The sequence below is a fragment of the Lissotriton vulgaris genome, chromosome 9 (genome assembly GCF_964263255.1).
Source record: "Lissotriton vulgaris chromosome 9, aLisVul1.2, whole genome shotgun sequence".
NCBI lineage: Eukaryota > Metazoa > Chordata > Amphibia > Caudata > Salamandridae > Lissotriton > Lissotriton vulgaris.
The window spans coordinates 1,050,319,449-1,050,794,429 of NC_141697.1; the positions used below are offsets into that span (position 1 = coordinate 1,050,319,449).

The window sequence follows — 474,981 nt, forward strand, 5'->3', positions numbered from 1 at the left end:
AAGCACTCTGTGAAACCTGAATCTGCTAAGTTGCCATGTGCCCCACCATTTTGTGACTACTGTTTCCATTTCACCTCTGTTTCACTGACCACTTACATGTCGACCGACACCTAGAGCTGACCTTTTTACCGCACCCATGCTAAAATGTGCCATGAATGTTGAGATGGTAGATTACCTCGCCCGCGATTTCCATTCCTGTTCCAACTACGCGGCAAGAGGCAAATGATGTGCCTAAGGCTTAGACTGCCCCATTCCAGCATCAATCTCCGTGACAAAGGGCAGGTGATCTGTATCTCTATCCCTGCAAGCTATATGGACTTTCTGCGTTCCTCCTCTTGCGAGGGGAGTGTCCACGTGCCAAAAGGGATGCTGCGTGCTCCTTGCAAGTCGAACAGTATCCCATTTCCTACCTCCAGTGGGTCACGGACACTTTTCCATCTCTAGAGATTCCTCTGTGAAATTAATTCCTCTGTGAAATTAATAAACCTGTGTTTCTTCACTCCCAGTGGTGTGGTCTCCTATTTTTGAAGGTACTTGGAGGAAGCTGTGGACTTGGATGTTCCCTGCACCGCTGGGTGGTATTCCTTTAAGACCCTGTGGTTCTTCAACTCAATGTGGGGTTTAACAGGTGTCTCAGGACTTCCCAGGCGCCTTTTTTCATATTCCAATCCTTCCAACCCATAGACATTACCTGAGGTTTACCATGGGATCCCACCACAATCAATTCACTTGTGTTTGTTCAATTTACTGCACCATCGTGTTTTCATGAAATTTATGGAGGCTTCACTACAGATGTACGCTGGGATCGTCTTCAGGGCACAGTGACCCTCCAACACGACTTGGGCTTTATATTAACACCCAGAAATCTCCTCTTACTCCAACACATAGGTTTATCTTCACAAAGGTAATGCCTAACATAACCTGGATGAAGCCCTTTCCTCCTTCTCAGAGGACAGTGGATATTCAAGAAAGAATTAAAATATTTCTGACTCATATACGGATCTTGGTTCTCCATGTACTCTGCCTGCTAGGTCTAACAACCTTGTGCATCCTGTTAGTGCGACACGCTGATGATGGATGAGAGCCCCTCATTGGTGCCTGAGAAAGTAGTGGCTCCAAAAACTGAGCAGTCAGTCCATCTGGATCAGCACTGATAATTGTGTACCTGCTACATTCTGGTAGGTTGTTCCTTCAGCCCTCTGTAGGACCAGGCAGCTGTGGTCGCGGATGGCTCTTCGCCCGGCTGAGGTATCCATCTGGGCAGCACAGCGGCATGGGTCCTTTCATGCATTTCAGAGCAGCGTCTGCACATAAAAATGTTGGTGCTTCAGCTTATCTACCTTTTTTTCCTTCCATCACAGGGGCCACCATTCACAATCTGTATGACACCACAGCTACAACACATTATATCAACGGTTTGTATGTGTGCATATGGTATTTCTATAACTCAAACCTAGCCAAAAGGCAGCTGTGCACTGTACATAGTCAGAGTCAAGCATAAAGTCAACAAGAGGGAGAGCAAGCTGGGTTGCGAATGGTTAGTGCATTGAGAAGCAGTGTTCTTTAAAAAGGTGAATCTTCAACTCCAATCCTGTGGTCTAGCATTTGAAGTCAAAGACCTAATCATAGTGGCCAGAAAGCCCACTTTAAAATCCATTTGTAGGGGGAACCGGAACAGATTTGTTCAATGTCGGAACTCTTTTTTTATTACTGTTTTGCATACTCAAGTAACTAGAACAACAAACCAAGGCATGTCTATCACATACTGCTTTAGAATTACCCATGCCAGGATTCCCAGAGTAAATTCACACTACAGCTCTTCCATTCCCATCTTTTCTAAACCCAACCTCATCTGGACCATTATATATTGTGATAGTATACAGGAGGCTAGCCCACGAGGCTGTACGTTGTAACTCCTGCCTCCCAGTTTCTCCCTTCCTATATTTTCAGGGACTGCTCTCCTCCAGTGACTCAGAGTGACCCAGTATTTCCAGTGTCCTATTGTTTTCAACTTCACTCCAGCTCTATTTAATCGCAGTCCCCAGATTATTTTTTAATGTAGGTAAACAGCCTCTACTTTTTTAGACTAATCTTTTGCCTCTCGTGTATTGGTCCATTCCCCTCTTGGCCAACATCAAGAAAAAGAAGCAAAGGACCAGCTTCTCTTTGGGCATGCCAACATCCTTTCAGCTACCATAGGGCTTATTTACTAGCCCCTTACGCCACCAGTGCGTCACTTTTAATATGGGAATAGGTGACGTACTGGTAGTGCAAGCGCCTTTTAAATAAGCCCACTAGTTTAGATTAGTGTGGTGTTATTAGCGTTTCCATTTCCGGGACCATTGAGAGTATTACCAATGTCTCACCGCTATGCCTGTATTATGTTGCATCCCCATATAGTGTGTATGATGGTATCAATCTTTCTTCTACATTTCACTGTGAGAATGTCTGGGGATAATCCCATTTTGTAGCGCCTACTCATTATATATAAAATCCTCAAGGCAGGACATTTGTTGGAAGCTTTTATCACCACTTATATTGGGTGCACCAAGGCCACCTGCCAGTCAATATCTTCTGCCTGGCCTAGGTTTGCTTCCCACCTGTACCACAGACCACTTAAATGGTCGGTGATAGTAATGTTTTGTGGATGTACAATATGGCCTGCTTCCAAAGCTACCCTGTGAAAAGTCTCCTTTAAATGGGGACGGCCTCAGGCAGGGTCACCCTGTCAATAATATTTGAGGTAAGGTCATGCATGTCTAAGCTGAGTGTATTTGTATGCTTGTGTTTTGTCATTTTGTGTTCTTTCCTGCATATGTGCAAATGTTTTGATGTTCTCGGTGCCCACCACGTCACTCCATTTAGAGATACCAATAGGTCTCACCTCAGGACTACACTTAATTGTACAATTTCTTTTAACAGTGTCCTTTTCTATGTGTTAACACATTTGGACACCCAGTCATATATATGGCTCTCCACCATGTCTTTGATGCCCTCTAGTGGATGGCGACAGAGCTGCCTTGCCCCTCTCTATAAACATGGTGCAAGTTCATTGTTTCTCCCTCTTTGCTCTTATCCAATCTGATGGAACGTACTAATATAAGTTGATATCCTCAACTATTCAAGGCCTGACGTTGGGTGCCCCAGTAACAGTGTAGATGGTGGGAGCCCCAACACCACATTGTTCCCACCAACAGCTGTACTAGATGTTCCTCTTAAGTGCGATTGAATTGCTTGGAGTCTTACAAAAATACTACAGTACATCAAGTCAATACTAAATGTTCAATGAGTCAAATAGAACAGCCTGAAAAGTATTTCACAAAGCTGCAGTATTTTAGGTGGTTACTTGATGTCCCTCTGGAATCAGATGAAGTTGCTTGAAATGTCCTTCTCAGAACTGAGGGGGTATTGCTCCAACATATAAATCTAAATATACACTTTTGCTACTTTGATAACTTGTGCCTGCTCCACGAAGGCTAAATAAATACGCCAAACCCAGTTTAGGACGATTAGTTCATTTGACAGTGTTTGCCTTGATTGTTATTGACGTCTGTGAATACATCCTACTTTACATAGGTATTACCAGTCAGTGGTAAATTCAAGTTCCTTCAAATTTCTAACCATGGGGATCTACTTTTTAGGTGAATCTATACATGTATAGCTTCATAATGCAGTCACTAAAATTGAAGGCAGCCATTGCAGAAGTAGGCTGACCATCTGTCGCTATGCTGGGGGGGGGGGGGGGGGGGGTGCATCCAGCCTACATGGGGAAAATGGCCTCCCATAGACGCCAGTGTGGGTGGCGTTCCAGTCAATCACAACACTGCCATTGGCTTAGGGGGGGCGGCTGTCTGCATCCTGAGACTCGGAGCAGACAATGTGACGCGGGACCGGAGGCGGAGGTAAGTTTTAATTTTTTTTCACTAAACATCCCACCCCCGTACGTGCCCCACCCCCGTATCCCGACCTGCGACGAGTCATGCCGGCCGCCACTGCTTTTAAACAGCTTACTACAAATATTTTGAGTTGTTTTGAAAAATTAAATGACTACTTAGTGAATAACATTGACTTCTGTTAATTAGGATACAGACTCATGAAGAATAAAATATTCTATTCAAAACATCTAACGCTGACACATCAAAGAGCTTGCTGAAAAGCGATACAAACTAATAAAATGAACTAGCATTGTAAATGCAAAACATTAGCTATGAAGTCACTCATTGAAAGGTCCAAATATGAATTCCACATCTCAGACCTAGCTACATTTACCTTTAGATACTGGGGTGTGCTATTTATGGATATTGTAGGCGAATCTTCAAGCTAAGAGGTGTTTCCATAGTCCCTGGAGGAATCAATAGCGGTTTCAGAATCTGTAACTTTGGGTTTGAAAATCAAGCTCTTCCATAATATCCGCAAAAACGAGTCAATATTCCAGCCCTTTCCTGCTGCAAAACTAGTGTCCCCTATGCAAATACCATTATTATAACATACTGGTTACACAAGGAGTCATGCAGTCAGGGCCCACTTTCATCCGAGACCACAAGAACTGCCCATAGGCTCCTGCAGGAGATTGGCAGAGAAGAGAAATTGGAAAACCCTTCGAACACTTTGAAAAAGCTGGAGATCACGCTTCGGACAACCAACGCTCTATCACTACAACCAGGAATCACTTCTTCCTGTAGATGTGAGTGAGGGATTGCTGAGCTCTGACAAAGTGAAGAATTGGCGTACATTATTTCCTGTTGCTAGTCCTGTATTAATGCATGTGCTTAACAAGTGGTGAGGCGGGGGAAGGTGTGGGGGTAGGGGGAATATAATTAATAAAAAACACTTACCTGCTGCTGGCCGCCGTCTCTGCCGCTGGCCGCGCGACGCAAAGGGGAGATAACGCGAGACAGCGTCTTAGTGCCACATGCCGCGCGAGTAAAACAATAGCGCGCCGGCCCGGGAGCCGGCCCTTTGCGAACGGCCAATGAATGGCGAGTCTGAGGAGCGGGAGGCGGACCCACGGGCCTTTATCTAGCAGAGCTTAGCATTGCTCGGTCTTTTCCTGCCGCGTTTCCTTGACTGCTCTGCGCTGTTTACGTCGGTGGACTCGTCGTCGATCGAAGGTATGGGTTGCTACCAGGCCTCCCCCCGGCCCCGTCCCTGGGCATGACCAGGTTGATAGGGCCCAGTGGTTCGTCCACGGGGGGGGGTTGGTAGTAGCTGGACGGCCGGTTGTGATCGGCGGGAATAGGCCGAACGGGTCGAATAGGGTCTTGTTGGGCGGGCAGTGCAGGAATATGGCGGCGGGTGGGGCGGATTGGATGCGCAGTCGTGTGTAGCGGCCAGGCGAGGGCTTTGTCGGAGTTAGGCGGGGAATGGGTAGGTGCGTTTTGAAGAATTAGCATCAAAAGCAAAGTAAGGTAGTTGCTTACTGCTAGCGCAACGAAGGTGAATCCGAGAAATCGATAAATGGGTCGGCTAAGAATTTGAACGCGTGTTAACTACAGTGCCTCAAAACCGCATAGCGCGTTATAAGACAAAGGTTCAAGCAATAGCACGTCTTAAAGCAGAATCACCCCCCCCCCCCCTTTTGTAGCTTGTGTTGCGTTAGGCCTGACCACGACCGTGCAATATGTGGGTCAACAAGGTAGTACCCTCGCCTTGGATGCTGAACCCCATGCCTGAAACAGTGGAAAGGGCCGTTTTTAAACTAGCTATTTGTCCAGGATAGGCCTGGCGGGTAACCCCTATCCGCCAGAACGCTGCCGGATGGCGCCATTCGGCCGGCTGGCGATGGTGAGTCGAGGAATTCCCGGTCGCAAGTGACTAGCTATTTGTCCAGGATAGGCCCACTTAGTTGCTTACGCGGGACGCGGGTCCGAGAATAGGCCTTTCAAATGGTGTCGTAAACCACAAGATGCTTGGCGCTTGCCGATTTTAGATCCATGAGCAGAATCAAAGAACGATAACTCTGTGTAACAGGGCACAACAGTTACCTGTCGGGGTTTTAATTTAAGATCAGTGCATTCTGGGAATTGTAGTCTGGCTGTATTTTAGTTGAGCCTGGTGGACCGGCGCACCCGGTGGTGGTGCGGTGGGGCGGGGTGGGGGATTGGGGGGTGGGTCTCGGTGATACGATGCCGTCTGGTCATCCCACGAATTAAAGGTTCAGTACAAAGTACCTAAACACATACTTTCTAGAGTAAGTCTGCAAGCCCCATTTGGAGGGATATGGATGGAGCCAAGGTGAATTGCGGCGAGTGATGGCAGAATTGACGGCGTCGTGTCGCTGGGGTCTATTTTCCGGTCTTTCACTTTGCTTTGCTGTATCATTGTTGGGTGTGTTGGTCCATTAGGCATTCAGCCCATGACGTGACTGCAGAGGCGACGAGTAATGGCGCTAGTGAAAGTTACATGCCACTTCCTGACTCACGTGGAAAAGAACTAACCTACATTATCCATGTAATATGATGTGTCTTGTGTCTAGGGTGGATGCTACTTCTGCATCATGCTTACAACAAGGGGTGGTGAGGGACAGAGTCTCTGAATTAACCACTTGGATGCTAGGCGTTTTCCCCCCCAGTGCTGGAAAATGCCATTTTAGTGGCACCATGACGAGCTCAGCTCGTCATCAGCACACGACACCTGTGGGTGATGACGAGCTGAGCTCGTCATCAGCATCGAAGGGGTTAAGCAGAAAGCTCTCACCCAGTCAAGAGATCAGGGCTAGATCCAACACCGTGTTTTAGCTCACTGCACCATCCCAGTTTCAGAACCTGGCTGTATGCAAATTAGTCTGTTCCTGTCCCAGTGCATGATGGGAACAGGGCAAACCAAACTACAAAAGCCAATTCTTACACTGGGAAGGAAACAAGCTCCCGGGGACCGGTTTCTGGCATTACAGCCGTCTTCGGCCCGGTTTGCTTGAATCCTGATGGTGCAATGAGCAAGGGTCTCACATCTGAGAATACCCTTCCACGCTTAGGGTGGACAAAAATATTTACAACAAGGGGTGGTGAGGGACAGAGTCTCTGAATTAAGCAGAAAGCTCTCACCCAGTCAAGAGATCAGGGCTAGATCCAACACCGTTTTTTAGCTCACTGCACCATCCCAGTTTCAGAACCTGGCTGTATGCAAATTAGTCTGTTCCTGTCCCAGTGCATGATGGGAACAGGGCAAACCAAACTACAAAAGCCAATTCTTACACTGGGAAGGAAACAAGCTCCCGGGGACCGGTTTCTGGCATTACAGCCGTCTTCGGCCCGGTTTGCTTGAATCCTGATGGTGCAATGAGCAAGGGTCTCACATCTGAGAATACCCTTCCACGCTTAGGGTGGACAAAAATATTTACAACAAGGGGTGGTGAGGGACAGAGTCTCTGAATTAAGCAGAAAGCTCTCACCCAGTCAAGAGATCAGGGCTAGATCCAACACCGTTTTTTAGCTCACTGCACCATCCCAGTTTCAGAACCTGGCTGTATGCAAATTAGTCTGTTCCTGTCCCAGTGCATGATGGGAACAGGGCAAACCAAACTACAAAAGCCAATTCTTACACTGGGAAGGAAACAAGCTCCCGGGGACCGGTTTCTGGCATTACAGCCATCTTCGGCCCGGTTTGCTTGAATCCTGATGGTGCAATGAGCAAGGGTCTCACATCTGAGAATACCCTTCCACGCTTAGGGTGGACAAAAATATTTACAACAAGGGGTGGTGAGGGACAGAGTCTCTGAATTAAGCAGAAAGCTCTCACCCAGTCAAGAGATCAGGGCTAGATCCAACACTGTTTTTTAGCTCACTGCACCATCCCAGTTTCAGAACCTGGCTGTATGCAAATTAGTCTGTTCCTGTCCCAGTGCATGATGGGAACAGGGCAAACCAAACTACAAAAGCCAATTCTTACACTGGGAAGGAAACAAGCTCCCGGGGACCGGTTTCTGGCATTACAGCCGTCTTCGGCCCGGTTTGCTTGAATCCTGATGGTGCAATGAGCAAGGGTCTCACATCTGAGAATACCCTTCCACGCTTAGGGTGGACAAAAATATTTACAACAAGGGGTGGTGAGGGACAGAGTCTCTGAATTAAGCAGAAAGCTTCATGCAGCACAGCCGCAGCTGGTATTCTCTTTCGGGTAGCACTCACTGGTGCACCTTGTGTAACGTTTTAGGACGACTAGTCTGGCAACTACTGCCTTTCCATGTTTCTTTGCTCGGCATGACTGCTACATTGTCTTTTATAGGTTAGGTAGTGCTGAGTAACTTTATTGCACTGTGTTGCCTGTTTTGGCGGTTCTGTCTTTCAGTGCGTTCTGTCCAGTGGCACAGGAGCCATCCTGTGTTATGTGCGGAGTTACAATGCTGTGTCTTCCTATTGTTTACGTTGCTTAAGGTTCGATAGACGTGCTCGTTATTTTCAGGCACTTGCCATTAAAATAAAGTGCCTGCTTATTGGCCCGGGCATGGTTGTGCGTGTCAAGGTGGCCTTCCTTTAGAGGAGAAAATGGCTATTTTACATAATTCATGTTGGGGTTGCTTACATAATTCAGGTTGGGGTTGCTGGTTCTGGGCAAATCACTTCATTGCCGCGTGTCGAATAAAACATAAATGTGTTCTTGCAGGAGCCAGTCGGTTGCCTTTGAAAGTCGTGGGTGCTCTCTGTGTCGCGTGTCTGTGGGAAAGGGGATGGAGTCGACAATATTGAACGCCCCTCTGCTTGTATTACAACTGAGTGTGCCTGGAATCCTAATGCTTTTGACTCTTCAAATACTTTACAGTCGCAAGCAATGGTGCATACATTCCTGCAGGTTGGGGTCCCGGGTAACTATCGCGTGCGAGCGTGCGGGTCGCGGGGCGGTCGGGTAGAAGAATAAAAGGGCTGCTCGCATGTCTTCCTTCTCGGGCTACTATTGTGTGGCTTTTGTTCATCAGAAACAGTACTCTTAGGAGTCACTGAAAAGTTCCAATGTATTTAATGTGTTTCTTAAAGACAATCCTAACAAAGACTGAAAGGTTTGCAAGTTCAGAGCGCTACTGACACCGTCCGCACGCAAGTAATGCTCCACAACGTCCTAGTCAGGGGCATGAGCCACTGCAGCCAAAGGAAGCAATGTGTATGCCGTAAACAATAGATCAGCTCCCGTGCCAGCAGTCAGGAACTACTTAAAAAGCACTACAAGGTTTCTCTCTTTTTGAACTATCTGAGTGGGAAGGTTTAACAAGCGTGGCGGCCGAGCGAGGTCTTTGCGTTTAGCGCGCCAATGGCTTCCTGGTAGAGACAAGGTGGAAAGTGCCTGGTGGTAACAATGCATCCGACCTGGGTAGCAAGAGGCGTTCAAGTTTTCAATATAAAAAAAAAAAAGTCAGTGATTGCCAGGTTATAACACCATATTGTTCTTTCAGACTCCACGTGGACCACGGCACAAGATTAGCTTCCTGGGCAAGGAAAAGCGGGAAGGATCAGGTAACGATGGGCTGTACAGCGGGCTGCGTGGTTGCATTCAGGGGTGTGGGCAATGAAAAGTTAGGATATCGACTTACGCGTTTGTTTTTTCAGACTGGGTGCAAGCGCGCGGGCAAGGATTGGCAGCAGCTGACTTCGCAAGACTATCAGGTAAAGCAAGGTTGCGTACGTCAATTGCGAGCGGGGTGTCGGGCAAAACGCGGGTCTCTCTACAGGTGCTGGCAAGGATCCGTATGCAGTCAGATAACGCAATTTATTTTACAGATCCGTCCAGAATCGCGGGCAGGGACCGGTAGCAGCCTTCTTAAGGAGCGCCAGGTAATATACGTGTTGCATACGTCGTTTTACGGGCCATCGGGTAACGCGGGTTTCCTTGCAGGTGTGCGAGCAGGAAGTTCGTGCAGGATGAGTAACACGTGTTGTTTTACAGGTCGCGTTCGGATCTCGGAAAGGTGTGACAGCGGCCGTCTTTGAAGGAGCAGCAGGTAATACTCGGTTCGCATACATGGCCCCGCTGTAGAGTCCCGAGTTGCGACATTTAACCTTGAAATAGAAAGCGGGAAGTTCCCTTTGCATCAGTGTTATATATGTTATGTGCACGGTGGGTCCAGTTGATTACCTTTCCGCTACTGCTGAGATCTGTAAGGAACGCGGGGTGGGTAACGCGGGTTCCGTTGGGCTCTAGCGTTGAACTGATATTTGGAAAGTTGTAGTGCATTGACGTGTACTTTCTTACCCGTAGGGACTCGGAAGGGTAGGAGCATTCGCAATGAGCTCCCGCGGTGACGCGTTGCCACAGGATGGGCTGTTGGCAGAATTCTTGGCGGTCGCACAGTCGAAAGGGCCAGCCTGGGCTCAAGGCTTTATTGAAGCGCGCCGGCTGGAAGAGGCGGGCAGACCTGGGGCACACGATGACGCACCGGGTACTTCAGGAGAGGGGACGCGTCGGTCCACCCGCAAGAGGAAGGGCACCCGGAAGGAATTCCCAGCCACGCCAACACGCAGGACTGAGACATTGACACCATCCCTTCCCGTGGCGGTGCCTGCCAACACGGCGGTAGTACCTACAGTGGTACCGGTGGCTGAGATAACTGATTTGGCCCAAATGGGTAAGACAATGGACGACATGTTGGGTTTGATGGCTATGTTTCAGAAACGTTTAGACTCCATGGCGGCTGCACAGGAGAAGTTGGTCCCACTTTTCGGGGCAGCAGCTTCTGATCCAGTGAGCCAGGTATGGGCTCAGTCAGGGCCGCCATCGCTAGCAGGGCCACCACTGCTGGCCGGACCATCAGCATTGATACCTGCCAACTCGGGTGCCAACTCTCAGGCTACACAGAGTGTCTCTCTAGCTAGTCAACAGGGTGCTGCCAACAATGTTTCCCAAGCAGTGCCTACAACTCTCACGGTCACCCCGCAGATTGTGAATGCCATTAATTCCCAGAGTGTATCGGCAGTCGCTCAGCAGATTAGTGCTCCTGCGGTTCAGCAAAGTATGGCCCACGGGTTTCCTCTAACTGTAGCTCCTCAGATTGTCAATGCCCTTAATTCACAGAGTGTGTCAGCAGTCGGTCAGCAAAGTGTGGCCCCCATTGTCCCTCAGAGTGGGCCCCCCATTATACCTTTAGGTACCCCCCCGGTCGTGCCCCAGCCTGGCGCCACCTCGGGTGCACAAGCTGCAGGCCGGGCACCGGCCTCGGAAGGTACATCAGGCTCAGGGTTGAGCACAGGTGGGTCAACGGTCGGGGCTGCTTCAGTTCCTTCAGGGGTAGGTCAGCCAACGGGCGCAGGGAAACCAGGCTTTAAATCAAAAGGTGGCTGTTCATTGGCCAGGCAAGTACCTCAAGCTGCGAAGAAAGGTATATGGAGAAGGGAGTATATAGACATTCTGACCTTACTAATGCACGACAATGCGGGGGCTGACACAAGGAGGATGGGAAAGAAAGAGGAGGACAAGGTTAGGTTTCAGCGGTGGCCTGAGAAGACCATTGAGAATTGGACTGAAGCTTTCAACATTCTGGCAGCTATAATTGTGCAGAAGGACCCAGATCAGAGCGAGGCCTTGATGGAGTATGCCAATTCCATCCAACAAGGGGCAAGAGAGTCTGGAGGGATGGGCTGGTTTTCATATGATCAGGAGTTCAGAAAGACCATGGCCAGTTGCCCAGAAATAGGGTGGGATCACACTGACATCCAGCTTTGGTTTAAGCACATGTGCAGGACTGGGAATGGCAAAAGGGACACATCTCACAGGTCACAGAGCGAGGGCAATGAAGCCAAGAGGTGGGAGCAGGAGCGGAAGTGGGAGCAGTACCCGAGGCGGTCCTTCCAGCAGCCCTTTCGGGGAGGGCGGGGGAGGGGTTACGGAGCGGGACCTAGGCATTCAACTCAGGGACCTGTAGGCTGTTTAACAATGGGGCATGCACATGGGGGAGGGCGTGCAAGTTTGCCCACGAGTGCAGCAAGTGTGGTTCACAACACGCAGCAATCTCTTGCACCAATGGTCAGAACCCACCCCCCACTGCAACACAGTGATCAGAGGGCGCTCGACAATAGGATGATTGAAGGGCAGACAGGACGGATAGAGCATGGCGACGAAATAAGTGAACGTGATATTGGAATCCCCCAGCTGGGTGGTGGGATGGAGCATTCCAAGGGTCCTTCCCCTATAGTGCTGCAAAACATCTTGCCATTGCTCAGGGTGTATCCGCTTAGGAAGGAGCGTGAGCTATTGATTGACGGTTTTGTGGATGGTTTCAAGATTCCGTACAAAGGGCCCCTGGGCCACAGGGATGCCCTGAATTTGAAGTCAGCTAGGGAATTACATCAAGTGGTCAGGGAAAAAATCAAGAAGGAGGTTGACTTGGGGAGGGTGGCCGGGCCATATCCTTCTCCCCCGCTTCCGAATTTCTTAGTTTCCCCGCTAGGTGTGGTCCCAAAAAAGCAACAGGGGTCTTTCAGACTGATCCATCACCTGTCATACCCAGAAGGCAATTCGGTCAACCACTGGTTGGAGGAGGGGGCGTGTTCGGTCTCTTACTGCTCTCTAGACATGGCCATCGATATGATCAAGAGAACAGGCAGGGGAGCGTGGTTGGCAAAGGCGGACATCGAGTCAGCATTCCGCCTCCTGCCGGTTCACCCTGACAGTCAGCACTTGCTGGGTTTCAGATGGGAGGGGGCATTCTTTTTCGATCGCTGCATGCCTATGGGTTGCGCGGTCTCGTGCGCCTTTTTTGAGGCATTCAGCTCCTTCCTGCAGTGGGCCCTCATGAACAGGCATGGCATCTCACAAGTCACCCACTATCTGGACGACTTCCTCTTCTTTGGCAGGGACGGTTCTCAGGAGTGCGCGGAAGCCTTGCAGGCCTTTGAGGTCTTGTCGGACCACCTGGGTGTTCCCCTGGCATCAGGGAAAACGGAAGGGCCCGCGCAGGTGCTAACATTCCTGGGTATTGAACTAGATACGATCAAAGGGCAATCCAGACTCCCGGCAGAGAAGGTGTGTGAATTGAGACAAGAGATTAGCGCAATGTTGGAAAAGGGCAGCGCAACCCTGGAGCTAGTGCAAAGTTTGTTAGGCAAGCTGAACTTCGCCGCAAGAGTCATCCCAGCTGGTAAAGTGTTCTCCCGCAGGTTGGCTAAGGCTACGGCTGGGATTGTGAAGAAGCATCACCTGGTGCGTCTGGGACCAGGTTTGAGAGCAGACCTGAGCATGTGGGATGAGTTCCTAAAACATTTCAATGGTACAGTGATATGGAGGGCCCCCTGGGAGAGCAGCCAAGGCCTGTGTCTCTTTTCTGATGCATCCGGGAGAGTAGGTTTCGGGATAATATTTAGAGAGAAATGGTGTGCCATGAAATGGCTTGATGCGTGGCCCAAAAAAGGGGTGACGGCTAATATCACAGTTCTGGAGCTGTTTCCCATCGTAGTGGTGCTGCACCTATGGCCTGAAGGGCTGGGCAACAAAAAGGTGGTGTTCTGGTCTGACAACCTTGCTGTGGTCCAGGCGATCAACGGCCTGAGCGCGAACTGCCCGTTAGTGCTTAGTCTGCTGAGAGAGCTAGTAAGGGCGGGTTTACGTCACAACATCGAGTTCAGGGCTAGGCATGTAGAAGGTGTCAAGAATGTGGCAGCTGATGCTCTCTCTCGCTTTCAGCTGTCACGATTCCGGGAGGCATGGCCGCAGGCAGGGGAGGAGATGACACCGTTCCCGGCAGCACTTTGGCGACTCCTTCGGTGGGGGAGCGGTTGAAGAGGATGGGCCAACGTTCCCTGGCACAGTCAACCAGGAGAAGATATGCGTCCCAACTGGACACTTTCCGAGCAGTGACAAAGTCCCTTGGTGCAGCAACTTTAAGCTTGAAGGAGCAAGTGGAGGGTTTTGTTGTTTGGGCGAATGAAACGGGCAAGTCCCATTCTTGGGTGTGCAGCCACCTGGCTGCGCTCAAACACGAAACTAGGCTAAATGGCGAGGACGACCCAACGGGGGCGTTCAGGATTAGGGCGGCACTGAAAGGGTGGGCACAGGACGAGGTCAGGATCCCTGATAAGAGAGCTGGAATAGAGTTCCCCGCCCTGAAGTGCATGGTGGACACTGTGCCGGCTGTGGCTAATTCTGCATTTGAGGCGCAACTCTTTGCAACAGCCTTCTGCCTGGCTTTGTTCGGAGCCTTTCGGACCAGCGAGTTGGTGGTGAGATCCAAAACGGATAGGTCTGGGAGAGCCCTGGACATGATAGACATGTGTGCCAGGGATTCACTGGTTCTGTGGCTGCGCAAATCTAAAACTATCAGGCTGGGAAAGGTGTGGCCATAACATTGCATGCATTCGAGGACCCGAGATACTGCCCGGTAACTTTGGTAAGGGAATACCGAAAAATCAGACCCCTGCTGGCGGGCCCCTTCCTGATTCACGCGGACGGCATGCCATTGACCAAATTTCAATTTGAGCGAGTGATGGAGAGGGTATTGGCAAAGGCGGGCTTGTCAGTTGCCGGGGAAGGGAAAAATGTTTCCAGTCATTCCTTTAGAATAGGGGCGGCTACTGCAGCATATAGGGCGGGGCTGGGTGAAGAAGGGGTCAAACGAGTGGGGAGATGGTCGTCCTCCTGTTACCAGAGATATGTCCGCCCATGAATATGAATATGGCACAATGGGTAGGAGCCATTTGTGTGTTGTTTTATGTAATGCCACTTCTGGATGGCTGATACTGTTTGAATTTTCGTTTGCTGTGCAGTTCGTTATGAATAAAACAATAATGCCAACGGTGTCTTTTCTTGCAGTTGACTGTTGCGTGTGGGTGATGGGCCATTCGTATGTTACCAGACTCGAACAGTGGGCGTCATACAGGAAGTGGGATTTGGCCTTTGCAAGGACACGAATAGTGTGGATGGGCTCCCCGGGAATGAGATGGGGTCAGCTGAGGCGCAGACTGGACCAATGTTTGTGAGCTCGGGGGGGGGGCCTCCCAACATCCTCGTGATACACCTGGGAGGGAATGATCTGGTGACAATGGGGAGGCGAGCATTAGTGGATGCCATGCAGCGGGATGTCACCGTGATAACTAACGAACTGGGGGCCACTGAATTTATATGGTCGGAGATTGTCCCCCGCAGGGCCTGGAGGGGAGCGCGGTCACCCCTTGCCATCGAGCAAGGCAGGAGGAGGGTGAACAGGGCCATGCAAAAATTCATGGAGAAGAGGGGCCTGGGGTTTATTAGGCATGCGCTGATACAGGACAGGACGGTGGACTACTATGAAAGAGATGGGGTTCACTTGTCTGGGATTGGGATGGATGTTTTCCTCCTTGACTTACAGGAAGCTCTGGCAGCAGCAGGGTGCCAATGACCTGAGGGTACTAGGTAACAAGGTAGCTAGGTGGTGGGGGGGCTCTGTCATCGACGGGGGCCTCCTCCAGAGCTGTGGCGGAGTACAGGGCGATCTGAAAGCAGATGGACAGTAAGGGTACCTCTGCGGCAAAAGGAGACAGTCAATACCTCTGCCTGGCACAGTAGGGGTGCCTGAGCCAAGAACCTGGAGCCGAGGGGGTTCCAGGAAACAGCGTCGGCGCCCCGTTAGTCCTTCGGGCGGTCGGGGGGCCTGAACCGACCGGGGGTGTGCCTCATCGCTCCGCCCTGACAGGGGGGGCGGGAGTAGAACGAAATAAAGTATTAACGTAGTGCACCGTCAAGAGCATCGACTTACCGTGCAAGATGGCTAATTAGGCATGCGGGTCAGCGAGGGGCTGCCGCATTGGATCGCCTGAAAGATGACCCACCTTATCTGCTACTTGTTATGCAAAATAAACCTGCACCACCGTTTTCCACAATTCTGTCTCATGAGTCTCCTTGGTATGAAAGTTGTATGGGGCGCAAGGTGGATCGAGCGCTGGCGGTGTGGGCACTATGCCGCTGGCCGTGCGACGCGAAGGGGAGATAACGCGAGACAGCGTCTTAGTGCCACATGCCGCGCGAGTAAAACAATAGCGCGCCGGCCCGGGAGCCGCCCCTTTGCGAACGGCCAATGAATGGCGAGTCTGAGGAGCGGGAGGCGGACCCACGGGCCTTTATCTAGCAGAGCTTAGCATTGCTCGGTCTTTTCCTGCCGCGTTTCCTTGACTGCTCTGCGCTGTTCCCACCCTGGCCCTGACCCAGTAGCAGAGCAGCAGGCGAATTGTGAACAACTAATGGTCTGTTTTGTGTTGCAGGCGGAGTCACAGGGCGATCTGGAAGCAGATGGACAGTAAGGGTACCTCTGCGGCAGAAGGAGACAGTCAATACCTCTGCCTGGCACAGTAGGGGTGCCTGAGCCAAGAACCTGGAGCCGAGGGGGCTCCAGGAAACAGCGTCGGCGCCCCGTTAGTCCTTCGGGCGGTCGGGGGGCCTGAACCGACCGGGGGTGTGCCTCATCGCTCCGCCCTGACAGGGGGGGCGGGAGTAGAACGAAATAAAGTATTAACGTATTGCACCGTCAAGAGCATCGACTTACCGTGCAAGATGGCTAATTAGGCATGCGGGTCAGCGAGGGGCTGCCGCATTGGATCGCCTGTAAGATGACCCACCTTATCTGCTACTTGTTATGCAAAATAAACCTGCACCACAGTTTTCCACAATTCTGTCTCATGAGTCTCCTTGGTATGAAAGTTGTATGGGGCGCAAGGTGGAGCGAGCGCTGGCGGTGTGGGCACAATGCCTGCTGCTGGGGGTACCCAGCACACTGCACAGGCTCCTAGACACCAATCAAGACGCTGCCCTCATGACAGCAGCACTGTGATTGGCCTGAGAGGGCTTGTTCAACACTCGCTCAGGTCCTAGGAGCCTGTGCCTCTACTTCACCCAGCTGTACAAGACAGCACGGGTGGAGAGAGAGCAAAGTGCGCATTACGGTTTGGACGGCCTTAGACAGCCGGCCAAACCGTCATGTGCACTTTACATTGTGCACCACTCCTCATGGCCCCGCCCAGACTTGGCTGCCTGCAGCAGAAAGAAAAATAAAATGATAATAAAATGTTTTAATATGATTTTATTTTTCTCTGTTCTGTCTGCTGCCTGCCACTCAGCGGGGGGGGCTCGCATCTCCGCCATAGCGGAGGAGCCGCCGCTGGCTTAAGCATTCATTAAACAGTTGTAACCAGGAGTCTAAGTGGAACCATCCAGTTATGGGCTTCTAGAAAGCGTCATGATGTCCAATGCTGACACTGTTGCTGTCACCTGAATTATAATGTGCCTGTATCAGTAGTTTGTAATCTGAGTAGAAAATCCAGAACTCGTGGCCACATCTGTCAATGCCTTTCACTTTTTTCCCTCAGGAGCAATTTTAAGAACTTACAAGGATGGCCACATAATATGTGTTATAAGTATCTTTTTAATTAGAAGAGACATTGTCACATCATTGTGGTGTAATTAAGGCATGAAAGACAGCTGTGCAGGTCATTGTTCCTCGTGATTGCTACTCTGTCAGCAAGATAAAAAAGTGCGTTCCAAGTCTTAAACCACATTAAACGTTATGCCTGATATTTTAATCTCTTTATTGGAGTAACATAATTTAGCTCTTTTGAACCATTCCAGCCTTTCTGCTGCCTATACAGCTTCTCTACTCCTTTCCATTTAGCAGCACAGACCCATCTTTGGGAGTTTTATTTATTCACTGGACCACCATTGGGCTTCTAACCAGCCTGCTTAAAATTTCCTTTGTGCTTTATTTTCTTTTGTACCAAACAACAAGAGAGTGTTAATATAAACATCAAATGCAGTAGACAAGAAAAATTATTTTCGGAATACTTCTAAACCTTAGAAAAAGATTGTTATTACAGTAGGAAAAATAGAGTGCACGTGCTCAGAGATCTAGCTAAAAGGACCCTCAGGCCCCAGCTTAACGCTGGTAGCCAGTTGTCTTCATCGGGTCCTCCTTAGTTGCTAGGAAAAGTGAAAGTGCGTTAAAAAGAGTGTGGACTACTCCTCAAGACTATTTTAATGCGAGGGTAGCTCTAACTCTATTAAAAACAATGTTTGAAAAACGTGATTATTTTTCAGGACTACTAAGAGGTTGTGCAAATTTGAACCAATGAGTCCCTTGGTTATGTGAAAGAAGAAAAAGAAAAGTGATAAAATACGGTCAACATGTTTCTGCTTAATGAGCAATTACTCAGCTCAGCATTCGTCAGGACCAAGAAGTAAAATACAATACCGCTCGATGGTCGGAACACCCTAAAGTGCTCAGACCTAAAGAGTGGTTACAAGGAACAATACGACCTGCAGTTGTCGAAGCTCCTTTAGGAAATTCTTCCCCTTTATTTTCTTTTGACTTCTTTCTGACTTCTTGATAGCATCACAGCCTGTGACTTGCCTGTGTACCCTGCACTTATCACCGTTTCAGCACTCACTCTTTTCGCTTCATGACATGCCTCCATGTAGGGCACTGAAAGGGAGTCCCTTACCCTAGAAGTCAGTTCGCAGAACAGGGACGATGGGTGGGGCGGGAAGGAATCCATAACTAATCTATGTTTATTACAGATATATAGATACCGAAGGTAAGTAACTTGTTCATCTGAAAGAGACAATTAGTTATGGATTCCTAACCTTAGAATAGATACCCCAGCAATACCAACACCGGTGGTGGGTCTGCGAACCAAATTCACACCAGAAAGTCCTGGAGAACTGAACGGCCAAAGAAGCCGTCTCTATGGACTTGGCTGTCCAGGCAGTAGTGTTTGGTAATTGTGTGCAGTGAAGCCCATGTAGCTGCCTGGCAGATGTCAAGAAGGAAGACTCCACGTCCCAAAGCAGTAGTGACTGCTGTCGCCCTGGTGGAATGGGCGCGCAACCCCAGAGGAGGTTCCTTTTTTGCCAAGGAACAGCAGATCTTGATGCAAAGAACGACCCATCTGGAGATGGTTCATTTCTGCATGGCCCGACCTTTCTTGGCACCCACATAGCTAACAAAACAGCTGGTCATCCACCCGGAAATGTTTTGTACGCTCCAGATAGAACGAAAGCGCAAATTTTGGGTCCAAGCGATGGAGCCTCGCTTCCTCTTTAGAAGCATGTGGAGGTGGAAAGAAGGTGGGTAAAGTGATAGTCTGTCCCATATGGAAAGAGGTAACCACTTTGGGAAGGATAGAAGGCCTAGTGCAGAGGACAATTTTGTCCGGATGAACCGCCAGGAAAGGAGGTTTTGAAGAAAGGGCTTGGAGCTCACTCACCCTGCGAGCAGAGGTGATGGCAACTAGAAAGGCAGTTTTAAGGGTCAAGAGTCTGAGAGGACTCGAAAGGAGCACACAAAAGATAAGTAAGAGCCTTGTTCGAGCCCCACTGGGGCATCGCGAAAGGAGTAGGAGGAAACAAGTGAGTAATGCCCTTAAGGAAGCGATTTAAAATAGGGGACTTGAAAAGAGAATGCTGGTCAGGCAGCCGAAGGAAGGTCGAAATGGCCGAAAGATAGCCTTTGAGAGAGCCCAGAGCAGAGCCCTGCTGTGCCAGTGAATGAATGAAGAGGATAACCTCTGAAATAGGGGCAGAAAGGGGATCCACAGCCTTTGCTGTGCCCCACGCCACAAATGTGTTCCATCTACAGGCTTTTACCGTTTTAGTGGGGGGACGCCTGGCTGCCAAGATAACATTACAGACTTCGAGAGGAAGGTTGAAAGCTGTCAACTGCCGCTGCTCAATCTCCACGCAAGGAGGTGAAGGCTGGACAGGTTCGGGTGGAAGACCGTGCCCTGCTACTGTGACAGAAGATCCTCTGGAAGAGGCAGTCTGATCGGAGGATCGATGGCCATGCGTAACATGCTCGAGATACCAGACTCTTCTCGCCCAATCCAGAGCCACAAGAATAATTTGGGCCCGGTCGCGCTTGATCTTCTTCAGCACTCTCAGCAGAAGTGGTATAGGTGGAAAGGCGTTTAGAAGATTGCAACTCCACTCACGATGAAAAGCGTCGCCTAATGAGTGCCGTCTTGGAAATTCCAACGTGCAGAACTGCTGACATTGCGCATTCTCTTCAGTGGCAAATAGATCTAACCAAGGCTCTCCCCACTGCTGAAAGAGACCTTTCCCGACCTCTGAGTGAAGACGTCATTTGTGATCCATCATGCACCTGCGGTTAAGTTTGTCCTCCCAGGCGTTCAGAGAACCTGCCAGGTGTTGAACCACCAGGGATATGCCCTGATGTTCCAACCATGTCCAAAGGCAGAGAGCCTAGTGACATAGGGTCCATGACCCCACCCGCCCTTTTTGTTGCAGTACCAGATGGCGGTCATGTTGTCAGTGAACACCTGCACCACTCTTCCCCGGACAGAGGTAAGGAATGCTTTTAGTGCAAGACAAATTGCCCAAAGCTCCAAAAGGTTGAAATGGAGCCCGGACTCAGCCGGAGACCAGAGGCCTCTGATCTCTGCCTCTCGCATGTGGCCACCCCACCCCAGCAGTGATGCACCTGTCACCACTGTGAACTCTGGTTGGGGAAGGGGGAGAAATCTGCCATTGATCCAATCACGGTTTGTTAGACACCACTGCAACTGGTGTGCAGTGCCTTCCAAGATCTGGACTCAATCTGAAAGATTCCCCTAATGCTGTGCCCACTGGAACTTCAGGTCCCACTGCAGAGTCTGCATGTCACCTGGCAAAGTCCACCAGCAGGATACAGGAGGCCATGAGGCCCAATAGCCTCAGGGTCATTCTGACCGAAACCCGGGATAGAGCCTGAAAGATCAGAATCATAGCCCGAATATCCCGGGAGGATAAGCCCGAAACGGAGCTGTGTGAACCGCTCTGATGAAAAGGAGCCTCTGAGAGGGGATAAGGTGTGACTTCGGCACATTGATGGTGAACTCCAGTGAAATACAGGAATACGGCCGTAGTCCGGAGGTGGGTGACGACAGCCTGAGGTGAGCCCGCCTTTAACATCCAGCCGTCGAGATAGGGGAAGACTGGAACCCCTGATCTGTGAAGATGAGGTGCGACCACCGCCATCACTTTTGTTAACACCCGAGGGGCACTGGTAAGGCCAAAGGGAAGCACAGTAAACTGAAAGTGCTTGTGGCCTACCGTGAACCGCAGGTAATGACAGGACGGGGATGTGAAAATGAGTGGCCTGCAAGTCCAACGCTACCTTCCAGTCTTCAGGGTCGAGAGTAGACAGGACCTGAGCCAGTGTCAACATTTTAAACTACTCCTTCGGGAGGAAGCGGTTAACGTCCTTGAGATCCAAGATAGGACGCAGGCCCTTGTCCTTCTTGGGCACCAGAAAGTAGTGAGAATAACAACCACAGCCGACTTCTGGGGCAGGAACGCACTATCTGCAAAACCTACCTGTCCGACGTGATGTTGAGCCAGTGGGGGAGGTGATGGCGAATTCTGCCGCCCACTGGCATTTGATGGGCCTGAAAGGTCGGATTAGGAGGCTTTGGAGGCTGCTGCAGAGGGGGCTCTGGTGGACTGGCTTGCCCGCTGGTCCCCCGACCCATGGCAGTGGGATCCACGTCCCCAGCCGGGAAGAGGACAGCTTGGGCAGGCCTGTGACTCTGAACGGAACATGGCAGGCCACATTCCCGTAGCCCCGAAAGGGGCGAAAAGCAGACTGTGCTGGGCGGGAGGTAGTAGCGAGGCTTGAGGATCTGGCCGTAGCCTTAGAATCCTTAAAGCGCTCGAGTGCGTTGTCTGCCTTGTCGCCAAACAGGCGATGACCATCAAAGGGCATGTCCAAAAGTGTTGCTTGGACATCCCCTGAAAAGCCAGTGGACCTCAACCAGCCGTAGCGTCTCAATGCTACTGACATAGAAATCATCCTGCCCAGTGAGTCAGCGGTGTCCAGCCCACACCGGATGGTGAACTTCACTGCGTCTCTCCCTTCGGTAACAGCACGGCAGAGCACGGCCTGGGCCTCCTCCGGGCACTGTGGCAACACCTGCGGAACCGAGTCCCACACCGAGTGGGAGACATGCGATGTTCAACGACCGTTTTCTCAAGCTGGAGGAAAAAAACATCTTCTTCCCAAGGTGGTCCAGCTTCTTCGATTTCCTATCAGGTGGTGCATTAGGGAATGCGACGTTGACGCTTGGACTACCAAGCTCCCAGTGGTAGGATGGGAAGAGAGGAAAATGGGGTAGCCCGGAGCCAGGCGGTGGCGTGGGGCAATCGTCCTGTCCACAGTAGCCCCTGTGTTGGTCTTGGACCAAGTGCCCAAAAGGATGTCTTTAAGGGCCTCATTGAACGGCAGCAAGGGCTCCAAGGACGCCGCTGCCTGTTGAAGCACCTCTGTCAGGAGGTTAGTTCTGACTGTCACAGCAGGAAGCACGCAACACCACAGCGTGCAATGCACCCTCCTCCATTGCCACGGCAGGGGGAGATAGCATGCCAAGATCTGGGGAGGTATCCAGACCACTGGCCTCACCCAACTCCTCTCTCCAGTACAGTTCCTCCAACTGGTCTTTAAGAGGGGGGTAGGAAACATCAGACGAGAACAGGGTTACAAAAGTACCGGTCGGCATCGGTACCGATGTCGGTCTGGCTCGGTGTCCTCATCGAGGGGGAGATTGGGGTCGACACCGGCTTGGTGTTACAAGGTCGACCGGCACCTGGATCTTTGGGACCCTGCAGCGCAGGAGCCAAAACCGCCGACATAAATAGCCTAGAGCCCCCAACTGGGTCCGCGGGGCACGAAGGCTCGCCGGCGGCGCGGGCTGCCGAAGATAGAGTGTAAGGCTTTGTTAAAGCTTTGAAGCTGGGCAGGGGTCACTCCGGGTCCCGGAAAGGGGAGGAAGGCCGAAGCTGACTCAACAGGCTCCGAAGGCAGAGCCAGACAACTACCCGCTGCGACCTGCGCCTTCTTCTTGTGCTTCGACTTACCCAAAGATGAAGACTTTGATGAGGAGTGGTGGTGATGGCTCCGCGACCGGTCCCGCGATCTTCCCCTCAACAGGAAACTCGAGTGGCGCGGAACCGACTGACGGGCCTCCAGAAGCTTTTGGGACTGCTCCCTCAAAGAATTTGGAGCCATGGCCCGGCAGTCGGAGCACGACTTTGAGTCATGGTCGCTCTCCAGGCACCAGAGGCACACAAGATGGGGGCCCGTCACCGACATCAGCTTGTGGCTTAAAGCTGGTCCGCTGAGATGACATCGCTGTGCACCAGGAGTCGAAAGACTCGAAGAAAGAAGTCGACAAAAGTCGCAAAAAGAGAGTCAAAAATGGACTCGAGGTACTGCTCTCTCCGGATCTAAGCTGGCTGGAGCAGAAAAAGAAAGAAATTACATAAGCGTGCGGGGGTGGTGTCTAAGTAGATACTGAAAAGTCATTCCGGCGACCACGACTCCAGCGACGAATGTGGAGTTTGCAGATGCCACCTATCGAAGTACTTCTGAGGAAAAAATTCTCCAGATCCTGTCTGACGCCTGGGGGTAATTCTAAGGTAAGGAATCCATAACTAATTGTCTCTTTCAGATATAAGGAATAATTTAAGATACATGGGCAATCCTTATATAACATAATTAAAGATTAAATATACAATTAAACCCAATCATCAACTGGTTTCTAAAACAATTGAAAAGAGGGAATGTTACTAGAAGAATCAGTAAAGGATACATGGACACCTTCTATAGTACAGGCGATTGAAGACCACCAAGTATAAACTAATAATAGAGACGCATTTTTACAATTTTATGTCATTGATGTTGCAGTGGAGAATACCAGGAAGTCAAATAGTTTGCAGTAAATAATGAATATAAGATCATTTATGAGACAAGGTAAGGGATTCACAGATAAGCAATTTTTCGTAATAATATTCCAAATATCCTTTCAAAAATCTGAAATAATACTGTTTTCAAATAATACATGCTTTAAAGAGCTATCAACCATTTTGCAATGCCAACATAATGAAGTATCTAAACGTTTGGCTTTAAATAATTTACATGGAGTCCATAAACAGTTGAATAAAATGTAAGTATTTGGTTGATACAAAGAAACAGGGAGCCAGACAGAAATATTTGATAACCAGATTGCCCCTCAGATTGATAAAGAAAATGTTTTAGAAAGTTTGTTATTCTAAAAGTTGCTAAGAAGAAGTAAATGATCTTCTCTGGATTTTGTAATTTTTTGTAAAATTTGGAAACTTAATGTGAAGAAGCCTTAAAACCAGTTGAACACATTTCCAAATTAGAGAGTGTAACCTTAGGGACAGTCATTGGACAACAATAAAGTGTGAAATGTATTGTATATTTTAAGTGTGAAATATATTTATAAATATATGCTGATGATAATAAAACATATGGTGTAATTCTGAAAAAGATAAAAATACATCATTGCTACAAATATCATTTAAATACAAAATACCAGTGTCAATCCAAGAATTCCAGAATTTAATGTTAGGGCCAAATTTGTTAGACCCTATCTCCCTAGAGTGTGCCAGAAAATCTCGCAAGGAATTAGAAAGTGGATCCACGAGGACCACAGGAGCACGAGTTGGAGTCACCAGCGACTGAAAATGCAATACATAGCATTCAGAAAATTCGACGGATGGATCCCGGAGTTGGAGATGCCAGATACTCCTGCTCCTGCTTTGGAGGCATAGGCTATAGTGGAGATTGTGGTGGGAGAACTGGATCCGGTATGTAAGGGCGTCCAGGTGGAGTCAAGGCCCTTGGATTTGAGGGCGGCGCTGGAGCTACATCGGGAGATGGAGTCAGAGACACCTCACCTCGCCATTGAGTCTTCGGACCCGGGGACACTGACTTCGGTGAGTCATCCTTAGAACATTGACACCGGGAACCATGATGCCACTTCTTCCTGAATTTTCTCTACGGCAAATTCTAAGAGTGGGGAGATGGAGACTTTGACCTTCTACGAGACCTCCGAGGTCCTCTCTTCTCCTATCTTGCCTCAGTCATAAGAAGCTTTGCCTCCCTCTACTTCAACACATTGGAGTTCATCTTCTGAAAAGAAGAGCAGGCGTCAACGTTGTGTTCCGAACTTATACATCATGATAATCTGTGATAGAAACTTGACGCTCACATTCCCTGCAAGGCTTGAATCTAGTCTTCCTCGGATGTGACATTCTTCCTCCCCAACAACGTTGCCATTTCCTGGAAATTTTTTTGCAAGACTCCTAGTACTATGGAGAGCCTAGAGTGATGTCACTGACGATGTCATGAATGATGTAATATGTGACGTCATCAGCAGTGCATTGCAGGCGCGCAAGTTATAGTGAGTCCAACTAACTATAACGTTGGAATTTCTATGGTTTTATGTCAGTAAAATTTCCAGCTAACTATAACTGGTGTGAAACCTATGGTTTTTTCAGTGAATATATATATACACAAATTAAAAACTGTGATATTGTATATCTTTAATTAGTATTTGTTTCAAAATGGAAAGGTTTACTTTTTCACATTTTCAGAAATGTATATAAAAACATTTTTCACAGCTGACACCAAGGTTCAGTGACGTATTTAGATTGAGAAGCAGCTTGATCTGAAAGCTAATGCTCCCTGTGTTGACCTCAAACAAAAGAAAACCATTAGATTAAACTCCTTTATCAGTGTGGCTTTAGACAATGCCTTTTGTTTTCTGTAAAAATTATGTAAAAAGTATATATGTAGATATACATACACAGAGAGGCTTTCAGTCAGCCCTCTTCAACCAGTGATCTGTGGAAATGTGATTCACATTTTACTTCCACCCACCATAGCATACAAGATTCTGGAATGGGTCAGCCCAATTCATCTATTAGTGATTAGGCACTGAGGGGCAGATTTACTAGTTTCTCAAGCAGGAGAGCATCATATTTACAGAAAGATGGCACTCTCCTCCCCTCTCCCTAGCGCTGGTTTAGAAATATGCTGCAGTTCGCCACAGACACACCTTTGCACCTGTGCAATGGTGTTTCCATGAGTCTAGCATACGTTTTGTACTGGAAGTTAACCCTTCCAGTACAAAATACCATGCTTGGACTAACTTGAAACCTTTTCCCATTTTGTATGTGTGCTGTACAGTGCAGCACACGTACTATGTCAGAAGAGAAAGGAGAAATAAAAGCATTTCTCCTTGATAGCGCCTATTTGAAATGAACGCCTATGGTACACCCCCTTGGTGCTAAGTAATGCAAGGGAGTGCTATTTGCTGCTATGCGCTACTTTTGAGTGTTTTCCAGCGTTAAACAAGTTTAGAGCTGGAAAGTAAATTAGTAAAAAAAGATTTAGGGTTGTTTTGCACCACTTTTGTGACGCAAATATCTGCATTAAATCTTAGTAAATAGACCCTGTGAGTTGGGGTATTTTGCATGTGCACAGTAGCTAAAAAGGAGTCCATTTTAGTGCAAAGCAGTTGGGCCAATGTCTTCCTCAACCCATTCCATGCTCGTGACGAAACCGCTCCGTCACAAGCCTCGGGTGCGCTGTGCTGCTGACGGAGCAGTTCCGTCATGGCCCGCTCTCGGGGCCTGCGCGGCGCTGATTTCACGCCAGCGCGGCTCGTTCTATTGAGCGGGCGAGGCCACGACGGAACCGCTCGGTCACAAGCACAGCCCACCCGAGGCTCGTGACGGAGCGGTTCCGTCACGAGTACGGGAGCGCCACGCCCCCCCCCCCCCCTTCCCCCTATCGCTGCGGCGGAATAGCCGCTGCAGCTAAGGGGTTAATTCTTTTATGTGAAGTATTTTTTTAAATGTATTTACTTTTGCAGGGGCCCGCTAGCTCATCAGGCACTTCTGCCGACCGGCTCTCACTGTTGCTTGTAGTGTACTGCATCCCAAGCAGGCATTCTTAGCAGCAGCCATCTTGGAATTGGCCTGTCAAAAGTCTGCTAGGATCTTTGTCTGTGCTGTGCAGGAGGGCACCCTATAATGGCTCGTGTTATATTTTCTCACAAAAAGCATTAAAGCATGCCTGCCCATGCACTGAACATTTCTATGCATGTTCGGCTATCTTAGATTGGCTTTTGGAAATGTATAGATCGCCACCATTCTGTCTGTACATACTCGAATACACTGACTGCTATTTGAACGGTATTTCTTATACTTTAGAAAAAAAACATGGAAAGGAAACAAGCATTGTCAAAGCTAAGAGCGAGGCTGCCAAAAGCCAGATCTTTTGCCTTTGCCAATGCTTGTTTTACTTTTTAATCAAAAATGTATATTTCAGTGGTCCAACACTCGTTAAGTGCTTCTGCAAACTTCCCATCTTAAAGGCGCAGCCTGCAGGCGGAAATGGCTGAAGAGAAAAGTTAAACCCAGCAGTTCCTATATATTGCCTCAGTGTAGGTAGCAAATGACATTAAAGGCACGACCCTGGCCTCGCACGTCTTTCAGCTCAGGTTTTCAGTTCTTAAGGGAAGGGGGACGAGTTTAGCGAAAAGGACTTGGGATAAAGGCGAAGATATTGCAGGAAACTGGAGTCCACAATGGATTGAAAGAAGGGCTCAGGAAATTCCATAATAAGAATAGGATCTTGGGAGTAATAAGTCAGATGATGTTTCGGGGGAATGAAAAATAGGAAGAGAGTTGCTGACTTCACTATTACATTTTGAGCTCTTGAGCGGAGCCTTGTGGGACTAAAAGGTGACAACAGACCTTGACTCTGCTTACACTGGGGTAAAACAAGACAGAAACTTGTTTGTCAGGAACTACGTAAAGGAAGAAGTATTGGCTTCCTTTCCACACATACAGAGTTTTCAAAAGGAGCGGTGAAGACGAGGAAACTGTGCTGGCCCAAGAGACTTGCTGAGGAACTTGACAGACGCTATTGTTAGGATATTTGAACTACCTTTCGACGACGCCCTGGCAAGCCCACAAGCTTCACTATACACTGTACATCCCTTCATATGGCCAAGAGATTATAGGAGCAGTGGGAAACATTTGAAAAATGTTCTGCCTCCTCCCTTCCGTCATCATTCGTATATTGGTGTAGCCCGGTTAGCAGAACTATCGGGATGGTTTTGTTTTCAATTCATTTTGTGGGGATTAGTGTGAACACTTCTGAAATATATTGTGTGGCTCAGTTTATTTCTGCAGCCTCTTTAACTACTTTCAGTTGTCTTTAGTGTTTGTGTGTCTTATCATGGCCTCAGAATGGCCTTCTCATGTACGTCTAGAGGCCTCACGGTGCTGTGGAGAGGTGGGCACTTTTAAGGGCTAGTAGTTGTTGTGGCTTGTGTTTGTGTGTATGAGGCCTTTATTGGTCCTCGGCAATCTCCTTACAAGAATTAATCTGGCGGGTGTGGCTGGGTGTGGTCAATAAAGTTTGTGGCACAGTACATCCAGTGAACGGTTGCGTGCTGAAGAATAAAGACGTGCAAACCAGACCTCCTTGTGTGGCGTGGCGTGTTACATGCTCCCGGGTTGGGGAGGACGCTACAGTAGTGAGAGCTCAGTCACTGTGCGAGTGCCGGAAGCTTTCTACCCTACTGCAGGTTCTGCGCAAGGTTCTCTTTTTTGAATCGATGCTTCTTTCAGACAAAGATCCATGCGCAACAAAATGCTAATAGTACAAGAGTGGAAAAACCTATGCAGAGCGCTGTTTAATTTCTCTGCTTAACACCTCCTGCTAAAACCCTCGTCTATCATTCACACAAGTATTGGCAGCAGCTTAACATTGTGTAGACATTACAAGAACTCACACCAAACTGCCCAAAAAAAACTGGATAGGATTTTTGTTTCTCAGTTTAACCAGGACTTAGGACAAATTGCCCTGATGATGAGGTGAGAATCACCACTAAATACGTGTTAGCTGTTTGTGTCACCTCAAGATGATTCCTACACAGTTTTTTAAATGAAAGACAATTGGATTTGTCTGTTGATTTGTTACAGCATAGATGACTCCCTATGACTAAAGGATACCAAAAAAACTGTTTAGAAAAAATTGAGATTGGAATACTTTTGATAATAATGATGTTCTATATAGGTGTTTTCTCGCTTTTAATTGAATTGTTGGCATAATGAAATGGACCAAGCAATGGCAAAGCCAATAAGTTTCACCTTTGCGAGACCTATTGGCATTGTCAATGTTTTTTCAAAATGTTGCCCAGCAGTGCTGCCTGCTCTACAACATGGGTCAAAGCCAATAAAAACAAAGCGATATGGCACGGTCAGCGTTGGCGGCGTGATAGCACTTTTTTTGTTTACTCGAAGCCCTCTTGCACAGTTTCCCGCGCTGATGTGCAACATCTTTAGAAACATTAACAAAGACAAACAACTCTGCAGGAACTATTTGGCTTCGTTAATCTATTTGAAAGGTGTTGCATAGCAGTGCTGACCGCTCTACAACATGACTCAAAGAAAATAAAAACAAAGCACTATGGCAGAGCCAGCGTTGACCGCACCATAGCACTTTGACATATTGCACAGCAGCCTGTGCCACTCTTCAATATGCCTTAAAACAGCACTGGGGTTGGTGGGTGGCAAGCATCCCTATCAAGCATTATGTCCTACCAAGCATTATGTCCAGAGCTGCTGACTGTGAAACTGGGGAATCAGGTTTGAGTCTAGGCATTGGATCAACATCCTGTTATTCTGGACAAATCACAATCTCCCAGTGCCTAAAAAAGCAAAAAATGAATGTGTCCTTTTGTAATAAAACAAAAAACGAATGTGCCCTTGTGTGATGTAACAGGCGCTAATGCAAAGTGCTCCAATACCTTTGGGTCAAGTTTGCGCTACATAAACCTTGAAACATTGGGGGGAAGGGGAAAAAAATGCAACAAGAGGAAGGAGGGTGGGAAACAAAGGTGGCAGGGTGAGTGGGTTAAAGAGAAGGATGGTGGAGCGGGAGGGGTTGTGGTGAAAAGTAAATAAAAGAATAACCTGAAGGATTATGTGGCCAGTGGAAGGACACTGGTTACAGGAAGCAGTACTTGGTCCATGCGCCATGGCAGGGAAGAAGACTGTAGCCCAGGACGAAGCTCTGGATGAGGTGGAGGTGCCGACCAATAGGAAACGATTGACGTGGGAGCAAATCAATGGTAGGTAAAGGAAAGCGATAGTCAGGCACTAAACCCCTTTTAAGTATTTTTTTTAAATAACAATAGCTTTCACTGATTATGCATAAGCTCGTTTGGGGGCACAAACCTTACGTCATTGCTGTGGCTGCTCAGGGGTCCTGTAGACTTTACTTTCTCCCCCGCCGCCGCTGTTGGTATTTGCGGCCGCCGAGGGGGGAGAAAGCAGGAACTACATTGTCCAGCATCCCCTGTCTGCCTGACGGGACGCCGCTTGCCACTTGCCACCACCCACTTCCGTGCTAGGAGGCGCCTAAAAGCGAGCTGCTCCTTTGGAGGAGCGAGGGCATAAGCTTGTTTGGGGGCACAAACCTTCCGTCATTGCTGTGGCTGCTCGGGGTCCGCAGTCTTTACTTTCTTCCCCGCCGCCGCTGTTGGTATTCGCGGCCGCCGAGGGGGGAGAAAGCAGGAACTACATCGTCCAGCATCCCCTGCCTGCCTGACGGGATGCCGCTTGCTACCACCCACTTCCGCGCCAGGAGGCGCCTAAAAGCGAGCTCCTGTGGAGGAGCAAGGGCATAAGCTCGTTTGGGGGCACAAAACCTTCCGTCATTGCTGTGGCTGCTCAAGGGTCCCGCAGTCTTTACTTTCTCCCCCGCCACAGCTGTTGGCATTCGCGGCCGCCGAGGGGGGAGAAAGCAGGAACTACATCGTCCAGCATCCCCTGCCTGCCTGACGGGACGCCGCTTGCCACTTGCCACCACCCACTTCCGCGCCAGGAGGCGCCTAAAAGCGAGCTGCTCCTGCAGAGGAGCGAGGGCATAAGCTCGTTTGGGGGCACAAACCTTCCGTCATTGCTGTGGCTGCTCAGGGGTCCCGCAGTCTTTACTTTCTCCCCTGCCGCTGCTGTTGGTATTTGCAGCCCCCGAGGGGGGAGAAAGCAGGAACTACATCGTCCAGCATCCCCTGCCTGCCTGACAGGACGCCGCTTGCTGCTTGCCATCACCCACTTCCATGCCAGGAGGCGCCTAAAAGAGAGCTGCTCCTCCCGCGTCGCAAGACGCGCGCGGGCGGTCGCCGGGCTAAGCCCAGGCAAAGGGCGGGCCGTCTGTGGCCGTCTGAGACGGAAGAGGACGGGATGGGCCCTTGCCCGACGGAACCAGGTCTCCTTTGGCCTAGCGATAGGAGTACAGATAAGCTACGAGAAGAAGGTCTAGAAGGCTCACTGATTTGGACTTTGAACATTGGACCGATTAACACAGTAAGCCCGAAATATTAAGTGGGGTTTAATATTGTGCGTATAGGCATTGCTATATGTGACTGGGTGCAGTTATAAAATTGGACACTTGGGTTGATGTAACATGGCCCCAAAGGTTAACACCCGTGCCACAAGAGTGAAACTAAATATGCCTCTAACCCCCAAGGTAATTGTGCAAGACTGTAACACAGGGGCCCCCTTCGGCATACAGCCAACTGCGATAGATTTAATGCTGCGAAAAGTCAATAATGAAATAGAGCGCAAAGAGAGAAGGCTATCTATAACGCCACCACTAGATACCACTATTCCACCACAGGTTAATATTGAGGAACTGACAGTCAATCCCTCAAATACTGGTATAGAGTCCCTAACCCAGGAAATTCCCTGCGCCCAATTAGCCACTTGCACTCCGGTGATGATAGTTACATCAGACAAGAAAGCATCCACCAGTAATAAAAGAAAACCCTGTCAGAAGACCCTAGGCCAAAATAAATCCAAAACCCGACCACTAATCCCACAAAAGAGACCTAATGATGTAGAAGACACTGAGGTCACTGAGGCTCACCAAATAGGTCCTCCATCTTGGATGGCTGATGTAGTCACAAGCCTACAAAACTCCCTTGAACTACTCATAGCAAGTCAGATGAAACCTATAATCAGTAGACTTGACAAAATCATAAATGAGTTAAATAAGAGAGGAAAGACCCAGGCTAAAACTGCAAATAACTGGGTCAACGGCAGTATCTCCACAATAGCCACTAGCCCACTCATTCAGCCTGCCACATTAATTGACCACACTGAGAGTAGACAGCAGACTGGAGTGCATGATACCACACCAATAGATTCCTCACTATCGATGAATGCGGCATCACGCCAGTGAAGAGGGCCTAGTGTAACTGAAGGGGGGTTGAGCACGTTAACAGCATGCGCGCAAATGGGAAAATCAGTACCCCAAACAAGAGGTAATGTCAACTCAAGAGCAGTAAAACCCCTACCCAGCATAAATCTGCCTCCTGAGGCCTGTCCTTATGTAGTGGTTCTCGGGGGTGTTCCAGAATTAAAACCTGAGCAGAAAGAATCTTACCCCGAGCTTAAAAATAAAACAATTGCGTGGTTGAAAAAAAACAGACCATTGGGAGGGAACGAATGTGGAGAAATTATGAACGTCAGAAGGGTGAACTGGATAGGCAATAAAAATAAAGACCTGGCAGGTAACTGCATAATTGTGAACTTCCGGGATAAGAGACTGGTGGAATATATACTGTCGGGGGGACTATCACAACCATCAAGTAACATTAAAACGCTGCCATTGGGATATTTTTATCCTTCACATCGCGGCCCTTTTGACCCCAGACACCTTCCGGGGAGAGCAGGCATGGACCAACTTATTTATGGGAGGGGAAGGCTAGACACAACCGCTGTGGGGGTGCAAGAACAAGATGCTGCCATGTTGGAGAACAGATTAGCCCCCTATTGAGCTTAGATAACAACAATTGACCACGAATACATCAGGCATTGAGAGTTTAAACATGAAGGGTGATACAGTGAGTTTTTTCGGTGGGGAAGGCAGAAACACGAGGTTGACGAATAATAACAATGCACTAAAAACAACAGTCAGTCAAATACATTCCCCAATGGCAACCACAGACAGGGAGATTGCTAAGGAGGCCGAAATACATCAAACTCCCCGAATTACTCGAGCACAGGAGGAAAATGGGAGGGTGGCTTCAGCGCAGCAGTAGATACATAACTCTGGGACTCACAATACACCCCAAAGGTCAGAGGATAGACCGATGTCTGACTGTCAGAGAAACAAAAATCCAGCAGGCGACTATGAGGGAGAGCAACATTTTTTATCTTGGAACGTGGCGGGCCTGGCCGGAAAATTCCACAATAAAGAATGGAGAGAGTTCATAGGGGGGTTCCAGATAATTTGTCTGCAAGAAACCTGGGCACTTGAAAATAACTCTTTTCATATGGCTGGTTATAAATGTTTTTTTGTGCCAGCACAAAAGGCTAGCTCAGGAAGAGCAATTGGAGGCCTGGTGGTATACACAGACCTTAACATGAAAGGGGTATGGACGAGCCCTCCGTGGTTAGCTCATAACATACAGGCACTACGGTATGTAAGGCCGGGACTCAGACTAACATTGTTTAATCTATACAACACAGGGATGGTGAACGGGGAAAACCCCACATTACAGGAACTAGACCACAGACTCCAACAGGAGCTAGATCATAGAAAAGGGGCCATGGAAAAGTTTCTGGTAGTCCTGGGGGACCTAAATTGTCATCTGTGCCCAACATTGTTCCCACTGAATGCAGATTGGTCCTGATGCTCCTTGGAGAAGGGCCCACATTTCGAACGTTCCACAGAAGGTTTAGTTCTTAGTAACCTATTAAAGACTTATGACCTGGAACACACAGTTGATTTGGTATGCCTCGTAGAGGACAGGTCCCTTACCCCAACTTTGAAAGGAAGAGGTTGCTCCACCTACATAGATTATATCCTGGTGTCTAGTCACGCAAAAAAATCAATTAGTACAGTAGGGATTCGAGTGGAGTGGATTTAGCGACCACAACCCCCTAATATTAACATTCAAACAGTGGGGCCGCTCTAAGTTTTGTCCCCAGAAGGATAGTGTGTTGAAGCTCACAGATAGAGGAAGGCGGCTTAGATGGGCAAAAATTGACAGGGAAGCGTTTTACAAAGAGCTAATATTACAAGGGAAGGCACAGTTTGAGGAATGCCTAGACCCCACGACCGAGGGGAGAAACTTGCTTGGGGCATTTAGCTTAGTGACCAAGCTGGTGGACGGTCTTTTAAAAACGAAAGCATCCAAGAGGAACAAACTGCAGCCGAGGTGGTTCGATGGCAAGTGTTCACGAGCCCTGAGAAATTCAAAACTTAGCCTAAAAACTAAGCCCAGGGACTCTTATAGAATAGGACAGTGCAGACGTATGTACAAAAATGCACTGAAACATAGAAAGACCTCCCTACAAATAGAAACCTGGGCAGATCCGAGAGAGGTGGGAGAAAGAAGGGATATGTCCCAATTCTGGAGGATTGTTAACAATCCTTGTTTTCAGGGCAATAACGCCCCCGAGATCGGGACGACCATCCTACCGGAACAGTGGGTCTCACACTTCGAGGTTTTATATAATCATAATCAGGACACAGAAATGGACTGGGTGGCGGACGGCCAGCAGGGACCAGGAATTGAGTTCACCCTCGCAGAAATAAAAGCTGGGATCCAGGGCCTCGCACGTAACAAGGCGCCGGGCCCTGATGGATCCCCACCTGATTTATACCGGAGTAAAGTAGTTATTTGGGCCCCCATCCTCACAAGAGTGTTTAACACTGCAGTTCAGTTTGGTTTGCCCCGATCTTGGTCTACTGCGGTTATTGTCCCTATCTTTAAGAAGGCTAACAGGGACAACCCGCAATGTTACAGACCAATTTCTCTGATCGACGTCTCAGCAAAAGTTTTGGGCTGGGTAATTCTTCAAAGGCTTAAGGACTGGATTGAGGAACACCACCTAATCACTGATATCCAGTATGGTTTTAGAACAGGAAGGTGCACAAGCTATCAGTGCCTTAATTTGTATTTGCTGGTTGCTAAATACACTAAAGCCAGCAATGAGGCCATGTATCTGGGCTTCATGGATCTGGCAGCAGCCTTTGATCATGTGAACAGGAACAAGTTATGGGGCCTGATGAGGGATATGGGAAATTATCCAGGCCTAATCCATATCTTGAGTGAATTACACCAGGACACAACAGCTAGGATACGTTACAACACGGAGGGGTTGAACACAGATTCATTTCCCTGTACTAATGGAGTGCGACAGGATTGCATTCTAGCTCCCTTTCTGTTTTCGCTCTACATTAATAACCTAGAGCAGGCATTGCTGGCTTTAAACTCGGACTGCCCAAAAGTAGGGTCACGTCATATTCCGGAACTTTTGTACGCGGATGACGCGGTCCTGCTAGCACGCACACCGAAGGGCCTGCAGTGCTTAATCGACGGTTGTGTAAAATTCATGGGGACTCTGGATCTGTCTGTAAACCTGAGCAAATCTTACGTGATGTTAGCTGGCACCAAACCGTGTAAAAGGTTCTCGTATAGGATAGGTAACCACACACTAGAGAAGGTTAAAACTTTTTCCTATTTAGGGTTATTGTTCGATGGGGCGCTCACATTTAGATCTTCAGTGGTCGACCGCCGTTCAAAACTAATATCCACGAATGGTGTCATAGCAAATTATGGTCGCAGGTTGGGTCGTTGGTCCCCTGAACAGGTTCTGAACCTTTATAGATCGATATGATGTGCAAGAGTAATGTACGGGTCGCAAGTCTGGGGCTACGTGAATGTGGATCAATTGCAAGTTGAGGAAAACAAATACATGCGGAGGATCTTAAAAGTTCCTCACTCCACCTCAACTGCAATTGTACATAGCGAACCGGAGTGTCCATTTATTGAGGATCAGATCAGGGCAAGACCTATATTGGCATGGTTGAACACCTGGTCAAACCCTGAGGCAGGCCTAGGTAGACAAATCTTGGGAGACTGCCTGCAGAGGGACAAAGGGTTACTTATCCCATGGATAAATTATGTCAAGACCACTCTGGAAAGTGTGGACCGAGACGATCTATTCATCAACCCTAAGATCATTGTACCCTCGGATAAACTAAAAATAAAAAAACTGTTAACCGACCATTATGTGAATCCCAGATCAGCAGAGGACGCAACCAAACAATCTGTAGCTGCCCTCAGTCTTATAAAAAATGAGGGCAAGGAGCCATACTTGTACCTGGTTCATAACTCACACGACAGATTTCTGATGACCCGCTTTAGGTTTAACTTACTACCACACCTATTAGCAGATCATGCAGGATTCACGCCAACAATTGTGCAGAAGGGTGCTTGCGGCTGCGACAGTAGGTCTCCGCAAGACACCCTTCATTTTGTACTGCTGTGCCCCCTTTTTAAATTTCCCCGGTGTAAATATTTGGTACAAATTTTCAAGAGAGAAAAATTTAGGCACGCTAAATTGGCTTTACTCTATTTACAAAGAGCTAATGATCCATGGACCCTCCATTACATTATGAACTTTTTGAGGCTCGCCGTGAGGCTAAGAAATACAAGAGGAGTTAGCTAAAACTATGTGGTTTAAAAAAAAATAAGTATATGTCTTTTTTAACTTTTTTATCTATTTGTAATGGTAATTCTAGATGACTGTTAGCTGTAATTTAATTCTATTTTTACTGTGTATATATATTGCACTTTTATGATGTATATTTTTCATCGAATAAATAATTACTGAACTGAACACTGACCATGCCTGCCTGCTGTAGGCAAAAACTAAAAATCATGTTAAATTACATAATAATGCACTTTTTGGATACTAGGCTCCTCACACAACATAATAACTGAGGGTATTATATTATGACATATGCAATACAGTGATATCCGACCAGATGGGATAGTAGTCTTAGCTTGGCCACGAGTGCATACCTAATGGTAGTAATTGGCATTTTTCCCACAAAATAAAATGCATTGTTTATTTACATGCTTCTTTCAGACACTTCTAATGCCATCGTTGTCTCAACTCTGGTACCACCTGATGCCAGGTTTACTCTTTCAGAACCCATGCATCCATAATCTCATCTGCCTGTCCCCTGCCTCTCTCCGCTACACTTCTTTTTTTCTGGTCTCTGGAGCACTAAATTGACCCTTGCACTCTAAGGGATCTATTTTGGGCTGAGATTTAAATTTTGTTTAATTTAAACTGATTCTTCCCATTAGTCTACTACCACCACTGCCCTCACTACCACACCTAGGTCTGTAGACCCTGGTCTAAATTAATTCTGCCTGGTGCCGGATTAGTTAAAATCCATGTGTTTTCTTCTCCTACTTTGAGTTTTATTTAACCTTCTTATTGTTTGACAGCTAACCTCCGAACAACTTCAATCCTTCTTTGGCAATCTGGACCCCCTGCTCAGCCCTCTGCCTACCATCTCATCTTCTTTACCTCTCCTTGCCATTTTAGCTAAAGGTGTTCAAACGAACATGTTAATTAACCGCTGACAATTCTGTGTCTGGTGGATATTCTATTCCTCACCTTAGACTATCTCCCAGGTGCCAGACTGGCTTTGGAAAGATTTTATAGCAGTGCCCCCGCACCCCTTTTGGTGGTCATGTGGCTCCACACTGCCCCATTAGTGAGGGAGGAGAGCAGCATTTGTGGAGAAGTGGAAGGTAAGAAACTGCCAGCAGGGTACAGGGGTGGCACTTATATGCTGGCAGCATATAAGTGCCACCCCTGTACCCTGCTGGCAGTTTCTTACCTTCCTCTTCTCCACACTCTCAGATATGGAGCCTGAACAATTATTGGTAAAAGTGTGCTGATCAGTAACTTGGACCTTTTTAGATGTTAAAGAGAGGTCACTCCACAGAACGAGGAGGGAAATGAGGAATGTATCTTTTGAGTATCCACAGAAAGAGAATGTGAAGGTAAGTACCATATTCTTGTGATTGATACTTACAACCACAGACTCCCCACCATAGTATATACCAAAGCCATACCTCACCAAGGTGGAGGGTCTGTGGAGTGGATTGAGACCAAAACGTCTTGCAGAATAAAGCGAGCGAAATGCCCTTAATCACAAACTTGGGCGGTAAGTAAGTCGTGCTCCATGACTATGTGCGCTGATGTGCCTGGCAGAGGTCAAGGACAGGCACTTCTCTGCCCTTGGCAACACTAAGGTAGCAGCAGAGACCCTTTTGAATTGAGCTCTCAGGCATTCCAGGGACTGCTTCGTGGCAAGTGCATTGCAGATTTTAATACAGAGGATTTTCTACCTCATCGAGGTCTTCTTCTGTACAACATTCACTTTCTTTGCTAGAGAGAACCCTAAAAAAAGTTGATTGTCTAGTTGCTGGTCCTTAGTACAATCTAAGTATACGTTCAAACCCTCTATGGGTTTACCTGATCGAGCCCCTTCCTTCTCTTTTGAGGGGTGAGGAACAGCAAAGAACGCAGGTAGAGTTATGGGTTGCCCAATGAGAAAAAGAAATATCGTAGTTTAGGGAGATATCATTAACAGTGACTGCAGTATACTCACACAATGAGCTGATGTAACCTCAAAAAGAAAAGTATTCTTCAGGGTGAGGAGAAACAGTGAGCAACCTGTCACAGCCAATCAGGGAGGGTCTCTTCAAGTTGAACCTTTAATGAACTATATCACAACGAGTGATGCAAGCAAAGGCAGTTAGTCAAGCTAACATAGAAAGGCCAAAAGGGAAAACAAGTAACTTTTAATAGTGCAAGATTTTGTTTGGCTAAAGACAAACAAAAGGAAGACCAACAGAATTTCATATAAGGGGTCACTGTCTTGGATAACTCACAACTGTACAAACTTGTCTTGATGCCATCGTAGACTGATTTCATGCAGGGGCATCTGGTGATAAAGATAACATCTACCATTTCGTGCAGCAGATCGAAAGCAGTTAACTGCCACCACTCAATAGCCACCCAAGGAGGTGTAAGTTGTGCAGATTCAGGTAAAGGTCTCTGCCCGGCTCCTGGGACAGGAGGTCCTCTCGAAATGGTAGCCTGAACGGAGGACAGATTTTCATGTCCAGGAGCTCGAGGTACGACACTCTCCAGGCCCAATCCAAAGCACCCATGATGGCTTGGGCCAGTCATTTTTGATTCTCTTCAGACGTTGGTGCAGGAGATTTAGTGGCAGGAATGCATACAGGAGTCCTTTGTTCCAATCCAGCCAGGACGCATCTCATAATGAGTGTCCTTGCTGAAACTCCAAAACACAAAATTGTTGACACTGTATGTTATGATCAGTTTGTTATCTCTGGGATTCAGGAACCCTGCCAGGTGTTTGAAGACCAGAAAGATACCCTTGCGCTCTAGCCACTTACAAAGGCACTAAGCCTTCAGGCACAGAAAACGAACTCCTTCCTGCTTGTTGCAATAGCGTATGGCGGTGGGGTTATCCTTAAGAATTTGTACCAGCCTCCCCTTTATAACAGGCAAGAAGCCCTTCATGGCCAGGTGAATGGCCAGTAGCTCCAGTAGGTTGAAGTGGAGTCAGCCCTCCACTGGAGACCAGAGACCTATAATCTCAACCTCCCCCAAGTAACACCCAACCCAGCAGCCATGCATCCATCACCACTGTCAGTTCTGGGCAGGTACTAGAGAGAAGCCTGCATTAGGACACAGTGTGGCCTGTCAGCCGCATCTGGAGATCTAAAGCAATTTTCTCCAAGACCTTGGTGTTGAAAAGGTGTCCCCTATGCTAGGCCCACTGGGATTTCAGGTTCCACTGCAAGGTTCACGAGTGCCACATGGTGCGTTTGACAACAAGGATAAACAAACTTAAAAGGCCAAGAATCCTCAGAGCTACCCTGATCTGGATCCAGAACAGAGCATGAAATATCAGGATCATAGACCGAATGTCTTGGACTCTATGCTGTGGGAACGGGCCCTGAATCACACGATTATTGGCAAGATCATAGCAGGGCGCGCTGTAGGGCCACCACTCTCACACTCACATCTGGTTCACTGCTGGTCTGGCAGACCTCATGCCTTGAGAAAAAGTGCACATTCAAAGGAGAAATTAACAGTAATGGTTATGGTGTCAAAATGTATAGTTCTGAAGTCTGTATGAAAGGCCCTGTTTTAATTTTAGAAATGCGCAGAATTGTTTCATTGTGATATAAATTCTTTTTAACCCATCTTTATTAGTTTTCTCAGTGATTGGTAAGATCCATCTCCAGGTTTCTTGACTGATGATTCATCGGGTAGGACACAATTCCCAGGCCACCCGGTGCTCCTCCCACTGTGCTGATTCACCAGGCAGGGTTGAGTATAAAAGCGAGCCCCACCCGAGCATACCTGCGCAATATTCAGAAAGTCTTGAGCAGAAGGGAGTCTTTCGACCTTGTGCTTTTCAGTGACTTGGTCTGGCGAGTTTCCGAAGCACTTTTACCCTTGGAGATTTTTACTACTGACTTCTTGTCAAGACTACAGTGGCATCCATTTGGATTCCACATGTGGTAAAGGACTAGTTGGCCATTTGATTTGTTATGAAAAGACAGTCTAAAATGTAAATGCCTAACAAAACCAGGACGAAACTTTAAAAGCAAAAGCTTCAGAGTTTTCTGGATTTACTGAACTGTGTAGTAAAGGTGTAAATTAAACAAGCTAATAATTTATACTATACGCAAGTAGTAACAGATAAGGTGGGGGCTTGAGAGCTGCGGTTTGAAAAAAAAATCCTTGTTTTAATTCAGATATTCCCCACTGTTCATCCTCCCAACAACCCTTTCCCTTACCTAGCCACTCCAATATTCTGTGTTAAAAAGACAGCCGAGTTGGTGGGGCTTGGAGGCCAATCCCAAAGATCTCAGAGCAATCTCCAAGAAAAGGACACTGCTGACAACTATATCCAGGATCACTTTAATGAACGGAAGCCTCTGAGATGCAATCAACTAGGACACCAGCAAGTTTAAGGTGAAACCCTGAAGTTCCTTAATTCTGAACCTGGGTCATAAAGGTCGTGGTTCTGTTACGATTTTGGTAACGGCGAACCGTAAACAGTGAGCTCAGCAAGTATGAGTGTTTTCGTCATGTTACACCGATGGATTCACTGTGTATCTGAAGATTTCGTTCTGAACCCTTGGGTTCCATTTTGTGCATGGCAGCCATTTTGTGGTTGCCCTCACATAGGCCGATGACTTTAGCTGACTTCTGGATGACCTGAGTGAACTGACCCTGTTGCCTGAAGCTGACCTTGTTAGACCAGTTCCTTTCCCAGTAGCTGATCAAGATTAAGGATCAGAGCACAGGAGATTGTAAAGTTTGGTATGCACATACACACCCCTTATCCTACTTCTCATCTGTTTCTGTTCCCTCTTTTATGGCTTGTTTACGATATGGGTTGTGGTCTTTTATTATGGGTTTGTCCGGCTTGTTTAAGAAGGAATGTTGGGCTTTTTGCATGCTTGCAAAAGCTAGGACTGCCCCTTACTTTTGTGCTGAGTTTTGTAACCCTAAGCATATAAAAGGCCTATGTTCTCTGTATTCCTCAGACTACCTTATTCAGTTGCTACGGCCTCTGTGTGACGTGGCCTCACTTAATTAAGTTTAATAAAGATGTGTTTTCATATTTCCGCTTCTGTGCCAAGTTCTTTATTGATATTAGTAAGACCCCTGAGAATGAAGATTTTGGATTTCCTCAAATGGCACGGGCTTCATCAGAGAAGTGACTTTCTGTGGGAGTGATTTTGTCAGGAGACTGAAATCTACTGAGGAGGACAGAACAGGATTCTACTAAGAAGGTACTCTGTGCACAGGGATTTTGGAGATTCTTTGTTTCTGCAGCCCAGTATATTTCTGATCTTCCTGATTTTGATCCTCCACATGATGTCACTCCTGACTGAGAACCTTTTTGGCGTGAGTATTATAAAAAAGACCGTTAGGTCATGTAGAACTTGACAGTTAGAATTTGGATAATGTTTTGATTAGTAAAAGTAAGAGTTAAGTATAAGTGAGTCGCTCCCAGTCCTTTGTTCTTTGGTTCAGTGGTTCTTTGCTTAGTTTGGTTGGTCCTTAGTTTTTATTTGAAGATTGCAATTTTCAAAAACCGAGGGTCTTGTATATTTACGAGTGTATCGATAGAGATAGCTCCTTGAAGTTTGAAGCTAGATTAGTGAGCTATAAGATGCCTGATCTTAGCAAATTTGAAGCTTTGTGTTGGCCAACTTTGTATACGTTTGGATTAGCCGGCTTCCCCTAAAGGGAATATCTAAATAGGTTTAGATTTAAAAGCATATTTCTTCCTTGGTGATTTTGTATCCCCAGGGAATCAAAATATGACATAATACAAAACAAGGATCCTTTGTTCTGCGCAGTTTTATGAACGAAGATATGCAGAACGATTTTGTTTGGTGTTCTGCTAGCCAAAGCTAGTGAATTGAGTGTATTTTCACTTCTTGGACATACATCAGTCTGTTGGGCTGTTTTTGCAGTCTTTTGGAACACTATTGAAAAGCGTTTCTTGTAAATATGACTTACAACTAGCATTTGCAAATGGTTATTGATTTGTGGGTCAAATATGTGTTTAAATGTCTATGTGGTTTTCCCATTAGTGCAACTTCTGTAAGTGAATAGCAATGGCGCTTTTCACGAAATGCATGGCGCGCCATATTGTGTGTCCTGAGTGTTTGACCCTTTTCTGTTTATGTCTGAAATGAGCTCAAATGTGTGTCTGTGGTTTTTTTATGTTTTTCAGTCTATTAAGCAAAATGTCTAAATGCTTAAAAAAAAATAATAAAGTTAAACATTCACATTCACTAGGAATAAAAAGGCCTCAAAAACGAAATTGGTTGTTTTATAGAAAAACAAACTTATAGCATTTTCTTTTACTTACATACATTGTATTAGAAATTTCCAGGCAAACTCTTCAGCTGAAGTAAAGTCTTGCTGAACTCAGAAGTATATTATAGAACATGCATTGATGTGTTTTCGTTTGAAAAATACTGCCATTTGTGCTCATGTTACAATGCTGAGAGACAAGCTAAATAAACAGGAGTATTTACTTAGCCAGGATTTTGCCCTTAGTTGAACACGGGTGAATACTTGCATTTCAGAATGTTGTTTTCAAAAGGTTCCAAAACTAAGGTTCATTATTTTGTATTACAGGAAGACATTCCAATTAGGGGTTTCCTCTCCTTAAGCATTTTTTTTTGTAAGCATATTCTTGGGTCTGTTGCTAATTAAAAATTGTCCTTTAAAAAAAAAAAAAAAAAAGTGGCGCAAACATTTTGTCATGTTATAAGTTAGGCTTCTGTGCTTAGGCTTATAAATGAATGTGTCTAAAATGATAGGCAAGGGATGCAGCTTGCTTTTATATGTGGAATTATCAAAAATGATTGGGTTTATTAAAAATAATTAATACATTTTGAAAAATAATTATTAAGAATAAGTGCTACAAAATTCGTTTTTTACTATTCATGAAGCTTAATGCTCATACTGTGACCTCCTAGCATTATAATTAAATTTAAGTTGTGTTACACTGCATAATGAGAACATTAGCATATGGAATTTCACTTAGCACAGGTGTACAAAACTCATTTTTCTAAGGATTTACATGGGATATGTCTAATGTCCAATATCTGCAATTTGTAAAGAACATTCTGAGGATGATTAATATGTAACACAATTATAGGATATTTATTTTTAAGTGCCCCTAATATCAAAGTCGGATTTTGGGTAAAATAGACCATTTAAAACAGCATTCTTGCCATTTTTAATAGCTTATAGCTTTAAAGTGCTTTAGGCTTCAGTAAATGCATACATTTAGGTATAATACAAATTTGCAGGTTGCCTCCATTTGAGTTTACTTTTAAATGGCCCAGTGAGATCCAATTAAGGTTGCTGAAATGAGAACGATTGCAACAAGCATTTGTTCTAAAGACTGGTATGTGTGTTATTAGGTTTTGTGAATTATTCACAGTAAATGTAGTTTAATAATCTGGGAATAGAGATAATTTTTTTAGCGCCTAAAAAGGAGAAATTATTTTTCAAAATAGAGTAAATTATTGCAGGTTAGGAGGAATCAGGAAGGCCTTCTGTCTTTGTCAGCCTCACAGTGAGCAGAAGCTGGGGGCTAGGAAAGCTGCAGAGGCTCAAGTTGCGCTGAGATGCTATCTTTAGTTTCCCTGTAAACAATGGAAGAGGCTGTCATGTTGACATTTGTGACATTTTAAATTAGGGCCTTGTCTCTGTGGAATGCAGAATGACCTTGCTAAACAGGCCTCTAAAAGGTGGGGTTTCTGGTTTCTCCATAAGAACATCTGTAAAATTAAAGAACATAGGGCCAGATGTAGGTAATTCATATTTACCGACTCTTGAATACCGAATTTTACCGATTCGGTATTTAAGAGTCGGTAAATATGAAGGGGGGAGATGTAGGTATTACAGATTCTGTAAATACTGAATCGTTAAGATTCGGTATTTACTGAATCTGTAAATATCGAATAGGTATTGCCCATTGATTCCTATGGGCCTCAAAGCCCATAGGAATCAATGGGCAATACCGATTCTGTAATTACAGAATCGGTAAATACCGAATTTTGCAAGGGTGCAGGGGGTGTCACTTTGACACCCTCTGGCACCCCAAAAATAGGCATGTGCACTATGTGGCACACAGACATGCCCTAAGGGCATGTCTGTCTGTCACATGGCTAGGTGTGCATATACACATGTGCATGCACATCTGAATTCGGTATTTTAACACCCAATTGGATTGGGTGGTAAAATACCGAATTTGTAGGGCCTTTGGGACTCAGAAGAGTCCCACCTACATCGGTAAATTTACAGAATCTGTAAAATCTGGCCCCCTACATCTCAAGATGCCAAATACCGGTCGGAAACGGTCGAATTCGGCCGTTTCCGACCGGTATTTGCCACCTACATCGGGCCATGTATTCCAAAGGGAAAATATAAAAAAGGTTTCTTCGGAAGTCCCAACATCATGTTAAATGCTCTGCAGAACTGATACATTTGTGTCTCTGCTCTGAAAAAAATGTCTGCTAGTTGCTTTTATTTGACAGAAAACGAAGTGCTGCATTAAGTCTTAGACAGAAAATAAGATGCAGCCCTTTACTAAAATTTTGAAGGCTACATGCCTAAGTGAGAACAATTTGCCAATTAAGAATTATTCTTCACAGTGGAAATTGTAGGTGCCAAATTAATATGGGGTGTCAGTGTAACAATTTTACTTTTAGAAAGGCAAAACTAAGGTGGCTTGATTTTGCAAGCTGACTGACAAGATGGTAACAGTTAAGTAATGGAAATGTATTTTTGTGTTTGTTAATGTGTATCAGGTTTTGTCTTCTGATTAAAATTTATAATTGATATTTGTTTGTTATGAGAAATGTCTCTCTTTTGTGTGTTGTGTATGTTTTTTTTTTGCTTCTGCCTACAGATCATTCATGGATTGTTCTGGGTGATTTTAAGGAAGTCAAGACACGTGAGTTTGGTTGGTTGAAAGGAGATGTGTTTTTGCCTAACTCCTTTGGAAAGAAATGTTCATGTTTTTTTTATGTTTGTGTATTTGGTCCTATCATGAATTGTTCTTGCTGGTCCTGTATGTTAGAAAGTTGTATTTAACAGCAGATATCCACTAACTGGTGATCTACTGTCAAAAGGAGGGTAAGGATTTTACACCTGACAAATTAAGCAGGCCCGAATTTCACAGTAACATAAAGTACATGACATGGTGTTGTGTGTCACCGCTCATTCACATATGTTATTGTTCTGTCTATGCTTTTTGTGCTTGATATACAGCAAGTATATCTGTCTTTAACATATGTTATTGTTTTGTCTATGCTTTTTGTGCTTGATATACAGCAAGTATATCTGATGGCTTGACATGTGTGTTTTTTTTATTTTATGCATGTTTTTGTTTTATGTTGCTGCTTTTGATACTATTACAAGTTTACCTGTGTTGTGAAGGGATATACATGACGATGTGTATCGCTGCACAACAGTTGGGTTGATTTGCTAAAATTTCACAGATAATGATATTTTCATACTGTGCACGACAGACAACACTTCACCAGTGTGTGTCAATATTGGCTATGAATAGTATTCAAGAAAAATAAAAAAGATATACAGGATCAAAGTGTGTCACAGTCACTTACTGCCCCTTCCCTTAAAGTAACAGGCAGCCCTACATTTATGTATTCTGATTGGACGTAAGGATAAAATTATAGATCTGTGACTCTTGTACATGGTGACCTAATTTCTATATTACATTAGTCAGTTTTGTTCTGCTTTCTAAGTAGTGTATGGCTTTGTACCATAAAGGAAACCAGGTTTCATTTTTTTCCCTGAAGAAGGAACTGGAACATTAGCTGAGGTTACCGTATGTGGTTTAGCGGCCAGCGGTAGAGCTAACCTTTGGAAACTATTGTGATTTTTTTTTGTGTATCACTCATACTCTTGGTATTGTGTCATATGCTTGACTATCACCCAAGTAATTTCTTGTTCTTCCTATAGATTTTTCTTTTGTCGTTTCTCCCCTGACCGATGTCGCATTGTACCTAGTTAATGGGGATTTTATCAGTGTCCTAGTCCCATTTCTCTTTTCCGTATTCCTTTCACCAGTCAGCTTTTATTATTATTAGTGTATTGTTCAGGTTCACACTTCCAGACTGCAGTAATGTACCAGAAACCCCCATATTATGTATAATCCCCGTTTGTATGACCAGACTGGTGTTTAAGAATTTTCTTCAGACTTAATCATGTCGCCATCTACCCTTAGATGATGGAGGATATGCTCTCACACGGAAACCCAATTGAAAAGCCTAGAGGCACTGTTTTGCCTATTGCCTTTTTATTTGTATTGCTTCTTGAAAATGACAGTGTATTCTAGACCAGAATTGTCCCATGGCGTGTGGCCACTCCTTTGAAGATTGCAGGCCACCTGTTTGCAGTCCCCTTGTTATACAATGAACTGTTTAACTACATCGCTGCTGCAGCAATTCCCCTCCTGTGCTGCAGATCCTTTATTCCCATCGTTTCATGACGAGCTCAGCTCGTCATCAGCACAGCTCAACCGTGCCTCATGACGAGCTGAGCTCGTCATGAGCATCGAAGGGGTTAAAGCATCGCACTTTCTCCATCAGACGGCATTGGACATCACAGAACCAGAATTTCAGTGCAAAAGAGCGCATGTCATGTGCTGGTAACCTCTGACAGTGTGCAGTCCCTTGAGCACCTTGGCCTGAGTTTTGGCCACACGCACCCCCCTTTTTCCTTTGCTCCAACGGAAGTGCAGTGCACCGGAGGATCCAAGATTGGCAAAAGGCACTACATTCTGGTGCCCATGAAAGAGCAGCCTGAGCGTCCTATGACATTGAATGATGAGTGTTGGAGCCTGAGAATGGTCCCGGGTCTGCACGAGATGATCTGTGCCCATGACCAATGAAGAGCACAATATCTGTAGTGTCTGCCGCAGAGGAGAGATACTGGTGCACTGCATTGAGACATTGAGACTTTTACGTGAGCTATGAGTGTTTGCCAGGAGGGCACTCCAATGGATACTGAGAAGCATTTTTTCCATGGGAGGCCTGAATCAAGAGGCCCATGCAACAACAGGAGCAGATTTGATGGAAGCCTGCCAGAGAGGCTTTTTGAATGAACTCTGGGCATAATTGGTTTCACAAGAGGTTTCCGTGTGATTGTATAGACTAGGTGTTAGGAGACTGATTCTTATTGTTTTGCTGGCATTATTTTAAAGTAGTATTCTGTTTAGTAAAAGCAGAATGAAGTCCATTTTCTGGCATTATTTTAAAGTAGTATTCTGTTTAGTAAAAGCAGAATGAAGTCCATTTTCTGAGGAAGAATATCCCATTTTTCACCTCAGAGCATTGATGAGGATCACCACTGTTTCACCTGAACATGTGATGGGTTACTGAAATACATAGGAGCCATAAAAATGTTACTAGATAATTGTAGGATTTGCTTTCTAATTAGGGTTGTGAAAAATTATAATTTTGTTTGTAACCGAGGTCATTACTTTCTCCTGTTGTCTATATGTTCTTAAAAATGTGTTTTCTAGTGGGTTTTTTTAAAAGCATGACGTTGTCTTTTATGGGTGGGATTGTTTTTTACTACCCAATTGACATCTGCACCCACCTCCCAACCTATGTTTCTTCCTACTACTACTTCTTTGCATTCTTTCCATACTTTACCTGAACATGAACTGGTTAGGAGGTCAGAGTTCACTAATAATTCATGTGTACAGCTTCTGCACCAACACCAGTTAGTAGTGAACATCACTAATTGTTGGGTGTTGGACCCGGCCCGTTGGGCAGGTTTACCCCTAGACTTTTTACTTTTTCCTAGCCTGTTTATGGAACCTGGTGTTGGTGATTTTAGGCCTCTGCGCACTTTTTCACTGTGGTACAGTGTAAAGTGCTTGAGCTCTCTGTGAATGAGTGGTGAGTGACCTGCCCTCCCATAGGAATGAATGGGGAATATGTATGCCCATGGTAGTTCCTGATGTGTGGGGAGTGCAGGGGCGAGTTTGGTATGTATGAACTCGTGAGAATGGACGCTGCAAAATGATATATGCGGCATGACTGTGTCTAGTCTAGAAGCGCCACTTTTAGAAGTTGGCATATTTGTGTAATTTGTGTCTAGCGTGTGATTGGCTGGTGAGCCTGGCCCAGAGTGCCTGGGCCTGCTTGTGGATTGACTGTCTGGTTTGAGGATGACAGGGGCTGGAGAGCCCAGGAGGTTGTCTGAGTCAGCCCATGGATGAAAGGCAGCATCTGCTGCCAGGGAAGTGGGAGGAGATGGCACCTGATAGTGAAGGGCTGTGCCTGCCTAACTACAAAGCTGGCTCCACCTCCCGCTGGGCGACTGTCACCTCTGTCCCTGATACTGAAGGGACTTCCCTCTAAACCAGTCCAGCTGGTTCTCACACTGAGACTTCAAAGACTTTTCACTGTATACGAAGGGGCTGTGTCCCCTTCCAAAATGTTCTTGTTTCTAACTTGAATCTGCCAGGGGCATGCTGCTGCTGGGCCTCAGGGGAATCCCTGGGCCCTGCCCAGCTCCTGGACATCTGATGGACTGCTGGGGGACTCTTCCTGGCTGTCCCCCTGCCTGGCTGCATCTTTGAGGACTTTTGCTGGACTTTGTTCTGCCCTGGAGACCTTAACCTGTGATGCTGGGACCCTTCTTGATGCAGGGGTCGTTCCTGTGAGAGCGCTCCTTGCTGTATTACGGGCGTTTTTAGCGTCTCACGCCCGATGCGTGAGATTTGGCAGGTGCCTACCCTGCGACGTTGTCCGTATTTTATTATATTTACATGTGAGTGCCCACCTCGCTTATTTTTTATTTTATTTGCCCTCTGGCAGGTGCCTACCCTGCCAGGGACCTTGCCGCAATATATTATTTTCCACGAGGGAGCCCACTCCTCGGGAAACTTTGCCCGCCTGCCTGTCTGAAAACGGGCCGCTGCGCTGCCCGCGGTGACCCGGAAGTGCTTGGCCGGCCGGCCAATCGCAGCGCGGCCGGCCGGAAGTCCCGCCCCGCAGCCTGTTAGGCGGAGGGAAGATGGCGCTGCATGGCGGCAGGTCGGCCAGGCTCCCGTGAGCTGAGGGAGCCCGGCGGCAGCTGAGGGAGCCTTGGAGCGGAGCGGAGCGGTAGTGGGGGGGCGCAAAGCACATTGTCGGTGCCAGCCCCCACCGCGAGAAGGAGAGAAGACCGGCGAGAGAAAAGGAAGCAGGAGTGGTGCTATGGGGCTCCCATGTCCGGGAGGGAGCCCCCGAGAAGTCCTGCGCCGCCGCCTGCAGAGAGGAGCCCCCGCCGATGACAGCCGGTGAGTGCAAGCGGATGGGGGGGGGCTCCGCGAGGCCGTTGTGGTGCCGATGCGAGGGACCAGCTGTGGGCCTGGAGATTGGGCGGCCCCGTATGGCAGTGGGCCGCCCCAACGTGATTTGAAGCTGAGAGGCTCTGGGGGGCATGTTGTAAAGCTAGAGTCCCCCGTAGGGGACTCCACCATGAATGTCAAGTTAGGGCAGCCCCGATTGGCAGCGGGTCGCTCCAACGTTCTAGAGCCCCGAGAGGCTCCCTGGGGGGGCCATATTAATTGGAGGGGGGTGCCGAGGTACATTGTCGGTGCCCGCCCCCCTACCTGGGTGCACAGTAGTTTTAGAGCCTGTGTGGCTCCAACAGTGTGGCGCAGTTTGCGCCTAAGGGCCAGTGAGGGCCCTGGCTCAGTTTTGTTGATTCTCCAGTTGCCCAGCACTTTGTGGGCAGCTGCCACGTTTAGGACGTACTTTTTGACTGGCGCTGCATGGCAGCGTGCCATGACATTGGACACAGGGCATCCTTGCCCCACAAGGCCAGTTGGCCTAGGGACTGCCACATGTAGTGGCTTATGTAGTGTTGGCGCAATGTGATTTCTATGCTTTTTAATAGTCATTGCTAATGTGAGTTTTTGCTCTATTGATTTATTATGCACCTCTGAATGTGTAGGTTTATGCATTATGTGTCTTTCTTTCCATGCGCTGCACCTCTGAATGTTTAGTCATCATGTGTCTTCTTGCACTGCACCCCTGAATGTATTTTATTGCATCATGTGCTTTATTCTTAACACCTCTGAATGCTTTAGGCATCATGTGTTTCTCTTTATTACTCCTCTGAATGTAGGTTATTGCATCATGGGTAATGTGTTCTTTTCCTAGACCCCTAAACGCTGAGTGATACTTAGGTGGTTGTCTTTTCTACTCCTCTGAATGTAGGTTTATTGCATCATGAGTAATGTATTCTTTCTTAGACACCTAAATGCTGTGTGATACTTAGGTGGTTCTTCTTTCTTAGTACAGGTGGTCCTAGTAAGGTCCTGGTTCCTGTTACCAGTGGTTACTGGTTGTTATCTGTGATTATTATTTTATGTTACATTTATTCTTTATTCTAGAAGTGATTTTATATTCTACATTTTATCTAGAAGTACTATATCTGATTCTGACAGGCGCCCATGTGGCCCTGTCTGGTGTACATAATCCCTGTGAATATCGCCAGTGCCAGTTGGCAAAATGTATATGTGTGATTTTATCTGATGTGGTTTTATAATACAAAAGTTATTTTTATAATAACCTGGTGTGGAGTCTCTTTTGTGGTGTGCCTAGTATGTTGTTGCTGTTGTGCGCTGGCGCAAATGCTTTACACATTGCCTACAAGTTTAGCCTTACTGCTTGTGCCAAGCTACCAAGGGGGTGAGCAGGGGTTATCTTGGCGTGTGACTTCCTTGCCCTGACTAGAATGGTGGTTTCTGCCGGGCTTTGGCGTCAGCCTTAGCCTACCAGAAATAGCCAGTTCTAACATTGGGTGTGTGGTCTTATGCCACATACTACATATAGAGGTATTCCCTATTTGGTCCTGCCATATGTGGCCTTTGTGCTACTATGTGTGTAAGGAGACCTGTCCCGAGAGAGTTACTAAGTAATAGGATTATGCTCCAGCAACATCTTGATGATCTGATAAATATAGACCTGGATTCAGATTGACGCAAGTTTAGGTTATTGCCTATGTAAGGGCAAAAGGAGGGTCTGAGGTTCCGTAAATTCTGAACCTGGGTCATAAAGGTCGTGGTTCTGTTACGATTTTGGTAACGGCGAACCGTAAACAGTGAGCTCAGCAAGTATGAGTGTTTTCGTCATGTTACACCGATGGATTCACTGTGTATTTAAAGATTTCGGTCTGAACCCTTGGGTTCCATTTTGTGCATGGCAGCCATTTTGTGGTTGCCCTCACATAGGCCGATGACTTTAGCTGACTTCTGGATGACCTGAGTGAACTGATCCTGTTGCCTGAAGCTGACCTTGTTAGACCAGTTCCTTGCCCAGTAGCTGATCAAGATTAAGGATCGGAGCACAGGAGATTGTAAAGTTTGGTATGCACATACACACCCCTTATCCTACTTCTCATCTGTTTCTGTTCCCTCTTTTATGGCTTGTTTACGATATGGGTTGTGGTCTTTTATTATGGGTTTGTCCGGCTTGTGTAAGAAGGAATGTTGAGCTTTTTGCCTGCTTGCAAAAGCTAGGACTGCCCCTTACTTTTGTGCTGAGTTTTGTAACCCTAAGCATATAAAAGGCCTATGTTCTCTGTATTCCTCAGACAACCTCATTCAGTTGCTATGGCTTCTGTGTGACGTGGCTTCACTTAATTAAGTTTAATAAAGATGTCTTTTCATATTTCAGCTTCTGTGCCAAGTTCTTTATTGATATTAGTAAGGCCCCTGAGAATGAAGATTTTGGATTTCCTCAACCCACCAACCTTAACAATTCCGCCATTTTCCAGCCAATGATGTGGGTACCAAAATACAGCGACCACCATCATCCCTTTCGTAAAGACCCATAGGGTGCTGGTGAGACAGAAGGATGCAAAAACAATTGATGGACAGAATCCTGCACAATGTCAAACATTCACCCCAGTACAGAGATCTGGGCCTAAATCCATCGCTTTTTTGCTCCCCATGCCATGCCATTCCAGTTCAGACCCTGCCATATGCAAATCAGTCTTGCCCCTGATCCCCGGAACAGTCCTACCAGAACTGCCAGGCCAGGTCTTCCCTGGACTGGAATTAAGCATCCTGGTACCAGTTTCGGGGCATCACTACTCATCAGCTTTGCTAGTTTGACTCCAGTGGCATGGAGAGTATGGGACCCACGTCTGGGCATACCCATCCAACTCGGGTTGACAATTGCAAAAAGAACAATTGATGGATGGAATGCTGCACAAGGTAACACATTCTCCACAGTACAGAGATCTGGACCTAAATCCACAGTTTTTTGCTCCCCATGCTATTCCAGTTCAGACCCAGCCATATGCAAATCAGTCTTGCCCATGTTCCCCATGGGAACAGTCCAGCCCGAACTGCCAGGCCAGGTCCTGCCTGGACTGGAATCAGGCATCATGGGACCGGTTTCGGGGCAGAGATCTCGTCTGCCAAAATACAAATCCCATTATATCCTACACAATTTATATTTTGGCGGACGGAATATCCGTCCCAGTTGTGACGGAGTAACCCGAGACCAAAATCTACATCAGACCCTTACACTTACCAGAGGACTTTCAGCAGGAAGTGTAAATGTCACGAAAATAGACCAGTGTCCGGAGCAAGGTCTTGGAATATGATCTATGTGAACCCCGCTACTACTTCTTGTGTTCAGCGACATACAGCTTTGCCTCCCCATCTCGAATCGCCTTTGGATGCATTCGGGTGATCTGGTCACTTGACTCTGACTCATGTTATGAGCCCAGGCTCCAAAGGCACACCTCATGCAGGTCCATTTGCACATCTGCTTCCTGCAGTTGCAGCAAAGCTTGAATCCTGTCATCTTCGGTCGGGACACTGTTACCTAGCACACTTTGGAAAATTGACAGTGCAGTAGTGGAGCTCCGGAACTGCATCGGAAGGACCAGAAAGACATAAACTGATGTTAGTGGTCAGGAGTGGCATTTATATGCAGCACCGTTCCGCCATTTCCAGGTTAGTAAGGAGGCAACGCAGACCCACACAATGACACCTAACGTCATGCAGGAGCACTGCTGCGAAAAGTCTCTGCAGACAGTCTGGTACCTGGAGGATATTCTAACATGAGAAATTCGTGGTTAAAAGTATTTATCAGAATGCATATATTTTCCTGAAATTTTGTGTTATTTAATGAAATTCTCACAAAACTACACTATTATTTCATGTAACTTTTTTCACACAACCATATATATATCTTGTGTACAAAATTCATTCGAGATACTGACAGGAGACTGGTTTGAGCAAAAAATAACTCTTGGCAAACCGCTTTCTGCGAGAACGAGCCTCATGCTGGCATTATTTACTTGCCTGTCTTTGTGATGGTCCCAAACCAATCCCCTTTCTGACAAGGCAAGATTAGTCACATCATGTTTGTAAAGACCTTGTGGAGATTCTAGCAAATTCTGGCATCCTATGTCTATGAAAGGACAGATAAAGTCCATTTTTATTTTTGCTGAGGAGCACTGTGATCAAAGGCACACCTCCCCCAAAATCAACGGGCTAGTGAGTGTAGATCTTGCAGGAGTAAGTTGGTGATATCTCTCAAGCAACACCACCTAGGAGTATTTTCGTTCGAAGAGCTGTAGGCTTGGATCCAGGAACATGTTCAGTACAGTTAGGTTTCTTGATAACTCCCTACTTTTTGCAATGATGTAGCCTTCCAAAAGTCAGAGATTGAGGGCAGTGACAAAGCATGCCAGACCCACACAGCGATTATCCGGGAGACAGCTGTTTACTTCGGGCAGAGGTGATAACGGTGATGGGACAGCATCCCATGGCTGTGAAGATGCAGACGAGGCAGGTGGGTACTTGAGAACTGATCCACTCGCCGCAGGTGGCAAGGCAGCAATAGGAAAAGCTCCAGCAGAGGGCCCTGGCCTGGGGCATGATGCAAATCTAGAAGCAGGAGATGAGCTGCAGTTATCTTGAAGTGAAGCGCCCTTGCGCAAAGGAGCAGGGGCGCCTTGGTTTAACGACTCACTGAGGGCTAGGAAAGCTCTTCGGAAGGCAGAAAGAGCCTGGCGAAGGGACTATAATGCGGCGGCATATTCAGTGTATGTGCAGGAGCTTGCTATATATAAGAGAGCGATCCTTGTACGCAAGGCAGACTTCTTTGAGACAAGAATTGCAACAGCCCAAAACCCCCAGAAAGAAATGTTTAAAGTGCTCTCTGAACTAAGGAAGAACAGGGAACAGAGGCCCGAGTTTTCTCTTGAGGACTGTCATAAATTCCTTGAATTTTTCACCAACAAAATTGAGGAGCTTCTACTTGAAATCTTGCGCTCCCCTGTGTTAGAATGCCCATTGCAAATTATCCCACGCAGGCCTAAAATTCAGGACCCCATGAATAGTATACCCTTAGTTAAAAAGGAGATGCTAGTTAACTTAGTGGGGAAGGTGAAATCGGGCTCCAAGGTAGACCCTTGTCCCCCTAGCGTGTTTAAGCAAGCCATGCCAGGGATGGAGGAGGATGTGCTAAACCTCTTAAACAAGTCACTGGAAATGGGACGGGTTCCGACCATGCTCAAAGAGGCGCAGTTGATTCCATTACTTAAAAAGCCCGGAGCGGATGCTAAGATTTTAAAGAACTTCAGGCCCATCTCCCAGTTGCCGTTCTTGGCGAAGGTATTAGAACAGCATGTTTTGACTCACCTCTCTAAGCACCTGGAGACCAATGATCTGTTAGAGCGAAATCAAGCTGGTTTTAGGGTACATCACAGTACAGAGCTCGTGATGGTCTCCATTTTGGACAAACTGAGATGTAGAGCTGATAAAAAGATCCCTGGGGCCCTAGTGCTGCTTGATCTCTCCGCGGCATTTGACACTGTGTGTCATAGTCAACTGCTGTCGTGTGTGAGAGATCTAGGCATCGGGGGAACCGCACTAGGCTGGCTCACTTCTTTTCTGCAGGATAGATCGCAGAAAGTACAGCTCTCAGACCTAGAATCAGCAGCAGCGGCCATCACCTGTGGAGTGCCGCAAGGGTCGGCGCTCTCTCCGCTCCTTTTTAATATTTATCTCCAGCCTCTGATTTCTGCGCTCAATCAGATGGATTGTCAGATCTATAATTACGCTGACGACACACAGATCATCATTCAAATAGAGGACACTCCTGGAGCTCAAGCACGCTTGCATAACATTCTGAGATACACAGTAAACTGGATGACTGCCAACTCCCTGAAGATCAATCCTGACAAAACGGAGGTGCTGCCTATTACCACCGCAGGCAGCCCCTGGCACAAAGGATTTTGGCCCAGGGAGTTGGGCAGGACGCCGGCTCCAGCAACTGTGGTAAAAAGCCTGGGCATCCTCATTGATGGTAATTTGACCATGAGAAAGCAGGTGTCCACAGTGGTGGGTACATGCATAGGCCTACTCAGGCAACTTCGCAAAATTTCCAGTCTACTGTCCTTTTCTACTCTAAGGAGTGCAGTGACAGCCATGATTCTGGGGCGACTGGACAACGGTAATGCGTTGTACTTGGGTCTGCCCCATCAACAACTGTCGAGGCTTCAAACAGTGATGAACGATGCAGCAAGACTAATCTATAAGAAGCCCAGGATGGTGCATGCATCTCCCCTTCTGCGCCAGCTGCATTGGCTTCCTGTCAGACAGAGGGCATTGTTCAAAGGCCTGTGTATCTCCCATAAGGCTATTTATGGCAATGCACCGAACTATATTAAAAGTAGATTATCAAGCTACATTCCAGGCAGGACATTGAGGTCTTCAGAGGCCATGCTCCAGACTAACCCATGCTATCGTCCGTCGACCCAGGGTGGTCGAGCTTTCTTCACTCTGCTCCCGGCAGCATGGAATAAACTTCCACCAGATCTCCGTAAGGAACCAAAGCTGCTGCCATTTCGACGGATGCTAAAAACAATACTGTTCCGAGAAGCTTAGGGAGAGGTGTAGGGGAGCTGCTTGTTCTATGGAGTTGTCGGTTTGCCTGGTACAAGCGCTTAGAGACCCCGGGTGATAATGCGCTATATAAATTGAAATAAATAAATAAATAAATAAGACAAGTGGATCCAGGTCGCCTAAACCCAAATCTTAATGGCTGGGTTGGTGATGAGCAGAACATGGTAAGGGCTCTGCCAGACAGGCTGCAGAGGGGTCTCCTTCTTCTGATGAATGAATGTGGAGATCCTATCACCGCGCTGAATGGAACGAGAGACTTCGGTCGGGCCCTAAGTTGAGGCAACTTGAACCTGAAAGCAGAAACTGTAAAGATAGTCTATTAGCTTCCTGCAATTTTGTAGGGCTGCATCATTGTTCATTTTTAAGTTTAGCCTGGCAGCAGAGAGGGGAGGGTTTGAGGGTAACATCATGGGGCGTCCCATAACTATCTTGAACGGGCTTCACCTGGTTTTCTATGTTAGTAAGGCATCAGATCCTTTTAACGCTTATTTTTTAGGGTACCGTTGTTCTTCTCCATCTTGCCTGCTGATTCGGAATTCCTTGATCCCTAGAGAAGCAACTTGGCAGGTGATAACATGGAATAAATTCCCTGTGTACTCACTTTGCAACTGTACTAGTATCTGCCTTTGCGCAGGGGTACGTTTCCACCCACCCATAAAACATGAAAACTAACACCTCAAAGTATTAAGTGCACTTAGGCATCTGGACAAAGTCCAATGTGAACGAATAGACTGCACTGCGGTGGGAGACCAGAATGGTGGTATTGATCCCTTTCCCACCATTATAAGAATGGCAGGTGAAGCAGGACTGGCAATGATTTTTGGCCATAGAAGGAAGGAGGGGTGCATGCAACAAGGTTGTAGCGGTAAGTAACGTGATCCTTACCAACATGGATAACTGTGCAAAGGTGGGAACTAGAAATGTAAGTGCAACCACATGCACTGAGCTGTCTTTCCATATTCCCTCAGAAAACCTTGAGCACTTCTGCTTGATCCAATACTGTTTCATTCTCACCCTCAGAGGCTCGTGCCTGCAGAGACAAATCTCCTAGGAAAGGTTCGGGAAACAAATCAGTGGCATCAGCTGTGTGTGAGTGGGCAGCCTTTCTTGTAGCCAAATCGGAGAGGGCATTTCCCTGGGACACTTCTTGCGAGTGTTGGTGGGCAGTGCACATAACCACTTCAATTTGGTGGGAGCAACATCAAAACAAAAAGCTACCCAGCTTCTTGTTTTAGGCCTCGAATGCTTTTCCCAGCCCCCGTCTTTTGCAGCTTCCTTCTTGATATCTTTTTTGTACATTTTTCAGTTCTATTTTTCACTCTGCCTTCAGAAAGCCAACGCTTTGGCTGTCCTCATCACACTCTTCTACTTACATTTATCCTCCGGCCCTTTGTTTTGTGACTAGGGGTGAGTGGTTGAAAGGTTTCAGCACTCGATCCATCATCTTGTTGTGTTTGCTCTGTTCGCCCTCGATGGCCAAGGGTATACCCAGCCGTGGGTCCCTTGCTCACTGTGACACTGGATTCAATCTAGCCTGGCTGATGAATGGTGATACCCTGAAATTGGTCCTAGGAAACTAGTTTTCAGTCCAGTGAAGACCTGGCTTGGTAGTTTGGCCTGGACTTTTCTCACGAGGAGCAGGATCAAGAATGATTTGCATATGGCTTGGTCCAAACTGGGGTGGCATAGTGAGCAAAAGAAGGATGGGTTCAACCCAGAATTCTTGACTGGGGGTCACAGTAGTGGTACAGTGCTATGTTAATTTGATCTTGCTAGGTTATCTAATTGCACACCTAGCCCTCTTTTTCTGCTTCTCTCTTCAGAGCTTGACCACAGCTCTCCTCTTCAGCCTGGATTACGCACACTCAGCTCTTCTCAAACAACTCATCTTTCTGTTGCGAATTCTCTCACCTCTGCCAGCCATGTCGAATGTTGTTCCCTCTGGATTCTCCTTGGATTTTTCAGCCGCTTTCAACAGAGTGGAACACACTATACACGCCTCTCCTCCTCTCTATTGGTGTTTGTGATATCTAAGTACCTAGGAAAAGCTCTCCATTATCCGATGTCTGTCTCACATTTGTTCGGACATGGATGTCATCTGAACGAGCCCTTGTAAATCTCAAAAACTTTTGTTTTCTGCTCCTCTACTTTCCTCCTTGCCATCCTTTACTTTCCTCATTTGACTTTTGGTGAGGCCCCTTTGCCACAACCTCAACTGTGAATCCTTGTAAGGCTACCTGCAAATTCAAACATAGTGGACTTGGTCTAAAAGACATAAGGAGACGTCCCATGTCCCCTTTGTCACTCTTGTAACCAATACGAATGAGCCTATTTCAATTCCAGGAACAGGAATGAGATTTGGGGTAAAATCCCTTGAGCTGTTGGAGCTGTGCTGGTGCAAGAGGATGAGCATGAGAGGGCAATACTTTTGGCACCTGTAAACACATCGTCAATTTCCATGTGGTGCTGATAACTTATTGGGTTGCCTAATTCAACAGTTATGGATGCACCACCTTGAAGGAAAAGGAGTAGGAATTGAAATAATAATGAGACTCTATATTCCGCTGGCCATGACAAAGGTGGAATAGAGTTTTGCGGCATAGCTGATGATGGCTGCCTGCATCTCTATTATGCTCACAGGAACAACAAATAGAAATGGAACATCATTAAAGAAACTGTCGTCCCTGAAGAGCCAATGATGAAAAAAGGCCCCCACACCACGTCAAACTACCAGCAATCAGAATTTTACAACTAACCCATGTTGGGCATAAAGTTATTGCCAGGATAGCAGCAAGGGCATGAGAAAAATTGAAAGGGGTAGGAGATGATGCTCTGAAAGAAAAAGGCATAGTCAGGCACTTGGTGTAACACGTGTCTGAACAGAACTGTGCAGCACAGTTGATGGACTTCAACAACTGACAGCAGAGGATGCATTTTTTAGATGTTCTCAGGTGGGTATGGTACACAACACCTGAGGCAAAGCTATTAAATTGAAATTAGATTTGACTGTCCACCCAAGAAATTCACCATGAAATAATCCCAGACAAAGCCCCCCGCATGGAATTTTAAAAAAAAGAAAAGAAACTTGTTGGTACTTGGTATCTTACTTCGTCAATTCACATCACAGTGATCCCAGGTGGTCGCCCAAGCCTAAAAGGAGTATTTCTGAAAGAGCTATCTATATCTGGCTTGCGAGTAGAATAAAGAACCACACTTCACAACTCCATAAGAAGCTCACAGATCCCCAGTGCTCAGGACCGTCAAAACAGCTGACGCCATATCTTGTAAAGAGTAGCAGCCACCACCAAAACAACTTAAGGAGGAGACAAGAGAGGGGAATTACAAACACAAATGTAAGCAAGAACAAAGATTCCTTGTCCCATAGCTTTAAAAGTTAGCATAGCAATCTTCTACTTGTCAAGGAACAACATTGTGAATAGTGAGAGAATGTATCATGCTATTTAAAAAGCAAGCTGATGAGGTGATAGAGTAGGAATGTGCCATTGCACGTAGAGTACTAGATGACATAATGGACACCTGTAATATTTTAACATTCAACATCTTTAGTGCAGGAGACATCTGAGGGCAAATACATGACAAGTCACCAACTTATTTGAGGAAGATGGGGTGCTGAAGAGCACAGCATTGTAACATAATTACCTCAAAGAAGCATGAAGAAGGGACAGGAATTATTGTACCTTAATAGGCCACCACAAGAGGCACACATAAGACAAGCATTAGAAATGCAATAGGTCTCGCAGCATTAGAGTTAGTGCTTTTAGAATTGTTAATGGGTTTTTTTGTAAATCTTTAGCATGAGGTTGAGGGTGAGTGAGGGTGGGTGAGGGGTTGAGGGTGAGTGAGGGTGAGGCTGAGGGTGAGGGTGAGTGAGGGTGGGTGAGGGGTTGAGGGTGAGGGGTTGAGGGTGGGTGAGGGGTTGAGGGTGAGTGAGGGTGAGGGGTTGAGGGTGAGTGAGGGTGAGGGTGAGTGAGGGTGAGGGGTGGAGGGTGAGTGAGGGTGAGGGGTTGAGGGTGAGTGAGGGTGAGTGAGGGTGAGGGGTTGAGTGTGAGTGAGGGTGAGGGGTTGAGGGTGAGTGAGGGTGAGGGAGGGTGAGGGTGAGTGAGGGTGAGTGAGGGTGAGGGTGAGGGAGGGTGAGGGTGGGTAAGGGTGGGTGAGGGTGAGTGAGGGTGAGTGAGGGTGAGTGAGGGTGAGTGGTTGAGGGTGAGTGGTTGAGGGTGAGTGGTTGAGGGTGAGTGGTTGAGGGTGAGTGGTTGAGGGTGAGTGGTTGAGGGTGAATGGTTGAGGGTGAGTGAGGGTGAGGGTGAGTGAGGGTGAGGGGTTGAGGGTGAGTGAGGGTGAGTGAGGGTGAGGGGTTGAGGGTGAGTGAGGGTGAGTGAGGGTGAGGGGTTGAGGGTGAGTGAGGGTGAGTGAGGGTGAGGGGTTGAGGGTGAGTGAGGGTGAGGGGTTGAGGGTGAGTGAGGGTGAGTGAGGGTGAGTGAGGGTGAGGGTGAGTGAGGGTGAGGGGTTGAGGGTGAGTGAGGGTGAGGGGTTGAGGGTGAGTGAGGGTGAGTGAGGGTGAGGGGTTGAGGGTGAGTGAGGGTGAGGGGTTGAGGGTGAGTGAGGGTGAGGGAGGGTGAGGGTGAGTGAGGGTGAGTGAGGGTGAGGGAGGGTGAGGGTGAGTGAGGGTGAGGGTGAGTGAGGGTGAGGGGTTGAGGTTGAGGGTGAGGTGTTGAGGGTGAGTGAGGTGTTGAGGGTGAGTGAGGGTGAGGGAGAGTGAGGGTGAGGGGTTGAGGGTGAGTGAGGGTGGAGGGTGAGGGGGTGAGGGTGAGGGGGTGAGGGTGGGGGTGAGGGGTTGAGGGTGAGTGAGGGTGAGGGGTTGAGGGTGAGTGAGGATGAGTGAGGGGTTGAGGGTGAGGGGTTGAGGGTGAGTGAGGGTGAGTGAGGGTGAGGGTGAGGGATTGAGGGTGAGGGGTTGAGGGTGAGTGAGGGTGAGTGAGTGTGAGTGGTTGAGGGGGAGTGAGGGTGAGGGTGAGTGAGGATGAGGTGTTGAGGGTGGGTGAGGGTGAGTGAGGGTGAGGAGTTGAGGGTGAGTGAGGGTGAGGGTTTGAGGGTGAGTGAGGGTGAGGGGTTGAGGGTGGGTGAGGGTGAGTGAGGGTGAGGGGTTGAGGGTGAGTGAGGATGAGTGAGGGGTTGAGGGTGAGTGAGGGTGAGTGAGGGTGAGGGGTTGAGGGTGAGTGAGGATGAGTGAGGGGTTGAGGGTGAGTGAGGGTGAGGGGTTTAAGGTGAGTGAGGGTGAGTGAGGGTGAGTGAGGGTGAGGGGTTTAAGGTGAGTGAGGGTGAGTGAGGGTGAGTGAGGGTGGGGGGTTGAGGGTGAGTGAGGGTGAGTGAGGGTGGGTGAGGGTGACTGAGGGTGAGGGTGAGTGAGGGTGAGGGGTTGAGGGTGAGTGGTTGATGGTGAGTGAGGGAGAGGGGTTGAGGGGTTGAGGGTGAGGGAGGGTAAGGGGTTGAGGGTGAGTGAGGGTGAGGGGTTGAGGGCGAGTGAGGGTGAGGGGTTGAGGGTGAGTGAGGGTGAGGGGTTGAGGGTGAGGGTGAGTGAGGGTGAGGGTGAGTGAGGGTGAGGGGTTGAGGGTGAGTGAGGGTGAGGGTGAGTGAGGGTGAGTGAGGGTGAGGGGGTGAGGGTGAGTGAGGGTGAGTGAGGGTGAGGGGTTGAGGGTGAGTGAGAGTGAGGGTGAGTGAGGGGTTGAGGGTGAGGGGTTGAGGGTGAGGGGTTGAGGGTGAGGGGTTGAGGGGTTGAGGGTGAGTGAGGGTGAGGGGTTGAGGGTGAGTGAGGGTGAGGGTGAGGGGTTGAGGGTGAGTGAGGGTGAGGGGTTGAGGGTGAGTGAGGGTGAGGGTGAGTGAGGGTGAGGGTGAGTGAGGGTGAGGGTGAGTGAGGGTGAGGGGTTGAGGGTGAGGGGTTGAGGGGTTGAGGGTGAGTGAGGGTGAGGGTGAGGGGTTGAGGGTGAGTGAGGGTGAGGGTGAGTGAGGGTGAGGGGGTGAGGGTGAGTGAGGGAGGGTGAGGGGTTGAGGGGGAGGGGTCGAGGGGGAGGGGTCGAGGGTGAGTGAGGGTGAGGGTTTGAGGGTGAGAGGGTGAGGGGTTGAGGGTGAGTGAGGGTGAGGGGTTGAGGGTGAGTGAGGGTGAGGGGTTGAGGGTGAGTGAGGATGAGTGAGAGTGAGGGTGAGTGAGGGGTTGAGGGTGAGGGGTTGAGGGTGAGTGAGGGTGAGGTGTTGAGGGTGAGTGAGGGTGAGGGTGAGTGAGGGTGAGGGGTTGAGGGTGTGTGTGTGACAGTAACTTGTGTGTGTGAGGGCAGTGTGTGTCAATGCAACGGGGCTCATGTTATCGACCTCAGAAGCATTAAAAGTGTGTGTCTTGGAACGTCTGAGGGCAGCTCGTGTTACAAGCTTGCTTTGAAGATGGTCATGCAGTGCTGGGAGTGGAGCAGATGGTCCTGTTTATGACCTGCAGAGCGCGTGTGAAGTGGGCGCGGATGAAGTGACTGGGGGGTGAGGGGTGTGCAGCCTGGTGTGCTGAAGCCTGGCAGCAGAGGCGGCGCGCGCCAGCAGAGGCGGCGCCTGCACACAAATTGGCTAAGTGGCTAAGTGGCTGGTGGCAAATGGACGCACATCAAAGGAGCCGCGAAAGTAGCATGCAAGCAGAGGAACCAGAGACTCATCTGATATCAATATTGTTCTCCTTCTGGGAGTGAGAAACTCCAGCTTTTAGAATGGTTTCATCACTCATCAAAAACACAATTCTACAACCAGAGACACTATCATTTTCCATTCTGCGTACAGATCTTCCCATGTGTAGGAGTGGTCCCAGTCACCGGATAAGTCCCAGCTGCGGCATTTTTTGCATAGCCATCTTTTTATTTGCGTACCTAATAATGTTTGATCTATACACCAATGCTATCGGACTCCATTCTGCCCCGCTCTATCATGGGCCGATTGCAGGATGCCCGATAGCTTCTTGCGACCTTTGGCGCCCCTAGACCACCTTCGCTCAGTAGTAAATACAATTATTTATATTGGAATTGAGTAATGTCTTTTCTGACTTGCTTTTCATTTCATGCATCACAGCCTCCCTACAATGTAACTACGAAAGGTTGGTATGGCAGGAAAGCTGCCACTTTAACAAGTGTCTGCTTGCAAAATGTGATTACCGCAGCCAGGTCTAATAGTTTGAAGCACACACTTCCAGCAGAAACAAGGAGAAGGGGGACTTACGGAAGGGCAATGCACCCCATAGGTCAGAAACAAATACCCCAAACATGGCAGTACACACACCACAGGGCAGGAAGAAGGGGCACCGACAGGGCAACACACAGGGCAGGGAGCAGGGATCCCGACAGGACAGCGCACAACACAGGGCAGGGAGAATGGGCAGCGCACACTACAGGGCGGGAGAAAAGGGAACTGACAGATTAGCGCACACCACAAGGCAGGGAGAAGCGTTATTGATAGGGCAGGGAAAAGCGGTACTGACCATGCAGTGCATGCAATGGGGAATCGAAAAGTGGCACTGACAGGGAAGCGCACAGGACAGGGAAAAGCGCCACTGACAGGAAAGCACACACCACAGGCAGGGAGGAGCGCCACTGACAGGGAAGCACACACCACAGGCAGGGAGAAGCGCCACTGACTGGAAAGCACAGGGCAGAGGGAAACTGCGCTGGTAAAGTAGCACACAGACAGAAATGCGAGATGCGCGCAGTGAGAGGGCAGGGAGACCGGCGTGCACTGGCAGAAGCGAGGGAGGCCTATTGTGCGAGTGTAAGATGGAGAATGACCTGTGCTGGGAATGGACCGGAGGATGCGCTCAATCACAGGGAAAGGCAAACGCTGAAACTGAGGGTGAACGGATGCGCAAAGAAGCATGCAGAGCAGCAGCGCTAGAAAAGCGAGCCAGCAACAAAGGATGACTGCCCGGAGGTCGTGATCAGATGTGGGAACAGAGACAGAATATACAGCTTCAGAGTGAGACGACGAGTGTCGACGGGGGATTGGAAAGAAGAGCAGTCAAGGGAACGGATTCTGCCATGATATGGCCGTAGAAGCTGAAGAAAAAGATCCAGTCGATCAGGGAGACTGAACAAGAGACCAAGAACGCTGGACGCCAAGCAGGAAGGCAGCGTTTAACAAGCATCAACAAGGCTAGCGGCAGGCAGGCAGGGGAGGAGAGGAGGAGGGGGGAGGAGAGTAGGGGAAGGCAAGGCGACACGGCGGGAGGGGGCGGAGCGGGTAAACAAAGACGGACATGCACGCGCCCGTGACTTTTAAGGTCAATGCGCATGCGCATAAGCTTAATGCGCATGCGCATTGACCTTAAAAGTCACGGGCACTGCAAGGAATCGCCACGATTCCTTGCAGTGCAGATAAAGAGTGGATAACTCGCAATACTCTCGCCTTGCTCGATGCGCATGCGCATCGACAGGCGAGACCTAAAAAAGCAGTGGTGAAACCAATAGGTTCTGCCTTTGAGCTAACTATTGGCATTGCTGTTTTCGAGATTTTGCAGAGCAGCACAGACTGCTGTGCAACATGGTTAAAGTAAATAAAAACAATGCGCTATGGTGTGGCCGGCCTTGCCCGCGTCATGGTGCTTTTTTGGTTTACTTTAAGACTTGTTGTATAGCAGCCTGCGCTGCTGTGCATGATGTCTTAAATATACATTGATAGAAATAAAACAAAAAAAGACAACAAGAAAAGAGGGAACACAAAAGGATTTAAAAAGGAACAGCAAAATGAAAAGGAACATGCACCCACAACAGGCCACCAAGGGCATCACTGTTCTGGGATGCGTTTTTTATTCCTCATTGCTTCCTACTTCCAAAGCTTCCTCGGGTTGGCAAGCACTGTTAAACGCCTACTGCTGCATTCTGGTGCTATAGGAGCCACACATAATAGCAATTAGCAGATGCATTAGAATATTAAGAGTAGGGGCACTCAGGCAGTGTCTGCCAGTCAAGATTCTAGCCCCATCAATCACAATCGAATACTGATTTTTTTCCCTCCAGGGACAAGATAAGGAAGCAATAAATATTTTAGCAACAAAATTGGAAATATTCCCTATACCCCCTTAAGCACCCTTTGAAGAGGTGTGCGTCCATTGGTCAGCCGAGGGCAAATAACTAGCCACTGGCATAGCAAGGTCAGGTGGTACCCAGTGCGGAAAATGACAAAATTGTGAAAATATATGTATAAGTGATGACAGCCGGGGCGGCCCGCACCCCCCTTCATACGCCACTGTAACAAGCATAATTGAATCAATTTCTGTTCAGCAATTTTAAATTCCCTCTCTTGTCAAACTTGTCAATCTGAAGCTCGACGAACCACTTTATAGACTAGTTTTCAGTAATATTTAGTCACTTCACCTGAGTTCCCCTGTTCTGTATTCCTCTAGAATACCGCCTAATGGAATGAATGGTGGTGCCACAGAAAAAAAAGCCCAGTTATCTTCACAAAAAAATCGAAGTGCAAACCAGATTTTTTTAAAGTTCATAAAAGCTAGGTGCGTGTCTTACACAGGAGTGCCTTGCAGTTACTGCTTGATCTGGCACAGATTTCAAAATAATAAAATAGACAAAGATTATTATTTTCTTTCTTACAATTCTAATAATAATAATAAAGACATTTGTAGAGCGCCTGGTTACGCCGTCTCGGCGTGACCCCGCGCTATGGAGAAAGGACTGACAGACATGACGCAAATCGACAAAATTAACCACTGTGGACTAGTTGTTAAACAAATGAGTTTTGAGCCGGCGTCTAAAATTAGTATCTGACCTCTCCAGCCTGAGGCCAACCGGAAGTGCATTCCAGTTTTGAGCAGCTAAGAAGCGAAACGAGCAGCCGCCATTCTAGCTTTCTTTATTTTGGGTACTACCAACTGCCCTGTGCCCGCCGATCTCAGGGCCCTTCCTGGCAGATATCTAGTGACTAGATTCCTAAAATATACTGGCGCCTTGTCCCAGAGAATGCGATGGCAGATGAGCAGGGCTTTGAACTGCACCCTTTTTAGGTTTTGCCTCGCCAAAAAGATGCGCTCTGCGCATCTTTTTTGCGCAGCAAAAACCTAATGAGAACTGTAGTGTGGCTTTGGTTCGGCCCTCGTCGTTCATTGGCTGGCTCCGTAAACGGAGCCTTGCCATTGGACGAGGGGCCTGTCCGTCAATGCCGGACCAGACACGGGGGCGTTCCCGAGATTCTTTGGCTTTTGCCGACGTCACGCGACGCCGGGAACGCCCCCGTGTCTGGTCCGGCATTGCCGGCACTTCTGCGTCTCTCCTGCCCCGTGACTGGCCGGCCGGCCAATCCTAGCGCGGCCGGCCGGAAGTGCCCGCCCCCGGCAGCCCGGGGGAAGAAGGAAGACGATCGATGAAGAGGATGTCGGCTGATTCTGGTGAGTGATCTATGCTGGATACGACACGGCTGGTTTGATTCTCTTTGAATAGTAGGTGCTTAATATAGGATTACCACTCGTCGTTTTGGAGGGTTGGCTCCCTTACTCCGCTTAACTTCACAGTTTTTAAATGAATAAATAGATAAATAAATAAATAAACTAGGATCCCGTTTTTCGATATAGGACGTTTAACTTTATGTCTTACCAAGGGGAGGTGTTTTTGATTATGCATATATCTCCTCTTCTTTTTACAAACATGGCTTTGTGAGCATATCAATAATGGTGCATGGCTATTTACAAACATTGACGGGTTGCCCTTGGTTCGGTTAACATCGGTCTACGGCAATTCGGCGTACTGCTGTTTAATATAACGTGAGGCTTGTCTGGGGCCATTACAATTGTTATTTTGCTTAATATGATGGGTACGCGCTATCTTTGGGCAGTGAACTGCTTTGGAATTTAACTTAATCCAATATGTCTGTTTTACTAATGCTTTGGATAAATTTCGTTCAACCTAGTTATGTTTCTAGCATCACTACTGTCGTCAAGAAACGGTGTGATACTAGCTTTGCGAACTTTAGGTAGCTGTGTATTATTATGGCATGGTCTTGCTGGTAGTTTAGTATCTCTTCGGGTTACTCCTCTTTTACGTGTCTAACAATGTGACCTATTCCTGAACAGGCAATGCCTGTGAAACTTTTTAGATAGTGACATGTGGCAGTGGATTTGGGATATCTGTACTATAAACGAAGGTTTTGTATATTCCTGCGGTTCCCCTTGTGCCCAATCACTCCATTCAGGATACGTGCCTGTAGATTAATAAGTGCATTTGCACTCATTATGTGGCATATATATAACTTAGACCTATGTATAAACAAACTATGTGATGCATAAGTAATTATTAACTCAGCATATTGGTATAACCATACACATCTAGCTTGATACAGGTCGGTGTTGCAACTGAGCAGGAGGAGGTGTGCACTGAAAGCCAGACGACGAAGATGAGCGGCTTGGTTTAGAGCCTAGAGGCGCTAGGAAGGGGAGAGAGGTTATGGAAGGGGGTTGTGGAAGACCCTAGAGGGGACACATACATTCATATCGAAATATGGCTAGAGATAGTGGACCGTGCTTGCAAAGATTTGTGGATGTGACCATGTTTACGAATTGCGATGGGTTGAGGCAATGCAAAGAACTGGGTATTGCAATATAGAGTCGCTGTGGGTTGATAATTCATGCTCCGAGAAGTTGGGGTGTCAAATTGAAGGCTAACTACACTTTGAGTGGGGTAGAGGCCATGTCAGTTTTGTGTGAGCTCAGTGGTATGAGTCGTGGTATATAGTGTGCATGGGACTGAACTTGCATCCCTAATTGTGGGGAACCGAGCAGAACGCAGCAGGTAGTGTGGGTGACTATGCACTGTTTTGCAGTTGTGTAAGGAACGCTTTTCGGAGGAGTGTTGTATTTAAAGAATGGAAGATTACCCTTTTTTTCTGAACCGGCAGGCAGGTGTACACTACGAGGAAATGTGCGTGTTGTGGAGAAGAGGCGGATGGAAAAATAATTGAGGGTTTAGAAGCCTCTCGTTCAGAGCGAGTAGGGCAGGAAGAGCCGTTTTAAATAAAATGTTTAAAAAAGCTCCCACGTTTAGAAAGTTAGTAGTTCTGCTATGGATCAGTTTGACGGGTGTTGGACTCGTTGTTTGGTAGGATTTGAAAGTTTCTTTGGAGATGATAGGAAGTATGTTCTTGTGGGGGATTAGAAATTAATTATTCCATTTCTAAGTTTTATTTCATTTGGTTACAGGGAGAGTTGGTAGAAATGCTACCGTTGCATCGTGAAGCCGGTGTGATTATTATTCCTACTGTTGCTTGGGAAACGAAGCGAACTTGCATATTTCAGCAATGTTCTTGAAGTTTAGGTGACTTGAAAGGGTTTTTCTAGTTGTACTACTCCGAGTCTTGGCTACTGACTATATTGCAACTTTATCAATGAGAGGAAAGAGAGAGTAGTCCCTTGTACTAGTACCGTCAGGGGCTGAATACTGCTCGATAGTGCCGAAATGCTCCTATGTTTTGTAACGTTCTTAACTTTTCTCTGTTAATCTCGTTACTCTCCTTTTTGAGTAGGTGTTGACGGTGTTTTTTTTGAGTATTTTTTTGATGAGGTAAAAAATAACGGTCTTATTTGCATGTATTTTGTTTCTAATGATAGCCATATTGGATGTTTCTGGAATTGAGATGGATTTTGATCCTTTTAATAATAGTCGGCAAGCACAATTAGCATCGCAAACGCATTGTCAATAGGGCTCTTAAGATTGACAAGCACGACAAATGTTTTTTTTGGGTCTGGCGTGAAAACAGCTGCTCCTCAGAAAACGAGTGAGCCCTATTGATGCCTTGGGTAGTTGTGTTGGGAGGAGCCTTCCTACCTCGTGCTGCTTGGATGACAAATTCACGATTTATTTTGGACTGGCAGCAATCGGGAATTTATTTCTGTAACCTCTGCATAGTGGAGTTGTTCTCATTAGACATAAAGACGTGCAACCACAACTCCAGTTTTTTTTTACTCTTATGTTTTTGAAACCGACACGTGTTTTACTAGTTATTTTGAACAGTTCAGTTACCACTTTCAGCACAAACTCAACAGTTTACATAGTGTGCGACCATAGCAGTAGAAATTAAAAGTAGCCAGCTTTAGTGGTCTCTGAATTGGTCACTCACCTCTTAGCAATTACCAATTGTAAGGAACCCACGCAATTATATTTTTTCTGCTTTTGGGACTCCTCTTCGGTCGATAAAATGTATGTAATCTTATTGTCACTGAAGGTGTGAAATGATAGGGTAACCAGGATGAAATCATAGTAGTATTCTTTGTTATACATCATTTGCAGCTATTTATATAAGATGTCAAACTGTGTTGCTTAATTTTATATCAAGGGTGTGAAGCCAAAATAATTTCGTTTTTGCAAGCAAGTGGAAGCCTACGTGCCCGGGTAATGAATTTAGTCATAATCCGTTTTATTTATAATTATAATGTGCTATTGGATCATTTTAGCTCCGGAAAAGTAGCTTACCTTATTTTGGTGGTCTTCGCAGCTTGTGAAATATCCTTAAAGATAATGTGCCCCCTGAGAATGGAACACAAATGATGTACTCATTTCTTTAGTTCTTTATGCTTTGTATACTGTAGGTTGATATCCCTTCAGCCTAATCCGATTGGAAGGGACGGTCTACTTTGCAGTTTTGCTGACCACCTTAGCCACTCCTTCACTTGCACATTCCCACAACGGGCTAGTGCTTGATCTCGGACTGTAGAGATAGAAATAAACAATTTTTTTCCTCATTTGTAATTGGCCAATATAAATTGGAGACGCAAAAAAGGAGAGAGAGCAACAAGAAAAGAAGGTTTTAAACTTCCAGTTTTGGTTGCGCCAATATGTGAGGGAATCCAGTCACTCCTTTTGCGGAGGGTATGCACTAGACATCTCGGACCCTCAATTGGTCCAACCTTATACCCCTTTCTTATCTCCCTCCTTCCGATTCTCTTTCTCCATTATGACCGGACACACGGAAAATCCGCTCCAGGGCTGTCAGTCCAAACCATATTGGACTTTCCTGGCCTGTAACCACATAATCATAGGATTAAATTAATCACTATAAAAATTGTTGGAGAAAGAGACACCCTTAACTGAAAGAAAAATAAATTTAAAAAAAGAGAAAAAAGCTACCACAGAAGACAAATTAAAAACAATACTTTAGGCAGTTTTTTTTTTTACATTTGCCTACTTCACCAAACATTCCTGAATGTAGTTTTTTTTTGTAATGCGTATTACCCTATCCAGTTTTGCAATCCTAAGTATCGACATGAGCCATTCACACTCCACAAGGAGGGGCGAGGGGGGGACAGGCAGAATCCACTAATGCACAGCTCCTTACGCGCCAATAAAATTAACAAAAACATAAGAATTTTATGGTGTTTAGATACTTTAGTTGTTACATCCTCATCTTGAGTTACACCAAAAATGCCCTGTGAAAGACTCACCGTGACTTCATACCCCATAATGCTGGAAATCGTCTAACCTACTTTTCCCCAAAAGGTTTGGATTGAAGGACACTGCCAAAACATGTGCTACGTCTGCATCAGCTTCCCCACACTTAAGGCACTTCGCTCCTTTGGAACCGATTTTGGATAACCTTCGCGGGGTCCAATACGCTTTATGGATAGTAAATAAATTATTTTTTTCTTAGAGGTGCAGACTTAACACTTTGCCATAAAAAACACAGAGACACTTGCCATAAAGTATCAAGGTCGTAGCTCAGCAGCTTCTTCCTCCAAATTGATTTAACCCCTCCCACGCTGGTGACGGAACTGCCCCGTCACGCCCCTCGGGTGGGCTGTGCTGGTGACGGAACGGTTCTGTCACGGCCCGCTCGCTGCGCCTGTGCGGCGCTGATTTCGCGCCTGCGCGGTGCGTTCTATTGGGCGGGCCGTGACGGAACCGTTCCGTCACAAGCACAGCTCACCCGAGGGGCGTGACGGAGCGGTTCCGTCACCAGCGTCGGGAGCGCCGCGCGGCCCCCCCGCCCCTTAGCACTGCGGCGAAATATCCGCCGCAGCGAAAGGGTTAAACCACGGCTGAGTCCTCATGGGGTTGAACTAGCATTCAGCAATTTCTTTCCGCCCCAAAGAAATGGAAACAAGTTTACATTCAAAAAGTTCATTGCCGTTTCCGCCTCTTCTCAGTGATTTGGCCCAGCTTGATAATTGATAGAATTTAAATTTAGAGACAGCCCCCTCTGTAATGTCCTGTAACTTTTTCCATGAAATTAGCTCCGACCCCTCTAGCAATTCACCCCATCTCTCGATTCCCTTTGCTTGGTTCGGAACTGCAAGAGAGTCTTATAAGCATACTGGTGTTCGGGTGAGTTCCATATTGGGGCATAAGTGCTATAATAGGGGATTCATAGTATCACTCTTAATTGATACCAAACTCTACAAGCTGCCAGTAGGATTTTTAATGTCACTTTTTTACGCCGTATTGCTTTTCAAAGGCAACTGTTGCAGAGCCAAGTGGGCTGTTGAAAATTGTGTTTTCTCCACCTGCCCCTGTTGCCTGCTTGTGCCTCCGTTTTCGTGCCCCTGTTGCCTGCTTGTGCCCCTGTTGCCCGCTTGTGCCTCCTTGTGCCCCTGTTGCCCGCTTGTGCCTCTGTGTGCCCCTGTTGTCTGCTTGTGCCTCTGTGTGCCCCTGTTGCCTGCTTGTGCCTCTGTGGGCCCCTGTTGCCTGCTTGTGCCTCTGTGGGCCCCTGTTGCCTGCTTGTGCCTCTGTGGGCCCCTGTTGCCTGCTTGTGCCTCTGTGGGCCCCTGTTGCCTGCTTGTGCCTCTGTGTGCCCCTGTTGCCTGCTTGTGCCTCTGTGTGCCCCTGTTGCCTGCTTGTGCCTCTGTGTGCCCCTGTTGCCTGCTTGTGCCTCCGTCTGCCCCTGTTGCCTGCTTGTGCCTCCGTCTGCCCCTGTTGCCTGCTTGTGCTGTGTTGGTGTGTGTGGAGGGCTCTGTGTGGCTGTGTGTGTAGGAAGCTTTGTGTGGCTGTGTGTGTGGAGGGCTCTGTGTGGCTGTGTGTGTGGGGGGCTCTGTGTGGCTATGTGTGTGGGGGGCTGTGTGTGCGGGGCTCTGTGTGGGGGTGTGTGTGGGGCGGCTCTGTGTGTGTTTGTGTGTGTCATTTGCGATAGATAAAGCTAGTGGCATTGTAAATGACAATGCCATTTATTTATGTTAAAAAAACATAAATAAAAATAATGTCAAGAGCAATGCCAATAGCTCTAACTTTAACAAAGGCAAAACCATTGCATTGTAAATGCTTGTTTTTACTGGTAACCAATGGAGAGCGTCAAGGGCCGGTTTTGACGCCGCCCTTCGTGGCAGCCTCATGATCAGTCATGCTGTGGCATTCTGTAAGACCTGTAAGCGTCCCAGATTCTTCGCAGACATACGTAGATATAATCCATTTGCGTAGTCAATGCGAGATGTTATGAGGGCATGTATCAGCGTCTGTCTGGCTTCCAGCGAGAGCAGGTCTAAGGCTTTGCGTAGGGTTTTTAAAACGTCAAAACACTTTTCCCACAACACGGCGGATCTGGCCATCATAGGAGAGGGTAGGGTCCACCCATACCCCAAGGTTCTTTACTTCCATACCGGGTACCGGGGTTGGGCCCAGACACTGTGGCCACCATTCTGAGGTCCAGCTGGATCTGTCTCCACCAACCACCAGTACCTCGATCTTTTCGTCGTTCAGCTTTAAGCGGTTCTTGTTCATCCAACAGGCCAATACCTGCATACAATCCTTAAAGTTGGATGACTCGACCGAGGGTGCCTGGGATAGGGAGATCAGCAGCTGGGTATCGTCTGCGTAGGAGACTAGCTCCACACCAAACGCCTGTACCACCTCAGCCAAAGGGGCAATATACAAATTGAACAAGGTGGGGCTCAGGGCAGAGCCCTGAGGCACCCCCTGTTCCAGTACGAAATCCCTAGACTGGAATGTTCCTCTTAGGACCTGAAAGCTGCGCCCTGTCAGGAAAGATTTCAACCAGCCCAGAGCTGGACACGAGACAATCCTCCTGCTCAGACACTGCAGCAAGGTGTAGTGTGCTACAATGTCGAACGCTGCACTGAGGTCTAACATTATCATTGCCATGGTGGGTCCCGCGTCCACTCCCTGCCTAATAGTCTCTGTGGCCCTTAATAGGGCGGTTTCTGTGGAATTACTGGATCGGAAACCTGACTGAGAGGGATGTAGAAGGTTAGCCTCTTCTAAGAACGCCATTAGCTGCTTATTGACCACTTTCTCTGGCACCTTGGCCATGTAAGGCAGAAGCGAAATAGGTCTCAAGATTCCTAAGATGTCATGGCTAACGGAGGGTTTTTTTCTAATGGGCAGGACAACAGCTCTCTTCCAATTTGCTGGCAGCCTCTGTGATGCAAAAGAGATGTCTAGTAAATGCCTGATGTAAGGTTCCAAAATCTCCAAACTCTCCCCCAAAACCTTGGGGGGAGCAGAGTCTCTAGGGGAGCCTGATTTAATAGTACAACAGATACTACTTAGGATCTCAGGATGGGGGACTGAAAAACAAATCAGTCTCCTCCCCGTCCCCCCATCTCCCACAACTTCCTTAAAATCCCCCCCACTTCCTGGACAACCAGTGAAAGTAGAGTAGATATTTTTCACCTTCTGGGAGAAAAATTCTGCCACTCTATTACATTCATCTTCTGAGTCATTACTGGGAACATTTAGGTTGGCCACAGCAGAAATCTCCTTATATATTTTAAACAATTCCTTTGAAGAGTTCTACGCATCTCCAATTCTAACTTTATAATGAGCCGCCTTAGCTCCTCTCAGTAGGACCTGATATTTCCTCTGTCCCACCCTATACAGTCGCCTGTTAGCTGCTCCAAAATCCCTCCTCCAGCACCTTTCCAAGCGCTTACAATCTGCCTTAACTTGCTGCAAGGCAGGGGTAAACAAATGGGGCGGATTTCCTTCCTCTAGTGCCTGCTTTATTCATAGTTAGCGGTGCCACTTTATCAAGAGCATTAAGAATGCGTCTGTCCAGGTTTTCACTAGCGCTCTCGCTGTTCGATCCCCCTGGGGGGCCCTCTTCACTCAGCTCTTTATGAAATTGAGCCAGCATGAAGCTTTTCCAATTCCTACGGGGGTATCTATTTATCACCCCCTTCCTTGTCTTCTCAGTAGTTATATCTATACTAAGAGGCACCAAGAAATGGTCCGACCAGGGCAGTGGAATTGGAGACCCCACCTCCACACTATCCCAACTGGCAAATACGGGATCTAACAGCGCTAACTGGAAGCGACACCATTGCAGCGCTTTATCTGAGCAAAAATGTAATTATACAAGAACACATTTATTTTTTTTGTTTATAGGTATGGGGAAATTAAGTGATTTGCATAGAAACACAGAATGTTGAGATGATGAAGAGACTGGAACTGGGCCCCTCAGTACTAAAGTCAGCAGCTCTGCTCATTACGCCACATTGTCTCCTCAATGAAGAACGCCATTCCTCTCAGGAACAATGTTTGTCAAGAAGATGAGCGTGGAGTGTAAAGCAAAGAAACATCTCTTACGATTTTTATTTATATTGGGTGGTTTGTTTCCAGCATCAAGTGTGAAAAGAAAAAAAAGTATTCTGTTTGCGCAAATATGTTTCTGACAACTGCGTGTTGCCTTTACTGTAAATATGATCATTTAGAAGCTGGAAAGCAAGGTGAGGGAGGAGTGTGACAGGCAGCAAACCCAAATTAAAGGGGATACCACCTAATCAAATGAACAGTGGTGCAGCGGAATTGAAAGCCCAGTTATCTTTACTAAAACTTGAGTAAAGTGCTAAAAGTATTTTTTTAATACATAAAAGCCACATGCGTGCTTGTACAGGAGCTCCTTGCAGTCCCTGCTTGAATTGGCACAGATATCAAATTAATAAGAGAGACCAGGATTATTATTTTAATTTTTGCAGTTTGATATAGCGCCAAACATGAACCGAAGGCATTAGAGCGCTTTATATGTGCAAAAATTAAATTACACAATGACACATTCATTTTCGGTTTATTAGGAATGGGGAAATTAAGTGATTTGCTGAGAATCACATGATGTTGGATGACGCAGAGACCCCCAGATCTAAAGTCAGCAAAGCCACATCTCTGCCAGCTGCATTTATATTGTGCGGGTTATTTTCTGCATCAGGTGTGAAAAGAAAAAAAAAATTTCGTCTACACAAATATGTTTCTGACACCATAGTGCTGATGCAGCAAGATTTTAAAAATCATAATACACAACATGTTTATATACAGAAGGCATGAAAGGTTTATAGTACACGTTGCACACGTTAGACACAGTGACACATGCTACAGAGACAAATGTAGTAAAAGTACTGTAAAAGTGGGCATTAAAACGTGAGATAAAGAAACCACATTTATAAGATAACATTAATACATATAAAACATGTGCAAAAATGAATTTTTTATCTATATGTTGCTTATTAACATAGATTGATGGAAATTGTGATGCTAGGTCAAGTGGCCTAGTGTTTTTCATGCTCTTTAATAATAGAAGCAATAGTGCTAATGTTGATGAAGTGAGTTGGGTGAGCTTCTTCAATAAAAAAAAATAGATACCCAATGTCTAGATAATGATAAATGTTTTTAATAATAGTCCAAATGATATACATAAAGTAATTGATAGAGGGAGTGAGGGCTGTATTCCCCCTCCTCAATGTGGAGTGGATTTGGGGCCCTGGTCGCTCGATAAAGTAAAAAAAGCGATAAATAAGATTAGATCTAACGGAGCACCAGGTCAAAATGGTATCCCGAACATAATATTTAAAGCCGATATAAGTAACTGCCCGGAGTTACTAATGCTTCTGTTTAATGAAGTTCTTAAATCAGGTCTTATTCCGCTATCTTGGCATGGGAGTATTATACAACCAATATAGAAGTGTGGCCCGCAGGATAATCCGGCTAATTATCGTTTAATTACGCTCACTGATGTAGAGGCAAAAATGTTTGCTAGTTGCCTGTTGGAAGAGCTAGAGGCATGGCCAAAAATCTTATCCCTAATTTTCAAACTGGGTTTAGAAAGGGAGAATCTACCCATACCAATTTGGTTTTATTAACATTATTAGGTGAGAGAGCCAAAACCAGGATGCAAAGATTATATGTGTGTTTTATTGATCTAAAAGCCACTTTTGATTCTGTGCCGCGAAATACTCTCTGGGGTAAGTTAAGGAATTGGGGTATTCCGGAATCTCTATTAAAGATGATTATACTTTTATACACCCACACCTGGGTGCAGATCAAAATTGGCGATGGAAAACATATGACCCGTCGACTGGATACGAATGTGGGATTGAAACGAGGCTGTGTTTTGGCTCCTTGCCTTTTTAATCTTTTTATGGCCGATTTGCCAGCTCATTTTAAAAATAGTAATTCACACTCGCCTTTTATTCACGGTCAAGAAATTAAATACCTGCAATATGCAGACAACACCATTTTATTGAGCCAAACAGAAATAGGGTTAAAAAGGTTAATTGACTCTTTTAATGGCTATGTTACACAAAATGGACTAACAATTAATACAAAAAAGACAAAAATAATGACTATGGGAAAAGGGAAACCGAGGAATAAAGAGTGGAATATCAACGGCCTGGTAATCAAAAATGTGAAATCATATAAATATCTTGGGATCACGTTTGATGACGGACTGATATTTAGACAACATTTTAACAATCTTGAAGCCAGGTGCTGTTCGCTTGCATTTGCTTTTAGGAAATTAAGAGACAAATTACTATGCCCTAATTCTGATCATCTGATGAAGGTGATGAGAGCAAAGTTAATCCCATCTTTGAACTATAGCTCAATCATCTTTCGGGGTAAAGATGCGAAAGTGCTCGACGATATAGAAATTAGAACTTATAAAGCTGTTTTTAAAATCCCTAAATATATCAGTCGAACAAACATAAGATTGGAATTTGGATTGAAAAACCAATTTGTGGCGCGTCAATCAGCATTTCTGAAGTCCTTAATATCATTAGCCCGCTCGGAGGAAGGATCTTTAGCAAAGCTATGCTGGCTCGAAATTTCAGATGGAAAATATTAAAAAAACTGACAGCTGTACCTAACTGAATGCTTATGTAATTTTGATTGCTCTAATTTAGAAGAAATAAGGAGTAAAGTAGTTTTAAAAATAGAAATGAATCAAATGGCCGCCCTACTAACGATTATAGCTGATAAGGAGGAATTAAGGAAAAGAAATCATTTCTGGACAATTGCTAACTCCTCTGGTAAGCTGACGCCTCAACCTTATTTGGCATATCATCTAAAACCAAGGTTTAAGAATAAATTCATGCACTTAAGGTTGGGAAGATATCCGACAAAGGATGGCATACCCAAATGGGAGAATCAATGGTCATCGAGCATTTGCAGGCTTTGTAGGCAAAGGGATGAAACAATAATTCATATAGTAACCTTATGTCCAGCTTTGGCAGACGCTTGGAAGTCCATTCTAAAACTGATCTTTAATGAACTAGGAATTAGAACATGTAGGCAAGCAATTATTTCCTGTTTGAGTGGGGCCAGTATTAAACTTATTTATCTTTTTGTTAAGTTTATCATTACTGCAGAGAAGAAACTCAAAGGAGTAGAACGGGTAAATAACTGTATTGCAATATAAAATACGTAAGAAAGTGTTAAGCTAGCTTAAGGGACATTGAGTATATTTTAATATAGTCGCGCATATTGCACTTTATTATTGCTTGTAAATGAAATACAGTTAAAATTTGTATTTGTAATTGCAACTGCCAACACAAGTCACTTTATGTAAATGCTGCTATAATAGTTCTTGGGGCAATTATAAGGCATTTTAGTAAGTTTTATGTATTTTTATTATTGTGCAATGTATTAATGTTTTGATGGAATAGTCATCTATCAACGTATTATTGGAGGATCATTTTAAGATGTTAATAACTCGGTGTATAGTATATGCTTGTTTTACTCGGTTGCTTTTATCTTTCCTTGCTTGTAATGATTTTAATTAATCAACAAATAAAAAATACTTCACTTCATGCTCTTTGCTATGACTGCACTGGTTAGAAAAGTTGGTGCTAAAATGTGTAGCAATGAAGCACAAGATTGATATTTTGTAATATTATTTTAGAGACTATAGTTTATGAAATATTAAAAACAAATTTTGTAGGATGAAATTAGAAAAACTTGCATTTATATGACTATCATGAAAAATTGTGGTAGTAGGGCATTTCTAATGTTAGCTATTTGTATGTAATATTTTGTGAACGTTCTTTATATACATATACATTTGTTATTTAATTTCATTATAAGGCCTTTTCGAAAAGCTTTATCTCTAGTGCTGACCTATGCCCTGATTTAATACAATGGACCGTTTTTTACATGTGAAATGTTACTTATTTGTCCTGTACACATCTACACCCTGACATTCCTGAATGTTTCTTCAATGTGCACCGTGAAATATTCTTGTGGCAATAGAATTTCAGCTATGTCTATGGACAAACTTCTTTGTATCATTTTATTTTGATACTAGGCTTGTGTGGAATCATAATTTTCAGTTTCACATGACTAGCATGAGAAACCATCTTGTTGTTTCAAATATCTTAGGTGGCACTATGTAAACATGGACATATGCTAGCCCTTCGATGGTGGTGTAATGCCACGCTCCTGCTAAAAAAATCTATAAAAGAAGAAACCCCAAAGGAGGGGTAACAACCGCCATTCTGGTTTTTCCTACTTGAGACCTGGATGCTATGCTGATCAATCTTTCACTTTGGACTGTTTGTTGATGCTACATTCAGTAGCTGATGGACTGAGACCTTCTTTGCCGAACCATTTCTATCATTCAATTTTTTATTATATCTTTTGCTCTAAGCTAATAGACCCACCCCTAATGAACTTCAAGCCTGAACTTTTCCCCTTTTTTCCAGAGGTCTTTAGCTGTTTTGAACCATCTTTCGGCTTTAATGGGTAGTAGAACGGAGCAAACGGAATTTTATAACCAAGTGATAAAGATTTGCTAAATGTTTGGTGATATTCTTGACAGAAGTCCTTAAGAAATAGCTTATTTTAATGAATTTTGATTCTTTAATATGATAACCAAATTAATCTAAACCTGTCTGAGTCTATTATTGAGTCCTGTCGGTTCTTCCATTTAAACGGTTTTGAACCATCTTTCTGCTTTATTGGGTAGTAGAACGTTGCAAACGGAATTTTATAACCAAGTGATAAAGTTTCGCTAAATGTTTGGTGATATTCTTGACCAAAGTCCTGAAGAAATTGCTTATTTTAATGAGTTTTGATTCTTTAATACAACAACCAAATTAATCTAAATTAATCTAAACCTGTCTGAGTCTATTATTGAGTCCTGTTAGTTCTTCCATTTAAACAGTGCTACTTTACTGATGTTTTAAATGTTTTGTAGGGAGAATCAGCTAGTTCAATCAGAAAATCAGATTTTACTTTTTATTCTGTGTTGAGATTGCAGAGCTTTTGGTTTGCATAATGCTCACTCGACTGAACATGTTTAGGAGGTTGGGTCTTCCAGTTGCTATACTTTTACAGCATGATTTTGAGAGTGGTATACCTAAATTTGATTTCTAACTTGTGAGTTGATTGTCAATTAATGGTCCTCATTGCACAGCTAACATGGAGTATGGTCACCTTAAAATCCACCCCTTCTAATAGCGGAGAAAGATTTGTCAGAGGATCAATGCTTCTAAGGTAATGGAAACGCTTCACACTGTCTAACCATGAAAGGCCTCGTACAGTTAGAGTAGTAAGGAGAGTAAACGGATGAATAATTTTTTTATGCATCCTGAACAGAAACTGGGGCAAACAAAGTGGCAAGCAAACAAACAAATGAAATGTAAAGGTGTGCTATAAGCCCATTTTAACATGTATATTGATTACAAGAAATTCCACAAGCGCTGTGCAGGCGAAACCTAAAAACTGGAATAGCTACAGATGTTTTTAAGGAATCTAGGAGAAGCTGAGAGACTCCAAATGATATTAAATCCAAGACATAGCTACTTATGTCTAAAAGACTGTGAAATTATGTATCTCATGCGAAGGACGTGTGTGCGGTGATGTCACTGGAGGAGCATGGAACACAATGACATCAGTAGAACGTATGATGTGTGTGTCTGTGTTCCATGCCTCCCAAATAAATACCAGTTATACTCTAAAGGAGCGGGTGGATGCATCATTATAGGATTGCAACTTAAAGATGTGACACCCTATAACTATGATCTCTTGATAAATCTGTATAAAACATGGTAAAAAATTCTGTGGTGGACAAACATGTTCACAGGAACAATCTGTGGTAATTTTTCAAATAAGAAAAACACTAATAGTTATCAAAAAACTATAAGGGTATTGAACCATAACAGTATGACCATTAGTTACACTGCATGTATGGTACAAACTGTGTGCAACACCAGTCTAACAAAAATAATACAATGGACTAATTCAGACATCTGCTGTTGGTCCAAGCTTGCAAAGTACTTATGGCTATCGCGTTTTGTCTAGAGTAAAACAAAGGGAAAGTCGTAGCTTCTGAATCCAAACACACAGCACTTCTTTCATGAGGTCTGGCGAAACAAAACAAAGACACATTTCTGCCCGCAGACCTCCAACGACTCTATCCACATGGACATCCCTGCTAAAGAACGAATTGAAATGCAGGTGTTCAACAATCCAACCAGACCCACCTTCTCCTACCTACGGAAACGAACAGCTGCCACTCTGACTGTGGCTCTATCTGTCATCAACGTCACAGGCCACATGTGCATAGAAGGGCTTGGGACACAGCTGGTAGGCCGCAGTGCTTGCCGCTTCACCAGAACTTTGGACTCTATCGATCCACCTTCCTTTGTATCCTCTCCAAACATGTACTTCGTTTGCGGCACAAAGGCTTACACCTGGCTCCCCAAAGGCTGGGGTGGCACTTGTTTTATCTCTTTCATCCTTCCTCCGACCTATGTGGCTCCAGCGAATCACCATAGACAAAAACGAGCCAAGGATATTGAACAAGCCGACTCAACAGGAGCACAGTTCCTCGATGCTATGAAGGGACTTGTTCCACTCTGGGGACCGATGGCAAACAGCCGTGCCATCCGACATCTGACTCAGGCAGTCGAGACAACAATGAACATCACAGCTGGTATCCTTGCAAACAACACAGCCGAGCTTCAAGCGGGCCGCCTGGTGGCTCTCCAGAACCGCCTTGTTCTAGATGTGGTTCTAGCGGATCGTGGTGGAGCATGCCGCATTATTGGGTCCAGCTGCTGTACATATATACCGGACAATTCACCCTCAGTGTACAAGGCCATCGAACACCTCCACAGACTCTCCTCAGAAGTTCACCAGGAACAGGAAGAATGGTCGCTTGGTGGATGGTTCTGGAGTACTGTTAAGAACTGGGGCTGGAGACTGTTTACCATTATCCTGATTCCTGTAGTTGTAATATGTGGGTTATGCTTAGGAATTCAATGCTTGCCACCTCTGTGTTCGTTATGTGCGAATTGTATTTGCCCTAAGACTGTGGGCTTTGGAAAGGAACGCATGGGAGCATTATATGATGCCGAGGTTAGGAATTTAATGAAGATTGACATTGAGTAGACAAGCTGGCTAGATATGTTGAAAAGGGAGGACTGTTAAAACGTAGACTGCAGTGTCAACATTATCGGTGCCATCTTGCCCCCTTTTCAAGCCCATTCGTGCGCGTAAGCGGCAGCCATTTTAGATACCATGGCCTCTCTGCCCATCGCCGACAGCCAGCGCGTCTTTCTCTCTCTCTCCTGACCTCGCAGGCATCCCCCCCGCGCGCTGACAGCCCCCACTCTCACATGCCTTGGGCCATAAACCCCTCTTCAGTACAACTCTGCCTCGGAACCCCATCCTGTTCTCAGCGCGACACCTCCCTTCACTCCTTTCATGATCCCGGGTCCTTTGATAAAACCCCCTTTCCTCTGTGCCCGTTTGTCTTACTCGTTCCCAGGCCGCCACCTGGCCCTGCGGATACTGTTTATTGCCCCCTATACAGTAGGAAGCTTCTCCCATCAAAGGTTCCACGAGTTGATCAAAAGCCCCCACCCCATGAGATCCGATCAACCACATACATTCCGTGAATCGGCAGAATGTCCAGCCAGCTGTGCGACAATCATCACCTGTTGTGACCGGGGTGGGGACTTTAACTGTAAATGTGTGTGGGAACGGGCCTGAAGCGGGGATTCCGAGGATGTCCTTTCATACTTCAAAGCATTGCAAGAATGTGCGACATGCAATAAAGATCATAAACCTGTGTATAAGAGGCCAGGCCTCAGAGATGCGGTTAGAGCACCTCAAGAAGATACCCTGTTGTCTGATTTGATGTGTTCTGCTCCGTCGGAATAAAACTTCTGTTTCCTGCCTTCCAGTCTCCAGCGCCTGCCTCTTTGTTTGGTAACTTGAGTGGGTATAGAGGCGGTTAACGCCGGGCAACTCTGAAAAAGGTCATTCGGCCCTACCTTTTTCCACAATATGAAAGTGCAAAATTCTTGAATTATGGCGTAAACTGAAATAGGCAAACTGTTCATGAACAAATTACTTACCTTTGGTAAAGTATTTTCTGTTAGAAACTATCTAACCGCAGATGCCTTACCTGAGAATATTCCCGAGGTGTCAGACTGGATCCGGAAATATTGAGCAGTATCTTGTACAGATAGATGGTGCAGAAGGCTTTGTGCTGACATTTTCTGCACCGGCTATGACGTGTGCAGTGTCTATATAGATGCCACCTCGGTGCATTGACATCTGTTGCTCTGACACATTCTACACCCCCAGACTCGGAGCCAGGTCAGAATGATTGTGACCACAACACAAGCTGCAATCTTTTCAGAAAGAGTCACAACAAGGGACTTAACCAGGAAAGGCTGATCAGGGAACCTTAAGAAGCTGACATAGCGACTCAAGAACAAGTTACTCACATTTGATAATGCCTTAACTGGTAGAGACTCTACCTAGCTGCAGATTCCTTTCCTTACAATAAGGTGTCAGACTAGATCTGGAAATTTTTGAGCAGTACCCCTACGCACTGGTAGGTGGTGTCATTCAGCTCCACCTTGGCATCATCCACACCAGGAAGTGACGTGCACATGATCTACATAAGCGCCACCCCGGCCCATTGATGTCAGTTACTTTTGCAACTTTCCACACCAGGAGCGCAGAACCACGATGAGAGCGGACCACTGGTGTGAAAAACTAAGCCATGAGAAGGGTGCTCGTTCCAATAAATTTAGCTTGCTAATTAGGGAGGATCAGTAAAGAATCTGCGACTAGATAGGGTCAATACCAGATAAGGCGTTATCAGAGGTAAACAACTTTTTCATCTGAAAAAGACTTCAAGCTGCATATTCATTACCTTAGAATAGATACCTGTTGTACCTTGAATCATCTCCTTTTTATCTGCTCAGCCAGAATGAATGTGATGTCTGCGTGGAATGTTGTAATGCTTGATGACAGAGAGAGTAGAATGTGAGTGTGCCTGGTTGTGTGTGGAGAATGACAGTCGAAGAGAGTGAGCTGAGCAACAACCATGCAGCTCCTGCTGGTACCTTTCATATGATCTACTTAAGACCTCTACTTGACCCCAAGACTTCTATGGAACCTGTAACAAATTACCAATAAACCTCTTACATGGAAATACAACCTGGCTACCTCTAGTCTTCTATGCGATTTATGTATTACATTTTGGCGACGAGGATGGGATGTGGTCATGTTGCTTGAAGACAACCTGTCACCTGTTTACACTGAAGCTTCCTGCTTTCTAACAAGCGTAAGAGGAGATCGTTTGTGTATACTCAGTGAATTACAGTGTCTTACTGCATAACAGTGAATTACAGTGTCGTACAGCATGAGGAGTAAGCGCCAATCTTCTCAATGAAAATGAGACATTCTGCTTTACAACAAGCATCAGAAGAGATCGTCAAGTAACATATAAATTGAGATTTACTGTGTCTAACAACGTGAGCGCCATGCGCCATCTAATGAGGCTTCCTGGGTATTTCATCTGTACTTGCCACCCATTGAAGCCCTTTTGAGATAACATTTGTTACGCTCGTAAATTTGATTTATGGAGGCATAAACTCGGTCAGCGTAAGACTACCATACTGCCATCTGTGCATTTTCACTGTGCGGGATTTAAACTACAAGAAGAAAGCTATCACTTTGTCTTTGCTTTTCTTCGGAGGCAATTTGGACAATTTATAGTTATTTGCGCCGAGTCCTCACCGTTTTGATTTGGTGAGTCTTTATATTTTATTTTAATGACTGTTGTTGTTGCCGATGCGGCGTTTGAATATGCGTCATGAGCATCATTCAAATGAGTGTCTTGAGCGCAGCTCACACCTTATCCTGAGCTTCCAGCGTTCGATGCGGAGTGAAGTCGGGTGCACGTACCTGCTGTGAGCCAACCGGCTATGATGCTTCGAACGTGCCGCCATCTTGGATATGCATGTGGAAGCTTCCAGAAATGCCTATGGCGAAGATTGTTTGACAAGACTGCACCGAAGTTTTTAATACTCGATTGAAGTTTGCTGCACTTATCTGGTAACCCGTTTTTCAGTGAAGAACTTGTTTACTCTTGGATTGTTCTCACTTACCACTGAGATTCTAAGACAATTGGCGATTTCTCTACTGAACTACAATCTGCTATAACCGGAACCTCGGTGTCATTATCTTCAACCTTGATTCCCTGGGATGTTTTGACATATTAATGTCTTCGTTATGCTGATTTATTTATCTTTCTCTGTTTTATCCACAGCCTGCTTTTCCGAGATGTGACCATATTTACTTTGCTTCATTTCATTTGTAATGCCTTGCATGCTATTTCGTTTATGACAAAGTGAACTTTATCCTGGGTTTCTTTGGCGTTTGCCTTGTTTATATGATATTACATCCATTGCCATTTGTGAGTGTAACAGTCATTTAATAGGCTTGTAATGACTTATGCTACAATTTAAACATGCCTGTGATGTGTTTAGCAATTGCTATGTATGAGAAGGTTTACAACAGTCATTGTTACTTACGTGGTTGATATTTTCAGTGCACTGTACTTTACTTTACATGATTCTGGTTTTTGATGTTTTGCTGATGTAAAATGTGCTAGATTTGGCCGATCTAGACACTTGTGGAGCACTAGGTGTGATCTTTTCCTGTAGTGTAGTTTTGTATAGGAGCTGGCCTCTTTACATTTGTTCAATTTTTCAGTGTGGGTGGTGCGCACAGCTTTTTCACTGTTTCTACCCTACACAGTTAGCTTTGTTGTGCTCACGCTTCAGCTTGGAAAGTGTAATGGGTTATGTACCTATACATTTATGCCTTTGTGCGGTGGGGGTATCTACCCGATACATGTATGCCTTTGTGCGGTGGGGGTATCTACCCGATACATTTATGCCTTTATGCGATAGGTTGTGCACTTATACTTGGGTCATGTACCTATACATTTATGCCTTTGTGCGATGGGGGTATCTACCCTATACATTTATGCCTTTGTGCGGTGGGGGTATCTACCCTATACATTTATGCCTTTATGCGATAGGTTGTGCACTTATATTTGGGTCATGTACCTTTACATTCATGCCTTTATGCAATAGGTTGTACACTTGGGTCATGTACCTATACATTTATGCCTTTGTGCGGTGGGGGTATCTACCCTATACATTTATGCTTTTGAATACTTTTGTGCCGTTGTGCCTTTATGCAATGGGTCTTTTACTTGATCCTATACTTTGTGCAATACATACAGTTTTTGAGGTGTGCAGAGAGTGAGTTTCTAGTTATTTTTCTTTTCTCTTTTTGTTTTTCACTCTCTCAGTCCTGCACTATTTCACTCTTACTAAACAGCATTTCTTTCATAGCTTTCATTTTTTTTGTTGTTCTCCAAGGGAAGGGGATGTGTGCCTTCTTGTAACTATTTGCATTGTGTCATTCTTCCCTCCTTCTAGTCACTTTCTACCACCTATTCTTTTCTACCTATTCTTTTCTTTCTTCCTTGCTTTTATGAACTGTGTGCTATATTGCAAGTTTTATCATTTCTATTTTAAAATTGCAATGTTGTAAATTATTGTATACTATTGCTGTTGAAGGAAAGGGGATATTTTGTACCTTGAATCATCTCCTTTTTAGCTGCTCAGCCAGAATTAATGTGATGTCTGTGTGGAATGTTGGAGTGCTTGATGACAGAGAGAGTAGAATGTGAATGTGCCTGGTTGTGTGTGGAGAATGACAGTTGAAGAGAGTGGGCTGAGCAGCAACCATGCAGCTCCTGGTGGGACCTTTCATATGATCTACTTAAGACCTCTACTTGACCCCAACAAGACTTCTATGGAACCTGTAACAAATTACCAACAAACCTCTTACATGGAAATACTACCTGGCTACCTCTAGTCTTCTACGCAATTTATTTATTACAATACCCAAGCAATGCTACAGTGGATGTGGGTATGCAAAGCCAGTTTTAAATCAAAAGTTATACAGGACAGGCGAAGTGCCTGTCACAACAGACCAAACTGTCCAGACAGTAGTGTTTGGTAAAGGTGTGCAAAGATGCCCATGTTACTGCCTGACAGCTATCCAGGACAGGGACTCCGTGGGCTAACGCAGTGGTCGCAGTCTTAGCTCTGGAGGAATGAGCACGCAAACCCTCAATGAGTTCCTTCCTAGCCTGTCCATAGCAGATCTTGATGCAGACCATTATCCATCTTGAGATGGTCCGTTTCTGCACTGCCTTCTCTTTCTTGGCTCCTGCATACCCCACAAAGAGTGATTGTGCGCCCGGAGCTGTTTTGGGCAATCATGGAGGAACAACAACTCTCTTTTTGGGTCCTGATGGTGGAGTCTCTACTCTTCTTTAGAGGGGGGAGGCAGAGAAAAGAAGGTAGGCAGGGTGATATTCTGGTCTAAAGGGAAGGGGGTCACAACCTTTGAAAGGAAGGAGGCACGTGTTCAGAGGATGAGCTTGTCTGGAATAGAAAGTGCAGTAGGGAGAGTGCACTGAGAGTGCCTGGAATTCGCTGACCCTCCTGTTATGGCCACTTGAAGGCAGTTGTGATCGGCAATAGCCTAAGAGGGCAATTGTGCAGGGGCTCAAAGGGTGCACACATCAAGAAGGTGAGAACAAGATTAAGATCCCACTGGGGCATGATGTTTAGCCTAGGGGGAAACGTGCTCCAAGTCTCTAAGAAACCTAGCCACAACAGGGGGACTTAAACAAAGAAGGCTGGTCTGGCAACCGCGAAAATGTTGAAATGGCTAATAAATAACCTTTAACTGTGCCCAGAGCAGAGCCCTGCTGGCCTAACAATAGAGCAAAAAGAAGAACCTTAGAAAGAGGTTCACAAAGAGGGTTGATGTTGTGCGAATCACACCATGTCGCAAACCCTTCCCAACAGCAGGTCTATACAGACTTGGTGGAGGGACACCTGGCTGCCAGAATAACATCACAGACTTAGGGAGAAGGGTGGAAGCAGTCAACTGTCTTCAGTCAATCTCCACGCATTAAGGTGAAGGGTGTGCAGGGTCAGGTGCAGAACCCTCCACTTTTGCTGCAACAGAAGATCCTCTCGAAGAGGCAGCCTGATAAAAGGTCAGGATACCAGACTCTCCATGCCCAATGCTGAGCCACAAAGAACAATTGGGCCCGTTGTTCTTGATCTTCTTGAAAGTCTGGGCAGTAGCAGTATTGGTGGAAAGGCGTACAGCTGGCCTGATCTCCACTCAAAACAAAAAGTTGTCTTGGAAACTCATGCGCGCAGAACGACTTACATCACGCTTTATGAGCAGTGGCTAATAGATCTAACCAAAGCTCTTCCGACGCTTGAAAGAGGCCTTGCGCCACCTCAGGATAAAGATGCCATTTGTGCTGCACTAGGTATCAGCGGCTGAGTCCTCTGCCCTGCGCTCAGATAGGCTGCAAGGTGTTGAACCATCAGGGGACTGCCCTGGTGTTCCAGGCATGTCTAGAGAGCCAGCAACTCATGACAAAGGGTCCACAACCCCACCCTGCCCTGCGCTGCTTGTTGGAGTACCGCATGGTGGTGGTTTTGTCCGTGAACAACTGCACTAGATCTTCCCTTGATAAAGGGTAAAAAGGCCTTCAATGCCAAGCGAATCGGCCGAAACTCCATTTATGTGCAGTTCGGACTCTGCCGGAGACCAGAGTCCTCTGATCTCCACCCCTACAGATGGAAGCCGCAGTCCAGGAGTGAGGTATCTGTCACTACAGTCAATTCTGGGTGAAGGGAGGGGATCCGCTGCTGACCCAATCATGGTTCATCAACTACCACTGCAGGTCTTTTGCAGTTCCATCTGAGATCTGGACCATGTCGGCGAGATTGCCTGATGCTAAGTCCACTGGAACTTTAATCACCACTGCAGAGCCTGCATATGCCAATGGACATGTGTTGACAGTAGGAAGTAAAAGGCTATGACGCCCAGCAGCCTCAGCGTCTGTCTCACTGAAACCCAGAATAGAGGCTGAAACATTGCTATCATAGTCTGACTATCCTGGACTCACCACTCTGGAGGATTGGCATGAAACTGCACTGTCTGGAACGGCCTCAATGAAAGGGTGAGTCTGAGAGGGAGTCTGGTGTGACTTCAGCACATTGAAAGTGAACCCCAGCAAGTGCAGAAGGGTTGCTGTAGACGGGAGGTGGGAGACAACTGCCTGGGGCCACTCATTGTGACAGGGAAAGACTAGATCCCACAACCTACGCAGATGAGCTGTAACCACCACCATCATTTTCGTGAACACCCAAGGGGCGCTGGTAAGGCAGAAGGAGAGCACAGCAAACTGAAAATGCCCTTGGCCCACCGTGAACCGTCAGTAACGTCTGTGGGCAGGCAGGACGGGGATGTGGAAATGTGCACCCTGCAATTCCAACGCTAGCATCCAGTCTCCCAGCTCCAGGGTAGACAGAACTTCAGCAAGCGTTAGCATCTTGAATTTCTCCTTTTTCAGGAAGAGATTGAGAACACAGGTATACTTTCGGATGAAGGCTTCCATCCGGGACAGTCCTTGCAAATCCAGGACACCTGGTCACCCTATGACTTGCTGGGCAGAGTGATTCAATTGTCTGTGGCCTTGCGACACTATGCATGGCTGAGAACCACTGGCTTATTCAGAGACTGTTCAAACCTCACTTATGGACTTGCCCTTCCAAACCACTCTCAGAAAAGCAGGGAACTTCATCTGCACCTGTGCCCCTAAACTCCTTAACTCAGGCATTCGGCTCCCCAACTCCCACTGCCTCTGTGCTGTTATCTTCCCCACGTCAGAACGGATCAGATAGTTAGCTGAACCAAATTGTAGGGATTTTTCCTTCAGAGCTTTACTCAAGATTAATTCTTTAACCGAAAAGGACAGAAAATTCACCAAGATCTTTCGTGGATCTGACCTCCCTGAGCGCTGCCTAAAAGGATCTCTGTGGGCTCTTTGTATCTCGCCCTCAAGGTCTATTTCTGGACTATCCTCAAGGACGCCCTCTCTGAGAATTTTGCAGATGAGGGCCTTGACGTCCCCGTTTTCCATCCCTTCAGGTATTTTCAAAAATTTCAAATTATTCCTTCTTGAGTGAATTTCAAGTCTTTCCACGTCCATCTGTAGGTCCCTATTTCGCGCTCTTAGTGTCTCAATGTCCCTATCATGTCTTTGTGAAGCTCCTTTTAGCAGACTTACATCTTCCTCAAGCACCTCTGTGCGTTTACTAACATCCACCAATTTTTGTTCTAAACTGGCACACTGATCGTGAATAATTTTTTGGTTGGCCTCGGATGTATCGAATTTCTGATCAAGTTTTGTCAAAAGGTCCTCTCTGAGACTTAAAAGGAGAGCTCCAACCTGTGACTAAGCCTGCATCAGGGGTTGTTACCAGCGATCTTGCAGGAGGCAAGGGGCTAGCTTGAGCTGCTTGTGACGGCTTCTGTCCTATAAGTATTCCCTCTACTCTATTTTCATCTACTTGCACTAGCTCTTCCTCCGATCTCTCCTGACTTATTGCATCCTCTAGCTCCCCCAACACCGTATAACTGTTTTTTAGAGGCACTGCGAAGGAAACACCTGGTATATCGGGAGAAGTATGATCTGGTAAACTGCTAACACTTGGTACGACTGTTCCTTTTGGGTCATTTGACGGAGGGTAACTGAGTGGACATGGGGAACCAGAGGAGCTGGGAAAAGGAACACTCCCTCCCCCTGCTGTAGTATCAACAACCTTCTCCATAATTCTAAAATAGGCCTTTAAGGAAGGGGTGGGCTTTGGGACTGTCCCACGCGTCTTCAGGGACTTCTGCTTTTGCTTATTCACTTCCCCCACAATATTACTCCTCCTACCCCTCCTTCTTCCTATCGGGGAGACTGGGATGGCCCCTGCAGTGACAGTGCTCACAATTTTAATTCAGTACAAGATGTTGACTCCTTTCTCACCTTGATGCGAGAGAATACGTCTTAGTAAGATATACTAATTAGGTAAAAACGTAGAAAGACCTAGGAAACCCCGGGGGTAGAGACTATAATCAGATAGATAAATAGCTTAGAATCTAAGTAACACGTATGTATTAAGGTGATCAATGGGGTGTGTGGGGGTTAATGGGTGTAAGTAGTTTTCGAGAGTGAGGAAAGGAAAGGAAAATAAGGAGTAAGAAATAAAAAGAAAAAAGGGGAAAAGGAGGGAAATAATAAAAAAAATATATATATATATAAAAAGAAAAAACATTTTTTTAATATAATTTGAAAAAGCAGGGAAAAGGGGAAGAAGGAAAGATTAATTTATCTAGATTTTGTCGTATTCACAAAGTTAAATAAACCACAAGGGTTACCACCCAGGGGTCTGGTGAGCTCCCGACTGGCGACAAGATCGCCGTAGGAGTAAAGGGGGGGGGGGTTCCTCAGGGGAGGGGGGGAGGAGGGTGGAGAGCAGGGGGTAAAAGAAAAAATTTTTTAATCCTCATATATGTTTGAAATTAAATCACGCACAGGTAGGGAACCGGCTCAGAATGCTTAGAGTGATCTTAGAGAATTATGGCCAATATGACATATAGTATAAAACTAATAAGCTGGAATGTCAATGGGTTAAGGGATAGGAATAAAGCAAGAAGGATTATTGATTTTTTGTTTAGATCAGGGGCACATATCTGTCTACTCGAGGAGACATGTGGAGAGGGAAGAATGCAATCAAATCTTTGGGAGATGTAGATGGGTCCAGTATGTTGTCTCCTCGGTACAAAGCGGTAGTACACGGGGGGTGGCCATAATTATTAGAGCAGGCATGGGGATCAGGCTGATAAAACATGAAACAGACAACTCAGGCAGATGGTTGATAGCTTCTTTGACTGCAGGAAGTACCCCTTTTGTTTGTGCAGTCTACTATGGCCCGAATTTAGATGCTCCGGGGGCTCTGATGAAACTTAAATCCAACTTAATAGAGACAGCAGGCCCGATAATTTTAGGGGGAGATTTTAACCTTATTTTCGATAGAGATCTAGATAGAACATCAAGAGTGAGATTTTCCCCCCCAAAAAAAACAAGTCAAGAACTCAAGAACATTATGAGGGATTTTAACCTGATAGATATTTGGAGATTTAAAAACCCAGGGGGAAGAGATTATTCTTTCTATAGCAGAAGATATGGGCATCATTCTAGGATAGATTTTTTCCTGTTAGATAATAACCTCTCATCGGCAGTTGACTCCATATCATATGTTCCGGCAATTCTGTCAGACCATTCAATGGTGGAAATGGTGGTCAATCTGAAACAGGAAAAACATTAAAGGAGATGGACATTGGACCGGACGTTGGTACTAGAAGAAGGGGTCAGACAGGACTTAGTGACCCAGTCTGAAGAGTTTTTAGGGTCAATACAGGGTCAGCAAGCAAACAAATTGTCTGGGAAACGTATAAAGCCTTTTCCCGAGGCTTGTTAACAACCCTGATGATCAGGAGGAATAGACTGAGGAAAGAGAAAAGGGAAGCATGGATTTCAAGAATCAAGCTTAAGGAGCTGGAGTTGCAGAAGGCATCGGCAGAGGAGTTGGATAACAGGCAAATTCTTCAGAGAGAACTGGATGGTCTGCGAGCAGAATTTCAAGCGGGGTTGGACAAGGCTTTGAAGGAAAAGTGGGACATTAGTAATCTACAGCAGTTTGCTTATGGTGAGAAGTGTGGGCATCTCTTAGCCTGGAAGGCCCGAGCGGACAGAACAAGAAATCAGATAGACAGTTTGGTTTTATCAAGTACAGGGGAAAAAACCAACGAGGATGACCGCATCAGGGAAGAAGCAAAGAGATACATGCAGTCTTTATACGGATCTAACTCCTCTCTGGGTAGGCAACAAGCAGAATCATGGTTTGCAAATGTACAGCTCCCTGAGTTGTCTGAGTCAGACAGGTCTTATCTTAGTTCAGAAATCAAAGAAGGGGAAGTCAGGGCTCAGTTGGTGAAAATGGCTAAGGGCAAAGCCGCAGGCCCAGATGGGCTTCCAGTGGAACTGTTTAAGATCGTTTTAGAGCAGATTATAGGGGTCCTGACTCTATTGTTCAACGAAGTCTTACTCAGGGGGGGGCAGGTCCCTAGGTCATGGGCTGAGGCAACGGTCACATTATTGTTGAAGCCAAATAAGGACCCGAGTAGGATAGAGTCCTATAGGTCCATTTCATTATTAAACGTGGACTATAAAATATTCTCGGGGGTATTGGCAATGAGATTAGCAAAGGTAGTAAAATCGGTAGTACATTGTGACCAAAGGGGCTTCATTCCGGACAGGCAGCTCAATGAGTTGACCTTTCAAGTGGTGGCAGCGATAGATGTTGCTCAAGAAAAGAAGCAGCCCCTGACCATAGTAGCAGTAGACGCCGCGAAGGCATTTGACCAGGTAGACTGGGACTACCTTTGGATGGCGATGGAAAAATTTGGCTTTCCGTTGAGCTACTTAACAGCCATTAAGCTCCTATACTCAGCCCCGACAGCGAAAGTTCTAGTAAATGGTTCACTGACTGAGCAGTTTTTTATTTCCCGAGGTACGCGACAGGGATGTCCCTTATCCCCCCTTTTGTTTGATTTGTATATAGAGCCTTTTGTTTGTTTATTAAGAGCGGATCCAATAATTAAACCCTTTAAGATCGCGGATATGGAGATGAAGCTGGCATTGTATGCTGATGATTTGTTAATGTATACAATAAACCCCAATGTAGCGATTCCCAGACTATTAGATCTTGCAAAGGGGTTTGGTAATATTTCAGGATATTCAATTAATGCTGAAAAGACTGAAATAATGGAATGGAATCAGCAGACCAGCTCGATGGGGAAAAAGAACAAAATGAGGTATCTGGGAATCCATCTGGTCAACAAGATAGAAGAAATCCCCAAAATCAATTTAGAAAGGGTCATGAAAGATACAATCGCTCTATTACAACGCTGGTCCTCTCTACCTTTAAATATTTATGGGAGAGTGAACCTCCTGAAGATGATAATGCTCCCCAAGATAACTTTTTTATTTAATGCCATCCCATTATCTTTTCCAGTACCTTCAATCAAAAAACTCCAAGGAAAATTGGGTTCATTTATTTGGAATGCCAAAGGCCCTCGAATAGCGTGGAAAAAATTAAGAAGAGGTCTCAAGACAGGAGGGCTAGCCTTCCCTGACTTATTGTTGTATTGCCACGCTTTTCATTTTAAGCATTTTAGAACCATGGCGGGCCGTATGGATCAATCATCAATGGGTTTGCTATTTTCTGCTTTGTTAAAGGAGGTTCCTCAGGGATTAAGTTTCTTTCTTTATAAGTTCGGGGACCCAAAATTCTTTAAAAAAGTGAGGTTGAAGATTTTGAGGTCAGCTTTGAAAAATTGGGTATTTGTAAGGAACAAACTAAACATTTCTTATTATGCGCCGCAGGCACCCATATGGGACTCACCAGGCCTTCCAGCCTGTCTAAATGATCAATTATCATTACCTTTGAAGCAGGCAGGGCTGGAGAGGTGGGGAGACCTGCAGGGAGATGGCCAACTTTTATGCTGGGATATGTTGTCGAATCTAACTAGGGGATCTCTGACGCGGTTTAAATATTATCAATTGTCAGGTTGGTGGACAACGAGACCTGTGACACCCGAAGATAATAACCCCCCTAACCCCAAATTTGATGCGGTAGCTAGAAGGGGTAAGTGGAAGAATCAAATATCTTTTTGGTATTCGGCAATGTTAGAGGGGGAAGATGTTACGGAGGCTGAAATCAGCAAATTGTGGTGCAACGCTTTTACCCCGGCCAACGGGTCCTTTATGGATTTCTGGCATGACTCTTTCAGGGTGTTAATCGCTGTAATCAAGCCGGCTGCGCTGAAAAGAAATCACATATACACCATGTACATGGCTTATATAACTCCGAAAAAACTGGCCAAATTTTCAAATGTAGACTACAACTGCCCAAGGTGCGGCCTCTTGAGGGCAGATGATGTACATATGTTCATGGATTGCCCTGAATTGGTGGACTATTGGAGCAAGATAAGGGAATTTCTGGAAGAAGTCCTCTTAATGTCTATATCAGTCCCAAGGTTTACAGTAATGTCTGGGCTTGTCACGAACTATCAGGTGAATGATCTTCCCACGAAATTTGTATTTTACATTATCCTGTTAGCAAGGCGCGAGATTTGCAGGGCGTGGAAAGATCCAACTCCCCCCACCTTTGCTAACTGCCTGAGGCAGATTATGTTAACTAGCAAATCAGATGTGGCATGTGATCCCAGAAGTGAGACGAATGTTTGGGCAGCCTTGGTGGCATGGCAATCTCGATGATTGGTATTCCAATGATTTGTCTGGAGCCCTGCTGGTTCCCCGTTCTCCTAAGTAGCATGGGGCGTTCAAAGATCAGCGAAAAAAAGGAGTTTGGAGGGGAAGGTAGTGGCTACTTGAGGGTACGGGTAAACCAACTTGCATCAGGCCGAAACCAACGAGGGTCGGCACAGAATGACCATTGGTGCATGGAGGAGCCAGTGTCCCATCAAGAGTTCCATCTGTGATATATGAGGATTACCAAAAAAACAAACAAAAAAAAAAACTTATGGACATGCCCTTTGATGGCTCTCGTATTTTTAAAGAGTAGGCGGAGTCAGCGCTTGAGCGCTTTAAGCACAGCAGAGCTACGGCCAGGTCCTTAGGTTTTTCTATGGCACATCGTCAACCCCAGTCTGCCTTCCGCCCCTTTGTGTCCGCATAAGGGTTCCCCAACTGCGCCCATACCCTCCCAGCCACCATAGCCAACAGACTTCACATCTTTAGACCATGTGGAACAGGTTGCAAGAGGTCGGTCCAGTCCACCACACTCCAGCAGCCAAAGCTTTCAAAACCCTTTTGTTTTCCCTCTGACCATCATGACATCCAGTGAGCAGCAGGATACACCATCACCTGCACTAGTGGCGTTCAGTAACTTTGGACCATTGGGTTTTGAAGATCATCCACACGAACTACTACCTACCCTTTGTGACTACCCCACCAAACATGCCACCTACTTACAACTGGCTCACAGAGGACCACCTGTCCTTGCTCCATCAGGAAGTGCTTCCTCTCTTGGACAAGGGAGCCATAGAGAGGGTGCAAGAAGAAGTAGGTTGTGGATCCTATTCCCTCTACTTTCTGTCCCAGCAGATTCGGGTACATGACCTGCTTTCAGGAACTTGGAAGGGCACAGAGAAGTTGCACAACACTATGACTTCTTTTTGGACTGATGTTGTCTCGGACTTCGCCGAAGACCCATCAGGGAAATGCCTCTGGGAAGGGACCTATGATCTTCTGAGGGAACGAGACCATCCTTTGGAGCATGAAAAATGTGGAGACTTTTGGTGCCGCGCTACCAGGAGATTCATCGCAGTCTCCTAAATACCCTTTGGGTGCATTGAGAGGCAGTCTGTGCAGGCTTTGGAGTCGAAGCCCGAACACATGCACCACAGACAGACAAAGTGTTGATTCAGTCACAGACATTTCTCTGTGTCAAGTTTGAAAACTGCAGGATTCTGAGGGGACATGTACCGTCACACTGGAAACAGTAAAGACATATTCCCGATAAAAATAGAGAGCTGCTCACAAAATGACAGCCGAAGCTCTCTGAATCTACAACTGTAGGTGCACAAAGAAAGGGGTGGGTTGCCACCTATATAGGCACCACGCATGTCAAATCCAGTGCAGACAACATCAACACAGAGCTGTTAGCGCCATCTACCAGTGCTACTTAAGCTTACTCTCCAAGACCTAATTGTTTTCCCTGCCTTAAATATTCCTGACAACCAAGAGAGTCCTCTGACTGAGATGAGAGCGGACCTCTGAGAGCGAGTGGAGCATGAAGTGCCAACATTCGAAAAGCACCACTGTTTCCTATTTTCTCTTTTGCACTCGGGTGCCACAGGAAACGTAGTTGCCTTCCAGTCATGTGGTCAAGGTTAGTGCATTTAGTTAAACCTGACAGGACCTCCCAATAGTGAATTTGTGGAGAGATTCACAATGCCTCTACATTAGAGAACCAGTGGGTAGAAATGCTGTCATTTTAATTTGGGAAACAGAGGGGAAACCTGGTCTTTTGTGACTGTAGATTTCGCTCAATTTTATGGCCCTTGTGATGTATTCCTTGTGAAGTGGATGGTTAGAGAATGCATACTATTTAAAGAGTCATCTTCAGATGTATCCGAGTATCATCAGGGTACTGGTGGAGATTCATCTAATTCAAGTAATAATTGAACCAGATGCACAAGTTACTTACCTTCAGTAACGATATATCTGTAAGAAACAGTAGTTGGTGTTAGATTCCTTACTTTAGAATATCCCCAGGCATCAGGCTGGATCCGGAAAGTTTTCGTCAGCAGTACCCTTGCGCGTCGGTAGGCGTAGTCTGCGGCTCCGCGTCCGTCATCTGTGTCGCGATCGCCGGGATGACGTTGTCGGAGTACTTTGACACCGCCCTCGCGCGCTGACGTCAGTTCTGTACATAGCTTTCCGCGCCAGGAATGCAGAGCCATGATAGAAACCGACACTGGTGCCATGAAACTAGCGCCCTCAAAGGGAGATACCTTAACCCTAGATATCGGTTCGCAGAATGAGGAGGATGGGTGGGCAGTATGGAATCTAACACTAACTACTGTTTCTTACAGATATATTTCATTACCAAAGAGAAGTAACTTCTGCATCTGAAAGAAACAGGTTAGTGTTAGATTCCTTACCTTAGAATAGATACCCTAGCAATACCAACCCCGGTGGTGGGTCTGCGAACCAAGATCACACCGGAAAGTCCTGGAGAAGGGAACGGCCGAAAAAAACCATCTCTCCGGACTTGGCTGTCCAGGCAGTAGTGCCTAGCAAATGTGTGCAGTGAGGCCCACGTAGCTGCCTGACAGATGACCTGCAAGGGGACTCCCAGACCCAGGGCAGTAGTAGCCGCAGTGGCCAGAGTGCAATGGGCTCCCAGCCCCACAGAAGGCTCCTTTTTTGCCAAAGAATAACAGACCTTGATGCACAACATGACCCACCGAGAGATGGTCCGCTTGTTTACCGCCCGTCCCTTCTTAGCGCCCACATAACCAACAAAGAGCTGGTCGTCCACCCACATCACAGACTTCAGGAGGCAAGTCAAATGGTCTCAACTGCCGCCACTCAATCTCCACGCATGTAGGTGGAGACTGGACAGGTTCGGGTGGAGGACCTTCCCCTGCTGCTGCGATAGAATGGTCCTCCTGAAAAGGCAGACTAATCGGGATCGACTGAAATGCTGAGTTGCTCGGGATACCAGTATCTTCGCCCCCAGTCCGGAGCCACAAGGATGACTTGGGCCCGGTCTCGCCTGATCTTCTTCAGCACTCTGGGCAGAAGTGGTATAGGTGGAAAGGCGTACAACAGACTGCAGCTCCACTCAAGAGGAAAAGCGTCTCCGAGCGAGTGCCGCCTTGGAAATTCCAAATCGCAGAACTGATGACATTGCGCGTTCTCATCGGTGGCGAATAGATCTAACCAAGGTTCTCCTCACTGCTGAAAGAGACCTTGCGCCACGTCCGAGTTCAGACGCCATTTGTGATCCATCATGCACCGGCAGCTCAGTTTGTCTGCCCTGGTGTTCAGGGAACCTGCCAGGTGTTGAATCACCAGGGTGACGCCCTGGTGTTCCAGCCATGTCCAGAGGCACAGAGCCTACTGACAAAGGGTCCACAACCCCACCCTGCCCTGTTTGTTGCAGTACCACATGGCGGTGGTGTTGTCCGTGAATACCTGCACTACACTTTCCCGGACAGAGGGAAGGAATGCCTTCAGTGCAAGTCGGATCGGTCGAGCTCCAGAAGGTTGATATGGAGCCGATGCCTCTGATCTCCGCATCTCCCATGTGGCCCCCCCATCCCAGGAGGGACGCATCCGTCACCACTGCGTGCTCCGGTTGGGGTAAGGAGAGGGATGTGCCGCTGACCCAATCGCAGTTCGTGATCCACCACTGCAACTGTTTCAAAGTGCCTCCGAGATCAGGACGTGATCGGACAGGTTGCCCTGATGCTGTGCCCACAGAAACCTCAGGTCCCACTGCAGAGCCTGCATCTGCCACCTGGCGCGATGCACCTGTAGGATGCAGGAGGCCATCAGCCCCAGGAGCCACAGCGTCAACCTGATAGAGACCCGGGATAAAGGCTAAAAGATCGGAATCAGAGCCTAAATATCCCGAACCCGCTGCTCGGGGGGATAAACCCGAAACTGCGCCGAGTCCAGAACCGCTCCGATGAAGAGGAGCTTCTGAGAGGGGCACAGGTGTGACTTCGGCACGTTGATGGAGAACCCCAGCAGGTAAAGGAGGTTGGCCGTTGTCTGGAGGTGGGAGACGACTGTCTGGGGCAAGCCTGCCTTCAACAACCAGTCATCGAGATAGGGGTAGACTGGAACCCCTGATCTGCGCAGATGAGCTGCGACCACCGCCATCACTTTCGTGAACACCCGAGGGGCCCTGGTAAGGCCGAAGGGGAGCACGGTAAACTGAAAGTGCTCATGGCCTACTGTGAACCACAGGTAGCGCTGGTGGGCCGGCAGGACGGGGATGTGTAAATCAGTGTCCTGCAAGTCCAATGCCACCATCCAGTCTCCAGGGTCTAGGGCAGCTAAGACCTGAGCCAATGTCAGCATCTTGAACTTCTCCTTCAGAGGAAGCCATTGACGTTCCAGAGGTCCAAGATAGGGCGTAGGCCTCCTTTGCCCTTCTTGGGAACCAGAAAGTAGTCAGAATAACAACCACACCCTACTTCTGGCCCAGTAACGTGCTCGACGGCCCCCTTGGCCTGAATTCTACCGCAATTCTCTGCTGAGCAGTGGGTTCGGTTTTTGCTTTTTAAATATACAATCTGCCTTAGCACAGGACGTGCTTCTTGAGGAAAATGCTATTTTAAATAAATTGTTTTCAGCGCGTCATGCACCTTATTAAAAAATTGTATTTTAGTTTTTAACTCCTCAACTTGTGTGCATATCCTACAACCTCAGCGCTAACGCAGTATTTAATTAGACCCGCCTGAAGACTAGCGCTGAGGCTGTAGACGCTCTAGTTCTTTGGCAGCGTCCGTGTCGAGGTCCCCTCCCTCCCTCACTTCCTAGATCAGGCAGTATGCTCAGTCAGCATAGCGGACGAGCGCAGCGGGAGCGCCAGCGGTGCACCGAAAGGTGCGCCAAAGGCAAGCCCGTCTGCGCCCGTCCGTGCCCTGCCGGGACCAGGGGCCACCCCCCCCCTGGCTCCCAGTACAGCTATTCTTCTACTTTCTTAAAGTCCCTGGCATCGGATTACCATCATTTGGATGGGCGGACCCTTGAGAGGCTCCAGGACCACCGGATACTGAGAGATTAAATGGCTTTCAAGCTGGAACCCGCCTCTGGTAAACCATGCGGACTCAATATAAGAGTCCTGAATACACGCTCCCTGCATAAACACCATTTAGAAGTGTTTACCCTGCTTCATGAGAGCGATATCGATATCCTGGCTCTTACTGAGACCTGGCTAGGGGACTCCTCAGCCCCGGATATCATTGCGGCCCTCCCAGGCGGCTATGAAGCACTATGGATCAATAGGCAGGGAAATGAAAGAGGAGGAGGTGTGGGCATTATCTTCAAGAAACATCTCACGATTACTAAAGCCCTTGCTGAACATCTTGAGGGGTCACACCTATTAGGGGGTAAAATCGTGTTCAAAAACTCTTGCCTCCTATTTATGGTAGTCTATCGCCCCCCCCGCAGTCCCCTCCTACTTTCACGGACCTCTTTATGGAAGTTGTTACGGACCTATGTACCCGTTATAAAAGACTTATAATAGTAAGCGATTTTAACTTTCATTGGGACAGCGTTCCAAAGGATCCCACAGTATGTTATTTTGATTCTGCGATGAAAGCACTTGATTTCTGTCAGTTAGTTGATAGTCCCACACACATAAAAGGCCATACTCTGGACCTTATTTGGCCGCTGACCCAATCGCAGTTCGTGAGCCACCACTGCAACTGTCTCAAAGTGCCCTCCGAGATCAGGACGTGGTCGGACAGGTTGCCCTGATGCTGTGCCCACTGAAACCTCAGGTCCCACTGCAGAGCCTGCATCTGCCACCTGGCGCGATGCACCTGTAGGATGCAGGAGGCCATCAGCCCCAGGAGCCGCAGCGTCAACCTGATCGAGACCCGGGATAAAGGCTAAAAGATCTGAATCAGAGCCTGAATATCCCGAACCCGCTGCTCGGGAGATAAACCTGAAACTGCGCCGAGTCCAGAACCGCTCTGATGAAGAGGAGCTTCTGAGAGGGGCACAGGTGTGACTTCGGCACGTTGATGGAGAACCCCAGCAGGTAAAGGAGGTCGGCCGTTGTCTGGAGGTGGGAGACGACTGTCTGGGGCGAGCCTGCCTTCAACAACCAGTCATCGAGATAGGGGTAGACTGGAACCCCTGATCTGCGCAGATGAGCTGCGACCACCGCCATCACTTTCGTGAACACACGAGGGGCGCTGGTAAGGCCGAAGGGGAGCACGGTAAACTGAAAGTGCTCATGGCCTACTGTGAACCACAGGTAGCGCTGGTGGGCCGGCAGAACAGGGATGTGAAAATAAGTGTCCTGCAAGTCCAATGCCACCATCCAGTCTCCAGGGTCTAGGGCAGCTAAGACCTGAGCCAATGTCAGCATCTTGAACTTCTCCTTCAGAGGAAGCCATTGACGTTCCAGAGGTCCAAGATAGGGCGTAGGCCTCCTTTGCCCTTCTTGGGAACCAGAAAGTAGTCAGAATAACAACCACACCCTACTTCTGGCCCAGTAACATGCTCAACGGCCCCCTTGGCCTGAATTCTACCGCAGTTCTCTGCTGAGCAGTGGGTTCGGTTTTTTCTTTTTAAATATTCAATTAAATTCAATTAATTTATATAGCGCGCTACATACCCAGAGGGTCTCAAGGCGCTTGAAGAAGGATGGGGAATTACTTGTCGAATATCCAGGTTTTAAGTTGCTTTCTGAAGGCTAGGTGGTTCTGAGTGAGGCGAAGGTGAATGGGAAGGGAGTTCCAGGTTTTAGCCGCCAGGTAGGAGAAGGATCTTCCTCCCATGGTGGTTTTGTTGATGCGAGGTACAGCAGCAAGGGCTTGGTTGGAAGAGCGTAGCTGGCGGGAGGGGGTGTAGAAGGAAAGTCGTGTGTTGAGGCATTCGGGTCCAAGTTCGTAAAGTGCTTTGTGTGCGTGGGTTAGGAGGCGGAATGTTATCCTCTTATTGACGGGGAGCCAGTGGAGGTTTTTCAGGTGACCAGAAATGTGGTCTTTACGCGGGATGTCTAGTATGAGTCTGGCTGATGCGTTCTGGATGCGTTGGAGTTTTTTCTGAAGTTTTGCGGTGGTACCGGCGTAAAGGGTGTTTCCGTAGTCCAGACGGCTTGTAACCAGTGTGTGGGTGACCATTTTTCTAGCTTCGGTGGGGATCCAGCGAAATGTTTTTTTGAGCATGCGAAGAATGTTGAAGCAAGATGATGAAACGGCGTTGACTTGTCTGGTCATCGAGAGTGAGGAGTCCAGGATGACGCCCAGGTTCCGTGCGTGGTCCGTCGGGATGGGTGCTTTTCCAAGGGCCTCTGGCCACCAAGAGTCGTCCCAGGCGGAGGGGGAGGTACCTAAGATAAGGACTTCTGTTTTGTCTGAATTCAGTTTCAGACGGCTGTGCTTCATCCACTCAGCTACTTCTTTCATTCCTTCATGTAGGTTGGTTTTGGCGGTGTTAGGGTCTTTGGTGAGTGAGAGGATCAGTTGAGTGTCATCAGCGTAGGAGATGATGTTTAGGTTGTGTTGGCGTGCGATGGCCGCGAGGAGGCTCATGTATACGTTGAAGAGGGTGGGGCTGAGTGAAGATCCTTGTGGCACGCCGCAAATGACTTCAGTGGCCTCCGACTTGAGTTCTTCCGGCAAGGAACGAGGTGATCCATTCCAGTGCTTTTCCTTGGATTCCGATGTTTCTGAGGCGTTGTAACAGGGTGCTATGACAGACTGTGTCGACGGCTGCGGAGAGGTCGAGGAGGATGAGGGCGACTGTGTCTCCATTGTCCAGTAGAGTTCGAATGTCGTCTGTTGCTGTGATGAGTGCGGTCTCAGTGCTGTGTTTGGCTCGGAAGCCGGACTGTGAGGAGTCTAGGGATTTGTTGGTTTCGAGGAAGGCGGCGAGCTGGTTGTTGACAGCTTTCTCGATGACTTTGGCCGGGAATGGTAGGAGCGAGATGGGGCGGTAGTTTTTGAGTTTGGTGGGGTCAGCTGTGGGTTTTTTCAGAAGGGCGCTGAGTTCGGCGTGTTTCCAGCTTTCCGGGAAGGTGGCGGAGTTGAGGGAGCAGTTGATGACGTCCCGGAGGTGTGGTGCTATGATGGAATCTGCTTTGTTGAAGATGTGGTGAGGGCATGGGTCTGTGGGGGATCCTGAGTGGATGGAGTTCATCAGGCGGATGGTGTCCTCAGTGGAGACTGGGTTCCAGTCATTAAGGATGTTCAAGGGGGGTGAAGGTACGGCAGAAGGTTGGGTGGGTTGGTCTCCGGGTTGCTTGTCGAAGCTGTTGTGGATGTCTGCGATTTTGTCGTGGAAGAACGAAGCTAGGGAGTCGCAGAGGGTTTGAGAGGGAGTGATGTCGTTGGAGTTGGCAGTGGGGTTGGTAAACTCTTTGACGATGTTGAATAATTTCTTGCTGTTGTGGGCGTTGTTGTCTAGTCGGTCTTTAAATGCGGCTTTCTTGGCAGTCCGGATCAGTTGGTGGTTTATGCGGGTGGCGTTTTTGAAGGCGTCCCTTGTGCTGGTGTTTGGGTCTTTTTTCCAGGCCTTCTCAAGGGAGCGACAGAGTTTCTTAGATTTGTTAAGATCATCGTTGAACCAGGGGGCGTTTTTGCTGCCTAGTTTGATTTGACGTTTTTTCAAAGGTGCTTGGTTGTCGGCGCTGTTGGTTAGCCATTGAGTGAGGTTAATGGCTGCTTGGTTAGGGTTCAAAGAGTGGGCAGGGGGGTTTTGAAGAAGCGATGAGGAGATCTGGTCGATGGTGATTTTGTTCCAGTTTCTTCGCAGAGTAGGTTGAGGATGGTTGTGGGTTAAGGTCTTTTTGTAGATAAAGTGAACGCAGCTGTGGTCCGTCCAATGGAGAACTGTGGTGTGACTGAAGGAGATATGTTTGCTGGAGGTGAAGATAGGGTCGAGTGTGTGACCTGCGTAGTGAGTGGGGGTATTAACAAGTTGTTTGAGTCCGAGGTTGGCAAGATTGTCCAGAAGGGTGGTGGTGTTGCTGTCGTTGCTTTTTTCCAGGTGAAAATTGAGGTCTCCCAGTAGAATGTAGTCCTCGGAGGGGAGGGCGTGTGGGGTGATAAAGTCAGTGATGTCTTCACTGAATTGTGCACGGGGTCCTGGTGGTCTGTAGAGGAGGGTGCCTCTGAGTGTGGTCTTGGGGTCGGTGTGGATCTGGAAGTGGAGGTGTTCGGCGCAAGCGAGGTTGACGTCTGAGCTGGTTGAGATGCAGATGGAATTCTTATGGACAATAGCGATGCCTCCTCCTGTTTGGTAGGTGCGGTCTTTTCGGATGATCTTGTAGCCTTCCGGGATGGCAATGGTGATGTCTGGGGCTGAGGAGGCGTACATCCATGTTTCTGTTAGGAAGGCGACGTCCGGAGAGATGGTGTCTAGTAGATTCCAAAGGTCGATGGCGTGTCTGTGGACCGAGCGGGTGTTGAGCAGGATGCATTTTAGGTGGTTGGTGTCAGATCTCTGTTTGGTGTTGGTGGATGAGGAGTTGGTCTTGGTGCCGTCATACTTGCAGGAATTGCATGTGAAGGGTCCATGGGTGTGTCCAGGAGCGGCTTGGGGAGTCGACCGGGGTTGAGGGCTAAGAGGGTGGAGGCGTCGTAAGTAATGCGGGTGGGGTGGGTGGGACGGGGGCCAGGGGGTCTGGCGCTGGGCGCGGGCTTGGCGCGGACGGGCGTAGACGGGCTTACCTTTGGCGCACCTTCGGCGCGCATGGGGCGCGACAGCTGCGCGTGAACGCTGCGCGCAGGAGCATCTGTCATAAATGGTAAGTGGAGGGGGCGGAGCGTGGGAGGGTCAGCTGGGAGGCGGGCGCTGGGAGGAGACACGGGCTCACGCAGGTAAACACAAGCCTAAAATGGCAGCCCGGTCCTAGAAACGAAAGTGAGTTACAGCCGGAGTGGTGCACAATTTTAAACACTTTCCACACAATTTTCTCTTCCCCCCAAACAATGCCAATAGTGCGCCGCTATTACAGACAGGAATAATGCAGGCAAATGAATCCAGGCGCCGAGTGTGCTATTAATTAAATAATTAGATAAAGAGGCTGCAGAACGATACCGGGCGCTGGATGCGCTCTTTCAGGGCAGGCAGGCAGCAGCGCGATGTTCTTTTCTGTGCTAATCCGCGTCTGAAGGGAGGCAGAGGGCGAGGGGAGCGACCGCTAAGGAAAGCGTCCACACGTCCAATCTGCCTTAGCGCAGGACGCGCTTCTTAAGGAAAATGCTATTTTAAATAAATTGTTTTCAGCGCGTCATGCGCCTTATTAAAACATTTTATTTTAGTTTTTAACTCCTCAACTTGTGTGCATATCCTACAACCTCAGCGCTAACGCAGTATCTATAATTAGACCAGCCTGAAGAGTAGCGCTGGGGCTGTAGACGCTCTAGTTCTTTGGCAGAGTCAGCATCGAGGTCCCCTCCCTCCCTCCCTCACTTCCTATATTTAGAAGGAAGTGACGCTTGATCGGGGTCTAGAGGGCTGAATTCTACCGCAGTTCTCTGCTGAGCGGTGGGTTCGCCTTTTGCTTTTTAAATATACAATCTGCCTTAGCGCAGGACGCGCTTCTTGAGGAAAATGCTATTTTAAATAAATTGTTTTCAGCGCGTCATGCGCCTTATTAAAAAATTGTATTTTAGTTTTTAACTCCTCAACTTGTGTGCATATTCTCCCACCTCAGCGCTAATGCGGTATCTATAATTAGACCCGCCTGAAGAGTAGCGCTGGGGCTGTAGACGCTAGTTCTTTAGCAGCTTCCGCGTCGAGGTCCCCTCCCTCACTTCCTTGATCAGGCAGTATGCCCAGTCAGCGCAGCTGGAGCGCCAGCAGCGCACCGAAGGTGCGCCAAAGGCAAGCCCGTCTGCGCCCGTCCACGCCCTGCCGGGACCAGGGGCCACCCCCCCTGGTTCCCAGTACAGCTATTCTTCTACTTTCTTAAAGTCCCTGGCATCGGATTACCATCATTTGGATGGGCGGACCCTTGAGAGGCTCCAGGAACACCGGATACTGAGAGATTAAATGGCTTTCAAGCTGGAACCCGCCTCTGGTAAACCATGCGGACTCAATATAAGAGTCCTGAATACACGCTCCCTGCATAAACAACATTTAGAAGTGTTTACCCTGCTTCATGAGAGCGATATCGATATCCTGGCTCTTACGGAGACCTGGCTAGGGGACTCCTCAGCCCCGGATATCATTGCAGCCCTCCCAGGCGGCTATGAAGCACTATGGCTCAATAGGCAGGGAAATGAAAGAGGAGGAGGTGTGGGCATTATCTTCAAGAAACATCTCACGATTACTAAAGCCCTTGCTGAACATCTTGAGGGGTAAAATCTTGTTTAAAAACTCTTGCCTCCTATTTATGGTAGTCTATCGCCCCCCCCCGCAGTCCCCTCCTACTTTCACGGACCTCTTTATGGAAGTTGTTACGGACCTATGTACCCATTATAAAAGACTTATAATAGTAAGCGATTTTAACTTTCATTGGGACAGCGTTCCAAAGGATCCCACAGTACGTTATTTTGATTTTGCGATGAAAGCACTTGATTTCTGTCAGTTAGTTGATAGTCCCACACACATTAAAGGCCATACTCTGGACCTTATTTGGTCGTCACAGCCTTTGGCTACACAGTTAAAAATTAACCCGTGTGCCTGGTCCAACCACTTTCTTTTGAGCTGCTGGGTCCTGAGTGACTGCCAGCTATTACGGTCACCTTTAGCCTGGAGACTAATTTGTGACTGGAAGAAGGTTGAAGCTAGCCATTTAGCCTCCGCCCTTGATATAGTTATTGGTACCTACCCTCATCCATGCAACTTGGCACAAGAGAATGACCAACTTACGGCTACTGTTTGTTCTGCTCTTGACCTAATAGTATCAGTGAGAAAGGTAAAAATTAGAAATCAAGAGCACGGCGCCTCTTGATTTAATGATAAACTCAGAGATTTAAAAAAAAAAGCTTCGCCAAGCCGAGCTGAGGTGGCGGCTAAGCTATAAGCTAGAAGACCTTAACTTATATAAATCTATATTCTCCTCCTACAAATATGCAATCACAGAAAGGAAGGCAGAATACTAGGAGGGTAGAATCCAGCTTGCTACAAATAAGCAAAAAGAAACCTTTAAAATCTTGAAAGAACTCAGTCACAATATGGAGGCAAAGTCATCAGTTACTCCTATTGACCGCGCTCCTTGAAGTATCAGAAACCATTAAAGGGGTTCTGGACTCTGGGGGCAAAGCCATGCTGGTGATGCTGGATTTGTCGGCGGCTTTCGACACCGTCCCCCATGATGGCCTTCTCGTAAGACTTCATGAGATAGGTCTGCGGGGGACGGTGCTCAGCTGGTTTTCCTCCTTTCTAGCTGGCCGCCGGCAAACGGTCTGGGCCTCGCCAGATTCCGCTGTGATGCCGCCTCTGGGAGTCGGGGTCCCACAGGGCTCTATTTTGAGCCCGACCCTTTTTAACATCTTCATGACCCCTTTGGCGGCGTTGGCGGAGTCGTTTGGGGCCCAGATCATATCCTACGCAGACGACACCCAGCTCCTCTTCTCGTGTAAGAGAGGAGGAGACTTTGACGGGGAGAGTATCCGGGATTGCCTTGAGGCTGTTTTTCAATGGTTCCAACTGAACAGCCTCAAGTGCAATTCCGATAAGTCCGAGGTACTCTTCTTTGGGTGTGACACGGAGCCAGATTGGCAGGTTTGGTGGCCCATCAATATGTTCCCTCCGTCTTGTTCTTCCCAAATTGCTAAGAACTTGGGGGTCAAGATGGACAAGGGACTAACACTGAAATCCCAGATCCTTGGGGTGTCGGGCACTTGCTTCGGCATCCTGAGGATGCTGCGGAGGTTTCTTCCCCTTTTGTCGGAGGAGCACAGGAAGCTGACTGTGCAGGCCCTGATCGGCTCCTGGTTAGATTATTCGAACGTTCTTTACCTGGGCCTGCCAGAGTATCTGCTTCAGCGGCTCCAAGTGGTGCAGAATGCTGCCGCGAGAGCTATCTTCGGCTTGAATAGACGTGCCAATGCTGCGGGCCTGCTGCAGACTTTGCATTGGCTTCCAATCCGCAAATGGATCGCCTTTAAGGCTTTGACTTTGGCCTATAAGGCCCTCCATGCGGTGGGAGCAAAGTACCTCCAAAAGAGACTTGCCTTTTATCATCCGGCTCGCTCTCTGAGGTCGGAATCCCTGTTCCTGGCGGTGGTCCCGCGAGTGAAGAGAGCTCGCCTGGGAGGTCGCTCCTTTGGACTATGGCGCCACAGTTGTGGAACTCTCTGCCGCTCACCCTTCGGGGAGCCACCAGCCTACTTGCCTTTAGAAAAGGTCTTAAAACCTGGTTGTTTACCCAGTAGGCCGCTTTTTTGTGCGCCCTCTCTGCCTTCTGTCCTTTTCTTTTTTAACCGTGTTATGTTATTGTGTTGCAGCCCTCCTTACTCAAAGCGCCGGGATGCTCTTTTTGAGTAGCCGTGCGCTATATAAAAGTTAATATAACATAACATAACATAACATAACATAACAATGCTTTCCAGGCTTTCTTTCTACAAAAAGTTGAAGACATCCTCTTATAAATAGAAAATTCGCCACTGAGCCGTGGCTCCCCTCTTCAATCTTTTGCCCCCCCTCTTCTTGAAATTCGTCTTGCCAATTTTCCTCCCTTAGATGCTCAATCTTTACTCCCCCTTGTAAACCGGGTGAAATCAGGTTCACCAGCAGATCCGTGCCCACCAAGAATTTTCCAACTGGCTTTGCCGAGTTTAGAAGGCCCCATTCTCAAATTACTGAATAACTCCTTGGATACAGGTTCCCTCTCTCCTGCGCTGAAAGAGGCCAGAGTTATTCCCCTACTTAAAAAGTCAGGCGCAGATACCTCTATTCTCAAAAACTACAGGCCGATCTCCCAGCTCCCGTACTTAGCCAAAGTACTTGAACAACATGTCCTCAAGATACTGTCCACCTTTCTAGAGGAACAAAGATTGTTACACCCTAGACAAGCTGGCTTCAGAGCTCATCACAGTACGGAGCTGATGATGCTATCTGTCTTGGATGAGTTGAGAGTAATGGCTGACAAGAAAGTATCGAGTGCCCTGATTTTATTAGATCTTTCAGCGGCATTCGATACTGTCAGCCATAAAATCCTCCTATCCCGCCTGGCTAATGTAGGGGTAGAGGGACCTGCCTATCAATGGCTTGAATCCTTCTTGACTGACCGGACGCAGAGGTTACAGTTAGGTGATCAGGTATCGATCACCGGTTCACTGACATGCGGTGTTCCGCAGGGTTCGGCGCGGTCACCTCTGCTCTTTAATCTATATCTTCAACCGCTGGTGGAGAGTTTGGCTCAACTGGACTGCCAAGTTTTCAACTACGCAGACAATACCAAGCTACTTGTACAGATCAACAACCTTAGTGTTAATCAGGATTACGTACAAGAAGTGCTGCGTTTTACAGCGAGCTGGATGACTGACAATTCACTTAAAATAAATCCAGACAAGACGGAAATTTTGGCTGTTCCATACATCAACAGCCCCTGGTGTGACCTGATTTGGCCGCAGGAACTAGGAGTTACCCCCACCCCAGTCCCAGTGGTTAGACGTCTGGGCATCAAAATCGATGCCGACCTCTCTATGAACCAAGTGTCGGCAGTGGTTGGTACCTGTACAGGGATATTGAGGAGTTTGTGGAAGCTTGTCCCTCTTCTCACTACTATCTCCCTCCAGGTCATTGATTCTGCCACAATACTGTCCAGGTTGGATTACGGGAATGCCCTCTACATCGGCCTCCCCTGGAAATTATTAAGAAGACTACAGGTTGTGCAGAACGATGCGGCGTGCCTCATCTTTCATCTACCCAGACGGTCTCATGCCTTCCCATTGCTTTCTAAATTACATTGGCTACCTATCAGGCAGCGAGCATTCTTTAAGGGCCTTTGCATTGCCCACAAGGCCATCTATGGTCAGGCCCCAGCATACATCAGGGATCGCCTGATGAGTTCTACTCCTGCTCGGACTCTTCGTTCCTTTGCAGCCTGCCAGCTGGTTATACCACGGTTTTATTCTGCTCGCAAGGGTGGGATAGCTTTTTCCACTTTGATTTCACAGCTTTGGAACAATCTTCCCGGAAGTTTGCGTAAAGAACCGGGTTTCCTTCCTTTCAGGAAAAAACTTAAGACGATCTTGTTCCTGGAGGCACTGACCACAAAATAAGCCTGCTCACTCCGGCTCATATGCACTGTCTGTTGTAATTTCTTTCCTCTAGAAGCGCGAAGAGACCTGATGGTGAACCAGTGCTATATAAGAACTAATTAACATTTACATTTACTTCCTCTTGCAGAAGTTGCAAGTGATCCCCCGACATGCGGTGGTATTGCAATGGCATGGCTGGAGGTGTCGCCTCGAAGGGGAGAGAGTAACCCCTTCGGACGATTTGTAGCACCCACCTGTCCGATGTGATGGTATGCCAGTGGAGGAAGTGATGGCGAACCCTGCCCCCCACTGGCGTCGAAAGGGCCTGAAATGCCGGGCTAGGAATTCTTAGAGGCAGATGCTGCCAGAGCGGATGTGGACTGACCCTGCCATTGTCCCCCGGCACTGCCATGGCGGTAACCACGTCAGCGACCGTGTTGAGACTGGTTCTGCGGCCTGTGGCTGCCTGGACGTGTGGGGAGGCCTCTTCCTTGGCCACGAAAGGGGCAAAAAGCAGAAGTTTGCTGGTGCTGGCCCAGGCCCAAGGACTTGGCCGTAGCCCTGGAGTCCTTAAAACGCTCTAGCGCACTATCCGCCTTGTCGCCAAAGAGGCAACGGCCATCGAAGGGCATGTCCATGAGCGTGGCGTGGACATCCCCCGGGAAGTTGGCAGACCGCAGCCAGGCGTTGCTTGCGACGAATCGCCACCGTTGTGGATATCGCTCTGCCCAGCGAGTTTGTGGTATCAAGTCCACATCTAATCGAGTACCGTGCTGCATCCCTACCCCTCAGCCAGTGGTTGGGCGAGCCGTGTCCAGGCCTCCTCCAGACACTGTGGCAGCACCTCCGCAACCGTATCCCACAGAGAGTGGGTGTAACAGCCCAAAAGGCTACATTGGGAGAGGTTAGAGCTTTGATAGTGTCTAGACTGGCCCCTAGGTAAGATTGCATCTGTAAAGGATGCAGGTGAGATTGTTGTGCATTGACCGTAAAGCCCAGTTGATGAAGTAGGTCTATTGTGGTTTGAGTGCTTCTTAGACAGTTTTTGGTAAGTGCTGGATTTGATGAGCCAGTCGTCTAAGTAAGGGAACGCATATGTTGTCATCTGAGATGAGCTGCAGCTACCGCCAGGCATTTGGTAAATACTCTGGGAGCAGTAGTCACTAAAAAGGGAAGTACTTTGAATTGGTAATGTTTGCTTGCTATCACAAATCTGAGGAATGTGCGATGAGCTGGATGAATTGGAACATGAAAATATGCGTCTTTTAAGTCTAGAGTAGATATAAAATCTCGCTTCTGTAAAAGTGGAAGTACCTGTGGAAGGTTTACCATGTGAAAGTGATCTGACAATATATATTGGTTTAACTATACGAGATCCAGAATAGGTCTTAAGGAGCTACCCTGTTTGGGGATTAGAAAATAGAGAGAGTAAACCCCTGAACCACGATACTGTGCTGGAACTGGTTCTATGGCTCCCTTTAATGAGAGAGATTACACTTCCTGTTCAAGCAACTGCAAGTGGTCTGGGGACAATTAGTGAGACCGAGGCGGAATGTTTGGAGGATTGGTGTTAAACTCCAGGCAATAGTCATGTTGGATAATTCCAATCACCCATTTGTCGGTTGTTATTGATTGCCAAATGGGGAGAAACTGTTGAAGTCTTCCCCCGACAGGTGTGGTTTGGTCAGAGGGAAGCATGAGGAAGTCACTGCTTATTAGGGGAAGGGGAGTTACAGGGTGTGGTGCCCCCCTACCCCTGCTTCCTCTATATCCTCCTCTAAAAAGTCTCTTGAGGAATAGAACTGGTTATTACCCTTGTAAGAGGAGGTATTCTGGTCTGAGGGTGTGGATTTGGACCCTGCTCGGTAAAAGGAGAGACAAAAAGAGCCTCTTGTTTGAAGGAGACTGAAGTGCTCTCATGAACTTAGCCACTTCAGAGTCCTTTTTCATTTTCTCAAGCGCCTTAATGATCTCAGGACCAAAGAGATTTTTTTTGTCAAATGGTGTATTCAAAATAAATGGTCGGACTTCAGGCTTAAATCTAGAAATCATTAACCAAGTTGGTCTCCTGAGTAAGATGCAAGGGCTGACCTCCCTAGCTGCAGTATCAGCTGCATCTAGAGCACATCTTATTGAAGAATTGGAAATGAGTTTTCCTTCATTTACCAAATCTTACTCTTATGCCTTGTGCTCATCTGGGAGATATTGGAGCAATTGCTCCATCTCGTCCCAGTGTGCCCTGCCATATCTGGGTAAAAGGTCATGCGTGTTCGTAACGGGCCAATGATTGGCAGCTAGGCGTGGGCGGAAAATCCGTTCCGCTCGCGGATTTTGCGGATTTTCGGGAAATCCGCAATTCGCGAGATTTGCGAATTTCCCGCAAAATCCGCAAATCCGCGAGCAGCGGATTTTGCTCGCACTGCTCGCACTGTTAGCGTGAGTTCGCGCCCCGCGAATAAGTGCGAAATTGCAGAAATACGATCTTGGCAAAACTGAAAGTAACTACTTACCAGGTTCAAAAGTTCAGGCACATCATTAGTAGCCATTTCCTGTAGGGCTTCCTGAGGGGCCCCTCCAGAGTTCAGTTGCCAGTTGAAACTATTATGTGACCCTGCTCTGAACCTCAGAATAGTTACACATATGCCACAAAGGTCCTGAATTACAGCTAAGGGAGACAAGCAGGAGCCAGGCTGGAAGTTAAAATCCATTAATCAGCCCCTAATTCATTATTGTCAGTTGGGGCAGGGCAGGTGTTGTAACTAATTTTGCAACAATGAAAGCACTTAGCAAGTGCAAAAGATCACTAATCAGGGCGCACTAAGGAAGCAGGTGCCAGCTAAAAAAATATTCTGTGACACATTAATCAGCCCCAAATTAATTCAGGTCACTTGAGGCAGGGAAGGTGTGCTTTGCTTTGCCGAAAATAATGTACACTGGACAACCAGAGGGTGTAGTGATGAAACAGAGGGTGGCATGGGTGGGCCAGAGGGTGGCATGAGTAGTCAGAGAGTGGCAGTGGTGACAGAGAGTGGCAGTGATGAAGAAGAGTGTCCCAAACAGGCTGGACACGTAGAAACAACAAGTTCGCAAAACTTGCGACCCGACAGGTAAGTTCGCAAATTGCGAAATTGTAAAAACCCTCGCGAACTGGCAGAAACACGGGCGAACACAAAAAAAAAAAAAATCCGCAAATTCGCGGGAATTCGCGGATTTTGCGGATTGCGAATCCGCAAATCCGCAAAATTCGCGGATTGCCAATCCGCAAAATCCGCTCATGCTTATTGGCAGCTTGAGCAGCTGTGCGTTTGCCAAAAGCGCCTATTAGCTTGGATTCCTTGACTGGGAGTGGAGTGTCTCCTGAGGTTTGGGAATTAGCTTGTTTGCGAGAATCAGATTCTACAAGTAAGTCTAGTGGCAACTGGCCCTTAATAATTACTGGCTCTGTTGGGGAGGCTTTATATTTTTTGTCGACTCTAGGAGTCAATGGGTGCATGCACAGATCTTTAAAGATTTTGTCAGCGTGTCTCATCATACCTTTAAGCATAGGTAGTGTTTGTGTCGACCAGTGTGTGGTTCCTAATGTCTCAAACAAAAAATCCTCTTCTAAGGATACATCGTGTAGTACCACCCCAGGGTATTCTGCAGCCCTGGCAATGAGTTCCTGATACGATACATTGTCATCAGATGGAGATGGCTTGGCAGGGTAAAGGTCTGAAACATTGTCTCATGAAGGGTGAATTGTGTAATTTCTCCATGGATCTATTGGTAAATGCATTTCCCCCTCAACAATATCACCCCCGTCATTCTGAGATTGTGGAGAATGAGGTGTGATGTGTAAAGGATTCAAAGTTAGAGAAGCAGGTAGTTGGGGGATGTTAGTGGTGGATGAAAAGGGAGCATTTTCAAAGTTTTTACCGGCTGGGTGCATTTTTAAAGCTCCTGCTGACTGGGAGCAGACCTTGTGTTTGTTCCTGTGTGACGGGATGTTTTAAGATGCTCCTGCCAAGCGGGAGGAAACACATTTTTCCCTGCCCATGCCAGTGCAGGCAGGGAAGCCTCCTTGTCCCGGGTGTGGGCTCCCCGGGACATAGCTTGCATGCCGGACCCAGTGGATGGGGTTGCTGGGGCCTTTAGAAGCCCAGGGAGGGGGTCGCATGCCCCCCTTCTCCTGAAAAAGATGCTGGGCCCCAAGGAATGGGGTCCCCAATGCCGAATTCGGCCCAGGAAGGGGAACTGCGTAACCTTCCCATAAAATAAATTATCAGGCCATGGGATCCTGTGGGTCATATCCCTGGGCCATATTCAGCCAGGGGAGGGGAGCTGCATGTCCCCCTCCCACTTAATAAAGACACCGGGCCATCAGTGAGGGCACGGATCAGACCAACAGTCTGCTACAAGCCAACAGAAGCTTTTAAAAAGTTTAACAGGAGATTCACTGGCACTGGCCTCCATCCCGAGAATAAAAAAGGCAAGATCGGGTGGCCGCAGGTTCGCCTACAACGCGCCTAAACTGTGGAACTCCCTCCCACTACCCATGAGGAGTGAACAGAACTTACTATCATTCTGGAAAAAATTAAAAACCTGGCTCTTTCCCTAAACACTTTCCTGCACCGACCCCACTCGGAAGAATCTTGGTCCTCTTAGCGCTGGGATGCCCAAGGGTAGCTATGCGCTCTATAAATCCTCATCCAAATCCAATCCAAATCCAAATAAAAAAATGCTACTGCCAAGTGAAAGCAAACGCAAGTTCTCTACCCGCGCCGGGATGGGCAGGGAAACCACTACGTCCTGGGGGTGGGCTCCCCGGGACACAGCATGTGAGCAGGCCCTGGGGCCTTTGGAGGCTTGTGGCCCTTTTAGAGTCTCGGGAGGGGGGCACGGAGCTCTTCTCTCCATTTTGAGATATTTTGGTACTAGGGGTGGGCTCCCTGGGGTCTCTGATGGCTCCGGGAGGCAGCCTGCAAGGATTTGTGTAAACCCAAGAGTGCTCAGTGTTCCTTGGAAAACTTGGCGGTGGAGATTACAACGTGCAGTTGCTAATACTTATGGATGCACCAGCTCTGAGAAGTATTCAGCTGCGTTTTAGTGACATTTGGTACAATATTGGTATACGCAGCGAGACCGCATTATGTCGAGAAGGAGAGGCAAAGGAGCACATATCAATTGTCATTTACGAACATGAAGAGCGCAAGTCACTGATCGAGTGCCAGCGACAGTGCATATCCTAATGAGGCAATTATGGCCGAGTGAGGGGAACAGAATACTAATTGTTGAGTGGCACCGCTCCCAATTTAATCAAGTTCTGATTAAATCTGGATGTACTTTACCCAGTGAAGTGCATTGTGGGACTTATGGACAATGCAGATGTAACAAGCCTACTACAGGACAATCAACCAATAGGCGCGACAGACAAACTGACAATGGCAATCCACTCACCTGTAATTTGTTTGAAAAAGACTTGATGTCGAAACGCGGCTCCCTGTGAATGTTAATAAATTGGATTTGTGTAAATCTGAGAGTGGTCTCTGTTCCTTGGGAACCTTGGTGGTGTAGATTATAATGTGCAGTCACTTGTAAGTATGGATGCACCCAGTCTGAAAAGTGTTCAGCTGCATTTTAGTGACATTTGGTGGAATATTATATCTGTATAAGAGAGGAATATAATTACTATCAACCTTAACGCTACACTTTATTTGAAAATGTTTAAACAGACTGCCTCTTTAAGCAAACGGACATTTGTCCTTCTTCAATGTTTAAGCTATGTTTTTAAGAACTAACAAACCCACCCTTAATGCTGTGCATATGACTAAGAGGTGTGTTACCTTGAAACGCGTTATGCTTTTCTACCGTAATAAATGGTTTTCAAGTACGCTGGTGTGGCCGGTTTCACGCTGCTGAGGTCTGCGCGTGGGCTTTGAATGGATATATATATATATATATATATATATATATTTCTCTTTTCACACAAGGAATGCGGCACACAAAGTTCTGGGTTATTCACAAGGGTTTATTACTCCAACTCAGACCAACGCGTTTCAGCCTGGGAACAGGCTTTGTTCACGGGCTATATATATCCAGCTCCAAACGCCAGGTCTTAAACTGCCGCAGCTCCAAAACGAAGGGTGCGTCGTCTTAGGCGGACTGACCAAGCAAAGTCCGTAATTAATTACCAAGAACCTATACCAAAGTACAGGGAGACAACGCCTTGTCTTGCCCAAAATTGTAAAATTTATTTACAAGAAACGGCAGCTGGACGCGTTTCGCCTGTGTTAAGTGTGTTAACAGGCTTGTTCACCACAACAAGCCTGTTAACACAGGATCTTTCTTGTAAATAAATTTTACAATTTTGTGCAAGACAAGGCGCCGTCTCCCTGTACTTTGGTATAGGTTCTTGGTATATATATATATATATATATATATATATATATATATACACACATATATTTTATTTTATTTATGTGTTTTATAGAGGGTGACCTTGACCCGTTAGGGTATCAGAGCGCTTTACAGGAGAGCAAACCAATATACAGAATACTTTAAAGATACATAAGGGAAGGAAGAGCACGTAGTTACAGTTTACATAATCAGTTACTCAAGATGAGATACAATATTTACAGATTACGTTTACAATTATTCAAGCCAGGCCCCAAGGTTCTGAAGGGATGATAAGGTAGTCGGAAGGGAGGTAGTGGATGGCCATAGGTCGGGCCATAGCGGTGATTAACACTATAATTGGCTGAGAAATTTGCCCATAAGGAAGGTTTTGGCATCCTTTTTGAAGCGAGACAGAGGGGATTCTTCTGATGTCGGGTGGGAGAGAGTTCCATATTCTTGGAGCAGCCCCTGAGAAGGCCCGATTGTACGTTTTCTTTCCCGAAAGCGTGCAGGTTGGAGCAAAAGGTCTCTAGAAGATTGGGAATTTCTTATTCCTCCGAACATCACAAGTTTCTGAGTCCGATAAGCAGGGGAGTTAGAGTATAAAGCTTTGTGCGTGATACATGATAGTTCGAGTTGTATTCTTGCCTCCAGGGGAAGCCAGTTGAGAGCTTTCAGGTGTGGGGAAATATGATCGTATTTCCTTGTGCCGGTAAATAGTCTGGCGGCCGCATTGAGGCATGCTTTAAGAGGTGCCAGGGAGATCTTAGGTACACCGAGAGGGTTGAGCAGCCGTATTCCAAACTAGAGATGACGAGTGCTTGGACTGCCATTTTCAGGTCGGGAGCATCGAGGAAGGGTTTCAATTTCCTAAGGTAATTCAGGTGGAATCTGGCTGTTTGGCCATCGAGTTGATGTGGTCCCGCATGTTCAGGTTGCTATCAAGGGTAATTCCCAGGGATTTAGCAGAGTTCACAATGGTCGGTGGGCAGTTTAAGGCTGTGATAGCTTTAATCCATGAATGCATCTCGAGGTTGGTGTTGGGAGGGGATATCAGGAGAAATTCATTTTTCTTTGCATTAAGTTTAAGTTGATTGGATGCTAGCCATTGTATATACACATATATATCCATTGTATATACATACACATATATACATACACATATATACATACACATATACACACATATATATATATACATACACAGATATTCACACATATATATTACCTACTGTCGGTCACCAGTAGGTAGTTATAGTTAGGACCTATTTTCCATAGGAAATCTGCAACATTCTATTTGGAATAACTTTGGCGCGGTTGACGAATCTTCGCGAAATTTTCAAAACTAATGGCCAGCTCCAGTCCGCTCCTATCCTGAAAGTTTCGGGGTGATTTGTGGAGCTGGGACCGAGAAAAAAGGGGGATCCCAAAACATGTTTTCCCCATGCAATTTTCCATAGGAACTGTTCATCGCGGCTACAGCACTAACTGCTGAACGGAATTACACCAAATTTGGCAAAGAGGTACCCTTTAGTTCAGACTAATGGCTTTTGCTTAAATGGTGTAAATCCGTTCAGTAGTTCCTGAGAAAATGACATTTAAAAGAACATATATATCTATGGCCGCGGTGGATCCGCGCACCCCGAGCGCACCCTAAGCGCACCGTCCCAATCGCGCACTGAATGCTAATTCATCATCATCATAAGATCTTTATTTCGGTAAAATACCATAAAAGCACAGGTAAAAACGTATAGCATTAATATACTTGGATAACATTTACAGTTAGACATAGCAAAAGACTTTAGAGATCACATTAAAAAACTAGAGCTAATTGGCTGTCAAGTGGTTGTCAACATTCGATACCAGAATGTGTTGGCAGCCATTTTGTGCCTCGGTAGATGCGAGGCTGAAGAAGTTAGTGGAATAAGTGTGCAAAACGTATAAAGGGGGCAGGGTAGAAATACCCTGACCCTCTAGTCCCACAAGGACTCCCAGGGCCCCAAAAAATTATTATTATTTTTTTTAAACGGCAAAGTGCGCGCAGGGTGCGCGGACCATGCCGTAAAAAAATAAAATAAAACAGAGCTTCTTTAATAATTAGCACCCGGGGGGCAAATCCCAGGGGCAAAATCATTAAATTTAATGGGGGGCCCAGAGGGGCCCCCAGCCCCGGGGACCACCCCCCCCCCCCCGGGCCACAAAATAAATGGTTGGCTCCAAGGCCCCCCAGCAAAATACGTGGGTGGGGGGGCTCAACAGCCCCCCCCCAAGCTCCAGGGGCCACCATCTCCCGGGGCTTTGTGTATTGTTGGAGGGGGGCCCCCTCCTGGAGCCTTGTTGTGGCCCTGAGGACCCCCACCACCCAGGGCCGGCTCCTGCAGTGTCCCGGGGTGCCCACCTCCGGGACACTGCAGTTTGCTAAGAGAGGGCAGGAGTCTCGTGGCTCCCGCCCTCCCGTAGCCAACTTGGTTTGGATTTTGAAAGAGAGATCAGGGAAACCTGTTCTCTCTTTCAAAATCCAAACCAGATTGCAATGCCGACTCCCGAAGGACGCAGGGAGCCGGCTGGGACCATGGGGGCATATGGGCTCCCCCACAGTCCCCAACGTTTTATATAAGCCCCGGGGGATGGGGTCCCCGTGGATAATAGAAATTAGTGATAGGGGCTATTTTTTTTTTTTACAGTAAAATTAGGAGTTGCGCACCAAGCGAGGCGCTCAGTGCGGCCCCCTGGTGTGCACACGTTGGTGCACAACTTCTACGCGATGGGTGCATGACTCTGATGCGTTGGGTGCACGACTCCAAGCAAAAAAATAAATATTTTTTTCAGATATACATCAAGCTTATGTGTTTAGATCTTGGGTAGCTCTGTTTTTTGAGAGATTTTGGTACCTACAAGTAAGTACCTATGCAGAGTCTAAAGTTGATGATTAGGACTCTGTTACCCTCATCTGTAAAATGTACAACATCTCTCCTATAGATGCCATCCATATTGAAATGCAGATTGTTGTGGTAAATGGGCCCCATCTTATAAACTCGGAGAAAAGCAGAAACAGATTTATTGACATGTTTCCGAGCTTTCTCAATCTGTGGACAAAATGTATTAGACCAGTTCCATTTCTGCCTTTGGAATATGTTAGAATAGACAAAGGCAGTTTGGGGGCAAAAGTGACATCAATTCTGTAAAGGTGTCCGTTATAAGCATTTCCAGACCTACCCCAGTCAAAGTGCCTAGGTCATTGCCACCACAGTGCACAATTATGAGGTCAGGGTGTTGGAGATGCAAAAAGGATTTAACCAATGGCATCAATTGGTGCCACTTTAACCCCCTCTGTCCAATCTATTTAATGTCTACATTTGGCAAAGCTACGTCTTTGTCCATGCCTCTGTTGACTGCATACCTTTGGCTCCAGAAAATATAGCTGTGTCCCACAATCCACACTCTAAGCATCTTGAAGGGAGGTCTGGGTGCACTCAGGTGTCTGTATGTGAAATGGCAGTTTGAGAAGTGAGATTTTTCTAAAATGGTGGATAAGATGCAGTTTTGAAAAAGAAAAGAAATGATTGGCTGTTTGAGATCATTCTACTCTGAAAGTAGGTAGCATGTTTCTGTTTTTTAAAAGCATGTTTCTTATTGGTTAAGAAAAACTGTTTGAAAGGAACATTTCATAGGATAAGCTGATATTTTGAAAAGTTAAGCACACTTGCTGTTTGGATTAGCAACATTGTGTGCTGAACTTGTGACCTGTATGCTCAGTTGAGTGTTCTATGAACTGTTACTATGGTAACAGGCAGTGAGCAGATTGGGGGTAGGGTTCAAACGTATGCCATTTGGAAAGGGTTGAAATGTGTAACCAATAGAAATGTGTGTTAGCTTTTGAATTAATGTGGGGAGCAATGTGATTTGATATTTACATGTATATGTGTGCAGAATGAGAGGGAAAGTTTGCATTTTTTGGTTTTGCTAAGAGCTGCACATTACAGCGATTCTGTATAAGAAAATCTGGTGTGTGACTGACATACGCCTTAATCTACAAATCAATTTGAAAGGTAACTTATTAATTTGTGAGGGGTTGTATGTGGTGTGTTTGTTTTTAATAAGATTAATGTGTTTCTCCAGGTAAAGTCCATGGAGTAGTCTTGCTTCTCTGGAATCACATTGTGAGACTGTGTTGATTTGGGAACCATTGCGAGAGAAGCATTTGGTGACTTAATGTATTTGTTGACAGGTAACTGGTTTAAAACTTGTAATGATATAAAGTTTTAGGAGCATTAGAAGCCAGTTATTGTTTATGTATTTGTAAAATGCATAAGGCTTCCACAGTAAAGTGCACTTATAAAATATGTGGAATGTGTGTAGTGATCTCACCTGCTCCGGACTACTAAATGTTTTTTGCTAAAGTGCAAGGGCTACTGCTATTTGCCTAGAATCACATTGTGAGTCAGTGTGCATTTGGGAAAACTGTGAGAGAGGCATTTGGTTGCTTGATGTGTTTGCAGACACATAAGTGCTTAATAATTATAATAATAGTTACATTTGTAAAGCGCCTGGTTACACTGAGGCCAGTGTGTCCCCGCGCTAGGGTAGCAGTTAAGAAGTAGCAGCAACCAACTGAACAAAACAAATTAAGAAACAGGAAATAGATGAGTCTTCAAACCTTTCCGGAAGATAGATTCAGAACACTCCAGCTGGAGTGCCTGAGGGAGCGAGTTCCACAGCTGGGCCGCCTAGTAACGTAACGAGCGCCCACCCATCCTGGCTCTCTTGATTTTGGGGACATGCACTTTACCTTTCCCGCTGGACCTTAACAGTCTAGTCGGTACATAGGGAGTTAGAAAATCATGCAGATATATGGGCCCTTTTCTTTGTAAAATCCGATGACTCACACACAAGGCCTTGAATTTTACGCTCTCCCTGATGGGAAGCCAATGTGAAGAAGCCAGCGCACCAGTAGCTGAGGCACTCTTCGGGAGCATGAGAACTAGTCTTGCTGCTGCATTCTGGATGCACTGCAAACGCTGCAAGCATCTGACAGTTGCACCCAGATACAGAAGATTGCCATAATCTAGGCTAGAGGTTACCAGAGCATGAACAAGGATTTTTCTAGATGCAGTGGGGAGGGCGTCAAGGGTTTTCCGTAGGCCCCTTAAGATGCCAAAACAGGCGCCTGCTACCCGCCTGGTGTCGTAATCGCAAGACCACTTGTTGTCCACCCAAACCCCAAGGTTCTTAGCTTGCTAGCAAGGTGTAGGAGTAGGACCCAATAACTGGGGCCACCATGCCGAAGACCATACTGATGGAGCCTTTCCTATCACCAACACCTCGGTCTTGCTGCCATTCAACTTTAGGCAGTTATTTGCCATCCATATAGCCAGTTCTTGAAGGCAGGATGCAAATTTGGAGGCAGCTCCAGCCCGGGCTTGGGTCAGAGAGACCACCAGCTGGGTGTCATCAGCATAGGACAGGGCATTAATCCCAAACTTATCTGAGATTTTAGCTAAGGGGGCGATATAAAGATTGAACAATGTTGGGCTCAAGATAGAGCCCTGAGGCACCCCCGGGGTCAGCTTGATATTCCTAGAATAATAACTGCCCTGCATGACTTGAAAGCTACGCTCAGATAAAAAGGATTCCATCCACTTTAATGCTCCCCCAGCTACACTCCCTCTCTCTAGATGATCAAGCAGGGTATGGTGGGCAACAGTGTCGAAAGCAGCACTTAAGTCTAAAAGAATTAAGGCCGCTGTCTGTCCTTCGTCCACATACTTCCAGATGGTCTCGGTGGAGTACAACAGGGCAGATTCAGTGGAATAAAAAGCCCGGAAGCCAGACTGGGAGGGATGAAGAAGGTTGTTGTTACAAATATGTGCAGTAAGTTGAGTATTCAAAATCGTTTCTGGAACCTTAGCAAAATACGGAAGCAGGGAGAAGGGGCGCAAGTTGTCAAGCTAGTCAGCACTAATATGAGGTTTCTTCTGTAAGGGAAGTACCACAGCCTCCTTCCACATTTCCGGGAACACTCCTGAGATAATAACCTTTCTTGTTGTCCAGTTTTGATAGAATTAGAAAATAGTCATTGCTAATGTAATTACAAAATGAGTTAGGATAAAATAGTAAAATGCAGTATTGAAATATGTGGAATGTGTGCAGTCACCTTAGTTTTTCTGGATCAGTCAATGTGTTTTGATAAAGTCCAAGGGATAGTTTTGCATGTCTAGAATCACACTGTGAGACTGTGTACATTTTGGAACTGTTGTGAGAGAAGCCTTTCGGTACTTCATGTGTTTGCAGATATATAACGGGTTAAAAACCTATCCTGTTGCCAAGTTTTGGTAGAATTTGAAAGCAGTCATTGCTTATGTATTTTAAAATGAGTCAGGCTTGTACTCTCAAGTGCAGTAATGAAATATGTGGAATGTGTGCAGTTATCTTAACTCTTCTAGACTAGTGAATAGTGTTGCTTGTCTAGAATCACACTGAGTGTGTGTGCATTTGTAAAGCATTGTGAGACAAGCATTTGGTAACTTCATGTGTGGTTGTACTACTGTAATCATTCAGTCACTATCCAAGTACTCAGGGACTTAGCACATGTACTGCTTCAAACTCCTACAGACTATGCATGTAGTAGTCTAACCACCTTCACACTTGTGTTTCAGGCCTACAATTCCCCAGTCAGTATCCATACACCCCAGCAAACTTCCTGTGACTGCTCTTTGCATCCCATAGTGACTCTCTCAGTACTATGTACTAATCTATTCTCTAAAGTAAAACTCAATCAATTATGAATTCACCCAGTGTCTCTCCTTATAGTACAGTAATCATTCACTCAGTATGCATGAACTCATTCAGTGAGTCAGGCTTTAGGGCACGGAGTGCTTCAAACTCCTATGCACTATGCATGTAGTGGTCTAAGCACCTTCACACTTGTGTTTCAGGCCTACAATTCCCCAGTCAGTATCCATACACACCAGCAAACACCCTGTGAGTGCTTGCAATACCATAGTGACTCTTTCAGTACCATGTACTAATCCATTCACTGATGTAAAACTCAACCAAATGTGAATTCACCCAGTGTCTCTCCTTATAGTACTGTAATTATTCAGTCAGTATGCATGTACTCATGGAGTGAGCCAGGCTTTAGGGCATGGAGTCCTTCAAACTCCTATGCATTATGCATGTAGTGATCTAACCACCTTCACACTTGTGTTTCAGGCCTACAATTCCCCAATCAGTATTTATACACTCCAGCAAACACCCTGTGACTGCTGTTGCAATGCCTTAGTGACTCTTTCAGTACCATGTACTAATCCATTCACTAAAGTAAAACTTAACCAAATGTGAATTCATCCAGTGTCTCTCCTTATAGTACTGTAATCATTCCCTCAGTATGCAACTACCCATGCAGTGAGCCAGGCTTTAGGGCACGGAGTGCTTCAAACTCATATGCACTCTGCATGTAGTGGTGTAACCACCTTCACACTTGTATTTAAGGTCTACAATTCGTCAGTCAGTATCTATATAGAATGTGTTTGTATAGTAATAGAAAAGTATTATTTATAAAGTTATTAATATACATTTATGTATGTTTATTTTTTACAGATACTGTTTATCATCATTAAAATAAAGTTATCATGCCTGAAAAATCAAGAAAGAGAAAAAGAGAGGTAAAGGACAGTTACTTGAAGAAAACTCAACACGTATTGGTTGACCAATATACTGTGGCTAAAAAGATAAAATCTTTTGGTAAGACCACTAAGGAATGTATTAAAAATCTTACAAGGCCCAGAAAGAATGTTCAGAATGTTGAAACCACTGACAAAGCTTCAAACTGAAAAAATAGTCAAAATAATAGGAAAGAAAAAAAAGCCAATGTACAGTCAAAGGATAAGACGTATGGTAAAAGAAGACAAAATCAGTATAAAGAAATACGCAAAAAATTATTTTATAATAGAGTAGTACATAATTTGCTGAAAAATATGAAGACATTTTCAAAAGAGAGCACTATTTTATAAAAAAGAAGAAGCATATTGAATCCATTGTTGAAAAAGGCTTTTGAAGTAAAAAGGAAACTATTCATTTTAGTTTTAAACAGAATTCGATCACTAGATAAACCAATCCATTTAGGGCCAGATGTATCAAAGGGTTTTACCCATTCTGTGTCTATGGGAAAATGTGTTCATACATATGGCCTTTAATGAAGGCCAAAAGTAAGAGGAAAAGAGTAATTAACAGAACTCATTTTTGTGATTTTTTTTGGGGGGAAAGGAAACACAGTTCAAGTTCAGAGTCTTTCTTTAATGAAGAGAGTTATTTTCAGACCAATGATTTGTTGCATGCAGTTGACACCAGTGGTCGAGCTTATGAGGTTAGAAATGATTGTCCAATTGAGAAAGAGAAAATGGTTCACAGAAATGCAGCAGAAGGGATAGCTGATGAAGTTCTAGGCAGACTTCCTGAAGTCCCAGTGTACACTTGGGGTTGCAGTAGTATTTCTAGTGTACGACAAGAATCTATTGATCAATTACGCAATTTCTTACGAGCATACACTAAAAAAAAGTGTTAAACAAAAGATTAAGATGTTGCAAGGACTAGATCCTTGCAGAGTGAGAAAAAATACTGGTTTGCAAGGTCATTCTCTGGCTTGTCTTTCTAAAAAAGTATGTCAAAGAGTTTTTCACAATTTCAGGATGTTAGCAGTACATCACACTCAAATGCAGAAGTTAGTCAGAAGATTGTATTATGCAAAATGTCCAGCACTAAAGTTCAATGAGTTGAACAATGCTCTTTTGCGTGGATCAGTATCAGATGTGAAGAAGATTTGTGATGAAATTGAGTTTTATTACTTTGGGCCTCAACAAGAGACTGCAGAAACTGATACATTAATAGAAGAAAATCTTGAAGAGAATGTGGAACATACTATTACAAAAAATGTTGATGATCAAATTACAAAGTTTAAGACGATTTCAAGTGAAAGGCTACATTTTTCTTGAATTTGTTGTCGGCGAACTCACTACAAAAATCAGACTAGGAGTGTTGATCTGTATTTAAAAAGTGAAAAAGAAAATGACATGTGGAAAAAATTTGCAACTTATTTGTTGGTAGAAAATTGTTTTGATTTGGGTTCTGATCAGCGTATTTGTAAATATGTTATAACAAATTAGATGAGAATAAAAGGTCCGTTAGAGCTGTCCATGATAATTTAGAGTTGGTTGCTATTCCTCCAGAACTGATAGATTTAAATACCTATGAGTCTATTCTTATTCAATGGGTGCACCCGCTTCAGGCTATTGTTCGTACGGAGCCTAAAACAGGTTAATTGCCTCCTTCAGATTTACAAAGAGGATTAAAAGGAAGAGTTGTATATTTACGGTTAGATTTAAAGAAAAATATTGAAACTATTGGTGTAGAAAGTGTATAAAATGAACCACTAGTTATTCTACTTAATGGCATTCCTACTATGAGTAAGAAAAACTGGCAGGAGTTAGTGGATGTTAGAAAAGTACAGAAGGCAACTTTGTATTTGATACAAAACAATAAGTACTATAAAAATGTTTATATGGGAGAAGATGAAATACTTTTAGCAGAAGATACTGAAACGTCAAGTGGACAAATTGAAAAAGTGGACATGTCAAGAAGTGCAGAAATCTATGAACATTACAGTGTACATCACCTTCATTCAAAAGAAGTGATGGGGAACACTATTGAGTTGTTCCAAATGAAAAAAGCAGAGGGAAGTCCCATGAGTGTATGGGAAGAGAGCTTGGAAGCTGGTTGTTTTCCGCAGTTGCTTCCAACAGGAAAAGGAGGACGATATGATGAACGTCCTGTGCAGATTCCTGCATCTGAATATCGGAGTACATCTGCAAAATGTTTCTGCAAAGGATTTTATGGATAAGGTGCACCAGAGGGATGATCACTTAGAATCTCAGCTGAATATTCTGATTGGCATGTCAGCGTGGCACTAATGAATATTGGTACTCTCGTCATGGAGATCCTAAATGTATGCTACGGAACTTAGGAACTCCTACATGGTTTCTTACCCTAAGCTGTGCTAAGAATGCTTGGGATGATTTACTTTAATTTCTTCGAGAGGCAAATTCTAATATAAAAAATATTGAATACAAGACACCTGGAGAATTGTGCTCTTTGGATCCTGTTAATGTATGCAGGTATTTTAATCATAGATTTGAAGCTATGATGTCTTTTATCTGCAATAAAAAAAATCCTCCTCTTGGAGAAGTTGTGAATTTCTTTTGGAGAAAGGAGTATCAAGCAAGAGGTGCTCCTCATATACATATGCTGTTATGGATCAAGGATGCCCCCAAATTTGGAACAGATTTGGATGATACTGTTTTGTCTTTTATTGAAGAATATGCCACATGTGCTGTACTCAGAAGCACAGAAAAAAACAACTTAAGACAACAAGTATTACGATTCCAAAGCAAGCATTGTGCAAAATACGGTCGACAAAAGTACAAGTCTAAGGAAAAGTTTTATACCAAATGTCGTTTTAGTTTTCCACGTCCTGTAATATTCAAAGGAAGAGTGAACAGTTTTATGTCAGCTATGCGACATACCATCACAAGAAAGTCTCCAAAAAATACCTACAATTTAAGAAGAAGTGAAGAGCCAAATACATAAATGACTACAATCCGGTTATTCTTTCCATGTGAAATGCTAACATGGATATTCAGTACGTTGTGGACAATTCCATTGCTGTTGCTCGATATGTAACGTCCTACATTACAAAATCAGAAAAGATGGAATTGAAAGAAATGTGGGAAGAGATTTCTCACGAGAAGACTAAGAAATTATACAGTTTCAGTTTGAAATTATTATCCCATCGAGAAATTGGAGCATATGAATGCTCTGATCGGTTATCATCTGCAAGTCTATACTCCAAATCTAGAACAATAATTTGGGTGAGTCTAGGTCTTGCTGATATGCAAAATTGGGTACTAAAATCTGTTCAAGAAATTGAATATTTAGCAGAAAAAGATCCAGAAAGTACAGATATTTTGAAAACTAATATGTTGGATACATATTACCCAAACAGAAGTCATCTTGAGAACATGTGTCTCTATGAAGTGCTGCAAAACTACACTTTTAAATGGAATACTACAGAGAACATCAATGATGGAAAATATGGAGTAATTGGTTACAAAGGATGTTTCGTGAACAAACAAAAGGAAATTTGATTAATCACAGGAAGCTGAGTTGTGAAACTGCTGATAAAAGGGAATTTTACCATTTAGCTCTTTTGCAACTGTTCAAACCGTGGCGTTCCGAATTGGAATTACTTGGAGAATTTCAAAGCTATGAAGATTCCTTCAATGCTTGTAAAGATACCATAGAATGCACTGTTTTTGCAAATTATGTGAAAATGTTGAATGATGAAATTAATCAAGAAGCTACTATTGCAGCTGAGATTGCTAGAGACAGTTCTCAAGACAGTCAAAGTTCTGCTGCGCTGAGTCAAGATCCACTAGGACAACCAATTGTTGAAAATGAAGCAGCAATTGCTATGAATGAGGTGGAAACAGCAATGCATCAAGCTCAAAAAGATGTAACGGACTTAGCAAACTTGGAAGAACAACTAAATGTTGAACAGAAAGAAATATATCAGCAGGTGAGACAACAGATTGACCATGGATTTCTTCGTGAAAAGAAAGAATGCACATGCACATCATTCCAACCTATCCGAACGTATGTGAGTGGACAAGCTGCAACAGGAAACAGTTTCTTAAATGAAGTAATCACCAGTTATTTACAGAAAACAACTGAGTCACATTTGTCTTGTGTTGTAACTGCTCCAACTGGGTTGGCAGCACACAACATTAAAGGAATTACATTACATTGTTTACTGATGCTACCTGTGGAGCATGAAAACAAATTGGAATCTCACAAGCTATCTAGAGAAGCTTGTTGTGAAGTTTCAAGAGTGCTAAAGAAAATGAAACTTCTGATTATTGATAAGGTAAGCACGGTCTTAAACTTAATGCTTGCTTTTGTGCATTTAAGAAATCAGCAAATTCTCAAAACAGAGTACGATGTGTTATTTGGAGGAAAACATTTCATCGTTTTTGGAGATCTACTGCAGCTTACTCCTGTAAAAGGACAACCAGTAGTGTTGGAAACGTTAACATTTGGTCATATTTTGAATACAAAGAACTCATTACAAATATGCGACAGGCAAATGATGTTGATTATGGAACTATTCTTCAAGATATAAGAATTGGAGTACTGACAGAATATGGCAAACAAGCTTTGCATAGTCGGTTACTTTCCAATTTGTTTCCAAATGAAAATATAGTTCCTGAGAAAATATATGAAAATTGCAGAAAACAAATCTGTAATATGCTTAATGCCAACACTGCGTGAGTGTTCCATATTCAATGAACAACTTTTGAAACTGGAAAATGAAGAAATAATAAAAATGGAAGCGATTGATAAAATAGAGCATGAAGGAATCACTATTATTTTGACAGAAAAATTGAAGACAAAATTGGATTCTTTAGAAAAATCGATATCTAAAACTGCTGGTTTAGAAAAGAATCTATATGCATGTAGAAACTGTCGGGTAATTTTAAGGCGTAATTTGGATGTAGAAAAAGTTTTAGTTAATGGAGCAATGGACAAAGTTGTGGATTTTGTTAATTATCCAAATAAAGATGGTATTACGTTTTCAAACATTAAATTTGATAAGATTGAAGAAGTGAAACAAATTGGTTGTTGTTCAGTTAGTTCTTTGCTTGTTAGATTTATATGTCCGTAGAAAACAGTTTCCAGTTTCTCTGGCATATGCAGTGACTATTCATAAATCTCAAGGTTTAAGTGGAGACAGTGCTTTTGTGAACATTGGAAGTACCGTGTTTAACGAGGGTATGGCATATGTTGCTTTGTCGCGAGTCAGAACTTTATCTGGTTTGTTTTTGATTGATTTTGAAGACACAAAGGTTACTGCAGGTGTAAAAGAGTACAATAGGTTAAGAAGAATGTATGCTCCCAATTTAGGTCAATATCCTGGATTTGAAAAGCGTGTGATAGGTTGAAAAAGAAGGTATGAGAATATCTGTAGTGAAAGTATAGAGAAGGAAAAGAAAAACAAGATAATGTTGTGATTGCAAGCAAAAAGAAAAAGGATACTGTTAAAGAGATTGTTGGTTATCAGTTTGAAAATAGTTCAGGTGTCAACTGCTATGCTAATGTATTGGTCAAAGTTTTTTTTCTTGAAGGTTTGCAACAGCAAATCATGGAGAATCGGGAAAAAAGATTTTGTTCCTTGTTGCATTAAGTTTATGAAAAATTGATAACTGATAAAAGTAAAATACAAAGTGTTTGTGATGTTCGTAATCTTTTGGATGTATGTTCTGGTTCTACACAATTTCTGCAGAATATCCAACAAGATGCTCAGAATTTCTAATGTATATGCTTACCATATTGGAAAATGAAGGCGTAGAAATTGAAATTCTTTTTGGCCTTGGTTACAAATGGGAACATCATTGTGAAAATTGTATGTATACATGTAGCACCAACAGACACTGAAAGATGTATATTTGACATTACCAGACTGTAAATTAGTGTCTTTCAATAAACTAGTTAAAGCAGCAAATCAAAAAATGGGAGTGTAGCCAATGCAAATCAGAAATGTTATCAACATTATTTATACACAGATATGGACAATATATAATTTTAATGATGCAACGTTGTACAGCTGATGAAGGAAAATTAGACACTTTAATAAAACATTTTGTAGCAAGTCAATTATCAATATCAGGAAGGACTTTTGTAGCAGTAGCAATAATTCTCCATAATGGTCCTTCCACAACATCTGGACTTTTTACTGCCTATCTAAAATGTGAAAAAGGCTGGACACTTTGTAATGATGCTCAGTTTGTTTTTAAACAACGTTTGCCTAGCGAATTACCAAATGCCTACCTAATATTTTTAAAGCCAAAGTTTTAGGAAAATAATTCGCCCTCTGAAGAATTTATTAATATGTATTAATACGATTACTATTGGATAATTTCAATATAAAGGATTTCATTAATACCATTTGGACTTGAGGAAAGGTGTGTCTTTGAATTAAGGACTTTTTCTTGCACATTGTCTCAGTGTATATTTTTAAGGAACAACATTTACAGTGTTTATAAATGTAAGTTATAAAATTTTCTTACAAGTAAGCATTTTATATATGTGTGATTTGTATTATATGGTATATTATTGAGGATGTAGGTTTTTTTAAACAATCTTATTGATTGGTTTTTTTTTGCCCGCTGTTATGTGTTGAGTACGATTGAAATCACAGTTTCTAGTGAAATTCAATATATTCTGAGAACAGCAAAAAAGGCAAAGAAAATACTTTGTAAAATGTTAAAATTATGTTGTTTTTGTAAAAAATATATTATTATATATTATAACTGTATTTTTTCTTTTAAAGATCCTAATTCTAAAATAAAAAATGTCAGCAATTTAGAATATAAAAAACAATTGAATAAAATGTGTAGCATTTTTTATTTCTATCACTGTGAGGGTAACTAAGTATTCAAATGCACAATGGCCTGTGTTTGCACACAGGTGAAGAAAGGGGAGATGGACAGAGTTGATATGTGTGAAAAGATGCTCTGTGGGCGTTTTAAGTTACAGATAAAGTTATCATGAATACTGAGTGTCACTGGGGGCCAATTAACCCACCAGATATGTGTAGAAAGAATGGTGTGCCAACAATATGTCACTTTTTGCAACATAGTGATAGCGCAAAACACGCTTCCATATTTACAAGGAGAGGAAAAGGCACTCTGTATCCATTTTCTTCTCCATGTAAATATGACCTCATCATACACATCACTTTGGGTTGAAAGGGCGTTCTATAGGTGTTGCTATGCGTGTTTGCACAGAACAGTCATAGAACAAGACACATCACCAGATTTATCACAAATGATGCATCTGGACATGTGGGTGAATGCTGCACCATCCTCCAATTGATGTAGCAAGGCACAACAAGGAGAATTCTTTTAATTTCTCCTCATTTTTTCTCTCTCAATATATGTTACAATGTACAGCATACATTAAAAGAAAAAATGCATTTACTGATTGTTTTTGTGCAGGAAGGTGTGTCTTTTTGCACAAAAACAAACTCCACATGACACAGATATCCTTGCACCATGGTGCAAGGGTGCCTGTGTCACCACATGTCTGCAGTTTAAGCAGCAGTGCAGAGGGAAGCATAGACTTGCAACATAAATATGGACATATGTTGCATCCCTGTGCTTCGGAAGTACCACAGCACGCTGTAGCTGAAGAGCTTACAGTGTCATGCTGCAGCACTTCCTTATAGTTCTGCACTTATACATTCACAATACACTACAAATGCAGTTTCAATCAATTATGCACTACACATACATTCATCAAAACTTTCACACACTTGCATACAAATGTAGCTCTTTTTTTAACTTGAGTAGTTCTGAAAACATTTTTTTTTTCTTTTTGTAGTTTTATAACTTTTTTTGATTTTTTGAACGATTTATTTTTTGCTGTTTTTTAACAGGAACAAAAAGTCAATGGGACGAACAAAACCATGAACTTTGGGTATAGAAAAAAAATCTAGCATTGATGGTTATCGAGTGCCCTGCAAACTAGGTCTACTGATTGCTCACCGTAGCATAGCAATCTGCTGCATTTCACAAAGTACATTTTTGCATTAACCAGCTGGGGACGTATGTCCAAATTGGAGCTTGAAGTGGACGCCCCATAAGTGCTTGGAACTTGCGGTGGTGCTGGTAGACTCTCCTGCAGTCTTCTGCATTCCTCTTTGGCTAGATTTACTGGATGTAAACATTGCAGGTGTTTGAGCATGCTTGCTGTGCCACAAGAATATTTTTTGTTGGGGTCTCCACAAGATAAAACTGCTTTGCAAATTTTGCAAGTTACCTTTGTGGCGTTAACTTTTTTAAGACCCTCTGGATAGGTAAAACATTTCAAGACAATAGACACATATTTTTGGGGATGTGGTGGTTCTGGAACAAATCCCTCTTCGTTGGAGTGTTTAGATTCTCAAGATTGTTCTGGTTGTTGTGAAGCCATTTTTTAAGATTAGATCAAAAGGTCTGCAATCCCAAAGAAATGAAGTTCTTCTCAGCAGAGGTCTGATCTCAAGGAAGGTCTAAGAAGAGTGATTGAAATGGGTGGGGTCCTTTAATAGTTAGAATAGGCAGTGTTATGAACCAATCAAATCTCTTTTTTTGTAGTCACATGGGGTCCTTGTAGGGTGCGCACACGCAGCACGCACCCAGCACGACTTCGCGAAATTGCATTTAAAAGTAATATAAGTTTATTAAAACTAAAAGAATATAATTTTTATGATCAGCTCAGATAATGTCTTGCCTTCATATTATATTAAATACATATATATATATATCTTTTTAGACATTAAAAAATTTCGCGGGAGTTGCGCGCCCACCGCGTCGAACACGTATATGACATCACGCGGAAACACGCAAGCGTCGCGTAGCATAATATGTACATGTGGCATATGCGCTTGAAGTCGCGTACGGGCTGCATAGCGATTGCGCAGGGAAATAAGCACCCATCGCACACCCTACGCGGATCCTACACAGCAGTCCTAAAATGGCGGCTATGTTCCGCGCAGTAATCAAGGGAGGTGCGCTTTGGGTGCGCGACTCATCAAAAACATTTGGAAATAAAAAACAATTCAGATAATATTATAAATATATTTTTAAAAATATAAAATAAAAAAATATAGAATTTCAATATTTTTAAAAACACATTGTTTTTTCATTTTATGTAAAAAGTATGTAATGTTATTTTTTTAATCTAAAAATAAATAGATTAAAAGATTTAGTAAATCAGTATCAAAAAAATAAATATAACAATACATTTAAAAATTGCCATTGAAAAAACCTTAGAAATTCACTGAAAAAACCATAGGTCTCAGACATGTTATAGTTAGGAATTAGCATTTAAAAAACCTTTGAAATTCACTGAAAAAACCATAGGTTTCAGACATGTTATAGTTAGGAACTAGCATTTAAAAAACCTTATTATTTCATTTAAAAAAACATAGGTTTTAGAGGTGTTATAGTTAGCTGGACATTTCACTCGTACAAAACCATTGAAATTCCTCCGTTATAGTTAGTTGTACTAACTATAACTCGCGCGCCTGCAATCCACTGCTGATAATGTCACATATTACATCATTCATGACATAGTCAGTGACATCACTGATGACATCACTGATGACATCATCCATGTGACAATCTGATACACCTCATTATACACTGGTATAACCTTTAATTACTCACTATAAAATATAGAGTACCATATTTAAAACAATCACACACCAATACAACTTTCTAAAAACCCACTCACTGATTTGTAGATCTACACACACACACACACATCTAAACACTTACCTATAGAATCACATATACATACTAAGAAAGATCTATAGAACATAATTAAAAATACTTATACACCTATATTGACATTACAAACCAGCAAACATCCTATTCAATTATGCAGCCATCCTTCTCACTTATGCAAACAATTGATTATACCTACATTTACTCAGTTACACACTTATACAAACAGTACTTTATTCATATACATAGAAAGTCATACTTAGTGTGTTGTAAAATCACTATTATAAGTATACTGTTTTCTATGCAGTCACTTATACAATCACTGAGTCTTATATATACTTATTTAAATACAAGAACTGTCAAATACACTGCCTTTTAGATTTCTAGTTTGTTAGACATGTATCATTCAGAAATATATTTAATTATTATGTCACCCAAAAAGATATTCACTCATCCAAACAACTGTTTCCACATGCAGTCTTAACGTCATATACCTACTAAATCAACTATTTACACATCTTTGGAAACTCACACACCTCCTACCAATTCACAGATACATTCACTCTCCCATACAAATAGACACTTAACTAATTAAAAACTAATATAGAGTTTCACATAGGTAGTAACCAACTTATGCAGTAGTAAACATAATAAGACACAGATTGATATAGATATTCACACACTTTAATCACTATCCCATATATTTAGTGAGACACTTTAAATTAGTCATTTAGGGCCCGATGTAGGTAATTAAATGTTACCACTTCTTAAATACCGAATGATACCAAATCGGTATTTAAGAAGTGGTAAAATAGAGGGGGGGGGGGGGGGTGTAGGTAAAACAGAATCGGTAAATACCGAATCGTTAAGATTCGGTATTTACCGATTTTGTAAATACCGAATCGGTAATGCCCATTGATTCCTAGGGGCATTGAAGCCCATAGGAATCAATGGACATTACCGAATCGGTATTTACAAAATCGGTAAATACCGATTTCAGCAAGGGTGCAGGGGGTGTCACTTTGACACCCTCTAGCACCCCAATTCCGGACTTGTGTGCCATGTGGCACACAGACATGCCCTAAGGGCATGTCTGTGTGTCACATTGCACAGGTGTGCATGCACAGATGTGCATGCACACCTGAATTCAGTATTTTACCACCCAATAGGATTGGGTGGTAAAATACCGATTCTAAAGGGCCTGTGGCACTCTTAGGAGTGCCACCTACATGTGGATTTTACCGATTCTGTAAGTTTACCAATTCAGTAAATTTACAGAATCGGTAAAATATAGGCCCCCTACATCTCAAAACCCATTTACCGGTCGGTAACAGCCGAATTCGGCCGTTACCGGCCTGTAAATGGCCACCTACATCGGGCCCTAAGACAGTTAATCACACTACTAGTAAATTCTTCATACAGGCACTAAAACTTCCACTCACTCTTCAATGCAAATTTCTCTATATATAATACTTATGTAAATATCAAACCAAACCACATTCACTGGATGATGTCATCAGTGATGTCATTTGAAATGCCATCAGTGATGTCATCAGTGATGTCACTGACCAGGTCATGCATGATGTAATATGTGACATCATCAGCAGTGGATTGCAGGTGTGCGAGTTCTAGTTAGTAAAACTAACTATAACGGAGGAATTTCAATGGCTTTGTAAGAGTCAAATGTCCAGCTAACTATAACACCCCTAAAACCTATGTTTTTTTCAATGAATTTCTAAGGTTTTTTTAAATGCTAATTCCCAAGTATAACATGTCTGAAACCTATAGTTTTTTCAGTGAATTTCAAAGGTTTTTTAAATGCTAATTCCCCACTATAACATGTCTGAAACCTATGGTTTTTTCAGTGAATATATATATAGAGATATATAGATAGATAGATATTGCCACTAGTTGAATTCAGCTTTCTTTTGTACATAACCTTCGGTTAGCATGGACCAGCAGGTGGAATAGTGGTGAATTCCTATGCAAAAGTGGGATCACATTAGAAGGCAGATACTGATGATTAACTTTGCAACCTGAACAGTAATTTATAGAGGTAATCCTTTTATTTGGTGGGGATGAAACCGAGTGAGCACAAAGGCTTTTTAGAGAATTACTTTAGTTCAGAAAGACGTGATGTTTTAACATCTGTATTATTGTCTTAGGATGTTTCTTTTTATCTCTGGTCTTTGTTGTTTGTAAAAACTTAAATCTGAATATACAAATCTTATTCAAATGAAAATGTGTGTATGGGAGACGTTCTTGACAAGCTTACTCTAGAAGAGTGATAATTTTCAAATTCCATTAACTCTATGTCTAAATAAACATGCATTACATGATTCATATTGGAACTGTAAACACACTTATAGCAACTTTGCTGCATTACAAATGGTAAGAAGAAAAGGTATTAAGTAACTGTAAAAAAAGAGAAGGTCAAATTTAGAACAAGAACAGTCCATGGTTTGACAATCTATAGCGGATAGGAAGATTGTTAATATCTGAATGATACAAACCAAAATAGCCGATCTAATTCCACAGAAGTACTTTTGATGACTGACTCATTCCTGGTCAAAAGTCTAGAGTAGTATTCATCTTGCCTAATTCTGAGTTGGAGTATGAGCTCTTGCAGCATTTATAAATCATTCTTGCTATTAGGAACCATACAATCATTTTCAACTGTCAATGCAATATTCCCAGATGCCACATCCAACCATCTGCACACCAAAAATGTAAAGCATGCCAGTCTACTATAAACTTCTTTACAATACATTTGTGCCTTACCTTTAGCAGTTAAAAGTCAGTATTTTGACATATATTACGTGTTAATGTAAAAACTGGTCATCTATGCCTATGTGACCGTTATGCATGTATCAAGCTTCCAACACATTTTATAGGTATTTCCCTCCAAGTGAGAACCAATACCACAAAATTAGTATAATGACATGATAAAACCAAGGCAAAACCCTTTTGTAAAATGAACACTTAACATAAGTAAGAGATTATTTTTATTTTCTAAAAATCTGTTTGGCAGTAATCCGGTTTACACACTTCATAAAAAATGTTAACACTAACAATATAAATATGAATAAAGTAAGTTATTAATTAGTGTTACGGTTTTTGATTGGTGGTTCTGGGTGCAAACATGAGGACAGACTTTGCCATTGCTAGAAGTCATTTAATTTAATAATGTTTATCAGATGCCAGTATGTTTTTGTTATGCATGTACAGAAATTGTTTAGGAAAGGATTGTCTTGTCAAGTCTCTTCTCATTAGAATGTCCTATCTAGAGGATGGGAGCATGTGTAGGATCTGTTCTCCAGTATCAGCTTAGCTATTTTTTTAACACTGTCGTCCGTGTTTTCAGGGGAATCTGAAATTAAAAATATAGATTTACAGAAATATATTAATAGATCCAGGATAACATCAGTATTCAATTAAAAAAAATAATATAGCAATACCGTGCAATTTTCAGAATAAGATAATATCACATGCACAATATTCTCAGTGAGATAAAACTAGTACAAGAGACTAATAAAATATTTGGGATGAAACTTTACCTCAATAAGTAGCATTATTTGTATGCATTTACTTTATCTCAGTTATCTGGTATAGCATAGTGCTGCACACCAAATGGAGGGCAACCTACGCAATAGCAGAATAGTTTCCTAACAATTCAATAAAGCAAAACTTCAAGAAACAAAACGCTGGAATGACAACAGCAAAACTGCCCACCTTAAAATCATACCAACATGCTACTTACATCACAACAGTATCATGAAGAGAAAACACACAAAAAATCCTCCAGGAGAAACTCAATATCAGAATATTCTAGAGCTTCAAACCTTACAACCACAATTCTATCAAATATACCTGTAAAATAATTATGTTTGCTATCTAGTTTTGGGTCTGGATGTGGGCAAGTTGTTTATCTTCGATGAAGTCTTTAGAGTCACAAGTTTGAGTGATTCCTCCTCCTGGTGATAACGTGCATGGGCATCAACTCCATTGTGATTGTAAGGGCATCAACTCCATTGTGATTTTAAGTGTAAGAAAACAAATGTCCATGCATATGAAAAGGTAAAGAAAAACTGCAATGGCCACAGATCTTCAGGGTGGAGGGTGGGCGCATGTGAATCAACAGCACTAAATGCCACGAACAGATGCTTATAGGGTAAGTAAAAATTCATTTGAGGCATGTCTGGCAGTAAATACCCATGATTTGCATAGACTGTAAAGTAGTACTCCTCAAAAATGGTGGCTAATCTTCGGGTGTTGAATTTGTTTAAAAGAGTGTAGCCTGATCTACATTAGCTTGCTGGCATGCTAGAACATCCACACAATGTTTAGCCAAGGTGTGTGGTGTAGACCATGTAGCAGCTTTCCATATGTCAGCTGTTGGGATGTTGCCTAAGAAAGCCATAGAAGTCCCTATCTTTGGAGTACAATGTGACGTAGAGGGTGTCAGTAAAATTCTCTTGGCTTTCATATAACATGTTTGAATGCACTCCACTATCCATCTGGCAATCCCTGATTTGGATATAGGATTCCCTTTATGAAAAGTTTTAATTCTATTAATGTAGCACATAAGGGCTCTTATGAAATCTAATGCACGGAGAGCCCTTTCCGCAGCCAAATCTGGTTGAGGGAAAAACTGGCAACTCAATTGATGTGTTGAGGCGCCAGCGGGAGACAACCTTTGGAAGGAATTTGGGGTTTCTGCAAAGAACCAACTGGTCCTAACACATCGAATTGAGGTATTGTCAATAAAAAATGCAATTTTCCCAGAAAATGGCAAGTATGTAGGGGTTCGAACGGAGGAGCCATCAGTTGTGTGAGAACAATGTTAAGATTCCAGGATAGTGCTGGTGGAAACCCGGGTGGAATCACTCTTAAGTCCTTCTATGAAGGCTTTATTGCCTGGTATTTTGAATAAAAAGAGATGCTGTCTATTCTGCAGATAGGCAGCTATTGTAGCAAGATGCAATAATATGGAAGTGAAGTGAATGCGAGCCTAGAGAGTTGTAAATGCAGCAGTTAACAAGGTTTCGTATTGTGGCATTGAATGGATTAATTTGTGTAGTATGACAATAAAGAAATCCTTTTCATTTAACCGCGCAGCATATTCTAGTGGTAGGCCTATGGGCTTCTTTGAGAATGGTCATACATTCAGGCGGAAGATCGCGCTAGCCGAATTCTAGAACCTTAAAAGGCAGATTGACAGGATGAGTGCCCTGGCATCTGGACGCATGATTTCTCCAAGGATCTGAGTGAGAAGGTGCAGCCTGATGACAAGCTTCTTTTGAGGTCTAGTAGCGTTGTAAACCAGGGCTGATGGGCCCATGTGGGAGCCACTAGTAGGAGTGAGAAAGATGTTTGCCTGAGATTACAAACCATAAATGGAAGGAGAGGGAGAGGCGGAAAAGCGAGGGCAAGTAACCCTTACCAGTTTATCAATAGAGCACTGCCCTTGGATAGTGGGCGAGGGAACCTGGAGGGGAAGTCTGGCCATTTAGCATTGCCTGCGACTGCAAACACATCTATTTGAGGGAACCCCCACCTGTGGAAGTAAGGGAGGAGGGTTTGGGGTGGAGTTCACTTTCATGGATTTGTTGTCACATCCACTGAGAAGGCCGGCAGAATCGTCAGATTCCTGGGAGGCATGGCGCTAACAGATGAATGTTGAGATGTAGAGCCCAGCGCCAAATGGTCTGCCATAGGCGTGATAACTGAGGAGAATGTGCCCCCCCCCCTTCGCTTTTTGCAGATAGTACATGGCTGTCATATTGTCTGTCCGGACTAGGACAGCCTTGCCGATCAGGTGAGGTAGCGATGATTTTAATGCTAGGTGAACAGTTTGAAGCTCTAGGTATTTGATGTAGATTTTCTGGTGATTGGCATCCCTGAAGACCCTGTACTGTGAGATCCTGCAAGTGTGCACCTCAGCCTGTGAGTGGTGAGTCCATTTTCGGAGTGATGTGGGGAACAGGGTCAAGGAAAGGCCACCCTTTTAACAGGTTGTCAGTGTTCCACCAATGCAGAGAAGGATAAGTGCGGTGGTCTATCAACACTAGATCTTCTAATTGACTCTGTGACTTAAACTACTGTTGCACTAGTCCTGTAACTAACGTATGTGTAGTAATGCATATGGTACGATGGTAATGCAGGAAGCCATCATACCTTGGAGCCGCATGACTGTTCTCACAGCAAGCGGTGATTTGTCTGGAAGTGGTGTATCAACACCTGGAAATTTTGGATTTGTGCAATATTGGGATAGGTAAATTCTACTTGTGTGTTTAGAATAGCTCCTTTATAAGTTTGAACCTGCAGAGAATGAAGGTGAGATTTTAAGACACTGATGGTGAAACCTAAGCAATGGATCAGATCTCTGGTAGCCTGAGTATGTTGCTTGCACTGATGACAGAGGCTGGCAAAGATAAGCCAATTGTCCAGATAAGGGAACACATGGAAGTTTTTTCTGCGTAGATGGGCTGCTACCACTGCTAGGCACTAGGTGAATACCCGAGGTGAAGTAGTCACCCTGAAAGGCAGGACTTTGAACTGATAACGTTTGCCAGCTATCACAAACGTTTGGTATCTGTGATGTACTGGTTGTATTGGTATGTGAATATAGGTGTTCTTTAGGTCTAATGCTACTAGAAAGTCGCCTTGTTGGAGAAGTGGAAATCATGTCTTGGAGAGTGACCATAAGGAAGAGTTCTGACAGGATGTACTAGTTTAGGGGCCAGAGGTCTAAAATTGGCCGTACTGGTCAGTCCTTATTGGGGGATTAGGACGCATAGGTTGTATATCCCTGAACATTGACGATTTAAAGGGACGGATTCTATAGTTTCTTCAAGAAGAAGAGCTTGAACTTCCTGTTTGAGCAGTGTTTGATGTTCGAGCCTGTGGGTGTGAGGTGGAATGTTGGGAGGGGTGGCAATGAGCTCCACACAATAACCATGCTAGAAAATGCCCAACACTCACTGGTCTGGTATAATTGATTGAAATGTGTGTAGAAAATCCTGAAAACCACCCCAACAGGTGTTATGTGTGGTGGGGAGGAGAGGGCAGTCATTGTTTGGCAGTGGGTGTTGCACTGTGTGAGGAAGCACCTTTGCCTCTACCCTGACGTAACCTCGCGGAGATGTGTGTCGACTTAGATTACGGTGGTAAGAGGTGGGGGTGTCCGAAGAGGTGGTTTTGGAGCATCCACAATAGTTGGAGTGGCGAAAGGAGCCACAGGGAGTAGGTATTTGAACGGCCCCATTGCTTTCGCCGTCTTTGTCTTTTTCAATTTTCTTTAAGGTCTGGTAAACTTGGGGACCAAATAGATGCTCTTTGTCAAAGAGTACATTAAGGAGATTCTGTGCACCTCTGGTTTAAAACCAGAAATACGAAGCCATGCATGGCATTGAAGCAAGTCAAACAGAGTCTAGGGCACAGCATATGGAGGTAGGGGATATTATCTTGCCTTCTGAGACAAGCTCTTGCCCTATCTTTCTATGCCCTTCTGGGAGATATTGGAGCAGGTATTCCTACTCAACCCAGTGAGCATAGTCAAAGCGAGCGAACGAGAAAGCCCATTCAGTTGGCAATAAACCAATGATTTGCAGATTGTGCAGCAACTTTTTTCCCTGCCGCATCAATGCACTTACTCTCTGTTTGGCGTCAGCTCCACTAGCTTATGAGTTAGCCCGCTTGTGAGCAGTGGTAATAACTAACGAGTCTGGTGGTACCTGGCCCTTAATGTATATGGGATCAGATGGGAAGGCCTTATATTTATTATCTTCTCTGGGTGTTATAACCCTAGCTCTAATGTACGAGTTACTTACCTTCGGTAACGATGTATCTGGTAGAGACGATTTAAGCCGCAGATTCCTTCGCGTAGAATTATCCCTAGGCGTGAGACTTGATCCAGAAACTTTTTGCCACAGCATCCCTGCGCGCCGGGGGAGGGGTGGCATCACGCGACTCCGCCCAGGCGTATTCCGTGTACATGACATCAGCGAGGTCACTTAAGTCCCACCACGGCGCGCTTACAACTGTTTTCTTAGATGATTTTTTCTGTGCCGCAACGCGGAGCCATCAGACAAAACTGTGGGAGCATGGGAACAGTGTGCGAAAGAGTAGAAAGAGTGGAAAAAGGAATCGTGACAAACACCACCATAAGGAGCAGTGTCAACACTGCAGCACCCAAAGGCAGGGGCAAAAGAAAGAACAAAAAGAAAGAACAGAGCAGAGCCCTCAGCAGCCACCCTGCCAGTTTGTAGACAGTCCCGTCCCATTCCCATTCCCATCGTAAACCCATCCTCCAACGAACCAACGAACCAAAGAGGAGGAAGGAACAGCAACAATACGGAGCAGCCTGTCAAAGTGCAAAAGAACGCACTCACAGGAGACACAGCCCCCCACCGGGAGGCGAGTGCCAAAGACCAACCCAAGGGTCCTCGCAGAACGGGGAGGAAGGGCGGCTAGAATCGTCTCTACCAGACACATCGTTACCGGAGGTAAGTAACTCGTACATCTGATAGAAATACTAGCCGTAGATTCCTTGACGTAGAATAGATACCCTAGCAATACCCACGAGGAAGGAGGGTCTGCGAAAGGATCACACCAGCCTGGACATAACAGAGGATCCCACAGGGGACCAGACCTACGGACAAGGCAAGGAACCTTGTCCCTCCCATGCAAGAGGAACCCCCACAAGCAGAACACCCCTGACCCCAAGAGGGATGTGGGAAGAAGAAAGAAGTCTGAAGAAGCCCGTACACTCACAACAGAGGAACCAAGGGCAAGGCCAGAGAGGCCGAAGCACCCCACTCCCCTACCAGGCAACAGAGCTTCCATCTAATGCCAGGACAAGGAAGAGGAAGAAGAAAAGCCCAGAGGGCCCCAGGAAACGAGGGAAAAGAAGGTGAGCCCACCCTAGACGGAAGGCAACAGGCCAGACAGAGTGGCGCCGACAGCAATAAGCCGCTAGAAGCAAGAAGAACAGCTGGGGGCCGCAGGAAGACCGGGCAGGCGATGCCTGACAAGGGAGAAAGACAGAATCATCGCAGCCCTCAGGACAGGAGCAGGAAGGTGAGGAAAGGCCCGGACACACCATTACGAGGGGTCCGCGCACACGACCAAAAGAAGCAATAGCAACATACATAACACCATGGAGAGCAGGGGCCCGAAGGCGACCAGAACTCCCTAGCAGATTGCAAGCTTTATAACAGCTACCTTTACCCCACATAGGGTAAGTTAAGTCCCAAGACATGGGAACCCTCTTTGGAAGATCTTCCGCAGCAGAGGAAAAAACGAAAGAGCCATTGGGGAAAAAAACCCGCGGAAGGCTTGTCAAGCAGCCCAAGAGAAAACAGGAGGCCTAATCTGAGGGCCAAGCCTGTGCAAACAACTACAGCAAAAACACACACAGTTAACAAAGGGGCCGTCCAGCAGCCACCAACGCCACAGTCCCAGCAAGGAGGACTCAAGTGTCCAGAAAACATACCTCACAGCAAGGGCAACCGGCCCAAAACCAGCTCAACTCAGCAGTCACTGAGGAGGGGAAGGAGGGGAAGGAGGAGGAGGAGGACAGACCTCCGCCAAGAACCTTTGGATGGCGGAGTCTGCCAGGGCATGAAATAACAGGGCGCCATCGAATGGAAGATCAATCAGCCGCCATCCCGAAGCCAAGCATGGTGACGGAGGGCATCTGAGCAAGCCATGGCCTGACCCAGCACTTCCGAGATCTCCAGAGCGGAGCGGATAATAAACGCTGCTAGCTCTCGGCCATCCAACGCATGATGCCGTAAGTCCACCTGAACAGTCTCTTGTAAAGCTGCGGATCCCAAGGACTCAGCCATGTCCCACAAACAAGAGGAGGCCCTAGCCAACACACATAAGGTATTAAGGGCCCGCAGGGTAGCGCTGGTCGAGGCGAACATGTTGCGCCCCCAAGACAAGAGTCCAGCCAGCGGGCCTCCCGGGACGGTGGAGTCAACAGTGGCGGCAGGGAGGGAAAAGCAATCTGAGGCAGAGGGGTGGAGGAAAAGACACGCTGGGTCACGCGCCGCCGGAAGGTGCAGGTGCAGAAGGTGTTGAGGCACCGGATCCCCTGAGGCGGGGCGCCTCCAAGCTCCCATCAGGGAAGAAAGGAGCAAACCCTCAAAGGGAAGCAATAGCTCCCTCCCACCAGAGCCCTGGTGAAGAACCTCCAAGAGATGGTTCGCCGGGAAATCAGCGACCGGGTCACCCATGCGCAGAATGCCCACAGCTGTGGACACTGCGTGAGGGAAGGCCGCACCCTCCTCCGGAGGGCCCCGAGCGGGGCGGGCAAAGGCCAGACCTGGAAGTCAAAAGGAACTGAGGAGTGGGGGACCTGTCGCTCCTCCAGCGAACACCTTGGCCTCAGAAACGGCGGGGAGCCACCCTTCGATGACGCCGGTAAAAAAGACACCATGCGGTGGCCTGTCTCCGGGGAGGATGACACCAGTAGACACCCAACCTCCGAAGAAGAGGGAGCGTCTGAAGACGAATCCGCGACTTGGCGCCTGTCTGGAGCCATAGAGTCCGCCGCCTGAGGCAGGACATCAACACCATCTGGCGCCGAGGAAGACGCCGGATAGGGCTTCTCCAAGTCACACCACGCCGGGGACCGGAGTGGAGCAGGAGCCAAAGTGGCCAAGGGGCAGCGCCGGAACGACACCAACTCTACCTCCGCCGAGGCAGCCGCCTGCGTGGAGGAACGAGCGGGACCAGGAGAGTGACACGAAGCCCTCCGCCAGCCAAGGACCAGGATGTGACGGAGGTGGCCCGGCGACCCATGCGGCGGCGCCCGGGATGATTCAACCTCCGACTCACCCTCCGACGAGGCAGCCGCCTGCGGGGAGGGCGCCAGAGGGGAACGAGGGGCCACTGCCCAACTGCGACCCAGAGCGGGAGGAGGAGGGTCCACTGACCCCTGTGGCGCCGCCCGGACCAGCAGGTGCCGTGGCGGTGTCAGCTCAGCCTCGGACCAGGCCTCCGTCTGCCCAGAGGGCCGGGCCGGGCTCGGGGATGCGACCCGAGCCCCAGCTACCTCCTCTGACACCAAAGGGACTCCCGCAGGAGTTTGCAGTGAGGCAGAGACGCTGTGGTCCGAAAGAGGGACCCCAGAGGGGCGCACCCCAACAGCACCACATCCTCTTAGTCTGGATCCGAACCAGTCGGTGCCGGGACGGAGCCGCCGCGGAGGGCCCCGCACAAGGCAAGGGATCTGCTGACGGCCCAGGAGAGGAAGGAGGAGGAGATGCCAGCGAGGCCTGCAAAGCCGCTGCATATGTCTCCATCTGGACTCTCGATGCCCCCTCACCAGGAAACAATGGATAGGAGGACGACACGCGGGGCCGCATCACCCACGGAGAGCCCATGCCCCCAGCAGGCCTAACACCAGCCCCCGGGTACAAACTGCGACACTTAACCACTGGAGAGCGACGCTCACGCTTCTGAAGCCGTCTGCCGAGGAAGATATAGGGGATGACGCCGACCTTGAGAGACGCGCCAAGAGCAGTTTCATCCGGCGCTCCCGCCGCGACTTTGGCTTCGACAGTTGGCACGCCTCACAATCAGTGGTGCTGTGATTTCCCCCTAAACACCACATACAAATGAGGTGAGGGTCCGTCGCCGACATAAGATGCCCACACGATGTGGAAGTCTTGAAGCCCGAAGGCATTCGCACACCGTTCCACCAAAAAATAGTCCCAATGAAGAAGAAAAAAGGGGCCCAAACAGGCCTGAGCAGAGACCAGATCCGTGTTGCACGCGGAAAAGGAAAAAACGGACATAGGCGCGCCAGGGTGGCACTTATGTGACCTCGCTGACGTCACGTACGCCGATGACGCCTGGGCAGAGTCGAGTGATACCACCCGACCCACGGCGCGCAGGGATGCTGTGTCAAAAAGTTTCCGGATCCAGTCTCACGCCTGGGGATACGTGAAGGAATCTGCGACTAGTAGTCTCTATCAGATATGGTCTTTAATAATATACCCACTGTGTCTTAGGAATACTGAGTAGCCCTATGGGTAGATGAAAGGATCTAAAAGAGGAAATCCTCTTCTAAGGGTTCCTTGTGGAGCTGTACATCATGAAAGGCAGTAGCTCTACTGATTAACTCCTGATATGCTGTTGAGTTGTCAAGAGAGGAGGGGCAGGCAGGATATAAGTCTGGGTCCCTGTCCGATGGATGGTCAATATCGTAGATGTCCCAGGGGTTGGGGTGTGGTGGTGTCCCAAAGGAATTGTGTCATCCACCGTGCCCACCTGTATCGTACTATGCAGACCCCTGAGATGAGATGTCTAGCATGTCTTTAACAGACTGTGGTGAAGAAGGGGAGGGTGGTGATGGTGGAGTAGGCAAAGGGCTAGTGGCTTTGTCTGATTTTTTCCCTTTCTTTGATGGTACCGGTGAGTCAAGAGCCTCAGAACCAAAGGCTTGGCAAGGATACAGCCGGTTTGAGACTTGATGTGGATTTGTTTTTGTCTAGCATCCAGCTTTTCCTAGAGTCTATGAAGAATGGACTTGACTGGCTTGCCGGAGTCAGGTTCTGAAGTCGACATCAAAACTTTCAGATCCGACCCACGTTTTAGTTTCCACGCCAAAATTCCTCTCCATGTCCAAGCGGTAGCCACTTATGGTCGGTTCAGCACCAAGGTGTTCGGCGCCCAAGACTTCAGCTTTGGTTGGTGTTTTGGGTCAAGCCGGAGGGCAGAGCGTCTGAACCAGTCGCTCAGTGGCGACCATGAGTCGCTCAGTGGCGACCATGACCAGAAGGCAGTGGTGGCCTCTTGATCAAGATGGGCGGAGAGTCTCTTGAAGTGTTTAACAGTGTTGAGGGACTCGTCCCAACCAAGAATACCCTTCTGCTTTCTCACAGTGCAAGAAGCAGAAACATCAAATGGTATTCATACCATTTAATGTTTCTGCTTCTCGCACTGCGAGAAGACAGTGGGCCGACACTCCAACGCCCATGTGGAGGAGCAGCCCCTGGTATCATATCTCTGGAATACTGTACCATCTACAATGAGAAAGCCAGAGGGTGGTTACCAATTGAGGAAGGATCCTAAATTTATATTAACAATTACCATTCTTTCTCCCTCTGCTGAGTTCCCACTCGAGCCCCACTTAAACAAATGTCATACCTTATCTTTAATCTGTATATACAGCCTAACGATCTGCTTCTCTGTACCTTGTCTAATCTTTATACCACCCAACACAGACCTCACTTCCCTCCGCACCTCCTTTTTCGCTCCTTGCTTTTACTTCCTTGCATAGTGCTCTGAGGTGGCAGTTTGGCGACATATTGACACTTCATAAATCTCCTTAAGTAAATAAATTAAAAATCTTACTTTTTTCTAACTGAGCCACGAGGTAGTTATTCTTGAAAAACGTCTCAGTACAGAACATATTTGTAAGCAGTACCTGAGGAAACAACAAAGTTGACATTAGAAGGTATATTCAAATGTATATTTACACCTAACCCACACAGGCAATTTTAGAATACGTGAATAAAACAGAATACATTCGTTGGTTTCCAATACCCAAGTGTACAATAACAATAAACAAGCATTAGAAATGAAATCGGGCTCGGATTTATTTGAGTTTGAGCTAATGGCATTGTAAATGGTAATGTATTTTTGCTAAGTGTTATGGAGTGTGTTAATGTGGTGGTGGTGGTAGTGGTAGTACTGGTGGTGGTGGTACTAGTAGTACTGGCGGTGGTGGTAGTACTGTTGGTGGTGGTAGTGGTAGTACTGGTGGGTGTAGTAGTGGTAGTACTGGTGGCTGTAGTAGTGGTAGTACTGGTGGTGGTAGTACTGATGGTGGTAGTACTGGTGATGGTGGTGGTACTGGTAGTGGTAGTACTGGTGGTGGTGGTACTGGTAGTGGTAGTACTGGTGGTGGTGGTGGTACTGGTAGTACTGGTGGTGGTACTGGTAGTGGTAATAGTGGTAGTACTGGAGGTGGTGGTACTGGTAATGGTAGTACTGTTGGTGGTAGTACTGGTGGTGGTAGTACTGGTAGCGGGAGTACTGGTAGCGGGAGTACTGGTGGTGGTGGTACTGGTAGCAGTAGCATTGGTGGTGGTGTTACTGCTGCCCGTAATACTGTTAGTGGTAGTACTGGTGGTGGTAGTGGTACTGGTGGTGGTAGTGGTACTGGTGGTGGTAGTGGTACTGGTTGTGGTAGTACTGCTACTGGTAGTACTGGTGGTGGTGGTAGTACTGTTGGTGGTGGTACTGGTAGTACTGGTGGCTGTAGTACTGGTAGTACTGGTGGCTGTAGTAGTGTTAGCACTGGTGGTTGTAGTAGTGTTAGTACTGGTGGCTGTAGTAGTGTTAGTACTGGTGGTGGTAGTACTGATGGTGGTAGTACTGGTAGTACTGGCCACTCTGCACTCACCGCCACTCTGCACTCACCGCCACTCTGCACTCACCGCCACTCTGCACTCACCGCCACTCTGCACTCACCGTCACTCTGCACTCACCGTCACTCTGCACTCACCGTCACTCTGCACTCTGCACTACCACTCTGCACTACCACTCTGCACTCTGCACTACCACTCTGCACTACCAATCTGCACTCTGCACTACCACTCTGCACTACCAATCTGCACTCTGCACTCTCAATCTGCACTCTGCACTACCGCTCTGCACTACCACTCTGCACTCTGCAATACCACTCTCAATCTGCACTCTGCACTACCAATCTGCACTCTGCACTACCAATCTGCACTCTGCACTACCAATCTGCACTCTGCACTACCAATCTGCACTCTGCACTACCAATCTGCACTCTGCACTACCACTCACACTCTCAATCTGCACTCTGCACTACCACTCACACTCACACTCTCAATCTGCACTCTGCACTACCACTCTGCACTACCACTCTGCACTACCACTCTGCACTACCACTCTGCACTACCACTCTGCACTACCACTCTGCACTACCACTCTGCACTACCACTCTGCACTCTGCACTACCACTCTGCACTCTGCACGAGCAGGGAGACTGTGTTCTCTCCTAGTGAGTGCCTGCAGCTGGCAAAAGCAAGGTGTGAAAAGCCCGGGTTTCATGGTTCGCTGGAAGGTGCACGTCTAGCAAGGTAAATTCACCATATTATTAAAGATGTGGTTGACGAAGACCAAGGTCATCAACATACATAATGTACTGACTTTGAAGCGGATATCCATTTGAAAAAAAGAGAAGGTGTATTTATTTATCTCCCCTGTTATTCTTGTTTTTATGCTGCAGTTTGCAGCTAGGACATAATTCCCTGAGCTATTTCACCTGTAGTCTAAAACATGCGGGTTGTACAAGGCTCTAAGCAACAAACTCGCTATCCCACTAGTCTATGTTACACATAAATACGTGATCTACAAATATACGCTATATTCTGAAATAGGCATATTAATCATTTGAACTATTTTAACATTCAAACCTACGGCCAGAGGTTACACACAGATCTCTCGAGCGCAATAACCCCAAGGTTGCATCTTACCACTATTATACCCCAAGACTTGCAAGTCAGACAGTTGTTTGCAGCAGCTGGTTTATCCCAAAGAACATTTAATGTAGTCTGTAACCATTACCGTAAGCCCCGGACAACTTTACATTTTGTCAGATTTTTTCTTTTTTTTTTACAGCTGAGGGTATTACTGCAATACGTAGCCTGCCTGTCCTGAAGTCTTCTGCTGATGGTGCCGCCTTCTGACAATCGCCTTTACCCAATTGGTAGGTTCCTAGATCATATTTCCCCATTAACCGAAATAAAAAAGATGACCGAAAAACGAAGCATAAGAAGTCACGGTCACCTTCAAGGGGTGGAGCGTGTTAAGAACTTTCCTCAAACTTGTGTGCGGGTGCAAACTGCTTCTAAAAAGCGTGCTAGCGGTCTTAAGCGAGATAATGATTTATTAAGCGGTGACGTTTTTGTTTAAGAAAAGTTCTTGAACTACTAAGAAGAGGCAAGTCTCGTTGGTGGCCACAACTTTAGTATTTAAAAACCCTCCAGTCACACAGATGACGTTTTGTTGTCGGCAGGCCATTCCCTCAGATCTGCCCTCCTCTGAGCAGGTCATCCATCAACCGCAGCAGAAGAATAGCGCGCCGTCACCGACCAGCACTACAGAAACAAAGAGGCCACATCACGCCTCCCAGCTTTCACCGCCTGTTGCCAAGAGCCCTTTCATGCCTCCAACTGCACTCATTTAATAAACACAAACCGAAAAAAAAACCACATCAATTGTACACTTCCCTTGCATGTCGCCTTTGTGATTTAAACACATGCATGCAAAACGGACCCTGTCAGAATTAAATTCAACTCGTAGAAAACTTTACTGCGAGAGACCATTTTGAATTCGGGACTATATAACAACTGAACTTGTATTCGAAACAGGCCGTGGTTGAAACATTAATCGAGCTGATGTAACCTACCTGAAATTACATGTCATAAATTCATAAAAGACGTGACAAAATGTTGTCTTTTCGCTATGACACTGATTCGCTATGCCTGTGTGCACGTGAGGAGGACGCGCGCCCGACAAACTCACTGCTCTATGGTGAACGTGCGCACACCATCTGGAATGCATTACACGGCCACCCTGACAGCTCCTAATTAAGATTAATAAGTCTTCCGTGCACGTAACCGCACACTTTATGCCATGAAACTGAAATAAATGACGGATGAAAAGTAAATATAGCCTCTCACGTCAAGGCTACTAAATAGACAGCACAGCGAAGACGAATCACTAGGCAGATGCCATAAAAAACGCGGCGCGCACTAAGGAATGTGCCAGCCTGGACCCCTTTCAGAATTCTTTTTTTTTTCGAATACAAAAGAGCTCGGAAGCTCCGCCCCCACTTTGTGGTGACGCAGGCCCGAGCCCTAAAAACCACAAAGACATAAGTTATATACGCCACTGAAACCTCTTTATAAAGACTTCCCAGCCTTTAGGGGATAATAAAAAAACTGAATCGAGTTAGAGCAGCATGTATAACAATTCACTTTCTGCCCTGAAATCCTAACGCCTTGGGATATCCTTCACATCCTACTCACAAAGCTCTTATTTTCGTGCTTTAATTTGTATGCTTCATTTTTGGTTGATAAATGAGCATTTTAAAATACACAACCATTGTAGTAAGATGTTATTTTCCAATGCAATAAAGACTTTCTGTTAAGAACAAACTTTTCCGTGGGTTCTAACAGATTTCACTAGCATAATGTAGTGTGGTCGACTGGGATATTGGGTTCTGCGCACTTAAAATGTATACATCATCAGCTGGGCTACCAGCACATTCATTCTCTAAGATGCACACATCATACATTAACGCCAGAAGAAAAATAGTCTAGCAAATCTAGGTGACAGGACAATAGATGGACAAAATACCCCGGAAACAGCTAACAATGATAGAAAGTTATCTCTATTTGTGTAAGGCTCAGTTAACAAATCCTACCTAGTTGAATCCATTTTTGTGCGGACTTCGTTGTTTTTTTATTTTTATTGTTCTGAATATATTTTAATTAAACATAATCAAACATTAACAAAATAAGTCAAAGACTAACTTTCTATCCACTGGTCATATAAACCTCTGGCCACTGTAGCTAGTTACTGCACAGTAGCCCAGGCTCTGGTTTGTCCTGGACTGATTCTTTCTATTTTGTCTCTCAAAATCCTTACTGGCACACTTTAGACATCTTCTAGTTATTATAACTTGCGCACCTCCGTACACAGTGTATTTAACTCAGTAGCCACACTACATAAACCATAACAAGGCTTTCTCCATGCACGGCTTATACCTTTCCTATTATATCACTTTTCCCATTTAAAGGAATAGGATTTATAATTATTGTTAAGGCATCGAAATCACTTCTTCTGTGAGAACACATTGCTTGGTAGAATGGTGAGTTATAGTTAATGTAGTGTGGTTACCAAGTTGAATACATTGTGTACGGAGGTACACAAGTTATAATAATTTGAAAGTGTTCGGTAAATTATGAAGTTATACATTTTCAAAATTACATTTATGTGTAGTTGAAGTTTGGTTTGTAGTTAAAGAATAAATAAAGCTACATAAATGTAAAGGAGGTGCGTAATTTATATATTTGAAGAGTTTACTGTCATGGAGTGCTCTGTCATTAAGTGGAGTCTGGTACAGCAGAGTGGAGGATAGTGTTGTACATTGTACTGTCATAAGAGCCTAGTGTAGTGGGGTACATTGGTGTACCCCCCACTCCCCCACCCCACCCCCCAACCGCACTGGTTTCTGAAACACTCATTGATTTCTTGTTGAAGGAGTCATGTATTCTTACAATATAGGTGTATTAAATGTGATACTTACTTCATGGTCATGGTTGCGAAGCCCGATACTGATGGATCGACTTGCCCTGGACAAGACTGCTGTCATTGCATATAGATTAATAACAATATCTGCCACTCTCTTCAAAGCCAACTGTTCGTCCACTATCGTCTGCAGAGTTAAACACAAAATTAAACCTTATTAACATTTATCACCACCTTATCACTGGGGTTTGTCCTAGAAGATATCAGAGTTTTAAAAGATTGTGCCATATCATTAACCATAGTAAAACATTAGCTAGAGCCTAGGAAGTTTCTGGGCAAAACCCAGGAAAGTGTGGCTATCGTACCTGTTCACAGAAGGCTAAGCTGTCTGACAACAGTTGGAGAAAGTTACTAAACTCACCTGTATATTGAACATTATTTAAACACACCGATGAGACCGGGTTGCATGCGCTACAGCTTCCTAAGGATAACATCTTGCCAAGCAATTAAAGTGCATTTTTGATTGACTGGGAAAACAGAACCTATTTAAACGTACGTAAATAAATATTTCAATACTGTTCACTGCAAAAGACATGCAATCAATCACACAGCTATTTTATGTTTGGATTTGTGTGCCCCATATCGTAGACGACGTAGACGCTTTCCGGATTAAGAAGGTTAGGACTGGTTAATCGACAAACATTTCTTGTCTATGGGGTTTATTTTCAGGAAAGAAAAGTGATAGGTGAAATGCTACAAGGAGTGCTCTTTTGTAAAACATGCCCGTTTGTAAATGACACCACATCCCCCAGAGCGCGACACACCAGCAAGAGCAGAATATTAAGCAAGGTTTTGAAAAAATTGAGAAATGGGTTTACAAGGTGGTAAATTTAGTTCACAATAGTAAAAAATAAGTTTCCTTTGCACTGCTCTTTCTGGTGGACTCTACCTATCCAACCTCGCTGCCCTTCACCTGTTTAGATTCAGAAAGGGGCCTCTCTGCAGACCACCATATCAGGACCCCGGGAAACAGAACAAAACGATGAGCTTGGCTTAGTTAAAGAGTGGATGCCATCAATGACTCCTTTCTATAGCCATACACTGTAAACTGAGAAGAGAATCCAGTTCTTGTTCATGTTACAAACAATGCTCAAGTGTTCAGGCAGAGAACTTTAAGGACCCAGTGAAGTTTGGGTAGTTACACCATGGCTAGAGAAGAAGATTCAAACCTAAACTGAGACAAATTGTTCATTCATGGCTGCGTGCTCCCAGACTCGCTAGTGGTGGGCACAGCCCAAAAAAGGACCGCATGTAAGACATAGGAAAGACAATGTCCGCCGACAAAGGAATTAAGATAAACCCCCGCAGACAATGCAGTCGCATACTGCTAATTCGTTGTCCTTTATGGCACAAAAGGCAGGAGCTGGAAAAATTGGTGCAACATCTCCCTGATTCGCACAGGGAGATAGTAAAGGAGATCACGCAGGGGGGGAAATAGTCTCGAATGGCTTCCCAAAGTGAGTCTCAGAACAGTTCTACGGTAAATCAACACAAGTATCCTCTGCACGGTCATTGCTGGCTCAGGATCTCTGGTTTTCAGCCAAAGGTTAAGCCGCATTTCATGGGTTTACCCTTTGATGACCAGCATCTATTCAGACTGCAAGTTGGTGAGATGTTAGAAAAAATACAATGGGAAGCAGCCAACATCAACAGCAAAAAAGAGAAAGGCTTTTCAGCAGATACAAACCCACCGACACGTAACGATGAGCCAGCACATGAAGACAACCGTTCAGGAAAGCCATCAGCAGTTCAAGTAGGGACAATTAATTTCTAGAATTTCACATCAACCCTCCAAATCACACACCCACACAAAATCAAAACTGACCACCAAAGGCTCTTGTTAGAGGTGCGAGCTCAAGGGCACTAAAGAAATAGTGCCATTACAACAACAGGGATAAAGGGTGTATTCCTTGGACTCCCTAATTGCCAAAAAGAATGAAACATTGCACCCTCTCCTGGATGTGCAAGAGCTCAACCACCACATATCATTTAACCGCTTCTAGGTTGCAAACTTTCAGGGCATCACTTGGCTTCTGAAAACCATGGACACATAGTGATGGTTGATCTAACATCAACATAAGTCAACATACCCATGCATTAGGCTCACCACCAATATCTGACTTTTGTGTTAAGTAGGAATACATCACCAATTCATAGTCCTTTTCAAGGTCACTGCAGCCCCACAAGTGTTTACCAAATACCAAGTAGCAGTGGTGGTGCATTTACAGTGCAGCCAAACCAGTATCAGAGGCTGGTAAAGCTTACAAACCAAGTGCAAAGCCTTGTCCATGCTCACCAAATGAAACCGCTATGCCATTTACTTGGGCTTATCAATCAGTGGGAAAAAGTCTCACCTGTGTCCTCAACCAGCATTTCTGTGAACCACAGTCAAGGCAGTGACAGGAAAAGCTTACCAGTGCAATGTTAGATTGATATTTCAAAGGCTGTTTTCTCTTTACTAGCCGAAGTGTCCTCTGATAAACCAACGATGGGCTACTTTAGTGGAGCAGGCAATCTGAAGCATTTATCTGTGCCAAAACGTTTGCTCAAAACTGATATACTGATGTGCTCTCCTAAACCAAAGTCATTGTCAGTAGAAGAAAATGAGCTTTGGGACTGAATTCTGGGTCGATTCTACCAAATAGTGCCAGGGACAGGTAGATAAGCTGTCATAGACCAATTTCTGGCGAGCATTTAACCCCTTCCATGCTGATGACGGCCCCCATCCGTCATGCATTACAGTGCTCGTGTGCTGATGACGGCTGGGGGCCGTCATAAAGCCATTGATTCTTTAAAAGCCTAGCACACGAGGAAAATCGGCCCAGCATGGAAGGGGTTAAAGAGACCTTTCTGTCAAGCAAGCAAGCCTTTTCCTGCTGGCCTTTAGTTATTCACTCAACAAAATCGGATTCCCATTTGTCAAAGGCTGAAACGTCATACTTCATGCCAGCCTGCTGCAACAGAATGTATATGTTAGTAATCGTCTTGAATGCTCTCCCAGCAGTAGAGCACGATTATGGGGCCTCCTTGGGGAACACAGACTCAGTTATCACTGGAGCATAATACACGGACAACGTCCGCCACTGGTTTGACGGAGATGCAAGTGCCATCAAAGAGTTTCTGGGATATTAAAGGCAAGCTTTCTGCAGCGTGCCTGTTCGGATGGATACTTCTAACTGCAGATTCCTCAGCTTATAATTATTCCCAGGTCCTAGAGTAGGTCCGGAAAAAATTCAAAGCTGTGCTTCTACGCATCAGAAGGCGGAGCCGTGCGACTCCACATCAATGCTGTTCTGTTCCGAGAGTAACGAGCGGAGCCATATACAAGCACCACCCATGCATGCTGACATCAGGTCCTTTCAGGGAATTCTGTCAGGTAGGCGAGATCTAAAAATGTGACCCCTAACAGGAGCTAAAAGGTTATGACTCTTGCGTTTAAAATTAAATGGGGAATTCTTTATACAGCCTCACAAGTTCTTTGTTATGTGCGGATAATGGTCTGTACAGAAAAAGGCAGCACAACAATGAACTGTTTCCAAATCTTTTGAGATCAACAGCTGCTACGAATGGCTAATAGCAACCCAAAAAATTTGTAGAAATGTACTTACTATGCGAGCAGTAAATTATATAGTAATGTGTCTCTTTCTTCCACCACTCATAGATGGTTTAGAAATAAAAATATAGATACACTTCAATCAATCAATAAATCATAGCATTTGTATAGCGCACTACTCACCCGTAAGGGTCTCAAGGCGCTGGGGGAGAGGGGTCCGTTACTGCTCGAACAGCCAGGTCTTGAGTTGCTTTCTGAAGGAGAGATGGTCCTGGGTCAGCCGAAGGTGGATGGGGAGGGAGTTTCATGTCTTGGCTGCCAGGTAGGAGAAGGATCTTCCTCCGGTGGTGGCTCTGCGGATGCGTGGAACAGCGGCGAGGGCGAGGCTGGTGGATCGTAGCTGGTGGGTGGGAGTGTAGAAGGTCAGGCGGTCGTTGAGGTACCTGGGGCCCAGGTCGTGGAGGTCGCGGAGAGCCGGAGATGTGGCTGTGTCGGGAAATGTCCAGGATGAGTCGTGCGGAGGTGTTCTGGATGCGTTGGGAGTCTTTTCTGGAGTTTGGCTGTGGTTCCAGCGTAGAGGGTGTTCCCGTAGTCCAGTCGGCTGGTGACAAGTGCCTGGGTGACGGTCCTCCTAGTCTCGGTGGGGATCCATCTGAAGATCTTACGTAGCATGCACAGGGTGTTGAAGCACGATGAGGAGACAGCGTTGACTTGTCTGGCCATCGAGAGGGAGGAGTCCAGGATGACGCCCAGGTTGCGTGCGTGGTCCGTTGGCTTGGGAGTGGTGCCCAGGGCAGGGGGCCACCAGGAGTCGTCCCAGGCGGAGGGCGATGATCCCAGGATGAGGACTTCCGTCTTGTCTGAGTTCAGTTTCAGGCGGCTGTTCTTCATCCACTCGGCGACGTCTTGCATTCCTTCGTGTAGGCTGGTCCTGGCGGTGGCGGGGTCGTTGGTGAGGGATAGGATCAGCTGGGTATCGTCGGCGTAGGAGATGATGTTGAGGTTGTGTTGGAGTGCGATGGCTGTGAGGAGGCTCATGTAGAAGTTGAAGAGGGTTGGGCTGAGTGATGATCCTTGTGGTACGCCCCAGATGACTTCGGTGGCCTCGGATCTGAACGGGGGGAGGCAGACTCTCTGGGTTCTTCCGGCGAGGAACGAGATGATCCATTCCAGTGCCTTTCCTTGGATTCCAATGTTGCTGAGGTGCTGTACTAGGGTGCAGTGGCAGACAGTGTTGAACGCTGCGGAGAGGTTCAGGAGGATGAGGGCCGCCGTTTCCCCGTTGTCGAGCAGGGATCTGATGTCATCAGTGGCTGCGATCAGGGCGGTTTCGGTGCTGTGGTTGGCTTGGAAACCGGACTGCGAGGGGTCGAGGGATCCGTTCGTCTCGAGGAAGGCGGCGAGCTGTCTGTTGACGGTCTTCTCAATGACTTTGGCGGGAAAAGGGAGGAGCGAGATGGGGCTGAAGTTCTTGAGGTCAGTGAGGTCCGCTGTGGGTTTCTTCAGGAGGGCGCTGAGCTCGGTGTGCTTCCAGCTCTCCGGGAAGGTGGCGGTGTGGAAGGAGGTGTTGATGATGTCCCGGAGTTGGGGTGCGATGATGGTGTCGGCCTTGTTGAAGATGTGGTGGGGCAGGTGTCGGTTGGTGATCCGGAGTGGATGGTGTTCATCGTGCGGGTGGTGTCTTCGGTGCTGACCGGGGTCCAGTTGCAGAGGGTGGTGGTGGGGGGCGTTGGTTCGGTGGTTGGGTGCGTGGTGGGTGCGCCGAAGCTGTTGTGTATGTCGGCGATTTTGCGGTGGAAGAACGAGGCGAGAGAGTTGCAGAGGTTTTGCAAAGGAGTGATGTCGTTTCCGGCACTGGGGTTGGAGAGCTCTTTGACGATGCTGAAGAGTTCCTTGCTGTCGTGGGCGTGGTTATCCAGTCGTTCTTTGAATGCCGTCTTTTTGGTGGTGCGGATCAGGTGGTGGTGCTTGCGGGTGGCGTGCTTGAGGGCGGTCATGTTGTCTGTGGTCGGGTCACGGTGCCAGGCTTTCTCGAGGGTGCGGTAGTTCTTCTTGGAGTCCTTGAGTTCGTCGGTGAACCAGGGGGTTTTCTTGCTGCCGGGCCTGCTGGGAGGGTTCTTTAGTGGTGCGAGGTCGTCTGCGCAGGTGGTCAGCCACTGTGTGAGGTTGTTGGCTGCTTCGTTGGGGTCCGTTGAGCTGGCGGGGGGGTTCTGGCTGAGGGAAGTGGAGAGCTGCTCGACGGTGATCTTGCTCCAGCTCCGGCGAGGAACCTGTTGCGGGTGGCAGTGGGTCGTGGTTCTTTTGAAGCTGAAGTGGACGCAGCTGTGGTCCCCTTGGTTTCTCTCCTTTTATGTAGTCTATGTCTGGTGTATAATTCAAGGCATTTACTGAAAATTGTTTTAGGGCTTTTTATGTAATTCTTAACTCTAAATTAGGAAATATTAAAACAAGTTCCAGTGTACATATTTGCCGAATTGGCAAATCTGGACTTCATTCCATTCAGATGAGCATCCCACACCAATGTGGGTAAAATTACTCCAGTAAATTTTCCTCCACAATCCAACACATTCCGCAGAAATCGGAGGGAAAAAACAGAAGAGAGTTGGTGTCCCGAGTTTGGGGGTTAGGAGGAATGCGGTGTGTGTTTGTCCTGAAGAACAAGTTACTTACCATCAGTAATGCTTTTTCTGGTAGAGACTTGTAAGGAAATGCCTCGTTAAATGGTCGCTCAAGTTTTTGGACTGATGCTGCTGGTTGTCGACTCTGGCTTTTGCCCAATTGGCTGAACTAGCTTGCCTGTCTGTCCCTAGAAAATGTTACCCAGGGCATGAAAGTTAGAGGGTTCCCCCAGGTATTGCAGCACTTGTGCCTCCCTGGGTAAAACGTGGATGGAAAGCAGTGTAACTGCTGGGCTGACTTTGCCATTTAAAGTAATGGCAAAGTCCAACTTCCACCTGGTATATGTATAAGTCACCTCTACAGCATGTAACTTTACACTGTCGTCACTGTGGGTAAGCTTGGTCGCCCAATTGGCGAGTGCGGAGTTACACTCTGACCCCCTCTGCTATGCTAACTATGGAACGATGCGACCTAAGTGGGACATCCAAGGTACATTAAGCCTGACTTGATTCTCAGGTCACAATTAATGTAACAAGGAGCAGTGGACAACTTTTGTAAAGTTTGCCACTTTGATGCCTTTAGACACCTGTGCCCATACTGGTTACACACAGGGCCCTGTAGCTGAGACAGCTTTCTGCCCTCCTGGGGAGAAGTGCGAACGACTCCCAGGAAAGAATACAATAGGGGGCCTCTTGTGGAATGAGGTGCCAGCTTCCTCCTGCAGGTGGCCACATGTGTGTTGGACCAAAAGGGGAGCTTCAAAGGAGAAGCCTCCTTTGAAAAGTAAGTGGGTAACGCATGGGAGAGTGGCCCCAACACTGTTTATGCCGACAGGCTGGCACTTGGGACAGGAGAGGGGAAACCAGTTACCAAACCCTTTTTCTAGTGTTGTGCAGCCCCCTTAGTAGCTACACCTCGGAGTTGGGCTGGGGAGCTCCACACGCCGGAAGAGGGGTCCTACTTTAAGTGGGCAGAATGGTGCATACTGGGATGCTCAGATGCCACACTTTGCAGGAAGTGCTCATCAGGTGAGAGGGAACATGATAGTTCATTGGCTAGCAACCGCATCGCACCTCGAGGGCAGATTCTGAGCATAAATAGGGCAACCCTGACATCTCGAAATCAGATCTCAACTGGACGGAAGACGACAGCCCTCCTGCACTGTGATACCAGCAAACAGAGAATGCACCAACATTGACTGCACCTGCTGAACCTGGTGGCTAGCAAAGGAGAGGAACTGTGCCTTCTATGTCCTGACCAAGGAGAAGCAGTTTCAAGAGCCCAGACGAAGCCAAGAGACTCAGAAGCCTGCTGGAGCAAGTTTGTAGTCACCCTCCCCTCACCCCGATTATGTGTTATCGACCGAGGAAGAATTGGCTTGTGACAGCAATACTGGGCGACCGGTAGGCCAATGGCAAATTGGCTTCTGCCAGCACAAAGAGGACTTCAAGTGATGTTGACCCTGTCAGGACCACCTCACCGTCTTCATGGACCAAGGCTTAGATGCAGCAAGACCCCCATTGATCGCATCGCATCCACAGCATCCTCTGAGCATCGTCTGCATCCATCATCCCTTGCATCAGGACTACTTCCAAAGGCAGGCACAGCAATATCTAAAAATGCCTGGAACTAGTTGACTGATTCACCTGCTGAGGTAACTGTTTCTGAGAACCTGGTTGTCCCCCTGATTGACTCCTTTCTGGTGTTGGTCGCCTAACTTGACTCTAAGTGACCACATTCCAACTAATCCAAGCTTTTTGGTGAAAAAGTTTCAAATGTCAATTTTGCAATGCCCGTTTACGGTTGAGTGAAATAGCCGGATATTATACTTTGTACATTCCATATCTCCGGAACCCTTTGGGGGATCCTTTATGTTGTTGTGTCTAAAAATACATAAAAATAGTCTATTTTTATAAATTGGTGTGGGATTTCTTTGGTGTTTTGTCGATTTCTTTCACATTTGTTTTTGCTGCCGTTTAAATGCTTTACACTTGTTTCTTTGTGAAAGCGTTGCTGCTCAGAGTCACAGCTACCAAGGGTTGACACACTTACCAAATTTTTCAGACCTTTAGGTTTCGTTTATTACATGCTGAGGTCACACAACCATACCATATAATACACCCCCATTTCCTCACAAGACTATCTAACTGCAGATAGCTCACCTTAGAATATTTCCCACTCTTCATAATAGTTCTGAAAAATGTTGAGCAGAACCTCTGCATGCCGGTCGATGGCATCAATCGGCTTCGTGTCAGCACTGACCGCATCACAAGTGATGCGTGTGACGCCCATATTGGCACCACCCTGATGTGCTGACAGTTTCTTTTATGACTAATTCCACACTAAAAACACACAGACACTGAGTACTTGACCAATCTGCAGAATCAAACAGGATGTTCAGGTGAAAACCCCATTTTGCAGAAAGGGGAGGATGGGAGGGACGGTGAAGAATTTGAAGAAAAAGTGTACTGAAGGTCCAATGGGCCTGCAAGCCCTCAGGAGGCAGCTTTTTAGCAAATGTGTATCAGATCTTGATGCAGAGTACAATCCATCGAGAGCTGGTTAGTTTCTGCACCGCCTTGCCTTTTTCGCTCCAGTGAACCCAAATGAAGAGCTGACAGTCCGCCAGATATTCTTTAGTGCGGTTGATGTACAAAGAGAGAGTTCTGTTTGAGTCCTGGCAGTGGAGTCTCTCCTCCTCAAAAGGATGAAGTGGGGCAAAAAAGGTGGAAGCTGGAGGCTCTGGCTGACCTGAAAAAGGAGTTATCGCCTTCAGCAGAAAAGAGGTACGTGTCCAAAGAATCACTTTGTCTGGGTAAAAGATTGTGTACGGAGGGTTAACTTAAAGAGCTTGATCCTCCAGGCTGATGTAATGGCCACCAAAAAGGCAGTCTTGAGAGTAAAGAGTCTGAGCGGATAAGTAAGCAGGGGCTCGAAAGGTGAGCCCATGAGGAACGTTTGGACCAAATTAAGGTCCCAATGGGGCATGATGAAAGGAGAAAGAGGGAACAAATGTTGCAGGCTCTTAAGAAAATAAGTCACAACAGGTGATTAAAACAGTGAGGACTGATCTGACAACTGCTAAAAAGCTGGTATGACCGAAAGGTAACATTTAACAGTGTGCAGGGCAAGGCCTTGCCAGGCTAACTCAGCACAAATATTAAAACCTCCAACAAGAGGGCTGAAAGCAGGTCACCATGAAGGGAGGAGCACCAAGCCCTTGGCCCTATGGCAGGCGTATACAGCCTTTGTTGTGGGTCGCCCGCTGACAAGATGACATCACAATGCACAGAAATGCTGACACTCCGCGTTCTCTGCGGTGGCGATTCGATCTAACCAAGGTTCTCCCCATTCTCGCAAGAAACGTTGAGCCACCTCCAGGTGTATACACCATTTGTGATCTGCAAGGCATCGGCACGGATATTGTTCGCACTGGTGTTCTGAAATTCCAGCAGGAGCTGTACGACCAGGAAGATGTCCTGTCATTGTCAAATTGATTGTTTTAGTTAATAAGAACCATAACAATTTGTATGCATACAATGTTAAAATGTCCATCTATGCTAAAATTGCCAAAGCTAGGAACCTTATTTAACTTTCGCATTAAAATTGTTGTTGAGAGAACAGGGTTTCCTTCAACAAGAAAAGGAGATGGTAGTGAATAAGCATCAAGAGCAGAGGGAGCAGGAGTTTCATATAGTGCAACAAGCTGATTCTCGCAAAGATTAGCACCTTAGTGTTGCCATGAAAAACTGCAGGACAGCAGGGTCTAAAGAGCCTTTTCCAGATCCCCCCGGCAATTGGAGGGACAAAGTGCTCCAAACCATGCAGAAAGATGTTTCATGCAAAGGCTGACACCTAAGCGTGACAGCAGAAAAGTAGCAGGAGAGCAAAGCCTAAAGGGTGCAAAATTCCCCGATCTGTAAAAAGGGATGCCAATGAATGCAAAGAACACAAGGTGAAAATGATAGTTAAAGCCAAAAATAACAAAAGATCATTTGAAATTGATATACGTTGTTGGGTGGAGCGAGATGGGGTGGAGGGGACTATCAATACGATGAGATTTATTTTGCACAGCTAAGAATTCAAACAGTAGACATACCGATGCTTACACCTCTCCTACCTGTGTTCCCACAGTTAGTCCGAGGGCTCCTTGACCTCACCATTGTCATGATTCAGGATTTCTGCTTGAAGTAGTCTGTTATCAGCTTTTGAGTAGAGATAATGTGACGAGAATCAGTATATTGGGGTCGAAGCTGATCACTAAGTTCCTAGGCAAATGTCCTACACCTCAATAAGGCTCTTACACAGTTTGGATGAAACAGAACGATGAAGCTTCCAGGCAGGTGCAAACCGCCGGAGTCCGGTATATAGATTTCAACACAGACCTCCTGAAGGCATCCAGCTTGGGGCAACAATGCAGCCATGATTTCTGCTTAAATTTGCATAGCCTGCATGCCTCTCTCTATCCATGGAAGGGCCAAGCCAGGTTGAAATCGGCCAGTGGTAGCCCTAACAAGCGCATATACAGAATGTCTCTGCCAGACTGCCCATTGATGGCCTCTGAGAAGTATGGTTGTGGCTTCCTTACCAAATCTGAGTTATTCAAGGGAAGCAAAATAACAGAGAACCGTATGAAGATATATCCTCTTGATTTGAAGTTAATTTCAATTGCCTATTGAGTGTCCCTTTCCAGGCTATGTAAGAGACAACGTTTGATTTTAACACCAATTTTAATTTGGAAGCAGGTAATGGCTTTTTATGCTTGCTGATGCCAAGGATTGCCTGGGGTCGCGAATATCCATTTCAAGCAGGCATTAAATGAGTTGGTTGGTGCTTTAAGAACCCTAAAGTATTATTTCACTATATCGGCCTGTAGTATCTGGCCTGTGTGCGAATGCTTCTCTGGCATTTTCTACCAGTGTAATATGTTGCTTGGTGATGACTCTTCTTTGTGCAATGTTCTTAGAATGTTTAAGGTTGAAAATATTTGGTACAGTTGGAGCTGCTTTGTAACTAGTGGAGCTTCTGCTGTGTGCTCCACAGCCGTGTAGCCAACAAATAAACTACTTAACTTACCTTGGCTCCAGCGTCATCACCACACTGACTTACAGGCTAAAGTTTGTCTCAGCATCTAAATTCCAGTCGGAGTTTTGTCCTGCGGATGCGTTAAGGTAGTTGGAATATTTTCTTATAGTCAGTCCACTGTGCTTGCTGAGACTAGGAGCACAGGCCCCGAAAGGCCTGGTGACCATATTAAAGCGCAGGGAGAAGGGTCGCCTTTGTAATCCTAAGTATAGGGGCAGCAGAAGCACTTTTTAGTTTCATATTCAGACAATTGAGACTGTACGTAATAGCTGCGCTTTTTTTTCAGGGAGGCTGTAGGGTAGTAGGTTTGGAACTCTTTGCAAACGAAACACCCAGGTAGTTAAACTTTCTTGCTGATTTGATGATCTTGCTCCCCATGCAAGATGCTTCTTGTTTCTGTAGCGGTCGAAGATCAGGACCTTGGTCTTTCTTATCTTAGTTTATGGTGAGATGGTTTTTACCATTGTATATGTGGAGGCTGCTCAGGGCTAATTATATGGCAACTTGGGTATGGCCCGTTACCACTATATCATCTGCATATTGCATGATATTTAGTTTGGATTGGCCTAATCTTGGAGGAACCTGATCGACACTCCCCAGGCTTTTCCCAGATCCGCTGTATATAGATTAAGGAGGAGGGGTCCACAAACTTAGACCTGCTTCAGCCCGCCCGAGGTGGCAATTTTAGAAGTAGCAGTATGGGGACCCGCTTTCACTCAAATACATGTGCCGGAGTACAGGACAATAATTGCCCTTAGTAGTTTCAAAGGGACGCCACACACATTTAGTTTTCTCCTTAGCGTGGGGTGATCTACCTTGTCAAACGTGGCACTATAGTCAACAATGCAGAAGAAGATTCACAGCTGTTTTTCTGGACTGCTTGATGGCTCAGGGCTGCATGTACGGTGATGCTAACCATTGTTGACTAAGCGGCTCGAAACCCAGTCTTGAAAAACGGCAGAGCATCGCTTTCCACAACCCAGGCCTCTAGCTGTGTGAGGAGTATTCTAGAAAAACAGATGGTGTCCTATCGCTCCAGCCAGATTGAGAAGCGCAGGGCCTCCTGGCACAGAATCCAAACACCCACTCCACCCTGTTCACTGCAATACCACATGGCGGTAGTATGGTCTGTGAACATCTGAACCAGCCTTCCCTTGATGGATGGGAGGAAGGCTTTCAATACAAGCGAATTGCCCTCCGCTCCAGATGACTGATGTGGAGTCAGGACTCCACCAGAGACCAGAGTCCACTCCAACCTAGATGCGATGCGAGGGTCATCACTGTCAGCTCTGGGTGGAAAAGGGATCAGCAGCTGGTCAAACTCAGGTTAGATAACCAGCACTGCAGATCTCTTGCAGTCTCCTTCGAAATCTGGTCCAGGTTGAAGAGATTCCTCTGATGCTGTGCCCACTGGGCCTTCAGGTCCCACTACAGAGCCTTCTTGTACCATCAGGCGTGCTTCACCAGCAGGGTACAGGAGGCCATCAGAGCCCACAGCCGAAGAGTCAGTCTCACCAAAATCCAGGACAGAGGTTGAAACATTGGGACCACAGCCTGAATGTCACGTATACTCCGCTACAGAGGAAATATGCGGAATCCACTGTGTCGAAAATAGCGCTGATGAAGGGGAGCGCCTGAGGAGTCAGATTGGACAAAAGCATGTTGACAGTGAACCTTAGCGAATTGAGGAGGTTCGTCGTAATCTGGAGGTTGGTGACAACTGCCTGGGGCACACCCGCCTTCAGCAGCCAGTCGTTGAGGTTAGGCAGAAGACTGGAACTTCTGCAGAGTTGTAAGCACCACATTACTTTATCAACCAGGGGCACTGGTTAAGCCGAAGGGGGCCATAGTGAAGTGGGAATATGTCCTGCAAGTTCAACTCTACCATTTGGCATCAAGGGTGCAGAGCTGATAAACCATGAGCCAAAGTGAGCATCTCAGATGTCTATTCCTTCAGCAAGGCACAGAGGTGGCAGAAATTTAGTGTGGGGCGGAGGCGTCTGTCTTTTTCCGGCACCAGAAAGTAGCGGGAATACAACTGGAAGCACCCACTTGAGATGGTATTGCTTGCCATTGGGGCAGATGGTGCTTGATTCTGCCACGAACAGCAAGGCTGTGATGAGTGGAGGGTATTCTAAAGAGTTTTAGAGGCAGTGGTGGATCCAGAGTACCCATCTGCTGTTGGGAGAAAGCTCACTGGCAGTACCACTGCTGAGGCACCTCTCTGCTCCATGGGGCCTGAAGGAGTGCCAGAGGAAGCAGGGGCCCAAAAATAGAGTGCAGGGCCACATAAAACTCCTTAAGTTCGGCTGGGGTCGCTCCTGTGAGTCAGGGAAGAGTGGAGTGGACCTGGCCTCCAGCTCTGCCAAATGAGTGCAGGATCAGAGCCTAGAAGCACAAAATCGATGAGGAAAACACAAAGTATGCTCCGACTTCTTCTTGTGTTCTTTGACTTACCTGACTTTGAGGGTGACCAATCGATCAACCAGGGTCTAAGCCTTAGATCTTCATTGTGAACAATGCAGAGCCTTCTGGTGCTTGACATCTAGGAGCTTCATGGCTCGCTCCAGCCAGATCACATTCCAGTGCATTGACTAACAGTCTGTACAGGCCTGGGAGTTGTGGTCCAGACATTGACGTCACAGGCAGACCAAGTGGAGATCAGAAACAGACATCTGTCTGTGACATTCCCCACAAGGCATAAAACTTATTGGATTGTTAGAGCATACGTCCATAGCACAGTCGGAGAAAATGCAGTTAAATCTCTATCAAATAATAAGTTATACCAAGAACATATATAAGTACAGACAAAAATTTGCAGTACCTTGCCGAACCTATACAGCAAACTTTCAACAGCAGTCCCAAAATTATAAACATTCTCTTCCAGCATCTTGGCACTCTCCTGTCAACGGGAAATGGAAAAAAAAAAAAAGAGAAAAGTTTAATTAATACAACACACCTGAAAACATTAACATAAAATGCATTATGCAAAGAGAAATCATAACAATTTTTAAGCATACCTATCAGGCAGTAAAGTAAAACTATCACCATCAGTTTTTTCTGTTAACAGGTAGCATGGGACAAAGACTAATCATCCCGGCATGCACTAATCTCCCATAACTGGCAGAGGAGTACAATAATCACCACAAAGGCACTAGCCACACAAAAGCGGCAGTACTACTGCCCAGAAATCGCAGCTAAAAGGCTCTAGTTAGCCAACAGACAGTATTCTGCAAAATACAGCACATAGTATTGTGCAACAATCATCCATTCACCCCGTAATTCCTGGTCAACCCAACAAAAAATACTCACAATGACAATCACCCTCCCTCATCGGGCACCTCATTCATGACTGTGGCAGCAGAAACAATATTTACGGACCAGATGCACAAGTTACTACTTGTGTAACAATATATCTGTAAGAGACACTAGTTAGTGATAGACTCCTTACCTTAGAATATCCCCAGGCGTCAGACTGGATCTGGAACACAGTGCCATGCAAGAACTGACCACTGGTGTCATGAAACAGGGGCCTGGAAGAGATGACCTTACCCTAGAAATCAGTTTGCAGAACGGGGAGGATGGGTGAGGCGGTAAGGAATCTATCACTAACTAATGTCTCTTACAGATATATCGTTACACAAGTCGTAACTTGTGCATCTGAAAGAGACATGTTAGTGATAGATTCCTTACCTTAGAATAGATACCCCAGTAATATCAACCCCGGTGGAGGGTCTGCGAACAAGATTACACCAGAAAGTCACAGAGAACACAATGGCCAAAGAAGGCGTCTATCCGGACTTGACTGTCAAGGCAATAATGCTTGGTAAACGTGTGCAGCGATGCCCACGTATCTGCCTGACAAATGTCCTGCAAGGGAATGCCACGTCCCAAGGCAGTAGTGGCTGCCATTGCCCTGGTAGAATGGGCACGCAGCCCGACAGGAGGCTCCTTCTTAGCCAACGAGTAACATGCTTTGATGCACAGAACGACCAACCGAGAGATGGTTTGTTTGATAATAATAATAGTCTTTATTTAGATATAAAACAATATCTTAAAAAGTTTTTCCCAAATCACATTGTGTACAGTTTTATGAGAGAAATAGTTTAAAAGAGAAACCCATACAGACATAAAAAGCATAAAAAATAAGAATTTAAACTATTTTGTTAAACATGACCTAGCGTGTCTCAAACATCTCCCGTCGTATTCAATTATAAAATCAAACCATAAAGGGTACATGCTACAGAGTTTCAATTAGTGTTGCGACCCTCCTGGTCGTTGGGGCTTCTGTTACAGTGCGTTATGTAATCTAAAAAGTCAGTGGCAGGGCCGTGGCAGTTTTCTTTATATTAAGGCAGCGATACGCTTGTTGAATAAATTTAACAAATTTTATGTTTAAAACAGTATTGTCCATGGACAAAGCGGCTATGATGGCATGCCTCGAAGTACGAACCCCCAACCTGTTCCATTGTGACCTAAGCATGCGCCTGCATTGAGAGTTAAAAATAGGGCAGATACAGACCACGTGCAGAATTGATTCTATCGCTGACCCACATCCTCTACAGGTTATGTCCTCTTCCGTACGACGCCAGATGGGTAGATTTTGAAGAAAGCGCCAGTCCCCCATTCTTAGGGCGATGAAACTGCGCTTTAGGTGGAGTGAAAAAGTGATGGAAAAATACGTGGCTGCAGATACTTGATTGTAGGAGTTAACTACTGCCCAAGAATGGCTACGTTTAGTGAGGAGGGCTTTATCAGTAGCGAGAGATATCGATCTCACACATTTTTTAATTGCATTTTTAAAGGCAGGCTGGCTAGGATTGAGGGCCCAGAGGTCAGCGGCTGACATCTGGCGGATGTAATTCTTCAAAAGACAGCCAAATGATCCTCCTGGGTTACTCATTAATTTCTTTCCAGACTAGAAATTCTAGTGTGCCAGATTCAGCCTGTCAGTTTGTGGCAGAGCTTGAGGTATGTACCAAGGTTATGGGCATCGTAATTTGTTAGCCCCAGATGGTTTGTTTGTGCACGGCCGACTTTTTTTGGCCCCCATGTAGCCAACAAAAAGTTGGTCATACAGCCGGAACTGTTGTGTGCTCTTCAGATGGAATGAGAGCGCACGTTTTGGGTCCAGACGGTGGAGCCTCTCTTCCTCCTTTGAAGGATGCAAAGGCGGAAAGAATGTGGGCAAAGTGAGGGTCTGCCCGATGTGGAAGGGTGTGAAAACCTTTGGCAAGAAAGAAGGACGAGTCCTTAAAACCACCTTGTCCGGATGAACAGAAAGAAAAGGAGGTTTAGAAAAAAGAGCCTGGAACTCACTCACTCTTCTGGCAGAGGTGATAGCTACCAGGAAAGCCGTCTTTAAAGTGAGAAGACATAAGGGACAGTTATGAAGGGGCTGAAAGGGAGCGCACATCAGATAGATCAAGACAAGATTTAAATCCCATTGAGGCATTATGAACGGCACGGTAGGAAACGTGTGCGTAATGCCTTTGAGCAAATGATTAACAACCGGGGACTTAAAAAGAGAAGGCTGATCTGGAAGCCGTAGAAAGGCGGAGATGGCCAAAAGATAACCTTTGATAGTGCCCAGAGCAGAGGAACAGAAGGAAATCAGAAAGGGGATCCACAGCCTTTGCTGTGCACCATGCTACAAATTTGTTCCACCTGCAGGTGTATACCATGTAAAAGGTGTAACTTGCAACTCGCTGTTCCTTATGTAAAGAACTCGGATACCTCCGGGTCTAGCCAGCGCTATATAAAACTAAAATAAATAAAAAATTAATAAATAAATCAAATAAATCGAGCTTGCCGCCAGCTGAAGGTCTTCAGTGAGGAGGTTAGTTTTGACGGTCATCGTAGGCAGGTCAAGGTCATCAGCTGCACTACGGAGCACCACAGGGTATTTTGCGCCCTCCTCCACGGTCACAACAGGAGGAGAAAGAAAACCCGGTTCAGAGGAGAGGTCAAGGCCACCTGCATCCTCCAACTCTTCCGTCCATTCCTGTTCCGACTCGCACTACCGTGCAAGAGGGTCCTCAAACCCCTCCCAGTCGTCCCCTTCCTCCATTGTCGGTGGTACAGGCTGCGGTGGTGGTGAAGGGACAGGGGAATATAAATGGTCCAACAGCGCCAGCCGATCCGGCTCATGCCCCAATTAGGGTCCCAACCCAGAGCAAAATGGTCCGGAAACCCGGGCAAGGGTGGAGGTGGGACGAACAGAACCCATTGCGCCGTCAGAACGGAGCCACGGGAGGCGCCGGGGCCGGAGTCACCGGCGGAGGACCTTGCGGCGCCAGAGCCGCTGGCGGCGGCGGCGGCAAGGGAGGACCCTCAGCTGAGACCGTGGGGCCCGAAGGCACGCCAGTGGGAGCCCAAGCCCTGAAAAGGCAGTCCATGGCAGCAAGAAAGTCTTGCACTTGGGCAGGAGTCGCCAACGGATCAGGATAAGGTGGGAAGGCCGCGGGTCTCGCAGGCTCCAACTGAGCCGTGGGGGAGGTACACCCTGGTCCCCCTGTCCGCATCCGGAGACCGACGGGGGGACGTCCGAGAGCGCAAGCGCTTCTTAGACTTCTTCTTATGACGTCTCTTACCCGATTCAGAGTGTGAAAACATCAACCACGAGGAGCGATATGGCTCTGCGGTCGGTCCCTCAATCGGCCCCTGGACCTCGAATGGCACGGAAACGACTGCTGGGCCTCAAGCAGCTTACGGGACCGCTCCCGCAAGGCCTTCGGAGCCATGGCCAGACAGTCGAACATGACTGGGAGTCATGGTCGCGTTCCAGACAGTAGAGACAGACGCCATGGGGGTTGGTAACCCACATCGTACAGCTTCAGGCCCCGCAGGATTTAAACCCAGACATCCCTACATGGCACCAGGAGTCAAAGACTCAAAAAAGTGGAGAGAAAAAGTCTCAAAAAGTCAGTCAAAAAGTGACTAAGGTACGTGCTCTAACCGGATCTGCGCTTGCTTGCGGTGAAAAAGAAAGAACTGATGTCAGCACGCATGGGTGGCGCCTACGTAGTCTCAGCGATGTCATCTCAGGGCTTACAACACCATCGATGGACGCGGAGCTGCATGACGCCACCTTCTGACACGCAGGGGCACTTCTGACGAAAAACTTGGGGATATTCTAAGGTAAGGAATCTATCACTAACGGGTCTCTTTCAGATTCACCCACTCCCACTATGTCCCTTTCCTCGCCATGGTCCTTATCCAGATCTGGGACACTCATACATAGAGGTAGACAATTAAACCTTTATCTAAAAAATATGTAATCTCCTCTGAAGGGAAAGATATTTAATGGCTCCTCTGTTGATAGACCTCCAGGCAGTCCAGCCTCTTTGGGAGCATGAAACCTACTTCTGTGACAAATAGGAGTGACTAATGCCACCCAGGCAAGGTAGGTATTTATTGGATTGGTGTTATTTAATTGTTGGAGCCTGAGGTTTCTGTCAGCAGACATCTTGCATTTACGAACAGAATATGCAAACACCACTGGCTACTTTGTTGCATGCATATGGTGCATTTGGTGTTGCAAGATAAAAGTTGCTAAAATGGTCCCTGAACCTCTCTGGTCCATTCTCTATGCCCCATGCAACAACCTCACTCAAAGATGCTGATCATGTGAGCATCCACCAGTGCAGACCAGGAAGAGGACTGAACAGCTCCAGGATCCTGTGAGGAACCCGTAATGCAAAACAAGGGAATCACCATTACCTTTGGTGTTGATCAAACAGCTGAAAGCAAGCCGTGGCAATTAGAGAGGTGCAAGGCCATATAGGGAAAAGAATCAAAATTACAGGTGTGTGCAATTGTTGATCATCTATAAAAAAAATAACAAGCACTGGAGAAGCCATATTCAGTTATAAGCCATTGACTTTGCCAATGCTTGCTTGTAGGCAGAAGGACCGGCAACAGAATGTGAAGGAGCCACCGGGCATGCTGAACAGCAGCAGTGGCTTCTTTTCATTCTGCCACTGGGCTCTGTAAACAGCAGCAGAACCCTGGAAGCTGGCTGAAAAGCAGCTGACTGGCACATGGGAAAACAGCAGAGGAACTATGTTGGAAATGAGATGCTCTGCCCCCTGGATTCATGCTGAAAGTCTCTCAAGACAGCTGAGGGACTGTACCAGGCCAATGTTTTAAAGTGGGATGAGGCATATCCCATCTGTGTACACTGAGCACAGTAGGTGTTATGATCGGTTCACCACCTCTGGCAAAGGCAATAGGGCTCGTGTGCATTTTCAGTTATAACCCAAACTGTTTGGCACTGCAAAAGCTACCAGGCAATCTGTCTGCATTTTAGCAGAGGTTGGCAGAAGGAGCAGTGTAGATGCCAGGAGTGCTGAAACTCAACAGTGGCCAGCAGCTGAGCCGGACTGCTGGGCAGTATCGGTCCTAACAGGAACCATTGGAGGAAAAATAATTTTGCATCCCCAGTAATTAATTTGCTTTGCAGTAAAGTGAACGACTGTGCCCGGCAGTGCAAAAAGGGTCTGTTATTTAAAAAAATATAAAAGGCATGTATGATATTAAGGAAATTCCACCTCTATCCAACAGCTTAGAACATAGTTTCCATCATAAAACAATACTACAAAATAGGAGTTCAATGATTCTTCTTCACACAACCTTGTATGCCTCATTCCCCATGGTGCAAGTATGATTTTCAAGCATGAAAACCGTTGTTTAATTCTCCTGTATTTGCTGCTTTGCTTGTGCCATTTAACATTTAGGACCTTCATTTCTGTCCTAGCCTTAAGGATGGACCAGTTAGTGAACTTCACGCTGACTTTGTTGTAGGTAAACTTTCTTAATTGTTTCTCTGGAAACATCTGGCTAAAATGGCTGCTGCAGGAGCGACATACGCAAATGGAGATATGGCTGATCTCAGACCGCTTCAGGTCCTTTAAGGTCTGGGATCCGGTTCAAGAAAAGTACTGATCAACATCTTCACTGCTTCGTCACACAGGGGATCAGTGAACAGGCACTGCGTTCCTCCGCAAGGTTGGCTCTTTCTAAGTATGCTGCAATGTAACCTCTTAACAATAATCAGCACCGCCTTACCCCTGGGTAGGTGGTGGATTCTCTCAAACAGTCAGAGCCTCACGGCCATCACCACCTATCACTGCAGAAAGTGATATGCCGCAGTCTATGGAGCTGGCTGTGCAATGCCACTATCCAAACCCAGGATACGATCATTGATCGAAAACTTGCTCTTCTTGCCGGGATTCAATCAGAGCAAATGTATAACAGAAATGCCTCACAAGCAAGTTCAGGCAAAGGATACCATGCAGAACCTGGCCACTGATTTTGAAGAGGGGTGTCTGAGAGGGAATAGGAACAGGGGATCCAGAGCATTTTTAAAGTAAAGCCACCCTGCTTGGTGGTTAGAAAAGTCTTACCACGACAACAGTGCTGTACGGTTTGTCACAAAGAACGAGTTGTACAATGGATAAGACAGCATGGCTCCTTCGAGATGGACGGGGTGAGTAGTGCTGCAGTCCTTTAAAACGAGGTGGAATGTAAGAGACATTCTTACTGGCTACCAGGCATGGATCCCTCCAAATGTTGAGTCGAAAGAAATATGTAGGGCTTCTGACCTACCAGAGAGGAACACAACCCTACTGGGTACCAAGCAGCTGCAGAACTTATGGGATGTTGGATCCCTGACCCCAGCACTTGATTTGCTTATAGTGAAATTTGGGTGGAATGTGTTACTTTAAGATTGCTGAATACGTTAAGCCTCTGAGCAGTTATTTGGTAGGTGGAGGGGAGAGAACATATCAGTAGTAGGTAAAGATGCAGCCTGGTTGGAGTCATGCAGTAGTCGGCAGGGATTAAAGAGTAGCCATTTGGTCAAGTGCCCTGGTAGGTTATCTCCATGTATCAATAAAACCTACCATCAAATATCAACAGACTGTCCTGAGTTGCTTGCACCATTAGCTTTCCACTATGATAGAGTTTGCTACTGTGTAACATAGGGACCCCTGTCAGCGCAGATAACAGAAGTATATTCCCACTGGAAATTATATGGGATTGACCGACAAGACATACCAGAAATCGGTTTCACAAATTGGAGTGTCATGCACACAGAAAAAGATGCCGGTTTTCATTGCGCAGAATTTTATATTGTGGGAAAGATCTACAATTAGTGTCCAGCCTCACTAACTCCTCTTCGAATTTTTTCCTCTCACTGGAATAGGAGAGTTCAAAGCCTACACATCCCATCTTCATGGAATTTGTATCTGTTGTAAAAGTGTGGATCATTTGAGAGGGATATGTGCAAACCAATGTGGCGACTATTGGGAAAGGGCTGGACTTTAAGGTCGATCAAGGTTGTAGCCACAAGCTGCAAGCAGAGTTGTTCCAAAAGTATGTGAGATGTGCATTTTGAGCTAATGTTATGCACAGGGGGAGGGAGACCACTAATTAAGGAACAGAACTCGATTTTATGTTGCAGAAATTAATGCTTTTCTGATTTGTATGTCGAAAAAGTCGCTCACCCCAGTTATCGACAGAAGGCAAAATCTAGTCTTCAGTCATTATCTTAACTTGAAGCATCCAAAGCATGGCATATACACTGGCACTAGAATAAGAGGATAGGTTGCACCTGCTACTAAATTTAGTGACTTGGCCGTTTCATTACCTACACTCCCAAGTGGCTTTATTTACATCAGTGGGACAAAGATCTACAACTGCTCACAGTCCTTCACTGGCTACAGGGTTACGAGTCGTTAAACCATGACCACTAAACTCATATCTTTTGTTCTTGTGCGGCTATGGGTACCTTAATCAGAGGTACCCAGATTAGGAAAGCCCTTCATGGACATGCGACTATTATAATTTGAATGTCATATTGTGTGTGTGTTCTCTTGGTGTTTGATCCTGCAGTTTGGTCTGCAATCGATTGTTTAATTATTTCCAACATTTTGGCGTCCAAATGGTTCAGTTGGAAGCAAGTTAGCTCCGTTCGTAAGGGACTCTTTGTAGCCCATGGGGTGAAGGCTTTCCCGTTTACAAAGCATACATCTGGGTCATTTGATTGGTGCACTTGTGCCACAGTTCCTGTAGATTTGTAATATAGGTGTAGATACGTAAATCGATTGAAGGGTGATGTAGTGATCACTAGAGGTGGAGAGAGGGGTCCATTGTTGAGCAAAGTTCTGTCTGGCTTGTCCGTCTCCAAGTAGTCCAGATTATTTTCTGTCAGAGTGTAGGATACTCCTGTGAGTACTTCTTGGGGGATACTAGGTGCTCTGGGAAGTTCCGGAGGCACAGACGTGGCTCATCTCGCCCTGATTTCAACTGAATATTGCAGCCTAATTTATGTTAAAAAAAGAACTACTCAATCCAGGAGGCATTAGTCTTAGCTTCTAGGTTTCTGTCGCAAAGTCATATGAGACGATTTCCAGGGACTTCTGTGCCTGTTTTTTAATAATAGTGCGTGTGGCGTTCAGAGTACCCTGTGTGATTGAACTGATTTCAGATGCTCTACAAATCGTAATTGGCTCAGACAGTTTACAACGAACTATAGAGATTTTGTATGCGAACTTCCAACTTTGGAAAAGATCTAGAGAGAGCAGATGCCACAATCACTTCTATTTGCGCCTATAGATTTTGTAGTTGTGGTCATTAGCAACAGACCCTGAAATGAGCAAGTGGTTATTGTTACTATTATTGTTCTACGTATTTGCTTCTTTTAGTTGTATGGTGTTGCCACCTTCCCTGTGGGTAGTCTGCTGATATTTTGGTATGCAGTGCACACCTGGATGCAGTTTGTAGTAACAGATACAAGTGGCACAATCTCCTTGCAGAAAAGGTCTTCTTCCTCAATTCTTGCACTTCACATCTTAGGGCTGCTTGCATAGCTGTGCTATTAAAGAGGGCGCTTGTTAATGCTACTTAGAGGCCCGGATAGTGGAGTCCTGTCTGTGACGAGACAGCAGGAGTGGGGGCGAAAAAGGATTCAACGCTGAGGAAGGTGCCTGGAAAATAGTTGGGCCGGTGAATGGAAGGTAGCAGGCATGCAGGCAGAGTGAAAGAGGGAGCTGGTAAACAGGCAGCTGCCTCCGGGCAAACACGCTGCATCGACTGTTGTGATGGGGCTGGGAACATCTTACTTAGTAATGAAGGCGAGGGGAGTATGATTACTAACCCCAACATGCATTACCAAAATGGTATGGGCCATGACGTGTACGGGGAAGAGAATAAAAGGCCCAGACCTTGTGGTTATAACACTAAAGTATTATGTTGGCTCCATTATTTATGCACACACTAGATCCACGGGCAAATGCCAACATCAACCTTACACCGACCTACTGCTGGCAGCCTTCGTTCATCACAGGGGAGCCAATGCACTTACCGGAAAGTCCTTGGACCACTACTCCAGTGCCGCCACCACCACATATTCCACGTGTGACGCCCATCACCAGTTTTTTTCCAGTGCCACACTGTTCACCATTCTGCCCACAAGATGTTGCTTCAGATCCAAGTCCTACCTTGGCTCTCGGTGTCTAGCCTCTCCTTCCCCATGTCCGGGGACCACACTGAATCCTAGGCTGGGAGGCCAAAACTTTCACAAGGGCTCTCATCCAAAGGCTGAAGACCCTTCGTCCATGGACAGCGATCCGTACCATGAGCTCCAACGTCTCAAGCAGCAAGTTTTGCCCAACGTCGCATGCTATTCATTAAGCCACGAAGGAAAAGGAACTGTCAGCTACTCACACTGACCGTCCGATAATGCGGTCTGTCCGTGGTCCAATAGTTACTATCAGATGAGTCTCACTTTAGGGAAACAAGGTGCACCTTTGACTTGTTTATCTCTTGAGTGTGAAAATCGGTCTCATAGGTAAACTTTCTCACGTGGTGTTCTGCACTATGGGGACACTTTACCTTTCTCATTGAATTCAGTATTCGTAGTGTAAAGAAATACATGTGACACTCTGTCAATGTCTGCGCTCAACCGAGTAATAAAAATATACATATAAAACTATTCACGGGATTAATCAACCAAACAGAAGATATATTGGAACTGTCCGGTATTCAGACTGTTGAGTATGCCTGCTACTGGGAAAACAAGGTGGGGTAGTCTTAGAATAAAGAACACATTTCCAAAATCCTTTTGCAGTTCACTACTGCCCATTAGACAAATGATTTCCCACTACTGACGACATCTGGCTAGTGAAACTAGTTTCAGTGCATGAGATTCAACAATGGTATTGAAAGAAGGATGACGGGTTTATTTTAGATTCCTGCCAGGATTAAGTAATAAAATTCCAGGCACCAAAAATATGGAGGATTGCCAAGCAATTTCCGATCTCAGTTGATGATCTAAGCAATTTAATATCCTTTTCAAATTTCCCGTTGCTGTCCAATGGTATGAAATGTGCAGCTCATATGCAACTGCAGTACCATAATGAGCGCATAGAGTTAATACATTTAAATCAGTCAGGATTCCAACCTACATAGAGAATCAAATTGGCACTAGAGGACATCTGTAATAATATGCTGTACGAGAGATCAGGGGTAATCGATAGTCCTGACATTGGTGGATTGTTGATGACCTTTGACATCAATAATTGATGGAGATACTGGAGATCATATTGGACACGAAAAGAACAATTAAAGCCTGCATGATATCCCTCTTATATGGGGTGGACTGAACAGAAAACTTGTGAACATGGTTCTTTCGCCCTTGGAGCATTTCAGCTGCAAAACCCAACAGCTACTCAATGTCCCAATTCCTTTTAGAAAGATACATGCTCACACAACTGGATTCATTACGGTGACAATTCTGGCTTTCAGATGTATGGATAGGATACTCAGCTAATGGTAAAACACTGGAGGTATTTTATGGTTCATGCATGCCTGAGAGACATTTTGTTGTTAACACAGACACAATCGTTAGGTTTCTTTTGTGCACAACTATATTATGTGACTCCCACTTTTTAAAATGCCCTTATGTGCTGCTTTCTGATTTTACTGGAGTGCAATAATCAATAAACCTTGACTCCTTTAACAGAGAAGTATTTTAACAGTTACAAAGGAATATTCCTTTAAGCAGTCTGCAAGACTTCAGCAGACTTGCAGCACATGTATAGAATGTTATACAACTGGCTTGCATGCTCATTAAATACAATGTTATACATTATGGGAATAAACATTTATCAATAAGCGGTTTAAGATTAACAATAATGACTGAGGCTCATCATTTTTTTTTTACTCCTCCATACTTTCCCTGAATCGGTGAGATATTCTGTCACAGCATCCATCTAATTCATTGAAATGCTTTCAGTGAATTACTCTGACATATCTGGCTAGCAATAAACATTACGCCATGACATGTTGACTACCACTGTGCTGGTGTGGGCCATCAGATCATTTTAAATAAGTGACCTTCCAGGAATTAATAATAAAAATATATCTGGGGCGTGGCTTGCGCCCAACGGCGATGGCGGCTCCTTGCTGACTCTCCGGCGGCGGTGGGAGCCGGGAACCAGCGTAAGCCGCTTGCATGCCTTCGCGCTCACCTCAAATAGCGGGATGAGTTGTGTGATCCCATGGAGCTTCATTTGTTATCTCCGCAGTGACTTTTCCCGGTTTTGTTCTAAAGTTTGAGGCTTGTTCCTTCCGCGCCGCAGCTCTGACGAGTCGCGGGCACTATTTTGATTATTTTTTTTTGCCTCAAAGTCGCGGACAAAGTTTTTTCTCCTAGCGACGTTACCTTGCATCCTCCAGCTTCCTAAAAATAAGCCCCCCAGCGGACCCCTCCTCATTGAAGGTACTGTTTCAATATATATCTGGGTGGTTGCTTTTTTTGTTGTTGCTGGTATACCTGCATTTTGAGGTATGCTTTTTCATCTCATGACTGCCATTTTGTGATGTGGATATCACATACCTCTTCTCCTCATGGCAGCCTTAATTCCTCGATCATTTTCTGGAATATAAACTCTCCTTAACTAAAGTGTTGGAAATTATTACTGGATGTGTTTCCTCTTTTCCCATGAGGTTCTTGGTCGGTGTACCTTAACTCCTATCTGACGCTGTTATCTACTGCATGGAATTCTTACTCTTGGACTTCTCTTTCTTTGCTGTGCCACCATTAACTAAATATTGTATACAAATATCTTCTCCTTACTACCAGACTTAAACAGGAGTGTGCTTCCCCATTCTCATATCAGCCTGGACTTCTCTGAAAAATCCTTGTATGTTATTGGATTTTGTGATTGTAGAGACTCTCAACACTTACTTGTTTTTTCTTTCCATATGTTGTAGTGTAGTTCCTATATTCCCAATAGGCTCTGTGCATTGGAATAACAAACAGCAGTGTAGACGTAGGACTGAGGTCATCTAGGTCTCTACTGACTATGTTAGACTTAATCAGTTTTTGCCAGCTAGCTCAGAGGTCACTAGAAACTTTCTCGAATGAATAGGGAGGGGTTAACTTCCCTGATTTAGACAAGAAGGGATTAGCTTCTGACAACCATATAACATGACAACTTTGCTCCCCCAGAATAAGGAGTGTATCTCCAGAGTCGTGTGAAAACAATAGACAACTATTTCACTCAGTCAATCGTGCATGCTTAATTTCACCAGAGTGCAGAGAAATAGAGAGACGGGCGTTTTCAATAAAAGGTGTTATTTTATTGAGCAGTCTTCTTTCTCATGGAAGAGAAATGAATTGCCACAATTACATTACTTATCATAAAGTAAAGTGCGTACAGTAAAAGTAGTATTATGAAATAATACTGTAAAAGCATTGATATGGTTTCTTAGCCATATGATACTTTAAATTGGTTAAAATATATACATACATAAAAACATTGACTAACAAACTCAACTGGTGCTTCTAAGATACGCCTACCCCGGTGTACCTGACCTAAGCCTAATACGTGGGAAGGAGTAAGTAAGTTGCAGTCTTAAGTTAAGTTAGGTTTTTTGCCAAGAATCTGCATCAAGAATTCTTTTAAGGTTTTAATCAGCTCCGTACCTTGGTTATAGAATGAAGGAGGTCTTGTATCTCGTTCCTCAGGACTCGATCTCCCAGCAACCCGCGAGGGTGACTTGGGAACACCGGAGCTGGATTTTCTCGGCTGGAGAAAAAGACAGCGTCTCTCTCAGTGCGTCGAAGGGAGGGGCGGTTTCCTTCGGGTCTAACAACAGCTGGGCTCCCGGGCAAGTAGAACGTCGTTCTGCTCCCAACCACTGTGTGTTTGCTTAAGGCAACGTTGGTATATTAATACCTGAAAGGTGCCGGGGTTGACGTAAGGTTGGACATAAGACGTCACTAAGAACTAACAGTTCTTTCTGGACTCCAGGAGTTCTTGTGCAAATCAAAACAAAAGCAGGGGGAATTCCCGGGCTGCTGGAGGCTTGGTTTGTTTAAAGAACGCGTTGTGCTTTCTAGGAGTCAATGGGAGTAGCCTTGCCGTACTTGGACTGCATGGGCTATTACTAAATATGGATATGATTCCTATGCCTTTATAAGGATATTATTTGTTATAACCCCATAAGGGCATGAATCGGGAATATTGAATTAGGGTCCTAGATAGAAACACAACAATGTACATGTATTGCTTATGACAGAGGTAGCAGATGCTTCCTATTTCAATGTCTCATGGTATATCTTTATGGTGTTTTGACATGCTTATGTACCTAACTTTTATATCTATATGCCTATGTTTAGATTTCTACTATTTTAAAACCTGATTCTTAGGGTCCTAAACTGATGGAATATTAATTTCAGGTCTATGGGCAGATAGTCTAAACCCTCTTCACCATCTCTGCCTGCAGGCCGCAGCTTTCAGATACGCACTAGTTCTCGATACGAGTGTATGAATATGGAGAACTCGGATACTACTGCTTCTAAAGACGCCTTAACGTCTCACAATACTTCTAGTTCTGTGGTCACCAAGGCTTCCACAAAGAGACTGAAAAAGGATCCTCCCTCTCCTCCCAAGCAATCCAATTCAGTGACAATGGATTTATTGCTGGAAGAGATTAGAGTCTTGAAGCAGTTTATAGAAGAAACCAAATCTACGCTTCAACTCCTTTCTGATAAATGGTCCACCATAGACCAACGAGTAACTGTACTAGAGCAGAATTTTGAATCAGTTTCTTCTTCTACCTCTAAAATGGACTCCATCTCTTCACAAGTCTCGGTACTTCATAAGCAGATCGAGAATTTGGAAATAGGAATAGAAGAAACAATTTGCGCATTTATGTTCTTCCTGAAGCAACGGAAGGATCAGATGCCCCTCTTTTCTTCAAAACATTTCTTCCAAATCTGCTTAGGCTGCCTGAGGACACCAATCTAAACATTCAAAGGGCACATTGACTAGGACTACCACCACGTTCTACTACTTCCTCACCACCACAAAAACCGAGAGGAGTAATTTTATATTTCCTTGGATATACCGACCTGCTCAAGGTCCTATCGGCTGCCAGAGCAATGTCTTGCATTACATGGCCAGGCAACCCATTATACATCTCACAAGATTATGCTAAATCGACTGCTGATCGTCGCAAGGAGTTCTTGTCTTTGAGGCCACATTTGCGTTCAATTGGTGCAAGATACGGCCTTTTTCACCCTTGCCTGTTTAAAGTCACAATCAACAACAGAACCACTACTTACGAAGATCCTTTTAAGCTGAAAAGCTGTCTCAACTCTTATCATTCTGAGACCATGGAAACTGCTCCGTCATAGTTTTACCCCTACTTGCGTGTGACTTGTTCCATGAAAATGTTTGTTCTTCATGCCTTTCTTTGCTTTGAGAATTGTATTTATGTTTTGGACATGGTTGTCCTTTATGCTCCATATTTATTTTGCTTATCCTTTTTTGTTCCCACCAGGTTGTGTTCACATCTCACCCCTCCCCTCCATTATGCGGCTCGTTCGTTCTGTGCTCCTTCCCGTCCTCCCTTGTAGTCCTCGGATTTGTCACTGTTCCGTGTAGACTTCCACCCCTCCACCTCCCGTATGTTTTGGATTCTACGTAAGTTCCTCTTTTTACTTGTCTTATTTCTTCTCTCTGTTACTTCTTTCCACTCTTTGTGTTTTTCCTTCTTGATTGATATACCTTATTTTCTATATTGTTAATTGTTCCCTTTTACTTCATATCAGAATCTATTTTCTTGCTTTCTTCCCTTCTCCTATCTTTCTTTCTATCTTGCTCTCATTTTTCATGCTTTCTATTAATGGTTGGTTATACATTTCTTCCTATGTGCTTTAAGATGTTCTTTTTCTTGGATTCATTCAATTTGTTGTAACTATGTTCTATGCATTTAAAAATTGTTTCATGGAATGTCAGAGGCTTGCACTCTCCCATTAAAAGACAGAGGGTATAGTCACACCTCGCTAGATTAGACACTGATGTTGCATGCATACAGGAATCACATCTCACACATGACAAATCTTTAAAACTCAAAAAAGGTTGGGTTGGAGAAATATTTTTTTCACCTTGGGATCGTAAACATAATGGGGTTGTTATCCTTTTTCCAAATCTCTATCTATTAAAATATTGTCACACTATCGATCAAGCAGGCAGATGGGTATTTGTTAACTTTCTATTAGATAACATATCAGTTTCCTTACTAAATATTTATGCCCCCACAACTGGAGAACCCAACTTTTGGACTTCATTATCCCAACAAATTACTCAATGCCACGAGGATAACTTTATTCTCACAGGTGATTGTAATGACATCTTTTGATCCTTTTTTAGATTGTAACTCCTCAACCCCTTTTTTGCCTCACAAATCTCACAAGTCATTTGTACAGACTATCAAACAACAAACTTATTGATGCCTGGAGACTATGTAACCCGGAATTAAGAGAATACTCCTTTTACTCTCCAACACATCATACTCGATCACGCTTAGATTATATATTTCTCCCCCATAACATCACTCAATCACTAGTGAATGCTGACATTGGCTCTATTTTGATTTCAGATCATGCCCCTGTCCCTGTATCCCTAGACGTTTTGCAGAAGCCTAATTTACCCTGTAAATGGAGTTTCAATAATGCTCTCCTCTTGGATACTGCTTTTACTTCTTCTTTTACTTCCTTCTTTACAGAATATTTCGCAATTAATCAGACACATGATTTATCTTTCCCCACAGTTTGGGATGCATTTAAAGAATCCTCTAGGGACTTTATCATCCGTTAGGTTTCTAACAAACGCAAATTAGCAAGACAAAAAACCAATGCTATGCTCACCAAAATCAAGACTTTGGAGCATTCTTATTATTCCTCCAAATCAAAGGACTGCTTATCCGAACTCTTGAAGCTCAAATTTCAATTTAATCGAGATACTACTAATAATGCATCCAATTATCTATTAAAATCGAGTGCGAAATTTTACGGTGGGCAAAACAAGCAAAACAAAGCTGGGAAGTTAATGGCTAATTATTTAAAAACCAAGGAAAACAAACTCAATATAGAATCTGTATTCAGTTCCGATAACTCATTAAAATTCAAAGATGTCGAGATTCTACAGGAATTCCTTCAATTTTACACAGCATTATACTCTTCTGAAACTTCGGCGTCTGATCTCAATATCTCTCACTTCTTATCCCAACTTAACCCTTCGCCTGATTCCCGTCCTGACTTTTCTTCTCTAGAATCTGATATCACCCAAAAAGAACTTCACAATGCTTTGATCACTCTTAAGAAGAATAAAGCTCCAGGACCGGATGGCTTCACAGTGGAATTTTTTCTTCATGTTGCGTGCCTCCTTCTTCCCAAATTACATTCCCTTATACTAACCTTTTTACACTCCGAGAATTCTGTTGGTTCCTTATCTGACGCTCTCATTTGCCTCATTCCCAAAACTGGTAAAGACTCTCAGTATTGTAAAAATTATAGACCAATTTCTTTGGTTAACGTTGATTATAAAAAAAAAAATCAAAAGCATTAGCACTACGTTTAGAATCTCATCTACCTGAATTATTAGGGCCTGAACAATCTGGCTTCGTAAGGGTAGGCTTATTACGGACAACACTCGTTTATTTTTTGATATCATCTCCAAAGTTTCTCACATTTCCCACCCTTTGGCTGCCATAGCCTAGGATGCGGAAAAAGCATTCGATAGAGTTGAATGGCCCTATCTTTTTCATACACTCAAATGGTTTGGTTTAGGTCCTAAAATTATCGCTTTAATTTCCATCTTATATTCTAACCCGAAAGCTGCTGTTACCACAAATGGACAGATCTCTTCTTACTTCCATCTCGCAAGAGGAGTTAGACAAGGTTGTCCCTTATCTCCATTCCTTTTTAATATTGCCCTGGAACCCTTCTTGCTTAAGATCAGACAAAACGCAGATATACACGGCTTCACTTTCCATGAAACCAAAGTTAAAATGGCAGCGTATGCTGATGATGTACTCTTATTCTTAACACAACCCCAAACTTTCCTGCCTTCTTTTCTGGAGGAGGTGGAGGCTTTTGCGTCGGTATCTGGCTATAAATTAAATAAAGACAAATGCGAAATTCTGCCCTTGACAAAGTACACTTTCAGTAATGATTTTAAAATTTCAGGTTTTTCATGGAGCCCTCATTCCATTAAATATCTAGGCTTAGATTTTACTTCATCTATTGCAGGGACAATATCAAGGTGTGTGGACAAATACATCGACAGACTATCTTCCTTAACTGCAAAGTGGCATCCCTTGTACCTATCTTGGTGGGGAAGCTTGGATACTATCAAAATGATGCTCTCCCCCATTGTCCTCTATACCATTTCTAATATCCCGTTAGCGATTCCTCTCAAGTATTTTAAGAAAATTAACTATCTTATCTTCCTTTCTTTGGGGGAAAAAGAAATCCAGACTAATTCGCCTGAAATCAGAAGGAGGAGTTAATTTCCCTGATTTCCCCCTTTACCACAAATCCTTTCTACTTACCCAATCCTCACACTGGTTCCTAGATTCCTCTACAACTTGCCCTCTTTGGGCTACGCTGGAACGATCTTTTATTTCGCCCTTTTCCTTTCACAAATTTTTATCTTTTATGCGCAAGCCACAATCTATCTCTACCCCTCTTCTTAAACACGTTTCTAAACTTCTCCCAGCCCCCTCTGATAAACCTTCTCTTGATTTCCCTATATGGCACAATACAAATATTCTCATTAATGGTAGACCCTTCTTTTGGAAATCCTGGAGGCATCGGGGACTCATATGGGTTCATCAGTTGTATTGTCAAGATGAACTTATGCCATTTGCACAAGCAAGAATTACTTTTAATCTTCCTCATTCCTTTAGTGCTAAATACTTTATTCTAACACGTGCCATTACATCCGCCTTCTAACATCCTGTATCTTCTCCCTCTGCTGTTTCTCCCTCTCCTACTCATGCAGATAAATTACGTTCTTTATTACTTCGTAATTCCAAAGCTTCTGTGATTTATAAATGTTTGCATTCTCCCTTGACTCCAAGGTTCAAAACCAAGACAGAGCTATCTTGGGAAAAAGATTTGGATATTTCTTGGAATGTGCAATTGTGGAATAAAATAGGGCTTCGTCTACGCAAATCTTCTAGAGCTGCTAACACAACACAAACACTTTTCTTTATATATAATAGACTCTTATTTACTCTTTCTGCCCTTCATGTATACTGTTCCACCACTCCTCACACTTGTTGGTCTTGCTCGTCACCGCAAGCTCATCTAATACACATGCTTTTTACTTGCAAATTGATTTGGAACTTTTGGATTAAGGTATGGGCTCAAATAAATTAAATTTTTCACTCTAGTCATCCCTTTTCCATTTTGCATGTATTTTTAGGCAGTTTATCTCCAATTTGGAAATTCGCTAACACACACATGAAAAAATTGATTTACTAATTGCAGTGGCATTTCAGCAAATCACCAAAAATTGGAAAGACTTTACCAAAATTTCATATCAAGCATGGTGGTATGCTGTCTGTTACAATCATAGATTAGATACTACATTTGTTTATCCCCAACATTTAGCATCTAAACGTTTAGATTGATGGGAACCGGTTATATCATTCATTGACGCTAATGCTAGACGCGCCTCCTCTCCATCACCTCTGCAACAAGAAGTAGCTAAGCCTCCGTGACTTCCACTATGTTATTATACAGTTGAATTTAAACTCTCCATTGTTATTATATTTCATGCTCTATATTATAACCTTTATGATATTGATATTTTGAATGTCTTACCAGCTCAAACTGCTTTTTGTTTTACCTCTGTATAACCTTTACCTCACTAAACACAGACTATATATTCCTAATTATTTTTATTGCTCTTATATATTGTATCTTACTACATTCTTTTTCTCAATAAACCTTTTCTGAACTTAATAATAAAAATATATATGTTTTTTCAAATACCAATTGAATTTCCAACCAATATTATCCTTTCTGTAAACTTATGATATCCCTCAGCAGAGGGCAGGATCTAAGATCGCTTCCCTTTCAGCCCAGTTTTAGGAAATTTCTGTATTTGTCCACCCAAAATAAAGGTTTCTTCTCAACATGTAGGCTTGATGTCCTTAAACAATGCACCGAAAACCCGCAGCAAATTACTGGTATGTGGCTTTTTATTGTAAGTGTAATACCAGTTGCTCAATTCGGCAAGTGGAATACAAGTTAGTTGCGGTGGTTTGCTGAAGTAGAAGGTAACACTTAGGCCACATACCATATTTTAAGGAACGATGCACCATACGTTTTTTAATCATATAACAAAGAATAGTGCCTCTTTTAGTACAAATTAAAATATTTTTAACATATTGCAGATGATGACAATTTAAGCTAAGTACCTCCAGGCTGGGATGAACCACCCCATCTTGGCCAGTCAATCCAAAATTAACTTTTGTACCAATGCTCTCACGAAGCTTCTTGGCCGCCATCGCTAATACAACTCCAATATTGCCTTTCTTCATTTCTCTGCGGGATTGCAAACGGATCACACATTAATAAAAAAGAAGGCACCCATTCTATTGAGATACACATAGTACTTAAAGTGTGCATACAATTATTACTATTTCTTAAGCATATATAACGTAGTTTCGTTGCCATAACCATATCACTTTACCAATAATAAACAGGTAAATACCCATAGGGCACTGTCAATGCTAAGGGACTGCTAATGTTACATAAATGAGATTTGGAGGTACTTTGTGTCTCATACGACAGTACTTTCTAAATCCTTGGTGTCGCAAAAAGGTTGGCAGCACTTATCAATCCTTACCACTCAATAGAATGTGTCCTGAAAAGTCTAGCTTAAAGCTAGAAAGCAAAATGCACTGTCCAAAGGCCTGGAAGAAACATTGGCTTTTCATAAGCACCTACATCCTAGAGTGTCTGCTTGAGTTTAATGCTTGTTCAACAAACAAACAAAAATATTTGTTTTGCAGGCTTTTTGTAGCCATGATTTTGGACAAAAGCATACCGCAATGACTTTAGGTGCCTTTGAACAACAGAGGTATCATACAAAGCCCTGCAGCACTCCAAATATTGGCCGTCCAACAAGAAACACATGCAACACAGTGTCGACACATAAGAAATATGCCTGGATGTTCCAGCCATCTCTTAAGGTGCAGAGCCTTTTGAGAAAGGTCTAAGAAAAGCATAAAAAGGGAAACAAGGAGGAAAAGAAACACTGAAAAACAGTGGCAAAGGGAAAAGCTGATGAGAAAGTACCTACAAGGGTGAGGTAAAGAGGCAGGGAGTGTCTAGTAGTGAATTAAAGAGGAATGAGGTGGAATCAAGACTATGCAGTACTGGTTTTCGGATCCAAATGTCCGATAGAGCCAGATGTCACCTTCTGAACAAAACTTTGGGCCTCAGCACTAGTTGCTGGCAGGCAGGCTTACCTTCAAATAAGTTTATGATGACACATTAGGGAGAGATGGAGAAGAACCAAATACCAAGTTTGCCTTACCCATTAGGTGCCGTAACAACTGCCTAAATTGGAGCATTTTATCCTTTGCATCTCCGAGAAGGAGGAAAATGGCAGAAACGCTTTAAAGATTTAGACAAAGTCCTAACTTTTCAGGTGTCCGCTACATCCAGTGAATGCTTTGTAAAAACCAATGGGGCAGGCTTTCAGCTGATCATTGTTTATTGTAAACAGTGTGCACAAGTATTTTCAAAAGGAGAATGTGAAAATAATAATGAGGTCCAGTGCAGGAGCTCTACAAGACCCAGAGAGCGAGGCAGCTCATTTTGAAAGAGGCAGTATCTCTGTCCTTTGCATACTAATTAAGATCCAGCAATGGAGTGAGCCCTATGATTTTTTGCTCTTTATTGTCTCTACTATTGTTTTCCTTTCTCGTTACTAAATAGATTATTGTTGCACTTCGCCACACTGAAAAATTAATGTGCAAATCTCTTATTCTCTACGACTTACAAGGCACATTTCACCTTCCCTTGCACAGCTCCACTGACTTACTGTTCATTCTAAAAAAGAATTTGTTTTCTTTGTCTAGTGTTGAACTGTATTCGTTCATTGGTACCATCCCATTTATGTCATTCGGTTTCTCTGTATACCTTTTCTTCATCCTTCTGTTCTGCTTTGTTATTTATTTTTACTGTCAAAAGGCAAACTTGAGCTGAAGCCTACTTTTATTCTTTCAACCTGCTTGCGCCTGAACTGCCGAACTAATTTGTATGCAATGTGTTTGGCATTATCTACTCATATATGGGATTGTCACTATGCTGTTTTAGTTTTTATTTTCTTGGTTTTCTGAACATTTTGTTTCTGCTATATTCCACACTTTGGATAGCTGTGCTTTACCAAATAAATGTATTCAATGCTGTATATGTCCTCCGTCTCTTTCTCTTATAATGGAATAGTTTGTATACCCCCTGGATAAGTATATGCACTTTTTGGCAGCTGGTCACCAAATTGCTGGCTGCATGGATTTTAATGAGTATACTGGGAAAACTTTGGAGAAAATTAACAAAAATCCATACTATCGTTCAGTATTAAAGAAGGAATAGAGCAATTTTCTAGTCACTGACATATGGGAATCATCCACTTTTTTTTACATGTTCATCTCCTAGTTTAAGAGAAGTTCAAGAGTGTCCAAACTGCGGTGGTCCTTTGGGTTAGCAGAGGGAAGAGTCACCTTAGTTTTCACATAAGAAGGGGGTTTGAAAGGACTCACCTAGATCACCTACTGAGTTTCTACTACAGGATGTCATTCTTGTTGTAAAGATGTATGCCCCAATAGGATGTGGAAGCAAGTAGTGTGCTTCAACACAATGCTGTACTCTGTAATGGCAAAGTTCTCCTGTCATGAAAGCTTCTCACCTCGGGTGTTGGGTCAGACTTTATTTATTCTCTCGAGATTAGGGTGCATTTCATTACTAAAACCTGTGTCTCCATCGAGTAACATGTCAAATATTTTTGCATGGGTAGTACTTTGAGCTTAAGTCAATGGACTGGTAGCTATGATGAATGCTAAGGGATACTTAAGCAAACACTTTGATAAAAAGAAGGTCTGTTATTTCATTTGATGAACTGATTTGACTTGAAATTTTTCACACTAATGAGTTCCTTAAGTATATAAATATTTAATTATGACATTAACTAATGTGAGCGCTTGATTCTTGTCCCTAGCACCAGGGAGCGCTTTATTTGGTCTTGGCCGGTGCCCACCCGGCATCTGTTCGCCCCGTGTGGTGATCGAGCTGCGCGGGTGTCTCCCCGCTCATTTGCCGCCTTCATTTGCCCATGAGCGAGTGCCCACCTCTCTTTATATTTTAAATTAGAAGCCGGTGCCCACCCGGCATTGCCCCGTGTGTTCACCGCCGCAGCCCAGGAGTGTGTGCAGCCCCGCCGGGCCGCCGCGCTGCCTGCGACGAACCGGAAGAGGTTGACCGGCCGGCCAATCCCAGCGCAGCCGGGCCGGAAGTCCCGCCCCCACCGAGCCGGAGAAGCAGGAAGCAGCCCGCCGTGTCCTCGAGGCTCCACGAGTGAAGAGGAGCCCCGCGCTGCCGGAGAGGTGAGCCAGCAGTGTTCCAGCCCCCGCAGCACCTGCGAGGACCCGGTGAGTGCGGGGACAGGGTCTTTTGTATTTAGAGTGGCCCCGGTTGGCAGCGGGCCACTCCGACAATCTTGGGAAATTTTGCAGTGATTCAGAGTCCCCCGTGAGGGACTCCAACGACCCCACATTTCTGTTTAGGAGCCCCGAGGCTCCTGGGGGCAAATTGTGTATTGAGAGCCCAAGAGGCTCAGGGCATTCCCGTTCTCGAGCCCAGAGGCTCCCCCGCCCGCAGTTGTTTGACGAGCCCGGCGAGGCTCGGTGCCAGTTCCTGTTCTTCGAGCCCTGAGAGGCTCTTGCGCCCACAGAGATTTTGCGAGCCCACAGAAGGCTCGAGGGGGCAGCTCTTGTTCTGGAGTCCCGAGAGGCTCCGAGTGCCATATTTGTTTTGCGAGCCCTGAGAGGCTCTTAGGGGACACGAGTGTTGGTCAGAGCCCAGATGCTCCCACGCAGTACTTGCCCTCACCCTTGTTCTTGAGCCCACGAGGCTCCAACGTTGGCCATCTGTGATTTACACCTGTCCAGCACTTAGTGGACAGTTGCTACGTTTAGGCTTGTGTTCTGTGCTGCCTGCGCAGCCTTCCCTGACATTTGGACTCCGGGCATTTCAGCCCTTGCGAGGCCAGTTGGCCTGACAGTTCTAGTGTTGTGCTATGTGCACCCTGCGCATTGTGATTTACTTGCTTATTTGATTCCTGCGCAAATGTTCGACCTGCACCTCTGAATGTGTGTTAATGCCTCATGTGCAATGTGTTTTATGTTTTATCCCCTTTGCTAAGAGTGACCTGCTTAGAGGATTGTTGATGTCCCATTACCTTTGCTAAAAGTGACCTGCTTAGGTGATTGTTTATGTTTTATCCCCTTTGCTAAAAGTGACCGGCTTAGAGGATTGTTTATGTTTTATTACCTTTGCTAAATGTGACCTGCTTAGGTGATTGTTTAGGTTTCCTTCCCTTTGCTAAAAGTCACCTGCTTAGGTGATGATTTTCCTTCTATAGGTCCTGATGATAAGGTCCTAGTTCCCTGCGTGATTTTCCTACAGTGTTTAGGGTTGCGTAGGAGGTATTTACCTTTACCAGTGTTTACTGGTTGTGTGCTACATTTACTATTTTGTTGCTACAGTCATTATATGTTTATGTGCTAAGTGTTATACCTACAAGTATTATTTCTAAAAAGTGCCTACCCCTGACAGTGGTCCTGGTGGCCCTGTCCTGTACATAATCCCTTGTAAATTCTGCCCGTGCCTGTTGGCACATTGTAAAGTGTGTGTGTTATATAATGTGTTTTTACTATAATACAAAGGCTATTTTTTATATAACCTTGTGTGAAGTTTCCTTTGTGGTGGGCCTTGGGTGTTGTTGCTGGGTGCGCGCGCAAACGCTTTACACATCGCCTCCGAGATTAGCCTTGCTGCTCGCGTCACGTTACCTAGAGGGTGAGCAGGGGTTGTCTTGGTGTGTAACTCCCTTGCCCTGACCTTGGACATGGTGATCTCTGACTGACTTTGGCGTGAGCCTTGGCCAGCCCGGGGTCCCGGGTCTAACATGCATGGAAGGAAAACATTAGCTTTTGAGTGACAAATGAAATGTTGCACTATGCTTGCCTTGTTTGTCTAATTTGGGGGCCATTGATGGCTACCACCCCCTACCCCACCCCCATGCCCCCCCTTCCGGGACACCTTCTTCACCTCTTAACCTCATCCGTGCGGTGCAGATTTACCGCCGGTGCTGGGCCCGAATGAAAATGGGTGTGGTCATGACAGAACGGTTCCGTCATGAGCACAGCTCAACCGATGCTCATGACGGAACCGTTCCGTCATGAGCATCGAAGGAGTTAATACTTTTGATCCGGGTTTTAACCTACAGACAAGTCTTCAGTGTCCCAGTGTTTTGGTGTGTGCCCAGTGGAACCCACATTGGTCACCTGTATACGAGTAGAAGGCCCATTAGCTCCACTGCCTGAACTACACTTACCACTACTTTTCTGTACTTGTATTTTTTCTTTTAAAAGAATATCACCATCACCGATGCAGAGATTTAGCGACTTCTGACAACAAAGATTTTCCGTGTAGAACTTCCTCGTGCTTGGTTTTCTAACCTTTCTCAGGATTTCCATTACCCTAGGAGGCAGCGGTTGGTGTCCTTTTTCTAGGTATTTAGGAGCCACCCAGCTAGGCTGAGTTTGGCTGGTTCCGGATGTAACACACTACTGTTTTGCATGGTTAGCAGATCCTGTGTCACCTTGATTGGAATCATCTGCCCTCTGGACATCTCCAGCAAGTCTAAACACCATGTCTGTCGGGCACTCTACAGCGCTATGAGAATGAGTGATATCCCTGTCTTTCACCAGTACCCTTGGGATCACAGGAAATCGGTGAAGAGGGATATGCAAATCTCCCTGACCAGTCAGTTGATCGACAGAGCATGCCCCTTGCATTGGTGGTGTGGGAGCCTGAACTTGAACTCTTGGTGTTTTCTGGACTTGCGAATAGGTCTATACGTGGTATGCCCCGATGTCTGAATAGGTTGCCAAGTATCCGCTGTTTTATCTCCCATTCGTAGGAGGTGCAGTCTTGCCTTATAAATCTGTCTGCCTCTGTGTTCTGCTTCCCCGGAAGGTGGATTGCTATTGGTGTAGGGTTCCTTTGGATCGCCCATCTCCATATCTCCTATGCTAGTCTCGACAGAGGGAAGAACTTCTTTCCCCTCCATTTGTTGAGATAGAACATAGTTGTTGTGTTGTCTGGATTAGTACTGTGTTTTCGTAAATGCGCCTGGAAGGCTTTCAAGGCTAGGAAAATTGTCCGCGGGGCTCCAGACACCTCCGACCTTCAGGTTGTACATTTGCACTCACCAACCCTTGTGGGATGCATCTGTCATTATGGTCACTATGGGGGCTGGTGATTTGAAAGGACTCCCTATCCCCACATCTGGCAGGTTCCACCATTCTATCTCCCGTGGCACCCTTGCTGTGAAAACTACTAGATCTTCCCAGATTCCTGTGTCTTGTGACCATCCGTTGCAGATCTATTCTTGTACGGGTGTGTTAGACCTGGCATTTTTGGCGTGGTTTCCCCAGTCTTTTTGCCTCTACCGCCTGTATTTTTGACTGCATGCTGGACTTCGTTTTTTTGGGTTTTTGTACTCTTGGCACTTTACCACTGCTGATAGATTTGAGGCAGGAGTTGGCAATGTTTTTACCCTCCTAGACTACAGCCTTGGCTCTCTTGCAGAACTCCACAGGTAGGTGTTGTATCAGCCCTTCGATCTCGTTCCATTGCTGGTGCCCATACATGTTAAGGTGAGCATTGGAGTTGGCTATCCTCTATTGTGTGGCCCCTCTCTCCATCCTTTTGCCTACCAGGTCTAGTCTTTTGCTCTCCTTCTCTGGTGGGGCCCCTTTGATATGGTGGGGCATGGTTTCTCTTCCTTGTTGTCATCACAGTGATGGAACCTGCAGGGACATTACCCTTACTTGTACTTGGGGTCCCGTGGGGAATCCTCGTACGTCTTCTCCACATGAGAGGTTATTGCCCTTGCAGTGGCTTGTTCTCTGAAAGTCTCTTCACCCTGGTCAGAATGCTGGGTGCATGAAAATATAAGACGTTTGCTTTCTGGAAGCATGGCTACTCCTTTTCTTACTCCAATTATACCCCATACATGTCCACTGCCTTTTTAACAAGGCTGTTGTACATTGACAGGCCATCCAGGGCGAAGGCCCAGAGTGATAGTTTTCCACACCTTCCTCAGGACACTTGAAATCTAGGTTGTGCCATGTATCCTCATACTGGCTGAACGTTACTGCTTCTTCTGCCTCAAATTTTTAGAACTCCTACTGTTCTTCCTCATGCGGCTCCGGGGTTGCAGAGGCCTCCATGCCTGGAAGCTCTTACTCCGCCTCTGCAGATCCGATGGTCTTATTTGGATGCAAAACTTTCTCATGATTCATTGAGCTCCTTCTTCCTCTGGAGAAGGGCCATCATTTCGGCCTTTGCTTTTTCTGCTGGCCCTCGAGCACACTTTAACGTTCAGTGCAGGTGGATTCTTCCTTTCCAGCATCGGCGGTTCCCCTGCCCCAGTGTCTTTGCTCTTCTCCTTCGTTCCTTTTTGAGCACTCATTTGCTTCAAGGGTTTCGTAGAAGGTTTGCCCCATTAGTGTTTTTTGTTCGGGACCCGAACGGTTCCTTATGTTTGTGCTGTCTTTTAGTCATCGGGTGTTTCGAAGTGGAGGCTGCTTTTGAGGACTTTGAGTCCAAGGACAAAACATCTGAGCCTTTCAGCAGTTTGGTTTCCTTCTGCCATCTTATTTGGGCATCTTGCACTGCCTTCCTCATTGCTTCTCTCCTTTCATTGTCTGCTGCTGCATTTTTGACATGCGACTCCACTCCTTTCTGGTTCGCCGCCTCAACATTGTCTTTGTCAGGAATTCCAGAGTCTTTTGGGTGCTAGTCATGGATTGATGTGATATTCTTTGTCGGGTTGTCAGCATAATTTGGCGCAGGCTTATCAATCTTCGAACTTGTCATCCTTTGGCAAACACAGATTGCAGGCCTCAGGCGGATCCCTCTGCGCAAACATGTGGTGACAGTTGGGGCAGAATTAAAAAAGGGTATTTTCCATGATCCCCTGCTGCCTCTCTCCTCTTCATTCTCTGGCCACATCAGTTTCACCAGCGTGATCGAGAAGGCTCCCTTTCTCTGTTCGCATGTTTTTCCCATGGCTTTCGCTGGTTTTCAGTGCTTTTCTGTTTTTTCCTCCTTTTATACTCTGGAATTCTTTGGCGCTCTTCCGTCGTGCTTCCAGACCCAAAGGAGGAAAAAAGAATCTTAAGATGGCACCCACGCACAGGAACTTCCAGGTGCCATCTGATATCACACAGGGGATGAACTCACCACCAAATGCTGGTTAACAACCCCACAACAAAAAATTAAACAAAATGAATAAACAAAGGGAAGAAAGACAAATCAGTTTTCGGATCCAACCAGTCGATGGCGGAATAGATGCACAGCATGTAAATCCAGAAAAGGATTCATGCAGCAAAACTGTAGATGACTCAGACACCTAGAACCTCAAACCATAGAAACAGAACTGGAAACCCTAACCTACCAGTATGACCACACACCCTTGTTAATCCTCCTGCAGAGAATTACGACCCACAATGTTCACCTTTGGGCAATAATAACTTATTAAGATGAACTCCCTCTGTTCCACCTTAAACGACAGTCATATAAAATAAATGACAAAACAGGCTCCTGCCTTGCTCACCTGTTGACGGAGAAACTTGATTAATCATAACTTAAGGACTTTGTCGGAAGATGACACACTTCTACAAACAGTCAGATAAAGTGGAGTTAGTGAGTTTTTTCTATACCTTATACAAAGCAGGAACATTTCTCTCCCCTTCTCAGAAAGGCTACATCAGAGACACTATATATGTAAAGACTATATAAAGAATGTTCCCACCTAGCCAAATGTTTGCCTGCCTACGTGTACCACCCAAACACACCAATACTGGATGATGTGGCTAAGACCATTATAGCCGAACAGAAATTGGGAAAGGCCCTGGGACCGAATGTCCCCTTAGGTGCTATTCGTAAAACGTTTTGAAGTAAACTAGTAGCTAAACGAACAGTCACTACATTTACCCCAACGGGAACGATTACATCCTTCATGACAGAAGCAGTCATAACTGATCTTGAACCCAATCAAAGACCTAGTGAAGTGTGCCACACACAGTCCAATAGATCTATTAAATCCTGATGCTAAATTATACTTAAAAATCTTGGCAAATAGGTTGGAAAATCTCCTTACTGGGATCATTCACCCAGATCAATAGAGTTTCGTAAACAAAAGGCAGACGCCCGATAACATTCAAAGGGTAGTTGACCAGGTTGAAAAGATGATGAAGAAAAATGTATTGTCCATATTAAACTATAGACACAAAAAGACCTTCCACTGGGTGGATTGGCGTTTCATGTAATTGGCCCTGGAGGTCAGTGGGTTTTAGATTCAGGGATGCACTATTATAGAGCACGTATCACTCCCTTTCGGTTTAGATGGAGACAGACTTGAACAGGTGAGCTTCATTGTTTTTATCCTGGATGAGACGTATTAATGTAATTAAAATTAATATCCATCCTAAAGTCCTCTTCCAAGTACTCCCTATTCCGGTGAAGGAAGGAAGGATTGTTTTGTAACCCTACAGAAAGCAGTTAATAGATTAAGCTACTACATGTGAATAGACAACGTTGAGAGTTAGCCATTCCAAACTTCAGATTACACTACATGACGGAACAAATGAAAGTAATAACTGAGTGGTCAAAAGAGGCCACAGACACTTGGACAAATATGAAGACAGCAACTGTGACTAGGTCACTATGGGTCGTGGTTTGGCTGTGGAAAACACATAGACCCTGAAACACATTCTTGAGCACTCCCTTTAGAACAACACTAAACACCTGGGACATCCTGGCTACAGGGTGACATTTCATTTCCTTTCGGTCACCATATAGCCCGATTCAATTGAACCCAGAGTTCTCCCCAGAACTTCAAGAGGTCAATTTTATAAATGATAATAAAGGAGTTGTACACTATCAAATCATATTTGCAGTGCTAATTAAACTTTCTGCTGGGGTTAAATGAGCGGCTGCAGTACTCCCAGCTGAGACACTGATTAATGCATGCAGAATCAGACATGCCGCTGTAAGAGAAAAACACGGTTTGAGAGACTCCTTGCCAGCTTGAGGTCCCAGAAGATTTACACATTACTAAATACATTCTGCATCAAAACTAAAGAAATTCACCAGAAGTTGCTCAACGAGTGGCATTCTTACCCTGCTAAAGTACACAGAATATTCCCAACCGCTAGCCCAAAGTGCTGGCAACAATGCGGGCAAAGAGGTACTATGATCCCCTTTTGTTGAGTTGTCTGTGCATACAGTAATCTTGGAAAGAAACAGCTGCAGCAATAAAAGAGATCTTGGGATTTCCTCCAGTCTGTTCCTGTTGGCCTTACAACAACCAGCTCTTAAATATACGACTAAAGCTGACAGGATTGCCCTAAAGAACTGTTTGGGAGCAACTAACATGACTATAACTATGTGGTGAACACAGAAGAGATGGGGGTGGAGAGGGAGTTCTTGTTGAAGTTGGGGCTGTTATTTGGTTTTCTAATCTCCTATTTTATTTCTTTAATAGGAAGAAAATATCTAAATTGCCACTCTGCAATGTAGAAATATGGGTTCATACTGTCACATGTGAATTTGCTACACCAATGTGATCATTAATCAAATCTCTAAAAAAGAAAATGTATTTTCATTCACTCATCCAAGACCACCAAAATTGAGACTTACTTTATTTTTCCTGTTAAAATTTTGCCTGCATGCTGAATTCCAGTTAGCGCAATATACATTCGAAGAATTTCATTTGTTCCCTTAAAGAGAAAAAAATATATAGTGACTTATCTTTAAATACTATCATAATTAAATACTGAATGGAAGCTTATTACATTATCTTGAACTATGCTTCCCATTGGAACACACTATTTTAAGAAGAATACTGATTAGGTACTCATCCTAGGATAAACTACAACAATCGTTTTTTCCCTTTTTTTTCAAGAAAGTTTTATTAAAGATATTAAACAGTAAACAGTATAATTATCAATGTGAACTAAGACAGAAAGTGAATATAGTAAAAACAATATTTATTATAAATGAAATTCAGTTTACTTTCTAATGAAGCAATGATAAAAACTGCCTCAGTAGACAAACTAATGTCTACCCTTAACATATATTTTTCCATAACCTTTTCCTGTAATAGAAAAAGAAAAAATAGATACAAATTCGTACAACAAACTTATTCCCTCTTCATAGATTATTCCGCTAAAAACCAAGGCTGTCCAGGTTCTATGCCACGTCAAGGAACTCTACTACAAGGACAAGGCTATGAGAGGAATCACAAACCATTTTGCATTTTGACACCATTGCAAGACCTCTCTTGTAAATAGTGCAGCGTTTGGTGCTAATGCACAAGTTACTTACCTTCGGTAACGATATATCTGTAAGAAACAGTAGTTCGTATTAGATTCCTTACCTTAGAATATCCCCAGGCGTCAGACTGGATCCGGAAAATTTTGCGTAGCTTTACCCATGCGCATCGGTAGGCGTCATTGGCGCCAGGATGACGTCGGAGTACTTAGACGCCGCCCTCGCGCGCGGACGTCCGTTCTTATACATAGCTTTTCCGCGCCAGAAACGCAGAGCTATGATAAAAACCAACACTGGTGCCATGAAACTAGGGCCCTGAAAGGGGGTGACCTTAGCCCTAGATATCGGTTCGCAGAACGGGGAGGATGGATGGGGCGGTAAGGAATCTAATACTAACTACTGTTTCTTGCAGATATATCGTTACCGAAGGTAAGTAACTTGTGCACCTGAAAGAAGCAGGTTAGTATTAGATTCCTTACCTTAGAATAGATACCCCAGCAATACCAACCCCGGTGGTGGGTCTGCGAACCAATGATCACACCAGGAAGTCCTTGAGAACGGAACGACCGAAGAAGCCATCTCTCCGGACTTGGCTGTCCAGGCAATAGTGTCTTGCGAACATGTGCAGCGAGGCCCACGTAGCTGCCTGACCGATGTCCTGCAAGGGGACTACCCGACCCAGGGCAGTAGTAGCCGCCATGGCCCGAGTGGAATGGGCCCTCAGCCCAACAGGAGGCTCCTTTTCAGCCAAAGAGTAGCATACCTTGATGCACAACACGACCCACCAAGAGATGGTCCGCTTGTGCACCGCCCAACCTTTCTTAGCGCCCACGTAACCAACAAAGAGTAGGTCATCCATCCGGAACTGGCATGTGCGATCCAGATAGAATGAGAGCGCACGTTTTGGGTCCAGAAGGTGGAGCCTCTCTTCCTCTTTCCAGGGATGCGGAGGCGGAAAGAAGGTGGGCAAAGTGATGGACTGTCCAATGTGGAAGGCTGTGACTACCTTGGGCAGGAAAGAGGGTCGCGTCCGCAACACAACGTTGTCCGGATTGGCAGAAAGGAAAGGAGGTTTACAGGAAAGAGCCTGGAGCTCACTCACCCTCCTGGCAGAGGTGATGGCAACCAGGAATGCAGTCTTGAGAGTAAGGAGACGAAGAGGACAGTTATGAAGTGGCTCGAAAGGAGCGCACATCAGATACGTCAGAACAAGGTGCAAGTCCTACTGAGGCATCACGAAACGAACAGGAGGAAACATGCGAGTGATGCCCTTCAAAAACCTATTTACAACTGGGGACTTGAACAAAGAGGGCTGATCAGGCAGCCTTAGAAAGGCGGAAAGAGCAGAGAGGTAGCCCTTGATAGTGCCCAGAGCAGAGCCCTGCTGGGCAAGAGAAAGAAGAAAGAGAAGAACCTTCGAAAGAGGGGCAAAAAGGGGGTCCACAGCCTTTGCTGTGCACCATTCCACAAATTTGTTCCACCTGCAGGCGTATACCGATTTTGTGGCGGGACACCTGGCTGCCAGAATCACATTACAGACTTCAGGAGGCAAGTCAAATGACCTCAACTGCCGCTGCTCAATCTCCACGCATGCAAGTGGAGACTTGACAGGTTCGGGTGGAGGACCGTCCCCTGCTGCTGCGACAGAAGGTCCTCCTGAAGAGGCAGACGAATTGGGGGATCGACAGACATGCTGAGTAGCTCGATATACCAGTATCTTCATGCCCAGTCCGGAGCCACAAGGATGACTTGGGCCTAGTCGCGCCTGATCTTCTTCAGCACTCTGGGCAGAAGTGGTATAGGCGGAAAGGCGTACAACAGACCGCAGCTCCACGAAAAGCGTCTCCGAGCGAGGGCTGCCTTGGAAATTCCAACGTGCAGAATTGATGACATTGCGCGTTCTCTTCTGTGGCGAATAGATCTAACCAAGCCTCTCCCCACTACTGAAAGAGGCTTTACGCCAGGTCCGAGTTCAGACGCCATTCGTGATCAATCATGCACCGACGGCGGAGTTAGTCTGCCCTGGCATTCAGGGAACCTGCCAGGTGTTGTACTACCAGGGTCACGACCTGATGTTCCAGCCACTGCCAGAGGCGCAGAGCCTTCAGGCATTGGGTCCACGACCCCTCCCCGCCCTGTTTGTTGCAGTACCACATGGCGGTGGTGTTGTCTGTGAACACCTGCACTACACTCCCCCGGACAGAGGGGAGGAATGCCTTCAGTGCAAGCCGGATCGCCCGCAGCTCCAGAAGATGGATGTGGAGCCGGGACTCCGCCGGACACCAGAGGCCTCTGATCTCCACCTCTCCCATGTGGCCCCCCCCCAGCTCTGGAAGGACGCGTCCGTCACAACTACGTGCTCCGGTTGGGGTAGGGAGAGGGATCTGCCGCTGACCCAATCCCAGTCCGTGAGCCACCACTGCAAATGTCTTGCAGTGCCCTCCGAGATCAGGACATGGTTGGACAAGTTGCCCTGATGCTGGGCCCACTGAAACTTCAGGTCCCACTGCAGAGCCCGCATCTGCCACCTGGAGTGATGCACCAGAAGGATGCAGGAGGCCATCAGCCCCAGAAGCCGCCACGTCAACCTGACCGAGACTCGGGATAACGGCTGAAAGATCGGAATCAGAGCCTGAATATCCATAACCCGCTGTTCCGGAGGATAAACCCGAAACTGTGCCGAGTCTAGAACCGCTCCGAAGAAGAGGAGCTTCTGAGAGGGACACAGGTGTGACTTCGACACATTGATGGAGAACCCCAGCAGGTGCAGGAGGACGGCCGTATTCTTGAGGTGGCTGACGACTGTCTGGGGCGAGCCCGCCTTCAACAACCAGTCGTCGAGGTAGGGGAAGACTGAAACCCCTAACCTGCGCAGATGAGCTGCGACCACCGCCATCACTTTCGTGAACACCCGTGGGGTGCTGGTAAGGCCGAAGGGGAGCATGGTAAACTGAAAGTGCTTGTGGCCTACCGTGAACCACAGGTAATGCCAGTGGGACGGCAGGACAGGGATTTGAAAATAAGCGTCCTGCAAGTCCAACGCTACCATCCAGTCTCCCGGGTCGGGGCAGCTAAGACCTGAGCCAAAGTCAGCATCTTGAACTTCTCCTTTCGGCGGAAGCCGTTGACGTTCTGCAGGTCCAAGATAGGGCTTAGGCTCCCCTTTGCCCTTCTTGGGAACCAGAAAGTAGTGGGAGTAACAACCACACCCTACTTCTGGCCCAGGAACGCGCTTGATCGCCCCCTTGGCCAAGGGGGCCGTAACTTCCTCTCGCAGAAGATTCAAGTGATCCCCCAACACGCGGTGGTACTGCGGTGGCATGGCTGGAGGGGTCGCCTCGAAGGGGAGGGAGTAGCCCCTTCGGGCGATTTGCAGCACCCATCTGTCCTAAGTGATGTTGCACCAGTGAAGGAGGTGATGGCGAACTGTGCCCCCCAATGGCGTCATGTGGACCTGAAAGCTCGGACTAGGAAGGCTTTGAGGCGGATACTGCGGGGGTGGATGTGGACTGGCCTCGCCGTTGTCCCCGAGAACCGCCACGGCAGTTACCGCGTCCGCCACCACGCTGGATGTTAGTCTGAGGCCTGTGGCTGGCAGGACGTGTGGGGGTGCCCCTTCCTTGGCCACAAAAGGAGCAAAAGGCAGCAGGTTGCTGGAGCAGGGCAGACAGGCCCAAGGACTTGGCCGTAGCCCTGGAGTCCTTAAGCGTTCAAGCGCACTGTCTGCCTTGTCGCCAAAGAGGCGACGGCCATCAAACGGCATGTCCATAAGGGTGTTTTGGACATCAGCCGAAAAGTGGCAGACCTCAGCCAGGCGTGGCGATGAATCGCCACCGGCGTTGCCATCGCTCTACCTAGCGAGTCCGTTGTATCCAGTCCACACCGGATGGAATACCGTGCCGCATCTCGACCCTCCGCAAGGGCTTGGGCGAGTTTAGTCCCGTCCTCCTCCGGACATTTTAGCAGCACGGCCGCGACCGTGTCCCACAGAGAGTGGGTATAACGGCCCAAGAGGCACGCAGTGTTAACAGACCCCAACCCCAAACTTAGTGAGGAGAACATCTTCTTGCCATACTGTTCGTACCTCTTGGATTCTCGATCGGGGGGAACCGTAAGGAATGCGGTCTGGGCGTTAGAGGCCTGTATGACCAGGCTCTCGGGGATGGGGTGGGTGGACAGGAAGCAAGGGTCGCCCGGAGCTGGCCGGTGGCGTCTGGCCACGTTCCTATCTACAGGGGGACCTGTAGCGGACCTGTAGCGGGCCTGGACGAGTTGCCCAAAAGAACATCAGATAAGGCCTCATTAACGGCAGCAGAGGCTCCGAGGAGCTTGCCTGCGGTTTAAGGACCTCAGTGAGGTTAGTCCTCACGGCCGCGACGGGTTGAAGGGATAAGGCCTTGGCCGCCCGCGTCAAAACCACACTATAGGCAGCCCCCTCCTCCGTAGCCACGGTAGGAGGGGAGACAAAACCAGTGTCTGGCATAGTGTCCAGACCACTGGCATCCCCAAACTCACCTGCCCAGTCCTGATAAGGCTGGCACTCACGTGCCAGAGGGTCCTCAGACCCCTCCCAATCCTCCTCGCCACCCATCTCCTGATACTCAGGGTCAAAGGATAGGGCCGGGTCATAGAAGTAAAAATCTCCTAGCGGTGTCGAATACGACGCCGAGTAGCGCCGGACCCAAATCAAGGGTAGGACCAGGGACGACGTCGTCCGGGGACGGCGTCGGGGGGGGACACCCTGGGGGCCGGCACCGGCGAGGTCGTAAGGTCGACCGGCGACGACCCGGATCCGGAACCGGATCCAGCGGGACCCTGCAGCGTCAGGACCGAAGTCGCAGAGGCCGAAGCACCCGACGGCGCCGGGGCTGAAGCACCCGGCCCACTTGAGGACCCAGTCGGGCTGCTTAGCCCGAAGGCGCCGCGGAACCAGACGGAAAAGTGAGCTACCTCATGGCCATGAGGAAGGCCTCGATCTCCTCCCAGGGACCGGCGGGTATGGAGCAGGCCGCGAAGCCTGTGGCTCTGGCGGAGCCGCGTGGGCGATGCCGCCCGAACCCCCGCGGCGTCGCGCGAGCGTCGAGGGGGGAGTCAGAAGAGCGATGACGCCTCTTCGACTTCTTGTGCCTCTTACCTGAGGACTTGGAGCCCGAGAAATGGTGTCGACTCCCGGAGCTATGATGACTCTGGCCCCGCGACCGGTCCCTCGACCTCCTTCCGGACCGGGACCTCGAACGGCGCGGGCCGACTGCCGGAGCTCGAGGCGCTTGCGGAACCTCTCCCGCCTAGCCTTCGACGTTGAGGCCCAGCAGTTGGGGCACGACTTGTCCTCGTGGTCGGGCCCCAGGCAATGCAGACACCGGCAATGGGAGTCAGTAACCGACATCAGTCGGTTGCAGTCGACACCGGGTTTGTACCCGGGCATCCCTACCGTCAGAGTCGTTCGATTTGAAAAACAGATCAAAAAGATCCAAAAAGTTTAGTCAAAAATTGACTAAAGGGTACCACTTTCACCTGACCTGCGCTTGCTGGCGTGGAAAAAAGAAGACCTGAGGTCAGCGCGCAAGGGCGGCGTCGAAGTACTCGGACAACGTCATCACAGCGGCAACGACCCCGACGAATGACGCGGAGCCGCAGACGACGCCTACCGACGCGCAGGGGTACTGCTACGCAAAATTTTCCGGATCCAGTCTGACGCCTGGGGATATTCTAAGGTAAGGAATCTAATACTAACCTGTTTCTTTCTGATGTAGTTTACCACTGTAACTGTAACTTTTGTGACAAAAGTTTATGATCACATTCCAGTAAACGGACTGCAACTGCACCATATCAGTTTAACCCCATGAAAGCACAACACCAAATTGCAATGCAATACCACTATAATGCACCAGACCTGTAACGCAACAAACAAAACACACCAACACAACAGACACCAAGTCAAAATAAATTCACAACACAATTAAATAGTACAACATGACACAAAACATTAATTCAAATAATTTAATTGTGCCATGTTTTTATATTGTGTTTCATGTTTTGTATTGAGGTAGCATTGTCGTGCTTTTGGTCGTCTTGATGTGTTATGTAATGTTACTACTTTGCCATGTATTTTGCTGTGCTGAGTTATAATAATGTTTTCTAACTTCTGTTACAAATGTCAGAAAATGCTGCTACCAAACAAAAGCAGCTTATCCAAGAAAAATTCCAACGTAAAAACACAAATATCACTTCCAAAACGCTACCATACCATTGCCATACTTTTGCCCCATTTCTACATCTTAACATGATACTGGGCTAAAGAACAAGCTACTTAACTTCTGTAACTCCCTTTTAAGGTGGATTCTGTATCTAACTGCAGATTCCTCACCTTCTGAATAATCAGCAGATACCAAACTGGAAGGATTAGTTACTTACCTGTAATCCTAGTTCTCTTCCAGGGGTATACTCATCAAAGTCATAAGCGCTGAATAGTCCCGCCCTCGTGCGGGACCCCGGAGCAATAGCCAATAATATGCATATATCTACATATATATATATATATACATACATATAAATACACATATAATAACTATATATATATATAGATAATATGCATTATACATATGCAGCCTAAAATAACCATACTAGGCTCAAAAGACTGCCCCCAAATGCCTGAAACAAATCTTTACATTTGTTAAATAAAGACATATAAATGACATTATATGAAAATGCAAAGAAGAAAGCACTGCCTTTGTTGTCTTTGAAACACACCACCTTTATTTTCAAAGGTAAAACAGGCAGGACCATAGAGGCAGCTTTAGCCTAGTTAGGCTGCATTGTAACAATAGGAAAAAAACTGGTGCCGTGCCTTTAAGACCTCTGTGAGCCTCCAGGCTCCCATCATGCACCACAGGTGATAGTTAGGTCAGTTCTTTTTAGACGGCGTATAACAGTGTAAACACAGCATGGGTAATGCGTAAAATAGCCAGTTCTGGTATTCGTCCGGGGAGGAGGGTGGGTGTGCTTATGATTTTGAGGAGTATACCCCTGGAAGAGAACTAGGATTACAGGTAAGTAACTAATCCTTCTCTTCCAGGGGATACTCATCAATAGTCATAAGCACTGAATAGAGTAGCAAGCCCATCCCATACCCTGCGGACGAACACCAGACTTTCTAGACAGCACACTCTTATGTGAATTACCCAAACAAATTTCTCAGTGATGCCTGACCAACTTGGGCATCAGCCTGAGCATCAGAATCAAGGCAGTTATGGCGGGCAAATGTGTGAACCGACCGCCACGTAGCTGCCTTGCAAATTTCATGTACAGGAACATTTTTAAGCATTGCTATAGTAGCAGCCTTTCCTCTAGTGGAATGAGCTCTAGGTCTACCCGGGAGCTGCTTTCGTGCCAACTGATAACATAACAAAATGCATGACACAATCCATCTAGAAATGGACCTCTTAGTAGCAGGAAAACCCGTATTTAGAGGACCGTAGTTCACAAATAGATGATCAGTCTTTCTGACACTCTTAGTTTTATCAAGGTAATACTTCAAAACTCTTTTCAAATCCAAAGAGTGCAGAGCTCTTTCTGCAGAAGAGCTCGGAGTAGCAAAAAACGTAGGTAGTGTCACTGATTGATTTATGTGAAAATCCGAGATTACTTTAGGGAGAAATCTCGGATGAGTCCGAAGTACCACTCTATTCGCATGGAAAACGAGATAGGGTTCTGTTGCACAAAACGCCTGAATCTCGCTCACCCGGCGCGCAGAAGTGATAGCTACAAGGAAAGACACCTTCCACGACAGATGTTGAAGAGAAGCTTTGTATAGGTTCGAATGGGGGACCCATCAATTTAGACAAAACCACATTAAGCTCCCAAGGAGGTGAGGGGCCCTCACAGGAGGATACACCTTCCTGAGACCCTCCAGGAAATCCTTCACAACTGGCATTTGAAAGAAAGAAACCTGAGTAGGGGACTTTCGATAAGCTGTTATTGCTGCCAGATGGACCTTAATAGATGAATACTGTAAACCTGCTTTGGCCAAAGAAAGTAAGTATGGTAACAGTACCTGTTCCTGACCTCGAATGGGGTCATGACCTTCAGCAGCACACCACGTGAAAAATCGCTTCCACTTGAAAGCATATGTCTTTCTTGTAGAAGCTCTCCTTGCCTCCTTTAAAATGAACATACAGTCCTGAGAGACACCTAGGTGACCATACTGGACGAACTCAGGTACCATACTGCTAGCTTCAGGGACGGCAGGTTGGGGTGGAACACCCTGCCGTTCTCTCTCGTCAGCAGATCCGGAAAGCAAGGAAGTCTCTTGTGCGGTATCTTGGAGAGATGCAGGAGATCCGGGTACCACCATTGGCGAGGCCAATCCGGAGCCACCAGAATCATGTCTGTCTTGGAAATGTACAGCTTCTTGATCACCAAGGGAATGAGTGGAATCGGTGGAAAAGCGTAGAGTAACGTCTCTGTCCAGTCTATCCACAGAGCATTCCCCTTGGATCCTCGTTGTGGGTACCTGGATGCGAAGACGGGACATTTTGCGTTTTCTCCGTCTGCAAAGAGATCGATCTCTGGTAACCCCCAGGCTTGAAAGACGTCTCTTATTACTTCGTCTTTTAAGACCCAGTCGTGCGCTTCTGCGAAGTGTCTGCTTAGTTCGTCTGCTTGGACGTTGAGGACACCGGGCAGATGGACAGCTGAAATTTTCATACCCCGAGCCAGAAGCCACTTCCAGATTGCTTGCGCTTCCAGCGACAGAGGTCTGGATCTCGTTCCGCCCTGCTTGTTCAGATAGTACATTGTTGTTGTATTGTCCGTCTGAACAAGCAGAGAGGATGTCTTGAGCACAGGAAAGAAAGCCTTGAGAGCTAGATGGACAGCTCTGAGCTCCAACATGTTGATGTGATACAACTTTTCTTTCTCCAACCACACTCCTTGAACTTGAAGTGACTCTAGATGAGCGCCCCAACCCTGCAGGGACGCATCTGTCACCAGGGATCGTTTGGGCATGTCCTCCTGAAAAGGTACTCCCACAACTAGATGATTCCGCTGCATCCACCATTGAATGGAGATTCGCACCGACAGAGGCAGTGATAGCTTGTCTTCCCATCGGTTTGAAAACTGGGACCACTGATCCTCCAGTGACTGTTGCAGAGGTCTCATGTGTAGTCTGGCATTTGGAACAAGGAAAATGCAAGACGCCATGGATCCTAGCAGAGACGAGATCTGTCTGGCCGTTGGTCGAAGAGTCTTTAACATTGTTTGGCACTTGAGGAGAATGGATGATAGTCTCTCCTCCGAAGGATACGCTTTTGCGTCCTTTGAATCCAGAAGTGCGCCCAGATAGTGGATCCTCTGTGTGGGATTGAGGATAGACTTTTTGAAGTTCACGTGCAGACCTAGTTTTCTCAGCTGATGAATACAGAACGTGAGATGTTGCTGAAGTAGAACTGGAGAGGCACTCTTTATCAGCCAATCGTCTAGATAGGGATAGACGAAAATATGCCTCTTTCTTAGGAAAGCCGCTACGACTGCCATGCACTTTGAAAAGGTGCGAGGAGCTGACTTTAGCCCGAAGGGCAAGACTGCGAACTGGTAATGATTGGTCTGAATGCAGAACCTTAGAAACTTCCGATGCTTTGGGGCAACGGGGATGTGAAAATACGCATCCTGAAGATCTATGGAGCACATCCAGTCCTTTTGATGCAAGAGTGGAATTATTTGGTGTAACGCCAGCATTTTGAACTTTTCTCGCCGAATGAACTGATTGAGGCGCCTGAGATCTAGTATGGGCCTGAACTCCCTGCTTGGACCTTTCTTTTGAACTAGGAAGTAACGGGAGTAAATTCCTTTTCGACGTTGTGTCCTTGGGACCTCTTCGATGGCTTTCTTTAGGAGTAACACTGACACTTCCTTTTTTAAAAGGTGAAGACGATGGAATACAGTATTTTAAGGAAGAATTGAGGGTGGAGGAAACTTGAACCTGATTGCATATCCATTTTGCACAATATTCAGCACCCATGCGTCGTTTGTGATGTTTTTCCACTCCTCCAGGTAAAAACGCACACTTCCCCCCACCGGAGTGGTCAACGGGCTCAGGGGAAGCAAACACTCACTGCTTTTGCTGTTGCTGCTTGTTTCCAGGAGCAGTCTGTCTTGAAATTCCGCCTCTTCCTCTACCAGGACGACGCTGGGAGAACTGAGATCTTCCTTGATTCTGTTGTGAAGACCATTGAGGGGTTTGAACCCTCTGCTGGCCCTGTCTCCGATCATAAGGACGGTATTTTTTCTTAAAATTGTCCTTTCTCTTTTCGAGACCTACAGCTCTCACAGTATCCAGCTCTGTCTTCATTTTTGACATTTCGTCGTCAGCATGAGACCCAAAGAGAGTTTTCCCATTAAATGGCAGGTTTAAGATGCGGTGCTGGGCTTCAGGTTTAAGTCCCGTAAGTCTTAGCCAAGCTGAACGTCTCGCGCAAAGACCATGAGCATAGCCATGCGTGGATAGATCGGAAGCATCCGCAGCTGCGCTAATCACCTGATTAGACACTAGCCCACCTTCATGAAGTATTTCCAGGAAGTCATTCTTGTCTTCTTTGGGAAGTTTTTCAGCGAACCGGGATAAGGAATCCCAAAGAGAACGGTCATAGCGACCCAACAAAGCGGAGGCGCTGGCAACCTTCATGTAGGAAGCAGAAGTGGCACACATTTTCTTTCCTACCGAATCCAAAGTCTTGCTATCCTTGTCTGGGGGAACAGACGAGGACGTCGATCCATTCTGATTTTTACGTGCCGCTGAGACGATGACCGAATCAGGTTGCGGCTCTGCTCTTAAAAATAACGGGTCAATGTCCGGAGCCCTGTACTTCTTCGCGATCCGTGAGGGGACCGCTCCCAAAGAAGCCGGTGTCAAGAACTTATGTTCGGCAGGCTCCAAGAGACCTGGAACCAGAGGAAGTAAAGGTCTCGATGATAATCTCTGATGCAAAGTTTCGAAGATAACTGTAGTCTTCGCAGTAGAGACAGGCATCTCTATATGAAGTTTCGCTGCTCCCCGGCAAAGAACCTCATTAAAAGTGATTGCGTCATCAATCGGCGATATCCTGCTTGGAGGAGTCGAAGATAACGTCGGAGAGTAATATCTCTTCGAATTCGTAGATCTTGTCGAGGATCTCTTATCACGTCTCTTGGATGATCGGTGATGTGAAGACCTCGGAGAAGGTGTAGTCCGCCTTCTCACGGATGGAGACTTCCTCTGCGGAGTACGCTGCCGCCTTCCAGGAGACTGGGTCACTCGAAGAAGAGGTGACCTTGATCTTGACACGGGTCTTTTCGACACCGGCGACCTGGACCTAGACTTTGGAAGATTGATTCTCCTTATCTTCCAGTCTCTAAGTTCTCCCAACCATCGTGGGGAGATGTTAGCTCCTGTAGGAGATGGCGCTCTTGAAGGCTCTGGAGAGATCTGAACTATATTCAGCTCAGGGGATGAAGATGAACTCCCAGAAACAGCCACAGAAACCTGAGATCGATCTTTAGAAACCGTTCTAGGTCGTTTAGCTGCAGGCGACGTGGAGCGTGGCCTCTTCGACGTCGATCTTTCCAGAGGTGATCTTCTCGGCGTCGACCTCTTCGGCGTCGACCTCTTCGGCGTCGACCTCTTCGGCGTCGACCTCTTCGGCGGCGTCCTCTTCGGCGGCGTCCTCTTCGGCGGCGTCCTCTTCGGCGGCGTCCTCTTCGGCGGCGTCCTCTTCGGCGGCGTCCTCTTCGGCGGCGTCCTCTTCGGCGGCGTCCTCCTCGGCGGCGTCCTCCTCGGCGGCGTCCTCCTCCTCGGCGGCGTCCTCCTCGGCGGCGTCCTCCTCGGCGGCGTCCTCCTCGACGGCGAACTCCTCGGCATCGACTTTCTCGACGGCGACCTCCTCGACGTCGAGGGCCTCTTAGGTGATGGAGTCAAGCGCTTCGACGACAACGCTTTTCTAGGCGTCGTGTGCCTCGACGCCAACTGGTCAGGGCTCTTCGACGTCGAAGCCTCCAATTCCCGGTTCAACGTCGGTGTCATAGCGCCTCTTGACGGCGGCCTTGACTGACTTTTTGAGCCTCTCGACGGCGAACGTCGACGTCGATGGGACGACGTCGAGTCCCGTCCTCTCGTAGTCGTAGGGGAGCCAGACTTGGATCGCCTACGCTCATGGCGTCTCTCACCTCTCATCGACGGCGAATCCTTCTTCGACGGCGACTTCGACGTCGACGGAAGACGTGACGCTGATTTCGCCGATTTCGAACATACCGGAACTCTAGAAGAAGATCTGTCCCTCGAAGTCGACGGGGAACGATGTTTTCTCTTCTCCCCTCTTTCCTTATGTTCTTTCCGCTGAGGAGAAGGTTTCCTGGAGTGAAGTTCTTCTCTTCCACTCACGGTTTCACCTCTGTCATGCAGGAACTGAAGCCTGCTCTTCTCCCTCTCTCTTAAAGTTCTGTTTGATAACTTGCTGCAATGGTAGCAAAGTTCTGGCTTGTGTGTAGATGGAAGACAAGCCACACAGACCGAATGAGGGTCTGTTTTAGACATTTTTTTTCCACAGGCCGGGCACTTACTAAATAAGGCAGGCATTGTGACTGGAAAAAAAGGTCAAAAAAACCACAAAAATTGTTGAATTAGTCAGGTAAAGACTAAAGATGTCGAGTAATGACAAAAAATTGAAAGAACTACCAGAAAAAAGTGAAATAAAATCACCAACTGGCGAGCTCAATGCTCCAGGATCCTCACAGAAGGAGCCGGAAAAAAGAACTGACCTACCTGTCACCTGTGGTGCATGATGGGAGCCTGGAGGCTCACAGAGGTCTTAAAGGCACGGCGCCAGTTTTTTTCCTATTGTTACAATGCAGCCTATCTAGGCTAAAGCTGCCTCTATGGTCCTGCCTGTTTTACCTTTGAAAATAAAGGTGGTGTGTTTCAAAGACAACAAAGGCAGTGCTTTCTTCTTTGCATTTTCATATAATGTCATTTATATGTCTTTATTTAACAAATGTAAAGATTTGTTTCAGGCATTTGGGGGCAGTCTTTTGAGCCTAGTATGGTTATTTTAGGCTGCATATGTATAATGCATATTATCTATATATATATAGTTATTATATGTGTATTTATATGTATATATATATATATATATATATATATATATATATATATATATATATATATATATATATATATATATATATATATATATGTAGATATATGCATATTATTGGCTATTGCTCCGGGGTCCCGCACGAGGGCGGGACTATTCAGTGCTTATGACTACTGATGAGTATCCCCTGGAAGAGAACCAGAGGTTTTCGCAGCAGTGCTCCCTTGAGCCACGTACAAGTGCAATCCCAGCATGCTGATGTTACGTTTCTTGCTTGACTCTTTCCACAACCTTGGACAAAGAGCACAAAGCAATTGGAGCTACCAGTGAGCAGGTCTCTAATTGGCGACCTTTTTTAATAGGAATTAGTGCTTCACTATTTGACTCTAAGCATGGGAGGATGATAAAATGTGAACAATTTGGGCAAGAAATCGACCCTGGTCCTGAGGACCAGTTAGTCTGGATAAAAGGTAAAAAAATGTCAGTCACACCCAAGACCAGCAGAAGTGATTGTGACAAGAAAAAACACTTCAGTGTCAAAAGATACAAAAAGCAGCTGGAAGGGAGTACAAAATTAAAAAAAGCAGGACCATAATAAAAGTAAACCTTTGGTAGGGAGTTTCTAGTTAGTTAGCTACCTCTTTGAACCTGGATAGAAGGTTCTTCTATAATTAAGGCCTGCAAATTAATTATCCCTCTTTGCAAAGTACTGGCCACCAGAAAAGCCATTTTCCATGACAAAAACTCAGTAGTTGCTGATGTTTGGGATGAGTGTGGTGGGGTGGGCAAGGTGGGCATGAGAGGGGCCCTAAGGGAGGGAAGCAAAATAAAAAATAGTAATAATTTAAAAAAAAAAACCTTACCTGCAGCCGGCCGCGTTGCACTTCTCTGCTCCTCTTCTTCAGCCAATTGCTCCCAGAATGCCCTGCGGCCAATCCTGATGCTGCTCTCACGGAATGTTGCACAATGGCAAAACGTTCACCCTCAGTCACAGATCTGGGTTTAATCCATCGTTATTTTGCTCACCAAGCCACCCCAGTTCAGACATGGCCATATGCAAATCAGTCTTGACCCTGTGCCTCATGGGAACAGTCTAGCCCGAACTGCCAAGCCATAACTTCCCTGGACAGGAATCAAGCATCCTAGGACCGGTTTCTGGCTATCAGCCGTCTTCAGCCAGGATAGCTTGACTCCAGTGGCGTAGTAACTGCGGGTGTGTCATGTTGTTGATAAGTCTGTGAAAGAGGACAACCTGGATCCGCTTGAGTTACTTTCTAGATGCCCAAATCCTTAGAACAGAGGCAAATACAGGGATTTCCTTCTAGGCCCTCTCCAGACATCTAAGGGGGCCAAACTAATTTGTGTGTGAAATCAAACACTTTACAACTTCACATTTCTTCAAGCTTCAAGAAATGAGAAACAGTCAAGGTGCATAAAAAAAGTTGTATAAGAGGAGCTGTGCACAACAGTGGGAACATATTCCTGCAGCTGCTTGGGCAGCACCTGGTCCATGCCTCTCTGCTGCTAGTCCCTCAGCACCTACTGAAAGATTTCTTCGCTGGTTGTTTGGGTAGTCCTCAGAGAAGCCCCTGCCACACAGAAATTAAAACCTGCAGCCTAAAGAGCCACCTGTCATCTGTGGAACATCTGCCTACAGACAACTGGGGTTGGGCGATGCTAAATAGTGCCTTGGTTAAGGTAGGAAACTTTAGTAGCTTTCACAAAGAAAGACATTATTCACTTTGGGGGCCAAGTTTAAAAGTCCTAAAAATAATCTTATTTAGATTCTATGATAGGTTTCCACATGTAAGAATGGACAGCATCTGTGTGTGTGTGTGGGGGGAGGGGGGTGGGGGGGGTTGGGCGGGGGTTACCTTGAGGAGAGCAAACTGCAGTTTCCTGGTATTGATTGGTGCAGTCATCTGGAGCAGTTCCACTGTCCACAAGGTCCTGTTCTCCTGGGGCACGCCTGACTATAGCTATGCAGCAATCCATCCAACACTGGACAGGCCTGAAATACTCTGCTTCTAATGCAGATTCCCTGTCGGTCCTCAATGACTCACAGCCAACAGAACAAGGCCCTTTCTATCTTCCATACCCACAATGACCATCAGCAAATGCAGGTGATCACATAAAAGGCACATTTCAGTGATCCCGTGAGAGATTGAGCCCTTAGCCAAGGTCACACCTTCTCTGGAAAGAGAGGCCGTTCAATGGGTGGACAGTAGGGAGTCACCTCCTAATATCCATGCACTGTTGTAGGTGATGACATTTTGAAACCGGGCTGTCCATTGGCAACAAGTGTTATGCCTATTTGATTCTTCAGGACAAGACCCACCTTAATTCTTTAACCAACAATAAAGGGACCTCAGTTTCGTCAAAAGGTATATTCATTAGAGAATACTTTGCTTGAAACAAAATTGTTTGTGGATCAAATCAAACCAAACTTTTAGTGCCAAGAGACAGCCATAAAAGCACACAACAGTCGATTTAAAACCAATACAATGGGCATTTTACATACACATTGTTATGGAGATCAAATGTTGATAATTAACAGCACATACAGTTCCTTACAGACCAAGTTACTTACAATCAGTAATGCCTTATCTAGCCGCAGATTCCCTACTTTAGGAATATTACCTAGGCATGAGACTAGCAGCCTGATTCATCAAAGACCCGTTTTGCGATTCTTTAATAGAGATCCATAAGGAATCGCTATTACAGGCTCGCAAAACATGTAGGAATCGCAAAAAAAATGTGATTCCTACATATTCCTTATTTGCGATTAGCAAATTGCTAATCGCAAATAAGGAATAACTTCCCATTCATTCCTATGGGCCAAAAGGCCCATAGGAATGAATGGGGAGTATTCCTTATTTGCGATTAGCAATTTGCTAATCGCAAATAAGATAGCGATTTAAAGGGTGCCAGGGGTGTCCAAAGGACACCCTGTAGCACCCCTTAAATGCAAATTGAAACAGGTGTTGCGCACACACATGTCCAAAGGACATGTGTGTTTGCAACATGCAACTTAGAAAAATGCTTTTAAAAGCACTTTTCTAAGTTTTCGCTATTTACCACGAGGTTTGACCTCGCGGTAAATAGCGGGCCGAAATTGCGATTTCGCAATATTAAAATGGATGATGAATTGCATTTAAGGAATCTCAAATAGAGATTCCTTAAATGTAATTACTCGCAAAATTGCGAAATCGCTATTACCGATTTTTGCATTTGGGATGATGAATCCCAAATGCAAAAATAGCGCTCGCAAAGGGCCAGATTCTCATGAATCGGGCTGTAGATCTGGAAATCTTTTATGAGCAGTCCCCTTTGCACACCAGTAGGTGGTGCAATCAGCACAGCGGCTGCATCATAGGCGCGGAAGTGACATGAGCAGTGCCTATACAGGCGGCATCCCAGTACACCGACCTCAGTTTTGTGACTACTTTCTGCGCAAAAAGCAGTGTCATACTGTAGTAATGTGATCAGTGTGACAAAGTGAGGTCCTCAAAGACCTCTTTAGAATATACCCACAGTTTGCATAGTGGGGAGGATGGGAGGGTGAGTAAGCAATATGAGGGCTAAATAGAGTCCCAACCAAATAAGGCTTTACCGAAGGTAAGTAACTTGTTCATCTCATAAAGGCTTCTAGCCGCAGATTCCTTACCTTGCAATAGGTAGCCGAGCAATACCTCCCCAGAGGACAGTCTACAAACTGGCTGAAATATTAAGTCCTGGAGGATCGAAGGGGCGAATTACCTATCACACCGGACCGGACTCTCTAGGCAGCAGTGCTTGGTAAAAGTGTGCAGTGATGCCCACGGCGCTGCCTGACCTATTCAGAATGGGGACTCTGCAAGTTAATGCAGTGGTCGCCGTCTTGGCTCTGATAGAATGAGCCCAACAAATCTTCAGGGGTTTGCTTCTTGGCCAATGCATAGCAGACCTTGATGGAGAATACAATCAATCTGTAGATAGTTGTTACTGTGCTGCTTTCCCTTTTCTAGCCCAAGCAAACCCCAAATAAGTTGATCGTCCACCCGCGTACCCCTTGTGAAGGCAATATAGAACAATAATGCTCTTTTTTGATCCAGATGGTGAAATCTCTCTTCTGCCTTGGAAGAGTACGGTGGAGCAAAGAAGGACGTCAGTGTGATGTTCTGACCAAAGGTGGAGGGGAATTACCACTTTTTTTGAAGGACCAGATTATTTGAAAAAAAGGTAGTGCACGGCATGGGGGATGGGGGGGTTTGGGTTCTTGCTGGAGGGCGATTGTGTTAACTGATGGCACCTGTAGTTCGCTAACCCTCTTGGCCCATGTTATAGCCACCAACAAGACTGTTTTGATGGTAAGAAGCCCTGCAGGATAGCTGTGTATGGGCTCAAAGGTTGAGGTCCGAATTTAGATCCCAGTGGGGAAAAATAAACGGAGCAGGGGGAAACAAATGATGAAGGCCTTAGAGGAACCGTGCCACAACAGGTGACTTGAACAGGGAGAGTTGATCCTGCAACCATAAGTACGCTGAGATGGCCGAAAGGTACCGTTTAATTGTGCCCAAGGCAAAGCCTTGACAGCTGAGGGACAATGCAAACAAAAGTACTTTGGACAAGGATGCAGACAGAGTATCAAATCAATTTTACAGTACAATGAACCACAAAATTGTCCCTTCGGCATGTGTATGCAGTCTGTCGAGGGACGCCTGGTTGCCAAGAGGACATCACATACTTCAGGAGGCAGATCGCATACGCTCAGCTGTTGCCGCTCAATCTTCATGCATGCAGGTGGAGTGTGTGCAGATTTGGGTGCAAAACCCTACCCTGTTGCAGCGAGAGGAGATCCATCCAAAGAGGCAGCCTGATTGGAGAACTGACGCCCATGCTCAAGAGTTCTATGTGCCAAATCCAAAGCCACTAAGATGACTTGGGCCCAGATGCTACTCATCTTGTTCAGAACTAAGGGTAGAAGTGATATTTGTGGGAAGGTGTAGAAAAGACTGAGCAAGAGCTGCTTTGGAAAATTCTGACGCACAAACGTGCTGACTTTGCATGCTCTCTGAGCTGGCGAAGAGATCTATCTAACTTTCTCCAGGAGTGTATTGATTCTGGAATGGTTCTGATGAAAGTGAGTATCTGAGAGGGAGTTAGGTGCTACTTCAGCACATTGATAGAGAACCCCGGTAAATGTACCATCAGCAATTGCTTGGAAGAGTATGGTTCAGGCCTCCTTCAAGGCCATGGGCAGCACTTGGACAACCAAATCCCATGCCGTATGGGAGGATCGGCCAAAAAACATGTGGTGTTCACAGACCGCTATGTAAGGCTGGTGGAAGCGAAAATCCTCTTCCTAAAGGTATCACCCAAGGCATCTTAAATTCCTTATCCATAGTGGTATGGAAGGCGCTGGGGTTAACTTTGACATAGAAGCCTGGACCACCAGACTCACAGGGGTGGGGTGCTGTGTAAGGAAGGCTGGATTCCCAGCCGTGGGTGATGGTGGCGGGTAATGGTCCTGTGCACAGGAGGGCTGCAGGACATCAGTGAAGGCTTCTATAAAGGGGGTAGGGGTACTGAGGCGGATAATCCAATATTGAAGCACCTCTGTCAAGACCTTCATCAAGGGTAGCGTAAGGTCCACAACCTCATCCACAGTCTCCATCACCACTGCAAAGGAGCCCCCTTCCTTCGAAGTCACTGTGGGAGAAAATGGAGACCAGTGTCTGGTGAGGTATCTAGATCACTGGCATAAGCCAGTTCCTCATACCAGTTACCCTATGTCATGGTCTCTTCTAGGAGGTTTGAATAACTACAGGGATTCTCAGATCCCCTCCAGTTAAAATCCTCACAGGGCATGTCTAGAAAATAAGGATCTGTTTCAGATGCAAACATTCCGGGTCCCATCAACATCATATGACGCTGGTCTGGCCCCATGTCGTAGTCAGGAATTATGATGGGATTGGTGCAGGCGCCACTGGAACAAACTCCAGTGGAGGTTGTGGATTCGTACCCGATTCAGTCGGGGTCAGGAACGGATTCCATGGGACCCGAAAGGTGCTCCAGAGTGGTCCAGCCGTCCAAAAATGAGGTGCATAGGCTCATATATATTTTTTAAAGTTGTGTGGGGCTTGCAACAGCAAACATGGGGAGTTGCAATGCTGACCCAGGTTCAGGATCCACAGGGACGACAGGGCAGCGGAGCCCCAAATTCCTGCTCCATACACAGCAGTTGCAAAAACAACAATTGATGGACAGAATGCAGAACAATGTCATACATTCACCCCAGTACAGAGATCTGGGTCTAAATCCATCGTTTTTTTGCACTCCATACACAGCAGTGGCAATGCACTGCATCGTATACATTCGTAGTGCTTTACCTGCTTTACCTTCAGATAGTCTAGGTAGATTAAAGAGGGTCCCCCCCCCCCCCGACTGAGAAAGGTTCGTAAGGCAGTATAAAGTGTTGGAGGACCAGGTCCCAGAGGAGTCAAAAATACCCCTTCCCCTCCAAGTAAAAAACACACAATTGGACCGGTCTAGTCGTTTACAACCAACAGCTAATGTGGGGATACTCAATCGTTTAGGGCCACAGGCCATAATATAAGGTTCAGAATAGTTATTAACCAAATCAAAATCAGCTATGAACTTGACAAAAGAAATTACTATGTGGTGCAGGGTCTTGGATGTGCGGGCCATAAGAACCATATCATTGGCATATAATAGTGGGAGTAGAGTGGCACCGTCTATCCTTGGGACATCTGAGCGGACATTATTAAGAAAAAAGCTTAGCTTAATAATATTTAAAATAATTAGAAGTGGAACAATAATGCATCCCTGCCAAACTCTCTGCAGGATGAACTTGCAAGCCTTCTGGGGGCTGCTTCTTCCCCAATGTGTAGCAGATCTTTATGCAGAGAAAAATCCATTGAGCAATGATCCATTTTTGCACTCCCTTCCCCTGGTTTGCTTCTGAAAACTCCACAAATACCTGGATTGTCCTCTCAATGTCTCTTGGTAGGCTTGATAAGCTTAATGTTGTTTTAGGGTCTAAACACTGGAGTCTTTCTTACTCTTTAGAGGGATGAATTGGAGCAAAGAGTGCCTGAAAGGTGATAGCCTGGTTGACATGAAAATTAGTAATTACTTCCAGGAGAAATGAAGCTCAGGTCTTCAAAACCAACTTATCCAGGAAGAATGTGGTATACAGTAGATTGATGGAAAGAACCTGAAGCTCACTCACAAATCTAGCTGATGCTATGACAATGAAAAAGACTGTCTTCAAGGTCAGAAGTCTGAAGGAACAACAGTGCAGCAGATCAAAATGGGTGCACATTAAGAGAATTAGTACTATGTTCAAGTGCCACTGGGGCAGCACAAAGGATTTTGGTGGAAACATATGCTGTAAACCTTTAAAAAATCTCATCACAATAGATGAATTGAATAACAAAGGCTGATCTGGTCTGTGAGTTCTCCACTGGTGCCAAATCTAACCCATATTCTCATGTAAGGGAGATTTTAAAAAACTGCACTCCCACAGGCGCTATCTGCAGTTCTGGGTTGGCCAGGAACATTTCCAGTTTGTTGTGCTCCCGTTCAGCCTCATGGGTGCTCCTTGTGTGTTCACAAAAGTGATGGAGATAGATTTTGAGAGATCAGGGATTGCTGTATTTCCGTACCGCAACGGCTGGCTGATGTAGGCAGGCTTGCCACAGTCAGTACATTTTTAAGAACTGTGGAGTAGTTAGAAGCCTGACAAAGATGGATGCGGAGCTCCAGATCTATGCTGGAGGGCGTGCAAAGAAAAAAATGATATCAGTGCACACATGTGGGGCTTCTGTACAGATCTGCTATGTCACTTGACCACGCCACCTACAGATGCACAGGAGCATAGCTGGTAAATTTGCATACACTGGGGGAATATTATATGGTGAGCATTCTGCAGTTAGAAGCATTCATCAGAAAGTACCTTTATTCGATAAGAGCTCATCTATACAGATTTATGAAACAATGGTGACTGAAAGCCATACGAAAAGGAAAGAATAGATGAATGAGAGTCCACATACATTGAAATTCAAGCTTATTCAATTTTTAGTGTGAAGTAGCAGCCTGGAATATTGGTGCACATTACTTGAAACGCATGATGAGGTGATACTAAAACATACTTTATCAGAAATAAAATCGTTATTATACATGGAGCATGGGTTTTGTATAAAAGGTTAACTGATCGGAAATATGCCCCCCTATCAGCAGCAAGTGACTAAGCACTTAGGAAGAATGATAGGAAGTTGGGCCCTAAATGACCTAAGTAGTTGTCCCAATTCTCCAAAAGGAGGTCATTCTTATCTTTAGAGGAGAAAGAAGGAGTGTGCCAATAAGTCTCCCGGTCTCTCCCTATCACTGCGATACCCTGGATTTTTTGCGGCCTGCGGTTAAAGAAAGATTTGTGATGCCCTTATATTTTCTTGTGTGTTGTTGAATGTCACAATAATACGGACTGTATTGATGTAGAATAGGAACATTTCAGAGATTTTTTCCTTTTTTATCTAAGGGAGGTTTGCCAAGCTAACACGTCACTTGGAAAGTTTAAAATAGTGCACATTGAACTTCTGATGCTATTTGAGAAAGGATATCTTTCTTTATGTAATTTATATCACAGGAGCTCATTCACCACTAGAACTTCCTCTGGTGAATGTGGCCTGGCCAATGATGAAGCAGGACACCCAGAGGTGTGTGTGTGTGTGTGTGAGAGAGAAAGGCCACGCCTTTCAAATTATTGTGACTCTCCTTGGTCCTATTCATATTGTGAGACACAACATGACCAGAGGGCTCCCAAAAATGGGTAATTTCCTGTGAATGACTGCCTATCTAACCTCCCCAAGACCGGCCACATTTGCCTTTGGTGTTCTTAGCGCTTAGAAACGGAGGGTGCAAATGTTGATTGCACCTCTTTTCCTCTCGTTCTAACAGACTCCTCTTCTTTCAGTAAGCAAGAGTACTCTGTAATGAAACTAATAAAATGCTTCATATTTTTTTTGACCTTGGAGGATTCATAAATCAATTGAGTCCCAAAATACGTTTCCACACTTACTTCAAAGATAAGGAGGATTCTGCTGTCCCGGAGATAGCGCTCATATGGATAATCTTTCATGTACCCCAATCCTCCAAATATCTGCAATGCCTCGCTGACGCAGAGCCAGGAACCTTCAGAGCTGAAAACCTGTTGCAAATGGAAAGTATGTCAAGGATGCATAGTGTCAAAACAATGTAGAACATCAAAAATAAAGGCTGCACAAAAGTTACATCTAAGTTCCCTTTCACAACCATTGCTTAAAGTCTGTAAACTGGGTGTTATGTTCTATAGCGAGCTCTCTTTAAAACTGAAAATAAATGCTGTCAAATCTTTTCATCAGTCATCTGTTACGCGATACACTGCCCTCCTCCACTTATGAAAAAGATTGAATTATCCTTGCCATTGTGATCACCTGCCTTGGCTACTGGAACACCTTGTATATGGGCCCAACAAATCAATCACCAAATATCAGTGTTTAAAATGATACAGCACGTCTTTGTGGCCCAAAAAGCTACAACCATATTACACACTCTCTAAAAGCCCTCTACTGGCTACCTGTGAAGAAGAGAGCGAGTATTAAAAGTGCCAGTTCTACGACTTAACTTGTTTGAACAGTGAATGTTTTTTCACTAAAACAAGGAATCGATTGTGTGCGTTCATCATCATAACTGCACCAGAAAAAATGCATAAGAGTATGGGTGCCTCAATGGAGCCATAGAAGGAGGTATAGTGGAGAGCAGCAATAGTTTTTGTCCTTCACACTAATAAATTGATCAAAAACTCCATGCCGCTAGTGGTAGGATAGAGAGACTATCACTGACCAACCTGAAAATCGAATTAGGGGTGCTTCAGGTTTGTCCCAGACATAAATGGCTGTTAGACCTCAAAGTGAGGCCGGGGGAGTGACCATAACTGTCCACTGTAGAATGGAGGATGTGTAATCTGCAAATCAAGTAGAGGCAAGCGTTTAAGCTACTCAGGGAGGCCTGGAGTACAGAGAAAATAGCACAAATAATTCACAAAGGTGCTATCTCCATTCACAACCGGTGTAAATTTAGGGGATCCCCACAATGAATGGAGAAATATACTCCCACCTGATTAGTCAGAAGATTGAATCGGTTTATTGTGGACTTATGCTTGAGAGGCTACACTAGTCTTCAAATTACATTTTTAAGCCCTGATGAAGTTCCTTCATGGGAACGAAACGCGTTGGCTGATGTCCATTTTTTAGAAATGTTCTACAATAAAGGACACTGCTGGACTGATTTGATGACTTGGACTCCATTCCCGGTGCACCTTCTTTTTATCAACAGAATTCATTTTTCTGGATACCAGTTGAGCTTAACTGCGGCAAGCTCAGGAAGTGGATGCACAGGACATTTATTGCTTTTAGACAGGGATTGAAGTGCTGAACCTTTGGTCAGCCGCCGTTGGGAGTTTTTGTTTACTGAATAAATGTATTGTTTCCCAAAGAAAAGAGCCCTGCAATTTGAAAGAGTATACTTGGGTTACATATGACTGGAAAGAGTTGAAAAAGATAAATATGAATTTCATAAAATAAAAGCCTAACTTGTAAATACCAACTCCACATTCTGGGTAATTTTAAGAAATTAAAGAGACAACTATTCTGGTATATATGTAACAAGATCACATGAGCAGGCGAGGGAACCCATAAACAAATTGCAGTATATAGTCATGTCTACAAAGGAACAGCAAATGTCATGCATATGTAACGAAGGCAATGGAACAACATATTTAAGTATATACATATATATATTTCGCGTATATAGCCCTGTGTATATAGGAAACGCAAATGTCATGAATGTGACATTTGCTGTATCCATTCCCATTCCAGTCTTTGCAGAATGACCTCAAAAGTCACCACCTCTAGGGGGACTTTTCACCATTTGGATGACTAACCACTTGAAGTAATTACCTGTGTAGCCTTGAAATGAGTGTTCATTGAGACAGGAGTCACCCTATAACAAATTTGACTACAAATTTGACTACAATGTTGGGAGATTCTTGCTTTCACTTGTTGGGTTGTTAATAATTCATAAATTAATTCACAAGGAGACCAAATACAATATAGAGCATTAGAAGAGTTGCTGAATGTTAAGAGGTCATATTTGACTTGGTTGTGGAACAACATCTTGGTAAAAGGAAAAGATACTTGCCTTTGGGGACAATCTTTCTGGTGGATACTCTATCTAACCGCGGGTTCCTCATCTAATGCCAGACTGGATCCAGAAACTTTTAAAGCAGTTCTGTGCACCGACAGGCTTCGTGTAGCTCTACACAAATGTTGTTCTACTCATTAAGTGACAAACGGAATGACATGTAAGCACCACCCATGGGCGCGGATGTTAGTTGCTTTCTAAGCTGTTAGTGCCCTCACTGAAGAGCCCATTTGCAGATTGGCATGACCAGAGTGTAGATCTCTAGACTTGGAACATTACTAGATGAAGAAAGAGCCCATTTCACAGAACAGGGATGTGGGGTAAGTGAGGAATTTGCGGTTAGATGGAGAAGCCACCAGAAAGATAGTTACCGAAGTTAGGTAACGTGTTCTTTTGATGGATATAATTGCAGCTTCATCTTGTGAACACCTCACAAGGTGGTGGGTTAGTGAACTGGCTAAGATGAAAACTTCCTGCAGAACAGAGCAGGTAAAATGCCTACTCTCATCAATTGATCTGACGGTTGAGGCAGTAGTGCTTTGTGACCGTGTGTAACGATGCCCATGTTGCTGCTTAACAGATGTTCAACAACGGCACTCCAGATGCTAACGCAGTCGAAGCAGCTTTGGCCCTGCTGGAATGATCTCACAAGCCTTCTGGTGGCTGCTTTTTCCCTAATGTGTAGCATATCTTTAAACAGAGAACCATGCATTGAGTAATGATCTAATTTTTGCACTCCCTTGCTGTGCTTTGTTTCAGAAAACTCCACAAATAACTGCCTGCCCTCTCAATGTCCCTCGGTAAGATTGATAAGAAGCTTAATGTTCTTTCAAGGTCTAAACAATGAAGTCTCTCTTCCTCTTTAGAGGGATAAAGTGGAGCAAAGAATGACAGAAGGATGATAGCCTCCTTGACATGAAAACGAGTAACGACTTCTGGGAGAAATGGAGCTCTGGTCTTCAAAAACCAACTTATCTGGTAAAAAGGTGGTATACAGTAGATTGACAGAAAGAGACTGAAACTCACTCACAAATCTAGCTGATGTTATGTCTTAAAGGTCTGAAGGGACAACTGTGCAGCAGATCAAAATGGGTGCACATTAAGAGAATGAGGTTAAAGTTCAAGTGCCACTGGAGTATCACAAAGGAAACATATGCTGTAAACCTTTCAAAAATCTCATCACAGGTGAATTGAATAACTAAGGCTGACCCGGCAATAGGAGAACAGGAGTGTCTGCAAAGGAGTCAGGTCAGACTTTGGCACATTGAAGATGCACCCCAACGATGTGAAAAGGTATGCCATCGTCTGAAGGGGGTGATACCTGCATGAGGCAAGCCCGCCTTCAGAAGCCTGTCATCAAGGCTACCCCTGAACTCCAAAGGGATGCAGCAACCACAGCCATCAATTTTGTGAACACCCCCATGAGGTACTGGTGAGGCCAAAGTGGAGCACTACAAACAAACTGCTTCTGGCCCATCGTGAAATGCAGGTAGAGCCTGGGGGCTTGCAGGACAGGAATGTGAAAATAAAGGTCCAGCAGGTCCAACACTACCATCCAGTCTCCAAGGTCCAGTGTATATAGTACCTTGGCTAGGGTCAGCATCTTGAAGCTGTCCTTCCACAGACGGTTTTAAGGGAATGAAGGTCTAAAATAGAAGGTAGATCTCTGTCCTTCTTCAGCACAAGGAAATAGCAGGAGTAACAACCAGTTCCAACTTTTGATGCAGGATCCCTCGCTATGGCCCGTTTCGCCAAAAGGGCTGCACTTCCTGACGTAAGATGGACAGATGGTCAATTTGGAGGACCCACTTGACTGTAGTGATGGCCTGCCACCCTTGGGGGAAATTAAAGACCCTTTTATTGGATAGGGTGGCTGTGTGCCAATAAAGACATATTAAATTCGTGTTGCCGCTGCTGGAGGAGCAGTGACTGAGCTGCACGTTGTCCCGGCTGCCCGTTGTCTTGACCACATAGGGCTAAAAGACCTGCATGGCTAGAAGAGAAGTGTGATGCTGGCAAAATGGAAAGCCTCTACCATAGTCATAGATAGTGTGAATTTGATGATGAAAGAGCCTTGTGAGAGCATAAAGCGGAGGGAACACAAGGTGCGTATCTGCTGAAGTGTCCATCCCACTGGCACCCTGAAGATCTTCATACCAGGTTTCCTCATCATATTGGGGAACATAGTCATCCCTGTCATCACAGTCTGAATCCATGCCAAAAAGGCTGTGTAATGTCTGAGCTCTGCAATGCGGTGAGGGGGGACTGCATGCTGGTCAGTGGCCAGGCCGGGTGCGACTTTTGTTCTAAGTCAGAATGCACTACGGGATGTACAACCTCCTACGGTGTCAACATCAGCGTTGATGTGAGAGGAACCGGCGCATGGGATGGAGCTGAAGTCGGTGCTGAACCCGATGTGGGTTCAAGAGGCAGAGATGGTGTCGATACTGGAACTCCCTCCAACTGGAGGACCTTGGTGAGGAATCTGCTATTACATGTATCCGTCCGAAAGTGAAATTACACACCACACAGTTCCTACCTCCATAATGTCCTGTCATTTCTGTCAGACCCCAGGACTTACTTAATGTATTAATCCCAGCTGTGCAACAGCTATCAGAGTGTACAATATTTGAAGTTGTTCATCCAATTGTAGGAGAAAATGGGATTTCTTTGTGAGATTCCTTACCTATTTAGTAGGCCAATGTTTTTTCAATAGTTTGCATCACTTTACTGGTGCGAGAGCAATATGTGGTGACACACTCAGCTTAGAGGACAGGAGCTGTTTTCTAGGGGAGAACAATACTCATTTCATTGCTACTTTTATATTTTTCAGGGGTAGCTTCCGTCAATTAGAAGTTGTAATAAGATTCTAGTTTCCCAACAATAGACCAATTTAAATATGGAGTTATGATGCAGCCTTAAGAACTAGCTCAAAGGAAGCCATCCCATAGTGCTTTAGGAAGAATGCTCTGGTACTTTAATAACATGATCTTTCTTCAGTTGGCTTTCTATAGAAGGGAGATCACTAGTGTACCCTTCACATGTTTATTTATTATCAGATCACTGAATGTTCCTGATTCCTTGCATTATTGGTATGTGAACTTAAGTTCCCTTGGACATTGTTAAGGCAGAAAACAAAATCAATGATTGAAGCTGTGGAGTCTGTTTATAAGAAGAAGATATCAATCTATCTCTTCCAGCATCTAATGGAACCTTTAAAGGGATTCCTGTCAGAGAAGACAAACAAGTTACTTATCTTAAGTTATGCCCTTTCTAGTGGAGACTATCTACCACAGATTCCTCACCTTTAAAACATTTCCTAGGTGCTAGACTGAATCTGAAGTTTTCACAGAAATACTCCTGTGCGCTGCAGCTCCGTACTGACTTTGTTCCACCTCAGAATGCAATCCTGTTCACCATCAGTTTATTGCTTGGCTCTTACAGCACCCTCAGAGCAGGAGCACAAAACAATTGGAGGTACTATTGTGCTGATCTCTAATTTGGGACCTTTTCAGATGCTAAAACAGGACAGTCCACAGAAAGGAGAGATGGGAGAGCAATGCGGAATATGCGGTTAGATTATCCACCAGAAAAAGCGTACGAAAGGTAAGTATTTTATTCCTCTGATGGATACTTCTAGACACCGATTACTCACCTTTAGAATAGATATCAAAGTAGTACTTCCCAAAGGAGGAAGGTCTGTGGATTGGGCACAAACTAAAAAGACCTGCATAATCGAACAGGCAAAATTCCCTTCCTGTTGGACCTGGCTGTCAAGGAAAAAGTTATTTGTTAAACCGTGCACCAACGCCCACATCACAGCTTGGTAGATATCAAGAACAAGCACTCCGCATGCCAATGGACTAATGCATAGCAGATCTTAATGCAGAGAACTATCTACCTTGACAAAGTCTGTTTCTGCACTATCTTGTCTTTCTTTGCCCTCTGAGAGCCCCCCAATAAGCTGATGGTCTTTGGCAGGGGAGGCAGAGGCAGAAAGGCATTTGATAGCCTTGTGCTCCAGCCAGGGTTTCCCCACTGTCAAAACATGCCATGCGCGACCTCAGGAAGCAACCGCCATTCGCGATCCACCAAGCGGCGCCAGCTGTACTCAATCACCCAGGTTTTTAATGATCCTCCAGGTGGTTCACGATCAGGGAGTTGCCCTGACATTCTAGCCAACTCCAGAGGCGCAGGACCCAGTACCTCACTTTGCTACTTTGTTACATTTTTACATGGTGTGGAGTTGTCCACGAGGATCTGTACCAGCCATCTGTTGAAGGACGGCAAGAAAGCCTTCAACGCCAGACTGATGACACATACCTTCAACATATTTATGTAGAGCTAAGTTTCCTCTGGAAACCAAAGCGCTCTGATCATCACCTCTCCGAGACGGCCTCTCCGACACAACAGTAATGCATCTATCAACACAGTCAGCTCTGAGTAGGGGGTGAGTGAGGGGTTGCTGCTGGTCAGGTTGCACCACTGCTGAGAGGATCCAGGACTGAGGCTGAAACATCGAGATCATAGCCCAAGTGCCCTGGATTTGTTGCCACAGAGGAAAGCCCCTGGAATGCACCATGTTCAGAACAGCTCCTATAAAAGTAAGCCTCTGCGAAGGATTCAGGTGTGACTTCTGCTGGTTGATTCAGAACCGCAATGTTATCAGTTGGTTCAGAGTTGTCTGGAGTTGGTTGACAACGGAGCATGGTGAGCCTGGCTTTAAGCGAGAGTTATTCAATCATGGAAAAACTGGTATCCTCAATTTCCAAAGATTGGCGGCAACCATTTCCATCAAGTTCATGAACATTTGAGTGCCACTGGTAAGGCCAAAGAGGAGCACAGCAAACAGAAACTCCTCCTTACCAACAATGTACCGCAGGTAACGGCCTGTGGGACTGCAGGACGGGAACATGAAAGCATATGTCCTGCAGGTCCAAGGCTACTATACACTCGCCCGGATAACAGATATCAGGTATGCTGGCCATGCTGCAGTGTTTTCTCTCAAGTAAGCAGGTCTCCGATTTATGGGCCCTGGATACTACAGGTAGGTATTTACTCCTGAGGGAGTTACTTTCACATTTCTAGACAAACTAAATCGAATTCTAGAGTGGTGGGTTACCCTGCTGTTCCAGCTAGCCCTAAACTCTGTGTGGCCAGATATCTTAAAACTTATGAAGCTATAACGGAAGAATGTTGCTTTATTTCAAACCAGTGGATAATATGGCCACAATAGTTGCATAATCCTCGCCTCTGATCAGGACTTAGAATGTCAATTTTCTAGCATTACTAACAGAAAGTTTTAAGTCTATAAAGGATACAGAGACAAGGATTATTCCCACCCAGCATGGCTAAATCACCTCCCCCACTCCTTTTGAGTCTGTTTGGAGATACAAGGGGTGAAGATGTGAACGTCGTATGGTATATGGACATCAAAGTTTGAGTGGAGAAATAATTTGCCTCTGGGATAGGCTCATGCGAAATTATAAAGTTGGATATTGGGATTGCTTTATGTACATGCTTATGTTGCCCCTGAGGTATCAAAGCAATTCAATTACAAAGGATCCCCTTATGTCTTTCTTGCAGAGAGCAATATTTTCTAAATAGAAGTGATTAGGGTTTCCTTGACAATGTTGGTCGCATGAAGAAAGAGGGTGCATAAAGAACGTGAAAGGACTATACTGACATTCCGATTGGATGATGTCGCTATTATGACACTTCTCAAAGTTTCATGAGAAAGGAAGATTTTTCTTTGAGCTGTTATAGCTGCTGTTAATCAAAGTGAAGAAAAGTTAAGCATAATCCTCGCCTCCAGGTCTTTATTGGAATTGAAACTTTCCATGACTAAAGGTAGGAAATGTTACATTCATGCAACTTCTTTGCATGATTACAACTACTGCAGCGCCATACACGCTGTTCTCAGATCACTAAACACTCACCTATAACTATAACTCCGTCCTCCTCCAAGCACTGCTTATACCTTTATATATTACATTACTTAAAGAACAAGTTACTTACCTTCGGTAACGATATATCTGTAAAAAACGGTAGTTAGTATTAGATTCCTTACCTTAGAATATCCCCAGGCGTCAGACTGGATCCGGAAATTTTTGCGTAGCAGTACCCTTGCGCGTCGGTAGGCGTCGTCCGCGTCAGTCGTCCGCGTCGTGGGTGCCGTGATGACGTCGTCTGAGTACTTTGACGCCGCCTCCGCGTGCTGACGTCAGTTCTTATACACATTTTTTTTACAACAAGGGGTGGTGAGGGACAGAGTCTCTGAATTAAGCAGAATACTCTCACCCAGTCAAGAGATCAGGGCTAGATCCAACACCGTTTTTTAGCTCACTGCACCATCCCAGTTTCAGAACCTGGCTGTATGCAAATTAGTCTGTTCCTGTCCCAGTGCATGATGGGAACAGTGCAAACCAAACTACAAAAGCCAATTCTTACACTGGGAAGGAAACAAGCTACCGGGGACCGGTTTCTGGCATTTCAGCCGTCTTCGGCCCGGCTTGCTTGAATCCTGATGGTGCAATGAGCAAGGGACTCACATCTGAGTATACCCTTCCACGCTTAGGGTGGACAAAAATATTTACAACAAGGGGTGGTGAGGGACAGAGTCTCTGAATTAAGCAGAATACTCTCACCCAGTCAAGAGATCAGGGCTAGATCCAACACCGTTTTTTAGCTCACTGCACCATCCCAGTTTCAGAACCTGGCTGTATGCAAATTAGTCTGTTCCTGTCCCAGTGCATGATGGGAACAGTGCAAACCAAACTACAAAAGCCAATTCTTACACTGGGAAGGAAACAAGCTACCGGGGACCGGTTTCTGGCATTTCAGCCGTCTTCGGCCCGGCTTGCTTGAATCCTGATGGTGCAATGAGCAAGGGACTCACATCTGAGTATACCCTTCCACGCTTAGGGTGGACAAAAACATTTACAACAAGGGGTGGTGAGGGACAGAGTCTCTGAATTAAGCAGAATACTCTCACCCAGTCAAGAGATCAGGGCTAGATCCAACACCGTTTTTTAGCTCACTGCACCATCCCAGTTTCAGAACCTGGCTGTATGCAAATTAGTCTGTTTCTGTCCCAGTGCATGATGGGAACAGTGCAAACCAAACTACAAAAGCCAATTCTTACACTGGGAAGGAAACAAGCTACCGGGGACCGGTTTCTGGCATTTCAGCCGTCTTCGGCCCGGCTTGCTTGAATCCTGATGGTGCAATGAGCAAGGGACTCACATCTGAGTATACCCTTCCACGCTTAGGGTGGACAAAAATATTTACAACAAGGGGTGGTGAGGGACAGAGTCTCTGAATTAAGCAGAATACTCTCACCCAGTCAAGAGATCAGGGCTAGATCCAACACCGTTTTTTAGCTCACTGCACCATCCCAGTTTCAGAACCTGGCTGTATGCAAATTAGTCTGTTCCTGTCCCAGTGCATGATGGGAACAGTGCAAACCAAACTACAAAAGCCAATTCTTACACTGGGAAGGAAACAAGCTACCGGGGACCGGTTTCTGGCATTTCAGCCGTCTTCGGCCCGGCTTGCTTGAATCCTGATGGTGCAATGAGCAAGGGACTCACATCTGAGTATACCCTTCCACGCTTAGGGTGGACAAAAATATTTACAACAAGGGGTGGTGAGGGACAGAGTCTCTGAATTAAGCAGAATACTCTCACCCAGTCAAGAGATCAGGGCTAGATCCAACACCGTTTTTTAGCTCACTGCACCATCCCAGTTTCAGAACCTGGCTGTATGCAAATTAGTCTGTTCCTGTCCCAGTGCATGATGGGAACAGTGCAAACCAAACTACAAAAGCCAATTCTTACACTGGGAAGGAAACAAGCTACCGGGGACCGGTTTCTGGCATTTCAGCCGTCTTCGGCCCGGCTTGCTTGAATCCTGATGGTGCAATGAGCAAGGGACTCACATCTGAGTACACCCTTCCACGCTTAGGTGAGTGAGGGGTTGCTGCTGGTCAGGTTGCACCACTGCTGAGAGGATCCAGGACTGAGGCTGAAACATCGAGATCATAGCCCAAGTCCCCTGGATTTGTTGCCACAGAGGAAAGCCCCTGGAATGCACCATGTTCAGAACAGCTCCTATAAAAGTAAGCCTCTGCGAAGGATTCAGTGTGACTTCTGCTGGTTGATTCAGAACCGCAATGTTATCAGTTGGTTCAGAGTTGTCTGGAGTTGGTTGACGACGGAGCATGGTGAGCCTGGCTTTAAGCGAGAGTTATTCAATCATGGAAAAACTGGTATCCTCAATTTCCAAAGATTGGCGGCAACCATTTCCATCAAGTTCATGAACATTTGAGTGCCACTGGTAAGGCCAAAGAGGAGCACAGCAAACAGAAACTCCTCCTTACCAACAATGTACCGCAGGTAACGGCCTGTGGGACTGCAGGACGGGAACATGAAAGCATATGTCCTGCAGGTCCAAGGCTACTATACACTCGCCCGGATAACAGATATCAGGTATGCTGGCCATGCTGCAGTGTTTTCTCTCAAGTAAGCAGGTCTCCGATTTATGGGCCCTGGATACTACAGGTAGGTATTTACTCCTGAGGGAGTTACTTTCACATTTCTAGACAAACTAAATCGAATTCTAGAGTGGTGGGTTACCCTGCTGTTCCAGCTAGCCCTAAACTCTGTGTGGCCAGATATCTTAAAACTTATGAAGCTATAACGGAAGAATGTTGCTTTATTTTAAACCAGTGGATAATATGGCCACAATAGTTGCATAATCCTCGCCTCTGATCAGGACTTAGAATGTCAATTTTCTAGCATTACTAACAGAAAGTTTTAAGTCTATAAAGGATACAGAGACAAGGATTATTCCCACCCAGCATGGCTAAATCACCTCCCCCACTCCTTTTGAGTCTGTTTGGAGATACAAGGGGTGAAGATGTGAACGTCGTATGGTATATGGACATCAAAGTTTGAGTGGAGAAATAATTTGCCTCTGGGATAGGCTCATGCGAAATTATAAAGTTGGATATTGGGATTGCTTTATGTACATGCTTATGTTGCCCCTGAGGTATCAAAGCAATTCAATTACAAAGGATCCCCTTAGGTCTTTCTTGCAGAGAGCAATATTTTCTAAATAGAAGTGATTAGGGTTTCCTTGACAATGTTGGTCGCATGAAGAAAGAGGGTGCATAAAGAACGTGAAAGGACTATACTGACAGGAGGACATTCCGATTGGATGATGTCGCTATTATGACACTTCTCAAAGTTTCATGAGAAAGGAAGATTTTTCTTTGAGCTGTTATAGCTGCTGTTAATCAAAGTGAAGAAAAGTTAAGCATAATCCTCGCCTCCAGGTCTTTATTGGAATTGAAACTTTCCATGACTAAAGCTAGGAAATGTTACATTCATGCAACTTCTTTGCATGATTACAACTACTGCAGCGCCATACACGCTGTTCTCAGATCACTAAACACTCACCTATAACTATAACTCCGTCCTCCTCCAAGCACTGCTTATACCTTTATATATTACATTACTTAAAGAACAAGTTACTTACCTTCGGTAACGATATATCTGTAAAAAACGGTAGTTAGTATTAGATTCCTTACCTTAGAATATCCCCAGGCGTCAGACTGGATCCGGAAATTTTTGCGTAGCAGTACCCTTGCGCGTCGGTAGGCGTCGTCCGCGGCTCCGCGTCAGTCGTCCGCGTCGTGGGTGCCGTGATGACGTCGTCTGAGTACTTTGACGCCGCCTCCGCGTGCTGACGTCAGTTCTTATACACAGCGTTTCCGTGCCAAAAACGCAGAGCCATGTTAAAAACCAACACTGGTGCCATTGAAACTAGGGCCCTGAAAGGGGATGACTCCAACCCTAGATATCGGTTCGCAGAACGGGGAGGATGGGTGGGGCGGTAAGGAATCTAATACTAACTACTGTTTCTTACAGATATATCGTTACCGAAGGTAAGTAACTTGTTCATCTGAAAGAAACAGGTTAGTATTAGATTCCTTGCCTTAGAATAGATACCCCAGCAATACCAACCCCGGTGGTGGGTCTGCGAACCAATAATCACACCAGAAAGTCCTGGAGGACGGAACGGCCAAAGAAGCCATCCCTCCGGACTTGGTTGTCCAGGCAGTAGTGTCTTGCAAACGTGTGTAGCGAGGCCCACGTAGCTGCCTGACAGATGTCCTGCAAGGGGACTCCCCAGCCCAGGGCAGTGGTAGCCGCCGTGGCCCGAGTGGAATGGGCCCTCAGCCCAACAGGAGGCTCCTTCTTCTCCAAGGAGTAACAAGCCTTGATACACAAGACTACCCACCGAGAGATGGTCCGCTTGTGCACCGCCCGTCCCTTCTTAGCGCCCACATAACCAACAAAGAGTTGGTCATCCACCCGGAAGTGGCGTGTGCGATCTAGATAGAACGAAAGCGCACTTTTTGGGCCCAGACGGTGGAGCCGCTCTTCCTCCTTTAAGGGATGCGTAGGCGGAAAGAAGGTGGGCAAGGTGATAGACTGCCCGATGTGGAAGGCTGTGACAACCTTGGGCAGGAAAGAGGGTCTAGTCCGCAACACAACCTTGTCCGGATGGACAGAAAGGAAAGGACGTTTGGAAGAAAGAGCCTGGCAGAGGTGATGGCAGAGGTGATGGCAACCAGGAAGGCTTCTTCAGAGTAAGAAGGAAGAGAGGACAGTTGTGAAGTGGCTGAAAGGGAGCGCACATCAGATAAGTAAGAACCAGGTTCAAGTCCCACTGAGGCATCACGAAGGGAACAGGTGGAAACGTGTGTGTGATGCCTTTCAGAAAACGAGTTACAATAGGGGACTTGAACAAAGATGGTTGATCAGGCAGCCTTAGAAAGGCTGAAAGGGCAGAAAGGTAGCCCTTGATAGTGCCCAGAGCAGAGCCCTGCTGGGCAAGAGAAAGAAGGAAGAGAAGAACCTCAGAAAGAGAGGCAGAGAGAGGATCCACAGCCTTTGCTGTGCACCATGCCACAAATCTGTTCCACCTGCAGGCGTATACCGACTTTGTGGAGGGACGCCTGGCTGCCAGAATGACGTTACAGACTTCAGGAGGCAAGTCAAATGGCCTCAACTGTTGCCGCTCAATCTCCAAGCATGGAGGTGGAGACTGGACAGGTTCGGGTGGAGGACCGTCCCCTGCTGCTGCAACAAAAGGTCCTCCTGAAGAGGCAGACGAACCGGGGGATCGACTGACATACTGAGTATCTTGGGATACCAGTACCTTCGTGCCCAGTCTGGAGCCACAAGGATGACTTGGGCCCGGTCGCGTTTGATCTTCTTCAGCACTCTGGGCAGAATTGGTATAGGCGGAAAGGCGTACAACAGACCGCAACTCCACTCGCGACGAAAAGCGTCTCCGAGCGAGGGCTGCCTTGGAAATTCCAACGTGCAGAACTGATGACCTGATGACATTGCGCGTTCTCTAATGTGGCGAATAGATCTAACCAAGGCTCTCCCCACTGCAGAAAGAGACCTTGCGCCACGTCCGAGTTCAGACGCCATTCGTGATCCATCATGCACCGGCGGCTGAGTTCGTCCGCCCTAGCGTTCAGAGAACCTGCCAGGTGTTGAACCACCAGGGTCACGCCCTGATGTTCCAGCCTGGCAGAGGAACCGCGACCCTACCCGCCCTGTTTGTTGCAGTACCACATGGCGGTGGTGTTATCCGTGAACACCTGGACTACACTCCCCCGGACAGAGGGGATGAATGCCTTCAGTGCTAGACGAATCGCCCGCAGCTCCAAAAGGGAGGCCTCTGATCTCCGTCTCTCCCATGTGGCCTCCCCAGCCCTAGAGGGACGCGTCCGTCACAACTACGTGCTCCGGTTGGGGAAGGGAGAGGGATCTGCCGCTGACAATCGCGGTCCGTGAGCCACCACTACAGCTGTCTCGCAGTGCCCTCCAAGATCAGGACATGGTCGGACAGGTTGCCCTGATGCTGGGCCCACTGAAACTTCAGGTCCCACTGCAGAGCCCGCATCCGCCAACGTGCGTGATGCACCAGAAGGATGCAGGAGGCCATCAGTCCCAGAAGCTGCAGCGTCAACCTGACCGAGAGGCGTGATAAAGGCTGAAAGATCGGAATCAGACCCTGAATATCCCGAACCCGCTGTTCGGGAGAATAAACCCGAAACTGCGGCGAGTTGAGAACCGCTCTGATGAAGAGGAGCTTCTGGGAGGGGCACAGGTGTCACTTTGGCACATTGATGGAGAACCCCAGCTGGTGCAGGAGGTCTGCTGTCGTCTCGAGGTGGCCGACGACTGTCTGGGGCGAGTCCGCCTTCAACAACTAGTCGTCGAGGTAGGGGAAGACTGAAACCCCTAACCTGCGCAGATGAGCTGCGACCACCGCCATCACCTTCGTTAACACCCGTGGGGCGCTGGTAAGGCCGAAGGGGAGCACGGTAAACTGAAAGTGCTCGTGGCCTACCATGAACCACTGCTAGCGCCGGTGGGCCAGCAGGACGGGAATGTGGAAATAAGCGTCCTGCAAGTCCAACGCTACTATCCAGTCTCCTGGGTCCACGGCAGCTAAGACCTGAGCCAGTGTCAGCATTTTGAACTTCTCCTTCCGGAGGAAGCCGTTGACGTTCCATAGATCCAAGATAGGGCGTAGGCCCCCTTTGCCCTTCTTGGGCACCAGAAAGTAGTGGGAGTAACAACCACACCCTACTTCTGGCCCAGGAACGCGCTCAATGGCCCCCTTGGCCAAGAGGGCCGTAACTTCCTCTTGCAGAAGTTGCAAGTGATCCCCCGACACGCGGTGGTATTGCGGTGGCATGGCTGGAGGGGTCGCCTCGAAGGGGAGGGAGTAGCCCCTTCGGACAATTGGCAGCACCCACCTGTCCGATGTGACAGTTCGCCAGTGGAGGAGGTGAGGCCAACCCTGCCCCCCACTGGCGTCACATGGGCCTGAAAGCTCGGACTAGGAGGGTTTTGAGGCGGATGCTGCAGGGGTAGGTGTGGACTGACCTCGCCGTTGTCCCTGACCGCCGCCACGGCGGTTTCCACGCCCGCCACCGCGTTGGAAATTAGTCTGCGGTGCATGGCTGGCAGCACGTGTGGGGGCGCCCGTTCCTTGGCCACGAAAGGAGCCAAAGGCACACGTTTGCTGGCGCGGGGCCGAGAGGCCCAAGGACTTGGCCGTAGCCCTGGAGTCCTTAAAGCGCTCCAGCGCATGGTCTGCCTTGTTGCCAAAAAGGCGACGGCCATCAAACGGCATGTCGATGAGTGTATTCTGGACATCGGCCGAAAAGTTGGCGGACCTCAACCAGGCGTGGCGACGAATTGCCACCGTCGTTGCCATCGCTCTGCTCAGTGTCGGTGGTATCCAGCCCACACCGGATGGAAGAACGTGCGTCATCTCGACCCTCCGCAAGGGCTTGGGCGAGTTTAGCCCTGACCTCCGCCGGGCATTCTGGCAGCATGTCCGCGACTGTGTCCCACAGAGAGTGGGTGTAGCGGCCCAAGAAGCATGCGGTGTTGGAAGACCGCAGTCCCAAACTCAGGGTGGAGAATACCTTCTTGCCGTATTGCTCGTACCTCTTGGATTCCCGATCAGGTGGAGCCGTCGGGAATGCGGTCTGGGAGTTGGAGGCCTGGATGACCAGGCTCTCGGGGGTGGGATGGGAGGAGAGGAAACAAGGGTCGCCCAGGCCGGGCGATGGCGTCTGGCCACGTTCCTATCTACAGGCGGACCTGTAGCGGGCCTGGACCAAGTGCCCAAAAGAACGTCAGTCAAGGCCTCATTAAACGGCTGCAGAGGCTCAGCAGAGCTTGACTGCGGTTTAAGGACCTCCGTGAGGAGGTTAGTCCTCACGGCCGCGACGGGGAGCTCAAGGCCCAAGGCCTTGGCCGCCCGCGTCAGCACCACACTGTAGGTCGCCCCTCCTCCGTAGGCACGGTAGGAGGTGAGACAAAACCAGTGTCCGGCGAAGTGTCCAGACCACTGGCAATCCCAAGTTCACCTGTCTAGTCCTGCTGGGACTGACAATCACGTGTCAGAGGGTCCTCAGACCCCTCCCAATACTCCTCATCACCCATTTCCTGATAATCAGGGTTGTCAAAGGATGGGGCCGGTTCGTTGAAGTAGAACTCTTCAAGCGGCGTCGAGAGCGGCGCCCAGCGGCGCCGCTCGGACGCCGGAACCGGATCAAGGGAGGGATCGGGGACGGCGTCGCCCGAAGGCGGCGCCGGAGGTGACATCCTAGGGATTGGCGCCGGTGAGGTCGTCAGGTCAACCAGCGACGACCCGGATCCGGAAGCGGATCCAGGGGGGCCCTGCGGCACCGGGCCCTAAGGCGTCGGCGGCGCAGAAGCACCCGCCGGCGTTGGGGCCGAAGCACCCGACCCGCTGGGGCCCCCAGACGGGTCCGCTGGGCCCGAAGGCGCAGCGGAGCCTGTCGGAGGAGAGTGACCTCATGGCCATGAGGAAGCGCTCGATCTCCTCCGGCGTCGCGTCCTGCCTAGGGACCGGAGGGTATGAAGCAGGCTGCGACGCCCGCGACTCCGACGGAGCCAGCTGGGCGGTGTCACACGAACCCCCGGCCGCATCGCGCGAGCGTCGGGGGAGTCGGAAGAGCGATGACGTCTCTTCCACTTCTTGTGCTTACCTGACGAGTTCGAGCCCGAAGACCGATAGTGACTCCCTGAGCTATGATGGCTCCGACCCCGCGACCGGTCCCTCTACCTCCGTCCGGACCGGGACCTCTCGCAGCGCAGGGCAGGCCTTGTCGTCGTGGTCGAAGCCGAGACAGTGAAGGCACCGGCGGTGAGGGTCGGTAACAGACATCAGTCGGTCGCAGTCCTCACAGGGTTTAAATCCAGGCATCCCTAAAGGCACTGTTCGGAGTCGAAGACTCTGAAAAATTATCAAAAAGGATCGAAAAAGTTAGTCAAAAATGGACTATGGGTACAACTTTTTCCGGATCTGCGCTGCTGGCGTGGAAAAAAGAAGAACTGACGTCAGTGCGCGAAGGCGGCGTCAAAGTACTCCGACCACGTCATCACGGCGCCCACGACAGACGCGGACGACGCCTACCGATGCGCAAGGGTACTGCTACGTAAAAATTTCCGGATCCAGTCTGACGCCTGGGGATATTCTAAGGTAAGCAATCTAATACTAACCTGTTTCTTTCAGATCCACATGATATCATACCTTTCATAACACTTTAAAAATTTTAAATCACAATTTATCATTAATTAGTTCATGATAGAGGTTCGAGCTATAGTTATTGGCGAGTGTTCAGTGAGCTGAAACCATTATGCATGGAGGCACAGTTTTTCTAATCATGCAAAGGATTTGCAAAAATGTTAAATGTATGTTATAAATATAACTCAACCATTTCTAATGTTTGTGTAGTTCAATGGTATTGTTTATGCTTAAAACTAAACAATGTTACCCTATAAATGAGCTTTTTTTTGTTGATTTTAATATTTATTGGTTGTTTTTAGACAAATCAAAGCACACAATAAGTACACATGCAGGGACAAATTAAGAAAACAATAAAGACATAATACAATGATGAATAAACATGGGTGACAATATGGTAAGGCAGGAATTACGATCTGGATAAAAGAACAGTCATTGGTTGGAATAGACGTACGGTTGTGGATGTCCCCTTATATAACCTCCTGCAAACGATATAGTACACAAACACATTCTTATGAAAATAAATGAAATAAGAAGTATATTATAATAGAGTATATATCCAATGTTAAGTATCAAATAATCTAATATATGCATTGACAGTATTTATAGACTAATTAGGGTACGATGAGCTAGTGTGAGGGCATTACAGTTAATTGTTTAATTGAGCAGGCCGGGAGATGTGGTTCATGGCGGTTTGTTATTTGAAGTATTGATCAAGACTATCCCAAATGTGTCTGGGGGGGGGTTGGAGAGCAATGTTGACAGAACCCCTTAAGTTGGAGACCCAGTTCAACCAGCATTTGAAAGACGCTTTTGGAGTGTCTTTCCAGTTATTTAGAATGATCTTAGTCGCCGCTGTCAGGAGTAGGTCAAGAAGCGATCTGTCTTCGTCATTCAGTGAATCTGCCCTGAGGAAGCCAAATGTCAACGTGGATAGTTCCCTATTGAGGGTTCATGAGAAAAGATTTGAGATGAAGCCAATCACTCTATCTCAAAAGGGTACCACACATTTTCAGAATTATTATAGGTGGGCTAGGTCACTTGTCTCTTCACAGAAGTTCCAGCAGGTAGGGCCTTCTCTAATCTTGCGTGAGTGTAAGTGGGCTGGTGTCCAGTAGGCCTTATTTAGAAGCCAAAACTTTGTCTGGGAAAGGGTTGGAGAGATTTTATTCCTCGACACCGAGCCCCAAGTTTTTGACCAGTCAGCCTCCGAGATAGGGGAGGAGGAGTGAGATTCCCAGAAGGATATGATTTTATTGAGGGCAGAATGTTGTGGGCGGATGTAGATCCAAAAACCTGGTGGCCCAATAGATTTATCCTCGCCATGTATTGTTTCAGGGAGGGTGTTAAAGGCAAAAGTTCAGCTTCTGTTAATGCTGCCTTTATTTTAAGAAGTTATAGAACTCCAGGGGGTCCAGATTAAATCTAATTTGTATTTCTTTGAAGGTTAGAGGGTAAGCTGAATCGAACAGTTGGCATGGAAAAATATACCACTGTTAATCCAGGTTTCCTTATGTAGTGTCTTCCCTTTGTATACAATTTTCTGATTGGCCCAGAGGGACTCAAGGTTAGATCCTCGAATGCTGATGTCTAATAATTTATCCACTTTCATTAGTGCAGACTTTGTGTTTTTGAATATGGACTTTGAGCATGTGAGGTTGGTGAATTTTGAGGTAAGAAGGCTTGCTGGGGGAAAGGTTTTTAATAAATGATTTTTCAATTTTTAGCCAGACTGGGGTATACTCTACCAGCGGAACCAGCCAATACGATCCATGTTTTGCTAAGAATGCAGTTTAGTAAAGTTTGAAGTCCGCTAGGTTGACCGCCCCCCCCCATGAATTTTTCGAATCTGAGTTTCTTTAGACCTATTCTGGCTCTTTTCCCTTGCCATAGAAATTTAGAGAGCAGGATATCTAACTTGTGATGGAAATCCTCTGACAGTATGAGGGGAAGCATGGTTATTAAATAGTTCACTAGGGGGGTTATCATCATCTGGATGCTCTCAATCCTCCCCCACGATGTCATCAATCTTGGGGACCATGCCTCGAGGAGAGCTTTGATTTTCCACAGGGTGTTGGCTTCATTTCTCTGTAGTGATTCAAAGATAGTGCTTCCGAATTCTATCCCCAGATTTTTGGTAAATCCTGGTTGCCATGTAAGGCCTGAATCTCCCAGTATTTCTCTAGTGCAATGGATGTTTAGGGGTTCAACTTCAGATTTGTCTCAGTTTAACTTATACCCTGAGTGGGTTGAGTAAGTTTCTATGGTATGCATCAAGGACTTTATAGAAGAGCCCGGGTCCTTCGTGACTATTAGAATATCGTTTGCATAAGCTGCAAGTTTCCCCAAAGGTTACTCTTTTTATTTCGTTATTGTGCTTTATATCTTGGATTAATGGCTCTAGAGCTAAGAGAAATAGGGAGGGGGAGAAAGGGCAACCCTGCCTGGTTCCTTGTTCTAGTGTGAAGGTATAAGAGAGGGACCTATTGATCACTATACGGGCGGTAGGTTCGGAGTACATAACCATAACCATGTCGATATAGGGAACACCTAGATTGCAGGACAGCATACAATGTCTCAAGAATGACCACGGCACCCTGTCAAACGCTTTTTCAGGGTACAGGGTGGTGGCGATAGAGGGGGTAGACATCAGCCTTACTTTCTCAAGTATGTGACACAGAAGCCTAGTATTATCATTCGACATTCGGTATTTGAGGAAGCAAACCTAGGAATTACTGATTAATTTCGGGAGGGCCATATTCAGTCTCACGGCTAGGATTTTTGCGTATAATTTACAGTCCACATTAATCAGTGAAATTGGCCTGTAGTTTTTCGATAGAAGAGGGTATTTGCCTTCTTTTGGTATGACAATAATATTGGCTTCTCTCATTGATGTCGATGTATGTCCCTCTCGAGCTATGGTATTGAATACTTTTAATAATGTTGGTTGAAGGGATTCACCAAAAGCCTTGTAGAAGGAGGCTGAGAAGCTGTCTGGGCCCGGGGTTTTATTATTTTTGAGGGATTTGATAGAGTTAGTTAGTTCCTTATCAGAGATGGGTTTCTCTAGCGCTGCATCTCAGACTCTGACAATCTCGGTAGATTTAGGGAGTCCAAGTACCTGGTGCATTCTTCAGAATTTGTTGTTTGTTTACTTTTATATAGATCTTCATCGAATGTTTTGTTTGGATCCTATTATTGGAGTCTTTAATCGAGCAAATGGTGAATTGTTGCTGCTTGTGTTTAAGATATGAGGCCAATAGTTTGCCCGCTCTGTTCCCTTCACAGAACTTGATTGATTTGAATTTGTTGATTCACACACCTGCCCGTTTACTCACAATTTTGTTGTATTCATATTTTTTCTTAACTAGTTGATCTAGGGTCTCTTTATTGTCTAACGCCCCGGCATGTGTAGCTTCTAGGAGTTTAATTTCCTTTTCCAGTGTATCTAGTTCTACATTCAGTTTTTTTATTAATCCTTGCCTTAATTCCAATGATGACTCCCCTGATAATCGTCTTTAGTGCATCCCACAGTGTGAAAATATCTGTGTCCGGGAGATCATTGTATTTAATGTAGTTCTGAATAGCAGATTTGAATCGCTCTTTGTCTTCTGGGTCAGGGAGTACCTCATTGTTAAATCGCCACTCTTAGGGGGAGTAATGGAGTTGGTACCTGCTAATTTGGGGTTAATGCAAGAGTGGTCCAATACCAGTTTAGGGGATATATCTGTTTAGGTCTATAAGATGTGTATATGCGCCCGAGATAAGAATGTAGTCAATCCTAGAGCAGGAATTATGCGGGGCTGAATAGAAAGTATAATCCCTCGTGTCTGGGTGTTGGAGGCGCCAAGAAACTATCAAATTTAACTTGAAGCAAATTTTATTGAGAACCTCCTGTGAACGCGTGGGTTGGTATCTGCATTTGGATTGACGGTCAATGAGTGACTAACGGTAAATGTAAAATCCCCGCCTACTATGATGAGATCTTCTTGAAGAAAGCTCTCGATCGTATCGGAAATCTTTCCCCAGAAGTTGGGCTCATCCGAGTTAGGGCCATATATGTTAAGAAAATGAATGGAATCATCCCCTCTTTTCATGTGTGTGACTAACAGCCTCCCTTCGTCGTCATTTGTGTGAGAAACAGTGGTGATATTAGATTTCCTAGTTGTAAGGTTAATGACTCCTTTTTTCTTTTAATCTGCTGGTGAGCAGGAGATATGGGAGATCCAGTTGTGTTTAATAAAACCAACGTCCTCCTCTGAGAGTTTCATTTCCTGTAGAAGTATGATGTCTCCTTTAGTCTTTGCCAAATAGTCGAAAATATTCCTACGTTTAACTGGGTGGTTAAGCCCTTTTACATTCAGTGAGACTATATTAAAGTCTTCTGCAACACTCTTAATTTGCGACATAAGCATATCTAGTGGTCGCTATGGGAATAAATCAGCCTGTAAAGGCGATTTATACCCTTGCTCTCAAATACTGAATTGTAGTATTTTAGACTCACACTGACCCTGTACTGGAGACAGAGCATACCTGTCATTTCATCATAATCTAAGAGAAGAAAAAACCTTACAGAAGACAAAAAGAAAACAACCACAAATATGTTTACCCTCTGACCCTCCCCCCCCCCTCCCTCTCCCCCACCTCCCCCGCCACCCTGACAAAAACGGATACAGGCGTTGCGACGGCAGATCCATCAACCAGCAACATGGAGAGTGTTAATTTGAAACTTGTTACATCTGGAGAAATTTAATCAAGCTAATTGTTGAACCTCGTTCAATGGTAATGGTACTTGTAGCAGTTATTGCAAACTCCATATTTATTATTATCCACTAGTAGTAATTATACTGGTTAACTTTTTAACCAGCGAGATGAGTATCAGACAATCCGAACAAATCAAGACTATATCTTAATGCAATATACAAAGGATCTGAAGGTAGGTCCAGCGCGTGATCTGAATGACATAGAAACGGAACATAAAACTATTATCACCACTATTTCTGTCTACATAACAGTCGTGCTCCTGTGAACATTACTGTTGCATATAACCTGTTGCATTTATGCCATTATAAAGGCATGACAAAGGGTGAGCAACTACGACTATGCAAAGGATATCAAGTCTTCTGTTCGTTGGAGGCTCCTGCGGACAGTTCCTTCTCTTGTACTGGGGCAGCTTCCAAGTGTTGCGCTAGATCTTTGGGATTTGTAAAGAAGTAAGGTTTGACATTTTCAAGGATTTTGAACTTAGATGGGCCTGCAAATGAAAATGGGATGTTAATTTTTCTCAACGCGTCTCATAGTTGAAGGAGCCCCTTCCTCGTATCTACTGTTTCTTTTGAATAGTCTTCTGTGAAGTTTATTCGGTGGCCTTACCATGACACTTGGTGGGTTTTCCTGGCGAAGTTGAGGATGGCCTCCGCATGTTGATAACGTAGTGGCTATCATATCATGGGGCGGGTTCCTTTCCTGTTTGAAGAGGTGAACGTTGGAATCCTATGTGCTCTGTCCAGTTCGAAGCCATGATGAAATTTTATTCCAGTGAGCATGGGTATCCAACATTTCAGAAAAGCCACATAGGATCCAGCATCTTCCTATGATCCCTCTGGATTTCCAAAAATCTGTATGTTGCCTCTCCTATTACGGTCTTCCAATTCCGCAACATGTCTCTTAAGCTCGCTTGTGGTGGTACAGAGGTGTTAAATTTCTTTACCGGCCTGAGTGGTAACGTCTTCTACATCACTTATTCTTTGTTCTGCGTCAATAATTTTTTAGTTAATTGTATTCATATCTGCCCTGATGACGGTGAGTTCTAGCTGCATGGAGTCAGTGTTTTGTTGATTTTGCCAGGTCATGCACCTCAGTCAATTTTTATAAAATCATGTCCATTGTGCTATTTAGGTCTGGTTTGGCTTTGATTGGAGAGTCTGAGATAGCTGGTTCTGCTTTTGACTTTTTGAATGTAGCCCTGGATTCTTTGTCAGCCATCTTGATGGATATACTTGTTGTATCTATTCGAAGAGGTTGATATGCGCCGAGGCAAGGTTTGTGTTATGCCGGGGTATGTTTCCTGCTCTCACCTGAAGATAGCAGTAGTATTGGTGGTCGAGGTTAAGGTTGATGTTTTATAGCCTACCTGGGCAGATGACACTGCTATGGTGCTTGTCTCTTTGTTGTGCTAGTTGTGATTGCAAAGCAGGCAGTACTGACACTGCTTGTCTCTTTGTTGTGCTAGTTGTGATTGCAAAGCAGGCAGTATTGGCACTGCTGGTTGTGTTGGCTGTGCTGGCTGAACTGAACTGGCAATGCTGGCATATTTGGTAATGCTGGGAGAACTGGCAATGCCAGCCGTGCTGGTGGGGTTGGTTCTCGTCGTGGGTTTGGCGTCCGCCGGTGTGATCCTGCCTCTCTCTAAATTTCGACCTTAAGTGGTTAATCCGCGATTACATATTTGTTGCAATATGGTTTTCTTTTAAGTGTCAGAATTATGAGTAAGGTTTTAATGCTATGAAATTCAAATACATTTTTTTCACTCCACATACATCACTTTTATATTAAAAGCGGTTATATTGTACACTATTTTTGGGGGAAGTAATGCTTTCATTCAGTTCCTGCATTTAGATAGCACGTAAATGTTTTTGTGGTATTTCTTCTGCGCTGTAGGCCTCACTTGCAAAAGCAGATGCAGGCTTGTGCCTGACCTGTGCATGCCCTTTGTCCTACAGTGGACAGTAATGGTCATGCTACAGGCCTCGTTTTGACCTCTGCCAACAATTTATGCTTGGCACAAACCTGATGAACCCATCATTCAATAACAAGTTTGAACAGTGGTGGTCACTTTGCACTCCAGCCAGCACCTGAGGTTTTGACCAATTAATGCCAGTCACAATCAAAGGCCATTTTTTTCCTCCATCATTCCTCGTTTTACCACCATACAACCAATTTCTGGGTGAAGCTATCGGCCTCCATTTAGACAACCATACAGTTATGTGTTTCTTCCAGTACTGGTATTATAATAAGCACTCACGATTCATTCCCTATTGTAGTGAAAAAACATTCACGGGTCAGGCAAGCCAAATTACAACTTCATGAAGTAGTATGCCCCCCACCTACCAATTTCATTTACTTCTTTACCAGGGTGGCTCACTGACTGCAGATACGAAGTTCTTCAATATGCAATTTTTAGATACCCTACTCCCACAGAAATAATATAAGGGAATCACACGTTTCACTCAAGTAAGCACTTTGTTATATGCCAGGGCTAGCTCAAATATAGATAAGAAGGGATTTTTAACTTTATATAGGATTCCTTCAACTTCATAACCTGATGCTGACCTCACAAAGCAAAAAATAGAGACTGAAAGCCTTTTGACATCACAACTGACAGACTAGGTTCTAATGCATTGATATTGAACCATGACTGAGAATGATTAATTTAATATCCAGCTTTCCTGGATTGGACTATTGTCGTTTTTTGGTTATTATACACAAATGCAATTGTCCTGTAATTACATTGATTTTCTATGTGATCACTGGGGACACCGATCACATTTATACTTTTCTAATTGACTTTGTGATAATCAGTAAGTGTTTATTTTAAACTAAATATAGTACTCTAATATACGAAGGCTAAATATAAATTTTTTGCATACCATTGGATGGTGCCGTAATTCTACGTCTGCTTAATTTGTTATGATCTCTACACAGAATGCATTTAGTTATTTTTCGACTTGGCCCTCCCTGCAGGGTTTTTACCTTCCTTTACTAATCCAGTTATTGTTGGCTTTTCGGCTTTGTGCACTCTACTTGTGCTAATCAGTGGTCAACTGCTAGTGCTCTACTTGAAACCATAGTAAAATTGATATACACCTGATTTGACTGTTTAATTTACTTATGAGTCACCAGTACATGGTAATACATGTACCCAGGGCCTGTAAACTAACTGCTACAAATGGGTTGCCAAAACTCATTGTGCTATCCACAAAAGGAGCACAGGGAAACATCTCAGGCTTGCCATTGCATCCTGTAGTGCCATTTAAAAACTGTAGTCAATCTGGCAAAATAAACCTTTTGCCAGGGCTAAATCTTCCTTTTTAATACTTAAACGTCACCCCATAGCTCATAGGACAAGTGTACTTACGTTGCAGATGTCCTGACAGTATTAAACTCCTAACGTCATTTTTCACTACTGCAAGGTTATCTCTCCCATACACCAACACTAAGTTACTAAAAAACGCATAAAAAGTGATAACTTCGATTTGGGAGCAGATAGAGGAATACTTCTTCCACTCTGTTGTATGTGAATTCACAGAAAACCGATTTCATGGAATACCATTACTGAGAAACTATTTCATGTAAGCTGTTTAATTGAAATTTTAAGAATGAATAGCATTTACCTTTTCATAGAAGCCAATTGATGGAATGTTTTATTAGCCGAAATTTGCTTTTGAATGCTTAATGTTTGTAAATGCAATGGTTTTAGGTCTAACATTCAGAAACAGTTTTGCGGGAGATACATATTTCAGTGCTTTACTTCAGGTGATATATTCCTATTTATATCTTTTACACTGTCAAATAATTACTTTGGATGCTTTTAACTGGCTGACCCATCACCGCCCATAAACACAATCAATCTTTTCCCACTAAAACCTCCCACCACACCTAAACTACACTTGTCCCTGAAGCCTAAAAGCCCTTTCTACCCCAAACATCCACCATCCCTGAACCATAAAATTATTCCTATCCTACCTCCACCCAAACTTGAAACCTAAAATCATTTTCCTATGCCTAAACTCCACCCATCCCACCATAAAACACCTCAGCACATCCAAACTCCACCCATTCTTGAACCCAAAAAAAACCTATCAGCTCTTAAACGCCAGCCATTCATTACCCATAAGAACTTTCCATCACCCAAAACTACTCATCTCTGGACCCTAGAAACCCCTTTCTACATCTAATACCATCCCTGAAACGTTAAAACCCCTCACCACCCTAAATTCCTTCCTATCCTGGACCGTACAAACCTTCACCACCCCAGCCGCTACCTATAACTGAACCTTAAAATCCCTCACCAGCCCTTAACTCCACACATCCTTGAACTCTATAACCCCCTCAAAATCCTTATGCTCTACCCAGCCCTGAGCAAGGGAGTGACATGCCCGCTGCTGTGGGATGGGGGGGGGGGGTGCCCAAAATCGCATTGGCTACCGTGACCAGATGGCCCGCAGAGGAAGGGATTGCACTTCCGAACCTCCACCTGTACTCTTGGGTTGCACAGTTGTTAGGAATAAATGACTGGCCTTCCCCATGCTATAGGAGTGATAAATACGGCGGATCTATTGATGGAAGGGGTTGACTCCCCTGCCCACACCAACAGCTACTGTTGTGAAAGTTTGGAGGCGGGCAACCCAGGCCTTGGAGGTGGGGGAGGGGGAGGGAGCAAACTAAGGTTGGAGACCCCTTTATGGGACCCTGATCAGCTGAGCGGTCTGCAGGCAATAGGGCGCTACAAAACAAGGGACATATTGGGCATCTCCAAACTTGGGGATGTGATCCCATTGCCGGAGGAACCTGAACTAACAGGGAGCCAATTCCTTCAAATTCAGCAGAGGAGACTCGGCTAGACTATAAAGTGATGACCCACCGCCCGACGGGCCATGTGATTGCCCAAATCTACTCCACAATCCTGCAAAACAGCCTTCCATAATTAGACGCACTGAGAGAGATGGGAGGGTGAATTAGGTAAATGGGAAAACGCTGACTGGAGGATGGCATGCCATTATTCGAGAGAGGTAGCAATCGGCGCAGGTTTCCTGTTGATCCATCAGAAGTTTCTCCACAGGGCATACTATACTAGAACCCAGTTATTCCGGATGGGGAGAACTGAAAACAATCAATGCCTACAGCATTGTTTCAAAACAAGTGCCCTCATATACACGTATGTGAGTGCTTGTGAGCCCAAGAGTACTTGGGTAAAGTGGGTCGCTAACTCTCTGCTGTACTACAGTCAGTTGACCCTCACCCAATAACTGTTGTCTCTAAGTATCTGGGGAGACAATCCCTTTTCTGTAACTTGACCTTGATGGTAGCACAAAGAGATCTAATTAAATACTGAGAGGCAGGAAGGCTGCTGCCTCTGCAGGAAAAGGAGGGCAACATGGATTGGTACAGAAGAGCTGACAAACTACCAGGTGAGGTGATGCTCCCCTAAGTTTGAAAGATCTTGGTCCCATGGGAAAAAGACAGATAACATGGCCTGGATTGATATTTACCAGAAGGGCAGGAGGAATATGCCAGGGAGAGGCCGACAGGACAGTGGGGGATGGACAGGAAAATTATTGTCTGTATTATGTTCAGACCGATAACAACACTCTTTTGCTCAAAGATTTAAAATTTGGATTGAAAAGAATGTGACAATAGCTTGACAACATGCTTCGTGAAGTTACCTCTTTGCTACAATTGATGTTCATGTCTGAAAATCTAATAAAAATATTGAATAAAAAAGCACAAAGAAAAAAGTCGCTCGGTGGCTGCCACCCGTTATCCGACTTCTGACAAATCATTATCCTAGACCGATTGGAGCATGCCCAGAAAAGAGGGAAGGTGAGACAAAGGGGGCATCACCCACCCACAAGCTGGACCTGGGTATAAGAATGGCACCCTCGGAACCACTCATCATAATATGTTTTCACAAGCACAATGTTCACTTTCACATTTAGTACACAAATTAGAAAGTATGGTTTACTCTGCATTTTGATTTGTGAAATTTTATCTGCATTTCTTTGCTAATAATATAATTGTATTTAACCATGCTCCTTGGACTATTCGTCATTCCGTTAAGACATTGTTACAAGTTAGTGAAAATAAATGTGGCTCAATAACACACAATGCAAAGGAACTGTACTAATACAAACACACCAATTACTTATTGCTACAACGTTAAGGTCAAATTCCAAGTAGTCAGAGTGCAAGTGAAACAACAAAAAATAAAACAATCTTTTCTGCTTAAAGGCTACATGTTACATGAACTTGCATAAGGACATAACTTTGCTAAAAATCACAATGCTTCTTCAGTGTAACTTTACCTTACTAAACATATTTAAAGCCATGCATCTTGAATTTGGGTAAGTACCTTTTAGGTATCATGAGCCACTTGAGACTTCCCCTTTAGTGCATACGCTCAGCAATGGTAATAAATAGCACATTACAACCTGCACATCTGAACATTTAGTATGTATTTAAGTATCTTATGGTGATCAGTCATCTCACCTATCAATAATGTGTTCTAATTCTTTTTACTAACTGCAGATCCATGGTTAATTAACTCTACTGATAGAGCTCTGTCCTTACTTGTATACTGCTCATCTAAATGTGGAAGCGAATACATTGTTACCACTTAAATAATCACAGAAATGAATGGCCATGAAAAATGTAGGCTACTTAAATGTCAATACAGCCCTGCTCGGACAGTCAGAAGATTGAACATGGTTGTGGGGGTTCGAAGTACGCATTAATGAGAATAAGGAACATTCAAAGTCAGAAGTTCAATTTTTTGGTTCAGTCATTGCATCTCCACAGTATATAAATTTGAGGAACAGGATGAGGAGGAGCAGGATCTTTCAGAAAGGACTACATATTGAGTCCGAACCTCTTGCAGCCATTAAGGCTTTCATCTCTGCTACAAAACAAGATTCTTGGAGATGCTCACAGTGGGCATATACCACATTCTTAAAAGAAGAAGAAATGTCCCAAACTCCAGTTTGATACCTTTTTAAGCTACCCCACCATCCCCAGAAAGTACAATTATTCACAGGACTAAAGCCACAGCCATTTTGCTACAAATCCTCTGATTCCACCTTGGCCAGAGAGGAAGGGCTTGAGGCAGGTCTTAAATTGAAAGAATCATCTATGGGCAACACTATATTCCAGGTACTGTATAAAGGAGTTCACTCCACTTCCCCCCCCCCCCCCCCCCAAAGATGTGCTTGGTTCGAGATTCGTTAGTACCAATACCAGAAAAGTTTACAGAAATACTTATGACAGACGTATTTCAATAATATTACTGAAGATTTGTTAGTTTTATTTATTCCAGCAGAGAAACATCAAACTGAGCTCTGTAGTTGGAAGACAGAAGAGGGGCATTCTTTAGAATCAAAAGTAATGCTGCGATGTCCATTCCACCAGACACGTTCATATCGCTCCAACCAAGTAAGACAGACTCAAGTGGCACAAGCTGGAAAATACTATGCACGAGTCAGAGTCCTTGAATCCCAATATTCATCAACACATTACCTTAACCATTGCTGCTTCAAGAGAACAGTCTGGCAGTCCTGGTTTGTCCATCATTCCTGCAGTGAGATAGGCCATACTCTCCATTACATATGCTTTCTGAGCCATTAACGCAAATTTTTCCTGCCAAAGAGAGTAATACAAATGTCTATATAAGTATCCCGCCTAAAGGTTACTGGGACGAAAGACAAATAAAAAGTGAAATGCAGACGCAGTTGATCTCAGACAGCCACTTACAATAAATATCAGAAATTGAGCAAATCTGTTGTACTATCACACAAAACCTTGCAAGTGTTTTCTTCACCTTTTATATTAATGTTCATTTTATCTATCAAGGACAATATACTGACAAAGAAAAAACATCAGGCATGCATGCTTTATTTACTTACATAGAGCTATTGTCAAAGATAAGCAGACACAATAGTAAGTATAAGTCAGTCACTATAATGATTCTTAACTCTTAGTCCCATTACCTTCCCAGCTTATTTGGTGCCGGAGGCTGGCACTATACGGGATAAGAGGAACATTTTGGCCATCATAAAAAAGATAAATTTTTGAGTAAGACCCTGAACAAGTTGCCACCACTCATGATATCAAATAGACACGGTGAAAGAAATCCATTCAAACTGCTTTGACCCATGCACATTTGCATATAGAGGTAGCCACTTAAGGTTGTTATCACTACAATATATTTTTATTTAATTCTGGTAAGACAGGGGACAGCGAATGGTATGACAGATGGCTCGAACGGAGGGTGTCTGCTCCCCCGCCCCAGGAAGGCTGCTTAACACAGTATGCTATATGGAAAAATAGGCACGTACCACGCACCCACACTCCACTGAACCAGACCCGGAACAGAACACACTCAATTATTACGAGACGCCTTGGAGATTGGAGTGAAACTTTGCTGCAGGAATGTTCTCAGTTACTGTTACGGGCCAAGACTGGGAAATGTATTGTAATGTTTGTATAATGCATTAATGACAATAAAGAAATGTTGAAAACATTTCTTTTTAACTGAGACAAAAATTTCCAGATTTACGACATTTAACAATTCAGAATAATCAAACATTGAAATGCATCTACTAACCAATAAAAGTCACAAAAGGGAATATACTTTAAGGTATAATTTGTTTGAGAAAGAGCCAACAGAAGGAGAGTGGCAATGGCGGGGACCTGTGAAGCAGTCTCCAATGAGCTCCGCGGGTCGTGCCCCTGACAAAGTCCATAATCTGAACAAAGTTGGCAATTTTTTTATCGGAATAAAGAAATTTGACAGTAGCTGGTCACTACATATCAGAGATATAAAGGCAAGATAAGCTCTACTTTGATGCTGGTTTGAGGACAACACCATATTAGTGTGGTGAATTCCAAGGTGGTAGCTGCTGCATGATTCCTAATGCTAGAAAAGTCATCTGGCTAAGCTCAGGATCCAGAAAGCAAATGCAGGGCAGCTGCAGCGATGCCACCAAAACTACCTGCCCTAAAGGATTGCATGGTTGCCAACATTTGAAACAAGCATTGGCATAGAGAATAGGTCTCGCCTTTGGGACCTTATAAGTGTTTAGTTATCCAGCACAATATCCTTGGTGCAACAACGTCAAGTGTTGCATGGCTAAACACTTATAAGGTCCCAAAGTCGAGACCTATTGGCTATGCCAATGCTTGTTCCTATTGAAGTCAGTGGAGTGACGCCGTCATTAAAAACAAAGGCCCTGGCGCAGGCCTAAATAATTATCAGTTGCGGAGATTAGTTCAAGCATTCCAACTCACACTTTTTTGATTACTTCACATTTAAATATTCAGTTATGTACAAGCGAACATCATACTCCATTTAGGTAAAACGATCTCAAAAAATGACAAACAGAAATATTTTTGTTCAAATAATGTATTGGAATGAACTATTAAAATTCAGATATGGAAAAACATTGTTAAAACGTTCTGAAATGCATTTTATTTTGCTTTGCCAAAAACCGTAAGAACGAACATCAACTGAATACGTTTCTGGAAAGCATTTTTGGACCGACCGCTACCATACTGATGACGCGTTTCTTTTAAAATTATAATTAAAACGTATTGATTTTGTAATCTTTGTTTACAAAGCTCCCTGTGCGGTTGCCGCGGCTCCGGTTCTCGATGGAGTGGATTTCTCGCTAGACTTTGGGATGATATTATCGATTCAAAACCTTGCAGCAGCGCCAGCACAGGAGACATCAGTCGGAAATTAACAGGGGGGTGGTAAGCTCGTGCTGAACGTGGCTGCCATTTTCAGGCTGTAATGGTTTGCGTGTGAAGTCTTAGCCAGTAAATCACCTGGTTGCAAACGCAAGCATTAATCATGCATTCTGCAGCATACCTTCAAACGAACTTCAGGCTATTTGTGGAGTTCAGAAAACAAGGCCTGCAGGAAATCCCTCGCGCTGAAAAATTAGCTCGAATGACAACATAGTTGGCTTATGAGCGCAGCTTTCCCTAAAGCCTAAAAAGGCGCACATGCAGCGAAAAAAGGAAATTCGGAAGGTGTGCCTCAATCTAAACAATGCCACAACTAAAATAACCACAACTGCTTCGGCTCCAGAGCACGCACCCCTGATAAGTGGGATGTCTGCCTTTCTTCTCCAATGGAAAATATTTCCACTCAGGGAACAAACAGTCCAAGTATCCCTCGAAAAGGATACACAGTGTGCCAAGCCACATGTCATGGAGTCAAGCACAGAGGAGGAGGGTGGAAGCAGCTTTCATCTGCAAATGCACCTGGCTAAGCCAATAGGTCTGGCTTTCATGCGCAACCCCATGTGAAGACAGAGGCATTCATTCACATATGCTCTTTATCACATCAGCCTGGCATTTTGACTTTGCAAATGCGGAGGAAAAGCAACAACAAGCACAAGCACAAGCGTGCAAGCACAAGAACAAGCACAAGCATGCGCGCCGGGGGAGAGAGGAGGGGGCCAGCGCGATTCCCTTGCGGGAGCGATCAGCAAGGTGCGATAATTGATAACATATGGCGCAAGCTGCTCGCTCCCGCAATGGAATTGCCAAACGTGCACGCGCTGCCATTGAAGCAAATGGAACGCATGCAAGTTTTTGGCAGAAAAAGAGAACCAATGGCTAAAGGTCTCTGTCCTATGCAGCGCATACACGCTGCGCTGCATAGGCGAGACCTAAAAACAACAAAAAAATCAAGGGACACTTTGCAGCACAGGGATGCTGCAGATAGAAAGTTTTTGTTTGCAACCCTGTGTGTAATAAAGAGGAACAGTTTCTGAAGAACAAGTTACTTACCTTCGGTAACAATATATCTGTAAGAAACAGTAGTTAGTATTAGATTCCTTACCTTAGAATATCCCCAGGCGTCAGTCTAGATCCGGAAACTTTTGCGTAGCAGAACCCTTGCGCGTCGGTAGGCGTCGTCTGCAGGCGTCCCCTGCGGCTCCGCGTCCGTCGTCGGCGTTGTGCGCCGTGATGACGTCGCTGGAGTATATAGACGGCGCCTCCGCGCGCTGACGTCAGTTCTTTGTACACAGCTTTTCAGCGCCAGAACACGCAGAGCCACGTGAGAACCAACACTGGTGCCATTTGAAACTAGGGCCCTGAAAGGGATGTCCTTAACCCTAGGTATCAGTTCGCAGAACGGGGAGGACGGGTGGGGCGGTAAGGAATCTAATACCAACTACTGTTTCTTACAGATATATTGTTACCGAAGGTAAGTAACTTGTTCATCTGAAAGAAACAGGTTAGTATTAGATTCCTTACCTTAGAATAGATACCACAGCAATACCAACCCCGGTGGTGGGTCTGCGAACCAATACAATCCTACACCAGAAAGTCCTGGAGGACCGAACGGCTGTCCAGGTAGTAGTGCCTCGCAAAAGTGTGCAGCGAGGCCCACGTAGCCGCCTGACAAAAGTCCTGCAAAGGGACTCCCCGGCCCAGGGCAGTAGTAGCCGCCGTGGCCCAAGTGGAATGGGCCCTCAGCCCAACAGGGGGCTCCTTCCGAGCCAAAGAGTTGCACGCTTTGATGCACAGAACGACCCACCGAGAGATGGTCCGTTTATGTACCGCCCGTCCCTTCTTCGCACCCACGTAGCCAACACACAGTTGGTCATCCACCCGGAACTGGCGTGTGCGATCCATATAAAATGAAAGCGCACGTTTTGGGTCCAGACGATGGAGCCGCTCTTCATCCTTTGAAGGATGCGGAGGCGGGAAGAAGGAGGGGAGGGTGATGGACTGCCCGATGTGAAAAGCAGAAACTACTTTGGGCAGGAAAGAAGGTCTAGTTCTCAGAACCACCTTGTCTGGATGAATGGACAAGAAAGGAGGATTGACAGAAAGAGCCTGGAGCTCACTCACTCTCCTGGCAGAGGTGATGGCAACCAGGAAGGCCGTCTTTAAAGTCAGGAGACGGAGAGGACAGGAATGAAGTGGCTCAAAGGGAGCACACATCAAGAAGGTTAGAACCAGGTTCAAGTCCCACTGAGGCATCACAAACGGAACAGGAGGATACATGTGTGTGATGCCCTTCAAGAATCTTGTTACAATGGGGGACTTGAACAAAGAAGGTTGATCAGGCAGCCTCAGAAAGGCCGAAAGGGCAGAAAGGTAGCCCTTGATAGTGCCCACAGCAGAGCCCTGCTGGGCAAGGGAAAGAAGGAAGACAAGAACCTCAGAAAGAGGGGCAGAGAGAGGATCCACAGCCTTTGCTGTGCACCATGCCACAAACTTGTTCCACCGACAGGCATATACCGATTTCATGGAGGAACGCCTGGCTGCCAGAATCACATCACAGACTTCAGGAGGCAAGTCAAATGGCCTCAACTGCCGCCGCTCAATCTCCACGCATGGAGGTGGAGGCTGGACAGGTTCGGGTGGTGGACCGTCCCCTGCTGCTGCGACAGAAGGTCCTCCTGAAGGGGCAGGCGGATCGGGGGACCGACTGACATGCTGAGTAGCTCGGGATGCCAGTACCTTCGAGCCCAGTCCGGAGCCACAAGGATGACTTGGGCCCGGTCGCGCCTGATCTTCTTCAGCACTCTGGGCAGAAGTGGTATAGGCAGAAAGGCGTATAACAGACCGCAACTCCACTCGCGCCGAAAGGCGTCGCCGTGCGAGTGCCGTCTTGGAAACTCCAACGCGCAGAACTGATGACATTGCGCGTTCTCTTCTGTGGCGAATAGATCTAACCAAGGCTCTCCCCATTGCCGAAAGAGGCCTTGCGCCACGTCCGAGTTCAGACGCCATTCGTGATCCATCGAGCACCGACGGCTGAGTTCGTCCGCCCTGGCGTTCAGAGAACCTGCCAGGTGTTGAACCGTCAGAGTCACGCCCTGACGTTCCAGCCATTGCCCCGCCCTGCTTGTTGCAGTACCACATGGCGGTGGTGTTGTCCGTGAACACCTGCACTACACTCCCGTTGACAAAGGGGAGGAACGCTTTCAGTGCCAAACAAATCGCCCGGAGCTCCAACAGGTTTATATGGAGCCGGGACTCCGCCGGAGACCAGATGCCTCTGATCTCTGCCTCTCCCAAGTGGCCTCCCCAGCCCTGGAGGGACGCGTCCGTCACAACAACGTGCTCCGGTTGGGGAAGGGAGAGGGATCTGTCTCTGACCCAATCGCGGTCCATAAGCCACCACTGCAGTTGTCTTGCAGTGCCCTCTGAGATCAAGACATGGTCGGACAGATTGCCCTGATGCTGGGCCCACTGAAACTTCAGGTCCCACTGCAGAGCCCGCATCCGCCACCGGGCGTGATGCACCAGAAGGATGCAGGAAGCCATCAGTCCCAGCAGCCGCAGCGTCAACCTGACCGAAACCCGGGATAACGGCTGAAAGATGGGAATCAAAGCCTGTATATCCTGGACTCGCCGTTCCGGAGGATAGACCCGAAACTGCGCCGAGTCGAGAACCGCTCCGATGAAAAGGAGCTTTTGAGAGGGACACAGGTGTGATTTCGGCACATTGATGGAGAACCCCAGCTCGTGCAGGAGGTCTGCCGTCATCTGAAGGTGGTGGACGACTGTCTGGGGCGAGCCCGCCTTCAACAACCAGTCGTCTAGATAGGGGAAGACTGAGACCCCCAATCTGCGCAGATGAGCTGCGACCACCGCCATCACCTTGGTGAACACCCGTGGGGCGCTGGTAAGGCCGAAGGGGAGCACGATAAACTGAAAATGCTCGAGGCCTACCGTGAACCGCAGGTAACGCCGGTGGGCCGGCAGGACGGGGATGTGAAAATACGCATCCTGCAAGTCCAACGCTACCATCCAGTCTTGCGGGTCTAGAGCAGCCAAGACCTGAGCTAAAGTCAACATCTTGAACTTCTCCTTCCGGAGGAAGCCGTTGACGTTCCTTAGATCCAAGATAGGACGTAGGCCCCCCTTGTCCTTCTTGGGTACCAGAAAGTAGTGGGAATAGCAACCACGACCTACTTCTGGCCCAGGAACGCGCTCGATGGCCCCTTTGGCCAAGAGGGCCGTAACTTCCTCCCTCAGAAGTGCCAAGTGGTCCCCCGACACACGGTGGTTCTGCGGTGGCATGGCTGGAGGAGTTGTCTCGAAGGGGAGGGAGTAGCCCTTTCGGAAGAGCTGCAGCACCCACCTGTCCGATGTTATTGTGCGCCAGTGGGAGAGGTGATGGCGAACCCTGCCTCCCACCGGCGTCACATGGGCCTGAAAGCACGGACTAGGAGGATTTAGTGGCAGATGCTGCGGGGGGAGGTGTGGCCTGACCTCGCTGCTGTCCCCGACCACCACCACGGCGGTTTCCACGGCCGCCACCGCGTTGATAAGTCTGTTGCGGCGCGTGGCTGGCAGCACGTGTGGGACCGCCCCTTCCTTGGCCACGAAAGGAGCGAAACGAACCCGTTTGCTGGCGCTGGGTCGAGAGACCTAAGGACTTGGCCGTGACCCTGGAGTCCTTGAAGCGCTCCAGCGCGTGGTCCGCTTTGTGGCCAAACAGGCGACTGCCATCAATCGGCATGTCCATTAAGGCATTCTGGACATCAGCCGAGAAGTTGGCGGATCTCAGCCAGGCGTGGCGACGAATCGCCACTGTCGTTTACATCGCTCTGCCCAGCGAGTCGGTCGTGTCAAGACCACACCTGATGGAGTATCTTGCTGCGTCTCGGCCTTCAATCATAGCCTTGCCGAGCTTAGCCCGTACCTCCGGGGGGCATTCAGGCAGCAGGTCCGCGACCGTATCCCACAGAGAGTGGGTGTAGCGGCCCAAGAGGCACGCGGTGTTGCAAGACCGCAGTCCCAGACTCAGGGACGAGAAGACCTTCTTGCCATACTGGTCGTACCTCTTTGATTCCCTGTCGGGCGGAGCCGACGGGAATGCGGTCTGGGAGGTTGAGGCCTGGATCACCAGACTCTCAGGGGTGGGGTGGGTGGACAGAAACTTGGGGTTGTCCGAACACGAACGGTGGCGTCTGGCCACGTTCCTATCAACAGGCGAACCTGAAGCGGGCCTGGACCACGTGCCCAAAAGAATGTCAGTTAAGGCCTCGTTGAACGGCAGCAGTGGCTTCTGTGGGCATGACTGCGGTTTGAGTACCTCAGTGAGGATGTTAGTCCTCACGGCCGCGACGGGGAGCTCAAGGTGTAAGGCCTTGGCAGCCCTCATCAACACCACTGAATAGGCAGCCCCCTCCTCCGTAGCCACGGTAGGAGGTGAGACAAAGCCACGGTTGGGGGGAGTCATCCAGACCACTGGCGTCACCCAAGTCACCCGTCCAGTCCATGTCGTACTGACACTCGCGTGTCAGAGGGTCCTCAGACCCCTCCCAACCCTCTCCGTATTCTATATCCTCACCATACTCGGAATCAACAATGTAGACCGGCTCCTCGGGGTTCACAGGCCCCATTGGCGTCGAGCGACGCCGGTCCGACTCCGCGTCCGGATTCGGAGAGGGATTGGGGACGGCGCCGCCCAGAGCCGGCGCCGGGGAACCGGCGCCGCGCGGGGGCGGTGCCAGGGGTTGCCCCGATGGAATCGGCGCCGGAGAGGCCGGTTGACCAGCCGGCGTCGACCCCGAGGGCCCCTGCGGCGCCGGGATCGGAGCCGTCGGCGGCGCCGGGGCCGGAGCACCCGTCGGCGTCGAGGCAGGGTCACCCGAGCCGCTGGGGCCTCCAGACGGGTTCACAGGGCCCGAAGGCGCCGCAGAACCCGCCGGAGGAGAAAGAGCCCTCATGGCCACGAGGAACGCTTCTATCTCCTCGGGCGACGAGCCCTGCCCAGGGACCGCAGGGTATGGAGCAGGCCGCGTCGGCGACTCACGCGGAGCCGCGGGGGTGGGGCCACCCGAACCCCCGGCCGCGTAGTGCGAGCGCCGGGGGGAGTCGGGGGTACGATGACGACGCCCCGACCGGCATGTGGCGCAAAGAAACCGAACAGCGTAAAAAGAGAAATGAGAGTAGGTTGGGAAAAGAGCTGCGAAAGGCAGCCCACCTAGCTGCTAAGAAACTAGAAGAAGAGATTAAGGAAAGAGAGGAAGCCAAACAGAAACCAGAGGCAGAAACATCAAACCAGTGTCCGGTTAGAACGCCCTCTACGCTCTATCCTGAATTGCCCTTGAAACAACGGGTCAACGATGATCTTTTGTTAGGCCCTCCGATCATCTACATGCCCCCTCCATATGCCCCTTCCCAACCCTTAGCACAGCCCTCGCTACCCCCAAACACAAACGAGAGTAGCACCAAAGCTTCGGCCCCCATGGCCTCTGTGCCGGCCGAACTCCTTGTATTAGATACAACACAAGCGACAGCGTTAGGTGACCCTGAGACCCGAAAGGCTGATTCCGCAAGAACAAACAGATTAAGCAAGGATGAGCGAGCAGGGATTGACAAGATAGTGAGGACATTGGTAGAAAGAAAGGAAAGTGAAGAGTACATCACGGATATGTTCAACTCGTATGCAGGGAGTCACAGACGACATTTTACCGTACGACTGTGTTATCACGTCTTGAACGCATACGAGGACCGATATCGAGACAAAGGTCCCGAGAGCCTAACGACTCTGTACAGGAAGGTCGATATCGGGGATGAGGGCGAGTGTGATGTGACGGACCTCCTTACGCGTACGCTTGAGGTTTTCCGCCACCTCACTGAACAGGAATCGGAAGCTAAACCCACGACACCCGTAGCAACCGAACCACAAACTGAGCGAGCTAACGCCATGATGCCAATAAGAGAGGCTGCCCCTTACTGGGTTCCTCCACGAGGTGAAGGAACTCACGATGACGTCAACCACAAAGATGCAAGAGGGAGGGTAGTGTACAACTGGGTCTACCAGCCATGGGATCGGCAAGATATTCTGACGTTCCGGAAATCTCTGCCTGATTTACGTAAAAACCCCACTGCCTTCTATACTGAACTAGGTACAGCCCTAGGTTCAACAATCATGACCCTGGCTGACATCGACTTGTTTTTCGGGTTATGTCTACCAGCTGATGTGTGGAAGCAAATCCGGAAAGTCGACCACCTTGAGCTGTTTGGACATACCTGGTCACAACTCGATGGCATAGATAGACAACGGGAACCTGGACAGAAACCTTTGAAATCCATTTTAGACCTCCCAGATAAAATCGTACAGAAATTGAAAACCCTGATTCCAGAAAAGAAAGTGGACTGGTCGATAGTAACGACTTGTCGTCAGAAACCCCAGGAGGATGTATCGGACTACTTCTCCCAGTTTGAAACGGTGTTCTCCGATTACAGCGGCCAGGACATGACCACTGCAACCGGACACCATCTGTTTGTCCAGAATTATGTTAAGGGTTTGTCACCGGAGGTCCCCCAGAAACTGCAGGCCAGCAAGAGTAGTTAGGCAGCCTCCAAACCTGCGGCTATCCTTCAGATGGCCCAATATTACGAACACCAGAAAAATGAAAACGATAGAGCAACAGAGAAAAAGAAGAAAGACTTGAAAGAGAGGGTGATGATTGCACAACTGCAAGGGGTGACTATAGGACAAGACCAATACAAAGGAAACTATCAGACAAATGTCCCTAAGACCGCACCTCCTAAAGACCGCACCTCGACTCCCCACACGTACAGACATTAGAGAGGACCAGTGTGCTTTCTGTAAAGGATCCGGCCATTGGAAATCCCAGTGCCCGGTTCTTTTGGAAATGATCAGAAATAGGGACCCCAAGGACGTAGCAGGTGGACCGAGAAATAGAGGACAGCAACGAGGGCCCGCAAATGACACGACTAACGATAGATCAAGCAGACCAAATACATTTGACCGACCCAGACAGAACCAGTACCAGCAATCTGACTACGACGATGCCCACGACTTCGCATAGGACTGCAAAGGGCAAGGGAGGGATCCAGTCGAGCTCTATGTTGACCAGCAAGGCCCTTATGTCACTGCTAAGGTCCTGGGTACAAAGTCTCCATTTCTAGTAGACACTGGCGCAACACGTAGTGCGTTATCTAAACGACTGATTCCAAGGGCACCCTTGTCTGGCTCACTTATAACATGGACAGGTTTCGATGGAACGCCCTCCACTAACCCTTTGTCCGCTCCGATCCTCTTCGACTTAGAAAACAACACCACTGACACAACGTTTTTGCTTTCCTCCAATAGTCCTGACGCCATTATGGGACTTGACTTACTGAAACACTTCCGAGCGACCATTAGATGTTCCCAAGACGGAGTTCGAGTTTTCCTGTACGACAACCCCGTTCTGCTTAGACATTGCCCTTCCCGACGCATGTTTTCCATCACTGACGCTGACACATCCCTGCTTGACACTCTGCCTCCGTATCTGTGGGCCAAGACAGATTCGGACGTAGGGCGCATGATGATTGACCCAGTGCACATTACTGTCCGACCGGACGCGATACTCCCAAAACTTCCACAATATCGGATATCGCCCGAGGGCGAGAAGGCATTGGCAAAGATTATTCAGTCACTGATAGACGCAGGAGTGGTAGAGGAAGTGGTTAGCAATGTTTGCAACAGCCCTATCTTGCCCATCATCAAGAAACAAGGAGAGGGAGATGAGAAAGCATACCGCTTCATCATTGACCTTCGAGATATCAACAAAGTGGTTGTACCCCAGTACCCCGTGGTCTCAGACATCACCACTATCCTGACTTTGATTCCTTCTACTGCCACCACCTTCACTGTCATTGACCTCAAAAACGCATTTTTCTCTATCCCCATCCACCCAGACAGCCGATATCTCTTCGGCTTCACCCTAAAAGCCCGCTCATATAGGTTCTGCCGAGCCCCCCAATGCTACACGGAAAGCCCCAGCATCTACAGCCAGGCCCCCAAGAGACAGCTGGATCAAGTCCAGTTACCCGATGGAGTGGTGTTAGTACAATACGTCGATGACATCCTTTTGGCAGCTGACACCACTCCACTAGCAGTCACAGCCACCATTCAACTCCTGCACTTCCTTGCGGAAAATGGCCACAAGGTCTCCAAAAAGAAGTTGCAATTCTGCCAACCCCAGGTCACTTACTTAGGCCACCTTCTGTCCAAAGACGGAAGGAAACTTACTCCCGACCGGATCCAAACCATTCTTGAAACCCCTGTCCCTAAGACTCAGAAACAGGTTCGCTCCCTACTAGGCCTCACCTCCTTCTGCCGACAGTGGTTGCCAAACTTCAGCCTCATTGTGAAACCGCTGCTTTCTCTGCTAGCCAAAGATGTCCCTTTCCCCCTCCCTTGGACCACTGAATGCCAATCCTCCTTCACGGAATTACGAGATGCCCTTTGTTCGGCCCCTGTCCTAGGTACCCCCCGATTACACAAAGCCCTTCTCCCTCTACACTCACGAAAGGGAGGGGTGCGCTTTATCTGTCCTGACCCAGTCCATTGGCCCCAAGCAACGACCGTGCGCTTACTTCTCTGCCACTCTTGACCCTGTAGCCAGAGCCTTACCTGCCTGCCTTCGAGCTGTAGCTGCCGCTGCTATCTCTATCTGACAGAGTGAGGGGATCGTGCTCTCGAATTCCCTCACGGTACTAGTACCCCATGCAGTTGACACCCTCCTGAACCAGACCAAGACACAACACCTGACGAGTGCACAACTGACTGGATACGAACTGACTCTGCTTGCACCCCATATCACCCTGAAAAGATGCACCACCCTGAACCCAGCAACTCGGTTACCCCTACCAGAGAATGATCCTGATGTGCCCCCTGTACACGACTGTGTGACCCTCACGGACGAACAGACTAGAAGTAGAGTTGACCTCAGAGACACAGCTTTTCCTGACCCCGATGGAGAGCTGTGGGTGGACGGCTCTTGCATCAAACTCCCCGATGGCACCACTTCAGCTGCCTATGCAGTCACCACGGCTCGAACTGTAGTCGAGACAGCCCGCATCACGCAACGATCTGCTCAGGCAGCGGAACTGATTGCCCTGACACGAGCCTGCATCCTAGCAGCAGGAACGACAGCGAACATTTACACCGACAGCCATTACGCCTTCGGGGTGGTTCACCATTTTGGGCTCCTTTGGAAGGAAAGGGGATTCTTGACCTCACACGGCACTCCCATCCTACATGGAGATCTAGTCTCCGCCTTGATCGAAGCTGTCCTTCTCCCCAAAAGACTTGCGGTCATCAAATGCCAGGCACACAAGAAGGTGACAGACATTATTGGACAGGGAAATGCACTAGCCGACCTCACTGCTCGAACGACAGCTGAAAATAGGACGACAACACGTATGTACGTGACCAGGTCACAAGCAGAAAAATGGACCGACGCTAGGGACACTATTAGAGACATTCAAATGGCTAGCACACAACACGAATTGACTGAATGGGCACGGGTGGGATTGAAAGACGACGAAGGCTGCTGGCGGACAAAGGACACAAACAAATGGTTGCTACCTGACTCATACCTGATTCCCGTACTGACTATGGCACACTCCCCTGCTCACATAGGATCAGCCCCCATGATTGAACTTGTCTCCAGAGTTTGGCACAATGATAAAATCACAGACTCCGCCAAACGTCTGGTCCAACAATGCTTGATATGCCTGCAACATAACCCCGGGAAAGGAACTGTGGTACCCCGGGGAGGGTTTGGGGTCCCAAATCACCCGTTTGAAGTCCAGCAGATGGACTACATCCAGCTAGACAGATGCCAAGGCCTGAAATACGTACTTGTTGTGGTATGCGCATTTAGCAAGTGGGTGGAGGCTTACCCAACCCGTGACAACACTGCTATGGCCACTGCAAAAGTACTGTTAAAAGAATTCTTCCCTCGCTACGGCCTTTGTCGAATTTTATGGAGCGACAACGGCCCCCACTTCATAGCCGAAGTCATCCAGCTCATCTTACAGGGGCTGGGTATCAAGCAAAAGTTCCACGCAGTCTTCCACCCCCAGTCTGCTGGACTTGTCGAGCGGCACAATGACACACTAAAGCTAAAACTGGCCAAGATAGTGGCTACCACAGAAAGAAATGGCCAGACGCTCTCCCACTGGCATTGCTATCGATGCTTTCCACCCCCACCAAACACCACTTGACACCTTACGAGGTCGTTTTCGGCCGACCCATGAGCGTCTGGTCTGCACCAAAACCGACTTCCATTCATGACGTCCCGGACGTCCTAATGTCTGATTATTTGTATAAGTTGACTGAAACTCTGTCTGTCATTCATCAGCAGGTGCAGCAGGCCATCCCCGATGCTTCCAGGGGTCCGGGCCACGACATCCAACCGGGGGACTATGTGCTAGTCCGGAATTTTCAACGGGCGAAGAGTCTGGAACCCCGGTGGACGGGCCCCTGGCAAGTACTGATCACCACCCGGACGGCTCTTCGAGTGGAGGGGAAGCGGCACTGGCTGCACGCGCACCACTGCAAGAAGGTCTCCTCGACCCTGGCCACAACAGAAAACATCGACAACCAGGAAGAGCTCCTGAACAAAGACCGACCATCACTGAACTGCTATCCCGATACCGAGGCACTTGAACTTGCAAAATTCCCTGATCCCACTGTGCCATCCAGAGAAGGGTATTTCCTGCGTCGAAAGGAGGGAGCTTCGGCTAAGTAGACCACGGACTAAGTTAAATCTCAGAACGGTTACCTAAACACCACCAAGGGTCACCCGGAGAGAAGCCAAACGAAGTCTGTGGTTCTGCCCGCTACCGAGCACCTTGAAGATGATGGAAGCGCCAGATAAGAAGATGATGGAAGCGCCAAATAAGAAGATGATGGAAGCAACTGGAAATACCCACTACAGAAACCCAAAAACAGACAGACTCCACAGCTCAAAGACAATTGCACTTTTCATCTCAATCCTTTTCTGCTTTCTCCTCATGACCACCCTCTGGATTGTGGAAGAAAATGCACCTGCTCATGAAACATTCCTGACCACTGCACAGCCTACCACCATGAAGGAACATTATCTGATTTCGCTCTCTCCTCAACTCAGAGAGAGGCGAAAGGAGTTTTGGAATAACTCCTTTGTACAGCTGCTGCACCAGCACAATCTTGCCACCAATGCCACCAACTGCTGGATCTGTGGGTTGCTACCCCATGCCACTGGACATTCGATACCTTTCATCCCTTCACCCTTCTCAATTCACGGCTCCTGCCTTGCTTGGCTGATCCTCCTGCAAGAAAGCTATAAGGACAATGCCACCTCCAGCAAAACCATGACACATTTCTTTCATGAGGTCTGGCGAAACAAAACCAAGACTCACTTCTGCCCGCAGACCTCCAACGACTCTATCCACATGGACATCCCTGCTAAAGAACGAATTGAAATGCAGGTGTTCAACAATCCAACCAGACCCACTTTCTCTTACCTACGGAAACGAACGGCTGCCACCCTGACTGTGGCTCTATCTGTCATCAACGTCACAGGCCACATGTGCATAGAAGGGCTTGGGACACAGCTGGTAGGCCACAGTGCTTGCCGTTTTACCAGAACTTTGGACTCCACCGATCCACCTTCCTTCGTATCGTCTCCAAACATGTACTTCGTCTGCGGCACAAAGGCTTACACCTGGCTCCCCAAAGGCTGGGGGGGCACTTGTTTCATCTCCTTCATCCTTCCTCCGACTTATGTGGCTCCAGCGAATCACCATAGACAAAAACGAGCCAAGGACATTGAACAAGCCGACTCAACAGGAGCACAGTTCCTCGATGCTATGAAGGGACTTGTTCCACTCTGGGGCCCGATGGCAAACAGCCGTGCCATCCGACATCTGACTCAGGCAGTCGAAACAACAATGAACATCACAGCTGGTATCCTTGCTAACAACACCGCCGAGCTTCAAGCGGTCCGCTTGGTGGCTCTCCAGAACCGCCTTGTTCTAGATGTGGTTCTTGCGGACCGTGGTGGAGCATGTCGCATTATTGGGTCCAGCTGCTGTACATATATACCGGACAATTCACCCTCAGTGTACAAGGCCATCGAACATCTCCACAGACTCTCTTCAGAAGTCCATCAGGAGCAGGAAGAATGGTCGCTTGGTGGATTTATTTATTTATTTATTTATTTTATGATTTCTAGAGCGCCTGGTGACCCGTAGGCATCCCCGCGCTGTAAATCTGTTCAGACCAGAAAAAGGGGAGGAAGAGGGAAAGGATTATTTGGGAAACAGAAGGGTCTTGAGTTTTTTACGGAACAGGGCGTGCGAGGGTTCCAGACGAAGGCTGTGAGGGAGTGCATTCCAGCCTTTGGAAGCTTTGACCGCAAAGCGACGGCCGCCGGTTCTGGCCTTCCTGAATTTAGGTACAGTGGCCAGATGTTCGGCGTCGGAGCGAAGGGATCTGGAGGCTTTATATGGTATAACCATGTGTTTTAGTGCGGCTGGGCCAGCTCCATTGATAAGCTTATGGGTGGTGCACAAGGCTTTAAATTCTACTCGCTGGCGGACAGGAAGCCAGTGAAGGGCTTTGAGGGCAGGCTTGGCTGACACTCTTGGGGGAAGGTTCATAATAAGTCTGGCCGCCGCATTTTGAGTGCGTTGGAGTTTGGCCAGGGTGTATTCCGGAGCCCCGAGATAAATGGCATTACAGTAATCGAGCCGGGCTAAGACAAGTCCCTGGATCAGTAATTTCCTAGATAGCGGAGGGAGAAGGGGTAGAATCTTACGCACCGCACGCAAGAGACCGATGCACGTACCAGCAGTCTTGGTCGCCTGCGTCTTCATGGTTAGGTCGGGTTCCAACCACACACCTAGAGTTTTGATCTCCTTTTTAGGTGCGGGGATTTCGCCAAAGGAGTCAGGCCAAACCGAGGATGGAATGGATGTCCATTTGTTTCCCAGAAGCATGATCTCGGTCTTTGCACCGTTTAGTTTCAAGGCCGAGTCACACATCCAGGTGTGGATGTCCTGGAGACAGTTCAACAGGCTGTCAGGATGGTTATCCAGGTGAGACAGGGAGACGACTAATTGAGTGTCGTCAGCGTAGTTTATTATTTTAATCCCGTAGGGGGCTACTACGTCTTCCAGGGGGGCCATGTAAACATTAAACAAGGTGGGGCTGAGCGACTACCCCTGGGGAACACCGTTCTTGAGAGGAAGAAGTTCCGACCGAGAGTTACCGTCCCACACCTGGAAGGAGCGGTTGGCGAGAAAGGATTCAATCCATGCTTGCGCCGTGCCCACAATACCTGCCTTGGCCAAGCGATGTAATAGGACACGGTGATCCACCGTATCAAAGGCGGCACTAAGGTCCAGGAGGATCACTGCCACCGATCCTCCTGAGTCCAGAATGCCCCTTGCCTCCTCAATGACAGAGAGGAGGGCGGTGTCCGTACCATGGCCAGGTCGGAACCCGGTTTGGGATTGGCGCAGGAGATGGTTGGTCTCAAGGAATTGGGACAGTTGTGAGTTGACTAGCTTTTCCGCCATCTTACTGATACAGGGGAGCAGTGAGATAGGGCGGTAGTTAGCCATGTCGTCCGGGTTGAGTTGGGGCTTTTTTAACAGGGCCTTAACGACAGCATTCTTCCAGTTGGGGGGCACCGTGCCTTCCGACAAGGAGGTGTTGATAAGGTCCTTAATGATAGGGGCTATAATGTGAGATACCTTTTTCAGGAATCTAGCCGGGGCTGGATCGAGAGGGGAACCGCTTTTCATTTTCTCAAGCGTGGAGGTGACTTCAGGAAGGGAGACTGCTCTGAACGTGACCAGCTGTACATTGTTATTACCGTCCGCTATGTCCGAGATGGAAGGGGGGCTGATAGTGGGTAGGGAGTCCAGTATCCGCAAGATTTTAGAATCAAAATAGTTGGCCAGATCCTGGCTTCTGTCTGGGGGGGGGGGGGGGGAGTGAGAAGAGGGTGCTGTAGGGATGTTCAATAGTTCTTTAACTATCTGGTATGATTCCTTGGAGGAGTTTGTGGCGGTTTTGATTCTAATGTCATAGTATGACGATTTGGCTGACTTCAAGGCAGTTTTGTAGCGTCTTACTGCCAGGTTGTACTTGTTTTTGTTGCTGTGGAGCCAGTCTTTCCTCCACACTCTCTCGGCCTTTTTACACTCTTTACGGAGTGCCCTGAGGTCAGGATTATACCAAGGTGCGTGGCCCTTGATCTTGTTTTTAACCTCTCGGTTTTTAAAAGGAATGAGGCTATCAAGGGAGGAAGAGATCCAGTCACTGACCTGAGTGTCCGCAATGGCGGGGTCGGCTGCGAGACTGGGGGTGGTGGCATCCAAAGCCATGGCCCAGTCTTCAACCGAAAGTCTGGCCCAGGATCTGTTCTTGGTGAGGGTAGGAGGTTTGTGTGGTTTTTTAAAAGAACCTGGGAGGAAGACCGAGACCAAGAAGTGATCTGTCCACGGGAGGGGGAGGGAGTTAATGAATTGAAGGGCAGGAATATTAGAGAACACAGGGTCGAGCAGATGTCCTTTCAAATGCGTGGCTCCTGAGTTAGCCAGGGAGAGGCCGAGGGCGCCCAGATCATAAATAAGGTCGGATGCTCCTGTATCGAATGGGTCGTCGAAGTGGATGTTGAGGTCACCTGTAATCAGGAAGTTGGATGTTAGGTGAGCCAGGGATGCGACGGTTTCCAGAAAAGCAGCAGAGAAGGGGCCGAAGTGCCCTGGAGGCCGATAGACCAAAAGGCCCGACAGGGAATTGGTCGGGGACAGCTGAAGCGAGAAATGGCAGCTCTCCGCCTCCTGGCACTGGGTCTCCATGGAACGACAGGTAAAGTAGTCTCGGTGGATGATAGCCAGTCCGCCTCCTCGACCAAGAGGACGAGGTTGGGACATGATGAGAAAGCCCGGGGGAAGGGCTGAGACTATGTCGGAGTTAGAGTGTCCGGTGATCCATGTTTCGGTTAGAAATAGTATATCTAACTCGTAGTCAATGATTATATGGTTTATGAGTAGGGCGTGTTTAGGCAGCGATCTGCAGTTGAGTGTCGCTATTTTGAGCCCCGGGAGCGGGGAGGTGGTACTGGGAATGGTTAAATTTCCAATTTTGCAGGAGTTGCATATAGTGAAGGGGTCGGTGGGGTCGGATATGGCATGACAATTGCTGTTTCTAGTAGGTCTGAGGCTGAGGAGATCTCAACGGGAATACTGTCTCCTTGTGGTAGTGGGATCCGGCATAGTGTCTGGCCCTGTGCCCGGTCGTGCGCGGACGGGCGCAGACGGGCTTGCCTTAGGCGCGCCTTCGGCGCGCAAACGGCGCTCCCGCTGCGCTCGTCCGCTGCGCTGGTATGGCCGGCACATTAGAGGAAGAGAAGGGGGTGTGGCTTCAAAGTGGGCGTGTCTGCCCTTCGAACGGCAATGGCGGTGGAGGGGAGTTTCCCTGTGTCAGCCCTTGATCGGCTGTGTCAGGGCAAAGGAAGTGGACCCTGCTTGGCGCTAGAAACGAGCGCTTTTCAGGCAGGTAGGAACAATAATTTTAAAAGCAGTGCAGTGAAAGTGATGAATTCGAATTAAAAACAACAGTAGTAATGAGCACAAACAACACACCTCCGGCTTCCGCCTCAGAGGTCAACAGACTTGTGGTGACGCTAATATTCAGCGTTTAAATACCACAAGGGGGCGTGGCTTCAAAGTGGGCGTGTCTGCCCTTCGAACGGCAATGGCGGTGGAGGGGAGTTTCCCTGTGTCAGCCCTCGATCGGCTGTGTCAGGGCGAAGGAAGTGGACCCTGCTTGGCGCTAGAAACGAGCGCTTTTCAGGCAGGTAGGAACAATAATTTTAAAAGCAGTGCAGTGAAAGTGATGAATTCGAATTAAAAACAACAGTAGTAATGAGCACAAACAACACACCTCCGGCTTCCGCCTCAGAGGTCAACAGACCAGTGGATGGTTCTGGAGTACTGTTAAGAACTGGGGCTGGAGACGGTTTACCATTATCCTGATTCCTGTAGTTGTAATATGTGGACTATGCTTAGGAATTCAATGCCTGCCGCCTCTGTGTTCATTATGTACGAATTGTATTTGCCCTAAGACTGTGGACTTTGGAAATGAACGCATGGGAGCATTGTATGATGCCGAGGTTAGGAATTTAATGAAGATCGATATCGAGTAGACAAGCTGGCTAGATATGTTGAAAAGGGAGGACTGTTAAAACTTAAACTGCAGCATCAACATTATCGGCGCCATCTTGCCCCCTTTTCGAGCCCATTCGTGTGCGTAAGCGGCAGCCATTTTGAGTACCATGGCCTCTCTGCCCATCGCTGATAGCCAGCGCGTCTCTCTCTCTCTCTCTCTCTCCTGACCTCGCAAGCATCCCCCGCACGCTGACAGCCCCCACTCTCACATGCCTTGGGTCATAAACCCCTCTTCAGCGCAGCTCTGCCTCGGAACCCCATCCTGTTCCCAGCGCGACACCTCCCTCCATTCCTTTCATGGTCCCGGATCCTTTGATAACACCCCCTTTTTCCTGTGAGCCCGTTTGTCCTACTCGTTCCCAGGCCGCCACCTGGCCCTGCGGATACTGTTTATTGCCCCCCCCCCTGTACAGTAGGAAGCTTCCCCCATCAAAGGATCCACAAGTTGATCAAAGCCCCCACCCCATGAGATCCGATCAACCACATACATTCCGTGAATCGGCGGAATGTCCAGCTGCGCGATAATCATCATCTGTTGTGACCGGGGTGGGGACTTCAACTGTAAATGTGTGTGGGAACGGGCCTGAAGCGGGGATTCCGAGGATGTCTTTCCGTACTTCAAAGTATTGACAGAGATGTGTTTTACGTAATAAAACAATAAACTTGTGTATAAGAGGCTAGGCCTCAGAGATGTGGTTAGAGCACCTCAAGAAGATACCCTGTTGTCTGATTTGATGTGTTCTGCTCCGTCGGAATAAAACTTCTGTTTCCTGCCTTCCAGTCTCCAGCGCCTGCCTCTTTGTTTGGTAACTTGAGTGGGTATAGAGGCGGTTAACGCCGGGCAACTCTGAAAAAGGTCATCAGCCCTACCTTTTTCCACACCGGGGGGAGTCGGGGGTACGATGACGACGCCCCGACTTTTTGTGCTTCCTACCTGAGGAACCAGATGAATGGTGACGACTCCCGGAGCGCCCGTGACGGCTCCGCGACCGCTCCCTCGATCGCTCCCTTGACCTCCGGCCGGACCGGGACCGCTCTCGACGCGGGGCCGACACCCGGAGCTCGAGCAGCTTGCGGGACCGCTCCCGCCTAGCTTTATTCGTCAAGGCCCAGCAGTCGACGCAGGCGTCCACGTCGTGGTCGGGGCCCAGGCACCGGAGACAGAGTCGGTGATGATCCGTGACCGACATCGTCCGGTCACAGTCGTCACAGTTCTTAAAACCGGGCATCCTACCGGCACCGCAGAAGATTCAAAGATCAAAAAAAAGATCAAAAAACTTGGTCAAAAGACCGGAGTACTGCTCTTCGGATCTACGCTAACTGGCGCGGAAAAAAGAAGAACTGACGTCAGCGCGCGGAGGCGGCGTCTATATACTCCAGCGACGTCATCACGGCGCACGACGCCGACGACGGACGCGAAGCCGCAGGGGACGCCTGCAGACGACGCCTACCGACGCGCAGGGGTACTGCTACGCAAAAGTTTCCGGATCCAGACTGACGCCTGGGGATATTCTAAGGTAAGGAATCTAATACTAACCTGTTTCTTTCAGATACAATATTACCCGGGACAGTCTCCAACTTGCCTGGACTTGAGACGCATAGAGGGAATTGGCGGGAATGCCTTTAGTTTGCAGCCTGGCGGATTGAAGGGCAGTTGTGCATCTCAAAAGAGAATGTAATTGGTGATTTCACCATCATACTCTGAAAGCTCAACCAAAATCCATTGCCCAAGAGGGAGAGACTTCTGCTGCACCGAATAGATTTTAAATGCTGCAAGGCGCAACCTGAATAATTATAGGGCCATACATACTTCTATAGCTTTATAAAGCATCAGAGAGCAGTACTCGGACTCCGCAATATTGCTCAAAAGGGATAGGGCCAGGAGAGGCAATCAAAAAGAATTCCACACAATTTGGAGTCCAATAAGGCAGAGCAAGAAGTGCAAGGAGCTGTGTTAATGTGTCCAGAGACTACAATTATCTGGGAATTTAGCAATATCAGTCTAGCAGCTGGACTTTCATCCATGGCTGTGAATAGAGCAAAAACTAGAATTCGTCCTCAGTCACTCACTTACAGTCCAAAAAAGAAGATCTGTTCCAGATGCAGGGGATAGGGGAGACCACTCAACCGTGTAATTCATCAGAGGCCCAGGGCCTTCAGACTCCACCCATAAAAGAAGATTTGAAGACTCTACTCTATGAATTTAGAAAATACATTATCTCTTTGTGCCAAGATTTCAATAAAACATTATCAGATTTAGATCACTCACTCCAAAAAATGAACTGAGATTAGATCAAATGGAGAACCACATTGAATAATACCAACATGAAGAAGATAAACATGCCCTTAGAATGAACAATAGTATTGAGTCTTGGAGGAAAAGCTTGGCAAAGCAGAAAATCGCTCAAGTCTTAATTATGTTTGCATCCATGGAATCAACAAAAGATGTTGGTCCTTCTGACCAGGAGTCCCTTATGCAGGTCCTGTTTGCCCAAATCCTGCAATTACCCGAAGTTAAATCAATCCAACCAGATGGGGCACACAGAGTGTACTGAATAATGCAACAGTAGAGCAATCTCCCACCAAATATTATTACCTGGGTTCATTACTATCAAGAGAAGGAAAAGACTCTAGTTGAGGAAACACAATCACGCTCTCTCAAAATGTCTCACCACATGTGCTGGCTATTCTAAGCGACTTCAAAGAAATCCCATCCCATCGTGACAAGGAAAATATAACCCATATTTATGAGGTCCGCACCATCTTTTTTTTTTTTACCATTAATGTAAAACACCAGGCAATACAGGAGGTACGAGAAGTGCAACAGGTCTTGGACATGGAGACTACAGCCAACGTGAACAAGAGTCACCTTCTATCATCAACAGACAATTAGGTTGCCTAAGTCATCTCATCTCAGCAAGAAACACAATCAAGCTTCTTGAAGTGACTTCCAATAATACTAATAATTCTATTTTTTGTGGAGTTCACAGGTGGTGAAAAGGGCCAAAGCCGTTTTCCTGGAGCTAGCCCTGTATTCCTACCTTCTGACTTTAATATACAATGATGGTGTTAGTTCTCTTTTTGACTGCAGTGGTCTAGCCATTTGTTACTCATTAACCCTTGTGCTATCATTAGCTGTTGCTTTTGTTATGTTCTTTTCCTATTTGAATGCACAGGTGGGGACACGCCAAATTAAAGGGCAGCTTCAGCTACATCGTAGAACACCAGGAACGAACTGGGGTGGGGCATTTCAACAAGGACTTACTTAATTCTAGATGCGTTTGTTCAGCAATTTATGTCATAACAATTAAAACATGAATGTTTACAACACAATGTAAAAATAAACACAATTCACCTTAAAACAACCAAGATACAGTTCCAAAAATAGCACACTCTACGCATCAACCATTTTATTTAATTTAATCTAGTCTAGGTACTATGTAAAAATTTAAAGTTTAAATGCAAAGTGAATGTCCTACAATGCACTATTAAAACCAATTTCCATAGAGAAAAGCAATTGTTGGATCTTACGAAACATACCAACGATCAAAGAAATGCCTAGGTACAAATACCAAGGTGTGCGTCTACTAGGTACCTTCTCAACGCAAACATACTATTTGGAAATTATAGCACCCCCGTATGTTCCATGTTGAAAACTATAGGATACAAATAGAACTAAGGACAACCCTGCTGCCCAGAGTTTACAGATCTTGTTAAAAGGGCAACAATTTATCTAAATGATTACAATCTTAGTGACAGCCCAGTAGAAATTATCCTTGGGCATTCGGTCAAAAGAAAGCCAGTACCTATTTATGCACTTGCTATTATGCTGGTGAAAGTTAGAGCATAGTTACCACTCAGTTTTCACAGCATAGAGGCTCAGCAGTGGAGGTTAATACAAAGGCACCATCAAGGATAGTTTCCTTGAATATGCATGGCCTTATTCACCAAATAAATGCAGAACTATCCTCCAATGGCCTAAATCCAAGGAGGTTGATATAGCCTTCATAAAAAAAAAACACTTATTGCCTACAGGGTTACGCTCATACTGGTTCCCTACCTAAATACACACTTTTTACTCAACCAGAACAGGCCATCCTCCTATAATAGGGTCTGGAATTTACTACTGATAGCAAACACACAGACAGGGAGGGACTTTCAGTGTGTTTGAGAAAGGTAGGATATGCCAGATTTCGATTACACTGATCTCCAGATATGACACAAACGAAAATAAAGAAATGTTCTCCCCAAATTACTTTCTATACTTGGTACACTTAACATCTGGGGACCTAATAATCAGGGGACGACTTTAATATGATCATACATCCTAGTAACAACCACACAGTGGGTAGGTGGAAGGGTCAATGAGGAATCTGCAATTAGAGTATTCACCAGATAGAGCATTACTGAAAGTAAGTAATATGTTATTCTGATAGATCCTTCTAAATGGTGATTCCTCATGCCTCCCCAAGTGCTGGGTCTGTGGAATGTCTCGAACCAGAAAATCCTGCAGGACTGAACTTGCAAAATGCCCACCTCTCTGAACAGTCTCCAAACATGGAGGTGCAAGTTGTCAGGTTGGTGTGGAGGACCCTGCCCTGTTGCAGTAAAAAAAGATCTTTCCAAAGAGACAGACGGGTTGGAGGACATATGTTCATGGCCAGAAGATCTGGGTACCACATGGTCCAATGTAGAGGATGATTTTGGTCTAGTCGGTCCAGAGTTTAGGAGGATGATTTGGGTTGTCGGTCCTGATTTTCCTCATTATCTTGTACTGGAGCGGTAGAGATGTGAAGGGATACAGAATTCCCTATCTCCATTCCAATCGAAAGCCATCTCAAAGTGGGAATTGCTTCCAGAATGGGAAAAAGGTTTTGGGACAGTGGCGAAAAGATCAAGATAGGGTCCTCCTTAATGCTGGAAGATGCCCTGTGCAACCTGCGTGTGCAGTCGCAGCACTTCATGATCGGCTAGGCAGTACTGGCTGAGATCGTCCGCCCTGGCGTTTAAAGATCCTGCTAGGTGTACAACCACGGAGATGCCCTGATGACTCTGCCAAGAGGCTCTATGTCTCTGGAACAGGCTGAGGACCCATGACCCCACCCACTCTGTTTGTTGTAGTTCAGGACAACCTTTACTTGTTCCAAATTGATGGACCTGAGGAAGCCTTTTCGTGCCAACCAAATTGCCTATAACTGCAATGGGTTGATGTGGAGGTGGGTTACTGCCGAAGAGCAGAGTTCTCCGATCTCCAACCTCTCCCAAAAGGCATCCCGAAGATATAGATTATTTGACCTCCAACCAGGTGACCGTGTCCCATTGATGGCAATCTAAAGGAGTTTTGCAGCAGGTGTATAGGGAGGGAACTGGGTAGTTTGTTGCCCCTTGGAGACCAGGACGCTGTGAGCCAGTTCACAGACCTCTACCTCGAAAAAACTGGGAGGTCTGTTGTTGTGGAGGCAAAATCTGGTGTGGCCTTTCATAGATCTCTTACAGAGCCTAAAAAGGGGCAATATTTCTGGGGGAAATGCCATATGGCAGTGCAAGGCAAGAGAGCACACCACCTGTTCAGCTAAGTTGACCTGTTAGCCTATTTGTATGTTGTGCCTTCTCCTGTCTAGTCCAGCGCCGGGACGCCCCTTCGCTGGGCTGGGGCAGCCGCCGCGCTATACAAGAAAATGTAACATAACATAACTTCTTTCCTTTCTTTGAATCGATTTAATGCCAAGTTTGTCTTTTATCCGAAGAGACCGGTGCCATCAAATGGCATGTCCATGCGAGATTGCTGGACAGCACTTAAAAAGACCATGGAACTTATCCATGCGTGGAGCCAAAGTACTATGCTGCTACCAACTGGCCACCCCGGAAAGTCAGTGGTGCCAAGGCCCGTCCAGATCACGTACTTTGTTGCTACTTAGCTATCCTGAATCATTTGTTGGAGGTTGGCAAAAAGGTCAACTGGGACTACGGGCACAGTAACACTCACCTTGTCAAAGAACACATTCGAGTAACAACCCAGGAGGCATCCATTTCCTGAATGCCTCCATGCGTTTCAGTTCAGTGTCTGGCGGGGTGGTCGGAAAAATCTTTTGGTTTAGCAGATGGAAAGCTGAACCACAAAGTTCTCAGGTGTTGGGTGCTGCAGGAGGAAAGGTGGGTAACCAAAACTGTCCTGTGTCGCTGGGCTAGAGGGCAAGATCCTGGAGTTGGACTTTCTGCAGGGTCAACCCCAAACCTTTTGCCATCCCATTTATGCTGATCTCATTTTTGTCAGCTTAGGACTCTCTGCACTTTACCACTGTTACCCAGTGCTAAAGTGCTTGGGCTCTCGCCTTTAAACATGGTAAAAAAGGCTTACACCCAATTGGCATATATTCTTCTCACTTGTAAGTCCCTAATAAAGTGGTATTACATGTGCACAGGGCCTAAAATTAAATGCTGTTAGTGGGTCTGCAGCACGGATTTTGCCACCCACTTAAGTAGTCCTTTAAACATGTCTCAGGCCTGCCATTACAGCCTGTGTATGCAGTTTAAACTGCTATTTCGACCAAGCTAAGTAAGCTTCCTGCTAGGACTTAACCTTCCTTTTTAATACATATAAGTCCCCTCTAGGGTAAGCCCCACACAGCCTAGAGGGCAACAGGCAGTATATTCAGAAGGTAGGACATGTACTTTTAAGTTTTACATTTTCCTGTAGTGAAAAACTCCCAAGTTTTTTTTTTTTTACTAATGAAATAATAGGATAACATTGGGTTACATTTAATAAGTGATACATTCCAAGTGGGGCCAGGTGGACAGTTTGGGTTTGGTGTCCACAGAATTATAATAAAAAACCCTCTGTAATGGTAAGGTCGGATTTTGATTCACAATTCTGAAAATGACACTTTTAAAAATGTGGTATTTTCTTGCCCTATTTGGCGCCTGCAACCGGATACTGGATCACATGTCTAGGTGCATCTAGCAGTTGGTCTTTGTGTACTGCTCCCAGACAGTGAGACAAAGGGAAGCGAGGTATTGTCAAGATGAGCTACTCTGAGTTAAATGCCAAAGTGCTGTAATATGTTACATGAAGAGCATGATCTACTGGATCAAGTGCTGTCTGAAATACACAAAAAAGCATTAAGATTACCATCTATTGTGAACATCCCCACTTTAACCCCTCACATGCTCGTGACGGAACCGTTCCGTCACGAGCCTCGGGTGGGCTGTGCTGGTGACGGAACGGTTCCGTCACGGCCCTCTCGCCGCGCCTGCGCGGCGCGAATTGCGCGCCTGCGCCAACGTTCTGTAGCGCGGGCGGGGCCGTGACGGAACCGTTCCGTCACAAGCACAGCTCACCCGCGTGCCGTGACGGAGGGGTTCCGTCACGAGCACGGGACCACCGTGCGGCCCCCCAACCCCCTTAGCACTGCGGCGGAATAGCCGCCGCAGTGAAGGGGTTAAACCGTAATGAAACTAATTTGAGGTGCAGTGCTTATGCCTGGTTGCTTGTCAGTTTTGTCTTGAGATATCTGGTGAGGTCTTTCCTTGAGTGCCACTGTAAGTCTTTGTTAAATATCTTGGCTTCAAAGTCACTAGACATGAGCCAAGATGATTCTGGATCACCTCGATCTCCATTTTTAAGGGTGAATTATACTGATGACACCCATAACTTTATTGCAAGGGAACAGATGGGAGAGCTAAAGCAACCCTTTCTTCAGGTCACATAGAAGATTAATCATCCAAAACGTGGTCATTCAAAACAGTCAATTCAAGAAAGTCAAAATACCAAAATTGTACACATTCTTCATGGGTGAGTAATAGATACAGTTGCTTCTGGAATAATAAATATAGGCACTAAAGTGGACTCTGACTTCAGGGAAAGATTCCAGAATTTAAATCACATTTCAAACATGTAACACTAAAACATCCAAGAACTTACCTTCCTTTCTAAGGTTATTATACATTGTCACCGCTAACCAAGATGTTCTGTTTCAATAGTTTTTCATTTTTCAAAATACAAAAAAATAAGAACAGAATACACAAACTCGTGAAATTCACATGGTGGCTCTCATTCTGTTGTCCCTCCAATTATGGACGGGGCTCGCCTGCCTATTATCTCCCAAGACATCATCAGAATATATTCACATTAGACCGAAGAGCATGTACATTCACTTAAACATTCAAGTTGTAAGTCAGACGTCTTCACATAGCAGGACAGTAGGTCAGTTAAGGTCTCTATCTCTTTCGAGACAAGTAGTGCAGGAATGCCCAACTAGCACTGAATGTTCTTTCTGCCAGCTATATCAAGCACAATCTTTTCCATTCCTAATTTTGAGCAGTTTCTATGGCACAATTTCTGCCTGGACCCAGAGAAAGCTAACAGAGTGGAGGAGCAAAGCAGGTGAGAGAAGATTACATTCACAGGACTTCTGAGAGGTTCTCTCAAGTGTTGGAATTTCAGAGGGTGCAACGGACACGACTGCACCACACCCTCCCCCAAAGAGGTATCTCCCTAGAATGATCATTGCATGTTTTTTGAGACATCAGCAAGCACACAAGGTCCTCACTCTGGGGAAGAAGATCAATGGCCAACTCATGTTTTCTAACCACATTATCTATATGGAGTCCAAATCTCAGAAGAAACCACTCTTAAAAGCAGAACATTCCTAGCACTATGCCCCAGGCTAAGAAAAGTATGTATGTATATGTATGTATGTATATGTTGCACTGGGAGGCTTGTCCATGTATAACATGTCTGAACCGAAGGTCTTAACACTACTGCAATAGAGGAAATTATGCAACAGGTGGCGATGGAAAGACCAGAGTCTGTTACATGCACTGAGATCAGTAGGGACAAGCAGATTCACTGAGGGAGAGAAGTTGAGAACTCTAGTGAAGATTTAACAAGAAATCTGAACAATTCCATAGATTTTAGCTGTCAAATGGCTCATTGGGGATGTAAGAGGAGGAACTGTATCATCTGTGTGTCTTTTTTCACTTTAATCACTGTACCAGGTTGTGGTGGTGTTTGATTTTTTTCAAAATGTTCCCCTTTGCTTGAACTGAATCATGACAATACTGTTGCTGGTCTGGTCACATATGGACTGTCAACATATGTTTTTCTTGACCATATACATTTGTGGATTTTAATATGAGAATTACAACTGCCAGTGTTGGAAAACTAAGTCACATGAAGAGGAAGCCTGCTTGAGAGGTAAAATGGGTTGGAAGTTAGTTGCTATAGCAATGTGTTCCAATGAGGAATTGTATCACTTGGTTGGTGATTGAGGGTTGTGTAAGATCATTGAGGAATAATTTGCATCTGCCATCTAGATCACAGTATCAGCATCTCATCATAGATGTATTTCTCCTTGGTCCTAAGTGCCCTTTCCTTCTGTGTATTCTAAACTCTTTGCCACATAGTCACATAAATGGCTGGACCTAGTATCCGGGTGAAACTATGTTTGTTTGCTTGGTGAGAGAGTTTTCTGCTATTGTTATGAAGACTTATCTTGGCCATAGACCAGGATATCCCATTCATGCCGTGGTGGTCACGTGAAATATCTCCGGCTGCTATTACTTAATGTAAATAGTCGTACCCACTCTATTAAGTACAAGGAAATATGGTTATATTTAATGTCCAACTATACAGGCGTAGCCTTGATATAGGAGTTTAACTTCTCCCCAGAAAAGTCTGCAAAATTTGAGTCGGGACTGGGTGGGCATGGGTGTCTTTCTAAATATTATTTCAAGCACTAACACAGAATGTGTGGGTTCAGCATTATACAGAGAGGTTGGGATGGCAATACTTTTACAAAAGTTTCTCTCCATTTGTACTCTCAAGACTTGGAAGGATTCAGCAGGCCACTATATCTTTGCAAAGGTAAGGTTCCATTATCAGACGGATATTTGTTGACTGTCTTCATTGCACTGTTCTAGTTTTTAATTAGGAGGTGTTGCTCAGTCGTAGAATAACATTTATAGAAGAGGGACACACCATCCTATTTTAATTCACCACACTTGATATTTTGTTTTGTTGCAATTTATTTCACTAACCATCAAAAGATCAGCAATCAGATGGTGGCTCATTTATGTTGGTAGGAATATATCCATAACCAGCAACGAGTGGTGTGGCTTCTAGTCCCAATGATCAGGGGACCAGCCTATATTACACCTGGGTATGGCCAGATGATAGGACTGATCATCAAGTCTATTTTGATGGTAACCCATTGCGCCATGGTGCGGACTATGCCAACCAATCTGTAGATGACCCACAAGTGTCTGTATGCTTTTTAATAATATGCTCACTTATTTGTTTGTCTTTAGGTGACTTTAGCACTCCGAAACTTTGATAGTTCGGTTCGACAGCGCAGCTTATCTTTTCGGCTGTTAGACCCCCTGTGTGTCTGTGTTATACAAGGTTCCAGGGACGACACTAGTATTTGGTTCTGTAAATGCACCAACTAGAACTAAATCAGGATTATTTTCTGACCTTTAAGAGTTTAAATTAAATAGGTCGAAATAAATTGACCATGGAAGAACATGGCAATACCCCTGTACTAGAACAATCAGACATGCCAGATATGCAATGCCCAGGTAACAAAGCTATGCTCAGTGATAATGTGTTGGTGGCAAAGTGTGGTGCCTCCTCCAACCTAGAACTAGGAAAGACACTTTAATGTCCTTGGTACATAGTGCATGTTAGAAATTGGGGTTTTGTTGGCAGCGGATTGCACCCTGACCAAGCAAAAACCCCAGTCTTAGTCAGGATAAGTCACAACACACCCTAAATTAACCTGCACTTACCTTCTGGTAGCATGGCATAGAGCGGTTAGGCTTAACTTAAGAGGCAATGTGTAAAGTATTTGTACAACACTTTAAACAGCAATACAGTGAAAAAACACATTAAAAAGACTCCATACCAGGTTAGAAAATAGATTCGGATTTTATAAATAAAGCAAGACGAAAATGACAAACATCTAACGAGTAGAAGTCGAGATATGAATTTTCAAAGAATAAATGTAAAAAAGCGTTTAGAAGTAATACGCGCTTAAATGGGATATCGGGTCGTATTACACCGTGGCAAAGTCAAATCTTCAGGCTGACCACGATGGAGCGTGGGCCAGATACACGGACCCACTTGGGCCCGCTGGACCAAAGTAAATTAATCTGGAATGTGTCATCGATGAAGATGCGAAGTGCATCCGAAGCAATGCCTCAGTGTCGAGCCATGCAGTAATCGAGATGCATCCAGTTTTTCCATGCAAGTACAGCAATGCGTTGGTTCAGAGGGTGATGCGCTGGCTCGAATGTAGAATGCTTCTCCCACAGTAGGAGATGCGTTGATTCCGAAGGTGATGCACTGATCCCCAAAGGCGATGTGCTGGGTCTACTCCAAGCAACAACGATGATGGGCTGGTTCCAACTCAAGCAAATGCGAAGATGCGCCAGTTCAGAGGAGGATGCATGGGTTAAGGTTGAAGCAGCACTTTATACCCACTTGTGAGGACCCAGGACTGGGCTGGTATCATTGGTAGGGCAAGACTTGCAGCAAGCAAAGTCCGGGTGCTGCAGCAGGATTAACTGAAATCTTTGAGACTTAGAACAGGAGGCAAACAAGTAATCACTTGGAGTGACTCTGGGATCAAGTGATGTTGGTCTAGGCCTTCTCATTCACGCAGGAGAACAGCAGACAGCAGGGCAACTCAGCAAGAGTCCAGCTAAGCAGCGGTGTGGCAGTCCTTTTAGAAGCACAGCAGTTCTTCTTCCTGACAATCTTCACAGGTCCAGAAGTGTACTGAAGTCATGGTGTCCGAGGTCCTGTACTTATACCCAGTTGTTCCTTTGAAGAGTGGAAGACTTCAAGGAGAGGTCTTTGACGTGCACAGAGGCCCTCCCTACTTGCCCTGGCTCCAGACTCACTAAGGGAACCCTCCTTGTGTGGAACAGGATACCGCCTATTCAGGTGTGTCAACTCCTCCCTCCTATCCTGCTCAGGATGGCCCACCATGATGTGGATGGCCCATCAAGTCAGATCTAAGCTTCCTTTGTGTGTGGCTGTCTAGAAGGAATGCACAAAGCTCAGCTGTTACCCACCTCAGATGTGTATTCAGCAACAGGCAGCAGGCACATAATGACTAAGTGTAAGAAAATGTAAACTTTCTAAAAGTGCCATTTTTAGACTGGCAATTTAAAATCAGACTTCACCATAAGTTGTGATTTTAAATTGTGAGCCCAGAGACACCAAACTTGAAAAGTCTTTCTCTTCACAATTGGGAATTACACTTGAAAATGTAATCAGGTAATTTGAATCTTATCCTAATTGGAGAGATAGACCTTGCATTGCTGAAAAACAATTTTGAGAGTTTTTCACTATTAGGAAACGTAAAACTTAAAGTCCTACATTGTTCCCTTCCCTCTGGGTGGTCCAGGGCCTAACTTAGGAGTGACATAGGTACAAAAAAGAAGGTTTGGGTTGGGTAAGCAGTTTATATTTCGAGGTTGAAATGCCAGTGTAAGCTGCATATATAGGCTCGGCAATGGCAGGCAAGAGACGTGTTTAATAGGCTACTAGAGGCCCACTAGTAGCATTTAATTTACATGCGTATAGTGCCCTTTACTAGGGACTTCTAAGTAAACAAATATGCCAATCGCGTATGAGCTAACAGTACCACGTTTTGAGAAGAAAGATCAAGCACTTTAATACTGGTTAGCAGTGGTAAAGTGTTCATATTTCGAAAGCCAGCAAAAACGAAGTCAGAAAAAATGGAGGAGGAAGGCAAAATGTTTGGGGTGACCCTGCAGAGAGGGCGATTTCCAACAGTACATCAGCACATAGGCTAACTTAATTACCTATTGCATATTAGCAGAAACTGCTGTCTGTTAATTATTTCAGTATGGCATTTCAGACAACTCACCAATAGCCTTAATGGTATCTCTGGTCCTGATGTTCCCTTTTAGTAAACTGTGGAAAATAAATAGGCTTATGTAGAGACAACCGACAGGAAAAAAAGGTTAACTATGCTCCAGGCGATTACCTGTCGGTCTATAAGGATTGGTCACTTCTGAAGCAGATCCTCTGGGCTAGATTAGTGCTCTCAAACAGGTTAATCAAGAGGTACCAGTGGCTCTCAGGCTGCCTTAGAATAGCTAGCACATGATAATTAACTGTCAGCTGGTTTGACAGTATGCAGGTGTCTAAATGCTATGTCAGCACTTTAAAACACAGTTCAACACTTTCTGTGGGGCCTAGGAATCTGAAAATGGAGTACCATGTAGCCTTTTCTCTACTGAAAAACTATGTTTTGGTTTCTTTCTTTCATTTTCCTTCTTTTGCTACTTGTTTCATGCTTTCGTTATTTCTCTATTATGTTAGTTCTTTCTTTTGCTTCCTTTCTTTTAGCAATTTCTTTCTTTTTGCCCTCTTTGTCTCCTTTTTACTTTCTTTCTTCTCATTCTCGATCTCTTTTCATATTCTCTTCTTCTTCCCTTTTCTTTAGTCTTCCAGTCTTTCTCTTTCAATATCTTGGGGCCTGATTTCGATCTCAGGAGACCGGTTACTCCATCACAAAGGTGACAAATATCCCATTCGCCAAAATACAAATCCCATTATATCCCATGGGATTTATATTTCGGTGGACAGCATATCCGTTAAAGTTGTGACGGAGTAACCCGTCTGCCGAGATCTAAATCAGGCCTTTACTGTTTTCCATTCATTTTGTGCTGCCTTTTCTCCTTTCTTCCAGCAACTTTCTCCCTTTATTCTCCTTTTTGTTTCTTTGATACTTTCTTTTTGTCTTCCCCTCTCATTTCTCAATATTTCCTCTCCTTTTCTGCTTTTCTCTTTATTTCATTGTTTTTTCTTTTTTGGTCTTTTCTTTTTTATTTCTTATTGTCTTCTTGCTTTATTACTCTCCCATATTTGGCTGTTTTTCTCTCTTTTCTTCTCAGCTTGTTCTCTATTTGCTCTCCTTTTCTTTCTCTCATTTTTGTTTCGGACTTGCTCTTTCCTTTTTCAAATTTTTCTAATTCTTTCTTTTTTCTGTCTTCTTTTTCTGTCACTTTTCGTTCTTTGCTTCTTTTTCCTTTAATATATCTTCATTTTTTTCTTTCTTTTGCATTCTTTCTCTTTGTTAATCTGCCATCTCGCATCTTTTTTCTATTATTTTTTTTTTCATTTTCTATTGTCTTCCTCTCCTTTTTTCTATTTTGTTCTGGCTTCTTTCTTCTTCCTTTACTCTCTTTTTCTTTCGGTCTCATTCTCTCCTCTTTTTTTCTCTTTTTTGTATTTTTCTCACTCTCTCTCTCTCACTTGTGTTCTTTTTTCCTTCCTTCCTTTCTTCCTCCCCTGTGTTCTTTCTCTCATTCTATTTTGCTTCCCTGCTCTCCTTTTATCATTCTTCCTCACATTTTCCATCTTCTTTTTGGTTTCTTCCTCTCCTCTTCTCTTTTTTTCTCTCCTTTCAGGCTTCTTAAAGTAATTTCTTCATTGATTTATTTCTGTCTCATTAGTGTCTTACTACTCTACAGTGTGGTGGTTACTTGTTAATACCAGTGAAATCTTCATGGCCCTCACAAAATATTGCTAATTGTTCTCTGTGCTCCAACTATCAAAATGAGACTGGTCTTTACGAACCCCTCAAGGTAACATGTGCTCTAAAGCGTATGGTGCATTAATGCTATATGTGTACTCCAGCAGGACTTGGATTCTCTACGACCACTTGGACTTTATGTACCCTTATCGAACACCCTTATATTAGATGGCAGCTCAAGATGGTTTTCAATGGCCAGAAGCAGCTCTCACTACAGAAAAGGTCAGAGACCTCTAGGCTTAATGATAAGGGATTCAACAATTCGGCATAGACTTGTGATGAGTCTATGCCCAGCGCAGGAGCAGTTGGAAAAATTCATTTGAGAACTGATAGCTAAGCATACCAAGGATCTCTACTTAGATCTGACAAAAGACAGATACAACCTGAACAACTTGAACAACTTTTTCGCACCCTGGCGGAAGACATTTTGTTAAGGAGTGGAGACAATTGAGCATGGTGAATAACCAATTATGCTTCTAAAACTCCAACTTCCTCAAAAGGAACCCTCCTTGGGGATACCTGCTATCAGGAATGACAGAGGCAAATTAAAAACCCACCTATTGCCATAACCAAAGAACCAGTCTTTCAGTTATTATATCCCTCTGACCACAGTGACACCACATACGTAGAAAACTAACAGCTAGTGCTGACAAAATTGCAATTACCGTCGGAGGTTGGGGGCATGGGGTCTCTGGACTTCAGGGCTTACTGCATGGTAAGCCAATTGCAATGGTTCTCGTGTTGGCTGCCATGGAGTAACTTGCACGAAAGAACGTACAGCCCCATTATGGATAGCACAGGGAATGCTACATACACTACTGTGCCCTGATGTAACCCCAGCCACTGCTTCACTGCTGCAAAGGGTGGCGCTTATATATCGGAGATCAGCCCTGAAGTGCACCGCTCAGAATACACCCTATGCCCCCAACATACCACTCCTGGGCCTCCGCACCCCCACAGGGATATTAACTCAACATATGCTATCCACCTGGGAACAGGCGGGAGTAACCACTGTGTGCGCATTGTTTGGATTTGGGACACTGCTCAATCACACTGACTTTACAAATGAACAGGTACTTACAGAAGCTCTGCTTCCACTACAAGCTAACCTAGAACGCTACGTAGAGCGGCCTTGGGCCCCCACCAGGACCGAACACGCAACACACAAGCTAGTACACCAGATATAGTTGCACTTAATGTGTTTTTACCGTGGCATACAAGCGCACTTGCCATTACCCCTACCACCATTACGAGCTAAATGGGAGACGGATTTGGGATAGGTCTTTTCAGACAAAGAATGGAGATCCCTCCTCGAATACCCAAAATGTATCTCCAGCAATTCATGATTCAAATTTGTCCAATATATGGTACTACAAGGAGTGTATCTCACGCCACATAGACTACATACCATATTCCCCTGGTCTTCAGCAACCTGCCCACGATTCCCAGAGAAAGATGCTGATCTTCTACACATAAGCACAGGGAACAAATGATGGACGGAATGCTGAACAATGCAAACATTCTTCCTCAGTCACAAGGATCTGGGTTTAATCAATTATTCTATTGCTCACCACACCACCTCAGTTTGGACCCAGCCATATGCAAATCAGTCTTGACCCTGTTCCTCATGGGAACAGTCCAGCCTGAACTGCCAAGCCAGGTCTTCCCTGGACCGGAAACAAGCATCCTGGGACCGGTTTCGGGTTAAGACCACTCAACGGCCAGGCTAGCTTGAATCCAAAGGCAAAGTGAGCAGGGACCGACGTCTGGGCATACCCTGCCAACTTAGGGCGAACAAAGCAAACACAAGGAGATGATGGACAGAGCACTGAAACTTTTTAGACACTCACCCGCAGTCACAGACCTGGGTTGAATCCATCATTGTTTGTTAGCTCACTTTGCCACACCAGTTCAGACCCAGCCATATACAAATCAGTCTTGACCCAGATCCTTAGTGGCTGTCAAAAACATTCATGGGGGTGGAATGGGCATTACGACACCAGCAGGTACATAGGAATCTGTCAAATCCAATCTCTCCTACAAATCAACTCATGCCAATCATATCGGACTTTTCCACTTTCTCCAAGTATAGAGTAAACTGGAGTAAAAGTAAAATCCAGCTCGTCAGCGTTGCCATGGGGAAAAATTCACTGGGTTCACTTGCATACAAGTAGGTCTTAAGGAACCTCAAATACTTGTGCATCTTACAGAAACAGGATTTGTTCTCTCCAACCTTGAACCCAAGTTTCTCCAAGGACTTGTTGGCTTGCCTCCTGTTCTCTGAAATTGTACTGTCACAAAGGACTTCTTGCAACTCTGCTGTCATCTGAGAGTCCTATTATTGCCTGATGTGCCCCATCAAGTCCGTGGACTCAGACGTGGGTTCTGCAGCGGTTTTCTGCAAAAATCAACGCAGTGACCCCTTTGCACTGATCGGAACCGAAGCAGTGCCCTCAGACGCAGTGCCGGTTCAACGACAACACTAGTCTCAACTGCGAGGTCCAACGATGACGCAGCGCCTATCCAAAGGTGCTACTGCAAGGCTCGACTTCGACGCAGCACCGATCCTTAGCCACCTACTGCGAGGCTCTACGCGGACAAATCAACCCGAACAGATGTAGGCAGCCATTGATGCCGACACTTGCTCTCCAGAAGGTACATTTTCAGCGGGCCCTGCGTGGAACCTGTAGCTGGCTAGCCCTCAATCGTGGTCAGCGCGAACTTTGGATTTACTGCGGTCTAGTGCTACCTCAAGTGACCTTTGAGCGCTCCTAATTTCTAAGCACGGTTTTTGGATATCATTTAAAAAAAATAATAGCTCTACTTCTGATTGGATTTTTTAGATCTTCTGCTCATCTTACTCAGATAAATATTCTCCCAATTTCCTAACTGGTGTGGAGTCTTTTTGTGATATTTTCACTGTGTTACTGTAATTTAAGTTTTGCACAAATACTTTACACATTACCTCTTAAGTTAAGCCCAACTGCTCTGTGACAAGCTACCAGTGGGTAAGCACAGGTTAATTTAGAGTGATTATCTGACTTACCCGGGCTAGGATTGTGTCCCTCTACTTGGACAAGTGCATACCTCTGCCAACTAGAGACCCAATTTCTAATACCCCTAGAGGGGGTGGGGAGGTGACCCAGAGAAAGGTCATTGTTAGCCCCCAGATACCCACGGACTGCATTCTGGGGAATAAGTTGCCCCCAGTGTCAGGAGAATTGGGAGCGGCGGTCGCCATAGGCGCCCTGACAGTTTAGTTTTCTGGGAGTACCACTCCCAAAAGGAGGATGGACTCACCCCTGACTCCTGTCAAGTCTAACTGTACAGACCTAGGGTTGGAAAACCAATTGCAGGATACTACCCCTGAACTGGTGGGAGGTGGAGTGGAGAAAGGATGCAAGGAACCCGGGGCTCCAGTCCCCCACTCCAATAGACCACAAAGGACAAAGACCCCTGGATGACCTGGGGCCAGGCTCTTGACACTGAGAGCCATCAGTTGCCTCTGTTGGTTGGGACAGAAGCCAGTCCAACGTGTGGAATGGGCCACATCGCTTTGCTGGCCATGGTGGTACTTTCTACCTACTGGGATGCATCTGTGAGCAAATTAAGGTTAGGCACTGCACAGATGAGATCCCCAGGTAAGGAGAAGGATTACCCATGGGTTATCTCCATAGCCCCAGAGAGTATAGATATAGGGATCCAACTGGGTTCAAAGAGACACAGAATTAGCAGGTACCTCTTCAGTAGTGGGCCATTGTCCATGTTCTATCACTCTAAGCAGGAGAGCCCATCAAGGTATTGATGACGCAACCCTGGCTTTGGGCTGGGGGGAGGTAGTGTTGGATAATGGCCCTCTCTTCAGAGTTACCCCAAACTGTTTGCCTTCCTCCTCCTTTTTTCTGAACTTTTTGTTGTTGGCCTTAAGCTCTGATCAGCAGTGGTACAGTGCTCAGAGTCCTAAGTTCCTTAAACATGTGTGTATAGTTGGTTAATAGTAATTTACCTTTAAGTCCCTTGTTAGGTAGTATCCCATATACCGAGGGTCTGCAAGTTAAATGCTACTAGTGAGCTGTAGCACTAACTGTGCCACCGGCAGAAGTGGCCTTTCAAATTTATCTCATGCCTGCCACTGCAGTGCTTGTATGTGTAGTTTATTGCCACTTCGACTTGCTATTTCAAAACTACTTGCCAAGCCTTAATCGCATATAAGGCAGGCCCTAGGTAGCCCCAAGGGCATGTTGCTATGTATGTAAAATGTAGGGCATGTACTTTTATGTTGGTCATGTCCTGGTACAGCGTATTTCGTCTTTCACTACTGTGAGGCCTACTTCACCCATTGGTTGGCGTTGGAGTTCCTTAATACACTTTTACGCTGTAATTCCGGATTAGAGAGGAGTAGCTTTTAAATATTACATATCTTTGGATTAGTGGTGATAAATCCACTTTATTGGTGATGTTGGATTTGATATTACTATTTTGGAAATGCTAATTTCAGGGAGTGGGCATTCCTTTGTACTTAACTTTGCTCTGTGTGTCAAGCAGTCTGCCTCTAATACACGTCTGGGCTGGGTAACAGCTACATTATGTGCATTCCCTATAGACAGCCCCAACTCAGGAAGGATAGGTGTGTCGGAGTACCCATCTACATACATCTGACTTCTGATGGCCTTGCCTGGGCAGGATGGAAGGGAAGTGTGAACACTGCACTTGAAAAGGCCGACTCATGCCCCCAAATAAAGGGCTGATTTCCACCCAACAGACAGCCTGGCTGACAGGACTAGGCTAAAAGGGTCAACCTGTGCACTTCAGAGAACTGCTTTGAAGTCACCCCCCACATCAAAGACACTTTTGGGTATATGTAATGGGTCTCTGACCCCTAAAATCAGACCATTCTGGATCTGGAACTTAACCTCTGTCAGAAGGACTGCTGTGCTGCTAAAGGACTTCTCTTTAGACTAAAGACTTGGAAGGAATGCTTTCTCTTGTGCTGCCCTGCTGCTCTCAGGCTCTGCTGAAGAAGAGCTCGACTATGTCTTCCCTCCAAGTGATCTCCCTGGGCTTGTTGGCCTACCTCCTGTTGCTTGAGACTCAGCGAAATCAAAGTCTCTATCCCTACCCCTGTGCCTGGCTCGCTGGAAGTTGCCCAGATACTTGCAACAAAGATTTTGACACATTTCCTGTCTACATGTAGCAAAACCAGAGTATCAACCAGGTTGCAAGAGTAAAATTGGAGCATCTCATCGGAACCAGCGCTTTGCCTAATGAGTTAGACACATCGGACAGCGCATCGCTGGCGATGCAGTTTGGTGAGATTTCATGGCAGAATTCAGCGCATCACTCAACGTCACTCGAACCTGCACCTGTCTTCGGATATGACGGGTCGCTCTTGCTGCATAGAGAAGATTGACGCATCTCGTTGTTTGCAACCAGGAAAGCTACTTTTTTCACTGGGGGCTGTGTGGGTCCTGTAGCCAGCGCTCTATCGCGGCAAGCCCAATCTCTGACTTTACCTCGATCAAGCATGACCTAAAGTAATCTTACTAGCACTACTTGCTTCTAAGTGCTTTACTGCATTTATTCTTTCAAAAATCAATATCTTAATTTCTATATATTGTGTTTTTGTCGGTTTGGGCTCGTTTATAATAAAATAATCTATTTTTATAAACCTGTGTGTAGTCTTTTTTCACTGTGTTACTGTATGTGGGTGATGCATAAATACTTTACACGTTGCCTCTTTAGACAAGCCTGACTGCTCTGTGCCAAGCTACCAGTGGGTGAGCACAGGTTATCTTTTAGTGTGTATCTAGATTACCCTGACTAGGATTGCAGCTTCTTTGACAGGGTGAATACCTTTGCCAACCAGAAAGCCAATTTCTAACACCTGTTTTTTTTCGTCCCCAATCAGTGTTGGATGTGACAGCTGCCTTCTGCTGGATGACAGCTAGAGGGGCTCGCTGGCTTTTCACCTTCCTTAACGCTGAGTTCCCTGAAGATGGGGCGTCAATGGTTTCCTGCCTCTGCATCACTTGATGCGCCCACCCTTTCTTGGGTCAGTAGCAAAGGGTTTTCTTTGATCGAAAGGTGATGCAAGCCTTGCAGAAGTCTTGCTGTGGTTGGGGGACCGGCATAGTTTTCACACATGGTGGTGGTCAGTCCACAGGAATTTCGACTGGCACTGGCCACCGTACTGGAACGGTGTCCACTTCTTTGCCTGCATACTCTGCAACAAAGTCGTTGTGGCACGGGTTGCCGAGCCAAGAGGAGTTACAGAGGTCCCGGCGCTTAGGCGTCAACTGGAGTTGATGGAACATGGCCTGAAGAAATGAAGGAAAGTGGTGCTGAATACTTTCTTCTGATGAAGTCAAAGTCAAAACGACCAGATGAGCCTGAATGAAAGTGCTACAAATCGCCACCACAGAGCTCCATCAGTGCACATGGGAAACCGGCTTTCATCTCCTAGTAGGCAATACTGGCCACTTTATCTCACTCGCAGGTTCTTTTTCATCCGAGCTTTCTTTCTTTGTCACTGTTTTTCTGCCTTTCTCTGCCTCTTTCTTCCCCTAAGACCCTACCTCCCCACCCAACCCCACACACCCTTCCACCCCCACACCTGGGGTTTTCATTTTCTTGTTCTGGGTGAAAATATGATGAGGAAACAGAACTGCTGGTCTACAAAAATAAGAGTTGATGGGCCCCACCTGCTCAAATTAAGCACAGGTTTCTGCAAAAAAGGCACGTACAGACATTTCCTGGTTACAGTGAATCCCTGGCAGATTTTGAGTAAAAGAAAAGGAATCCGAACTGCTTCCAGTCCCTGGGTAATCAGTCACTGAATTATTGCACGCTGTAACGATATTTGCAAGGCCGAAGTACAGGTTGTGAAACAGTGGGCATCTGAACGCCACTGAAAATGCTGTCCGACAAAGAAGCAGAGTGAAGAATTAGTGCCGGAGACAAGTCACTCCTGGTCTACAGATGACCATTTTGGAAATCCAGGGAGTGGTCCTCTAGCAGAGAGAATAGACGTTCTACCCTGCAGTGAAAGATGTGTACCAGCATGACACCAAATAACGTAAAGATCTCATTGCAATGATTTAAGCTTAACTTAGTACGGAGCATGAACACAATTTTAAATATACTACAGAGAGAATTAAGCTTGCAGCGGAATAGAGAGAGTCAAATCATGTATCTACTGTAGGCACTGATTCATTCACAGATCAGTGACATTTCACACAAAACGAGTGCCACTAGTGTGCTAGGCCGACAATCATTCACAAAGGAACAGAAAACCTGCAGTTTCCAAGAGTTTTGTTATCAAATCAGTGCCAGCACAAAATAGTTCCAAAGTATACTTCATCCTCTGATTGCATAACTTGCTCTGTACAGAATTCAACATCGATGAACACATTATGTTAATTGAACTGTAGATCTGCATCCAAACACTCCAAAGAAATCAACTTGCTGATCCAAGATATTAAGCCAGATATACTTTTCCTCACGGAAACATGGCTGACGTCTCACTCCGAGGTAGATATTGTCAACATGTTACCTTACGGCTATGTAATACAGTACCAGAACAGAACTAAGGGAAAAGGTGGCGGTTTAGCAATCGTGCACAGAGACAACTTTACATGCAGGACACAAGAGGGAGGAATTGAGGACTGTGAAAGCGTCCACTTTTCCTTTCAAATCACTCCAAACAAATCCCTCTTGGGTATGCTGATATACCGCCCGCCCGGAAGTCTAAGAAATTTTGTCGGATCACTGCTAGAGTCCACAATCTCTTCCTGCACCTCGACCTCTAATTTTATCCTACTAGGAGATCTTAACCTGCATTTTGAGGACTGCACAGACTCAATTGCAAGCGACCTCATTTCAGAATTAAAGGCATTCAACCTCTATTTAATAAACTCAGAGGCAACGCATGCCAAAGGTCATCTTTTAGATCCAGTTTTCGCCAACCTCCCTAGAATTGAAATTCTACCCTCACTCCCGCTTCCATGGTCTGATCACTTCCTCATCCCGTTCACTTAGCAAACCAATCTAGACACCCCCCAAACTCAAACATCTAGAGAGCAGGATAGAATATGGTCAAAACTCTCACTCGAGAACTGGACCCAGGAATTAACACATTCTGCCCCTCCCGCAGACCCTGACCCCGTGATAGCTGACGAAAATTTTACCAGATGGCTCACATCCACCCTGGATTTAGTCGCACCCAAGAAAAATCTAAAGAAAAAAAGCAAAACCTTCAAATCTCCATGGTATTCCCAAGAACTAAGGAACTTAAGAAAAATCTGTAAAATCCAAGAGCGGAAATGGAGGAAAGATTGGGATACCCTCAACAAAGAGGAATACAAAAAAGCTATGAGGTCTTATAAACTAGCTCGAAAAACCGCCCAAGCCTCCTTCTTTGAAGAAAAAATTAAATCTGCCTCTAACTCGTCCCAGGAGACCTATAAAATAGTCAAAGAGCTACTTAAAATTCCTAACCCCCCCTTCAAATCAGGAACATACAGTAGATAGGTGCAACCAAGTAGCAGCCTTCTTCCAGAACAAAATAACAAACATCTTACAAGCTCTTCCGCCAAAATCTGACAACAACCCCCCTGCGTCCCTGCTGCCCTCAACCGTAGGCCCTACTCTGGACAATTTTAACCAGCTATCTAACAAAGTCTTCCTGAGAGCCCTATCAGGCATGAAAAGTGGCTCACCAAACGACCCAGCCCCTATTAACATCATTAAACAAGTGGGACCTACCATCTCGCATCTGGCCACTAACCTCATCAATGCCTCATTCAACCAAGGAGTGGTCCCCCCCAAATGGAAGCACGCAATAGTTAAGGCTCTACAGAAAAAAACAGGACTTGACCCTCAAGACCTTTCTAATCTTCGACCAATCTCCCTCCTGCCTGGTATAAGTAAGATTGCAGAGAAGGCCGTCAATCAGCAATTGTCGGCTTTCCTTGAACCCAACAATCTTCTTCGCCCCTCACAAACTGGTTTCCGCCCGGGTCAGGGGACCGAGACCGCGCTTTTGAAACTGGTCGAGGAAGCCAGGTGCATCTTGGATTCAGGAGGATCAGCTCTACTGATCCTCCTGGATCTAAGCGCTGCATTTGACACGGTAGATCACAAGATCCTGAACCAGCGCCTCCTCAACCTAGGGGTGAGAGACACAGCACTACGCTGGCTCATGTCCTTCCTCAAGGACAGAACCTTCCAGGTCTGTGAAGGGAATGTGCGCTCCAAATCTTTCCCCCTCCAGTGTGGGGTTCCTCAGGGCTCTTCATTGAGCCCTACATTGTTTAACGTCTATATGGCCCCCCTGGAGGATGTGGTTATTCCCTTTGGGATTAAAGCCGTCACATACGCTGACGACACCCAAATGGTTGTTTCATTCTCCTTAGAAAGAGACAAACTGAGAAACCTGCATGACTGTCTTGAAGGTATCCACAACTGGGTGTGTGACTCAAGACTCAAACTGAATGGCTCTAAAACTGAGCTCATGCTGCTGGGTCACCAAACTACATCCCATCCCATTGCCATGTGGCCATCTTGTCTGGGAGCCCTTCCTCAACCCAAGACAGAACTCAAAAGCTTGGGTTTCTGGCTGGAGCAGGACCTCTCTTTGAAAACGCAGGCCAAAAAGACGGCTGGTACCTGTGTTGGCCTACTCCGCTCAGCCAGGAAGATTCTGCCATTACTACCCTCACAATCTCAAAAATTGCTTATTCAAGGTCTAATATTATCCAGACTAGACTATAGCAACGCCCTTTTTTTGGCCGCCCCAGAATCCACTATAAACATTCTTCAACGAACGCAAAACGCTGCAGCAAGGCTTCTGACAGGCACCCCTCGAAGAGCATCAGCTAAACCAGCCCTAAAGGCTCTCCATTGGCTGCCGATCCGTGAAAGGATCAAATTCAAGGCCCTGTGTACTACTCACAGAGCCTTGCAGGACAAATGGCCCCCCATGCTTAAGACCATGCTTTATCCCTATATACCGAACAGGTCCCTGCGTTCCTCCCAAGGTAACTTGGCTACTGTCCAGAGAGTCAAGAAGGCCCGCTCTGGAGGACGACGCTTTTCGGTCACTGCAGCAACCCTGTGGAACTCTTTGCCAACTCAGTTGCGCTCTGAACCGAACTATATGAAATTCCGGAAGCTACTAAAGACCTACCTTTTCCCGCAATAACCTAAAATTTTCCCCTGCTTCTTCCCCTCTGTTTTTTTCTCAGTTGTTTAATAGCAATCACAGCGCTGGGACGCTCCCGGGCAGCCATGCGCTATATAAATCCCTTTTCATTTCATTTCATTCATTTCCCTTGTAAAGCACACGTTACCCACAGAAGGGTGCACTGATGCTATATAACACACGACCGACAGAACAGACAGCGTGTCAAACTGTTGTGGAAAATAGCCCTGTTTGTTTTCCCCTTCTAATCTCAGGTGGAGGGGCATCATATCCAAATGTTTAGGGGCCAGGTAGAAGAAAGCACTAATTCCACTTCGAGAGCAGAAGAACAGGTGGTGGGTGGGCTTGGCAGGGGAAACTGAGAATCTGTCTTGCAGCAGAGTTTTAAATTCTTTACTTTTTAGACAACATTTTGGTAGAAATGCATAAGTATAAGGCATTACTGTAATCCAGTCTAGCTGTGATGAGAGCAAGTATGATGATTTGTGTGAATCAGATGATGGGCATTTGAAGCTTATCCTCAGCATTTTCAAGACATAGAAGCAAAAGGAGGGGATGTGGTTCATCTGGTATCACACAAAGATCTGTCTAAAATAAAACAGTTACCTAACAGAAGTGACCGGAAGAGAGGATTCACCTAGAGTGGATGGTCGCCAGTCATTAGAATATAGGCTTGGGGAATTGTTTAACAAAAGGACCTCCATCTTCTCAAAATTAAGTTTAAGGCAGAGAAGGTCTACCCATTCAGTAACAGCACACACGTATCCAATCTAATCGATTTGTATAGCCCATGGCTACCCAGAAGCTTCTCAGCGCTGAATCCACCAGTAGATCACAGAGTCAGCCCAGCTAGGATCTGTGCGGGGGAAGGTTAGGGAAATGCCATGTCTTTAGGGCCTTGGTGAAGCCAATTCAGAATCTGTCTGATGCAGTGTGAGATGCAAGGTGTTTCAGAATCTAGATGCCATAAATTTAAATGAGCAGCCACCCCATCTGAATCTATGTATACTGGGCATTGTTGCAAGAGAACAGGTGGCTAATCTTAGGGATCTACTTGGGTAGTAAGGTTCAACCAGGGGAAATGAATCTGAGACCCCTTCCTGTAAAACGCCCTATAGGTGATGCACAGAGATTTAAATTGAACTTGTTGCTCTATAGGTAGCAAATGAAGGTCAGCAAAGGCTCTCCTTTTGAATTGGCGCCTTGGAATTTTGAAGAGGAAACGAGTAGCAGCATTTTGGATGATTTGCAACCTCTTCTTCACAAAGCAAGGGGACCATAAATATAGGAAATTCCCATAATCCAGCTGGGATAATACCAAAGCGATACAAAAGGGGGTGATGGACGGAGCGTTTGAGCCAATCAAACACTCACCCCCAGTCAACTGATCTGGGTTTAATCCATCACCATTCTTTAGCTCACTCAGCCACCCCAGTTAAGACATGGCCATATGTAAATCAGTCTGACCCTGTGCCTCATGGGAACAGTCCAGCCCGAACTGCCAAGCCATGTCTTCCCTGGACCGGAAACAAGCATCCTGGGACCGGTTTCAGATTCATAATCCTCATCAGCCAGGCTATCTTGAATCCAGTGGCCAAGTGAGCAAGGAACTCACGTCTGAGCATACCCTGCCAACTAGGCGAGCAAAGCGATACAAAAGGGGGTGATGGACGGAGCGTTTCAGCCAATCAAACACTAACCCCCAGTCAACTGATCTGGGTTTAATCCATCACCATTCTTTAGCTCACTCAGCCACCCCAGTTCAGACATGGCCATATGCAAATCAGTCTGACCCTGTGCCTCATGGGAACAGTCCAGCCCGAACTGCCAAGCCATGTCTTCCCTGGACAGGAAACAAGCATCCTGGGACCGGTTTCGGATTCATAATCCTCATCAGCCAGGCTATCTTGAATCCAGTGGCCAAGTGAGCAAGGGACTCACGTCTGAGCATACCCTGCCAACTAGGTGAACAAAGTGATACAAGTCCCTTGCTCACTTTGCCACTGGATTCAAGCAAGCCGGGCTGAAGACGGCTGGAATGCCAGAAACCGGTCCTCGGAAGCTTGTTTCTGGTCCAGGGAAGACATGGCTTGGCAGTTCTGACTGGACTGTTCCCATGAGGCACAGGGTCAGACTGATTTGCATATAGCCATGTCTGAACTGGGGTGGCAGAGTGGGCTAAAGAACGGTGATGGATTAAACCCAGATCTTTTGACTGGGTGTGAGTGTTTGATTGATTCAGATGCTCCGTCCATCACCACCCCCTTTTGTACCGGGATAATACCAAGGCCTGGATGACGAGTGTCTGAGCCAGAGTGGACCAAAGATCTAGCACTTTCCTCAGACGTTTGAGAATGTCAAAGCATTTTGCAGCTAGCGAGTTTGCCTGTCCTTCGATTGTATCTAACCAGATGCCCAGACTTTGTATTTTATTGTTTGGGGTTGGGGCAGCTACTAGGCATTCCATCCAGGGGAAAAGGCTCTCTCTTAGCCTCATTATTTACAAACACTATAAACTACCATAAGCATAAATGCATGAGCATTGTTTTTTGTCTTTGCAGGGTCATTAGAAAGGGAGTAGACAGTGTCCATCTAGAACCCCCCTGCTTATCCATGATCTGTACTGCTTTGAAGAAGACTGCGCCCTGCGAACTGCATTCACGACAGAGACCGGTCTCTTCCGAAACAGCATGTTGCAATAAAGCAACTGTTTTACAGCAGAAGGACATCATTTCCAAGAGCACAGAAAGGGACAACGGATACAGTTCTTTAGATTCATCTGTGCCCTCTTCATATATCACTATAAAATGGTTCTGCCATGAGTGGCTCTGACACTAGAACTCAAAACATAAAAGAAAATTCTTAGAGCTTGAGAGTTCACTTGGTGTCTCAATCAGAATCTGCATTACTGGAGCCGACGTATTGCTTATGAGCAGTTCTTGTAATGGTTTCCATAAGGGGATATTTACTCAGAATCAGTGACATTGATCTTTTTAAAAGAGAGCTAGAGACCATTACCATTTTACCATATGCTGGTCATTTGCAAGACGTACACATCACAGACCTAAGGGGATGACTTACCTGGATCAACCCAAATTCACCAAGCTTCTTATTGAACTGTTTTCTGGTCCCAGCATATTCTGCAGTGGCTTCTAAAAGTTAATAAATAAAGTAAATCAAATGGCAAACCAATGTTGACCACTGTTATAAAAATATCTGCACATACAAAAATATACAAAGCAAAAATCATACACAGGTAATATACTTTTTAACTTATGCAAAATGTGCCTGTGTCCTGACTCAGCATTTTGTCCCGAAGCCTTAAGATCCTTGCAGCACACTTGAAACTCATTGAAACCTTGGGCCCACGTTCAGAGGCATTTAAACATGTGCGATGTAGGGGAAATTTTCTGGTTGCAAATCTACAAATTAGATGACTGAAAAAATCTTGGGATTCTTTCACTTTATTTATTTGACATTATTTTACATTACACGGTTGACCCAATCATCTTTGCACAGAAGGTAAAGGGTTGAAACAAAATCTATGCCATTTATGTGAACAACAGACAAAGTTTTATAAGAAATGTCCAGAGCCAGAGAGATAAATAATTGTGACATCAAGTATCATTTACAAATAATTCTGTATTAATATATTCAATTTCATTATTTGAAAGTGACCATCAGATTTTGTGCATTTACACGTCTAAGAACGATCTGAACATCAGTTTTTAAAACCGGTTTAATGAACAACCTCCATTTGGACAGTTTTCCTTATTTTTATAAGATTACATTCCAAATCTTTTTTTTTTTCAAAACCGTTTTTATTAAGATCGCAGAGATAGACATACACAGTACTCCGAACCCCGGAGGGGCTGTGACAACAATCATGTTTCAGATGGTGCGATACATTTTAATTGACAAACCCTCTACCCTCCACCTCCCCTCCCCCCCCCCCCCCCCCCCCCCCAACTACCCAACCCTCCCCTCCCCCCTTCCTGCAACACGATTCCTCTCCGACACTGGTTATGGTATGCATACAATTGTCCGTAGAAATAACCTTGTCTCAACATGCCCATTACAACTGCCCATCCTCGCCTCTGGGCAGTGGCGGAGGCTCCAGCCACAATCCCCTGTAGTCTGCCCATCGTTTCCATATTTTATAGTGTTTTGTGGGGCATCCTCTGGCCTCAAACACCGGCTTCTCCAGTCCCATGCAAAAGTCCAGACCCTTCTTCCACCCGACCACTTTGGGAGCCCTCGGATCCTTCCAGGCCTGTGATATATCCCGTTTAGCCAGAGTCAGCCCTAGTAACAGCAAGTGTCTCTTGTAGATGTTACCGCCCACCCCTTCTAGCACATGGAGCAGGCCCAGTTTCGCCGTACGGGGGAGTTCCCACCCCAGCATCGCCGACAGACAGTCCCATACACCTTTCCAAAATCTCGCCAGGGCACTACATTCCCACACTGTATGTAGAAGGGTGCCTAACTCATGACCACATCGCAAGCACTCCGGGGACTCAATCAGGCCAGCCCTCCACAATCTCTCTCTGGTATAATAGGCACGGTGCAAGTATTTGAATTGAATGAGGCGTAAGCGGACCGCTATTGCCGCCCACCTGGGGGACTCGAGAGCCTCCCGCCAATCTTCCGCCTCCAGCTCTCCCACATCTTGCACCCAGCGGTCTCTCAGGGGCTGTAGGTCCGAGGAACAATGTGTCACTAATGTTTGGTACATTTTGGAAATCTTTTTGTCTTCAAGGTCCCCCATAAAGACCTTCGCCTCTATCGGGCTGAATTCAGGCAGCGTATCCAAGCCCACAAGTGCAGGTGCCAGCGCGTGCCTAAATTGTAAGTAGCGAAAAAACTGCGTGTGGGGCATATCAAATTCTGCGCTAAGGTCCTGAAAAGATTTGAGTGTGGTGCCCCTTAGGACCTGGCCCAATGTGGAGATTCCTATCGTATCCCAGCCCCTAAAACCGGGGAGGGACATCAGGGCTGGTAGGCGCCCGTTGTGCCAGAGTGGGGTCCCCCCGTCAATGTTCCCCACCATCCTATACCACGCAAAGACTGTCGCCAAATCTGAAAGACAACCTGTGTTACCCGAGGTAATCTCTTCCGCAGCTGTGCCGAATATAAGACAGTGTGTAGGGAGTCTGGTTCCATCAGGTACCTCTCAAGGGCGTATGCCGGGTCCTCTCTGCCACTGTACCACCAGTCATTTAGAACTACCAAATGTGATGCTTGGTAGCACGATAGAAGGTCCGAGGTCGCTAGTCCCCCACAGTATGTGGACAGAAAGCAGGTCCGCAGAGCCACCCGCGACGCGCCTCCAGCCCACAGGAAATCGGCCAAGCGCCGAGTTGACCAGTCGGAACCATTGTGGCGGCACTGGGAATGGGTGATTTTGTAGCTGGTACAGCAGGCGGGGAAGCGCCACCATTTTAAAAATGGCGGATCTACCATATATGTTGATGGGCATGCGGGACCAGCACTTCATTTCCTGTTGCACTCTGTCCCACACGGGAACGATATTGCGCTCCCAGGCGATTGTCGGAGTGGTCGTCAGGAACACTCCCAGATATTTAAGACCCCTGATCGCTCTTTGCAGTGGCGAGGCCCACGGCCCGACCTCAAAGTGGTCTCCCAAGATCCAAAGAGTGGATTTCTGTGGTTTCAGGCAGAGGCCCGAGACCTCGCCGAAGATTTTCATAATGTCCAGAACCTGCGGCCCGGACCGATTCACATCCGTGAGGAAGAATAGGACGTCATCCGCATATAATGCGATCCTGTCCGACGATCCCGCCTGCCACTCAAAGCCTTTCAGCTGTGCATCAATCCGAACCCATGCAGCCAGCGGCTCCGTGGCTAGAGCGAATAAATAAGGCGAGAGGGGGCACCCCTGCCGTGTGCCTCGTCCTATCGGGAAGGCCGCCGATACTTCCCCCGCCACCCTCACCGAGGCCGTCAGACCGGTATACAACAGTCGGACATAGGACATAAAGTGAGGCCCCAGATTGAGGCGCGGAAGGAGGGCGAATAAGTAGGTCCAACTCAACGAATCAAAGGCCCTGTCAATGTCTGCCAGTAAAAGTGCCGCTCGGTCTCCGGTCTTACACATCGCCTCCACCGCCACGTGGGCGCGTCGAATGTTATGCTGCGTCGCTCGGCGGGGCATGAATCCGGCTTGATCCGGGTGGACCAAGTCCGATATATAAGGGAGAAGGCGATTCGCAAGCGCCTTTGCAAGGATTTTGGCCTCGGTGTTTAGAAGAGAAATTGGCCTATAGGACTCGTGACGGTCCGGTGGTCGGCCGGGTTTGCAAAATACTACAATTTCTGCATGCCTCCAGTCTGCCGGCAGAAGGCCCTTCTCCCTCGCCGCATCCAGGGCGGCCTTGTAGTGCGGCCCCAGTTGGAGGTGGTAGCGCCTGAAGAATTCGCTAGGGAAGCCGTTGGGCCCAGGGGCCTAACCTGCATTGAGCTCCCCCAATGCCGTGCCCAATTCCTCAGCCGATAGCGGGGCCTCAAGGCGCTCGCGCACATCGTCCGGAAGCGCTCGGGGAGGGAGATCAGTTATAAATTTATCAATATCTAGCTCTGAGAGAGAGTCTCGCGGGGCGCACTGCACCGCAAAGTAGCCGGCGAAGCTGTCCGCTAGCTCCCTCGGAGCAGAAATGGATGCCCCGGTGGCATCTCTGAGGCCCGGTAGTTCCTGTGTCTGGAACACCTTTTGACAAAGTCTATGGAGCATCGTACTGGATTTGTCGCCCCATTGATAAATCCTACTTCTGGTCACCAGCCAGATCTGCCGGGCTTCATCCAACTGGAGGAAGGCATACGATTGCTGCGCCAACAAGAGCTGCCCCATATCTTCCGGGCGACCCGCCTCCCCACATTGAGTCTCCAGCCGCTCCACCTCTGCTGCGGCCCGCACCAGCTCTGCCAGTCGCCCGCGACGCGCTGCCGCGCACCATGCAATATCTACCCTGCGCAACGTGGGTTTCAGGGCCTCCCAAGTTGTCCGTGCATCGGACACCGTGCCTAGATTGTCATCCCAGTACTGGGCGATGGCCACCTCCATGTGCTGTTGATATTCCTCTTGCTGCAGATGCCAGGTGGAGAGGCGCCACCTAAACGGCCGTCTCCCTTTATCTAGGGCAACCTCTACCACCACTGGGGAGTGGTCCGAAAGTCCCCGCGGTAGGATAGTCGCCGAGACCACCCTGGGGGCGACAACACTGGGAACAAAAATGTAGTCTAGTCTCGAGAACGATCGGTGGACCGTCGAGACGTACGTGTACTCCCGCTCATGTGTATGCAAGTATCGCCACGTGCCTACCCAATTCAGACCATTCACCATACCATTCAATTTTGTGGGGGTATCTACAATGGGGTCACCCCTGAATCTGAGACGGTCAATCCGACACTGCATGACATCATTCCAGTCCCCGCCTATGACCGCTAGGCCCTCCGGGATCTCAGCCCACACTGTGAAGAGTTTTTCAATCAGGGCCCATTGCAATGGAGGCGGAGCATATGCGCTCCCAAAAATGACAGACTCTGAGCCCATCGTCCCATGTACAAAGACATAGCGGCCCTGGGGGTCTATCCAGTGCTTAGAATGCGTAAAAGCCAGTCTGCGGTGTATCAGCAGTGCCACCCCTCGAGATCCCCTCCCAAAGCCCGCATGATAGACGTGATCATAGCCATATCTCTGTAGGCTCAGCGCTTTATTACCCATCAGGTGTGTTTCTTGTAGCATCAAGACATCCACTTTCTCCCTCTTCCCCTGTCGCAGCACTGCACCTCTTTTAATCTTGTCGAGCATTCCCCGCACATTCCAACTCATCACCTTCATGAGCGCGCCAATATGCGCCCGCCCAGGAGTTTCAGCCCCCATCTAAGCGCAGGTGGATTCGTACGGCAAGCAATGGGCAAAGCAGGCATAGAGACCACAACAGCATCTTTTGAGACATTTGTGTGCAAAACAACCCCCCCTCCTCCCCACCCCCAGGCCCCAACCACCCCTCCTCGCCAACCCCCCTCACACCAACAGTGATCAACATCCCCAAACTCCCCCCCCACCCCCACCCCATACCTCAATGAACGATGAAGTATCTGTCGCGGTGTAGCCTGACTTCTGCCCCCAACATGAGACAGACCACCCACCCAACCAATGGATCCCCATAGCTACCCTTAAGCCACTAACAAACTAAACTCAACAGAGGGGTCAAGTCCGCCCTCCCTATGCCGCCCCCCCACCAGGGTCCCAAAACCACAAAGTTACTTGTACAGATGAATTCTTATAATGCAGTCCGCCATGGCTGTCCAAGTCTGGGAGAAGCAAATCAACCTCCCTGAATCCTGAGTGAGCAACTATCAATCACTGCAACATCTAAGAGGCTGGATCGTGAGAGTCCGGGGCCCCGGTAGTTTCAGTCACCCCATTCTCCGTAGAAGAGTTCTTCTTTGAGCGGGACCTCCAGTTGCTACTGCTGCGTGACCGTCGCGGGGTCCGAGGGGGCCCAGTAGTGGAGGAGTCCGAATCACGACCCGGGGGTGTGTGTACCCTAATACGGACCGTCTCGTCCGTCCAGGCAAAGACCTCCTCCGGGGTGTTAAAGAATAAAGTCTTGGACTGGAACACCACCCTCAGTCTGGCCGGATAGAGCAATGCATATTGAATTTTCAGGCCCCGCAGTTTCGCCTTGGCCTCAGTGAAGGATTGGCGCTGTCTTTGCACCAATTTAGTGTAGTCTGGAAAAATCAGGATTTTATGATTGTCAAACAGCAGAGGTTCCTTCGCCCGGGCCCGTCGCAGGATCGTGTCACGGTCGTGATAGTTGAGGAGTTTGGCTATCACAGGTCTAGGTCGTTCCCCAACCGGCGGCTTCTGGGTCAGCACCCGATGTGCCCTCTCGATAATAAAGCATCGTGATAGGGACTCCGGAGGAATCCAACTTTCCAGCCAAGTGGTCAGGAAGGCTTCCATGTCGCCCTTTTCACAATGCTTCGGAAATCCCACAAACCGTAGGTTATTCCTCCGGGCCCGCCCCTCTGCATCCTCCGCCCGCAGGGCTAGGCCCCTCTGGACGCCCTCCAGATTTGCCACTTTCTTCTTAAGAGTCGCGACGTCATCCTCCACTCCAGTAATCCTCGTTTCGGCCTCGGTTAACATTCCAAATCTTTAATACATTTTGCAATCCATCCTATTATGGAAATAAAGTAAAGGCAATCGTTTGTAAAACATGACAGTTCATATAAATGGGGAAGTAAAATGAATGCAGTTATAATGATTACACTTCCCTAGAGCACAGTGACACAAAACGTCTTGAAGCACTATGTGTAGTTTACCAGCGATATATACACAACCAGTTCCAACTGGGTTAGATTTCTAAACTCACTTTAGATTTAGAAAAAAACGGAGGTCTAGCCTAATTAACAAGTTACTAACCTTTGGTGACACTTTTCATGGTGAATAATCGAAGCGCAGATTCCCCATCTTTAGACTATATCCAGGTTCCAGACCGGATGTAGATGTTCTTGTGTGCTGATAAGTGGCGCCTTGTGGCTTCACAATCACTGCACAATAAATAAAAGAGCGGAGCCTCATATAAGCCCACCCCGGCCCAGTGACATCAGGTTTCATGAATTTCCTCCTTCCACAACCTCAGGCGGAAAGCCATCAAACACACTGCAGGAGAAAGTGTTCCAAAATAGAACTGGGAATTTTATGAAGTTCAGGAGTCGACTCCACAGAAGAGGGAGTTAGGAGGGCAGTGAGAAATCAGTGGTTAGATACAGTATGCCCTGGATCAGGCCCAGATGGTAGAGTTAGCACAAGTTGTGCCGAGCAAGACCGCAGAAGGCCTCCCTGACCCACTGGGACCCAGATGAGGTAATTAAAACCCGCAACTACAGGTAACTAGCGACTTCCGAGGAGCAAAAACACGTAATGTCTCCTGTCTGAAAAAACCTACATTGCCCCTTACACATAGAGACGCCCATGGTCTCTTCACATCCCACACCTTGGTCCTGAAGAAAGCCCAATTGACCTACTGGCAACTGAGGGCAGAAACATGTCGACCTACATCACGTACTAAAGTGTGAGAGAGCCATTATCATTCTCAGTCACTTAAACCTTATTTTATTGTCTCTAAATCCAGAACGAATAAACATACAAATCTGGAAAGAAGAGATTTTTAAATTTATTCACTTCACCATATCACTGTCACATCACTGATCACTACTGCTCTTAACTAAAGGTAAAACCTCCTGGTGGAGGGTGCATAACAACTAAACCCTATGATTATGCACACACGTGTGAGGGAAAGCGGAGAACCAAGATATACCGCTTGAGTTGCCATCTAAACACGTGCATGAGGGTTTTTTACTGGGACTAGTAAGAACGAACCCTGCATACCCTAGTTATGCAGGACAAGTGATCCTTCTCTATTGATTATATGATAGATACAGTATGCACCAGAAAGATTGTTACCTAAGGAAACTATTTTTTTCTTATGATGGATAAGTATGTGGTATTTATTGTGGATGTGAGATTCCTCACATTCAGAATAAATACCACAGCAGTATCTCCCAAAGGCTCAGGGTCTAAAGAGTAGACTCCAATTAGGAAATCTTGCAGGACGGAGCACACAAATGGCTTGCCAGGCAGACCTGGCTGTCAAGGAAGAGAAGTAGTGTCTGCTGAATGTGTGATGCGTCGTCACATTGCTGTTTCGCAGATGTTAACAACCTGCACCTCTTGCTAATGCTGTTCTAGCAGCTTGGCTCTAGTGGAATTAACCAGCAGGCCTTCATGCAGTAGCATCTTGGCCAGAGGGAAGCGGATATTGATGCAAAAGACTGGAGTCCTTAACCCTGTTGGAATGAGCCCGCAGGCCTTTAGGGTCCGCAGCTTGGCCAGTGCGAAGAAGGCTCTGATGCAATAGACCATCCATCTTGACAAGGCCCATTTCTGCACCACCTTCCTTTTCTCTGCAGCAGATACCCCCAAAAAGAGCTGACCATAAACATAATGTTCTTTTGTACGGCCACTTGAGAAACTCTAAGCTCATTTATGCTCAAGCTTATGGAGCCTCTCCACCTCTTTCGAAAGGTGACGTGGTACAAACACTGGCAGAGTAATATAGAGGCCAATGTGAAGCGTCACAACTTTGGGTAAGAAAGCTGACCAGGCATTCAGGGTGGTTGCACAGAGAGTGCCTGTAGTTCACCCATGCGATGAACAATGGCAATGAAGAAAATAGTTTTGAGCGTCAGGAGTTGCAGTGAACAGCTGAGTATCGGCTCAAAGAGTGTGCACCTAATAAATGTCTACTCTAAGTTCAAATCACTTGGTGGCATATAAAACTGACTTAACTGGAAACATGCGAGTCAGAGCCTTGATAAAAACACATTAGAATAGGTGGTTTAAATAGGTTTGATCAGGTAAATACAAAAGGCTGAAAGGGCCAACACATAACCCTTCACTATGACCACTGAAGGACATTGCAGGGCCAACAATAGAACATATATAGGGGGTGTGACCTCTAATGTAATCCTGCTGAATCCTCACCATTTCCACAACTGCCACCCAAAATTGCCTGCCCTCATCCCTGACAACGGAGGGTTCGCAGTGGAGTCGGCAGACGGCTGCAAGATCTGTGTGGGCTATAGGTGAACACTGAGCTTTACTTTAAAGAAAAGGAAGGCTTTGTTGTGTCCAAAGTCGTGTTGTGGGAAGAATATAAGACAGTTCTCTGTGACAGCACCCAAAACTTGATAGATCAAAAGAAGAAGTAGGCTGTAGGGCCCTGGAGCAGCTTCAGAGCCGTCTTCAGAAGATGGAGGGTGATCCTGAATCAGAGCTAGATTATTCCAGGCTTAGCCAGTTGTAATTCCTGGGAGACGAATATCAAGACGCAAATGCTTGCCACATTATATAGGCTATACGACACTTAGAGTAACACATACTTGGGTCAAGCCTTATGAGTGACAAGTTCCTGTTTGAGAAAGACTAAAGGAAATGATCATGCGTTTGGGGAAAAAGGCTAGAGCTCTAGCTCTCAGGAGGTCAGGTTCAAAGGTTGCTCTGGCAGGAGGTGTTTACAACCCCTCCAACAAGATGACCTGTACATTAGTATTCCAAGGAGGCAAACTTTCAAAGAGCCCACCGCCTTTGGTATGCAAATTTGGCTTCCTCAGAAGTGAGGGGATGCCAACCCCCCTGATGATCAGGGCCCATTTGGCACCTGGACACGCAGGAAAATTAGTAGTCAGAGAGACGTGTCCACGGTCATGCTTGTTCCACCCCTAAGGTGGGCTACCAGATGCGGATGCGGATGTGAAATGTAAAAGTCTGCCATCTTGGTGATGGCAGAAGTAGGAACTCTAGTACAGGGTCAGGTTCACTTTCTACAGGAAGTGGTCATATAGGGGGCGTAGTGACCCATTGGCTACTACCCTACACTCCCCTAGCATCCCTAAATCTAGTATTATGGGGAGCCCCTGGCAACAAGAAATCAGCGTGGTCCCTTAACCCTCCATAGTCGAAGCCCACTTGGTTTTGCCAACATTGAACCTACAGACACTGCCTGCAGACTCTTTGTACAGCCCCCAGTCTACCATGAGTGTCTCCGGTGACAAAAACCCGACGCCTCAGAACAGCTCAGAACTCAGCAGCCTGAAGCAGTGGAAAAGAGGACCAAAGGTGTCCCCACGTCCCTGAGGATTAGGAGACCTGAGCCACCTGTTTGGTTCAGCTGAACTAGCCCATTAGTCCCAGCCTACAGCCTCTTTCTGACCAGACCGATCCCCATTGACTTCGACGGGGCACACAACGCTGAATTGCACCTCTGCATCCAGCCGCCCCAGTACAGCCAGTGATGGCCTGTTGGTGCAGCCTTGGACCCTGCCCCATACCTACCTTAAGTTCGGAAGATTGGTCCTGTAAGTCAATGTAAAGTACCTGCATGCAGTATATGCTTTTCCTCCACAAGGTAACATTACCACTTCAGTGTTGATTTTTCAAACCTGTAAAAATTCATAACTCGCAACATACTTACCCGATTGTGATGATCTTGGTGCCTAAAAATATATAAAGATAAATGTTATTTTCATAAATTGATGTGGATCTCCTTATTGAGTCGTGTCCATCATTTATTAACTGTATGCATACAACTGATGCCTAACACTCCTCTCTGATAAGTCTAAGGTAGCTCGCCCACACTACCTCCTCAGAGAGCACCTCCTCAGAGAACTCCGGCTTTGCCCCAGTTTCGATTTTGCTACCGAGCGGCCATCTTATTGTTTATTTACTTTTGCCCGTGTCTCCTCCCCGCTCCCCGCCTCCCAGCTGACCCTCCCACGCTCCGCCCCCTCCACTCTCCATTTATGTCAGATGAATCAACGTGCAGCGTCCACGCGCTGCTGCCGCGCCGAAGGTGCGCCAAAGGTAAGACCGTCTACGCCCGTCCGCGCCTGGACCGCGCCCAGCGCCAGACCCCCTGGCCCCCGTACCACCCACCCCACCCGCATCTCATACAACGCCTCCACCCTCTTAGCCCTAAACCCCGGCCGCCTCCCCAACTGCGCCCTAGCCGCTCCTGGACACACCCATGGACCCTTCACATGCAACTCATGCAAGTATGACGGCACCAACACGATCTCCTCATCCACTAACACCAAACAGATTTCTGACACCAACCACCTAAAATGCATCCTGCTCAACACCCGCTCGGTCCACAGACACGCCATCGACCTCTGGAATCTACTAGACACCATCTCTCCGGACGTCGCCTTCCTAACAGAAACATGGATGAACGCCTCCTCAGCCCCAGACATCACCATCGCCATCCCGGAAGGCTACAAGATCATACGAAAAGACTGCACCCACCATACAGGAGGAGGCATCGCTATCGTCCACAAGAATTCCATCCGCATCTCAACCAGCTCAGACGTCAACCTCGCTAGTGCCGAGCACCTTCACTTCCAGATCCACACCGACCCCAATACCACACTCAGAGGCACCCTCCTCTACAGACCACCAGGACCCCGTGCACAATTCAGTGAAGACATCACAGACTTTATCACCCCACATGCCCTCCCCTCCGAGGACTACATTCTATTGGGAGACCTCAATTTTCACCTGGAAAAGAGCAACGACCGCAAAGCCACCACCCTTCTGGACAATCTCGCCAACCTCGGACTTAAATAACTTGTTAATACCCCTACTCACTACGCAGGTCACACACTCGATCCTATCTTCACCTCCAGCAAACATATCTCCTTCAGTCACACCACAGCTCTCCATTGGACGGACCACAGCTGCGTTCACTTTACCTACAAAAAGACCACAACCCACAAACCTACTCTGCGAAGAAACTGGAACAAAATCACCATCGACCAGATTACCTCATCGCTTCTTCAAAACCCCCCCGCCCACTCCTCGAACCCCAACCAAGCAGCCATTAACCTCAATCAATGGCTAACCAACAGCGCCGACATCCTAGCACCTTTGAAAAAGCGTCAAATCAAACTAGGCAACAAAAACGCATCCTGGTTCAACGATGATCTTAAGAAATCCAAGAAACACTGTCGCTCCCTTGGGAAGGCCTGGAAAAAAGACCCAAACACCAGCACCAGGGACGCCTTCAAAAACGCCACCCGCATACACCACCAACTGATCCGGACCGCCAAGACAGCCGCATTCAAAGACCGACTAGACAACAACGCCCACAGCAGCAAGGAATTATTCAACATCGTCAAAGAGTTTACCAACCCCACTGCCAACTCCAACGACATCACCCCCTCTCAAACCCTTTGCGACTCCCTAGCTTCATTCTTCCACGACAAAATCGCTGACATCCACAACAGCTCCGACAACCAACCCGAAGACCAACCCACACAACCTTCTGCTGTACCTTCACCCCCCTTGAACATCCTTAATGACTGGAACCCAATCTCCACGGAAGACACCATCAGACTGATGTACTCCATCCACTCAGGATCCCCCCCAGACCCATGCCCTCACCTCATCTTCAACAAAGCAGACTCCATCATAGCACCACACCTCCGAGACGTCATCAACTGCTCCCTCAACTCCGCCACCTTCCCGGAAAGCTGGAAACACGCCGAACTCAGCGCCCTTCTGAAAAAACCCACAGCTGACCCCACCGAACTCAAAAACTACCACCCCATCTCGCTCCTCCCATTCCCGGCCAAAGTCATCGAGAAAGCTGTCAACAACCAGCTCGCCGCCTTCCTCGAAACCAACAAATCCCTCGACTCTTCACAGTCCGGCTTCCGAGCAAAACACAGCACTGAGACCGCACTCATCGCAGCAACAGACGACATTCGAACTCTACTGGACAATGGAGACACAGTCGCCCTCATCCTCCTCGACCTCTCCGCAGCCTTCGACACAGTCTGTCACAGCACCCTGCTACAACGCCTCAGAAACATCGGAATCCAAGGAAAAGCACTTGAATGGATCACCTCGTTCCTTGCCGGAAGAACTCAGAGTCCGCCTCCCACCATTCAAGTCAGAGGCCACTGAAGTCATTTGTGGCGTGCCACAAGGATGTTCACTCAGCCCCACCCTCTTCAACGTATACATGAGCCCCCTCGCAGCCATCGCACGCCAACACAACCTCAACATCATCTCCTACGCTGATGACACTCAACTAATCCTCTCACTCAGCAAAGACCCCAACACCGCCAAAACCAACCTACATGAAGGAATGAAAGAAGTAGCCGAGTGGATGAAGCACAGCCGTCTGAAACTGAATTCAGACAAAACAGAAGTCCTTATCTTAGGTACCTCCCCCTCCGCCTGGGACGACTCTTGGTGGCCAGCGGCCCTTGGAAAAGCTCCCATCCCGACGGACCACGCACGGAACCTGGGCGTCATCCTGGACTCCTCACTCTCGATGACCAGACAAGTCAACGCCTTTTCATCATCTTGCTTCAACATTCTCCGCATGCTCAAAAAAACATTTAGCTGGATCCTCACCGAAACTAGAAAAACGGTCACCCACGCACTGGTTACAAGCCGACTGGACTACGGAAACACCCTATACGCTGGTACCACCGCAAAACTTCAGAAAAAACTCCAACGCATCCAGAACGCAACAGCCAGACTCATACTAGACATCCCACGTAAAGACCATATTTCTGGTCACCTGAAAGACCTCCACTGGCTCCCCGTCAATAAACGGATAACATTCCGCCTCCTAACCCACGCACACAAAGCACTTCACGAACTCGGACCCGAATGCCTCAACACACGACTCTCCTTCTACACCCCCTCCCGCCAGCTGCGCTCTTCCAACCAAGCCCTTGCTGCTGTACCTCACATCAACAAAACCACCATGGGAGGAAGATCCTTCTCCTACCTGGCTGCCAAAACATGGAACTCACTTCCCATTCACCTTCGCCTCACTCAGAACCACCTAGCATTCAGAAAGCAACTTAAAACGTGGATATTCGACCAGTAATTCCCCACCCCTCTTCAAGCGCCTTGAGACCCTCTGGGTATGTAGCGCGCTATATAAATTCATTGACTTGACTTGACTTGACTTGGGATTGCTAGAACAAGCCCCAGCCCACATATAAGGGATACCTGGACTCTTTGCACAGTATACCTCTTTTTTAGTATACTATATAAAGAGGCAGCTTCCTACAGGCATATATACGTTTTTGTGCAGGGGAGTGCGGAGGAAGATACTATGGTTTGGGGGAAGAAAAGCTATAAATCGGAAAACATCATATTCAGATTCTTCCACAGGTGGGCCAATAAGGGCAAGGGAGGTATGGTTTATGCCACTAGATTTCATAGGTCATACAGAAAGAGAAAACATAGTCTTTATACTTTCAATATTGTACTTAGTTCAATGCCATAAAATGAAGAGAGAAGCAACAAAAACAGTGACTCTGACAAAATGTCATGTTGTGCGCACGTTACTGTTGAAAATGAACCTTTCTGAAGGGTCACCTACAAACTTTTTGAATTACTCCTTCCCTTTTTGCTGAATTCGTTTTTGTTGGCTTTAGGACTCTGGGCACTTTACCACTGTGAACCAGTGCTAAAGTGTATGTGCTCTCTAAAACATGGTAACAATGACTTATCCACAATCCGCATATATAATTTACTTATAAGTCCCTATGAAATGCACTACATGTGCCCAGGGCCTCTAGAGTAAATGCTACTAGTGGGCCTGAAGAACTGATTGTGCCATCCACCCACTTAAGTAGCCCTGACAACATGTCTCAAACCGGCCATTGCAGAGCGTGTGTGTGAAGTTTAAACTGAGATTTCGACATAGCAAGATAACTCTCTTGCCAGGCCCTAACATTTCTTTTTAATGCATACAAGTCACCCCTAAGTTTGGCCCTGGGCAGCCCAAGGGGAGGGTGCAGTGTATTTAAAAAGTAGGACAGGCACATTTTGAGTTGTGCTTGTCCTGGTAGTGAAAAGCCATTACATTTGTTTTTTTTTTACTACTGTAAGGCCTATTTCTCCCATTGGTTAACATTAGGATTACCGTATTACATTTCAGAAGTCTAATTTCCAATTGGGAAAAGAAAGATATTTAGAATTTGGTGTCTCAACATAAAATCACAATACACATCTGGGGTGGGTGTCAGCTGGGCTTTGTGCATGCCCTCTATAGACAGCCACACACAAGGAGAGCTTAGATGTGCCTGATGGGCCATTCACATTTTGATGGGCAATCCCCAGGCGATGGGCCAACTTGGGCAGGACAGGAGGGAGGAGCCTATACTTGCACCTGCATAGACTGTGCCTATCCCCACACAATGGAACAAATTAAACATTCACCCACAGTACAGATATGGGCTAAATCCATTGGGGTTTTTTGCACGCGATGCCATTGCATGCCATTTCAGTTTAGACCCGGCCGAATGCAAGTCAATCTTGACCCTGCTCCTCATAGGCACAATCCAGCCCGAACTGCTAGGCCAAGTTCTCCCAGGACCAGAAACAAGCATCCACTGGACCGGTTTCGGGGCATCACCCCATATCAGACAGGCTAGCTTGAATCTGTGGCATAGAGAGCACAGGACCAACTTCTGGGCATACCCTTTCCACTTAGGGCAACAAATGCAAAAAGAACAGATGATGGACGGAATGCTGAACAAATCAAATATTCACCCCAGTCAGGGATCTGGGTTAAATACATCTTTTTTTTTGTACGCCACACCATTTCAGTTTAGACCCAGCTGTATGCAAATCATTCTTCACCCTGCTCCCCATGGCAAATGTCCAGCACGAACTACCAGGGCAGGTCTACCAGGGACAAGAAACGAGCATCCTAGTACAGGTTTTGGGTTATCACCCCTCATCACCCAGGATAGCTTGAATCTGTCCCCTCAGAAAGAGCTGCATCCCCCCTGTAGCAAGTCTGGAGCCAGGGCAGGAAGGTCAGGGACCTTGTGCACTTCAAGGGTTTCTCTTTGAAGTCTCCCCCACTTCAAAGGCATACTGGGTATAAGTACTGGACCCCTGACACCACCAAATCAGTGCACTTCTGGACCAGTGGATACTCTGCAAGGAAGGACTGAAGTTATGCAAAAGGACTGCCACTCTGCTGGATTGCTGATCTGGAAGAACTGCTTTTCTGCTGTGCTGACCTGCCTGCTGCCCTCTTTGCCTGGACGAAAAGGATTAGACCTACACCACTTGAACCCAAAGTGGCTGCAAAGGCTTGTCTACTTGCCTTTTGTTCTGAAGTCTCAAGGACATCAAATACTTCACTCCTTTTCACCAACCAGCACCTGGACTCTGCTATCGGTGAGTCCTATCCTGTCACGTGGTGCCAATCCAGTCCTGGGCCCTTGGAAGTATGTTTTTCTGTGCTGCAGCACCAAAATCCACCCATCGTCTACTTTGAGCAGGTCAGAATTGATGCATTCCTTCCAACGCATCGCCGCTTTGAGGACATCACGGCGCTGGTAGCGCGGCTCTACAATGAAACATCGCCTGCCACACAGGGGGTTCGACGACAACGCATCTCCCAACTGCATGACTTTTGGTACCAGTGCATAACCTACAATCCTAATGATGAACTCCGACACATTGCCTTCTACTGCTCCTCGCCGTCGACGCTTCCTACGCGAAGGTGTTATTTCCACCAGGCCGCTCGTGGATTTTGTATACGGCCTGAATTCCATCCCGGTCAGCCGGACTTTTCAGATTTTACCTGGTTCAGCGCGACCAGATAGCCTGGGTTGGCGCTTTATGTTTCTGAGCAGTACATTTCAGGATATTCTTTAAAAAAATCACAATTCCAGTTCTATTTATTGGACTTTGGTTGTTTTTGCTTTGTTTTGTTCAATAAATTAAGCTGTATTCGTCTTACCTGGTACAGATCATTTGAGTGTGGTGTTTGCACTGTTGTAGTGTCATAAGTGTTGCACACATACATTACACATTGCCTCTTAAATTAAGCTGGACAGCTCTGTACCAAGTTATCAAAGGGTGAGCGTAGGTTAATTAAGGGTGTGTATATGACTTACCCTGAATAGGATTGTGGTCCCTAATTGGACAGTGTGCATCCCTCTGCCAACTAGAGACACAATTTCTAACAGTTACATAACTGAATGACAAGTCTATATTCCTAGATAAGCCTCACATATACTTGATATTGCGGGACTCCAGACATTCAGTTCAGCGTTTCTTTGGTAGGCATTTCAAAACGTAAGTTTATCCATTTGAGAAATGCATAAACAATTTAACCAAAACTCAGCTTAGAGGAGGTAACTTCAATAATCCTTCTGGCTGTGCGTTTACATGTGATATTTACATAATGGTTGCACAATTGTGTTAAAAACGGATGTAGCCCCTGAACCACACTAGGTAACATCCTCAGGGATGCTCCTTCGTCAGCACCATTCTGGTTCTAAACAGGTAGAACAAGAGCTCCTGGAGTCCGTTATGTGTGCGCATCTGAGAAATACAAGGGTCTCGGTTTTGTACACTTAAAATTGCATTAGGTTAGGTGTACATTAGATTTATTTATTTATTAGTACCACCCTATGACCGTAAATAACTCTGTGTTACAACGAAGTAGCAGTCCACTTCCACACTCAGAAGCCAGTCACCCCTCCAATCATTCACGGACTATATATTGACTGTATATTTGCCTTAGATTCTTTACAGCGCTCCGCTGCATTTCACCTAGCTGTGTGCTTTCTAAATACCATGTACAAACATACATATAGGAAATATATTTTTGTAATGTGGACAGTTCACTTCGATGTGGTAGTTTTGAAGAAATAACAGCAAATAATAATTGGATGCTCAATGAATGCCAGCCCATGTACCTCCATGCAACTTACCTATCAGTTTTTTAATCATTCCAGCTGATGCACTGCCCATGCTAAATCTTCCACTGTTCAAGATATTCATAGCTACCTGCAAGAGGGAAAATTGTGTCAATCTTAATTTTAACTTTCAACTCAGCTAATATCAAGATTTTGTGGACAATAATCTGTATGCAAAATACAATTTTTCAGCCACTACTGTAGTTTATAGTCTTTGATATTGATAGCATACCAGGGATTAGATAGATTCCCAAAAATGGGGCTGTGCCCTCATGAAGCAAGAAGAGAGCTTAGGTCACAAACTGCGAATACACTAAAAATGCCTCTCCCGCTATTCTTTAACAACATATTTACAGATAAAGACTGCAAGTCAGCCCTATCATACAAATATCAGGGTACTGTCACCTCAATTTAATAAATGCTCGTTAGTACGTTGGGATTTTAGCATAAACAAGAGATTTTTTTCCTTCCCAAATAATGATCACATTTTTAATGTCTTTTTATGTGTATCATCTTGTTTCTACTTTTATCTGTACATCTTCACTGTTCATAATTTTATTTCTTATACATCAATTCAATAGTTTAGGACATTTCTCCTCCTTCAAGTAATATATATATATTGTAAGACTCACAATTCCAACAAACACGGCTCTAGCTGCCCAACTGTTTTTGACAAGTCAAAAAAATGCAGGCATCCACTCAAATTCTTCAGAGAGGCCAATGTCAGATGTCTGCAATTTAAAAAATACTGAACCAAATAAAAGTAAATTAACTCTATAGACAACAGCGCAACAGGATTAGGGCGTCATTTAGACCCTGGCATCCATTCAGATGGTACTCCAGGTATACTCTGGAAGAGGATCAGCCTTCCTATTTTGGGATCCCCCTTTATTAAGCGATCCCCCCCCTGCCTTCAAAGCACTAATGGTTTCCCGAGCAGGCACCATTTTTAAAGCACCCACTCTGTAAACCTTTTGCACTGGGAAAATAAGGGATTTTGTTTTTCAATTGAAACATATAAATGGCCCTGACAAACTGGGAGTTTTCTCCCTGCATGTGCGTGTATTTTTAAAATGCCTGTCTGCTATGCATTGCAGGGTGGACACAAGCAGGCAAAAGAAGCGACGGTAATACCGGACTTAATAGAGATGGCCTGCGAGGTCAATGCTTTACACTGTTGAACCAAGCGTAGGGTCTGTTGTTGTAAACAAAGCTCTTCACTCAACTCTAAATTGAGTTTGGTGGGGTGGTAGCATCACCGATATACAGCAATACTCCCACTCCTCTAAACTCTAAATAAGGCGGTAAGTCTGTAAAGACATATTTAAAGTTCGCTCAGCTGGGTTTTCAGGTATATATTGTTGACCACTTTCTCTCACCGCAAGTACCTCAGAAACTCCGAGATAGCTACTTCATTAGACGAGACCAGCAAGGTAGCAACATGAAAAATGCATAAGAGGCTGTCAGTGTGACTTGTTTGCACCTATAGGCAAAACAACACACACTCAATTTTTAGAACTGGGTTGTTGGAAAGTGGCCCTCTCTGAAGGGTTAACCCAAACTTTTTCCTCCTACCTCTTTTTCTGACCTAGTTTTCTTTGGCTTTGGGACTCTGGACACTTTACCACTGCTAACTTGTACATGTGCTCTCTGCTTTAAACATAGTAACACTGGCTTACCCACTCTTGGCATATTTCATTTACTTATAAGTCCCTAGTAAAGTGCACTACAGGTGCCCTGGGCCTGTATATTAAATACTACTAGTGGGTTTGCAGCACTGATCGTGCCACCCACTCACACAGCCATTTAAACATGTCTCAGGCCTGCCATTGCAGGTCGACTATGTGAAGTTAACAAGACCATGTGACCTTGCACGTTAAACCTCTTGCCAGGCCCAAGCTTTCCTTTTTAATACATATAAGACACCCCTAAGGTAGGCCTGGACAGCCCAAGGGTAGGGTGCAGTGTGTTTAAAAGGTGTGTCATGTACTTTTAAGTTTTACAGGTCCTGTAGTGAAAAACTCTTAAATTAGTTGTTCCACTACTCTAAGGCCGATCTCTCCGATGAGATAACATTGGGATTACTGTATTACATTTTATAAGTGTAATTTCTGATTGGGAAGAGATTGGACCCTAAAGTTTTGTGTCTCTGGAATCATGATTTAAATCAAAACTTATGGTGAAATCAAATGTTAAATTCTAATTCTGAAAATGCCACTTTTAGAAAGTTGAACAAATATACTGACCAGCACTGCAGTAAACACTGTGCACTAGAGTCCACCTGGACCCTGAAGTCTTCAAACTTATAGTTCAATAATAATATGAGATAAAACAGTTATGTCTCATACATACTATATTATACTTTGTTTAGCTCATGGCTCGTTATTCAACATTCAGATGTCAATGCATATACAAGTTGAAATGCATATATGGTAAATCACAGATAAACAAAATGTATGCAATCATTACATCATGATCAACACAAGCAAGTATAATATGATCAATAATGTCAAAACATAAATGTTTATAAAGCAGCCCGATGCATGTTGCCATTTTCTAACTAACCATTTGGTGCATGCTTCCACTTGCTGAATACCTGGGGTGGGTGACAGCTGGGCTATGTGCAGTCCCTCTAGACAACTCTACACAATGGGAGTCAAGGTGTGACTTGATTGGCCTTAATGGGCCATTAATTGGCTTGATGAGGGGAGGAGCAGAGCACAGCCTCACACTTGCACCTGAATATGTTGTGTCCTGTCCCCATACAAGGAAGTCCTTATTCCCCTGTAGTGAGTCTGCAGCCACGGCAGGAAGGAGAGGTTCACTGTTCACTTCAAAGCCCCTCTGCCCCACTTCAAATGCCCAACTGGGTAGAAGTACTGGACCTCTGACACCACCAACTCAGTTCACTTCAGGACCTGAAACCAACTGGCCAGGAAGAAGACCTGCTGTGCTAAGGACTGCCACTGTGCTGGACTGCTTCTCTGGAAGACGGATGCCTAGCTGCGCTGCCCTGCTGCTCTCTCTGAATGGACCTTCATCAATTGACCGAGAGTGACTCCAAGATTTAGCTAACTAGCCTCCTGTTCTTAGAAGACTCAGGTACTTCAAAGTCTTATCTCCTACTCCTCTGTCTGGTGCACTAAAAGTGGACCCAGGTGCAACCTCTGCTGGAGAGGTAAGTATCAACATCGGCGCTGTTGCGGGAACAGGACAGGCACATCGCACTCGGAACCGCCGCATAGTACTCGGAACCGCCACATCGCCGCCAAAGCAGAAGGATGATCAGCACATCCCTTCGACTTAGGGGAAACCAAGCGCAGTGGCCTCAGAACCAACGCATCTCTAAACGGGGCCTTCAGAATGGGTGGACCCATTGTTGAACAAGTTACTTACCTTTGGCATCACAATATCTGGTAGAGACAATATCTAGTTAAAGATTCCTTACCTTTGAATTTCCGAGGCATCAGGCTGGATCCGCAAAAGTTTCAGTGAGCAGTACCCCGTGCTGTCAGGTGGCTACATTTGGCTCTGCGTGACGTTATTGGCGTTGGTTATGATGTCGCAGTCACCTATATAAGCACCACTCACGCGCACGGACGTCAGAACTTTTCACTTTTCCACACCAGAAGGACAGAGCCTTGAAGTGACTGACTTTACTGGGTGCCATAATGAGGGCCCTGATAAAGGGCACAACCATAGCCCTAACCAATAAGTCTGCAGAGTGGGAAGACATGGGTGGATCTGTAAGGAATCAGCAACTAGATATTGTTTATACCAGAAAAAGCGTTACCGAAGGTAAGCAACTTGTTCATCTGATAGAGACTTCTAGCTGCAGATTCCTTACCTTTGAGTAGATACTCAAGCCACAACATGCTGGCGGTGGGCTGTGGACAGACTGGTTATACCAGGAAGTCCTGCAGGACCGAAAGGGCGAAACGCTGATCCCTGCGGACCGGACTGTCCAGGCAGTAGAGAATGGAAATCATGTGCAAAGACACCCATGTTGCTGCCTAGCAGATGTACAGGACTAGGACACCCCAAGCCAATGCAGTGGTCACAGCCTTCCCCCTAGTGGAATGGGCTCTTAATCCCTCAGGGGGCTGCTTCTTAGCCAGAGCTTTGCAGATCTTAATGCAGAGAACATTCCAGCAAGAAATGGTAAGTTTTTGCACTGCTCGACCTTTCTTAGCTCGCACGTACTCCACAAAGAGTTGATCATCCACCCAGAACTCTTTTGTGCGGTCAAGGTAGAATAACGCTCTTTTTGGGTCCAGGCGGTGGCGACGCTCCTCTTCCTTAGAGGGATGCTAAGGAAACAAAAAAGGTGGACAGCTCGATTGATTAACCCAGATTGAATGGGGTCACCACCTTCGGCAAGAATGAAGCCCATGTGCGTAGCACCACTTTATCTGCAAAGAACATCCAGTAGGGAGGCTTGGATGACAATGCCTGCAACCACTCAACCTCCAGGCAGATGGTAATACCTCTAGAAAGGCTGTCTTGATGCTCGCACGTACTCCACAAAGAGTTGATCATCCACCCAGAACTCTTTTGTGCGGTCAAGGTAGAATAACGCTCTTTTTGGGTCCAGGCGGTGGCGACGCTCCTCTTCCTTAGAGGGATGCTAAGGAAACAAAAAAGGTGGACAGCTCGATTGATTGACCCAGATTGAATGGGGTCACCACCTTCGGCAAGAATGAAGCCCATGTGCGTAGCACCACTTTATCTGCAAAGAACATCCAGTAGGGAGGCTTGGATGACAATGCCTGCAACCACTCAACCTCCAGGCAGATGGTAATACCTCTAGAAAGGCTGTCTTGATGGTAAGCAGCCAGAGGGGACAATTATGCAGCAGTTTGAAAGGAGCACACATGAGGAATGTGAGGACCAAATTAATGTTCCATTGAGGCATAGCAAAGGGCGTAGGTGGAAACATTTGTACAAGCCCTTTTAAGAATCTATGTAGAACAGGAGATTTAAACAGAGGGGATTGGCCTGGCATACGCAAGAAAGTGGATACAGTAGAAAGAGAACTATTGAGCGCACCCAACACAGAGCCCTGCTGGGCAAGGGTAAGAATAAAAAAAAGGATAGTAGATAAAGAGGCAGAAAGCGGGTCAATAGACCTTTCTGTACACTTTTTTACAAACTGTTGCCAACAACAGGCGGATAGAGTCTTAGTGGAGGGCCTCCTGGATAGCAAGTTAACCTCACATACTTCAGGAGGATGGTAAAAAACTATAAACTGCTGTTGCTCAATCTCCAAGCATGAAGGTGGAGAGTTGACAGGTTCTGGTGGAGGACTCTCTTCTGCTGCTTTGGCAGAAGATCCTCCCAAAGGGGCGGCCTTAACGAAGGATCGATGCTCATTTTCAGAATCTTTGGATACAAGATTGTCCTTGCCTAGTCCAGAGCTACAAGAATGACTTGGGCCGGGCATTCTTGATCTTCTTCAGAACCTTAGGCAGAAGTGGTATGGGTGGAAAGGCATAGAGTAGGCATGAGCTCTACTCGCGATGAAAAGCATTGCAGAGCGATAGCTGCCTTGGAAAATCTAGTGCACAAAACCGATGACAATGTGCGTTCTCTTCGGAGGGGAGAAGATATAACCAAGGCTCTCCCTACTGCTACAAGAGACCTTGCGGCACCTCCCACTGGAGACACCATTTGTGATCCACTAGGCGTAGTTTCTCCGCTCTGGCGTTCAGAGAACTTGTTAGATTTTGAACCACCAGGCTTATACCCTGCTGTTCCAGCCATGTATGGAGACGTAGAGACTCTTGACAAACTGTCTACGACCCAACCCCGCCTTGCTTGTTGCAGTACCACATGACTGTGGTGTTGTCTATGAACAATACCAACCGGTATGCCCGAAGTTCCAACAAATTGATGTGGAGCCCAACTCTCCGGAGACCAGTGTCCCCTAATCTCCACCTCTCCCAAACGGCTGCCCCATTCCAGGAGTGACATATCTGTCACCACTGTGTGATCTTGTTGGGGAAGGGAGAGGGGTCTGCCTCTGACCCAATCATGGTTCGTTACCCACTACTGCAGGTCCTTTACAGATCCTGTTAGGATCTGGACCATGTTGGAGAGATTCCCGGAGGATAAGCCCAAAAAGGACTGCGTCCAGAATGGCTAAGATGAAAGGGAGCATCCGAGAAGGAGTCAGGTGTGACTTTGGCACATTTATAGAGAACCCCAGCGAAAGCAGGAGGTCTGCCATATGCTGGAGGTGAGAGACAACAGCATAGGGCGAAGAAGTCTTCAACTTGCAGTCATCGAGGTAGGGTGAAGACTGAAATCCATAACATGTGTAGATAAGCTGCAACCACCACCATCACCATGGTGAACAACCGAGGGGCGCTGGCAAGGCCAAAAGGTAGCACGGTAAACAAAGTGCTCTTGGCCTACCTTGAATCGCAGGTAATGTCTGTGGCCTGGCAGGATGGGGATATGAAAATACGCATCCTGCAGGTCCAACGCTGTAGGTAAGTAGGATCGGCTTTCATGGTTACCCCCATTTTTTGCTGGGGTTATACTGTTTTCTGACTAGTCTGAACTGACTGTGATGTCTCCCTAAATTTGACTATGGTAAGTACTTTGGTACCTTCCCAATTCCCTAAGTCCCTAATATATGGTACTAAGGTACCCAGGGCATAGGTACACCAGGGGCTGCAGCATCTATTATGCCACCTATAAGACACCACTCAAACTGTGACTATAGGCCTGCTATTGCAGACGGAGTGAGGTGGTGCTAGCACCATTTACAACAGATAAAAGATTCCTTATATCTGGGGTCACTGCACTTAAAACCTATAAGTCAACCCTAAGGCAGCCTAACAATTCTGAGGCAGGGTGTTTAGTTATAAGTCTGGGGGAGCACATCTAAACTTGTAGGAGCGGGTTAAAGCCCGATTATACAGTATCCGTGTATCAAACATTCAAGTGTGTAAGGGGCGCTTAATAACTAAAACATAGCCTGCCTGTTGGCTCTCACTTCACTCTCTAGCACTGATTTTTCCTCCCAGGGGGCACCCACTCACTGTCTAGCACTTAAAACCAGCCTGGTTAGCTACCGGTGAACAATCTGCCTCTATGCAAAGGTAGGCCATGATGACCTCGAGGTCCCAAAAGGCAGCCTTTCCACGAGGCCTGTGCGCTGCTTAAGCTTTAGTAACTCTCCTCCATCTCTTACCTCCGGGGGGAGGGGGGCTCACCTCCCTCCCTCCCTCGGGTGCCGCCTCCTCCGCACGTTAATAGAATCAGTGCTCGTTGCTTCTCTCTCACTCACTAATACGGACTGAGCCACACTCGCGCCCTCACCTCATGCGCTCTACGTAACGCTCACTACACACACACTCTCTACATCGCCAGGCACCCGTTCGGTAACATCTGTGCGCCACAACTTACACTATGAAAAAAAGCGCCATGTAAGCCTGCATTCCGCTTTATTTTACACTATCAGATTATTACAATATGCAAAAAAGCATCATGTAAGGATAAGTTACTTACCTGTAATCCTAGTTCTCTTCAAGGGGTATACTCATCACAGTCAAAAGCACTGACTAATCACCGCCCATGTGCTTGACCCCGGAGCAAATACAGAAATACATATATATGTGTATGTTTAGAAGAACAAGTTACTTACCTTCGGTAACAATGTATCTGGTAGAGACATAATCTAGCCGCAGATTCCTTAACTTAGAATATCCCTCAGGTGTCAGACTGGTCTGTAAAACTTTGCGCAGCCTCACCTCTGCAAGCCGAGGGACGGCGCTGTATGGCTCCGACCTGACGTCGTCCATGGACGCAACATCAGCGAAGCCATATATGCCCCGCCCTGGCGCGCCAACATCAGTTTTCGTCAGAGACCTTTTCTGCATCAGAACGCAAAGCCACCACCAACAACTGTGAAAATATGGGAACAATGTGCATAAAAAGAAAAAACAAAGTATGGTGAAAAATATCACTATAGAAATACAGTGCCAGGCACTGTATATTGTTAACTAAGGGTGAGTGGGAAGGAACAGAGCATCACTCTGGGAGGGACCCCGAAATTGTTAAAACCAAAACCTCCCCTTGAGGCAGAACAGGATGCAGAGCAGAGGCAGGATTCGAACCCTTGGCCTGTGTGAGCCTGTGCCACCAGAAGCACAAGACTTACACCCGAGCCATAGCTCATTGGTGAACCATCACAGCAGCTGTCAAAAAGGCTAAGACAACAATATAAGATAGTGAAGGGAAACCAGTCCAGAACCCAGGAGTAAGGACAACTACCATAAGGCGTCAATCAAAAGGAGACATCAGAACTGAATAAGGGGCCTACCAAATGTAACATTGCCAGAGACTGGAACCACTAGAGTGCAGGGAAGGCAAGAAACCTCAAGCAGTAGAAGAAAGGATTGAGACTCACAACAGACAACCCAGGGCAAGGGTTGTCAAGGACACATGGAATACGGCCTACCGTCCAAATACAAGGAAGGGTAGAGCAGAGTCACGAGACAGAATGTAGCATCGTGAGTCGGAGAGAAGAGACAACGTCACCCTGCAGAGGAGTAAAGCCACCCAAAGGGAGGCGAAGGCAAGAAGCGCAACCTGAAAAGGTTGTCACAGGCATTAAGGAATATGCGGCTAGACTATGTCTCTACCAGATACATCGTTACCGAAGGAAAGTAACTTGTTCATCTGATGGAGACGTCTAGCCGCAAATTCCTTAACTTAGAATAGATACCAAAGCCATACCCATAGAGGAGGCGGGACTGCGACTAAACCACACTAAGGTCCAAAAGAACCTACCCGTCAATAAATGACCAAAAGAGTGTTGTCAACCAAAGGGTGAAACACAGTGGGGACAGGAATGACAGCACAGCCAACCACCGGACCCCTATGCACTGAGAGAGCGGGAATCAAGGGGAGGCTAGGGCACCACAGCCCATCCAGAGTAACACGAAAACCTCGTATGTAGAGGGGATGAGAGAAGAAAAACACCAAGCCAGAACGCTTGTGCCTAATGGACAAACGCTGAACTTTGAAAGAAGACAACCAAAGATGCATGAAGGATCCACAGGATCCAAGATGTCAACAAGAAGCCAGAGCTAGCCCCAGCCAAACACGCACAGCGTAAACACTGTTGAACCTGCTCCTGTAAAGATACGAAGGAAGCAGGATATGGACTCCTGCCCAGCACAGGTCGGCATGGAACAAAAACACATCTAGTAAAGAAACTGGTATGAAAAGAGAGTTCAGCACCTTGCAGGGAATAGAACTGAACCACATGGCGTGAAAGAACCGCAGGATGCAGCAATCGACAAACCCAACTTAAAGGACTGGCTAAGTGGCATGGCGGACAGAACGTGCAGCGCCCTCACACATACCCCAGAAGAAGAGTACTGCGGAGACCCTTGCTAATGAGACATGTGGAGATCATCAAAAGAATGCCCCTACACCGCCCGAAAGAAACTCACACACGGCCAGGAGGAACACCATGAAGCAAGACAGCAACGGGCCGCACAAGCCATGAGGAAGAAGATTGGCGCAGAAACAGCAGCAAGAAGATGCTGAAATCCGGCCAAAGCCAGGCACTAGGGTACGCTCAAAAGTACCCGCATTTATACAGAAAGTGGGACTAGTCCAGGCAATAAGCAGCGTCTGCCGTCAGTCCGGAAGAGAGAGAACAGTTCCCTTGCAGGACAATTAATTAATTTTTTTAAAGAAAAGACTAGCCGAACAAGGGAGTACTAAGGACCAACTCACAGGTCCTGGATGCCAGGAAGAGCATGGTTCAAGGAGAACCGTCTCTACGAGTCCGCCATATCGAAGAATGCTAGTGGGACGTAGAGATCCCTATGCGAAAGCAGTGGGGATGTGGAGAAAACTGTTGGGGAATAAGCCAAAAGGCCATACTAACCTACAACAGAGAGGCCCACGCCAACCCCTTACTTGGGAGAACAGCCCAGAAGTTCAAGTTCAAGTTCAGGTATTTGTATAGCGCACTGCTCACCCAGAGAGTCTCAAGGCGCTTGGGAAAGGGGTTCATTATTTGTCGAATATCCAGGTTTTAAGTTCTTTTCTGAAGGAGATGTGGTTTTGAGTAAGGCGGAGATGAGTGGGGAGTGAGTTCCAGGTTTTGGCAGCAAGGAAGGAGAAGGATCTGCCACCCAAGGTGGATTTTCGGAAGCGCGGGACAGTGGCACGGGCTTGACTGGACGATCTTAGTTGGCGGGTGGGCTTGTAGAAGGATAGTCGAGTGTTGAGGCATTCAGATCCTAGATTGTAGAGGGCCTTGTGTGCGTGGGTGAGAAGGCGGAATGTAATTCTTTTGTTGACGGGAAGCCAGTGGAGGTCTTTTAGGTGTCCAGTGATGTGATCTTGGCGAGGGATGTCTAAAATGAGTCTCGCTGATGCATTTTGGATGCGTTGTAGTTTTTTCTGTAATTTTGCTGAGATTCCGGCGTATAGTGTGTTACCGTAATCCAGTCGACTCGTGACCAGTGCGTGAGTGACAGTCTTTCTTGTCTCGAGGGGGATCCAACGGAAGATCTTTTTGAGAATGCGAAGTACGTTGAAGCAGGAAGAGGAGACTGCGTTGACTTGTCTGGACATCGAGAGAGAGGAGTCTAGGATGAAGCCAAGGTTGCGTGCGTGGTCTGTGGGTGTGGGTGCTGTGCCCAGAGCGGAGGGCCACCAAGAGTTGTCCCAGGCGGAGGGGGAGGATCCTAGGATGAGCACCTCCGTTTTGTCTGAGTTGAGTTTTAGGCGGCTGTGTTTCATCCAATCGGCTACTTCTTTCATGCCTTCGTGGAGATTTGTTTTGGCGGTGTTAGGGTCTTTGGTGAGGGAAAGGATAAGCTGGGTGTCGTCGGCGTATGAGATGATGTTGAGGTTGTGTTGACGCGCGATGGAGGCGAGTGGGCTCATGTAAACGTTGAAGAGGGTGGGACTGAGTGAAGATTCTTGTGGTACGCCACAGATGACTTCAGTGGCTTCAGAGTTGTACGGGGGGGAGTCGGACTCTTTGAGTTCTCCCAGTGAGGAATGAGATGATCCAGTCCAAGGCTTTTCCTTGAATGCCGATGTTGCTGAGGCGTTGTATAAGGGTGCTGTGGCAGACTGTGTCGAAAGCGGCGGAGAGGTCGAGTAGAATGAGGGCCACTGTTTCACCGTTGTCGAGTAGTGTTCGGATGTCGTCAGTTGCTGCAATGAGGGCGGTTTCGGTGCTGTGTTTGGCTCGAAACCCGGATTGAGATGGATCGAGGGATTTGTTGGATTCAAGGAAGGCGGCGAGTTGTTTGTTGACGGCTTTCTCGAGGACTTTGGGAGGAGGGATATGGGTCGGTAGTTTTTAAGTTCAGAGGGGTCTGCTGTGGGTTTCTACAGCAGGGCGCTGAGTTCGGCGTGTTTCCAGCTTTCTGGAAAGGTGGCAGAGTTGAACGAGCAGTTGATGACATCACGGAGATGGGGTGCGATGATGGAGTCTGCTTTGTTGAAGATGTGGTGGGGGCAGGGGTCAGTTGGTGAGCCAGAGTGGATGGAGTTCATTAGGCGGATGGTGTCTTCAGTGGTGATTGGGTTCCAGGCGTTAAGGTTGTTAGTTGGCGGAGTACGATCTAGGAGGGGTGGGGAGGGGTGAGCGCTGGGAGTATTATGGAAGCTGTTGTGGATGTCGGCAATTTTGTTGTAGAAGAAGGAGGATAATGCATCGCAGAGGTCCTGGGAGGGAGTGATGTTGTTGGATGCAGCGGTGGGGTTGGTGAATTCTTTGACGATGTTGAAAAGTTCCTTGCTGTTGTGAGTGTTGTTGTCAAGACGATCCTTGAATGCTGATTTCTTGGCGGATCGGATCAGTTGGTGGTGTTTGCGGGTGGCTTCTTTGAGGGTGGACATGTTGACTGTGGTTGGGTTTTTTCGCCATGTTTTCTCCAGGGTGCGGCAAAGCTTCTTGGATTTTTTAAGGTCATCATTGAACCAGGGAGCCTTTTTGCTGGTTGATTTGATCTGGTGTTTTTTCAGGGGTGCTAATTCGTCAGCACTGTGGGTGATCCATCTGCCAGGCCATGTGAGGTAGAAACTATCGAGCATAGACCTAGACCCGGAGTCTGATCACTACAGACAACCGAGCGGCGCGACCCTGCAGGACGCCGTAAAAGGGAAGTATATGAGCCCCAGAGGGATACCCATAATGAAAACTCCACAGGAGCGTACGAAGGCAAAGGCAGACACCTGCCACCCGCCAATACCCCACATGGGGCAAGGGAAACCCCCTGGCCAGAAGGGGGGGGGGTCCTCTTGGCAAAACAGACAATTAGAGGACTTGAAAACAAAAACAACTCAGCCAGACGGCTATACAGACAAAATAGAGGCACCAATCTGCCTCTGATAAGAACTGGTCAGTAAAGGAAGACCGCAATGAAGAAGAAAAGCCAATTGGTCAGTGGCACAGCAGAATTATGGCAGCCCTGACAGAAGCCTGGAGATCACAGAGTCAGCGTGGGACCCAAAAAGGTCTATCCCATTAAACGGCATGTCTCGGAGGCTCTCCCGAATATTATCAAGGAAGCGACTGTCACGCATCCAGGCATAATGGCACAAAGCCACCGACCGTGCAAGAGCACGCCCCTCAGAATCTGTGGTATCCAGGGAGAAGCGTATTGTAAAATGAGCCATTTGCTTGCCGTGAAGGCCCAGACGGAGTAACTCAGGGCGCAATTCCTCCGGAAGGGAAGAAAGTTTAGCCACAGAGTCCTAGAGCGCAGAGGACGCCCGTGCAAACATGCATGTAGTGTTTAAAGCGCAAATGGCGGCGCTAGAAAAAGCATAAAACGGTCTTCCACATGTATCCAGCCACCTGGATTCCCGGGTCGAAGGAAACAAGGGCAATGTGGAGGAGTCCTGCAACCCAAAAGCCGCCTGAAGCACCATGCCCTGAGCAGTAGGGTGGAGGGATAGACAAAGTGGATCCCCCGGGGCAGGGGGGGTGCCTACCAGTAATAGCCCAATCAACCGGGGCCCCAGAAGAGGGTTGTGCCCAAGCGCCACACAGTAGCTCTAATAAAGCGCCCCCAAGGGGTATCAATGGCTCCACGGTAATGGGTTCAAGATGAAGCAAATCCATTAAGGAATCGGGAATGAGGGGTACCACAGGAGGCTGAAAGCCAAGGAAAGTAGCTGCTCGATTGATAGACTGCGCATAAGCGGCCCCTAGCTCAGTAATCACCCTAGGAGGGGACAAGAGACCATCCGAAGGAGACCGTTGGGGACTAATCCTCCCAGTTGCCATAAAGAGCGGGGCTGGGGAACGACCCGAGGCCATGCCACACTAGGGACCTGCATAGAGTGGCTCCCGACCAGGGGAAGCAGCAGCATCCTAAAGGGCTATAGCTGAGACTGGTGTCGCCTGACGCTGCTGAGAAGAGAGAAGCAAGGAATCCGGAGGAAGGTCAACCCCATGCGTGGACACTAGTTTCGATGAATGAATGGACACCGGCGGCGATGGATGCGTCAACAGCGCCGTCTGTGGGCGCCGGACGTCGACAGCCTCCACTGGGGACGCAACCTGGGCATCGACCGACGTCGGCTGAAGCGTTGCACCAGACGTGGGCTCAGGCTTAGAGCGGGTGTGGGCGTGTCTGGGCCCAGCTCCAAGCTCGGCATAGTAGACGCCGCCCTCATCGTCCGCGCAGGAAGCTGCACAGGGCTATATGTTGACAGGCAGTGATAGCTTGGTGTCGAACCCGGCGCCGACGCCGTTTCCGCCGTCCGCACAGGAAGCTGCACAGGGCTATGCGCTGACTGGAGGAGTGTGCAAGAGCGCCCCGGCCGGTCTGGGCCACGGCCCAACATCATCGTCTCGTTTCTGGAATCTGAGTCGGTGCACACAACCCTTGTCAGGGAGAGATCTGCCGACGAGGTCCCGGCCTGAGCACCCTCCGCCTCTGTGGGGCCCGAAGACGAGCCAGGGAGATAAGGGGGCTCAAAGTAGGCAGGAAGAGCCCGGAAGTAGGCAGCCATTTAAGAGCGCAAGTCGCTCCGACTCCTCGAAAAGGAGGTTATGGAGGAGGTGACCTTCGGGCCCTGTAGCTGACCCCGTACGAGAGGAGTGGGTGCCAGCGGCACGCCTACGAGAGGAGGAACTCAGAGGACGGTTGTGGCCCCTGTTACCTTTTTTAGGGTGCTGGCCGCAGGAGCAGCCTCGGGAGCGAGCCCCCTCTGGAGAGGGAGAGCGTCGACGAGAAGAAGCTGGCCCGGACAGCGGCGCGGCCAACTGCTTCATCCGGCGTTTCCGGAGAGACTTCGGCTTCGTCTGTTGACAGTTGCTGCATTGCTTCGAATCGTGGTGCACACCAAGGCACCACATGCAAATAAGGTGCGGGTCAGTGCCGGACATCCGACGCGCACAGGCCTCACAGACTTTGAACCCTGAGGGCATTGCACACTGTTCCGGTACAACACCAACGGTATCGAGAAGGCCAGGAACTGCAGGTTTCCAGGATCCGCGTTGTTACGCGGAAAAGAAGAAAAACTGATGTTGGCGCACTGGGGCGGGGCATATAAAATCACTCTGTTTGCATGAAAAACAGTATAGGGCTCTTTACAGTATAATGCTTGGATTTCTCTTACTCTACGAGCAGAGGTGATAGCCACTAAAAAAAGCAGCTTTCCATGTCAAATGTTGTAAAGAAGCTCTATGAATAGGCTCGAAAGGGTCACTCATCAGTTTTGTTAATACAACGTTGAGCACCCAAGGTGCTGAAGGAGCTCTAACTGGAGGGTAAACCTCTTTTAATCCCTCGAGAAAATCTTTGACCACTGGGATTTTGAAGAAGGAAATTTGATTAGGTGATTTTCTATACGCTGCAATAGCTGCAAGATGAACCTTCATAGACGAAAATTTCAAACCAGATTTGGCCAAATACAGTAAATATGGTAAAAACAAATGTTCCTGACCCCTCTTCCACTTAAAAGCATAAGATTGTCTTGTGGAAGGCCTCTTAGCCTCTTTAGAATGTTTATACAGATGTCCGTATTGAAGTACTTCAGGAGCCATGCTGTCAACCGCAGGGATGATACATTGGGGTGGAATACCTTCCCTTCATTCTTGAATAGTCGATCTGGCCGGCATGGTAACCTTCAGTGTGGGACTTCTGATAGCTGAAGGAGATCCGGATACCACCACTGACGTGGCCATTCCGGAGCTATCAAAATAATCCTGGAATTGGTCCTGTAAAACTTGGTGATCACTGTGGGAATCAACAGAATTGGTGGAAAGAGTACGGTAATGTCTGATACTAATTTATCAAAAGGGTATTGACCCGAGATCCCGGTTGGGGAAATCTGGATGCGAAGACGGGACATTTTGCGTTTATAGCATCTGCAAAAAGGTCGATGTCTGGCGTTTCCTATTCTCGGAAGATGCTTTGAATGACTGTCGTTGAGCGACCAGTCGTGCGCTTCGATGTATTCTCTGCTCAGGTCATCTGCTTGGACGTTGAGAGTCCCCGGAAGATGCATTGCTAGAATGTTCAAGTCTCTTGGAAGAAGCCACTTCCAGATGCTTTGTGACTCTAGAGAAAGAGGCCTCGATCGGGTACCTCCCTGTTTGTTTAAGTAATGCATGGTGGTCGTGTTGTCCGTTTGAATCAGAAGGTACTGAGATTGAAGTGACGGGTATAATGATTTGAGAGCTAGGTGCACTGCTCTCAACTCCAAGAGATTGATATGGTAAGTTTGTTCCGTCTCCGACGACAGGCCTTGAACTTGAAGAACCCCCATGTGAGCACCCCATCCCTGGAGTGAAGCATCCGTGACTATTGTTTGTGTAGGAGGGTCCAGGTGAAAGGGAACTCCTTTCATGAGATTGGATCTCTTCATCCACCATCTGATGGAATCTTTGGCCGATTGAGAGAGAATCAGATGATCCTCCCCGCGGCCTGACACTTGCATCCATTGGTTTTCCAGGGATTGCTGCAACTGACACATGTCCAGCTTGGCATTTGGTACGAGGAAGATGCATGATGCTATCGATCCCAGCAGTGATGACACCTACCTGACTGTGGTATACTATGTAAGAAGGTTGCCGCATTTCTACTGAATTGAGGACAACCTCTCCTCCGAAGGACACCCGCTTGCTTCTGCGGTATCCAGTAAGGCACCCAGATAGTAGATCGTCTGAGATGTATTGAAGATTGATTTGTAGTTTACATGAAGGCCCAACCTGTTTAGCAACTTAAGACAATACGAGAGATGACTCTGAAGAAGCAAGTCGTCCAGATAGGGGTGTATGAATATCCTTTGCTTGCGAAGAAAAGCTGCCACCACTGCCATGCACTTGGAAAACGTTCAGGGGGCTGATTTAAGCCCGAACGGGAGAACTTTGAACTTAAAATGTTGGGCAGACACTTGGAATCGTAGAAATTTTCGATGTTTTATGAACAATGGTATATGAAAGTATGCCTTCTGTAGGTCTATTGAACATATCCAATCTCCCTGATGAAGATGGAGGAATATTTGATGTAAAGCCAACATTCAAAATTTCTCTTTGCGAATGTACTTGTTCAGCAGTCTCAAGTCGAGTATTGGTCTGTATTCTCTGGTGGGACCTCTTTTCTGAATCAGAAAATAGTGTGAATAAATCCCTTGTTTTCGTTGTGGAATAGGGGCCCTTTCTATGGCATGCTTTTGTAGGAGCACTTTTACTTCTGCTTGCAACAAGTGGTGTCTATGAAGAGGCTTTTGCTGTGTAGGAACGGAGGGTGGTGGGGATTTGAAAATTCTCCCACTCCACCAGGTGTAACATAATACTTCCTCCCACCGGAGTGGTCAACGGGCATGGAGGAAGCCATCCCTCATTGTTTTGCTGATTGTTTAGGAACGTTAGTTTGCTGTTTCGTAGATACCCCCCTTGTCCAGGTCGTCTTTGTTGGTAATTGGTCCTGGATTGACCTTGACCCTGATTTTGTGTATTGCAATGAGGGGTTTTGAACCCTCTGTTGAGAGGAGCATCGATCATAAGGACGGAATCTACGCCTAAACTCTTTCCTCTTTTCTAAGCCAACAGCTTTCAGAGTGTCCAAATCGCTCTTCATCTTGGACATTTCATCATCCGCATGTGCACCGAACAGAGAGGATCCGTTGACTGGGAGGTTTGTGATCCTTCTTTGTGCATCAGGTTTTAGCCCCATAAGACAAAGCCATGCCGATCTCCTTGAGCAGATGCCATGCAAGTATTCATGAGCTACCAAGTCAACCTGGTTAGCTACTAGTCCACCTTCTTGTAATATTTCTTGGAAGTCCTGTTGATCTTCCTTCGGGAGTTTGCTTGAAAATCTCGCCAAGGAATCCCAGAGAGACCTATCGTACCAACACAGCAGGGCAGAGGCACTAGCCATAGTCATAATCAAAGCCAAAGTATTGCACATTCTTTTGCCCAGAGAATCTATATTCTTGCTGTCCTTCTCTGGTGGGGCAGTAGAAGAAGATGTTGCCGAATGTGTCTTCCTGGCTGCAGCCACCATCACTGAGTCTGGAGGTGGGACTGCACGAAGAAAAAACGGTTCTGGTCTGGGACTTTATATTTCTTGGAAATCCTTGTGGGAACGGACCCCACTGTGGCTGGGGTAAGGAAAGTTGGCATTGCCGGTTCTAGCAGACCTGGAACCAAAGGAAGCAGAAACTTTGCAGAAGACTTGTGATGTAAAGTTTCAAAAATCACTGATGTGGAAACTGGTGGAGTATGCATAGTGATATTGAGCTTGTTGGCCCCCCTACAAAGGACTTCATTAAAAGTTCCAAGATTGTCTATCGGGGACACCCTAGATGGGGGTGTAGTGGACAGAGTGGGAGAGTAATCTCTATTAGAAGATCTTGTTGACGTAGTTTTAGTTGGAGATCTACGTCTTCTCTTAGGAGTAGGAGAGCGACGAGATCTTGAATGCCCTCTTGACCTTGAACGCCATCTCACAGGTGATCAAGACCTTCTTGGGGACCTGCGTGGAAGGGATCCCCCAGAGGCTCTGGGTGACGATGGAGATTTTCAGAAGCCTGCTCCAGGAACTCTAGGAGGAATCTTCTAGTGCCGAATACTCTCCAACCATTGTGGCGATAAGTTGGTAGGAGACTTTTGTTTTGGAGCCGGAGATCTCTTAGGTGTGACTTGTATAATGTGAAGTCCAGGAGAAGATGACGCTTCTGGATTTTCTGGTGCTTCTTTAGAAGTGGCAACAATCCTCTCCATCGACGTCGATCCAGATAATGCCACCACCGACATCGACCGCTGTGGAGACACACTGGAAGAGCCATGTCTCTGCAATGATGCTCTCCACGTCGGTCTCCTCAACGGCGATCGTGACTGTCTTCTCGACGTCAAACGTCAATGCGTATATGGTACCTTCGACATCGATTTCCTCGTCGCCGATCGTGCCCTCGACGTCGACCGTCTATGGGTAGGAGAGGGGTTTCTTGTCGTCTAACTTCTCGACGCCGACCTTCGAGAAGACGGTGAAGACCTCGACGTGACCGATGTCTAGACGGTGACTGATGTTTCGGCGTGGACTTGTCTTCACTCACATACTTCGAGCATGAAGTATGCCTCGATGTCTACTTACTTGTCTCTTCGACGGCGATCTGTCCCTCGACGTCCTAGAATGGCTTAGTCGCTTTTCTGATGCCGATTTAGACGCTGACAGAGAGCACTCTGGAATCTGCTTCCTTCTCGAAGCAGGTGAAGTAGATGAAAAAGATCGACTCTTCTTACGTTGTCCATGAGAGGAGGGCTTCTTGGAATGGGACTCAAGGCCACTTTTGGTTCTTCCTCTCTCCATCGACGCATGAAGCCTGATCTTTTCTCTGTCAAGCAGAGTTCTTTTAGAAAATTGCTGACAGTAGTAACACTTCTGTGGATTGTGTGAGGATGGCAAACACACAATACACATAGAGTGAGAGTCAGATTTTGCCATCTTCTTCCCACAGTAAGGACATTTGTTAAACAGTTAAACAAAGCTGGCCTTTCTGGCATAAAAAGATAGTAAAAATGTCAGAAAGTAGTTAGAAAATAAAACCAGCTAAGAAAAATGTCGAACAAAGTCATTGAAAATCCATTTCTGACTGAAAAAGTTAAAAAAAGACCGAGCTCAAGCTCCAGGATCCTCACAGAAGGAGCCGGAAAAAAAACTGACCTGTCACCTGTGGTGTATGATGGGAACAAGGGGCTCCTGGAGGTCCTAGAGGCACGGCGTCCAGGTTCTCTGGAGCCTTAAAGGCAAGGTGCCAGTTGTTTGTTATACGGTGATAATTATTCACCTATGCAGCCTAAGAACAAATTGCCTGCAATTACCTGTTTTTCTTTATGAAAATACAGGTTTGTTGTTAAACACTACTGCAGTATATGTTCTATGTTACTTTATTTACATATTTTCTTCAGTAGAAACCCATGTAATTTTGGCTGTACAGTCTATTGGACTTAATATAGGCTGCATATCTATGTTTATACATGTATATGTGTATGTTTTTGGAAGCACTATGTACTTGGGGTTCTAAACATACACATATATGTATTTCTGTATATGCTCCAGGATCCTGCACATGGGCTGGGAATATTCGGTGCTTTTTACTTTGATGAGTATTACCCCTGGAAGAGAACTAGGATGACAGGTAAGTAACTTATCCTTACATGACGCTTTTTTGAATATTGTAATAATCAGATAGAGTAAAATAAAGCGGAATGCAGGCTTACATGATGCTCTTTTGCATATTGTACGTCGCGGCGCACATACGTCAAGGAACGGGTGCCTCGCGATGGTAGAGAGTGTGTGTAGTGAGCGTGCCAATTTAAGCAGAGCGCATGAGGGGAGGGCGAGAGTATATATATATATAAGTATATATGTATGTTTTTTGGAAGTACTATGTACTTGGGATTCTAAACATACACATATATGTATATCTGATTCAAACTCCTGCTACGCCTCCCTTTAGGAAATGTATTCTGACGAAGAGAAAACACAGGTACAGACCACTCCACAGCGCTACGAGTAAAAATCAAAGGTTGTTTATTGACCCCTTGTCGCCAGCATTATATATATGTATATCTGTATATGCTCTGGGGTCCCGCACATGGGCGGGGATTATTCAGTGCTTATGACTTTTGAGGAGTATCCCCTGGGAAAGAAACCTGCATTCTGCTTTATTTTACACTATCAGATTATTAGACTATGTAGAAAAGCGGCATGTTAGCGTGTCCCCGAGATGCGCGTTTAATAAACACACGGCTGCCTGGAATCCCTTGTCCTCCCCGTGACCCTGTGCGCCTCTGAGCTCCGTGCCTGCTTCACAGCTGTTGTAAAGATTTTTCTTATCTGCTTGCTAAATAAACAAGCAGATAAGAAAAGTCTTCACGAATGCCATGAAGCAGGCGAGCCAGTCCGGATGTGTCGGCCAAAAAAGCAAAAAGGAGGCACCCTGGAAACCTTATTTTCAATGGCAGCCCACCGTTTAACATAAACGGTGACGCAAGCCAATGGGACTAAAGGGCAGGGCTTCAAGCCCTTTTCTGAAAGTACTCATCTGCAATAAATCTCGCAGAGCGAGCTGCGCGTGTGCACAGCAACACTAGGCGAGACCTAAAAAAGTAAAAAGACAAACTATCTTCACTCGTCATGACTGACAATCCAGTCATAATGGTGGGAATGTGAGGAGGGAACAGCAAAAGTCCCTCTCTGAAAATCGTTTATTTACAAAATCTCTGAAGAGGCAGTGAAAGCTGTCTGTAGCCCAGTTCTAAAAGGAGCTCAAGCTAAGAGGGCGAATATTTTCTGTCGTTCCCAGACTTGACTTAGCAGAAACAATTTCTTTCATAAAGAAAAGGTTTCTGATATGGAATGTAGTCCCTAGAAGAGTTGATGCAGCCAGCAAGGCACATTGTGACAGTGGGTGAGAATGAATATATTCTCAGAAAGAAAGAGGAGTTATTGAAAACAGTTCAATTCAAATAGCTAAAGTGGAGGGTGGGGGAAGGTTGAGGGTGAAAGGAAGGATCATGATGCATGAAGTAGTCAAGATCCAATGGAATGATGAACGAGAGGAATACCAGACCTAGAAAATGTAAGCTACATTCCGCATAGCCTGATGTATGAAAGCAAATGGCTTCAGTAGTGGACTTGGTAAGGTTAATACCTAGCAGAGTGAGCTGACTGGAGGACGCGCCCGTCCAAGATAGAGTTTTGTATTCTTTCTGATACGGAGTTTGAAATCTGCACACAGAATTATATGCTTGCATAAGAAAAACAAAAATTAAAAAAATAATTAATTAATAAAAATGTTAGATGGTCTCATGTCAGAAGGCCAGAAATGGCTTTTTGTACATCAGAGACTGATCTTTGGATTGAAGTAGAGGAGGTTTTGATCTTCCAGGAATGTCATTAAATAAGAAAAAATAACTGCTTGTTCCAGCAGTGACTGAATCAATCTAGAGGTTGGCGCCTCAAGGATGCAGCATACTAAATAACACCATATCAGTACAGTAAACTGCGATGAATAATAATAGAACAACATTTAAAACCAGATCACAGATTACGGTTTTCAACCTACCAGGAATTGGGACATATTGGATGACCTCATTGAGTTTATTAATTTTCATATAGTGCTATTACCAACCGTTACTATTAAAATTAAAAGGCACACCAACCAAATAATATGTTTTGAAAAGTCACAGCTAATAGTTATGAAGAAGAGTGTCTTCTTTGAACATTATATGTAAAGGAGCCAGTCCAAGACATCCTTAAAAAAAAAGCTTTAGGTTAAAAATATGGTTAACTGTAACTCACCTTAAATCCACCTCCGACTTCTCCAATGACATTTTCCGCAGGTACTCTGGTATTTTCAAAATAAACTTCACAGGCTAAAATAATAAACACAATGAGAACGTAAGACAGATGGCCCTATAATCAGACTTGTGGCTTGAGCTAGCTATTTAGTGACTTTTGGACAGCAAGTCTTCATTCCCATAAATATACTATTAAGAGTAAGCATTAGAATAATCAATTATGTACTCTGTCAAGGTGGAGCAATTAATGAAAGTGCATTAGCCTCTAAACCCACAGTGAGTTTTTTGGATAGTCCATCAACTAGGGGAGGGTCCACATAGAAGTGGCAGGGCACAACCCACAGGGGCCCATTGCGCAACCTAGCTAGTGAGATTACAGTCTAGTGTGACCAGGTTGTCAGCACAAAAAACCAGGACAGACACAGGCCTAGAAATAGGACTAAATGTCCTATTAGGTCAATGGGCACACAACACACATACTTTTATTTTTTACCTACTGGCGATCCCCATTAGGTAGTTCTAGTTAGGACCTAGTTTCCATAGGAAAAGCATTTTTTGACTTGGCTATAACTTTGGCGTTGTTTGACCAATCTACGTTATTTGTCTAGAATCATAGGCTATTGAGCCGGTGTCACGACTCAAACCGGTCTCCCCAGTTCTAAAGTCTGCAGCTCTGGCCATAATGCCACATCCGGGGTAGAGAAAGGAAGGTAGGCAGAAGCCACATGAAGGTTCAGCTTGTTATGGGTTCAAGGATCCAAAAGGACCTCAAGTTGAGCCAGGCTTCAGGCTTTAGCCTAGCTCAAGCTTTTAGTGGCTACCCTACCTCTACCTCTGCCAGAAATCACCTCACGAGTAAGACCTTCTCCCAACAATAATTATAAACCCCAGGGGACTGGCCACTTAAGTTACCAACTGACTGACTGACTGACTGAGGAACCCCGCCTGGTTCCTTTTCATAGTTGAATGGGCTACGATAGAAAGAGGTTTGTTTCAACCTTGGCAATTACATGAACATACAATGTTTCATGGTATTTACCAAATATTTAGCAAACCATGAACAGAGTCAAGACAGCAAAAAGGAAGTCCCTGTCTACCAAGAGGGGTTCTTTTTCACAACGGATGATTGGAAAGTTTAACATCAACTGCTGTTTTCCTTGTCAAATCACTGATGCCTCACAGGTCTCTATACAATGGTTGCCTCTGTTCTCTTAAAAAGAAAATGCAGAGCCTTGTTATCTGTGCCAGCCAATGACCCAGCTCTGTTCATAAGTGTGATTCTGCTTTGGTACTCAGTTATTGGCACCTGACATAACTAGGAACGAGTTTGGCACTATAAAAATCAGTCCTCTTCTGTTACTTGGCCTCGTGTATCTTAGCTGCATCTGTTCTAGTCATACTTTTTGTACTGTGTGCAATTTCTTTTAATTCTGTCTCTTCGCTCCCAGAAGGACCGCCCAGAATTTTTGTGACTGGTACATGAGGGAGCCGATTTGGTTTTTTGAGTATATAGTTCAATGAGCAATTTCCATTTTTGCTTAGGGAGCTCCAGTCTCCACATTATCTATAGAACAGTTGCGTGATCTCAGCCCTTAACCAACTGGTAGGGAGCCTCTGTTTACCCGCCATCACTGGACAACAACATGAAAGCAATTTATGTGGTTAACATTTTGGATGTAACAAGTTGTCGAAGATGCAAAAGTATCAGTTTTAAAAACCTAAAATTATTAATGGGTTGGATTGCAATTGATCTTGAGGTAATAGAATTCATGAAGCCGAATAACACTAGTAGTAGACATCGATACATATGTGCTGGAGTGTTAGTTGCAGTAGTCTGTATGTACTCGTTATCTATGTTAACATTTACTGTAGTAAAGTGCTCCGACTCAGATGCTCTGTATAGACTGATTATCTTTGATCTGAACATTTGGGGCCAGATGTAGGTAATCCCAATTTACCTATTCTTAAATGCCGAATTTTACCGATTCGGTATTTAAGAATAGGTAAATGGGATGTAGATACATTTTCGGTAAAAATTACTGAATCGAAATGGGGGAATCATTCAAGGGTGCCAGGGTGTCACTTTGACATCCTGTTGCACCCCTGAATCATGCTTGTGTGGCACACAAACATACCCTAAGGGCATGTATGTCTGCCAGATGGCACAGTTAAAAATGCACAGATTTGCATTTTCAAAGGTATTCCTTATTTACCACCAACAAAATGGGAAAACCACTCATTTAATTGCTCCCTACATTGCACATTCGGTAATTTACCGATTCGGTATTTTAAGGAATCAGTAATTTACCTATTCCTTAAAATACCAAATCGGTAAATTGCCGAATTTGCAATTTAGGCCACCTACATCCCAAATGCCCAATACCGGTCGGTAGCGGCCGAAATTCGGTAATTTCGTCCGTTACTGACCGGTATTGGGCCACCTACATCTGGCCCTTAGTGTTGTAAAGCGCTCTGATACATTCGGGTCTAGCTAGTGCTATATAAAACTCTCAAATAAATAAATATAATACTACAGAAACTGCTGCCAATACTGTTGCTGGATAAGAATCTGGATGACGACAAGAGTGCCACACCAGTACACCACAAGAATAACCGTCACTGCAGGCGAAGCAGCATGAATTCGTATTCCGAGCCTTGATTTTCAAATTGATTTCCTTGAAAGCATTCACACAACTGCAGAGCCCCAGCAGCTCTAAAACACAATGATGGGAATATAAGGTCTTTACCACTACAACATTTTATCCTTCATTCCCCTACCTTTGGACCTCGCCAAGCTCCGTAAATAGTTAGATGACATTATAATGTTGCACAAATAGAAAATTTTAAAACACATAAGCAGAAAGGAGAAGATACAACACCAAACCTTCCCTTTCTACTTTAATAGGATGGTATTTGCCCCTAAGATTTAAAAAACACATCATCCCTGTTTAATCATCGAGCGGATGGACTCAAGCTGATAAGTTTCCTTGCTCCCACACACTTTCTCAGACTTCTTACTCCTACCCTCATCTGGGTGCAGTGGTCCTAGTCTTAGCTAGGTTTTCGGTATATAATCGCCACAGATAATTGCACTTTGAAAGTATGATGGGATAGGCTACTGTAAAAAAAAAATGGTCTGTAATAATAGATGTATGTATACATTATTAAATATTAAACATATCTAAAGACGATCCACTTCTAGCATGACAAAGTTGAATAAAAAATAAAGATTTCTTACTGTTAGATCCTCGAATGCCAAGTTTATCTTCCGGTTTCCCGTTAGTGACGCCACCAAATGCCCTTTCCACAATGAAGGCTGTGATTTTGTCTTTTACTGAGCCATCTTTATCTAGCACCTCCGTCCTTGCAAAAACAGTGAAAATATCCGCCAAGCCCCCATTTGATATCCAGACCTACAACAAAAGTTAGAAAAGAAATGTCTCTGACACATTATGACTGAGATTAATTAATACAGCAATAATAACCTCTTACATTAATTTGCGGCTATGATGGCGCAAAACTAGTTCTAGCACGCATGTAATTTCAATTTTACTAAAATGTCCAGCAAAGAAACAAGTTATGCAACAACTAACTGGAATTAAAGTAGAACTTAAATAAGCAACATTAAGCATACCCTGTTGCTTGCCATTTTGCACAATTTCATGACAGCTATTCAGATCTTGTTGTCTAATTTGGAATAACTCAAGATGTGACACATCTTACAGGAGAGGAGAGAGTCCGCTCTTTACAGAAAGGGAAATTAGATTTGAATAAGAAGGATGTGGAGCTGGCAATACATCTAATTTATTGGAAAATAAAATAAAGAACAGTCTTCTCATGTTGCCCCTAAAGGGCAGAATGTTTTAATTGTAAAACAAAGGCCTCATGGAGCCAGAGGTTGTTGAAAACCCCTCGGGCTTCGTGAGGCCTTTGTTAAACATTGGAATGTTGATGCTCTAGGCTTCTACCGGCCATTAGAAGCCTGGAGCTCGTGTTTGAGATGGAAAAATAGAAGTGCAGGTACTCTGTACCAGAGTACCTGCTTGTTTCTGAGACGTGCTGGTACTCTCCAATTAAAAGTATTAGGTCATTCTTGAGAAGTGCCGGTACTCTCCCTCTCAAAATAGAAAAGTGCCAGTACTCCGTACCGGACAGTACCGACCCATTTAAAGCACTGCCTGGACCACTCTATTGTTTTTAATACGCGCTCAACATTCCAATGTTCTAATAAAAGTTATCTTCCACATCTTGCCTGCATTGAACACTACACTGTCAAATGGCATGGATCAATGTGAGTGCAATCATCCAAGTGCTGACTGCTACAATTGCTGGTTGCACCCAAATTACAGATCATAACAGACTTGTACAAGGGAAGGTGCTCTTGGCACATGCTCTCTTTGGGGTTCAAAGTCATCATGTTAAGGCAGTAAAAATTATAACTGGGGAAATAATCTCTAGGAAGGTGAACGCCGTTTTGCACGTTGGTCCCTTTTTGAAAAATAAAGAACAGGTTGGTAAACAATTATGGTAAATTTTTGGACGCCGACTGTACCTTGGTGCCATTTAGTGTGAAGTATGATCCATCTTCGCTGACAGTTGCTCTGGACTGAATAGATGCAGCATCGCTTCCACTAAAATATTTAAAGGGATGCAAAGACTACAGTTACATATACTGGAATAGAAGGGAAGACACAATAGGCAATCAAAGAATCAAATTGCATAACGTGGTCCCCCTGAACTACATTTATTTCAAGATTTTTGGTTATTCTGATTTATCTACCACCCTACAAACAAAGAGGACTCAAAAATAACAGCTAACGAAACAGTAACAAAAGTCCAACCGAAAAAGGGGAAATACTTCAAAAAGTCTAAAAGTGGCGTACAGTCACAGCATGATTTTTATAGGATCAGGCCTAGCCATAAAACTAACCACAGTGAATAAGCAGGCAAACATTTACATTTGTCTGCCTAAGCATTTCAACTACAAACTCTGTATATGAATAATTTGGGAGGAGCAAGAGAACAAGCGAGCGCAATGACACGTGACAGCACGCTATACAAACTCGATAAAAACATCCAAGAAGTATGTGCATTTTAGAAATAGTATTAATTCAGTTTACATTAAGCTTTTATATGGTTAGGGTGAGTAACAGTGTTAGTTACAGTGCGGTTGTCACTGTCTTGGATAGGTGGAACACATGGTCAGTTAAGTGGTCCCAAAGAATTGGAACACTAAACCCCAATTGAGCCCTTCTCACAAACTGATGTATTTTCACCTTAGTCATAAAACAACTCTGGATCTGATTCATAAAGCCATTTTGGGCCATATACATTTGGAATTATGTTTATATCTACAAAAAAAATCTAGTAGACGTCAATGGTAGGGCGGTCACTATATCGATTACCCATATAGCATCAAGATAAGTAGATGTGGACCCAAGAGGAGTAAGGTTTTGAGTTCATTTCACTGTTTATAATAGAGCCACTGCGGATAGAGACTCTACAACAACAGAGTCACTCATAATATTGAACACCCCTTTAGAAGGATATGTGGGGCCCAGGGCAAGGCAGATATTGGAGCCCTTTTGAGAACAATTTCTGTGCACTTTTTACTATTTTTAGCTCATCCAAGTCCTTTAGATGCAAAACATGATTTAACTATACATTAAACTTCGACAAACCGGTGCACAGAAAACAGGGAACAATTCAAGGTGCCTGGTCCCCACTAGTGAAATAATAATAAACGATAACTCGAACAAGCATTAATAAAGCCAAAGGAAAAATAATGTAAGGGAGACTTGATGAATATTTAGTGAACTTGTACGTCATAGCAAAATAAGACATATACATATAGTGCTTCAAATTGTAGCGTTTATTGCCAGATAGTCACAATCACAAATAAATTGTTCTTCACAATTGGTACTCTCGCTGTAATAGGGAAAGTCAAAGCACTTCTCTCAAAATTCTCACCATTTATTGAGAGAAATCAGGTTATTGTCTCCTAACTGATGGTACCCTACCTTGCCCCTCATTTTTCATTTCGGTGTATATATTTCAATGGTTAGATAGTTTCCTCTGCCGAGTAAGAGAATTACAATGGGCTGGTAGACAAGAGAAGAATGCAATAGCGAGAGAAGTGGAGGGTATATGGAGAGGTAGAGAAAGAAGAGGAGGATAGATATGTGAAGTATGGACAGTAAGAAAAGAGTGAAAGATTTTTTAGCCAGAAAGCTACTAAGGCGTAGAAAGAAGAGATAGGTAGAGAGAGAGGTAGAGAGATGGGTAATGTTTTAGAGTGAATTAAAGAAAGTGTGACAGGTAGAAAAAGCTAGAGATAGAAGGAAATATAGCTAGTAGGTGAGTGGAGGAGTACAAAGTGGGGTGAGCTAGAGAGAGATGTAAGGTACAGAGATACGTCAAAGCTATAGATCGATAGGTAGATGCGAGTTTGTGAGAGAATTATAAAGAAATGCAATATAGAGAGAGTTGACATAAAAAGGGTCAAATGAGTAGTAAGGTAAAGAAAGACAGGTCAGGTAAAGTGAGTAATGAGGCATGATGAAAGGTAGAGTGAGAAGGGTTATGGGTACAATGAGATGTGTTGTAGAGAGAAAAGAGGTAAAGTAGAGATGCAAAGGTGAAATAGATATAAGTGTTTTTATTACATGGATAGAAAGTGTTGAACAACAGACGTGAGTTAGAAATGTGTGTAAGAGTGTGGATGATAGGTGTGAGCTGAAAGAGAAGGTGGTAGAGACAGAGGAGAGAGAGAGAGGAGGTAGTGGTCGATAGAATTAAATAGCTGTAGAGCTAGGGAAAGAGGCAACGAGTATGGAGTAAAGTAGTAAGAGAAGGGAGGTAAAGGGAATAGAGGTAGAAAGAGAGGGAAGCCAGTGAGGAGGTGAACGACTGGTGTGGTAAATTGAGATGTTAGGTAATGGGGGACTTGGGCTAGAGATAAATGAGGTAAAGAGTGAAATGAAAGGTGGAGAAATGAGGATGATATAGGGATGAGAGAGTTGAGGTTAAAAACGAGTTGAAGTAGATTGAGGAGAAAATCAATTAGATGAAATGGAACCAGAGCAGTAAGGTAGGGTGGTGGGGAGAGAGGGGAGGCATGAGACATTAGCACTGAGAGGTAGAGAGAAGGGTTAGGTTGTGAGAGGTTGGGTAGAAAGGGGTGTATTTCAGAGTGAGATGAGATAGAGATAGGAGATAGAGAGGAGAGGGGATAGGCAAAAACTAAATGCAGAGTTAAGCAGGAATAGGGAAAGAAAGAGGTTGAGGTGAAGTAAGGAGACAGAAAAGAGACACTAAGATCAGGCAGAGAAAGAGGCAGAGGGCTGTACAGAGGTGCCAAAGCAGTAGTCAGACAAAGAGGTGCATAGCATAAGGGAATGAGGTATGCAGAAGAGTGGAGATTTAGTGTTAGGTGAAGTAGTTTAGGATGAGATACAACAAGACAAAGAGAAAAGGGTGGTGTAGAGAAAGAGGAGGTAGAAAGTCTGGTGGAAGCAAACAAAGTAAACTAACACAAAAAGTATGTTAGAGGAGGCAGGCAGAAGTAGAGAAAATGGTAAAGGAGGTGTGAGGCCAGGTAGGGAGAGAGATGTGACTGGACAAAAGATAGGTGAGGAGAAAAAGAGAGGTAGCTAAAAAAGGTGGAAAGTTGTGAATTCGGGTTAGTCAGAAAGAGAGAAAGTCAAACCTATCGCTAGGCAAAGAAATTGAGATAGGTTAAGTCCCTGGGCAATTGTCCACGCAGCTCTGGCCTTCAAACAGCTCTGAGGAAGGGAGCAGGATAAAGGGTGAGGGAAGGAGAGGAGAGGAGAGGCCATCGATTTAACACCCGGATGACGGGCACTGAAGTTCTTCAGTATTCCAGCATTCCGAATTTTAACTGTATAATTATGCCTGCGTAAGCTGAACGTATATGTTCATTCACACACTTTTTGCCCTTTTCACACAAGAAAACATCACATCTTTCATTTGAAAAAAAATGAAAGGCACCAGCATGAATTTGCAGCAAGGACCAGGACAATAAGTGATTGGCTGGTGAAAGGGCAAAATCGACTTAAATTAAAGTATTGTTAGGGCAGGATTTCATGTTGCACGTAACACAATTCAAATTAGTGAAATAATTTGAGCTGTAATGAGTGGGGCTTGCTTAAAGGGCTGTGCAGCAGCAGGTTACAACAGTGCATGAAACTGAAAGGATAGCATACGCAATATACAAAGGACCTAGAAAATATTCATGTAGGAAAAACCCAAGGTGTTGTCATGAATCAAAAGCCAAAAGCCAAAAGCCAAAATAAATAAAACTTCTTGTAAACACAATGAAGACAGGTGGGTTTGTGTGGTAGCCAATTTAAAAGTAATCAACCATTTAATGAAGATTAATAAAAAAAAGTGGAGAAATTAAAGCAGGCTTTCTCTCAAATTAAAAGAAGCACTGATCAAATCTAAATTAACTAAAGAAAAGCTAGTGTTTCAGCAGTAAAATACTTTTATGAAGTCACAGTACTGAAATACATGAGACAGACTGAATGAACACTCCTTAGTAAACAAGCCAATAGGTCTCTCCTAAGGGAGATCTCTTGGCGTTGGTGAAGTGGAATGGGGTGGCACTGTGTGGAGTGGAGAGGCATGATTGGAGTGGAATTGTGTGGCACTTTGTGGAGTGGACTGGAATGGAATTGTGTGGAGTGGCATTCTATGGCATATTGTGTGAGGCTGATTGGCGTGGAGTGGCATTGTGTGGTGTGGAATGCAGAGAAGTTGAATTGAGTGGAGTGCATTGGTGAGGCACTGTGTGTCGTGGAGTGGAACTGTGTGGCATAGAGTGTAAATGTGTGGAGTGTAATTGTGTGGCACAGAGTGTAAATGTTTGGCATTGTGTGGAGTGGAATTGTGGGGCAAGGAGTAGAACTGTGAGGCATTATGTGGCATGGAGTGGAACTGTGCATTTTGGGTAGTGCAATTGTGTGGCACTGTGTGAAGTGGAATTGTGTGGAGTGGCACTGGGTATTGCAGAGTGGAAGTGTGTGACATGGAGTAGAATTGTGTGAACATTGTATGGAGTGGAGTGGAACTGCGTGGCATTGTGTGGAGTGGGATTATGTGGCATTGTGTGGAGTGGAACTATGATGCATTGTGTCGCCTGGAGCTGTGAAGCATTGTGTGGAGTGGAGTGAAGTGGAATTGTGTTGTGTAGAGTGGAATCCTGTGATGTGGAGTGGAACTGTGTGGAGTGGAGTAGAGTGGAATTGTATTGAGTGGAATTGTGTGGAACTGTATGTTGTGGAGTTGAAGAACATGTTATCTTCGGTAACATTTTATCTGGTGGAGACTATCTTGTCACAGATTCCTTACCGTAGAATTTTACACAAGCGTAAGACTGGATCGAAAAATCTTGAGCAGTACCTCTACAAGATGATAGGTAGCATCGATTGTCATTACCCGCACTGCATGTGATGTTCGCTACGTCTATTTAGGCACCACCCCAGCGCACTGACATCAGTTTCTTTTCGTGACTTTTTCCATGCCAGAAGCACGAGCCTTATCAGATGGCTGATTTTACCAGTGCTCAAAATAAGAGGAACGGGGAGCATTTTTTAAGCAGGTCCAGCACATACTTCCTAACTAGAAATTAATATGTCAAGTTGGTGTGCAGTTCCTTGGTGAGAGTGAGTGTTCAGGTCTGAGAAAAAGTGCCCTCAAACACCCGAAGGATGTCATGCCTTCATCATATGGGCCTGCTCCTCATCGGGTCGGCGCTGCAATGCCCAACGGGCACCAGCGGAGGGGCTCTTTGGCGGAGATCTTTTTTTTGCAGAAGCCGTTTGGTGCGTGGGAGGGTGTGTGGAATTAATAGTCAAGTGGGTGTAGAATGGTGCGTTAAAATAGGTTCAGAGAGGCCCTACTGCATAAATATTTTATTCCTGGGACTCGCTAACCTAACTAAAAACAATGTGGCCCTAACTGGATACAATGGTCCTATAGGGCGTATGTGGTGCAAAGGGTCAACATGTTTCTTGCTTTTGTTAGCCCCTAACAAATCTTACACTACTGCAAGGCTGGTGCTTAGGGTATAAGGAATGCTATAGTTACCAGCTTTGCAGTCAATACCAGGTCCAATTTACTTAGTACTGTGCGACCCCGCGTTGTTGAGGTCTGAGCTGTCGGGAGCATTTAACAGAGCACGTCGTTACTCACTGCAGAGAGGCGGCGTGGCAACTAGCCCTTCTCCTACCCTGGCTCTAGTTCCGGTTTATGTTTGGTGTTATCATACACTGTGTGGATTTACTACATCTAAGGGTTCTACACAGGAACTATTGGCTCACATTTGGATTCCCAGACTTGGAATTTGTGACCTTTTGCCTACATCATTTCAAGCTTTGAAAAAGTCACTGTGTGACGAAACACGTGTTGGCTGTTTCTGAAGAAAAGTACTAGTGAAATTTGAATTTCCATAAGAACAAATGATCTTTCATGCCTATAATAAAATAACCAGTGAAATATTACAAAGTCCGAACAGTAAGGACTTATTTATAACAAAGATTCTGTTTTCAGTGCTCTGGTTTGTGGCTATTGTACTGTACCCATTCTGGATCCTCGGATCCGTCTGTAAATCACACCTTGGGTAGTAGGGTGTAGATAACCAGATAGCACCACCTTATAGATAACTATCTTTGGTCCTGTACCAACAGCAAACTTAGGTCTTCTTCGAGGTGCATTACTAAACCGCTACTACCCCCATTTCTTTTTCTAGGACCTGAAAACACATGAGCATTTAGAATTTTTCCTTTTTTAGAAAGTAGTTGGAAGACGTAGGTCTAGTACAGGGCCAAAGCCTCAGTCTTTCTATAGCACCAGAAAGTAGTGAAAAGAATAAACTGAACCGACTTCGGATGTCAGGACCCTCCTGATGGTGCCTTTGGCCAAAAGGGACTGCGGCGCTTGGTCACGCAATAGGGAGAGCTGGTCCTCAGTCAACGGGTCTGAATATGTTTGCATGTGCCACATGGATCCCCGAAAAGAAAGAGCATAGCACTGCTGAACAATTTGGGTCCCTCATTTGTCGAAAGCTATGGACTGACTGTTAGGCAGGTGATGCTTGATCCTGCAGTCGACTGGTTGACCATATATGTTGTGACAGCCTATTAAAGGGGTTTAGAGTAAGTGCTGTGTCTGCAGCGAAGGGCGTGGTGGACTAGGCAGATCTCTGGCACTGGGTCCCACAAGGTTTGTGGGAGTAGCGTCTACGGCCACAAAAGGACTGGGGAGTCTGCTGGTCGTGACAGCTGGGAGGAAATGGATCCGGCTTGTAGCCACTACCATAGACACAGAAGGAGTGGAAGGCAGAATGGAGGATGCAGGAAATTGGGTTCCTGGTTGAGGATGGTGAAACACTACTCAGGCAGCAATTCCTCTCAGGGTGAAGTTACAAAAAACCCCAAATGTGCCTGTGCTTAACCCCCAGCAGCTTCGCACAAAAGCAGTCATTCCTAATTTACAGGCAATATGCAAAGTGCGTATACATCACATCAAACAGTAATAAAGTGAAAACACTACACAAGAAAAATCCCACACCAATTTAGACCTCCTCCTTGATGCTAGCTCTCACCTTGTTGAAAACCTGCACATTTTGTGTAGATACACAAGTGTGTGAGCCCAACGGTGAGGGAGAGTAGTGTGGCAAACTGTTCCAGTTACAGACAATAATTGCTCTACTGCTCTGGGGTCAGAGTCGGGAAGTAGTCAACACCTAATACTGACCCATCACGCTCCTTGGAAGGCAGAAGGCCAGGGAGAGGTTCATGCTCCTCTTCCACTCCATCATCTGTCACTAGGAGCATGGTGACCTCAGACCTCTCAAAGTGTAGTTTGAGGCAGTTTATGTGGTGCACTTTTGAAGGGTTTCTAGGGGGTTTGTGACCTACTAGGTAGGGGTCATCCCCTTCCCTTCCTTCACCTCAAATGGCCAGTCCAAAGGTCTTGGAGAGCTCTGGCTCTACAGGCTCCATGACCCACACCTTCTGGCTAGGCTGAAACTCTACCAGCGAGACCTTCTGGTTGTACCAGTGTTTCCTTAGTTCTTGACTGAACCTCAAGATATTCTTTACCTTTCTACCAGAAGAGGTGCATCAGGTAATGGAGAGCCAACACGTAGCTGACTATATCCTGAGGGGTCTTCGTGGGAGCTTTCTCCCACCCCTTTCTCACAATGCCGAGAGGTCCCCTAACAGGATGTCCATAGAGGAGCTCAAATGGAATAAAACCACCGTTATTCTGTGGTACCTCCCTGCCAGAAAATAGCAGGCTTGGTAACAGGACAACTCACTTCTGCCTTATTGCAGGCCCATAATCATGCAGAGTCTTATTGAAGCTCTCAACAGCCCATTTGTTTGAGGTTGTGGAGAACTTATAAGTTACCCACACTCATCCCACATGGACTACATGCACTCCGACCTGAAGTTAGTGTCAGGCACCACTTCCTTGTGGGTAGAAATCTCCATCAGGGCCTTAGCCACCGCATGTGCAGTCACCGACCTCAGAGGGATGGCCCCTGGGTACCATGTGGTGTGGTCCACCAAGACAATGATGAACCTGCTGCCTAAGGCTCTTTTAGGATTCAAGGGACCTACAAGGTCAATGCCTACCCTTTCAAAGGGAGTGCCAACGACAGGCAAGGGAACAAGAGGTGCTTTCAGTGTTTACCCTGCTTTACCCCTAGCGCGGCAAGTGGGATAAGCCCTACAGAATGTATCTGAAGCGGTCTTTATCCAGAGCCAATAGAAGTGGGAGACAAGCCTGGCAAAAGTCTTGCCCTGCCAGGAGTATACCATGAGCCAACCCCAGTAGGAAGGTCCTGTAACACTGCGGGACCACCAGCACACGGGCTGCTCCAGGTCCAGGAACCTTAGGCTCACTATATAGGAAGTTATTCTCCTAATCGAGGAGGTTGTCTTCAGAGTTATCTACTGCTGCCTGAGCCTCGGCGTGCCGCCTCAAGTCCTCCAGGATGAGGTATTCCTTTCACACTTTGCAGAATTCTTCCCTGATTGGTCCACCATCAACTTGCCATCAAACAAGCTCAGACAGGTCTCATAGGGCAGCAGTGTCTGATAGGCTCCAGTGCGACCTCCTTAGGTACCCCATCAACCTGAACTGTGAGAACTTTAGGGGTTGGTTTCACACACACTCTGCCTTTCCTCCTTCTTGGCAGCTGCCTGGCCCATTTTTTCAGGCTCCAGGCTTTCTCGACTCCGCTCATGGGTAGCCATGGACCTGGTGGCCATACAGATCCATTCAGGCAAGCCCAAGATATCCAGGTGAGACTTGAGCTCTACTTTCTTCTGACAATGTGCTCTAGGTCGTTGCCAAACAGACAATCTACAGGTATGGCAGGGCTCACGCCTACTTTTAGAGAACCCTCCCCCACAACTCAAAGGGAACAAAGCCACTGTGTAGTGACTTTCACTGTTATTTGAGACTAAGCCCTGCTGAATTGTATTAGGGATGACCTTCTCCAAGTACACCCGATGACACCTCACAGTAGTTATACTGTCTCCTGTCTCTCAGAACCTCCACCCTTCGCACATTGATGGCTAGGTCCTACGTTGTCATCAAGGATTCCATCAACGGAGGATTGTGCTGCAGAGTCCTTCATGGGGATGCATTGTGCAGCGGTGGATCAGAGGAGCTGCGAGCTACGATGTGAGGTCCAGTTCAGAGTATGTGTTCGGATGATGAGCTGAGAGTAGATGTGTTGCGCTACATCGGTTCTGCTCAAGAGACCACATCTGGGTTGGCAGAGCTCCTTCAGGCCCCCTTCCAAGGGTCAAGGACTGGGGTGGCACCACTTTGGGGGCAAGACTCAGAGGAGGCAGAGTCCAGGTGATGGGTTCAAGGTGTTGGAGCCTGGACAGTCCCTAAAGCTCTTATCAGGAGGCAAATCAACCAGCCCTTTGAGTCACTATTTGTCCTGGGTTCAGGATGCAGGTCCAGTACTCTTCACTCAGGTAACAAAGTAGCAGGACAGAGCAGTAGCAGTCGTTCTTGCAGCAGAGCAGTCTAGCAATCCTCCTGAGTCTTCCAAAGGTCCAGTGATGTGCTGAAGAGTTGGGTCTGAGGGTCCACTTTTATTACTGGTTTCCAGCTTTAGAATACGAGAAGATTTGGGAGGTTTCCACCTCCAGATGTGTTTGGAATTTCCTGTCTCCCTACCCTGGCCCTTGCTTGTCTAGGGGGATAAAAAACTAGAAAGAACGCCTTTGAGATTGTGATGAGTCAAAGCCTTTGTGCTATGTAGTTGTGGTAGGTGGTAGCTCCTCCCAGCGATCAAGTCAGAGATGGCCCATCCTGTCAAAACCTACTGTCTCTTTGTCTCCCTGGGAGTAATATACAAAGGCCAAATCCCAGTTACCCCTAATCATGTGACCCAGGCACCAAATGTTTGAGGCAAGAAAATGCCAGCTTTCTAAAAGTTCAACTTAACCATAAAAAGGTGTTTTTAAATTACAGTTCTTTAGACCCCAAAATCGGCTCACCCCCTCCCCCCAATGTACCCGCAATTGAAAGTTATCACTTATAGAATCTAATAAGGAAACCCAAATGGTATCCTATGGGAAAGATAAGCCTTGAAGTAGAAAATAGACGTTTTCACTAGCAGGACATGCAAAAGGTAAAGGAACATGTCCATTTTTTTAATACACTCTACCCCACCCATTGGGTTATTTAGGGCCCACCATAGTGGTGATTTATATGCATTAAAAAGGAAGGTTTGAGCCAGGCAAAGGAGTTATTTTGCCAGGTCGAAATGGCAGGTTAAACCTGCCCACACAGGCTGAAATGGCAAGCCTGATACATGTTTGACAAACTACTTAAATGGGTGGTACAATTAGTGCTTCCGGCCCGGGTACATGGAGTACAACTTTACTAGGGGCTTATAAATAAATTAAATGTGACAATTGGGTGCAAGACAATGTTACCATGTTTTAGGAAGTGAGCAGACATTTTAGCACTGGTCAGCAGCAGTAAACTGCACAAAGTCCTAAGGCCAAAAAAAAGAGATCAGCAAAACTGGAAGAGTAAGGCAAAAACTTTGGGGAAAGACCACCACAAGGCTGACAGGTGTAAGGGGGCTGGCGTGGAGTCATGGAAAGCCCCACTGTCCTAAAGCGCTCAACCGCTGAATCTGCCTGGTCGCCAAAAAGGTGAGTGCTGTCAAAGGGCATGTTCATAGGGGATGCCTGGACAACTCCCAAGAAGCTAGCTGACCTCAGCCAAGTTTGGCAACAGAGTGCCACAGACGAAGCAATCGCTCTACCTAGCAAGTCTGTTGTGTCCAGTCCACAGAGTATCATGAACTTTGCTGCGTCACTGCCTTCCGCAATAGTCTGGTTCAAGATGGTTCAGGCCTCCATCGAGACCATGGGCAGCTCTTGTGCAGCAGAGTTCCATGCCGGTGTAGGAGGCAAGCAGTGTCCATGGACCGCAGTACAAGGCTGGTGGAAAAGAATATCCTCTTGCCAAAGGTGTTCAGCCTCTTGGATTTCCTATCTGGTGGTATGGTAGGGAACGAGCTAGAATTGATTTGGGTCGGCGAGGCCTGGGCGACTGTCTCTCCAGGGTGAGGTGCTGGGTAGGTAGGCTGGATCCAAGGAATGCAGGCATGGCGCAGGCAATCATCCTGTGTACATGAGCGCCTATGCAAGACTTAGACCAGGTCACCAGTGAGGGCTTCATTAAAAGGGGAGAAGAGGTTTTGTGGCGTTGAAGCACTGGTCAAGCCATTGGTCTTGACTGCCACTGAGGGCAGCACAAGGTCCAAGATCTCAGCTGCCCTTCTCACCACTATGGCAAAATAAGCCCCTTCCTCTGTTACCACACTCGGTAGTGAGTGTCCAGACCACTGGCATAAGTCAGTTCTTCAAACCAGTTATCCTCGGCCAAGGGCTTCCATGCACAGTCGCCTCAGGAGAGTCCCAGCAGCAGCAGTGTGGTTCCTGCTCTTCATTCTTTTCCTAGAAGCAGCATTACTAATTTTAATACTAAAGGCAACAAAGAGTGAAGTGAAAGCAGCTGTTAAAAGACTAGTGATAGGAGCTTCATGGTAAGAGAGGACAAGAACGCCACCCTCCACCTCTTTTCATGCAATAGTGAGTGGTTCACCTGTGTGATCTATACTGTTAGGGCATCTGTTCACTGCAAAATGGATAATCAAAGTTCTGCTTACCTTCCTGGCTCTGTAAGGCAGAAAGCTGCTACGTGCTCCCCAGAGGCAAGCTTTGGCAGGTACTTCGCTCTTTGTGCATCAGTGCCTGCAATTAAGAGCCCCTAAAAGAAAGAAAAACAGACGTGAACATGTAGTGTTTTTTAAAAAACTGAATTTAATCGGACCACTCCTCACAAAGCATTTTGTATTACTATTTTAATTAGAACATAAATTTGGCGAACAAAGCAAGCGGCATAATGAATAGCCAAGAGCTTCACTGCACGCAGAACACACATGTTGTACCACTTATGTCAGTTTTGTTTCAAAATATTCTTTACTGAGTTTCATAAGCATTTCAAGCCTGTACACACAATTAGCATCAATGCAAAATTATCGGACTAAGTTAGAGAACGTCTAAAAACAACCAAGACATTTCAACATGACTGTAGAAGTTAAATGCATCTCTGCATGCATGGCTTTGGCTGAAAGAAACAGACAAATGCCTTTTGATGCAACAGCATATGATAACTGAAAAAAACAACCAAAATAATTAGATGATCCTGTAGAAAATACTTTAGGTTGTAGTGCTCTGAAGCCTGGTGGGTTGTAAGATTAAACTTCTACAACATTTACTATAGTTGTTCTGTAAAGATGGCTTTGCAGAAATTAATAATGAAGTTAAGCTTGGAGACTAATTTAATCCGCCTTATCCTTCTCTGGTTTTCAGGGTACAGACTCTCAAAATCAAACCAGGCCGTTGAGGGGATTTTGTTATGGAGCTGTCCCGCTTAAGAAGGGCACCCCTCAGAGTGTAGGTAAAGAAGAACAAGTTACTTACCTTCGCGCAGCCATGAAGCACACTGACCACTGGTGTGGAAAACTAAAGCCCAGAAAGGGGCCAGCCTTGTCCTTAGAAATCCGTTCGCAGAGCAGGGAGGAGGGGTGGGTTGGTACGGAATCTGCAGTTAGACATAGTCTCTGCCAGATAAGGTGTTACCAAAGGTAAGTAACTTGTTCATCGGATAGAGATTTTTTGCCGCACAATCCTTACCTTTGAATAGATACCCAAGCAATATCTCCCTGGAGGTGGGTCTGCAGACCAATTTCAAACAAGGAAGTCCTGCACGACCGAACGGGTGCAGTGCCCATGCCTTCGGACATTACTGTTCAGACAGTAATATTCGGTAGCCATGAACAGAGATTCCCATGATGCTGCCTGGCAGATATCCAGGACCGGTACACTGGGTGCTGACGCAGTGATCGCAGCTTTAGCTATGATGGAATGAGATCACAAGGCTTCAGGAGATTGCTTCTTGGCCAGTGCATAGCAGATTTTGATGCTGAGCACGACCCATCTAGAGATGTTTTGCTTCTGCACCCCGACCGTTCTTTGCACCATAATATCCCATGAAGAGTTGATGGTCCACATGGAACTCTCTTGAGTGGTCATGGTAGAACAACGTTCTTTTTGAGTCCAGATGGTAGAGTTGTTCCTCCTTCATGAAATGGGGTGACCACTTTTGGGAGAAAGGAGACCCTTGTGTCAAGCACCAATTTGTCAGGATAGACTCAGAGGTAAGGAAGCTTAGATGATATGGCCTGCAGCTCACACACTCAATGGGCAGATGTAATCAACACAAGGAAGTCTCTTTTGATTGTGAGAAGCCTGAGGGGACAATTATGTAGAGGCACGAAAGCAGCACACATTAAAAAAGTCAGAACCAAATTAAAGTCCTGCTGAGGAATAGGAAATGGTGAAGAAGGGAAGAGCTAGACAAGACCCTTTAAGAACGTATGTACAATAGGGGACAAAAACAAGGAGGGTTGGTCAGGCAGCCGCAAAAAGACAGAAAGGGCAAACAGATATCCTTTAAGAGTGCCCAGAGGAGAGCCCTGCTGGGCAAAGGAAAGAATGAAGAACAAAACTTCTGAAAGGGGGCAGAAAGGGAATCAATCGGTTTTTCCACACACCATGCCACAAATTTCTTCCAACAGCAGGCATATACTGTCTTGGTGGAGGGACACCTGGTTGCCAAGATGACATTACAGACTTCAGGAGGAAAGTCGAAAGTGGTCAACTGTCGCTGCTCAATCTCCACACAAGACAGCAGAGAGTGGACAGGTTTGGGTGCAGAGCCCTCCCCTATTGCTGCGACAGAAGATCCTCCCTAAGGGGCAGCCTGGTCAGAGGATCGATGGCTATGCTCAGTAGCTCAGGATACCAAACTCTCCATGTCCAGTCTGGAGCCACAAGGATGACTTTGGCCCGGTGATTTTTGAGAACTCTGGGCATGAATGGTATGGGCAGAAAGGCGTACACGAGACCTGAGCTCCACTCAAGATGAAAAGGGTCTCCGAGCGAGAACCACCTTAGAAATTCCAGCGCAGAAAACAACTGAAGTTGTGCATTCAACAGAGGCGAACAGATCTAACCAAAGCTCTCCCCACTGTGGAAAGAAACCTTGCGCCACATCAAGATGGAGGCACCATTCATGATCCCATAGCCAGACAGCTAGGTTCGTCCCATCGGGCATTCAGGAAACCTGCCAAGTGTTAAACCACCAGGGATATGTCCTGCTGTTCGAACCATGTCCAGTAGCGCAGGGCCTCTTGACAAAGGATCCACAAACCTACCCCGCCCTGTTTGTTGCAGTACCACATGGCGGTGGTGCTGCCCATGAACACCAGCACTGGCCTTTCCTTGAAGGAGGGTAGAAAGGTTTTCAATACGAGTCAGTCGGAGCACACGGAGCTTCAGTAGGCTGATGTGGAGTTAGAGTTCTGCTGGAGACCAGAGTCCTCTGATCTACACCTCTTCCAGATGGCCACCCCATTCCAGGAGGGAGGCATCTGTCACTACTGTGAGATCTGGTTGTGGAAATCAGAGGGGTCTGCCTCAGACCAATTCGTTAGCCACCAATGCAAATCTTTCGCAGTTCCCTCCGAGATCTGGACCATGTCGGAGAGGTTCCCCTGATGTGGTTCCCATTGAAAGTTCTAGTCCCATCACAGGGCCCACATATGTCATCGGGCAGATGTCACAAACAGGATACAGGAGGCCATGAGTCCAAACAGACTCAGGGTCTGCCTCATCGAAATCTAGGATACAGGCTAAAACATCGGTATCATATCCCAAATTCTGACCCAGACGGGACCCAAAACCGTCGGAGGGGTCCGGCCACCCAAAAAAGAGGCGCGTGGCCTCACAGAACTCTTCTAGTTGTGCGGGGGTCGCTCCAGCTCCCAGAAAGTCAGGGAGGCGTGAAGTCATCCCTGGCACATGCTCTACCACGAAGCCAGGCCTTGAGTGTCGACGCTCCTCTCTCATCTCGTTGACCGACGGATGAGGATAAGTTTTCTTCTTCATGTGCCTTGACTTACCCAAATGTCCTGAGGACTTGGGATGGAACGATGACCTTAGACTCCGCGGCGTGCACCCAGCACCTTCCTCTCAACCGAGACCTTGATTTATGTGGAGTTCATGCCTGGCGCCATGAGCTATAGTGACCACTGTCTCAAAGCCTTCAGGTTCATGGCACAGCAATTGGAGCATGACTTGGGTCATGGTCGCATTCCAAACACCACAGGCAGACAGGTGCTGGTCTATTGCAACATCTGCCAGTGACAGGTGCCACAGGGCTTGAATTCTGTCTTTCTAGATGACATCGCCCAACACATCAGGAGGAAAATCCTCCTAAACACTCAGCAAAATGTCAAAAAAATCCAGTCAAACAGTGACTGCGGAGTAGCTCTTCTGCAGATCAGCGCTGGCTGGCGTGGAAAGAAAAGAACGGAAGTCAGCGAACCTTAGTGGTGCCGCGGATGTCACTTCTGGTGCAGATAACGCAGACGACGCACGTGGAGCCAAAAGATGCCACCTACTGGTGCACAGGGGTACGGCTCACGAAAAATCCTCCAGACCCTAATGGTATGGCAATATCATGTGTTCAGCTGGCAACGATAAGCCATGGTACTTGAAGCACACCAGCGGTAGGATTTGAGGCAAGCCAGCTTACCGTGGTGCCACTGTTGGGTCAACAGCGACAGCAAAGTGCTGCACACACTACTGTTACCTTCTGCCATTTGCACAGTAAGCAAGCTGTTGCTCAAATAGCATATAAACACAAAAAGGTGCAAAGAGGAAGTCATAAATAGTAGTAAAAATCAAGGGTGAATAGGTGCAAATACCACGCACAACCTCATCAGCTCACAGGTAGCGCTAATTATGGATTTTCTGCTCAAGGGCAAAAAGACATAGTAACTGTTCTAACCACAGTCTCACTAACAGCCTCACTTCGAGCAGGAACAAAATGCCCTACCTCTAGAACCTCTGTTAGACATTAGTGAAATAAATACACCCCTCTTAGCATCAGAATACGTTTCTAGAGCCATATTGTGCATAAAGGCTGTGATACTTATGAAATACTGCCCAGACTAGTTTAACAGCGTATTCACAATCACATTGGTATTTCATCTTGTTTTGACTTTTATTTAGCATGCTTTGGGGAATGTTGAGACAAAATGGTTAGCAACATTATAAGGGCTGAGACAAAATGGACAAAGTAGCAGCAAACATGATATAGTGCCTAGCAATTAAAAACTAACCTAATGAAATCATCCAAATTGACCAACCAAAGGATGATACAAAACTAAGGGCCACAACTAGACACTACTGTTAGCTTACAAGACATGAGTCATATTTAGTCTTCTGCAATGCCATCTTCTTGATTTGAAATATGTACCTTAAGTCCAATGGCTTGATGTGCTGCCAGAGTCACAGCAATGGCCCCATCTAGAGAAGTTATTTCCCCAAGTCGAGCATACATTGTATTTGATAGACCAAGGCCACCTGTTTAATTAGAACAAAACATATATGTAACATTTGTCTTAAATTTCTTGCATGTTGCACATTATATGAATCCTTTTCAAAGAAGAGGCATACAATCTAGACAAACAAGACAGGTTGCACAAGTTAAAAGGCAATTGCTGAGAATATTTAGATAGAGAGGCTAGATGATCAAGGCCATCTCTAGGCAATGGGGTAGAAGCGAAGACCAAAGCCAATATGTTTTGAATCTGGGTTAGAGCAGTCAGATGAGGTGATGGACTTGATTCCCATGCAAGTAATGTTGTGGCCTCAAAGAGTTTTTAAATGAAAAGATGACTGGGGACACCAACACCTATTTTTTTTTTAACCTACAAATAATTTACCAGATTTGTAAACATTTTTCTTAGATACAAAAAGTCCCAGCAACCGCGCATTGTAGTCAATAAATACAGAAAACAACATAATAGAAACAAATTTCTAAGAACCCACATAATGAAACCCCCATTTAGCCCAGAATCAAATTAACAAATATGACTTTTTTGTGTCAAATAATATAATAAACATTCAAGAACAGTTAAAAGATGTACTGGTAATTTGTTTTTACTACCCTGTTTTTTTTAAAGAAAATAATTGTGGACCCAATGGTGAATACCAGATAGGGAACCCACTTTAATATGAAACAAAGAAGTTAATGCGACACTGGTAGATGGATTAACGGTGATGAAAAAGTAAGAGAAGGAATTTCCCAAAAATAGTGGAAAAGGTGGTGAATGGCTAAAGCGGAAAAGAAACTTGCAGAAGCGGAGCTTTAGGGCCATGCACAACCATAAATCACTAATTAAAGCCTCCAACCCACCCCTTAAAAAATAGACAAAAGGTGCAGGAACCGTAGAGAGAAAGATTTGGTGAAGGACCAGGAGGTGTCAGCCAAGACTTTTTGATTTTATTAAAATATGTATAATACACTTACATATAGGGGCTTTCAGACACCTCTCGTCATCCATTGGTTGATAGGTCATTCACATTTTGCGTCCGCCAACTACAGCACATAGCATGAAACAATGGGTTGGCCTACTTAAGGCAAATGTCAACTTCCCTTTGAGTGAAACCATTTTGCTCTAACACAGGGAACACATCTGCACACAACCTAGCTCCCTTCAATGCTATCGTTTCTGTTTTGACTTCATAATTATTTTAATGTTGCTTTTGTGTTTAGATACTAATGTGACTGCAGGATGCTTCTGCTGCACATTCCATCTTTAGAGGATCCAATCTCCTATAAGTGCAGTAGTAAATTCCTTCTGGAGTATTTTGATTCTCTCACTGCAGCAATTTCACAGCATACCAGATTGTGCCCATTTGAAACGGTTCTGTGTAAAGTTACCCCATTTTTACATTTTCTTTATCTCTTTCTTTCATTATTTCTTATCCTCCTTCATTTTTTTCTTTTTTCCTCCGCTCTCAATTTTTGTTCTTTTGCCTTTTCATTCCTTCTTTCTTTTTTTCCTTTTCCAGCTTTCTTTTTTCTCTTTTCTTTCCTTTATCCTTTTTCTTCTTCCTTTACCTTTTCCCTTCTCTTTACCTCATGCTTTCGTTCTTTATCTTTTTCCTTTTGTCTGTTCTTTTATCTTGCCTTCTTTCTTACATTCCTTCTTTGTTTCTTGCTTACTTTCTCGAAGGCAAGAGGCTTGTAGCCAATGCCGGACTGATTGACTTTTTAGGTCTGTGCTTGCCAAGACCTTTTGGTTTTACTAAATGTATGCATATAACAAAGTTACTTACAGGGCTTTCAGCCATACTTAATCTATTATTCTTCGGTTGGTGTAATTTACATTTTACTCCCCCCCCCTCAAACTACAGCATGCAGTAATGCACAATCTATCAGCCCACTTCAGCTATTGGATGACTTCACTATGAGTTACAGCATGCTACCCTTTCACACGGAACGCATTCCCACAGAAAGTAGTTCCCTTCAGTGCCAGGGAATACTATGGTACTGTGTGGCTTTTTTGAGACCAAAAAAAAAGTTTATTATTTTTTTCTTTTAGTTTGATGAGGGCACGGCACATTTCCAAACAAAGTTTCACAAAAAATAAAACAAAACAAGAATTGCCAGAAAGCTGGTGGTAATGCCAGACCTATTGGTTATGCCAATTCTTGTTTTGTTCGGTGATGACGGTCAGCATGCTGACAACATTACAACTAAAGTGAAAGTAAAATGAGCCACTCGGTTTGTTTTACTTTCACTGCATGAGTGCTGAGGGGCATATATGAGCAGCCAACCACGGATTGCATTGGGGGAGGTTACACTTGAAAGAAGAGAATCTCTCCTTTCAATGGTATCTCTATATCCGTAGCAACCCACATTGTAAACATGGATTCTGCTGGGTTAAATATGATGTCTCCATGTCAGGTTCTGGGACGTTTTGCGTCGTAGGTACTAGGCCCAGGCATACCAGTGAAGTACTGTTTTTAATCGGGAGGCATGTGGGAACACAAAATAGTAGATTTGTGGCTTCCAAATGTAAGTCACTGTGGAAGAAAGAAGACATTTTTCAAAATGCCCTCTAAATCACATGATAGTATGGCTAATCCCAAATTCAGAGGTGTCCTAAACTCAGTATCTTGTGTACTTTTCAGAAATACATAGGTTTCCTTCATACCAATTTTCCATTCTTTATATTTTATCGTAAGAATTGCTGACTTGTCTTCACACAATGACAAATTATTACAAGGTGCAGGTCAGTTGTTGGCTTTGGGTAAGGTGTGTTTTTGAAAAACATGCACAAACATATATCTTTACTAATATAATAAAGAGAGAGCCCAAACCTTTGAGGCGGGTAATCTCAGGAACCACAGCACCAATCACTACACCCAATACAGCGTTGGAAAGGGCAGTTGCAGCAGAAGGACATAGGCTATGCAGACGCCCACCATATACATTTAAAAGGTAAAACTGTGCCAGCAAAGTAGTCCCTTGTGGGCGGGTCTGCGTTTAGCTGTGGACGTGTGCTGGGGGCGTGACAAACGCTGGGGGCGTGTGGTACGTTCCGCCCTTCATGCCATGTCTCATATCGTGTACTGTCGGCGTGTGCAGGGGGAGTGGGCGAGGCGCGGGATTACGGAAAAAAAAGCGAGTGTTGTGCCCAATATTTCATTGTTTTTTCTTCCCAGGTTCTGTACATTCCAGCTCCGGGTGTCTACCCTGCTCCCTTTAAATACCCCTGCACCCCATACTCATAGCCCACCTTTACTCCTTAAAATACCCCAACACCCTTAAACACTAACCCATCTTAACCCTATAAATATACCCTGTACCCCAAAACCCAAACCTATCCCTAAACCCTAAAAATACCCCCAAACCTAGCCCTTAACCCTAAAAATACCCATGTACCTCAAAACCTAACCCTGAACCAAAAAAATACCCCTGTACCCCAAAACCTACCCCTAAACCCTAAAATACCCCTGTGCCCCAAAACCCAAACCTAGCCCTGAACCCTTAAAATACCCCTGTACCCCAAAACCCAAACCTACCCCTGAATCCTAAAAATACCCCTGTACCCCGAAACCCAAACCTAGCCCTGAACCATAAAAATAACCCTGTACCCCAAAACCCAAACCTACCCTGAACCCAAAAATACCCCTGTACCCCAAAACCCAAACCTAGCCCTGAACCCTAAAAATACCCCTGTACCCCAAAACACAAACCTAGCCGTGAACCCTTAAAGTACTCCTGTACCCCAAAACCCAAACGTACCCCTGAACGCTAAAAATACCCCTATACCCCAAAACCCAAACCTAGCCCTGAAAATACCCCTGTACCCCAAAACCTTTACCTATCCCTAAACCTTAAAACTACTCCTGTACCCCATAACCCAAAACTATATCTGAACCCTTAAAATACCCAAAGACCCCAAAACATATACCTCAGTACCCCAAAACATATACCCCTATACCCATACTTACCTTATCCAAACATTAAAAAAAACATGCTTATACCATTCATGCATTTACAATGAATTTTGTTATAAATGTATGCGTGGTAAAAGCATATAAAATGTAATGCCATGCGTTATAATGGCATTGCGGAGTCATGGTACTTTCGTAATGAAAGTATGCAGAGTGTTGGTATGTGGAAAGAACGTTGCGGAATAATGGGTGTTTACCCTCCCCCGGTAAGTACATTGGTGGCACGGCGGCCCACATCTCCAGCAACATACTCATATTTTTTCACCACCAATTTGAAAAATGCACAGGTTTCTCTCAATGATGGCCAGCACCGACATACACTTTTAGACACACCTCCCGCCACAAGTTCTAGAGTTGCGAACTTTAGAGCTGGAGTGCTACGTTTGAATCTCGGCATCAGCTCAACATCCTGTGATTCCAGGCAAATCGCTTTGTCTCCTCATGCCTACCACAAATGAATGTGTTCTTCTGTAATGTAAATTGTGCTCATGCCATGTTGTCGAGTTTGCGCTATATAATATTGCAAGGAAAAATAAAATAGGGAAACTCAAGGTCACACACTACTGAACGCGCACTCTTAAGTGCATCAGCAGTGCACTGTAAATCGGAGCGTTTCACAGGCCTGTCACAGATAAGAAATGCTGGTGAGTGGGCAGTGGCAGGGCCGCTTACTGCTGAGCGCTATCGCTGTGAAACCTGGGCTGTGTATTGCCGTAGCTGTTATCACCGGCACAGTACTTTTAATTGCATTTTTACGGGGGCACGCAGAGTGTTTCTTTTAGCGGTACTGAAACTCAGGCACTTACTTGCTTGGGGGCCCGCAACTGTTGGGACTTGGAAGCATGGTCTCTATTCCCTCCTTCCCACCCTGGTACGACGCAGTGAGAGCACCGTTGCGCGGAGGGAGTGGAAGGTCTAGAGATAGACACTTCCGGTTGGGGGACGGTTAGCGCTCCAGTCGCCAGACCCTCAGCAGGCAGTAGGGATATAAGGCGAATGCTCAAACGGACGCTGACGTTCCAGGGCCAGGGCCAATACCCCTGGCCATTTTCATGCAAAAATTCATTATGGCATGGAGGAATTGATAAATATTTGCCCGCGGTTGCAACCTGCTTGCAGGCACTGCAAGTCAGCTATGCAAGTCAGCATGTGTCAACAATGCTCTTTCATCTGGAGCCCAGGACACACTCGGCAGGAGGTAAGAGGGTCTCTTTCGAGTGGCCTACTAAATTGTAGATCCCTGGGGAAACACAAAATTGAGATTTTGGATTTACTCATGGACGCAAATTTAGACCTTCTGTTCCTCACGGAAACATGGCTGGGAGATGATTCCGATCCGGATATCATAGAGACACTTCCACCGGGGTATTCTATGACCAGAATTGATAGAGCAGTAGGCAGAGGGGGTGGGATTGCGATTATTACCAGATCTCCCTTGGAGTGCATTATGGAGCCTATTTCTATATGGGAGAGTGAGGCAGACCTTTTTACATTAAAGATTAATTCCAATTGTTCGGTGACTGGGATTTTGTTATATAGGCCGCCAGGTTCCTCTATCCGTTTTAGGCCTAGTTTGCTTGAAAGTATTGTCCATCTAGAGATAAGACACAGTAAACTCTTAGTCTTAGGGGACTTTAACTTACATTTGGAGAACCCCTTACATAAGGAGGCAGTCAATCTGCGTCATAACTTACAGTCGCTACATTTGGACTTAAAATCTTGTTGTCCAACACATCATCTAGGTCACTTACTCGACCCGGTGTTTGCCAGTTGGGAGGAAGTTGAGGTGCTGACTCCGCTCCCCATCCCCTGGTGTAACCACTTTTTGGTCCCGTTTACAATATCACTGCCAACGAATGTCAGACACGAGGGGAATTCTAGCGGTAACCAGTGTAGAAAGTGGAAACATTTTGCACAGGATAATTTTAACAAAGAACTGACGAGGGGGGGGGGGGGGGGGGTCTGTCGGGAGGGTCTGATATTAACATGGCATGTGAGAACCTGGAGAGGCGCATTAATTTGGCCCTCAATAAGGTGGCACCTCTGCTTCTGAGTAAAATGGGGGGGCAGAGGGCGCAAAACCGCTCCCTGGTTCACTCCCGCCCTACAGGAGGCCAAAGCGGCCAGTAAGCACCTGGAGAGGCAGTGGAGGAAAGGATTTAAGATCCAGGACAGACGGCTATACAGGCTGGAGCAGAGGAGCTATCAAAACATGCTCAGACGGGCTAAAGGCACTCATTACAAAGATAGAGTTGGGGTGGCTGAGAATTCTACCAAAGAACTTTAAAACATTTTTAAAGAAATATCGTCCCTGGATACAGCGCCGAGCGGCGGATCCGTTGGAGAGTGTAATCAGATAGCAGAGTATTTGGTGTTGCTGCTTCCCAGGAGACAGCAGCTGATCGCGTTCGCGAGCGCGTGGCCAGCGGAAATCACCTCCTTGAAGAGGCAATGCGCGTGGCCAGGTAAGTTCCAAAAGGCTGGGGGGGCTTGGTGCACTTGTGTGTGTGTGTGTGTGTGTATGCTCGTGTGTGTGTGTATGTATGTGTGCGACGATGACGGCGGGGGAGGGGGGCCTCGGTGCACTTGTGTGTGTGTGTGGGTGTGTGTGTGTGCACGAGCGTGTGTGTATGTGTGAGGGGGGGGTGTCTCTGTATGTATGTATGTGCGTGCGTGCATGGGCGCTTGTGTGTGTGTGTATGCGCATGCGTGTGTGGTGTTGCTGCTTCCCAGGAGACAGCAGCTGATCGCGTTCGCGAGCGCGTGGCCAGCGGAAATCACCTCCTTGAAGAGGCAATGCGCGTGGCCGAGGCTGTCTCCTGGGAAGCACAGTCCGTGACAAAAGATCTCGGCGACTACAGCGCTGACGCGCTGTATCGCTACGAGACCTAAAAAAGGCAGGTGGTAGGTGGACATATTAAGTAGCATGTTGTTGTTAGGCATTAACAAACATTAGAATTAACTTGCCTTTCTCATCAGAAGATGAAAAAGAAACATTAGAAAGAACAAGGCTTTTTATTCCCTTTGGAACATCATATGTGGTTTACCCATTAACATTTCCCGTTGCCAGGTAAGGCGGTACTCTTGGTAGCCAAACTAATTCTGAGCTTTCTAAGTGAAAAATATGTTACTCTCAGTTTCCTATAAGTAATGCTTGATTCAAGGTAATAGGGCATGGATGGTTCATCGCTTTATCTTAGAATAAGAACCTTTATAGAATCCAAAAACAAAGCAGACCTTTACCAGTGATGTGTCTGCAGAAAGGTTAGCAGTGCCTTTGAAACAGTCTTCTCTGAACAATAAAGGCCACTGATGAATTCTGAATCCGAGGACCCATCACACTTCCTAAATGCCCACACAGGACTTGATAAAGCAAAACTGCCAGTGGACTTTCTCCAACTCTTGAACAAACGTTTGGCTTAGTAGTTGGACATTGAGATGTAGAGGTGGAGGAGGCATTTAAAATGGAAAAAGAACAAATTGGTTTGGGTGCCTCATCTCAGTAGTATGGGCTATGAGACTGCCACCCTCTGCCACTGGAAATAAGCTACGCTCAACTGACTAGCCCCAATTAGGGCACAACCAGCCTTGGGTTGCTGGTGTACCAGTCAGATGCACTGTTGCTATTACAGAAGGGTAACGATTGATTTGCATATGATTGGACCCTAAATGAGGTGGTATGGTGGGCAAAAGAATGATAGATTGGAATGCTACCCCAAGCAATTGACCGTGGTTAGACAAATTGCAAGTGTTTCTCCCATCAATGTTGGGTGCCGGCTGTGACGTCAAACCTTTCTGCATGTTATCCTTTTGCTGGTCATGTGAGAGAGAGAGAATGAGAGAGAGCGTGAGAGAGAGATCTGGTACCTATAACAGTAATGGCAGTCTACAATTACTATCTGGAACAAATGTTCTGTCACAACCCATAGCCTGATGATCTCTAGCAGTGATGGTGAGGGACCCCCAGAAGATCAAGGTTACAACAGTATACTTTGGTGCCATATGAAAAGAGCAGCAATCGACTATCTTAAAGGTCATTTTGTTTGCGCAGACATGTGCAAAAGCAATCTCCCAATCAAATCAACAGTCTGCTTACATTTTTAACTAGAGTACTTTCCATGCTCAACTGAAGCCAAGACATTTCATAGGTTCTTGCCACACGGACGGTCATACTTCTTTACATGAAATGCCTATGTTGGATAAATTAATTGCAATCTTGGAAGTGGTAGCTCTTACCACATTGACTGCTGAGTCAGGGTCAGTCACATTATTTAGATATGAGGAGAGTTCTCACCAGTTAGTTTGTGGATTTGCCACTTATACATCGCTTTCTCATCATGCACAGGTATGAGGTAACCTACACTTACTTCAACTTGTATAGTTCCTCTTTAATTCTTAAATCATAAAAAGATTTCTTGTATTGGACTGCACTGCATTTACCTTTGCTTTCGCGTCTGGAGACAAGTGCTGTGCTCTGTTTAACTAAGTAGCTTTGGCTAGGAAGTTATTATTTACAGAACAATTGTAAAAATAAAAATGTACAATGGGTAAAAAGAACACTCATCGAGTACGTAGTAAAATAAGACAGACAGATGTCAAAGTATAACTAGATGACCAAATACATGCCTTCCCCCCCCCCCCCAATATTGTTATATGGCTTTAGTTTTCAATTATGAGAAGGTGGGTAAAATGTAGGTGAGAACTTCTGCTGTGTGCTAATATGAGAGCATTACACACACACAAAAAAAATCATGAAGGTGCATCATTGGCATGTTGAAATCCACTGGGAGAAGTTGGACCCCTGAAAGGAATGTCAAAATGACTTAAGCCATTAACCCATCAAATTTCACCAAGAAGTTCTCTTCTGTAGAAAGAATGAATGAGAACATGTCAAAGACTGGTCAGGGCTCAACTCGGACTACAGGGAAGGCAACATGGAGGACCACAAAGGTGAAAGCATACAGTTTCAGAAGGTTCCTCCTGTTAAAGAGATTCCATGGTCAATTCTTCCATTGGGAGCAGGCCACAGATTGACTCATCAGTCTTGGGGAAAGTGAAGCGCAGATCTACAATACCACTGCATGGTTCAGAGAACTCAAAACCCCTTATGGCACTTGTGTGGTGAGACTGAGTATTTTTTTAAAACCAACCCTTGGTATTGCTCACTGAAAACTACCTGCTAAAGTTTAGAGAACTATATAAACCCCATTCTTCACATGCCAGTAAGAGTTTCAGCTTATGCTTTGTTTTAGTTAGCACCAGAACAACGTTTTACTTGATAACAGCTTTCTATTAATCACAAACTGTTTATATCAGTTGCACATGCACAAGTTCTGGGCACCTCAGTAAACTATAACTGGTCAATTTCTGTTGTGCTTTAGTTTAAAATGTTAGAAGTGGTCGCTCCCTGCTGCCCTTGCTGACTCCTGCCTAATTGTGACTGGTATCGTGTGCATTGCGCTGTGGATCTCATTAACGTGTGCATCGCGCTGCTGACCCTTTTAGCACTTGAAAGTGCCTGTAGCATTACCCTATTGTGTCCATTAACTGTATTTCATTATTTTCGGCGTGCCTGCCTGCTAGCTCGACTGTGCCTGCATTTGCTCATTTTATCAGTGTGCCTGTGCTGCCTAGCCCGCATTGCTGCATCGTTGGCCTATTAATTGAAATTGACATAATCACTCTCTCCCAACCCGGTGTGCACTCGCGTTTTCAGCCGCCATTATCTGTGTTGTTGTTGTTTTGCCCGGAGCCCGCCCCCTCCACCACGCACCCGCCTCCCTGCCGCTCCTCCCTCGCCCCTCCCCTCCACTATCCGCATATGATAGATGAACTCTAGCGCAGCGGTCTCGCGCAGCGGTCTCGCCAAAGGTAAGCCCGTCTACGCCCGTCCGCGCCTGGACCGCGCCCAGCGCCAGACCCCCTGGTCCTCGTAATGCCCACCCCTCCCGCATTACTTACGATGCCACCACCCTCTTAGCCCTTAACCCCGGCTGTTCCCCCAACTGCGTCCAAGCCGCTCCTGGACACACCCATGGACCCTTCTCTTGCAACTCCTGCAAGTTCAACGGCACCAAGAACAACTCCTCATCTACGATCACACAACAGATATCCGACCCCAACCACCTACAACGCATCCTGCTCAACACCCGCTCGGTCCACAGGCACGCCATCGACCTCTGGAATCTACTAGACACCATCTCTCCGGACGTCGCCTTCCTAACAGAAACATGGATGAACGCCACATCTGCCCCAGACATCACCATTGCCATCCCGGAAGGCTATAAGATCATTCGCAAGGACCGTACCGGCCAAACAGGAGGAGGCATCGCTATCGTCCATAAGAAATCCATCCGCATCTCAACCAGCTCAGACGTCAATCTCGCCAACACTGAACACCTTCACTTCCAGATCCACATCGACCCCAAGACCACACTCAGAGGCACCCTCCTCTACAGGCCACCAGGACCCCGCGCACAATTTAGTGAAGACATCACGGACTTCATCACTCCACACGCGCTCCCCTCCGAGGATTACATCCTTTTGGGAGACCTCAACTTTCACCTTGAAAAGAACAACGACCGCAACACCACCACCCTTTTGGACAACCTCGCCAACCTCGGACTTAAACAACTTGTCACTACCCCCACCCACATCGCAGGTCACACACTCGACCCTATCTTCACCTCCAGCAAACATGTCTCCTTTAGCCACACCACAGCTCTCCTTTGGACTGACCACAGCTGCGTTCACTTTACCTACAACAAGTCCACATCCAACAACCATCCCCAACCCACTCTGCGAAGAAACTGGAACAAAATCACCATCGACCAGATCTCCTCATCGCTTCTTCAAAACCCCCCCGCCCACTCCTCAAACCCCGACCAAGCAGCCACTAACCTCACCCAATGGTTATCCAACAGCGCCGACATCCTAGCACCACTGAAAAAACGACAAATCAAACTAGGCAGCAAGAAGGCCTCCTGGTTCAACGATGATCTTAAGAAATCCAAGAAACTCTGCCGCTCCCTTGAGAAGGCCTGGAAAAAAGACCCAAACACCAGCACCAAGGACGCCTTCAAAAACGCCACCCGCATACACCACCAACTGATCCGGAATGCCAAGAAAGCCGCTTTCAAGGACCGACTAGATAGCAACGCCCACAACAGCAAGGAATTATTCAACATCGTCAAGGAATTTACCAACCCCTCAGCCAACTCCAACGACATCACCCCCTCTCAAGCCCTCTGCGACTCCCTAGCCTCATTCTTCCACAACAAAATTGCAGACATCCACAACAGCTTCGACAACCGACCCGAAGACCAACCCACCCAACCCTCTGCAGGACCCCCACCCCCCTTGAACATCCTCAATGACTAGAACCCAATCTCCGCTGAGGACACCATCCGTCTGATGAACTCTATCCACTCAGGTTCCCCCACAGACCCATGCCCTCACCACATCTTTAACAAAGCAGACTCCATTATAGCACCGCACCTCCGAGACGTTATCAACTGCTCCCTCAACTCCGCAACCTTCCCGGAAAGTTGGAAACATGCCGAACTCAGCGCCCTTCTGAAGAAACCCACAGCTGACCCCACCGAACTCAAAAACTACCGCCCTATCTCGCTCCTTCCATTCCCGGCCAAAGTCATCGAGAAAGCGGTCAACAACCAGCTCGCCGCCTTCCTCGAAACCAACAAATCCCTCGACTCCTCACAGTCCGGCTTCCGAGCCAAACACAGCACTGAAACCGCCCTCATCGCAGCAACAGACGACATTCGAACTCTACTGGACAATGGAGACACAGTCGCCCTCATCCTCCTCGACCTCTCCGCAGCCTTCGACACAGTCTGTCATAGCACCCTTTTACAGCGCCTCAGAAACGTCGGAATCCAAGGAAAAGCACTGGAATGGATCACCTCGTTCCTCACCGGAAGAACCCAGAGAGTCCGCCTTCCACCATTCAAGTCAGAGGCCACTGAAGTCATCTGCGGCGTACCACAAGGATCTTCACTCAGCCCCACCCTCTTCAACGTATACATGAGCCCCCTCGCGGTCATCGCACGCCAACACAACATCATCTCCTACGCCGATGACACTCAACTGATCCTATCACTCACCAGAGACCCTAACACTGCCAAAACCAACCTACATGAAGGAATGAAAGAAGTAGCCGAATGAATGAAGCACAGCCGTCTGAAACTGAACTCAGACAAAACAGAAGTCCTCATCCTAGGCACCTCCCCCTCCGCCTGGGATGACTCTTGGTGGCCAGAGGCCCTTGGAAAAGCACCCATCCCGACGGACCACGCACGGAACCTGGGCGTCATCCTGGATTCCTCACTCTCGATGAACAGACAAGTCAACGCCGTTTCATCATCTTGCTTCAACATTCTTCGCATGCTCAAAAAAACATTTCGCTGGATCCCCACCGAAACTAGAAAAATGGTCACCCACGCACTGGTCACGAGCCGCCTGGACTACGGAAACACCCTATACGCCGGTACCACCGCTAAACTCAAGAAAAAACTCCAACGCATCCAGAACGCTTCAGCCAGGCTCATATTAGACATCCCGCGTAAAGAACACATCTCTGGTCACCTGAAAAACCTCCACTGGCTCCCCGTCAATAAGAGGATTACCTTCCGCCTACTGACCCACGCACACAAAGCACTTTACGAACTTGGACCCGAATGCCTCAACACACGACTGTCCTTCTACACCCCCTCCCGCCAGCTACGATCCTCCAACCAAGCCCTTGCCACTATACCTCGCATCAACAAAACCACCATGGGAGGTAGATCCTTCTCCTATTTGGCAGCTAAAACCTGGAACTCACTTCCCACTCACCTTCGCCTTACTCAGAACCACCTAGCATTCAGAAAGCAACTTAAAACGTGGATATTCGACAAGTAATTCCCCACCCTTCTTCAAGCGCCTTGAGACCCTCTGGGTATGTAGCGCGCTATATAAATCTCTTGACTTGACTTGAGTTTTTAACTGACATTTCCACCTAACTATACTGTAACATTTGTTTGTTTCAGTGAATTTCCGATATTTTTTTTTAATGTAAAGTAAGGCACTGTTACCATTTTCAACTATAACATCACTTTAACCTTTGGTTCATCAGTCAATTTCTAGTTTTTTTTCCACGTAATTTAAGATTTTATTTCAATACTCTCACCATCCCCCACCCCCATGGGCAGTCAACCTCCAACGGAAACCTACCATTTTTTTTATATTTTTTATTCTTTTTCCCGGTCTTTTTGGAGTCCTGTGGGACTGCGGCAAACCTCAAATTCTTCTTCTTTTTTCCCCATTGTTGGCTGGAGAATTCCTCGAAAAACCCCTAGTCAAGGGCCAAGGAAACCCTAACCTGCCCCCTTGTATTTTTTAAACATTTTCAGGACACTGGTACCAACTCCCCGTGTATTGTAATGGTGGCTGCAACATTTCTTCTATTGTTGCAGCCCGCTAATCAGGGAGTTCGCTCCAAAGGGTCCGATCTCGGTCCCATGGGAGCTACATGACTGATGGGAGAAAGAGCCTCTATTTTTTTAATTCCTATTCCTGCTCGACTTCCGAAGGACCCCTGTGGAACCAGCTGTCAATATATTTCTATTTTTTCAATCTTAATCTCTCCAAAACTACTGATCAAGTTTACTCTAAATCACAAAAAGCAATTTTTTTCTGGCTAAAGATCAAGCTTCCTGCCAAATTTGGCGCAGTTTTGTTCAGCCGCCTTTTCTGTATAATGGTCTAATTTTCTCTACTGAAAATAAACGGTGAAATTAAGTTTTGAGACATCCCTTTTTATCAGCCCCCCACCCTTGACAGATCGCCCCAACATTTTCCAGTAAGGAGCAAAATGGATTAACTATCTTTTTGGGATAGTTGTGTGAAGATTCATCAAATGGCACCAAATGTATTTACATAACAAAAAACCCTCTTCCTATGGAAAGTTTACCTAACTATAACTGCACTGTAAAGACCACCACTGTGCAATATATAACAAAACAGTATTTTTGGTTCATACCAATTTGTGTGTAAACTGTCAAAAGGTAAAGTTATGCAAGTAAAATCTAATTGGAATAATGATAAGAATGGAGTGCAACCCAAGTTAATAATGTAAACATTAATATTCTAAACAACAAATTATGTCTGTTGTCAATGAGCTGGTGTAGCACTTGGATGGCAGATGCACTACATGAAAGCTTCACTTTATTGTCTTGTTATTTTCCAGCTTACCATACTCCTCTGGAACCTGCATGCCAAAGAGCCCAAGGTTCTTCAAACCATCTAATGTTTCTTGAGGGATTTTAGCATCATGATCAATCTTCTTCGAATCAACTGTAAAGGAAAAATTTCAAGGAAATATGCAAAATTATGTATTAATTTTCTTCAACCTTACATCCGCTACATATAAAAATGGCACAATTATGGGCAGAGAATAGAAAGAAACATACAGAATTATACCAAACAAAAGTATGAGATGGCAGCTATGTTGAAACCAATGGTAAACTAATTGTAATCATGACTAATTTTATTTTAATGACTTTAAAATATTGTGATTTTACTAAGAAAGGGTAAGCCTCTAAGATCATGTATGCTGTTTGCTAAATATGAAATTCTGCAAACAGGACTTGCTGCACAATTACATTTTTCATAACATGAAAACAGGGGTTTACATAACAAAATACTCCCATTTTCAATTGTGAAAGATAGACCCAAGCCTATGGGCAAAAGGCAAAAATAATTTGATCTAAACAGTAACAAAAGTGCAACATGAATATATGGCTACAATCTTTTTAATAAAGTCTATCTAAGAATATAATTATAAATATGGGGATATGCAGGGAAGAAACGTGCACATACTGGCCAAGGAAAGACCAGTAGCACCCATTCAATAGGTGGACCAGCCATAAAGCCATACATAAAGCAACCGGTTGTGTACGGCTCTGAAATAAATACATGTAACTGAAAATTAAGCTGATTGTGTAGGGTCAACAGGGCTATTACTGGATTTATGTTTCTACTGAGCAATGTGTTAGGGACTAACAGATGCAAATCCCAAGAAAGGATATACATGTCAATGAAAAAATGTTTGGGACAAACATTTTTGTCACATAAAACATCTCCATTGATCAGCTATTATATCTGACACACTAATACAATGACTGCATTATAGTTCTGAACCTGGAGGAAATGTGGGGATAAAGGCGTGAGGGGTACACCTAAGGTATGCTAACCTAGAAACGCTATTTATTTCCTGTCCTAACTGCTAAAAACTTCTATTCTACCATCAACTGTGAAAAATAGCATTCTTCTAATGGATGGGGGCAGTGTAGATAAGGGCATTTCACAAAAACATCCCATCTAAGACAACCCTAAATTCTGTGCTTGCAGCTTACTTTTCCTGGTTCTCTTTTCCTGAGCAGCATCAAGGTGCAAACCTTCATAGGGCACCATTATCTTTCTTTGGCTTCTCAAGTTGGTCTTCATCTGCCTTTGGAGTCTCTCTTCGTAATGTCAATCAAACTATGTTGGCCAGGACTTTTTCCACCCATTACTTGCAGCTGTTGTTTCCCCTTAATCAAACCTCTTGTGAGAATGAGTGCATCCGGATCCTCTTTATCCATGGTACTCGTTTCTCAGGGGGTTTATTTCCAATGTGCTGTGAAGATAGACATTTTTCTGTTTCCATAGCATAACACTTTGAATTCCTTTGGGAGGTGACCAATGTATCTGCAGTCCTAGGTGCACTCCCCAACCTCTTTATGGTAGCCAAAATTGTTCACCATGGACGGCTGCTATCTGTATATGCCAGTACGCCAGCCCTGGAGAAATCTTCACGTCATACGATTTTGGGGAAAACTAGTGCCTAGGGTGGTAACTTACAACCGGTGCATAATCTCATTCTACTTAGCCCCCTTTTTTCCAGACATCATAATTTGAAGACTCAATACCCGTTACAGACAAATGCACTGCGTTCGTCATCCATCTACGCTCAACTTATTGGGCTATTCGCAGTGCCATTAACCCACTCTTAAAAAATATTTATATAAAATTAAGCAACAACCAGAAGGCAAAAAAAGAACTAGAAAGCCTAGTATAGGCGAATTTACAACCCTTTTTCAATGGGGAACTAGCCAAACTGAAGTCAATCTAGCAGCAATTTAGAATGCAATTGGCACAAATTGACAAAGGGCAATGACAAAAAACAATATAAGAGACATTGGACAAGGTAACACAAAGGAATTAAGAGCCAACAAGTATTACCATTCCAAGCACTTTAAAAAGACACCTAACAAAACTAGATCTTCAATATTTACCTGGAGCTGACCAACCCATACATGGTCCCTTATATGGGTCTATGTTGAGAGTGCAAGGACATTGTTTTTCTTTTTTGTGTCTAAAATCTTCAAAATCCCCAACTCAATCAATGTAATTTATTTTCCCCATCCCTTTCTTCCCATTCCCTCATATCCACTTCAATCCAATTTTACTAGTTTGCAACCAGTGTTCAAAGCAGCTGTCCAGACTGGTCAAAATAATTAAATAATGTAACCTGCCACTGGACCCCTTTAAAGCTCCGATCATAAAACAGATCTTCCAATGGTTATGGTGGGCTGTACCATCTAGAGAACTGCCCACTCACTTTGGAACTGATTAAGCTATCTTGAAACATTCTATTATCACATCACTACATAAGAAACCATAAACTGACTAAAACGTCATATATATATAATTACGTCTCTCAACATTATCACTGAAAAGGGATTATCTAAAACGGCTTCAACAGTACATGGAACTCAACCAGATACTGTATGATGACAATCGAAGTTCAGGCGCATTAAAAGGGGTGGGGGGTACGCCACCAAGGAAAGGTTTGGAAGGATCCTTTACTGATCCTGTATAAAAACAAGAACTTACACCTCACAATCTTCTGCTGTTCAGCATTCTAGGAGACCATGGACCACACCATCACACTGGGAAGGCTTGAAGAGTAGTCGGGAATTTCTGGATCTGCACTGGAATCGATTCAACTGAGTCGGTAAAAACTTCTGTAGCCTAAACCTAGCATGGGGTATTCCACAACCTGTTTCGTCAGACATAATATAATGGCCCTGAATTCAGAAACCTGGGTCTGGATTAATCTGGGAATTCATTTACAATTATCCAAGAAGATGCAAACAAATGGGGCTTTAACAGGGGTGAGTTCTTGCACCCCTTCTGTTCAACATGTATGCTGAAGACATGGGTCAGTTTCTAATGAAAGTGCATTTGTTCCCACGGAGAACTGTCAAGTACCAGTTAGGCATCCTGTAATATGCGGACAATATGATCTTGTTGAACAGAGTTAAGATTGAACCTCAATGTCAATGCAACAGCTCTGAACAAGTTCAGACTGAACAGTTGAATCATCAGGTCTTATGATAGGTGGCAGAGTTGTGCAGGGTCTCCTCCACTCAGTCTCCACTTCAACATCTATGTGTGCCCTTTGGCCCAGCTCCTCCAGCATGATCAAGTAAACCTTCAATTGTACGCTGATAATGTCAAATCCATTTCAGACTAGAAGACCAGACAAGGCAAACATACCATCCTGACTGGACCATGTGTTTTACCAGATGAACAAGAGCTTTGTTTAACTGAAAAGAGCCAAGCCTGAGACAATGATTAGGTTGATTTCACACAATGGGGATGTAGTTTATTCCTCCCCATTTAAATGACAGCCAACATAAGAACACCATCAGCCACAACAGTGAAATTAAAGAACTTGTGTGTAATGTTTCATGTACTGCCCTCCTTTGTGCCTTAAGTGCATCACTGTACTGCTTTCCCTTCTCCAGTCAATTTTAATTCTCATTGGAAGACCTGGTGCAATTGACAAGAGCCTTGATGTTGGGAAAATGAGACTACTGCACAACAGTGTACACCAGTCTCTCAGAGAAGATCAGTATCAGGTTGCAAAGGCTTCACAACAAGGCTGTGTTTGAACCCTAGGATGAACAGCCACATAAAGCCAGCTCAGAAAAAACTTCACAGGTTCTCAGTAGACATAATAGTTACGTTTAAAGTTACATATGCTTTAGGAAGTTCCAAAAAACATAAAACTTGCCCAATAATTAACTAGAAATAACGGCGAGAATCATGAACTGCAGCCATACTCACAGACTACAGTCCAACCTTCACATACCACAGACATTAAGTCTGGCTTGTTTACAGAACTCTGGTGTAAGCTAAAACCAACAACATTCTATACCACTTAATAAGCAAAATAATAAATGATCACCCTTACCTGGCAGAGATCCTCCAAGGGATCACAACAGAGTTATTGTAGACTCTTACAGAAATCGCTTACCTCCTTAAACATGTCCATGATGCCTTTTGGCATTTGAAATCTACTGAACCGATCCTATTGCATTGTCAGACAATCGCATGTATGACAATGACGGCGGGGGTGTCTAAGCATTGGAAAAGTTCGTTCTAACAGCTCCTTTCGAATAAGTCTACCATCCTAGACATCGGATTTGGTTAAAGAACTCTGGTAATTAAGATCTTGCATTAAAATGGATGCCATCTTTGCTTTCAAAAAGGGATTGAACGGCAGCATTGTGCACAACATTTTTTTTTTAAGTGACTTGTTCGGCTTTAACAGCTTCTTTAATGCAGTTCGAGTCAAGGTTTTTATAATAAATAATAAAATGAATACAATATTATCAAAAACAAAATAACATTTAGTATTGTGACACGAGGGTGTTAGCCCTGACAACAGAAAGCATAGACAGCAGACCCAGCCTTGCAAATTCATAGCAGAAAATGAGAACGTTTTGAATAGGTATGCAATTGCTATACACAAATACTTTACAAGTAAGGGTGTTAGCTGCAAGTCTTTAGCCCTGAGGGATACCAGAGCAGCCTCTTTACTGATCTGCATATTCTATCAAGCTAAAATGTATTTAAATATTTGCTTTTTCATTCAACAATGCAACAAAAATAAACAGAAAGTGGAATAGTGATTCCTCAACAAGACCACAAAGCCTGCATACCTTCTTGCCCCTGCATATTTTTGTAAGATCCCAGGATACCCTAATGCCCGCTAAAGGGATTTAAAAAAAAGCTATTTTAATAAATGTGTGCAATATACTATGATTTAAAAGGTAGGTGTGCGGTTAGCCTTTCACTGAAACTTATAAAAGGAAAAGTTGTACTCATTATATTTTTTTAAATAAAATAAAGACCTTCATAATCCAGGAAGGAGTTTTTAAGATGCATACTGCTCATTAGAATCCCATTACTTACAAGTGTTTAGTGGAAACTCACCATCCCAAGAGAACCCGAATCCAAATTGATTGAGAACTGTTTTAAAATAGCTAGTCCATAGTCCTAATAGGTCTGATCTCGTAGGTCCACTTTCCTTCAATATGAGCTCTTTATTTTAATTAGGATGCACAACTACCAAATAACATGGGTCTGAACATGTGGCAGGGGCAAATCAAATAGTTCTAAAAACCAGTTGCGCTGGGCCAAGCCTTGCATTTAAGCTGCTAATCTGGTTTCTGCCTCCCAGCTATATGTTAATGTGGCCACAGATTTACTTTGAGCAACCTGAACTACTGCATGAATAGATTTGCTTGGTAAATTATAGTAAAGGGATTTAGGGGCACAAGGGATGTACAATCTCCTTAATCTGCAAACCAGACCATCAAATAGCAATCACTAAGGGCCATAGGAATGTACTGCTACTTTAAATACCATCTACAACATCGATCAACCTATATATGCCTATCAAATTGAACGATACATGCTTTGACAACAAGGCAATAGGATCGATTATCTTTCCCTCAGGGGCCTACTGTATTGACCTTTGGAAAAAAAAAACTATTCAACAAGACCATATTGTCAGCATATTGCACAATGACTTGGCAATTCTCAGTAGGGAACAAATGCACTTTCATTAGAAACTGACCCATGTCGCCAACATACATGTTAATTAGAAGGGGTGCAAGAATGACCTCCTTTTTAAGCCCTATTGGTTTGCAAATACTTGAAAAATTGTAAATTCATTCCTAGATTAATCCAGACCCAAGTGTCTGAATTCAGGGCCATTATGGCCGATGAAACGGGTTATGGAATACCCTATGCTGGATTTAGGCTCCAGACGTTTCTACTGACTCAGCTAAATTCCTTGTTATAGCAGATAAAACGAGAGCATAATAAAACCTGCTACCAATGTGTTGTCTAGGTGAAATTGCTGCACCAAAACCCAGACTTGTAAATGGAAATAGGTTCTGTCCTTCCACCAAGGCCTCCAGTTCAGTCAGCAGGATGCCAAGCATACCATTTGGCTACTGTATTCAAAACCGAAAACAGCATGTAAGTTCTGAGTTCATCCCTAACCCCTTCCTGTAAATGGGGTATAAAATGGCACCGCTCCAATTATCAGAAATTTACAGCTGAAACATGATAGAATTGGCTTAGAAAATGGGGCTAAAATTTAGTGTCACTCTTAGGCACTTACTTCCTTCATCTATCTATATATATATAAAAACGAATGCATGTCTGTCTGTTTGTCCTTTATATGCATTACTACACCATTCATCCGATCGGCATGAAACTTTGGGAAGTTGTTGAGTACACTCACCGAAGGTTTCCGGCCAAAAAATGAATTAATTAAAGATTAATTAAAAAATAAAAAATAAAAAAATGTGTTGTTGAGTACACTCCCGCGAAGGTTTCTGGCAAAAAAAAAATGTGTTAAATATCGGCCCCACGGCCCCCCAGGGCCCTCATAATCTTTCCAATACTGAACGTTTACAGTTTCCGGTGCGATGCGCTTTTGCAATGACCATCAACAAAGCACAAGGTTAATACCTGCAAGTGTGTGGACTAGATTTGGAGAATACGTGCTTCTCGAATGGACAACTGTATGTGGACAGCTCACGCGTCAAAAAACCTTCTGATTTATTTGTGTACGCACCAGACGGAAAAACAAAAAATACAGTGTATCCACAAGCACTCGAATAAATAAACAGAATTAAAACAACACTTTAAAATGTTTTCCATATTAAAATTAATAAGTTTCAATAAAAATGACACCATGTAAATTGAATGTTATCATAACAAGTTTCCTTAAATTTCCTTTCTTCTGAGATCGCAGCAATGTGTAATGGTAAGCTTTGTATTCTTTCCTTGTTATGCCTATGTTCTCCACAGAATGTGGAATTATGTGTGTAACGTTCTCTTGCTGGGAATGTCCAGTTGGAGATTCCTGGCAGTTGGGCTGGGGCTGTTCGTGGCTGAGGTTTAATAAACAGTACCTCACTTAATTTCATTCTCTTTTTACTATTACTTATGTGGGAAACACCACATTAATTTGGCGACGATCGGGAGTGAACCCTACCTCAACACGAAGCCTACTCGTCCCTCCACTCCTCCATCGGCTGATTTATAATGACGGAAGCGTAGTCTTCCCAGCGGCGGATGCCCTTTAAGTCGACTTATAAAAGAAAATAACACGGTGAGGAGTGTGGTGGGAGGCCGTAAAGGGGCTTTGCAGGAGTTTGTTTTGGAAAGTCGGGAGAATTTGTCCAAATCGCTTTGCGTGCCAGTGACGTCATCCTTGTTCGCGTGTGCGTTTCACCAGAAACAGAGGAGTAACGCCTGGTCAGTGACGCACTACGCTGGCATCAAAAAAGTCAATAGTAGTAAAAGTTACGCGCAACGCTTGCAGCTGCGTACAACCATTGTGACGTACATGTTTTGACACGAGTTAAAAAGAAAAAAGTCAAAGTAAACGTTCTCTGTGTAATAATAGCCTGTTCTTTCGTCTGTAATGACATAAGATCGGCGCAGTGACACTATGAGGCTGTCTTTCACTATTCTCATTGTAAAAATACAGGTCAATAGAAGAATTTAGTTGCACGCATTGTGAGTGGACAATAAAGAGCTCCAAGACCAATAGAGACATCATTTAAAAAAAAAAATTCTCTCTAAATTTAAAAAAATAATATTACTCGTTATATTCTAGGAGAAGAAGTGCTAAAAAAAAAACATTTACGTTAAAAAAAAAATAAGGGAAAAATTACATTTGATAAACTTATTGAGAATCAGATCATTGAGCCTGTAGAGGCCACAGAATGGTTTGCCCCCATTGTAATAGCCAAGAAACCTACTGGTGAAATTCGCTTATGCATTGATTTACGTGCTTTGAATAAGGAGGATGTCGTTGACAGGTTCCCTTTGCCAAATATCGATGAAATTGTGGGAACTTTGGAGGGAGGGAGGTATTTTACCACCTTAGATTTAGCTTCTGCCTACCACCAGGTAGAGTTAGATGTGTCTTGTCAGGATTTGACGGCATTTATTACTCCAATGGGCACATTTAAATTTAAAAGGATGCCCTTTAAGCTAATTTCAGCTGCTTCGGTTTTTCAACGTATTATGGCACGCATTCTCTCTTTGTGGTGTAAAGTGTTATCAAGACGATTTGTTAATTTATGGAGCTGATATGTTTGAGCATAATGAGCGTGTATGTGAAGTATTAGAGAGGTTGAGTAAAGCTGGTTTGTCACTTAAGAAAGAGAAGTGTAAGTTTGGTTTGGAAGAAGTGAATTATCTTGGGCATTGTATTAAGAGTGAAGGTGTTTTCCCAAAAAATGAATTAGTTGAATCCATTGATAATATGGCAGAGCCAATAAATAAGGAGGAGTTGGTTTTGTTTCTTGGTATGGTGGAATTTGATGGGAAATTCATCATACATTTTGCAGATAAGACTAAGAATATGAGAAGGCTTACTGCGAAGAGTGTGGTTTTTGAATGGTCAAGTGAATGTAAGAAGGAATTTGAAGAAATCAAGGATGAATTGAAGAAAGCTCCATGTCTTCATACATTTGTTCCAGGTTTTCCAACATATTTGTTTACTGATGCCAGTGATAAAGGTCTTGGTGCGGTTTTGGTTCAAAATAAACAGGGTAATGATTCTTTCATTGCTTGTGCATCAAGATGTCTTAGAGGGCCAGAGTTAAATTACTCTGCCATAGAGAAAGTCTTTGGCTATTTTCTGGGCCCTGAGGACATTTAAAAATTTAATTTGGGGCACTAAGATCTTTGTCATGTCTGATCACAAGCCTTTAAGAGAGGTTTTTTGCAAGAAACGTTTAGATTCTATCTCGTCTAGAATTAGGACATGGATTATTTCTTTAGAGGAATTTGATTTTGAAGTACAGTACATACCTGGTGTTTCCAACAAATCGGCAGATTGTTTCTCTAGATTAGTGAAAAGAGATAATATGATTGTTGAGGATATATTTGAAGAAGACGATGATGTTATCAATGTCTGTGAAGTTACGAAGGTGTTGTTGAGGAGAATGAGTGGAAAAATGAACTGGAAAAGGATGAGGTGTTAGTTAAGGTGATGGGTATGTTGAGAGAAAAAAAACGTTTAGAAAAACCTTGGTCTCTTGTTTCTGAAGAATTATCTATAACTGATGGTATGTGGACACGTTGGGTGAGACTTATTCCTCCTTCAGTGTTGAGGAAAAAATTGTTATTGCATGCACATTGTGGTCACTTGGGTATCGTGAAAACTAAGGAAATGTTACGTACACAAATTTGGTGGCCTGGTATGGATTTGGAGATAGAAAGAATGGTTAGAGAATGTGTTGAATGTTGTGCAAGCGATAAAATTCTTAAGACTAAACAAATGCCTATGGTTTGTAGGAGTTTACCTAATCATCCGTGGGATGAGATTGCTGTTGATATCCTGGGCCCCGTTTCTGGTGTGTCTGACACTCCTTACTTGATTGTAGTAATTGATTTGTATTCTCGTTGGATTGAGGCGTGTGCAGTTAGTGACATAACTTCAGATTCTGTTATTAAGTTTTTGGAAGAAATTTTTAAAAGAGAAAGTTATCCTAATAGTATATTGTCGGACAATGGTCCCCAGTTTTGTTCTGGAGCTTTTGGGGACTATTTGAATAAACGTGGTGTTGTTCACAATAGATCTTCTTTGTATCATCCTGAAACCAATGGTGCTGTTGAGAGAGTGAATCAAAAGTTAAAAGAATGTATTCAGCTTGCAAGAGCTAATGGTTTAAATTGGAAAGTTGCTCTCAATCGGTGTTCTCCTCACTCCACCACTGGTAAGTCTCCCTTTGAATTATTTAAAGGCAGAATTCCCAATACTATGTGGTGTCCTGGTTGGATGAAATTGAATAAAGGGTTTGTGGATAACCACATTGGTGCATGGAGAGAGAGGGAGTTGGAGAAGCAAGCCAGTAGAAAAAAGTATTTTGATGATAAGAAATGTGTTCAGTTCCAAGAAGTCAAAATAGGTGATTTGGTCAAAATAAAAGCACCTGTTGGACGAAAATCTAGGTCTAAATACACCAGTGTCAGATCTGTAATAAAAGTTTTTAAGAACGCTATAAAAACAAATGATGGGAGGATTTGGAACAAAAGTCGTGTTGTTGTGGTGAGATCCAAAAGTGGTGAACTTTGTGATTTTGATGCTGATAATCATTCATTTGGTGCTGTCAATGTTCCTCCACTTTGTTCCAGATATTCCCCTGGAGTTCGTACAGAGCCAAAGAATACGCAAGGCTCCTGCTTACATGAAAGATTATGTATGAACCCCTTTCTTGTTTTCTATTATTTTCAAGTTACATTGTGTTGTTCTCCCTTTTCTCCTATTTTGTTGCATCTTTTATTTTGTTATTGTTAAGAAGGGAGATGTGTAATGGTAAGCTTTGTATTCTTTCCTTGTTATGCCTATGTTCTCCATGAATGTGGAATTATGTGTGTGTAACGATCTCTTGCTAGGAATGTCCAGTTGGAGATTCCTGGCAGTTGGGCTGCGGCTGTTCGTGGCTGAGGTTTAATAAACAGTACCTCACTTAATTTAATTCTCTTTTTATTATTACTTATGTGGGAAACACCACACAACGCATGACGGATAAGCTAGTACATACATAAATTCTACCCAATCTAATTTTTTGCATTTTACATCATTACACCCAGCAATTATGATAATGATGTAAAGCAGCTCCTCGGACTTTAAGCGCGGGATAGTCAAAATGTGAATAATTTTATGAAATGCTTGCTAGCAGGTGAAGGAATGGATTGGAGCAAAGAAGAAAAGGCTCAGCACTAGAATGAACAAGATCATGGAAGGAGATGTCCACACCTGACTGTTATTGTGATAAATGGCATGCTTCATTTGGGTAATATTCCATTCTGGTGGCTGCAAGTCAAATAAATCTACATTGTTCACAGTGCAGAGATGTTACTGGCTCTGCTAAATATAGAAGCACTAAAGCCCGGCTTTAAAAGCTGGATATACATTATAATGATCGGTTTCTTACTTGCGAGTGCGGAATAAGTCAAACAAAAGACACTATGTAAACACCATTTAAACTAAAGTAACACAATATTTAATATATAGTTTGCTAATAGTCTAAAAGCTCTCCACACAGAAATGTTTTAACATACAGAAGAGAAAGTGTATTTTTCCAACATTAAAAGGGCAGAATTGTTTGCAAGTTACAAGACAGGACTTCAAAAGTCTCTTCACTGCATATGCAGCCTACGTAAGACTGCCCCATTCTCAATGAAAACGTACCTCACTCGGCTACTCCAATGAGTGGAGCAAGACCTGGTGTAACATATCTGATGGGGGCACATATTAGACCTCCAAGACACGAATGCGCAGCATGGGTGCCTTGAGCTGCTTCTACCCCTCTGATTATTGTCAGTTCGGGAGGCTCTATTGGCTTCTGATATCCTCCACATTAAACACTGGCTGCTATTGGGGTTTGAGATGCACTGGCCAAGATCTCCCTAATGTTGTAACCAAAGTGATCGAGATAGAAAAGAGAATCTTGGAAGCAGAGGGCACTATAATTACCCTTCAGCAACATCTTTTTCAGTCCCATAAAACTACGAGAGATTTGGAATATTTCAGCGAAGATGCAGAAGGCTGATCCAGAAACAATACCATCTGCATTGTTGGATTACCAAAACGTAACAGAATGGGCGAATCCAACTCAACTTTTGACCACATGGGTAAATGTCCTAGATATCGAAAAAAGACCTGTGTCAATCTTGTGTAGTGGAGACAGCTCATCACTCACTGGTGGCTAAGCCACTGCCAGGGGCACCACCTCGAACATTCAATCAGCAAATTCGAAACTGGGATGTCACCCTACAAAGAGCTACAGCAAAACGGGTGCCATCCTTAGGGTAGAGCCCCACTATGGTATTTCCGGACTACACAATTAAAGTTCAGCAGCACCACCAGTCTTTTATAGAAGCTAAGCTCCCAACTCCTCTCAAGGTCGGTCATTCATGACAGCAAAGCTCATTTCTTTGATAACGCTCATAGCGTTTGGGATTTTTTGGAGAAGCAACAGAATGTTACGCAAACCCCATTTTCTGGGGTAGGATCATTGATATCTCCACTGCCCACCAATAGACTGCGAATGAGTGGAAGAAAAGGGGCCCACCGTGGAAGTGTGACACCATGCCTGTGGAACTGATTATCAGGGTAGGTGGCAGTGGCAGTTGACCCCCACCCCCCCAGTCTGATTTTGACGAAGACACAACCGAGGACCTATGAGAAGGTCAAACTCACGCGATTTGAAGTTGGATTTGACCTAGACCTGTCAGGTGCCTCTAGCCCCAAGAGGAGCCTACCTCCTGTGACTCAGACGGGGGGGCGGGGAGGGATAGGGTCGTCTCTATGCGATGCATTGCGCACAATTAACACATTACTACCCAGTACCTCTCTTCGGACCAAAGGGGATGACCTAGCCTCTAGGACCCCCTCATTATAACCCTAAGCCATCCTACATCACGGGTCACTGGAAGCAGCCATACTTTCACATTGTTGTTTTTCACTTTGATATGTGTATGTTTTTCTCCTTTAAGTTCAATGAGTATGGGGAATAGCTGCTTTTGGGTGGAAGTGTATGGGCAAGGAGATGGGAAATGCTGTTGCAGTTGAATGTTTTTTACAAGGCAAGGCAGGTAAGATCAACCCATTATATTTTAAATGAAATGCCTGCAGGCTAGACAAGATTTGAGACTGAACCTCAGTACATGTAAGGTTATGTTATGCAATGTTAATGGGCTCAATTGAAAGATAAAGGGAGGTGTGAGATAAAGGGAGGTGAGAGATAAAGAGAGGTGCAGTTCTCCAATTTATGCGTCATGGACCAGATCTTCTCCTTCGGGAGACCAATTCATTTAGTACAAATTGTGAACTTATGGGACACTATGGATTTGACAAGGTCTACATTGCAGGCTTTCCATCTTGTTGAAAAGGGGTGGCAATATTGCTGTGACAGCAGATAGGATAATTGCAGACCCCTCACCCAGATATGGCCTGATAATGGGACATGTGGATGGTCATCAGTGGGCACTTTTGAATGTCTATGCAACCCCTTCTCTATTTGATACTACAATACAGCCCCTAACTGACATACTTTTAAATCTTCCCCCGTGTAAACTAGTATTAGGTGGAGACATTGATGCAGTCATGGACACGGGGCTAGAAGTTAGACATCTTAAACTCTTGACAATGTACACATCCCCCAGGCAGCATAGATGAGTAGAATCTATGGGTCTTCTTGATGTCTGGAGGGCAGACATCTAGAAAAACGACTGGACAAATTCTGCTCCCTATAACATAATTTACTTTCTTGATTAGATTACATATTTCTATCATCCCTGAACATCGATATAGTCACTAAAATGGCCAATTTAACCAAAAGCAATTTCATACCGTTCCTCTAAATTATTAACGCTCTGCAGAAAAAGAGCTGTAGAACCAGAAGGAGCTTAATGGATTACAAATGTTGTACAAGTGATGTTGATATTGAGGAATACTTTCAGATTAATATGGACTGTTTCCTCACCTATTACGGTACGGGACGCTTAAACATTCACTCAAACTTCAATTGAGGGACTTACACCAACCTCTAAATTCAGCAGCTTGAACTCTCTATGGCCCGATTCAGAGATGTGTCCAAGGACAAAGCATGACGTATATTGATGTCTAGCCAAAGCAGAGTATACTCTTCTGGGGATAAACCTGGAAGACTGCTTTACTGGTTGGCCATGCAGGAGAAACCCCCTAGGGTAATCCCATGTATAAAAGGCAACAACTGTACAGATGCCAAAGATATAGATACATTTGTTACCTACTACCAAGCCCTTTGACACATTGAGCTTCCTCCAAAGAGGAAATGGCACGCCCTCCTAGCCATGATTTCCCAAGTAGATCCTTGCTACGGACACATCAAAACAACTTAAATGAGTCCATAACACTTGGACTGGAGACGCAATCACTATTTACATTTGGGGAAAACATCAGCCAGAACGGCTTCACAGTGGAGTTTTTCAAAAAGTTCTGATCAGGTGGCTCCCATCTACACTCTTTATTTGAGGAAGCAACAGGCCCAAGCGAAGTGCCACTTAACTAGCCCCGGCCAACAATCACGGTCAGCCACCCAAACCCTGCTATTCTTACAACCGATCTCTCTTATAAATGTACTGACTAGAGTCTTGGCTAAGGTACTTGCTAATAGGTTAGTTAAGATCATTTGACAGTCGTACACCGGGATCCAAATGGTTTCATGCCCGGATGAGTTCTAAACACAGCCTATGGAGGTTGCATTTGATAATAAATGTAAATGTAAGTGTCTTGTAAAGCGCACTGCTTCCCGGAGGCGTCCTGGCGCTATAGACCGCTGGGGAACCCGTCCTGGCTTTCCCTGTGAGATGTTCCCTCCTGGGTATCTACAAGGTGAAACCAGGCATCCCCGGCGTTTGTGGGGGGCCGTTGTGGAGATGAGGCAAGCTAATGCCCAGAGTTGCCGAGTGTGATCCCTGGTTAGAGTAGGTACCGAGGCGAGAATTACCGCTGACCCTGGTTCACGACCCTGCCGCGTTGGGAATTGAACCCAGGTCCCGGGCAGTCCTCTGCTTCCGGGTCTGCCGCCTCTAACCAGTGAGCCACACCACTCCACATAGATAACAGCAAGGAGGCGCCAGCCACAGGTCTTTCACACACTTTTATTATTAGATTTTGCAAAGACCTTCAACTCTATAAGTTGGAGGTCTTTATTGTAAATGTTAGATCTGGGGGTCTCTAGTTGGCAGAGGTAAGTACCTTAGACCAAGTAGGGACCCTTGCTTCTAGTCAGGGTGAAGGAATACACACAGTAGATAACCTCCGCTCTCCTCTAGGTAGCTTGGCGCGAGCAGGCAGGCTAATCCCCAAGGCAATGTGTATAATATTTGCACTTAACACAACAATAATCCCCAATCCACCACAAACTGAGACCACACAGGTAGGTATATTTTATAAATATATATATAACTTTATCTGGTTGCAGCAATGTAAATAAGGCAGTTGCACGATAATCACTTTAGTATAGAAATGATGCAGTTAATCTTAATTGGTGTTACTTGCTTTCAGGAAGTTCTCATGTAAACAAATGTCTCTAGTCTCTTCAATCGGCAAACAGATATGCCAATGAGTTATGATTAAAACGCTCTAAAAAATGAGCAAGGAAAACAATGCCAGCTTTAAATATGCCAGAGAATTCAGCCCCTAGCGTCAGGGACTCTCAGCGCTTCAAGCGCGTCTCACCCGGATGCTTGGGGGGGGGGGGGGGGTTCGGGGGGGACTTCCTTCCCCGTGCTTGCGGTGACGTTGGGCCCCCAGGCGCACCTCGCGGGTGAATGCTCAGTAGCGCTCCAGCCCGGCCGGTCTCAGGACGCTCTCCGCCCGCTCTTGGTCCTTCAGAGAGCAGCGGAGAGCAGAGACGGCAGGCCGGGGGCTGGAGCACTCGGTCAGATCCCTCGGCGAGGTCAGGTCCGTCTTCCCCGGGCCCGGCGGTGATCTCGGCGAATTCTCCCGGCTCCTCGGCAGCTTCAGTTGAGGCAGCCAATCCTGTCGCGGCCCTCTAGTCGAGCCCCTCTGAGCGCGAGGCCGCCAACCAATGGCATCGCGGCCTCGCCGATGACGCTCCGCAGGCTCAGCCAATCCCGTTGCGGCTCTGGTGAGGGGGCTCGGCCCTCTCGCCCAATCAGAGCGCGGCGGGCTCGCTCTTTAGCACGCAGCCACCGGGAAGATTCGGGACACTTTTCACGGGGGTTACTGACCCCGGGCTGCGACAGTGACACGGCCAGCAATTGTTTTTCAGCGCTCCTTGCGCTGAGGAGACCCACAGTTCAGATCTTCGCCCCACACGTGTCGATGTACACGGCGACCTCGGCCACACGGTAGGCTGGTTCAGCGCGGCACCCTCACTCGGATTAGAGAGCAGCCAGTGCGCTACACACAGTGTCTCACGATCTTTGCACTGCACAGCAGCTTCAGGGGGCGCAGCAGAATCTTGTGGCCCTTGGGCAACCTTTATGTTCTTGGGTTGCAGACAGGGAGCAAGCTCTTCTCAGGCCCTTGGAGATTCAGGTTGCAGACACAGCACACAGCAAAGTCTTAGCAGTTTCAAGCAGGCAGGGTCACAGCTCACAGCAAAGTCCCTTTCTTCTCTTCTCCTTCAGTTGGATAGCAGGATAGGTCAGCCCTTAAAGCACACAGCAAGGCAATCTTCCATCAGCTCCTTCAGCAGTCCTTCTTCTGGCAGAGGTTCCTCTTGATTGTAGAATCTGATTTTCTGTAGTCAGGGGTCCTTCTCTTATACCCCAAAAAGGCTTTGAAGTCCTTTGAAGTCTTTTGAAGTCTTTGTGCAAAGGGGGCCCTGAGCCCGGTCCAAACCAGTTCTGGGGGTCTGGGGTGTTTCTGGTTTCCTTCTTCCTCCCAGTCCCAGGGACAGAGGTGACAGTCGCCCAGCAGCAGGTGGAGCCAGCTTTGAGGTTAGGCAGGCACAGCCATTCACTATCAGATGCTATCTCCTCCCACTTCCCTGGCAGCAGATGCTGCCTTTCATCCACGGGGCTGGCTCAGATAACCCCCTGGGGGCTCTGCAGACCCTGTCATCCTCAACCCAGACAGTCAATCCACAAACAGTCCCAGGCACACAGAAAGGTTTAGACAAGAGAACAGCCACTTTCTAAAAGTACCATTCTCAAACACAGAATTTAAAAACAACCTTTACTAAAAGATGTGTTATTAAATTCTGAGTTCAGGGATATCTTTCACTTATGTCCCATCTTGTTCCTATGGGAAGATAGGCTGGGATCCAATGGGACCAGCCTCCCCCATGTTACTCTATGGAGCAAGATAGCCTTACAGCAGTGAGCACACAAAATGGCTGCTGCTCACTACCAGAGCATGTTACCTGCACTAGTACATGCTCTACCTTATCCATGCACTGCACCCTGCCCAGGGGGGTACCTTGAGCCTTCCATAGGGGTGACTGGTGTGCACAGACAGGGAAGGGTTAGGCCCAGCCAGTGGGGACACTGGCCAGGCGGACATGGCAGTCCACTGACTGCATACAGGCCCTGCGCTGGCAGGCCTGAGACATCATTTTAGGGCTACTCATGTGGGTGGCGCAATCTGCGCTGCAGGCCCACTAGTAGCATCTGTCATCACCAGCCCTGGCACACACAGTGCACATTACTAGGGACTTCATGGTGATACAAATATGCCAATCAGGTATACCCAATCAATATGACAATTTACAGAGGGAGCACTTACCCTCTGACACTGATCAGCAGTGGCAGAGGGTCCAAAGCATCTAAACCAGCAAAAACTAAATCCAGCACAGCATCAAAAATACATGAGTCAGAGGCAAAAAGATGGGGGAAAACCACGCCAAGGATGTCAGGTCTAACAGTAAGTCCTTGATTAACTTCATCCTAAGGTTTCTGGCTTACCTTCACATTTTATATTCGTCATCATTGGCACTAGTGTGGGTCAATGGAGGGCTCTCAAATCTCATCCCAATCATAAAGGGCACCAGGCAGGGCTGCCTTTTACCCTACTTTTATATGCATTTGTAAACAAACCACTAGCACAGTGGAACACGATAGATGCACTAGTAGACGGTTTTCAATGAGTTGATCAGGCTATATGCGGATGATGTGCTACGAATTTTGTGGAACCTGCAAATAACTGGCACCCGCATAATGCAAATTCTACAGCTTTATATTGATGTGGCTGGACTCACTAAATTGGACTAATTCCCAGATAGTTCTCTTGATGGGAACTTGACGTGGCATTCTCACCTCCCAATATGCATGGAAAATGTAAATACTTAGAGCTAGCATGCATTACAATTCTGGGGGGTACAGCAAAATACTCTAGGAAGCATGAGACCTTCACAGAAGAGCTAAAAAGAGCTCCACTCCAGCATTCACGTCAGGCCCTGCAACGTACCCCTGGTCAGATGTGACCATAGGCAGTAGTCATGCATGGAATATTTTGCAAATCCGTCAGTCTCAAATGTGAGAATGCAGGGAGACCTACACTATCACCTCTAATGGCTCCTCCAGCCAGTCTGCTTTTCTGGGCAGTTTCCTCTTTCAGGACACTGTAGATGTACTACTCCTTTGGGCAGACACTCCTCTCCCCTCTCTCAGCAGGCTAGGCAGACTCTTTTCCAAAGCCGGCCCACATCTATCCTCTGCAGACTTTCAGGTTAAATCCCTCCTAACTCTGGGAGATTGGCCCTCAGTGACAGAAGCCCTGGATCGGAAGAGTTTTCCTGACACCGAGGAGTGTCACCTCTTCAGTCCATGAGAAATCCATCTGAGGAGGTTTCAGCACTGTTCTGGAACTGGTTCAAGCCTGAATGCATATCCCTCTGCTCCAGAGCACAAAATCAAGAGTATTTGTAAAGCGCGCTACTCACCCGCTAGAGTCTAAAGGCGCTGGGGCGGGGGGGGCTGCTACTGCTCGAAAAGCCAGGTCTTGAGTTGCTTCCTGAAGGAGAGATGGTCCAGGGTGAGTCGTAGGTGGGTGGAGAGGGTGTTCCAGGTCTTGGCCGCCAGGTAGGTGAAGGATCTTCCTCAGGTGGTGGTTCTGCGGATCCGTGGGACGGTGGCGAGGGCGAGGCTGGAGGAGAGGAGCTGGCGGGTTGGCGTGTAGAACGTGAGGCGGTTGTTGAGGTATTCGGGGCCCAAGTCGTGGAGAGCCTTGTGTGCGTGGGTGAGGAGTCTGAACGTGATCTTTTGCTGACGGGGAGCCAGTGCAGGTCCCTCAGGTGGGCGGAGATGTGGCTGTGTCGGGGATGTCCAAGACGAGTCCTGCTGAGGCGTTCTGGATGCGCTGGAGTCTTTTCTGTAGTTTGGCGGTGGTCCCAGCGTAGAGGGCGTTCCCGTAGTCCAGACGGCTGGTGACGAGGGCCTGGGTGACTGTTTTCCTGGTTCCAGTGGGGATCCAGCGGAAGATCTTACGGAGCACGCGGAGTGTGTTGAAGCAGGAGGAGATAACGGCGTTAACTTGCCTGACCATCGTGAGGGAGGAGTCCAGGATGAAGCCCAGGTTGCGTGCGTGATCCGTGGGCTTGGGTGGGGGGCTCAGAGCAGGGGGCCACCAGGAGTCGTCCCAGGCGGAGATGGATGGGCAGAGGATGAGGACTTCCGTCTTGTCTGAGTCAGTTTCAGGCAGCTGAGCTTCATCCAGTCTGCGATGTCTTTCATTCCGTCCTGGAAGCTGGCTCTGGCGGAGGTGGGGTCATTGGTGAGGGAGAGGATCAGTTGGGTATCGTCGGCGTAGGAGATGATGTTGAGGTTGTGCTTGCGTGCGATGGCTGCGAGGGGGCTCATGTGGACGTTGAAGAGGGTGGGGCTGAGCGAGGAGCCTTGAGGTAAGCCACAGATGATCTTGGTGGCTTCTGCAAGGAAGGGCGGGAGACGGGCTCTTTGGGTTCTGTCGGAGAGGAAGGAGGTGATCCATTCCAGGGCCTTTCCTTGGATCCCGGCGTGGCGGAGGCGGGTTTTCAGGGTGCGGTGGAGGACCGTGTCGAACGCACCCGAAAGGTCGAGCAGGATGAGGGCAGCTTTTTTTCCGTTATCCAGTAGGGTCCGGATGTCGTCGGTGGCCGCGATGAGGGCGGTCTCGGTGCTGTGGTTCGCTCGGAATCCGGACTGCGATGGGTCGAGGGAGCCGTTCGTCTCCAGGAAGGCTGTCAGCTGTTTGTTGACGGTTTTCTAAATGACTTTTGCAGGGAAGGGGAGGAGCGAGATGGGGCGGAAGTTCTTGAGGTCTGAGGGGTCTGCGGTGGGTTTCTTCAGGAGGGCGCTGATCTCTGCGTGCTTCCAGCTCTCTGGGAAGGTGGTGGATATGAAGGAGTTGTTGATGATGTCCTGAAGTATGGGTGCGATGATGGAGTCTGCTTTGTTGAAGATGTGGTGTGGGCAGGGATCGGCTGGGGAGCCCGAGTGGATGGTGTTCATCGTGTGGGTGGCATCTTCCGTGCGGACCTGAGTACAGGCGCACATGGTGGTGGTGGGAGGTGTAGGTTCGGTGGTGGGGTACGTCTTTATTTGCAAAGTTTTATATAGCGCTGGCTAGACCCGGAGGTATCAGAGCGCTTTACATGAGGATCAGCAAGTTACAGGTAACATAATTACAACCGTTTGAATCAAAGAATCACAGAGGGAGGGGGAGTGAAGGAGACACAAACGGGGAGAAGAGGAAAACAATGTCAGATGACCGGCTGGGTAGGTGACGGCCAAGGGGCCAGACACTTCTATAGCTGCATAGGACAGCTCCACCGGGCATCGGCCAAGGTTGCTCGGTCTCCGCGGAAGGTACAAACAGATTAGGTATCCGCCCAGGGTGCGTTGTCATTGTGTTCCGAGCGCCGAAGCTGTCGTGTATGTCGACGATCTTACTGGTTGTGGCGCCAGGTTTTCTCGAGGTCACAGCAGGATTTCTTGGAGTCTTTGAGATCGTTGGTGAACCATGCGGTTTTCTTGCTGTTGAGGTTGCTGGGAGGGTTTTTCAGTGGAGCAAGGGTGTCGGCGCAGTCGGTGATCCACTGGGTGAGGTTGCGGGTTCCTTCGTTGGGGTCCGTGGTGTTGGTGGGGGGGGGGTTTAGGCGCAAGGAGGTGGTGAGTTGGTCGGTGGTGATCTTGCTCCAGCATCTTCAGGGGGTTTGTTGAGGGCGGTGGTGGGTCGTTATTTTCCTAAGTTGAAGTGTACGCAGCTGTGGTCGGTCCAGTGGAGCTCGGTTGTGTGGCTAAAGGAGATGTGGTTGCTGCAGAAGACAGGGTCGAGCGTGTGGCCAGCGTAATGGGTGGGGGTGTTGACCAGTTGCTTGAATCCGAGGTTGGAGAGGTTGTCTAGTAGGGCGGTGGTGTTGTTGTCCTGGTCGTTCTCCAGGTGGTAGTGGAGGTCTCCTAGGAGGATGTAGTCGGGGGAGGCAAGGGCGAGCGGGCTGATGAAGTCTGCGATGGCCTCGCTGAAGTATGAGCGTGGTCCCGGGGGTCTGTAGATGAGGGTTCCTCTGAGGGTGGTCTTGGGGTCGGTGTGAATCTGGAAGTGCAGGTTCTCTGCGGTGGCGAGGGTGTCGTCGGTGTTGGTCGTGATGCGGATAGTGTTTCTGTGGGCGATGGCGATGCCTCCTCCGGTCTGGTTGACGCGGTCCCTCCGGATGATCTTGTAGCCGTCCGGGATGGCAATGGCGATGTCGGGGGCTGAGGAGGCGTTCATCCAGGTTTCCGTGAAGAAGGCGACGTCTGGTGCCGTTTTGTCCAGGAGGTCCCATAGTTCGACGGCGTGCCTGTGGATGGAGCGGGTGTTGAGCAGGATGCACTTGAGGTGGTTGTTGTTGGCGGCTGTTTTGGCTGGCGCGGTGCAGGACCGAGTGCAGGTGAAGTAGCAGGCGTGGCAGGTGAAGGCTCCGTGGGTGCGTTTCAGGGTGGCTTGGTAGCAGGCTGGATGTCGGCCGGTGTTGAGGTCGTGGAGGGTGGCGGCGTCGTAGCTCAGTCGGGTTGGCTGGCTCTGGCGGGTTCCAGGGGTTCTGGCGGGGGGCGCGGTCCAGGCGTGGACGGGCGTAGACTGTCTTGCCTACGTACGTGCGGTCCCCGCCATTTATGGCGAAGAGGGAGGGAGGAGCAGCTGGGAGCGGGGCAGTGAATGGGGAGCGGGAGACAGGAGAGGGGGGCGGAGCCGCAGGAGAGCAGAGGGGGGGGAAACAGCGGGAAAGCGGAGCGGGGGAGAGCGAGGGCAAGCCTGGGCAAGCCTGGAGATCGGGGCAAGCCTGGAGAGTGAGGGCAAGCCTGGAGAGCAGGGGCCCTAAGGAGAGGCGGCAGCAAGAGGGCCAAGCAGGCAGCGGCAGCAGAATCCGGGCACACGGGGCCGTGCGCTAGTGGAGTGACCGGTCAAGGGTCACAGCTCACTGCCACGCGGTCCCCGCCATTTATGGCCAAGTGGGAAGGAGGAGCAGCTGGGAGCGGGGCGGCGAATGGGGAGGGGGAGACAGGAGAGGGGGGCGGGCCGCAGGAGAGCAGCAGCAGGGAGCAGAGGGGGGAAAGAGCGGGAAAGTGGAGCGGGGGAGAGCGAGGGCAAGCCTGGAGATCAGGGCAAGCCTGGAGATCGGGGCAAGCCTGGAGAGCGAGGGCAAGCCTGGAGAGCAGGGTCCGTAAGGAGAGGCGGCAGCAAGAGGGCCAAGCAGGCAGCGGCAGCAAGAGGGCCAAGCAGGCAGCGGCAGCAGAATCTGGGCACACAGGGGCCGTGCGGTAGTGGAGTGACCGGGTCAAGGGTCACAGCGCACTGCCGCGCGGTGGTCGCCATTTATGGCCAAGTGGGAGGGAGGAGCAGCTGGGAGGCGGGAGCGGGGCGGCGAATGGGGAGCGGGAGAAATGAGAGGGGGCGGGCCGCGGGAAGCAGAGGGGGGGGAAGAGTGGGAAAGCAGAGCGTGGGAGAGCGAGGGCAAGCCTGGGCAAGCCTGGAGATCGGGGCCAGCCTGTTTAAGCCTGGAGAGCGAGGGCAAGCCTGGAGAGCAGGGGCCCTAAGGAGAGGCGGCAGCAGGAGGGCCAAGCAGGCAGCGGCAGCAGAATCCGGGCACACAGGGCCGTTCGGTAGTGGAGTGACCGGTCAAGGGTCACAGCTCACTGCCACGCGGTCCCCGCCATTTATGGCCAAGTGGGAGAGAGGAGCAGCTGGGAGTGGGGCGGCGAATGGGGAGGGGGAGACAGGAGAGTGGGGCGGGGCCGCAGGAGAGCAGCAGCAGGGAGCAGAGGGGGGAAAGAGCGGAAAAGTGGAGCGGGGGAGAGCGAGGGCAAGCCTGGAGATTGGGGCAAGCCTGGAGATCGGGGCAAGCCTGGAGAGCGGGGCAAGCCTTGAGAGCAGGGGCCGTAAGGAGAGGCGGCAGCAAGAGGGCCAAGCAGGCAGCGGCAGCAGAATCCGGGCACACGGGGCCGTGCGGTAGTGGAGTGACCGGGTCAAGGGTCACAGCTCACTGCTGCGCGGTCCCCGCCATTTATGGCCAATTGGGAGGGAGGAGCAGCTGGGAGGCGGGAGTGGGGCGGCGAATGGGGAGCGGGAGACAGGAGAGGGGGGCGGGCCGCAGGAGAGCAGCGGCGGGGAGCAGAAAGGGGGAAAGAGCGGGAAAGCGGAGCGGGAGAGAGCGAGGGCAAGCCTGGAGATCGGGGCAAGCCTGGAGAGCGAGGACAAGCCTGGAGTACAGGGGCCCTAAGGAGAGGCAGCAGCAAGAGGGCCAAGCAGGCAGCGGCATCCGAATCTGGGCACACGGGGGCCGTGCGGTAGTGGAGTGACCGGGTCAAGGGTCACAGCTCACTGCCGCGCGGTCCTCGCCATTTATGGCCAAGTGGGAGGGAGGAGCAGCTGGGAGGCGGCGGCGAATGGGGAGCGGGAAGACAGGAGAGGGGGCGGGGCCGCAGGAGAGCAGCGGCGGGGAGCAAAGGGGGGGGAAAGAGCAGGAAAGCTGAGCGGGGGAGAGCGAGGGCAAGCCTAGGCAAGCCTGGAGAGCGAGGGCAAGCCTGGAGAGCAGGGGCCCTAAGGAGAGGCGGCAGCAAGAGGGCCAAGCAGGCAGCGGCAGCAGAATCCGGGCACACGGGGGCCGTGCGGTAGCGGAGTGACCGGGTCAAGGGTCACCACAGTCTTTTACCTTCAGATGATGGTTCCACATCAAGGAGTGATGAGGATTGTCTCAGTGGCAGTTTCAAAAAGAAGGGAACAAAACAAATTGTAGCCCCCAAACTTGACAATCATCATTCTTTTGGAGTAGCCTGGCCTGACAGCATGGTCCATCATGCACTTACAAAGACTGGTGTCTAAGTCTCAACACCCTCCAGCTATACTAATCGCAGTGCTCAGGAAGGAAGAATTCAGCAGGCCACTAATGAAATGTCACTGCTACATTTTATGGAGAGTCCTATCTGCATCCTCCTTGTGGTGCTTCACAAAGGCTTCAGGAATGTCATCAATGTACAGTGTTGCTCTTTGAGGCTGTAACAAAGCCTCTGCAAAGTTTTACCAGGTGAAATCCAAAACGGTCCCCACTTGTCTCATAATCCCATATGCATATTATACAGATTCATAATATCAGTTAAATGATACTCCTTGCATACATTCTGTATACTCTAGTTGTTAGAAAAGGACCTGGTCCAGGTACTTTAACAGAAGTCTGGAGCACGAGGCCACAAGCTCCACATTCACAAGCAGGAACAGGTGTAAGGCCGGTCTAGTGCATGAGATTCAAACATGGTATGCTGACACTTCTGCTACATGTCTACAAATTAGTACATGGACATTAGTCTCATGGGTCATCATTACCTTGCCTCAGAGTACATCTGATTGCAGCCGGGCGGGTATCAAGAATAAAAAAATACCATGGATACTTGCAGTGGAGTAACTTGGAGCAGGGGTGCACCCTTGCAAAAACCATGCAAGGAGTCTTCATCTCTCCACAGATCCACTTAAAAAAAAACGCATAACTAAACTGATGTGATTCAGCCAGGATGCAGGAGCCCTCCACAGTGCCTTTTATAAAAGTCCCAATGTCGTACTAAAGTCTGTTGCTTGGCTGTAAGATTTATAGATGCTTACCCTGTTAAACTGCTCGACAAAACAACACATCTGTAAAAACTATCACATCACCAAGGCTCTTTAAATATATTTTGACACACTGCAAGGTAGGTTTTTTAAAATCTCACCTCTATTTTTGCATGCACTTAGTGCTCCTCAAATTCCCCTACACAATAGCTTGGTATTTCAATGTGCTACACAACTACATGGAGGTTGTTCCTGTGGATACAGCTATGCTACACCTTTGTTCAATGGGTTCAGGTGTACAAATAAATTAAAACCGATTTTACACACACATCTCATACGAGGAACTATGGCCCTAACGTACAGTGCCGCTATCCTTGGTTTACTAAAGCATGCAGGCAGCACTGTAGCCACAGACTATCCTTGCTCCTTGATGCGGATCTGTAGCATATCTTGCTAATCCATTGCTAGTTTGTGAATATCTACACAATTGAACACACCAGCCTTAACAATACACTAGAACACTGTCCTATACCAATCCAAACAATAGGCCCACAAATAATGCAATCAATACACCTTGACTCTACGAGATGAGACCATTGATTTTCCAGCACTGGGAACCCGCATCTCTACCAATGCACGTCAATCTCGACCTGTAGTTCACGATACCATTTCAGTACCAAAACCTACAAACAGCCCTGCCTATGCTCCTCAGTGTAGCACTTCTGCATCTATAAGAAGCCCACTGCAAACCTTAAATGTCCCATGCTGAACTCCTGCCATGTCATGATAGCGAATCACAAAGGTCACCCAAAGAGCCTCAGTTCTCACCTATTTGCGCAGTAAACATGTACTCACCCACAAATCTACTAATGCACTACACTTGCAGTCCAGTGTTCCACGCACATCTTTGAACCACCTCAATATATAACATTGCCTCAGGTTACCATAACTTTCTTCAGCCATGTTTCCTTGGTCACGCTAACTCTGCCCATAGGAAATGGTCATCTCTGATATTGAGCAGTTCTACCTCTGTTCATGAGGTGAGAAAACAAAGATAGGCTTTCTCAATCAAAAGGTTTGAATATTATGCTTACTATTTAAACCGCTTAGACACCAGTTTGTATTATTTTCAAAGAACTAATCTCATGACCCTATTAGAAACCTAAAACTTTTAATTTGGTGCTTTGCTGTCTCTCTGGAGTTTGCTCCATTCACCTGTGCTAGCTGAACTCTGGGCGGTTGACGTTATAATACTATACACTTTTTATTTGTTAATTAATCCCGTCAGACTCCGATTGCTTGTAAGAAGATCTTCTTCAACATTCTTGCGCAGCAGAATTTATACAATTTCCGCAGTGGGAGCTCTGAAATGCACTTCAAACCAGACTTACAGCATCCCCAGATCTGTAAATATTGGAACCCACACAGAGCTAGGACACTGCAACTCCATCCTGATCTGTGTTGTTCTCTTATTTTCAAATACCAGTAATAACATACAGCCCTGGAAATGTAGCTCAATATAGCATTCACTGCTATTCCAGTACTGAAACCCACAAGCATCTCTGCTTCTGCATCTAAATCTTCTCTTGCAGCACCTCTAGCTTTTAAACACTAGGGACATATGCCTCTACAAATTACCTTTAGCCTTCTGTCAGTGCTAGGAGTCACACTCTGCTCTATTAATGGACATCAACACTAACGAACAGGGCCCCCTGACATTTCAGCACTGAGAGACCCACATATAGACCAATCAATATTCCCTCACCTCTCCTCGCCAAGTGTTCCTTTGCAGAAGAAATGGGTTCAAGCGCTCAGAGAAATCGAAAATCTCAAATGTTTATCAGTTGTGAGCACGCAGTGAGGCAAGAATCGAGCGGCCTTTTGGTTTTTATCCCCAAATGCATATTGGTTTTTAAAGCGGTCAAACGTGATCAAATAATTTTCTTTTAGTGCCATAGAGGCTAAGGGCATTGCAGTTTTCATGCTTCCTACTCAATCTTTTTCTTAAAACATAGCTCCAGACAACTGATTCACACTAGTTTATGCAGTTTATGCAGCGTGGCATCTGCACACTGCTGTGCTTCATTATTTTTCTTTGGAAAATTTGTAGTCTGGAACTATAGCAGTGCTCATGTTCCATCCGTTCCTTGTTGCATTTTAAGTATATATCATGAGGTTTATTGTTATATGGGTTATAAGTTCTTGATCAATTATCGCTGAGCATCAACATTCTTGCACAGAGGTGTGTGAGCTCTGAAACAAAGACATCTTCTACTTGGTCTTTGTTTCTCATCAGATTTTGCCAATGGTTTGTTCTTCAGCCCACAACCAGCACCACTGATAACTGTTGGTAAAGGGTGGGAAGAAAGGCAGTGGTTACAGCAGGAGCAGAGGATATGGTGTTCACAAAAATCTCAAGAGCAACGTGCTTCTGGTGAAGGGAGGCTGGAAGACTGGCGTGTCACCATAGATTAATGCCTCCGATGCCCGCGGGTCTGGCCAGCGCTATAGAAAACTCCAAAAATAAAAATAAAATAAATCAAGGAGTCAATGTTGGAGTCCATATTGCTGTTTTGAGGTTTTTGACAATTTCAGTTGGTGGCTTCTGGGGCGCAAAGCTGCTGACAGTCATTGGCTGCAAAAAGACGGGTGTTTCACTCGAACACCTGTATTCTGCCACTTCTATAACATCTTGACTCCTAAAAGAACTACCCAGTGGTGTAGTGTGTTTCCGGCGCGGCCCATTGTAGTTTTCCGTATGTTAGCCTAACTGTGCCCATTGTAGGCCTTATTTTTCCTTTGTACACATTACTATATAAACATGTTTGCTTTTGTGCCACATTGTACTTTCACACGGAACCTGTACGTGTTTTCACGTTCTGTTCTTTTCCTGGGATTTAGTCTGAACACCATAGACCATGTCAAACAACAATGGCCCTTGTTATTTTTTCTGGCGAGGCACTAGCACCTAGACATAACACAAGAATGCAGCTGTTGTTTATATGCACACATGTCCTATCATACAGATGAGCGCATGAACCAAAAACACACACAAGGAACCAGAGTTCTGAGACAAGAGCACTGCGTCTGGTGCGCTGTAGAGTGTCCTGCTGTGAATGCTAAGGAACGGGGTCTACCAGTAATTCCAGGGATTTTTTATATATAATCATTTAGCTTCAGTAGCAAGGGAGGGGGGGGTTTAGGTTCCCCTGTCCTATAAAAGGACAGGGCTCTTTATGGTCTATGGACTATTAGCCATTCTAACAGTATTTGTACTATGCATTTGTTTTCTAAATGTGGCACGTATACTACATTTCAGAGCACAATAGTTTAAATAAATTTTCTAAATTTCCTTCATGTCTCCAGGTTATCTTATTGTGGACGAGTACGAGTGAGAAAGCAAAAGGGTGTGTCCTGTTATCACGATCCCCGAGAGGGTCAAGAGTGTTATGTTCTGGGGGTGCCAATTCACCTGTTTCTCTGGTAAGGTTAGGAGGGCAAGTGAGGCACTATAGCAAGTCAGACTCTGACTCATATATACTATGGTGATAGGGTGACTCAGTCCCCTATATACAGATGTTCTATGGCTCCAATCATAGTTCTGTTTTGAAAGCAGATCCCCTGCAAAAGTGGTGCGCAGATGTACATATGTGCCCAGAGCCATCAGGCAGGTACACTTATAAAGTAACAAATAAAAAAGGAAAATCTTCTCCACACAATTGTGAACCCAGCCCGGAGATCTATAAATTAAAAAAAAAATAACATTTTCAGATTGGACTCAATCTTTGGACAGTATTTTGTGTTCAAACTTATTTACATTTGTTTTCCCTACACAGGATTCTGAATATGTGCCATTCTCATTTGTACTAATTATCTGTCTGGGGAAAAAAAAAGATTAGAACACTGAAGCACTAGATAGACAAAAGTAAATTTTACAGAGCATCCACACATTTTGATGGAAAGCTTTAACATGTCAATCACACAAAAGGGGAAGATGCTTTCAATACGTCCAACTGCTGGCAATCGCTCAGTGTAGCATTAAAACCCATCGATCTTATACCCACCATGCCACATCAGGTTGAAACCAGCCCTTTGTAAATTAGTCCTGACCCTGTTCCAACAGAAACAGTAAAGCTCGATCTACCAGGCAAGGTCCTACCTGAACGGGAACTCAAGCAACCCAAGACCGGTTTCACATTGACATGCTGGGCAAAGAAAAGATGGATTGTAATGCTACTTCGAGCGATTCCCAGTACTTAGACTTATTGCAAGCATCTTACCATCATATTTTGTATGTTTGATGTTAACTTTTTTTTTTTATTGACTTATCCTCATTTTGCGATTATATAGATAAGGAGGTTTCGAGAGTCTGATGATCTTTTGTGTTGCCTTTGCCTTCACTGCCCCATCAATTTCAGGAGTTGTTTTTGGGGAGTATCCCTTTTGATGTGATGATCCATCAGTTTTTCTCCACTTACCCTTTATCATTTCCAATAATACCATGGTTTAGTGGGGGAGCTAGCCAGTTTGGCTACTCGGCAGTAATCATTCCTGCCAGGTATCATGGTTATCGCGTTAATCATTGGATTTATTTGTCCATAACCCAGTAAAAGTTATTAATTTGTTTGAAAGTGCTGTTCCCAAAAGTTTATTCTCTTCGAGTATTGCTTTTTATTGTGTAGTTTAGCCAGTTTGTATGACTTGGAGAGACTGGTTTAACCCAGTTAATACATATTTCTCTCCGCTCTAACAGCATTAGAACGAAAAGTAAACTTTCCTGTTTTTTACTTAGTTTATTTCTATCAGCACCTGTATTATTGTGTATCCCAAAAATAATAAGAGAGGTACTTACAGTTATGTTGGTTCCCAATACCATGTTCAGTGTCTTACCAATCTCATCCCAATAGTTGGTTATTGCGGGGCATTTTTGGAACATGTGAATGCCATCCGCTTTAGCTTCTCCACACTTAGGGCAGGACTTAACGTTGGTTCCTTTGAATTTAGACAATCTTTTTGGGGTCCAATAGGCACAATGGATTGTGTACAGGTGATTTCTCCTTAATGAGGCTGATTTTATACAGGACCAACATTTTTCCATAGAATTTTGCCATACCAGTTGTAAATCTAACTCCTGATCAGGTATATCTTTCCTCCAAGTTTTTTCTGGGACTAGGAATTCTTCCTCTCCAGCTTCAATAAGTGCCCAGTACCACTTTGATATTTCTTTTCTCATTGGTGTGGTTTTTATCATTTCGCTTTCAAGATTCTAATTTCCGGTGTTTTTTTCTTGTAGAGATTTAGCCCAGTTAGTTAGTTGGTAATAATTAAACTTCAATATCTTAAGTCTGTAAGTTCATATAGCAAATTCCATGGAATTATCTCATTTCCTTTTAACAGTTGTCCCCATTTTTCTATTCCTGCTGTTTTAAGTGGTACCGCTAAAGAGTCTTTTAAGCATTCAGGTGACCCTGGGGAATCCCATATTGGTGCTTTTGTGCTGCAATACGATATATTTACTGTACTTCTGATTTGGAACCAGATTCTAGTCACGTTGTGTAAAATCTTTAGTTTTATTTATTTTTTTAATTTTGGATGTCCAAATTTGAAGAGGAAATAGTCTGTTTTTTCCATCATATTTTGCAGGAAACTTGGGTAATATTGGCAATTCCTCAGTAATGGTCTAAAGTTCTTAAATTGGAAGGACCTATAGTATTCAAATAAATCAGGGCTAGCTATTCCGCCTTGATCTTTCCTCCTCCTGAGCTTGCTCCAGGCTATTCTCGTTCCTTTTGATGCCCAGATAAAGCTTGCTATTTCGCCCTGAATCTTCTTTAAGGGTTCTTTTTTAAAATACAATGGTATTGTATTAAAAAGGTAAGTGAACTTTGGGATAATGAACATTTTTATTACATTGGATCTTCCCAGAAAAGTTAGCGGCAGACCTGTCCATGTTTTAAGTAGTCTTCTAATTTCTTTGGCGATTATCGTTAGATTTAGCTGCGGAACTTTCTCAATTTCTTTTACCACGATGATTCCTAGATATTTTATTTTGTCCCTATTATATGGTGTGGTTGGATTGCAGTTCCAGCTCATTGCTTCAGTTTTTCCTCTGTTTGTCAGGTAACCTGAGACTTTACCAAAATTGTTCATCGTATCTTCCAGTGCTTGGTAGGCATTTTCATAGTTTGTAGTAAATACCATTAGGTCGTCCGCATATAGTGCTACTTTCTTTGACCAATTTTGATGTTTAAAAGAATGGATTAGTGGATGGTCTCTAATCAGAGAGGCCAGCGGTTCAATGTAAAGATTAAAAAGCAGCGGCGACAATGGGCAACCTTGCCTTGTACCACGTTGTATTTCGATGTTACTAGTTAGTCTTCCATTAACTATTATTTTAGCCCTTGGGTTCTTGTATACTTCCTTTATCATATGGGCAACACTTTCCCCCAAGTTGTATTTTCCAATGATTTAGTTTAGAAAGGCCCTGTTTACTCTATCGAACGCTTTAGCAGCGTCGTCGGTAATTATAGTAAGGGGAAGTTTTTCGGCAGTGGCAATATCTATTGCTGCAAATAACTCATGGATGATCTCATGAATTTGCCGCCCTTTTATAAAACCCTTTTGGTCTAAGTTAATCAGCCCTGGCATTACCTTAGCTAGTCTTTTTGCTACAACTTGCATGAAGATTTTGTAGTCACAATTAAGTAACGATATTGGTCTGTATGGCTCACACAATTTTGGATTTTTTCCAGGTTTTAGGATAATGCTAATTGTCGCATCGTTCCAAGTATCAGGGATTGTCTCATGATCCAGATATATATTATTCATTAAATCTGTTAGTTTATCAACTAGGGATTCTTTTAACGTTATATAAAATTCATTTGGGAGAGCATCGGGCCCAGCAGCTTTTCCTCTTTTTAGGTTGCTTATAGCTGTTCTAACTTCCTCAGGCTTAATCTTTTGATTTAATTCTATCATTTCCTCTTCTGTTAATTTTGGAAGGGAGATAGCCTCTAGATATTTATTAATTTGTTCTTTAGTTGGATTTAGTTCTTCTTTGTATATGCACGAGAAAAATTTTGAGAACTCCTGTCTTATTATATTATCTTCAGATGTTTGTAACAGTTGTTCTGGGATCTGGATGCATGGTATGTTATTCCTAGATTGCTCGGTTTTTGTTTTCCATGCTAGTAGTTTTCCGCAACCTTCCCCATATTCATAGCTAGCTATTTTACTGTTTTCCCATTTTTCTCTTACGATGTTTTCCAAATAGTTTGTTAGCGTTTCTTTTAGACTTCGGTGTTTTTTCTCTACTTCTTCCTTTGTCTCTGAAAAGGTTCCATTCTGTAGTTGTATCTCCGCAGTTTTAATGTCTAATTCCATCTTTTTAATTTCTAGTTTCTTTGTTTTTATTTTGTGTGCCCATAGACTAAGTAGTTTACCCCTTATCACGGCTCTATAAGCATCCCAGTTTGTTTGTTTCGAGGTGCCAGTTGGATTATCTTCAAAGTAGTATGTCGAGGCAATTTCTAGCTGGTTAACATATTGTTGGTTGTTGAATAGGGATCGGTCTACTGTCCATCTAGGAGGAGTTCTATCTTTGGGTAAAAGTAGAGTTAATTTTACCGCCGAGTGGTCAGATAAATGTGCAGGGAGGTGTTCAATGCGGTGAACTTTACTTTGAAGAGATCTATCTAAAAGAAAAAAGTCTATTCTTGATTTATGGCTTAATTTCTTATTATGGAAAGTAAAAGGTTTTCTCTCCTTTTTGTGGCCACATATCTTCTAGATCTAGGTCTTTTTTATAGATGCTTAGCCATTCCCTCATCTTGGGTAAATTGAGTTGGTTATTAGGAGGTGATCTATCTACTTTCGGGTCAAGTATTATATTATAATCTCCTCCTATTATTATGGGGGCAGATGTTGATAGAAGTTCCGAATATAGATTTTGGAGAGGGGTAGAGTCATCCAGGTTTGGACCATAGTATCCTACTATGTTGAGTATGTTATCATCTATTCTTATTTTCGCTACAGACCATCTTCCTTTGTTATCTACTGCCTTACTTTCAACTTTTGCCTTTAAGGATTTTTTTAGGATAATTGCTACCCCCTTCACATTACAATCTTGGGTAGTATATATACAGGTATCCACCCATTTTAATTTTTTTACTATCTGATCCTACTCAGTGCTTACAAGGTGAGTTTCTTGAAGTATGATAATCTCACTCTCCATCTCCTTTAAGTATTCCAAGATGTTTCTTCTTCTATTAGGAGTTCTAAGTCCGTTAACCTTCCATGGGAGGACGTTTACTATTTTTTCTCTCGTCATTTCTTCTTAAAGAATTCTAGGATTTGGACTGTGTTACGGCATTTTTTTAATGCAATCTATTGAAAACCCTTTTAACTCCTTTGTTTTTTGTTTTATGAGGATATTTTTTCTGAATTTTTTACCTAGTTTGCGCCCCACCCGTGTTTTTACATATCTTACATTATAATTTATTTGTGAGGATTGCTTTTCCCCCCCCTGAGGAAGCCTCCCTTCTTCTTTTGGATAGAATTTTCCACCCGATTCGAGCTCCGGTTCACCAGGTTTTTTTTTTTACTTACTTATTTTATTTAGAAGATCTCTTTCCTTCTTTAGTTAAAACTAGACTTTTTTGGAATTTACGAAAAGGTTTCTTCTCTCATTAAACTAGTTAGACTTCTCCCTTTGAATCTGGTCTTTTATCTGATTTATAAGATTTTCTACCTCTTGGGGCTCCCTTAAATTGTGCATTTTATTACGCCACATGATTCTTAGCGCTGCTGGAAATTTCATCTGGACGTTATCCCCAAGAGTTTTCAGCTCTTGCATATGTTGCCCCAGTTCCCACTGTCTGTCTTGTGTGGCTTTACATATGTCCGAATGAATTTTGAAGGACCAGTTATCTTTGTTTTGTGTTCCATTTTTTAGGCCCTCACTCAATATTTTTTCTTTAAGGGTGCAAGTCATAAAGTTAACAAAGATTTTCTTGGGGTTTTACTTTCCATACTTTTCCTGAAAGGATCCCTATGGACCCTTTGAATGTCCCATCAAATTGCAGCTTTTTGTCCAGGGAAGTATTCTTCAAAGAGAGAAACGATAAACGATTTTATATCTGAGCCCTCCAAATTTTCCGGTACATTTAAGATTCTAAGGTTGTTTTTTCTTCCTTGATTTTCCAATGATTCCAATTTCTCTTTAACCGATCGTTAACTGTCTTTTAGATAGGGTTTCAACTGCCGCTTCTACTTCAGTGACTCTCTCCCCCAAGTCGTTTAGTTTTTGGTCCAAACCTTCACAGACCTCGCGTATCTTGTTTTGATTCCCCTCAGAGACTGAAAATTTTTCTGTCATTACACCCATTATTTTTTCTACAAACATCTCCATAGCTTTTTCAGTTGGATGTGTTGTTAGGGGGTTGTTAGTTACGTGTTCTGTAGTTCTCTCTGGAGATTTAGTTTGTGGAGATAGATGTGCGTCTTCATTTACCTCCATTAAAGGTGAAGTGTTCGAGGCTATATTAGGCAGGATAGTAGGTTCAGTTGACATTCCGTTTCTGATTATCACTGATGTCCCCCTACTTTTTAGGTCTCCTAAATTCTTTTTAGACGTGAGTGTTTTATTTAAGCAATCACCGTCACTTGAGGATGGTTCAATGGATTCGTTCTGGATGGAGAAATGGCCTCCTCTTACTTGTACTGATTGCTGAACCTTAAAATAAGACCGTAAAGATGGGGTAACTTTAATTTTTTGGTTTGAAGTGAGCTTCGGTTTCGTAGATCTTAGTTTTATATTTTCTGATAGTTCTACTAGATTGGGGACACTATCTGCTTTCTTTTAGTGGTTCTTGGAGTCGCACACTTTTTTGATGGCTCAAATTGTTGCACTAACTTACGGTTTCTTAGGCAGTAAGAGGATTTTCCTCCACCTTCCAGTTCTCTGTCTTTTTCTGCCTCTGTTAAGGTACTCGTTTCAGCTCCTCTTTCTAATTTCCTGGATCTTGTGCTGTATATAGACACTCCTGTTCATGCTGGACTGTGACTCTCCTCTTTGCTTTCCCCAGTGACCTATTGTTCAATGCAGCTTGTAATTAAATCTGGCGTTGTCTTTTCCAGACTACCTGCTTCTCCATATGCTCGTCTTTTTGTTTCAGAAAGAGTTTCCAGGTTTTTCAGTATTTTAAAACGCCTCTGCTCACGGTTTGTTTGTAGATTTGAGGGCAACCCTTTTCCCTCAGTTTTCTCTTCGTGTAACAGTGGAGTCTCCCTCTCCTTATTCATTAACCGAGGAGACTTTAATTTATCGGTATTAAATAAACTGCCTGTTTTTTGTCGCTCGGTTTCTCTTTTTCCTCTCTGCAATTCTCCTAGTGTCTGGCTCAAAATCCGTGTACCCGGTATACCCTCCAACTTAACATTCAATCCTGAGTCCCAAGGCAGCTGCACAGAGACGGTCCAAACGACTCCTTGTTCTGACACCGTCCCGCTGACCCTGCCGCTCGTGCCCCGGAACTGGAAAACAATCCTCTGGAACGCCCTCCGGCAGCTCCACGTTGCTCTCCGCGCAACCGTCCAGGCTCCGATGCACGGTGAAGGCTGCCGTTGAGACCGGAGAGCCGACGGTATGTTTAAATTCTGCTTTTGAAACCACGGGCTCTCGTTTACCATGTCGCACCGTGCCGTTAGTTTAAGATGCAAGATGTGAGGTCTCTTGCTGTGCCGTGTTGTTAATTTTAATGTGTGAGGTCTCTTGCGGTCGAGTGGGAAATCTTACAAATTGCACCCTTAGTCTTTGTGAGTTTAGGGTTCCCGTAACCTTCGTTCTGTCTCCCTGTGCTTTTAAATTTTTTTGATTACCGGTTGCCGCGTTGATAGGAGTAAGAAATCTGTAGAAAAACGCTGCAGGAAAGGTTATCTTCTTACTTTATTGTAGCTGGTGAGTCGGAGCTCCCGACCGAGCGTGTTAGCCGGCCGCCATCTTCCTTTGATGTTAACTTTTATACAGGGCCGAAGAGCTCGGGCCGACAAAGACCAAACCAACAACACACGCAGGTCCACTGGGCGAAGAAGAGAACCCAGTGAGCTCGAACACACGCCAGAAGGCGAAAGATGCAACAACCGGACCCAGCAAACATGGAGTTCTACTGACCGGCCATCACTGGTATTTAATCTATCCAGCACCCCATTGTCAAAACAAGAACAGTCCGTTCTGGAAAAAGGATTGTCCTTTGTACCAACCACCAGACTTGACAAATTTAAACTGCATGTAGAACTGGCACAATTTTTCAGAAAACTTAAACTAAAATCTTACTTTGAGAAACCAACTCCGGAAATTGATCAACCCCAAGAGAACCCCTACATCACGGGTCTCAGAACCAAATCCACGTTTGTTCCACCTCCCTCCATCATCCCCCCTGAAATAACAACGTTTGAACAAGCTGTATACCATGACATAGAAAACCTCAACCCGACAAACCATTTCAACAACCTGTCCTGGGCAGACAGCCAAATCATACAACGCCTACAAAACAACCCCACACTGGTCATTAAACCAGCGGACAAGGGGGGAGGCATTGTCCTGCAGGGCAAAACCGACTACGACATTGAGTGTCGCAGACTATTGAGCGACAACCGGAATTACCGAAGACTAGAGCAGGATCCTACAGAAGGCCTACGGACAACAATCCATGCACTTGTCAAGAGGGCAGCAGATGCGGAACATATCTCCAAACAGGAAGCGGAATATCTATGCCCCGAACACACCAGGACCCCGTACTTTTATACAGTACCCAAGGTACATAAGGGCAAGACTCCCCCTCCTGGCAGACCCATCGTGTCAGGCATAAACTCCCTGCTGGAACCACTATCACGATATTGTGATTTTTTCTTGAACCCGTTGGTACAAAAAACACCTACCTACATAAAGGACACCAAGCACCTCTTACAGGTAATAAACAATATGGATTTCAACCCTGACACACAACTCCTGGTAGGGCTAGACCTAGAGAGCTTATACACCAGTCTCCCCCAGGATGCCACTCTGAAAGTCCTTCATGACATTCTAATGGAATCCCCTTGGCCTTACCACACTCCGAGGGATTTTGTACTGGCATGCGCAACCTTGGCCCTCAAAGAAAATTACTTTGAATATGAAGGCACATTTTATTTACAAACAAATGGAACATCCATGGGCAGCGTTTTCGCCCCAAGCGTGGCAGGATTATATGTACACCATTTTGAATGCACCCACATCTCCGCAGAAACCAATCCTTTCAGTCACCATATCCTGAACTGGCACAGGTATATTGATGACATTCTAGTGATCTGGCAGGGATCCCAGATTGACCTTGACAGTTTTATGACCTGGCTCAACACCAGGGACCCATACTTGAAATTCACGAGCACAGCAAGTAACCATCAACTTCCCTTCCTAGACTTGGACATCACAGTCAAAGACGGGACCCTGGTTACAACAACCTACTACAAACCAACCGCGAGGAATGCACTGCTCCATTTCACCAGCTTCCACCCTCGCCCTCTCAGAGAGAACCTACCATTCGGTCAGTTTCTACGCATACGTAGAAACTGTACCAACATCGGTGATTACAAATCACAATCTGCGGACCTGGCCACCAAATTAGAAAACCGTGGATATCCCAAAGCCATCATCCGCAAAACCCAGAAAAGGGCGAGAAATCAAAATCGTGAAGCCTTACTTGAGACCATCACAAAGGAGGACCATGAACAACCAATCACCTGTGTAACCACCTACAACACAGCATCCACCCAAGTGACAAAAATCATTAAAAAACACTGGAGAATAATCAATTCCGGGCAGAGGAAATGGGACACCCCGAGATTCGCGTACAAAAGATGCAACAATCTTAAAGATCAACTGGTCAGCACCCGACCCAGACCACAACCCAAGACATCAACGAACACCGTTCTGAACGCATGGGGCCTGCCCAAGGTCACAGGACACTACCCCTGCATCGACTGCAGCGTGTGTCACCTCACTACACACACCAAGACCCTGAACCTTGAGCCCAACAAGATCTGGACCCAGCGTAACCACACCAACTGCAATTCACGAAATGTGATATACCTCCTCACTTGCACGTGTGGCCTCCGTTATGTGGGGATGACCACACGTAAAATAAAAACAAGAATAACAGAGCATCGAAGCATGCAAGAAAAACATTAGCAGACTTACTAACCACTTCATCACCCACTGCCATACACCCAATGATTTAAGATGGACTATCATTAAGCAGATCCCAGAAAGCGCAATTGATAATGATAAGAAACTTCTGAGTAAAGAACAGCGATGGATATATCGCCTTTCAACAGCAACCGAGGGTCTCAATGACGCTATCCCCTGGAATTCCCTGACATGCCCGGGACCTAAGGGACTGTATCTCCAGCATTACCCTGATGTGTCCCTCAACCAGCCGACATTACCAAAGAACCCCTTGTAACATATCTCCTCTGGGGATAGAGCCATACAGTTCTGAACACTGGTGTTTAGGCTCCTAAGCCACTATTATGTAGAATGTCCCAAACCTAACAGTATGAAAACATATGCTAGCGGTACACACATTCCGCCTGCATTTATACCTCTTCACTGGGTTAATGCCCCCATCGCCATAGCGGCACCACCTCCAAATGTCGCCTGCACAATAACTATTTTAATGTTTAACTTCCCCCTTAGCGCAAATGCGGCATCTGTCTGCTGCCCGCACATGCGCTTCCACGCGCTGTGTGCGTTATCCCCCGACACGCATGCGCGGACTTAACACTAACGTCTGCGCATGCGCACTCAGATTCTGGGGCACCACGCATGACCGAACGCTTTATACACACACGCGCAAGCGCTTTCAACGCATCAGAACGCACCTGGGCGCATTAGCGAACACCATGACTCGGCATTCCGAGTCTCTCTACCATTTCCTCCACCTTGCAGGTGCAAACAATTACCCAATCAACCACAGTATATAAACTCAGCAGAAATGGCCATTACTCACCGGTTCTGCGAAGGAGGCACTACAGGTCCAGAGCAGGCTCTGCCCAGAAAAGCTGCGAGTATGATCAACAACCACCACTACCACTGGTAAGCGCTACCTTTCTCCCCTACAGGTCTCCTAATCTAAGTGGCTAAAAACCTCTCTTCCCCACAGGGTCAACCCCTTGCCACTTCACAACCTTGGAGCAGAATACTGCCTAAACTAGCGTAAGAAAGAACTCATGCGCTTTCTTTCTTTTTGCCTTATCACTCATGCACTATGGTTGTGAAATCCGTGTTTTAGCCACCCCACCCCCGAACTTCAAGTGCGAACCTCACCCTAATGGTACCACCAATACCATTACACTATAGCCGCCTATAGCCTGCACCCCCATCGCTATAGTGTCGGCTGTCAGATGTATAATGCAATACATTAAGTGACTCTCTTTTCCCCTTGTATGTTTTGTCCTTGTCTTTACATGTACATGTACAGGTGTTTTTGAGAAGGGAATCCCCCTCTCACACATAGATAAACACTTTAGGGCGTGTACACACATAGTCTGAATTACACACCCACTAGTTTAATTACACACACTTATTTTAATCTCGTCCTGAAGAAAGCCAGCATATTCATAAGGCACTGGCTGAAACATGTTGACCCATCAAAGGATGTGGGAGGTCGTAACTCGCCTCTAACATCCAACAGCCTTATTTTTAACCGCTGACGGTGGCCCAGGTATTAAAGTTTAATTTCACCTTCGGGTACTGGGACCCCCGCCAAGCCGTTTTAAATTCACATTCATAACACTCTTCACCGCACACTCAGCGACATACCTGCTCCACTGTAATCAGGCGTCGAAGCACACCCGGGACACGCTAGGTGTCACTGGGTGGGCCCGATGATGAAGCATGCCACCAACTAGGTTGGTGGGTGAGGGCTTCATGAGCACACTCACCAGGTGCTCTATCCCCTGACGAAACATACTTGAGTAATTTAACTTTTGTTAACTTCCTATACATAAGCTAGTCTCTTTTTGATTTACTATAACTTTTATACTTGCCATGAAGTAATCAAAGAACCGTCTGATTTCTTTGTTGCAACTCTTAGGATTTTTTGCAGCAAACTGTGGATTTGTGAATAGCGTGAACACCTAAATCGGTGATCAAGTCTGCATCAGATATTTGAACATCAAAATCATATAACACCTTCCTAAACATCGCAATCCTACTGTGTTAAAAACTGACACTGCAAAGAATGTGGAACAATCCATTTAATTGTTTAAGTCTCCGAATCAGTCTGAGGAAAGAGAACTTTCTGGGAAGAGGCACTATGAAAATAACAAATTGGACAAATCAAAGGGCAGAAGCCAACTAGCTCTAGGATCTGGCAACTATGCCTAACAGAAAAAGCATACAACTACCTCGAGGCCTCTGCTGAATGTCTCGCACAAAAAGAACCTCACATTCTGGCTCATTGTGGAAGATTTGTACTATCAGGGTCGCCATCTACCTGTGCTCTGCCATTAGACCCTGCTCCTACACAGTCCAAACGCTGATCCTGGATTACTTCCAACACAGGACCTTGCAAGAGCACGGATTAAGCCCAGGAAGCTGCAATGGAGCCCAAAGCTCCCTTGCAACAGTTCAATCATATTGAAAAACCGCAATACACCCATTCACATAAGCTGTGCGGACTACAGCCAGTAAAGAACGGTGCCGGAGTCAACTGAAGATTGAGACAGGTGTCCTCCTTCGGGGTCCGGTCGCAGCCATCGGACAAAAGAAACTACAAGATTATGGTACTGTGTCTTCAGACGGCTCACAACAGTTGCACGTAATTTGATAAACTTCGGCACACCAACTCATGAATTAGCAAAGCCTTACAACTTTACATGAGAAACCGCTCTAAATGAGAGTAATGGTAACAAAAGAAGTCCTGGAACTTTGAACATCCTGGGTGGTGATTCTCTCCCAAGTGCACGGTCAAACGTAAACCTGAAAATAAGACCAGAGACAATTGCTGGCATCTAATAATCGCACTTTACTAACTTTTTATCCTCAAATATTGCACAAAAAAATGTTTTTATTTCTTTGTAATGCAATGTTTTAGTTAACGTATGCAAAATAAAAGTGCTCATTCATTCATTCATGCCAACTAGCTCTAGGATCTGGTAACTTCTCTAAATCCAAGTATTCATGTTGTGTATCCAAGAGTCATGTTTTGTCTAGTGGTGGAGAAGGAGCATTTCAAATGTGGTATGGGTCACTTTGAAAACGGGTGCATGAAAATGGGTAGTGCAAAAAAATAAATCATTGGTGCAAGACTACTAACAAGGATGAAAAAAAAGTGGAATGGTTTTAGGTGTTATGGAGTATTGTAGAAGCTGCGTAGTTGGTGTGCAATGCCAAGGATTTTACTCAAGTGTGGGTTTTCCAAGGGTCCGAGTGAAGGAGAGTTGCATAGAAGGTTCACTGAATGAAGCATGTATGCTTGAAGTTGTTGTGTTCGGCTTGGGTGAAGAAGATTTTAGCCCAACAAACTACATATTGTAATCGATAATAGCGAGTTTAAGGTAATGGCTGACACAGGTTCACCATTTATTACTATTTCAGACCTTTCTTTCAGCATTTTTAAGGATAATATGCTTGAACCTAAAGATTTTAGCGAATAAAGCTCTGGAAAGAAAGAAATAGATATATTGGAGTATTTTATTATCACCATTACATTTGAATACGCAGATTGTTGGCAAAGTGTACGTGGGCAATGATGGTCAACACGTTTTGGTTTGGCAGCTTCAGGGCAGAATAAGTATTTTACCTAATCCCACTGCAAAAATATATTGTTTATGGGGTTGTGGAAGATAAACATGATGCCTGAATGGTAGTGTGTGATGATGTGTTAGACTTAGTATTGAACAAACACAAATGTGTGTTTGGCAAGGAGCTGGGGCGAGATTTATGCTCTGCCAATATTGTGCTCAAGCATGGCGCAAGTCCTGTGAAGCATAAGTTTAGAAATATTTCTACCTTTGGAAAACTGAAAGCCAATATTATTATTGTCTATTTCCTGAAGTGGGCTGAGGTTATGTGGTTCACCATTCCCAAAACTGATTCGCTTCTAGATTTTTTATTTTTTTATTTTAAGAATACTACTTTCGCACAGAATACAATCTTTTGTTGTTTCTGACAAATGGGTTCAATTTCCCGCCCATTAATCAAATGATTTCTTTTAGAGACTTGGGTATATTACACAATACCAGCCTCTAAAAGAAATTCATTTGATTGACAAGATGCAATTTTTTGATGTTACTTATGGGATGGGAAGTATTTTAAAGGCTGTTATGGCATAGGAAGAACCTGTGTGTATTTACGGGGGTTCTTCGGTGATCTTAATGTTCTTTTAACGTATGTTTGTTGTTTAATAGACTGCAGTCTTAATAAACCAACTTTTACTATCACTACATTTAAGCAGTGCTGTATTCTCTCCACAAGAACAGGGTAGGGCAGAGAGTAAACCGAGATGTGGCTGGCTCTCCACTAAGGTCTTGATGTAAAAAAACACATTTCGAATGGGCTTAGCCCTATACTCCACATAATACCACTGGGTTCACTCACTCAAATTGCTTAGGGAAAGGCAGCCTGTCACCAAAATGAAACCTGTCTAGCTCACCGCTGTACTGAAGATAAATCCTCCACATAATAAGTACATTAAAGCAGGAGAGAACATAAAAAGTAAACAAGGCAGAGGTAAAGGTTTTGGGGAGATTAAGGTCACAATTTGCAGTAAGAGACTTTGTGAGGGTTAATTAACCTGGTTCTGTAAAGAATAGGGAAAGTATTAACAATTGTGTATGAAGGTAGAACCTCAGTATTAATGAGTAATCGAGCTTGGAGTGTGTGTAAACATGGCAAATTCATTGATAAGCAATCTGATGGAATCAGTTCGGATGAAATGGATGCTCCAGATTCCCCTAGTTGCAACTCAGAATGCAATTTGATTGTAATAAATGTGTTTCTATAGATGTTGGCATACAGAACGACGGCTGAAAAAGTCATGCTGAATATTCTTTTCCCCTGGGCAGTCTTATGTGAGAGAGAGAGAGAGTGTTGTGTCGTCCAATCAGGAAGGCTAGATTACCCATTAAAGATTTTTTTGTAGTTGGTGTAACTAATTCAGCCTCCTACTTATTTCACCTAATTGTATTTCTTTATTATGTCTCTTGGTTTTCTTTTGGTAGTTCTTTTGGTAGTTCTGCACACTGCTGTTCTGCATTATAATCCTTCGTAAATAGTTCTTACTCTGGAAGTGCAGACGTACTTGTGTTACATCTAAACCTTGTACTATGTTAAGCACATGTCATGTTTTATGGATTTAAATTTAACAGCTTTCTCCGACAATTGATTTACCTGACCCATTGCAACCTCAGGATGGGTTTCACCTTGATTAGGTTCATCAGCCAGTTCTCACTGGCAGCATGCTATACCTGGTCCCCCATCACTTTTTTGTATATTTTTATTTGTCGCACTATGAGGAATGGGTGGCCCAGACAGGGTCCTGTGCAGACTGGAATCAACCTATACATAGCTGATGAGTCCCAACTAAGGTAAAACAGCCGTTTTTTGTTAAGGGGGGACCTGGTCTGGCAGTTTCTGCTGGACTGTTCCCACTAGAGCTGGATGAAGACTAATTTGCATATGGGTGGTTCCAGACTGAGGTTGAGGGACGTGAAAAAAGAATGATGGACTGGGATGCAGCCCGGAGTAATTACCAGTGGCTGAGATTAATTCAAGCATTCCAACCATCAATGTTTTGTGTACTCTTGGGACAATAGAACTCTGGTGTCTTGTTTCTTTCGGAAAAGGATGCAGATTTCTCAGCCACTCTGGGTGGCATACTTTATTATAGAGGTTTGCCCATAAATAGCAGCAATGCTACAACCAACAGCACTAAGCTTGCTGGGACTAGCATGGTCATATATTCCGGTCTCTATATTTTAAGCATCAGACACATATTATAATACAACACAGAAAAGAAAAAGGCGTCAGTGCAACAATGTAAGAATCCCAATATTGAGCATGCCAAGTAATTTAGTAAGTAGTGCATTAAGCTTTAACCGTACTTTGTATGCATCCTCATGTAAAGCCGGAGGTCATCCCACTAAACATTTGGTAGGAGAGAATCTATCTGGTTGATAAGGAGGTGGAATTCATACAGATACCCTCACAGTACCCTATACAACCAATTAAATAAACTATAAAGTCCTATACTAAAGACCAGCATCCCCCAAGCTCCCACTTTTTAAACGTATCAAGCAAGAATGGGAATATAAACACGTATTATGTAACAATTTCCACTGAATAGAGGTAGGACCGTAATCTTCACCTTGTACCGGATTACAAGGTAGTTTCCTTCTTTGCCTTAATGTGCGCCAAAGGTAAGCCCGTCTACGCCCGTCCGCGCCTGGACCGCGCCCAGCGCCAGTCCCCCTGGTCCCCGCAAACCCCACCCCTCCCGCATCACATACAATGCAGCTACCCTCTCAGCCCTTAATCCCGGCCGATCACCAAACTGCTACCAAGCCGAATCTGGACGCACCCATGGACCATTCGCCTGCCACTCCTGCAAGTACAACTGCACTAAGAAACCCACCACACCCTCAGATTCCAAACCGCGATCCGACCCCAACCATCTGAAGTGCATCCTGCTCAACACTCGCTCGGTCCACAGTAACGCCATCGAACTATGGAACCTACTTGACACCACAGCGCCGGACATCGCCTTTCTCACAGAAACCTGGATGAACACATCTTCAGCACCCGACATCGCCATAGCCATTCCGGACGGCTACAAGATCATACGTAAAGATCGCACCACCAAACAAACAGGAGGAGGCATCGCCATCGTCCATAAGAACACCATCCGCATCTCTACCAGCTCCGACGATAACCTCGCTACCGCCGAACACCTCCACTTCCAGATCCACACCAACCCGAAGTCCACACTCAGAGGCACCCTCATCTATAGACCACCAGGTCCCCGCGCACAATTCTGCGAAGACATCACTGAATTAGTCACCCCTCACGCCCTCCCCTCCGAGGACTACATCCTGCTAGGAGACATCAACTTCCACCTAGAAAAGAACAATGACAGCAACACCACCACCCTTCTGGACAACCTCGCCAATCTCGGACTCAAACAACTTGTCAACACCCCCACTCACAACGCAGGCCACACGCTCGACCCAATCTTCACCTCCAGCAAGCATATCTCCTTCGACCACACCACTGCCCACCAATGGACAGACCACAGCTGCGTTCACTTCAGCTACAAAAAGACTACAACCCACAACCTCCCTCAACCAATTCCGCGCAGAAATTGGAACAAAATTACAACCGACCAACTCTTCACATCACTGCAACAAAACCTCCCTGCAAAATCATCGGACCCAAACCTTGCAGCAACCAACCTCACACAATGGATCACCCACAGCGCTGATGAATTAGCACCCTTGAAAAAACAGCAATCCAAACAAATCAACAACAAAGCCCCTTGGTTTAATGAGGACCTCAAAAACTCCAAGAAGACCTGCCGCACCCTCGAGAAAGCCTGGAAAAAAGACCGAACTTCTGACAACCAGGCAGCATTCAAGAACGCCATCCGCAAACACCACCAACTGATCCGATCCACCAAGAAATCAGCACTCAAAGACCGACTCGACAACAACGCCCAAAACAGCAAGGAACTATTCAACATTGTCAAAGAATTCACCAACCCCCCGCCGGCACGAACGATATCACCCCCTCCCAAGACCTCTGCGACTCCTTAGCCTCATTCTTCCACAACAAAATCGCAGACATACATAACAGCTTCGCAAATGAGACCGGAAACCAAGCCCCACCACCCTCACCTGAACTTAAACACCCCCCTAACAACCTCTGCGCCTGGAACCCAATCTCCACTGAAGAAACCATCCGTCTGATGAACTCCATCCACTCAGGATCACCAACCGACCCATGTCCCCACTACATTTTCAACAAAGCAGACTCCGTTATCGCACACCATCTCCGAGATGTCATCAACTGCTCCCTAAACGCTGCCACCTTCCCAGAAAGCTGGAAACACGCCGAACTCAGCGCCCTCCTGAAGAAACCCACAGCAGACCCCACCGAACTCAAGAATTACCGCCCCATCTCATTCCTTCCTTTCCCTGCCAAAGTCATTGAGAAAGCCATCAACAATCAGCTCGCCGCCTTCCTCGAATCCAACAAATCCCTTGACCCTTCAATATCCGGCTTCCGAGCCAAACACAGCACGGAAACCGCCCTCATCGCAGCAACTGACGACATTCGGACACTACTGGACAATGGAGAAACAACTGCACTCATCCTACTTGACCTCTCCGCAGCATTCGACACAGTCTGCCATACCACCCTTATCAAACGCCTTAGCAACGTCGGGATACGAGGTAAAGCACTAGACTGGATAGTCTCGTTCCTCGCCGGTAGAACTCAGAGAGTCCGCCTCCCCCCCTTCAGATCAGAGGCCACCGAAGTCATCTGTGGTGTACCACAAGGATCTTCACTCAGCCCCACCCTCTTCAACGTATCCACGAGTCCCCTCGCATCCATCGCACGCAAACACAACCTCAACATCATCTCCTATGCAGACGACACACAGCTCATCCTCTCCCTCACCAACGATCCCAGTACCGCCAAAACCAACCTACACGAAGGAATGAAAGAAGTAGCCGAATGGATGAAAGACAGCCGTCTAAAACTGAACTCGGACAAAACTGAAGTCCTCATCTTAGGCTCATCCCCCTCCGCCTGGGACGATTCTTGGTGGCCACCGGCCCTGGGAATTGCACCCACACCTGCTGACCATGCACGCAACCTGGGTTTCATCCTAGATTCCTCCCTCTCAATGACCAGACAAGTCAACGCCGTCACCTCATCTTGCTTCAACATCCTACGCATGCTTAAAAAAAATCTTCCGCTGGATCCCCACCGAAACAAGAAAAACGGTCACCCACGCACTGGTTACCAGCCGACTGGACTACGGAAACACCCTCTACGCCGGAACCACCACCAAACTCCAGAAAAAACTCCAACGCATCCAAAACGCCTCAGCCAGACTTATACTGGACCTCCCCCGCCGAGCTCACATCTCCGGGCACCTGAAAGACCTCCACTGGCTTCCCGTCAACAAGAGAATAACGTTCCGCCTCCTTACCCACGCACACAAAGCCCTCTACGACCTAGGACTCGACTGCCTCAACACACGCCTGTCCTTCTACACCCCCCCCGCCAACTACGATCATCCACACAAGCCCTCGCCGCAATCCCACGCATCCATAAGTCCACCATGGGAGGAAGATCCTTCTCCTACTTAGCGGCCAAAACCTGGAACTCTCTCCCCACCCATCTCCGCCTTACCCAGAACCACCTCACCTTCAGAAAACAACTAAAAACCTGGATACTCGACAAATAAACTTCCCCTTCCCCCAAGCGCCTTGAGACCCTCTGGGTATATAGGGCGCTATACAAATTTCAAACTTGAACTTGAACTTTTACTGTTCTTGTGAGGCACTACGTATGGGACTGGGAGAGCGATTTGTGGCCTGGACACAAATTACTATATAGCAGGCCTAAAGCCAGAGTACGTACCAGCCGAACTATATCAGCGAGATGCCTAGTGGAGCGAGGGATGAGACAGGGGTGTCCCCTATCTCCACTGCTTTTTGCCATGGAATCCCTGGTGGCATGTGCAAGAACTGGCAGGGCGATTAGGGGTCTAACAATAGGGAGACGCTGCCAAAAAATAGTAATATATGCAGGTGATTTGTTGCTCCTTTTGCGTGATAGAAGAGGATTTGAGGGGGGCCAGAGACCTGTTTGGGGGTGGGGGGGGGGGGGAGGGGGGGGGTTGGCCATTTGTCTGGGCTGAGGGTTAACTGGCAGAAATCTAAGCTCTTCAATCTGCCACAGAGAGAGGACCCGACCAAACACCTGAAAATTGAGCAGTGGGAACCCCAGTGCTGAACTTACCAGGGGTCAAGAACTATCACGACAGATCTGACCTACTAGAGGGTAATGTGGGAGGTGAAATTGTATCCCTGAGGTACGCTATGACATTTTGGGGGGCACTTCTGCTCTCAGTGATGGGAAGGATAGCCCTCTTGAAGATGGTAGCTCTCCCCCAGCTCCTCTATTTCTTTTACTATGCTTCCCCTGTTGATACCAGGGGCGCAGTTCAAAGAACTGAAAACCCTGAGCACCGAGTTTATCTAGGGGGAATCAGGATGCCGGGGAGTGGCGCTGGCCACAATGCAACGCCTGAAAGCGGAAGGGGGCCTCGCAGTCCCCGATTTCCAGCTATATTACATAGCAGCCCAACTACAGTGGCTGATCCAGGGAATTGCACATAGACCCCCGGCCACTTTGTGCCACAACTCCGGGAGCTCCTTTGGGTTCTCCTTCGAGTGAAACAGTCAAATCTAGATGACTCCTGAGTTCCGTACAATGGCGAAGTGCTGGAGCGAGAATTGCAATGAATACGCACCAAGATGCCATATTCTGTATATGCCATATTTCCTCTATGCACTTCCGGACAAGGGGATTGGCAGGGACTGGTCTTTTGGGTGGGGGCAGCAAAGGTGGGTGACCTGTATAGGGACTTGGAACTGCTCCCATTTGAGGACTTTAGGGAAGTGTTTAACTAACTCCAGGGGTTTTTTCTTGTTCACAGGACACTCATGTCGGTGATGAAGAAACACTGGGGTGGGGGTCCACCGAACCCACATCCTCCCAGAACTGCCAATATATAGAACTCTCAGCAGGTACCATTAGTACAGTTTCATGCAATTATAGAGCCCTGCAGAGAGAGAGCCCCAACGCACGCTACGAGTCACGTGGAAAGAGGACCCAAGCCCCCCTATTGGGATGAAAGACTGGGATAAGATTATGGAACGGACGCAAAAGGTCTCTAGAAATGCACGTTTTAAATGTATAAATGTGTCACTTAGATCATACTTGACACCCGAACGCATTGGCAGGTACTTCCTAGTGCCAGACGCTGCCTATACCCGATGCGGGGAAGAAAGGGCCCACATTCTTCTGCTCTTTGCGTATCCCGCAATTCATACTTTGTGGGAGGGAGTCATACAGACGACTGAGGTTTGCACTGGAAGGGAAATCCCGCGCACCCAGGGATGTTGCAACTGGGTTAGTTTCCTCATGTCCCTCACCCTACCAACACAAAGACAACAGGGAGCTTTTCTGACTTAGTTTATGTTCCTGCCAAATGCGACATAACTAGAAATTGGAAGACATCAAGGGGCCCACAACACCTGGTGTGGGGAGGAAGCTGATAAGGTGTGCGGGCTGTGAAGGGAGTCCTCCTGCAGAAAGCGAAGAGGGTCATAATCAAAATTTAGTATGCCAAAGCTTGGGGCGTACTGGTGGACTGCCAGACTGGTCCAGGGCTGGTCACACCCCGCGACGACCACTGTGACTGAAAGCAGGAGTCAGGTCCTTCATAAAGTGAGACTAGGACCAGCCTTGGACGCGGAGCTGAGCGCCCTCCTGGCCCGAAGACTACCGGCTTAACGCATTCATTTGTCGCACATTTGAATATTACAAGGGAGGTGGTGTACTGACTCACGGGAGAGGGGGAAGAGAATGTTATGTTGTTTTAACGATGACCGAATGTACTGATTATTATGTAAGCATTCATTCTGTCCTAAAGAGACTCATGAGCTGTAATGTGTACTCTGCTTATCCCTGAAAATTCAGTAAAATCTGTTTGGGGAAAATGTTTTACTGTTCTTGGGAGTACAAACAAAGGTTTTATCTCCATTAACTACTCTGAGTTTGAATGAGTGCAATAGGTGATAATGGATGCCCTTGCCTGCCAGTTTGCTTTAACAACCATCAAGCCCCTCTATCTTTCTTTTTTTTTATAATGTATAATAGCTAAGGTCAGGGAAGAACAAATGTGTGTTTTTCCTTCAACTTAGCACTTTTCTTGGGGGCGTGGCCAAGCCGCGGACCAAGATGGCCGCGTAGCTCCGCCGAACTCCCTTGTAAACATCAGCCGCCCAGTGGTAGCGTCGCCTTAGACAATCGGCGGAAGCGCATGCGAGAGCCTGCAAAACGGGCGACACAACGATACTCCTCCGGTCCAAAACTGAAGCCGTAATCCGGAGCTGTGGGCACCAGTAACAGCGGGGCCAGCAGAGGCATGGAGTTCGGGAAGCCGGGCACTCGAGTACTAGCGGAGCCGGTGCGGAGATCAGTGGCTCAGTCCCAGACTGGCTTGTGACTCGGCGACCCTCGTTACTCCAGAAACCAAGATAGCTGCATGCTGACGAGGACCTGCCGGGAAACAGTGCTGCGTCGGGTGGCACGATGATAGATGGCTGATTGCCCTTCCAACGACTAGTAAGCTTAAGTACCCATGCCCCCGGGGGGCCCGCAGAAATACAGGCAGCATAATTAGCGGAGGGTGGCCGGGTGGTGGTGGCGGGCTGTATCTGGATTGCCCTCTCGCGACCATATGAACTGCAGAGGTGAGCGGAGTGGCTGGAACATGCCGGGATGACCCTAACCGTATTTGGAAGGGCATAAAAAGTGGGGCCACACACCTACCCCGTGGTGGAGATAAAAGTTGGCGAGAAAGACTAGATAAAAGTCGGCAAGGCACAGCACACGAGCAGGGGAGACCCGGGTAGAGAGTGACCATAGGAGGGTTGTACAACTGGTCCAGAGGACCTTCCAGAGGACCTTCCGGAGAAGCTGCGAGTGGGCTGTTGCTTGGGAGGCCGGGAGGCACTCACTAACCCCGTAAGCCCCATATCTAATACCCCTGTGGCTCTAGTGGTGGTGGACGGCCGGGACACTCGGGATCGACCCTAGGCTGTGTTGCAAGAGTGGGCTACCTAGAGGTCACCAGTCTAGTCTTGTGTGGGGTGGCAAATCACCAAGATTCGCTCGGCTCCGGTGGAAGCATGATGCTGCTTTCTCAGGGCTGTTCAGGACCACTATCACATTAGCACTGTTGCTTATGCAAGAACAATTGAGGTCTAGTAATCGGAAGGAACTGAAGTGGTTGAGCAAGTGCGAAAACAAATAGGCTTCAGTAGGGAGCACGGTTTGACCCGTGCCACGTGAGACAGGTGTGAGATCCTTGGCTGCAGGAGGAAAAGCCGTTGCAGAGACTGGGCACATCATTAGGTCGCGGACCCCACCAGCGCGCTGGTGATGTGCACATCGACAGGAGTGCGCTTTCGGCCTTGTGGCTGTACCAGTAAAGGATTGATATGGGCAAAGGAGACCCCAAAAAAAGAAAGCTCAACTTTGAGAAGCCTGGTGGTGGGTCGGATACAACTGTAACATCGATGGCGGAAGAAGGCAACTCTGCGGGGCACCAACAAACAAACCCTTAGAGTAATGAAGCCCTAATGTCCGGGTTACAAGCAGGTTTTAAGGGGCTTAATACGCGCTTCGACTCACTGGACAAACGGCTTGACAAAATAGGGGCCCGGTTGGATCAACATGAAGGGAGGCTAGAGACAGCTGAGGGCAGGATTTCGGACATGAAGGACGGCACCGCACAAGCCACCAAAAGGATTGAGAGAAAGGAAATGTTGCTTAAGACCATGGCTATCAAGAATGAAGACCTGGGGGGAGGAGCCAAGCTCGCGACCGTGATGGCCGCGTTGTAGCTCGGCTCCGTCAACCTTCTCGCCTGTTCTACTAATCCTGTACCTTATCCTGCCCCGAGAAGAAATATTCGACGGAATATGGAAACATGATAGATTGCTGATTCTTACCACCTGCTCCGGATGCTCCGGGGTGCTGCGGATCCTGAGCTGTGCCCTTGCTTGCTCCGGAGCCCGCGGGGCGGGCGGGCCTGGACTTGCCTGCGGCTCCCGACTGGAGCGAAGTTCCTGCGCCGGCTCCTGGTGGAGGAGAGGGGTCGACCGAAGAGGCCAATGTGCGGTTGGACCGGTGGCGACTGACTGGACCTGGTCTGGTGGTCCGGGGACCCGGTGTGACCTGGTGGCGGGACGCCGCATCCCACGGACGGGGGTTTACCGCATGGGAGACTCGTCTCCCCTTTGTTCTCCTGTCAGGCCATCTTGAAACCCTCCGCCCGGACTCGGCGGGCGGCGCCCATGGGCCGGAGGCGCCGGCTGCCCCCAATGTCTTGGTGGCCCGCTTTCCTGCATCGGTGGTGAGGCTGACTGTCCCCGGCTGGATCTCGTTGAGCCCCGCTGGCAACCGGATTGGGGCTGGAGTCTGCAGCGGCCTCGCCGTGCCGACAAGATGGCGGCCAGCGCCCTGTTTCTCAGACCTGTCGTAGACGGGAACACTGGCCTGTCGCACGGCACATTTGCTGAATACTATAAGGGTGTTCCTACAGTTGGCGACGTCCTCGCTGCCTTGATTTCCTGGCGCGAGTCCATGGCTTTGAGTGCCGCTGGGCCGGATGACGTTTTTCTTGATGAGCTCGTTGAGCCGCCCCCCACGTGTGCGGACCAACCGCTTAACTGTGCAGCATGGACCTTCCCGGAGGTTGATGAGACTACGGCCGCAGCTCGTCTGGAGGTCTGGATGCCCGTTGCTCTGCTTCGTCAGGAGCTCTCCCCTGGAGTGCAGATGATGGAGGGACTCCGGCCGGGGGCCATCTGGGCCTGCCTCGCCGTGACTCCCGGTGATTGTTCGCCTCACCCTGCTGAGCTGAGATCCGACGCTTGTCCTGTCGGGGCGAGTTCCCCTTCCTGGTCGGAGGGGCTGTGCTGGTGCTGCCTGCTGTTGTTGTCACCCTTTCTTGTTGGTCCGATCCGAGGCCGCCAAGACTTGTGCTGTGACTCGTGGCCTGGAATTTTAGCGCTTTACTACTGGCCCGTACTCTTCTGGTTTATTGTACACTCCGTGTCTATGGCCCTGGACAGACGGGGACAGGGTTGAGATAACTTGCATCGGCAGACTACTACTTCGTGTCATGGACAGATGGCTTGCTTTCGATTGTACAAGTATGATTGTTTCCTCTTCATGTTCCTGGTACCTGATTTTGAAGTGACTTCCTCTTCTCGTGGGGTCTAACTGTGTTCAGGTGGGTGGTGGGAGCAGATCGTTCTGATTGTGTGTCTCCTCTCCCATTAGTTATTTCTTTTCCCTTCCCCTCTCTTCTTTTTGTCTATATGATTCCTTCTTACTTTCTGACTCTTCTATATTTCGGGTTCGATTAGGGCGACAGGCACGCTGCTGGGGGGGTAGGCCGTAGCCTTCTGCAGGGGTGCAGGGTGGTGTGGGTGGGGTAGGGTCTGTATTTGCTTTTTTCTTTTTATTTGGTTCTATGGCTCTTATGTATCTCTCTTCCTGGACGCCGCGCCTGCATGTATGCCTCCTGGGGCTTTCGCCAGTATAGTATTTATGGTCTCAATGTTATTGATATTGCCTGCACATTTCTGTATCCTGTTTACCTTGATTCCATGGGTGAGGTTCCTTCTGTGTGTGCTGGGTCCGACATGGGGCGTATGCCGGGGTGCCGCGTTCTTTCTTCCCTGTTTTTTCATCCCTTTTCCTTGATGTCCTTCCCTTTTTTCTCCCCCCCCCCTTCTTTTGGGTTGATATAGCGGATGGCGCCTTTCATGCTATGACTCTGACTTCCATAAGCTGTATTGTTGCGTACTTTCGTGGTAGCGGGTGGGCGGTTGGCAGCGGTGGGAATTGTTTGCAGTTATGGGACTTGAGCTTGCTTTAGTTCATTGTAGCTACTATTTTTAAACCTCGCTGTGTCTTGTATTACTGCTTGCCAACGGCCAGTCACGAACTTTTGGATCTCAATGACTGCAATATTCCTGCTATACACCCCATTATATTATAAAATTAACCTTCCTTCATCCTGTTCATGGCGGTCTCCTTGGGACTCTATGCTTTAATTGTTTGCTCTTGATATGTCGGAGACCTGCCGGAAACCCTTCTCCTGATTTGTGCGCTCATATTGTGTGGTGGCCGGCCTGAAGGGTTGTAGGCCCGTATTTGTAAGCTTGTCATGCACAATAAAGGTTTTCCAAAAAAAAAAAAAAAAAAAAAAAAAAGAATGAAGACCTGGAGGCCAGGAAGAGCCGGAACAATATTCGCATCATGGGAGTGCCGGAGACCACGAACACAGGCCGGTTGGATGGATTTGTGGAAGGGTTACTGGTGGATCTATTCGGGCGAGAATTTTTTACTTCTATATTTGTCATATAACCGGGCTGATGAGAGGTGTTACCTCGAAACCGGTCCGGTCCTCGGATGCTTGATTCCGTTCTGGGAAGGACATGGCTTTTGTAGTTCGGACTGGACTGTTCCCATGGGGCAACAGGGTCAGAGCTGATTTGCATATCGCCATTGTCTAACCCAGGGTGGTGTGGAGTGCAAAAAAACGATGGATTTGGGCCCAGATCTTTTGACTGGGGGAATGTGTGACATTGATCCACATTCGGTCCATCACTTGTTGTTTTTGCAATTGCCGCCCTAAGTGCGCTGGGGATGCCCAGACGTGGGTCCCAGGCACTCCACACCACTTGGAGTCAAGCTAGCCGGGCTGATGAGAGGTGTTACCTCGAAACCGGTCCGGTCCTCGGATGCTTGATTCCGTTCTGGGAAGGACATGGCTTTTGTAGTTCGGACTGGACTGTTCCCATGGGGCAACAGGGTCAGAGCTGATTTGCATATCGCCATTGTCTAACCCAGGGTGGTGTGGAGTGCAAAAAACGATGGATTTGGGCCCAGATCTTTTGACTGGGGGAATGTGTGACATTGATCCACATTCGGTCCATCACTTGTTGTTTTTGTTTTTTCTCATATTGTGTGGTGGCCGGCCCGAAGGGGTGTAGGCCCGTATTTGTAAGCTTGTCATGCACAATAAAGGTTTTCCAAAAAAAAAAAAAAAAAAAGAATGAAGACCTGGAGGCCAGGGAGAGCCGGAACAATATTCGCATCATGGGAGTGCCGGAGACCACGAACACAGGCCGGTTGGATGGATTTGTGGAAGGGTTACTGGTGGATCTATTCGGGCGAGAATTTTTTACTTCTATATTTGTCATATAACTGGGCTGATGAGGTGTTACCTCGAAACCGGTCCGGTCCTCGGATGCTTGATTCCGTTCTGGGAAGGACATGGCTTTTGTAGTTCGGACTGGACTGTTCCCATGGGGCAACAGGGTCAGAGCTGATTTGCATATCGCCATTGTCTAACCCAGGGTGGTGTGGAGTGCAAAAAAACAATGGATTTGGGCCCAGATCTTTTGACTGGGGGAATGTGTGACATTGATCCACATTCGGTCCATCACTTGTTGTTTTTGCAATTGCCGCCCTAAGTGCGCTGGGGATGCCCAGACGTGGGTCCCAGGCACTCCACACCACTTGGAGTCAAGCTAGCCGGGCTGATGAGAGGTGTTACCTCGAAACCGGTCCGGTCCTCGGATGCTTGATTCCGTTCTGGGAAGGACATGGCTTTTGTAGTTCGGACTGGACTGTTCCCATGGGGCAACAGGGTCAGAGCTGATTTGCATATCGCCATTGTCTAACCCAGGGTGGTGTGGAGTGCAAAAAAACGATGGATTTGGGCCCAGATCTTTTTACGGGGGAATGTGTGACATTGATCCACATTCGGTCCATAACTTGTTGTTTTTGCAATTGCCGCCCTAAGTGCGCTGGGGATGCCCAGACGTGGGTCCCAGGCACTCCACACCACTTGGAGTCAAGCTAGCCGGGCTGATGAGAGGTGTTACCTCGAAACCGGTCCGGTCCTCGGATGCTTGATTACGTTCTGGGAAGGACATGGCTTTTGTAGTTCGGACTGGACTGTTCCCATGGGGCAACAGGGTCAGAGCTGATTTGCATATCGCCATTGTCTAACCCAGGGTGGTGTGGAGTGCAAAAAAACGATGGATTTGGGCCCAGATCTTTTGACTGGGGGAATGTGTGACATTGATCCACATTCGGTCCATCACTTGTTGTTTTTGCAATTGCCTCCCTAAGTGCGCTGGGGATGCCCAGACGTGGGTCCCAGGCACTCCACACCACTTGGAGTCAAGCTAGCCGGGCTGATGAGAGGTGTTACCTCGAAACCTGTCTGGTCCTCGGATGCTTGATTCCGTTCTGGGAAGGACATGGCTTTTGTAGTTCGGACTGGACTGTTCCCATGGGGCAACAGGGTCAGAGCTGATTTGCATATCGCCATTGTCTAACCCAGGGTGATGTGGAGTGCAAAAAAACGATGGATTTGGGCCCAGATCTTTTGACTGGGGGAATGAGTGACATTGATCCACATTCGGTCCATCACTTGTTGTTTTTGCAATTGCCGCCCTAAGTGCGCTGGGGATGCCCAGACGTGGGTCCCAGGCACTCCACACCACTTGGAGTCAAGCTAGCCGGGCTGATGAGAGGTGTTACCTCGAAACCGGTCCGGTCCTCGGATGCTTGATTCCGTTCTGGGAAGGACATGGCTTTTGAAGTTCGGACTGGACTGTTCCCATGGGCCAACAGGGTCAGAGCTGATTTGCATATCGCCATTGTCTAACCCAGGGTGGTGTGGAGTGCAAAAAAACGATGGATTTGGGCCCAGATCTTTTTACGGGGGGAATGTGTGACATTGATCCACATTCAGTCCATCACTTGTTGTTTTTGCAATTGCCGCCCTAAGTGCGCTGGGGATGCCCAGACGTGGGTCCCAGGCACTCCACACCACTTGGAGTCAAGCTAGCCGGGCTGATGAGAGGTGTTACCTCGAAACCGGTCCGGTCCTCGGATGCTTGATTCCGTTCTGGGAAGGACATGGCTTTTGTAGTTCGGACTGGACTGTTCCCATGGGGCAACAGGGTCAGAGCTGATTTGCATATCGCCATTGTCTAACCCAGGGTGGTGTGGAGTGCAAAAAAACGATGGATTTGGGCCCAGATCTTTTGACTGGGGGAATGTGTGACATTGATCCACATTCGGTCCATCACTTGTTGTTTTTGCAATTGCCGCCCTAAGTGCGCTGGGGATGCCCAGACGTGGGTCCCAGGCACTCCACACCACTTGGAGTCAAGCTAGCCGGGCTGATGAGAGGTGTTACCTCGAAACCTGTCTGGTCCTCGGATGCTTGATTCCGTTCTGGGAAGGACATGGCTTTTGTAGTTCGGACTGGACTGTTCCCATGGGGCAACAGGATCAGAGCTGATTTGCATATCGCCATTGTCTAACCCAGGGTGGTGTGGAGTGCAAAAAAACGATGGATTTGGGCCCAGATCTTTTGACTGGGGGAATGAGTGACATTGATCCACATTCGGTCCATCACTTGTTGTTTTTGCTTTTTCTCATATTGTGTGGTGGCCGGCCCGAAGGGTTGTAGGCCCGTATTTGTAAGCTTGTCATGCACAATAAAGGTTTTCCACAAAAAAAAAAAAAAGAAGAATGAAGACCTGGAGGCCAGGGAGAGCCGGAACAATATTCGCATCATGGGAGTGCCGGAGACCACGAACACAGGCCGGTTGGATGGATTTGTGGAAGGGTTACTGGTGGATCTATTCGGGCGAGAATTTTTTACTTCTATATTTGTCATTGAAAGAGCGCACCGCACCCTTGGCACACGGCCTAATCCTGGCTGTCCCCCGCGTGCTATAATGGCATAGCTTCTCAACTTCAGGGACCGAGACACTGCCCTGCATATAGCTCATGAAAAGGGGACGCTGGACTGGCAGGGATCAACTATAGCCCTGTACCCAGATTTTACTGTAATGGTGCAAGATGCCCGTAAAAAATACGCCACGCTCGCTCTGAGAAGGGCAGGCCTGAAGCACTGCAGGTTGTACCCTGCAAGGTTCAGAATAGATGTGGATGGTCGGCCCCGCATTTTAGAAACACCTGCTCCAAAGCAAAAAATCTTCCGAACACATGATGAGAATGGTCGGACAAGAAAGTCCCCAACACCGGATCGCTCTCGAGGAATGCCGGACTCTGGTGCCAGTTCGGATTTGTTACGATCTGTTAAAGATAGTTGGTAAGTATTGCATGTGCTTCTACCTATACTAGAAATACTTGGGTCCCCGCTACCGAGGGGGCGGGCGATTTAAATAGTTTTGCCTCTATTTGATAACATGCAATCGGGGATAAGGAGCAGCGTTATCACCCCTCAGTGCTTAGGCACCTACACTTGTTTGACTATTTGGGATCTTTAACATTATGATCATTTTGTTGATTGGGAGTTGGGGCTTTCCCCTGGAGAAGATAGAGGGGATGGGAGGGATGGGTCAAGTTCACAGATTTGCTTTCACTTCAAAATTGTAGACACATGCTTAGAATGTATAGAATGGTTGTGAGTCCAAATAGTGGATTAGATGCAAAATTGGAGAATTATGCATAGTATTAATATGGTAAGATAACATGATGTTTATGTCTTGGAATTCACAGGGACTCAATGATGCTCGGAAGAGAAAACAAGTCCTGCACTACCTACAGCGTCATAACGTAGATGTTGCCTTCTTACAGGAAACTCACTTGTTGCCACATAACACCCCTAGTTTCACCTTCAGTTGGGGCCTACATCGATATTTTGCTAGTTACAGCACATACTCTAGAGGGGTCGCCATTCTAATACACAAGAGGCTGCCATTTAGAGTGGTGGAGGTTTACTCTGACCAGGAAGGCAGGTTCCTGCTGGTAAAGGGATGGTTATCAGGGAACACTATGTTATTTGTTAAGGTGTATGCTCCAAACATAGATGATCCGTAGTTTTTCACAGACCGACACACTAGCATTGACAAGATGGGACGGATCGGGTATGCATGGGTGGAGATTTGAATATTTTATTGAATCCACAACTGGATAGGCACAGCAAACACATCAGACATGAAGCCAAGAGCCAGGCACTCTTTCCTTCGGCTGCTGGATGCATATCAGCTGATTGATGCTTGGCGTCACTTGCACGCAGACACACCAATGTACTCGCACTATGAAGCACCTCATAATACTTGCACAAGGTTGGATTACTGGTTGCTCACTCCCAACGTGGCTACATGGCTGGCTGAGACGAAGCACCTCCTGCATACCTTGTCAGACCATGCTTCGGTTACGATGGGACTGAGCATCTCTAGTCCAGGTGCTACAGCCAGGCGGTAGAGGTTCCCCAAAATGGCGCTACGCGATCAAGTATTTGCAACAGAGTTAAGTCAGGCCATTGACGATTACTTTGAAATCAATGCGGGCACTGTGGACACTAAAGCCATGCTTTGGGAGGCATTTAAAGCATACATAAGGGGGGGGCGAGTGTATTTCGAAAGGGATTGGGATTCTTAAAGATCTGCGTAACACCCTATCCGGTGAGTCAATTAATGGCTATAGACACAGAACGGGGGACCACCCAGATGGCTTCCGGGCTGAGGGGACGGGCGGCTCTCCTGGCTGAATTTCATGAGGCTGCGGAGAAGGAATCACCCAATTTAGAGAAATAAGCGGTTAACAGGAGATATGGGGAGGGAGGTCGCCCAGGCCGCACGTTAGCTAGATTGATTCAGCCCAACAGGGGCCCCACGTACATTACCATTGATCAGGGATGATGGTGGGATTATAACCAATTACAAGGGCATGGAGAACAAAATACTTTCGTACTATAAAGATTTATATACTACTAAAGTCTCCCCAGACACTGCTACTAGTAATAGATACCTGGACGAAATAGCCTTAGTTTGGCTGGAGAATGATCAGAGGGAGTTTCTGGCAGTGCCATTCACAGTGGATGACGTGGTTCAGGCCATACGGAAACCTGGCTCAATGAGGAGTCTACCCCTGACATTTTGGCGGCTGTCCCCCCGGGCTATTACATCCTTCAGACAAATAGATCGTCTGGTAAGCCAGGTGGTGGGGTTGCAGCCATTGTTAAACATTCTATCAGGTTTTCATCTCTAGCCGCTGCTAGTATCCCCTCTGTTGACTGCCTCATTCTAAGACTCGAGTCCTCCTCGTCCCCTCTTATCTGCGTTCTTGTATATCGGCCTCCTCAGCACATGCCCGATTTCCCGTCGCTATTTGGCGATATGCTCTCCCAGCTGGTGCTCAACAACTCCAAAGTTCTGATCCTAGGCGACTTCAACTACTGGCCCTTTGATGCTAGGTAAAGCACTTGCTCCTCTGCCTTTACTGATCTCTTAGAGAGCATGAACTGTTAACAACATATCCGATCAGCAACGCATGTTAAAGGTCACGTTTTAGACCTGGTTTGGACATCTAACCTAGACATCTCTCACCCTCTTATTTCTACCTGCCCATGGTCTCTCGGCCAGGAACTGGAATAGGGCAGATATTAGGGAATTTTGCTCTTTACTTAGCGCTTCCCCCCCCTCCCCCCCGGCCGAGCATGGCTCCCTTGATACTCAGGCCTTGAGCATGAGACATTGGCTTGAATCAGCCAGGGATACTGTTGCGCCGTTTGAATGCATTAAACTAAAACGCCCCCACGATGCTCAGAGATGGTTCTCAGAGGAACTGAAAGCAAAAAACTCTTACTCAGGCAGGCTGAGCGTAACTGGAGGCGAGAATACGCCCCTGAGAAAAAATTGCTATTCACGGCCCAGCTCAAAAACTACAAGCAAACCATCCTTCAGGCAAAAACCTTGTACTTCTCTAAGAAGATCGTGGACTCTGCTACCAAGGCCAAAGACATCTTCTCTATAGTAGAAGAACTATCACATCCAGATAGGGTGACTATTAAACCCCTCCCATCTCAAGCCCTATGCGATTCCCTTAATTCCTTTTTTGTGGAGAAAATTGCCAGAATTAAAAACAGCATTTTTCGTCGCACGTCACCCCCTAAATTTACATCTTCCACCACCTTTGTCCCCAGAAATCTCCACACAGTAGAACAGATACCCCCGATCTCTGAGGATGAATTTTTGGCTCTGTTAAAAAAGGTGCGGTCGGGCTCCCCCACAGACTGTTGTCCCCCCTACATTCTACGAGAGGCCTTTATGGCTTGCCCCAAACCCCCTTTGACACTCCTGAATAATTTCCTCCGATTGGGTCTGGTCCCTGAATCTTTTAAAACCGCCGAGGTGGTACCCATCTTGAAAAAACCCAACGCCGACCCCTCTTTGATGAGCAATATCCGCCCAATTTCCCTGCTACCTTACCTTAGTAAGGTGTTGGAGGTCCATGTTACTACCTTTCTGAGCTCCTTTATCGAACGCACCCTGTTTCTTGATCCCCCAACAGGCTGGCTTTAGACCAGCCCACTCGACTGAGTCAGTCATTCTCTCAGTGATGGAGGAGCTGCGGAGAGGAGCGGACCATAAGATCAGCCAGGCCCTGGTGCTCCTGGATTTGTCGGCTGCCTTCGACACGGTCGACCACGAGATCTTGGTCGGCCGTGTCGGAGAGGATGGCATCCAGGGGTCGGCCCTGGAGTGGATTCGCTCTTTTTTGAGCAACCGCCACCAGGCTGTCCGCCTCTCCAACTTTTCAGGGGATAGGGTTAAGCTGACTTGTGGCGTCCCTCAGGGCTCTTCCCTTTCTCCCCTTCTTTCTAATTTGTACCTGACCCCCCTTATTCGGTCCCTGCAAGGCAGTAAGGTCACTGCATTTAACTACGCTGACAACATCCAGCTGGTTTTTGACATTGATCCCTCTGATCAATCTATCCATAACTTTCAGGCCATCCTGTGTCTTATTAGCAACTGGATGGGGGATAACCATTTAAAACTCAACCCCGACAAGACCGAGGTGGTCTTGATCGGGGGTGCTTCCAATCCTTGGAGCTCTAATTTTTGGCCTTCCTGCCTTGGTTATCCTCCTTGCCCTGTTGACTCTGCCAAGAACCTTGGAGTCATCATTTGTAAGGACCTCTCTGAAGCCTCACATTAACACGGTGGTTCCCTCTAGCTTTTTCCACCTCCGGAAAATCCGCAAGATTTCCCGCTTCCTAACCACGGAGGCCCTCACCCTGGCTCTTTTGGCCTTAGTAGTATCCAGGATTGATTACGCCAACTCTCTTTATGTCGGCATTCCCCGCATACCAGCTAAATCGCCTACAGCTGGTACTGAATCAGGCTGCGCGGCTAATCTTTCATCAGCCTAGACACCATCATGTTCGCCCCCTGCTCAAAGCCCTTCTTTGGCTCCCCATGGCCAAACGTTGCGAATTCAAATTAGGTTGCATTACCTTTAAAGCACTGGCATGCCAAGGTCTGGTGTTTATTTCTTCCCTTCTTCACCACTATTCTCCGTCGCGTAACCTTCACTCCTCTCATCTGGCCTTGCTCACTACCCCTACCTTCAATCGTAAAAGACATGGTGGCCTCAGATTCAGAGTTCCTTGCACCTTCCTGTTGGAATCCACTCCCCCTGGAGCTGAGATTAACCACTTCTTACTCTCGCTTCAGGTCTCTGCTGAAAACTCTACTGTTCCGTAAAGCTTATGAATAAATACCTTTGCTGTTACTACACTGCCGAAATATCCGTTCTCCCTTTGCTCATAACGTCATCAAACCATTGGTTGTAAGTGCGCTTTATAAGAATTTTTAACATAACGTAATATACAGGCAATGGATGGGTCCAAAGCACCGGGTCTAGATGTCACTGCCCCCCCCCCCATCTTATGGAGGTTTATCAGGAAGTAATAGAAACAGGTGTGCTCCCCCCCCGACTCTACGTGAGGCTGTGATTATACTATTACCCAAGGCTAGTAAAGACCCCAAGAGTTGTGGTTCATACAGGCAGTTGTCCCTATTGAATTTGGATTATAAGATTCTAGCAAAAATGTTAGCTACCAGGTTGGCCCTGATAATCGATCAACTGATATCACCTGCCGAGGCAGAGTTCATCCCACACAGATCCACCGCTTTGAACGTTCGTACTCTGTTTGCCACCTTACACAGGTTTTCACCCACACTCCCAGCAACAGCAGTATTTTTAGATGCCAAAAAGGCCTTTGACTCTCTAGAGTGGCAGTTCCTTCGGGCTACACTGATAAGGTTGGGGGGGTGCCACAGGGGTTCATTGCTGTGGTCTCGTTATTATATACGCATCCATCGGCACAAATTCAGGTGAATGGTTCATTGACGGACCCTTTTTACGCTTTCGAGGGGGAACATGTCAGGGGTGTCCACTCTTCCCGTTGTCATTTGTAATAGCGATGGACCACCTGGTGCGTCACCTCCAGGATAATAATTTTCATAGGGGCATACAATTGAAGACGGGCCCACTGTGAATTACACTATATGATGATATAATGTTATATGTGCAACACCCTGATGAAAACCTGGGCCACTCGCTTTAGTGCTCTGTTTGGATTACATATTAATTGGGGTAAGTCAGACATTTTCCTATTGACGGAGGGTCCTTGTAACCGGGACACCGAGTTGTCTTTGAGATGATGCGATGACTCAGAGGAATATTTGGGGATATGTATACACAGGGATCCGGCTCATATACTTCAACCTAATTACGGTGCAGCAATGGAGAAACTAGATGATAAAATTGAGAGGTGGCTCAAGCTTCCCTTGGCCATGGTTGGCAGGATAAATGCAAAAACCACAGTTGATGGACAGAATGCAGAACAATGTCATACATTCACCCCAGTACAGAGATCTGGGCCTAAATCCATCGTTTTTTTGCACTCCACACCACCCCAGTTCAGACATGGGATGGGTATGCTCAGACGTGAGTCCCATGCTCTCCACACCACTGGAGTCAAGCTATCCTGGCTGAAGACGGCTGATAGCCAGAAACCGGTCCTAGGATGCTTGATTCCGGTCCAGGAAAGACATGGCTTGGCAGTTCGGGCTGGACTGTTCCCATGAGGCACAGGGTCAAGGCTGATTTGCATATGGCCATGTCTGAACTGGGGTGGTGTGGAGTGCAAAAAAACGATGGATTTAGGCCCAGATCTCTGTACTGGGGTGAACGTATGACATTGTTTTGCATTCTGTCCATCAATTGTTGTTTTTTCATGGTTGGCAGGATAGCCTTGATCAAAATGGTCGTTTTGCCGCAGTTCCTGTATTCATTTCAGAATATTCCATTACCACTATACAAGGCCTTTTTTGCCACGCTCCGCTCCAAATTAATTCACTTGGTGTAGGGTGGCAAACAATCTAGAATTAGATGGGACACCTTGACGCTCCCTTATGAGCGGGGTTCGGGGGGGGGGGGGTTTGGAATTCCCAATTTCCCCGTTTATTACTTAGTTGCACAGTGCAGCTTTTCCAGGCACTGATTTCATTTTGATTCACGGGTTCCATATTTGCGCCTGAAGCAGACTTCTCACCCCACTACCTTGTCTGCATTGCTCCCGGTCAGTTTAAAACAGGACCCACTGGACATACAGACGCAGTCAACGACCAGCTGAGCCTGGATGCAACTCGCTCGAGCTACGGGAATACAGCAGCTGTACACCCGGGCACTCACTTTTGCAGGGAACATTTGGGTACCCATCACCAAGGAGGTCATGATGCAACGAACCTTAACCAAATTTAATTTGACCACAATTGGGGATGTGTTTCCCGGTGGACACAGTCTCTAGGGATGAGGATGCCAGGTTTCAGGAAGCTATGTTCCTCGACCAGTTCAACTTGTGTAGATTGCAGAGAGCGTTCAGGTCTCTGGTTTAAAGCTACCCTTTAGAACCACAGGAGTTTCCTCAGCTGACATTGCTTTATCACGGATATAAGCGGTGAACATCTCATGGCTAGAATGTACAGGGCCTCAGTGGCCATGCTTCCAGTTAAGGATGAGGGGATACGAGCAGCCTGGGAACGGGACTTGGGTGGCCCCCTTACAGATTCCCAGTGGGAGGCATGTTGCGAGCAAACACGTAAAGATTTGTTTAACCACAAACATAAGATAATACATTTTAAATGTTAATGGTGAGCTTACGTTTCCCTTGCCAAGAATCACCGCATGGACCCATCACACCCGCACACCTGACCCAGATGTAGTGCTCCAATGGCCGATTTTGCGCACATGGCTTGGATTTGTGCTAAAGTGGCACCATTTTGGACCCAAGTTTTTAATGAGCTGTCGGAAATGACTTGCTTGGGCCTTTCCCCGTCACCTATGCAGGCACTGCTAGGATACGTGCAAGAGATTTCTAAGCCATACAAGCGTTTTAGTGCAATTGCATTATTATTAGCAAAAAGAGAGGTAGCACTTCACTGGGGGAGTAAATACCCACCAACATTGAAGGGTTGGATGTTTAGCATGTCATACTGTAATACCACCAGCGAGCTGTACGCGCAATTACAACACCCGGCCTCTAGGCGACTTCATATCTGGCAGCCCTACCGGTCATATTTGTTGGAACAGACATCTGTAAGTTCTCAAACGGAACAGGGCACCAGCCCACAGAGAGACCAGAGTAGCTAAGCTACCCCAGTGGAGAGGGGTAAAAAGAGTTGAATAAAGAACGTGTCACTGTGTATCCAGGCCTTAGACATGTAAATTGTATTACGTAGGATTACTACGCATAAGTATGGACCACAGAAAGTTGAATATGTCAAGCATGTGTCTTGTAATGTACATACATTATAAATAAAGGTTTCAAAAAGTAAAAAAACGTAGCACTTTTCTTCCCTTCATTATAGCAGGGATTGTGGAACTTGTATCTCACTTCATAGGATTCACAGGTTGCATTGGTTTATTAAATTAAAACACAGAACATGAAGATGATTCTATTGGTGTCATTGAGCCACTCTAGTTATGTTATCAGAAGTAGTGATGGAGAGCTAACACTTCAACATATTTTTTGTTGATTGCGGTTTGGACGACAACATAAAAAATGTACCTTCTTCAGCAAAGAACTTTTCCACAGGTCCGACAAACTGATTTATTTCTTGTAGCTCTTCGTTGGTGATTTCTGGATAGGGAAACACTTCTTCCTAGAAGAAAATATGGGAAAGTTCAGCAGCTCTAAACACTATTAAGTTATTACCCAACAAAGGAATGTCTTTCTCTTGTTCTATAGGGAGACTGGCCATCAACAAATCACAAATAGAGTGTCCCCATAAAATACGCATGGCTATCAGTCAGTATTTTGAAGGAAGGATGCTTGTGATTGGAAGAAGCAGTGCACAGAGAGGCCAACAGCTTCTGGGGTGGCAGTTAAATATATTCGAGCTGATAAGCTTGACTATTGTGTTCTTTATGAGAATCAGCTCTGTCAGTGAGCAAATTTGAGAGGGGAAGCACTTTCATAATAGTCCTTTATCAGGGGCAACCACCTCAGATTTATATTGATGGGGTGGAGATCAACTGTCCCTCGTTTACCTCCCCTTACCTGCCACTAAGAACCAGCCTGCAGAAACAATGACGGAGCCAGGTCTGCAGCAAGTTTATAAATATGTGAGATACTAAAAAAGCAAGGGAATACCAACTCCCAGGTGACACATTGCCCCACATCCCAGCCTGCCCTTCATTTTTCCATTGGTTAACCTCCTGCCAATGTTTGGAATCCACTTTGAGGATTGCCATGGGATGTTGTGAGCGGTACCTACCAGAGTTCTGCATTATGGTTCTCACCAGAGAGATGCTACGCACATAGATTCTTCCTATCGACCGCCAGTCTTTCGATCATACAATAACCCTTTTAATGGTTTAACAAAAAGGAATTGTGTACATTATTGTTTGTTGTATGTTTGTGACAACTAAATTGTGTGTGTTTTTGTTGGATGAACTTACTATACATATATCCATAAGAAAAGAAAGATTTAAAACAAAAATATATATATTTTTGATATATGTGATGAAAATATAGAAAGAGGAAAAAAACAAAATGAATAAAGAGAAATATTTTCATATATAAAAAACGGAAAGAGTGTATTTAATATTTTTATCATTAGATAACGATCAAACAATGTTTTTATGCATCTTTAGGTCATATCTCTGTGTAAATGTTTAAATATATCTTGTGGTTAGCTTGTTGTTTACCCCAGTGATCTGTGCCCTATAGCTAGCAAGATTTATTGTTTTTTTCGTAGGGGTCCCCTTCTTTCCAAAATTCGAAGCGCTGAAAGTACATTCACTGATACACGCAGTATGGGCTTGTCTTCCAGCCTTGTCTTGAAAGAGCGAAAGCAATTTGCAGCTTGGTGGGTAGGAAAGGCCCAGTTAGACTGCATTGTGAGGCACTCCTTGCTTAGAGCAGCGACAGATACAAAGTCTGTTTTAGTTTAGAAAGATCTTTGGCACTCTGATCCCAAGTGCATTTTACATTTACAAACTTTTTTAAACCTGTATATTAAGTATGCTATCTTCTAGTCGCATGGGTACAGTGCACGTTCACTGGATGTATATTGAAGCAATAGAAAGAGCTGGAACGGAGTAGAAGTAGTATTTATTCAACGAAAAGAAAAAAAACTTTATGTCCTTGTGTAACTTAAGATGACTTTAATGCAGGAGTATTAGGAAAACAATGACCTGGTGATGATAACTGAAAGCACAGCATGAGAGAGGGCACAGGAGATCACATTAGAAGCCAAAAATAAAATCAGGGCCGGTGATATAAAAGGCATGCTGAGAAACTGATAAAACATTGACTCTACCCCTGTTGTACATAGCATCTTGTTATGGGACTGTAGCATTAGGACGATGCAGTTACAGCCACTGACCTGAAGCATGAGTATATAGGCGTTAAATGCTAAGAGGTTTCTTCAGGAGGACCAGCCAGGTGTTATTACATGAATCAAGAAACAAAAACAAAGTTGCCTCAGGATTTATTAGTTATACAAAATCATATTTTAAGGGGAGAAGTCCACAACAACAATTAAGAGTCCATTGAAAAAGTCAATAAATAAAAAAAAGAAAGAGGTCTGGGTTGAACAATAATGCAAAATAAACAGCGATTTACAAATACACATACAAATACATGTATCAGGGTGGCAGAATTATAGTGAAGATGGTGTGCTAATCAGTGCACATAAATGTAAGATTTTAAAACGATAAATCAGTAATTATATTATATATTACCCAGTGGCAATTGCCACTGGGTAGTTATAGTTAGGATTGCGTTTCCATGGGAAATTCATTACTTGGTTTGCTTATATCTTTGGCGTCAATTGACCAATCTTCACAAAACTTTACATTAAAAAGTTGTTTTTACTTCAGCTCCTAACTGAACATTTTTTGGGGATTCGTAAAATGGGGGCCAAGAAAAAAGGGCCCCAAAACGAGTTTGCCCATTCATTTTTCCATAGGAACTTTAGACACAGTTACAACCCAAACCACTGAACGGGTTTACACCAAATTTAGCAAAAAGCTAGCTCTTGGTCCAGGCAGAGTGCTTTGTGTGAATTGGTGTAAATCCGTTCAGCGGGTTTGGAGCAATTAATGCTAAAAAAAGGTGTATATTTCACAACACAGAGGCTCTACGGACCTGAGAGATCTCCTGCTGAGTTATGATAGGCTGTCACCACATTAACCAGGAAGGGATAGCATTAGTCTTAGGACTTGAAACTCAGTTCAGAGTCCTTAACAAAAAACAAAAACAAAAAACATAGGCAGCAGGGTTGGATACCCTGACCCCCTAAACCTGGTGGCGAGGTCCCACAGGCTGGGGTCCAAAAAAGTTATCTTTTTTGTATATATATTTTGTAGAAGAGCCACAAATTTGCAGTACAATGTAGAAAAAAAGAAGAAAAAAAAAAGTGCCGCAATCTGTGTCCTTGGGGCATAATAAGGCTTGGGAGGATAAACTTGCGGTCCCCCTCTCCTTTTATCAAGGATTTTGTACCCAGAAGAAAGAGGCCCTGGGCCTAATGTAGCTTCAATCAATGCCACATGGAGGCGTTGACAGCATTTCCACCACATTAAAGTTTGGTGGTCATCATCAGGACTAATAATAATAAATACCAGAGCTTCCAATAGAAAATTCCGAAAGAAATCTAATAATGAAGAGTCCACAGCATGGAAATAAGCTCAATTGCACTAATACAAAATGAAAAAAGCGCCCTATCCATTGGAATTTGTAGTGGTTAAGGGCTCATGTAAATCAGATATAGGCTCACAATATGGCAGCATCAAGTAGCTCAGTGCGAATTGACTGGACCTGTTCAGACCGCGAGCAAAAATACAAGGAGGGCCAAATATTAGTTAATGGTCCCACCAGTCGTGCCTGTATGTGGCAATAAATGAAGAGGACACATTTTTTGCTATTTTTTTGTGTTTTGTCTTGTTCAAACTACATATATGTAATTTTCCCCTGCCACTTTTTAGGTTTACAAAGTGTATTGTCTTTATGATTGTTTGTGAAACTTATTGAGCACCATTGTTGTTTTAACGTCGTCATTATTATTGTCTTATCAATAAATGTTGTATATATATTTTTTTGAATTTGTTTAGGGGTATCACGTTAGAAAATTATTTGTAATCTTGCCTTATTTCTTCACCTCTCTCCCTATTTTCTCCTCCCTCTTTTTCCATCAATGGTTTGTTTGATTCCCTGGTACTGTTATTTTGTATTTTACATTATGTAACTTGAACCTTTGTTAGGACTCCAGTGTAATTGCTTTAGGCAGCCAACGTCACGTCTGTTTTTTTACCCATGCAGCACCAACCAAGTGCAGGTTTGTTACGCTTAGACAGTGCAACTAATTTGGGGAACTCTTTAGTTTATTGCATTGCTTCATGCTTGTGGCAGTGCTCGATACGCATCGGTGTCGTTCTCAACACCATTGTCGTTCCCCCCCGCACCGCCTCCCACCCTCTGTGTGCCCCCCCCAGTGCCACCCAGCAGCCGCTCCTAGTTTATTTTCATTTTTGTTAGCTTTCTGCACGCTGCTCTCTGGGTCCTAGTTGTTTCTTGCATTGCTTCATGCTTGTGCCAATTGTTGCAGCCGTCCCAAGCTGCCGTTTGTCTTGGGAGTATGGCAGCCGCACCTTGTGGATTTTGTTCTGCCTGGTGTGGCTCACCCAGGAAGAGCCATGCGCGAGAAGGTCTCTCCCTGGGCATGTTCGTGCGGGGGACTGGCCACTCAGGTGCTTGATTTACTTAGCGCGAAGGAAGAGGCTATAAGTAGGGCTAGCGTAGGGCGGGAAAGGGCGATACCAACGGGAGGCGGGTGGCGGAGTTTGTTTTGCCCGGAGGCGTAGCGAAGGCGGCGTCTGCCTGCTTGGCCCTGCAGGCAGATGAGGACGTTGGTAACGGCCATGCCAGCGGAGGACATGTCCGGTGCGGTGGCTTCGGTGGACACCCCCGCGTTTCCAGGCACCCGGCGACGTCCCGTAAGTCTCCTTTTGGGAGCAGAGTGTGTGTCTGGGACGGGCGGGGGAGGTCGTTGGGGCGGGCCGCGGGGTCGAGGGGGGGTGTTTCATCACTCGGTGCTGTTTTTGGTGGGAGGGGTAATGAGGACTCTGAGTGCCCGGGTGCTGGGCAGGTCTGTTGCTTGAGGAGGTATTTTATGGCCTCAGCGGCAATGAAGGCCATACATGCCAACATTTCAGGAGAACAAAGTGGGAGATTCAAAAAAAAAAAAATCGGGAGAATGGGGCTTTGAATCGGGTTACTGGCATGTATGGGCTTTGGAAGTGTGCTACTGCAGGGTCGGACATTTGAAATGTAAATGCACGTTTTTTTCTTACCTTTCATAAGCATGGATTTACAAAAGGGGGTGGTGATGAACAGAGTGTCTGAATTGAGCAGACCACTCTTACCCAGTCCAAAGATCAGGGCTTGATCCGTCACCGTTATTTATCTCACTGCCCCATCCCAGCTCAGAACCTGGCTATATGCAAATCAGTCTGTCCCTGGCCCAGTGCATCATGGGAACAGGGCAGACTAAACTACCAAGCCAATTCTTTACCAGAAAGGAGACAAGCTACCGGGGACCGGTTTCTGGCATTTCAGCCGTCTTCGGCCCGGCTTGCTTGAATCCTGATGGACCAGTGAGAAAGGGACTCATGTCTGAGTATACCCTGCCACACCTATAGTGGCCAAAATCGATTTACAAAAGGGGGTGGTGATGAACAGAGTGTCTGAATTGAGCAGACCACTCTTACCCAGTCCAAAGATCAGGGCTTGATCCATCACCGTTATTTATCTCACTGCCCCATCCCAGCTCAGAACCTGGCTATATGCAAATCAGTCTGTCCCTGGCCCAGTGCATCATGGGAACAGGGCAGACTAAACTACCAAGCCAATTCTTTACCAGAAAGGAGACAAGCTACCGGGGACCGGTTTCTGGCATTTCAGCCGTCTTCGGCCCGGCTTGCTTGAATCCTGATGGAGCAGTGAGAAAGGGACTCATGTCTGAGTATACCCTGCCACACCTATAGTGGCCAAAATCGATTTACAAAAGGGGGTGTTGATGAACAGAGTGTCTGAATTGAGCAGACCACTCTTACCCAGTCCAAAGATCAGGGCTTGATCCATCACCGTTATTTATCTCACTGCCCCATCCCAGCTCAGAACCTGGCTATATGCAAATCAGTCTGTCCCTGGCCCAGTGCATCATGGGAACAGGGCAGACTAAACTACCAAGCCAATTCTTTACCAGAAAGGAGACAAGCTACCGGGGACCGGTTTCTGGCATTTCAGCCGTCTTCGGCCCGGCTTGCTTGAATCCTGATGGAGCAGTGAGAAAGGGACTCATGTCTGAGTATACCCTGCCACACCTATAGTGGCCAAAATCGATTTACAAAAGGGGGTGGTGATGAACAGAGTGTCTGAATTGAGCAGACCACTCTTACCCAGTCCAAAGATCAGGGCTTGATCCATCACCGTTATTTATCTCACTGCCCCATCCCAGCTCAGAACCTGGCTATATGCAAATCAGTCTGTCCCTGGCCCAGTGAATCATGGGAACAGGGCAGACTAAACTACCAAGCCAATTCTTTACCAGAAAGGAGACAAGCTACCGGGGACCGGTTTCTGGCATTTCAGCCGTCTTTGGCCCGGCTTGCTTGAATCCTGATGGAGCAGTGAGAAAGGGACTCATGTCTGAGTATACCCTGCCACACCTATAGTGGCCAAAATCGATTTACAAAAGGGGGTGGTGATGAACAGAGTGTCCGAATTGAGCAGACCACTCTTACCCAGTCCAAAGATCAGGGCTTGATCCATCACCGTTATTTATCTCACTGCCCCATCCCAGCTCAGAACCTGGCTGGTGCAGTGAGCTAAAAAACGGTGTTGGATCTAGCCCTGATCTCTTGACTGGGTGAGAGCTTTCTGCTTAATTCAGAGACTCTGTCCCTCACCACCCCTTGTTGTAAATATTTTTGTCCACCCTAAGCGTGGAAGGGTATTCTCAGATGTGAGACCCTTGCTCATTGCACCATCAGGATTCAAGCAAACCGGGCCGAAGACGGCTGTAATGCCAGAAACCGGTCCCCGGGAGCTTGTTTCCTTCCCAGTGTAAGAATTGGCTTTTGTAGTTTGGTTTGCCCTGTTCCCATCATGCACTGGGACAGGAACAGACTAATTTGCATACAGCCAGGTTCTGAAACTGGGATGGTGCAGTGAGCTAAAAAACGGTGTTGGATCTAGCCCTGATCTCTTGACTGGGTGAGAGCTTTCTGCTTAATTCAGAGACTCTGTCCCTCACCACCCCTTGTTGTAAATATTTTTGTCCACCCTAAGCGTGGAAGGGTATTCTCAGATGTGAGACCCTTGCTCATTGCACCATCAGGATTCAAGCAAACCGGGCCGAAGACGGCTGTAATGCCAGAAACCGGTCCCCGGGAGCTTGTTTCCTTCCCAGTGTAAGAATTGGCTTTTGTAGTTTGGTTTGCCCTGTTCCCATCATGCACTGGGACAGGAACAGACTAATTTGCATACAGCCAGGTTCTGAAACTGGGATGGTGCAGTGAGCTAAAAAACGGTGTTGGATCTAGCCCTGATCTCTTGACTGGGTGAGAGCTTTCTGCTTAATTCAGAGACTCTGTCCCTCACCACCCCTTGTTGTAAATATTTCATAAGCATGGAGCATAATGGCAGGCAGAGAGGGTGATGCAAGTGTTGGGCACTAGCCTGTCAGGTTGTTGGAAGTGCATGCACCCCCCACCCACCTGTGGCAGCCCAGGCTGAAACAGCCCCCCCCCCCCCAGTGATGTAGAGAGCCACCCGGCCTCCTCCATACATTGTATCCATATACACATGCATACCCACACCCCCGGGGCGGGCTCGCTCTGGGGTATATAATAAAGAAGCGGAAGACCGCTCAGGGTCTTTCATGCACACCGTTACTCTGTGTACCTGCTGTCTCTGTGAGTGCTGAATGTCCACGTGCGAGGCCCGGCCCCCGCACACCACATTGGCGACGAGGCCGGTACCGACCTCGCGTGTGCCCTGCCACCTGCCTCGAGTGTCGGCATCTCCCCCGCTGGTGCCTGCTTTTCAGCGCGCGGCCTGCGCCTGGAGGAGTGTAACGCGGAGCCCACCCGCTCTGGCCGACGATCTGCCTGCACGACGGCTCGAGGCCCGCCCACGCGTCTCCTTCGCAGGAGCGCTTTTAGCTGGCGGGACTCGCCGCGCACGCCTGGAGGGTGAGTGCATTGTGAGCGGCCCCGCCCGCGCTGCGCATACGAGGCCTGCACGGCCCGCCCACACAGCGAACTCTGCCCGAGGCGCGCAGCCCCCCCCCCAGGCGTGCAACAACCGCGCGCAGCCCCTGAAGGGGGAGGGGTGAAGAGGATTCTCCTTCCTGCTTGCCTGGCTGTTCCCCAGTCTTCGTGGAACACCTCACGGCAGCCCCGCCTGCCTTGCCTACCACAACAAACAAGCATTGGCAGAACACAGAGAAGATAGTGCATGACTCATATCCAACAAGCATTGGCAAAAGCAAGCGCATGCAAGACAACACACACTAGTGGGCCTGGGGAGCTTGAATGCAGCATTTCGGAGGGAATAGCCATACAACAACGCCTGTTCTACCTGGCTGGAGTCGCACACGCCCACAGAACACCTCTTAGAATAGCTGAGACGACTCCACGGTAGGGGGAACAAGACCTGACCTACTACTTCCCAGGGAGCCGCAGCAACTCCCGCGAAGGGGAGCACCATGACTGGCGCAGCGCAGGGAGCTGCAGCGACAGCACCACCACCACCTGGCCCCGCAGGACCTGCCCAGAACCTCGCCACAGGTCCCCAGACTATCAGCCATGCCCACACAGGGGTCGCACCTCTTCCCCCATTCAGCGAATCGGCTGACCCCGCGACTGCAGCGCCGCGGTGGAAAGCGTGGCTCGGTCGACTCAACCTATACTTTAAGGGAACCCGCGAAACGGATGGCACAGTCAAGAGGTCCTTCCTCATCCTATATGGAGGCCCTGAAATATATGACCTTTTTGAGACTCTCCCTGACACTGGACGGGAAGACGACTACGATGCGGCGGTCGACGCCCTCAACGCCCACTTTGACCCCCAACTAAACAATGATTTCGAGAAGTTCAAGTTCAAGAGGACATGGCAAACGGAAGCTGAATCCGTAGACATGTACTATGCTAGGCTACGCCGGTTGGCCAGTAGTTGCCCATTCCTCAATCCGAGAGAGGAGATACGAGACCAAATCATTGTCTGATGTCGATCGAAACTGCTAAGGAAGCTCATTCTTAGACAGCCTGGGATCACATTAGATGAGAAACTCGTCCTTGCCCGGTCGCACGAACTGTCGGATGCGCGGGCTGAAGAAATGGAAGTGGCATTGCGCTCCCCAATGGCACGACCAGCAACGTCCAAAATGGCGCCAATCAAGGAAGAAGGAGTGGACGCGAATCAGAGAAGACCGCAGGCCAACCGTCCGCGACAATGGCAATCCCGAGGCACGCAATGCGCCTACTGCGGGGAGGACCACCCGACGACAACAACGTGCAGTGCAAAAGAAAAAACTTGTCTAAAGTGTGGCCGGCTGAACCATTTTGCAGCAGTATACCAAGGAGGGAGGTACAGGCCAAACGCTCCAAGACCACGTGTGGGGTATGTCCCCAGGTCACTAACACAACGAGTCAGGCGACTGTCTCTGGAACCCGAACACCCACCCCCAGATAACCAAGCCCAGGAAAGAAGGCCACGGTACGAAGACAACGATGATGACAAGGTATACGTGATATCATACGTTAGCCGGGTGTCCACCAAGAGAAGACCACCGCCCATGTGCACTGTCTCCGTCGAAGGCACCGAAATGCGAGCACTCAGACACAGGGGCGTCAGTGAACGTTTTGGACTCCGAACAATATGAGCAAATGTCACCCAAGCCTGCACTAGCACCCTCAAGCGCACGCATCTACACCTACTGGGGCACCGACCCACTGCGAGGAGTCATCAGCATCACCATCGTGAACGGCGAATACTCGACGGAAGCTTGCTTCCATATTACGGAAGGAAAGAAAGGCACACTCCTGAGCTGTCACACAGTCGAAGACCTGGACTTAGTATTTTTCGTAAATCAAGTCCATCAGTCACATGCGGACAGCATGCTGCAGGAGTTCCCAGCGCTATTCAGCGGCTTAGGAAAACTAAAAGGGAAGAAAGTTCAGCTACACATCGACACCTCTGTGCGCCCAGTCGCTCTCAGGCACCGGAGAGTGCAGTTCAACCTCCAGCCACAGGTAGAGGCCAAACTCAAAAGACTAGAAGATCTCGGAGTCATAGAAAAGGTATCAGGCCCAACCCCGTGGGAGTCGCCGCTGGTCGTGGCGCCCAAACCCAAACAGCCAGGCGCCATCAGACTGTGCGTTGATATGAGGCTCCCCAACGCCGCTGTGAAGAGAGAACGCCATATCACCCCGACGATGGATGACATCGTTGCTGACCTAAACGGGGCGAAGTGGTTCTCCAAGTTGGACCTCAACGCGGGGTACCACCAACTGGAGTTAGAACCAGAGAGCCGCTACATAACGACTTTTTTGACCCATGTCGGACTTCGACGATACAAGAGGCTGAGTTTCGGCGTATTCTCCGCCGCAGAAGTGTTCCAGAACGCAATACGAGAGGTACTGTCCGGGTTGAGTGGGGTAATCAACCTGAGCGACGATATACTCATATACTCCAACACTCTCGAGGAACACCACACCCATCTGAGTGCCACGCTACAGAGGCTGGCGGAACACGGGTTGACCCTGCATCGGTCAAAGTGTTCGTTCTACCAAGAATCCATCGACTTCTTTGGATACACGTTCACACGAGAAGGTGGACCCGAAGAAAGCGGAAGCAATCCGGACCGCGAGCACCCCGCGGAATCCCTCCGAGGTGCGGAGTTTTCTTGGCATGGCCACTTACTGCGGCCGATTCATTCCTAATCTAGCGGCCCTGGCAGAACCATTGAGGGCACTCACTCGACAGGATCAGGAATAGGAGTGGACCTGCTTAGCCAATCAGGCGCTCCAGGACATCAAGGCGAGCCTTCTTGACAAGGCGGTGATGGCATACTTTCAGCCACGCCGGAAAGAAGAACTGATTGTGGAAGCCAGCCCGGTGGGCCTGGGGGTCGTGTTACTGCAAGAATACGGTGGAGACAAATGGAAACCAGACGCATATGCGAGCAAGGCCCTAACTGACACTGAATCTCGATATGCTCAGATCGAGCGGGAGGCTCTCGCTATAAAGTGGGCGTGCCAACACTTTCATCTGTATCTATGTGGAAAGGAGTTCACTATAGTGACCGACCACAAACCACTACTGCCCCTCTTCACAGGGTCATCCAGGCTTGCATCCCAGCGAATAGAACGTTGGGCCGTCCAACTGCAAGGATACAACTTCAACCTAGTGTTCCGACCAGGGGCACACAACCCGGCAGATTATCTCTCCCGGCACCCAGACGTGACGAGGCAGGCTCTCCCACTCGCTGACGGACAAGGGGCAGAAGAGTTTGTCCACATGGTATCCCAAGCAGCCTGCCCGGACACAATGACGCTGCAGGAAATAGGCGAGGGGCCACCGCCGCTGATGAGACCGGGCATACGAGAAGGACACCGTGGTGGTCAAAGATCATCATCCGGGGTGGAAATTCCGGACACCCTATGAACCCGAGAGATGGACAGTGGAGAAAATTCAAGGAACCATGCTGCCTGCGCGTAGAGGCCATCAGACAGTGACCCGGAACATATCCTGTTTCAAGAAGGCGGGAGGGCCGGCTGGCCTTCCCGCAGGTGTCACTGAAAGAGCGTCTGAAGAGGCATACACTCAGGACGAAGAAGGACCATGGGCTGAGGCCTCAACATCGCGACCTGGCGGAAAAGGGCCTGCCGGAGAGACCAGTCAGGCTGCCACACCCTAAAACACAATGGCAGTCCCCACGTCTCCAGCGCGGAGTGGCGAGACAACCCCGGCTGGGGTTGCCGGCTCCCCCGCATGCAGAAGCCGCCGATATCACCTGAGGCCCAATCCAGGTCCAAGCCAGAGACTAAGAGACTTTGCCTGGACTTCACTCTAACGAGCTCTCAGCCATAGAGACAAACTAAATTGAAGGAGGGATGTAGAGAGCCACTCCATACATTGTATCCATATACACATGCATCCCCACACCCCCGGGGCTGGCTCGCTCTGGGGTATATAATAAAGAAGCGGAAGACCGCTCGGGGTCTTTCCGGCACACCGTTACTCTGTGTACCTGCTGTCTCTGCGAGTGCTGAATGTCCACGTGCGAGGCCCGGCCCCCGCACACCACAAGTACTTCGCAGGTCTTTAAAAGACGATTCCCTTGTTAATGCCCTTTGTTGTTTTTTCACCCCTTCGAAAGCCCCTGTATCGCCACTCTTTGCTGGAAGAATTAGCACTTTACACAATACCAAGGCCTATCAGCTGAAACCCAGAGGATTTGGGTTTTTGTTTGTAGGAATCGGGAGGTGGGAGACTAGCCTTCAAATCAGTAGTCTCACGCCTGAATCGGGAGGGTTGGCATGTCTGATGAAGGCTCCTTATTATTATTATTTATGCGTTTTTGTGTGGCGCAGACTTTACCCGAAGGTTCAGAGCGCTTCGCAATGGGGACAGAGCTGATGAATGAGACATTACAAGTGAACAAATTATAAAGCAAACGTTACATTACATGAGGCACGCCTGACAGTAGTGACCCAACAAAATTCAAGAGGGAGCAAACGGTGCATTTCGGAGGGAAAAGTGACATGTGTGCAGGTTACTAAAGCGTATGAAGTACAAATGGAGGTGTCATACTGTAATGAATGGAGGTCACTCAAACACGTTACGACGGCAATGGTGGCACTTGTGCAGGTATCGTAAGCAGCCAAAATATAGGAAGTAGCAGACAGTGTTTTACAAGAGAAAGTGACTTGGGCATGTTACACACGAGTCCCAAACACAGGTAGATGGATAATAACTGCAATGCATGGCAGCCTATCAAACCAAAAGACCACACTGGGAAGGCATTTCCATAGTCATGGAAAGTTTAGTTTTTTAGGTTTTGCCTGGCGAAAGCTGCGCTCTGCGCAGCTTTTTCGCGCAGGCGAAAACCTAATGAGAACTGTGTGTGGGTTTGGGTCGGCCCTCGTCATTCATTGGCTGGCTCCATAAATGGAGCCTAGCCATTGGATGAGGGGCCTGTCCGTCAATGCCGGACCAGACACGGGGGCGTTCCCGAGATTCTTTGGCTTTTGCCGACGTCAGGCGACGCCGGGAACGCCCCCGATTCTGGTCCGGCATTGCCGGCACCCGCCTTCCGTCGTCAGCGTCTCTCCTCCCCCTTTCCCGCCCCCTCCCGCTTGTTTCCTAGTGCCCGCCTTCGTGCTCCAGCCTCTCGTCCCCCTTTCCCGCCCCCTCCCGCTTGTTTCTTGGTGCCCGCCTTCCCGGCCGTCGAATCTGTTCCTTCGTGCTCCGTCTCTCCTCCCCCTTTCCCGCCCCCTCCCGCTTGTTTCCTCATGGCCGCCTTCCTGCTCCAAGGCCGTCGTCGGCCGTCGTCAGCGTCTCTCCTCCCCCTTTCCCGCCCCCTCCCGCTTGTTTCCTCATGGCCGCCTTCCTCCTTCCCCGCCCCCGGAGCCCGGACACAGACTCAGCGCGGCGGCTGCACTCCACCCGGACCCGGCTCCTGGCCCCCTCACCCTACCGAAACGGTTCCAGCAGGTTTCTGGGGCCCAACACCCCCGTCCAGCAGGTAAGAACGGCACCCCGGGAGGGAGGCGGGGAAGAGACTCGACCCCATTTGCTTAATCTTCCCAACGGCCCCCAGCGACTAGGGACCCTTATGACAGCAGGCCTTCCCTCCTCTGGCGCACTCTGCTTCCGTGGGTGCCCCCCGGACCTTTGCCGATGCCCTTCCCGTCCTTACCTCGTTTCTGGGCCAGTGGCTGTTGAGCGCTGTGTCCCGGTCGGCGGCTCTGGCCTCCCGCTGCCTCCGCTACTCGGCAGGCCTCCCGGCTCCGGACTTAGCTCTCAGAGCCCCGCCGCCATCTTGGGCCAGGGTCCGGACCGGCGCACCTCTTGAGCCGCGTTTCTCCAGGCTGCGGCGGGCTTCAATGTAGGACCCTAGTGTTGTTTCGGGTCTGTCGCGGTCCTTTTGGTGGAGAAAACGGGACTTTGAGCAGGTTTGAGACGTCGGTATATTGTTGTGTATTCCAAGTTCCTTGTCCACTCATGAAAGTATTTATTGTCTTTAAGAGTGGATTGGATTTGGGAAATGAGTTTAGAGGAGATTGGAGTTTGGGTGTCGGGACAATTACAGTCGCAATAAAGATAATTTAAATGCAAAGAGGTCAGCAGGGGGCAAGAACTGACGTGGCCGTGACAGAATTAATCAAAGGAGAAGGGTTTGGCCGGGGGAAGCCCCCTCCAGTATCTAAGGGGGTGCAAGTGGTGAAAATGGAAGGCGAGACGCCTGGCGCCTGAGACATCTGCATCGAAAGTGAAATCACATCCACCGAGTAAACTCGCACGTCATCGACATGTCAAGGCATGATGAACCAGGAGAAAGGGGCCGGCATGATCTGAGACCCACCCCCCCTGTCTCTTCCCCCCCCCACCCCCCCTGTCTCTTCCCCCCCCCCCCCCACCCCCCCTGCTCGTGTGATGACTCCGCAAACAGCTGCTACGAACATCACAACGTCCGCTGCACTTGAGGCCTCTTGATGCGGTCGACTCTTGTCACATACATTGGATAATGAAATCAGTGACCATTTACACCCGACTGAACGGTCTTTTGCCACTTCTAAGCAGTTTTTAGTAACACGTTTCAAGTGCATTCATCTTACCGACCTATGAAGTATAAAATACTGAGCTGGCCTTCAATCTATTCAACTCTGTCGGTTGCAAGTAGATCTCTGTAACAGGCGACCCCTCTCCAGATATTTAACCAGCTAAGTAATGCACTCGTTTTGGGTCTCTATGTTTCGTAGTTAAAAACAAATAATCTTGCCTGGGTATAGAGTAAACTCTTTAATCGTGCTTCTGATAGGCCATAAGGAAGTAAATTGAAGTCTGCTAAAAAAAAAATGTGTGGCCGTGCAGTTTACATGGGACAGTGTTCCATCACAGTGCAGCTTTAAGAAAAAATGCTATACAATCGAAATGATCATATTACCTGTGGATATGCACAATTACCTTCTGCCTGCACCCTGCTATGTTACATAGACACAGTGAAGCCTGCTACCCATGCAGTCGAGCGCTGTGCACCTGCAGTTTTCTGATACGTGAATCACCAGTTATTCTTGCTGTATCTTAGCTGGGCTGCATAATATAAGAGCATAACGGCTGGGGTGTCCAGACCTCACTCGTCATCTGGTTTGTAGGTCTATGGCTGCAGCTCTGGGTTGTTTTCCTGACAACATAAAATTGTTGAAACTTTGTTGAATGCGAGATAACGTATCCTTAAGGGGCTGTAGTGAAACTGTGTAAAGAACAGGAGCTGGGGAGCCCTGTCATCTGTATTGCCACTGTGCTTCCCAACCTGGTTAGTCTGACTTTATCCCAATCAAAGAAGTCTATTTTTTAATTGCTGCAACAGATCAGAAACATTATAAATAGTATTTCTTTGCTAAAGACGTGACATTTCCAACCCTAGTTATAGAATGCGGTCTTTCACCCATTGTAAGGAAAGCTGAGCTTCCAGCATCACCTAGACTGTCGGTTTTAAAAGGCCTACAAACTGCAATTGTGAGAAGTGAATGAGGTACACATTTTTTCCGACCCACTCTTCAGCTTTTCAGTACATCTAGGTGGCCCAGGGAATGAAAAACCAAGGTGACTTTCCAGATCACCTACTAAATATTAAACTCAGATAACCATGTTTGTTGCCATGGTGGCTTATCGTCTACTCGTCTACCCCGTTCCCGCCCCCTACTGCTGCCTCGCTCTGTGTCTCTGACCCCGTTCCCGCCTCCCCCCCCCTACCGCTGCCTCGCTCTCCGTGTCTCCCCGGCCCCGTTCCCGCCCCCCTACCGCTGCCTCGGCTGCCGGAGTTGCAGGAGGGAGCCTGGCTGCCTTATTCCGTTCCTGTCGGATCTGGAGGCCAGAGAGCAGGAGCTGAGAAGACATGGGAGCAGAGAAGATGCGAAACCCTGCATCAAGGTACTTTTTTTTTTTTAATTCTGAACATGTGCGACCCAACCCCCCCCCCCCCCTCCCCCTTGTGACGACCCACCCCACGCCTACCTTGCCACCGGCGAGTTATGCCGGTCGCCACTGATCTCTGCTGCCTGGAATTTGTTGTATTGTACTGGAGAGGATGGCGTTATGTCTGATCATATAGATTCATTGGTTAGTCACAGTACACATGACTGCTGCTGCTGACATTGTGAACCTAGGGTGACATTGAAGCAACTTCCTAGGCACGCCATATCTAGGCTCGAATGCATCCAAGACCTAGCAGCCAGGCTGATACATGGCCTAAGACACCGTCCCCGCATTACTCCTCACAAGAAAGCTTTTCATTGGCAGCCTGTTCACAAACTCCTCTTCAAATCATTGTGTCGCTGCCGCAATGCTGTTCACAGCCATGCTCCAATCTATAGAGACTTTTTACTCTCTATAATTCTGAATTTGCTGTTCAGTCTATGAATAATCATCTCCTTTGACTAACCAAGATTGAAACGATCACACTCTGGTTGCCTGACCTTCTTCTGTTGTTGCTGCTTAGATTGCCGTCCCTTCTTGCTGCCCAGCCAGCAAATAATAACTTTTTTTTCTCGACTTACCTAAAATCTCACATATTCTCTTCCATATAAACCCACTTCGCTATGTCGACCATTTGCTATCACTTTTTTGTTTTTCTGTGCCAGGTTGCCATGTTCTGGTGCAGAATGCTTTACAAATGTTACATTCATTCATTCATTCACTAGACTAAGAACATGACTGTAGTATGGAATATGTTATTTGGGGACAGCTGTCTGGTTTTAATCAGTGAGTGTTATATGATTGTAAGCGTAAGATCACATGTGAGGTTTGTAGCAAAATGTTTTATTATGGTTATTTTTGTACTGACTATGGAACTTGAAAATGTATTCTTCGTCTAAGAAAACAATCAGTTATTATAGTGAAGTCAAGTACAATAATTGTTACATTTGTTTACATAATTCATGCAACGGATGATGATTTATATCCCGTGCTGCAAGCTGTCCCAGTACTGTAAGATGGATAGGTAATTAACTAGCAAAGAAACAGCATATGCAGCCAATACTTTGGAAAGGTATTCAGGACCCGGGATTCTTAGCACCTTCTTTACCCCATCACTCAGATCTAACATGTAGGGGAAAAAATACATCTGCCCTGAAGTTCTTAAAGCCTGTCAATCAAAAAATGGAAACTCTTTTTTAATTCGTTATTTTTTAATGTATGTACAAAGTGTTATTTATTGCTGGTCCCCAGCTGTTCAGCACATGGTACCGCCCAAGACACTCTAGCTGCATCCGAACTCTGTCATTGTGTAAGAATAGATGTTTGTAGCCTAGAACACAATAAATAGTCCATAACACATCACACCATGGCAGAAATTCTTGTAGTATGTTTACTTTCTGTGGTTTCCGACTTGGACATTACAGATGTATGGAAGATGTGCCACAGCAGCTAATGTTTTATTGCAGCTGGAAAGATGGCTAGTCTCTAGTCAAAAGGTTGATACGGTAGCCTGTTGGAAGAGTAAAGCAATGAAGCTTATATTATCTAGCACTGAGTTGTTGTCTATATTAAGTAGAAGTGCAAAGGTGCCACTGAGTGTTCCAGCGCCCACAGACAATTGTAGCATGAGCCAATGTAACCTGTGGATTGAGTTGGAAAATGTGAACTATTTTTATATATGCCAGGGATGGTTGTGACCAAGCTGTGAGGAGGCAGACTCCAGATTACATCTTTTAGATGGCGAGGTCGACAGAGATCCAGAATAGGGACTAATTCGATAGTGACTGTCACTTCTGTCAAAAGGTGGTTAAGAAGAAACCATAAGCGTATAGTGATGTTCACTTCTGTCAAAGGGTGGGAAATAGGAAGCTTAAGTACATCCGTGGGTAATACCAGAGTGGGCAGTGACCTGCTTATTGATAGTTTTACCATTTTCCTCCCCAAACCATTAATTTTTAAATTTGGGAATTTTATCTCAGTTGATATGTTGTGCAGCCATATTTCTGTCTTGAATTTAAGGGAGAACGTTTTTTTTTTGGTATTGCACACTTCATGCATGCTTTAGCCAGCTACAAATTTTTACCAGTACGTAACAAGCAGAGGGTATAGTGGGTGGGATTTATATGAACCACCGTTCCCAAGATTTTTTTATCTTGGTTATTAGCCAATGTCCGCCTTGAGTTGCATCTGGCTAGAAGGAAAGGAGAGATTCTTTTGTACTGAAAAGGGAGATGAGGGAGACAGACAGCTAAGGACCAGGCAGGCCCTTCTCTCTCCATGGTGCCTGCTACCTGAAAGAAATGCAAATGTGTGCAATTGGTTCAGCAATCAGTAGATCTAAAGGCTGCTTGGGAGCCAGCAGGAGCTTTAATTGATGGAGTCACTTAAAGCTTCATGGTGACAGTTAATGCATTTTTTAAATTCCGACTTGCATATTCACTGTGCTTTCTAGCGCAGGGTGGGGCATCCTAGCACATCCTAGCACTATAAATACACATATGCACAAACCAAGATAAAGATGTGAATCTCTGTTTGCACAGACAGACTTCTGTAGTGATCGCATTAACCAAATAAGCTTTACCACTAGAACAGTAGTACATCTGCACAGATTACTTTAACATACATTCCTGTCTCTCGTATGGTGGTTGTGTTCTATTTTGTATGCTGTTACGTTTAAGAGAAAGACCAAGAAAATATACTATTTAACTCAATAGTTTTTTTTTTTTTGGTCCTTGTCTCTGACCCTGCCTCCACAGCGCTCTGAAGCGTAGTAACCGTACTCGTGGTCGCTTTGACTGCATATACAACAACAGTTTGGTTGTGTTTGTTGTAAAATTAGCAAAACAAAATTTTTCGGCCAATAAATAGCGATCATAAATATAGACGCACTTTCCCCGGTTTTGTAAAGCAAGTCCAAAATCAAACTCTCGAGCAGTAAAACTGATCGGGCGTTTACTTATTTCATCTACATTAAAAATAATGAGTGAGTCGGCCCTTGGGCCTGGAATTTTTCGCATGCCGGTTGCGCCAACCTCTTTTAAGTGGGTGCATTGACCCGCTGAGCCGCCTCGCTACCCTGCAAGCCAGGAGGTTATTATGGGTCACCAGAGCTGCAATGCTGCATTGTTTTACGCCACATCAGCCTCTTGCGGAGGCTAGCGCAGCGTACGAAGGGGGTGTTGAATGGCTCCTGTCAGGATTGGGAGGTGGGGGCTGCGTCATGCGCGCGCAGTTTATTTTTCCGGGTATCTCGCGCTCTCCAGTGACGCCGAGATTGATGGATCGAATACAGACTGCGCAGAATGATAACTAATGCACACCAGAAGGGTCTGGTATCCTCTGTGGATGAGATCTAAAGCCCTGTGACTCGCATTAAATGTAGCATACTTCTGCTCTGTGTGGGGGGGGGCTCTGTGTGGGTGTATGTGTGGAGGGCGCTGTGTGGTTGTGTGGGGGGGCGCTGTGTGTGTGTGTGGGGGGGCTCTCTGTGGGTGTTTGTGTGTGGCATTTGCGAGAGATTAAGCTATTGGCATTGTAAATGACAATGCCATTTATTTATGTTAAAAAAAACATAAATAAAAATAATGTCAAGAGCAATGCCAATAGCTCTAACTTTAACAAAGGCAAAACCATTGCATTGTAAATGCTTGTTCTTTAATGGACCCGGCCCAATTTCTACAAAATGCAGGGCGGCTTTATATGGTGAGTCCTGCCACTTTGGCTCACAGTCAGGTAGCCCTGATGTGCCCAGGGTGACTGCGGTGGCCGGGGCTGTGGAGCAGCCCCTTTCTGGTGGGGCTGTGGAGCAGCCCCTTTCTGGTGGATGTGGGGTGCATGTAGTTGAGGCCATGTTGGAAAGCACAGCCTGTGGTGGCGCAGCAAATTTGGAACATGGGACAATGGCTCCTTGGGATGCTTTGCAGCTGCCCCTTCCCCACAAGACGTTACTAACTATAGGTCACCCGGGCATGGTTGTGGGTGCGGGTAACAGAGGACCTTGGCTGACTTCACGGCGTGTACTGGCGTGGGCCCCCAGGGGTGGGGTGGTGGGGCGTTGGCTCAGCAGATGGTCCTGGCTTCCCAGGGTGGTTATTGGGTGTGGATGGGCCCACGTTCTGATTCGGGGGCCCGTCTTGGATGGCGCAGGGGGGATGTGGGTTTTTTTGGTCCGGCGCAGTCTGGCTTGAGCGACGCACGGGAAGGATTTCACCTACAGTGAGCGAGTCATCGGCTAGCAAGTGAAGTTGCGGGTTGAACACGCTGTGGTTAGGTCTGGGGGGGTACAGGAAAGGGATCTTTTAGCGGATTTCTTTTTGTGCGACCGGCGCCGGAGTGGATCATAATGATATTCAATTGCATTTTTATGTTGGTGGAGTTGGGGATGGGGAGATGCCAGTGGCAATGGGGATTATGTTGAACATGGCATAACGTTGGACATAATTTTATGATGGTGGTGTTGGAGATGGCAAGTTGCCTGGGAACAGTGGGGAATATTTTGTAAATTATGTATTAATTCTGGATATTGATGATGAGGACCTGGAGGCGAATTACGTGATGGGGGATGTTGGACAGGTTGCAGTGCACCAGCGGAAGGGGATGGCGCCTAAGCGGACCAGGTCTATTGGAATTGGTGATGGGTTGTTTGGGGAGCAAGTTGCTGATAAGACGCTGCCGGTGCGGCAAGTTATTGGGAGGGCCGGGTCTGTGGAATTGGTGATGAAAGGCTTGGGGAGGAAGTTGCTAACAAGACGCTGCCGGTACGGCAAGCTCCGGAGAAGGACAGCCTATCTCCCACAGCATCGGGTGCGCCTTTCTGGAGCGGTCAGGGCTGTTCTGTCCATATGGTTACCTTTTCTGCAAGATTGATGGAGTGTCTTTGTTTTTTGCAGATGAAGACACGGTCTGGCAGGTAATGATACACACAGATGCTTCTGGGTTAAAGGTTTTCGCATGTTCTGGGAGGGGTGATGGTGTGCGGCAAGTTGGTCTGTGCAGTGGAGTAGTCAGGGCCGCAGTATTGCTTTTTGGATTTGTTTTCCCTGCTGGGCCCTTTAGGTCTGGAGTGAGGAATTTTGCGACAGGTCTGTGTTATTCCATATGGATAACCTGGCGGTGTTTGAACTGATCAACAGGCAGAAAGCAAAAGAGTTGCGTGTGCTGAAGTTACTACATGCTTTCATGTTGAGGTGTTTACAGCTGAATATTATTTTCAAAGCTAGACATATCCCAGGAGCTACTATTTGTATAGCAAACGCTTTGTCTCATTTTCAGTGGACGGAGTTCCGCGGACTGGCTCCTGGGGCGGAGCTCAACAGACTGAGATCCCACAGTTCGTAGGGGCTTGGGGGGGATTGAGGATTGACCAATTGGTTGAGAATTCGGTTGCTGCAGCTACGAGACGGAGTTAACTGCATGCATGGCAGGAATTTTTTAGCTTTGGTAATGAGTTTCCTTTTCAGGGGGGTTGCCTGGGGAGCAGTTTTTGTTGAGTTTGGTTTTGCACCTTATTGATAAGGGCTTTTCGCATACCACGATAGCCGGTAAACTGGCTGGTATTTCTTTTTCTGGGCAGCTGAGATGGGGAGGGATCCGGTAGGGGGGGGGGGGGGGGGGGGGGTTGGTTTGAAAGGTGTTGAACGGTATGGGTAGGCAGCAGGCTGGTTGTAACCGGCTGAGGCAGCCTGTCACTTTTGAGTTACTTCATTAAATGTTGTTACCTTCTTGCTGTTACGATGCTTTTGAGTGTGTCAAATTTAGGTTGTGTTTTGTGTGGTTATTTTTTGGGGCATTTCGGGCTTCAGAACTCTTGGGTTTGCGGAACAGGTCAGGCATGACTAGTAATGCGGTTTTTATGGAAGGGGATAGATTGCGACTTTGGCTATGAGTATCTAAAACGGATCAGTTGGGTTGGGGTAAATGGGTTTTCTTGGGGAGGAGTGGTTTGGATTCTTGTTGCCCGGTTCGAGAATGGGAGGTTTTTATGGATTCCTCTTCTTTTAAGCCGGGTGTTATCTTTCGCCATGCAGATGGCAGCCCACTTTCTGTTGCCCAGTTATTGGCCGTTTTAGGGAAGGTGCAGTTCAATTTGGGGCAGAATCCTTTCCACTTTGGCACTCATTCTTTTAGGATTGGGGCGGTGACTGAGGCTGCCAGGTTGGGGTAGGACTGGTCTCAGATTTGCAGACTTGGGAGATGGAGGTCGAGATGCTGCAAGAAATAGGTTAGAAAGTAGTCCACCTTTGTCTTTTGTTAATATGTGTTTTTCTCCTAGGTCCTTTGCACAGGATGGTCAGAGATAATTGAAGGGTATGGATTGTTGGGCATTCCTTCGTGAAATGGGCTGCAGTCTCTGCAGAACATCACATTTGTGGGATGTCTCTTGGTCTCAGCAGTTAACACATGAGGTTTTTTGGCACGGTAAAGGGGGAATGCGTTGGGGAGGTTTGTTTCCTTTTTTGTCTGTACTTTGTGAAGGAGGAGGGGGTCCGCCAGACTTGCTCGTAATTCACCTGGGTGACAACGATCTGGTATCCTTATCTGGTTTGACTTTGATAAAATTGATGAAGATGGATCTGGAAATCATCAAGGACGCCTGGGCGAGCACCATGGTGATCTGGACGGAATTTGTGCCACGGCTACTCTGGAATGGAGCTCGGAATCACACAGCTATGGACAGAGCGAAGAGGAAACTGAACCGATCTATGAGACTGTTTTTTAAGGAAATTAGTATTTACAGATTGGCTCATCCTCATTTACAAGTTTCTGAGCGGCACTTGTTTCATGAGGATGGGGTTCACCTTTCCCAGTTGGGTCAGTCCTTTTATTTATTAGAATTACGTGATTTGATTGCCAAAGTTTTGGATGTTCAGTTGTGGTGTTATAAGAGTCAGGTTTAATTTGCTTTTCAGGTGGGGCAGGAAAACTCTAAAGATTTTCTTGGTTGGAGGGTTTTTAGTGGGGGGGTGGGCAGCCTGGAGCGGGTTGGTCCATCCTCAAAGGGCAGGTAAAGGAAAGGAGGGGGTAGTTACAAGAGTTAGTTGCTTTTGGTTTGTTAGGGTTAACTTGGTGGGGGGGTTACTCTTTAGTAAGGATGCTCAGTAAGTTGAAAGAATTTTGGTTTAATAAATAAATAAATAAAATATGTTGTTAAGATGTTTTGTTTCACACCTGTCTTAATAAAGTGGCCTTTCTTGCTTACTAAGAAGTTGTGGACAGTGAGTTCTTGCGCGACCTCCTCACGCAGTGGATACAGCATGAGGCATGCTTTTCTCACGTTGCCATTATATCGCAACATATTCACACACAACCAGTTCCCGGCATGCTTGCATCTTCCGGCATCCAGTAGCACCTTGCGGTTTACTCCTTGCCTGCGTATATCACAATGTCCCCATAGCTTTTCGCTACTGTGACGCTACTTTCATTTTATTACTCCCCGTGCTCTCCCTTGACCACCCACTTCCAACCCTCGCTGCTCGTCACGGTAAACCCCTCCTCCCTCAGATCCTCCTTTAACCATTTTCACAATAGGCGCTCGTGTTAAAGAGCTCCGACAGCCCTGTAAGGTTTTTTCCCTTGTAATCCTCGTTATTATTCATTTTGGGCCACTACGCTGCATTCATGAAAAGCGGCAGGGAAGCAGCATATTTGGTGCTTTAAACCGCCGAGCGCCACCCGTCCTGTACACAATAGGCAGGTTTACAAAATCTAGGTTAGATCGGTCAGCGAACACAGAGTTGTACTACGAGCACAAGAAGGATTTCGAGGAAGGAAGACACACTGTCAGACATAAACAGTGCTTCCAAACAAGACGACCTTGAATTACATTTTATTCATTCTATTTGGAGAGGTCTGGCTTTTTTCCTACACAGAACAAGGGTACGCACTAGATAGGTCGAAGAGGACACAGCCTTAGGGCATGGGAGTTGCAGCTTTTAATATTGGTAGAATCAATGTCCCTAGTCTCTGGTTTTAGCAAGAGAATTAATACTGACCTATTTGAGGGAGGAGGTTGTGTAACAGAAAGCACACCACCACCTCATACATTCAAACACGCTCTGCTACTATATTGTGTGCTTTTTTAGGTCTCGCCTATTCCATTCCGCAAGGAATGAATATGAGAGTCTAATGCAGCTAAACCACTACTTAAATCAAAGGCTCACCAAAGGCTCTTCCAAGGCTCTCAAAAGGCCCTCAAGCGGATTTTGAACAGTTCACGCGAATCACGTGACCACACAAGCACGCGCATTTCCCCTACAGGCTTCCCCAGCGTGCTTAATTGCATCAGACCCATTTGCTCCTGGGCTTCCCCGCCCACTGCGGTCATTCACGGCCGACAGGCCGTGACTCGCATTCTCCGAGAGCTTCAAAGCTCCCCTGGGCTTCTTCCTACATCAGGATTATGCATGCCGCTCCCCCTTGTTACTGCTTCCTGACTTTCCATTTGAAGATCGTTTGCACTTTTGTTTGGTAATTAATTCCAGCTCTGTGTCTGACTCTTCGCCCTCCCCCACGCACGTAGACTTAGTGGGCCATGATAACAGGTAGTGATATCATTTTCTGAGTTTCCACTTGTGTTGTTTAAATTATACAAAATGTTTTTATTTATATACTTGTAAACACTGCACAGCTTTTATTTTAACAACGCGGCTCCCGCTTCAGGGACGCTGTGCTTTACATTATCGTGTTCTTTCCTCACGGGTGTTGCAGGGGAGGGGCATGGCTACTTCATGTACATTCCTCCCAATGAGTAGATCGGGCACCTTACACAGTCCCCCATTTAGCCCCCTTGTAAACAACAGATCACTTCAGCCGGACCTGCGATGTGACCTTTTAAACCATGCTCATTTAGCCCGACCGCCTCAACTCTTCCTCTTGGACCACCGAATCAGACTACCTTTAGGCTTTAACCCGCCTGTAACAAAACCGCTTTACCCATGTCTCTGTGCCCCTCATGATCAGACCACCTTGACCCCCTCTTTATTCCTAACAACTCCTGCATCCATGTCTCCTTAACCCCCTCTCTGAGTCCCCTTAAATATTTTCAAACCAGACCACATTTCCCACCCCTGAAACTGGGCCAGACTTTTTTAAGCAGCTCTCCATAGCGTCCTATAGCCAAACTGCTTCACCTCTGTGTCAGACAACCTTTACAATTCTGTGTTTCCAAACCGCTTTAACCGGGCCATCTTAACACCATAACTAGAACACTTGAGAACTTCTGAATCCACACATCCTTTACCTTCTGGAGACCTACTCCAACACCCAGACTACCTTGAACCTGCCAGTTCTAAAACCACCATCAACTAGACCCAGGCTGCTTTATGTCTCATGGGCCAAGTCCAGGCCTCATCAGTAAGCAGTGGCATAGCCAGCGTGTCCCTGGTTTGGATGTAAGCCAAAAACACAGTGTTCCTCTGAGTCCAAGCTGCCTTAAGACTGACTATAGGTCACTGCGATGCAAACCCACACCACACAAGACAAGACATTATAGCACATTTACCACAACGATTACCCTTACAGCGCATCACATACATTCAGCAACATTAGCATTACTGCAAATACCACAGTCGCACATTGCAGCATCACTAGAATGCATTAATGCACGTGTGTGTGTGTGTGTGTATATACACACACTTATTTCTATAAAACATTTTACTACTACTTGGCACTAACCTTCTCTTGATCCTATAAGAACCTTAGTCCCCTAAACCCTTGCCATCGATTGACCCTAAAAAGCCTTGCTATCCCTACAAACCACCCATCTCTGAACGTTAACAACCCCTTGCCACTACCCACGCCTAAACCCAGCAAATCCCTTCCTATCCTGAGTCCTACAAATCCTCCTTACTACACTAAAACCCCTTACCTATACCCATCTCTGAACCCCCAAAAAACACTTCCCACTACCCATCCATGAAACCTAAAAACCTCTTATGACCCCAGAACTTCCTCCAGCCCCAAGATACCACCAACCACAGTCTGCCCACACGGAAATTCCTAAATGCCTTGTAAATGTAATGTGTTGAAACTTCCCTGGTTGTTAAGGTAAATGCTTTGTAGTGATTTAAGACCATAAGAACTCCAAGATCTGAGTGTGAGCTGCCTTTAGGCCAAATAGTCAAGCATCCTTATTGCTGCAAGGTCTTTGTGGTCTGGGTCCTGGACACATTAAGGTCCACATCTTGTGTTCCGGCACCCTTAAGGCCCCCATGATCAATGTCCCACTATTTTTTATTTTTTTACTTCACTCTCTCTCTAACTCACTACCTCACTCTCTCTCTCTCTCTCTCACTACCTCACTCTCTCTCTTTCTATCTCACTGTCACTTTCACTCTCTCTTTCACTACCTCACTCTCTATCTCCCTACCTGACAAACTCACTCACTGTTTCTATCTCACTACCTCAGAACATTCCTCTCCCTCACTACCTCACTCTTTCACTACCTCACTCTCTGTCTCTCACTACCTCACTCTCTATCTACCTCTCTCTCACTAGTCAAGTCAAGTCAAGTTTAAATTTGTATAGCGCACTACTCACCCAGAGGGTCTCAAGGCGCTTGAGGGAGGGGGGGAGCTTTACTTATCAAATATCCAAGTTTTTAGTTGTTTTCTGAAGGAGAGGTGGTTCTGTGTGAGGTGGAGGTGGGTGGGGAGGGAATTCCAGGTCTTGGCCGCTAAGTAGGAGAAGGATCTTCCTCCCATGGTGGCTCTTTGGATGCGTGGAATTGCGGCGAGGGCTTGATTGGACTATCGAAGTCGGCGGGTGGGGGTGTAGAAGGTCAGGCGCGTGTTGAGGTATTCGGGTCCAAGGTCATAGAGGGCTTTGTGTGCGTGGGTGAGGAGGCGGAATGTTATTCTCTTGTTGACGGGGAGCCAGTGGAGGTCTTTCAGGTGACCGGAAATGTGAGCTTGGCGGGGGATGTCTAGGATGAGTCTGGCTGAGGCGTTTTGGATGCGTTGGAGTTTTTCTGTAGTTTGGCTGTGGTTCCGGCGTAGAGGGTGTTTCCGTAGTCTAGTCGGCTTGTGACCAGTGCATGGGTGACCGTTTTTCTTGTTTCTGTGGGGATCCAACGGAAGATTTTGTTGAGCCTTCGTAGGATGTTGAAGCATGATGATGAAACGGCGTTGACTTGTCTGGTCATCAAGAGGGAGGAGTCCAGGATGAAGCTCAGGTTACATGCGTGGTCCGTTGGTATGGGTGCGGTTCCCAGGGCCGGTGGCCACCATGAGTAGTCCCAGGCGGAGGGGGATGATCCTAAGATGAGGACTTCCGTTTTGTCCGAGTTTAGTTTTAAACGGCTGTTCTTCATCCACTCGGCTACTTCTTTCATCCCTTCATGTAGGTTGGTTTTGGCGGGGTTTGGGTCTTTGGTGAGGGATAGGATCAGCGGAGTGTCGTCTGCGTAGGAGATAATGTTGAGGTTGTGTTGGCGCGCAATGGATGCGAGGGGACTCATGTATATGTTGAAGAGGGTGGGACTGAGTGAAGATCCTTGGGGTACGCCGCAGATGACTTCGGTGGCCTCTGATCTAAAAGGGGGAGGCGGACTCTCTGGGTTCTTCAGCGAGGAACGAGATTATCCAGTCCAATGCTTTTCCTTGTATTCTGACGTTGCTGAAGCGTTGTATAAGGGTGTTATGACAGACCGTGTCGTAGGATGAGGGCAGCAGTTTCTCCGTTGTCCAGTAGAGTTCGAATGTCGTCTGTTGCTGCGATGAGGGCGGTCTCGGTGCTGTGTTTGGCTCGGAAGCCGGACTGTGAAGGGTCGAGGGATTTGTTGGATTTGAGGAAGTTGACTGTTGACGGCTTTCCCAATTACTTTGGCAGGGAATGGGAGGAGCGAAATGGGGCGGTAGTTAAGTTCAGTGGGGTCTGCTGTAGGTTTCTTCAAGAGGGCGCCGAGTTTGGCGTGTTTCCAGCTTTCCTGGAAGGTGGCGGAGTTGAGGGAGCAGTTGATGACGTCTCGGAGATGGGGTGCGATAATGGAGTTTGCTTTGTTGAAAATGTGGTGGGGACATGGGTCGGTTGGCGATCCTGAGTGAATGGTGTTCATCAGGCGGATGGTGTCTTCAGTGGTGATTGGGTTCCAGGCGTAAAGGTTGTTGGAGGGGGGTTTTAGTTCGGAGATAGGAGGGGTGGGCTGGTCTCCAAAGCTGTTATGTATGTCAGCGATTTTGTTGTGGAAGAACGAGGCTAGAGAGTCGCAGAAGTCTTGGGATGGAGTGATGTCGTTGGTGCCGCCGGTGGGGTTGGTAAATTCTTTGACGATGTTGAATAGTTCTTTGCTGTTGTGAGCGTTGTTGTCGAGTCGATCCTTGAATGCTGATTTCTTGGTGGATCGGATCAGTTGGTGGTGTTTGCGGGTGGCGTTCTTGAAGGTGGTCAGGTTGTCAGTGGTTGGGTTTTTTCGCCAGGCTTTCTAGAGGGTGCGACAGATCTTCTTGGATTTCTTAAGGTCATCATTAAACCAGGGGGCTTTTTTGCTGCTTTGCTTGGTTTGATGGTTTTTCAAGGGTGCTAATTCGTCAGCGCTGTGGGTGATCCATTGTGTGAGGTTGGTGGCTGCTTGGTTAGGGTCCGATGATTTTGCAGGAGGGTTTTGGTGAAGCGATGTGAAGAGCTGGTCACTACTCCACTCTATCTATCTCACCATCTCAAAACTTCTCTCTCTCAAAACATCACTACCTCACTCTCTCACTACCTCACTCTCTAGCTCACAACTTCACTCTCTCTCTCCCACTCACTACCTCAATCACTCTCTATCTCACTCTTTCTATCTCACTAACTCACTTTCACTCTCTTTCACTACCTCTCTCTCTATCTCACTACATCACAACATCACTCTATGCTTATATCTCACTACCTCACAACATCCCTCTCCCTCACTACCTCACTCTTTCACTACCTCACTCTATCTAACTCACTCTCTCTCACTACCTCAATCTCTCTCTATTTCAATACCTCACTCTCTCTCTGCTAATGCAATAGGTATCACATATGCAAAAAAAAGCTAATGCCAATAGAAATGACAATGCCATTTATTTAGGGATACAAAAAAGATAAAAAAATAATAAGCAATACCAATAGCTCTACCTATCATATTGCCGAGACCATTGCATTGTAAATGCTTGTTTTTAGGTCCTTCCTCGTTTTGTCAACAGTTCAAGTGCTGTCTGATAATGGGCTTGACAGTTTTATGCTTCTTCCCCTAATAAATAGCTGTCAGAACACGCCTGTGCATTAATTTGCACAAAATAGCTATAATTTTTACTGCAAAATATCCGGTTTTGTTTATGCAACGATGTCTGCGTTTAATCAGCAGATTTGTTTTTTCCAATACAAAATCGGAAAACCATAGCAACAGCTATAACAACGTTTATTTTTGTTAACATGCACTGCTGTTTTCCATAAGACAGAAACAGTGCCAATAGCGCAAACTCAAGAAAATGCGGGACCTATTACATTGCAAATGCTTGTTACTTCTATTCGCCGGCTAAACAAACAAATTAACCCCACGGACATAAGCTTTTTTTCAAACCTTTATCACTCTCCAAAGCAACGTTTATCCTCCATTCATCTTGGTTGGATACCCCTCTAAAAGACCTGTCTTCACCCGCATTTCTGATTGAAGATATTGACAATGCCTTTGGGCCATATGTATCAAGGCCAAATAAGTTCGCAAACGCCGAAATTCGCAGAATTTCGGCGTTTGCGAACTCATTTTCGCAAAAAGGTATGTATGAAGGAATTTGGGTGCAAAATAAGGAATCGCAAAAATTGTGATTCCTTATTTTGCGATTGCATTTAAGGAATCACAAATTTTGCGATTCCTTAAATGCAATGTATTAAGCAAAAAAAAAAATCTAAAATGCCCTTAAGGAATCGCAAATTACCTAAGCTGCGATTTCCTTGAAAAATGCACATTTCAGCATTTTTCAAAGTGCCATGTGACGCACATACATGCCCTTAGGGCATGTATGTGCACCACATGTGCACCCATACTTACTTCAGGGGTGCAACACGGTGTCCTTTGGACACCCCTGCACCCTTGAAATTATTCTCAATTTGCAATCAGCAAATTGCGAATCGCAAATTGAGAAAAAATTCCCATTCCTTCCTACGGGCCATAGACATGAATGGGAAAGTGTTCCTTAATTGCGAATTCGCAATTTGCGAATTCGCAATTAAGGAATATCAAGAAATCGCTAGATTTATACATACCAATTAGCGATTCTAAAATAGCGATTTCTTAAAAATCGCTATTACAGAATCGCTAATTGGTATCTTGATACATATGGCCCTTTATCTCTACCACCGAATTGCTCACTGGTTCCATTGCAACTGTTGCTTACTTTCACGTGTTTGCTGTAAATTCTGTCACCAACCCTCGTTTTCCATAAAATGGTCCGAAGTCCTCGGGCCACGTTCGCGATAAAAGAAACTTTAATGAATAGTTAGATTTAAATCGCATAGGCGTTCAGCTGCGGGCGTCTGTTTTAGGTAGCGACCCTACACCGCGCATGCCCCTACTATTAGAGCTGACTCTGCTTCTGTACCACCCCCGATTCTGCAAAACGTGGAGCCTCTGCTGCCAGCTCCGCCACCTCTGAAGAGCAGACTGGACTTTCCAGTTATTTTCTCAATCGACCTGTCTGACTGCACTCATCACGGAACCCTCGGACCCGCTGATTACCTTGCTGATGGTGCCCAGGAAGAGCTGCTTGGCGTAGGCGGGGCGGCGGGGACAGGTCCACAGCAGCCTGCGAGTCCCCTCCGCTGCCACCGAGGGGCTCCTTGCCGACACATGTGCGGTTCTGACGAGGCGGCTGATACGGCAGGCTCTGGCAGCCATGGTTCAATGTCAGCGGCAGCACCAGACTGAACTTTTACCCATATTGACACGTTAGTACGGCGCGTACTGATGACGACACGAGCCACCGACGATAAACATTCCCACGGCGAATCTGTCAAAGTGCTTTGCGCCTGAAGACTCGATGAGGTTTTAAATTCTTACCTCCATCGAAGGGGAAAGATGTTTCTTTTGGTCACATTTCTTTCACTAGTGAGGTACTTTATGTGTTTACACAGATTGCTCAAACAAAATAAAAATAGTCTCAATAGCAACACACCACTGTGCAGCAGGGAATCATGGTAGGTATTTCGTTTACACGTGCATACGAACACTCAGTGACCAAAAAGAGCGGAAGGTTTTGTTTCAAATAAAGCATAATGATAACATCACTTTAAATGAAGTTGACTCAATTCCAAACTGCATACCTTGAAATAAATATTAAAACTGCGAACTAGACAAATTTTTTATTTTCCTAAACATATCTTGCAAAATTACTTGTCCACTGCCGTCAGTCTGTAAACTCCAGTAGCAGCTCCAGACCTTGCACTTCGTACTACTACTACACTGTTTTCAGCGCTTAACTGGTGAAATAATTAAATGTATAACGTTCTAACAAATTCTGATTGCTAAAAGTGTAAAGTGTAGATTGCTCAATAAAGACTCTGCAGCCTTGTGGGGTTGTAACTCTATTTATTTAAACTTATCTGCCCTAAAGAGGGCCGAGCCGATCTGCGCGTCTGTGCCGGCTTTTGCCCCTCTCATCCGAGATGCACGCGCAGCCGCCAATATGGCGGCCCGTACGTCACGTCACAGCGTGACGTGCAACAACTAGTGCGCGACGCTACATATCTCCCTTTTTTCCAAACAAAGAACATGTAACTTACAGTCCGCTGTCCATGTCAAAGTCTCGAAACCTTGCCGGTCTCACCACGGCTCTTCCTCTCCGGGTTACCTTTGCCGGGGTGGACGGCGTCCCCCTCTCCTGGGTCTCTGTGCCAATCCTTCCCTCTCTCAGCGCAGCCGCGCTTCCATCAGTTCTCCTCACTTCCATTTCCATTGCAGCTTCTTGGCTGCCGTCATGGTTCCTCTCCTCGTGCTACTCGCCTCTCCTCTCGTGCAACTCTACGCCGGGTTGCTCCTGCTCCACGTTGGGTTCCTCCATGTCTTCCAGCTCTGCTCCACCTTGATTCCATCGTAAGCCTTTGTTGCATCTGGCCATGCGGTCTTGTGACCACACATTCCCGTCACTCAACAAGGCCGCTCTGTCGTACACCTCCTTGACCTGCAATATGTTTACTGTACTTGCTGTCACCCTTTCTCTGCAACGTTGCCAACTTTACTCGAACCCACTTGCCTTCTTCCAGTTCTGTATTCTTCACATTTCTGCGTTTGTTGTAGTGTTTGGCATATATGGTCTGTGCCCTTTCCGTACCACTGCAGGGGACCACTCGCTCGTTATGGTTTTTTCCTTCCATACACGGTTATCACGAGTGAATGGTTCGCGACCTCTCAGTATCTGGAAGGGGCTATACCCAGTCCCGTGGGGGTAATCCTGTACGCCCACACCATGTGCCATATTTCTTTTTCCCAGTCTTTGTTGCTGGAGATCGCTGCCTGCACTGCCCCATCACTACTCTATTGAATCGTTCCACCAGCCCGTTACCGGCCGGATGGTAGACTGACGTGCGTTTGGCAAGGATGCCATTCCTCTGCATGAAGTTGTTCCACTTATCGGAAGTAAATTGGGGGCCATTATCACTCAGGATGGACTTGGGGATGCCCTCTCTCACAAAAGTGTCCGACAGAAACTTTAAAATGTTCTCGGAATCCATTGCCTCATCCACTTTTACCTCTGGCCATTTTGAGTATCTGTCTATGAGGACGCATACGTATTTTTGAATACCTTGGCCGTCGAGAATCGGGCCCAAAATGTCTATCAACAACTCTTCCCACGGATTTTGTGGAGGGTCGAATTTTCTTAATGCTGGACGCAAGGGTTTGAGCGTCTTGTCTGCTCCCTGGCACTGTAGACAATCTCTGACATGTCTCTCCGCCCGTAGGTCCATACCTGGCCACCAGTAATTTTGCTTGGTCCTTAATTTCATTTTAGAGATTCCCAAATGGCCCTCATGTAGTATGTTCAGTAGCTTGGGAATGATGCTTTCCGGGGGGATGACTTTATCTCCTCTGTACACGAACACTCCTTGGTCATCCATCGATAACTCTTCCCTGACATCATGGTATGGTTTTAGGTTCTCGTTAGTTTGTCTTTTGTCCGGCCAACCCTTGACAATGTATAACTTCACTTCTTGTATGGTGCGGTCTTCTTCGTACGCTTCTCTCCACTCCTGATTGCTGATGACTCTCTCTTGGTCCTCCGTGAGTGCTACAATCTCCTCCTTTCCTGCTTGGTCTTGTTCTCCTGGCTCCATGGCTGCCACTCTGCTTAGGTAGTCTGCTACTCTGTTCCGATTTCCTGGAATGTACTCTACGTCGTATCTGAATTCAAGCAATTTCAAGGTCATCTTCGAGATCCTGTGCGTGGCACTGGCATGTCCGCTGGATGTTAACACCTTCAGTAAGGGCTTGTGATCTGTCTTCAACTGGAATCGTGTGCCCCACAGGAATTGCCTGAACCTTGTCATTGCCCACACGACGGCCAACATCTCTTTTTCAATAACACTGTATTTCTTTTCAGTGTCGCTCAATGTGCGGGATGCAAAGCTGATTGTCTCCATTTTTCCTTGTCCCCGGTCGTGCATCAGTACTGTACCCAGCCCCTTGTCGCTGGCGTCGGTCGTGAGCACCGTTATGCCCTGGGGGTCATATCCCTGGAGTGGTACGGCTCCTGCAATGTCCTTCTTGATGGTTTCAAATTCACTCTGAGCCTCTTCTGTCCACTGGAACGCAGTGCTTTCCCTCGTTAGCATCCTCATGTGGTGTGTCTTTGAGGCGAAGTGCTGCACAAATTTACTGTAATATTCCGCCATGCCCAAAAATGACCTGACCTCCTCCTTGTTGGTGGGTGGCGGTGCCTCATAAATAGCCTTTATGTTCTCTGTTTTTGGAGTGATCCCTTGCACCCCTATCTCGTGGCCTAGGTAGGTTACCGACTCCATGCCCAAACGGCACTTGGCCCATTCTGCTGTGAGGCCTTTGACATCCAGGGTCTTCAGCACCTTGTTGAGCTTTGCATCGTGGTCCATTTTGTCTCGCCCCATTACTAGGATGTCGTCCTGGAAGTACTGGATGCCGTCCATATTCCTAAACAACTGGTGCATCAGTTTCTGAAACACTGCAGCCGCTGAGGCCAGTCCGAACGTCCTGCGGCAGAACTGATAGCATCCAAACGGGGTGATGAATGATGTTAATTTCCTGCTTTCAGGGTGTAAGACGATTTGATGGTAAGCCGAGGTCAAATCGATGGTGGAGTACCACTTGACTCCTCTGGTTTTGGCCAACATTTCTTCGATTCTTGGTAGAGGGAACTTCTCCACCACGATATTCTTGTTCAACTCCCTCAGGTCAACACATAACCTGACCTTACCACTGGGTTTCATGACCACCACTAATGGCGCGAGCCACTCCGCGCACGTGATCGGTTCGATGATTCCTTTTTTTTCTAAGTCCTGTAGTTCTTCTTGAACAGCTTCTCTTACTGCAAGGGGCACGTTTCTCACTTTGTGGGCAACTGGCACAGCTCCATCCTTCAGTACTATTTTGTGTAGGAATTTCTCCAGCCTCCCCACTGTGTCTCCGAATACTTTGGGGTATTCTTCTTTCCATCTGACCAGGTCTGGCCATGCCTCTGGTTCTGTGAGAAGTATCTGCTCTTTCCCGCCTGGATCTAGTTTGATACCCAGGTCACCTTGATCCAGCCATCCCAACACTGACGGTCCCTTCTCTGATATGTACAGCTTGCAAAATGCGGATCGGCCTCTGAACTCGAACTTTAAAGGTCGGAATCCAGCCATCGGTATGCGGTCCCCGTTGTATGTGACGGGTCGGATGCCCAGTTTCTCCAGTTCCGGGCCTAAGTGTGGCCTGAAAGTTTCATTCCACACCGCTCTCTGGACGATGGTGTAGGGAGAGCCCGTGTCTGCCACTACGCTTATCGGTACTCCACCGATCGTCATTTCCAATACTGGTTTGGTTGTCTTTTTGCCGTCCACACTCAACACCTGGTCATATATGCACAGTACGGTGATGACTTCTTCCTCTGTGCTTCCCTCTTGGTCTTCACGATCCTGGTCAATATATTTTACCATGCTCTTGGAAGATTTTCTCCGGCACACCTTCTCATAATGGCCTATTATACCACAGTACATACATTTGGCCCGGAACGCTGGGCACTTCCTGTCGTGCGCTTCGTGGGACCAGCTTCCGCATCTGTAGCACGCTTTCTTGTTGTTCACAGTTTGTTTTCCCGGTGGTCCAGGGTTGCCTTGACATTTATTTGGTCCTTTTGAGGAGGAACTATTGTATTTGTAGTCTCTGCGAGGCTCCTCGTCGTCCACTTTGTTCACCATGGGACTGGGTGTCGTTTCCTTCTTTGCTGCATCTGCGCACCTGCGTGCCAATTCTGCCCTTTTTACAATGACCATCACCTCCTTCAGTGTGGTATCCCCACTGGCCCACAACTTGTCCTGTACGGTCGTGCTCGTAGTGTGCATCACTATTTGATCTTTGATGAATTCATCTTCCCATGTGTCATATTTACATGTGGCCGCCAGTTTCTTCAGGGCCGCCACATACTCCTCTACCGACTCTCCAGGACGTTGTTTCCTTTGTTGGAAATTAAATCTGTCTACTGATACACACACTGCCGGCCGGTAGTGTTCGTTCAAGTCATCAATGGCATGGGCATGCACATCGTTGTCTGTGCTTCCTCTTGGTTTGGGCACCAGGATCTTGTAGATTCGGAGTCCTTCCGGGCCTAAATTGAGTAGTAGGATGCGCTTTTTCCTCTTGGGGTTGGATTTTTCCTCATTTTCGTCTTCTAGGACTTCTATGAAGTTTTCTATATACTCCCTCCAATCTTCCCACTTCATGAGTGGTTCTCCTGGTTTGGGCAGGAATTGAACTGGCGCCGTTGCGTATCCCGCTTGCTCGCTCATCTTTTCACTTTTGACCGTGGGTGGTGTGCTCCCTTGGCTTCTGGGACTGCCTGGAGTGCTGTCTGGCTCCTGTTTTCCTGCTGGTAACTGGGAACTATCTGTGTCAGCCCCCTCGCCCTCTTTTAAGGTAGCCAGCGTGGTTTCCCTTCTTTTGGTTAGCTGTGTAGTTTGGCGCGCTCACGCCTGACTTCGCCTGGGTCCTTTCTCTCCCCCCGCATGGTTGTCTTCCCTGCGCGTGGGGTTGGGCTCTGCTGCGCTCTTTAGGGTAGGTTACCTCGTGTGGTAGCTTGTTTGCCCCTCATCGACTGCGTGCTTCTCTTCGCAGCCTGGCCTCACCGTCCTGCTTCCTGCTTTGGGCGTTCTGTTCACCGGTATACTGCTGTCTCCCTCGGTGTATTTTCCTGTTTATTTTTTTTATTTATTTGACAGATTTCTAGAGCGCATGGCTGCCCGTGAGCGTCCCAGCGCTAAGTGACAAGAACCTTCTGCGGTAGGGTCTTATGGGAATAGCCATGTTTTGAGTGCTCTGCGGAATGAGAGCAAGTTAGGTTGGGCTCTGATGTCAGGGGAGGGTGTTCCAGAGTTTGGATGAGTTATATGAGAACAATCGACCGCCTGAACGAGCTTTCTTGATTCTAGGTATGGAGGCCAAGTTGCAGTTGGAGGAGCGGAGAGTTCTTGTAGTGGTATGTGGTGAAATGAGGTTTTGTAGAATTGGGGGGGCCTTACTGTGAAGAATTTTGTAGGTGGTACAAAGAGCCTTAAACTTTATTCTTTCCTGGACGGGGAGCCAGTGTAGAGCAGCTAGAGCTGGTTTGGCTGAGCAGCGGCGGTTGGTTCCTGTGAGAATGCGTGCTGCAGCGTTTTGTACCGTTTGAAGTTTGGATAGTACTTTTTTGGGGGCCCCCAGGTACAGGGCATTACCGTAGTCCAGGCGGGACAACACCAGGCCATGGACTAGGAGTTTGCGGGAATGTGCAGGGAGAAGGGGTAGGACTTTTCTTGCTGACCTTAAGAGGCCGTGGCATGTTCCCGCCGTTTTCCTTGCTTGGGCCGAGAAATTGAGGCTTTCGTCTAGCCATATGCCCAGGCTCTTAATTTCATGTTTCGGGGCGGGGGGGGGGGGGCCATGATGGGTGGCCATAGGGAATTGGGGTTGTAGAGAGATTTATTGCCTAGGATCATTATCTCCGTTTTGTCGTTGTTCAATTTGAGGTGGGAAAGGTTCATCCACTTAGTTATTTCGGTGAGGCAGGTTTGTAGGTTGGGAAGGGTGTGATCTTGCTGGCTGAGGGATACCACGAGTTGAGTGTCGTCGGCGTAGGTTAGAAGCTTGATCCCAAAAGGGGCGACGACTTTCTCAAGAGGGGACATGTAAACATTAAAAAGGGTCGGGCTCAGGGAGGAGCCCTGAGGGACCCCACAGCTGATGGCCGTAGGCTTGGACGTGAAGTTTCCATCTGCCACCTGGAAAGATCTGTTCTCTAGGAAGGATTTGAGCCAGGTCAGAACCGTTCCTGCAACTCCAAGGTCCCTGAGCCTGTGGACCAGTGTAGAGTGGTTGACGGTGTCGAAGGCAGCGCTTAGGTCCAGGAGAATCACTGCCACTGATCCTCCTGTGTCCATGATTTTCCTTGCTTCCTCGACCACCGCCAAAATTGCAGTTTCTGTGCTCTGGCCTGGCCTAAATCCTGTTTGGGAAGGTTCAAGCAGACCTTTGGTTTCAAGGTGGGAGGATAGGCTGTGGTTGACGTACTTCTCCGCTATTTTACTAATGCCTGGGAGCAGAGAGATCGGCCTATAGGTGCCCAGTTCTAGTGGATCCAGGTGCGGTTTTTTAATTAGTGCTTTCACCATTGCTTTTTTCCAGCTCGGGGGAACAGTGCCGCAGGCAAGTGAGCTGTTAATTAGTTTAATTAAGTGGGGGAGAATGGTGGGTGCGACTAATTTTAGGATGTTGAGTGGTGCCGGGTCTGTGGGGGAACCGCTTTTGATAGAGTTCAGTATGGGAAGGATGGTGTCTGTTGTCAGGGGAGTGAAATCTGACAGCTGGTCAGCTGTTGCTGCGCGTGGGTGGGTGGGTGGATCGGCATCAGAAGAAAAAAAAGAAGTATTTTTTATTTGTTTTTCAGAGTGCAGGGGGTTCAGGATCCCGCCCTCGTCGCTATTGTAAAGTGTAGATTGCTCAATAAAGACTCTGCAGCCTTGTGGGGTTGTAACTCTTTATTTAAACTTATCTGCCCTAAAGAGCGCCGAGCCGATCTGCGCGTCTGTGTCGGCTTTCGCGCCTCTCATCCGAGATGCGCGCGCAGCCGCCAATATGACCGCCCGCACGTCACGGCGTGACGTGCAACAACTAGTGCGCGACGCTACAAAAAGATAGTTACCACAAACAGCGGAACTTCAAGGAACTGAAAGTAGCCAAGTTTAATGTTTTTTTTCTCTAAAAGCCAAGTGCACAGTAGTGTTCAAATGTCAAAGAGAATTTGATTTCAAGATTTTGCTGCTAATTAAAAGAAAGTTCTTCCACCTTGTTTAATTCTTAAGATTTTAGGAACCACAAATACACGCAGAAAAGCAGATCTTAGGGCCATATGTATCAACACATTTCCCCATAGACACAGAATGGGCAAAACCCTTTGATACATCTGGCCCTGGTTCGGCGAATGATAATGATATGTA

General features: G+C 46.4%; 1 protein-coding gene across 1 annotated transcript; it reads right to left on the reverse strand.

Moving 5' to 3' along the window:
* Window positions 1-136,934: 136,934 nt before the first annotated feature.
* On the reverse strand, window positions 136,935-467,290 carry ACAD9 (acyl-CoA dehydrogenase family member 9). Its single transcript, XM_086938986.1, has 18 exons — window positions 467,024-467,290; window positions 436,627-436,720; window positions 371,098-371,199; window positions 356,792-356,898; window positions 352,071-352,171; window positions 340,383-340,461; window positions 339,069-339,243; window positions 335,832-335,905; window positions 314,029-314,104; window positions 296,749-296,819; window positions 249,394-249,513; window positions 219,782-219,910; window positions 196,943-197,022; window positions 186,361-186,487; window positions 166,397-166,474; window positions 152,314-152,442; window positions 147,318-147,390; window positions 136,935-137,316 (listed from the first exon to the last, which is right to left on the reverse strand). Exons 1-18 carry the CDS (start codon window positions 467,180-467,182, stop codon window positions 137,216-137,218), a joined length of 1,875 nt encoding a protein of 624 aa, XP_086795112.1. The 5' UTR covers window positions 467,183-467,290; the 3' UTR covers window positions 136,935-137,215.
* Window positions 467,291-474,981: the final 7,691 nt, after the last annotated feature.

Excerpts from the sequence above, each read along its gene's own strand:
- ACAD9 (XM_086938986.1), bottom strand. The coding sequence starts at position 467,182 with ATGGCTGCCAGAGCCTGCCGTATCAGCCGCCTCGTCAGAACCGCACAT. Across the intron at positions 356,899-371,097 it reads GCAGGTTCCAGAGGAGTATG|GTGGCCTTGGTCTATCAAAT; the intron begins GTAAGCTGGAAA and ends CTAATTAAACAG. Across the intron at positions 314,105-335,831 it reads AAGTCGGAGGTGGATTTAAG|GTAGCTATGAATATCTTGAA; the intron begins GTGAGTTACAGT and ends TCCCTCTTGCAG.